This window comes from Phaenicophaeus curvirostris, chromosome 9, assembly GCF_032191515.1.
Source record: "Phaenicophaeus curvirostris isolate KB17595 chromosome 9, BPBGC_Pcur_1.0, whole genome shotgun sequence".
Lineage (NCBI taxonomy): Eukaryota > Metazoa > Chordata > Aves > Cuculiformes > Cuculidae > Phaenicophaeus > Phaenicophaeus curvirostris.
This window is the reverse complement of record NC_091400.1, coordinates 23,065,202-23,523,162: the sequence shown is the minus strand read 5'-3', so window position 1 is coordinate 23,523,162 and position 457,961 is coordinate 23,065,202. Positions and strand designations below refer to the sequence as shown.

Below are 457,961 nucleotides of genomic sequence, written 5' to 3'. Positions count from 1 at the left end.
AGGAGATCTTCATATCAGGGATGAATCTGATTTTTCTACCCTGTGATGACCTCTTTGAAACCCTCTTCGGTTGAGCCACTGAACTGCTCTTCAGGATGGAAAGCACATTGCTTATGGGTGTGCTCTCCTCCCCTGAATGTTAGGGGAGACAAATGACACGGTGCAATGGGTTTGCAGTGCAGAAAAAAAAAAAATTAAATCCCAGGGTGAGAAAGCAATCTTGAGTTCTCCTTTTAGCACATTTAGCTGCCTGGTGAGATGGAGCCCAAGACGGAGTTAGCAGATCGGTCTGCAAGATTGGTGCTGGCAAACATGGAAACATTTGCAGCCTTTGGCTCCAGCCCCAGCTCGTTCCCCACTTTTCATGAAAGCCTAATTGAGACTGCCTGGCTTTTTCCGCAGAGGTGGGAGCCAGTTTCCAGGCAAGGCATATGGGTGTATGCTGCAATTCTCTGCCTCGTAAAATTTTAGCACTCAAACCTGCCTCCCGTCTCCAGTATGATTCAGCTGGCTGGCAAGGGAGTGGCTGGCGGGTAGGGTCGATGATTGTTGCTGTTGGCAGAGAAATCAGAGGGCAGGAGTGGGGATGGAGCAGCTTTCATTTAAAGAAGTGATCCTTACAGCAATCATCTCATTTTGTATGGGACATGAAACTCTCTCAGGGTATTACACTCAAGTCCCTGCAAGACAAAAGACTCATGTGCAGCCACAGCACAGGTATGACAGGCAGCACTGTGAGGGTGAGGGTGTAGCCATTGTGGCTCTTCATCCCTTGATGACACCTGTGGCATTTCTTCTGGTGCAAACCGCGAGCAAGGCACCATCAGCCATCCCATCCCCCATCTTAGCATGTTCTGGAGACCACCTGAAGCAGCCGTGGGACTTACCTGGCACTCACATCTTCATCTGCATCCATGCAGTCTCTGGATTGCAGCAATGCTTGCAGCAGCCTCCAGCTGCCCCTGCTCCCACTGCTGTGGATTCTGAGGTGCAGATCCCAAATGAAGAGGCATGCCTGCATGCTGCTGCGCACCAGAACTCGTCCTGGCTGCTGTTCCCATGTGCAGAGCAGCAAAGAACCATGTAAAAGCACAGCTCAGCATCCAGAGCAGGACAGGGCTCCCCACACCATGACGTTTGCCCCCCCACTGATTTCCCATCGGTAGCTGAGTTAATATTAACTTGTGCCCAGCCTAGATAGGGAGCAATCAGATAGCACCCAGCTAGGAAGCTGTCTGGGCTCCCCAACATGCCGTATTCACGCTATCCCTTTCTCAGTAGGCCAGACTCTGCACCTGCCAAGCATAATGTGGAAGATGGAGCAGCCTGACCTATCATGGATGTTGGGACTTTGTATTAATCACATGGAAAAAATTATGGACAATTAAGCATATAGATGAAAGACCATGTGTTATGTGGGGCATGACCTAAAAGCACTCCCAGTGATTGATATGATGTAGTGTGAAAGCTGGATTTAACAGGTCAAGTAAATTTGGAGCAGCTAAAATAAACCCAACTCTCTTCCAAAACACGTTGTGCTTGCCACATAATATTGCTGGGCTGTGGTAGTGTGTCCCAAACACATCAGAACTGTGATACGCTTGTTCCAGGGTCACAGCGCCAGAAGGAGAGAGCAAGGATGGTTATTTTGAACAAAAGCCTGTTGGAAAGTAGATCTGAGAAAGTCACAGGCACTCCCAAATGAGCTGCCTGATAAGGCCTTGCACGTCTCCCCTGCAGCCAACCTGCCCAAATACCCAAGCCCTCGGAAGGGATCCAGGCTCACACTGAGCAATCAAACCTGAATTAATGTTCTGGGCTTTTTCTCCCCTCTATAAACATTTTCCAGCTAGTGGTAAGCTGTTTTGAAAGCCCCCAACAGCTTGGCTGGGAGCTGGAGACATTTTACAACATCTGGGAATGGTTCCTAAATCACTTCCCTGGATACACCTGTGTTGAACTCTGTCTGCAGCCAGTTGGCTGTGGAAAGCCAGCCTGCACTGCCCATGCAGAGCCAGGGCACAGAGGGCATCACCACCAGCCAGACTGGCCACTGCCCACCCCAGTGTGGTTTGTGTGGGTCTGCAGGAGTGAAATGCTCACCATTCCTCTGTGCTGACCTCACTTTGAGCCATCACCGGTAACACACAGACTGCAAAACACTTTATTGGAGTGGTACAACCACATAGGAACACAAAACAGCCCTTAACCAGACATGGGCAGATTACCCAGGCTGGGCACAAATCCTGTTGGGAACACAGAGGGTTCAAAGTGAGTTGCAAAAGGGTTTGAACTGCAGCCCTTTCCCATCACGTGGTCCTCTGTGGCCGCTCCTGCCCAGGTTGATCCTGCTCGGTCTTCCAGAGTGCTTTTGTTTTATTTTCTTAACATTTAATTGTCATATGCTTTATATTATCTATGTTTATGCTTTGTCTTAGTCATCCCAATCCTTCTGCTACATCAGATAATCAAGGGTTGTCAGCAGTAAGCCATTAGAAAGCAAAAACCAGGACTTTAAAGACAGGAAATGTTAAGGGTCGATGCTTCAAATTCGTCCTTGTATGGAGCCCTCCAACGTGTAAAAGTTTTTATCCATCTTGAACTCATCACTAGAAAAGTGTTTGTAGCTTGTATGCATGGTTCCAGTGCCATTCTTTTTAATGGTTGTATTTCAGTGTTGTTATTAATTGCTAAAGCCCTGCCTCATTTGCAGGGGCTGTGATGGAGGGTCCACATGGCAAGAAATTTCCCAAAGCGAAGAGAGGCAGTAAGGGGATGCTGCCCCAGGGATAGCTGGACAGCACAGCCCTCTTTTTTAAATTTAAGTTCATGACTTTGCAGTTAATGTTCTATATGTGAAGCACAGAGATCTGTGGAAAGCTTTGTGAAGGAAGGGCAAACTATCTGGAGTGAGCAGAAAAGCTGACCTAGAAACTTGGTGATTCCCAGCAAATCACATGTGAGCTGCGGGAAGGAGAGTGCACTGTACAACTCGCTGCCACTGCTGGCGTTTCCATTTGCCGCACTGAGCAGCAGTGTGCAAAACTCCCGGGTATCCAAACTGCTTGCTCAGAGGCAGAAGGGACAGAAAAGGCAAGGTCAACAGATGGAGAAGTTTTGAACCCCAAATTATTGTGACTGTTGCTAGAGTTCACAAATATCCTCTGAAAACATGGAAGAGAGGGTGTGAGCCTTTCAACTATGGATCCCTGGGACATCAAGCTGAAGAATCTGAACTTGGGTAAGAGGGGAAAAGAAATCAACTGTAGATAATCAAAGTTTGGGGGTCTGGGCTTTATTTTCTATACTTTTGTTTTCCCCTAGATCTATTTTCTAGATAATCTTAACCTGAAGGCTCACTGAATAACCATTTGCTTAGATTAGTGCCTGCTCGATTTTCCTGGTAGAATAGCACAGGGTAAATGCAGCCCTGCAGGCAGCCTGCATACCTGGGGGTATGGCAGTACCTGGGAATGTGCCTTGGCCATCTGCAGAAGATCAGAGCATGGTTTTTGTTAGCCCTGGACGGGTGCTTCTTGACTGACACAGGCATCCCAGCCATGAGGAGTGACAACAGTAAAACACAACAGATAAAACCCAGAGCTTGCAGGGTTGGGTTTGTCATACGTTTATTAATGATTTATGAAGCACATGTGGAGTTGACTGCAGCAGAACAACCCACTGCCCTTCTAAAGTTACACATGTATTTGAAAACGTTCCTTAAGAATAAATGAGATGGTCAAGCTTCAGTGCAGCTACAGCCTCAGCACATCAAGCCTTGGTGGCTATCAGATGTTTTCTCCAGGAAAAGGGCTAGTGCCACCCATTTTTCTGAGCTCTGTAGATCAGCCCCACGAGGGCAAGGAGATTGTGCAGGTTTCAACAATGGAGGTGTTTAAAAGGCGGGTAGATGAGGTGCTTGAGGACATGATTTAGTAGTTGACAGGTATGGTTGCAGGTGATGATCTCAAAGGTCTTTTCCAACCCTATGATTCTATGACAAAGTCAGGGTGAGCCCAGCCCGGCTGACTGCTCCTTGGGTTTGCTGTCGTGCCCCTAGGAGGAGATAGAAAGGACATGGTGCGCTGCTGAGGGCTTCCAAGAAGCTGCTTGCTGCCTCTTAGGTCAGCCCAAGCACGGGCCTAGGTGCAACTAAGCAATTGTTGCTTAGCAACAAAAGCACACCCAAAGCAATTACCACAAATCCAACACCTCCCAGACCCCAGAGCTGTGCCAGCAGCTGGTGCTGGTGGCTCCCAGTCAGCTGCCTTTCCAGCCTTGTTCCAGCTGCCAGTGCTGTGGGACACTGGGACACCCTGCACCACTGACCACAGTCTTCACTAACTGCAGCGTGCAGGATGCTGCAGCACTGACCACAAGCACTGCTCTGTGTGCATGCACTCACTGAGACCTGTTTTATTGATGTCCAGCAGGATTTTTTTATAAAATCAAACATCTGAACAACATTAGTGCTGCATGGTTATTCTCTCAAGGCTGCGGCAGTGTGTTTCTGAGCTGTTGTGTTGCCCCAGATGGCTTTAGCCAGACAGCAGTGTGTTTCTGAGCTGTTGTGTTGCCCCAGATGGCTTTAGCCAGACAGCTACACGTGGCTGTGGTGTTACTGAGTGAAATGGAAAGCCAATGCAGAGATCTCTTGGTTTTTTTTTTTGAAGCAAAACATTTGTTTAGTTTAATTTAATTTAGATGTTCAAGCTGAACCAGAGCTTTTTTAAAGACAAATCTGAGCTTTTCTAAATGAGTCAGAGCTTTTCTCTTTCAGCAAAACAAACAGGGGCTGGTGGTTGAGTACTGCAGTTACACTGCCAGCCTGATGCCAGGATAATATCTTTCATTTCAGTACAGCCGACACGACCTGAGCAGTAACACTACAGAGTGAAGTGAGACCAAGGCTGAGCGTGCTGCTTCTCCATCCTATCAGCTCTCTGCTGATCCAGTGGGAATGTCAGGGGAGATGTTTAAATTCCTTTTCGTAGAAAATTCCCACCCCCAGCAGGCCTTATGATGTAAATAAAGGACCACTGCTTTGTGGCTGACCGTCTACAGCACGGACAAAGACCAGATTGCCACCACAGTTATTTCCTCTTGTAAGTAAAAGGGGAAACTGTGGTATCTCACACACCGCTGGGCAGAAATAGCTGACAAATACCAACTGTTTCGTGGCAAAGACTGTCACTAATGGCATCTGAGATCTTTACAGAATCATAGAATGGTTTGGGTAGGAAGGGACCTTAAAGATCATCCAGTTCCAACCCCCCCTGCCATGGGCAGGGCCACCTTCCATTGGATCAGGTTGCTCAAAGCCTCATGTGAAACACATTTTTTAGTTGAAGAAATCAGGTGGTTTGTGGCCTAGATGGTGATACCAGTTTTACAGCTGCCCCCCAGCAGCTCGAGGATGAGATCAAACCACGGTCCTACTGACTGGCCAGCTACTTGTGCAACACAGACATGCACAAATTAACATCTCTGGACATCTCCGGGAGCAATGGAAACTAATAATTCTTTTGGACAGGATGGATTTCCTGCTGAATTTAATAACAACAGTTGGAGACAACCGTCTGGATACTTGCTGCTCTGAGATAACCAGCCAGTAAAATAACTGTGGTGATTTTCCTTGCAGAAAATTCATGTGACAGCCAGACATGGACTCTCTTATTTCTAGTTGTCATTATATATTTATAGAGCCCCCATCTGTAAAATGCTTAAGATGAAGGAATAAAACCCAAGACAGCCCACTATCAACAAGCTTGATTTTTACAAGGTTTTCAAAGCTACACTGAATTTCAGGGCTCTGGGTTAAAGCTTTCATAAGATCAGATTTTGGCACCCAATTCTCTTTGAATTTGAATGAAGCTGTGGATATGACTCCCTTCAGGACCCTCAAACCCCCACTTTTTGTCTGCATTGCATAATACAAATGCAGAGAGAGAGAAAGAGACCTCCAAGAGCAGACTGAGAGTAGAAAAGAGTAGAAAGAAATGATAAGGAGTGCAGGGAAGCCAAGATCCACATCAGGAAAGAGGGGTTAAAATGCAATTGGAGGCCAAAAAGAAACATTAAAGCAGCTATTCTGACAGCCCATATGCTACCAGTCATTATATGTCAGCCAGTTACTGTCATATTTAGCCTAATAACTCTTCTGGCACACCTTCAAAAGAGGCATTTCTTCTTGACTGGAAGACCCACATCAGTTGGCGGATTGGTCCAAAGCTCATCATCCTCACTGGTCAGCATGGATCCTCATTTCCTATATTAATTTGTTCACCTCAAATTCCAGGTGTTGTGTCTTTTTCTGTTTTCATATGGTAAATTAAGTACCTGGTATTTTATCCCTACATTCCACTTACATAGTATAATTAAGTCACTCTCAGCCTTTTCCTTCCCCCCATCACATCTTGTTTTTCTTTAAGTTAAAAAGTCTGGGTTTTGTAAGGGAATGTCTTCCAGTCTAAATCTTTTCTGTGGCTCTTTTCTGTGACTTGCCTGGTTTGTCAATGTCTTTTGAAACGGGTCCCTCAAGCACACAGAGAAGCCTTTGTTTGTCTCTCGTTTTCAAAGACAGCTTCCCCCTCTTTCTGCTTCCTGCCCCCAGCAATCATAGTGCCCCTTCGGCCACAGCACTAGAATGGAAGATCCTGCTGGGTTTTGTATTCACTGCAGCACTTAACTCCTTCAAACATGCAGATTTTAGGAAGCAAAACTCACTCTATCTACACATGCTGCCCCCAGTTTCCAAGAATCATAGCTTTGGCTATATGAAAAACACTCACGTAGACATGAACCACCAAGTCACCCTCATAACTGTGCCTGAGTTTCCTCGGATCATCATTACCTGTTTATCATCATTCTGTCCATAAGTTTTACCAGCAATGATTCTATATTTGCATTGATGAAACAGATTAATTGACACCTCCCACTGGGTCAATTTGCTCCAAGCCCTATCTAACCTGGCCTTGAACACTTCCAGGGGCATCCATGACTTATCTGGGCAACCTGGGCCAGTGCCTCACCACCCTCAAAGGAAAACATTTATTCTAATATTTAATCTAAATCTTCCTTCTTTCAGCTTAAAACTACCACCCCTCGTCCACCCCCTGCACTCCCTGATCAAGAGCCCCTCCCCAGCTTTCCGTTAGCCCCTTTCAGTACTGGAAGCTGCTCTAAGGTCTCCCTGAAGCCTTCTCTTCTCTAGGCTGAACAACCCCAACTCTCTCAGCCTGTCCTCATTTATCTGTTCAGAAGTCCCAGTCTTTGTAAAATGCCACTGACTACACACTCCTTCCCACATTTGGTGACTACTTCAGGACAGCTATCAGGTATCAAATTCCATTTCACCCCTCAGGTGCTTTAATTAATTTTATTGTGGATTCCAAAGCTGGTAGGTGCTACACTGACAATATGGACCAGGGAGCTCAGGGTTCAGGAGCCACACCGGGCTGCGCAGCCTGAGCTGTCACAGTTGCCACTTCCTACACGACGGTCTCACTTTCCGTCTTCTGTGCACACCAAGGCTGCCTAGATGTGACAGCAAGACCAAGCCCCAATGAGGAGGTTTCATATCTCACAGGTGCATCCAAGGCCTCTCTCATGAAACACTGCCCTTCCACTTCTCCAGTGCTGCCCGGCTAGCCTGAGCAGGTTATTACTGAAGGCATTGGTTTTTCAGGCAGGCAAATCACTCTCTAAGATTCAGCTTTGCCAAATACATGATACTTCTGCTACTAATAAGCATTTCTAATTCCTCTCACTTGTTATCTGCATGAGCAGATCAGCTACTGGGAAAAGACATCATTTTGTCCTTGGGATGCTCTTCTTAGCTCCTGCTCTTCCTGCCCCCTTCTCTGCCTAGAAAGGGGCAAGCAGCTGCCTGCAGTGACACGCTCCCTGTATCTATCCTGCTTCAACCGCAGTCTTTGTGCTTCTTTGGGATTGTGAGCTAGGAAGGCTGAGCTGTTTCTGCTGTCCTGTACCTCTTCCTGGCAGTGCTACCAGAGTCCCTGGGCAGGGATACATCAGCCTGTGTGTACCTCAGCACCCTTACAGGGCCAAGGGAGGAGGACACCTCCCTGGGACACAGCTATATTTTGGGTGGGTGTGAGGGGCAAACAAGCCCATCTAGTCCTGGAAACGCTACAAGTATGAGTTCATTAGGAGAGATTGCAGTTCCAGCCCAGCCACCCTCCTCCACCAAGACGAAGTCCAGCAGCACCATGTGCTGTAAGACAAATGAACTGGCTTCTCCGAGGAAAGCTTCTAAAAACTAATGGTGTTTGAGAGAAACCATAGCTTGAAGGAATTAAACTCAATTCCAGGCTGAGCACAATCCAAAGAGAAGATTAATTCTATTTTATGTACTAGATTTATTATTCTTTTTTTTTTTTTTTTTGTCACTGAAGCAGGCTCTAAGCTGGCTCATCATCTCTTTTGCTGGGCCCTCACCCACTAGCATCAGAAAGATTGCTTTTACAGCTTTTTTTTTTAATTTTTCTGACAAGGATTACTTCCCCCTTGAACTTTCCTGTGCTGAATTGCTGGAGCGGATTATGGAGAAGGGAAGAAAAAAAAACAGTTCTCTAGCACAGGCTGGCAGGGAACCCCAGTAACAGAGCAGCACATTTTCCTCAAAGCCAAGCACTTCTGCCAGGCCATTTAGAGACACCTTTGCCAAACTGCAAACCCTTCAGGAAACCTCTGGGTCTGCAAATGCTCTTTGGTAAGAAAAGGATCTTACTAAATGAGGTCAGGAGAACACACTGTTATTGCAAATCAAACCTTCTAGGTGTCATTTTAATCACTGCAAAACATTCCCTTTGCTTTACAAAACCCATACAGTAATTCAGGCATATCTGCTAGCGGCTACTTTTAGTTAGAGCCATTCATTCATCACCAGAGAGTCCTGCCTCTCCCCAGCGATGAAGCCAGCGGTGGCTGCAGGAAGGGTTGGCCAGCCCTTGCACACCCTGGGGCTGCGTCCCTCGTGCTTAGCACAGTGCCTTACAACAGGAGAAAAATCACAACATATAAACAGTGGGGAGATGCATTACCTCTTTTTAAACAAACTCTCTCTGCAGGAGCCGTAAATATAAAAAGCAGCTGTGGTTATGTGTTGTGCCGTAACACAGAATCATAAAACAGTTTGGGTTGGAAGGGACATTAAAGCCCATCCAGTTCCAACCCCCCTGCCATGGGCAGGGACACCTCCCACTGGATCAGGGGCTGCCAGCCCCATCCAACCCAGCCTTGAACACCTGCAGGGATGGGGCAGCCACCATGTCTCTGGGCAACCTGTGCCAGTGTCTCTCTACCCTCATCGTGAAGAATTTCTTCCTAATGTCTAACCTAAATCCAACGCAATGGTGAGGATAAGCCACAGCGGGCTAGTATGAGCGGAACTCAGGTGGGGGTAAGCACATTCCCAGGTCCTTGTGGAGGTGCCACCAAGAGTAAGACCTTGAGGACAGCAATCTGAAGGCCCAAAGCTCATCCTGACCCAGAAGCTCACAGGCATAACCCAGCACCTGCCAGCATTGCATTGTGGTGAGCAGGGAGCCCAGCGGTACAGGCTCCTGGTCTGGCTACACTGCAGCCTGGAGATATTCTAACCCCTGGCAGCTACAGCAGGAACACAGAAAACTGCTCCCCAAAATGCCAAGTCAGCAGTTTTCTTATCAGAGGAGACTGAAAAACAGGGCTCTGAAATACACTGGGAGATTTTCCCACTAAACATCAACTACTAGACCTTTACTTCTAACTTATAAAAGTCATCACATTTCAAATCTGTCCAAGAAAAAGATGGGCTGCTTTGGGGTTTTAAGCTATGAATTTCTTTACCAAGAAAACCCTGCTGTATTAAGTATGAATGCTGATTATTAAAAAGCAAAGCCAATAAAAATGATCCAGAGGGTAGCATTCCTTAATGGAGACCATAAAATACAAGGACAAGGAAAGGACGATTTGGAACACAGTGATAGGAAATTAATACCTTTTGCTGCCAGTTAGTCTTACAAACAGAACAAATCACATCAATAGTCCTAAAAAACTCAGACACTGCTTACCACACTGGGTGTTTTGCCTTTAGCACTGGTGGGCAAGGGGTTATTCCGTGAACCTAACAGCCCTGTACATCCAGGTGCAAAGATTTTTTCTGGGGGCTAGGGAATGAAGGGAGGAGCAATGAGAAGCTGTTTGCTGTGGGGCTTGGTTTTGTTTTAAACATTAGAGACCAGTTTTCAAGAGCTGCAGGGTTAGGAGGCAGCCATTCAGACATAGTCGGGTAGAGGTTTGGTCAAGCTCCATTTCCAGTTTTAATAAACCAGTGCCTATAATGAAGGACATTGGAAATGTGCAGGGCTAAGATATAATATTTTATAGTTCATCCTGCAAGGCAGAAAGTTGATATCTCGGTAATGCATATTAGAGGTTGTTGGAGAGTTTCCAAAAACAAAGGACCTAGCTTATTTGGGTTTTTTTTTTGTTTTTTATTCATTCTGCTCTATAGTCTGTGGTTTTCTTTTTCCAGATTTCCATTGCTCTGTGCCAGCTGGTACAAAATACATGTAAAATACTGTCTGTCTTCTTTCATGCTGATGGTCTGCTGGTAGACAATGAAGCCACCTCAGCACTGGGAGCCTAACACTCTGCTATAAAACTATAGAAAAAAAGCTAAGAAGTAACTGGCGACAAATCAAGTGTTTCCCCAGGAGGAAAGAGTCTTGTCCTAATAAATTACACATTGTTGGAATGGGGTAAAAATTTCACTGATTATTGAAGATCTAGAGCAGCTTGAGCATTGCACCACGTGGGCACAAATAATTTTTGCTGGTGCTTTTCCCCCTTTTGCACACTACCATTTCCCAGCATATCCCATTATGTGACTAAACAACAGGGAACAAGCTAGATACATGCAGGCTGGGGACAAGAACAACTAGGGAACCGGGTCGCTAGGTGAACAATGTCAAATATAGACAAGATCAGAACTGGTTTCTCACCCAGACTCCTATTTCTGCCAGGTTTTGAGAGGGTGAATGACGAATACAAGTTGAAGCTGTGTCTTTAGAGGTGGGAACACTGAAACAGTAAAATAGGGGGAAGTTCAGGATAACAAATGACATCAGTGGAACAGGAACAATTTGGGGTCTTGTTAAACCCAGGACCTTAGTCAGTAATGGCACGCTGGGGCAATATTATTTTAACCCTTCGACTCCCCGCTACAGAGTTCAGTCTGCTTTTGAGGGGCCCTGTTCTCAAAGAACAACAGGGAATGAACCTACATTATCATTGAAACACTGTTAGCTTCATTCCTGAGGAACTGAGGCAGCTTCTGGGCAGACAGAGCTGGCGTGGGCTGTGCTCCAAATGCCCCATAAAGGGGAAAAAAGGGAACTGGGTTCTCTGAGGCAGGATAATAATGACTGCAGCTGCAAAGTCCTACTGAAAGCAAGGCAGAGACGTTAGGTTTTAAGTTTAAGTTACTGTTAAAGGCTTCGGAGGCAACGCTGCCACACACTGTTTCTGCAGAAGCCTGTAAGCTGGATGGGACCCCCAGCCCACCTGGGAAAACCTCACCCCTGTGGCTTCATACCAGCTCCAGCCAGGCAGGAGGGATGGCAAAGCTCCCACAGAGCCCCTCACTGCAGTCGAGCGGGATTGGCTCAGGCTCAGGCTCAGGCTCAGGCAGTGTGAAGAGAGCCCTGAGCCAGCACTGCAGGAGGAATGGGGACAGGAAGCTTTGTAGCCCTGCAGCAGTTAGATGTGTGCTCTGTTCCTATCTCTTCCCCAGCTGCAGGTGCGGATACACAGATGACTTAAAATCAGAAAATCATAGAATCATTGAGGTTTGAAATGACCTCTAAAATCATCAAGTCCAGCTAACACTTCCCAGCTAACATACCACTGCTTTCATCTTTTCAGTATTGTAGCTCCTAAAATACATTGGTTTACCTCCATTTTTTTTCTGAAATACGGTATCAATTCCTCTCCTATAGCTATAAAATATTTTTTCCTTCTGTATTCTAATGTAATGCACTTGCACTGAGCTCTTTTGGTTCCAGAGTTGCTTCTGTTTCACTGACCCACCTGGTATTTTCCTGCATGTTACTGCAGGTTTGCTTCTCTTCCATCTCACACCTATATTTTGAGTTTAGAAAGCAAGGCAATAGAATCATAGAATCATAGAATAACCAGGTTGGAAGAGACCCACCGGATCATCGAGTCCAACTGTTCCTATCAAAAGAAAGTGGAAGGAAAACGTCATTCTGCCACCACAATGCAGGATGCTGCTGCTACACCTCAGGTGTGACCCTAGCAGCAAAGGACATCCCTCCCTCCACTGACAGCAGGTGGAGGTGCCCCCTGCCACCCTGCTCCTGAAACAACCTCAGCTGTGGAAGGAGATGATATAAACCTCGTTAACTGGGGCAGTAATTAAGTGGGAGTAAAAATATCAGCAGCAGCTGGGTAATGCTGCTCTGCTGCCTACAGGTGAAGGTAACCAGCCCTTAGGTCCCCACACACCCATTGCCTCCTCAATCTTTCTCAGGAATCAGATCTTAATGGCAGGGGGAAGCATTAGCTGCAAACTTCAAAAGTCACATTTTTTAGCATGGCCAAGAATCATAGAATCATTGAATTTGGAAAGGACCTCCAAGATCATCCAGTCCACCACTCAGCCCAACCCCACTGGGCCTACTAAACCATGTCCTGAAGTGCCACGGTTACACAATTTTGAACACTTCCAGGGATGGAGACTCATCACTTCCCTGTGCAGCCTCTTCCAATGCTTCAAAACTCTTTCAGTAAAGAAATTTTTCCTAATATCCTCCCCTGGTACAACTTGAGGCCAAGAAGTGGGGTTATTAAATAAGGGGCTGGCCATGGGTTTTGGCTTTGCATGCAGCAGGACCCCACAGGAAGGGCTTGTCATCCAGCCGTCAGGGTACAGTTGGGCCACCTTCTCCTGGGAATTGTGTGCTCAACCAGATGCAGTTTTACAACTCTGCTGAAGGTGATCTGGGCCAGGATGGATGCTGGAAAACTATTTCGTATTATTGTGAAGAGAAAAAAAGCATTTCCTTTCATTTTGGCATGGAGGGAACGGTGCTGAAAAGGTGGGGAACAAGATGGAATTATCTTTCCCAGTGTTCCACACCAATTTCTAGGCATTTTATAACTATCATATAATCCTCCCATTCACCCCAGCAATTGTCACCCTTACAACCAAAAGAAGAATCTAGCATTCCTTCATCATGCACTCCTGCATCTGTGTGCATGAATAATATTTTCCAAAATCCAGAGACATCAAAACACTTCTCAATGAATTATAGAATGGTTTGGCTTGGAAGGGGCCACGAAGCTCATAAAGTTCAACTCCCCTGCAGTGAGCAGGGACATCTTCCACTGGATGAGGTTGCTCAGAGCCCCATCCCACCTGACCTTGAACACCTCCAAGGACAGGGCATCTACCACCTCTCCGGGATTCATTGTCCCCAGAGTAAAAATTTCTTCCTAATATATAGTCTAAACCTCTCCTCTTTTCATTTAAAACCATTACCCTTTGTCCTATTGCTACAGGCCCTTCTAAAAATCTTTTCCCCATCCTTCTTATAAACCCCATTTAAGTACTGAATGAGTACTCAATGAGGTCTCCTCAGAGTCTTTTCCAGTGTTCTCAAAACAAATGGAAAAGAAACAAAACAAAAGCACAGGAAAAACAAATTGCTTTGCCTTGATGCAGGATGACACGGTCAGTTCCAAGGAGCAGTTCGTAACAATGGCTACCCTAGAGGTGGCCAGTCCACCAGTGACCTCCCCTTCTGCTGTCTTGTGCTTTGAGCCTTCAAGCTCTGTGCGATCTCATTCACGCTGCAGTCCAAGGAAAGCATTTAATGGAGTGGAGGGTTTTTTTTCCAGTACATTAAATATTTGCACCTCTTTTAGCGTCAGTGCTTTGGGATGTATGCTTTCAGCCAGACAGGTCATATTTCCCGGAAAGGGACAAGTGTGCAACCCAGAGGGATGTGGGAGCACTGCTTGGAGCCAGGGCAGCTGTGTCCATCTTCACCTTCCAAAGATGGGTCAGTGACAAGAGCCTGAAAGCTGCAGCGAGGCTGGTGGACTCCTGTTCTGCACAGGCAGGTTGGAGCAGCGCAGGCTGGAGGCAGATGCCCCGAGCTCCCAGGCATCCCCTCCTGGAGGCAGAGGGGCACAAACTGGTGATGGTCAGCAAACACCATACACACCTGGAGTTTGGTTTCCTAGTCAATGTCTGCCTCCACTGTTAAGTTTACTGGAAAGAAGATGGTATTAAGGCACCATTTACAATTGAGGGAAAGGTGTGCTCACTGCAGGCTGGGGAAGTTCCTTTAGACCACGGCAAAATCCAGCTGGCACTAGAGCGAGTGTACCTTATAATCATAGAATCATTGAGGTTGGAAAAGACCTCTAAGATCATCCAGTCCAACTATCAGTCTAGCATCACCATTCCTACCAAACCAAGTCCCCAAGTGCCACGTCTATGTTTTTCTAACACCTCCAGGGATGGAGACTCCACCACTTCCCTGGGCAGCCTCTGCCAGTGCTTCACCTCTCTTTCAGTAAAAAAAAATTTCCCAATATCCACTCTAAACCTCCCCTGGTGCAACTTGGGGCCACTGCCTCTTGTCCTACTTGTTACTAGGGAGAAGAGACCAGCACCCACCTTGCTGAACCTCCTGTCTTGTAGTTTTAGAGAAATGTGAGGTCTCCTCACAGCCTCCTCTTCTCCAGAATGAACAGTCCCAGCTCCCTCGGCTGCTCCTCATAATGCTGTTCCCCAAACCCTTCATGAGCCTTCTCTGAATTAGCTAAAGTCCTGTGATAATGAAGCATTGATTCCACAGACACACAAAAGCATTCTGTATGCTATATCTATAGCCTGCATTGGGGAATGTCCTGTGTCCCGGCTGTGAGCACCCTGCTGCACCTAGAGGAGTGTGGGGGACAGCCAACACCTTCAGATCCTGCACCAGGAGCTCTGCTGTGCAGGCGCAGAGCACAATCCCCCTCATAGGACACGGCCAAGCTCTGCCTGCATCCCACTGAACCCACGGTCATGGCCAAATCTTCTGGCAGCGGGCTGACTTGCAGCTTCCTTCAGTTTTCCTCTGCAGGGTGGAAGGAGTAGATATCTCAGAGGACTGAGCTGCGCAGCCTCCTCGCAGGGGCCAAGGGAGAGTTGTCTCTGCAACACTCTTGCTCCAAACTCTCTGCTGCTTGACATCGCTACCTGTGTAGAGGACAGAGAGTGATGGCAAGACCAAGGAGGGAGGCATTTGAGCCAAAAGACTATTTTTTTTCAGGCAGCTGCAGGCCAGAAGCTGCTTGACGTGGTGCTGGCACACCATGCCCTGCAAAGCCAGCCCCACTTCTCCATCCAAGGTTCTGCCACAGATCCAACAGCAATCTTAAAGCCCTCCCTCTTCAGCCACAGGTAATTAAGGCTCACATCCCCTGTTAGGGCAGCAGTATGCATTATTTCCCCACTGCGCAGGGCCAGCCTATTGTTTGCGTAAGCCAGTGAGCCAAGGGGCCAAGGGTTAGTGGGTTAACAGCTACATAACGTCATGCTGCGTGCAGGGTGGGGCACACGGGCTGTAATTCAGCATTTGGGTGTAACTGCATGCTGGCCCCAAGCTCTAACCCTCTCACCCTGCCCAGCACCTTGGCTTGACTGCGCGCTCTTCCCACAAGCTGTACAACCCCGTACTGAAAAAGAATCCCATAAAAAAAATACAAAGCTTGAAATTCCACAGTTTAAGCAAGGAAATATCCTTTTAAAAATGCAGCAAAACATTCATAGGATCCTGAAAACACAAGCAAAACCCATGATGGGCTGAGACACCAAGACTGTGCACTGGCATCCCCCAGGTTTTAATGTACAGAATCATGCAGCTTTCTCCTAGGACACTTTGCACTTTGTTTGGCCTTGGCAACCATCAAGTCAAAAGTAACACTGCTTCCAAAAGCAAAAAATATCCTAACCAAGCGCTGACTTTTGGCAGGGAAAAAAAAAACCTAAGACACTGCATCATTTGGAGCACACAGTGTTTAGTACTAATGCAAAATTTATTGCTCTGGCAAAGCTGAAACTCTAGCAGCTGCTGCCTCCTTCTTGCACTCCTCTGCATCTCTGAGGACCACCTCATGTCAGCCGTGCCAGTGGTGGGGTTAGAGCTGCAAATCCTGCGAGAGCTGTTGAAACCCAGTCCAGGGCTCCTCCTCAGGGCCAGGGTCCCCAAAGAAGCTGGCGGTGCAGCTGCATCACAAACAGATCTTTGACAGCAATTGTTATTAGAGAGACACCAGCGACACAAAAGCTTCTCTGGAGGAAACTGCAGTGAGCAGGGGATGAGGTAGAAGCGGTGGAGAGAGAGTGAGCAGGAAAACCACAAGACACTTGTGCCTGCTAAAAATGATTTCCACCTAGTAATTTTAGCAGCTGTTCTGTTCCGCTGCCTACCTTCCTGGATGAATTTTAAGTAGGAGGTGAGTGAAAATGAGAATGGTGACAGAGTTCCTCCCCCTCACTACCCCAGACATCTGTGTCTGCACATTTTTAACTTCTCCCTGACCCTATCTTAAAGACATGGTTATTTTCCCCAGTTATGTGGGTTTTGTCCTGGCTGGTAAAAAGAACCAGGAATCTACACCAAGGTTTCTCAAGGGTGGTTAAAAATAGAGACCTGACAAAAAAGGCTGGAGCCACACCAGTGCCCTCGTCCAGCCCTGTGTGCCAGCTCATGCAGCTGGATCTCCAGGTTCAGAATATGGATGCGAGAAGAAATGCAGCTTCGTAATAAATAATAAATGCCATGAAGCCATTGTTCCTTCCCTGCTGGCAATGGACAGTTTCCCATGGACCTCAGCCATACCCTGCCTCTGCATGGAGGTGGCCCTGAGGAGCAGCAGCGTGGAGCAGTTGCTATACCCATCCCCTCACCCTGCATTCACTCACAGCTGCAGCAGCCACAGTTGAAAATTAAGAGGTTTGGGGCAACCAGAGAAACCCTCTCTGAGCCCTGTGGTTAAGCAGGTGCTCTGCTGAGACACAAACATGGTGAAGCACTCACAGCAAGAGCTGCTGTTCTGTTGGAGGCACGCCGACACATACACACAACCTCTAACTTGTGTTTTAATTCTCAAAAATTATTTATAGTGAGCATAGGTTAACATTGAGAAAAATGCATGGTGCGCTATCAAACCAGATGAAGTATTGTCCCCTCAATGAGGACACAAAGGTTGAGGCAGCAGTAGTAGAGCTACCTGCTCATTTATGCTCCTCTTTTCCACATCCTTTGGGACCTGAATGTTGTGCTGAGCTCCTAAGAGGTGTGCTGCTAAGTAAGTTTTCCTCGATTCTTCCCAAACTTCATCAATCCTACTGATGACTGAATGCTAAGTTTTTGTTCACTTAACCAGCTGATAAATAAAGAGCAATTTGGAGTTAGTGGGAACCCTGATACAGTTGCAGCAAATTCAAGTCAAAAGCACCAGCAACATTTTATTCCCAAGCATGTCCCATGACTAGAACATCACCACTGTCAGAACAGGCAGCAGCTACCAACACCCTTCTGCGAGGAGCTCCCTCAAGTCCTCTTCCATTTAGGCACAGCATGTGAAGTCAAACATAGAATAACAGAACAGTTTGGGTTGGAAGGGACCTTACACCCAGTTCCACACCTCCCACTGGATCAGGCTGCTCAAAGCCTCACCCAGTCTGGCCTTGAACACCTCCATGGATGGGGCAGCCACCACTTCTCTGCATAACCTGTGCCAGTGCCTCACCACCTTCACAAGAAAACATTTATTCTAATATCTCATCTAAATCTCCCCTCTTCCAGCGTAAAACAGTTACTCCTACTCCTATCCCTACACTCTCTGATAAATAGCCCCTCCCCAGCTTTCCTTTAGTCCCTTTCAGTACTGGGAGGCTGCTCTAAGGTCTCCCCAGAGCCATCGCTTCTCCAGGCTGAACAACCCCAGCTCTCTTAGCTTGTCCTCGTATAAGAGGTTCCCCAGCTCTCAGATCATCTTCATGGCTCCAACAGCTCCAGGTCCTTCTTGTGCTGAGTACTCCAGAATTGAGGACTCAAGGTGGGGTCTCAAGAAAACAGTACAGGGACAGAATCACCTCCCTCAACCTGCTGGTAACACAAGCTGCTTCTCCTTCAGATCCCCTGTAACTACTCTACCTCCCTCTCCTGCCACAGGGAGCTCACCTGCCTCATGCAATTGCCTCCAAGTCCCTTCATCTTCTGCCATTGAAGATGGTCACTGTGAAGGTTCTCTTGTATCCCAGATCTTAAATTACACCCTTACCAGTCTCCGACACCCTGGTCCTCAAGCTCTGACTGAAGAAAAACAAACCTCTTCTTTGTAGCTGTGTGCCTCTCACAGCAGTGAATTGCCTGTTTCCCCAGGTGCAGTTTTTCTGTCCTACAGCACTCCCAAGCCTCCCTCTCCAATCTGCCAGGGCACAGTGGGTGACCTTATGCAGGAGAAGCCCCTTCTCTTGGAGGTTTTGGGGAGAAGAAAAAAAAAAAACCCAACACTGCTAATCTCCTTCTGCCTCTGTCTGGCTTCACCCAGCTGGGAAAGCAATTTTGCTCTCACAAACCAAACTGTGCACAGCCTTCTCCCACAAGGATGGAGATTAAGTATCTTGACAGGTGGAGGCAGAAAGAGGCTATGTGGGAGAGGCATTGGTGCTTCTGTGGTACAGCGGCTCTTCTCTCTCCCACTGTCTCGCAGTTCCCCCTTGACTAACGTAGGATGCAGCGTCTTGTGGCTGCAGTACCCCATGTAGCATCATCCACTGGCAGACACAGGGATCACATGGATGCAGGAGAGCATGGAAAAGGTGTTTCCAGAGCTGTACTGGAAAAATCAGAGAGCTGATAACTGGAGAAGGAACATCAAGGCTATGGAGAATCATTGCCAAGGTGCAGTTTTCAGATCAACATTGTAAGAAAATGATGTTTTCGGCAGTGAAGATTAGATCAAAATGCACCTGTGATCAGCTGGTTCATACAGTGACTTTAAACAGAGTCAATACAAAAATCCACAGTTCAAGACTTAAGTTTTCCACGTGAAAGTCAATGTCTTTTTAGCCTGGTTTGTTCTAAATCAGGTAGAAAGTATCTGTCCAACTACAACTTCTCAGCTAGCAGCAGGACATCCAGCTTGTCCTTGAAATGTCACAGAAAAGGATTTGTACTCTAAGCAATTCACTCCTTTGAGGTTCTGACTGTTGATGTATTGCTACCAGCAGAGTCAAGGCATTACAAAAGAGAACAACATTCTGTACCTCCAATGTCTTGACTTCAAAGCATTTCAATTTTATAAACAAAGAGACACAGCTTCAGTCTAGCCCCAAAGAAAGCAATTTATGTAAGCAAAAAGTCTGGGACAAATAATTAAAACATGAGACTAAACAAAAACATTTGTGAGCTTGTTGAAAGAACCTTGTAATATAAACTATTTTTTTCTGTGTATTTATTTGCACTTTACCTAAGGGTGGCCCTCTGAGGCTGTTAGTTATTATTTGTTCTGCATTTGGAAGCCTGTCAGTGGTGACCAGTGCAGAGGTCACCCTGTGAGCTATTCTCCCACCATGTCCATGCCTCACACATGCCACAACATCCTCTCTTCTAGGGTGCAATCTTTCATTCCTAACATCCAGGTAAAAACCTGCAATAGCAAAGCCACCATCCCTCAGCTCACCTCAAAACCAGAGTTCCACAGGGAATCATAGAATAGTTAGGTTTGGAGGGGATCTTAAAGCCCATTCAGTTCCAACCCCGCTGTCAGAGGGACACCTCCCACTGCATCAGGTTGCTTCAGGCACCATTGAACCTGGCCCTGAACACCTCCAGGGATGAGGCATCCATGACTTCCCTGGGCAATCTGTGCCAGTGCCTCACCACTCTCACAGTGAACAATTTCTGCCTAAATACCTCTTCTCTTCCGTGACCTGGGAGAGTTGTGTGGGATTTCTGATCAGTAGGTCTCCCCCAAACCCATTTAGGATGATGTTAACATCTTCAGTCACAGGCTGGGAAAACACAGATGACGGCAATGTGCAGGTGAGGTTAGGAAAGACATTACTTATTTGTTTGCTCATGCAGCAGGAGCTGAAGCAGCCCCTCAAGGGATCACACAGTCCATGCGTGATCATGCGTGAAGACACGCAACTGCAGCTTTGGGTACCTCGGGAGCGGTGGTGAAAAGCAGCTTGTCGCGTTTCAGCGTAGCCAAAAACAATCGACAGGACCACTTGTTACAAGTTCTGCTGTCATTCCACCTGTCCCTCACGGGAATTCAGCGGTGCCCCCGGCTCCTTTCAGGGTGATGGGGAAGGGGGGGACCCACTGATGCTGCCAGCGCTGCTGCTGCCGCCTCTGCTGCGGTGAGCGATGGGCGATCGCGTGGTGCCATCTGGTGGGAGCAGGCAGCCTGTACGAGAGCTCCTCGGGAAGGAAAAGGTCCCTCCTCAGGAGGGAGAGGCGAGAGGAGGGTATCCGCGCCCGGGATCTGTTACCGACAGCTACGGCCACCTGTAAGACGTCTGGCACAAAAATAAACCAACACCAATCCACGTTAACTTAAATTCTTAATTTAACAAATTAAGAAGAGCAATCACAATGACCTCCTAAATCTTTCCCTTTTGAGCTGACCCACAGCTGCACGCGGTGCTGCCAGTATTCAAAGCAATTCTGCAGATTTTCCAAAAGGCTGTTGAAGATCCATCATTTTTGCTTTCACGTCTTCTACCAACAAAAAAAAATGGGTTCCTTTGAGCACCAACTGCATCTTTGACATCTCTTCACCATAAACCTCCATCAATAATTGAAAAGTCTTTGTTGTGGATTTCCCCAGTTTCACAGGAACCTTGATGTTCAGTCCTGCACACCAACACTTCCCAGCTGAGGGTAAGAAAACACCTCTATTTGAACATGTGTCCATTCATACCGAGTGAAGCAATAGGGCTGAGCCTTGCCTCACTGTGACAGGTTAGAACATGCTCTATAACCACCTCTGTGTCTCTGCCCTCCCATTCCTGGTTCCCAAACTATAGGGTTAGTATCAGATTTTTTTTGTATCTAACCCCATACATTGCTTGGGTTACTATGAAAGAACTTAATCCACTGCCTGAAAGGAAGTTATGGCAAGGTGGGTGCTGGTCTCTCCTCCCAAGTGACAGGACAAGAGGAACTGGCTTCAGTTTGCACCAGGGGAGGTTTAGTTTGGATATTAGGAAAAATTCCATTACCAGGAGAGATGTGAAGCACTGGAAGAGGCTGCCCAGGGAAGGAGAGTCTCCATCCCCGGAGATATTCAAAATCATGTAGATATGGTGATTCAGGACATGGTTTAGTAGGTACAGGTGGTGTTAGGCTGATGATCTTTGAGGTCTTTTCCAACCTTTTTGATGATTCTACAATTTTATGAACTGCAACCCTGACTTTGGGTGGTGTATGAAAGTGGACTCGTTACCCGAGACTGACAGCTGTAGGACCACGGCGGGCTAGGGCCGACCATCCAGTGGGCTAATGTCCTGCAGCCCGACCTTCTAGTCAAGAACGTGAGCCTTGAGGGTGGTGAGGCTCTGGCCCAGGTTGCCCAGAGAAGCTGTGGCTACCCCATCCCTTGAGGTGTTCAAGGCCAGGATGGACGGAGCTTTGAGCAACCTGACCCAGTGGGAGGTGTCCTTGCCCATGGCAGGGGGTTTGGAACTGGATGGGCTGTGAGGTCCTTTCCAACACAAAACATTCTATGATTCAATGAAAATTTTGGCTTTTACATTTCAGAAGTTAGGGCACAAATGCGTCTGTAATTCCCACAGCCCTGTGTAATAAACCACATAGTAACACACATAATGCTATCACTTCTTTAAGGCTTAGGCACATGGTTCATAGAAAATGGACTGGTTTGGAGCGGTTTATGGCAAGGCATCTTCCATTGCGCTTTCCACTCTACAAATACCACCAATACACAGGAAGATGTTAAATGCTTAATGTCATCTCTGACCACATAGCAAGGAATGAACTTGTCCTCAGTTACTCAGCAAAAAGCTGGAAATCCCACCTTTTCAAAAAGTAATTCAGAAATTAAAACCAAAAATACAGTGAATTCAACCTTTCCTCATCCCCTTTGCAAACTGATGGAGTAAATCAGGGAAGAGAACAGTCTCAGCACCTGAACTATTATCCGTACACCAGCTATTTTAGATTCCCTAACAAGAGGCAAAGCACAGCACCATCACTCTGTCTCTTGCTAGCTGTATCTCTGAGCAGCACCACAGCATCTGAATGCTGTATCAGATCCATCACAGAGTGGACAGCACAAAACAGCCAGAGTAAACACAAAAAAACCTCACACTCCTGTTTTCAGTTAAGCATGTGAAGTCATATTTCACAAAGGAACAGGCTTTTTCTGCTGTAGAACTATATTTAATTATTTTTCATATACAAATTAAAAGAACACACACACACACAAAATTATTCCATCAAATTAAAATAAGCCAAACCAGCACAAATTAATGTAAAAAATACTACAAAGAAAGATGCAACAGCTCTAGTGAAAAGATTAAAAAGCTTCTCAATTCCATTTTCATAAAATTACACTCTGAGTGCTACTGAGTGCACACAAGAACACAGCCCTGAGTGGAAAAAACATCCAGTGCAAAATAGTTTTAAAAACACATTTATCCAAATGCAGTGGAAGTAAATTCACATTTGAGGAGAGCCATCACATTTTTTCTCTTCAGCAACAAGATTATTGCACAGAAACAGCTGAGCGCTTTTTCCCCTCATGCAGTAATACTTCACAGCTTTAGTGGTTCTAAAAAGTGATTTTGTGAAGTTCCAGCATTTGTCCCTGCTAAAGCACTGCAAACATTTATACAAACAAAATGCGTTTATCTAACCAGCTCAATTCTTTCCTTCTTGTGTATCAACCCCAAGAACGATAACCCTGCACCAATTAGGCCTTGTGATTCCACAGTGACTTCTGCCCATAATGCACAAGAAGAAAACATAATCCAAGTAGTACCCAAGGTGGGCTGACCTTGCAGGACCAATTAGACCAAAAAAGCAATGAAACCCCTTTCTCGCTCAAGCAAGCTCATTCTATTCCAATTATATTCTCAATGTGCAAAAACAGGCTATTGAGAACTCACTGTATTTCTCACAGAACCAGATCTCAGAGCAGAACAGTACTCCCAAGTTCACAGTTGCAAAAATAAGAGTCCCATCTTTTGGCTAATTTATGGTCTCATTGCCCAGGTGAAGCTCTAGTAACTTAATCTGAAGGAGTTCACCTCATCCAAAAGTCAAATTGCTCCATTGAAGCCAGTAAAACAGTGGTCTGAGACTAGAAAAAAACATTATTAAAATGGGAATAATCTTAAAAAACCCACAACTACGCATTAATCCTATTGGATATACTTAAATTGAGACATAGAAGGAAAATGTCGGACAGCCTTGTTGCAAACAGCCTTGAGACCACGGGTTAGTATAACTTTTTTCCAAAGGATGAGATGAACAACAGAATCGGTAGTTATTAGGACCAAAAGAAAGATGGCATTTCTCAATTTGCATCTAACTTTCCCACTATAGAACACTCAGTTGTCAACACTATCACCAATTCTAACACCGGAAACGTCCAAACACATCAGCATCAATGCTGCAGTCAGATAAGCTCTGGGTGACCATACTACTTCATTCAAACTGCAATGGGACTCTTCCAAAGCTGTGGGACAGCACAACTGCCAAGGTAGCTCAGTTAAAACATCCTTCAGTTATTGTTTTATGCTTTTAATCAAGATTAATCAATATACATAAAAAAATAGAACAGAGTTAAATAGAAAATACGTCTCTGTAAGTGCTATTCATTGGATCAGAAATGTTTGGGGTTTGTTATGATCCTTTTTTCACAGCATGAAGGTTGTCCTGACTGGCAGGGCAAAAGGCTAGGACAGCTGGCCACAGTCAGTAATGACAATCTTTTTGGAGGGCTTTCCACTCTTGGAACCAAAGCTCTCAATTTTTTTCACGACATCCATTCCTTCCTTTACATGCCCGAAAACAACATGTTTTCCATCTAGCCTGTAAAAAAACAAAAGTGGTTTTACTTAAAACAACATAAAGATTGAACCAAACTGACTTCATTAAAGGGATGTTAGCAGATATTCATATGACAAAGGCAACTGCTCTTCAAGTGACGTGAAGCACTTCTAGCTACGGACCTTAGAAGCATTCTGAGGGATAGTGGCCTTGTTACCCTCACAGCTCTGCCTCCCTCAAGCAGCACAAAACAATTCATTTTCCATTGCGAGTCAAGTAATTTGGAAATTAAACAAATAAAACAAAAACAAGAGAGAAAAATACCCACCAAACCAAACAAACATCGATTCACAAACAAAAAAATCCCAAAGAGAATCCAGGCATCAATTTATCAGGTTGATATGTCAGTCTAAGGACCTACCAGTCAGTTTTTGCGGTGCAGATGAAGAACTGAGATCCATTTGTATTGGGTCCTGCGTTGGCCATTGAAAGAACACCTAGAAGAGCAGCAGTGCCTTAGGTTGGTGTAACAGAGGCGCAATTTTACCCTGCATGTTTAGACTAAAGACAGAAGGTATGATGGTCTCGCACTGTCTCCAAACGATTTCTAATACCAACTTCTTATTTTTGACTACTGTCGTCAGCCCAGCCTCCCTTTTTTCCACAGCAAAAATGCTCGTAATTTGTTGCACACATCCTGATTGGGATTAACACCAGGTAACCTCTACAACAGCAGTAGCAGTTTCCTGTGATGAGGACATGACAATCCAAAAACCAGAGTATATAATTCAATCTGATGTTCTTATATATGACTTCTCCTTTACTATTTCTGGTTTTAATTTGATCTTCAAAGGATGTGCCAATGTTACCTAGTAAATATGAAACCCCAGATGGCTTTGTTTCACTTCTGCAGTAATCTAAGTAAAAATTGAAACTTACGAAATAGGGAACTAAAAGTGGTAATTTCATCTTTGCAGAGTTTGTAAGCAGAATACAACCTCCCCATACCTTATTTTGCACAGTCCCTTTCATAGTACAGGCAAGACCAGCAATGTCACCTGTTACAGGCTACACAAACAAGCACGAGCCAGGGACAATGCACTGTTAAACTTCCTTGGCATTTCTGTAACTACCAAGTGCTGCACATATCAAAAAAAATGTTTTTTATAGTACATCTTCATAAAAAATGCTTCACTATGGGTTACAGTCATGAGAAGGTATAAAGAATACTTTTATTTACCAGGTCCTTCATGCTTAAGTACAAAATTTTCGTCTGGGAATCTACTGCCATAAATGGATTTTCCACCAGTTCCATTATGATTCGTAAAATCACCACCCTGGAACAGAAAAGGATATTAACTTAGCAAGCACACAAGCATTATTTCACATCAGAAGTGATGAAAATACAGTAACTTACTCATTTAAAAGTAATCAAATGAGCACATTTTCTTCAGGTTAAGAATGGGTATGGTCGTGGGGATTTAAAACAGTGTAAGCAGATGGAGATACAGTCAAGCTAAGTAAATCTCTGCTCCAGATACTGCTGCTGTTCTCCAGCTAACATCCACAACTTCAACAACCAGCTTTCTGTGTCACCAGCCTTGCTCCCAAGAATGACGCAACAAGTGGCAGTAATTTTAAGAAACACTTAAAAGGCCTCAAACAAGATCACCCAAATTTGTTAGCACAGACAAGAGCTTCAAAATTTTTTTTCCTGTCCTTCTTTTCTTTCTCCCTATGGGTATAAACACTGGTCAGGATCTCCATTGTTACTATTTGCTGTTTCTAGGTTTTGTTGTTTCAGTGTTACCTCTGAGCGATTTTAAACTCCCCGCTGCTTGCTGGGGCAGATGTGATGGCTGCCTTAGGTCAGACATGAACCCAATCAAACAAACCCAGCCACCACGACTCGCAAAGGTGGCTACTGAACACAGCTTCCAGCACTCTGCCATCTCCTCTCCCGGAAACCACACCACCCATACTGGCCGAGAACTCATACCTAACATGTATTTCATCTGACGTTCCTGTTCTCACCTTGAGTAACCAGTTATAGGTGGTGTGACAGCTACTCCTACACATTCCCAGAAGTATGCTCTGCGCACTGCATGGAGGCATCTGAATTGCCAAATCCTAGGCATGACGACCCTCAATTAGGCTATACCAACTGCCTGAATCATACTATCACTCCATCTCAGCAAGTGGAAAGGTTTCTACTGTTTCCTCTCACTTTAAAATATTGGAAACCTATGACAGCATTCCCATTTCAGTAATAACTTCAAAGGAATTCCTAAACATCAATTCATTATCTCACCATACCAGAGAGTCAACCACCTCGTATCCTCATTCCAGGTCTATCAGTAAGGACTAAACAGGGAAGCAAGACAAACAGACTTACACAGAATTTGACAAATCAGTGGCAGAACTGAGAGGAAGGCTTCTATTTTTCTTTATATTTCTGTGTTTCTGACCTCAACAGAAATATTTATGTATTTCTGTCCTTTTATCAGTATCACAAAACCATAGTTTGCATTTCAAAGGCAAGAAAACAGGACCTTTACAGCACACTTGTCCCTCTCCTTAAAAATAGGTCAGAGTCTCTTGTTCTGACAGCTGTGCTTTTTGCTTAAAAAACAAAGTAAGGATGGGGGGGCCACCACAGCCATCAGTTAATAAACAAAGCGCTTACTATAACCTTCACATTCTACAGTGCAATGCTTTCCAAATGCAGCTCCTTTAAAGGGAAGGGAGGACCACCAGGAATCATGCAATCCAGTGCACTACAGCAGCTCAAACCCTGCTCATCTGCCAAGCACAGTAGGAGAGAAGGCTTTCAAAAACGCTTTTTCCATTTCTGTTGTTGTTGCTGCCGCTGTTTAAGAAAGAAATGCTAATGTGGAGGCACTGTAATTCAGGATTTTGAAAGATTTGTCCTTTAAATGAAAATAAAATCCATTTCAGGTGTGTCAGCCCAAAACCTGACCCCAGCCTACCCTTTTGGTTCCCTCCTCACAGGGATGCTCTGAAAAAAAGTGTTTATTTCAGAAAACACATGCTGTGTTGTGGGCAGATTATTCTATTAGGAATAAAGAATGGACATGCTGTCTTCTTAGCTCACTTAGAACACAAGGTCGATTGTCATACTCCCAAATGCTTCTGCCAAATATGTCCCACACTAAAGGACTGTTACACAAAAGCAGAAAGCCCTAAGTCAGTTTTTTTAAGACAGCCTACACATAATTTACATTGATTTGTATGAAAGACGTGCTAAGCAAGAAACCACAGCAAAAAGATCCGAAATGCAATTCATGCTGTCACTTCTTTATTATGTGGTTAGCAAAGGTTAGAGCACAGCCACTTAAAATGTTACTACTGATCTAACTGGTTCTAGAAAAACATAAATAACAAAGATAAACATAATAGTGGAAGCAAAAAAATTACCTGGCACATAAATGAAGGAATCACTCTGTGAAAAGTGGATCCTTTATACCCAAATCCCTTTTCACCCGTACAAAGAGCTCTAAAGTTTTCTGTGAAAATAAAACAAAGTATTATGTTGCCATATAGGACACACAACAATCAAAGACACATCCCAAGTTCCTAAACTTCAAAGATTTATAGTATCTTTAAGGTATTATTAATTTATTAGTTGTTTCCACCCTTTAAAACACCTGTGTTTTAATACTTGTTTAGCCTCAGAACACAGTACAAACACAATCCTTTTCCACCTCATCTCCCTTTTATTCTGCTGTCACATCTTAGCTCCAACCCCCCTACTTCCCCAAACCCACTAGGTTTGTCAAAGGTCTCATTTGCTGACTTTCATGCCTTTTTCCTCTATAGTAATTGTGAAGACGATGCCTTTCTTTTAAGGATATTCATTTACTGGGAACAGAAAGAAAAGTACAAGTGTGCTAACTAAGCAGATGAGGAAGGAAGCACGTGATAAACCACAAAAGCTTTGTAATATCAGTACTAGTGACCAGGAAAACAAAAGCCTACGTGCTCTTTGGATGCTCTAAGAGACACCATCCCTTTGGTTCACCCTTTCCCATTTGCTTTGGGGTTGGATTTTAATGCATACAAACGTGTTTTAAAACAGATTTATTCACTCCTGATAACCCAACACACAGACTGTACCGCTTAGGGGCAAAATACTAAATGAAGCTATTTGGAACAACAACAAATGACAACTCCTCACTAGCATGTTTGGATAAAGCTTTTATCATATTTCTCTATTTAACAAATGAGGATGGAAGATAGAAGTAGTTTCCAAGAGGCAAAAGAATATTCTTGTTCCTGCAAATTAGGTTCTAAACCTTAAATACTTAAGTATGAAACTCCAGAGGTGCTGCCTTACCTGCTGTCTTTGGCACCACATCAGCTTTCAGCTGTTGAAGTAAAAGAAACAGATCAGTAAGTCAGCTTTTCCATACATAGAAACACTTCTGCACAGGAGGCCAGCACAACTGAAGCCTCTTCCCAAGGTGAAGCTATCTCAAATCACAAGCCACCCAGAATACCAGGAACACTATAAGACTTTCCGAGCACTTGGCTGGTAATTAAAAATAACCCCTCAATGCAATTTCTGGCCAGTTAATAAAGGGCAACTCAAGTAGTGTCCAATAATTTCACTGATCAACACAATGATTCAGCAATAACTAAGGGAAATCTTTATGACTGACTCCTAAGGATCAAAACCCAGCTTTGATCCTTAGAGTCAATCATAATGATTTGGATGCAATTGGAGAGACAAAAGCCTCCCCAGCACAGAGTCTGCTGAAATCTGCAGAAAAGGCAAAGAGAGCAGAAACTGTACAAAAAAATCAACCCGTGATGTTACATATACATTTATTACCAGCAACAATTTCCAATTTTGATTCATAGGCATTTTTTTACTTAACTTAAAAATGTCTGTATTATAACTGCCTGGAAAAAGTGACATAGAAGGGACCACACTAGGTCAGACCAAAGTTTTATCTGGTGGCACAGCCTGACAGCAGCCAGCAGCAGACACCTATGAACAGCATGGCTGTGGCAAGAATTTAGCATCCCTTCCTTAGCATGCTCTCCTCTGATGCCTATAATTTGCAGCTGAATCTAACAACAACTTAGCGAATGATTCAATGCATTCATATAGTCTATAACACTAGAAATCGTTAAGATGGAAATGAAATATAGTAACAGTAATGCTAGTTTTTATAATACCATCCAGTTATTTACTAAATCTCATTAACTAACAAGAACTTGCAAAGCTGTACTTTTACCTATGACTTCCTCAAATGCTGCCTCCTGAAAAACAAGAGCTAGGAGTGTCCAATTAATTTATATGCTCACATTTTCAATAAGGGAAAATGAATTGGGCTCTAGCCCCAAGGGAAACCCTTTTAGAGAGAACCTTCATGAATTACATCTTAGAAACCCCCCAAAAAACTATTGATACAGACCCAACGTGGGCACTGGAGGCTGTAGGCCACACTGAATGGGGAAAGGGACAATTCTCTGCAGCCAACCTTCTACAGGGACAATTCTACACAGGGAGACCCAAGTGTTGGGTTGTTTTCTGTGCAAAGGTGTCTCGTAGAGAGTTGCCTGCGGAGACCCCACCAAATTCCCCCAGTAGGCAGCAACTTGGAAGAGCAGCATTCCCTCCCCGGTGCGTGGTTCTGGAGCACAGCTCTCATTCCTTCGCACACACACACTGTGTTTACTCAGAGACATGTGCCTGGCCCTAAGGATACACGCCGCACCACAATTAACATCTCAGCATTCATCATGCTTTTTGGAAGAGTGAAGTAATGCCCAGTTTTTCCTGCTTGGGCCTTCTCTAACCGGCTAAGATTTTCAGATAGTTAGGGGTTGTTCAGTCTAGAGAAGAGAAGGCTCCAGGAAGACCTTATAGCAGCCTTCCAGTACGAAAAGGGGCTACAGAAAAACTGGGGAAGGGCTCTTTATCAGGAAGTGCAGGGATAGGATGAGGGGGTGTGGGTTTAAACTGAAAGAGAGAATATTGAGGTGAGTAATTAGGAAATGTTTTCCTGTGAGGGTGTTGAGGCACTGGCATGGCTTGCCCAGAGAAGTGGTGGATGCCCCATCCCTGGAGGTGTTCAAGGCCAAGTTGAACAGAGCTTGGAGCAACCTGATCCAGTGGGAGGTACCCCTGCCCGTGGCAGGGAACTAGAACTGGGTGATCTTTAAGGTCCCTTCCAACCCAAACCTTTCTGTGATTCTATCATTTTTACCAACACAGTCAGTTGTTCACTGGCTATTGACCAAGCTGCCCATTCAGAGCTGCACAAACTTTTCAACACACCTTTGTGCAAGAAGCTTGAAGAGGCAGAACCTCTGACAGAAAACTGACAACTAAGAACCAAACAATAAGCACCCAGGAAAATAAGGGAAGAAGCAGGATGAAGCTGGAGGGATGGCTGAAGGCCTCAGGAGCTCCAGGAATGCACCAGCCCCTGGGCAGCCAGATGAGGGTCACAGCATCACAGAACAATTAAGGTTAGAAAGATCTTAAAGATCGAGTCCAACCTAAACCAAACACTGCCAAATGCAAACCACTAAACAACTAATAAGATGAAAGGAAATGGTCTGAAGTTGCAGCAGGGGAGGTTAAGAGTGGATATGAGAAAAAATGTCTTTACTGAAAGACTGGTGAAGCATTGGAAGAGGCTGCCCAGGGCAGTGGTGGAGTCGCCATCCCTGGTGGTGTTCAAAAAGTGTGTAGACATAGCCCTTCAGGACATGATTTAGTAGGCACGGTGGTGTTGGTCTGATGCTGGGACAGGATGATCATAGAATAGTTCGGTTGGAAAAGCCCTTCAATATCACTGAGTTTAGTGATACTTGTCCACTACTTAAACCATACCTCTGAGAACCTCATTTACCAGTCTTTTAAACCTCTCCAACGATGGGGACTCCAACACTTCTCTAGGCAGCCTCTTCCAATGCTTCACCACTCTTCCTGTGAGGAAAATTTCCCCTAATACCCAATCTAAGCCTCCGTTTTTTTTCCAACCTCAATGATCCTATGTCCCTAAGTGTCACATATAGAGGTCACTGACTCCACTGCTGAACCATGTCCCTGAGCACCACGTCCACAGGTCACTGGCAACACAGGATCCCAGAGCCTCTCTGCCAGCAGCAGCCAGGAACACGCTACAAAGATAAGTTTATCCTTGTTCAGCATTCCAGCATTCACACAGGGACTCAGAATTCCCTCTCCTGCAGAGTCACCCAGCTGCCCTTCAGCCCAGCATCCCAGAGACTCCAGCCCTGTCCCCCTGCCCCCAGCAGCAGGCACCAGTGACCTTGTCACACCACCCTCATACAAACAGCAGCTACTACTACTACAAGAGAAACATTTTGATTTAAGTTAACTTTTCATCCAAGTAAACGTATTTTTTGATCATTAAGACAGAATAGCATGTTTTTTTTCAAATAGCATGTTGTTTCCAGACACTGTTAAACTCTTCATTCTTTTGGAGATGATAATATCCATTCAGCACAGGTCATAATGAACACAAGATGTGTCTCCTATAATGACCTCTGTTTGCAGTCTTTCACTATCTCAAATACAAGGTCAGATAGAGCTGGAGCCAGCTCATAGAATCGCTAAGTTGGAAAAGACTATTTTGATCAAGTCCAAACATACCTGTCCACTACTAAACCACATCCTTATTGCCTTAACTCCAATTAGCAAGAGATTTGACTGCTGTAGAGTTCATAATAACAATAAAATTAGCCCTTTGAAAGTAACAGAACACGCATAAGATTTCTGGGAAAATTTATACTTATGCATGTAAGTGGGAAATATATTCTGTAACCAGCTCTTAGAACCATAGAATGGCTTGGGTAGGAAGGGACCTTAAAGATCATCCAGTTCCAATCGTCCTGTCATGGGCAAGGACACCTTCCACTGGATCAGGTTGCTCAAAGCCCCATTCAATATGGCCTTGAAAACCTCAAGGGATGGGGCATTCATGACTTCTCTGGGCAACTAGCGCCAGTGCCTCACCACCCTCACAGGAAAACATTTCTTCCTAAAATCTAATCTAAATCTCTTATTTCAGCTTAAAAGCATTACCTATGACTGCACATATTTCATGAATCAATCTTAAAATATTCCACACCTTACCAATGACCCATTTACCAAAAGCTGATAGACTCTGACTCTGTATTCACCCTTCTTGGGAGCTTTTCCAAGTCTAATAGTTAATGATTGATTAAAATCACTCCTTCCAACCTGGTGATTCTATTCTATGATTCCTGTTGCCCAGGTTTGAACAAAGGATACTTGCTTCTTAAAACTCCAAAACGAGTCTTAGAGAGTTTAATTGCCAGCATTTTCAGTATCAGTTTTTTGAAGATGATCATGTCTTGTGTTCAGTATGACCTGCGCCAAACACACGTCTTGTTGTGTAATCACCTCTGTTTGCGGTCTCTCCCTGCCTCAAACGCAAGGTCAGACAGAGACCCAGAGCCAGCTCTAAATCAGCAAGAGACTTCAATATTGTCAAGTTCATAATAACATTAAAATTAGTCCTTGGAAAGTAACAGAACAGGCATAAGACTTCTGCCAAAATTTATAAACGTGCACGCAAGTGGGAAATACATTCGGTCCGTAGCCCTTGTCTGGTGGGCGGAGACCGCTCCCTTGCGCTGCCCAGCTCTGACTGAAGGCCGGTTGCTTCCTAAAACTCCAGAATGACTCGCGGAGGGTTTATTTGCCGACATTTTCAGTACCAGTTACACTCCTCGTTCTTTTGGAAATGGCAAACTCTTGCGTTAAGGATGACATGTGTTTAACAGACGGGTTTTTTTTTTCTGTAACCACTTCTGCTTGCAGCCCTTCCCTGTCTCAAGCGCAAGGTCAGACACGGAGCTGCAGCCAGCTCCAAACCAGCAAGAAGTCTGACCGCTACGAACCCCACAAACACCGTTCCAATCGGTGCTCGGGAAGCCCCTGCAGGCTCACAGCGCCGCCGAGCCTTAAGCGCGCCGGGTCTCGGCTCGGTGCCCTCCCCAACCCCCCCCGGGCGGCCCCGAGTCCCCGGCGCTTTCGGTCCTACCTCCAGCACGACGCGGCCGAGGGGCAGGTTGTCGGCGCCCACCTCCAGGAACACCACGGGGTTGCTGGCGCGGCGCGCGGGGGGCAGCGCGGGGGGCAGCGCGGGGGCGGGCAGCCGGGCCCGCAGCAGGCGGCGCGCGGCCCCCAGCGCCAGCATCGCGCGGGAAAGGTCGCGGGGGGGAAAGAGGCGGGAAAACGGCGCCGCCTTTTATGGGCTGAGCCGCCCCCGCCCCGCCCCCTCCCGCCTGTCCGCCCACAGACCCGCCCCCCTCAGTCTCACGCGGGGTCAGGGGGCTCAGAGCCCCATCCCGCCTGGCCCTGAGCACCTCCAGAGAGGGGGAATCCACAGCTTCCCTGGGCAAGCTGGGCCAGGGCTTCACCGCCCTCATAGTGAAGAAATTCCTCCTTATGTCTAGTCTGAATCTGCCCGTCTCCGGTTTATACCCATTGCCCCTAGTCCTGTCAGCACAAGCCGTGGTGAACAGTCCCTCCCTAGCTTTCTCGTAGCCCCTTCAGGTACTGGAAGGTCGCTATAAGATCTCCTTAGAGCCATCTCCAGGCTGAACAAGCCCAGCTCTCTCAGCCTGTCCTCATACAAGAGGTTCTCCAGCCCTTTGATCATCCTGGTAGCCATCTTCTGGACACATTCTTACACTTCCGTATCCTTCTTATGTTAAGGATTCCAGAACTGGACACAATACTCCAGATAAGGTCTCACAAGAGAGGAAGAGGGGCAGAATCACCTCCCTCACCCTGCTGGCCACGCTGCTTTTGATGCAGCCCAGGACACATTTGGTGTTCTGGGCTGCAAGCACTCATTGCTCATGTTGAGTTTCTCATCAACCCAAGTCCTTCTCAGCAGGGCTGCTCTCAATCCCAGGGAGGTGGTTGATTCACCTTCCCTGGAGGTGTTTAAGGCACGGGTGGACGAGGTGCTAAGGGGCATGGTTTAGTGTTTGATAGGAATGGTTGGACTCGATGATCCAGTGGGTCTCTTCCAACCTGGTTATTCTACGATTCCATGATTCTATGAATCACATAGTCCCCCATCCTGTATTGAAACTGCAGATTGCCCTGGTCCAGGTGTAGGACCTTGCACAGATAAGGGAACTGTACTCTGCACCTTATTTCCCTCCTTCCTTTACCACAAACATCCTGATCCCAGGGATGCAGACACTTAAAAATTTATCGTGATAATTAATTGATACGTTTTGCTGCAGCTGGTTTGTGTGTTTAATTATCTTGTAATATATATCTGCCTTGTATCAAGAGATAATATATGAATAACCTGAAAGAATAAGCACTCTCTTAGAGTTATTGATATGCTTAATTGTCTTGTAAGACGTAGCTGCTTTAGGTCAAGAGATAACCTGCCTTAGGGATGCCAGAATTTATTGATGTGCTTAATTGACTTCTGAGATGCAGTTGTCTTGGGTCAGGAGATAACCTGAAGGAAGTCTCCAGACATGGCTGGATAACCTAAAACAATAAACATTCTTTGAGGACTTATACGGTTCTTTGTCTAAAACTAGTATATATATACCTACTGCTTTTGTGAGATGGGATGCCTATTTTAGAAGGGCATCTGACTGAGCACTGAATTGTGAAATAAAATTATTATTGTCTTTGCTTCAAAGACTTTGTCCTTTTCAACATTTTACTGGTGAATAAGTGTTTCTCACATTATAAACTTAATATAACTTATAAACTTGTAAACTTATATAGAGTAATAACTCATAAACATCCTGGCCTCTGCTCAGGGATGTAGACACTTAGTCTTAAGAAACTGATGAACTCAGTATAATGCTTTGTTTCAGGAGTTTCTTTTTGATTTATTTCAGGTAAAACACTCGAGCTTGCCCTCTTGGCTCCCCTCACCTCTCACAGCTGCCCTCGTGGCTCCCCTTGCTACCCAAGGGTACAAGGAGAATGTATTTTGCACCTCATTAACCTCATTTATTTACTACAAACATCCCGATCCCAGAGACGCAGACACCTGGTATCTTCTACAAACATTCTAATATCTACCCAGAGATGCAAGCACTTCATAACTTATAAACTTAACATAAACTTAATATAACCTTTAAACTTGTAAACTCATACAATGTAATATCTTCTATAAACATCCTGGCCTCTGCTCAGGGTTGTAGACACTTAAGTTTTAAGAAAATTATGAACTCAGTAAAATACTTTGTTTCAGGATGGGTTTTTTGATTGATTGCAGGTAACACTCTCGCAGCTCCCCTCACGGCTGCCAAGCGGGAGCCCAGCCACTCAGCGCCCACTGTTTCTCAGTGGTTCTTAGGGGCTGTTTGGGCTGTTTCATTGAGGTGTTTTGGTTTCTTTTGGACATTTCCTCACAGCCAGGGATTAACAGGGATAGGAAGTGTCTAAAATTTCATAAGCCATGTAATGCCTTTGGGCTGTTCCCGCAGGGGAGCACCTCAGCAGGAAAGGTCAGGCAGCCACCATCCCATGTGCAGGATAATTGGGTGCAGCAAAGAAATGGGAGTCATGGGCTGCGACTGCAGCATTACTCAGCAACAGCACACAGGGAATTGCATCAGTGACATGAGACAAGACAGAGAGGTGTGCCTGAGCATGCACCACCAGTGTCACCCTGGCACTGCAGCCCCTGGAGGGTCCATGACACCATGTCATGGCTGGGAAACCTGTCCAAGGGTTTGCCCATATAAGATGGAGCAGTGAAAGGGTTTATAAAGGGAAATACTGTTCATGTTTTATATGAAAATAATAACAGTTACCATTTTAGCTTTCCCATATTAGTAACTTAGATCAAAATACTTAGCTACTTGGCTGTATTAGAATGCTTTGAGTCATCTTCTTAAAGATTATCCAGTTCCAGCCCCCCTGCCATGGGCAGAGACATCTTCTGCTGGGTCAGGAATGCCCCATCCGGCCTGGCCTTGAACACCTCCAGGGATGGGGCATTCGTGACTTCTTCAGGCAACCTGTGCCACTGCCTCACCATTCTCTCGGGGAAAAAAAATCTTCCTAATATCTAATCTAAGAACGTCTAAAGGCTTTTCAAATTCTTAATGCCACAAAATGTCTCTGGTTTGCTCCTGCTCTGCAACCTCAAAGAGATCTCTCTCATCCACATACCAGCAGCCAGACTCCTTGGATAAGCTTGTGCACAATGTCTCTAAAAAAACTAGTCCTGTTGGGATATTTCACAATCTGCATACATTTAATTTCATCCAAATAATTAACTTCTATGTTCCTTGTATTATAAATTTATTCTAGTGAAGGTTAGAGTAATGCAACCACATAATGCAGTATGACAGGACAGCCCCCACGTGAAGAAGAGTAAATTGTCAATCCCACCCAAGTTCTTTGTTGTCAAGCAGCTAAAAGTGACTTCATAAAGGACATTCAGTGAATCTTCAGAAAACTGTCAATCGAGACAGTGCCCTGACCACAAAGTGCAGGGCAGAACTACAACGTACAATTACAGACAGCTGAGAAATCCTAGATCAACTCTGTTTTTCGGGCCTGCACACCAGACAGACTCATAATTCACACCCATTCAGTGGAAGGACATCAGGGATAAATGTATCAAGTTAAGAGTTTAGAGATAGCCCTTCAACAGCTGGTGGTATTGTTGCAATGACTATAGCACATACCATGCTTTATAGCTACAAGTCCAACGTGTCCCAAATCCCATCTCAAACGAATGCCTAAGGAAGAGTGAAAACAGGTGTGTTTTAGGCCAGCATGCTTTCAACCTCCTACTACTTCCACTTCCCGAATTGGATGTGATTTAGATATGTAGTAATCTTCTTATTGTTTTAATTCTGTGTACTTACTCAATCATCAGACCTCTCTTCAGTCTTAGCATCAGGAGATTCCTTGGCAATGAACTGGAAGCTGCTCTTCCACAGACCTGCTGCCTTTTGCATCAAGATTCTGTTTGCATTGAATATTGCTCCCATAAGGTTCATCACATGTACCCTATTCCTCGTCCTGTTCCTCGTAGTGGGGGAGACAATGTCTTCGCCATACTGTGCATGACTTTTGGACCTACATCTTTTCTCCTCTCAGTCATTTCTTTTCGAAACAGGAAGGTCACAGCGATTCAGTTATTATTTATAAGAAAGCTGCTCCATGTCTTCCTTATGGCCCTTTTTTGAGCTGTTTCCACTTCTACAGATTTTCTGAGATGAAATCTTTGCATAATATCCAAGATAAGGGTGAACAATGAATTTATACATATGTTGCCATGCCAATGTTTTCTATTCCATTAATAATAATCTAATAATCTAAAAGTGATTTTTTTTTTTAATAGTAGCTAAATCAGTATGCATTTTTGAGTTACCTTGTCATATCTTTTCACCTTCAAGTCAATTCTTGGGAAATGAGAACTTCACTTAATCTGATGATCAATCTGCGTATTCCCTAGTGACCATAAAACTCCTCACACTCTTTTTAGTATTGTTTTAATTGCAGTAGCCACTGAAAGCCCAAACCAAATTTAGCGCTTGGGTGTTATATTCTGTGCATAACAATAACAGCAGACAGTTCCGACCCTGAAGGATTTATTATTTAATAAACAAGATAAAAAAAAAGAAGCAAAAGAAAATACCTCCTTATTTCACCCTTAGGCAACACCGGCAGAACTCTATTTGCTAAGATTTCACAAGTGTCTTTGTTAGAGCAACCAATGCAGTTTTCCTCATTTGTAGGCCTTGGCGAGAAGCGAAACAACTCACTGTCTTTCTCAGGAGCAATTTTTTTTTATTTGGGAATATGGACTGAATTATTGTCTCTAGACCTAGGCAATAAAGCACCTGAGCCGCTCATTACGGTCTGCTCCAGCACAGAGATGTGCATTAAAACTCATGCAGACAGTAGCTATGGCAGAGAACCTGTGAGTTACAGAGGTGGCTTTCCAAGGACAGGAAAAATTCTCCAAAACTCCTGTCAAAGACCACCCTTGATCACGAGTGAATGAACCTCAGAGGTAGCTCAGCAAACCAAAAGTATTTTAGAGGAGCCTTGAACACATCTGTTTGAAGGCTTGTTCATTGTTGAAATTCTGCAGTGTCTGGATAGGAAATAAGTACATTTGGATAAAGAACGAGTGCACATGGCATCCCTGCAATGTGTAAAACAGGCAACACAATGTGGAGGCACAGACAAAAGCAAAGATAGGTGCTTCAGCAGAGACTCCAGGGAGATTGGTACTCACCCTGGAGATTTCATCATTCTCTCTCCCTTCCCCAATCTCAAAAGACAATGCAGAAGTTGCAGACATATAAAAAAGGAGGACACGTTCGATAGAAGTTTCTAAATAGATATTTTTAGGAAAACACCTATTAAAGGATCCTTCTTATGTCCTAGCAGAGAAATCCCTGCATGGGAAAAAGAACCTTAAAAGATACAATAGCAGTATTCCATATTGGTATATTGCTCACAACTTAAAAGTCTTCATAAACAAAACTATGAAGCTACTGAGTGAATATCACCACCATGTGTCAAGATGGACAGGAAATAATAGCAGCAGTGAAGTGACTTTTCTAAAGAAACAGAAGGAATAGATGCTTGAGATGTGATCTGAATTTAGGGATTTTTTTTCCAAGGGGCTTGAAACAGCGTCACCTTCCAGCAGACAGACTCTGCACTGGTACAATGGTAACAGGCACCCCTGGTTCTAACTGTCCGACTGTACACCTGCTTGTTTGTGAGGCAGGATTGTAGGTTAATTGTGTTATTCAATCTTGGGTTTCTGCTGTTGGATTGATCTTGCCAACCGTGGCAAGATCACGCTTTGCAACCTACCGACTGCAATAATGAACTACATGCAGTTCATCTTCGTCTGTGACACACTTTGATGCACCCTTCATGGGGCTGTATGCTTAGACCATGCAAATAACCCCCCAAATACAAACTGTAGCAATTAAGTGGATTTCACAGGAACATCACTTGATACTGAGATCCAGGGAATTCCCATGATATCGACTCTAACACTGATTTTAAGAACCTTTGCACATCTGGGACCTGGTTATCTCAAGGACTCTGCTAATCTGGACTGTTAGTCAAGGGAGAGGTCATACAAGGACTCAGCTTGATTTTAAGTGGGGAGAGCAGGAATTGGCAGTGGGCATTGCCAGTCTCCATCTGCAGAGCCTGGATGTGCTGCACTTCAGAACACTCGAAGTCATTTTTTCTTCAAGATTCTGGCTAAGCTAGAAGAGGAGTTGAGAGCTGGGAAGGATTTCTGTGATCTGTATCTGTGATACGCATTTATTTATGAGTGGGGACCAGAGCAGGGGAGATGGTGAAAGATCTTTCCATTATACTAAGTGATTGCAGTGTGAAATTAAATGATAGAAGAGCTCAAAGGGCACAAAGTAGCCACACAGCTACATTTACAGATAAAAAGAAAAAACACTAATAAATATTCCCCCTGATCGAGGTTTCCTCTTAGGAACTTGTAGTAATCCAGCTCACAGCATGAACCATCTCTCCAGCACACACTGTACGCAAAGGAGGAGTTTCCCCACATGGCTTCATACTAATTACCTACAAAATAGTCAGACAAGAAAAACCTCGATCCACTCATGCTCTTCACAGTTGTGATTAGCATTTTCATTTCAGGAGTTCTGAGTGACATTGCTTGCATGGAATTCATTACTCAACCTCCCTGCATAATGTATGGAAACTCACTGCTAATATGTCGGATTACACCGCCCCCTTACGCAGGGCACCACGCAGATGCCAGCAGCTGCACAGAGTATTGCCCTTACGCCACTACAGCTGATCTGTGCATATTTACACAGAGGTCACCACAACTGGCAAGGCGTGCAGGACTTTTAAAGTGTATCCTTTTAGGCTAGAAGGAAAATGAGGGGATTTGCAAAGCTTCAGAATGCCTAGGTAGGTCATTTGTCTGTGGGTGAGTGGGGAGACGTTTTGTATCTTTATGAACACATGGCAGCGTTAAGGTATGGCAAAAGTTATGGGAGCCCTTCTGTGTTCTAAATCACAGAAATATCAATTATAACAGAACTTGAAATTTATAGGGATCAGTTCAGTTCACTGGCCTGTGAAGCACCACCTCTGATCCAAGGAACCAAGTAATAAGGTAATACTATCAGGAATACTTTTAGAAGTGGTGAGTCATACTACTTCATGCTACTAAGATGAGCCTGGAGCTTGGGATGCTCTTACTGAAAATGGAATCACCCAGGAATTACTCATCAGAGGAGACTCTTAGCAGGTCCCTCCTGGGGAGTGGAAGTCAACACTGCACTGTGCCCTCTGCCATCCCCTCCCAAGTGGCTGTCACAACACTTGCTTGCATGGAAGCCTATATCTGTTCTCTCACCCCTACCAGCTCCCACTGTGCCTCCTCTTTTCTCTCACCGTGTGACTCCATCGACCAGGTCTTGTTTCTATGACATAACTGAAGTATAACTGATAAAAATAAAGCCAGAGTGTCGACACTTCCTGCAACTGCTTTCAAGAATACTAGAAAATGCAGCCAGGTGAAAGAAAGGGGAAGAGCATCACATCTGGGCTTTTTAAGACCAACAGAGTGGTAAGGCAACATTCTAGGTTGAGGTGCATTTTAGAAGTCAATTTTACTTGCAACTTAAGCGAGAAATGGTTGCAGTGTTCACAGAGGCACAGGGCTGTGTGGGACCCACAGTCCCATGCAGCATGTCATCAGCAGCACCCCACATGCTCAACTATGTGTTTTTCATTCTCCATCCCTGCTATAGTACTTGATTTTTTGATTATTTTCCCTTGGGTCTTTGATTCAATTTGGTCCCTTTTCTGATCCTCCCCCTCCTTCAATATTCAGCAGCTTTATACACAATTATTTTCCTTACATAGTCGTGTCTTCATGACCTTTCTTCTCTACCCTGTTTCTCAAAAGCTCTGCTTTAATCAGTTGCCCAGTAAAGCTTCTGTATTGTGTGTAAATCTGAACAATAACCCTTCGAGGTAACAGGTCCCCCTGTACCTCGTACACAATGAATTATCCTGTCTGCACTAAACTAATTATACCAATAATCACAGGCTTGGGACATGTTTTTCAGTTGTACAACTTCACAACAGGAGCTGAAAGCTAAAAATGGTCAGATAGCCATTTTGAACAAGAATCACCCAGAAATGAAAAGCTTCACAGACGTAACAAAACAAAAAGAATTCCTTAATTCCAGTTTCCTTAATCAACAATTCTGCTCTCACAACACATAATCTCTTTGATTCCTTTCTGGTTTGGGTTTTTTTTTTCATTTTCGCTACAGAAATGATTGCTTCCATTGGCATGGAACAGCACTGCTGCATTAGCATCAAACCTTATGACATAATTCTATGACAAAACTGCATGTGACGATCATCTGAATACACAATGTCCCACCGACTGAGCCAGTACTTTGTCAGATGCAAATTAACACTTGCCACATTTACAAATGAAGAACATCATTTTTGGATAATGAAATGTTCGGTGAAAGACTTAAAAAGCTCAGGGTAAGAGTTTCTATTAGCATTCAGAGGAGTCAGGAATCCAGGTTCCCTTGACTTCCAGTATTGTCTCAGTGCTACTCCTGCACATTTTGCCATCAGTTTGGTACTGGTGATAGGGCAGTAATGCTTCTACACACAGGGCTCATCATTCCTGATTTAGAAAGGAAAACTGCTCGCCAAATAGGATTTCTTGTGAAGCAACACATTGTACCCAGCTTTATGAACTGTGCATTTTCACCCATTACTAACTGGGACAGCTATATGGGTAAGTCCAAAATTCACTGATTACGCCTGTCTTAAAAACATACAAAATGTACATCCTGAAAAATACAGAAGCAACAAACAAGGAAAAAGATGAGCAATGATTATAAATGTGAAACATAAAAAAAGTGTGTGAAAATTTGAATCAATTTAAATATGCATTAAAACCCCAATAAGACTTCAACTCCAGCATTTCATTACATAGGTGTGGGGCATTTTATTGAAATTTTGCAGGCCAAATGAAGAAAAAAAAGAATACAACCCTAACAATAGCCTCAATATTTAAAAAAAATATTTCACTTTTTCTCACATTTGACCAGATTAATTTTATTAAAATTAACAACCCTTCACCATGTTCACAACAATCAATGTGTTGATATGTGAACAAGGCGACAAATGAAACTAAACGTTCCAGAACAGTTCAACAAAACCCCTACAACCAGCATGATGAAAGAACTATGGACAAACAGGAAAGTCCAGGGTGTAAGACTCATTTAAAAATGAAATTGGTTGAAACTCTGACCTAGAGGAAAACCAGAACTGGCAATCCCCAAACTTCTAGAATGTCTAATGAAGCAAAAAATGTATAGAGAAACCAGAGTATTTAGAAGTGGGAGATACTTGTGTTCATAGAGAAGCTAACTTCACTCTGTAGCTGGATATATCAAAAAATACAGTGAGTTTAATAACTGGAAAGACACTGAGCAAACCAAGCAGCCGTACTCAATAAACAGGGAAAAGAGCTTCATCTCATCTAGTCCATCCACTTAGAAAAAAGATGGGTTTTAGCAGAAGGCGAGACCTAAAGAGCAGAACACCAATTATTATGACTGAGGAAAGGAGTTTCTGGATATGCAGATGAACTACATAGCAAACAAACCAGTAAGGCCACCTGCACCCAGCTGTACGCCAACACCTGCAGGAGTCACGATGTCATTGCTGTCTGCTTGCTTTGTAAATAAAATTGCGTCATTGATTAGGTTCCTTGTGGACTGCTTCAACATTCCTTTGGAAAATCCTGTAGGCTGTTGGAGACGATACCTCAGCAGATTTCAGAGGTTGCTCTGATAAAGAACAGTCTTGTGTTTCTTTTAGAGGGAACAAATGGGAATAGTTCAGTGACACAATGACAGACATTGGGAGTCATACCCTACACAGAGCCTGTAGGATTTTGGTGGCACTGGAAGTGGAAAACTGTACTAAGGTAACATGGTGAAATAACTCAAAATGTAAAAAAGAAAGGTAATTGCTCCCGTTTGCAATTGAAGTTTGCAATACAGGAAGATCTGGAATTTAAGCAGCTAAGAGAGAAGTGGGTTCTGGTTAAATACGCACACGAATAAAAAACTAGGGACACAAATGTAAAAATGCATTAATTGGTTTTAAAGGGAAAAAGCAGAATAAATGAGAGCATTATACAGAGCATATGAGGTTGTACAACTGCTTTATATGCTACCTGGCTTTCTTCTTCAAAGGAAAGCAAGCAGCTCTATGCACAGGAGTCTCATCCCTGTTGTCCAAGCAGAAAACAAACAGGTGCTCCTCCCATGTTTCTCATTGTCTTCAGTCTCCTGCTCCTGTAAAAGGCACAGTGAAGTGCATGGCAACGGAATACAATGTGCACGGCCAAAACAATGTGATTCAGAGATTCAGACTGATTAGGAAGAATGGAGAAAGAAGAGTTGGGCAGTGAGAGTGTTCTGAAGTTGTTTGTCAACTGATAAGCACATGGGTAAGAAGAGAAGTCGTAGACGGATACTCACGTACGTGGCTGCACAGGAAGAGCGCATGATGCACAGGACACTGCTGGAACACGGGATGGGAGACACAGGCATCAGCTGGATACACACATCCTACCTGTCCTGGGGTCCTTGGTGGCGTCTGGGAGACGTTCTGCTTGCAGAATTGTTGTAGCCTCCTCAGTCTTCTTTGAAGCACTTAAGGACAACTTGAGGTCGTCATACTCTTCTCCATCTGTACAGTGCCACAGCGCGTTCACACAATGTCTCACTGACACTTCCAGAAAAATAGAACACCAGAAACAAAATATTCATTAATTATCGGCTGTAATAGATAAATACATTTTTTTATCTCACTACTGAGTGCACTGTAACTCAGTTTTATCATGCTCTCCTCAATGCCCATTGTAATGGGCAGTGCCAGCAAGGAAGGCAGAAGCTGAGAGTTGGAAACAAAGTGAGAAAATAAATATCTAGATTTTTTTTATATGTATCTGTTTATATATTTGTGTGTACCTCATTCAAAAACATGGACTTGTGTCTGTGTGGAGATGTGCACTAATTGCTCTCTCAATTATACACTTGTATAGATATGCATATTCTCAAACAGTGTGATCGTTCCTATGTGTTTGAATGGATAAAGAGGTGGTTTAGACTAAACACTTCTACAAATGTCATATAGAAATACAAAGATGCTCAGGAATTCTCTATTAAAAAGTTCTAGGATGTAAAGGGACAGGCATCCGTGGTGAAGCACAGGGACAGAACTCCACCAGGACAGGACCTGTGTGTGCCACGGCTGTTGCCGATTCGGCCTCATGTAGATCCCTTGTGTCACAACTCACTCTGCTCACTGTTAGAAACGTAGATAAACGAAGCAGACTTGGTGACCCAAAGGCTGCATTTTGAAACCTTCAACTTTAAAATGGGGATGCATTAAAAACATCATCTCATTTTTAGTCACCTTCCAAAGTCATCGATTTCACTTTAATGATGGGTTCCAATTGAAAACTATCAAATCCAGGAGAATTTAAAACAAAGCTAACCATCTACTGTGTTGGATGTTTAGCCCTCCACAAGGATTAGACAATAATCCTGTAGAATAACCAACCCGTGCCAACAGCAGAGCCAAACTAGCCTTTCCTGTTATCCATATGGTGCAAAGATCCCATTCCCAAGTAACTGACTTGAGTAGGCGACGCGTGGTGTCCTGCATACTGAACCAAAAGTCACTGATACCTTGCTTGGCAGGAACTTTCTTCTATATGACTCTGCGTCTTTAAGTAAATTTGCATTAATCACCTTTTATCCGGTGTTTCTCCAGGGTGGTTCACACCTTTCCCTTCCTGCTCCCTGACCAGGTACACCCTGCGCAGTTACCCTCACATTAACACAAACCAGGGAGGGCAACCAGGAAACTGGCTGTTTCAAACAGAAACTAATAATTTACAAAGTAGCTGCCAATTCACCAGACCTTAATTCTGCCAATTTATTTAGGAAAAAAAAAAAAATAACATAAGGAAATGCGAATACTTCAGTGTTACAACAGAGTATATAAATGTCTAGCAATAGTCAAAGAATTTGATTTTTAAATACAAAATAACCACATGAACACCTAATATACAGGTTTCATCTGAATACATATTTATTAGATAAATATTAGGTTGTCACATCATCTAACTACATACAGTTTTGCAAGACTAAAAATCACAATTATTTTTTCTGACCAGTTTAAAGTATGAAATGATTGCATTGTACTGTACATACAATGTACAAACAAAGACAATGGCCATTTTTGCAGGTTACCTCAGATTGTACTGTTGTTTTTCTTTTAATTCCCCCTCTGATCGCGATATCAAAAATTGTACAAAGTATGAATTTGGTTACAATTTCTTTTTTTTTTCTTTTTCTTTTTTAATCCCCGTATTTTTCTTCATTATTTCTGTAGCACCCTAAAAATACACAGGTGATAGACTAGTACACGTCAGCTAAATATTACATGTAGATAAAACAAAAACAAAGGATCAGAGTATATTACAGAAGTGAAAGTGAAACAAATGCCGAGACTCCACGAACGCTAACAAACAGGATTCATTTTCCACATAAGATGGAGCTTCAAGCTTTTTTTTTTTTTAATTATTTTCTTCCTGCGAAATAAAAACAATGCACATTCCAAGGAAAATGAATGCATTTCTGTTAACATGTCTCTATTTGTCATTTACATATGTACAGCTGTCCCTTGAGTCTCCGCTGCAGACATCAGCATTATCTGTCAGTCCTATAAGAATGTCTTGGCAGCAGAACTGTAGATCTCTGTGGGTTCTTTCCCAGATGAACTTCCATAGGGAAACAATTAAAAAGTAAACGAACAACCAAAAAAAAAAAGAATAATAAAAATACTACTGGAATTTCATATAATAATTAAACTTTAAAAGAAATGACTGTGATTACCCTATTTGCTAGGTTTTCTCCTCTAAACTTTAATACGGCAGTGAACAGATAAAAAAATAACTAAATTTTCACTTAGAAGCTTTTTCACACTGATTCCATGATACAGTACCTGATTGTAAAACTGTCTCAAATGTCCAACATTTGGGTGATGGGTAAAAATTGTTTATTTCTCTGAACGTCTGCTTAGAAACCAAACGTTTCTGTAAGCTTAAAAATGTCAACCATCCACTTTAACTCTGTTACCACACAAAGCAGATGCAAATACTGCTCCAAACATATTGCTAGTATCTGTGGGGTGGGTTTTTTTTCCCTTTATGCTTTCCAACAGGTACTTTTAAAGGATAAGTTTTAAATACTACCGGTTAGCAAAAGGTCAATCCTTAACATACCTGGTTTAAAATACTAATGTTGTGTTTAAAATTCATTTCAGGTGACCAACTCAGCTGCTCAGGAATCGACGGAGGGTGGAACATTAAATAGAATCGATTAAAAAAATCTGAGCAACCAGTTTCCCAACTAATAGTGAGAAATCTTTAATCTCAAACCTATGGCTTAAGGATCCCTTCCCCCTCCCTCCCCCCCCAAACAAATCTCCAAACTCTAAGGGCATAAAAAGTCAGTTTATCATTAGCCACCCCTGCAAATGACTTCAATACCTAAATAAACAATGCAGCAAAAATACAGGGGGAAACTACTACAGTAAAATGGCTACAAAACACATCTGTAACTGAAGAACGGCCTCTCCTGGGAGGTGTGTGATAGCAGCACCACACCACAACCATATACCATGTGTTACACCAAGGTATCTTTAATATTCTGCAGAGATCCTCTACAGGTTGTCAAGCCTACATAAGAAAAAAGACACTTCTAAGCAGAATAAAATATACTATACTGTTTCCCTCCCCACCCACCGACATCCCTAGGTGTTACTGTGCCCCAGTTTCAGCCAGAGCACCGGAACAGCGATATAAATATGGTACCTTACATGCTCGCTGCCCACCTTAGTGCATCTTTACCTGTTCAGACAGCTGGTCCGAGGGGTTCTGGGCAAACAAACATCATCTCTGCCATTACCAGGCCACGATCACCCACAGTCAATGAACGCTGGTCTGTTAGCTGGGGCTTCTTTTGCCCTAGACAATCACTTATTATGTTTCCCTGACAGAGCTGGGCCCTGACTGTCCAGGTACTGCCTGATGTATCAATTCATTCCTCACATAAATGGATATGAAATTTGGGCTAGTTTATCAAAACAAATTGGGGGGGGGAGGAAAAAAAACCCGAAGCAACTCCCTTATTTCTGTTAAAGAACCCTCAATTTTCTTTTTTTAAAAAAGGACTCATATTTTTTCTTCAGACAAGGTATTTAAAAACACCAGCAAAAGTATAACCAGATCATGAAAATGTTGAATATTATCAAAGACGATACTAAAATATTCACAAAGATATTTACAGTAGCAATTCTTAAAATAATTGATTTTGCATAATGAACAGCGCCTTTCTTAAAAAAACTCGAAACAGGAAAAATATAAGTGTGGGACCACCTCTACGTAATATGCCTGACAGATTCAATACTCCTACTGGAAAACGAAAGAACTAAACCGCCGTTTCCTTTAATATCTACAGCAAGGTGCTGCGGACTAGCATATATATATCACGACGCATGTACAGCAGTAGTGGGAAACGTTAACGAAAAGAGCAAAATGAAACAGGAACCGCAAAGAATTTACAAGTATGACTTTGGTGAGGAAAGCAAATCCAGAGTTGTTAAGCACAGAGCATGCCATTTACAGCATCGCAAACGAAACACAGAGGGCTGGGGAGCTACCTAGTCAAACTGACAGGGACAAACCAAATTCTGCCTGGCACTTCAGTTTAAAACATGTTGTGGGGAGCAAATGACGGGCGTTCGATTGGATTTGAGATGAGGAAAAGCAGCAGGGTCAAACTGGCTTTAGTAACAAAAAAGAAATGAAACCAAGAACTGTACAGTGGGCAAAAGCTGAAATGTTGCACCACGAGGGCAAAGTTGGCACACATGCACTTCTTACACGGCTACTGTACATCATTTATAAAAGAGAGAGACGAAGAGCACAGGAATGGGCACAGAAGCAATAGGAAGCTCATGCAGGAGCAGCAACCACACGAGAAGCACAGACCACAGGGGCAAGACAGTGATTGTGGCAGCAGGGTCTCGAGGGCAGGGGCAGTCACTGACAGTACTGAGTCTCCCCACACCCGGTCCTTTGGGAGAAGTAGCTCATCCCGGCAGCCAGAGTTTAAAAAGAGAAACTGAAGGAGGAGAAAAGGAAAAAGGCTGAATTATCTGTAGCAGTCTCAAAAACAGAACGCAAAGCAAAACAAAACAGAAGCTGCGAGATGTCTGTTGGATGGCAAAGCCCCTTCTCAAGCTGATTATTAAACATAATTAACGCAGATAGTGATGTTACTCTCCCTCCGTCCTGCAATAATTTCCTGGCTGCCTTCGACCCAGCTTGTCTTACTATGAATTGTGCAGTGCAGACAGTGACACACACGCACGGGCACCGAAGGCTGTAGGTAATAACAGGAACAGGTTGGTCTGCATCCCCCCTCCCTCTTCCATCCTGTACATGGCAAAAAGATCTATTACAGCCACCTCAACAGCCGGATGTTAATGCAGCCACAAACGGCACTGGATTGAAACCAAAACCACAAAACAACCCCTAAACACCACAAACATTTCTTTTGTTGTTGTTTTTCCTGGGTGTTTCCGATCTGTGTGTTTGGGAAGAGGAGCCCTCTGCTAAGAGGGGTTCAGATTCCCACGCTGGCAGAAACTCCAACGCCCCTCGCTGCCGCGTGGGGATTCTCAGGACTTTGACACTTCAGTCGCACCCACTAAACTGCCGGCTCCCTCTGCCCGGCCTGTCTGCCTCCTCTCTTTGCCACTCGACTGTAGGATTTGTGCTTTTTTTGAGCTTTGTACGTGGTTTTATGTTTTTCCTTCGTGTGTGTGGCCAGGACAATCCCTCCAATGCCAACCCATGGTCGGAGAGGGGCACAGGGGTGGTGGGGTAGAGGGAGATACAGTTTCAAAACCATGGAAGAACACGCATTGGAAGGACACTCTGAGATGGGTCAGTTACAGACAGTTCCGTTTTCTTCCCTTGCCAAATTTGGTTTTGCCAAGATACTTCACACCATGTTTATCACAGAACTCTCTCTCTGGAGGATGAACAACGAACGGGGTTCCAACAGTTGCACAACTGTCTCTGCTGCTTTGTCACATGTAGCACGGCAGACTCAGAGATTACTGCATTCATGTAGGTTTTGTCTTTTTTTCTCCCATCACTGTTGCAGTCTTTGAAGCTGACAAAAGCAGTTCCGAGAAAAAGAAAGCAGGGAGTGCACCATTGGATCAAGTTGTGAGTTTTTTTTCTTCTCTTGTGGAAAAGGAGTGTTAAGATTCCTCGCTGTGCAGCCACACACGTGTGAACAAGTGAAAGGGGTGGGGGAACACGTATGGTTTCAGTTGTTCTCAAAGAGAGACAGAAGGTCATCATTGCTATTGCTTGGCAAATCGGGAGGATCCAGGTACGAAAGTAGCTCATCTGGATTCGTGAGTTCTGGAAGCAGCTATAAAATATAAAGATAAAAGGAAAATTACAGCTAACAGAAACACAATTGCAAAAAAAGGGATTGAACACCACACATTCCTAGGAACTGGCTTTCATAGGGATATAGCCAAATAAAACAGAAGGCAGCGACACAAACCTAACGCCCTGCAATAATGCAGTATCCACCTGTATGCGAAAGTCAGTGTGACTCAGCATTCACCTGAGCATTACATTATCACCTTAATTAGGATTTCTCAACCAACCTCCCCATCACAAAGGATATTTCCCGGCTAGTGATGCTGACAAAAACTTCTCAATAAAATGCTCACTGCATATATTACTGTCATATAAAAGACTGAAGACAAACCTGAAACACGCAGTTTGAGCAATAGGTATTTGAGCTTTAAAAGCAGATCAGCAGAGACCGGTCTCAGGCAGGGCAGGGCCACAATCGCCCGACGCCTGCATCCCTGCGTAAGGAGGCAGCCCTGTCCTCTCCTCACTCCTCTGATGCTTCTGCTCACTGATGGGAGCTCTGGGACAGTGAATCACAGCAGGGAACGTGCCCTGGTTTAAAACTAGCCCAGAAAAGGAAAACCAAGAGAGGGAAAATTACAACTGAGGAGATGGATGGGGAGAAGAATGGCAAGACAGGTGGGCGAGTATTTCCCTTTCTGTGGCAGGGAGTTCAGAGTGGTTGGAAGTGCTTACTCAGCTGCAGTGTTACAGGCAGTTCCAGTCATTTTAAAGGTCAGGGGACATAACACTCCATCCCACAGGAGATGTACTAATCACAATGCTTTAAAGTATCAAAAGGAAGAGTTGAGGGGGTTTTATTTACATCTCTATTAACGCTGTGTTTCAAATAAATTAATTTTTCCACCCATCACTCAAATTCTTCTTGATCTGACTGGTAACAAGCAAATCTTAACTCCTGGGCTGTGTAGTAGGCAATGTTTTCTGTTTTATTTTGCGCCTTGCCATGTCCTAGTCAAAAGTAGAAGTGTCATGGATAAAAAATGGTGGGGAAGAGTTTGTAATAAACTCCCTTTATATTCAGTGCTGTATTAAAGCAAAGACAAAAGTACGAACTGCTTTAGCACATGTAATAGCAGGTATGAGATTCATTTTATGTTGTTCTCTGTTTTCGAACACTATAAAACTAAAAGCTTGACTGCATCACATTTAGCATGCAAATATTATATTTATATGCTTCTATTACCCCGTGCAAATGCAGCTTCATCTTCCAATGTTATATGGATGAACGTATTTTTCAATAAGCTAAACATGAAATGCAGAAAGTTTATTCCTTCCTAAGTGTTTTGAAAAATATACAATGTCAAGTTGACATAAACAGAATCTCCCAGAAGGAATGCTTTGCTTAAAATACCACCTCCTTTTATTCATGATGAAAATGCTATTGCCACAGTACTAGACTAAAGAGAGAAGGCTTTAAAATGTATTTCACCTGCCATCATAATATTTTAGGAGTACCTAATACAGAAACACAGAAGAAAAACTGCAGCCCCACCAAAATATGTAGAAAGTAAAAATGATTGAATTTGTCCTATGATTTTACAACTCAATGGTTAAAATTTAACATAATGTCTCCAGGACTCACTCTGTACACAAGGGATTTTTTTATAAGTTTTTAAAGAGATGAAAGGTTTAAACAAGATGCTCAATGTGTCTGAAGAGAAGTCTTCTAAGTTTTGATCACCCTGTGCAGCTGTGGCATTTCAGGACATGGTTTAGTAGGCATCGTGGTGTTGGGCTGATGGTTGGACCAGCTGAGCTTAGAGGTCTTTTCCAACTTCAACGATTCTACGACTCTGTGCAAGCAACCTCAGCTTGCCGTGGTCAGAGGGGCCAGGCAGCACAGCTTCCCTCCTTCCCAGCTGGCAGGAAAATCACATTCCTCGGGAAGGACTCACTGGGCACTGAGGGTGCTGTTCCAGAGCAGAGGGAAGGGACACAGGGACTGTTGGAGGCTGAGGGGCAGAAGCTGTAAGACTGTACTAGGCTCAGGGGTAGCATCCGAAGAGTTGCACCCAGTGCTCCCGAAGCAAATGCTGGAGCCGTTTAACCAGTTATTTGAGTCTTGTGCCTCTGCTGTCTGAGGTACAAAGGTAGATCACCTGTATCTATGTGAGGTACATCATTTAACCCAGAATAAACCTTAGACTGCATCACACTGAAGTCCTATAGAATCCACGGGACGGTGTCAGCAGGGAGTGGACCAAGCTGCCCACGGTGCAGCCCCCGTTTGGTTTGCTGCATGGCACTTAACTCAGCCTGGTTCCTCAACACAGCCACTGAAAGCGAGACCCATTAACATAACCTGTGTGACCACAACAGAGCTCACAGATATTTCGAAGAACTCTATTCCCCATGCTGTACAGCCCATGACTTTCATTTAGCTATGATAATTTCAGCCTCCCAGTTAAGAGTCCAGCATGTCTCCATCAGTGGTAACCATGGCACTCTGATAAATGCACAGGTTTTTCTACTTTGCTTTTCAACAAGGAGCAGGTGCCTGACCCATAACAGCTTACTTCATGTTGCTTAAATATTTGAAGACAAAAAATGACATTTGAATTTTAGTTATTACTATTGCTCATATGAGGTCCTTAGGGGTTCACACCTCGAATTGCCACATGATCAGGGATATGGTTTAGTAGTGGACAGGTATGGTTGGGCCTGATGATCTCAAAGGTCTTTTCCAACCAAATGATTCTGGAAACTATTATTCCTGAAGGATATGCACGTGACCATGTTGTGCTAAACAGCAGCAGTTTGGTTCAGAGAGAAGTTACTTCACTGAGCACCGTTCCTGCAGCTGGAGGATCCATCCCTCTCGTCCCCTTCCCCAGCCTCTGTGAGGCTGCCTGCTCGTGTCTGACAGGGGTGACGAAAATGTACAGCAATGGTCAATACAGATGTAAATCTGAGGCACAGAGGTGAACGTTTCCCTAAGAAAACCACACTAAGCAGCAGCAGACTTTGGACCACACAAAAGATACACGTACAGGAATGGACGACTTGAATGAAAACCCAATCCTACTGCTAAGGAAGTTCTGGTTTGGGAGGCAGGTGTTAACCAGAGAGACACCTCAGATAATCCACTTCTAACTCCACTGAAGGGATGGGAAGAGACAGAAGATCACTTTTGGCCTTAAAACCAGGTTAATCTTTGTTTAGTTGTGAGTTGTCTCCCATAGTGGCTCAGGAGGCAGAAGACATCCTCATTGTTTCCTTTCCTATGTGGCACACAGGGAGGAAGAACTTGTGCTGCTGAGCTTCCCACCGGAGTGGATACGGATGGGCACAGCCTGTTTCCGGCTACAGGGGCAGTGCCACTGGGTGGACCAGCACAGATCCCGCACCCACTGCCCAGGGCTCATTGTGCAGCACATTTGGCACAGGCAGAACCACGTACAGCCGCCTCCTCCCTCTTATCCAGGCTCTGCGATGGCTTCGGGGTCTAGATGAACAGATGGGAGGCCCACGTCCAGCGACGAGGGGGAAGCAGGAGATGGCTCCCAGCCTGGCGGCTGAAGAAACACCTGCCTTGGTGCTAGGAAGAGGCTATGGCTCACACAACACGTAGCTGCTCCAGCCCAGAATTCTTCTCCCAGCAAGCCAGGAGCACCCTGTCACCTCGGCTGTGGCACCAGCACCCATGTCCCAAAGCATGAAAAGATGGCATGTGCTGTGGAAGCAGCTCCCCGTCCCCGCGCCCTCCCCACCCTCCCACCGCGATGTGAAGCACACGCTATGGCAGGCAGATGATAGTATGACACAGACTTACATCCAGCGAGGGCTCCGGCATGTCGGGTGCTCCCTGTCCACCAGCCTGACCCTCTAAGGCTGAGGAGGGATTAAAGGTCAGGTCACTGTGTGGATGGTTGCTAGAAGCGGCCGGGGGTGGCTGCCGGGACTGCTGGGTAGGAGGCCCGCTGTGATGTAATGGCTGCCCTGACTGGCTGCTGGGGTGAGGGACGTGCAAACCTTGCTGCATGGAAGTATGGGACTGATCAGTGCTGCCAGGATGAGGGATCTGCGGAGGAGGAAAAAAGCAGGAAAAGAAAGTGAGGCCACAAGGTACAGTGCTCACAGTGCCTGACTCTGTAACCGCATGTTACAAAAAGAAATGACTTAAACAAATTAAAAAGACACACACAACAACAATGAAAAAACCCAAACCTCCCCAAAAAATGAAACAAAAAAGCAAAATTGAAAAAGGGAACTCCATATCCCAATGCTGGAGGAAGTGTTTCAGCTTTTTGAAAGTTATCTGCAAAGGGAAGACAAACGCATCGGGTTTGTGCTGTCAGCTTGCTTCCTTGTGATGTGAGAAACTGTGCTTTAAGATGCAAAATAACCCCAATGAGGAGGGAAGGAAGCTTATGGGTGCTGCTTGGCACTAGCAAGGCAGATGCTTTTGCCCTAAAAAATTCCATGAATGAACGGAGAATTTGCTGAATAACACACCTTATGCCAGGAAAACAATTAACCAAGAAAATGCGTGATTTCTGCTCAGCTCTCTGACTGGGGAGCATCCTAACACAGCTGCCCATTTCTGTTTCAGCTCATTACAAACCTCTTGCAAACACCAGCCCTTCCCCACTCCTCCCCTCCTTTCCTTTTCAGAATGTGAGACCCCTTTCAAGGGCTGTGGATCTTCCTTGCTGACATCCGTGGGTTCTCACGGTTGATAAAAAGACAAGCCAGCTAGGCCAGCGCACTCCCCACCCACCAGCGGAGCTGCTGTCGGTGTCCACAGACCTGCTGACTGCAAAGCAAACAATATGAGCTTAAACTAAGCTAATGACAACGCTTCTGGTTTGTATTCACGCTGTGGATAACTTCTCTAGCCAAAGCTTAGTGTTTTTTATGTTTTCCTTGGGGAATAAACTACCAAACCACATGCATCTTCCAAACTCTGTTGTGGAATCATGGGGCAAAAGTCTTCCTCACATGACGGAAAAGCAACCAAACCGCACAAGCCCAATTCATCCTTCTGCTGCAGGTCACTTTTAATGCTAGCAGATTCTTTGGGACTTGGACTTGGTGCCATGAGAAAGAAGCGTCTGAATGCTTTGGAATCGGATGCATCGTGTTCATTGGGCATATGGAGAAGCAAAAAACGTGACATTTTCTGAGGAATGCTACACATTGCCACAAAGTGGAGCTGAAGGAAAAGAATGGATACAGACAACAACAGCATGAAATTCATCCAGCCAAGCCAACAGAAACCAGCAAAATGCTATGTCAGCATCGACCCTTTCATCCCACTGTCAACTGCAAGGTTATTTTAACCTAGGTCCTCGGTTTTTGAAAGCAAAAGGGGGGTTATTACAAAATTTAATTAAAATGTTCCCATAAAATAAAAGAAACAAGCATTTAAAAAATACATTTCACCACTCTTATGAGAACCGAAACCTGAATACTGATCCATCGAGCAGCTACCCAGGTCCTTTTTAATACTTTAGTAGCATGAAGGTTGGTGGAAATGAGCAGGATTCTATCTGCAACACTGCATTTGAGCCCATCTCCCATATGAGGGTTTAAAGTAAGTGTTAAACAGTACTGACACACGCTCTTCTCTCCCCTAGGATCACAGTTTGACTACTTGAAAGGTGTTCTGCAACGTTAACGGTGTTGCCTTAGGGTTAAACTGGTACAAAACCTGCCCACAGACCACACCTCAACGTGAATGAATCTGCAGCCTAAAATCTTTGCAAAGGCCCGAGTGAAAGTAGAAGATTATCTCAATAGCACTGTTTCCTTCTTCATTCAGTGAGGACACGTGCAACAGAGGGTGTGGAAATTAAGAAACTTAATAATAACAAAAAGTTAAATGCAAGCCACTGTTACTAAAGTGGGAAAGCAGTTTCCAGAAACATAACAAAACAAAACCAGAATAATCTCTTAAATTTATCCCTTGCACAAAGAGTCATTCTGGCATGTTTATATCAATTATTATTTAAACCACCAGGCATCCACGTGTTCTCAGACAGATTTCAAAACAAATGAACAGGTTAGAAATTCTGCATTCTGTTTACATATACAACCACTTTCTATATAAATGTTTAGTTTATTTAGTTGTGTTTTAGGTATTAGGCAGTATCTTGGGTCCTGATATAACTGTCGGTCGGATAGGGAGTAACTGTTCATTGGAAGACTGAGGACCACCATTATCTTAAACAGCTGATGCAGGTCCAAAATCCATCTAACTGTGGCCACAGACTTCACCAGCCTACCTGTGAGACAATAAAACACTCAGGACTTCGACATTTCTCTACTGGCATTTAGCTAACTCATAGTAAGTTGGCCGTGGTGTAAAAACACTCAAAGCAACACACTTTGTGTACATTCAGCTTGTGCTTGCAACTCCCATCATTTCATTTTCAAACCACTAACCCACACTACGAGTGTGGGATCTAACAGAGTTGTCTTTGCTTGAATAACAAGGTAATTCCAAAGTTGTTAGGAGCACAAACTTTGGCACTCTTAAAACATTAACCATCTATAAAAGAATAGTTTATAGCAGACACAACTATATTTTCAGCTTAACAGCACAAAACACCATGACTCTTTACGAGCCCAGCAGCGACCTCTAGGAGTGCGAGATGTGTGGTTGTAGAGCAAGAGGACCTGCCAGCTGCAGAACAACATTCCTCTCATCTTGGGAGAAAGGTGACAGTGAGAAAAAGAAACAGCAGGTTACGTTGATGGTTTACAACTCTCTCCATTACTGGGGTCATAATTTTACCAACTCTTTTGCAGGGTTAGCTGGCAGAAGCACTGAAAAATGTCATCCTGCCCTGCTGCTGTTCTCAGCCACTCCTCCCACCCGTGCCTTTGTCATCGAGTGCATCCTTGCAGATGTGCAGTGAACTCAGCTGGGGAACTGACATGGATCAAAGCTAAACTTCTTTCCCCCCCTTTCTGAATTAGTTTCCAATCACATCAGCACCTGGATCTAGGTCATTTCACAGCTGCAAAAATGCTTGTGCAGGTGTGAGAGAAGGAAAGGGAAAACAGAAACAAGATTGGTGGCTTTTGACAGCAGTGCCAGCTCTACGGCTTCACTGTGTGTATGAAACCATGACGTGATACCCCCTTGCTCACACCGTTCAGTGAGCACTAAGCCAGAGCTAACTTTCAACTCACCCTTCCCTAGAACTTGTTTTCCATTTCTGAAACCCAACATGATGCCATTGTGGCAGTTGTGTTGTAGCTGTCTTGCAGTGATACAGAAGCATCTGTTCGACAGTTCTCACAACACTTCACACCAGGGAAGAGGTATTACTTTCAGCCATGGTTCAGGTCTTGATTTTATTCTTCTTGCACAGGAGTGGAACAGCAGTGTTGAGAGAAGGCAGCTCTGATGATCCAGCCCTGCTCACCCAGCCCTGCCTACACAGGGTAAACAATCTGCTCCTCCTGGAGTGACCTATGGAGTGTGTCTGGAGGGACCAGCTTTCTCTGCCTACCAGTATATAAGGGCCACCACAAAAATCTTCATCATAAGAGAGTTAGTGTGCTCAGCAGTATATAGCTCCTGTTAGAGACAGACCTTGAGCCTAAGAGGACCAACCATCTGAGCCTGACTCAGCTTGTAAACATGAAACAGTCAAAGTGAATCATAGATTAAAACAAAATACACCTTAAATGTGTCAAAAGGAAAGACAGAAAGCCAGACAAGAGCACAGGCATCATCTTAAAACCTTGCTTCAATTACGCAATGTGATTTACGGCTATTTTCATACACAGACATCTGTCCAAAGACATTCAGCTACACGATTTAGGAGTGTGTTAATGGCATACATTTCTCTAAATGCAGTAATGTTAAAGCTGCCTTTCCTGAGTGTCTGCTACAGACAAACAGCTCATTTTTGAAAAAGAAGAAAGGAAAAAGGAGAAAAAGAGAGAAAGAAGAAAGCAAGGACACTAAAACTGCTGTGTGGGAGCACTAATGTCCTCAAACATGGCCACATGACAAAGTCAGTCCAATTGCCTTGTGCTAACAGACCTGAAAACTTATCCTCATTAGAGAAATCAGCCATTAGCGTAAACTAGGTGGAATCTGCTTTAGCACCGCTCCCGGTTCCCAAACAGTACAGCTTACCTATCATGGCAGATGAGGGAGAAGTGAGGCAAAGGTTTACTTTAATCGCCAGCTATCATAAATATCACATTTGCTACAGACTGGCTCTCAGGACAAAAGATCTCCTCACATTTGCCCAAATTCCCTTTCACAGCTCTGGAACATGCACAGCCTGGAGCAGCTTTCATCTTTGCTATCATCTGTCAGCAGTCCCATGTTCAGAAAGCCACAAGCTCTTCACATTAATATTCAACTGCCTCATGTCCTACCACTGCAGCAATTACATTGGGGCAACTACTACAGCAAAGGCGGAGCAGTTAGCTGATGAAGGCAAGAGGTAGGTGTGAGGTACAGCAGGCAAAGAGTAGTTTGCTACAGACTCCAAAGCAAAGCAGCTGTAAGTGGCTCAGGTTGGTAGGGTTTCCCCTCACTATTGTATCATAGAAAGGTTTGCGTTGGAAGGGACATCAAAGCCCATCCAGTTCCAATCCCTTACTGTGGCCAGGGACATCTCCCACTGGATCAGGGTGCTCAAAGCCCCATCCAACCTGGCCCTGAACTCTTCCAGGGTGAGGGAATCCACAGCTTCCCTGGGCAAAAACGGCTAGTGCCTCACCTCCCTCATCTTCATGAGGAATTTCTTCCTGATGTCCAATCTAAATCTTCCCCCTTCCAATTTGAAGCCATTCCTCCTCATCCTATCACTACATGGCCTTGTAAAAAGTCCCTCCCCAGCTTTCCTGTAGCCCCTTCAGGTCCTGGAAGGCCACTATAAGGCCTACTCAGAGCCTTCTCTTCTCCAGGCTGAACAACCCCAACTCCCTCAGCCTGTCTTCATAGCAGAGATGCTCCAGCTCTCTGATCATCTTTACGGCCTTCTCTGGACCTGTTCCAACAGTTCCATATCCTTCTTCTGCTGGGGATTCCATAACTGGACACAGGACTCCAGGGGCGGTCTTGTGAGAGAGGAGTAGAGGGGGAGAATCATCTCCCTCACCGTGCTGGCCACGCTTCTTCTGATGCAACTCAGGATACAGTCGGCCTTCTGGGCTGCAAACACTCATTTCTGGCTCAAGTTGAGCTTCTCATCAACCAGCACCCCAAGTCCTTCTCAGCAGGGCAGCTCTCAATCACATTATCCCCCACCCTGTACTGAAACTGCAGATTGCCCCGACCCAGGTACAGGACCTTGCACTTGGCCTTGTTGAAACTCATGAGGTTCACACAGGCCCACCCCTCCAGCTTGCGCAGGTCCCTCTGGATAGGGTTGGTTCTGCTGCCGATAATTCAGACTGCTCTTTAAGCTGGCTATGTGGAATTTGCCAACATAAAATTAAGTTTACAGCATGTTTGTTCTGTCCTTTATTAGCCTGTAAAGTGGTAAAGTTGTCATGGTTTCTAGACTCTTCCTTTGCAGACAATCTTGTTACTTGGGCTCTCTCCAATCTATACTAAGAAATCTCTCTCCACTCTCTTCTTATTTCTTACCATCCTCCCTGGAAAACTCGCTGCCAGCTAGAGAAGACATGGGCTGAGTAGGCTTTTGCTGAGCATCTGCTACCACATTTCCTCATTACATTCTGAGATTGTACTTTCTAGTATTCGCTAAATACATGGCACAGATGACGTGTAAAGTTAAACATCCTTCCCATGCAGTAACAGCACACTATAAAGCCTCTGTCCTGTAACTGAAATGAACATAGAAGGATGCATAAACCACCATCCCACCCCAAGCTGAAAATATGACCTGCCGCGCCCATGAGCTCCATGCTGTTGGTAGCTTTTCTATCTCCCAGCTGCTGCATTTTCTGGACATGAAGGTCTGTGTATACAACTCGGTGCTTCTTCTGCCTGTCCACTGGAGACCTGTGGGACCTCCATTTTTTAGGCTCTCACACCGATACACTAAGACAGTGCCAGCGTCTCTCCTAGAAATCTACAGCCTTGTCCTATTCCCAACAGCTTAAAGGTGCCTTTCATGCAACTTGGCTAGAATTTCGCCCTCAAAATGCTTTGATGCAAATTTTTCCCTTGGGGACAAAGCCAGGGAAGATATTGTTCCTGCTCTGAAGTCAGTCAGTGTCTTGTTAGAACCAGCTGTCTGCTGAGGATGGATATTCCTGGACCTTCCTGGCCTAGGGAAAGAAGTCCATTTTTTGTCAGGTGTCAGAGTGAAGCACAGCGATTACACAAGCATACCAAGCCAGGTTGTCTCTTTCAGATAAACAAGCTTAAATTACACATTAAAAAGCTCATAAATACTTCTCCAAAAGGCCCGAGACTAAAAATGGCATTTTTGGCCTTTCTCAGCTTTACTTTATTTCACGAGCTTCCAAAGTGAGGAATCTACACAAAGTAAAAGCAGTTCATGACGCAGGTCCGTTAACTGGCTGAGAGCTCCTTACCCCCAACAAAGGAAAACCGATGTCGGCAGTACCGTTACTTACAGATTCCTGCATGGGGTGGCTGAGAGGTTTGTCAAGAGCTGCCATGCTGCTCGGCATGTCCGGGGGATGCGACAGCTGTGGCCCGTGCATGAAGTCGTTCATCGATGTGCCACCAGGATTCCCATGTGGGAAGTCGAAATTGCCATGGCCTTGGTAGCTGTTGCCTAAAACAGACAGATATGATATGAAAGAAACGTGTTTCCCAATGCTGATCTCTCAGATTAATCTCCTTGTAAAAGCTGTGCAGTGTGGCACCTCCCTGCACAGCACAGGGCGATTATGATGCTGAACGTGACAACATCGTGCTCCCCACTGCTGCAGTGAGCTGGAGAAACACGGAGGAGAAGATGGCACTCAGCTTTCACATACTGGCTGCTGTAATAACTCAGAATATTTGCATCTGGGAGCATCTCAGTGAAGCCAAGACTGACTGCCCCACTCCAAAATGCTACACAGGACACTCGGGCTACTCCTATCCATGCACTCACTCAATAACGGTTTGGTTTCTGATGAAGCCAATCTACAGAACTGTATCAGGAAGATGCCACAGTCCCACTTCATAGCACGGCATCTACTTCTTCAGTACAAACGGGCAGCTTTCATTCAGATAATGCAGAAGAGGCCTTCAGGTCTAACTGGAGTTTGTGATGTAGCTTTCCTTGCTCCCACAGTATCTACTAAAATCCACATGACTGTCTGGAAATACGACCACAGTTTTCTCCTCTCGGAAACACACCAATTCTTCTCATTTCCAGAGTTACAAACTGACTGCCTGTGTTTCAGCACACAGATAAGCACATTTGTGATGAAAAACTAGCAACTTTATGAAATCCAGTCAACTTCAGCCTGAAAGAGCGTTCTCCAAAACACCAAAATTCCACACTGATTCCTAATAAATGATCTGGATTTACCCCCACACATCTACCATTTAGCAACAAGGCCTGGAGTCTCCTGCTGCTCTGCAGGACAAGTACTGTATGACCATGGTCAGTAGGTTTTGATCCATTCCACCTCACCCCAGTGAGCTTCACCTGAATTTGAATGCAACCACACATCCCAGTACAGAAATTTTACTCTCCATACTCTTTTCTGTCCAGATCCCTCTGTTAACACTTTCAACTGAGATACCAGCTCGGGTGTCTCATTTACTATGAACAGCAGAACCTGAACTAAAGCCACTCATCTATTCCTTATAAACAACTGAATCGGACGATGCTGAGCTCTGAAATAATAGAGTTGGTTTAGAATTTCCACGGTGAGCCTGCAGCTCCTCAGATGAAGTGCAGCAGCTTTCAACGTTCAAGTCAAGGAGGGAGCTTGACAAACTGAAGTAGCTGCATCATTTGCTCTTCAGCACAGCTTCACAAGCAGAAGTTTAATCTCAGAGGAATAGAAGTCATTAGCCATGTAAGAGTATTTCTGAAAGAAGTCAGGGCTTTGATCTATCATGTAAATACTGCAGAGCCTTACTAATTCTCATTCTGTTAATCTGCGAGCTGGATGAGTCTCACAGAATATATCTGGTCTTGCCTTGCTTCTCAGGGAAGATTTAATAGCGGGGAGCTGGAATAAGGTCTTGTGCTACTGAGTACTAAGAACTGAGTACTTAACGTTTGCAAATTAAACACTAGTACGCTTACCATCAAACCCAAATAAACACACATAAACCACAGCAGTCATACTACTACTGCTTTGCTGTAGAATGCTGTTAATCAGAGGACATTACCTAATTCTACACACTAAGCTTTGGTGTGTGTATTGTTGGAAAATGAAGATGCCAGGCAGTATGTTCAGGGAATTACAGCCAAGTGGCGGCTTCCCCCATCTCTGGGGCAAGGGTTGTGCCCCATGCTGAGGGACAGAGCTGTACAGAGGCTGAGGACAGGCTGGTGCTCTGCACAGACGTTTGTAGGAGAGTGTGGGTTTCACCTGCTGAGGGTGAGCCAGGGCTCTGAGAAGCAACGATGACCTCTGCTACAGCATCCACAGAGGAAGGCAGGGAGATAACAGTTCAGGCAGCAATTGTTATACAAACCTGCTTTACTTAATACTGGTGCAGCCCCACCTTGAGTATTGTGTGCAGTTTTGGGTGCCGCAGTATAAAAAGGATCTAAAGCTATTGGGAGTGTCGAGAGGAGGCCACAGAGTTGGTGAAGGGTTTAGAGGGGAAGTCATATGAGGAGTGGCTGAAGTCACTTGGTCTGTTCAGCCTGGAGGAGGCTGCGGGAAGACCCCATAGCAGTTTAGTGCTTCCTCACAAGGGGAGAGGGAGAAGCAGGTGCCCATGTCTTCTCTCTTGTGACCAGTGATAGGACCCAGGTAAATGGCAGGAAAATGTGCCAGGGGAGAGTTAGGCTGGATATTAGGAAAAGGTTCTTCACGCAGAGGGTGGTGGAGCACTGGAACAGCTCCCCAGGGGAGCAGGCACAGTGCCAAGCATGACAATATTCCTGAACAATTTGGACAATATCCTCAGACACATGCTGTGAATGTTGGGGTGTCCTGTGCAGGGAAAGGAGTTGGACTCGATGACCCTTGTGGGTCCCTTCCAACTCAGCTCACTCTGTGATTCTGTAACCCTAAACGCCACTTCATGGCACTACCATGTCCGATCCTGATCGTGAGCTAGGAAGATGATGAAGGATAGATGGCTCTTCTCTCAAGCTCTGACTGCACTTTACTCCTACTAAACGAGTGAAAGATTTGTGATTCAGTGCTCTTGGCTTTCTCATAGTAATCATTCATCTGTTTGAAAACCTGAAAAGTTTTATCATCTGTCATCAGTTTTGCAGTCGCTGGAGCAAATTAGCCATATTTTGCATGCAATCTATATTTTTTCTTCCAACACTGCAAAAAGCACATATATCACCTTGTAATCAATTTGGGGATTCTGGTGGTGCGAACAGTTGGTCTTTTCCAAGAGCTGAACTGAGTCATATCATATTACTTGCAAAAGAAACAGTCTCTGGTTTCATATTTTCAGAACTGTCCCCATAATTGAGTTATTCACAATACACCAGTCAGTTGAAAACGTGTCTCCACTGCCTATATCCATATGGGTGGTGGAACTCAAAAGCCATTTTCTAATGCAAACACATTTGCAAAGCAGTTAAAAGGACAAGGAGTAATAATTTTAGGCTAAGGGAGGGTGGATTTAGACTGGATGTAAGGAAGACATTTCTTACAGTGAGGGTGGTGAAACACTGGCACAGGTTGCCCAAGAAGGTGGTGGAGGCTTCATCCCTAGAAACATTCAAGGCCAGGTTCGATGGAGCTCTGAGCAACCTTATCGAGTTAAAGATATCCCTGCTTCTGCAGGGGGGTTGGGCTGGATGACCTGCAAAGGTCCCTTCCGACCCAAACCATTCTCTGATTCTACGAAAAGCTCTCTAGAAGTCATCCACTTTCTGGGTGGCCTACCAAGTGTTACCACCTGGCACAAGTTAAACTTAGTGGCCCAAGAAGTAGGGCTAAGGGGGCAGGTTCTCTACTTCTGTAGCACTAGGAGCCTTTGCTTGAATGAGAGTGGAACAGAAGGAAAATGGACAGAAAAAATGAGTAAAGACGTATACTGTGGCAGGCCATGAATATATAAGGTAACATACAAAGTTTGTTGATACAGGGAGGGCTGCAAGGCAATAAATATGTCAACCAACAACTTCCTTACTAAGATACACTTTCCTCTAAATAGATGAATGTTAAATGAAAGACTGATGCATAACTTCAGAATTGCATTCCTATAATTCACTTTCTTTATGCACCTCTCTGAGAAGATGCATGGCTATAACTGAATCACTGACTGAATCACTGAGTTCTGGAGCAAGCACCTGGGTGCACAAACCTGTGAAACTAACCTTGGTTCCCATATTCAGTGGAGTTGTTGCCTCCTGGAGGAGGAGGTAGGGATGGGTAAGGTGATGGGCCAGGACCCAAAGCTGCAATCATCTCCATCACGTTTGGCATGATCATCTGGCTTGGACTCATAGTCTTAAACCTTTTTGAGGGAATGCCATCTGGGTCATCTTTGATGTGGATATCTGACTTTATAGGGACCGGCCTCCAACTGCAAGTTGGATCAATGGTAACTTCTTCGAACTCTGAGCTGTAAAATAGGGTGAAATTTTAACACATTATTGTTGTTGTGGTTTTTTTTTAATCAGTTCTGTCGAAGTTTGTGTAAGAATCTGCACAAATGTTCTGAAACGCTTTACGTAAGACAACCACGAGATCTTTCACTCGTCAAATGTGGCCAAAAGCAAGTTTATAAAAGGCATCTGTAAGAGCATGTTTCTGTGTGTATCCACACAGTAACATCCAAACATATTTATGTGGTCTGCCCCACGTGAACCAGAGACACTGCTTGTACATATGAGAAAGCATTTAATCCTCCATTCCCGCTCTTGCCTCTCCTTCACTGGTGAGGCTGCCATCAAGAGATAATCCAAACAAGATCCACTAAGTTGATAGAAACTGTATTACCAGCTCCACTAAGGAGCCATGAAAAAAAAAGATTCAAATTCAATCACCAAGACCTGCTTTGGCGTGACTATCTCAGTACTCAGTAACGTATCTCCTTGTTGCTTAGTCTTGGATATCGGAAATGGGGAAGTTCACTTACTTTTGAATAGCGTTCAGAATGCCCCACATGTACTGGTCAACTTCCAAGCCCTCAAGCAGAGCAGTTTTACTGGAAAGGAAAAAAACCCAATACTCAAGTTAGAATAGTGTTGCACATCTGTATGAAAGAGACGGGAGGACAGGTTAGTGATGAAACCAGCAGACTGTGATCCACCAACTTACTACCTGTACCACATAACTTAGGAATGATTTGGGGCAAACAGTTTTAGTTCTACACCGGCATTACCAGGATAACAGTATCCTACATCAAACAGGTAAGGATACATCTACTCGTGTGTGTTCATGAGCTGTTCGCATCCTTTAAATTATTTTTTTAAAATGAAATATATCGTGAATGTAAAGGCCTTTCAAACACAGCAGATCTCTCCTGTGAACATCAGCTTGTACTATTTTTTTCAAGTTGGATCTTTGCTTTTTTTGAGCTATACAGCAATATGGCTTCAAAGTAAATGTGTATTACAGCTATTTTACTTAAGGATCAGCACAGATGGGGGCAGAAGAAAACCAAAACTGAAAGGATTTAGTTACACAGGCACTTGGATCTGAATTCCAGTGCTCAGATTCAGAGGAACAGGGCAAAAATATTGGCCTGGATGTAGGAATGCATAAATTAAGAAGCAAGACATCCAATTCTTGTGATATTTTTAGCTGAACTTATAAGATAAAAAAGATTCAGGTAGTTCAGAGAAAGCACTTGCACTTTAGGATACATATCAGTCATGGAGAGTCATCGAAACAAGATAGTCTTATGCCTGGAGCATCCACAGAATCACACAGAATGGACAATCTCCACTCCTGTTTATAGTCAACAGCAGCTGGCACAGCAGGGAAAGGACTGGAGACTTGCAGACATTAAACACAAGCTGCTGCAGCTACAGCTGCTTGAGCTGAAGAGTCCTGGCTCCTCAGCTGAGGCTGGAACCAACTTGTAACCCTGGGGACTGAGCGCAGTAGGTTACAGACACTGAGCTGGCCTGCAGACATTCCACAATTCTTTCTGCCCAGTTAAATGGAAGAGTGGGCAGTCTGCAATGACTTCAAAGATATCTGTTCCATTTCTTCTACATTATTCCACCCCTCTGGGCAAAACACAAGGTTGAAAATATGACAAGGTATCCCTCTTTTCCTTTAAGCAATCACTCCAAACTTCTGCTCCTCGGAAATGTTTACTGCTTTTAAAATCAGCTGTTTTCTGGACTGGAATCCTTGCTGCTTTCTGCTTTCACTTTAATTTGCACTCGATGCTGACTCTGACCTTGGAGGATCCAACTTCATTTCCTACCTAATTACTGGGAAATGTTGCAGTCTCCAAATTTACCCCTCTCCTTGAACACTGTTGTTAACTGCAGATCTACGTGACTCAAAGCACAGTACCTGAGCCAGTTATTTAGCATCTTTACTTAATGTTCATCTGGGCGCTGAGCATTTTAGCATCTACATATTTGCAGTGCAGTAATTTGGGCATCACAACATTGAAACTATTCAAAACCAACTCTAGAACAGAATATCTGTTCTTTTGCCACTGGATGCTGTTGTATAGGAGTTGTTGTGTTGCTTATTCTTCATAATGTAAAGGAAGACAAAACAGGAATTGCGTCAAATTGTGTACAACTGCATTTCATGTAATATGGTTGCACTTACTTGCATACTGGACACCTCCAAGTTCCTCTTTCACAGTTCAGTTGCAAGTAAGATTCCAGATCAAAGCACTAGGTATCAGAAACAAACAAAGGGGGCAAAAAAAGGGGGAAATAAAAAAAGAGGAAATAAGGGAAAACACTGTATTAACTGAATCAGTTGGACAAAAGTAGAACGGATAATGAAAAAAAGCCTACCAGCTCCTAAAACTAAACCAAATAACTTACTTCCACCCTCTATATTGAACATATAATACTTAATTATTTTAATGTTAGACACAAAAAAATCCCATGTGGTTAGGCTCTCTTATACGATAACCAAGCTAAAGGTACTGTAGACACACAGCTAGGAGAATACTGCAAGAAGACCAGCATCTACTCACTTGTACGTGCTTGCAATCGTGACCCCTTGCTGGGAGCTGAATCCGCCGGAATGTGATTGGACACTTCAGAGACACTTTAATAGCAGTTTGCTCTACTCCATCTTCCCCATTTAGTGTTGCGTTGCCAGAGGAAGCCGCTACGCTGCTGAAGTTCCTCTTTACTGTTTAGGAAGAAGGCATATGTACACATGAGAAAACACAAATGTACTGTAAATTCTAACACAGAAACCTGAAAGACAAACACTTCAACTCGTAAGGGCCAATTTAATGGACTTATCCACAGAGATGTATTTTGTGTAATTTGGACATTCTCCTGAGAAGACAAACTGTCACATGTCAATCAGCTATATCCACAACCACATCAAGCACCACGCACGCACTAAAAGCAACCTTAAGTAAATAAAAAATCATCTTTCTACATGGGGTTTTTAGATAAGTCAAAAACAAATATGGGGGGAAAGCCAGAGAGGTTCTCCTGGAATGGAAAAGTCCTCATGAGGAACTAAGCTTGTCTTTGGTACTTTGTTACCCCCACCTGAATAGCCCTCAACACCTGAGGACACCAAGGATGTAATATAATTTTGATAGGAATGGTTGGACTTGATGATCCGGTGGGTCTCTTCCAACCTGGTTATTCTATGATTCTATGATTCTATGATTCTAATCTATGCACATGACGTCCCTGTCCATAGCAGGGGGGTTGGAACTGGAAGATCCTTAAGGTCTCTTCCAACCCAAACAATTCTTTGATTCTCTGATGTTCTGGAAATTCCTGACAAGTTTGAAATTTTCAATAAGCAAGTAAGTTTTATGCAGAAATAGCTTATCACAACTGAACACAGGCATTCTAGAAAGTCATTGCCCACCCAAAATGAAAACTCACTCTTAGTGATACAATGTTCTGCTGGAAGGAGGCGTTTCTTTAGTAGACCTTGAAGTACTGAGCGAACTGATGGCCGGTGTACTAACTGCAACACGAACAAGTGTGACTGAAAGGAAACACAGTTTGTTAGCAGGAGAACCAACCACACACACAGTAAATACAGTGCCGAACACAGCCGTGTTCTTCCCTCAGACACGCAGCTTCTGTAAGATGCTTAAATACGAAAGCTGGTTCTGCTCTGCTGCACACATGTGCTCCCATAGGAATATTCTGCATGCTGCGCAGTATGTTGTTCTGCGCTCTAGGAGCAGAACAGACACAAGGGCTTCAAAAAAAAGCCAAGATTTTCTGCATTTTCTCCCTCCTTAATATTCAGAACACATAGGGCTGATGTATCCATCTCTGACATCAGGGTTTATTTGGAAAGCCCTGGATTCTTTGACACGGTCTTCCCTACCTGCTTGCCCTCAGACTACACTGTAAGTTACAAAAATGATTTGTTAGCAATGTGTCTGGAACCAACTGAACCTTCTTCCCCAACACAGAGCTCATTGTGGATTCACAGGCTGCTGCCCCTGCTCTTCCCCACCAGATAAATAACACTACGTGGCAAAATATCAGTGTGAAGTAAAGCAAAACAGGTGGATGGCTCCTTGTCAAAGTGCCTCGCACTGTGACCTTGGGAGAAGTAGCAACTTGGTTTCTTGTCAGTAACAACAGAACAGTCAAAAGCTCAGATTGTACGTGTGCAAAAGTCTGCATTAAAAACACAGAACTCATCTCCAAGAGTAACTAAACCATGGGAAAAGAGAACAGGGAAAGTTGCATGGCCTATGCTGCACCATGGAATAGTAGTTTTTCATCTGAAAAGCTATCTGAAAAATCATCCCTACTGCCAGTTATTATGGTTTTGAAGTTCTCATGTCAAACTAAACACAGTTTAATACCCTAAGTAAATGAAATAAGTGCCAGACGACAGTCTGCATCACAATCATCTACATTAACACACTTCAGCTGCCTTGTTACACAGGCACACGCTAAGTAGGCAGGAGATCAAATTCCATTCCTCCTCTAGACCACAAGCCTTTTCAGAGACATTAGAAGGACACCACTACATTCTGCAATGAATCAGCGGCAAGAATGTCTGTATTAGAACTCCTGCTGTGTCAACATCATCAAACAAGCATCTTACCAGGAAAAGGCATGGCAAAACCCCAGAGCCAGGCTCCTTCAGCTAAGGCAACATTTGCAAACCGTGCTAAAGAGCAAGCTCAGCATCAGCCGCCGCTGCCGTGAGCGCAGTGTACTTACACAACAACATGCTGTGACTGTAATTTGAATCGTGTTTCTCCCTGGCTGGCAGACGTGCTTTAGGTGCAGAGGTTTATGAGATGTCTTGTTGTCACCACGCTCGATGGTAAGTGGGGTTGCATTAACGCTGACCTGGACTGAAGCCGGCCAGTTTGTGTTCATTTGTCTGTCTTCATGGTGATAGCACTTGAACTGCAATTCCAAGTCAGACCTGTACAACAACCAATAAATCTTCCTTTAACTTTGCTTTCACATTGCAGAGGGAGGTCATTTTGATGCTGGGAATGCTTTTTCTTTATCAATCAGGTTATTTGTCTAGAATTATTGCCAGTAAAGGCTCTAACGTATTTCCTTCATAAAGTGCTTAACTGAAGCAAGTCATGATGAATTAATGATGCAAGCATGCCACAAAGTTGTTGTTAATATTTTACAGTGATAAAAGACTTCCCAAGGGAACATCTCAAACCACTTCGCAAAACTAGACCACGGAATGATGCTGCAGAAGGAAAAACGTTAACCTTAAGTAGGTCCTTCCTGAGTGTTAAGAACAAGAAAATAATGAACGTGGTGGAAGGCTTCACTACTTCAGAGCACTTAAGAAAGCATTTGCATGAATTGCCAGACAAAATACAGCTAATCCTGCCTTGAAACAGGTAAATTGTAAGATAAAATGACCCTTGCATCTCACCCGCCGTGTTTCTGTGATTCCACGTTAACAAAGCTGTGGATTAAATCTGCCCAATTTAGACCTTCTTTCAGTGCATTAATTCCTCCCACCTCTCCAATAATAACTTCCACACACTATTTAGCTCCTCAAAAATTGGTTTTATAACACCTCCAAAAAAGGAAGAGGCTGAGATTAAGTTAATGACAAATGAAGTGGGTAGAGACTATGACTTCAGTTTCATACACGGATGTTAACCTTGTGTTAGGAATGCGTAATTGGAAGAAGACATTTAAAAGAACATGAAGAACTAAACCGAAATGTCAGAACTCTGCCGTTCATGACAGCAAAAGACAGCTGAATGTTTATCTTTCATGCTTCAAAATCTAAGCGCTCATTTCTTCATCTTGCCTGAAGGAAGATGATCTTTGTAAGATCTATAAGGAACAGCTCATTCAGGAGATCATCACCTTAACTACCATGTTCCTCATCCAAAAGAATGATTTCAATCCTGACCTAGCATCCTCTTTTCCATATTTAGCAAAACTGGATGAAAACATGAGGATTTTTTTTTTTAAAAAAAGGTACAGAATACAAATTAACTGACCTTTCAAAATAATCCTTCAATATTAAGCCTTTTCAAGCTGTATTTTCAATATTTTAATAACAATTTCTTGAAAGCTGTCCTTGCAAGATCCACTGGAGTCATGAGAAACCCAGAGGGAAGAAAGACTTGGTACCTCTGATATAAATCTCACCATGTCCAGTTCTGGAATCCCCAACATGAGAAGGATATGGAACTGTTGGAATGGGTCCAGAGGAGGCCACAAAGATGCTCAGAGGGCTGGAGCACCTCTGCTATGAGGACAGGCTGAGAGAGTTGGGCTTGCTCAGCCTGGAGAAGAGAAAGCTCCAGAAAGACCTTAGAGCGGCCTTGCACTACCTGAAGGAGACCTTCAAGAAATCTAGGAGGGACTTCTTACAAGGGCACGGAGTGATAGGATGAGGGGTAATGGCTTTAAATCGGAAAGAGAAGATTTACATTAGACAAAAGGAAGAAATTCTTCATGTTGAGGGTGGTGAGGCACTGGCACAGGTTGCTCAGAGAAGCCATGGATACCCACTCCCTTGAGGTGTTCAGTGCCAGGTTGGATGGGGCCTCAAGCAGCCTGGTCTGGTGGGAGGTATCTCTGCCCATGGCAGAGGTTTGGAACTGGATGGGCTTTAAGGTCTTTTCCAACACAAACCATTCTGTGATTCTATGACTCTGAGCAGGCCTGGTGAATGTCATAGAGCAGTGATGGAGCTCAGGAGACCCTTGTGTTCTTAGCACATGGTGTTTCCACTGTGGGATGCTTATTAATAACCGAGCAGTGCTAAGACTCAACCAGCTTCAAGGAGACATTTTCCCTGCCCTTAACCCTTCTCATAACCATGAAAAGTTCCCAGCGGGGAGAAAAACATTTGTGTTGCTATTCATTATGTGTGTCCATGTGAGAAGGTTTTGCCGAACATTTTAACTGGCAGGCAAATATTCAGAATTGGCTCAATTCCACCATTCTCCGTAAAACCAAAATCCATCCACACATGTGACTAATTCATTTTTCTGGAATCCATCCAGCCCTGCGTTAAATGTGAAATGACTTCATTACAGGACTATCCATTCTCTCCACTATTAACGAGCTTTTCAAAACAGCAGACCTGAGCATAGTTTACCTACGAGTCTCCATTAAAATAAGTTTAAATAAAGGCTACGTGTTTGGTGAGCTAGGGAAGAAAGAACAGATATTAAGAAACAGCCTCATGCCTCAGTGCAGCACTATAAATCTACTGAATGAGCCAGCACAATCCCCAGTAGTGATTACTTATTAATAAGAACCGGCAAATAACTGCCAAAACTCCCTCTGCTGCAAGTATTCCACGCTAATGAAATGCAAGTAAGCAATAACTGACCTCAAAGTTAGGTGTTAATTATTAGATGTGGTCTGCCTGCTGTTGCCCTCCCTTCCAGCCCCCAGGCTACTCAGGGTAGCGGGGCACCATGGCAGCAAGGATTCCTGCAACCCACATCAAGGTGCAGCTTTAGAGACAGAGTCTGTTCCCAGGGCACGGAACTGAGCGCACCTCTCTGCCCACCCCATGCCCTACACACCGCAGAAATAGAAGTCTCAAGTGGATTCCAGTGAACAGGAAGGTCCTCACACAAGAAAAAGCTGAAGCTACAAGCTCTCACTCCCATTAAGGTCAGCGGTTATGTGGTCTAGGCTCGGGCAGAAACTGAAAGTGAGGCAGGTGTAACGGAAAATGTGCTTAAGATGCTGTATTTTACCATCTCGGGTGCTACACCTGCGAAAACAACCTCCCTACGAGATCCTGAGCAACTGCGCGGCATCCAGAAGCACAGAGACAGGCTCAAACAATGGAATCAGCAGCCAAGACAAACACTGAGGGACTTTGTGAGAAAAACAAAATGAGGAGAACAATTTATTGCGTGGCATTTGAAAATATACAAATAAAAAAGGGCAAGGCTCTGACTGACACTTGATCTAAAGCCCTTCCAGGAGCATGGTGGTCCTGGAATCATTTATGCAGATCTACATTAAATGCAGGAAAATACTACCTAGGAAAAGTACTCTTCTGTACTCGCTGTACGTGAAAACCAGAACCCTTTGTATGCAGCAAGCTACACTCCAGTATTTCTGACTTGACCTTATCTCTGGAGTCATAGGAGAGGGGAAATTTAGGATTTTACTTTCTAAAGTTTGGAGCATTTAAGCAGTTGTCTTCCCAAATGACTTCACCAAGCCTCTAAATCAAGCCCTTCATTTGCACATCCCAAACCCATTCCACCCAGAGCAGAAAGGACGGAATAGTAGCAGCGATTTTTCAGACACTGCAGGCTGTGTTCTATCAGCAAGGAGATGCAACACAGATCAGGAAGCATTTCAGAACATCTCATCTCTGGAAAGTGACTGGTGAGAGGATCTGCAAATTTTAAAGGGGATTTTTCCAATCTGGGACACAACTTTTCAAGTGAAATCCATGGCAAACCTAAATGAGGTTCACCTGGGTGCAAGACTTGCAGGCAGCGAGGCTGAGCTTACCTCCACATCAGCGTCTGATGAACAGTGGGCCGTAAGTGAAAGACGTGGTTACTGACTGCGAGGTTGTGCTCCAGCCGGAAGGGCTCCAGTACGACACCATCTCTCACAGGAAACGTCAGACGCAGCTCATCGTTGTGGTTGGCTGGGATCGAAGAGGGAGAGAAAGCGTGAACTTTCCCTTTAGTATCTGCGGTGCAATAATAATGTGAATATTTATACAGGACAGTAACAAACAGCACAGTGATCTGCTACTGGGTGTAACTTAGGAGGTTCATCAACACAAAAAAGGAAATCTCAAGTAACTACTTCATCTACTATATCATCTAACCGACACAGGGCTCCAACTGACAGCAATGGCAAACCAAAGTCTTCTGCTCTCCCACGCTTAATAGTAGTTCTTGCCCAAATAATAAGCAGGCAACCTTCTTCTACTTCATTTTTCAGCTACGCTTAACTCCAGACACCAGTTGCAGAATGCTAATGCAGCAGCACTTATCTTACAGAGAACACAAAGGTTCTCCCAGCTCCCTGGTAAATGATATCTCCTATTGTTCATCAGTCACTTCAAAACCTCAAACACCCTGTGTGAGCATATAGTCAGAAAGATCTTGTTATTCCTGCCCCATTCCCAGCCAAATGTAGCTGTGACATTGAGTGGCTTTGAAAGGAACATATATCAATTTCTGGCATATGACTGAATATTCTGAAGAAGTCTGTATGGATCACAATAGAGACACTGCTATAAATATTCACATTTTACGCCGTTCTGCAGTGATGTTCAATGAATGGCTTTGCCCTTGAACAAAACAGACCACGGTGAAAGTTCACACAATAAACACGTCTACCAAACACAAAAAACGCAATAAAAATCAAGTGGTTTATCCTCAGGAAATCAAAGGAATACTTCAGGAGTAAAATCCTTACAAGTTTAGCTTGGAAGAGCTTTTCCAATATTTTCTTTTAGGAGGGGAGAGCAACCTTTCTCTTTTCTGTCCACTGGCTCTAGCAAGTCTGCACGGTACAGGCCACCCGTGACAACTCAGCAATCCAAGCCTTTCTCAGAGCAGCAATCAGGACTGATTTCCTGACTCCAAAATGTATGTGGCAGGGAACAGAGGGACAAGAGCTGACTGTGAGGGCATTCTGTTTGCTACTCACTTGGAGGCGGCGGTAAAGCATTGATATTTGGTTTAATGTCAGGTGGGAATGGTGGTTTGACATCCTGGTTAGGTGACAGGTATGGAGGAATATTGCTCCCTGGAGTCATAGGTGGCGTGGGGTTTCCTGGAACAGGTGAATGAGGGTAATTTGCCACAGGTACGGGCCTTGATGGCTAGAAAATAAATAACATCACATTGTTAATGCAAGCTGAAAAGAAGAAGAATAAGCCTTGTGAATGGTACTGCTCTCAAACACCAAAGACTACAAAGAAGGTAGGGAGGCCCGTCCATCTCCAGAAGGACAAGAAACCACAGGACATCCCATGAGGCCTTTGGTGAAGAGGCAAACTAGGAGAGCAAAGCAGGAACTGAAATGAGCAGACCACCCAGCTTAATTCAGGCAATGACCAGGTACAAGCAAGGCTGCCAAAGGCTCATCACATGCCTTTCCAAAACCAGCTGGCCACCCACTTCTGCTTTTTCCAACCCACCCCACCCAGCCCTTTGTATCTCTTTGGTTTCCTCTCAAAATGGTCCCAGTGCACAAAAGCCTACATGAAAAACAAATTCCAAAGACATTCAATGACCCAAAGTATCTCTTTTACTTCCATCTATCCTTTCTTCCACTCATATCCAAATCATCTACTCAGAATGAAAGCTCTGGGAGTCGGGGATGTCTTTCATCCCATGCACCTACAACTTCATTCTGCTCTTAGTCTGCTGCTCAATAAGACAAACTAAGAGCAAAAGGGTTGTTAAGTATAAATAGCAGGTATAGTCTACAAGAAATACCACGGGCGATGTTTCTCATAATCAGGAGGACAGTTGAAGTTAACTGAATAAACCAATAATGATGAGAAAGAAGCTGACATTAAACAAAACTGCAGTACGTGGCATCCTCTTGTAAGAGTTCGTGTACCATGAGCACATACACAAGTGTCAAGAGATGAAAACCTCTACAGACAGCCCAAGTACCAGGACTTCAAATCTGATTCTGTATCTAAATGCTGTGCTGCCAGCCTAGGATATGCTAAAGCATATGATAGCTACATTCTGAAATCTTCAGCACTTACAGTTCCAACTATCTTTGCTCTTTTCTTTAACACATCTCCACAGTCACTACAATCCAAAAGTTCAGGTCCTTTCTGCAGCAAGCTGGAATTTTTCCCCTAGCCAATATATCGTCACATCTTAACACAGTCTCTTAGAATCATGGAATGGTTTGGGTTGGAAGGATCACCCAGTTCCAATCCCCCTGCCGTGGGCACGCCACCTCCCATTGGATCAGGTTGGTCAAAGACCCATCCAGCCTGGCCTTGAACACCTCCAAGGATGGGGCACCCACGACTTCTCTGGGCAACCTGTGCCAGGGCCTACCCACCCACACAGGAAAACATTTCTTCCTAAGATCTCATCAAAATCTCCCCTCTTTCGGCTTCAAATCATTCCCCCTCATCCTATCCCTGTGTTCCCTGATAAAGAGCCTCTCCCTAGTTTCTAAATCTCCTATTTTCTAATTCTTTCCAGAATGGTTGATATTTGAATTCAAAATAAGGGGTGCATTGGAAAGACCACAGATTCCCTGTTAGAACTGTCTTGTAAACAACAAACTGAAACCCCATCTAAAATAAACACACTTAAAACGTATTTAAAAAATCTCTCACTTAAAAACTTCACAAAGATCTGTTGTTATTTTAGCTTAAGTGACTGCACTGGAATTACAGTAGTTGAGGATCTGCCTCCTCCTCCTGTTCCTCCTGGCAATGTTAAGGCAAAATCTGCCACGATGCAACAGGCATTTTGCTAGGTACTACAATGGACAGCTTGGTTGCATGTAGAACAGATGCTCTATAGTAAAGGGTTGGTTTTCCTCCTTTTTTTTCAATGGAGTTTTCTGTGTCAATCACACCAGAACAACTCTAGTTCAAGACCGATGTGCATCTTGGATTCTCTCAGTCTACATTCAACATCAGAATGTAGTCCAGAGACTTCAACAGCTCATGCTTTAGGAGCAGGTTAGGGCACAGATGGTCCTCTCCGTTTTTACACTCGGTGGAGAACCCATGTGCAAAAGGTCACTTCGAAGATCACAGAACCACAGAATTGTTACAGTTGGAAAACACCTCTAAGATCACCACCCCATCATGCCGGCTAAACTACGTCCTGAAGTGCACAAGCCTGCAAGGTTTTTTAACACCTCCAGGGATGGAGACTCCACCACTACACTGGGCAGCCTGTGCCAATGCTTCACCACTCTTTCAGTAAGAAATTTTTCCTGATATCCAATCTAAATTCTACCTGGAGCAACTTGAGGCCATTTCCTCTCATCTTATCGCTTGTTACTTGGGAGGACAGACCCTCACTGCAAACCCAGTTTGGATAATACCAAGTACTCAAGATGTACATTTAACACTGGTTTTAGGCAACAACTTAACAATTCTAATTCCTGTCCAAGACAAGCAGCACAGAGGAAAAAGGAGGAAAGTGGAGGGACAGGATAGAGAAAGTCGTGCAAACTTCAGTTCGAAGAATTCTACAGTGGGAACAGCTTTTACATTTCGGCTGATTTAGTCTAAATGTGACCACTGTAGGTCCGAAACTGGGATGTTGCAAGGTGGAATTTGTTTATTACAAGCTTCCAAAGTTGTATTCTTGCAGGGTGCCATGAATAGGTCAAAATCCTACACCTGAATGCCATTAGGCACTTCTTTTTACATGCTTTATTCAAAGCAAACCCACAATTTTCTTGTAAAAGCCTCTAGTAAGCTGCAGTAACATTCAATGTCCTTTATTAACTGCTCTGAAGTTACAGTGCGACTTGGCTGATTGACTTGATTCTGTGATACGCAAAACATTACTAAAAACTGTGCTCTTTTCTCTCTTTAATTACGTAAAAGCAGTATCAACGAAGTCATTGCTTTAAAGTCATTCATACACATTCACCAGAATGCAACAAGATCATCTAAAAACCCTTACCTTGTAATACTGCCCCATGTTGACCGTTGGAGGAGGGTACTGCCCTGTGCTTTGCTGGCTTGGCATCCTCTGTCCAGGATAGTTAGGTGACGTAAGGGGTCTTGGAGGGTTGGGAGTGGGGTACTGACCAGGCTGGTTTGGAAACTGGCTATTTGGTCCATACTGCTGGTTTCCATAATTCGGCTGTTTGGTGACAGAGGTGAAAGAAGACAAAAGCTCTGTTTGTTGCGAGTAGCTGTCTTGAATGGATTGTCAGCACACACTCAATAGTGAAATCCCAGAATTAAAATAAACAAAACCACCTTCCACGTGAATACTCCTGCAAATGGGGCCACTCATGCCTAAACCAGGACCCTGATGGCTGGAGGTGAAGTCACTCAAAAGCATGGAAGTCCCTCATATTAAACTGGGAACCACATACCCTAACACACACATACAGTCTCGCACAGTTGTCAAAGGGCACCACGTTTGAAGAAACCAGAACTACAACAAGATGCAATGTTAACAGAATCTCAAGTGCTATCAGCATCATCCCTAGGATTCCTTTTCCAGGAGAATGAAAGCACAAAAAGTAACATTAGAAAACAATAAACCTGGGAAGGGCAGAGAAGAGAAGCTGTTTTGCCCATGTCTGTCCTCTCAACATAACTGCTGTGCTGGGCATTCAGCAGTAACCTAATGGCTGAGAAGAAGTTCTTACTGGTCACGAACACCTTGCTACTGCTAGCGGTTTCTGCGCTGCAGTTCAGGAATCAAAGGTATGAAAATCGAAACTTTAAAGGTAATAAAAATGTCAATGTGAAAAATTAACTGATTAATAAGAAGCCTCCATGAACGAGGCTTGCAAAACCAACAAGCAAATAGCACGAATGGGATCTGCAGAATTCCAGACATAACACTTAGGGCGTTGTTCAGCGCTGACTTCTTGGGAACATGATCACATTCACTCACAATGAAAAACATGCTTCTGAAGCAGCAGAAAGGGATATACAGGTCTTTCTTGAAATATGAAATCTGAAGATAAAAATGATCTGAACAAAGCATATTCTGTGTTTTCTTAATTGTAGAGCAAGTGGCCGTATTTAGAGTGAAAAGCCTTTCCAGAGAAGCACCTCCCACAGAAGCACATAACTTCTTATATTTCTGATTTTTTTTTAAAAAAAAAAAAGTAGTTCCTGGATCAGGAACCTGTTCCAATAGCTCCATATCCTTCTTATGCTGGGGATACCAGAACCGGACACAGGACTCCAGGAGGGGTTTCACAAGAGCAGAGTAGATGGGGAGAATCACCTCCCTCACCCTGCTGGTCACGCTTCTTCTGATGCAGCCCAAAAATGCATTGGTACTTTTTAAAGCCCAAAAGCTCATCTGTCTGTATGTTTTGTCATCTAAATCTCTATCAAATTTTGACCCTAATTGTTTTGCCCAAGGTCAAAATACAAGTCAATGACAAAGTAATTTTGTGTACAGAGCCACTCAGATCCCATATAAGAGCCTGGGAACTTAGACAGAAATACCACACTCCAAATAAACTTATATTAGATAAACACTGACACAGAGGGATTCAAGTTTAGTGTGATTTATATTCTTCTCAGTGCCTATGAAAATCAAGCCTCAAGAAGTTTGGAAAGCAATCGGTCTTTAAAATAAATGTTATTACTATTGGTGTTTATACAACGTCTGCCCTGTATTTCTTTAGAACAATAAAACCATCCAAAGAAAGGCAGATCACATATGTTTGGGCTCAAAGGAAGTATTTTACCTTCAACATCTCTTTTAAGTTGTCACGTTAAATAAACCCACTCCTGTGAAGGAAGTCTGCTTAGGGTCTATGGAGTCACCATCTAGCCTGAGAATCTCATGGTGACGCTTTGAGAGCTCAGCTGGTTTGCAGACTTTCTCGGTTTTAATGACTGTCATCTTGAGTAACATAGCAAAGCCCAACCTGAGTACTTCAGAAGCTAAAACGGAAGAGCTGCTGCTGCTCATATTGTTACGGCAGTACTCCTACCAAGGCTGGAACAAAGATCATAGAATCGCTTGGTTGGAAAAGACCTTAGAGATCATAGAGTCCAGCTGTACCTGTCCACTACTGAACCACTGCCCTGAGCACCGTGTCTACCTGTTTTTTAAATCCCTCCAGGGATGGTGACTCAACCACCTCCCTGGGCAGCCCGTTCCAGGGCATGATAAACCTTTTGTTGAAGAATTTTTTCCTGATGTGTAATCTGAATCTCCCCTGGCACAACTTGAGACCATTTCCTCTTGCCCTATCACCTGTCACGTGGGAGAAGCGACCAGCAGCCACCTCGCTACAACACGGATGGGTCTATCTTACAGGGATGCACACCATGCATTACTCAGCACGTTGCAACTTTCAGTCAAAATGATAGTGTATGCAAAACGTAATTGCTTTGATTACCTCTCCTGGGTACGGTCTCTTTATGCCCTGTATAGGCAAAGACTGGGGGCGTGGGCCCGGATAGGCTTGCTGAGGCATCCTCTGTCCATGGGTGCTGAAGGGACTCATTCCAGGAGGCCGAGGCTGGTTCATGCCCATGGGTGGCCCACTCATGCTGGAAGGCGTCATTCCTGCTCCCATGCTTGCTGGGTTCATGTTGCCTGGCATAGAAGCAGGGCCACGAGGACCAGGCTGGTTCATAAACTGGTTGTTGTAAGCCTGAGTTGGACCCATCTGGAAAGAGGAACAAACCTTCAACGGAAGAAGAAGAAAAAAAAAAAAAAGAATAAAATGCGACATGCATTTAAAATGGGAGGAGGGAGCTGAGCATGCTTTATGGGGAGGGGAGAAAGGGAGGATTTATGTCGCATTTTCCTTCAGTGTTCTCCAACATTTGATGGGCAGTGATGTTACGTATAATAAAAATTCAATCAGAATTGTAGAAGGCACGAGAGAGCCAGACAGATCTAAATCTAAGGTGAGCAATTAAACCATTTAAATTGCCTAGTCTGTTACTGTAATATAACAGGCTGGATGTTGGGTGTGTAAATACAGCATGACACGACAATCCCTAAGACACTGTGCTTCCTTACATCACTTGGCATGTGGGCACACACACTTCAAAACTAAGAGAGGGGAAAAAAGCAAAGGAGGAAAAAACCTGAACTGATCAAACCCTTTTTTATTTTAACAAAGAAATTATTACACAAAATCATGACATGCTGGAAGCTACAGATCCCCAGAAACGCACGTCTTGCGTAGCTGTTCAACATAATTAAAAGGCAAATCTCTTTTCTACTGTTGTTGCCTTGTTTGAAGGGAAAAAAAAACCCCAAACAACCAACTGTAGTTGGCAAAACAAACAATTACCCAAGCGGCTCAAAACCTATTCCAAGATTCTGGAACATTTCACTGGGTAGTCAAATTTAGAGGCAAAGGTAGCAGTAATACATCACATCGGATGCAGCTGTGCCTTCGAGTAATCTTCAGGTTTTTTAAGGGGCCATCTCCAAATGACAAAATACAGCTAGGCAAGATTTATGGGGAAAACCACGTGAGACGGATTCATTCCTAAATACATACACACCCGTAGTTACTCAGAAACATTTATAACCATGCTCATGCACGTTAAAATGTAAGAGTAGGCACCCTAATAAACACAGGAGCGAGGAGCACAGCCCAACTCCCATAACAGTCCAGATCGGGCAGGTATGGAGACACAAGTGTTGCTCTCTTACCGGTCCATACTGGTTCATGTCCTTATTCTGCGTTTCCTGGAGTGCTGCCACAGTGGCGGTAGCTGTAGCTGTTGCAGTAGCAGCAGCAGCCGCAACTGCAGCAGCGGCAGCAGCAGCCGCTGGCTGCGTGAAATCAGCCGGTGGCCTCGTGTGGGGTGGGATCCCCATTCCAGCAGGGGTATTGGGGCCTCCAGGGTAACTAACAGGGAAGAAAAGGAACAGAAAGAGAATTAAGATGCGCCTGGTGGATTTTGTTTTGAACGTCGGTGTGATCCTCACCTGGAACTGTTCAAAACCCAGGTCTCAATGCCTAATGAAAGCCACTGGGATGGGGAATTAGGTGCATATGTGAGGTACAAGTGCTGCTCTGGTGCAGCAGTCATAAGGCTGCCACCAGGATTGCAAGGCATTACTGTCAGCTGCTCTGGGGGCAGTGAGCTGCTGTTCTGCTGCTCTCCTGCTCTGCAGCTCACTGCAAAGTTGAATTGAAATCCTGAAAGTTCATGCGCACTCCATTTCCCAGTAGCACAGGTCCAGACTGCACAGCAACATGAACAAAGAGCTTCCTCCACAGCAGCGCATTCATCTGCCTCAGTGGCGCATCATGCCATGTATTCCCAGTGTTGTAAAAGCATTCCTGCCTGGCCCTCAGCAACAAGGCCAGGAATGCCCCAGCACAACCAGATCTACTGGATCCCACATAATGTATTCTGCAATTTCTACCCGACTCTCCTGTTGATCGTAAGATATAATAAGGTAATCCATGCCTTTTCCACTCCAAGGCATCAACTATCTTCATAAATACAGGCAAGTACACTGTGCCAATTTTAGGGATGTTAATTCAAAGCTAAAGGAACTCTCTGCCTTGTTCAAGGTCAGTCAGGAGAGCAGTGGCAGAGTTGAAGGCAGAGAGAAGTTCCCTGAGTCCCAGGCTCATACTATTCACACCAGACTGACTCTGCCAACGACCTTTCCAGTAGGCTTTGCAGAAGGACCATGAATACTGGTTTCAGTTAAGTGATTATCATAGAATGGTTTGGGTTGGAAGGGGCTTTAAAGCCCACCCAGTTCCAACCTCCCTGCCATGGGCAGGGACACCTTCCACTCGATGAGGTTGCTCCAAGCCCCATCCAATCAGGCCTTCAACACCTCCAGGGATGGGGCAGCCACAACTTCCCTGGGCAACCTGTGCCAGTGCCTCACCACTCTCAAAGGAAGAGGTGGTGAGGCAAAGGCAAAACCCCTCCAGCTTACAAAGCCCAGGCACAGAAAGTCAAAATATAAGAAGCCCCAGGTTATTAGTTTTGAATTATTTCATTAACGCAGCATTTACTCCCCCAGAATAAATACACAGCTTGACCACCTGTCTGAGCAAACATCTTCACCCCCCATTCTCTTCAAGTTCCTGCTATGGAGAAAGTCTTTGGGCAGAAATGACACAGGAACCTACTTTGCTGAGTACTCAAGCTTATTCCTCCGTATGCCTGTAGAAATTATATCAATACCTTCCACATACTTGCCTTATTAAATGTTAATCATTCCTAAGCCTGTGGTCTGTTTAACAATCTCTCTTAATTAAAACTTTATTTTGGGGGTTTATTAGAGCTAATTGATTGACCTAAGCAATTTCCATTTACTGTGATGAATTTCATGGCAGTTTGGGTAGCTGATTTCCAAAGCTGTAAAAGCAGTGTACGCTTCAGTTAACCAGCGTAAAACAGATACTGAAACTTCATGTAATTAAAGTAAGCCCACAACACTTCCGCTAGGTCACTCAAACAAGCTCCATCAACTGTTTACCTCTATTTTGATGAGGGTGGTGAGGCATTGGATCAGATTGCCCAGGGAAGTTATGGATGCCCTATCCCTGGAGGTGTCCAAGGCCAGGTGGCTGGGGCCTTGAGCAGCCTGGTCTGGTGGGAAGTGTCCCTGCCCATGACAGAGAGGTTGGAACTGGATGATCTTTTAGGACTCTTCCAACTTGAACCATTCGATGATTCTACAATTTTCCACTGCACTTGAGGGAATCTTACCTGCCGCCAAAGCCGCCGCTCCCAGGGTAGTTGGGGCGTCCATACATGCCTTGCTGTATGTATGGCTGAGTGGAGCCTGCCTTGGCCGAAAACTGTTGCTGCTGTCCAGCAAACTGAGGGGAATTGATTCCAGGGTTGCTGGTAGTCATCCCAGAAGCCATGGGATTTCCTGCTGGGTTCATAGGGTTGTTAGCATTTGCCATTGGATTTCCCAGCACCTGTGAACAGAAACAGAATAAGGGGCTGCACCTTGAAATACATCAAGCAAATTAAGTTGACGTGCTGCTGCAATCCATAAATTACAACATAACCATCCTGTACTCTGAACTCTAATGAGCATACACCTTGCTGATGTCTAGGGGCACATTCCTGGTGATCTCTCCTCTGCCATTTCCAAACAAACATGTTTCTCATCTCTAATTATCCTTCACAGGAGATTTTTAACTAGATGGAACCCAAACTAACACACTAAAGAAAAAAAGTTCTGATAAAGACCACCTAAACCATGCTCTGTAAGTGACAAATTCCTTCGATTAAGAGACAGTATATGCTTTGTCTTCCTTTTGATATAGGACTTTGAAATAACCTGCCAACATTCAGTCCCACTGGCATCCTGTAAGGGGCACTCCAGATGCAAAACTGTGAAAAGATATATTTCAGTGGCTTAACCTGTACTTGAATCTAACTCTTCTCTGAAGCATCTGGTGTTTTTATTGCTTCTTAGAAGAGTCCTCTGCTCTGCTTTTAGAAGGACCTGGTTTGCTTGTTTGAAATGTGTTTTTTTACCAACTGAACCCAAATTGCTATGATTTCCACAGAGATATAAGTTCGTGGATCACCTGCATGGAAATCTCCTACCTGGGAAGAAATATAGTGGTCATGATTTTTGCAGAAAACCAAGTCATCAGCTTTGGGAATTCGTGAAAGGGAATTGGTGAGCCTGGCTCGGAGCAGGAAGACTTGTGGGAAACCCTGTCATTCATTTCAGTCTGCCCTGAACAGCTACAACACAGCTTCATGTTTCAGCATTCCCTTGCAGTAATCCTGAAGAAGCATTTTCTTCTTTTTTACCATAGCACTTTCTTTCTTTTATAGCACATTCCCTTGAAGTACTGTGAAGAGTTCCAGTAACATTACAGTGTTCTTAGGACAAAACAAATCTATCAGTGTTTTTTTCTCCATTTTCTTTTTTTTAAGCATGAAAGATTTCCACAAGAAGCTATTTTTCCATTTTGTGGCCAATGTATTTACCTATGTGTTTATTTGGGTGTTTCTCTCACAAATGGGATCCCTTTTCTTTTAAGATGTAAAAAAGAAATGAACAAAATAAATCATGTTATAGAACCTGCAACTGTTTCGTCTCTATTTTTTGAGGAAAGATTTGACCACAGCCAGTGCTTAGGTAACTGCTGTATGAATATAAATATGACTTGGCCACCCAATGAGTTCTTTTTCAAACGGCCCAATCCAAAAAAGTTTAGTTTTTAACTTTTTGACCAAAATTTAAAAAATAACAATAAAAAAATCCACAGAAAATTTTGTATGAGATCGAATGTCACTTGGTTTGAAAAAGATAGAACAGACAGGTTAGATTTATGTACTATTTGCACTCATTAAAGACAGCAATGTGTTTAGAGCATTTCACCCACGGTGTAAGAAAAGGCCAGACTGTCTGGGAGCTTGATTTGTGCCACATCCCTTGGAGAGCACACCATCACAAATAAGCAGCGCCTCCTTCATTAAAGATCCTTCTTTTTGTATAGCATAATTCAATATACACTGCAGAGAAAGGACAGGTAAAAGCAGAAGGAACCAAATGAAAATCCAGTAAGTGCAGCTCTCGCACAGAAGCCAGGAGCTCCTGGTTTTGCTCCAGTGCATATTGAAATATTTTTGCCATGCGAGGCAGTATTAACAGGAGAGGTTGAAGTGCACCTCAGCGCAGGCCAGACTCGGCACCAGGTTTCACTGAACCACACAGAGTGCAATACAACTCCAGGTCACATCAACGAGAACTCAAATTGGGTGAATCTAGCTAGAAATGCTGTTTTTAAGAGAAAAAAAACCTCAAATTCAATCTGTGATTCCCAAGAGGTTTATCCCAAGCCCATACTTTTGATGTTGGAACCGCGCAGTGCCAACCCCACGCTAAGCCCCAGCCTGACATTTGCATGCAGCTCAACGAGTCCCTGACTCAAGATCTCAGACGCCTCCTCTCTGATGCCACCAAAGAGGACATGACTGGAAAAAAAATGCAGCATGCACAACAAAGAGAACACAGACACTGGTATCGATCCCAAGACTATTTTCCAAACAGTTTTCCATTCCGCAAACATGAGTGAAAACCCGTATGGAGAGGGGAGGGAGCATAAAGATGAAGCTTACCTGGCTTTGAGAGGTGTTAGTCACACCCCATACTGTGGTGACCACGGATAAAGAGCCGGGGGGCTGGTTGGTATTTTGCTGCCAGGGAACAGAATCGTAAGGGAAAGACCCATCACTGCAAAAACAAACATTTATGAGGGTGAGATTATGGAATTTTAAACAGTGGCAAGTTGCTGGTGGGGACAAAGGGATTAACACCTGACATTAATTACCTGAACTCCACATTCCTTTTCCATTGCTAGCCTAGCACTCTGAGATGCATAAAGTTTCTTTAATAGCAATGTGACCATATCAAACCCACACAGAACTAATGAATTCCTTAACTATATCGAAGCACAGGATTTTTACTGTAAAGGTCTGTAACCAATGAAAGTAAAAATAAACTCGAGGCAGAGTTTCAAACAAGGATACTACGTGAGTTGCTCAGAAGCACTTATTTAGTGCAATCCATCTGAAGCTCTTCAACAACCAATGCCTCAGCTGCCTTGTATCAAATCAATTCGATTTTGAGACCAGGCTGCAACTCCACCGTCTGCACTGGATCCCCAAATGTCCAGAAGAGCCTTGAAAGGAACAGCAGTTCAACATCATTTTGCAAAGGAGATTGAAATTCAGATAGTGTTCTCCCACACGGTGGATAAGCTGCATGCCAAAAGCAGTATTAGCTAATCAGCATTCTAGAAAATCAACTGCAGATACACAACACATCTTTCAGATAAATATGTGGATGAGAGGACTGGGTTTTTCCATTAGCTGTGCCCACAGACACAAGCAAACATTTCTTCTCATAGGAAAGCATTGGAGGTTTTAAACTGAACACCGGGTAGGTATGCAGCCAGTGTAATTAATCAAGTATGTTAAATCCAGTGAAAGTAACTATTAATCCCATAACTGTAAAATATATCCCACTTGAAATTTGCTCGTACTCGTACTATTAACTTGTAAATTAGGTTTTTATTTGCATAGATGTACACACACGCACATGGGTTCTTTCCTCAGCTAGATATCTATACCCCATTTAATACATACACTGCTCTTTCATTGCCAAACGCCGCTGACCTGGATTTGATATCAATAACTGCATTTTTGCCTGGACTGCCAGTTATCAAAGGAACTCTAGACAGGGCTACCTTGCCTAAAGAATCTGTACAGGTTCTGTATTCAAAGCCTGCACCACGAAGCACCACACAATCAGTTCACACAAGACATGGTCAGACAACTGACCTGCTAATGTCCTAGAAAGGGCTCTGTGGCAGACAGGGAGTGGACTCTCCCATGGCCCTGGACAGCAGCTCCAGGCTTGGACCACTTCTCCTTCCTTAGGTGACGCAAGCCAAAACTAAGGATGTGTTCATTCTTAAGCTTGTTCATAAAACTTAGTGTGAATCACTGAAGAACAGAAATTGTACGCACAGAATCATAGAATGACCCGAGTTGGAACGGACCCACATGGATCATCCAGTCCAGCTCCTGCCCCTGCACAGGACACCCCATTCACACCATGTGTCTGAGAGTGTTGGTCAAATGTTTTTGGAATATTGTCAGGCTTGGCGCCCTGCCTGCTTCCCTGGGAAGCTGTCTCAGTGCTCCACCACCCTCTAAGTAAAGAACCTTTTTCTAATATCCAATCTGACCCTCCCCTGATGCGTCTTCCTGCCATTCCCTTGGGTCCTATCATGGGTCACCAGAGAGAGGAGACTACTGCCTGCTCCTCCTCCTCCCCTTGTGAGGAAGCTGCAGACCACAATGAGAAACTGCCTACACCCCAAATAGCCAATAATCTAATAACAGCAGCAGCAACTGTACAAGGTAGAATGTAACAACATTTTACAAACAACTAGGAAATCTTAAACAAATTTCATACAGCTGGGCCAGCAAAACAGCATCATATTAGAACATCACTGTGAATTCAAACTGACCTATTTGTTTCAAAATACTCCAATTTAATTCAGCAATAAAATAACAGGGGCATACAAATTAAATTAAATTAGGGAAAAGAATAATTTCCCCTAACAAATAATTAGGGAAAATTAATGGAAATAGTAATTCTCTATAAGATGCTTAACATGTAATGTTTACATTGACAGCATCCATATATAACGGTATGTGAATAAGGGCATATTTAATCAGTAAATCCTCCTAGTCCATTTTTCTTTAAAATAGTTTCTGTCAGAAAGCTGAAAATCCTGCCCCTCTCACTCAGAGGCTCAGGCAATGGCCTCGGTGACTAATATTTGCAAATGACGCAATGCAAGTCCGCTCCACCAGCACGGAGACAAACGATGACTAACCCAGAATCTGCGACTGCTGTGAAGCCTTCCTCTTTTCCCTGCTCTGAATGATGCCTCCTACTTTACTTTCTTCTCCAACTGGTTTGGATGATGTCTGCTGTGTGATTTGTTTGGATATTTACGGCACGTATGAGTGTTTGTACACTTCAATGACTACAAAGAAGCCCTCTCCATGATGTAAGCAGTTGAAGGACTCGCTGCAGCCATTCTTCTCTATTCTCTGCTGTTGCGTTGTGGACAGGTAGTAAAACCTGAGGGACAAGGTAAATAGACTTCAAGTGTATGAGTGAATGAGAAGGATAATGACAGGCAGGAATCAAACTACAGAGTCGCTGAACGTTCTTCTAATGCAAATTGGCCATATGGTTTGCACCCAGACTTCAAGCTAGCAATGCCTTAGCCTGCTGTTAAGAAGTTATAACTACTTCTTCCCTTTCTTTACCTCTAAAGCATGTTTCTCTCACCCGTTCCTCTCCTTCACAGTACACAGAAGAGATCTCATTTATTATTCAACCAGACTTCCCAATGGCAGAGTTGGAGCATTTGTTTAGCGGAAGGCTGCACAGGGTTCTCAAAGACCATACAATCACTTCACGTAGTTACAAAGATGAGTATATTGCCCAAGTTTTACTTTAGCAGTCTTCCAGTACCTGAAGAGGGTGCACAAGAAAGCTGGGAAGGGATATTTTACAAGGGCATGAAGTGACAGGACGAGGTGGAATGGCTTTAAATTGGAGAGGGGAAGATTTAGATTAGACAGTAGGAAGAAATTCTTCATGAAGAGGGTCGTGAGGCACTGGGAACAGGCTGCCCAGAGAAGTTACAGATGTCCCCTTCCTGGAGGTGTTCAAGGTCAGGCTGGATGGGCCCTTGAGCAGCCTGGTCCAGTGGGAGGTGTCCCTGCCCGTGGCAGGGGGGTTGGAACTGCACGGACCCAAACCATTCTATGATTCAATGATTTATTACAGTTAAAATGGGGGACACCTCAAGAAATTGTTTTTTGTTGGCATAGAATCACAGAATCCTTAAGGTTGTAAAAAAGCTTCTAAGATCATCAAGTCCAACTGTTGACACATACTGAAAGCCTCCAGCATAGGACCCAGCACAGCACATTAAAGCCAGAAAAAAAAAAAAAAGACCAGGCACAGATATTTTGAGAAACACTAAATGTGCACACTGATTTGCATAACTATTAAGTTATCCAGCACAGGACTGAGCATTAAATCACAGAAAACATTAGTTTCAGAAATTTTGGCAGCACTGCAATAGTGATGGATATGCCTTGTACAGCATCTACACACCCTAACATACTACTGCACTGGGCACCCCTTCAATCAAACTTCACTTTAGTTACCCAGTGAGAAATGCAGGGCATTCCCATGGTTTGCACTCCCTAGCAGAATGTTTGAGCATGACTTGTGCCATACTGGATACAATATCCACCCTTCCTCCACTGCTGAAGGCTTCCTAGGTTTCAGGCAATAGGAGATGCTCAGACACTTTCCACTCAACTAAAGGATTACTTGTTCCTCCACTCAGCTCTTTCAGCTCATTTTTCTGTCCTTAGATAACCCAAAGGAATACTCCCCACCATCAAAGGAAAATCCATGTAAGTACCCTAATGAAATGTGACCAATCCAATTCTCTTTTGCAAAAGAGTAGTGGCTTTCTGCTATTATCACACGGAGCTGTGAATTATCCCAAAATCCCTTTCTTTAAACTTGAAAATGGCAGCCAATAGAGAAAGAAGCTTCAACCTCTCCAGCCACAACGCAACACTGCCCACAACATTGTTCCTGTTGAACACTACAAGCGTAATTAAGTCTCTCACTGCACCCTGGAGGGCACTGAGTCAGTTTGGGCTCAGCTGGAGTCCACTAAAAGAGTATTGACTAAATTTATAATAGCGTTAATGAACCTATACATAGGACTGGTCAACATTAAAGACCAAACAGCAGGGGAAGCCACAGAGCAAAAAGGAAGAGATGGAGGGAGATAATTTCTCAAACTACCATATAGTGAAACTGCAACCAAAAAATAAGGAGAAATGATTTCTTAGCTGTTGGCGAACGTACTGGAACCACCTGTAATAAAACACTCACACCAGAAAGGGACACTGGTACTTAGGTCTGAACAGGTTCTCTTAATCCTAGCACTAGTAAAACAGAACCAGTAGATATCCAGTTTCTTTGGAACAGTTACAGGCTTCATGTCAGACACAGACTGTTAGTTAATCCTAACAAAAGTTGCTTAATAAAAGGTGAGCTTCATGAATTAATACTAGTGAATTACTGTAATTTAGATATGATTTGCGGAATTATTTGAAAATGCTGTATTTTAAATACATTTAAGTTGTCATTAAAGCAACAGTATGTGTATTTGATGCTCTGTTTACAGGTCCTCATTGATGGAGGAAGGAGAGATTCACATGGTTCAGTGAAGGACACATTCCTAGCGCACTGGTGCTTCACAGAGACTCACAGAATGGTTTGGGTTGGAAGGGACCTTAAAACCCATCAGGTTCCAACCCCGCTGCCATGGGCAGGGACACTTTCTGCTGGATCAGGTTGCTCAAAGCCCCATGGAGGCCACAAAGCTGCCAGACAGCAACGCAAGATGAGTGACAAGTCCCCAAGCACATGGGAGCCTGACCACAATTTCGCTTGTTGTCGGGGCAGCTGAAAAAAAAAAAAGAGTTTTGGATTTACATGTTGTGGAGGAGGGTAAAAACTGGAATTAAATCTTCCTGGTGATTTTTCACATCACTTGTTGATAAGGCCAGGTGTCTAAAACACCAGCTTTATAAGTGTCTATCTCAGTTTTAAACACCAAAAATCTACCAGCTACTGCAGAAAAGCACCAGATGTTGCCTTTCTACAAAATCTTTTCCCTCCGAGTGCTGCAATCAAGTTTGCCACAACCAGGCTCTCTGTGACTAGCTCCTGCTGCTCACCCTCAAGCCAGCTTTACAGTTTCTCAGCGGTCTGTAATGTTTTTGAGGCACAGCCATCCCACTCGAGTAGGACCTGACACACACAGAGCCCACACAGTCCTTTAAATCTACTGACTCTATCATAACTTCTTCAGCTGACACCAAGATGAGCAAGTAATTGCCAACGTAACACTGACTGTCACTCCTCTCATGACTTCTTTTGACACCCATGGACACCTGGAGTTAAGAGCATCTGACTGCAAGCAGTGAGGTGTCAGAGACCTACCCAAGCCAAATGCTCCTCTGCAAATACACATGGCCACAAATCAGAATGGTCCAAACACAGCCCAGAACCAGGGCTCCTGATCTTTTCTGACCTGCCAGCACCTCTGTGTGTGCACCTCTGCCACTGCCCATAGGTGCAGGGTGCCCGGGTGCCCAGCACCCCTGGGCTGTATTCTTGGCTGGAGCCTCTAGGTGACACTACCACAAAGTAAAACACAACACTCTCCAAACAAGGCTCCTGCCTCACCCCTCTTTTCCCCTAAAACCTCATCTGTCGTAGAAAACCAACTGAAGAAAAAATAAAGCCCTGGGTAACTGCAGCACCCGCACATGCATTTCACGCCTGTACTGTCTCACAAGTGTGGCAGCTTCAGTCAGGATTTGGTTTTACTTGGGTTTCACCAATAAACACCACTCACGTAGCTTTTAATTATTGATATGGACTCAATTAGCAATTCTTCTTGATTAGGGCACCACCATAAGCTTGTTTTAAGCATACATTGAAGAAAAAGAATGTTCAGCATGGTACATGGTGAATACTGAATTGGAGTGGCCTTTTTGGTGTGCTCCTGTTACAGAAGAGGCATAAAATTTCACCATGTCTTTATAATTTTCCTATCAGTATAAGGATGTCTAACATCTTCTTCCAAAATAAAATTGCAAAAACAGACGGAAAACTATTAGCAGTTTCCTGTGACACCAAAATGCTCCAGGAAGGACTTCAGTTAATTTGTTCCCACTTATATAAGCCAGGGACTCCCAACAATCTATTCATAAATAACAGATCAAATGGATTTTTTACTCTCTACAAGTTGCCACTGAAAATACCCTTGGCTTTTACTACTAATTTGAAAGAAACCCAAGGTAACACCTGAAAGACAAAATCTGTTTCCACTTACTGGCAATCAAAACAATTTCAGAGATTTGCTTTTTCTTTCTTTTCAAAACCCCCAGACATTTAGAAGGAAAAACTTCTCTTTTTTCATTGAGACTTCTTTTCAGGGGAACAAACCTGATGCCTCACCAGCAGAGATACATCCACCATCTGTATGTCTAATGCACTTAGCCAAAGTGTTCAATTTAAACACCTGAAATTAGTTTTTAGTTTAGTTAACAGATATTGAAATGCATTACTATAAAAAATTGTCATAAGACAAAATATAACCAAGTTATCCCTTCAGCTTTGGCACTGTGTTTTCCATAAAGTATAGGAATCACCCTACACAACCCATTCTCCATTCGCACAGAAGAGTATGGCAGAATAAGGAGCCATCGCATGGAAAGGACATGAAGACCACTTATGGTCAGCAAGGAAATAGGAAGACATCGTGTAAAGAAAACAAAGACTAACTGCCTCTTTCCATCACACACTGTTCGAAAGCAAAGTAAAAGCCGATATTGTGTACAGGTAGCAAGAAGTTTACATTACAGATGAGGAAAAAAGAGGGTGGTGTAGTAAGTTTTTATACTAATACTGGCTTTGGATGGATGGCAGTAATTCACTTTTGACTGAAGCTGCCCACGTGCTGTGTACCTTCCTCAAACACATTCCTCTACTTAGCATTATAATTTGAGGAAGTTTAAACAGTATTGGCATAAATGAAGGCTCCATCGTGTATTTCACTAAATAAATACATAAGACAGAGTCCCATCCGAATCACTGGGTGTATTTGTGCAATACAGAAGTGAAAAAAAGTCTATTTGGAAGCACTTTGCAAGACTTTACTTCCCTCTGCCTCTTAACGGCACGATTCCAGACATTCAAATCTTACAGAGAAAACACAGCTCCAAAAATTATCTCCCAACCACTTCTCAAGTCCGTGGTTTCCCTCCACTCTTTCCAACTAGATGAAGATATGTTCTAATCCTTTGGAAAGCTTCGATTTTTCCAGCTCTCCAAATGCACAGAGGATCCATATCTAGTTCTTCCCTACCAAGAAAGAATTACTCCAAGTGTTGTTTCAGTACTGGCTGTTGCCTGTGCTGGGCTGTGAGCAATGTAAACTGAAGAGGAAGAGTGAAAGCGGTGATGAATTCCATAATTCACAGGAACAAGAAGGCAGGCTGTTTCCTAGCAAAAACACAGATGCCTTCTGAACCTGTTCTAGGTGAGCAGGTGCAGGTGAAGCCGTCAAAAGGTGAAAGCAGGAGCTATATATCAGCTCAGCAGTGCGGATGGCACCTGTGACTAGTGGGTGGCTACCACCCCCTTACCACAACATGCACGTTTCCAATAACCATTCATGCAGCCGCACACATACACACGATGCAGCCGCTGGCATCCTGGAGACCGAGATGGCAAACTCCAGCCAGCGGTTCAGCAGGTGATGCAGAGTCCCTCTGGATGCTGAAAGCCCTGAACTTTCTACCTCTGACAAGGCCTGTGAGGCCTGGATGACTTATGGAGGTGGGAACGCTGCCGTCCATTTCACCTTGGGTTGCTACAGGTCAGGCTGTGACACGCTTGCTGCTGCCTCCTGACTCCAGACACGCAGCCCCAGCAGCGAGAGCCATGCCTGCAAAGTGTTCTGCAAGAGCCAGCACCTCTGAATCTGACCTCCCAAACCAGGAAAATGCATGTAATTCCATTAATTCCGAAGTTTCTGAGCTTTCAAACGCCCGCAGCACCCTGCATGCACACACAGAGTCCTGCTGCGCTATAGATTTCATATATGTCCACGCACACACGTGTGTGCGCACACGCGCAGAGACACCGGGATAACACAACTTATCGCTCTCCGTGTGGAACGAAGGATCGCAGCTATGCAGGTTAAGACAGGAAAACAGCAGTGGGAAGCTGAAAGGGTCCCTGCGGTCTGAGACGGCGGGAGCAGAGCATCCCTGCGATCCAAGGCAGCGAGCCCACGGCATCCCACCCAGCTCCATTGTCACCAGACCATGCACCGCGGCACCGCAGCCCGGACCACACGAAATCCACCTGCTATTCACATGCCACCTGTTACCTTGTCCGAACCGCTGGAACGAGGGCAGCTGCAGCTCAACCTTTATTGCGCCCCAGGGCTCAGCCCGCGCCTCGCTCCCCCCACGTGTGTCGGAACGCGACCCCGAGCCCTCGCTCCCCACCGCCGGGCGCCCCTTCTGCTCGGCTCTAGCCACACACCCCGGTTTCCATATCCGACTGCTCCTTTACAATAAAAAACACACCCACCCGGCGTTCTACCATCGCCCGTCGCCTTGGTAATCCGAGTGCCGGGGTGCTCGCTGGTTATCGGCGAACGAGCCTCGCATTGTTCGCCCCGCAGCGCCTCCGCCGCCTCAGCGGGAGAGAATGGCAGCCACCAGACTCGCCTTTTGTTCCCGGCTTCGCCGTTCGTTCACAGCGCCCGGAGGTCAGCGGCCGCCGGGGAAGGAGCGGCGGGAAGCGGGAGCGGATCCCGCCGCCGCTTCTCCCTCCAGGACGAGGGAGGGAAGGGGGGAGCGGGGGCAGCCCGGGCGCTGCGGGCACCGCGCGGGGACGCGGCCGCGGCTCCCACCGTGCCCATCGACCTGATTTACGCTCCCGACAGCAGAAAACACCCCCCCTCCCCGCTCCGCGTTCTCGGAAAGGAGAGAGGGGAGGGCGCCGGCGGCGGGGCCGGGGGTCTGGGGGGCTGCGGGGAACCGCAGCGCCGGGGCCGTCCCAGCAGAGCATCCTCCCGTGTCCTCCGTGACCGGGGAGCGAGCGGAATCCCCTCCGGGAACCCCCCCCGCGCGGTGCAGGCAAGGACAGACGATGCCCCGGCTGCCGCGCTGCTCCCCGGCCCCGGAACAGCCCTTTTCCCGGGAAGAAACCGCCGGCTCCTGCTCCCCGACACGGCCAGTATCTCATCGATGTCCCCAACCCACAGGCTGCTCACGTCTGCTGAGCGGGCTTCGCCAGCGACTCCAGCCAAAACCAGCCTGGGAATGGAGAGCAAGGATTCCTAACCCGTTTTGTTTTAGGGAAACCGTTAGAAATGCATCCTGTGATCCTACGAAATGCCTTCTGTGGTCCTATGAAATGCCCTCCATCGCTGCAAATAGTAACACCAATTTCCTTTTCTTCCCCCTTGCGATGCTAAAGAGAACTCAAATGTACGAGAATGAAGTAAAAAAAAAAAATGTCAAAATAATCTATCAGGAATTCACTCCTTTTGTAATCTGTTCACAGGGAAATCCTGTGCAGGGTCAGATTTTCATCCAAGTGAATGAATGACAGATAAAGACATCAAGAACAACATCAGGTTTCAGACAAAACACACATCTGTGTTCCTGTTGCCAAATTATCCAAAAAGACAAAAATCTTCAAAAACGACAAGGGTTTTGCCATCTTTTAAGCCATCATGTTTTTTCCCCTTCCACAGCAAATGGGCAGCATCACCAGTGCAGAACTTCCCTGCTCAGGAGCCACATCCCCTCCTGGCAGGCAGCGCTCTCAGCACGGGCACCCCCAACCCACTGCTCAGGCTGAACTCAGTGCCCGGGAGCTCCGGGATGTGGCTCCCCAAGCCCTCTGTGCACAGAAAGGCTGCTAAACAGCACATGGGGACCTGACGCTGCAGGGTTTGAGGGCACTGATTTAGTCCTGATGTTCCCCATCCAAAGCTACCCAAGCTAGTTAAAAGACTCCAGATGATTTTAATGAGTTTTGCATCAAAGAGCCAGGCAAAGTATAGCTTTCAGTGTCACTGTGCAGTTATGGTGACAGGCAAAACTGGTAAAACTGGGGGTGCTGCCACAGCTGAATGGTTTTTAACTCCGGTGCCATCAGAAATGAGTTGGATTCATCAAGAGTAAGTGACGGAGGGAACTTTCCCAATGCACTGGAGGAGGAAAATCACCTCGACTCAGTATGAATCATCTGCTCCTCACGTAAAGAGCACAGTATGATTGTGGTTACTGCTAAACAGTGAATTGGAATCGATCAGACATCCTCAGGAACTGGATGTTCCTCATGGCCTGAACGCGAGAATGATGGCTGTCTTTCCAAATGCATTAGTTACCATTTCTTAAATCCCAGCACAGAACAAAGCGTGAGGTGGTCAGATTTTGGCTCAGTCAGCAGACATACCTTAAATATTCACAGAATGGTTTAGGTTGGAACGGACCTTACAGGCCACCCAGTTCCAACCCCCTGCCACACGCAGGGACACCTTCCACTGGATCAGGTTGCTCCAAGCCCCATCCAACCTGGCCCTGAACACCTCCAGGAAGGGGGCAAGACTTCTCTGGGCAACCCGTGCCAGTGCCTCACTACTCTTATCCTGAAGAATTTCTTCCTAATGTCCAATCTTAAATCTTCCCCCTTCCCATCTAAAGCCACTCCCCCTCATCCTATTGCTCCATACGCTCATAAAAAGTCCCTCTCCAGCTTTCCTGTAGCCCCTTTCAGTACTAGAAGCTGCTCTAAGGTCTCCCCGAAGCCTTCTCTTCTCCAGGCTGAACAACCCCAACTCTCTCAGCCTGTCACCACAGCAGAGATGCTTCAGCCTGCACATCATCTTCATGGTAGTTACTAAGCCTTTGTCAGGGTTATTAAAAATACCAGCCAGCACTTCTTAATTTAAAAAAACAACCTCAAAACAAAACCCCTAAACTTTTTACGTGGTATATACTATGCTTAGTGGGAAAAGATGCAGAGCACATAGCACTCACATGTACTTATCAGAATAAAATCACAATAGTATAGGAGTTTTGCTGCTACCTATTGCCACAGCACTCACTCCGAGTTTCTGATCAATACTGAAGCCCTATTTTCACATCAGTGCAAGATGCTGCACACACAATAGAAGATGATCCTTAGCCTATACTTTTACCAAGCACGTGAAGGCTATGTGTTTGAAGAGACATTAAGCTGCTCATCATTGTTTTCATAGATCATGTCTCTCCTGTTACCACAAGAATTGACCACAGATTTTTCTCACCGAAAATGAAATGGACATTTTTTACATGAAAATATGACAGGTTTAATTATTAACAGCTAACCGTTACACACGATCAGGTTTCAACTAGAGTGCCAATCATTTGCTTTTAGCTTCCACATTCTCTCAAGGTTTCTTCCACCTCCTCCCCACAGTAAGTGTGTGTGCTAGAACTGGGATCACTGGTTTCACGTGGAGGACACGATGAGCAAACAAGCCGTGGGACAGTACTTTTGAGCGATTAGTTTTGTCTTTACAATGCTTAGAGCAATCAGAAGCCCTATTAGTAATTCTGTTCTGAACAAATCTTGAGGGCCTGTTTTTTTACTTTAAGAAACAGCACTATTGCGAAAATATTTCTGGGTTCTGAACTTTGCCGTTATTTTCTCCCAATTGATTTTACCATTTCTTGTCAGAAAGGAAAACAGAAGAAAAGCTATGGGGCCTTGAGCAGCCTGATCCAGTGGGAGGAATCCCAAGGCAGAGGGGTTGGAACTGGGTGGGCTTTAAGGTCTCTTCCAACTAAAACCACTCTGCGGTTTTGTGAAAAAGAAAGGCTGCTCTTGCCCAGTCAGGAGTAACCAGGTTGCTTTGCTGGGTGCATTCTCTTACGTTAGGATTTACCATCTGTTCAGTCTCTAATTGTATTTATTTCACAACTTCACAAACAGAAAGATTAAATGGCTTTGAAACAATCTTATCTTTTACCTAAAGAGCTTTGAATTCTTTTGCAAAGATTGTTCCTGCATGCCACAGCCACATACAGTTTGGCCAAGTGCTGGGACCTGCACTTGGGTCACAACAACCCCACGCAACACTCCTGGCTTGGGGAAGAGTGGCTGGAAAGCTGCCTGGAAGAAAATGGCCTGGGGTGCTGGTTGACAGTGGCTGAACATGAGTCAGCAGTGGTGCAGGTGGCCAAGAAGGCCAGCAGCAACCTGGCTTGGATCAACAATGCTGTGGCCAGCAAGAGCAGGGAAGGAATTGTCCACCTGTACTCGGTGCTGTTGAGGCCGCACCTCAAACCCTGTGTTCGGTTTTGAGCCCCTCACTACCAGAAGGACATTGAGGGTCTGGAGCATGTCCAGAGAATGGGAATGGAGCTGGTGAAGGGTCTGGAGACCAGTGTTATGAGCAGCAGCTGACGGAACTGGGGCTGTTCACTCTGGAGAAGAGGAGGCTGAGGGGAGACCTCAACACTCCCTACAACTACCTGAAAGGAGGTTGTAGTGAGGTGGACGTTGGGTCTCTTCTCCCAAGTAACAAGTGATAGGATGAGAAGAAACAGCCTCAAGTTGCACCAGGGAAGGTTTAGATTGGGTATTAGTGAGAATTTCTTCAATGAAGAGTGGTGAAGCATTGAACAGGCTGCCCAGGGCAGTGGTGGAGTCTCCATCCCTGGAAGAGTTCAAAAAGCATGTATCTGTGGCACTTTGAGACATAGTAGGCATGGTGGTATTGAGCTGGCAGTTGGACTGGATGAGCTTAGAGGTATTTTCCAATCTTCATGATTCTGTGATACTATGAGTAATAAAGAGATCGCTGACTTCAAACTGATGTACAAAACATGCTTAATGTGCTTTGTTTTCACAGAAGTGTGTTCATTACGCACCAGAGCTTTCGCTTAAACCATTTTTCTCATCCATACATTTTTAAAGTGACTATCACTATCCATCAAAATCACCTGTGATAACAAAACTGAAAGGCAGCAACCTTTGCAGAAACTCTGACCCTGTTTCTACTGCTATGTTATAGCCAGATCACTCCTGGTTCTTTGCAAATGGTGGAAGGGCCAGTACAGCAGAAATTCAGACACAGAATTCCTATTCTTTTCCAAGAGCTCCTACCAATGGCGAAAGTTCAGCTCTCAGTGAAGTTTAAATTGGAAGGAAAAAAAAGATAAAACAAACATTAAACCCAAGCCCTCCCGTAAAGTAAGTCTAACCAATAAAAGGTATTTATGGCACCTGTGTGAATAAAACCCAGTAACAATAACAAATAAAGCACTTATCTTAATATTGAAGTACTACTTAATTTGATCTATTGTTTAATTTCCTCAAAACCTCTGCTACTAATTAATTTATGATAAAAATAATGTTATCTTCGTATTTTCCATTAGTCTTTACTGCCCCATACTAATATTGCCACCCTTCGGTCACTCACTGCAAGACAGTTGCCAATTAACACAGAACACCACAATTTGGAGCAAGAGAGAAGACAGTGAGAACCTGACGAATGCTCATGACCACATACCAAAATGCACCTAAGACCTGTCTATTTTCAGGTGGTTTTGTTGACTAAGTAAGCTTTCCTACAAGCCATGTGAGAAATTAGAAGCCCCTTAAGGTCTGCTTGGGTCAGGCCCACCTTAAAATGAATTGCTGACAGGAGTGGTGGAAATTGTACTCATTTCAACCAGGATTCAATATGATCCACAGGTAAAGGTCCACCACTTAATGCAATGAAGAGTTAAGTAGGAACCTGATCAAAGCAAATGAAGGTGTATAATGGCAATAATTTGTACTTACACAATAGACGTTAAATTAATTTAAAAGTGGAAAATCAGCCAATTTGAGTAGTATCTGTTATTACAGACATTATGTCAGATTGGAAAACTACAACACAAATAAGCTATGTTACTCCCTACAAGCTAGAAAGCATGAATTATCACTTCCATGCAAAAGGCCAGCCCAAAGGTCGCTGGCTCTCCTTATGTTCCCCATAAATCCTTTAAGCAGGACTTAAGTTAGAAGTTATACAGGATTAAGGAAGGTGGATGGGTCTTATTCTGGTCTTTCAGTACAGGAGTGAAACTTACCCACATGAATCAGTAAAAAAGGCTAAAAATAAAATTTAAAAAAATATAATCCAATTAATCTCACATTCAGGTCTGAGCTAACCATTATTACACTGCACTTAAAAATCAGGTAAGTTCGAGGGTTTTTTTTGAGAACTCCATGCTCATGCTGTTCATTAGGCCCAGGAGTCTGCAGTCCAACCAACTGTCCTAAATGAGAAGGTAGGTATTAGGCTGAATTTTTGTTCTATATGCAACACTATCATTCTGTTAATGAACAACTAACTTTTGAAAGAAATTAGCCCAATATAGTCCCTACTCTGAAAGCATTTGTAGCATGTGGACACATCCTTGTATGGCTGATATTGACTGGACCAACAGCATCACTAACGAAACTGGTGAAGGGTCTGGAGCACAAGTGTTATGAGGAGCCGCTGAGGAAACTGGGATTGTTTACTATCCGAAGAGGAGGTTGAGGGGAGACCTCATCACTCCCTACAACTACCTGAAAGGAGGTTGTAGTGAGGTGGGTGCTGGTCTCTTCCGTTAAGTAACAAGTGACAGGATGAGAGGAAATGGCCTCAAGTTGCATCGGGGAGGTTTAGATTAGATACCAGGAAAAATTTCTTTAGTGAAAGCACTGGAACAGGCTGCCCAGGGCAGTGGTGGAGTCTCCATACCTGCAGGTGCTCAAAAAGCATGTAGATGTGGCACTTTGGGACATGGTTTTGTAGGCACGGTGCTGTTAGGCTGATGGTTGGACTTCATGATCTTAGGTTTTTTCCAATCTCAATGACTATAAAAAAGCTCTGTGTGCAGTACTCAAGACAGTCTGATGCAAAGGGAAGGGTTTTTTGGTCTAGTGATATCCAGTGGCTGACATATAGCCTGTATTCCCTCTGTTAAGCCACACAAGGTTCTTGAATATGCTCTAATTTTATAACTAATTCTTTTGCACAGCTCGAAGTAGCCGGCCACATTAATTTCTTGTAGGAAATGCAAAGCGTACGCTTTTTTCGGTTGAATTCACACAATCCCCTTGTGAATTAGACATAAGATACTGTGAACTTTAACACTAAGCTTTTGACCCAAATGTAGTCTAACGCAAATACAATTGTTGCTTCATCAGCAGTTTTATCACTGGGGTTGTACTAAATGGCTTTTCATCTTTTGTTCAATTCGAAAAAGCAGAAAACCTAATTCTACTTCCCCCACACTTCACTACTGTCTTATAGATTGAATAGAAAACATACATGAAAGTAAACAGTTCCAGTTAGGAAAAGAAGTTAGAGAGCCACAACGTGTCTCGTTCCAACGTACCTCCTGAGAGACTTTGAGCAGTCATGGCTATGGCTAAATTACAGATGAGACACCAGCCCACACTGAAGCAGTGATGCTGGCATCCTGCATCCCTCAGTGGCTGCTGCAGCTATTACAGATAAGAAGTTAGGCCACAGGAATATGTTTTGAGAAGGGCATCTCATGAGTAAACAGCAGTAATTTAGAACTGACTTCAAGTGTCTTCCTCAGTAAAGCATTTCAAGGGCAACACTCAAGAGAAACTTACAGGGACTCTTTGATACTGGGCAGCATTTTCTACTGTTAGACAGAACACTGGGTATTCCCAGAAATGCTGGTATTTTGGTTTAGCAGAAGAAAGTATTTATTTTTTGACACGTGACAGAATTCCAGTGTAAAATTGCTGTGAAAGAAGGGAGTTGTGCCTATCTTGTCTAGGATCACGGCACACAGTCCCTCTGAGACAGAACAGTGCTTTCATCCTTACTTTATAGACTCCAGGGGAAGAGAGGCTAAAAGGTCAGATGAAAATCAGGTATCTAAAACCTATAAAACTGCACCTAAGAGAATGCATACACTGCTCCACACTTTCTCTGCAGACTGGCCACTAATTTCACCTTAGCTTCTGCAAAGCTTCTCCCAGGTGTAAAATAAGTTATTTTAGAACAGAAGGTTTTCTGGAGGCTTTTTTCGAGTGTTTACAATCGATCATTTCAACTGGAAAAAGAGGCAGTCCAGGTGCTCTGAAAAGTCAGTGATACTGGATTAGTTATATTACAAAGGAAGACTTTGTTCTCAAGGGCTGTAATAAAAGGGATAGTATTTGCATGGTTTTGCCATAAATACAAGAAAAATAAAGAAAAAAAACCAAGTCAAAACCAAAAGTGGTTTCCAGGTGAGTTCACATGTGTATGCACTGGTACAAAGATGTCCCCAAGCTCCATTCTAGCACATTAGTTCAAGTTACTGACACTACCCTGGAATCTAGGTACCAGGAACCGAGCTCATCCGCACTCCTATAATCCTTTACTAACAGAAACATCCTACACTAAAAACAATTTGTATTATTTGTGATGTCCTTAGCTTGATGCTGAGGAAAAGAAAGCTGTGAAAAAAACTGCCAGAAAAACGAAGCATGCAATAAATGTTTAATCCTGTCTACACTTTTGCCCTTACTAGGCTCTGCAGACCAGAAATACAAATCCTGCTCCTCCACATAATTTGGTAATCAGAGGCTTCACATCTTCAGCTTTTTCTAGTGTCCTTTAATGCTCACATCTTCTCTAAATTAACACAAGTGCTTTGTCACCTTCACCTGGTATCAGGTGCCATAGGACATTCTCCCACCTACAGCTACGCCTGCTATACGATTGCTTTGCATACAACACATTTCCAATGACGTTAATGACGCAAAACCAGAACACCAGTAAAATGTTTTCAATCTCAAGAAAAGCCACCCATATTTCAACGGAGTAGGAAAAAACCTGGTGAGAGACATGTTGTAGAAGTTTATCACTAGGGCAAACCTTGTAGTCTGAAAGCAAGCCCGCTTGATGTGAGCACAGACTTGCGGGTGCAAGTGCCCCCTTCACTACGCACCAGGCACCAGCAAAGACAGAATCTGAGGTTATTTAGCACTTGCTGTAATTACAGATCCCCTGTAGTGCTGTTCAGTGCATGAAACAGTGGAGCTGCCTCCGTCAAGGCTAACAAGCACTTCAATTAGCAGGTCTGGCCTGCAGTACATCCATACAGACCATCGCTCCCACAGACCAGGCTGAGACTCACCTGTGTGAGAGGGTGGGTTTCATGGAGCTCATAGAGTTCATGGGGGGTTGCATGGGTAGCTTCCCTGGAGGATCGTTCTGCCGGCTTTTCTGGTGGCGAAGCAGCAAGAGCCGTCCCAGTTCCTCACACCACGAAGAAAGCAGCGCTGTGCAAACAGAACAAAAGGACAGTAAGTGTACAACCCAAGAACCAGCACAGCCAAGGGCAGATGCAAACAACTGTATCAGGAGCTATAATCCTAACAGACAAACCATAGGAGTGAAATGTTTGTCCACTAACCACCAGTCACATTATTATCCTATCAAATAAGAGTAAGCAATTGCCCTAGCCTATTGTTATATTGTTTTTACACAGGGTACAAACATTCTGCACAACCCAGAACTTGTCTGAGCTGAGTGGCACTGGGATTAAGGATGGATATGAGACACAAGGACTTGGGACAGCTGCTGTGAGTGAAAAAAAGAAGCAGAAGAATTCATTTCACACTAACAGAAATGTAAGAAAAACATACAGAAGACATCATTCACAGCAAGGAACAAGAAGATCTCTTTTTTGTTTGTGGTTATTTTTGTGCAAAAGTTTCATTGGAGAGGCATGAAGAGAAACCCATGCACAGGAATTCATTTCCAAACCTGCTATCAGCTACCAGTCTTGAAGAGATAAAACAGGAGAATATGGCTACGCTGATGTATGGACACAAAGTTAGGCACTTAAATCTGCATTTGACCCCTCACAACCCCTAGATGTGTATTTCCATTATGTGCCTAATCTTCTGGTCAATGAAGGTAATTCTGTGCTTACAGGAAAATCACGTTTATGGACTATGACGATGCAGTAATTTTCTAGAGGGACACAAAGCTTGCAGCTCTTGCAGCTCCCTCTGAAGACAGGAAAGGGGTCATTATCTCTGAAAATATGCATCCATGCTCAGAAAAGACCAGCCCCTGGTACAGAAACCATGGACTCCGCAGTAAGCAAAGCTCTGGAAAGTGAATGCAGGTGAAATCTGGTTCCTGTGAGTGCATCCAGCCACGAGACTCACTTGAGCCTCCAGCAATGCCTGACTGAGCCTCAAAGCTGCCTGTTGAATTCCAGCATCAGAAGTGACTCCGGTAAAGATTCAGAGAATCATGGAATGGTTTGGGTTGGAAGTGACATTGAAGGTCACCCAGTTCCAACTCCCTGCCATGGGCAGGGACACCTTCCACTGGACGAGGTTGCTCAAAGCCCCATCCACCCTGGCCTTGAACACCTCCAGGGAGGGGGCAGCCACAGCTTCCCTGGGCAACCTGTGCCAGGGCCTCACCAACCTCATCGTGAAGAATTTCTTCCTAAGGTCTAATTTAAATCTTTCCCCTTCCAATTTAAAGCCATTCCCTCTCATCTTACCACTACAAGCCCTTGTAAAAAGTCCCTCCCCACCAAGTCGCCAAGGCATGACACGGTGAAAAGTCTCACTGGAATGAAGTGCAGACTAATTGCATAATTCTGCTGTTGAAGAAACATTCTTGAGTGGAAGCGCTTGGGGTTTTTCCTTCTTTAAAGTATGCTTTACAAACCCCTCAGAACAAGAAAATGTTTCGTATTTCATTTTGAACTAAGTGCTTTCCTGAGGTGTTGTGAACAGAACACAAATTAGCAGATTGCACAAGCAGGGGAGAACCAGAAGCCTACTCAAACCCCAAGCAGTTTCGGGTAGGAGAGGTCTACATGTCATTTTAGGCTTGCTGGTTTAAAAGTGCAAAGTTCTCCAAAACTGAGGCTTTTATTTGCAGTTCTTATTTTTCTAATGTCTGTCTTTTCACCGAATAACATCACCTGAAGCAGCAGCAAACTGTCATTCCAGGGTACACCTCCTTCTGCTTCCAGTAGCTGCTCAGAGGTACAGTTAACACAGAACAAATTCTAAAGAGACTAACTGTAAATTTGTATTTGTAGAGGGGGGGAAAGGAACCTGCTTTGCCAAGAACACACATAAATACAATTTTTCAGGACGAGAAACAACTGGAATTTCTCAAATTCAATGGCCACAAAAGAAAAATACTTCAAGCCCATGCCATTCCTGGGAATTAAGCACACATTTGGACAAAGGAGAGGTGGTAATTTCACTGCATTTATCAAGCAGGAGGTCAAGAGTGTCGTTTAGGGAGGCATTTTAGAGGTCTGCTGTGACAAAAATGGGGACCTCTTTATGGAACTAAATATGGTCACTTGGAAACTGTCAGCCGCTGTGAAACGTTCCAGCAATGAGTGTCAGTCTAAGCTGTTCTCTATTAACCAAGGAATCTGTGAACACGCATTTGATCAAATTATACTCACCTTTTATCCCTGGTGTATCACTACTAATGTGCCAGTGACAAAGCCCCCCCGCCTTTTCCAGCCACCTGAGGACACAAATCCCTGCCTTGCAGGGTTTATTCCCATGCACTACGGCCACTTGAGTCCTGAGAAACGCGAACAAAGTGTTCTACCGAATGCTCAATGCAGCCGTCGCAGAGGAATAGTGGATGCTGAGCACTTCCCCAGCCGAGTGTAATTACCACAGTGTCAAATGGAAACCGTCCATCTTAAACGAGGCTTTGAGGGGAGGAGGGAGCTGCTCCTTCTGCACACCTACATGCACTTGGCAAATAAGATAAAAGGCAGCAACCCACTGCATCTGAGGGCACGAATCTGCAAACAAAAGCCAAAGCTGCTTGGGAAGAAAAGCAGAGTAACTCTCAGAAAAGGGATATGCCAATGAGATGGCATTCCTTTGGTGAGGTGAAGATAAGAGAACATCTGAATAAGTTACTACCACCAATATCCAATACACACACTAATAAAGGTGAATTGTAAACCGTCAGAGAACAAAGAGGTCCTCAAGTTAAGCTGGACGGTTTCATTCTACAAGTTATCTGGGGAGGACTTGTGTTTCTCAAAACGAAGAGACTGCAAGTATAAAAAGTGGCAATTTCCTCATCTCTATCACAGCACTCATTATGGAGAGGTTTAACCTCCCCTCCCCTGGGACATTTCGACTCATGTACCATGTATAATAATCACTCTCTTCCCTGCGTTGGTGTTTGTGCACAGAATGAAAACGGGGCTGTTTGTAGCTGCCGTAGGAGTTACCAGCCCCCTCTATCCTGCTTAGCAGGAGCAAGAACCCTCTCAAGGTACCTCCTCTCCTCTGCTGGAAGTACTAGGGCAGCCTCCCCTCTCCCCTGCGCTGCTCTCTGCTTGGGAAGATGAACACAGACCCCCCACGCACATCTGGTACAGCTGGCTTCTGGAGAACATCACTTCCTGGGCTATTCAAGCGAGATGAAACAATCTCAAAATGAATTTACAGATTACACCATTCATCTTTAGTGTACTTAGTTACTGCTTTTTATGCTGACAGTATTAGGCGCATCTCGACTCATTTACACTCAAAGCACGAGAAATTCAGTATCAGACTATAATGAACAGATAAAGCAGCAAGCACAAAGGACGGCTACAGATGGTGCCAACAGTCAGTCTCTCCCTCTCATCGCACAGCCAAGCAGCTGCTTTTTCTCTCCCCCCCCGCCCCTCCTCCTTGTACAACAGGAGTACAGATTTTGCAGATGGACCATCCACACTGTCTCTCGCAGCCTCTTGCTGCAGCAGTTTAATGATCAGATTTAAATCGTGTTCCTATGCTGCATTGCTACAATGCCCCTTGCATGTAATGATGAGGCTTTCCTACTTCAGCTGAAGTCAACTGTTGCAATGGGGGGAAGGAAGATTCCCTCAATGTGCCCATATGCAATCCAGGTGTAAAATACAACCTGGTTAATGCACCAAGACTGATATTTTTCAATGCCTGTTCAGTCAGCTCATGCCAAAAGATGCATAATAATGGCAACCAAATGATGTGCTGACAGTTTAAGTGTATTCACACATTTATTTGGCTTAGGGACATACTACGGGATGATTGGTGCAATATCTGACCTACTTTTCTCCATTTGCAAAACCTGTATCATTCATAATGGGATTGCATTTCACTTTAAGCACTGATGTATTTTCATAGGAATAAATCAATACTGATTTGCTAACGACAACAACCAACACAGAAATGAGCATCCTCAGCTTTCACGTTTGTGAAAAAGTGAAAACAAAAAGATGCAAAAATAAGAGCTATTTCAATTCCGTACAGCCCAAGGGGTTTCCCTAAGGAAGTGAGGGAAAAAATGAGCTTGCTACTAACCAGTCGCATTTTTGCTTCTCCTTTCCCTGAGGAAGACCAGACATTGCAAGAGTGCATCTCAGCACAGAATGTGACTGACCTCTCCTTAAAATACTTATAAATACTCCCACACACCCAGAGTTGGCCACACTTCATGTCCTTCTGGACGCCTCCAATAGCTCTAAAATCTTTCATTGAAAAAATCCTAAGACATTGCAATGTATCCACATGTGGATTCTGGGGACAAGGAGAGGGAAGAGGGTTGGAAAGCAAAAATTTATTTTCTTTTCCCTTCAGCCCGAGTCACATTTCAAGCATTTCTCTGCAACCACAGAGCTAAGCTTGCTTGAAAGAGAAAGGAAGCAATTGTTATTTAATCCCCTGCCTCTAGGAGCCAGGTCTTTAAGAACATGCCAAGTATCACAAGATCTGTGACACAATCACTGGGATGGGCCACATCCTCCAGTAGTGGTTCTACATCCCCCGGTACTTTTCCACATGCCCTGGAAATGTTCCGCATCCCCCAGTACTGTTCCACATCCCTGGGTACCAGTTTCACATCCCCTGCTACTGCTCCCTTCCTTCCAGGGCCCTTTTGTGCTGCAAACTGGCTGGGTGGTACAGAAACAAAGGCCTCAGCTGCCCATCCCGTGGCACCTTCCCATCCCTGCGAGCAGTGCGTGCCCATCGCCCGGCATCACAACCGCTTTGGGAGCACCCAGCCCTTCTGTTAGGAAAACCAAGGAGCTCAAGTCAGGGGAAGCCATGGATCACTCCCAGGCTGCCCGCATCACTTCTTATTTCTTGGTAACAAATGATTCTGGCGCTCTTGCAACAATACCATGATGGATGCTGATGACGCAGCTCCAAGCATAGTTTATAGCCATGATATCGAATATTGGAACAGCCCATTCCAAGTTCTTTTGGGCCAGGGAACAGAGAGAGGAAGGAAGACAGGCTAAGTGATCAATGCTACCCCATAGACTCACTAATCCATTTCATTAGCTGCATCCACCCCGGCGCCGAGAGCTGCAATCCTGTAAGGGCCTGATTTAACTCGGCGCGGTGCAAAGTGCCGTAGTAAGCATCTCCGAGTGAATGAGCCAGTGGGCTCCCTAGAAAGCAAAATACAGAGGAGCGCGGTGCTAATCTATTTACCGATTATGATACCCTAGTATTAGTTACAGTTTATCACCTCAGTAAATCGCCGCCTCTTGTTAGGGAACACACTTAAAGGTGCAGCAAACCATTATTTACAGGCAGACACTATATTTACAGCCACAAAGACAGGTGAGGAGGGGATAGGACAACAGCTCAGTAATTTCAATGCCTTCTGCTTCCCGGGAGACCGCTGGAGGAGCACAATAGGATTACCGCTTCCTTGCTGCAGTTGAGCTGCAGTAGATAGTTCAATCGGCAGGCTGGCAGCCTCGTATTTCTTACTCACTGCAAGGAAAATATTAGGGCAAAAGGAGGAGTTTGATTCAGGGAACTCGCTGTTCAGCACAATCTCGCTTGTTTGGTTTTGTGTCTCAGAACAAAACGCGTTTCGCTGAAAAGATATTTACAGCAGAAGAAAATACAGCGATTTTTCACAGATCGTGTCCATTAATTTAATATTGCACTTCGAAACAAATCCATGCCTTTCACATAAGGATTCCAGATAAGTGGAATACAGAGCTACCGAGGGCTTTCCTTCCTCTTCTGCATAGAATGCCATTGAAATACAGCTTATATAAATCATCCAGCGAGATAATTTGGTGGGGTGGGAAAGGAAGCAGCAAAGACAAGAGAAGGAGAGGAGTGGCAATAACTATTGTCTCTATTATTTAAGAATATTATTATTTTTACACAGGGAAATGGAGACTCCGTACTGTTTGGAAATATATATTAAAATGTTAACTACCTAACGCCTGACGTGCTGTAGTATTAGAAAGATAACTTCAACTGCATTAGAAGGATGGAATCTTTGTCCACAATTTTGGGAAGCAGTAAATTAGATGTTTTCCTTGTGTTTTAAAAGCTGCTCATGCTTTTAAAGAGCTGAGAAATGGAAAGACAGGGAGAAACCATTCCGATGATGGATTTTCCTACAGTTCCTCTCCTCATGCCCTCTGGCAGAGCCTGGCAACAGCTGAGAAACCTGTCTGACAGTCGGTCAGGGCAAGAGAGCAAGGCTACCAAGGAAACAGGATGCAACCATCCATTAGGAGGGATTCCAAGTACATGTGTTTGTCCCTCCTCTTCAGTTCTTCCAAGGCACCGCTATGTGTCCAAACGCCGTGACAGCAGAGCCCTACCCCTGTCATTACCCACGCCTCTGCTCTGGGTCTGCCTCCACGCCGACAGCACAAAAGCAGTATATACAACGCCAATCACAAAGGAGAAGCAATCATCTCAGCAGCCTGGGTGTTCCACATGGACTCACAGTGGTTCCCAGGGAGTCCAGGCCTCCCTCTCCGGCTGTTGGCAGATGTCCGCTCTGCACACAGGGTCTCACTACACAGACCCAGTGCTTGCTCCCACCTCATACTGGGAGGCTTACATCCCCAGCTGATGGATTTTCCGGAGCAGGTGAGGACTCTGCTTGCTGTTTTCCATGAGGCAAAACCAGTGATGTTGGCTGGAATGGTCCAAGTCAACACAAGGAGTTACGCTGACCAGTTTTACCTGTGGTTAGGAGTGCCAAAGCAAAACTGCTCCACTGGTAGAGCAGTGCGAAGAGCAGGTTGTATATTTGGTACCACCTCAAGTGTGCACAGCTCTAAGAAGCGCTAGTCCCGATATCCGCACAGCAAACTGTCTGGAACTTAATTCCAAGGGGTGGCTGGCTCCAACCCTGTTTTAGGAGACATGGAACGGCCCTGCTCATCACAACGGGAATGTCAACAGCTATGGTTCAACGCTGTGAAACAAGAGCGTGATGCATGTTTCCACCACTAATATCCAAGTAATGACCCTCATCACCTCCTTCATTACTATAGCGATGGCTGTGTCCCACAGAAACACCCAGCTTTGCACCTATAGGGTTTACAGTGCAGTTATGTAATACCATTAAAAAAAGAAACACCATGCAGGCTTGCAGTAAAATAGATAACACAGGGACTGCTTGATTAAACCGAAACTAATATCCAATTAATTAACAGATGTTTTATTCAATAAAACCCTTACTGCAAACCTGAATGTTCCCCAGCACATGCTTTCAGGGCTGCAGCATGAAGGTGGCACCATGAACAAGTCTCATCTTGAACACCGTTCCAGCTGGCCCTGGTCGGGCTTCAGCTCTTTGCTAGTGCCTCTCAAGACACATCCATACAGGATTCCCCAAAAGCTCTTTGCCAATTGGAATAGCACATGCTGGAGACACAGATCTGAACACTGCTATCCTTATCCCACAACTTCAGCGGAATTGGGATTCCCCGATTTCCTTCTATACTCGCCAAAACTTGGCAGAGAATCTTACCAGATTCACTACATTAACTTTGAAGTAATACATTACAAAACGTAGCAACAATGGCTCGATTTGGCAAGCACAGAACACACTGCATGGATCCAGATAAAATACGTAAGCATCTCATTGAGGCTGAGCTGTACCCACGTTGCTACAGCTGAAAACATGTCCCACGATAAAGAGAAGACAAAGGCGGTGAAAGGCCACCAGCGAGCAAATCTTGGATACAGCTTCCCAAAGCAAATGCACTCCAATAGCATTAGACTGCTTGCTTTCTTACTCATCCAATTGCTGGTTTCGCTGCTTAGATTTCAAACAACAGCGCCTTTCATAGCTGCTGTACGCTTCTATTTTGTAATGCCAGTTCTAGTCGTCAACAGATTTCACACACAATATGAGCATCTGAAAAATGGAAGTGACTCACTTTAACCCATCTTTGGCTAGATTCAAACCAGTGGCCTGGAGGCGAAAGGCTTGGGTTCACTTAATCCACCCTGAGCCCTCCAATTACTGAATAAACGACTCCTTAGCTATTGATACCACCAGCACCCAAATGGGATAGGAAAAAATCATAGAATCATAGAATGGTTTGGGTCAGAAGGGACCTTAAAGCCTGTCCAGTTCCAACCCCCTCCACAGGCAGAGACACCTCCCACTGGATCAGGTTGCTCAAAGCCCCATCCAGCCTGGCCTTGAACACCTCCAGGGATGGGGCATCCAGGACCTCTCTGGGCAACCTGGCCCAGGGCCTCATCACCCTCACAGTAAAAAATCCTCTTCCTAATATGTCATCTAGATCTTCTCTATTTCAGTGTAAAATACCACAGTCATTTTAACCATAGCTTGAACACAAGGAATCCATGTGCAATCAGTATGATGATGCAAGTATGGGAAAAGGAAAATCTAGAGGCTATCTTCAAAAAAAGGAACAGGAATAACAGTAGAACTGGAGGTTCAGTTTCCTACTAGGGAAAAACAATGCCAACTATTCCAAAGAGCCAAGAAGAAAGTAAAAAATGAGTAACAAACAGAATGGAGTTTTTCAGGAACAAATCATGCCACACTCCCATACCTTCTTTACATCAGTGGATAAAAGACCCTGAGCATAGATTTGCTGGATTTTAGTGAGGCTTCAGGGCTGCTTTACATGACATTCCTACAAACAGAATCATAGAATCATCAAGGTTGGAAAATACCTCTAAGGTCATCCAGTCCAACCATCAGCCCAACACCATCAGCCTACTAAACCATGTCCTGAAGTGCCACAACTACACATTTTTTCCAGCAACAGAGACACCACCACTTCCCTGGGCAGCCTCTTCCAATGCTTCACTACTCTTTCAGTAAATGAATTTTTTCTAATAAATGAGGGAAATAAGGCCTAGCTAAACATAAAACAAAAACCAAAATGCCTGGAAACTCTGGCTTAGCAAACTATTAAATCAATGGTCATTAACAGAAACAAAGCGCACTGGGTGGACTTCTGCAGGGGTTTATTCTGGGTCTGAAACTACTGAATGCTTCACTTATGGATATCCAGGATGCAGATGGATGACAGGCTAGAGTACGTTCTGCATTGATTTACAGATGGCAAAAGCTGGAAAGAAGCATCAGTTCACTACAGAAATTCAGTGTTAAAATCATCTTGGAAAGATGGAGAACCAGTCTGAAACTACATCCAACAGGGAGAAGTACAAAGTATGACATTGTGTGCCTTCCCAACAACAAAGCAAGAACCATCTCTGAAGGCAGCAATTCTCGGAAGTGGAGCTGAAGGCAGCAGCTGCGCAGAGGCTGAGCCGTGCCGTGCTGCTGCAGCAAACTCAAGCAGCCTCCTCAGCTGGAGAAGCGGAAGCCAAGGCTGAAAGATGTACAGTTCTGCTTTCTCTCTACCCCACCGCAAACTGCAGCCGCAGAAGGGGGAGAAAAGTCATCAGAATGGTTAGGGAGAAAACTAGAAAAGATGGCATGGAGTAGGGGTTTTGGTGGGTTTGGTTTTGTTTTTCAGAAGAGGGAAGATTGACAGCACTATTCCAATTCACTGAGTAACAAAGCATTATCCACATCCACAGTAGAAAAACCCAAATAATAATACACAAAGAGATAGAAAAGACACAGGTTGGCTATTGGGAGCATCCTAATATTCCTACGTATCCTAAGGGGTAAGCTGAAGAATCTCCATGAACAGAGATGCTGAGGAAAGGTCAGATAAACATCTGGCATTAGGGATTCTTCAGGCAAGGGGGCACAGCATAATGACTTTTTGAAATCTTTTACAATCAAACAAATCTATGATTGTGAACACAGGAATTCAATCCAACAGCCTGCACCAGAAAAATATTTCAGTTTGGCTTCTATTTATAATTATTCCAAAACCGCAAGAAATGTAACAGGCGATGCCTCACCTTGAAGCCTGTGTTCAGTTTTGAGCTCCTCACTACAAGGAGAACACTGAGGTGCTGGAGTATGTCCAGAGAAGAGCTGCCAAAGGGTCTGGAGCACAAGCCTTATGACAGGCGGCTGAGGGACCTTGGGTTGTTTAGCCTAGACAAGAGGATGCTGAGGAGAGACCTTATCACTGCTTACAACTACCTGAAAAGAGGCTGTAGTGAGGTGGGTGCTGGTCTGTTCTCCCAAGTAAGAAGTGATAGGATGAGAGATGGCCTCAAGCTGCACCAGGGCAGGTTCAGATTAGACATCAGGAAAAATTTCTTCACAAAAAGGGTTCTCAGGCACTGGAACAGCTGGCCAGGGTGGTGGTGGAGTCCCCATCCCTGGAGGGATTATAGAAGATGGGTAGATGAGGTGCTCAGGGATATGGTTTAGTAGTGGACAGGTACAGCTGGGCTTGATGACCTCAAAGGTCTTTTCCAACCAAATGAATCTGTGATCCTGTGACATATTCAACATCTCACTTAGAGAGTGGAGAGTTCCTGCAGAGTCTGTTGAAGTGGCCAGCCAGCTACATGCTTTGCTGGCTAAGTTTTAAAGATGAAAGAAACCCAGAGCAGGTGATGTGCTGAAGGTCATCCCATTTGTGACAGAATGAGTCCCAGAACTAAGAGGATCAGACACCTTCCTCTCTTTGCAAGGAAAAACCACAGCCACCACATCAAGGGGTTCCTGCTCAGTGCCCGCGGTCTCTGTGCCTGCCATGGAACTTTCTCAAACAACAACTGTAAAACATCTGGAGAGGCTTGCAAGGAGGAAAAAAAATTATAAAACCCACACAACCAAAATTTATAGCAGAAACGTGTTTCCAAAGTTAACACTGAGCAGCCACAACTTCTGAGAAGGACCAGAAGCTATTTTAGGCACTTTTGCTTCTTGGTTCTGCAGTTTCACTCTTTGCTTTAATTTTACATTACTTTATGTTTTTATGGGAAATGAATGTTTTATCAGGTGTCCTCAGAATTTTTATTTCTGTATGATTAGTGTAATACAACCTTTGCCAATTTCTCTTTAAGCATTGAAGGGAAAAACCTATTAGCTTTCAAATTTGGGGGTTGCCAGACTGTTTTTCACACTCTACAAACTTTGTACTGGTAAAGAACCAACCTGAAAGCATCCTGACCCCAACCTTGCACCTTGTTTTTCATTCTGAAAGAAAATCACAACTGTGTGTAAAATAATCATAGACTCATAGAATGGTTTGGGTTGGAAGAGACTTAACACCTATGCAGTTCCAACCACCCTGCCCTAGTCACCTTCCACCAGACCAGGCTGCTCAAGGCCCCATCCAACCTGGCCTCGAACACCTCCAGGGACGGGGCATCCAAAGCTTCCCTGGGCAACCTGTGCCAGCATTTCACCACCCTCATCGTGAAGAATTTCCTCCTAATATCTAATCTAAATCTTCCCCTCTCCAATTTAAAGCCACTCCTCCTCATCCTATCACTACATGCCCTTGTAAAAAGTCCCTCCCCAGCTTTCCTGCAACCCCTTCAGGTACTGGAAGGTTGCTATAAGGTCTCCCTGGAGCCTTCTCTTCTCCAAGCTGAACAAGCCCAACTCTCTCAGCCTGTCCTCATAGCAGAGATGCTCCAGCCCTCTTTGTGGCCTCTTTGAGCATCTTTGTGGCCTCCTCTGGACCCATTCCGACAGTTGCATATCCTTCTTATCTTGGGGATTCCAGAACTGGACATAGCACTCCAAGTGCAGTCACACCAGAGCAGAGGAGAGGGGAAGCTTAACATGAGAACAGTTGAGAACATCAGCAAAGAGAAACCTGGTGTACGGGAGTTGTTAACTTATTTATTTCTGCTCAAACAATACTGAGTAGACCAATGTGTGCATGCTGCAATTTGGAGGCAGGAATGTTTCCCATCACACCACCCAGTTAATGAGTTGGTTTCCTAACAAAGTCATTACCTCCCATTTCCCCTCTGTGTCCCACCATCCCTGTCATCTTCCTCTGACTAGCAACCTGCTCTGCTCCTCTGATACCCATCACCTTTCCTTGAGAACTGCCTAATTAATTAACATTCAATTAACAGACCAAAGTTAAATGCCAAATAATTGTTGCCAAGCTGCACTGGGAACTTAGTAACTAAATTGAGCAAGAGAGGGGCTTCTTTACTGAAAGTCCATTTCTTTGCTCTGCATCCACTGGGCTAACAGACATTCGTTACCTCAAACATGCTTTCATTAAAGAAGCAGTATTTGTGAGCCACAGACGCTCCTGTTAAAGCATTCAAGACACAACATAGAATCACAGAACATGGTTTGGGTTAGAAGGGATTGTAAAGCCTATCCAGTTCCATCCCCTGCCATGGGCAGGGATACCTCCCACTGGATCAGGGTGCTGAAAGCCGCATCCAACCTGGCCTTGAACACCCCCAGGGAGGGGGCAGCCACCACTGCTCTGGGCACCTTGTCTGCTTTATTTATTACCAATAAAGCAAAACCAGTAAATCATCTATGCTGTGTTATGATTAGGACCACAGAGAAAATTCAAGTTGGCGTAAAATAAGGAACAACTGAAAAACCATACTCTGGTTTTCAGGTTATGTTGATTGATTTCATGACACAAAGCATTCAGCAGCAATACTGTCTTGAGGTAGCTCTGTCTTCTGCTGCCTGTGCCCATGACATGCTCTGGCTCACACGCTCCTGGCTCTGCTAAAGAACCTCAGCACAGGAAGGACATGGATCAGTTGGACTGAGACCAGAGGAGGCCATGAAGATGATCATAGGGCTGGAGCATCTCCCATACAAGGACAGGCTGAGTTGGGGTTGTTCAGCCTGGAGAAGAGAAGGCTCCAGGGAAACCTTAAAGCAGCTTCTAGGACTGAGAGGGGCTACAGGAAAGCTGGGGAGGGGCTTTTGATCAGGGAGTGTGGGGATTGGATGAGGGGAAATGATTCTAAGCTGAAAAAGGGGAGATGGAGATGAGATCTTAGGAAGAAATGTTTCCCTGTGAGTTTGGTGAGGCACTGGCACAGGTTGCCCAGAGAAGTCGTGGATGCCCCCTCTCTGGAAAAGTTCAGGCCAGGTTGGATGGGGCTTTGAGCAACCTGATCCAGTGGGAGGTGTCCCTGCCCAGGGCCGGGCGGGTTGTAACTGGATGGGCTTTAAGGTCCCTTCCAATCCAAACCACATTCTATGATTCTATGATCTCTTTGTGTGACCATCCAGTGAACCAGACCAGGAATTGGATCCTACTGTTTTTTTCCTTCTCCCTCACAATATTCATCTGGTTTGGGTTTGAGCTTCTTCTGCAGTGGGATGGATTCCCTGCTACAGCTCTGAGTCTGCACCCAGCATCATATGGTCCTCTGCATACATGCCTCAGTTCAATTAGCTGAGCTACAAGCACCTAGCGGCTTTGAACACGAGGCTGTTTTATTTAAAAGCGAAAGTACAAACATCAGCTTTACACAGATTAGAAATTGCTGTTTCCTTGTCTTCAGGGGAATGTTTACAGTTTTACATAGGTAGGTTATCTATGGAATAAGGAAGAGGGGAAAAAACCACACATGACTAATTGCCTTTTACACACAGCTAAGGAAGAAGCCAGTAGAAAACACAGCCCACACTGATTTTTCGATACTTGTCTTTTCTCTGTCTGAAAACAGAATCATAGAATCATGGAATGGTTTGGATTGGAAGGGACCTTAAAGCCCATCCAGTTCCAATCCCCCTGCCATGGGCAGGGACATCTCCCACTGGATCAGGTTGCTCAAAGCCCCATCCAGCCTGACCCCAAACACTTCCAGAGACGGGTCATCCACGACCTCCCTGGGCAATCTGTGCCATTGTATCACCACCCTCATCATGAAGAATTTCCTCCTAATGTCCAATCTAAATCTTCCCCTCTCCAATTTAAAGCCACTCCTCCTCACCCTATCACTACATGCCCTTGTAAAAAGTCCCTCCCCAGCTTTCCTGCAACCCCTTCAGGTACTGGAAGGTTGCTATAAGGTCTCCCTGGGGCCTTCTCTTCTCCAAGCTGAACAAGCCCAACTCTCTCAGCCTGTCCTCATAGCAGAGATGCTCCAGCCCTCTGAGCATCTTTGTGGCCTCCTCTGGACCCACTCCAACGGTTCCACATCCTTCTCATGTTGGGGATTCCAGAACTGGACAGAGGACTCCAGGTAGGGTCTCACAAGAGCAGAGCAGAGGTAGAGAATCCCCTCCCATGCCCTGCTGGCCACACTTCTTTTGATGCAGCCCACAATATGGTTGGCTTTGTGGGCCAGGAATGCACATCACCAGCTCCTAAAAAAGAAATGGGGAAGAGGTGAAGGGTTCTTTGTGACTGCCTAATTCCATGGATACAGACAGAAGCTCCGCCTTGCTGAATTTGCCAAGAGGGCATCTGGCCCCTCTCTCTCGGCACACCAGCACTATCACTTCAGGACTGGAGTGCTGTGAGATAATGCCATCACCGCTCCTGACATCTATAAATAACAACTGCATTTGGATCCAGCTGAGTCATGTGGCAAAGCTGGCCAGCACTACCATCCATGTGTGCGAGCACACGTTCCAAAACCCAAATAATTCTAATAATCTTGCATGAAATAAGCTTTAGCTTTCCAAATTTAGCCCTGGCCTATGCTCTGTGGCTCAAGGAGGACCGCTATGTTTTTTTTCCACTCCATCCTTCCCTTGGAAGCTGCTGACTAGGACATTAATGGGGCATTGTGCAAAAGTGTCTTGTGCTGCTGCGCAGACAGACTGCTTGGGGAGGCAGACAAGAATCAATTCCTCCAGCAGCTCGGCTGATCCTCCCTCCCCTCTCATTGACATCTTCTCCCAGCCACTGAAAAGGCGAATGGGCGAGAGCGAGGCAGCCATGGGGAGGGGTGGGCGGGTGAGAATGCGAGACAGACAGCACAGCATGGATGCCACACGCTGGAACAGTTTCCCCATCTCGCGCAGAACTGCAGCATGAGTCTTCCCAGCTTCCTGTGAATATTTCAGGCGTAGAACTGGGATGGAAGAGAGAATAATACAGCCCTAATGACACATGGAAACAGTTTTTAGCGCCATTTTTTTACAGCAGAACTGTTAGAGCACTGATAAGGGATGATTTAAATATATATATATATACAAAATCTGGATGCTTAAACAATCCCATAGTGTTAGGAACAAGCACAAATAGGAAACCATTTCAGATGCATGCGGCTCCTCAGGGCGTTTTCTGGGAAAATGACTCCAACACAACCTGACGTGATCAATAGAGCCTACAAAAAATGTTGTTTATCCAAGGCTGTAATACCCACAAGACATTATCGGGGTAAGATTTTCACCTCTGGAAACTAAAACTGAAGAGAGGACATAGAGAGGAAGAGAGGAGAGAGGAGGAGGGAGGGCAGGGAGGGACCCAGAGGATTTCCCAGGACTTCAAGCCCTGTTAATTCCACAGAGCTTTTCCCGGGGACAGCGTTACTGTTTCAAAGCTGTCAGAACAGCAGCACTGAGCAAACACCCTGTGTCTAAATAGCAACCACACCTGGATACAAGGAATCAAAATGGACATTGGAACAACAAATACCCTAGTAAAACACCTAGTAAGGGGCAACACCTAGTAACGGGCTATCTGAGCTCCTGCTCCTACTGAAGTGGGTGGAAAATACCATAAACAATTTTAAGTGGCAGCAAGGCTGAATATCATATATTATGTTCAAACTCTATCCATTGGATCTTTTCTTTTGAAATACACCATTTTAAGTGTACTTTACAAAATGTAACTTCTCCTTTATACATTGAGAAGTAATTTTATGTCAGTCAAGCAGATAATTTTAGTGAATAAATTAAGAGATTAAGTGGGAAAACAGCTAGAACAGAGGGTTGAAAACAAGAGAAATGAGTGCAAAAGATATGACACTATATTACAGAAAGAGAAGGTTTCTGAAAGGTGAGAGACACATTTATTGCTTACAGATTGTGCCTGGCTACTGACTGTCTAGGGGCGACATAAACGGCCTTTCACAAGCACATGAGAACTGGCTCCTTCCATAAGGAACTTGAAAGAAATGCAATAAAAGTTCAAAACCAAGATGGCATGGGCAACAGTTTCTCAGGGAAATTAACACAGGAATGCTTTCTGGAAGGAGCTGGCTTCTTGAATGGCTTGAAAGAAAGACAGGCTTTGCAGCCAAGCATTAGGAAATCTTCTCTAAGGGGAATAGACTTAAGTAATTTTGAAAACAGAAGGGTGGAGGAAGAGACAAGAAGGATCCTCAAGAGCAACAGAAACCCAAGGAACACACAGACCTGATCTGAGGGTACTGGCTGACTGTTTAATGAGAAAGGAGAATGGGAAATTATGTGCGCTCCAAGATTTTACCCCCCACAACGCGAATCCATGTACTTTGAGATCAAGTTCCTAATAATTTTTCTTCCTGCTTAGAGCCCATATATCTATCTCCCCATGGAAGAGAGCCTCCAAAGAGACAAACTGCCCAAACATGGATGAAGTCAATGCAATACCGCATCTAATCTTGTCTACTGCAATATAAATTGGAGTCCTCAGCACAGGAATGACATGGATCTGTTAAAGTGAGTCCATAGGAGGCCACAAAGATGATCAGAGGTTTGGAGCACCACCCACATGAGGACAGGCTAAGAGAGTTGGGTTTGTTCAGCCTGAAAAAGATAAAGCTCTGGGAAGACCTTAGAGCAGTTTCAGATACTGAAAGGGGCTACAAATAAGCTGGGAAGGGGCTCTTAATCAGGAAGTGCAGGCAAAGGATGAGGGGTAATGGTTTTGAACTGAAGGAGGGGAGATTTAGATGAGATCATAGGAAGAAATGTTTTCCTGTGAGGGTGGGGTGGCACTGGAGCAAATTGCCCAGGGAAGTTGTGGCTGCTCCATCCCTGGAGGTGTTCAAGGCCAGGTTGGATGGGGCTTGGAGCAACCTGATCCAGTAGGAGGTGTCCCTGCCCACAGAACCATTCTATGATTCATTAACTCAATCTGCATTAGCAACCTGCGGCTTGGTGCTATGAAAACTAGAAATTACAGCATTTCAAAATTTCACGTCACTTCACTGATGTCAGAGAAAAAGCTGCTCACTGGAACTGCTCCTGCTCCTGTACTGCAGACACACAACACCCTTCTGCCTCTGCATTAGCACAACCCTCTTGAAAGGAACAAACTGAGTTGTTGAGCACATCAGTTTTGTTCTCTCTTGGATTTGACACTGACTGCTAGGATCAATTCAGGATACCAGCTCCATTTCCAAAGGCTGTCAAAAAGGGTAAAAAAAAAAATAAAAAAAGGCAGGCACTGCAGCTTGACTGTGCTGTTGGCCAAAAAAAAAATGGTAAAAACCTGATTTTTTTAACTTCCTACACAACATAGTTGTTCTCCTCCTGTCTTCTGAGTCATATCTGTTCATGTTACTAAGAAAGCCCAACAGAGCTTTACTAAGGAAGAACAAGATGTATCTTCAATAAGACTGTTGGCTGATTCCAGCTGCTGCAAAACCTTTACTTTCAGAAATGATAAAAGAAGTAGAACAAATATGGTGAATTTCAAGTTCCAGATACTTTAATTGCTGAACCAGGGATATTTGGTACAGAAAGGTAACAGCAGACATTGTATGTCTGTCTAGAAAGGTAACTTCTGAAGGATGGCATTGTGTTTCCTCCTACCTTGGTACAGCTCTTACAGCCATTAAGACAGAAATGATACTGAAATGTTCAGCATGACCACAAAAATTATCACAGAATCATAGAATGGTTTGGGTTGGAAGGGACCTTAAAGTTCATCCAGTTCCACCCCCCTGCCATGGTCAGGGACACCTCCCACTGGATCAGGTTGCTCAAAGACCCATCCAACCTGGCACTGAACATCTCCAGGCATGGGGCAGCCACAACTTCTCTGGGCAACATGCGCCAGTGCCTCCCCACCCTCACAGGAAAACGTTTCTTCCTATGATCTCATCTAAATTCCCTCTTTCAGCTCAAATCCATTCCCCCTCATCCTATCCCTGCACTCTCTGATCAAGAGCCCCTCCCCAGCTTTTCTTTAGCCCCTCTCAGTACTGGAAACTGCTCTTAGGTCTTCCCAGAGCCTTCTTTTCTCCAAGCTGAACAATCCCAACTCTCTCACCCTGTCCTCGTACCAGAGGTGCTCCAGCTCTCTGATCATCTTCGTGGAGATGGCTGGCTCTAACAGATCTACATTCTCCTTGTGTCGAGGACTCCAGAACTGAACGCAGGGCTCCAGATGAGGTCTCACCAGAGCAGAGTGAAAAATCCTATGTTTTAACACTAATACAATAAAGTTTCAAGGTAATTAAAAAAAAAAGGAGTAGGGCAGAATAATTCCAAATTGCAAAATGCTTCACTTTACAAGAAGCATGATTCAATTCTAAAAATATGCACAACTTAATAACTGTCTGTAGCAATTATTTTGTAGCATTATGCTAAATCAGATTTTTTTCAAATGCAGAATTGAGCACTGGTATGTGATTGCAACCACACAGTTTAGAAGATATACGTGTAAACAAAGAACTTCTTTTATCCACAAGTCACTGATAAACACTAGCTAATCCTCACCTAATCCCGTGAAGAGAACATCATCCTAGCTTCACAAAGAGGGAAGCTAAGGTAGTGAACTAATCCTTTGGGGAAAATCCTCAGGTTAGGATGCCACAGAGACTAGTTATTGTCTAAAGGTACAGTGAAATCACATGTAGCTGCTGCCAGGGTGAAGGATTCTGAAGCTGCTGACTGGTAAAATTCCTGTCCGTTCTCCTTTCTCAGAGAATTACAGAATGGTTTCAGTTGGAAAACACCTTTAAGATCATGAAGTCTAACCACGGATAGAGCCCCATTAGTCTGCCACTAGGACCATGTCCCCAAGTACAACATCTACTCATCTTCCAAAACCCTCCAGGGATGGGGTCTCAATCACTTCCCTGGGCCTCTTACAATGCTTGGCAACCCTTTCACTACAGAAGTTTTTCCTAATATCCAAACCAAATCTCCCTTGGTGTATCTTGAGGCCACTCCCCCTTGTCCTGTCACTGCCTACCAGGGAGAAGAGATCAACCCCCACCTCCCTACAACCTCCTTTTAGGTAGTTGTAGACAGTGATAAGGTCCTTCCTCAGTCTCCTTTTCTCCAGACTAAATAAGCCCAGCTCCCTCAGCCGCTCCTCATGAGGCTGGTGCTCTACACCCTTCACCAGCTTTGTTGCCTTTCTCTGGTCATCCTCCAGCATCTCAATGTCCTTTTTGTATTGAGGGGCCCAAAACTGAACACAGTATTCGAGGTGAGGCCTCACCAACGCCGAGTACAGGGCAAGGATCACTTCCCAGCTCCTGCTGGCCACACGATTCCTGATGCAGGCCAGGATACCATTGGCCTTCTTGGCCACCTCAGCACACTGCTGGCTCATGTGCTGGGTTCTCCCTGAGGGACCTTTTGGGTAACTGTTGACAAAAAGAGCAGGAAGGAGCGAATGGGTTTGGACATCAACATAGGAACAGGATTTTCACATCTGTAGAGCAGGGTCTTGAAAGAAGGGAGGAACTGCTCTGGAGGAGGATAATGCCAGTCATTAAGGACACACATTTACAGTCATCCATAGCATCCTGAAGAAGAAAGGATCAATGCATTCAACATCAGATGTGGGATTAGAGCTCAGAGGCTCTTTTCCTAGCCTGGATGCAGCCCACTAGACCATGCTAATCTGACAGGAGGAGTTCCTGTAGGCAGCTAGAAAAAACACAGATTCATGTCACGGAACATAAAATGAGGATTCTGAAACCTCTTTGCAAATTCCTGCCCAAGCAAACGTGCCACTGAATGTTAGAAAATAAATAATAACTACGTGGGAAAGGTTAAAAATCTTTTTAAGTGGACTTCCAAGCACATGCTGGGGAAGTGCTCAAGACTGGAGCCTGTCTGACACCCAGAGCAACGACTGCAGAGAATATAGCACCAGTCCAGCAGCTAAAGCCAGAACGTTTAAGAGAGAAAAGGTGGTTCAAAGCTGAAGCCTAGGATCAAGCCATCAAAGCCTGAAAGTGAAATAGTCTAGTTCACTGCAGTATTTATAAAAGGTAGTATCTCAAAGCTTTCATGGAGTGCAGTCTAAGCCCCCACTATTACAGACTGGAATAAACTAATAAAGTATGTGTAAGGAAGCCTCGTAAAGTAAAAACGTATTTCATCCTGGAAAAATCCAGGTATTAAGGATAGCAGAAGCCAACACAGGTAAGCCAACACGAACAGCTTAAAGAGATAAAAAGGATGCATTAAAAAAAGTCATAAGGGAGACTGGAGGAATGTTGCATGATCTGCAGCAAACATCTTTCTGGGCATCACTATGAAACAGTTGACAACCTCCTACCAAACAGGTTCTTGACAAAGAGGTTTCTGCAGATAGGCACTAGTTAAAAAAACAACTGGCAAAAGCTACAACTTGGACCTTTGTGGACTAAGTTGAGGGAGAAAGAGTAGACACTAAGCACAGTCACTACACTAATAAAAGACAACAGAAGAGCAATTAACAAAGACAGTTGCGACAACAAAGACAGTTGTGATCTCTTGCAACTGATGCTGCTCTGTTCCAGACATTCGACCATTGGAAGTCACAAGGTCATTAGTAAAAACCTCTTTCAGTAAAGGTGAAGAACTACAGTGAGTCAGATCAATGGTCTCTTAAGTTCAGAGACTATTTTCACCCATTGTAGGCAATGGAGAAAGTATTCCAAATGTGCTTCCTTTGGCAAATGCACCTTACAGGGGTCAGAGAAGCCCCTTCCAGTGTTTGGACAAACAGCAGCTTAGAAACTTAAGACTTAATAATAATCTTCCATAAATGGCCTCAAGTTGTGCCAGGGGAGGTTCAGATCGGATATTAGGAAAAATTCCTTCACTGAAAGAGTGGTGAAGCACTGGAAGAGGCTGCCCACAGAAGTGGTAGAGTCTCTTTCCCTGGAGGTTTTCAGAAAGTGTGTACGTGTGGTACTTAGGGACATGGTTTAGTAGGCATGGTGGTGTTGGGCTGACAGCTGGACTTGATGATCCTGGAGGTCTGTTCCAACCACAATGATTCTGTGAACCTATGTAGAACTGAAAACACAGCAATCCCAATCGTAACATACACACAGGGAAGTTCAAATTAATCCCCAATTCTAAACAAACCTTTAAAATATAGGGAGCATTGCTTTTTCAGACAGGACCACCCAGCAGTTTTTTGTTGGGCACTAGGGTTTTTGAAGTCTTTGGCAATTTGATGATACACTGAAATTCTTGTTAATTCTTTGGAAATTTGGATTTGATCAAGATAACAATTGGCTATTTAAATATCACTGCTGTAACTAGAGAGGAATGAGTAGCACAGAGATCCATTAGATAAGCATAACTGAAGTGTAAAAAAGAAGCATTAAGTGGTAGCGTGAAAGAACTAAAGTATAAATCTGCTCCACTCTTTGGAGCAGAGATCATCTCCCCAAATGTGTTTGTACAGTTCTTAGCACAATGGGCATTTAATCACTAACCAAATATTAATAACTAATAATGGCAAATACTTTAACCTCAATAAAATAGCACTTCTGGAACTGGGATTTTTTTAATGGTGGGCCGGAAGGGACCTTAAAGATCATCCAGTTCCAACCCCCTCCCATGGGCAGGGACACCACCCACTGGATCAGGTTGCTCAAAGCCCCATCCAACCTGGCCTTGAACACCTCCAAAAAGGGGGCAGCAACGACTTCCTGGGCAACCTGTGCCAGAGCCTCACCACCCTCACAGAAAAAATAATTCTTCATAATATCTCATGTAAATCTGCCCCTTTAATCTTAAAACCATTTCCCCTTCTCCTACAGAGATGCTGTTTCATGTTATTCAAATCAATTCCAACACTTCTACTGCTATCAAAACAGTTTCAGGTTTTACAGCTTGCTCGTACTAGAAAAATTAACTATGAAGAATAAAAATTCATTTATCTAAGCACTTAAGCTGGGTGTTATTACACTGCTTGCAAATTAGTATTCCATTTGGCACAGCTAAGTAACTTGCATTCAATTTGTTTGAGATCAGTTCAACAGTAACTAACACAAAATGGTCCACCAATCTCTCAGCTTCCACATTGCTTCAGGTGGTAAAGACCTTATACTTTTGATGGGAGAACATGCAAATGTCTGATCTGATGGTCCTAAGAAGTCTCTTTCAACCTTAATGATTCTGTGATTCTGTGTCCTGACATGTACCACAGAATGTGCGCTCGCAGCCCAGAAGGCCAACCGAATCCTGGGCTGCATCCAAGTAAGCGTGGTCAGCAGGGTGAGGGAGCGGATTCTTTCTCTCTACTCCTCTCTCGTGAGACCCTACCTGGAGCCCTCTGTCCAGTTCTGGAATCCCCAACATGAGAAGGATGTGGAACTGTCGGAACGGGTCCAGAAGAGGCCACAAAGATCCTCAGAGGGCTGGAGCATCTCTGCTATGAGGACAGGCTGAGAGAGTTGGGCTTGTTCATCCTGGAGGATAGAAGGCTCCAAGATCTTAGGATGGCTGGCCAGTACCTGAAGGGGTTGCAGGAAAGCTGGGGAGGGACTTTTTACAAGGCCATGTAGTGATAGGATGAGAGGGAATGGCTTTAGATTGGAAGAGGATAGATTTAGATTAGACATTAGGAGAAAATTCTTCAGGATGAGGATGCTGAGGCCCTGGCACAGGTTGCCCAGGGAAGCTGTGGATACCCTCTCCCTGGAGGTGTTTAAGGTCAGGCTAGATGGGGCCTTGAGCAGCCTGATTTTGTGGAAGGTGATCCTGCCCATGGCAGGGGAACTGGAGCTGGATGGGCTTTAAGGTCCCTCCCAACCCAGATCTGTTCTATGATTATGTATCTGAATTCCCAGATATTATGCCTGGACACTGATAATCTGACCTATTGCTGTTTTCAGTGTGATTCGCAATAGTTGCCAGAGGGGTCTGGCTTCACGGGTGCTGCCTGGTTATGCTGCCTCAGCTTTAAGTCGGGCCGGCGCCTGAACACACTGGTTAGCAGCCAAAGCTGGGAGCCATTCAAACACGGTCAGCCATGAGGAGGCCTTCTGAGATCTTCTCTTCTCAAGCCAAGGAGGTCCCCTGTGAGTACTTGCAAACCACAGTAATTCAGCTGTGCATCTGCTTAGCCAAAGCTGGGCAGATTGCTTTTTTTAACAGCAAAAAAACCCAGATGACTTTGCTACTCAAAGACCAGCACCTTGCCAAATGGGAAACCCGCTATCTAGAAGGAAAAGGTCAGTAGGATTGTTTCTCCACAAACAACGACCTAGCCTGTTCTCTGAAATATATATACACCTTCCCTGGGATCTACTCCCGTATTTCTGATTCGTACAAAGTCCTGGCAGGCGTTCTGTTGGTGGTGGCAGAGATGGTTAAGTTCTGGTTATGCCCACAAGCTACAACGCAGGGTAACATCCCGCCAACCCTCACCGACATGCAAGCTTAAAAAGGAAACCAAACCAACAATTCTCCTCCTTGCAGGTTCCTCCTGCCTCTTGTGATCACCAATCCACCAGCCTAGTTCAAAGATCTGGCTCCAGAAGGTAAAAGTAACCTATGTCAAACTGACCTTTCAAGTTAGGTCCTGAGGTCACAGAAGGCCACATACTCAAAGAAGCTGAGGGTGCTACATTAATGATATTAATTCAGGCTGAAACCACACAATCTTTTATCATTATTTACAAGGTGCAGTGAAAGGTAAAGAACACCAATCTAAAATCTGAATTTGATTCAGCTCTGGACTTCCCATGCAAGCACAGGGCAGTTCTCAGTAGGAAGATGAAAAAACTGAAGCTGAAAAAGGGGAGATTTAGATAAGATCTTAGGAAGAAATGTTTTGCTGTGAGGGTGTTTAGTCCCTGACACAGGTTGCCCAGAGAAGCAGTGACTGCCCCATTCCTGCAGGTGTTCAAGGCCAGGCTGGATGGGGCTTTGAGCAACCTGATCCAGTGGGAGGTGTCCCAGCCCCTGGCAGAGGGGGAAGAAGTGGATGATCTTTAAGGTCCCTTCCAATCCAAACAATTCTATGGTTCCATAAAGACAGAGAACAACAAATCTGCTAAAACAGAGAGGCTCGTGGCTCTAGAGGCTCAGTGGAGCCTCACTGCCCAGGAAGATGACCTGCAATACCACTACAGACAAGGCCCACTGGACGCTGGATGTTTGACTCAGGCCCTCAGATCACCTTCAGGCTATCTGTCATTATATTTTTTAAATTACAAAAAATAATTAGAATAAGCACAGAAAGCGTGCTTTGGAGAAAAGCCAGTTGTAGCAAAAGTTGCTTTGTCTGCGAGTCCAAAAATACAGCCTCATTCACTCACAAGAGAAACTATTCATGGACAGAAAGAACACTGCATAATTTGTAGGTCTTTGCAGGGTTTTCTTCACCCCCTCAAGACTCCCTTTTCCTACAAACAGCATGAGGCAGACAGAACTTTTTGCCCCCCTACCAGTCTTGAATATTTTAGGTCTTGTATGAGTGAATCGTAAAAAGCCGTGACACAAAGTTCGGTTTAACCAACTGCCAAACAGGAAAGCACTCATTACTCGTTTAAAAGCATCCTTTGTACAAATGGCTTGAGCAGAGCATAATGAATTAAAAAAACCAACCCACACAGGCAACATGACCCGAGCCCATCTATTCAACATGGTGCAAACAGCAGGCAGACACTGCTGTCTCCTTTATCTGCTTTCTTGAGCTGACCTTGTTGATCTGCGCATTCGTGAGGCAGCGCACGGTATTTATACAAACGGAGCGCGGGGCAGGCAGCTGACTTGCAGCACAACGTCAGCAAAACTCTGCCTGCAAGGCTTTTATCGCTGACATGAAATCTGAGTCTTGGGAACAAGGCATTCGAAAAGTTTGTTCAAGGAGAGGTGCACCAATTAGCATTTGTTAATATGGACAGTTACAGCTCCACACAAGAGCTCCAAGAGTTCAATTTACCATGTGCCTTACAATTACAGGGGATATAAATTAATTACACTCTGCACTGGCGACAGGGCAAGCACAGTAACAAGATGTACCATCCCCCATCACAGCGCACAGATTTACGCTGGCCATTTAATCCTACTGCCTTCTTGAACTGTGAAACATCTGAGGTGTGCCCAGTCCCAGCTTTAAGGGTTTCAGACCAGTTAACCTCGGTTTAACACCCAGAAACACACAAATGAGCATATGGCAGAGGTAAAGCAGGACAGTTCTTTGACACTATCAATGAAGATGTGCCAGAAGAGAAGCTTGTTCAGATAACTGATTTTCCCTTTTGAGGGTCCCTGGACAAAGCCCCCAGCAACAGCCTACCAGGAAACTCAGTAGTCATGGGATCTGTGGCAAAGAGCTTGGTCATCCACTTGGAGCTGCCGAGACACACAGAATCAACAGTTCTCAACATACGAGAGGGATCAAAATCAGGCAAAAAATTAAAGGTGATTACTGCATTCACCCTGCCTCTGGAAAAAAGAGTTTGAACGTAAGATGACAAAATTTGCAGATGACACATGTTGTGAGTTAGACAAAGACAAGATAGGGAAGAAGAAAAAAGTGTGTTGTCAAGGGGATGCCACACTGCATTTTGTTTTGATGAATCACAGAATCATAGAATCATGGAACGGTTTGGGTTGGAAGGGACCTTAAAGCCCACCAAATTCCAATCCCCGAGGGTCATTTACCACAGAATCAGGTTGCTCAAGGCTCCATTCAGCCTGACCTTGAACACCTCTAGGAAGGGGGTATCCACAACTTGTCTTGGCAACCTAAGCCAGTGCTTCACTGCCCTCACAGGAAAACATTTCTTCCTAACATATCATCTCAGTCTCTTTCAGCTTAAAACTGTTCCTCCTCTTCCTATCCCTGCAATCCCTGATAAAGAGCCCCTCCCCAGCTTTTCTGCAGAAAATAAGACCTTTTGCACCAGATTAAAACATAACTGGGTTCTAACCTGTAACAGGCTTTCGGGATAAGGTATGGCACAATAAAAACAGATTAAATCATCAATGTATAGTAAGAAATAGAAAGATGGGATATAAGAAGGAACTGACAATACTATTTTAATTACTGCTACTTAAGTCACTGTTCAATGGAATATCATGTACAGTCTTGGTTTCTCTGCCTTAAAAAGCCAAGCAAATAGCTAAAAGATTTGGAGATCAACAACACGGCTGAAGAAACTCAATGAGATCTGAATGAATAAACAGTAAAACACTATATTATTGATAAAAAGAGGAATGCAGAAACATCAAGCTCCATGGAAAACATAGGTCTGACAGAAAAGTTTTCAAAATTATGTTACTAGTACTCAGAAATGAACACATCTTTTCTTACTACTGCTGGTTTTCTCTTTCACACAACTCAGTCAATTTCATTGAAATCCTTTTTACAAAGTATTTATGAAGCCAAGAACAGACTGGAACTCAAAATAAAATTAAGCATTTATATGTACACATGCTCACTGACATTAGGAAAGATAAATGACATAAATGGACATTAAACATTAGCTCTTGTTCTCAGAAGTACAGCACGTTTCATACATTTGTCACATGTGACATCCAAGATCAAAGGTGGAAGAAGAAAGCAAGTCATTTTCTGAAATGTAGGATACCAACTTCAAAAAAGACCCAGCAATTATTCTTACCTGATGATTCTATTCAGCATTTACTTCCACAAGGAAAGCAACATGTATAAACTTCTTGTGTTAGTTACAAAGGCAACAGGCTGAGCTCAAAGAAATGACAAGCTGAAAAATCAGGATTAGCTAAGCAAAGGCCAGAAAAGAAAACTGAATCACGCACACCTGCTGCCTTTACAAAGTGCTGGAGCCATGCACTTCAAATCAATCTGTTCATCCTAGGCAATATGTATATTGGGACAATTATTTGTTTTCCTTTCCCCAATGTTTAGTCACCATAAAAGCCGTTTACATGAAAACAGCTTGTGCTTTACAGTACTAATGAAGGCCATAACAAATTAATAAAATGTGAAGAAGGAAACATGATGATGAGTAGAGATTATATGCCCAAAAGACAAGAAGTACATGGAGGTCTCACTGATAATACACTTAGTTCATCTTCATATTTGAGGCAGCATTTTAAATCCACTGGCACACGTTGCCCAGAGAAGTGGTGGCTGCCCCCTTCCTGGAGGTGTTCAAGGCCAGGTTGGATGGGGCTCTGAGCAAACCGATCCAGTGGGAGGTGTCCCTGCCCACGGCAGGGAGTGGAACTGGATGGGCTTTAAGGTCCCTTTCCACCCAAATCATTCTATGATTCTATGATTATAAAATGCATATCAGGAGTCATTAGCTATCATGTCAAAATTCAAACAGACATGAATTGAAGAGCAAATTTATTCAGTAGTTTCTTTTTCATTTATGGAGAATGGCAGAAACAAGTATAGGAAAATGAACTCCTTTGATAACATCTTGAGCGCGCTCATGAGAATGGCAAACCACCGCAAGGATGGGATTTTATCTGCTAGGGAGGATTCTAACTACTATTCTAGGGGCAACGATGATGACACTGCCCTTTGCATTTCACAGTGACCCTTCGGTTTCTGGGCAGAGCAGAAGCATGGACCTTTGGGCCAGGTTTTCCCACACCCTCATTTCCATATCCTTCAGCGGGCATAGGGACTTGGCTGAAGCACTTAACCACTGCAGCTCAGCAAGGAGGACATATCAAGCTGCAGAGCTTATTCCCATGCTCTACCCTGGAAAACCAAGTGGGTTATTAAAGAAAGAATCCTGTAGTAGATTTGCTCAACAGTTTTCTTGGCTCATCTGGGATTTCCCTACCTTCTCCCAGCAAACTTATACAGTATTGCTTTCAAAATTACATTCAATCAGGCCAGCAGATCTATCTTCCTGTCTTTCTAGCAACAGATGCTAAGGTGTACACTAAATTGCCTTCTGATGCCTTATGTGCAATAAGCTATTTCCTCCTAATACGTTAAGAAATGTAAATATACAAACAGCAACAACAAATCAGGTTAAAATAAGTTACAGCAAACGGAGTTTGGAACTCTGTATGTATCATAAATCCTTGAGTTATCAATGTAGGAACTGAATTCTGATAAGCAACTATAAAAAGACCTTTTTAAGGTTCCTCATTTATTGTCCTTAATATTGTCAGATTTAAAACACATGATGAGAATAGGAAACTATAGTGAACTAATCCCCATTAACACCAAGGGTTGGGGAAGAAAAGAGAAATCAAGTGCAGGCAGCAAATAATGAGAAATCCAACCATGTTTTAGTGCTGTATTGGTGGATAGAACAGTTTGTGTTGGAAGGGACCTTAAAGTCCATCCAGTTCCAACTTCCCTGCCATGGGCAGGGACACCTTCTACCAGACCAGGCAGCTGAAACCCTCATCCAACCTGGCCTTGAACACTTCCAGGGATGGGGCAGCCAAAGCTTCACTGGGCAACCTGTGCCAGTGCCTCACCACCCTTATCTTGAAGAATTTCTTTCTAATGTCTAATCTAAACCTTCCCCCTTCCAACTTAAAGACATTCCCACTAGTCTTATCACTACACGCCTTTGTAAGAAGTACCTCCCCAGCTTCCTTGTAGGCCATCTTCAGGCACTCGTCACTAGATGTGGTAAAAGCAGCAGACAAGGAATGGGAACAAGAAGTTCAGATTCATAATAGTAGACACTGATTTCAAAGACGCTCTTCTCTAAACAAAAAATAACCTTACAGGTTTCAGAATTGAGGAGAAAATAGAGATCAAAGAACTCAAGTCTGAGTGAGGACACTACACTGCCTGTACAAACAAGAACGTCTTTCCCGTTCCAATCTCCCGACACACTCCTAGTATCTCTGTGAACAAAACCTGTGCAATTCCATAATATACCAGGTAACAGCTCTTGGATTTCTTGCTAGAAAGTAGCTCTCTACACAATTACATTCCCAGCTGCTGAATCACTGTAATTTAATGCTAATTCCTTCATGTTTATATTTGATGCTTTTAATACCATTGTTTTCTAAGGCATTTCAAAAAAGCATTTACCTCAATGAGTCTGTACTGGTGAAATTAAATTAAACACAACAAAAACAGTTGCGTGAGCCTCTCTGCTGCCGAGATTGACTAGACCCTCTACCAAACTAATCTGCAACACTCTTGAAGCACATTAGTAAGTAATATACAAGCTGCTAAGCTCAAAAAGGATGGAATTACAAGCACTAATGAGTCATAAGCAGAGACATAGAAACTAAAATTATAAGTTGATTAAAGATACCCTTGCAATGACAGGGATGGTCAAAGCAACTGCACAGCACGTACTGATTCAGTTCTATCATAAACAGGTTAAGACTCCTGGTGTTAAGATTAATCACTTGAATGTAGCTCCAAATCATTCCACTGCTTACACCATTTTGCTGCTCACATCTGCCCTAGCAGTTACCTACCTGTTTGTTTAAAGGAAAAGAACATATGGCACTAGAGATACTGAGATGCAGACTAACGGGTGCAGCTGGCATGCAGGGAAGTCAGATGTGTCCATCCACCCATCTGCCTGTGCATGCCGACTGACCAATGCATCGAGCAGCCCCTTCCCCCATCAGGACAGAGATCCTGAAAACATGTGAGACAAAATTGTGATATCACATACTTCAAAGGTTTTGTTAGCTGAACTTCTCAAGAAAAGTCAAACTCTCTGGTCAATTACAAGTTTGTAAAGCAAAAAGCACATCTGAACGTCAATACTGCCATCAGACACTTGTTCTTCCCCTGACCTGTACCCTTCTATCTTCTCTAACTTAGGGAGTTCTTCCTCACCCCGACTGATGTCAGATTTTGGTTTGTGTTTTAGCATTCAGTTATCCTGCTCGTGTTCGGGTGTTATAACTGTTTATTCAGCTGTCTTTATTCTGGAATTGGAATCTCAACAGCACCTTTAGCTATGCAGTCCAAAGAGACCACACAACTCCTGTCCTGCTGACAGACCAAATCTTTCTGCAGAAACTAAAAACATTATCTTCTCAGATAGAGAGAAAGAGAGAGAGAGAGAGTCATTTCCATGAAGCCGTGTGTGGGGATCAGGACTGCTACGGTGGTAACTCACAGCAGGTCCCAGTCCTGACTGCATTTCACCTAACTTGAGCTTCTTGTAGGACTGTAGCCGTAACATTTTGCCTGAACTTACATTCTCCCACTTTTGCTGTTTCAATGAAAATAGAAATATTTAATTGTCATTAACAGAAACAAAATAATTCCATTTATGATCAAGAGCTGAATTCTATAGTTATTGAAACCAAAACAAATTACTGATTAGTTTTTATTCTAAATTGTTATTTCAAGTAACCATCATGCAGATGAAAACATGATCCATTTTCAAATCGAAAAAAACTACCTACAGCAAAATAACCACAGTAACTCACACTGGGGCTCCCTGCCTGCCAGCGCACAGTGCTCGGGAATAGGTCAGCCCTGACAAATGTCACATGCCTGAGCTCAGCACAGGCTTCCCCAGGCAGGGAACCACACTGCTCTGAACACTTGCTCCACAGGGAGAGGAATTCCAGCCCTGCCTTGGGTAGCGGGCTGGTCTATCACCGGATTATCATTTTATGGCTTGAATTCACTTAACTGGAACATCAACAACCCATTACTACTGGATTAACAAGATACTTAGAGGCGAAACATGATATTCCAGACAAGTGATTATCAAATGTTAGAAATAATTATTACACTTAAATTGCCAGAATATGGAGCAAGATTTTCCCATGTTTTCATAATTTGATCCAATTACTAGTTTATTTGTCCAAACCTAAAGGATAAGCAAAAAAATAAAAAAAGATCATTTTTCTACAGAAGCAAACCAAAATCAGGCAAAGCCAACCAGCAGCAACATTTATCTTTGAGAAGATCTTCCAAATACAGTTAAAGACCACTTGGCCGGGAAAAAATGAACCACAGCAATTTTGGTGTAAAAGGCATAACTGCATTTTAGTTCATTTACAGAAAGCTCGCAGATGTGGTTTAGATAAGAGTTGCTCAAGTTGCAAATGTGCCTTGCTCTGGCAAGTCCCAATTGCTTTCCAAAGGGAAGGCTGCTGCATGGAAGAGCAAAAAAATAACCCCAAGCAGCTTTGGGAATACATGAAAAAGAGTTTGCACTCAGAGCTAGAGCTGAATATTTTTATACTGAAATCAGGCCAAATGGCTTCTTCAGGAAATTATCAAAGGAAACATAGCTGAGGGTGCTGCAAGAGCAAAAGGGGTTCGGATGTGCTTGGGTCAGTCGTTTTGGGCAACTACAAATCCAGCAACTAGTATAAAAGATGCTGTTGTTAATAAAGTCAAGCCCACTTAAACAGAGTTCATCATTTCTGTGACAGCTTCTTGAACTCAACATGAAACTTAGTGTGGGATCAAGCCTTTCCAGAGGGAAACGCTCCAAATTACACACAGGTCTGCATCAGATTGATCGTAACAACAACACCCTAGCAGTAAAGCTTTAGTTACGCATTTCCATAATGAAAGAAGACTCTCAGGAATGACTGAACAGTGCGGTGCGGTCCAACTGCTTACCCGTCTTGAACAGCCAGCCCTTTCTTCCTCTACAGAGTTTGTCTATTAGGCAGGTTTACTGGTGTTCAAGGACAATCCATGACACAGAAAATAGATGCTATAGGGAAAAGGACTGTTGCAGAGGGTGATATTGAAGAATATCTGGAAGAGAGACTTTGGAAGCAAATCTGCCAGAACATATACCTGAACTAACCTCAACAGCTACAAATATGCTTTCACATCAACCAAATCGAGTAACTGAAGGCACAATCTGAGGTGTAATGTGCACTGAGAGTGCAACAGAACATCACCCAGAACCCAGTGGCTAGTGAAAAGGTTGGGAAGTTCACATAAGCAGTAAGAGATGAAGTTACTTCCAGGACCATGTTCCTTGCCTCTTCCACTCCTTGTGGACATTTCAGTAGATATTTTGCCAGCACAATTACCCTCAAAAAGTTTGATATATGTGCCTACTGCAAACACAGTTTGTATCAGCAAAGACAAGAGGTCTTGCTAGTTTATAGCTCACACTAATTCCTTGAGTGAAACAAGCTGCATCAGCTAAAGGCCATTTTTGTTGTAGAACTATATCTACCCCAGCACTTTTGCCTTATCCAGAGCTGTAAATAAGCACAGTCCTTAACAACATTTCCATGCTCACACAAGTTTTATGTGTTGATCTTGCTTTACCTGATCTCATCCTCACTCCACAAAACTCCCCGTTGCTGTTGCTTAATGCCTTTCTTTCAGGTTTCAGAGAAATCACTGAAACCCAGTAATAAATATTCTCCCAAAAGGTGCATGCCTTTCACATCACATAAAACTAAAGTCTAGGGGACAGCAGATAAACTGTCAGAGCTCAGATTATGAAAAGGGAAGCATGTGCAGCTCCGTGGGGAAATGGGAAGGGGTTGTAGAAGGCAGGCAGAAGTTACCCATCTGAAAGCTGATTTATGGCAGCCAAAATTTTATTTAAATTTAAAATGTCAGTAATTACATAATTCATAGAGACATAGAATGGTTCGTGTTGAAAGGGACCTTAAAGATCATCCACTTCCAACCCCCCTGCCACGGGTAGGGACACCTCCCACTGGATCAGGTTGCTTTAAGCCTCAACCAGCCTGGCCTTTGGTAACATCATCTTCCCCTTTCTTTTTCTCTTTTCCCTGCTTACTTAGAGCACTGTCAAACCAGAACACAGGTCCATTCTGTAACTTACACAGGTAGAGCTCTCTTCCAGCCTTTAAGAGAGAAATTACTATCAATGGAGGCAATCTGATTATGGATTATTTTGCCACTTGAGTCAATACTGGTATTGCGGATATTACTATTCATGCAGCATGTAACGCAATCTCCAATCTCTAGTGTAATTAGGAAGAGAAAGGGGAGTTAAGGACAGGCCAGAAATATCTTAATCATCAATGAAATCTGCAGCAGAAGCTTCTGGAGAGAGCCACTTAAAATTTTTTTATTTTTTTTTCCTCTTCCCTAGGGTCCTTGATTCATACAAAACTGATCTCAAAACAGATTAGGCAAACAATGAAAATCCAGATGGGAAAACTCAGCTGTAGACTCCAGTTTTGGACTGTGACAACTGGTAAAAAAATTAAGAAAACTTTGAAAAATTTGCCAAATACTACGAGTGAAACTGCACAGCAGCTTGAAATGGCATCAGTCAGAAGGGTGGTTCATGGTGATTCCACCAACAGAAAACCAAGAATCACAACCAACTTCCACTTCAAGGTAAAAAGTGCTATTTAAAGTGAGAATTTTGAACAATTATCAGCTATTTGACATGCTTTGTGAAGATCAACAAATATAGAGATGTTCCTGTGTAAAGATGATGAATAATAAATATTACTTTCATATTGCAGTCAGGTGTTTTGACAGTCAGGGCACTGCACAAATGCAGGCACAGAAGCAAAAAGTGAGGTAACATTGGGGGAAAGTGTCACTATGTATTAAACACAGAGTTGAAAGCAGGCAGAATTGAGCTGCTGAGGAAATACTCAAGCCACTACTAAAGATGGCACTGAAACAAGAATTGTTTAACTCACATACAGTCTTACTTTATGATCAGGCTCTGCCTCATTCAAATAAACTCCCTTATTTTCATCTTCTTTGGGTCACCTGACACCTACTGCAATTTGTATGTCCTTAAACTGCAAAGTCGTAAGCATGTTTCAAGTAAAGTACCTGTCACCCGGTATTTGGGATGACTTGGGAAAATTCCTGAGTGTTCATAGGTTGGATGAGATTTGAGCATCCCTGATCCAGTGGGAGGTGTCCCTGCCCATGGCAGTGGGGTTGGAAGCGGAAGGGCTTTAGGGTCCCTTCCAACCCAAACTATTCTACGATTCTATGATACAGTTTGGACATATGTGCTCTGCCTACAGAAGAGACACTTAAAACTGAGGAGTAAGTAGGAAGCTCAGACTAAACATTCAAGTAACAGGAATCACGACAACTGGGAATCAACACTGAGGATTATGCAACCTAAATACTGTCAGAGGTCCTATTTTCCAGGGATCTGCCTCAGCCTTTCTTGACTTGACACTAAGAACCGGATATCTGCTTGCCTGACTGCATCAACTGTTTTTTCCTTGCTGTTTAATAAACACCTATTAAAAAGTAGGGATTTGAGTTTTTTGTGATCCAGCTAAATAAACAACATTGAGTACTGAAAGATGACAATCATTGCTACCCATCTTTTCCAAGCTGTCCTCATGTCTTTGCCACGAAACCAGAAACAGCAACAGTTTAGGTACTTCCTGTGATGACAGTCGTGGAACCTTTCAAACATCCATTTCCCAGGAACCAGAGACAATCCCAGGCTGTCACTAACGGGCAGCCACTGCCTCGCAGGGATCGCCTCCTCTCCTTCCACCAAGCAATTATTTCTCATCTACACTGAACCCTTCCAAAATGATGCCACCATTTCAAAAAGAAAACTGTCAGTGACGTGCCTGTTTCTTGTATCCCAAGACAAGCACAGGAAGCAGTGTGATGTCTGGCTTCCTACCACACGCTCATCACTTCTGCATCTGCTGCCAACAGCTGAGGAGATCATCCACTAGGCTGTCATGAACTAAAAACATTACCTGTCAATAGACTCCAGCTCTTGGATCAGCAGGGACAACCCATCCCACGACACTCTCAAGGGCTGCCTGATGACCCATGTCATTCCTACATCCACATCTCTTCCTGCTTAGTGCAGCAGGGGCCCTAGGAGGTTCTTGGGATTTGTATGCCAAAGAAGAGAGAATAACTTTAGAGGAATCAGGATTTTGGGGCATTCCAGCTCAAGATTATAATGCAATTGCTCTCAAAAATGAAAGAGGAGTGACTTTTTCTGGAGGACAAGTATATGTCTATTTGTTCTCCTTGCTCAGAGGGCAACCTATTCCAGTGTCTATCCCAGTTAACGTCACCTCAGACAACTCAAACTTTCTTTTTTAATTAATTTTATTTATGGGATTAATACCTACACACAGTTCAGTAGCAGGGATCACAATTTCAGTTACCTTGCTTGATTGTGCTATGTGAGAACAATGCAGATGTAAAGAAAAATATCTCTGTAATGGAAGGTCTTTTCCTTGCCAACTGAATGGCTGTGGTGCATCTCCCTCTATCCCTTATGCATAAGGTCTCGAACAAGATGTATTTTTCCAATGGTAGCATTTTATTAGCTTTCCTCGCTTTCCTCTCTTTCCTCACCCTGCATCACCCTGACGGTGGTAAGAAACTGAGTCAGTGTGGCATGACATCAGAAGTCACAGTCCAGAATACCCTTTCAGTAAAAAAAGCCACTCTAACAGCCTGCAATAATATGAAGCAAATTGCTCAGATGGAACAGCCTCAGAGACAGAAACAGCTCTGAGGTGGGACTTGGGAAACAGGCTCAGGTGAGGTGACTTCACAAACTGCTACAGGCTGTATGTAACACAGTCATTACGCCACGTCTACTGCATGTTCCACTTTCTATAGGACTGTATAGGACATATGTAACATCTCTCAGCTCAGAAACATCACAGAACCTCTCAGTGTTGATGGCCACCAGGCACTGCATTACAATCACAGCAAGACAATCAAGGCTATACAAAACTGCTTGCAGCATTTCAACAAGTAATTGAAAACTCCCAAGCAAAAGGTGGATGCCTCATCCCTGGAGGTGTTCAAGGCCAGGCTGGATGAGCGGCCAGATCTGGTCGGAGGCGTCCCTTCCCACTGGATAGGCTTTGAGGTCCCTTCTATGATTCTATGTTAAATGATTTTGCATCTCTAGTACTCTCCTCAGCTCAGGATAAAGCAGAGAGGTGGTGAAGATGAGTAATTGTGCAGTGTTAGTCCTTCCTACGCTTGCTCTACTGAGGACGCTCATTTCCAGAGATGTTGGTTTAGTACCTCTGCAAGCTCTACAATGAGCCTGACCCCCCAGGCCAGCCTGACGTCTTCTCCTCACCCGAGTCAGCCCTCAGTGTACACTGACTAACACACAGAACAATCCTTATTCCTTTCCTTATTCCCACTGAAATATCTGCAGAGCTTCATCTACAAGTGCAAGAGAGAGGAAAGCAGCCAAAAAAAGATATCTAGGACAGAACTGAGGAAACGACTTACAAAGGCACCAAGGAAACCAATTTTTTCCCCCCAGTTTTGAAAGTATTAATAGGAAGTAAAACCAAAACAAGCAAGAAAAAAACACACTCCAACCAGGTCAAATGTGTGTTTAAGTGGTGGTAAGAAACCACTCAAAGCTCTCACAGGATTATAAGACCCTTCGACAGGTCTGATAATTTTAAATGCTTAATTCCATTACAGTTTCTGGCAGGCTGTGAGGGCACATTTTACTAACCAGAGGCCACCAGGTCATAATAGATGTTGACAGAAAACATTAAAGGTTAAGCAGATGTAAGACCATAAAACATTTCAAGCTGTACAGTGTCAACAATGTTAACTAGCAGCCACAATACTGCTTGAGAGGAGAAAAACACCAGTCAGGTCTTTACATTAACTACAGTCCCTGGGAGGCTTTGCAGAACCTGGTGGCCAGGAAGGCCAGCGCTAGGCATGCTCACCTGACATGGTAATCCTGTTTGCTGTATCAAATTTTCCATGTTACTTAAAACTCATCCGCTGCAAGGTTAAGAACACACGCATCCACAATAGATTTCATACAATGGTTTGGTTTGGTTTGGTTTGGACCTTAAAGCCCATCCAGTTCCACCCCTGCCATGGCCAGGGACACCTCCCACTGGATCAGGTTCCTCAAAGCCCCATCCAAACTGACCTGGAACACCTCCAGGGATGGGGCATCCACGACTTCTCTGGGTAACCTGTGTCAGTGCCTCATCACCCTCATGGTAACAAATCGCTCCCTAATATCTCATCTAAATCTCCCCTCTTTCAGCTTAAAACCATTCCCCCTCATCCTGTCCCTCCACTCCCTGATAAAGAGCCTCTCCTCAGCTTTCCTGTAGCCACTGTCACTACTAAAGTAATTTCACTAGTCCTCTTCAGCTGGGAGCATCAGCAGCAGGGCAACAAGGTAGGAGACATCCTGGCATGGCAGTCAGGTGACTTGCAAGCACCTCTGGATAACAGGACAGCATTCAGATTTTGAGAAGTATCACTCCTATCTTCACCATGATAAGCATCTAAGCCAACAGTTAAAACAACTAGCAAAACACAATAATTTTGGCTTAAATCACTGGCACACTTTACTCGAGAACAGCCACATAATCACTGCAGGTGGCAACGCATGCTTCAACCCTGCCCAAGAGTATTTCATAGAATCATACAGGTTGGAAAAGACCTCTAAGACCATCCAGTCCAATCGCCAGCCCAACAAATATAAAACCTAACATTTCACATTCCAAACTAGTTAACAGAGAGGACAGAATCATACAGATCATTGCCTGTGTGTGCAGAAAAGGTGTTCTGCATACTCTCTCCTATAGGACGTCATTAGGTTGTTCATAAATAGATCTTCAGGTTTTTCGTTTCTTCTTTCAAAAGATTCTGAGTGACATCCATCTGAATAATAAATGCTGACACCAAAATCAATTCAATTAAAAGCTGCTCAATAGGTAAGAGGGAGGGAGTTGACTACTGACCAAATCTGATGTACAAATGGCTTGCTCATTTGTCTGCAAGCCAAACTAAATGGAACGGGCTGGCTACAGGTGCAGGTAAATGCCTCAGAAATAGACATCGATAAATCATTTAGCTCTCTAGAACATTGCAGATTAGAGTCATTTTAAAAGGAGGACATTTTTGCCTTTGCAATATGGTTCATAAGTGCTACAAGAGAGATGTAAGTCAACACTTCAGGTGGGACTTCAAAACTTCCTTTTCCTAATCTCTTATAATCTGCTCTTAGCAGAAACTGTAAACTGTATCTTCTGTTCTTATTGCAAAATACATAATCCAAGAATATGACGTATTACATAGGAACAATCAACAAACTCTCTCAATGAGAGAATAAATCCCCCAACATTTTTTGTAGTTGGAGAGACAAAGCAGCAGCTTGCTGAACCTCAGGCAAGCCAGAAGGCTAACAACCTCGTCTCACTAAACGTACAAGTGCTATATGGGAGGGTAAAACCAGTGGGTCATAGCACATTATGTATGTTCCTTACAAGAGAAAAAAGGGTCCTCCTCATTCTCCATCTCAACTAGTTCTTCAAAAATCCAGCCACTGTCTACCTCCTCTTTCTGCTCAAACACCATCCGCTGGGCTCATTTTCTACAAAAACAATACAAGGAGCCACAAATAATAAGACAGAAGCTTAATTACATGCTCAAAAGAAGGTCACCCTCATATTAAAACCAGAAACACAAATACACAAGGACCACCTATGCTTCTATTCTTCAAAGAGCTTCAATGTACATTTGCAAGCTGTAAAGTCATGTAGCAAAAAGATTAAAATCCATGGTTTATAATGGACTAAAACCATATAAAAGCTTACATGAATGTTGCCATTTTTAACCTGATTCTAATGCAACTTTTGTCTAATGAAGCACATTTCTTCACAGCCACAAATGACTTTAGACAGTCACACTATGGACCTTCCAGGTAGATCAGCCAATTAAGGAACTACAACATTTCCACCCTAAGGAACAGTTAGAAAATATATACAGCCATTTGGAAAGCTGTTGGGGACAGGACAATTTAACAGTGCTTGTCTATGTGCAAGAAGACAACATGGTTTAGAAGTTTCTCCCAGACCAACCTCTCCATTGCTAGAAAGCAGCAGGAATGCATAGGGATGAAAAGGTACATAGGAACATGAAGGACCTGTGCTCACTTCCAAAAACATCCCATTTTATTACCCCTGGGATAGGAGGAGTTTTTGCACACTTACAAACCAGCACAACAGCCGGGCACGCTGCCCAACATACATTATAAACCTGGACAGAACGCCAGCTATGGCACTGAAGTTCGCCAAACGTATCAGAAGCCACAAAGGGGATGACACAACTCCGTGGCATGTCTGTCTGAGCACGATGGCTGGAGTCAAAACTATCGACAGCTACAAAATGAGAAGGCTGAGTGAGATCCGTAGCAGCCCCTGTTAACAGAGCCAGGGAGACCTACAAGCTGCTCAAGGCAGTCAAATAACAGTCTGTGATCAATAGAAGCAAATACCACTGGCAGATCAAGCAGGATCAAGACTACATAAGCCACTGCAATCTGTATGAATAAGTGAGTCATGACAGGCTTCTCGGAAAGCCATGGTGTTAGGGCGATGCTTGGAAAACTCAGCTTTCTTAAACAGTTGGATATTGCCCATAGGTAATGCAGTGAAAGTAAAAGTACTGTTAACACCTTTCTTTGAAATCTGGTTGGAATATAGATAAGTAAGTGGCAATAACTAAGTTGCAAAAACCCCTCACAGTATTTTTTTCCTACTACTTACTAATACAGAACTAAAGTTGTTAATAAAATGTTCTATATATATGAAACCACTAAAACAAACAACAGGTCAGTAAAGCTGGTTAGCAGAGCTAAAAGAGGCGTAAGACATTCTCATTGTGCTCTGTTACTTTCATGGGCTTGAGTAAAAAAAGATACTGAAGAATACATGAAGCAGTGATTTTTAGGAGCATCTCAGGTTGCCCTAGTTTGCTTTTGCTGAACCTCTACTCCCTTCATTCGTCACTAAGCTAGGTCAGAATGACTTTGGAAATCCAGTACAAATAGTTTTAATGATAAGGACATGAAAGAAGAACTGGTGATTTTCAAAAGCATCCTAACAAGCTTGTATTTACCAACAATTGTGGGGTTTGGTCTGCTTCCACGATTTCACCACAGACTGGAGTCCAGCCAACCTCCTGAAATTCAAGGGAAGCAAGAGGCACCGAGAAGGTACAAAGAACATCAACTACTAACATGAAAATTGTTAGAGAACTAAAAGTTGATAAACAATAAAGACAACTGAGAACAAAATCAATTATTTTTTTTTACTTGAATGGGTAAAACTGCCATAGGTTGCACTGGCTTATTGTCAACAGAATGAGCCCCAACATACTAAGACTGAGAAGTTGTGGATGGCCCATCCTTGGAAGTGTTCAAGACTAAGCTGGATGAGGCTTTGAGCAACCTGATCCAATGGAAGGTGTCTCTGCCCATGGCAGGGAGGGTGGAACTGGATAATCTTTAAGGTTCCTTCCAAACCATTCTATGATTAGTAACACACTCCAGCGAATGCAACACATTTGAGAATGATCCATGTCCAGAACCAGAGAAATGTGTAATATTTATTGCAGTTAGGCTGAGTGGCAGCCTTCCACACTGCTGAAGTCATCGCTGCCCCAGTGCCACTCATTTTACTTTATAACTATAGCTTGTCTTGATCTTAAGGAGTAATTTCTTCAGGGAACTCCTATTAAGCATGGGAAAATAACCTGCCTGTGATCTTTCTGGGCTTCTCTCATCTCCTTACTGCATCCTCAGTGACCAAGCCGACACACGTGCCAGACTGGCTGGCTGCCTTCTCATTGATGATGAACGGATACGCGCTCTTCACCATGTCTTAAAAGCTATTACTGCTTTGCTTTATTGTGCACTGCTGTACCTCTGATAATTACCCAAACATCCATTCCATCTGAAGGCTCGCTCATCCTTTTCCAGTCCGGTTTAAGAGGTTTTGTTCGATAACTTCAAACTGTTCCAATATTAAAGAAGTTGATTTTAACTACTTCTTGAACAACTGTTTTATATACCTTTAATATCCTCTTGTGAAACATTTTAGATATACCTGGTGGAATTTTTGTCCCTATGCTGCTGTTAGAAGAGTCAATAGATACTAACACAATATATTTTTTGCCAGTGTATTAAATTTTAGCTATTTTTATAAGGATCTGTTTGTTTTGGTCTCTCCAAAGAGAGGATCAGTCATTCCCCACTGCAGAGAAATGGGTGCCATGCCTAGCATTTTATCACAGAACACTCTCGTTTCTTCTGGAAAGGCACTACAAGGAAAACCACCACAGCAAACTCTAGGAAATTTAGAGGGCAGGCAGTGGGGACATTTGCTACAGCAATATTTTATAACTCCCAGAATATATCTATGCTGCATAGTACACTGTACCCTGCAAGGTACTGGAGGTGGCAACCATCCCCCCAGCCTGCACAGCTATCCACGTGGCTCAGCCAGGTTCTGATCCTCAGATTAGATCAGCCAGCTCCAGCCTGGATAGCTCGGAACCACCCTGCAGCAACAGCTGAGCAATTCTGGGAAGAAGCCACTTTTTCCTACTTCCCCCATATAACCCTTCCTTGAGCCAAAGCCTTGCTGTCCAGCTGCTTATAAGCAGTTTCCTGGTGGCCTGTTAGCAGCAGCTTCTGCTTGTTCCTCCCAAGACAAAAGAGCAGTTCTGCTTTCAAGAGGAGACCCAGAAGAAGATAGTTCCTGTGGCAGCCTCTGCTCTCAAACCAAGATGAACAAAACCAGTGAGTACCTTCAGGAAGACCTCAGAAACATCCTTAAAGCAATGTTCCACGTGGTAAGGTTTTGGGTTTGCTTTCCCCATTTAGCTCTTTTGCTGCTTAATAGAATGGTCTGTCCTTCCTTTTGTTGTCAGAAAAAAAATAAATTACAACTGTAAAATCCCACAGAGAGACAGTTTTTGGTTTCTTTTCCTCGCAGCTGATCAGGAATATCCTTTTCACTCCTATCCTGCTCATGAGAACACAGCCTGGCAGCGTTGCAGCCAGTGACAACCGAGGCCAATATGGGAGCTTCTGTGTCCTCCGCTCACCTCGTGATAGAGAAACCCATGATTCTTTTGTCTTAGTTACACATCTTGTAATCATAGAATCACAGAATGGCTTTGGGTTGGAAGGGACCTTTACAGGTCATCCAATCTAACCTCCCTGCAGGAGCAGAGACATCTGAAGTTGCTCAGAGCCCCATTCAACCTGACCTTGAATGTTTCCAGGAATTGGGTCTCCACTGACTCCCTGGGCAACCTGTGCCCATGTTTCATCACCCTCGTAAAAAAAAAAAATCTTCCTTATATCCTGTCTAAATCTTCCCTGCCTTAGTTTAAAACCATCCCCCCTTGTCCTATCCCTGCACTCCCTGATCAAGAGCCCCTCCCCAGCTTTCCTGTAGCCCTTTCAGGACTGGGAGGCTGCTGTAAGTTCTCCCCAAGCCTTCTCTTCTCTGGGCTGAACAACCCCAACGCTCTCAGCCTGTCCTTGTATGGGAGGTATCTTGAATCATCCTCCTCGCGACCCACTCTAAGAGCTCCATGTCCTTCCTATGCTGAGGGCTGGACACACTAACTGGGGGGTTGGATTCAGAGCATCTCTCAATCTCATTGTTTCACCAATCAGTTTGGCAACAGAAAGCCTGCTTTGCCAGACCATTCTCTCTAAAGTACCTGTTACACAAGAACAAATTGTTTATTAACTGAGCCCGAAGTACCAGGTATGCCTCTCTCATTGCTGATTTGCACACTGTTTTGCTCTGGAGTAAACAGACGTCCCCTCTGAGTGAGGGTTCCAGGAGCACACGCTCCTTTCGGCATAAGCAACACCAGCAAGACTGCACACCAGTAAGACTGCACATGTCCCACTGAAGTATGAACACAGCAACATTTCTGCCAGGCCCACTGAGACACTGACATGCACGGGCTTGACGTCTGCATCCACACTACTACATCAATGCAAGATTAAAGGCTTAAGTGCCAAACTTCTCCTACGCTCGGTAATTTCAGCTGTTGCTATGAACCTGTCCCTTGTGCATTCAGATGACTTCTTCACTAGTGAAATGCCATTGCCTTTCCAGACATATTCCTCCAGGGATGTTATGATAAAAGTGGGGTAGGTGGGAATCAAATTAACACTAAGCACTTTTTTTAAAATAAAACTTTTAGTCATGAATTCAAACCTGAGGCTTTGGTAGCTCTTTTCTGATGGCTTCAATTCACACTTGAAGTGTCACTGACCAAGCTCTTCTGAAACAAGTTTACAGAAACCCAAACTTCTGTTCTTGACTTCCCATGTGCTTCAACTGCCATCTTGATTTAAGTGCTGAGCGAAAAGAGGAACAAGATCCCGCTAAGCAGATCGGGGACAGCACGGAGGAAACATGCCTTCGCTTGACTGAGAGCAGCTTCTACTTTTACGCATGATTACCTGCTGACAATTACTTTCTTTACCAATGTAACTGTGATAAAGTTCTAACTTGAGGAAAAATTAAAGGAATATTTGGTAATCGTTGGCAACTTAAGCTGGATCTTAATTTTATGAACTTGCATTTCCAGGCAGCGTTTCAGCCACGCTATGTGTTTCTCTTAGGTCTAATGATCTGGTCAGCACAGCTTGATCCAGACAGGACTTCTGAAAACGAACTGCCACCACAGTAACTTTTTCTCTCAAAACACTACAGATTTGCACCACAAACATCATCTTCTGTAGTTTCATGAGCCAAGATAAATTGTTGTCATAAACAGGCATTCCAATTGGCCAGTTCAGCCCGTCAGAGAGCATTTCCCATCAAAAATTGGTACCTACTAAGGGATTTTCAGCTGGATCTTATGTGGGGTCACCTCAGCACAAGGGTAGTACTTTGTATGACTGAGGTCAATCTTTGTTTTCGCAATGACTTCAATGGACACAGGACACTGCCACTACTTTAGGCATCAATAGCACTGGTTGAGGAGCTGCTGTATGCAATGGCAAGTCTCTTCCCCCAACAAACCATGCTGTTGCTAACACTGAAACTGTGTGGACCCCTTGCATTTCCTCTTTGCTACAGTTAATATATGCCATTTTAGTCAGTTTTAAGTTATTATTTGCTTTAATCCAAGTAACTAAACCAAAAAAAATAAACCAACATCTCAAATTCCACTCTGGCATCGCTAGTTTCAAACTTTCTGAGAAGTCTGTAACATCAAATGCAAATTAAATAATATTTTTAGGTTTTACACAGGCAAAGGAATGAACAAGACATTTGTTATTACTCAACACAAAGGGCAAAAAACTTGTCAATGTGAGTACCCGAGGCTGCCATTGATATAGCTACTTCTTTGGGAGCTGCTTTGAAACCATTTGCCACAGATGCAAGTTCTGCACGGTGAGGTCTTTTAAAAGACACTAAAACTGAAATGGTGGCAGCGGTATTGTCACTGCTGTTCGCAGAGCAGCACGTTACGTTTTGACAGTGCCAGGCAGGCTAAAGTTGGAGAAAATGCCGCCGCTAATTGCTGTTGCCATTGCGTTTAATGACTGCAAATGCAATAAGCAAGATTCTTTTATAGCACTAAGCACTTCACCCCCTAAAATAAAAAATATGGTAAAGCCCAGGTAAATTAGCAAACCGTGAATTCCCTTGTCGCGGCCCCGAATCTCCCGAGAGGCAACCAGAGGGCAGGGTGGCTGCGTGCGCCCCATCCCGGCTTCCCGCTGCCATCCCCGCTGACAAGATGCAGCAGCACTGCCTTTACCCACAATGCACCCTCGAGCGGGCACACACACACACACACACACACACACACGCAGCCAGACACACACACAAACATCCCCACTCGCGTAGGTACCACCCCCCCCAACTTACCCACAAGTTCTATTCCATCCAAACCCCCCCGTCTTCCTGCGCTCCCCCTCCTCGGCGCGCCTGCCTCTCTTCTGCTGCAGAAAAAGGCCACAGATGTCTGCAAACACTTCTAGGCAGAAAGCAGCCAGTGCAGAACAAAGACAGCCGGGGTTGCCTTCATCTCAGCACAAGGCAGCCAGTAGCTATTTCCAAGCGTGTTCGCTCTCCCCCCTCTGAGGGCACCCTGCTCACTCGCTCCGCTCTCTGCCTGTCCAGCTACTGCACAACACACATCAATTATTCATCGCTTGTCTCCCGGTTTCCAGGCAAAACCAATCACAGATGGAGTCTTGCTAATGGGCTCATGCCGTACTTGCCAACAGGCTATTTGTGCTCCAGCTACAACCCTCTAGAGACAATAAAGAGAATCAGGTTAAGCTTTAAAACTTCACACGTACGCGCACGGACCCAGAACGGCATCAGACATGTCAGCATCCCTGTGACATCGCTCCAGCGCGCAGCATGGCAGAAAGCTGCTTCACAGCTTCTGGAAAGGGGCTTTAAAGGGGGGCGGGAGGGGAATCAAACGCTCAGGAAAAAAAATCGTCTCACCTCGGCTGCATGTTACTGATATTGATGGGGATTCTTTTCTGCCTCTAGTGATCCATCTCCTGCTTTCCCATCACACCTCTCCCCCCTGCTCATACTCACACACACACAGAGCCACTTTGCCAGGAGGGAGAGAGACAGAGAGAGAGAGAGAGAGAGAGGAGGGGAGGAAAAAAAACCACCCAGGCAGCTCACATTTCAAACTTGCAAGGAGGGGTGGTGCTTAAAACGCGAGGACAAAGCCTCTGCCTCTGGCACCCGGCCAGGACGCTAAAACAAATCCCTCCCGATCAATTAATTGGGACCAACACTTGTTCGGGTCCGCGAACCAAAGCATTGAGGGCAGCGGGGCCGGGAAGGCTTCGGATTTAGGAAACCTCAGGCGCTCGTTCCCCCCCCTCCCCTGTTTGCTGAATGCTGTTGACTAAATCCATCAAACCAGGCTTGCTAATTAGCGGCCAGAGCAGCGCCCGGGGCGGGCGGCCCCGCCGGCAGGAGCGGCCTCCCCTTCCTTCCTTCCGCAGCGGCCGCCGCCCGCCCCGCGCCCGCAGGGACCGGGAGGCACCGGGAGAGAGGGACCGGGAGAGGGAGGGATGGAGAGGGAGGGACCGGGATGGAGAGGGAGAGGGAGGGACCGGGAAAGGGAGGAGATCGGGAGATGGAAGGACAGGGGGAGTAAAGGGATGGAGAGGGAGGGAGGAGGGATGGAGAGGGAGGGACCGGGGGAGGCACCGTGATGGAGAGGGAGGGATGGAGAGGGAAGGGATGGAGACGGAGGGACCGGGAGAGGGACGGATGGAGAAGGAAGGGATGGAGAGGGAAGGGATGGAGACGGAGGGACAGAGGGAGGGAGGGAGGGGACCGGCAGAAGAAAGGGATGGAGAGGGAGGAACCAAAAGGGAGGGACCTAGAGGGAGGGATGGATGGAGAAGGGAGGAATGGATAGAGAAGGGAGGGATGGATAGAGAGGGACCGGGAGACAGAGGGATGGAGCAGGAGGGACCAAAAAGGGAGGGATGGAGAAGGAGGGACTGGGAGAGCGAGGGATGGAGAAGAAGGGACCGGGAGAGCGAGGGATGGAGCGGGAGGAAGCAGCGGGGCAGGAGAACCGGGGCGAGAGACGTCGAGCAGGAAAGCGGCCGTCAGGACGGGAGGTGCCGGTGGGAAGGGGGCTGGCAGGGCAGGGGGTGCCGGCTGCGGTCCCGAGGGACCCCCCTGTGGAGGGGAAACTGAGGCAGGCGGCGGAGCTGCGGCTTCCAGCCGGGCTGGCCGCACTCGGGGTGTCCAAGGGCTCATCCCTCCTCACAGCACCCCCTCCCCACGCCACGCCGAGCCCAGAACTGCCCACCGAAGAGCTTTACACAGGTTTCAAGTATCCAGCCGTGCCACAGGGCAGCCCAGCGTCAAAGGGGAAAACCCAAGCAGGGAGCTAATGTGAGAATTTTGCTCCTCCTCGGAGGGAAAACTGGCATTTTCAGTTGTGGCCAGGAGAGCCCCAGCCTTTTCCTGCCAGGCTCCTGCGGTGCAGAGCCACTTCCTTCCCGACACGACCTGCACAAAGGCACCTCCACCTCTTAAAGGCACCCCCAGCCCTTTCCTAACACCGAACGGGAACGAGAAATTGCCCAGGGATGCGGTTGAGTCCCCATCCCTGGAGAGATTTAAAAGACAGGTAGACAAGGTGCTCAGAGATGAGGTGCTCAGAGTGGACAGGTATTATTGGACTTGATATCAAAGGTCTTTTCCAACCAAACGATTCTAAAAAAAGGAGAGCAAAAAAGCCGAACACTGGCTCGCCAAGAAAATTCCTTTCAGAAATGACCTCGGCTTTCCACGCCACGCTCGCAGTCACATAACTGTGCTTCATAAACACCTCGGCAGCCAAAGCCTGCAAGATGACAGTTCCCAGCTGCAAACCACCAGATATCAAAGACAAGCTCTTCTCTGAAAAATGATGCCACAAAACAGCATTGCCAGGTTTCATGTTAGTTTGTTTCCAAGGGAATCACCTGGCTTCCACTCCTGACATCCCAGCTGAAGGTCAGCCCATCAGACAGGGCTGATCCATTCTCTCCTCAAGCAGGAGACCAAGCGGTACTGCACACTGATCCTTCCAGAACGCTTCTGCAACCTCAGCCCAGCACAAGCCTGATTGAAGGAAGAGTTCTTAACAAATATGACTGCTACAGGTGGTACAAAACACAGTGCCAGGCCATTATCCACAGTGGACAGTCTGTACAGCACAGGCAAGCCTTCTCCTTGGTTGTCAATCGAGGTGGACACACAGAGTTCCTGGAAAAAACTCATACACAAAATGCAGATTCCACAGCTGTTGATCAGATTTGAGATTCAGTCACGCAAAATAACAATAGGGAACCTCAGGTGACTGGTTTTCATGGGTTTGGGGTGGAAGGGACCTTAAAGCCCACCCAGTTCCAACCCCCTGCCACAGGCAGGGACACTTCCCACTGGATTAGGTTTCTCAACGCCCCATCCAGCCTGGCCTTGAACACCTCCAGGGTTTTGTTGCTTTTCAGAGTAGACAAATGCATTAAGGAGCTGTAATTATGCAGCAAGGCTGGGAGAACAGATAGTTGCAAACATGGGTTCTGGAGGGCTAACAAAGCACTAGAAGTACGTTGATAATCCCCCACAAGGATGGAATTCCCTGCTCATGTAACTGCACTAAGTTCAGACTTGGTGGATGCAAATGACATTTATAACGGACTGTAACTCCTAAAGTTCTAGGCACACAAAGAATGGACATTTTTTTGTGCTTGCTTCAGGTTTTAGTGCATTTACAAAATGTTCACAGCTTGTAAGCTCTCACAGTGTCAAAAAATACACAAAGCAACAATAACAAGAATGTATCAGGCAGTTGGGATGTCCCAAATACCAACACTGGCTGCTTCCTTGTACAAGCCTCAATGATATCTTATTTTCTGAGGGAAAATGAATTTACTATCGCTGCATAGAAAACTGGTATTCACCGGTATCCTGTGTTTTTCCCTCTAACAACCATCAAAAGTAAGAGGATTGCCTTTTTTCCCCTCCCTCTGCAAATAAATGCTCTTTCTAGTGTAACAGTGCCAGTTTCTCTTTTAAGCTGCCTGTCTTTTCAGCGGAAGTGGTTTAGAATAGACAAATCACTTATCTAAAAATTATGTACTTACTTCTTCGACAAATCTTCAGCAGGTTTCTAATCCCACCCTGCCACTTGAAATATCACTTTCTGTGATGACATTTGAGTCACAGTTGTCAGAAGCATCAGGCTCTGTAGCTAAATGGATTAAATCACACTTCATAGCACGCAGCATTTTGAAGGAGGAGTGGTTTATCATTTGTAGAAATTAATCATAACAGTTTTTTCTCTAGGGCAAATTCCCAATAATTTTTAAAGATTACTATGTTCAAGCCCCACTGACAGCAACGTGTCACATTACATCACAGGGAAGGTTATCTCAGGCAGTGATAACTATTAACAAGACTCACTGAAGACATCTACTACTGGGAGAAGCAGGTCCACACTGTGGAAGCACCTTTAAAATGCAGGGGTGGGAAAGCAGACTCTTTGGCTGTGCTTTGTGGGGCTGTACTGAAGCCCAGGGGATTCCACTCAGTGCTGTGCCTGGCTGCTTGCATCCCGAGTGGTCACTCTCACACAGGGCCAGTGAGACCCTCAGCCCCACAAGGGAAAGAGATCAGGGCATCAGGTCTTTGTTCAGTCCTACAGCAGGAAAAGATGAAATGCTCATTTAGCCCACCTTTAGCTGATTAAGGAGAACAGAAGGCTCTGGGGAGATTTTAAAACAGCCTTCCAGTACTGAAAAGGGCTACAGGAAAGCTGGGGAAGGGCTCTTTATCAGGGAGTGCAGTGACAGGATGAGGGGGAATGGTTTTAAGCTGAAAGAAGGGAGATTGAGATGAGATCTTAGGAAGAAACATTTTCCTATGAAGGTGGTGAGGCACTGGCACAGGTTGCCCAGGGAACTTGGGATGCCCCATCCCTGAAGGTGTTCAAGGCTAGGCTAGATAGGGCTTTGAGGAACCTGATCCAGTGGGAGGTGCGTCTGCCCATGGCAGAGAGGGTGGAACTGGATGAGCTTCAATGTCCCTTCCAGCCCAAACCATTCTATGATTTTATGAAGAGTGGAAAGATTCTGAATGTCCCATTTACCCTGAAACAGGAGACAATGTTTGTCTATTTAACATATTAATATGTTACCAAAGCCAAGCAATATTACCAATCAGAATCCTCCCAAATGTCAGTCCTATCAGTCACCACTTGGCAGAGAAACAAATCACCATCAACACGTCCATACAGTACCGCTCTTTGGTCGCCATGCCAAGATGCTTCTGTCTCAAGAGCACTTTCAAGAAGTCAGAATTCCATCCCAAAGTCACAATGGTGCCTGCATGCCCACATAATACCAATGTTTATGTTGAACAAGAAAATGATGTGGGCAATTTCTATGTTCAGGTGCCTCTGACTGCTCAGCATAAATGGCATGGTGCTTATCTTCAAGTAGGTCCAGTGGCTTTTCAATGTCATTCTTGCTTCTCTCCCTCCTTGCCCATCTTTGGTGATATTGCAAAAAATGAACCTAATACAGGGACACCTGTAATGGAGAGACACTGCCAAGAGGAAAAGAAGGAAAGGCCGCAGAGGGGGAGCAATCAAATCCTCAGCGTGGATGCTTCAGTAGCAGGTTGACTGTACAAGGCGGGACATCATCACATTCCACTAATTTCATTACAAGAGATGTGCAGAGGAAAAGAGCAGAAAAGGTGTTTAGAGAAAAAAGAACATATGACAGCAGTAAGGAAATTCTCTTCAGGTGCCTGTAATGCCAGTTATTGCCCACTGAGTCGTTCTAGACCCCTTTAGCAATGCAAATTTTCTATGGCCAAAGAATTAGAGGTTTATCTTGGGGACCAAGCTTTATTCATCAGAGTTTTGCTGCACTGCTGAACACAGCAGGGGAGCGCCTTACAACATTTGTCTAAAGCAGGTTATTTGCCCAAGAATTAGTTCCCTGGATATGTATATATTTTACTATTGATTCAAAGGATTCAAACAACTCTTTAGAAGGCTTACAATTACATAGCTGAAATACACAGAATGCATGGATCAGTGGTCTTGTGGGTTTTTCCTAATGTTTCACAGTAGGCTGAGTCGGTTTAAGCTGTTACAAATCACAGGGCTGCATCCCAGTCAGAAACCAACCATGTACTTGGGAAAGAAAACCCTTTGACTCTGCATCAAGTGTCTTTCATGCATAACCCACTTTTCCAGGATCAAACCAACTCCAGCCAGAGAGAGGTGTGAGAGGAAAAACTAGTGTACAAAGCAAAGTAAAAAAGACTAGGTGGTTTAGTCCTATCTTAAGTCAAAGATTGCTCCGTTGCAGAGATGACTATGACCGAAGGACTCACTCTTTACTTCCCTTTGTCAAGCTTTATAAAACAAAGGAAGTGGTGGTTCTGCTGCCCATGACCACTGTTTGCATGCACCCTTGGTAGCCTAATGTTTTGATGGACCCTCTGATCCAGACTACGCACCTGGAAACACTGAACGCTGGTTTGGAAACACACAACAATTGGACTAAGACACTCAAAACCTTCTGAGAAACACTTATGCCCTGTTCAGCTTTTAAAACCACAGAAACGCTCATGTTCTTGTTGACTCATTATGAAAAATTGTTCCTTCAAACCTATGCTCAGGACAGACTTGTAGGCACTGCAATGAAAAAACACCCCTGTCAATGCCATCATCTCTGGAAAAGGAAGCCTACCTCAAATCTGGCTAATAAGATGCAATGTTGCAATTTTCTAATCTTTTATTTCCTTCCTTCCTTCTTTTGATTAAATGTCTTTACCATGTGCAGGAAAACAAAAAGATCTATAAAATTACAATGAAATATGGGGCGGGGGGGGAACAGAATTACAGAGTGAAGTCACATTCGTCATGTTTGTGTCTTTGGCTCTCTTCAAAGCTATGCTTTTATAGAAAACTGAGACGCAAAAGTAACCAAACCATGCAGAAATAAAGAATGAAGTGCACTGAGGAAAAATCACCTCTGTAAGGCAGGATGACAGTCGGAAGAGAGGCTTTACAGAACTAAAAAAAGCACTGTGCAGTGACAGCATCAGCTCAGAGCTGTCTCCAACACTATTGCACCAGGAACCAAGCTACAAAGGGCCAAAAAGATGATCTAAGGGCTGGAGCACCTCCCATATGAGGACAGGCTGAGAGAGTTGGGCTTGTTTAGCCTGGGGAAGAGAAGGTTTCCTTGACCAATCTGAGCAAACCCACTTTCTTTTCAGACCATTTCCTTTCTTCTGCAGTCACTATGTATTGGACTATCAAAACAAAACAATAACGATCCCCCTGGTTCCATCTTGGCTTTGCTATTGCAGCAATCCTCAACAGCAAGTGGGAAAATGAAGGGATGCTCTTAGAGATTGATTAGTGTAGGGCGGGAAGAGGGACAGTGACTGCATTAGGTCTTTACTAAGAAGATTTTTGCCTTATTAGGCTGCTTTGCAAGCTAAACTGTACTTTGTCTCACTAAAAATAACCCGGTATGGCTTTCTGGCAGATTGATATCAAAAGTGTATGATTATTGTAGATGGATTTGTTTAAATACAAAGCTCAAAGCATGAACTGGCCTCCAAATGATGAATGTCTTTGTATTACAGCATGGAAGCTTTCCAAGACAGTGATGCATAGCTACCAATTTGTAACTTTTCTTTTAATTTGTAACTTTGGGCTTTTATCTCTTTGTTTGTTTGTGTAACCCCTCATATGTTAGATATGGCATCGTTAAACATCTGTATGCACTTCTGATGGTTCTCTAGACTCCACATTGTCTTGGAGAGAGAAACATTCAGTGTTGCTTTCATGGATTTTTTTTTAAGTCAAAAAAACACTCTGCATTTCAATTTTCTCATTTGAATGTTCTCATAGTTCACTCATAGAACAGAAAAAGGGCTCTGTCATTACCTTTCCTATGCACAGAGTGCCAATACTGTGGCTAATGAAGGACATATTTTCTCTTTACATCTTTTCTTATTCCATGCATGTCACACTCAAGATGTTTCTATCACATATTCCTTCTCACTACTGATACCATCCATATTTTAGTGGATTGCTTTTAAAAAGCAATAATAGGAGGATATAAGCAAATAGCCTAGGTTTCCTTTCCAACACATTTTTGTGTTAGGGGCAGCTCAGCAAGCTGGGGCCAACAGGAAATGTTTTGGTAGACAATCAGAGAATAGGTTGGGTTGGAAGGGACCTTACAGTCCATCCAGTTCCAACCTCTCTGCCATGGGCAGGGACACCTCCCACTGGATCAGGTTGCTCAAAACCTCACCCAACCTGGCCTTGAACTCTTCCAGGGATGAGGCAGCCACAACTTCCTTGGACAACCTGTTCCAGTGCCTCATCACCCTCATCCTGAAGCATTTCTTCCTAAAGTCTAATCTAAATCTTCCCCCTTCCAATTTAAAGCCATTACCACTCCTTCTATCAACCCAAGCCCTTGTAAAAAGCCCCCTCCAGTACTGGAAGCTGCTCTAAAGTCTCCCTGGAGTGTTCTCTTCCCCAGGCGGAACAACCCCAACTCTCTCAGCCTGTCCTCACATGAGAGGTGCTCCAGCCCTCAGATCATCTTCATGGCCTCCTCCAGACTCGCTCCAACAGCTCCAGGTCCTTCCTGTGCTGAGGACTCCAGAACTGAATGCAGGACTCCAGGTGGGGTCTCATGAGAGCAGAGCTACTGATACTCTTTTTAGCTTTCTCTCCAAACACTGCTGGTCTCATGCCTTTTCCATGCCATGTTTTGTTCTACCACGTTGACAGCAGAACAAAGCTTTAAAGTGGATATAAAGGACTTCGGGAGAGTGTGTGTGTATACTTTAATATTAGCAAGGATCTTCTTAAAACTAAAAATGTTCCAAAATCCACTAGATTACTCGAGAAAACCACTCATTTTGACATGTTGTTGCTGGGAGGGGAATAATTCTGTAACAATTAATGAGAACAAGATTAAAACCGGCAATTAACACAGGCTTCTATCTTTAGTAATTATTCATATACCTGTAGTCGTAGCTCCAGGCTGTCTGCCTGCATTGCTAGGACACAGACAGCAGCCTCTGCTAAATTGACTCCACTGGCTGTGCTGGTGCTGCAAGCGCTGTTTTCAAGGACAGATGTACAATGTTAGACGGGTAAAGAGACGAGCAAATTAAAGATGGGTGTTCTGTCAGGAAAAGGACTGAAGAACTTGTGTCAGCATTTCCCAACATTAACAGGACCTCAGATTTTTAACCCTTCACCACCTATTACTTAGATTTAAGAAGCACCTTCCTTATATGTACAGCATAATTGTGTCTTCTCAAATAATGAAAACAGAATAGCTCAGAACAAATTAGAAGGGCATGCACTGCAGATAACCATACATCTATATATAGATATAGAAGGATTCATAAAGAGCTTTTAATCCTTCTTAAACTGTGGTTCATTTTAAATCATCATAGCTTGCGAGTTAAAGAAGCTGAGAGCAGTGGAACGTGAACTTACCAAACCAAGTCATTCACAGAACCATATAACGGTCTGGGTGGAAGGGAACCTTAAAGACCATATAGATCCAACCCCCCTGCTATGGGCAGGGACACCTCCCACTGGATCAGGTTGCTCAAAGCCTCAAACAACCTGGTCTTGAACACCTCCAGGGACGGGGCATCCCAACTTCCCTGGACAACCTGGGCCAGTGCCTCACCACTCTCATCATGAAGAATTTCTTCCTCATGCCTAATCTAAATCTTCCCCCTTCCAATTCAAAGCCATTCCACCTTGTTCTATCACTACATGCCCTTGTAAAAATTCTCCTACTAAAAAGCTACACTCACATATCTGATTTTTCTTTTTAACATGATAATTCTGCATATTTCTGTTTAAAGCAGTATATATATTTCTTTAAAGGAGGCTGAAAGTCTTTTAGACCTACTCTGAGAAGTATTTTGCAGTACAGTCACAGAAGAGAGCTGTTCTGGCAGCTGCTACCAAGCACAGACACAGTCCATTCTGGCAAGAAACTATGTCTGACATTGCCTTTATTGGCTCTCCATTGAAAGAAGTGATTCTCACTAGAAGAGGGCTTCTGACATGTACCTAAAAAGACCTTATTTAATAGAGTATTCATAGCACAGACAGCCTACTTTGAGCAAATCTATACCTTGCAATGACATGAAATACAAACAGCCACAGCCCTTCCAGACTCACAAAATTGTTAGGGTTGGAAGGGACCTTTAGAGGTTATCTGGCCCCGGCCCTCCTGCAATGAGCAAGGACATTAACTTGATGAGGTTGCTCAAAGCCCCATCCAACCTGGCCTTGCATGCTTCCAGGGATCAAGCATCTACCTTGATATGTTCCCATGCAGCAAGGCTGTCCTGCACTGCCACGCTGACTTCAGACTCAAAGCCAGACAGGACCATAATCTTGCTGTTATACCAGCGACCATAACCACTCCTCCACAGCGGGCACCACACTCCTGACTCCTGGATTCATTTCTGAATCCAGAGCTAGGTTTGTTGTCTTAGTGTCACAGAATCAATCAGGTTGAAAAAAAACCTAAGATCACCTTGTCATCAGCCCAATCCCACTGTGCCTGCTAAACACTGTCCCAAAGTGCATTGTCTACATGTTTTTTTGAACACCTGCAGGGACGGAGGCTCCACCACCTCCCTGGGCAGCCTCTGCCAGTGCTTCACCACTCTTTCGGTAATGAAATGTTTCCTGATATCCACTCTTAACCTCCCCTGACGCAACTTGAGGCCATTTCCTCTCATCCTGTCGCTTGTTACTTCGGAGAAGAGACCGGCACCCACCTCACCACAACCTCCTTTCAGGAAGCTGTAGAGAGTGAGAAGACCTCCCCTCAGCCTCCTCCGGGCTAAACAAACCCAGCTCCCTCTGCACTTCTCAACACATACACAAATGTTCTTGTTTTTTCCTGTTGCAACTTAATTTATGTTACTGAATACAGTTTCCAAAATAAAGGAACAGATCAATCAGGAAAAAAAAAATCATCTCTTAAAATTTGTTTCTTAAAAAATCAAAAGTTTCTTAAAAATCAAAAGAAGAAAGAAAGCCCATACAAGTAGTTTCAATACCTCTAGGAGTGAGCACGCAATTCTCATTGGTTTATGATGAGCCGAAAAAAAGAACACTGATCAAATAAACACTTTGTTTTGTCTTAAATATCACCACTGCCACAGTGAGACATTGGCTGGGCTGAAGGAACATGGGTCCAATGTAATTAATGTTCCTATGATGAATCACTGGAGTTACACTATTGCCCAAGGACCCAAGGAGGATTAGACTATCACTGTAACAGAAATGATCAGTACTATTGACTAACTTTTCACTTTAGAAGTACGACTAAATTCTTAAGACTTCCACATTCCCTCATATAACAGCAAGACCAATTTATGGGTGTTCAGCATTACAAAAAGGCATGAATTCCTACAGAACACCACAGGAAGGCAAGTCATAACCCTACATCTACTAAAATGTGGGACATAATTTACATGATTCTTATGAAATATTTATGTTACTTTCAGACAAAGTATTGACTGAGATAGCTGATTTTGTCAAAACCAAAAATAGTCTCTAAATAATTACATTAAAGAGATGATATTTGAGTAACAATGCTCTTTGAGAACAATCACCTCGCAGGCAGAGGAGTGCAAAGATAAGAGAAAAAAGTGTGGGGAAAGAACTCTTGTGTGCTGTGGTTAACGCTGCTGAGGATGATTGTGTCAATCACTGTGATGCCAGCTAGCGAGAAAGCTCAAACATGGACTCCAAATCTGAAGGAAAATTCATACATCCTTCTAACTCTTGCCATTAACTCCTGGATCAACAAGTGGTGTCCTTGGAAGGAGCAACCAAGATGCGGAATAGCCACCATGGCCGCTGCCTTCCAGGAGGGCAAAGCTGGGAGGCAGGATCACAGGGAAGGAAAAGCTTTCAAGGCTGAGGTGTGCTCTGGGGAGGCAGCCACGCTGGGAATCCCTGAAAACTGGACCAAATGTTTCCCAGTAACCTCATACGCTTTCCATTCTGTGTGTGTAAATGAAAAACACAGAGACATAGAAAAAAAGAAGGCACTTTTGCTCAGCAACTTATGAAATAGAAGCAGTACCTAAACCCCAGTCCAGTTGGTTGTATTGAAGAAGAGAAGAGAAGAGAAGAGAAGAGAAGAGAAGAGAAGAGAAGAGAAGAGAAGAGAAGAGAAGAGAAGAGAAGAGAAGAGAAGAGAAGAGAAGAGAAGAGAAGAGAAGAGAAGAGAAGAGAAGAGAAGAGAAGAGAAGAGTTGCTATTTGACCCCTGCTTGGAAGCAATTCAACACATTAACGCAATCGATTGTGCTGGTGCATAACAGCAAACCCACTGGTCATCTGCTACCCTCACTTCAGGGGCACTGAGGGCTGTTGGCAAATGCCACAGGCAGGAGGTGAGGAGTCACCCTGCTCTGAGCGCGCAGCGCTGGGGACTGGCACAGAGCCCTCAATCCCTGTGGTGAGACTGGTTCCCTTCTGTCACCAACCGTACAGCCCTGAACCAGGTCTCAACACAACCCTTAAACAGAAATGTTTGGTTAAATCAGGTTTCTGACTGCTTTCAGACAAGAACTTGCAATTAGTCCAAAAGCTCTTGTGACTGAGTTAACACTCTTCATTTCCCCAGGAGGTTCATCCGTTTTAAGGAGATGATGTCAAATCCAGGAAGAAAACTGACAACTACTGTAAATTCTTTATCCTCTCTCTCCAAAGTGGCAGTAGCAGAAAAGCAACTGCATGATCGAGGCAGTTGGGAGACTCAAGACGGCAGCTCCTAGTACTCTGAAAGGGTTAAGTCCATTCTCACCTCTTCCTCCCCAGCCCCTGCCTTCCTTTGCCCTCCTTGCTCTCTATCTCAGTTATGAGCTCTTCAAAGACAGGACCTGCAAACTGTGCACAGTTCCTTAGCACAAGTGGCCTTGATCTCATAAGGGACCTTTGAGCGCACCAGTGAGGACCATCAACATCAAAATCAAGCCACACTGCATTAGGGCACCAGGAAAAACACACACTGGATCCTTTGAAAAGTTGTGCCCTTCCCTTTTTGGTGGCCACAGGTGAGGTTCCTTTCTCAGGACAGAGAGCACTTTGACTGCGGCCAGGGTATAACAAATATTCAGCTATCTAACGTACAGATTAAGGCAAGAACTAAGGTTTCTCATTTTAAAAGGGAGCTTTTTACATTTTAAGAAGGCTGCGAGTGATAATATGCTTTCCTTTTCAAAAGACGCTTCACTACAATCAGGGATGTGACTACAACAACTGAGTTCCAGATAACATTAGCTTGGTTGAGCAGCCTTTTGGACAGTTTGGGCTGTGATACGGCCTGCGTTATCGCGTTGCCATCAGTAGCTGCTCAGCAGTGTACACAAAATGAGTGCTCTGGTCACAGGTCAGCTCACACGCCTACACCACCAGATCTGTCATCTTGAACTCAGCCTCTCTGGAACCTATTGTGATCAAGAAGTAAAGGACCTAAGCCAGGTATTGATCGCCTGGTTCATTTACTCAGACCCAAATTGCTTTTGAACATTTGCTGATCTTTCGCTCACGCTGCAACTGTCCACAGCTCAAGGGAATTTCCTACTGCAGGATTCTGCTTGGGGAAACGTTACATTTTTTGAAAACATTTCACACTACATCTGTCATCCCATGCTTAATAAGCTCCTAATCAGTGGGCTGCATCCCTGAAACATTATCCCTTGCCTGTAATCGGGAATGTTTCTCTTTTAGCAGTGTTTCCCCCCCGCCTAAAAATCCTTAAACCCGTTACTTAGCAGGACCAATGCAGCAAAGCACATTATGCTTTTACAACCCATTTGCACTTCTGCAGGCTAAGATATAACAAAAGAAATAACACCCTATAGGACGTCATCATCTAACACCACGGTGTGTTCATAATATACACACATACATTCTCCTCATACATGTTTTAATTCTAACTTAAATTGCTGAATTTTCATCAGAAAACCTTTTTCTTTACCACTGTTTGCTTTTTATTGGCTTCCCCCCATGGAATAAACCTACCCCTACCTAACACCAATATTCAATATTTCATCTCTGTCACAAAAACACTAAACCACTTCTACCATTTTCTCCATCCTTCTCCCAGGTGCAGTACCATTATCACCATTTATTCAGTCAGTTTTCATCTTGCCTACATCTTCTCTGCTGCCATTCCAGGCACAGACCACTAGGCATTGAGTGACCATAGAACGGTTTGGGTTGGAAGGGACCTTAAAGCCCATCCAGTTCCACCCCCCTGCCATGGGCAGGGACACCTCCCACTGGATCAGGTTGCTCAAAGACCCCATCCAACCTGGCCTTGAACACCTCCAGGGATGGGGCAGCCATCACCTCCCAGGTCAGTCTGTTCCAGGGCCTCCTCACCCTCACAGGAAAATATTTCTTCCTAAGATATCATCTACATCCCCACAGGCACATTGTACCAAGTGTTAAAAAAAATTAGAGGTTTTCCATATTCCTTCCAACTAGAGTCATCAGCTCAGCTGACATTACTACTTTTGACCTAAAAAGATTCCAAGTGGGATAGCAAATAATCTTAGATAGTACAGCAAGTGACATTCCTGAATAAGAAACACCTAAAAGAGTCACACAGCAAATCAACAAGAAGCAGCTCGGTTTTAAACATGTACTTATAACTGGCACTCAGTTTTTCCCATGGTGTTCAATAAGCAGAGCAACTTCTCACCATCTGTGCATTAAAAGCCAAGGCAAGGGAAAAAGTTTTCGTTATATCTACTAACGAAAAATATTTGTGCATACATTGGCCCTTCAGACATATGTGGTCTTACACTTTGCCACTTCAGAGCAGATGTTTAATTAGGAGGAAGCGATTTTAGACATCTGTAGCCCACATCTGAGAAGCTGTATGGAGACCACACAGAGCCTTGAGGAAATTAAAAGTGTATGCAATTATGTCACTTCCTAGATTGTGCATTTAGGAGAATTAAAAAAAATAAACAAAACCAGAAGTCTCAACAGAGAACGTTCAAAATCCTTCCTCCCTCCTCATTTGCCTTCCTCTGCCTTAGAAAAGAACGGGTACTTCAGGAGATATGAAGTCCATTAACTGAGTAACCAAGGTTTGACCAGCAAGAGACACTGCACCTCCCAAAGGAAAAAACAGGGAATAAAAGCCAATTTAGTATCAAGCCTTTAAACCTTCAGGGAAACAAAGCAAAACAGAGTAAATGTTTAGAAGATGAAACCTGGCTCAGTCCTAGTGGGTCTCAGGTGTATTGCGATAACTCAGGTTTAGCAAATACACCTGCAGCATCCACAACAGCAAACACCTTCCACCAGGAAGAGCCAGGGGACCATCTCTCCGGAATCCTCCAAGCCCTTGACATACAGCAGCATTTTTGGTGGTATCTCCAGCCCTGAGCAACTGGGCTGCTGTCTTATTTCTAGTAACATAACTCTGAGGACTAGCTAAGAGAGTCGCGTTATTCAGCCAGGAGAAGAGAAGGCTCCGGGGAAACCTCAGAGCAGCCTCCCAGTACTTAAATGAAGCCTCCAGGAAAGTGGGGAAGGGCTCTTTATCAAGGAGTGAAGGGAAAGGATGACGGGGAATGGTTTCAAGATGAAAGAAGGGAGATTTAGATGAGATCTCAAGAATTCTTTCACCTTCAGGGTGGTGAGGTGCTGGCCCAGGCTGCCCAGAGAAGTCGTGGCTGCCCCATTCCTGCAGGTGTTCAAGGCCAGGTTGGATGAGGCTCTGAGCACCCTAATCCAGTGGGAGGTGTCCTCGTCCATGGCAGAGGGGTTGGAACTGAATGATCTTTAAGGTCCCTTCCAAGCCAAATCATTCTGTGATTCTATAATTGGAATTAAGTCCACAAAATGGTAATGGCTCAGCTCACTCAAGGTTTGTACAACAAAAAGAAATCACAAGGTTTCACAAAAATCACAAATGACCAATAAATATTTCTTCAAGTCCCCAAAACCAGTCTCTAAAAATATTCCTTAAGGTGAAGCCAAACTTTTTGATCTGCTATCAGAGTAGAGAATTGCTATGTAAAAACACACTGCAAGCAGCACTAGTAAACTATTGGGATAATGCTTACGTATATCAAAAATATTGGTATTACAGTTAGGAATATCCAAAGAACTTGCCAGAATTTGCAGCCTATAAAACTGCCAGAGTGGCTCTGCGGCAGAAGTGAAAGACCAGAGGCCAGAATCATGTGTTCTGCCCTCACACATTCACAGATACAGCTGATATGCTTTGGGTCCACAGTAAAAATCCTCCTTTGACCTAAACTACAGCCTATGGCTTGAAAAAGAAAAGCAGCTCAGAAGAGGAAGATGCTGTTCCACAAGATGCACTGTGGAGGATCAGATTCCATACTGTTTGCATGTGCCCTGGTCCTAAGCCTTCTATGGAAGGCACCCACACCTCTGGAGCAGCAGAGTGAGAGCACTAGATGCCAACAGCTTTAGGAGAGGGCTCTGAACCCTGAGATGGTCTGGAAACTTCTCTGTACAAATCAATGTGTACAGATTGCCTATCTTGCACATCCTGAGCAACAAAAGCACATAATGTTTCAAAAACCCTGTAGTATCTTTATTCTTCAAGAACTGGAACATGGTCTTCCCCTCCTGGGAACAAACCAAAACACAAGTAGCAAAACATCCAAGAAAAAAATGTTGTTAAAAGCTCCATGGAAAACTTCCATTTTTGTCTTGCCTGAAAATAACGCATTACCTTGATCTGCAGCACACACAGATAAGTAAAAAAAAAACAAACCCAAAACCCTAAATCCCTCCAAAACACAAAAACTCTCAACTTAAATCAATTACTTGTTATTAATGAGCAGCCAAAGGCAGAGAAACCAAGGGTGCTCTCTCATCCCCGATGCCTTATGATGGCCCACTCAAAGCTGACTCAGGAACTAATGTAGCTGTTTCAAGAAACAAAATAGCAAAAGATTCAGTCTTTGGCAGCTTTTAAACCATCTGTTCCACACTATTTTAATCACTTCTGCTCAGCGCAGAGATTATGGGTTTCAGTTCAGTTGTGGTGGAAAAACAAAGAATGCTGCGTTTCTGGAGCGCGTGGGGGGAAATCCAGAATCCTCCCAACTACCCTGAAACTGGGGTGATTGAAGAAAGCAAAAGGCTTACTGCTTGCGCGCTCAAGCGTGGTAAAAAACCCTCCCCCTCCATGAGGGATTCCTCCTGTGCCTTGAAGCAAACACAAATTGGAATGTGCCATGGTGACCTGAAAAAAGGGAGATGGGAGGAGGAGCTCCTATTAGCCACTTTATTAGGGCAAAACAATTAGTATCATTCTTTCCAACGGAAGAACCCAAAAGTTCCCATTGCTATTTGTGGTGGGAAACTGCTTGTTAACGTGGAGAACATATTTCCTCAGCTCAAAGGTTGCAGACCTGCCATGACTTTCTTGTAGTACTCAAAGAGCAGTAGGGTAGGAGCAGTAGGGGGGTTTCCAAGTGATGATCTCTCTGACACAGTGATTTCTCCTCCCTGCTCTTCATCTCCAAATGAAGAAGAAACAGTCCTCAGAGATACCAAGCAAACAGAAAAGGTTGATCCTACAGCTCATTGGAATAGATCTTCAAGTTACAGTGTCCTCCATGTGGGTAACGGGTGGGTCAACACAAGCGTTGGTGTTTACCTGACTGAGCCACATGAATGACTGCTCCCCTGCACCACTTTCATCTTCCCTAAGGAACTGTACCGCTACAGTTTCCGCTTCCCACTGCGTCTTCTTTGCACTTCTAAGGGGATCTGACACAGCTCTTTGTACCGCTCTGAGCTGAAATGGCATGCCGGCTCTTTCCCAGGGCACCAGAGGGAAAAACGTCTTCCCCAACATCAAGAGCTGCTGCAGTCTTCTTCACAACACTGAAAGACTTATCAGGACCCCAAATGATTTAGCTTGTGATCTAATCTAGGAAGGCAAACATATTTAGTGAAAGGGAATATGACCTCTACCTAACTATGTCAACTTGTCCAAGTTGAATGTCCCACTAAAAAAGAGTTTTTTCCTGCTGTAAACATTAATTCTCAGTATTCCCATGATCAGGAACTCCCATATGCTATCATTTAATATCAATATTAAAGAAGCAACTCAACTATAGGAAGGTGAGCATGGATTTAGGTAACCAGGACAGCTAGAGTCTGTTTGCATGGCCTTGGATGACTAACAAGGTTGGTTGGAAAATAAATAAAATGCATTATGAAATTTCTCATTTTCATTAGCATTTTTGAACCAGTCCAGTGTAAATTCACATTTGGTGCCTTTTGCAGTCATCAGGACTAGCAGGAAATAGAATGTTTTCATAAAAACGCTTGAATTTTGCATATAGTCAAAAATCTAAATATCATCAACAGTTCATTGATAATATAAAAGACATCCAAAGAATATAAGTAGTATGACCAAATGTCTATTTTATATGATTAAAATATTGATAATAAGCGCTATTACGCTACAACATTTGTTATGGTGTGGAATAAACCCATACATTTGTAGCTAAGAACATAGCTTAACTATGTAAATGGAGGAGATGGAGAAGATCCTCTGGTTTATATAGATTTCTGCAGCCATTTACGATTGCTGAAGGATCTCTAAGTGGATTAATCATTTCTGATCACACCACACTGACTGAGCTAAACACCTCTACAGGAAACATTTACTGTACTACAGCAAATAAAAATGTAACTAGGTACCTTCCTTCCTCTTTTTTTTTCACCTGACTGCCTCAATTTAGGTGCTGTGGCACATCCAGATACTCCAGACCTCTGAAAAACAGGACCTGAGTGAACGTCATATACCCATAGAGGGTGCCAGTCTGAACAAGAAAGGGTTTGTAGTGATCTATATTAAGGTCCAAAATGTCAGTCTATAGTGAGGCAAACATACCGCTCTGCTCTGCCCTGGAGGTAAGAGCTTTAAATGTCAAAAAGCAGTACTTTCTGGAGATACTCCACTTTAGGTCCTCTAATCAGAACACGCCTTTAGCCTTTTGAATGAGAAAGTTACTTACTGATAGCAGGAGTACTTTAAACTGCACAGATCCTGCCTGTATGTGCACTCGGGATGTTCGGTTGCCATGAGCACTAGAGACAAGGGATTTACACTGTTTATTAGAGTCCCAGCGATGCCTCACACTCTTGCTCTCTGCAACACGAGTATGAAAGACAGATCGTACCACTCATTCTTAACTGTCCCCTAACAGCAACCCAAGAAAAAGGTGATAAAAAGAAAAGAATGAAGAGTGGGAAATGGATTTGCTCCTCAAAGAACTCTCAGTAGAAAAGGACCATTTTCTCTCTTCAATTATTTGTTCTACACAATCTCAATTATTTGTATTTGGGATGCTTCCAAACAAAGATTTCAAAGAGCTCATGCAAACAAGTGATTGCCCGATGGCTCCAACAGCCACCCGCTGTCCCTGTGAAACACCAAGGGCAACTGAGAATGGAAATCCAGAGAGCTAGCTGCGAAGAAAAGAGAGACAAGTCTTTAGTGAAGCCCCAGCTGTAACTCATGACCTCTCTAGCATGCTCTGATCATAACTAAATCTGCCCACTTGGGTGATTTTAGTACAGGTTCTACTGTAATCTGTTATCTATTTAGATAACTCCTGCGTATAAACTGACTGTACCCTCACTTTGATCCTTCTGCTGTCATGAGGAGTGTTTTGGATATAGTTTGACACTTCAGTCCCATTTAGTGTGCAAGATATGGAGATATGACTGGAAAAGAAACTTGGTAAAAGAAAATCCTGATTTAAATTAATTAAATCTTCATTTTTGGGAGACACATAGGATGCAGTCAAGGAATACTCTACAAAAAAATATTCAAAATTCCACCACTTAGGCCTGAGTTTTTATCCTGGTTTGCTGTCTGATATGTTTTCCTCCAAAAAAGACAATTTATAGTACATTCACGAGAGAGCTTCTTGCACTGTGGGCTGCTTCCTTCCTCTAACTCCATGCACACAATTTCAGCAGTCACGTTGGCTGCTGTGACTCTAAAAGTGGGAGATGATACCCATCAGAGGAAAGCTGATGCTTTGTCACTGACAGTAGCCCAGTTCTCTCATTAAGAGAATGTTCTCTCATTCACTGTTAAAACAGCTGTTCCCTTTTTCCCTACCTCACCACGTGAACTACATCAAACAGAAGCTCTGCCCTGACTTACAAGCCCCCTGTTAGACCACACTGCTCTCAACTGTGAATATGGATGCCAACTGGCATGAAATAACTTACACCACACAGACAAACACTGCCTACGAGGTGACCCGTTCTCTGTCAAGGCAGCTCGCATGGGTAACAGGGCACTTTTCCAACAGCAACAGCTTTCAGTCACTCCTGGTGAAACTGATGGCAAAGTCATCATGAAAGAAGGCAGGGTTTTTTTAAACCACAAAGATGTGAATACGTAAATCACAGAATCATTAAGGTTGGAAAAGACCTCTAATGTCATCCAGTTCAACGGTCAGCCTAACCCCACCACGCCTACTAAACCATGTCCCAAAGTGCCACATCTACACACTTTTTGAACACTTCTAGGGATAGAGACTCCCACCGCTTCCCTCTGCAGCCTGTGCCAATGCTTCACCACTCTTTCAGTAAAGGAATGTTTCCTAATATCCAATCTAGACCTCCCCTGGTGCAACTTGAGGCCATTTCCTCTCATCCTATCACCTGTTAATTGGGAGAAGAGCCCTATCCCCGTCTGGCTCCAGCCTCCTTTTAGGGAGCTGCAGAGAGCGATGAGGTCTCCCCTCAGCCCCCTCCTCTCCAGACTAAACAGCCCCAGGTCCCTCATATATATGTATATATAAATGAATACCTGTAATTTTCTGGTATCTAAAGGAAGATGATTAAGCTTTAGACTCAGGCAATTACCAGGAAATAGTGATTAGCAGACAATGTACACATGAACAAAACGTTGAGTACCTTTTAAAACTCCAGCCTAGACTTATTCAGCTCTCTTTCTTACTTTCTTTTTTGAACTTATTGCTGTTGATGACTTTATTAACTCTCTTTGCAGCCCCTAAGTCCCCATGGCGTGAGTTTTACCAAGTGGAAGAAATCTGATCTTTTGCAGTGCACCTCCTTGATTAATCCCTTGCTGGTACATCAGGGCGACTTCACTGTGTTACGTAGGCTGGGAGCTCAGTTAAAGCTCCAAATCAGTCCCAGCTCATTTACAAAAGGCAGCTGAAATTCCCAATGGTTTGTTTCTGTGTACAAAGCATCATGTTGTCCTTCATATTACTAAAGGGGAAATTCTTATTAGGCTTTTAATGATTCTGGGCCAAAAAATAATGGGTTATTTATTTATGACATCATAAATTAAAATAACACATTGAATCATTAAGTTCGGAAAAGACCTTTAAGATCACCAAGTCCAACCACCAGCCCAACACACCTGGTGCCTACTAACCATGTCCTGAAGTGCCACATCTACATACTTTTTGAACACCTCCAGAGGTGGAGACTCCAACACTGCCTTGGGCAGCCTGTTCTAATGCTTCACCACTCTTTTTGGTAAAGAAAATTTTCCTAATATCCAAGCTAAACCTCCCCTGCAACTTGAGGCCATTTCCTCTCATTCTATCACTTGTTGCTTGGGAGAAGAGACCAGCACCCACTTGAAGCCAAAGGAATCAGAGCTTCTTCTGTATGACAGTCGTTTAATACTTCTGCCTACAGGCTTTCTTAATTTCTAGTTTTGTTATGAAAATGAGTTCATAATTTGGTTAGTGGAGTTTGTAACTTGGCTTTCAGAGACTGGATAAAGGGATTAATTTCACAAGAGTCACATCAGGAAAAATGAAGCTGAAGAGACTGCTGTGTTTGGGACAATCCTGCCATACTGCCTGGAGGAAAGGTGCCTTAGAAGCATGAGAGATCTGACTGCCACGTTGGAGGCGTTGTTAGCAAACACTCTAAGAAACTTCCCCATGTTCACTGTTGCGACTCCAACAACATACCAGCATGCAGACCTCAGAAGAGTTGATGGGAGAAAGGGGGAGTTTAAACTCCTTCTTTTGGACCAGCAATGCTATCCTATTATTTGTTGGCTGAAAAATACTGATTCAGCAAAGAATTTAAGCATGTGCCTAAATTTAAGCAGTTTAATTAACTTTGACGTCAGTGAGCCTACTTGTGTGCTTATAATTAGATATGTGCTTGCTGAAGCAGAGCCCATCTGAATAGAATCTCGTTGATTTTAATTTGGCCCTTTGTCTTTGTCCCTCATTTATTCTTTGCAGTGACTGAAGGATTAGTGCTAAGGTTTTTTTTCAAGAATGCACTTAAAACAACTCATCTTCACTCACAACATGCAAAAAGAGGCTAAGCAGGCCTCAAAAATCAAGCGTAGGCCTAAGTGCCTTCCTGAAAAATGACAATTTCATGAGAGAAGAACATTGAGAGAGTTATTTCACTCGTAAAGCAAATCAGGTGGTCAGTCTTTCTTTACCTAAGTCAGATTTTTTTTTAAAAGACAGAAACTCTTCTCCATTTACGTAAATAAAGAGCAAAAAGTTGTGCTCCATTTCCTATAAGTGAAAATTTCCTAGCAAGCAGCTACTTCATAGAGGATTAATTGTATACAGGAATCCTTTTTCATTGTTCTTGCAGCATGGAGAAGCCTGCAATAAATTCTTATGTATTCATTTGACTTATGGCTTTTAGGTCCCAATATCTGGGATATTTTGAAGTCAGGTAAAACCAAACACAAAATAATAAAGCATTAAATAAATTTTTAAAAGGAAATGGCATGAAGAATGCAGAGAACACAAATGCCTCTCATCCTTACAAGAGAAACAACAGCTCAAGTCCCAGCGGTCAGAAGACAGCTCTGTGCCTCCCCAGCACACACAGGAGCAAAGGGGAAAGATCAGAGCCCCAGCTCCCACCAGGCTGATCTGCTAAACACCTCCAGAGGAAAAACTGATGCCTTTTAACATGCCCATGCAATTGTACAGGCACACAGATAGCATCTGAACAAGCCTTTTAACTCAGATACTTCAGCTTATTCTTCTTTGTCTTTGCCCTTTTGAAACCTGGAATACATGACAGCCAGTATTAACTGCAGGCATGCAACAATTAAAGGAGGATTTGGAAGGATACAGCAGTGGAGGGGGAAGAGGAAAACAGAAGGAAACCAAGAAGCAAATTCACTATGGAAAATGCTCCTGAAAGAGTTACTCAGAATAAACAAGCAATCCCAAAGAATGCTTCTTCTAAAAGACTCTGTCATCTATCACAACCCTCACCTGAAAAACTCACTGCAGGGTACCCTGATCCTCCATCCAAAGATGCTGCAACGATGGGTGGGATGACTGCGCTGCATCAGGGTGCACTGCTACGGGAATGACTGTCAGGTGCCTGGGCTGTGCTGAGCAACCGGAACAGCAAAGGAGTTATGATGCAGTTTGTATTAATTGTACTGGTAAGCACACACCTGCACAATACCAACACGTCTTTGAGACACAACCACCAGAAATCCCATTAATTTTTGTGATTTTTCCAGAAACCCACTTAGAACTGTGTGCAAACAGTGAGATGGCTGGCTAGCCCTTCACATACTCAAAAATTGCAGACACATACCTGGCATTCTGCTTTCAAAAGAGCATTGGGAAAAACATTTAGAAAGGCACAGCCCCAGAATACACAGAAGAGAAAGCTGATGAGATCAAGAAATTAACTACCCACCTACAGTACTTCATGAGTGCTTTGGAGCCACAAGAACAGACTAAGAATGTACTAGTTGGATTATTAAAGCAATATGCTATTACAATTAGAATCACAGATTGGTTTGGGTTGGAAGGGACCTTAGAGATCATTCGGTTCCAATCCTCAGCCATGGGCAGGGACACCGCCGACTAGATCAGGCTGCTCAAAGGCCCATCCAACCTGGCCTTGAACTCCCGCTCCAGGGACCGGTCAGTCACGACTTCTTTGGGTAACCTGTGCCAGGGCCTCACCACCCTCACAGGAAAATATTTCTTCCTAAGATCTCCTCTAAGATTCCCTTCTTTCAGCTTTAAACCACCACCCGTTATCCTATCCCTGCATTCCCTGATAAAGAGTCCCTCCCCAGCTTTCCTGTAGGACCCCTTTCAGTACTGAAGTACTAAATCTCTCCTTTTTCATCTTAAATTCTTCTATGGCAGTTTGGTTTGTTAAGATAGGTTGACATATTGGGGTTGAAGGACAACATTTAGCTCATAATTTTAGTTGCGGAGTATTATTTGCTTATTAACATTGTGCACACCACAACGAAAACCACATTATTACCTGCAAATCCCATAAAACTTCATTACTTTGGATTTTGCATTACCATATGATTAGGTTTCCCTGGACATATACAGATTTTTCATCCTAAACCGTCTATTTTTAGCTTAAAATTCAGGCTCTCCTGCACTAACACATTTATCCAGAATTTGCCAGCTTTGCAGGCAGAGCTGGCATATGCTGTCCTTTTCCTCTGCACCCACATTGTGACCTCTCCCTTCTTTGCTCCCTGTCTTTTTGCTGCATCACTGAAATGAACAGACCTAGTTCAACTCCGCTATCTCTACTCTTCTACTGCTGTAAAAACTTAAAGAATCGACGTTGTTTAATGTGCAGGGCCGGCAATGTTCAGGCTGGGCACACTGGACCCACAATTTCTCACCAATCAGAGAATCTTAGAATGGTTTGAGTTGGAAGGGACCTTAAAGATCATACAGGTCCACTCCCTGTCATGGGCAGGGACACCTTTTACCAGACCAGGCAGCTGAAACCCTCATCCAACGTGGCCTTGAACACCTCTAGGGATGGGGCAGCCACCACTTCCCTGGGCAACCTGTGCCAGTATCCCACCACCCTATCAAGGCTTTCTCTCCAGAGAAGGGGAGACTTACAGTCCAGAAAGGGCATCACTGACGAGTTATGCTTTCATACACAGAACCTTAAAAAGTAATCCCAACATTGCCATAGAAGACAGCAATTCCTGTATGCACAAGCTTCCTCAAGCATGGTTTTATATTTTCAATCTCTCTGTGACCTTTACTGCTTTAGTGACCTGACAAGTAAAGAGTTTTGGACAGAGAGATGAAAGGCAGATAAAACCATCACCTATGCAAACAAATACAACAATAGAACAATGATCCTTTAGACTTTTTGTTCCACTTTTTTAGACTAAATGGCACATGTCGGATAAACAACTTCTTTTCATGAGGCAACATATATAATTAATATCTGACTATTCTAAGTTTCCAGTATGTTTTCAAATCACAGCCCAAATACACAGACACAGAATCGTTAAGGCTGAAAAAGACCTTTAAGAACATTAAGCCCAACCATCAACCTAGCATTGCCAACTCTACCACTAAACCATGTCGCTAAGCACCACACATACACATCTTTTAAATATCTCCAGGGATGGTGATTGAATCACCTCCCTGGGCAGCCTCTTCTAATGCTTGACAACTCTTTCAGTGAAATGTTTCCTAATATCCAACGAAAACTTTCCCTCGTGCAACTTGAGGCCATTTCCTCTCATTGTATCACTCGTTGCTTGGGAGAAGGGACCGGCACCCACCTCTCTACAACCTCCTTTCAGGAAGGTCTAGAGAGCTATGAGGTCTCCCCTCAGCCTACTCTTCTGCACACTAAACAGCCCCAGTTCCCTGAGCTCCTCCTTGTGCTCCAGACCCTATACTTATATTCCTTCCAGATCCTCAGTTTAGTTTTATTTTCCCCTCCAGAATGATTTGTACCATGCAGAGACTGTCAGCCATGCATCAGAGTTAGGTTTTTCAAGACTGTCCTCAGACTTCATCATCATCTTTCCATAGCATTTAAGACAATCTGAGTGACAAGTTGAAGGTTTGATGAAATGTGGGGCCAATATATTTCCCATCCTCCCTTGGTTTGAAAACATCGCCCTCCCCAGAGCTGGAGAAGCTGTCTCTCCTATTCTGAGTGAGAGCATGCATTTGTCACTGATGCATGAAGATCAAGAAAATAGGAGGAACACAGAACACACTTTCAGCTGCGGCAGTCTGGCAGTCTGTAGTGCTGACTGAACCAAGAGAACTGTGCCAAGTCAGACATGGTAGGCAGGATTTCCCCTCTGCTTTTCTAACATCACCTTCAATGTTTGCAGCTCCACACTTTTCAGTCAAAGACAAAAAAGAAAAACACTGAAGTGCCTCTGCATAAGAGGTTGTTCTAAAGGGATGCTGAAAACCACCCTGCTGTCCTTTATAAGGACCAAGATCTGCTTGAAGCTGAGCTCCTAGCAGGGACCCTGCAGAAAGACTGGCTGTGGAACTGACTTCTCTGCCCTGAGACACGGTTTGGGTTCTCATAACAGCAATAAATTCACTCAGTTTGAACTAAGTTTGAATTTGCTCCAACTAAAGACTTTGTCTTTACCTATTAATTTTGCCACACACTGAAAGGAGAAAAAAGAATCCCTTTTGGAAGAACATATTCTCTTCATTCCATTCTGACAGTGGCTGGACCACGATGCCAGTCTAGCCCTTCTCCAACTCACAGTGATGTTCATCCGAGGTATCAGATGCATATTCAGCTAAATTGAGTAAAATTTATATCAGAATTTAAAAACAACCTACTCTCCTGAAGACCATGCCAGATGTCATATCAGAAGAGAAGGGAGGTTTACAGAATTTTGGTTCTAACAATAATCTACCTGAAGTCTTTGCTTTTTGCTTTTGCTCTTATGTGGTCAAGTCACAGTTACTGCTAATTATTTCAAACACACACATTTGGCTGTAATACTAGAAAGCCTCTAAAGCAAAACCTACTTACTGCTTGCAATGGTATCTGGCTTTCCAGGGACCACTAGGACCACTCCCACATTCCCAGTAGGAGACAGCAGTTGTTACAAATTCCCAACAACGTACATCTCCCAATCTCACTTTAGACCAGCAGCGTGTCATTTTTCACAGTGTGAACCTAGAGGTCTCTCTGGTTCTTTGCCTTAATTGAAATTGCTTCTGTAGTAAATACACTAAATAATTTCATTTGTTTTTCCTGTGATGGAAAGGCAGCATCTTCCAGAGTGAGCAAGATTAATGTCACTCGGGTCTGACCAGGCAATCATCAGGGAGACTATCACTCAAGAAACAAACACCCTGCTTTGTACGCAGATGTTCAGTGTTGAATTTATCTCTTCAAGAACAGCCTCTGTTCAGCCTTCTATTATTGCATTGAAAGCCAAATCAGGAATATTTGCCTTTTAAAACATTTAAATGTACATTTCTTGTGAGAGCTCACTTTAGAAGATGCACGTTTTAAACCAGTCTGTGAACCTGAAACCAGGGATTGGTGTCTGTGGCTGGAGGTTGCAATCTACAGAGCCCTGAACAGGGCTTTGAGAAACGGCAACACAGGCAGGTGGGATTTAAAAACATGTAACTCGTCCTGTCCACTAAAATTAGTAACCTTAGCACAACTTAAATGCAGGTGTTTCTCAAAGAAATAAGGAACATATTGTAGGGGGTTGTACTAAATTGTTAGTCTGATCAAGAAGCTAAGTTTCTTTATGAAATGCTACTACTTGAAGTTACAGCTCATACAAAACATGAAATCCCACTGGCTCTTTGTAGCAGTGCACAGAAGTAATAAATAATCACAAAAACAAAGTTAGGTATGACAGAGATATGTACTATACAGACAGATAAAATAGTTAAAGACATTTGCTTAGGACTGCACAATGTCTAGGCACCTTGACATCAGATAATTTTTTCATTCCAGCACATTAAATAATCCTACCTGTGATCTCCAGCCTTGATAAGTGCAGCTATGGAAACATCACCTTGATCCAGTAGGAGGTGTCCTGCCCATGGCAAGTGGGTTGGAACTGGATGGGCTTTAAGGTCCCTTGCTACCCAAACCATTCTATGATTCTGTGCTCTTACACGAGCAAAAACACATTCAGCATCACAGACCTGTTTCTTGGACTTCACATCCAGGCTTTCAGAAAAGCCTGTTTTAAGTCACAGAAATAAGACTCAAAACAACGTAACTTCCTAGTTTCAGATCATCACCTTTTGGGTTTTTTATTGCTAAGCTACTAAACTCCACATCTTTTTTTTTTTAGGTGAAATCTTATTTCTTCCATTTATTCCTCAAGTCAGGTGTTATCAATACCTGCTGCAAAGCACAACTTAACATATACAGATGTGTCAGGAGTAAGGAAAGTATGGATTTATTAGCATATTAACAAAAGTTCACAATAAGACACATATCCTTGCTGTTTTAATCACACTATCAAAAAATAAAAAAGGGATTATTTACCTTGTCATCTGGAAAATCTGCAGAGGAAAGTCAATTTGATGGTTTTATTTACATGTGTTATTGGAACCAATGTAAGTTTAGACAAAAAGAATTTGTAAAATGGAAACAGAAACCTTCTCAAATATGAACATCCTAAGCTCTGCTGAACTTCTCTGAAAGATATCACACATTCTAAGGAACAATACTGCATTTGTTTTGAGACTGTATTACTTAACAGCCCTCTTCAAATCCATTTTCTGTTATTCTGTGCTCTTTCTCCTTTAATTCCCTCTCATAAAGAGGCACAAAGGCGAACACAAATTAGAACAACCTATGATGACAAATCCTTATGATTCTTTGATTATTCTTTAACTGATGTTTAAGTGAATGTATTTTATCATCTAACACTTATGTAAATACCTTGCAATCAGCACACTGTAACAGGTGTATTTGAACGTAAGCATTAAAGAAAATGAAACACTAAAACACCTATGCATTGAGGAAACCTCTTTTTAAAGATAAATACTACACATAACGTCTTGTCTGCTAGCCAGTGTGTTTCACAGAGTGTCATCTCTAGAGTATTTGGAGCAAGAACCTTTCCTAACAAGCTGATTACACGCTGCAGAGGAACCTGCAGGAATTAGGAACAGAACTTGGATTTCAACCACTACAACCTCAATTGTTTTTAGGAAGAGGACTTGCTGTCCTGGAGCTTGATGATTTGATCTGTTTGCAAAGTTCACGCCTTCAGTCATTTAGCCCTCCAGCAGTAAAAAAGCTACTGGTCCCCATGGAAGTTGTTCTGTTACTGTTCTCGCAGCTGGACTCCTCAGGAGCTTCTCTGAAAGCCTCCAAGACACACACAGGCTGATAAAAGAGCACTGGCAGGGAGGTACAATTGGATGCACCACAACTCAAAAGGGAAAACATTCAGGACTGCATGGTTTAAGCTGAGAAAAGGTAAATTGTAAAAGGCAAATGCCATTCTGAAGAGTTTGCTTCCTTCTCTCCCATGAATACATGGATATCTTCACAGCAGACGCCTTTCTTATTTTCTGTTTGGACCTACCTCATGCTCAAAGGGACAGATATACTACTCAAAACAACAACAGAATATAAAACGTCAAAATCCACACCAAGACCAAGCTCTAGTCTGTTTCTATCACCAAATTTTCAGTTGCTCTCAGCACATATGGGGTTCCTGAAACAGGAGACAGAAAACAGTGACAGAAATCAACAGAAATTTTCTCTGGAGAACGACAGTTCCAGTCCAAGTGAAAGTGTGTTGTGCACATTAGGAAAAGATACTGCCCGGGAATCACATGATGAACTAATTTGTTATACACTTCAAATTGACAGCAAAGTGAGCATCCAGGTAAGCACCAACATCTGAAAAAACCACAAGCACAGAATCAGAGAACATCAGAGCTAGCTTGTTGCTATAGTGGAGTCTCTGCAGTTTTCCTGAGTGCCACAGTAAAGGCATTAGCAAAAAAATATTCCAACCTGGCAACAGAGTCGTACTGCTACATCCCTCAAAGTCAGAGTTGGTACCATGGTAACAAGGACCTGTCAAATGTCAAACAGCAGCTCAGACAAACCACCTGATATTTTGGCTTGACACAATAAAGCAGCAGCAGCTTGGCCATGCAACCTCCTTTAGAAACAGAGGTGTTTGAGTGCACAACAGAGCAGCAAAAGCCTAAAAGGAGTAAATTCCCATTCCAGCAAAGAAACACCTATTTAGACAGGTATGTTATGAGGCCCTAAAACTCACAGTAAAGACAAAAAGGAACTGCCAATGCGAGGATAACTGAAGACTGACACAAGTATGATCATGTTTCTTCTAAGAGTAGAAGGCTGACCAATGCAGCAGCAGCAGACAGCTCAGAAGAAGGGAACGGGAACTGCTCAAACAACTGGTGTCCATTTCTCATTCTGCGGGCTCTTCAGATGCTCCATCTCGAGATGTTTGAGTGCTGACTCCTGAGAACTCTGCTGCACACCAAGCCAACCCACCAGAGGCTTAAAATAGACAATATAACTTTCTCAAGTGCAGATCTTGTAGAGTTTTGTTCTGAGTAACTTCATGAGCAAGACAGATGTGAAAAGTCCCCTGTGTCTTCCTCATCATCCCTTGTTCTGCAGTCAGTGGAAATATTGCTATCAGACTACAGACATACATGAATGCTGCCTGCCACGAAGGAACAGCACTGACTGTGCTTCCCTTTTTGGTCAAGGGAAGCTGCTTACGTCCATTAGCAGAAACTAATGAAACTAACCCCATAATCTGAGTGAGTTAAGAATGAATTACTCATTTATTTGCAGTATCCACAGAGCAAATCTTTAGGAAATAGAGCCTTAGTTGCAACAAAGGTGTACCTTGTTCCAGAATAGAATTATTTCATCTGTAGGATAACAAAGTGTAAGTATCCCAGCTGAAACCACGGCTCCACTGCACTGGATACACAGCTGCAGGGGAAGGAGTAGTTTCTGCACTGTGTAATATTGCATCTAATTAAACCAGACAAATAAGAATGAGATGGAAGGTGTACTATTATCCTTCTTGAAAGATAAAAACCCGCAAAACAGAGCACAAAGCAGCCAAGGGCACACAGTGACAGTCTGTGCTAAGGGCTCGTAAGGGAGCCTAGAGATCCCCTGAAAGGCAGACAGCCTTCTGCATCAAAAGCTGTTACAGAAGGCAACAGCTAAAAGAAAATCATGCCGTTATTGTAATGAAGAGTGTCAAGTGGACAGTTTTAGGACACCGAGTACCACTGCACCAGACAGCTGCATGGAAATGTACCAAGAATTCAGGAATACACAGATAAAAGCTTCTTAACCATCTTCCAGCTAGATCAAGAACTACATTATACAGTCAGGTTCATATTTTTATTGAGTTTTATCTTTAAAAACGTAGTTTGGTTTTTCCATTTGTCCTTCCTCTGCTCCCTCCTTCTCCGCTGTCCTTCTAACTGAAAATCTATTCCAAATCCAACGGCCCCAAGTAGTTCAGAACTTGCCCCTGATTTCAGCAATTTATTCAATTCACACATACACGTTTTTGCACCAAAACTGTCATGCACCTTCATAGCTCATAGCTTGTTTGTTAGTATTTACATACATTTCATAACTCTGCTTAGATATCATTTCATGAACAACCTAAGCCAAGCTCTTTTCTTCTGCTATCAGCACAGCATCAGCTTTCATTCTTCTCAGGCACTTAGCTAAGTACAGGTACAGTGTTTGTATTTCTTGTCCAGTCATACGAGACCATTTGACACAAGTGATTTGCTGAAAATCTTTGGTGTGAGGCACAAGACTGACAATTCACATGCTATTTCTCTCCAAATGCCGGCATCTTGATCATTCCATCCCCTCAAGCTGGAGAGATGCCATCAGCCTTGGCTGTAGTAATTTCCATTCTATACTTGTAATCCTTTTAGCCACCTCCTTTGTCTTGCACACACAATGTTAGCATTACTAGTGGAAACAGGCGAAGTGTTAATCTAGCCTTATGGTCCCCCATAATCTAGAGGTTACCCTTACTTTCTATCTTTTCCTCACTCCCATTGCAGCCTCATTTCATTTCGTCTAATTTTCATTTGATAATATGCCAAAATGCACTTTGCCCAATCTATGCTACTGCTTTGAAATATGGCAGTAGAACATGTTAGATGATACAACCTTATCAGAACATACCTTAGGTCTCAGTGTCTTGTCCTGTGATGTTTTAACACCACCGTGTGACAGTACTCTTGCTGCAAATATCTTTGTTAACCCGGGGTCCAATTTATTCGCAGATTTGGTTATCAGATCCTCTAAGAAGAGCACCATGATTTTAGAGATACATTACAATGACTAAACTAAACAAATAAAACACAATGTAAAATCCTCAAGTACCATAAAGTTCTAGTTTATGCTTCATACAAAACTATTAAGCAATAGTGCTTTTGGAAAAGAAAATTGAAAGCACACCAGGCAGAGCCTAAGGGGCTGAAAACAAAGCAATATCAAAAAGAGGTTGCTATCTCTGCTATCAAACATCTAACATTCAGCAGTCCATCCAAGCTATCACAGCATTTGTTTGCTGTAGCTTCTCAGTGATAGCTAAAGTACCTTTTCTGCACAGTTCTGCCCTCAGGCTCCTTCCTCCCTCTCCCTTTTCACAGAGATAGCAAACACTGTCCTTCTCTGACAAAGCTCTCTGTATGATCTCATCCTGTCGTCCCCTAGTCTGGCCTCAGCTTGGCCTCCTGACAGAAGCAAAAGCAGCTACAAGAGCAGTGAAGTTCCGTAGCTCGATGAAGTATTCTTTAAAAAATACTTCAGAACAGAAAATTATTCCCTCTCTCTTTTTTTATTCTTAAATAAGCCCTCGATCAGTGAACCTTGCTTTACTTGAACAGCAGACCTTACATAAAGCTACCAAATCACTTTAAATCTTCTACAGGAAGGACAAAAGCAGCAGATATCACAGTCAGAAAAGGTCCAAGCAAGCACTATTCAGAAAGAAGGTCTTGTTCAGGCTTAAGGAAGGACAACAGGAACACACAGACAGACACCCATGTGCTCCTGTACTAGAAAGTGATGGAGGTTGCTGCAGTTTGCAAGCAAATGAAAAGGCAGCCAACCTGCCATCCCCTATAGGTGTCACAATACAGAATTTGCCATGGAAGGTTTGAGAAGCAGCTGTCACTAAGATCCACACAGATTTTTAAAGGCTTTGTCATTTGTCTTCAGGATGAGAAATGCTGCACCTGACCTCTTGCTGAGGCAGCAGCGTGGACACAGCAGCCTGGGCTAAAAGAATAAAAGGTGGCACAGCTATTATTTCAGGTACAAACACCAGAAAGCAGAGACAAAAGGCACAGTCATTAAATCATTGCTACTATTTAAAAGCACACAAGACATTTTAATACTTCTTATGCCACACGGGTCTCCCCTCAAGGCATTCTCCAGAACAATTTGTATTAGCTAATTATTAACAACACTAATGGCCAAGTAAAACAAGACAGACAAAAAAGCAGGACATCAAACACTCTCGGCAACACCAAACAGTTCTGGATGGGAGATGCCCTCAAAGGAGCTGACAGCTCCCGGTCTCTTCCCCTGCCTTTCCTGCTACAGCCTGGGCCACTAGAGAAGGTCACTTTGTCCCACCTGGCTTCAGCGTCCCATCTCCCCATCCTCCACCCACGCTTCCCTGTGTCCTGATCTGTCATCTGCATTCCTATAATCACTCCTCAACCTCTCCAGCTTAGCAGGGAGCTACCTCCAAAATGGTTTATACCAACCTGGATGGAACAGAATGGCACCAATTGCATGAGCCCGGGCTGTGGGTTTCCCATAGAGCTAAGCCAGTCTGTCAGCTGACTACCCTGCCTTCTAGCCTTAGGCTCCAGCTCTCTTCCATCAGGGATAAAAGAGACCTGTGGGCACTACCACGAGACCCTTGATCTCCAGGGACCCTGCAGAGCCAGTTCAGGGAGCAGAGCCCATCAAACAATATACAAGCTGGACCAGCCAAAGCTCTCCTGCCGGTACAGGTCCCAGAGCGAGCACAGGCTGGGAATCCCAGAAAAACAGAAGCAGGTCTGGTCTGGTGGGAGATGTCCCTGCCCATGGCACGGAGGTTAGAATGGGATGATCTTTAAGGACCCTTCCGACCCAAAACATTCTATGGTTCTTTGACTACTGATGGCACTGGTCCAGCTGCCTCTGCTGAGGGACATCAGGCTGGGGTTGCCCACTCATCCCACACAGCAGGGCTGCAAAGCCGACCAGCCACCACCACCAGGCCACTCCCGGCATCCCAGCCTGCAGGGCATTGGCCAACAAGCCTTCTCCTAAGCCAAGCAGAGGTACTAAGAGTGGATGGACCTTGAAAGGACAAATATTTCACCTACTCAATGTTCACCTACTCAAATATGTTTTAATTAGAAAAGGGGTTTTTTTCCTTACATTTCAGAATGTCAGACACTAAACAACATACTAATAGACTAGAAATGTTACCAAAGCTATCCCTTCAGCAACATAAAATTCATACTTAGAGGAACAAATTCAAATGATTGTAAAGTTCTCTTAAGCCTGGAGGAAGGCAAAAACAAATGCTTATTCATTAAAAATAATGCCATTTGTTATCTACATCAGGGGCTGCTGCAGGAAAGTGACTGGAAGAAGTGTTGGAGGTGTCTTTCAATGGATGTAACAGAAAAAAGAATAAGTTACTCAAAAACATGCACGCATCCTTGAGCAACAACTTAAGCAAGTCATGAAAGGCAGCTTTCAATGCTGTGTGGTTCACAAAAAAAGCAACGAACAATCTCAACATTTGTACAAAAACTGAATGAGGGAGCAGAGCCACTGCTGATTTAGAAAGCAGAAAATGTTAATGCGCTTGGATGTGGAAATCAACCCTCTTTAAAGTCAGGATGGTCTGAAACAACCACATGACTGTAATCCCAACCTGTCAGTCTTGAAAGTTGCCCATTCCATGATGTACATATGGGAATGTGACATCCTTAGAGTAGGGACTATGTGTGACATCTCACAAAATATGTTACTGTATAGCCCAAAACAGGAGTATTTAATACAGAGAATAAGAGCACTAGAAGCACAGAACGGATGGGCACGAAGAAAGCCCAGGAATAACTGGTGAAACAACCATATACATGGTAGAACTAAAGTAGCTGTGAAACCAAATGTTTAAGATCTTTGGAGATAAATTAGTTGTATATGCAACTGGGAATTAGGAAGCATAGCAATGGACTGAGAAGGTTTTTAGAACACAGAGAGAAGAGCACATGATTCCATTACCAGCTTTCCCAGTCTTTCATCAATTAACAACTGAAAGACTGAAATCTCTACAGATTGCTAGGGGAAAGAATTGGGGAAAAATGCGCATATATTCCCCTCAAAAAATACTGGTAGAAATCAAACACTGACACTGGGCTTTCCCAGGACATGACAACTGGTCGGTGTTTTTCAAGACTATCCTCTCATCCAAGCCCTAAAGGAAAAGGACTAAAACATGAAAAGATCCAAAGACTGACCACCTCACCTTCACTAACGCACTGATAGGTACACCTCGGGAAGAATTGGCAAGAGAGGGGGTATGACTACTTTTAATAGGTGTATTTTCACAGGGAGTAAGGTTTTAATGTCTCATTGAATGCACTTATTGCTGGAAATCCACATTTGACAAGCTTTTGTTTAAAAAAAAAAATCCAGAAGAAAACATATGATAGGTAAAGTTAAAAAAGGAGATTGTGCCTGGTCAACTGAGCATTTTAGCTTCCATACAGTTTTCCCAGATGAAAATCAGACAGTTTATTCAACATTTAGTAAAATTAATGACCCCTTCCCACACAAAAGACACATCAGTAAGTGCAGTGAATATGCCTTGATGTGAAAACCACCTTAGAGCTTAGAGCAACTGGTGGAAAAGGGAGCCATGAGTAAAGAAATTTGGGGCTGAGAAAAATGGAAAAGGAATATGAAAAATGCTAGCAACTCAGTCAGTTTACAACAAGTTACTGTTTTGGAAGAAGGTAACCTTTCATGATGTTCTAAAACAGGGACTGCCTACCAGTTTAGTGCTAAGCAGAAGAGTTACCCAAGCTCAATCTGGAACGGAACAGTTATCTGCCTGTTTTCCAAGCCAGTGCACATTATGTTGACATTCATCAGCAAAGAAAAGGAGAACCACAATTAAATGCACCAGTTAAATCAAACATGTGAAAACCAGAAAGACCCTAAAGTGCCTTTTCTACTTGCACTAAACAGAAGCAATGGAAATACATCATGGTCAAATATTGCTACTTGATCAGAGATCAGATTATTGCTGTGAAACACTGAAAAAACGGTTCCTCGATACAATAACACTGCAACCAACTCTGCTTAAAATTCTAAAGCTAACAACTAGACGTACAAGAAGCCATGATACTTCTCTGCACAGACACATGGAGCCAAGGAGTAAAAGTTTGACAATAGATATATCAGGGTGTGCAGAATAAATGTGAAAGATGCAGAGGCTGACATGTGACAGAAAATCAATGGTTTACTAAGATAGAAGGGCCTGAGTGTGTTCTTTCCCACTATGAAATTACTGAACATCAGTGCTTCTGGAAGTAACACTTCATCCACAAGATCAAACAAGGCAACAAACAGCACTATTTGGGGAAAATACAAGTTTCCAAAGTCACGTATCCTCAGAACAGCATTCGTTTCAATGAAATGCTACAAGCAGCAGCACCGTTACCACCAAATGCATGTTTAGTTGTGGTTTTGAAAGAACACAAGACAATCTCGGTAGCATTTATTCAGAATATGATCATCCAAAAATCAGTAAAGCGCTTCACCTACCAGCTGATTTTGGAGTGAATTTGTCCCTGTTGGCTGCACATACTGCCAGTAGCCGGTATCCAAGATCCAAGTCAAATCCTTGCTGAGCTGCCACTCGACTGACCACCTGTAAAGAGAGAGAGAGAGGAAGCTTTGTTAGGGTCTACTTGAGCTCTTTGTTAAGTTACATTAACCTGCTTTTCAGTGCTACTCTTTGGCAACTGAATCTGCTCTAACAGCCACAGCACAAACACGGCATGAGACATTGCCCTACAGCAGATTCGAGTGCAAGCACAGCAAACTGAACCCTGGAGTCATGCAGTGATCTGGTGGTTTGACCACTCACCACAAGAAGGGGCTGGTAGTTCCATGAAAGCTGCAGAGACAAAGCTTTTCCAGAAGAAATAACGCAAAAGAAACATGTGCCAAGATTGTACAGAATACATTTTATTGTACTTGAGACTTCAGGATGGGAAGCCCCTGAAGTCTCTACCTATGTCACAAGTCATTCCTGGTGGCTCTGTTCTCAAGAGCTGCGCCCAGGTCCTCTAGGTTATAACACCCTCCTCCAAGCGCTCTCCTGTGCTGTGATCAGCGTCGCAGTTACTGCATCCCAACTATACCACACTGGGAAGCACATCGACTGCAGTTTTAGAAAAAACAGGCCTGTGTAAGAAGGATTTGCCAAACACATTAAATAGGGAAAGAAGTGTGGGGGCTGTTTTGTTTGGTTTTATTGAGTTCTCCTGGAAATGGGAACTGATCTAGAAGGAGTAGACAAATCAAAGGCTGGAGTCGACTGTTTCTCCAGGCCAGCAACTCAGCTATTAGCCAAGAATGTATCCTCATGAAAACTCACATAGTATAAACAATGTTGTGGTCATTCTGGCAGCCTATGTAGAAGTTATACACAGCAGAGCTTCTCTTTTGTCTTCTAGTGGCACAGGATGACTTCAGATGCAGAGGCATTGATAAAACAGATTATTCCTTACATTGCCATTAGTGCTTTTCATCAAAACAATTGTCAAGGAACTCCACAAGAAACAGAACATCACTTCCTTGGGTGACGTAAAAGAAAGTCCCTATCCTGAATAACTTACAATAAAAGAAAATAGCCTTTTCCCACCCTTATTTCCATCTGAACACTTCTTTCTAAATTAATGACACTGCAATTATCTGTGTCCGGCAATGGATCCCTCAAAAAGCAGCTGTATAGAACACAGTGAAGAATCAATGTATGTGATAGCTTATAAACAGTAAAGAAAGGCACTATTCAAAAAGCATGTGGACGTGGCACTTTGAGAGGTGGTTTAATAGAATGGTGGTATTGGGCTGATAGTTGGACTCAAAGATCTTAGAGGTCTTTCCCAACCTCAATGATTCTACCCTACATACTCAATACTATTACACGAACCTTATTATTCTGAACTCTTTACAATACCCACTTCTCCTAATTAACAATTAAGAAAGAATTAGCATGGATAAAGTTCCTGGGTAGATTTTGGTTGTTTCTGTTGTTCCTACTAACTCAGAAATTAGACTCACATGGATTTATCAGGTGGGAATGTCCTCTCCCTAATTATTTTTTAACCCTCCCAATCTCAGCAATGAGCAGAGAGACAGCTTCAGGGAAATGAAATGAGAATTTGGGATAATCTGTACAATAATACCCAACCCTAGCACACACCTACTGTTTTACCTCCTGCTTCCCTCCACGACTACAATTGTAATTTTAGATAGGAAAGAAAATATAATTTGGAGAAAGAATGATTTATTTTTGATAAATCAGAGAACATTTTGAACTTGGTAGATTGGCTTTTAATCCTTTACACTTAGAAGTCTGATTGTTGTTAATATCCTGACTAAGGCTCTGGGTCCAAACTTGCAAACATAAGATAAAACATACACAAGCAAAGCAAGAGCAGAACAAGGAGAGCCCTCATGTTTCATGCTAAGTTTGCGACAGAAGTGAAGACTGGTGGACAGCTCTGAGATCTGGAAGGTGCTTACACACTCAGAAACCTAACTGTTCCCCTCTCCTACTCCCAGTATTGCCACAGTTCAGCCACTGACAGGTAGATATCAGGGAAAGGAGGAGTAGGAAGCAGACAGAAAGCTCCTCTAAAAACCCTATCTTGTGAAAGGCTCCTCAGGGCAATGTCTCATCAATATGCAACATTATTTAAAATCCTTTAGGCATCATCTACTGTACCACTGCAGAGGAATGCATTTCAGCCCTACTCAGGGCTGTAAAACAAAGGAGAAAAGGGCATCCCATTTTCTGTTGTGAAACAACACACATATAAGGCTTTGACCAACATGATCCAGTGGGAGGCATCCCTGCCCATGGCTGAGGAGGTAGAACTGGATGGGCTTTAAGGTTCCTTCCAACTCAAACCATTCTAGGATTCTATGATTTATTTAGAAACTAGACATCAACAAAGATCCAACAAAATGGTTGGACTCGATGATCCAGTGGGTCCTTTCCAACCTATGATTCTATGAAAGGCGGCTATACCTGCTCATCAGTGGGTATGCGGCAACTTAAGAAACCCATTGTCTGCTTATATGCTTGGTTCATTTTAATATATGAAGCTACAAACACTGAGGCCAAGTCCCTTCTCTCAAGGGACATCTTGCTAATTACAGAAAGATTTCTGCAAGGTAACTCGGGGAATCCTAAAGCCCTGAGCCCCTGAAAGCCAATCTATGAATGCAGTGGCTTCACTGATTAGACTGCAAAGCCTAGGTCATTCTGAAACCTAACAACAGGCTTGAGGCCTGACCTGTTTCTACCTCTGATGTGACATCAGTTTCCTTTCCTTAAACTCCCTCTGCCAGAGAAAGCATCACACTGTTCCTCACCGTGGTGGAAAGCAGAGCTTTCAGATGCCAGCGTGCACAGCCCCAGCATGGCCACAGCATCATCCCACCTACAGGCGACCTTGAAGCAGGTGAAGCTCTACCTTGGCAAGCACCACAAGCAGAAGACTAGGTGTGAGAAGGTACAATCTCAGCTGGCGAGCCTAGAGAAGTCACCCAGCCAAACTATGACTTATTGTTCAAGGTTTTCCAATAAAAATGTGAGGGAAAACAAAGTGCAAATTCATTTTAGCTAAATAAAATAAAATTTTAAAAAATAGTCTCAATTTGAAAGAAAGTGCTTCCACTGACAAACTGCAAAAACCTCCTTCCTCCTGTCAGAAGAACAACAACAAAGCTCTCAGCTACTTAACAGGAAACAGACACTTGTAATAAAATTTCCATTTTGCCCAGAGTAATTTTCCACCTAAATTTTGCTTTTGCAGACTCCGCTAAACACCAAAAGAGGCTTTGTAAAACAAACTGGTCGAATTGTGCTCAATAAAGCTTCCTCTGGGCCCTTGTCCCCCAGCCCCTGCCTTCCATTCACCATTCCTCAGCAACTCCCTTGGTCAACAACTACGGGGTGGTTCAGCTTTCATTTCCAGTTTCTTCACTGGCTCATGAATTTTTGCATTAATTGCTTTTAAAGTTTTCTTTCAGTTATGACAGCTAAAGACTTGTATTACAACAAGACTTGTTGTATTTCAAGGTTAAAGTTGAACAGAACAGATCCTACATCCTCCAAAGACCCTGTTGTCTACAACCGCAGTCAGACATTGTGCACTTGGTACTTGGAAGGCTTCCTCTGGCGAACCTGTACACAAGGGACCTCCTGGCCTTCTCAATTAACACTGAAATTTCTCACAAACAGGACGAAAAATGTGTCATTGGAATATGATCCAGAAAATGCAAAGAACTAACTAGAAGGCATTTGGTAAGTTTAAGATATTCAAGTCAGCAGACCCTCCTGAAATTTACCTTAGAGACCCTTAAAGGAACCAGTCCATGCAAACTTAGCCACTGCTATCGATCGTCTTCAGGAATTCATGCAAGACAGAGACCTTGGAGGCACATCAAGTTTCTGGTTTTAAGATGGTAAAAGGTGAACCTCAGAAATTGCAGGTACCCGGACAGAAACCAAACAAATTACTAAACAAATGTCAGGTGAGTAAACCAGAACATCATCATGAATCTGTTGACAAAGTGCAATTTCCTTCTCTGATGAGTTAACAGGCCTGGTAAGTGTAAGGAATCATAGAATCACTTAGGTTGGAAAAGACCACCAAGCTCATCCAGGCCAACCATCAGCCCAACACCACCGTGCCTACTAAACCACATCCCAAAGTGCCACAGCTACACGCTTTCTGAACACCTCCAGGTATGGAGACTCCGTATCTTAACTCTACAATCACCCTGTATGACACTGCCATAACAGAGGAACACAGCCTAGATGACAGTACTATAAATTCTACTCAGATTATTAATTAACTGCCCTCTGTCAAACCACAACTTGTCCTGGATCCAGTTAATTTCTAGGTATTCAGTCATGACTTGGACACAGATACAGAGTAAATTGCAAAACTTCTAGATGATAACAGGCAGAAGAGTCTGCAAACAGTTAAGACAACTGGAGAAGAGTTTAAAATGATCTTTATAAACTGGAAAAGTGTTCCAAAACACAGGCCAAGACACACAAAATACCATAGATGGGAAAGAAAAATCAAACATCCAAACAGAAAATGAGGAACACACAGCAGGATTCATCTGTTCAGTGTACAAGTGACTACAGAAAAATACTGGGAAAATGTTCTAGGTATAAAAGATCATCAAGTACTGCAACAGGGGCCCAACTAGTCCCTGGAGTTTGGAGGGTAAGGGGAATCATAGCACAGTTTGTGTTGGAAGGGACCTTGAAGATCACCCAGTTCCACCCTCTGCCATGGGCAGGGACACCTCCCACTGGCTCAGGTTGCTCAAAGCCCCATTCAACCTGTTCTTGAACACCTCCAGGGAGGTGGCATCCATCACTTCTCTGGGCAACTTGTGCCAATGTCTCACCAACCTCACAGGAAAACATTTTTTCCTAAAATCTCATCTCAATCTCCCCTCTTTCAGCTGAAAACCATTGCCCCTCACCCTATCCCTGCACTCCCTGATCAAGAGCTCCACCCCAGCTTTCCTGTAGGCCCTTTCAGTGCGGAAGGCTGCTACATGGTCTCCCCAGAGCCTTCTCTTCAGCAGGCTGAATAACACCAACTCTCTCAGGCTGTCTTACATGGGAGGTGCTCCAGTTCTGGGATCATCTTCATGACCCTCCTCTGGACTCACTCTAACCAGGAAATATCCATACAACATCCCAGCTTAGAGAAAGAGAGCAGACACCACATTCACTTAGGTCCGTCCCAAGCTGAATCTCCACGATTTCACATACCTGCTGCTGACCAGAGCCATGCAGCTCTGTCTGAAGCCTGTCCCAGGAACTCTGCAAGTCTGAAACCTCCTCTAATTTCAGTCTCAGGTAATGGCTAAATGACCATATATATAAATACATATATATGAACATACCTATACATATTACAGCCCATGCAAGCATGCTCAGGCTTTCTTTAACTGCTAGCTCAAGCTAGGCATATCAGCAAAAACTCAGACACCACGCAGGCAGCACCATGTGTTCCACCATGTATCCATACTGCAATGTTGTAAGGATGTATCTTAGCTGACTTAAGTATTCATGCCACAAAATTCCATCGGAAAGCAGAACATTTAAAACCAAAACAGGCAGTGTTGCCAGTGATAACCATAAACATAAACTGAATAGCTCATCCTCTATCACAGCTGCGAGAGGTGCCTGACCAGCCCCCAGGTTCAACACTTGCTATTTCTCATAGCAGTTGAGACAGACCTTATAAAAGCTACCCTAATTCCTACCTATGCCTGGATCACCTAGCTTTTATTTTAACCTAGATATATCTCTAGAGGTGTTCAAGGCCAGGCTGGATGGAGCTTTGAGCAACCTGATCCAGTGGAAGATGTCCCTGCCCATGGCAGGGCTGAGGGGGAGATGGTGGAACTTGATGATCTTTAAGGTCCCTTCCAGCCCAAACCACTCTACGATTTTTTTGGTGCTGGCCACTAGTTCAAGCTGTGTCTTTAAAGGCACATATACCTTATCTGCAAACAAACATTACCATAACATTAACCACTAATAAGAAAAACTGATTACCTCAAACCTTTGAAATCTTTAATCTGAATAATATTGCACTTAAAACTTATAGAATGCATTCACTGACACAGCTCCAGATGCCTGAACTCTCAGGGTCATTCAGTGAGAGGAAATGATGAGCATGAGTTTTAGTAAGTGAAAAGCAGGGAAATTCGGCTACCAACTTCTTTTCCCTTTGCTGAATTTAACTGCAATATTTTTCCCCTCCTTTTTTTCCTCCTTTCACAAGGCTAAGGAGCTACACCCCAGCAAGCCCCACTCCCTGCCCTTCTTGTCGCCACCCCATGAAGCACTGGAACACTGCACCTCTTCACCTAACAGGCTTGTTAATCAAGAGAGCTCTGCGACTGCTTATTACAAAACTCCCTTCCCATTATGCTGCACTTTCAGTGAATCTCTTAACCAGCAGCAGTCAAGAGCACCCCCCCCTGCTGGCATCAGAATGAATTTTACCAATTCAATTTGCTGGCTGCTCAGAACTAAAAATGCCAGCTGATTGCCAGTTCAGACAGCTCTGTGTTCAGCCACTTGTGCATACTTGAAATTATCTGAATGCAGTTTGAAGACTACAGCAGAAATTTTGTAATTAGAATTCTGCAATGGAGATGGTAATTTTTTCCCCCTCGGTGACACACAAAGATCAGATAAATAGGAAGCAAATTGAGGAATTTTGCAACATGAACAGTGATCTGCCTCAAACGGGGAAAAAAAATAGAAGCGGGGGGGGGGAAGGTAGGCAGAAATATTTGTGATCTGAAGCCCTGGTCTGATGAGACTCTCACGCTCCAGTTGCAGAAGGGCTGCCTCAACAATACAGACAATCAGAGCAGGTGAATGAAGTTATGTATCATTAACTGGTTTCTTGCTTTTAATGCTTCAACACAGACATTATGTGGGCTTTGCAAATATAAGAGACTCTACAGAGCTCTTGCATTCTAACTATGGCTTTCTTAAAGTATATTTACCACCTTCTTACGTGGATAAGGGCTATATTTTCAAAATAAAATAAAGCAGTGTCCCTGCCAGCTACCACTCTCCTTGACCCTCACAGCAACAGTGGAGTAAACCATGCTGAATAAGGGTACCTCCTCCTTTACATCCTCTCCCTTTCCTCCCTACATCTCTAAACACCACAAACACAGATGAGAAGGTCACTATACTCAACCCTCTCCGTCTGAAATTTTCTCCCAGAGGGAAAGATGCAGGAGTTCTGCTTTAATTAAGCCAGCTGATTGCGGGGTCACTGCAATACTGCTGCCACCTGAGTCCCGGCAGCCTTTGAACAACAATACAGATGAAGCAGACAGCCAGCACATGAACAAAGACATTCCAAACATCAAATTCCATTTTAATTTGGACAGCAACGCACCTCCAACAAGTAGTTTAGAGCTGAAAAAACAACCTTGACTAAGAAAATTAAGTTAAAAGGGGGCTGTAGGACAACACGAGGTCACACGACAGCAGTGACACCGAGTTCTCTGGTCGTGTTATGAGGTGCTCTGCAGCAGAGCATTCTGTGCCTGCTGGCAGTACGGACAGCACAGCACGTACGCAGCCCTGGAGGACTGCGAGGCACTGCAAACACACCAGACTGTGTGCTCAACAAATGCACGGAGAGGATGACGGAAGCAGAATTTCTCCCATGTGAACTTTTTTCTCTGGAAGTATCAGATACAAAGACTAAGCACAACATTTCCAGGGCTCTAACGGGCAGCTGCATCCTGCCTTGTTTTGGGGACAGATGAGCTGAACCAAATCTGTAATTACTCACACTGAGATCCTAACCTGATTTCGGAATGTCACGTGTTGATTTTTGATTACATACTTTCCTGCATTTAACAGAATGAACCCAACCAGGCGTGAAGCTAATGTAGCAGCAGACACCTTGTGAGCATATTAGCATTAGCTTGACTTTTCTGGTTTTGAGGCATCCTGTTGTGGAAACTCAGCGTTATTCAAAGATACCATTATTCTCTTCTTATTTTTCTAAAAAAGTAAATCAATGGTATTTTTCATTACATTGGATGAACTAACAGATTTCTGTGTCATGAAACCAAAAGCTGCTCTTTTTGTTTTCCTTGAAATGACCTAAAAATTCTCAACAGTCTCAGTTCCAGGATTTTCCAGAGAAATGCAATTGAAAAGGTCTCAGTATCACAAAAAAAATAACCCATAGCAAACACTTCCATCAGTTTAACACAGGTTTCTGTTATTTCAGCAACTCTCTCAGTACAGATATCTACAAGCAGCACAAACGACGTAAATTAAATCCATAACCGTCAGATCAGTACAACCAGGACTGCTGTGTCAGCTGTTGCTTTTCTTTAAATTAAAGAGAAAGATTTGTTAAACACCAGTGAGTGTCCCACATCTGATGACGGAGGTGGATCCAACATTTAGAGACGAACTCTTGAACACTTGAGATAGTAGGGAACAAAGGCATTTTTAATGACTATTTCAGTATAGCTTTTTGTAGACAAAATGAGGTAGGAAGTTCCAGGCCAGGTCTGATGGGGTTTTGAGCACCCTGATCCAGTGGGAGGTGCCCCTGCCCATGGCAGGTGAGTAGAACTGGATGAGATTCAAGGTCCCTTTCAACCCAAACCATTCTATGATTCAGGTCCTAACCATGGTGGTCGTTTTCCTCTAGAGAAGCTCTGTTACATTCAGTGCTTCAGCCAAGAGCTGGCTCAGGTAAGCACAAGCTGCTGAATCCCCCCTACTGTCCAAACTCATTCTGGTGCTGGGTTTTTATTTCTTAGACTAAGCTTCCAGGAACAGTTACAGAGTAACTGCACACAGCTGCGCTTCTCTCACCCTTTTATTTCCTTTCCAGGCGTGTTGAAGAGCCCTGAAGAACAATGAACTCAGCACCTCGTAACACTGAAGTGCAGTAAGAGAAAAAGCAGCAACTCTATCGTCCTTTACTGAAGATGAGTCTGTAAATCTGCCCATTCTGCCCTCAGCTGTCCCCTCATTTCCATTTTTGCTGCAGCACCAAGACTAAAGACAGTCAGTGCCCTCACTGAGATCATTGACACGTCAAACCACTGGGCAAGAGCAGACCTATGAGATGAGATCAGAGTAGATTCGGGAAAAGTCAGAAGAGTGCGAGACAACCTTGTCCAACCAAAGTAGAGGTATTGTTTTTAACTGTTGTGTAGTAACCAAAGCAGTTTCCTTCAGAAGATTGTAAGTTAGAGCCATACAGAGTTCATTTTTTAGAGAATGATATCCCTAAATTTACCTCACCATAATATAATCTCATCCCCAAATGGTTTATAAACTATGAACAGGAGAATCCGAAAGTGTTTCAGCCATAATAAAGCCATAGCTCTGTCTGGTTTGTGGAAAGTGGAGGATATTTTAATCAGCTCCCTATAAAGCTATGCAATCAGTAACGTTACCTACCAAAGAACAATTTACCTGTTGCAGTTATAATAATTTATAGAATCAATTATTTAATTATAATTCGCATTTCTGGCCTACAGGCAGCTCTATTTGATCTGAAATAACTACTGTTGAAAAGTAACACCTAGCCTTCCTTGGCAAGTTAGAAGAGAGTTTATTGTCTCTATAATTTGCCTGTGTGAGTCCCATCAAAGCTGTTTAAGGAAACTTTTTGGTAGTCTGTAGTTTGCAAGGAATTAAATAGATTCAAAACTTCCCCTTCCCTTTCTTTGATTTTTTTATTTAGTTGTTGAAGTGCATTTTCTTCATGAACTTGTATTACCCTCAGTCTATTTAAAAAGAATAAAATATATTTATAGTCACACCATTACAGCTTTTCATGACTGAGGTTATATATTGAAGATAACTTTTATTTCAAATGGAATCATTGAGTATTTTATCTTTGGACTCTACTAACATTTCTAACTTTCTCTAATTTGTTTTCTGATCGGAAAAATGCTGTGCACATCCTTAGATCACTGGATATATTCTAACTTGTTGACACAGGAACCTGAGGGATGCTATACACTTGAGCACATTAAGATGGAGCCATTCTTTAACATTTGGATCTCTGGCAACCGTCTTGGTGTCTGTTTTATGTACATCAGCTACACAGTGCATGAAAATAACCTGTGCATGTCTGCACCCCCCCCGGCAAATACATGATGGTCTCTTCATTTTTAGTGTTTGATAGGAATGGTTGGACTCGATGATCCGGTGAGTCTCTTCCGACCTGGTTATTCTATGATTCTATGATTTAAAAATTTCTATCTCCTTTGTGACTATTAATTTATAGCAACTTGTTCTGTGAATTTCAGTGAAGCTTTTGAACATTCCTACTCCAGTCAGAATTTAATGCCTCTAAAGTCTTGACTCCAAATAATAATTTTGGACTGGATCCTACTGCTGGGTGCATGGAAAAAAAAAGCTTTCAAAACGAAAAAAGCTGTTGTGTATGCAATAAAACATATTTTCAATGCATTATAATGAAGTTGCTTTAGGAACTGCAGCGGTCTTAATAAGGGGTGAAATGGAAAGAAAAGCACTGAAGTCAATAAAACTGTTGGAATTAGTATGTCAGAATTAAACCAGCAGTCAATATATGTAACAAAGTAAGACGAACAGGCATGCCAGAAACCCTGCTCAGCTGGGAGTGCAGCACATTTAGAAGACAAGTAGCCCTCCAATCCCACCAAAAATGAGCAAAGGAAAATAAATGCCGAATAGTCTGTTAACTCCGTAACAACACAGCTCACTTAGCAATTTCAAACCACAAAAATAAGTGCTGGATGTGCATATAAAGTAACTGAGCCTGCGCACTTGCAAGTATCTTAAGTATAAATGGTTTTCCCTTGTATGATTTAACTTCTTGTTACAGCATTTTGCTTCCTGTTAAAGAATAGAGTCTAATCAACAGTTGTTCAAATCTGGCTTCACACACCTAAGATAAAACAACAAAAAACTCCAAAAAAAGCAGATTCTGAAAATCACAGAATCATAAAATCTCTTGGCTGGAAAAGACCTTTGAGACCACTGAGTCCAACCGTACCTGTCCCTGAGCACCTTGTCTGCCCATCATTTAAATCCCTCCAGGGATGGGGACTGAACCACCTCCTTGGGCAGCCTCTACCAATGCCTGAGAATATTTTCTGTGAAGAAATACTTCCTAATATCCAATCTAAACCTCCCCTGGCACAGCTTGAGGCCATTTCCTCTGGTCCTGTCGCTTGTTAACTGAGAGAAGAGACCAACACCCACCTCTCTACAACCCCTTTCAGGCAGTCGTAGACAGCAATAAGGTCTCCCCTCAACCTCCTTTTCTCCAGGCTAAACAACCCCAGTTCCCTCAGTCTTTCCTATAACCCTTGTTCTTCAGCTCCTTCACCAGCTTTGTTGCCCTCCTCTGGATGTGCTCCAGCACCTCAATGTCCTTGTAGTGAGGGGTCCAAAACTGAATCCAGTATTCAAAGTGCAGCCTCACCAATGCCGAGTACAGGGACACAGTCACTTCACTGGCTCTGCTGGCCACACTGCTTGCCTCTGATAGGCCAGGATGCCATTGGCCTTCTTGGCCACCAGGGCACACTGCTGGCTCATATTCAGTGGGTCATCAAGCAACACCCTCAGACCCTTCTCTGCCAGGAAGCTTTCTAGCCACTCTTCCCCAAATCTGGAGCGCTGCACGGAGTTATTGTGTCCCAAGTGCAGGACTCGGCACTTGGCCTTGCTGAACCTCATACCACTGGTCTCAGCTCATCAATCAAATCAAGTCCCCTTGGCCACAGCAGACATGGTATAAAACAGGAGGAACGGACATACCGTCAAACAACCCATCAGACTCTGCTCAAACGGTCTCTGGAAGGCTCTGGGGTCTCCACACCAGTCCAGGAGCTCTGTTGCTGCATTATGGAAGTTTGCAGGGTTCTGTAAGTGCTGGAGAGAGAAGACAAAGCAACATGGTAAATAATACACACAAAGGCTGATGTAATTTTTTTCTGCACTACATTTATGCAAAGCCTGGAAGCTAGGAAGAACAGACAATTGGAAAGGAAGACCTTAAACTGTAAAGTCAACACAGAAAATTATACTTTGTTCTTATTAATACTTATGTGGATTTTCTAATTTTCTAATACAACTCATTAGTTCAAGGCCAGCAGTAGGTGAAATACCAGAGATCCCCTGCATTCCCCCCTCCACATCACCTCTCCCGCCTGCAAACTGCAATGGATGAGTGGTTTTGGTGATCAGCTTTGGGATGATGAAAAACAGAAGATTATTTCTTGACTGAAGCATGACGGGATATTGCCAGAACTGAAAACGCTTTTGTGTGCACAGAACGCACGTAGACATTTCAGAGCAGAACCCTACGTCCCCTGAAGAAGGTGGTACAATTCTGAGAGAATAAACTGGTTTGGGTTTGACGAGGGGCATGGTTTAGTGTTTGATAGGAATGGTTGGACTCGACAATCCGGTGGGTCTCTTCCAACCTGGTTATTCTATGATTCTATGACATTTACATGGGCAATGCATTTTTTTAACTGTTATACTCCTCTCTGCCTGTATACTGAACAATGTAGTCCTGTCATTTAAAGGCATCTAGTAAACTTACCCGATATATTATTCACATCACCATCTCACTGTACTACATTGTCAAAGTATTCCAACATTTTAGCTGGAGCAGAGGGAGGGCATGGGAAAGAAGGAATTCAGTTTAAATTAATAATATTGCTACTAAATTCTTCAGTTCTAGTGATGCTAGGAAAACTCCAGAAATGAAAACTGCGTGTTTAGATATTGTTGGTATCTTTTTAAATAGTAGTTTTAGATTTCTTGGGATTGCTGAGAAAAACATGAAAATGAGATGAGCATTCTATCTGGAAGGCAGAAACCTCAAAGGCATCATCTTTAAAATATATTATTACTTTTGAATCAGTTGCATAATTTAGGAAAACATGATAGCTCATTTCTAAGCATTTGTATTAACAATAATGTTCACAACTACTTTTTTCCTCCTCATCCCCTTGTGCCCAAGAAGCCACGTGCACCATCTAAAACAAATGAAGGAGAAAAAAAAAATCACCTCCAATGCCAGGTTTTGAGAAGTTCCCAGTCTGGGAGCTTTTGGATCGTGTTACTGTAATTCTCATTCAATAAAGGCTCTTGGTCGGAGACCTTTTTTTTAACCAGAAAAGACTGACATGTGGGCAGAATGTGAAAAAGCAGATCAGCCTTGGACACTGCTGTTTTCTTCCTCTGCTCTACAGACACAGCTGATAGCTTCTGACACCATTCAAGCTGACAGCTTTACCTAGGCTGCAGTTCAGAACAAAGCTTGCCAGCTGATATCACGATGAGGACGGTGAAGCTCTGGCACAGGTTGCACAGGGAAGTTGTGGATGTCCTGTCCCTGGAGGTGTTCAAGGTCATGATGGATGGGGCTTGGAGCCCCCTGATCCAGTGGGAGGTGTCCCTGCCTGTGGCAGGGGGGTGGAACTGCATAGACTTTAAGGTCCCTTCCAATCGAAAGCATTTACATGCTTGGATTTTATGAATCCAAGTGAATAAAAGTAAGAAACCTATTGTTAAAAAAGTCCCATGAACAGAGCTAGCACTTTAGGTTATCAATCTTATAAATTAAAGGGAAAAGGATGCCTTTGTGAAGGCTTCACTTAATCCTCCTGAGAAGCGACTGCCTGGCACCAAATCTCACAGTGTACACTGTTCCTTCTGAGCGACACTTTCATCTGAGAGGGAAACAGAAGTTGGTTCAAACTCTGCTACAACAGAGCACGTAAGCACTCCTGCTATCAAACGTGATTCCCAGACGGCAAGAAAGGTGTGTATGCTGGTGAAGAAATTGCACCGTACTGAACATATAGTAGAGCAGTAGAACATGGGTCTCTGATTAGTAATAGTAATAAAACCCCAAACTCAAAAAACCCTTGCACACAAAACCAACATAAGGTAAAACGCACTGAAAGCTACACAATTCTGTACAGGGGAGCCTTTAATAATCCCTCCCTCCTTGTGAAATGAATTGAGATCTGCTGAGGAAAGTCCCTACCTAAGAGCTAGATATTATTGTCACCAACGTTACCATTTGCCAGCTACACACATGACATGTTCTGCTTAATGATTACAATGAAATTTCCCCAGTGACAAACAGACATTGTACTTCAATTGGAACAATTTTCATAGGTTCAGGCTTACAAATAAAAAGCAGAGCAGGTCCTGAGCTATATGCTTAATTTTCAGTTTAGCACCACATAAATGCCAATTCCTACTTACCATGACACTGCTGAAAAGCAAGTTATCCCTTCCCCAGAGTAAAGTTCCAACATATATTAAATTTTCCCTTCCCTGTGGAAGAAAAGGCTCTTTCTTCTTGCCTGGGTCAAAGCAGAGATGACCTCAATGACTTAATTTGTTTGTTCTGTAACTCTCTACCAGGTTATCTCACTGCATCAGGACTGAACGCTGTTACCATAAGCCACATTTTAAATACAGATGGGATGCTGAAATCTTCACTTGTTAAATGCAACTACGCAACTGAAATTAGTTTAGAAACTTGGTGGGCAAGAAAAGCAATTACATTAAACCCATTATAGGCTAAAAAGCCCCAAACAAAACTGTAACAAAAAGAATCATAGAATGGTTTGGGTTGGAAGGGACCTTAAAGCCCATCCACTTCCAACCTCCCTGCCATGGGCAGGAACACCTCCCACTGGATCAGGTTGCTCAAAACGCCATCCAACCTGGCCTTGAACACCTCCAGGGAGGAGGCAACCACAACTTCTCTGGGTAACCTTGGCCAGGGCCTCACCACCCTCATCCTGAAGAATTTCTTCCTAACGTTCAATCTAAATCTTTCCCTTCCAGTCTAAAGCCATTCCCCCACGTCCTATCATTACATGCCCTTGGAATACGCCCCTCCCCAGCTTTCCTGGAGCCCCTTCAGGTACTGGAAAGTCACTATAAGTTCTCCCTGGAGCCTCCTCTTCTCCTGGTTGAACAAGTTCAACTCTCTCAGCCTGTCCTCATAGCAAAGGTGCTGCAGCACTGGGATCATCTTCCTGTCTTCCTCTGGACCCATTCCAACAGTTTCATATCCGTCTTATGTTGGAGATTCCAGAAGCAGACACAAGACTCCAGGTGGGGCCTCACAAGAGAGGAGCAGAGGGGGAGAATCCCCTCCTGGGCCACACTGCTGGCCACACTTCTTTTGAAGCAGCCCAGAATTTGGTTGGCCTTCTGGGCTGCAATGGTACATTGCCAGCTCATGTCAAGCTTCTCATCAATCAGCAAAAAGCAAGAATATCAGTGGTTTCTTTCTCTGCAGAGTGGATTTGAATTGTTTCTGGAATGAGAGAAAAGCTGGTATTGCAGGGACACTGCTAGCAATGTCACACATGGTTCTGTCCAAAATGTATTTCTCACAGCTTTTTGACTTTCTTAATATTTTTAAACTAAGGTTTTTCTCCCAGTTTCTTTTTCAGATTACATAGGGCAAGGTTACTTCCATGGAAGACAAAGAGAAGCTCCAGCATGAATCAAAGCACGAAGGCAGGTCCAATTCCTCCCCTCAGTTATGCAAGAAGACATTCCAAATGCCTACTGTGGTTTCTTTATTTATTGACAGCTTAAACACTGCACCCAGGGCAAAAAGCCCCAATGTCATTCACATCCTCACAACAAGAAGCCTGCTTGAGAAGAATATCACATCTACTACATTCATTGAACAAGAAATTAAAGCCATTTTCTTAGCTCTCGATCCAAGAACAGAAGTACAAAACAAAGCTCATGCCAGACCCATCCATCAGCTTTGTTGTGAAGCGTTTCCCGTGCATGGCTCCATCCTCTTCAGCTGAAATTATTTGGCAGCATTTTAACAGAAGCAAGGCGCGTGCCTGAAGAGTCTGGTCTGAAACTGCGCTTCATGTAAACAAGGAAAAAAAATCACCTCACTAGGAGATGGTTTAGAAACAAGTGACAATGACCCAGAGCTGGCTATGATACACCTTGATCTATCTTTAGAGCTACTCGTGAAGGGGCGCCTAACAGCACCGTGCCCACAAGCAATGGTGTTTTCAACAACTGGAGAAGATTTGTATGAATAAGATCTGAAGCACAGACAAACAAAGTCAATGAACTGAATGAATCAGTTATTTATCAGATTGCTTTCGGTATCATCTGCTTTTGAGAAAGCTATTAGTGAAACGGGACAATTTCCATTATTTCAAAACCTATGAGAATTTTCAGTGTAATCATTTGTAATGCCAAACCCCTGACACTTTCTTAGTCTGAATGGAAAAGAAATCACAGAAATACTTGATGCATGCGAAAGTATCATTATTGTAGGGATCACCAGGTGGAGCTTTGAAGAGACAGTCTCTCTTTCTGGTCTTGGAAAGAATCTTGTGTTCTTTGTAGCACTTCAATTAACAGTCTGGTGTAGGGGGAGGGAGAAAACAGCAAAGGACTTTGCTCTCTGCTTTACAAGAGTGAATTGTACCAGCAAAGCCTCTTTCTGAGGATAGGGCTGACATTTAGGCCAGATTCCAGGGAAAAAAAAAGGAACATTCTACCTGCTGCTTGTGACCACTTTTGGTTTAATCGTTTTGTTTATGTAAAGAACAGATCATATTTGTAGATTGGAGTGGGCCACAAAGATAATCCGGGGGCTGGACCACTTCTGCTATGAGGACAGGCTGAGAGAGTTGGGGTTGTTCAACCTGGAGAAGAGAAGGCTCTGGGGACCTTATAAGCGACCTTCCAGTACTGAAAGGGGCTACAGGAAAGTTGGGCAGGGACTTTTCACAAGGGCGTTTAGTGATAGGATGAGGGGGAATGGCTTTAAATTGGAAGTGGGAAGATTTAGATTAGACATTAGGAGGAAATTCTTCATGATGACTGTGGGGAGGCACTGGCGCAGGTTGCCCAGAGAAGTCGTGGCTGTCCCATCCATGGAGGTGTTCAAGGCCAGGCTGGATGGGGATTTGAGCAACCTGATCCAGTGGGAGGTGTTCCTGCCCATGGAAGTGGGTGGGAGTGGATGGGCTTTAAGGTCCCCTCCAACCCAAACCATTCTATGACTTTGTGACACATGGGCTGAGGATACGATACACTAGGACCTAAGTTCATCAGCTTTCACGGCAACTATTTGTGTGCCGGCTCCGTGGTCTGTTGCGAACAACAATACTCACATGGAGAGTTGCACACAGCCAATATGTGGCCATTTTTGGTGCAAACAACTCTAAATACAGCCACTTCCTGAAACTATAACTCCCTTCCAGTTAAGACAGTGATCAAGTAGACTTGACGTGCAGTAAAGTTCTGCAAGGGGTCCACAATTATAAGTTTCATACTCATAGGCATTCAGGCCCCTGTGAGTGGAACAGGCACACGTAATACAGATCTTGTTTTTTAAGAGGATACTAAAGCACAGTTGAGTACTTTCAGTCTACACACCCACACCAAAGTGGGTGCAAACCACTTCCTGCAGCCAAAAATTCAATAGGATTTGAGAGACAGAAACCAATTATCCACATTGAAATACGGCAAGGGAAACAGCCGTATCTCCTCTAAATATAGAAGCTTTAAACCCAGATGTACACTCATGTCTCTTAGACTGAATAGTCTAGGAAGGAACGGAAGAATAACAGTCAAAATTAAAAGCAATTACAGAGGGTTAAAGTTATCTCGCATACACATTGAGAAATGCTAACACGACACCAATGGTATGGCAAGTGAATCATGTAAACACGGGATCCATATGTTCCACTTTGTTGCTACAGAAAATAAACGTAGATTTTCAATTTCCAAATCTCTGGTGGAGGGTTTTTTTTTCCCCTTCTCTGCAGAACACATCAGATTGAAGGCACAGAACTAATTTGCCACAACTTAACCTATTCAACGTGAGATGTCACACAAATAAGTTTTTGAGCAGCAAACTGCTTAACTACGCTAAACAAGTTATTGCATTTATTTACGTGATGTCGCACCAAATTATGAAAGCTGACTCAAGTTGTCTGTTTATTTTGCCGAGTTACGTCTGTTGCATCTCACTTCTTGATTTAATTGAGCTGCTGAAGATAATATAACTTATCACACAGACACTGTGCCATGTTGCTAGCTTCTAGGTTAATTAACAGTAGCTTACAGTCACTGCATTTCTCACATGGTTAGCCACTTGGACCCTGTCTACTGTCTAGCTTCACTAATCGACGAGTCTGGGAATTATGCATTAGTGATGGAATTCACCAGCAACATACGGAGCTTCTGACTGCAGAGAATCATAGAATGGTTTGGGTTGGATGGGACCTTAAAGCCCATCCAGTTCCAACCCCCCTGCTATGGTGGGTAGCCGTGGTAGGTAGCTTTTTCTTCACTCTGGAATTAATGCATACCTACACAGCTTGTGGGAAGGCTTGGCAAAACACCTCATACACCAGTTGGGGAAATTAAATTCTGTAGGCAGCCGTTGTGCTGCAGGACAGTGAGCTATGGCTGCTGTTCCACAAGTGCTGCGAGCTAATGCCAGCGCCAGTGGCTGCCAGCCCTGAACGGCGCCTGCCTCCCACGGCTCTGCCTTCTCCCGCCTGTTGTCCTGCGCAGCACAAGAGGCTGCATGGCTGCACTGTGAACTAGCCTCAGCCTGTATTAATAATGTCAGCTGCATTGGCTCTTCCAAACAGCATGTGGTGCAGCTCCTTGAACCTTAGCACCAGCAGGAGATAGAGCAGCAGCACGTTCCGCTCCAGCAGCTGGCCACTCTGGAGCTCATGTGGGGGGTCATGGGTTACAGCACATCACCTTTTTATGCCAATATCAGACTGAAGTTGACCTAAAAATAAGGCTAAATTTTATTGATATGCTCAGTCTCATGGCACGCCGCCCCTGAGAGGTTCCTCCTCAAACCACATACTTCCACCAGTTCCAGTGCATCAGATCATGCTTGACGTTCTGATCATAAACCTCCCAAACACCAATTCCCAGCCACTGCTCACAGCGAGATTCCCTGTGGGACCACAAAACCACTAGACCTGGTTCAGAGAAGGTGGCGCTAAGCACAAGGGCTGGGAAGGTACCAGGACTCTGCTCTCAGCAGCATCAACATCTCCCGAAGGTGGAGCTCTACCATCAGTGTAAGAGGAAGACAAAATCAAATTCACAGTACAAATACTCCTCTCACCTCACCACACTCCCCAGTTTCAAAAGAACAGTAATTGTGCTTAGTACAACCTAGAGAAATAGTTTTTGTTACTAATATTCTTAATCTCCATAAAACACAATGTATACAAAGAAAAGTTCCAAAAGGAAATAACCATTTTAAACGTTCTGATATTGTTACTTGCTTACTTGGGGGTTAATCCTCAGCCTTCAGCCAAGTAATCCCTAGTTTAGACAACAGGTTCATCTGTGAGTCCTGCAAAAGCTTGCAACGGGTCCAGACTTTCAAGTGACACAAACCCCAGTACTAAGCCCCTCTTTTCCAAACGATGAGCCAGATATCCCGCATGCCATAGATTTTGCATACAGCTTGTGACATTTGAAACGCATGTGTACAACTCAAGTCCACATGATCTGCTTGCTATTTTCAGCTGCTGGCATGCAGGTTTTTAAGCCTTCCTCCACAACAATGGAAGTGAAAATTCTTATGCTGTTGTGAAATCCAGGAATTTAAAAGCAAAATGAAACCTACAGCAGCTATAAACTTATATATAAAATAAGGAGGCCCAAAACGATTAATGCAGAAACCGTAGTTCCTTTGAAACTAAACCAATAGATACTGGTTGAGGAAGGAGCTGACCCACTTTCTTCCATGCCTACATGACTTTTCTAACTCTGGTCCATACCCACTCTAACCCTTGAAAGACAGGATTTGGCATCCAGGTGCTTTCGCAGATTCTGCCAGGCAATTCAGATGTTTTTTGTCAATCTTAACCCTCATCCAGACGTGCCTACAACCACAGGTGTAGGAGGAAATGCACTGTTGTACTGAAGGGCGGCAAAGAGGTGAGAGCAGGAAAGAAGTGGACCAGGAAAGGAAAGAGAGAATAGAAAGAAGTGAGGTGTCCTTCAACTAAAGCAACCTAGGAGCGGAATTCCTGTGCTCCTGCATGTTGGGCAAAAGGGCGTTCAGCTCCCAAATGAAAACTAATCATCTATCTAAGGAATGTAAACAGGATTCCAGCTCAGACACCCTTGACACTGCATACGTAAGGGGACACAAGGCTGGCCTCTGTACTACTCAGCACACAAGTACGTTCTCACTAGACCTGAATCTGACTGCTCACTCAGCACCATAAGCAAACAGCAGAGGACCTGATAATGAGCAAGGGTCCTTTGCTGTCATACATTAATAGAGGTTTTATTACTTTAAAACGCGAGCAAGCTCCGTGAGTGAGTGCAACCACAAGCCCCTCTCCCCATCCTACGAACACGTCTCTACTCCAGATCCCTATCCAACACAAATTTTCTCTCTCCCTGGCATGTTCTCTGCTGGCTGCAGCAGAGCTCAGGGCAGTTACAGAAACACTGGCCATCAACTGAGGATACGCTTTAAATGTAGACAATTCCATAACCTGAAATAGGTGGTTTCTCTACTTTGTTTTTCATGGTTACATGTGTTTATACAAAGGCCTTATCCACAATCAGCTGTACTCAGTATATTAAAGACTCATCTGCAATGAAGATTCAAAATAAATTGCCTTTTTCAAGAGTATAGAGGGGAGTATTGAGCTATTTTCTACCTTTTGGGAGAGTGATTTGTGTTTATCTGGATATGGTTACATAGAGTTCAATTCTCCACAGTCCCCTTCAGTATCAAAGATTGGTTTGTTTATCAAAAAATTAAAAGGCTCAAACTGTGCATTTTGTATTCAGATAATCCCCCCCTCCCAATTAAGTGTTTGTGAGATTGAGAGATCCCTAATTAATAGAATTATCACATGGCTCATTCTGTTGGAAGCTTCATAAATATTTTATTAAGCTCACATTTTGAGAAGCACTTGATACTGAAAGAGAGGTTAAGACCATGTCAGCTGTCCTTAACTTACAAAAAAACAAGATGAAAGGGAGTCATTTTGCCTCATTTGTCCACCTCAGCTTCTTTTTAAACAAAAACAGTAAACGCTGAGCAAAGATCAGCAACTCTTCATCAGATGTTCGAACTACACGAAAACACTGGGTAAGATGAGCAGGGGAGTTAACACAGGACAGGAGATCTGCTAAACATATGAGGAAGAACAAATAAAATCTATGAGCATTACTTAACTGCAAAAAGCAAGCTGTCCAGTTGTGAGCAGCAACAGAACAAAACGTGTACTAATGAAGATTTCTACAGATGCTTCTCTCCTACACTTTTAGTATAAAGTGGGCGTATAAATCAGGATGGGTTTCAGAAAAGGTGAATGCCTAGGAATTGAATGGACTTGTTCTGCTGCCTGGAGTCCTTAAGACAGGAAGGACCCGGATATGCTAGAGCAAATCCAGAAGAGGACACGAAGATGATCCAAGCGCTGAAGCACCTGTGCTATGAGAACAGGCTGAGAGAGTTCGGGGTGGAGAAGAGAAAGCTCCAGGGAGACCTTAGAGCAGTTGTGCAGTACTGAAAGGGGCTGCAGGAAAGCTGGGGAGGGGCTCTTGATCAGGGAGTGCAGGCACAGGATGAGGGAATGTTTTAAGCTGAAAGAGGGAATATTTTGATGAGATCTTAGGAAGAAATGTTTTCCTGTGAGGGTGGGGAGGCACTGGCACAGGTTGTCTGGAGAAGTAGTGGCTGCTCCCTCCCTGGAGGTGTTCAAGGCCAGGCTGGATGGGGCTCTGAGCAACTTGTCCAGCAGAAGGTGTCCCTGCTCCAACAGTTCCATATCCTTTTTATGCTGGGGATTCCAGAACTGGACACAGGACTGATTTGACACATTTGAGTAATTTACTTACTCACTGATTGTGGTTTTTATAGCACTTTTAATCAACTGACTTATTATTTATTATTTTAATTTCTTAATCTGTGCAGTCTCAAGGTGATTATTTAAAATGACCACTGCACAAACTGATGCAACCATGGAAGGTGTAAAATTCACATGACCGATTCTCATGGGCCCTACCAGCCAGCTAGACATCGCTCAGATATTTCAAAGTCAACAGGAAAAACACTTCCCATCCTTCTTTTTCATTTGCAGCACGTGCTTTGCTACCTATGTGCAACGTTAATGGTTCTTCTTGTGTGGTGCACAAAGCAGTAAGGAGTGAACACCAGCAGTGGGGAGAGTTTTCCACCTCAGTAGATGATGGTAGAAGCCTGCACAGCTGAAGGCTCCTGGTTATTAACAGTGGTACTACCTCTTCAAACGACTTTTTTAAAAATACCTTTTGCTTTTACAGTCAGGTACAATGGTCCTGAAGTGCAAACGTTATGCAAGTCCTGCCTGCTATGGATTTGCTGTTGTACTAACGCACATAACGGGTCCTGCACTTGGGGCACAACAACCCTATGCAGTGCTACAGACTAGGAGAAGTCTGGCTAGAAAGCTGCCTGGAGGAGAGGGACCTGGGGGTGTTGGTTGACAACCGACTGAACATGAGCCAGCAGTGTGCCCAGGTGGCCAAGAAGGCCAATGGCATCTTGGCTTGTATCAGAAACGGTGTGACCAGCAGGTCCAGGGAGGTTATTCTCCCTCTGTACTCGGCACTGGTGAGACCGCTCCCCGAATCCTGTGTTCAGTTCTGGGCCCCTCACCACAAGAAGGATGTTGAGGCTCTGGAGAGAGTCCAGAGAAGAGCAACAAAGCTGGTGAGGGGGCTGGAGAACAGGCCTTACGAGGAGCGGCTGAGAGAGCTGGGGTTGTTTAGCCTGGAGAAGAGGAGGCTGAGGGGAGACCTTATTGCTCTCTACAGCTACCTGAAGGGAGGTTGTGAAGAGGAGGGAGCCGGCCTCTTCTCCCAAGTGATGGGGGACAGGACAAGAGGGAATGGCCTCAAGCTCCACCAGGGGAGGTTCAGGCTCAACATAAGGAAAAAATTCTTCACTGAAAGGGTCATTAGGCAATGGAACGGTCTGCCCAGGGAGGTGGTTGACTCGCCTTCCCTGAAGGTGTTTAAGGTACGGGTGGATGAATTACTGAGTGGCATGGTTTAGAGGTTGGTGGGAATGGTTGGACTCCATGATCCGGTGGGTCTCTTCCAACCTGGTGATTCTATGATTCTATGATAATGGGAGGAACTGTAGAATCACAGAACAGTTTGAGCAACCCGAAACAACGAGAGGTGTCGCTGCCCATTGCAGGGCTTTAAGGTCCCTTCCAACTCAAACCATTCTATGATTCTAGGAGAGCAGAGCGACATCATGCGATTGACTAACTTTGCCTGGTATTTGCTCGTTTGTAAGGAAAACAAAGGGTGGTGTTTGACTGAAGCCCTATTGCTGGTCTATCATGAGGAACAGTTTAAGAAAACCAGTCGATCATCTGCTGAGATTTTCTATGCATTGGGAGCCAAGCTGTCTCTTTCAGATTCTGCTCTGTGCCTGCCTGAGCCAGCTTGGTCGCTCCATAGTGGATGGTACATCAGAGCCATCTGAGCAGTGAGTACTCAGCAGATAACCGATTACTGCAGTCTCGAAGAGGGCAGTTCTTGGGGGCAGTTGGACCTTTACTAAGCACAAAATCATTTTGTGCTTTTGTTTGTATGGACAAAGAATTAAAGAAAAAGAGACTGCACCCTGAAGACCCAGCCTCCTTCAGTGTAGCCTGAAGAGTCTCCTGTGTCACGACAAACTAATTGCGTGTGTTAAGGGAAGGCTGTTACTTTGGCTTTTTCCACTGAACATCAAAAAACCCCCAAGGCTTGATTTTAAAGAACATACACTTACAAATACTGAGGGAATCAGCTACAAAGAGACCACACAGGCTGTTCCAGCCTTCCACAGAAGTCTGGCTTTTTTAAAGCGTAAATACACAGCCACCTCTTCAGTTTGCCCTTTCATCTATCCTGAAACACACACACACACACTCTCTCTCTCTTCATTTCCTAACTAGCTGAGCATATACAAGTTTTAGGCTTGTAGCTTTAAAGCACTAAAAAAGATGAAGGCAAAACACAACCTTGATCCTCGAAAAGAAGTCAGCAAGGATATTGTGGGTGTCTCACAAGTCACAGAGCTGGGAAGGAAGAAGCCCGTCCTGACCCTGTGTTGAAACCTGATCTAGTTAAAAGAGGCACACGGATCACCATTTATAGCATTTCTCCAGGGCTGGGGTGAGGGGCGAGGAGGGTGGCAGACAGCCCTGGGTATGGCTGCAGGAGCCGAGGGCTGCCAGCAAGGCTATAAAATGTGCAGATACTGGGCACCAAGGAAGGATGGTTTTCCTCCTCCTGTTGCAGTGCACCTTCCACACCACTGGTGTGTTACCTACATGTCTCTTCTGGAGAACAGCAGTGCTGCTTGTCCGCTGGCTGAGAAGAAAGGACAAAAGACAGGAGACCAGGGAATAAAAGGCAGAGATATTTCTGTCTGACCCTGCAGATAATCCCCAAAATGGGTGAAGATGTGTTGATATGGTCATGTAAGGCACTGGTTTGCTCCTGATCCAATGTGAACATAACAGTATGCAGTCCAGTTCTCTGTGGGTGAACTGGAAATGACTCTTTGTGGTACAATGTTAATTTGCCAGCTAATGACCCATCTCAATGCACAAGGTAAATGTCTCCAAGCTGCAAATTTATGACGCTATGACAGAGAGGTGAGTCTCCTCTAAAAAACTCTACAGAGTTGGTGTTCTGCCTCTTTCTCCACTATGGCAAAGGGAACAGCACAAGATTTTGGAAATCTGAAAAAGCAGAGAGCAATCTCTATGCTAAATTCAACAACAACAACAAAGAAATCAGCCATTCTTCTCCAACAAAAATAAAAGCATTGCCACTTTCACAGAAGTTTAATATAAATTTTTGGTGTTCAGCCACTGTCTTATTTAATGAGACTTCCCTGTGAGTTGAAAACACAAGCATCCCTGTTCTCTTATTTGGGTTAGAGAACTCGGGCACCATGAATTCATAAGCCTGACCAAGTAGACCTCCTTGTCAGGCATCCTTTGCTGTCTGAGAGAACAGAGCAGCTATGTGAGCATGCACCAGCCCATCAGAAAACCCTGCACCTTCTTCCAGGCAGGATCAAACACAATGAATGCTGGGAAGTCTGACCTTCCCTCCTTTCCCTCGGCTTTCGTTGCTGAAGAATCCAGCTGCCTACATAAACCAGCAGTACATATAAATTAAGTTAGAGATTTAACTGACAAAAGTAGCCATTACATAGGCAAAAATATCTCTTTAAGGCTGGAAGAAGTATAATTTGATATTCTTTTATCTAATTAAAATAATACAAGTTCTCTATGTACAGAAACCAACAGCTCTAGAAAAAAGGAACCGAGCAGCATCCTCTGTTTGTCCTCACTTGATCTAAAGGTCTGTTCTTACAGCTGGGAGGTTAAATTGTCCTGTTAGTCACTTCATTCTTCATCCTATGGGCTAGGATGGCCAAAAAGGACACCAATTTGTGCCAGTCAAGGGCATGTTTTTTCTGAACCAGATAGCTGTTTATAAGAAACTGGGATGAAATCCCAAAATTCATGTTTCACTCAAGCCTCTAAAGGGCCATGAAATGCATTAACTTTCACCACAAAGTGATGAAAGAGAGAGAGAGTCACCACAGACAGAGGCTGGATTATGACCAGCAATTCCGCAGGGACAGATTCCTATTTCTGCCCCTTGACCTACGAACTGGCTTTGTTTGATTTATTCTGAAAGCCTCTCTCATAAAGGAAACACAGAGAGAAAAATCAGCTGGTTTAGGTTTAAACTCTGTTCTTTTTTTATATCCCCCAAAGCATCTGCATGGCCAGACTTGCAAATAAACACATATTTTCTGTAATTTGCATTACATGACATTGTAGAAAATATAAACGTCTCCTAATATCATGGTAAACATGACAAAACATAACGATGGAGATTGCTGAGACTAAGAGAATGGAAACAGATGATCACAGAATTGTAGAATATCTCAAGTTGGAAGGGACCTATAAGGATCATTGAGTCCAACTCCCTGCTCCTCACAGGAACACCTAAAACAAATCATATGACTAAGAGCATTGTCCAGATGCTTCTTGAACTCAGACAAGCTTGCTGCTGTGACCACTTCCCTGGGTAGCCTATTCCAGTGACAGACCACCCTCTCAGTGATGAACCTTTTCCTAATGTCCAGTGTGAACTTCCCCTGACACAGTTTCATTCCATTTCCTCATGTCCTATTCCTGGTCACCACAGAGAGAACATCCAGTTCCCCTCTGCTGCCCGCCTTGATGAAGTTGTAAAGACAAGAAAAGAAGTTTAAAGATACAGACCAATCCAGTACCACCCCCATGCTTATTTCTTATCACTTCTGTTGATTTAGGGTGCTCGCATCTACAACGCACAGAAATCTATGAACAGGAAAATGCTGAACTCCCTCAAGATGCAACGGGCACATGTCCCACGAACTTGATGATCTTTAAGGTCCCTTCTGACCCAAACCATTCTATGATTCTACAACGATTCTGTGAAAAGTAGGCAAGTAGGTTTTTGACTTGGTTAATACAAATATAAAACTGAAACAGTAGGACTTTCGCCTGACCCAACAGAGAAAACTGCTCAGACAACAGGAAAAAAATGGTTTGGGAAAATTATTTCACAGAATAATGTATTTCTGTTTTTCCAATACACTTCAGTAAATTTCAAACAGCTCTGAAGAGATTAACTTTGGAGTTCATCTCATGAATCCAGCTGGGATAACCTGTCTTCAAAATACCTCTGCGCTGCTTGCGTTTATGCACCTGTTTGCTGCATGTATGGGTTTAGAGAGAAAAACGCAAACAGAGACATGAGAAATCATTCTCTTCCTCATCACCTCCACACAAAGGACTGGTGCTATGAATTTTCTGTAGGGATTCTTGCGTATGGAGAAGGTGGTATGCAAGGAGAGAATACAGGCTGCCTGCAATGCCAGGCAGCACAGCTCACCAAGAAGGGGAAAAGCAGGGCAAAATGGCACCTGATCGTTCGATCCTTGCCTTTGGAGTTTCAGTTGGCTATGAAAGCATTTGTAAGCACAGTTACAGCAGGGAAATCCATAAATAAGACTTGGATCCCACTACATTATAAGGGCCCTTCATCTTCACAAACAGATGTTTCTGAGAACTTCACCTTGCAAACAGAAGTTTTTGCGTCTCCATGCACACCAATTACCCCCAGCACTAGAGGAATGCCAAGAGCCCGAGTCTCCAGGCAGTGTAGGTCTCAGGGCAGACACTGGATTATAATCAAAACCGGCCCATCAAAATGTTGGATTACTGTGCACAAGTATGACGGCCGCCTGCTGTGATGCCTTCAGGGCAGAGCTGGCAGGACCAGAACCACTCTGCTTTCAGCCGAGACAGATCTGGTGAGCCTCCAGGCTGAAGATTTCTTGTAAAGGGAACTCTTGGCTTTTGAGGTTTAAACACCAGCTCTTGCAGCAGATACAATTCTCTTCAATGACACTACAATGCCTCATTCCCACCACCCTTCTCCCCTCTAAAAGGTGAGGAAACTCATTAAGCAACAGGTAACCGTAATGCACAATGCACCCTGCCATGTAACAACGTAACTCTCATCCAGCAGCAACGCTCTCTGCCTTCATCTTACCTGTTTTATGCACTGCAGCCGGTCATTGGTCTGCTGTATGTGCCTGTCCATAGAATTCATTTTGATTGTCTCCACTTGGCTTCTACCTGAAAGCCATTAAAATCCCTCGATCTGCAAGACAAAAAAAGACAGTAAAGATCACTGAGCACGGTCCATGTACTTCTACCACCTGAAAAATCGAGCGGAGCTGCCTGCAAGAACCTCCTGAGCACACTGTGAGTAATGCCAATATCAATGACAGTCTGGCTTTTGCATGGACAAGGGCACAGGGATTCTTCCTAATCCTCCTCTAGGAGAAAATACCTTCCATAAATACTAAATTATTCCGATACAGCAGAGAATTATATAGCAAAAAATAACACAAAATGTGCGTTATGAAGACTTGGCATTTCTGTATTGAAAATAAAAGCAATGGGCATACTTTGGACTCTCCTCCAACTAGCAAATCTGTTTAATGAGCCCTTGAAATGGCCAAGGAGACAGAGTGTGACTGGGATTCACAACTAAACCAAGAATTTCAGAACATGAAACCCAGCACATATGGAAGAGACCTGATATTCAAACCAAAGGGCCAAGCAGTTCCTGTTTCTGCAAAACTTGGGCACAAACAGCTCTGCTGATCTGAAAGGTAGGAATGACCAAAATGCCACTGAACCTTGGACCAAGAGCAAGACACTAAAAGCACAAGTAGGTGTAAGTAAGCTTCCTGGTGTGATTCACATTTCACTGGGACCCTTCTATTCCCCCTCTCTGGCCTTGCCTTACAGTTTTCCTATAGTGGCAGAACAGAAGATCATAAAGAAAGAAGCCAACAACTCATCAACAGTTTCAGCCCATGATTTGTTATTACTCAATAGCTTGCACCATGACTCCTACCTATTTGTGTTTTAAGCAAAACTACACGAGACGCCAGCCCAGACTTAACAATCTGAACAGTTTTAAATGTCTTTTTCTGTAATTCCCTTCTCCAGGGCACAGAGATGTTTCAAACACACACGTACACTCTGTTGTTTCACTTTCATGGCATCTGAATGTAAACGAAACCATAGATGTTGCGCATTGTAACATGAAAACAGTCTTTTCCTACAAACTCCTGTATCTTTTTAGCGCAACAAAACAGTGGAGTCTAAGTTGTTCCCTTGTGCTCATGAAAAAGCAGTGAGCAGTGGTTCAGAAATACATACCCAAACACTGTATTTATATAAAACTTTATACTAGCACAAGCAACGACCTGGACTCGCACAGAAACCTCTCCCTCATGAGTTTCTGCACTGGTACTGAGCAGTTTGTTATTCAGAGAGATGTCCATGACAAAAATTCTTTTCCACTCCCTACACACAACTAAAAGACAGTACATTTTCCTGGTAGCTGCTTGGTCAGAGAGAAGCTGGCCACTCACCACCCCTACAACACATGACTCAACATCTTCCTGTACTTAAAGAAGGTCTACAGGAAAGTTGAGGAGCGGCTCTTTATCAGGGATGGTAGGGATAGGACAAGAGTGAATGGTTTTAAGCTGAAAGAGTAGATGAGATCTTAGAAAGAAATGTTTTCCTGTGAGGGTGGGGAGGCACTGGCACAGGTTGCCCAGAGAAGTCGTGGCTGCCCCGTCCTTGGAAGTGTTCAAGGCCAGGTTAGATGGGGCTTGGAACAACCTGATCCAGTGGGAGGTGTCCCGGCCTGTGGCAGGGGGTTTGAACGGGATGATCTTTAAGGTCCCTGCCGACCCGAACGATTCTGTGATTCTATGGTCTTGCCAGTAAACCACCTCTGCAAGTCCAACACTGACCATACTCAAGTAGAAGAGTGTTCCCCTTGGTGGGAACCCTGACTGCGCAACTGTCATGGTATGATGGACTCCAGACTACAGCATCAGCGTGCGTCCCACACACCCTGGCTGCCTGAGATTTCTGTACCTCACTGATAATGTTTCTCCATGGCTCCTGCCGGATTAGACTCAGGGAAAGAAATCTTTTCTGCTAGACAGCTAAATGAGGTCTTATAACAGCAGCTCAGGCTCTTCATCTCCACTCTAGACACAAGAGGGTTCAATAAAGCACTCCTGTCAATAAATTATAATACTTACAAAATGGAAAAGCCAGTTTCACATACAAGTATTATCGTTTGATTATGCCAGTGCCACCTTCTCAATAGCAAATGCCATCCAAAGGTCCCTTAACAAACATAAATTGATATATTTTATTAAAAGCAAGTAACAGAGTCTTATCTGCCTGCAAGACCCCCAAACAGACCTCAGGAGTCATGAAGCTTAATCTCTCAATGGACAGCAGAAGTATTTATCAAGAGATAAACTAGCCCAGACATGACACCACTTCAGCAGCGATCCATCTTACGAGCTGGGACATATCTGCATTTTAATTGAGCATCAGGACAGACTGAGAAGGGCACGCTGAAAACAAGCGCGCACACACACACACACGTAGATTTTTGTGGAAATATTTGAAGAAATCCAAACTGACACACATTTTTTTTTAAAGTAATTAAAACAATTTTGCTTAATGAGCCACTAAGCAAAATACTCTGTTTCTGGCTGACTTGGTAACACAATTTTTGTCTATTTTGGCATTACCTATTCAACCTCCTCAGTGCCTTGTAGCCACACAGAGAAACTGGGAGCTGAGTTGTGAAGAGTTTCTATCCCAAGCAACAGACACACTCTACACTGCCAGAAAACACAATTCTCGAGTCAAGTCAGATATACCAGCACTCACACTCATGGCTAGCAGCAACAGGAGCTGCCTCTGGTGTTACTGGCAATAAACTTCAGGGATGGGAAACCACAGAGAGATTTGACAGAGACAAGGACAATGACTTGCATTCGTGTACTGTCACTCATGCCAAGAAACTATCCTACACGGTGATTTATGAACTGTACATACAATATCACCCCAGTTCTCTGCCTTTCAGTTACCCATAAACAACACTGAAGGTTGCTATCAGCTACCTGAACCACAGCTTACTATTACACTTGCCCAAATTGTCATTTTTCCCACCTGGCACAGCTTCTCAGAGCCCCCTTGAGAAGCAGAGGGCAGAGCACAGAAAGGGCACTCGCAAGGCTGAGCAGGAGTCTGGCAGGGCTCTTGCATACAGGACTGGAAGCGCAGTCAGTCCCCTGTTCTACACAGACATCCCATACAATTTCTGTCATAAACTGGTCAAATTCAGTCTAAAAATAGTTCCGCTTTTAAGACCCAAGGACTCCCATTGAGAAGTACTCTTTGATTCTCACCCTTACCATAGTAACTAGAAGTATGTTTGCTTCTATCCTCATCCCCGCTTGTTCTCATGTCACTGGTGCTCTATGGCTAAAATAGCCCTTGCCCCATCCAACCTGGCCTTGAACTCCTCCAGGGATGGGGCAGCCACCACTTCTCTGGGCAGCCTGTGCCAGTGCCTCATCGCTCTCACAGAAAAACATTTCTTCCTAAGATCTCATCTCCTCTTTCAGTTTAAAACCATCCCCCCTTGTCCTGTCCTTGCACTCCCTGATGAAGAGCCCCCTCCCCAGCTTTCCTGGAGCCCCCTCACTGCATGGATGAGCATCCACCAGCCCTTCCCCACCACTAATTTGCTGCTTTCACCAGCCCAAAGTCATTTATTCTATCCTAGCCAAGAGAAGCCTCTCAGCTCACTAACAGCCCTGGGCAGGAAACAGTTGTTGCATGAACCGAACAGCCAAAATTCTACATATAAAGCCTCATCACATATACTGTCATTAACATTTTGCACTTTTAATATCCACCTCCCCCCCCCCGGCTAAATTTTACCTTTCTTTTAGATCCGTCGTATGAGTATCAAACAAAATATTTTCAGTGAGCATTACTGGCTCTAAGTAATTTCACAGAATCACACACAGAATCACCAGGTTGGAAGAGACCCACCGGATCATCGAGTCCAACCGTTCCCATCAAACACTAAACCATATCCCTCAGCACCTCATCCACCTGTGCCTTAAACACCTCCAGGGAAGGTGACTCAACCACCTCCCTGGGCAGCCTGTTCCAGTGACCAATGACCCCTTCTGTGAAGAATTTTTTCCTAACGTCTAGCCTAAACCTCCCCTGGCGGAGCTTGAGGCCATTCCCTCTTGTCCTGTCCCCTGTCACTTGGGAGAAGAGGCCAGCACCCTCCTCTTCTGTTATAAAAAACACGGAGTTATTAGCAGAACACCATTTTCACCTGGAAATTATTCTTTTCTAGGCTTCAGAATTAACAGATTAAACACGGAAAGTGAGAATTATCATATGGATCAGAAGTTTCACCAAGGCAGAATAAGCATTTTAAGACTAGATCTTTTTGCCTAGAAAAAATACCAGCAGAATTAGATTTCCAGTAACAATACTGGAACAAGGCCAGGTTGGATGGGGTCTTGAGTCGTCTAGTCCAGTGGGAGGTTTCCCTGCCCATGGCAGGTGGGTTGTAACTGGATGATCTTTAAAGTACTTTCAAACCTGAACCATTCTATGATTTTATGATATGAACTACACAGGTACCTCTGTGCTCTGGTCTGGTTCCCCATGCGCACATCCACATCCTGAAACTCAAGAAAATACCCTTTCTGTTGATCTCACACTGTTTCAGAAGTAGCAGCAAGATAACCTTACATGCAAATACTGGTGCGTAAGATACAGAAAGGCCGGCAGGGCTGAATAAGTGCAGACTTCTATTCAGTTAAGTGCAGAGTGCCTATCAGGTCCCGAGTGAAAAATGACTTTGCCAGGTCCCTCTGGTGTACCTGCATGAGAAACCCTGTCAGGATTCAAGCCCTGCAAACAGCTCAAGAGACAGCAGGGGACGTTGCTGCTGGCGATTAAGGGTACTGGCAGAGTGGGACAGAGAAGGGAATATTAGCCGGTGCTTCATAACAAATCCCCTCTGTTCGCTGCACGTGTTACCCAGAAAGGTCATACACTACTGCTTTATATGCTAACTCCATCCAAAAAGATAAACAAAAAAAGAAGTGTTCCCAGCACCTTCTGGTAATTCAGCAATAAAAAGCCTCATTCTCCTGGTGTCTTTTCTGAGGCAAAGACCCAATCTCTCCCTCTTAAACAACAAAAAAAATAAAATAAAGAAAAAATTATGTGAATTATTCTTTGCCTTCCTCCTTCCCTCCCCTCTAGCATGTGAGTTTATAGCCCAAGGCAGTAATTAAAGAGCCCTCATTTCCATATTTATGATGTCTCAAAAATGGAGAACGTGTTTTTTTTAAAGGAACAGATGTATCGACCTGTTAGACTTTTTTTTAACCCTAAACACACAGAATGTTTTTCTTTAAACGACTAGTACAATACCTGCTCCAAAACTGAAATTGTGCACTGGCTGCAAGAAAGAGACCTTCACAACCTTCTGCCACTCTCTTTGATGTTTGAATGTGCAAATTAGGAGTTTGCAATTATTATATAAAAAATTGGACTTCCAGTACTGCAAATGAGGACAGGCTGAGAGAGTTGGGGTTCTTCAGCTTGGAGAAGAGAAGGTTCCAGGGAGACCTTAGAGCAGCTTGCAGTACTGAAAGGGGCTACAGGAAAGCTGAGGAGGGTTTTTTATCAAGGAGTGCAGGCATAGGACAAGGGGGAACAGTTTTAAGATGAAAGAGAAGAGATTTAGACGGGATCTTAAGAAGTCTTTTCCTGTGAGGGTGGTGAGGCATTGGCCCAGGCTGCCTAGAGAAGGGGTCGCTGTTCCATTCCTGGAGGTGTTCAAGGCCAGGTTGGATGGGGCTTTGAGCAACCTGATCCAGTGGGAGGTGTCCCTGCCCATGGCAGGGGGGTTGGAACTGGATGGGCTTTGAGGTCCCTTCCAACCCAACCATTTTATGCTTCTATGATTTAAGAAGAGCAGGTTAATGACGCATAGTCCCTACCAGTTCCTAAAGCAGCATAAAGAGCCTCTTCAAAAAACCAATCCAAAAGCCTCAGCCCTGCGTCAGCACACAGACATAAACTGCAGCATGTTTGTAGGTAAGTGGGGTTTTGGTTCTGCTTTCAGATGCGCTTTAGAGGGGGCCAGGGCTGCCATCCGCATCCAGAGCTCTGCCACCCTGGGACTAATGAACAGCTCTGCAGGGCAGCAGAGCTGGCGCCCAGCCCACCAATATTCCAGAAGCATTTGGCCAATGTCCCCAGACACGCGGTGTGAATGCTGGGGACGTCCTGTGCGGAACAGGAGTTGGACTCGATGATCCTTGTGGATCCCTTCCAGCTCAGTGCATTCCATGACATCTTGGTGTCATCTTCAGACTAAGCGAGGGTGCATGCGATCCACTCATCCAGATCGTGGATGAAGACGAGGTGCTGAGGGGCATGGTTTAGTGTTTGATAGGAATGGTTGGACTCGATGATCCGGTGGGTCTCTTCCAACCTGGTTATTCTGTGATGATTCTGATTCTATGAGATCGGCCAACAGCTGTTCAACCACAGCAACTTGCAAACATCCCCTTCTCCTCCCAAGCACATCCTGGCTCGGGACAGGACCTGGTTAACTCTGTTTATTCCATCAGCTAAAGGGAACTGCTCCCTGCATCCCTCCTGCGCGCCGAGGGCAGCCAATCTGTGTCTAATAAATGACCCTGATCGAGCCCCGAGCCGGACAGCGGGTCCCCCGGCAGCGCCGCTCGCTCCCCGCCGCGCCGGCAGAGGGCGCCGCAGCGCCGCGCCCAGCGGAGCCGAGGCCGAGCCGAGCTCTGCCGAACCGAGCCGAACGGCGCCGAGCTCAAACGAGCGGAGCCGAGGCGACCCGAGCTCTGCCGAGCGCAGAGCGGGGCGGGTCCCCGAGGGTCGCAGTGGGGAGCGGCAGCCCCGCCGCCGCCAAATCCACCGCCCCCACCTCAGCAGCAAACAGCGGCAGTTCAGGGACAGAACGCCTCTAATCCACTGCCGTTTCCCTTGACATTAAGCACCTTACAACGCTGTTCACACAGATACAAGTTATAACGCATGGATTCTCCTTTTCAGGCCAATGCCCGTAGCAACTCCCCCACGCACCTGGCATCAGACCCCAAAAGACGTGTCCGAGGCCAGGCTGGATGGGACCTGGAAGAACCTGATCCCGTGGGAGGTGTCCCTGCCCGTGGCAGGGGGTTGGAATGGGTGACCTTCACGGTCCCTTCCAACCCAACCCATTGTACCATTCCAAATCTCTGTTTCAATGCCAGCGTGGTGCACACAGCAGAACCCACACCCCCATCCCTGGAGTCAGACCCCAAACCACACAGGCACTCACACAGGCACAGACGTACATCCTCACACCGTACAAAAAGGTCTAAGTCTGCTTTTTGCTAAGAGAATTCTCAAAGATGCCCTTAAAGATTTTAATACTTAAAGTGGGCTTGTAAGAAAGATGGGGACAGGCTTTTCAGCAGGGCCTGTAGCAACAGGACAAGGGCAAATGGTTTAAAACTAGAAGAGATGTTTAGACTAGACATTAGGAAGAAATTATTTTGTGCTGAGGGTGGTGAAACACTGGCACAGGTTGCCCAGAAAGATGGTAGATGCCTCATCCCTGGAAACATTCATGGTCAGGTTGGATGGGACTCTGAAAACCCTGATTGAGTTGAAGATGTCCCCGATAGCTGCAGGGAGGTTGGACTGGATGTCCTTCACGGTCCCTTCCAACACAAACCATTCTATGATATTTTCCTTTCAAGAATAAAACCAGAAGTTTAATATCCATCCATGACAACTATTTTATTTCCCCTGCTAGATATACTGCTTAGGGGGGTTGGAGGGGTGGAGTATAAAATGTCAGGTGAAAGGCCATTTTAATCATCAAACACTCGAGAAAGGAAGTTGTTTTAATAAAGATTTGTTTACCATAAGCTGCTAAATAGCTACTGCTGTTAGGTCTGAGCTATTAAAAAGGGCCAGATGTGAGACAAAGCAACGTTTGTTATGCTGGGGGAGGAAGAATAGATATTTGTGCTGTGCTGCTTTCCATTGTTGCTCTACAAATGTGCAGTAATCCCCAGAAGACTTTCTATCATCTTTGACTGCGAGAGGGGGGAAAGCGAGCGGTGCGCGTGTGTGTGTGTGTGTGTGTGTGTACGCTGCCAGCAGGCAAAGCTTCAGCGAGGTGGGAGCGGGTTCGTGTAATTTATTGTGGTTCGAGCTGCAAGGGCTGGCAGTTTTGTTGGGTTTAAAGAAGCCGTTTCCGCAGCCGTGTGCTTGGGAGCATTTTTATATACAGAGCCTATTATATGCAGGCACGAACAGCCAGCCGGATACACACAAAAGCAAACCCACACATGCTTTTGAAAAAAAAAAAAAAAAAAGACAGCATGACAGCTTGCATAAGCAAGCCTGCTGGACTCCTCTGGGAGGAGGAGCGGCGGTGCGCAGAAGTTGTTCAATCATGAAGCACATCTGCAGCCTGATTACAAAAGCAAAGGTGGTAGGGCGAGCTGGAAGCACACACAGGGCACTGGGATATGACCTATGCTTAAGGCATAGCCATATAAAAGCCCAAACCAAACAACAACCCACCCCCCCAGCTAAGAGTGGGATTGCAAGGATGTAAAAATACCACACCTCTAGCTAAGGAGAGCGCTCCTGCGACCCTGTGCATGTTGGTCACCGGCCAGCACTAACTGCGAAGCACATGAACTGCCTCCTGTGCTGGCAGCCCTCACCTCCAGCCTGCTGGCTGAAATGACCGGTTTCCTCAGAGCAAGAGCAGCATCTGCAGATCCTGGTTTCGGGTAATTGCCCTGCTGCATGCTTATATTACAAGGTTGGTTTCCCTGCATTCCACCCAGCTCCTGGTGTCATCAGCTCTGTCAGCTTGTTATCTTTAGGGAGAGCAAGGAGGGAAAAGGACATTGCAGTTTAAAACAGCAAGAAGTAATAACAAAATTAAAGGCAAAAGTGCGGAGAAGCGTGCTCCTGGGGAGATGGGGCTGACAGACCTGCTGTAGTGCTCTCAGAGGTTTTGCACACTCCAACATAGACAGATCTGCTAGAACAAACATTGACAGTTCCACAGCAGAATCCACTGATCCAGTGGTTTATTAAGTGTACTGTAGCTTGCAGGTAAGAAAAGCTAATCCTCAACGGGACAGCTATAAGCAAGTGAGCCATCCCTAAAAGCTTGCAGGGTTGCACTCAAATAATTTCATAACCAGTGTCCCTGATCACTCATACAACAACGCTGTAAAAACACCCCTCCCTGATAAATTGCAAATTCCTAAACAGAGGCAGAATCCAACATCTCTTTCCCACCTTTTGGGCTCAGTGAGAGGATTGGAGAGGAAATCAGGTGAGCATAAGAACTGAAAAGGATTTGCATTCTAGCATGTGATGCTCACTTATTTACTTAATGAAAGCTCATTTCTTTCAAAGGTTCTGTGGTGAGATGTAAAGTATTTGTGGAAAATGCTTTGTGTTTGCCTACCAAACACTGCGACATGCATGGAGTGTTGCTAACATCATCTGGCTTATAGGCCTTCTGAGGGCTGAGCTTACGGACCTGCTACAAAGAATGTGTAAATTTTTCCTGCTCTTGCTAGACATTTATCAGCTACTGAAGAAAGCCAGCTGGTTTTGACATATTCATCCAAGTTATTTGCTCAAAACCTAAAAGATGAGCTACAGAAGATGATCTAATACAAGCATTTTCTAAAAGTCCAGAGGAAACAATAACAACTCAATCTATCTGTGCAAAGATGCTCTCAGAAGCAGGAGAAAAGAGACAGAGAAGTAGCACTAGCGGCAAATATTTTCAACAATAACCTATCAAAAAGCAAATATGCTATTCTGTATTTGCTACGCTCCCATAACATCTCTCTCAAACCAGACAGCCTGCTATATAACAGAGGTTGTATACACCTCTTGGGACAGCACAAAGAAGCGCTCCTAGCAAGAAATATCTCAAGCCCGCTGTGAATTAGAAACGAGAAGGATTTGCATTCTGACACTGAATGTCCTCTTACTTATCTGATGAAACCAGGCATGTTTTGGAAGTTCACTGTAGCATTTGAAGGAAATTGTTTGCTGATTTCTTCTTGTGATACTGCATCACCACAACTTACATTCCTCATTTCTGGGTGGCAACAGAAAAAACATAACAATCCCCCTTCCCCAAACCATACTGCACCAAGTAAAGGAATGAGAATTGATTTGGAATTCGCTTCGGTTTTTGGTTTTTTTTTTTGCTAAGTTTAGCATTGTGAAGAAGGCATGTAGTCAAAGTAGATGGTAATTTCTCTTTATGATTTATAAACATAAGATTTATTCACCTCCTCTTTCATCCTATGATAACTAAGAAATTGCTCCCAAGACCAATTCTTTCTGGTAAGCCACCAGGGAATGCATCACTCCTTTGGAGAAAATCACTCAGGGAGAAGGAAAGAGAGGAGGAAGAAAAGCAGCATTACCTCAATCAACAAAGTCTCTAGAGAACAGAGCAACTGAATAGCTGCTTTGGGACGCAAGCACTAATAGCTTTGATATCTGCCATTATCCTAGTCTGTGCTGATGAAATTTAAGTAAAGATTTACCCAACTCCCCAGAAACAGTAGCAAGATAAATTCCAGGAGAACCAGCAAAACCTGTAAAGGCTAAATATAGCTGAAGAAATAAGGTAGAAATTAGATGGCTGTGAATTTTTATAGCCAGAGAAACAGAGTCACTGGTAGTCAGATTATGTTTTCTGCACTACTTTCAGTGGCTACCCTAATGTGGCTTCTCTTTCTCCCCTTATTTTGAATCATGACAATTTAGTGCTGGGGGTGCCACTTCTTTAAAATAATTCAAACTAAAGATACGGGACATTTACACACAACAGAACTACAGTTTTGGTGAGCTCCATGGTCTATTTTATCATCTTCATTTTAAGGCAGATGATTGGAGATCCATCTGTATTAACCCACATAAAATCCAAAATCATAGAATGGTTTGAGTTGGAAGGGACCTTAAAGATAACCTAATTCAAACCCCGCTGCCACGGGCAGGGACACCTCCCACTGGAAGAATTTGGTTTTATTGAATAAAGATATATGAATTGGTTTTACTGAATTGTCCTGCAGACAAACATGCAATATTTTAAGCCATCATCAAATCCTAAATTATAAGAAACTTTGCTGACAGTCTGAGTAAAAGGATCCAGCATTGGACAAATAAAACAAATGACTGTGGATCCTTTTTGTACAAAGCATTGTGTGACTGCTTGAAGCGTGACTACTGTTTATGTTAGTCTCAACAGTTAATATTCAAGCACCCGAAATACAACTGAAGTGACCATGACATCCATCGCCACCAAAACTTTATGAAGCCCAGAAATATTTTTGACATCTTATAGTCGACTTTGACAAGAATACAATCTAAAAACTAGTTTCAACTGCAGTACCTTCATTCCAATAAAGTCAAAGCTGCACAAATCCCTACTGTTTGACACTTTATAATGCAGTCGTTGCTTTTCCTGTTTTCCAAGTGCCCACAATTCCAGTAAGGTGGAAATTCTAGACAGCCAGATCACAAAGCACTGCAGGAGCTTTACACAGTGAAGTCTGCTACCTTCGAGAAAAAATTTAACTGGAACACCCACGGATCAGATATCTGCACCGCCCATTCTGTTTTCTTACTGTCTTATCGCTTCAGAGGAACTTTATATCTGGTCTTTGAGAATTGTCAGTGCCCCAGACCTACTTTACAGGCAGATGAAGAGAATTTCACACTTCCAATGAAGTGAGTTTCTTTTTACCAAGACTCCTAACAGAGAATTCAGTTTCCAAAGGTTTAATGAATTCCCTGGTTAAAGATCTGTCACCTGCTATGCTCACAAACCTCTTGGGATAATCAGGAACAGATTTCAGTAGCATTTCTTCCGAGACCTCAGATCTCTTAAGTGTAGCTCCACTAGGTCTCTCACCCTCAGGTGACAGCAGGGGCAAAGCTGAAATGGCATTTGGAGAATACAATGCAGATATCGAGCAGGTGGTTTAAAATCCTCTGAAGTATTTGAAAGCAGCAACTATACAAATGCTAAATTGGGCCTGAACAAAAGCTACCAATGAAAAAGACTAGCAATGAATGTGGTATCCCTGTTAAGGAGGGCACGTTTCCCATCACCACGGCTGTTGTGGGTGGAACAGGCCAAGAGCAAGCCCAACAACTTAGTGACCGCTGTTTCTCAAAATGAAGCAGACTTCCCATTTTTATTACAGACAACGTAAACAGAAATGCTATTGCTAATGAATTATTTACAGTGTGGTCCATAAATTAAGACACTTAGGACCATCTTGTGTTCTTCATTCCACTGTCATTACTATGAAGTATCTGCCCAGAAGCTTTTTCCCATAACTGCAAGGCAAATAGAGCCCTGTGAACAGAGACCTGAGCTCCTCCCCTGACTTACCATTGCCAAACACTTCACTTCTTCAGCTCCTCTGGCTTTCCAATTGCACTGAGAACTCCTCAGGGTAGATGCTATCTCCACCGAATACACATAAAGTACCTAACACAGATCACAACTCAGACTGGGGCTACCCCAGGCTAGTGCAATATAAAGAATGAAAAGGATGTAATACAACCTTTAATGTATGTACAGCTATAAGTTAAGGATAAAACATCTCATATTACCCTTCATGCAATTTCAAGACAGAATTTCGAACATTCAGCCTGACTACCAAATACAGAATTAAATGAACCTGATAAACTTAACACCATACATCCAGATGACATCTGGATAAAAGGAGTTTAAGTCCAGATGGCATTTTCTTTTCTTCTACTCATATCCTTCCTTTCTGATTTTTTGTTTAAACGGTTATTACAACACAGTGCTACAGACCTCAAAAAGCTACACACTTCTCGTCTTTGTTCCCAGAGGCATCACTACAGACTCGGGAGGTCGGCTTTATAGCCTTCACGCATTTCTGAAGCCCTGTCTGATTAGACATACTCTGGAGCGACTTTCATTCTGATCAAACATGACGAGCTGGCGACATGCATACAAAGCTGGCAGAGCAGCCGTGCAGCAAAGTCTTTGACAGGCAGGAGTAGGTGCAACATCTGATTTGAAACAATGCACGGCTCGCCCTGAAAAGCAAACCAGTAGCCCCTTTCAAAAGGTTCTGATGAACTCAAGGAGAGATATGTTGTTGTGACAGTTTCAAACCTTGAAGACAATAAAACTGCTTCTATCCAACTTCTCCTCATCCTCTGCTCTCAATTTTGTCATCCTTGAGTGGCTGTATTTTGGCACCTTCTATTCCCTGATTAGCTGGGCTTCATTAAATGAGAAATTTGGAGGGCTAGCTTTTGAAAGGCGGTTTGTTTTTCAAGAAGCCTAGCTGCCCGCTATGCCACATAACAGGATTGAAAAGGTTCCTGCCTACTGCATGGCTGATCCAAGCAGAGATGTAAAAAGGAAGGGCAGGCTGGCACAGAACAGGCTGTGCTGCAGGAGCAGCCCATTCGCTCCTGTCCCACCTGGACAAGAGAACAGATTCAGTCAGTTAGCACCAGATGTGAGAGGTTTTACTTTTTCTGATTTTGCTTCTTTGGACATAAATCAAGCCATGAAGGAGGAGTTGTGTAAACAGCAGCTCTTCCTTCCCAACTAAAACCCATCTCATCAACTCGCACTGCTTCAAATTAAGAACTTCTTTGAGCCATCCTTTCTTATCTTTTCCATATGTCAAAAATTGAACCTAGCTCCACTATCCTTTATAATACATTTAGATGCTCACCAGCCCTGGATAAGGAAACTTCTACTCTCTTACTTTTCCGTGCTATCAGGTGTTTAAGAGTCAGGCAGTCCTACTCCTTCCTCTGAAGGTGATGGTGGCATTCAAAACAGGCAGACAGTAAACTACTAAATAATGCAGAGCCTGTCCTCTCTCTCTACGCTTCTCAGCTCATGATTTCACTTTTCCAGCTGTACAAAGCATAAAAAACACCTACGTAAATGTCTTCTACCAAACAAGTCCTTAAGTCAGCTGCTGGCAAACAAGAATAATTTTAAAAGAAAAGTCTAAAAGAACAGTGTTCACCTATGTCTTCACAGGTTGACACTAATGCAGAAGATGTACAGGCAAGTGGGACAGACATAATACAAGACATGACAGAGTACAGTCTCTTCCTACTTCCATGAAACACCATAGGAGAAAGCATGACTCCTCAGTTCTTTTCAACTGCTACTTCTCTTCTTTAGAAGTATAAGATTTATTTGACAACCTCTTTTTCCTGCCAGCTCAAATACACAGTTATTACTGTAATACCAGGCATTGTCACCATCTGTAGAGCAGGACAACATCAGGGCACGAACCCTTTCTTGACTCCAGAAGGTTTGGTTCAGGAGGGAAGCTGTATGTACCAGCAAGAAGTAAGCCACATTATCCACAGACAGCATCCTAACCTGAAGGGCTGGAAACCTGCTCTGGCCTAGAATTATGCAAGCAGGTGTGGATTGGAAGCCATTTGTTTCAGCAAGCAAAGATAAAAATGGAAGTATATATAGAAAAGACCCTGCCACAAAGTTTGCAGAGTTTAAGTTAAGCAAAATCACTTCCCTTTGCTATCATTAGAACATTAGAAACATCTTTGTAAAATTTCCAGTAAAAAGATCAGTGTTTAGTAATCACCTACCCTAATCCAATGTTAAGCTCGTCAACAACAAACAAAGAAAACAAATAAATGGAAGCCCTGCATGCCAGGTCTGAAATTATCGAAATACAACGCATTAGCTTCTTATAAGATTGATTCAGCCTCTGAAAATATCCCATGATGCTAGAGATAACAGTAAGAAGTCTGTGGATCCCAGCTCCACAGACCGATGACCTACTACCACCCACGAGAGTCATAAATCCACTGAACAAGCCAACTAATTTTCAAGCTTCTTGCCTTTTTGCTTTCTATGAGAAGGGACCCAGTTTGCACATAAATTTCTTTTTAACTGCCTTCAATAGGCCTGAAAAAATTTAGGGGCATGAGTATGATGTCATATAGCAATGTGGTGATTTATTTTCACTGATGAGCAACAAAATTATAAGCTCTTCAAAACTGGTGAGTGGGACAGTATTTCACTCAAAGGCTGACTTTAGTTTAGGGAGCCAAACTGGATCTTTACTGCAGTTGTGATAGTCTGGCCTCTTCTACAGCAGAGATGCATTGCACAAGCCCAGTTGCATGTTCTCTAGGTGACTTGGCCAAGGTGACAACACAAGCAATTTTGAACCTCTGCATCACTTAAATTTGTCAGCCCTCAGCTGTCATAAGAAGAATATGTTTAAAAAACCCATAGGTTATCCTATGCTGTTTCTAGCTAATGTGAGGAATAGAGATTCTTAGAATGTCCTCAGTTGGAAGGAATCCACAAGGATCATCGAGTCCAACTCCCGTCGCTGCACAGGACAACCCCAACACTCATACTGTGCGTCTGAGGGCACTGTCCAAATGCTTCTGGAATACTGTTGGTCTTGGCGCCTTGACTGCTTCCCTGGGGAGCCTGTTCCAGTGCTCCACCACCCTCTGGGTGAAGAACCTTTTCCTAATGCCCAACCTAAACCTCCCTGGCATATCTTCTTGCCATTCCCTCGGCTCCTGTCATTGGTCACCTGAGAGAAGAGATCAGCGTCTGCTCCTCCTCCTTCCCCTGTGAGGAAGCTGCAGGCCATGATGAGGTCCCCCCTCAGTCTCCTCTTCACTAGGTTGAACAGACCAAATGACTTCAGCCGCTCCTCATGTGGCATCCCCTCTAAACCCTTCATTAACTCCTTGCCCTCCTCTGAATGCTCTCCAGTAGCTTTAGGTCCATTCTATCCTGTGGCGCCCAAAACTGCACCCAGTACTCACGTTGGGGCTGCACCAGTGCAGAGTGGAGCAGGACAATCGCCTCACTCACTACAATGATTTAAAACCAATTTAGGTATCTGTTCCCTAGGTGGACTCGAATTTATTTTCAAGTCTCTCAAATGCCACCAAGGACAAAAGGTAGTTTATTTCTGTCACGCATTCAGCCCCAGTGTATCACAGTTGCCATCTTTACTCCTCTGTTTAGAGACTTGATCAAAACTCTCAAAAGGATTGGTTTGTATTACCTGCCACTCAAGTTTCTTCAAACCTCAGTATCATAATGCAAGTGCTTTTAATGCCTCACACCTGTCCTAGAGTCAAGAATCACTAATGGACTGCACAGCAACTGCAAAGCCACTGTAAAGCTAAGGGAACAAAACCTCTGGTGGGTCTAAGAAGCAAAGTTCCCAGGAGCTTTCTGTCTGGCCTGGGAAAACTAATTCACCAGCATATTTTTGTTTTTAATAAGCTATTTTTCCTTGCAAAAAAACAACTGAGCTGCTATTTATAAGGCTTTGATTAAATTAACACTCAAACACGTAAGTACATGGTGAATGTTGGGGTTGTCCTGTGCAGGGACAGGAATTGGACTTGATGATCCTTATGGGTCCCTTCCAACTCAGGACATTTTATGATTCTATGATAAGCACACATGCACAGATTCAACAGGATGAAATGCTAGGGAAGAGTCAATTTATATATACAAAAGCATGTAAACTGTTGCAAGACTGAACAACAACAACTGTTACAAAACATGGGAGAACAGTTCACGCAAGTGAGAGTTAGCAGATTTGTTCCAGAAACAGAGATTTTATTCTGCAGTTAAATTCATCCATCACAGAGAACATACCTAGCTTTGGTCTAGGTTCTTATGAATCATCCCATGTACTAGATTATAAAGGGAAAATAAGAGGCAAAATGATATATTTTGTATCCTACTGCTATGTCCCTACCTGCAAGAAATTGCATTTTTAAGTTAGCTTAAAACATTCATTTAACAAAACGTGTTCAAGAATTGAACAAGCAATTTAACACTCAATGGAATAAAGCAGCATTTATCATAACCGATGACCCAGTGGGCTCCACGCAGGGTCAGCAAAGCATGGGCTGCCTTGTCAGTCTCTAAGAATGAAGCAGGGCTGGTACGTAGAAAGGAGCCATTCAGGCCACGCACCAGCAAGGAAAATATCAGAGTTGGAAGGTCATATAAATTGCCAGACATGAAGACAAGATCTGTCAAAAAGACAAACTACCTAACAATTTTAACATATTGGCTGGAGCTGCCCATGTCAGCATAATGTTAACATACATTATAGCCTCATTGCAAAAAAATCTGTGTAGATGGAAGAGAACTGCAGCAAAACTCCCTCCCTTATCTTCTGTTTAGACAGGAGCTCAGTCTAACAGAGGCTTAAGGAAATAATTTCTTTTTTTTTTTTTTTATTTGAACCCCAACATATCACACATACAAGTCAGAGAAAAAAATGTTAATGTGTTAAAAACGTAGCTGTCAATACTTCTACAGTTACAGGGTTTATAGGAGCGTCCTTCACAAACACCTGTATTTTTGGACAGCAGTGAATTAGCAACCTGATCCAGTGGAAGGTGCCCCTGCCCAAGGCAGAGGGGTTGGAACTGGGTGGGCTTTAGCGTCCCTTCCAACCCAAACCATCCATGATTCTATGAATTTTTTAATTATGATGGGGCTTTTAGTTTCAAATAAAAGCTTTCCTGAAGAATCACTGAAATATTTGAAATACAAAGGTGGGTATTTGCTATGCAGGAAATTAACTTGTTTATATTTTCAATAATCTGCATTTCTCCCAATTGCTGGAACTCAGTCATAATTATGGAGCTGTGATTGTTCCTCCACCAGATGTTGATGACTCCATTTTTAATGCAAAATCATCTCGTGATTTCACGTCTGTTGAGACTGCCTCTTTTGAGACCACATTATTTTTACTTGCCATTTCAAAGCTCCACTGCTTTGCAATTTATTGCTTTTGTCATCTCTACCCTGGCCTTATTTGGATCCGCATATAGCAAGAAGGCCTTTGGGAAGGCCTGGAAGGATGTGTCAAGTTAGTAGGTGGAACGCTTCCCTGGGAGAGAGTATTAAGTTAAACCTCCAGGAACACTTTCAGGGAATCCTGATATTGTTAATCCTTCAGGGCTTATGCATGAAATGTGACATTTAAGATTAGTTCAGAAGCATCTGTTCATGATGCATAGAACCGAGACTCCAATACTGTTCCACAGATCTTCTTCAGAAAAAGACACCTTCCAAAAGCATCATTTCCCTACTGAGCCACTAACACAAAAACCTGAAGACTGTACTGACCTTTATTATGACCTGTTAAGTGGCAAAGGAATCTCAAATGACAAGATTCCCTGGAAATTTCATTAGGTTTGACTCCAGTTACAGTGCATACCTCACTTCCCGTATTTTTTTTTATTCTTGGAGAATAACTCAGGACATTTATTCATAGATTCATAGAATGGGTTGGGTTGGAAGGGACCTTAAAGCCTATCCACTTCCAAACCCCCTGCCATGGGCATGGACACCTCCCACTGGATCAGCTTGCTCAAGGTCCCATCCAGTCTGGCCTTGAACACCTTCAGGGAGGGCGCATTGACAATCTTACATGTCAGTTTTCACAGTAATTACTCTGGTGAGCAGCTGACCAACAAGAAAAACAAAGTCAGCAAACAGAAAACAAAATTTTCTAGGTTTCTGATTGGTTTGGATGTTTTTTCTGTTTGTTTTTGTTTTATTTTTTTTTCCTAAACACAATACAAGCAAAAGACAATTTTGAAGGATTTATAAGGACCGTGTATATTCCCCTCTCAGCTAGTCAAGCAGGCAGTAGATAGTCACGAGTACTAAGAGATGCACATAATTATGCCTGAATGATTATTTACCCAGAATGAAGAGCAACTGCGAAGCATCTATCAGTCTTTGTTCCAGGTCAGAATTTTCAGCTAGCCATTTAAAACAAACAAAAAAAAAAGTGTAATGTGGATGAAGTAACTAACAATATACTGAGCACCATGAATACTGAATACACAAATCAAAGTGTTGCCAGAAACACACAAGCTCGGAAGTTCGAACCGTTTGTCATGTATTCCTGAACGCAAAAAATTAGTTTGGTTTGCAAAAGAGACATTAACAAAACATATGAATTCTTTTCAAAGATGCATTATATGCTTAGGATGGCCATTTCCTACTGATGGTGATATATATCCTGTTTAATTGCTTTTAAGCAGACACTAAGCAGGATATACCCAACAGTAGATCAAGCCAATGAATGAGACAATGCTGAAGTAGTGAATAGTGTGCAACAGCATCGGATACATTCACTGGGTCTAGTTCCTGTATCCCATCACCTTCCAGTGGTCAAAAAGAAGAGCGGGAACACTTAAGTTTCCCATGGCCTCTGGGGACAGAGCTCTCCAGCCTGTGTCCCTTTCTACACCTAGGCTAGCACAGTAAAGAAAAAAAGTGACCTTGAGGTCAGTCAGTACCTAAAAAAACCCTCCTGTGAATGCCACCTGGAGAAGACAGGGAACTCATTTAATCTGTTGTTATTCTATGCCAATATTCCTAACACCACATATCCTTCTCAGGGCTGTTAAAGGGGTGTGTCTTCATGCTGTATGACACTTCATGCAAACAAGTTGTGAAGATGCTTAAAATCTCTTTTCTTGAAAAAAATCCAAAACCCCTTGGCATAACCGTGTTTGGTATGACAGCAAATGGTGCTCTCCATTGATCCAGCACAGTCCAAACCAAGACGGCACAGCACACCTGCACTGGGGATTTTATTTCTCAGCATCACAGAACGGTTTGGGTTGGAAGGGACATTAAAGGCCATCCAGTTTTAACCCCCTGCCATGGGCAGGGACACCTCCCACTGGATCAGGTTGCTCAGAGCCCCATCCAACCTGGCCTTGAACACCTCCAGGGATGGGGCAGCCACAGCTTCTCTGGGTAACCTGTGCCAGGGCCTCCCACCCTCACAGCAAAACATTCCTAATATCTCATCTCAGCCTCCCCTCTTTCAGCTTAAAACTGCTTTCCCTCATCCTATCCCTGCACTCCCTGATAAAGAGCCCCTCCCCAGCTTTCCTGTAGGCCCCCTTCAAGCATCAGAATTACGTTCCTGCCATGGTCATCAGGATTTTCCATACAGGCCAATGGAAAGGAAAAGGGTGTGGGAAAGGACAGGACTCAAGCTACTGCTTTGCAAACCTGTAGCAAGATGGGCAGGGCAGTTTTAGGGAGGCCCAGCTCTGGATGCCCATGGATGAAAGCCTTGAGCATGAGCTCTGCTGATGGAAATCCCAGCAATTGTGGACAGCTGCTGTCAAAACCAGGTTGTCTGAAATAACCAAACCTATACTGCATTCTTCACAGATTCCGACAGCACAGCACACACCCTCATCTCCCTTACAAACAGCGTGGCGGAACAAAGGACAGAGTTGGTTTGGCTAACTTGGTTTCACTGACTTGATGTGAAAAAAAACAAATAACCCGACCATGGCAGAAAGCTGGAATTAAGTCAAAGTAAAAAGTAGTTGGTTTTAGGCTACCCAGCAAGACACGCGAGGAATACTAACCACCTCCTAATCGCAACCAGGCCAGCTTAAAGCTAAACAATTTCTCATTTTTAAATATGTCATCTAAGAAAACAATGAAGTTTAGGCTTTAAACTTGTTCTTTCTTCAGGGAAAAGAAACAGCAACGGTATTTAAAATTAAACAGGACATTCACAATTAATCTGCTTTTTAATTAACTTACTTTGCTGCTGTAAGTGATTCTGCATTTACTCTCATTCTTTTGAAAATTCCAAAGTGCTACTTCTGACCTGTGATTTACTGTTGCCGTACATCTTTATAAGCAGTACTTTAGTTTAAGTGGCAGTTGCATATTAATTACAAAGTTAATTATGTGCTATGTAATCATGCTGTAATTCATTAGTTTACTCCGCTGTGTGAAAGGATAATGCTAAATGGAAGACCTGATGCAGAGTATTTTAGTAATTTCCATTTTAGCATCAAATACTGAAAATATTAACCATAAAACATGGTCTGCACTTAAGGGCACCTACAAAAATGCTCATCATGATTCTACTAACGATTATGCTTAAACTTTTCCTCCTTAAGGAAAGTTGTAGCAATTTTAACAGGGTAAAATATTTTCTCTAAAACCCAGTACACAACAAACTGCTCCTCAGGCCAGGATAAAATTTCAGAAATGTTGAATGAATTCAAGCATCAAATTCGGTACTCTTTGACCAGGCTTATCCTCAAAAGACAGGTACTCTCTTCTTTCAGAAATCAGGCTTCTTTAAGGAGCTATAGCTAGGAAACATCAACACTGAGACATCCAGTAGTATAAGCCAGAGAGACAGGCTACAGGCTTTTATGATTCTTAATTACTGACAATTTGCATGAAGTACCCATACTCAGATAAGAGTTTACTCTCTGTTTCTGTCTCAAACTTGCAGGAAATGAAATTCCTGTACACACACACAGGTGTCAAAATAACTGTTACTGCAGGTCTAGGTTTACCAACAAAAGTACTGAGCCAAAATGTAAATATTTATATTTAAGATAATGATCATTGGTGAGAAATGAACTGGGCGCAATACCATAAAGCTATTTTTCTGTCCCAGCTTGAATTCCCCCTGGAACCATCCAGTTTGCTGTAATCAATAGAAATACAAAAGCTAATTTTTACAAAGATGAAAGAAGAATACATGAAGAATTTCTTTTCAGCTTTCAAGCTCCTCCTCCTCCCCTCCTCCCCTTTTAGTGCTCCAGCATTTACTGTTCTTCATCAAGAATTTCTGTTTTGCAACAACAATTCTTCACAAGCTGTAATCTTTTCCTTTTCACTGGTTATTGCTGAGATGCAAAATTAAGCTCTTCATGTGATATTAAAAGGCAACAGAGGTTGGTGTATCTCCTCCTAAAACTAACACCATAAAACCCATGATAAAGAACACTTCAAAGCACGTCATATGAAGAAGCACTCTCACTTAAAATAAAATTACAGATAGAACAATTATTATGTAACGGGTCCATGTTTTTTCAGCACATGCTTCATCTTTGTACGATGGAGCAGTTTTCACTGACAAAACCAAACGCAAGGTGACTTTATTGATAACTCTGCAAAAAATCCCGACGTATCATGAACAATTGTCAACTGTTGTGCAGTGTTTTGGCTCCACAGTCTTCATTATCAGAAAGACTGCATCAACAAAATGAATCCCTAGCTCTCCAAACAAACCCCAGTAGATTACCAAATCCACTGCTGAGTTTGCAGCACCCCCGGAATTCTGTCTCAACGTTTCCCTTTGAAGTAATTTGGGGAAAAATAAAGAATCCGTATTTTTACCGGAACATTATGAAAAACTAAAGCTTCGGTGACAAAACATCATAGGGACCTTAAAATACAAATAACATGCACACAGTGCAATTAAAGTTCCAGTGGAATAAATTATACGTTACTACTGAAAATTTAAATATAGTAAAATCACGTCCTGTTTCATGGTGCTGCCGTTTGAGTACTATATATGTAATTAAGTAAGGTTTGAGCTGATTACTTAAAACTTTTAAAACAGCAGTTACAGCAAACACACATACACCAGCACCTTTTTAAAACCCAAACCTGAAATCTATGCAAAAACCTTTATGTGCTCTGTTGCCTCAGCTAAAAATAAATAGTTCTCCTTCTTTGAGCACAGTGGTCATGGATTTTGCACTAAGAAATGTAGTTAAGAAATTAATTTCAGGCTCTACTAGAAAAAGGAAACAATAAATATTTTGTCCAATATAACAGGAAAAAGACAAATCAGTGGAAAAAGTAATTTTACTTACAAAGTTATACACAAGTACCAAAACAGCTAAGAAAAATGAAAGCATTAGCTTCCCCTTCAGAAGCAGCCACAAGACATTTAACTTTGTACGTAAGGTTAGGATTTGCTGAGCTGTGTCATTAATTTGGGTCTGTAAGCACTGGGTTACAGATCATACAGAGCTACTGTCATCTTTGGCTTCTATTTTGCAATACGTTTCTAATGCATGCAGTTAGATAGTGAATGGGATGGCATATATCCTTACATTTTGTGTTTTATAGAATTGAGAAAGGTTGTATATATTTATGCGCATATATATATGATGATAAATCCAAAATTTTAAAAATGGTGTAAAAATACACTTTAAGAGCAAGTAAAGCTTACAACAACAACAAGACAACTAATTTAATTTAATTTCAATAGAATATTAATTTTATTAATTTCAATTTCAGACGTGGTTGGCTTATCCTTTTAGGTCCTTCAGAGATTTCTGCACACAGGGGAAAAAAATTAAAAATGAAAATGAAACTCCTTGCTTGGCTGTGACTTTCCTCCTGTCTTAGCAAAAGGACCAACAACTCCTATTTCCACTTGTTCAGAAATGGCTTTGGTATGGGTTCCTATACCATAGGAACTGGTCATCTCACAGAGAGGCCTTAGCCTAAGCTTATCATAGAATCGTAGAACAGTTTGGGTTGGAAGGGACCTTAAAGATCATCCAGTTCCAACCTTTATGCTGTGGACAGGGGCACCTCCCACTAGACCAGGCGGCTCAGGTTCCATCAATAGGCAATAGAGAGCAGTACTTTCGGAGGGCGATTTGTCCCTTTCTAAAAGCTATCAATACCTGTTTCTGTCCCTTGATTACAGAGCAAGTCTTGATCATTTTTTTAAGAAACCAGAGTCTTCACTGACTTGGAGGATGATGTCAACTCTTTAAACACTGCCTCATGTTTGAAAATGAAACATTTATTTGCTTGACACTTCTGGACATTGTCTGCTAATGGTATGAAACACATCAATTTTGAGTATAATTAGAAGTATCTGAAAAAGAGAGTCCTTAATTATTACACGATCCTTGGTTTCTCACTACAAAAATATTAGAAGTGTTTCTTACATTTTATAATAAGTCATATGCAAATATGTTACTGTAGGTTCTACTTGCCCATTAATAAAATACAAGCTTAGTCCCTTCCAAAAATCACTAAATATAAATATGGTGAAGAGAACTTTCCAGAGGCCCAAGTTTTATAAGATATAGGCATTTTACGTAATATATTCAGTAATTTATATAAGCCTCATTCTCTACAGTAACATATGCAAATGTACAGACTTCTCACACACAATAAAATGGAAGAAATTTACCCATAAATTGGAGCCCTGCTCAAGAGATCTAGGAAGTTGTGTTCAACTCCGTCATTCCTGGGCAAGACACAGGCTCTTCCTATGCAATTATTTAACAGCAGTGGAATACAGATAATGCACTTTCCTGGGATGTTACGGGAATAGATACATAAAAATTATGAACTACTCAATTAGTTCAATCACACAGGTACCATAAAGGTATCCAGATGAAGTACATTGCAATTCCAGTGCTTTCCTGAAATTAAATACATCTCACTCAGCCATGCACAAAGCCAAATTACAAAAGCTCACTCAGATGAATATCCTGAAAGAAAACAAGCCTGGAGTCCAGGGTGATGTATTACCACCCTTAATTATTACAAAAAATTAAAGACTCTCAGATTACTGAGGCTTTTTGCCTTATCAGAGAGTTTATCCTAGTGCCAATTTTTAAAGAGAGCATGAAGAACGTGACACTTGGGGCAAGACCATTAGCACATTCTTTTTTGCCCTAGTATAGCCTTAATAGAGGAGAGTGCTACTGATTTACAGCTTTGAAAGTAAACAGAATTGCAAATCTCTCACACATATCTTCCTTATCACCCTTTTCAGGACATGCAGGCATGTAATGAATTCCCAGGAACAGACAGGCCACCACCCCCTCTCACCTTTGCTAACATAATGCTTGCATTTCTCATTTACTGGTGGCTGGTGAGCTGTTCTGGGGCATCTTTTCAGATGGCTCACAGCTCCCACAAAAGCAGCCTGCAACACACCAACTGCTATTTATAAAGCCATCTTCAGCTCTACACTGATTACCGACCACTGGGCCATCAAGACGATACGCTGCTTTACCTCATTATTGGTATCTGGATGAGCTGGGTTATTAAATAAAAAAAGGCTCCGTTGTTTAGCAGTTACTAGAGAGTCTGAAGGCTCAAGATTTGTTTCCAAAAAGGTCATGTGTCCACTAATGGAATCTAAACCCCGTTTTCCTTTAGCCATGATTTAAAATGAACTGCAAACCTCCATCTGCTCCCTTCAGAATTAGAAGCTCGGTCTTGTTCTTATATTAAACTCCTCATCAAAAATCATTTCTGTCCAGCAAGACTGAGTTTTGGTTACTCCTATTATTGCTCAACTGTGTGCAATAATTATGAAGGAAGGAGGAAGGCTGAGTCCTTGCTCAGTGCAAACAGAACAGTTCAGAGAGCATGCTCACCACGAAAAGACAGCAAATATTTCCTTACCACGTCTCTTACAGGCATCTAAGTCACGAATGTAGTTGGTAACTCCAGATCTCAAATTGGTTTTGAAGAAATTGAATCACACTATATCCTATCCAAATCCTCCAGCTCAGCACATCTCCATACATTTACACCTCCAGTCTCTTCAGGTTCAACTGTCTTCCTCCTCTGCATCTCCCAAGACTTTCTTGTTCACAAGACAATTTTCTTTCAAAGGTTTATTCATCTCCGTGGGCATGGTAGAGTCTCCAAAGCTGCTCGGGTAGCTTGTCCCGGCAACAGCAGAGAAAATAAAGTTGAAAGGATAATCTTTTTAATGCTAAAACCAGGAGTGCCCTCTAGTGAGATTCCACAGGGAGCCGCGTATGAACACTTGTCAGCTAGCGCCTCTCTATCTTCATAGGTGGTCTGATCTGTTTGGAGTAGAATTACTATAACGTGCTTCCCACACTGCAACATCAACTATGGGAAAGCAAGAGCAGACAGTGTGGGTTTATGCAACACTGATGGAACAGAAAACTGGCACTGGCTGGCTGGTTGGGGAAACCCCAGAACAGACGTGGTCGCTCAAAGTCCCATTGCGTACACCCTGCAGCGCTACACAAGGGCTGTTTGCTCAGCAGCAGAGAACGCCCAGGCTCAGACACAGCGTTAGTTAACAGGAGGAAGAGTTTAATAAACAGACATCAAACACAAACTCATCTAGCAATATTTGCCCTCTTATTATATGCTTTGAAAGGCTCGCCTCTAATCTTTCAACCTGCTTTACTCTGTTGTTCATATTTATAAGACTAAAACTACTAAAACTGGAAATGATACCTAAACCAACAGACCCAGACACTATATAAGCAGATAAAATGCAGTGTGCACAATCAAAAAGGCAGATGAAGAAACCCTGCGTCCTGTTCTTTTCATACTATAGAACTGCTGATGCATTAGCAACGTAAAGCAACTGGGAATCTTGTAGCGTGCCTGGTAGCAGTGCTTGCAGTGTCAGCCTCAGGGTGTTTTCTAACTTATTAGAGACCTTTTTTCTGTCAGATCATGAAGGCAGTTCTTTGTAGAGCTAAATAACTTGCATATCCATCTTTGTTAGGTCTAAAGAAAACCATATTCATACTTTAGAGGTCATGATTTAGTAGCATTTTTTTTTTGTTGTCCCCCCTCACCCCCAAGTTTTCAAGAAGTGGAAAGACAATCTTGTGGCTTTCAACAAATTATACAGAGTTTTACAAATAAAGATGAATAGGACAAAGTAAATAATGTATTAGAAGCCAGAGAATATTGAAAGTAGTGGCACAGAGCTAGATATTCGTAGTTACACGCATAGTAAATGTATACACCAACCCTGAAGAAAAATTCACGTTGTGTCGTCAGGTACAAGTCAGGGAGGGCAGAGCAAGAGAGTCACAAGGGTCACTGTTTAATAGGAAAAATGACCTCTCAGAAAAAATACTTCCTAATTATGTAAGCAAAAATGACAGTAGCAGCGCGGAGTATAAAAAAAGAGAAAAAGAGAGAAGGATTGTATTTTACAAAAGGAAAATGAAGAATAGTTCCCAGGATAGGATCTTGGAGAGTGTTTTTGTTGGCAGTTAATTTTCACTAACACAAGACACTGTAAGCAAGAGGCTGCTATCATCAAGAGCTTACAGAGTTAGCTATAACATAGAACAATAAAAGAAGGAACAGATGGAGGACAAATGTCTTCCTTTCCTTCCCATATCTGTGAAGTGTTTGACTTCACACACATCCCAGTCGACGTATCGCAACTAAAACTAAATCTGATGGCTCATATTCCTAATAGGATACAGTGGCCTTCACCTTTAGGTCGAGGGTTCAAATGCAAGCCCAATCAGCGGTGGCCAAATGTTGTCACCATCTGCCTGCTTAGTGGCCGAGATGAGAAGAGAAAGGTTGTTCAGCTCAGTCCCATTGTTAACGGGCAGGTGTCTCCAGCACAGGAACAACCATCACCAGCGTCTCTAGCTGGAAGTTGAGTCAGAGAGGTCAAAAAATGAATGGGCATAAAACATGAATTAATAGATTGAAGTGTCCCTCTAGATAAGGGTCAAGGCAGTTGTGTGCTTGCTGTCTAGATAAAGAGCATTTCAGTCTTCAGGGTTTGCAGTCACATGGCTGTCACTGGACTAAATTAATTTTTAAATGGAAACAGAATTGAATAAACCAATTTATAATTTGATTTAAATTTAGCTATTAGACTGGTTCCCATTTTCTCTAGCATCAGCTGGAGGTAAACAGAAGTGTATGCACATCTGGGACTTATACAGCTGCACTGCTCAATACCAGGAGCCTTCTGAACGCCCAGGGGTGCTCAGGTCCTCCAGATGGACAGATCACAGATGTGGCCACAGCCACACCATTCTACTTCACACAGTGCTGCTGTGCTTCATACAATGGACTTGGAAAGCTACCTAGGCTTTTAAGTGTTGAGAGTGGTGGTGACAGCACTGGGAAGGTGCATTGCTTTTCACTGATATTTTCATAAACAAGAGGAAATCCGTATTTTTTTATTATCTTGCAGGTTTTGATATCTGCAAATAAACAGTGCTAGTAGAACTGTCTTAACTAAACTCTTTATGTAGACTGACTGGTAATAAACCCTTCTTCGCTTTTACTCTTGCCTATTTTTAACTCCTTTATGTACACTTGTATTTATAACGGTACCCCAAAAAGCTAAGATTTCATAGACTTAGTCCAAAATGTCGGGTTTTTTTTCCCACTACCCATACTTATATTTTGCACATCTGCTTAAATCCACTGAAATTATCTGATAATTACCTTGTTTTGATTCTCATGGTAAGTGTTGTGCTGGCATCAACAATGAAGCCGGAAGATGTCAGATGCCCAGAGAAGATAGCTTGAAGCATCAGCTTTGAAAAATTCTAGACAGATAGTAACTTGGCTCTACTCCCTGCCAGGAGAAGTAATCTGAAGGCTGTGCAATTTAGAGCCTGTACGTGCATACGTATCTTTGGGAACACGAACATGAGTGTGAGGTCTGTCCAAGGAGGAGGAGCTTACTCAGGCTTGCCCAACAATTCTCATATTACAACTGTCATGAAGCTGTGCTTTTGGCAAATCAGATATTCCTCCTTGTCATAGTATACAAGAACAACTTTCAACACCACTTTGGGAAACACTAAAGTGCCTCTTTCACACTCAGCTCCCGGTATTTCTCACTGTTATCTTATTTGGAGCATGCTTTTAGATGCTTTCCTTAATTCGTAAGTATGAATATTATTTAATATTAATATTTAAAACAAAAAAACCCCACAAAGTAAAAATTCCTATTAATGAGTTGTTTAAAAAAAAACCCAAGCAAACCCAAACTATGAGATAAAGACATGGGAATTTGTTGTTAGTCTTTTTACAAAGTCACAACAAATTGCAGCTTATGTAATTGCCACCCAGCACTGACACACACCCAAGCAGACTCTGTGTTCTTAAGACAGAAAGAAAACAAATTCTAGTCCAACTGATTTATGTATCACACCTGAAAGCAGTAATGCAATTCCTGGAAAATAACTGTCCTTCATAGATCATACCTGTGTCTGGCAAGGCACGCGCATGCAGAAATGCATTGGGGAGTGAAGATATGAGTTGATATAATAGGTTAGAAGTAAATAAGAAAATATTTTTGACTTTTATCTCCAATTACTATCTACATTCCAAACAAGCCTGAGAAGTAGCAGAAATGGTCGTCTCCATTCTGATAGTGTCAAACAGTCTCCAGGTTTAAACCACTCATTTCAAGAAAAGGGACAACCACTCTATTCATTGTTTGTCCAGATAACCACCAAGAGGTCAACTGTGTAAAAACAGTGTAATATCATTTATGCCTAGGCTATGCCTACCGCTCAGCCACCACATAATTTTGGTTTCCCTTACTGAAAAACTTGCTTTCCATTAGGAAGGAATTCCCATCCCTTTGCCTTTCATATTCTGATACGATCCACATGTCTTGTAGCTTCCTCACAAGTTATGGTCTCCAAGTTATTCACATTCCTGACAGCTGAATGGATATGCTACGTTTCCAGCTTCATCTGCAGGCCACAATATAATCCTGCAGAAATACTTCTATTTTAGTGCCATAACTCGTTTATTCAGACTGCCTCTTTGGGAAAAGAACAATCCAGTATTTCAAGACTGTCAGACACAACCTGGTCACAAACTTCTGTGAAGCCTCCTATGCTCTATGTATAAAACACACCCTAAGGTTGTCTAATAATTGTTATATTAGGAAACAAATACACAAGTTACTGCGATAATATACAAAGAGAGCTGAAAAGTCTCCAGAGGTTGACATCTTCAGTGTCACCTCCTAGACACTAAGCAGTGAATCCATGAGCGCTGTCACCATTTAGAAAAACAACAGAGTTTGCTGACTCCCATTTCATTTGGTGATGGATCAGATGAGTACAATACACAAAGTAATCCCTGATGCCTGTGAGTCAAGAATCCTGAGATGGTTGCCTGTTTCTGGAGAAGGCTAGTTTCAAGGATCCAGATTATCCTTTCCTATTTCAAGTTCCGGGACTGGACACAGCAGCCTGTTTTGAAGAGTTTTGGTCAACTTTCTTCTATTTCAACCAAAGTAGTTTAATGATGCTTTAGTAGGGTCTCTCTTCTTCAGAAAGGGCTTCTCTCTGGATACTCCTCCCAAGTGTCCTCAGGACTGAGTGCATTGGAACGTAACATGGAAACTCCTGAACCTTAGTGAAGCAGTAAGGGAACTAAAGGAGGATGTCAGTGCAATGAGGAAATAAAAGTGGTCTTACCACCAAGTGTTGGATTGTTTTGCTTGCTGTGCCTCTTAAAACACACTCAGCATGCCTTGCTAAAATGAATCACTGGCTTCACTCTCCAGGTCAGATTCAGCAAAAGGAGAAACATCTGTTTAGATCTGCTCCAAGTTAACTATTGTTTTTACTATTCTTGCTGCTCATTACCCAAACCATTAAAACATTCTAAAATCTAGTAACTAGTTCCCTGCTAAAACACGGAAAAATGAGAGTACTCAAAAGCAGCCCATAACTATTTCATCTAGTCAAGTAATTTTCCAGTGAAGCTACTGATTTACAAGCTCTACATGCAACCAAGATCCCACATAGGAAAATGAAATCTCTCTGTAATGGCTGCTTCCGAGGTGCACATCCATCATCTTGCCCAGTTGCTCGACCTGCTCAACCTATAACGCTATTTCTTTGTACTCTGCCTTTATATTAGATGAGGCTTAAGCTCACTGAGGTACTAACACCAAAAACCACAAGTATAAAGCATGAGCTGCTGAAGACACAGGAAACATGTTCTGAGCCCTGTTAGACATTTGTACACAAAGGTGAGGAAAGCTTTGGAAAAGGCTTGCCCTAAATGGTGCTGTCCAAGCACCACTGTTGAGGAAACTTTAATGTTTCCAGCCTTCAAGCTCAGTCAGGAGCAATCATATAGTGTAAAATTCTAAAACACAGGACAGCCGTCCCTGTGCATTTCACCTGCCTTCCATGGACTAAATGCCTAACTTCTCCCAGGAAGCACAAAGGATGATGGAAGGGATAAGGATGCTGGTTCTCAGTACAGCTTTGTGACAGGAGTAACACTGTGCAAGGGATGTGGAGAAAGGCGCAAAACGAACCCCATGCTTAGGCTGGAAACATCTGAAAGTTGTAACTGTGATCCAGTTATCACAACAGATGGAACCACAGTCCTGTGTGCACCAACTTACTAACAGGTTCTAGAGTCAAGAAAGATACGTAACACTCTTGTGTTTAAAAACAGCATTTTAAGAATGATTGTTAATTCCTTGGAAGCAGGATACAAACCCTCTGTTGATCACAGTCTAAATACACATACAAATGTCTGCTTTATGTCTGTGTTTTTTGACAAATACATCAAATCAATTTGAACTTCTCAGAAATGATAGCTGGAATTACATGTCCAAACTGCCCACTGTCAGTCCCCAAAAATTCTCACGAGACATAATGCTCAGACTGCTAATCAATAACAGCGTAAAGACAAAGCAAACCCTGGTCTGTGTATGACACTGCACAGACAGCTGTGGATCACTCTCTGTGGCATTACAAAAAACAAGAGGGGATTATTCTGTTTTCACAGAATAATAGCAGTATCTCCAATAAGAAAATAAAACCCTTCCTTTGTGTGCACCTCTTGGCAAATTTCATAAACAAAAGCAGAAAGAGAGGTATTGCAGCATCATATCTTGAGAGCGATCAGAGCCACACCTGTGGAAGGCTACAGCCGACAATCCAGCAAAAGCCTCTGTTACAGAAGTGAGAAGCTTTGCTACCTGTAATATAGACAAAGCTTCGTTAATTTGTGTATTTTACTTAGAAGAAAATGAATCTAATTAACGTATCTCAGGTGGAAGCTTAAATTAGTGTGTATATATAAAGTACACAGACACATATATACACACACAAATAAAACTAACTGCAGTTTTCTGAATCTGCCCACCATCTCCCCATGCCATGACGGCATCCTCGGTGTCATTTGTCACTTCAGTTAGATGTGTTTGCCTTATGCCTTTCAGTTCCAGCAAATCCATCTTTGTTCTTGAGCTACAAAGACAGACTAAAAGATGTTTGATTCACCTCCATGCTATTATTTTCTTCATATCCCCCCCTACGTTCCCATTTAGTTGTCTTGTAAACTGAATAAGTCAATATTTAATTTCTCTTCATCCTTCTGACTAATAATTTTGTTGCCAGGATTTAAATCTTAGCTATCCTATTGATTCATCAGCAACCAGAAAATAAATTTTTATTCAAGGTGAGGTGACCTGTGTTTCATCCAAAACTATTTTCAGTACTGTTCTCCAAATATTTCCTCAGACCCAATTCATCTAAGTTCTAGGGGAAACAGCCTTCTACTTCATATTTCTCCCCATTCGGAACACAAAACACCCATTATACTAACAGCAATTCACCTTGAGAAATTCACCTTGTTACACCATTCCCATTTTTTACGAATTATTAACACAGGAATACGCCTTTGTGAGCAGCCTGAAAATACACTGAATTATCGGTGATACACATTGCCAGTGTTACATCACTGTTAAAGAGTTTCCTTGACATCCACAGCTGATCACTAATTATTATCACGCTTCCTTCACGTACACAGGCTATACAAAATATAGTGGTGAAAACAGGTGAAGTTTGACAGACTCCGTATTCAAGCCCAGCTTCCCATGGTAACAATTGTCCAATTATTAGCGAGGGTTTTGCTCTCTCTCTCTCACAAGGGCAGCTTGGCTCCAAATTTCCAGCTGGTAGAGCACAGAGTTTGTATCATCACATAGATTAACGTGCCTAAACGGCAGCAAGTTATGCACCTTATGTATTGTTACAAATTTCCCTTTCTTCAGCTCCCTAACATACAAAAATAAACACAAAGAAGAATTTCTCCAGGGCCTCCCAGAGAGGGATCCGGTGATCCAGCTGATCACTTGGGGCAGCCTCCAAGTGCTCACTTGGGTGTAAGACGACACAGCCTCCCATAAGCAATCCCATTCCTGAACCTGCTTATCCTCCTGCTGCTGCGCTGGCTGTTTGCAGCCTCTGCATGTGATGGCTATTGTCAAATCTGAGGCAGGGGCCAGGAGAGGAGCCCTTTATCGCCCCACCGCTCTCAAAAGAATCCTCATGAGCACACTGCCAACACAATAAGTGACCTGTGCATGCTCATTTTCTTGCCTCTGCCTCTTTGTGTCATTACCTGCTAGACGACGCTGAGATCAAGGTTTCTGTACTTTAGTCATAAAATTCTTATTTAAATTTTTGTGTAGGGTGAAGAAGGAAAACAGAGTTACACACTGCAGACATCACCCCCCTCCCCCAATCTCTAATTCAAGGCAAACATTTCACAGTCAGTTTCTTGGCATTTTATGTGAATGCATATTAAGCCTAACCAGATTTTACGTTGAATATGTCAACCATGTCATACATAAAGCTGCACATCACAGTCAAAATGGTGAAACAACACATCGGGGCTCCTGACTACCTTTAAGTGCCGTTGAGGAACCTGTGGAGGTTCACGACCGAAGTCATGGCATTTAGCTCTTTAATAACACCCTTGAATATGTAAGATGCTCCTCCTGCCCCCTGTGGCTTGAGCCTCCTGATCAGGGACGGGGCCACCTTGTCGGCAGGCTCGCGCCATAGCTCCCCTGCCCTGCACGGACTCTGCACATCATTACACCTGGGCTTGACGATCTCAAAGGTCTTTTCCAACTTATCGATTCTACGAACTCCCAACAAGCTACGCCAGGTTGTGGGCAAACTGTGGGTTGTCTCCTCAGCGCTCTGTACATTTTTTTACCTTCAAAATCATCTTTCACGCTGCACCGCCAGGCAGAAAAGTTTAAGATTATGATAATTTCCTGTTATTCTTCTCTGGCCATGTCTGATACTTTCTTATCTGCATTTCTTTTGCTAAAGACATTTGCTGATCTTAAACCTGGCTTGAATGAATAGCAATTGTTCCCTTCTGGTTTTGAAGGTACTTTGTTTGTCTACCCCATTCACTGGCCTGAAATCAGCAAGGCCTCAGATGGCTGTTGCTATGGCAACTCTGTTCATTCAACACTGGCATATAATGAAGACAATGTGTTTTCCATTTAGATGAGTTTTTAGAGCAAAAGAGAGAAGACTCCTGCTTAACAGTCCCTGAGAATGCCAGGGTAATATAATCAGGGTTTCTGTAGTACCAGTAAAACCACGATGTGCGACTGAAAGAGACAGAAAGAAAGTTACATTGATATTTCACGATAATTACAGTGGTGGGCAAACGAATCAACAGTGGGACTGTATTTCTTTACTCTTTAAGACCTTCTCCACCAAGAATAACTCAGAAATAAATGTTTTGTTCGTACTTTTTCCTAGAAGTGGCCATTTGGACACTACTGATGTGCTAATAAGACACCGAAGAGTTTCTCTCCCTGTTTCCCTAAGTAAAGGAGCAATTTGAAAGCACAATTAAGATGCATGGCTATGCGCTTGTTTTTAAAACAAGTTTTCATTAACATTGACACGCTGAATTACCAATGCAAAAACTTTCTCTGCCTCCTCTTGTCTGCTGGGTACTGGCCACGCAGGCTCCATCCACACAGGCGGAAAGCATCCCTCTACGGTGGCGCTGGAGATCCACGCTACTCACAGGAACAGAGTTATTAAAGAAAGGCTCCTTTGACTACAGATATGATTCACTTTTCATATCTATCCTCTGAGTTTTTCTACCCACTTCAGTGACATTAAAAATAAGTGCAACTACACATGTGTCAGGAGGGAGGAAGGAGAAAGAGGGCTCTGCTCACCGGGAAGAAGGCACATGGGGAAAGGCTGCTCTCCTCTCGCCCACTGGGGCTTGCTGTGCAATTACTGCTGTGCATCACTACCCGAGGACAATACGGAATCAAGCATTTTGAAGAGATTCTAAAAAACACAAACATTTCCAAAAAAACCATATACTAGTTTATCCCTTTGATCTGGACGTTTCCTCTCTCTCCAGCTTCTTCCTTCTCTCGTGCTCTCCCACAAGCCTTCTTCTAACTTTCTATCTGTTTGCCTTGCAGGCTTCACTCAGGAAAAGAAAACTGGGATTTTTGAGATCCTCGGCAATAACAACAACAAAGAGGAAAATGGAAACTAGGCATTATAAATTCTTCTTCTATTTACAGTGGAAATAGTGACTTGAAAAGATTTTTCTTTTCCACTGTTTGTGCAGAGCAGCGGGGAGCAAACACTTCCTGAAGGGAAAGCCAGTTTTCCAAACTCAAATGAAGTCCAGTGTTTTAAAATCCCTCAAACAGGAAACATCATGTTTGCAGCTGACGTGTCCTTTATTTGATCAGGTTATCTCCTCCTTATTTTACTGCAAGGAGGCAAGTGGATTTGGAACTGAGGTTTTTATTTTTCTTTTCTTTTCGGAATCACATCTATGTCCCTTTTTTGAAATGGCAAAGTAAAAAAGACTAGCATCACACTGCAGTAAAAGTAGAGGACCTACATTTATCTGCCATCAAAGATTTTTTTTCCATTGCTTGAGCAAAAACTTCCAAGAGTAAGGAAAAGAAAAAAATTACACGGAGGCTCTCTTCACACACGGAAGGGTTGTGGAATCAAAGCTGAGAAATCCTGGATGTTCTGATCATTTTGGGCTTTGCACAACAGCGATTTTTGAAACCATGCATATTCAAAGCAACTCACAAACCATCCCAGGATTTCAAATAGCTGTGCCATCAGCTTGCTTACATTTTCTGAAAACAAAACATCCTGCTTTCCACACAGATCTCCACAGTGAGACAGCTGATATTTCTAACCGTCTCCCAAAGGTTTACACAGGTGGAGCCATCTGATCTTTCTCTGGTGTCCAAGCGAGGTGGGCTTTGATGGGTTATAAAACTTGGTGACTAACAATATATTTTTTAACACTGTCTGAGGAGGAGGAGGATGTACATCAAGGTCTGTGTTTGTTCCTTTGCACTTCTACAGCTGAAGAAAGCAGTCATGTTTATGTCTGTCAGATCTTTTCTGGCTCTTCACTTGTGCTGACAGCCTACAGCATTGCTTCAGTTCCTACAAAGCTCAAAACCTGCAGCTGCACTGGCTGGCATGCCTTTTCTCATCCCTCCTCTCCACCCCTTATCTCCCCCCCTCGACACCCCCGTCTTTATTTCTAACTTTTTGTGTGTGTGTCTAGATCAAAAGCATATAGTCACCAAACCTGAATGGGCTCCAAGAAGAGACAAAGATTGAATTTTAAGGCACGACTACAAATATGTTCTACATGCACTTACACACGCACATGTTTCCCTCTTCTAATTTCAAACAACCAGCCTCTATTCTGAAGACTGGCTGCTACACTGAACTCGCTCATTGTCAGAACACCAAAAGAACAGCCATCATTTATGGAAGACAGACAGCAATATAAATCAAGACAAGCCTGGAGTTCTCAAATGTAGATTCACTGTCACTTCAGAACTTGAGACACAGCTCTTTGGCTCCTGCCAGTGAAGTCAAGATTCAAGGTTACGATTCCCCAAATAGAACGACTGACAAACCCATTTTGAAGTGTCAGCCCAACCAAGGGGTAGTTTTGTTTAAACCCAGGAACACAAGTTGCTTAAAAATATTATAAGAAATAACACTCGTTCTTACAGAAATCTCTGTATTCCCTACAAGTTACAAAACCACAACCAGCTTTTTAGTTTCTGGGTCCACATGAAAAACTGTACTGCAGAGTAACTCTACTGGCAAACTGAGTTATGTTGGAGCTGTTGAAAGTAAACTTCACAACAAACTATTCACTAAAGGATTAATTTGTTTTCTTTCCTCCTCTAGAAACAAAACTACTGTAGAAACAGTGGTGCGCGGGGCAGAGCTGTAAAAGAGCAAAACACAAACCCAAAGAGTAGAGCATGCAACAACAGAGGATTCAGAAGTGAAAAATTGCTGGTTTTCCCAGGTCCACAATGCCCTGGTTAATCCACACAGAGAAGAAAGCAGCAGTAAGCACTACTCCCTCAGAAACAAAGGAAATATCAACAAGATTCAGCAATGAATCTGCAGTGTACTTCAGTATCACTTGTCTGTGTTTGCACACCGCCGCCGTTTCAAGGCTCCCGGCACAGAGCAGCGCAGGAGGTGCTGCAGGGGCCTGACTGTAAATGTGAGTAATCCCACAAACATCGAGGGATTATTTTCCATGGTTCAGCCATCTCAGTCTTTGCACGCAAGGTGGGGGAGAGGATAAAGCGGCTCTGCAGCCTGTAACGCAATGTGTGCATATCCAGCCACACAGCACAGGGATGGCACCAGACTTCAGCTAGGACCATGACCCCTCACAGGATTAATTGAGGTGCAGGGAAGCCTAAATGGATTCACACATCCGTGTGTGCAGAGCACCCTTCCCTCTGGCAGCTTTGGACCCTGTGCTGAGCCAAAGTTCGCAGGTTCGGCTTCTGTGCCAGCGAAATCTCCCCATGCCACGCTGTCAGCAGGTGAGAAGGAAGAAAACAAATACCAGTAAGATCTTCTCGGCTTATTAGCTTATGCCCTGCACATGAAGGGGAATCACTGGAAGATGAAGCACAGCAGGGATGCTGCTCTTTGAGATACTTCAGATTCCTACCTCCTCTCACCCCCTCCAATTCATAAGCCTGTGCCTTCCTGAGCAGAAATGCTGCTCCTGGAAAAGGTCCAGCACAGGCGCATCCCCTGCCGCTGCGGGGAGACCTCGGTCCCAGGCCAGCAGCAGTAGATGAGACAGAAACACAGGAGCTGGATAAGCAGAAGGGCAAGTCCCTTGCAGTGGAGGCAGGACAGAGCTAAACATGGAAAGATGCAGAGCTGCTTGGAAGGCGAAGTGGTGATGCGCCCCTCAAAGATACACTGGGAATTCCTCGTGTAGGCAATATTAAAACTGAAAAATTCTCATTTATACAAACAAAAGAAAGTGATTTATCAGTTGATGTTTATTGCCCTCATTCTGTCTCTTCTCTGACACTGTGATAATGTATATCAACTTATGATCTGTCCCCAAGCAGCAGCAGTGGTTTTATATTAATCTGCACTGAAACACCACAGGTTCTTGAAAAAGAAAATATTCTAACATTTTTAAAAATTATTTTTCCTTCTATCATCCCTCCTTATCACCCATCCAGTACTTAAAGGGAAGTTGGGAAGGGGATCTTTATTAGGGAGCATAGGGATAGGATGAAGGGGAATGGTTTTAAGCTGACAGAAGAGAGATTGAGATGAGATATTGGGAAGAAATGTTTTCCTAGGAGGGTGGTGAGCCACTGGCACAGGTTGCCCAAAGAAGTCGTGGCTGCCCCATCCCTGGAGATGTTCGAGTCCAGGTTGGATGGGACTTTGAGCAACCTGATCCAGTGGGAGGTGTCCCTGCCCGTGGCAGGGGGTGGAACTGGATGGGCTTTAAGGACCATTCCAACCCAACCATTCTGTGATTCTGTGACCATCTATGCATGTATAGGAGCTAGGAAACTGCAGCCAGGTTGGAGGTGGGGCACCTCCTTGTAATAATATCATAAACAACTGAAAAAGTTGTTTCAGCACAGTTCAAACAATGAAAATAATTTATTCTTTCCATTAAAGCACTAATAAATGACAACACCAAGAGAAGCAGCAGCATACATTTGATGCCTTATATTTAGAAAATTAAAATGCTGGCCAAAAATGCCAGGGAACTTTTAAATTTAAACCAAAATAAAAAGTTTCAATTTAAGAAATTTCCATTGTCTCTGTGTAAGCTGACCATCCCCTAACTGGCTGGAGTCATCCTGCGCTGGTTTTGTTAGAATGCACTGCTGAACACAGAGCCTTGTCCTACTGAATGCCCACTCAGAAGGTGCCATAGGATCATTAAGATTTGGTAAGACTTCTCAGATCATAAAGTCCAACTGTCAGCCCAAGTCCACTGTGCCCGTGTTCAAGTAAAATTAATTAGAAGTTATTTTTTCCTCAGCATATTCACATAGATGTCATTCTCGCATCATAAATTCTTCCTTATCTCAGGAACAGTTACTGAGCAAATTGCAAGCTGAGATTTTCAACCAAATGGCAAGGAATTTCATTAAGATTACAGAGACTTATACAGAAGTTGACAGAATCTGAGTCTTCATTAGATAAAGAAGTAATTTAAAGAGTAAACACAAAGTTCTTAGTATTCTGCATTCTTGCTAGTCATAATTTGAGAGTCACCACTATGATGGGAATTTTGAGCAATGGATAACATTTCTGTAGGGAATGGGATTTTTGCAGGTAGATGTTCAGTAGCTCTATGTCACTCCTCCTGCAATACAGCTCGTGCTCCAGCTCACGAGCGCTGTCTAATGAAGATATTATAACACTAGCAAACACCATGGCTAAACTAAATCCTAATGTAAACTACTGTTAGAGGGGTATTACATTGTTTTCATTTGCTCTGCAAGTTGCAGACTTTAGGATAATAATATTGCTTGGTAATAGTGATAGCTTAATTTCATGTTGTAACACCCTAATGACTTTATTGTTTCACTCCCATTCCAATCCCAATAGCTATTACCATTTAAACACCTGTATTACCAAAGGGTTGTGCCTGAGCACCTTCTGGATAATTTATGTATGTTACAAAAGACTAATCCAAAGGAAAGCTATACATTTCTCTAACTGTAGCACCATTTATCTTTTTAACATAAGCAGAATGCATCAGAAAAGCATGTTTTGATTAAAACATCCAGCCTATAGTCATACTTCAGTTCACGTGCAGGATATATTTCCTTCAACACGATGAAAGGAGAGAGAGAGAAAAAAAAATAAATCAATTTTTGGTTTTGGAAGCATTTCTAAAAAATTTCCAGAACAGCAAGTTCTTGTTACACACAATTAAAAAATTAAAGCTTCTCAGACAGACATGTCCAAGTATTATATTTAGATCAATGGTTTACCAACATAAGAATTAACTGCTTCCTCCAGGGAAGTAAGCAACACTACAGAGATCTTAATTTCACGAGTGACTAGTAAAAGCTAAATTCTTATACACTCGGTCATTTGGACACCAAAGGAACAGTATAAACTATAATATACAACTTACCAGGTTAAGATACATCCTTATCATTATTCAATGACATTAGATGACCAGACCCGCTCAAAAAAATTCTACTCTGCTTGCCACTGATAGATGTATTGAGTTAAAATGCCTTATCTTCAACTTCTTTTTAAAAAAGAGGTTCAACAATTTCTTTTCCTTTTACATCACAGCATCATAGAATGGTTTGGGCTTGAAGGGACCTTAAAGACCATCCAGTTCCAAACCCCCTGCCATGGGCAGGGACACCGTCCACTGGATCAGGTTGCTCAAAGCCTCTTCCTTCTGCAGTGGCACTGCCCTGCCAGCTGAAGAGAACTACGTTACTTTAGTGCTTAGAGGAAAGCTGGAGAGGGGCCTTTTATCAGGGAGTGCCGGTACAGGATAAGGGGGAATGGTTTTCAGATGGAAGAGGGGTGATTTAGGTGAGATATTAGGAAGAAATTCATTACCGTGAAGGTGGTGAGGCACTGGCACACATTACTATCTTTTATCCATTTCAAAAAACTTTGGGTTACGATTTTAATGGGCATAATAAAGCTGTGGTAAGAAGGTTCCCTGTGGTGGTTACGTGTGAGAAGAAAGCCTACCTTAAATCTTCCTACCCCATTTTATACTCTTTGGTCTTGCTTCATGTTTCAAATTAATCTGTTTTTTACAGACTGTTATCCATGTATGTGAGCAACATGCAATTGCTTTAATTGTGTGTGCTACATAAAAACACTACTCAAGATTTACAAGGTATCACAAGGAAGGTCTGCACTGAGATCTAACCGGAAGAGAAAAAGTAATTTAAAGTCTTTTTTCTGATCCAAAGTATCTCAGGCAAATCTGACAAAACACTGTTCTCCCTGCTGCTTTTCTGAAAAATTATCCACATTGATATTTACCAACAAATGCACACTAAAGCACTGTGAACTTCTACAGTTGCATGGAATGCAGAGAAGCATTTTAGTTTTGGAAGCTCTCTCTGCTGAAATTTCCATTAAGGATATTTACACACCTTCTGTAAAATTTTTTTTTTCAGTTATGTAACTGAGTTGTTTTCTAGTATAAACAGAACCTTTTCTGTATCAGTTGTACTGCACCATCATGAAATGTAAAGGCCAACTCTGGTTAAGAGGTGTCTGAACTATTTCTGTGTGTCTCCAAATATTTGAATAAGCATGTAAATAAAGGCCTCAACTGCCAACATTCAAGTTCACGTTCTCTTTGGCCAATTCCAGTAGGATCCTGTAGGACTTTGCCAACCTATCTGACTAAATCTGGTTCTGAATACATCCAGCAAACCACTTCCGATTAAAAGACTATGGTCACTGTTTGTAAAGTATACATATTTACTAACATACTTCTCTACATGGATGCTTGTCTTCATTCAACCACTATGACGAGGTCAAAAAAAGTTTGTGCAATTGCCGTTTAATCTTTTTCTGGTATTTAAAGAGAACATAGCTTTAAAAGACAAAGTATATTTTGGGGTGTATCAGAAAAAGCTCATCCCAGTCAGAGCTTTGTTTCAGAAGACAGGATAGCTCACAGCATTTATTATTATTATTATCATTATCACCATCATCATCATCATCTCAAGGACTCTTGTGTTCAATACCTGCTTGTGGCACTGACTCACAACACGGCCTTAGGCAAGTGGCCTTATTTTGTGGTGTGGGTGAAATCTTTTCTATTAGAAATGTTGCAAAGAAAGTTTTGAGATCCTTGGACCAAAATCCCTTCTGAAAGCATTGAACAATGAGCTTGCAGTATCTGAACATGGAAGTGGAAAACAACTTATCCATTAGCTATGATTAAATTCTTCCTGACAGAAAAGGGAACAGATTTAGGTTTTAACAGACTATGTGCTCAAGAGTTTAAGTGTTGGTTTAAACCTCGCTCATGTGTGCTGTCTTCCAAGTAATTTCTTAGCTATTACCCAAGTATGTTGGGAAAGGATGTAAAGAGGTTAGAAAGTAGAAGAGAGAGAAAAGAAATAAAAAGCTTAAGAAATTATTTCTATGCGGTTCTCAAACCTTGACACTGATTAGTATGTCAGAATCAATAGTAATTTCTCCCATATATATTATTATTGCCATAGCATAAAGTATAGTCATTGTTTTCATAGTCCAATGCCCAGACTTACTCTCAAAACAGAAAGATGCTTACATAACCTTTTTCAGGGGAAAAAAGACTATTTCAGCCTCTTCTAATTAATAGTATTAACCAAATTATGGTGGTTCATTTGTTCTCCTACACAGAAAACAACTACCTTGTTGTTAAAAAAAATAAAGTTATATTAGCTTTTAATTTCCGTTTCAAAAGTATGTTTATGGAATATTTAGATTTGCAATAAATTTTTATAGCACACATAAAGACTAATACTTGTTTCCTCTTGTGCTCCCATTCCATTTGCTCATTCCATCCATCCACCACACCAAACTTACATTATAATTATAAATTTACATTATAGTTTAGGCGTTTGTGTAAGTTTCCATGTCTAACAAATGGAATCACTAATTCAAGGCAGAAAACCAAACACACTCACTCACTTAGAATTTCTTTGCTTATCCTAAGAAATGCATGAACTTGGTTTGGACCATGTCAGAGAACCAGGATGTGGGATGCAGTTCAAAGCATGGAGGTTGGAACTGGATGGACTTTAAGGTCCCTTCCAACCCAAACCATTCTATGATTCTGTATTTAGCGTGTCATGGAGTTAGGCACAAGCTCAGATAGAAGAACTACACTAGAGCCTCCACACACAGGAATAACTCACAACTGTATGTCCAAAGGGACAGACAGGGAAGAAGGAGGAGGGAGAAGAGAGCTTTGCTTAGGCAAAACATATGGATGTCAGCAAACAGCCTCTACACAGAACTCAAAATGTTTCTATTAAAAATAACATTTCAGTGCAGAAGAAATACACAAGTCGACTCTGGAAAACCAGTGTTGTTCTTTCTTGGCCTCAAATTCTTGTACTCCACAGCAAAACCTCTCCAGTTCACTATCCAAAGATTCCCACCAGTTGTCACTCCCAAGCCAGAAGTAACCTGCTCAACATTCAGCTTTGTCAACAACTACACAAGGAGAAAGCTGCCTTAAAAAAAAAAAAAAAAAAAAAAAAGAGGAAAAAACCCCTATCACTAATGGAGTTCACTATTGTTCTTCTGAGGTCAGTTCTCATTATTTTCCACCATGGCAACTTTAAGGATAATAGCAGATACTGAACAGTCTCCTATAAAGAAAAAACAGGATAAAGTTTAAAGGAAGGCATTGCAACGAGTGTTGCAGCTTTCCAGTTGTCTCCAAACCAACTCAAACTGCAGATATCAAAGTGCATTTGGTATTTGGTTTGCACCGTGGCCACTGAGGACAACCCAGAGCTCAGCAGGCTGCCCTGGGGCAGGATGGTCATCTCACCAACCCAAGAGGAAGCCCTTGGTCACAATAACTAAGCATGTGAAGGAAGTTTTGACACAACTATGATTCAAAACTTGCAAATGCATACAAACATCTTCATTCTGATATAAATCTAATCTCATGAGCTTAAAATGCAAGGCAAAAAACCCCTAACCCTCATTTGTAAAAACACTTGATGACAACGCACACAGTATTTTCCATTTCTCACACTGGGATAAAAAAGCAACACTGCAGCATATGCCTCCAGAGGAATAAAGTCAGACTAAAATTTTGTTGGTTTTGGTTTTTGGGTTTTTTTTTTGTCAATCACACAAACACTCTAGAGCACTTTAGCTCTCCCATGGCTTTCTTACTTCCTAGAAGGGAGAGAATAACTTCTTATGCTTCTCAAAGCAAAGCCAGTTACCCAAACTCTCACTAGCAGCTGCCCTGTGACACAGGCAATACTGAGGAAAATTATGCTCCTATTTGGACCTAGTTTGGAGGCCACCAGGCATAACAGAGCTGACAACTCAACCATGAAGTATCCCACAGACAAAAAACCTGAAGATTAGTACCTTCAATTAAATGTTTCAGTTAAACACTTTAAGTCCAGCTCAGTTTGTTACAACCTGATTCTGTGAAAATCATAGAATGGTTTGGGTTGGAAGGGACCTTAAAGCCCATCCAGTTCCAACCCCCCTGCCATAAGGCAGGGACACCTCCCACTGGATCAGGTTGCTCAAAGCCCCATCCAGACTGGCCTTGAACATCTTCAAGGACTGAGGAAGCCACAACTCCTCTTGTCAGCCTGTGCCAGGGCCTTACTACCCTCACAGTAAACAATTTCTTCCTTAGATCTCACCTCAATCTTCCCTCTTTCAGCTTGAACGCATTCCCTCTCATCCTATCTCTGCACTCCCTGATAAAAAGCCCCTCCCCAGCTTTCTTGAAGGACACCTTTAAGTACTGGAAGGCTGCTATGAGGTCTCCCTAGAGCCTTCTCTTCTCCAGGCTGAACAACTCGTAACTCTCTCAGCCACACATGGAGAGTTTTCAGCTGTGAGAAACATTTCCTGCACTGTATTATTTAATCACCATAGAGGAGCTGGTTACAGACCTGACAAAGCACTACAGTCCTTAATTCTCTTGACTCATACCTGACCTTCCAAGAGAAAAGATAAATAAAGGAATTATTCTTGCTAGCAGTTTCCATGAATTTAACAGTTTTTCACAACTTAAGGAAGAAAAACACAGTTTTGCGTAAGTGCACAACAATATGCAGCCAGGAACAGCATTCACACGTTACTGATTTCTCCTCAGACTGATTTTACCATGGAACAATGACAAAACCTAAGATCTCTTTTTGGCTTAGACTTAAATTGAGATCCGGTAGCTTGCCTAACTAAATGATAAGGTAATTTTTTGCTGTTAGATATACCATTTGTTTACCAGGAATCACAAAGGTACTAAAAAAAGCATTAAACTTAACGCTCCAAGTTTTCACTTAACCCTGGGCAGTAATTTAATTTTTCAGTGCCTGAAAGTATTTTTGCAGGATCCTAACCTTACAAAAGCTCAAATTCTTTATTAATATTGCCAGAAATGGGGCAGAGGGATCAACTTTCTCACTCCCAAAGAGGAAGAGGTAGAAATAAGTTGCAGACCTGTTAGAACAACATGATTTAAGACTCTACAACAGAACAGAGCCCCTGTTGTACCATCTGGTTAATAAGCTGACAGTTCATTTGTTAAGAACTACAGAGATCTGATGGAATTTGGGGAAGAAGCTGACAGCCCATCATATTTCTAATTCTAAGGTACATCCTGTCTTTCAGTGAAGTTTGAATAAAACAATTCCACATGCCAGGTTTGCAAGTGAGCTACACAAAAAACAAAGGGACTTCAGAGGAAATTTGTAAAGATCTAAAGGTTTGTAGAGTATCTAGAGAAATGTAGCTACAACCAGACACCAAATCAGTTGCATTTCTCCTGCTATGCTCCTCAGTGTGTTTTCGAGAGGAGGGCAAAAAGCTGGTTTCTCTGGAGAACAAGTCCTATGAGGAGTGGCTGAGGGAACTGTGATTGTTTAGTGCAGAGAAGAGGAGGCTGAGGGGAGAGACCTGATTGCACTCTACAGCTCCCTGAAAAAGAAGGCTGTAGCGAGGTGGGTGTTGGTCTCTTCTCCCAAGTAAAAAGTGATAGGATCAGAGGAAATGGCCTCAAGTTGCAACACAGAAGGTTTAGATTGGATATTAGAAAAAAAATACTTTACTGAAAGAGAGGTGAAACATTGGATCAGGCTGCCCGTGGAAGTGGTGGAGTCTCCTTCCCGGGAGGTGCTCAAAAAGTGTGTAGCAGTGGCAGTTTGGGACGTTGTTTAGTAGGCTGGTGGTGTTGGGCTGACAGTTGGACTGTATGATCGCAGAAGTCTTTTCCAACCTTAATGATTCTAAGATAGCTCTGAGTCAGGACAGCACTACTATAGGTAATTAGGTTTATTCTAAGTACTCCACAAAATAGCATCAAGACTTAAGTTAGACAGGTGTTTGTGTGCCTTTTTAAACTCTAGTCTTAACAGTGACACATGAGTAAATATTTTTATAGCTCAAAAATCTCAAACGCTTTTACCAGCTCTTTCAATTCCTGCCTTTATAGGCACTTATTTAAATGCATAAAATTAGACTGTTTTATATAAAAACAGAACATACTGATTTCTTTGATATCATAAAGATATGAGAAAATGTTTCCCTTTTCATAACTGTGGGTAATACACAAGGGACCAGAACTTGCAGACATTTTATCACTGAGCATAATACAACAGCACTTGCTAAAACTGTATTTTATTCTCAGCGTTAAAACCAGAACAAACGCTAATAGAACAAGAGGGGAGTTACCCCTGCTTTCCTTGAGCTGTAATGTTTTAAGGTTTGGTTAGTTTTCAAATGCAAGCTCCATAGATGAACAAGCTGATTTGCAAACCCATGCTACCTCTTAATGGTTTGAGCTTAAAAATAAAAAAAAAAGAAGAAATTACTGCAAAGCATAGCATAAAAGTGGGAACTTCTCTTCTGGTAAGCTATTTGTGGAACTTTTCTTAAAACTTGTTCATCAATTACAGATTTTTTTCCAAAGGAAACAAGGCTGTCAAACAGCCTTTAAAACCCAGGGAAGGAAATGTGTGGTAAGGGATGGGTTTCTCAGGAGATCGTGCTTCCCTCCCACCTGCTGGGATCTGCAAGACCCCTGCATGGAGAGCCCTGTCCTAGCAAGGCCAGGTCACATGAAGTTGATGTTTCCAGAATGGTTTAAAAAACTCCTCTGGAATCTAAACTGAGTGGCTTTAGCTCTAAACTTCTGAAGATCATAGAATGGTTTGGGTTGGAAGGAACCTTAAACATCACCCAGTTGCAATTCCCCCTGCCATGGGCAGTGACATATCCCACTGGATCAGGTTGCTCTAAACCCCATCCAGCCTGGTCTTGAACACTTCCAGGGATGGGGCAGCCATGACTTCTCTGGGCAACCTGTGCCAGGGCCTCCCCACACTCACAGGAAACCATTTCTTCTTAAGATCTAATCTAAATCTCCCTCTTTAGAGGCTCATTAGAGACACTAAATCTTCATGAAAATTCCATTCAGGCAGGTTTCTGCTTGCATGCAACTCCTTGTTGGATCAGGACCCAGGATTTATGGTTTGTACAGGCTTTCCTGACAAAATAAAGCTTGCTCAGAAAACATTGGTTCAGTATGAAATACTTTTAAATAATGCTCCTTGCCTTAGATACTGAAAGCTTCAGAGGTCCAATAATTAGCAGTGTGAACACTTGCTCAAATCAGTGACTAAGATAAGGCAGGGTCTCAGGACTACCCTACCACTGCAGCTCCTCAGACCTCAAGCAACAATGCAGGTACACTAACATTTTTGTTACAGAATAGTGCTGTAGACAAAGCTACTGGGAATTTGGAGAATGGTGGCATTCTTCTTTTAAGAGACACCAGTTTCCAAATAATTTTTTTTTCCTAACTCTGGATTTCCAGTTCATTTGAGAGGGAAACTCAGACTGCCTGAAAAATCCTATTTCTCAATTTCAAAATACATGATTATCAAGGTTCCAAACTCACCATGTGTTCCACTATAAACACAGGATGACAATATCTATGAGAAACACCAAAATATACAGAATATTTTAAGCACATTACCATCACCTTCTATGATGTTTAAGTGATAATAGGGTTAAATGTTAAAAGAAATGCTTCTTCAAAAACATGCTTCAGAATCTTATGCTTAACATGTCAGCCTTTCACATAGAAGAGTGTTGACCAGTCCTCTCAAATCTCTTCCAAAACTTCCAACTAGTATTGCAGATTTATTGGGGACAAAAATGAGGAATAGGAGAAGACAGGGTAGAAGAACCCAAAATCATTCTTCAGTTCTCAAAATGCTTTAAAATACTTTATTTTATGAATCACAGCAAGTTTTTCTTTTCAAAACCCAAAATGTGCATTTTTTTTTTTCCAGGCATCATTAATTACCTCTAGCACTGTGCAAATCTCCAAACTCTTGGAGGTTTAGGCTAGCTTCCAGAAGTTGACATACTTAACAGCATCTCTTTGATCTAGAAATCCTGGGAGAGTTTCAACTCTTCCTGGTCACAAATATTTCAAGAATAGCCTTTTCTGTGGTATTTCTCTTTCCGCTTCCAAACAAACCCAGCAGTTCAGAGGCATGTGAAAAATGCTGTAAAATGTCTCTTGTACCTTCTTCAACCACTGGATCAAAGCCGTGGATAAAGGTTTGCTTTTTGAAGCAGGATAGACAGTGGTAACCCGTGACGAGCATCATGCATGCTCTTTGTGAACATTTTCCTCCCATTACAGCACAAATGGGAGCATCTCAATCTCCTCTTCCTGGAGTCGCAACATCTTGTTGCACTTGCACTTCCCACAGCAAAGGTCAGAATCCAGCAGAGCCTCCCACTATGCTGTCTCATATACAAAGAGAGCTATCTTTTTTCCATATTTCCCTCATGGGAGTTATTGACACCAATGGCCGATTGGTACCTTTAGCCTTCTGATAACCTTGCAACAATACCACTGCCCTGCAAGCAACTTGGCTTTGCTGGTTGTTGATTTCAGCAAGAAGGAGGTTTTGCACAAGGACATATTATCTTCTCAAGACAGAAAAAGATTTATATAATGAAATTTTGATAAAAATCAGCTCTTGAGAGCAGTTACAGGATAAACTCAAAGGTCTGAAAAACTTTAAGCAGGGCAACCAGAAGATTTAATATCACGTTTGATGTAATACCTACTGGGGCCAAGTAATATCTTGCTGCATCACGACTCATTTCAGCAGATGTATGTTCCTATGCTTGGCCTCAGCTACAGACCCCTTGGATTTGAGAAATTAGGGATAACCTAAACTTTTTCTGACCTTGTAACAGACAGCAGTAATGCAAGAACTTTAAAGACAGGAAATTTCAAGAAAATTAGGTTGTTTTTAAAGAAACAGAGGGGGTTTGCTGCCAATGAGTCACCATATTTCTTTTTCTAAGCTGTCCACAATCACTTTGCGGCACACTGCAATGATTTTAGCCTTTGGTGAAATGTGTTCCCACTGAAAATCATCACTGAATCACCATCATCCTTCTGCAGTACTCTCAGGTCAAGGCTTAACATATCAGGTATCACAGACAGACCACTACTACAAAGTCCAGCACCACTGCCTCTTTGTTTCCCTTTATATGTCATGGCTGACATATCCATGACATACCCACAGCAGGTTGGTAGCTGCTTGGTGAGCAGCTCTGCCCACCCTGCTGCAGCAGAGCACGCTTCGCAGAAAGGGAACAGACAGCCAGAGGTGAAACCAGCTCAGCCGTCTCAGTTCAAGGCTTCCTCTTAAGTCACAGCCATCAGTCACGCGTGCACCACACAACCACCGTGTATCCCTTTGCTGGGGACCAGCCACATGCTAACTTTTACAAAGGTGCTTATTAAAGCCTCTGTTTGCTTTTGTCTTTTGGATCTCACAGTGCTCCCATGGCAGCATGCTTTCAAAAATCACACTTACTGCTTTTCCACAAAATCTTTGGCTTTCGGAAGAATGAGGTGGGTTGCCTGAACAGCATTTGGGGCCTTTCCGAACAGCTGACCATAGCTGAAGGTCAGTGTAATTGCAATATGACATCTCCCTACTAATACCGACAGCCCATAATGGTTTTGTTGCACAATGATAAACACAGCAAAGAATCATTAAATGGTTTGGGTTAGAAGGGACCTTAAAGATCATGCAGTTCCACTGTCCCTGCCACAGGGACACCTTCCACTGGATCAGGTTGCTCAAAGCCCCATCCAGCCTGGACTCTAACATCTCCAGGGATGGAGCATTTATGACTTCTACAGGCAACTCACACCAGTGCCTCATCACCCTCATGGGAAAACATTTGTTCCTAATAACTCACCTCAATCTCCCCTCTTTCAGCTTAAAAAAGTTTCTCCTCGTCCTCTCCTTGCACTCCGTGATCAAGAGCCCCTCTCAGTTTTCCTGGAGCCCCTTTCAGTACTGGAAGCTGCTCTAAGGTCTCCCTGAAGCCTTCTCTTCTCCAGGCTGAACAACCCCAACTCTCTCAGCTTGTCCTCATATGGGAGGTGCCCCAGCTCTCGGATCATCTTTGTGGCCTCCCTTGGACCTGCTCTAACAGTTCCATGTCGTTCCTGTGCTGAGGACATTAGACCTGCCAGTATTACAGCAACATTTTAAGCTAACAACTGACTTTTTCTTCACAAATACATGAAAAAAACACCCAACCTGTGCTTACAACCTAAGAAGCCAAGAAACAAGGGTACTGCTGTTACTGCTCATTCAGAGCATGGGCCAAAGTGACTTCTCTGAGGTCCCACAGCTAGGGAATCGGTGTTTTGCTGGTGCCTTAAGCACAAAGCCCCCATCCCCACTGCGACACCACCAGACACCTTGTGTGCTGGCTCCAGCAATACAACTGTCCGTTTCTCCTGCTGAAGAACTGCGGCACCAAGTGCTCTAAACTAGCGGTTCTGGGAAAGGGAGAAACTCCAAGTTTTTTAGTGAACCAATCAGCATCTTGCTAGCACTGCCTTCATATTCAATTCTATTTAGGAAGTAATTATCAGCAAAGACCTTAGTCAATACCCTCACTGCTACCAGCAAAGTCACACCCAAGGAACAAACTGGGGGGGGACATTAGAGGAATATTATTCAAAGCAATGTGAAAACACATGGAAATTACACTGTCTTCATGTCACGTACATTCTCTTTCTACTGTCTTAATTTACTTTTTAAAAAACAGTGCATCACATGACATCTTTTAAAAGCTCCAACAAATTAAACAGCTTGACAGAAATATTATTGGAAAGGAGACTTGGCTCTATGCAGAAGCATAGATTACATTGACATATTTATCCTTTCTGACATTATAAAACAATGAAAAAGTCATCTTTCTTATGTTATTTTGAATTAAAGTGCTATTTGCAAGATTCAATCCTAGAATTAAGTGATTATCACCTGAAACCTTATTTCTCTCCCTTTTTAAGATTTGGTAGTTAGTAGCAAAAACCTTGGAAAATATAATTCCAGTGTCTTGAATGCCATAAAAGAAAAACCAAGAAAACAACCCAAACGCAAAAACACAAAGAAAGACTGAACACCTCCTTAAACAGAAAAAAAAAAAGTAAATTTGCCTCTCCACATCTGCACATTTTCCAGAGAAAAGCTGACAGAGCTGCAATCAGAAGCAAAGGAAGTCTTCCTCCCTGTGAAAATATATATAATATATATATTATATATATATATAATATATATATATAATATATATATTATTAAACCTTGCAAAAGACAGAACTGAATTCAAATCCCAGACCAACCGCGCTGCTGATCAGACTCAGCACAGGGAAGGAGCTCAGCCTGTGGGCAGCTGTACCGACAAACCCTTGGGCCACAGCGTGTTACACAACGAGCTCTCCTTCCACGCAGACCAGCAGCTTCTCCGCACGGCAGCATCAGCAACTGGCCTGGATGCAAGTCAGTGAACTGGAAGGGAGAGTCTCCCATGTGAGGTTCCTTTCCAGTGGCAATGCAAGCATGAAGGGTATCACTTCAAACCAAGAGGTGAACTGGAACAAGAGTTTCATCACGTGGAATAAGCCAGTTCCTCCCTAAAGTGGCGTGAGCTGTGCTTGTTAGCACGTTAGTGGAGAACAGTTATCACACTGATCAGCTACTTCTGTGTGACAAGTCTTCCCCTAAGGAAGCATATATTGTGACCACAGCTTAAATATCCAATTTATACACTGATGACACAGAAAAATCTCCAGTTTCATCTAGGGGAAAATACTCCAAATAATCATATATTGTTCTTTCTATTTTAGAATACATTTCAAAACTTTTCAAAGACTATACAGGCGCTCACAACATTTATTTATCTGAATAAATAGCAAAATCCAAGTTAGGGTCTTTTTTTTCTGGCAAGAATCAGCCTAGGAAGGCATCTGGCAAGAATCAAGCTAAGAAGGCAACAGAGTGAAGGAACCTATTTGTAGCTGAGCTGGGCACCAGGGTTAAAAAGAAATCCCTATTTCCATCACAGGCTACTGTTCCAGAAGAAAAAAACCCTGCTACCCGTATTTCTATTATTTGTTTTATAATAATATCCAAGAGACTTTGCTAGATAGAAAAGCCAACTGTGACAAGCATTCTCCCAGCAGAGATTTATAATCCAATAACAGGATATGGCATAGGTGAAGAGACTTGTCCAAGGTCACACAGTAGATCCACGGCACAAATAAGGATGTCAATACTTCCTGACACACTCTCGAGTCCCTCGCCATCTAATTCACATTGCCTCCCTACACCTTTGATGACAAACAAGCAAAGTACCTATTTAGCGTGGCAGGGAAGAGAGGGGGGATGGTCCTACAGCCAACTTTGAGGCTATTTTGCTGATAAAACAGAAGGTTTCCATTTCTCCTTAAAGGGGAGACTGCATCTGCAACTATTCATTTTCTGTTACCACAAAATCAGTCCAAATTATAGTAATAAATTTAATTTTACATAACAAATTTAATTTCACAACCATATGTAAAAATCCTTTTCCCTAAACGCTGATACCTAAAACCAGCAAGATCTACACTGATCTTCCTTTTTGTGATATTTGTTGCTGCTAATTTTCAACAGACATGTCTGAAGGAGATCTAAAGCATTAAGAAACAGAAGCTTAACTGTCTTCCTTCCCTGCCTGTCTTTGTTTACCATGTAAATTGCCACCCACACACTTTCCCATATAGAGCACAGTGGGGTACTATTCACCAGCCCAGAAGCTTCAGCAACTGCAGCTCCTGGCCCCAGCAGGAATAAGGTTATGCCTGGAGCTCCCTCGAAATCACATAAATTTATCTAGGGGTAACAGGAAAAAAAGGCCTGATAAGAGTCACCGAGCTAATCAGATTTATGCTGAATGGACTTGAGGGTGGGGGAATGGAGGGAAACATGGAACGGGAAACACACGGGAAATAGATCATTTCAGGGCAAGTCATTTTAACCCCATGAATTTGTATTTTACTGGGGTTCCTTAACCAAATATATAACCTACATGGTGTAATTGTGCATCCAAAATGCATGACAGCAAGAAACCCAAAAAACCAACTCAAAGATCCAGATAGGCTTAAACTCCTCAAAGCAACAGGAATAGTTGACAAGTATTTGAGGGCTCTTGTCTTTTAGAACATTATTTGCTTCCTTTCAAAAGCCTCACCAAATGCTATGCAAGCTCACAATCCATGTAGGAAGGGCTGTCCTACCGCCGTACAGACACCCAGTGAAGACACACAGTGTTGCTGACCTTCTCAGATAAGCATTGACACTCTTATTTTCCTGCCCTCGCCACCCATCTGTGTGCCTGCAAGCGAAGGGTTTATCCTACAGGAAAGCTGCCCTGGGAGCAGCATGCTGCTCCCCGCTTCCTGCGCGAGCTGTGGGAGAGGAGGTAGGGAAACCTTCACATACCTCAGCTTTCCTTTGGTTCAAGTATTACTAGCCTCAAGAGAATAAAAACTGTAATACCCTGCTGTATGCCACAGCCTGTGGAGGGAAAACCAAAAACACACACAAGCTTTGCACAGGGAAAAACCATTTTATTCCCAGATCTCCATGCAAGGTTACTGCAGGAGAAGACAAGCACTTAAAAAAAAAAAAAACCACAAGGAAAGAGCAGAGAGAAACAGAATCAAGACATGCTAGCATCACCATCTGTGATTGATCTCCTTTTAGAGGTCCACATGGGCACACATGAAGAAGCAAAACCTCTACTTTCATCAAAAGACAAAAGAAATGCCTGCTGTACAAACACACACATGTATCACCATGCACACGGTTACTAAAGCTCTGCTTTTATGTTTACGGAGCAAGGAGAAAAATACTAAATTAAGACACACAAAAACTTAATCCAAAGTGTATGCCTAAGGATTTTCGGGTATTGCTTCTCCAGTTACCTCATTAATAACACTCGTAATTTTCAATTTCCATGACAGGGGTATCCCTTGCAGGTTTCAATTAGGAGCCTTTACTTCCTGAAAGTCTTTACTTTAATCTAATTTTTTTTCCTCCTGTGAAATGTTTTGCCATTAAGCAAAATGGAGGATTAGGAATAATCACAATTAATGGAGCAAATGTTTGTATAATGGAATCGTGCCTGTATCAGCAGGCAAAGTGGGAGATTCGGGATAGCCTTCTTCACTCTTGATTTTATACCGTGCAGCCTCAGATACAACAGGAAAACAATTTAGAGCAAAAGATTATCCTCTGGCTCCTGCTCTGGCGTTGTGTTTACTAAGGACAAACAGAAGTGATGTTATCCCAAGTGACGCGTCAGGCAAGCTTAGTACTTACATTTTGTTCTGCCTCTTGCTTTCTCCCATCCTTAAAAAGCTTTGTGGGAATATGGATTTTAAAGAGGAATGACGTACCAGGGAGTATTGTGCCTGAGGAATTAAAAAATTAAGTTTCTCATTGTCTAAATACCATATCCTTTCAGGGAGACGGCAGTGTGCTTTTCAGGTCCCTTTTCATAGAATCCTAAGTGTTGGGAAAAGATCATCCAGGCTAATCATCAGCCCAACGCAACCATGTCTACTAAACCAAGCCATGGAGGTGTTCTGAAACACCTTCTTTTAAAGCAAATTTCCTTTTATTCTTTTCTCAAAATGTTCAATTCAAATCCAAAGTGGATTTACAAATTAGGCTATGGGCTTATTGCATAGCCCAAGTTTTGTAGACTGGATACAACAGTGAAGGCCACCTTCTAACTCCCATGTCAACAGTTACATGGGAGATGATGCACAGTGAGGCTGCAGCTGCCAGAAAATTGCAGTGTATTCCCTCAAAACCGCTCTTTCAATTATTCCCAGGTTCGCTTTGCCCCCAGAGTGGTATACCCTGCGTGCAATGTCTACGCAGGAAGTTGCGGAGACTGATCAAATCCCCACAGAGGAAGCAACAAGGGAAGGTTGGTTCTCATTTAGTACTTAACGCTGTTGTTTTCATTAAGAATCAATCCTCGCAGAACAAATGGAAAGCAGCCTGTGCTGTAAGTACCAGTATCCACTAAGGGTCTCGTTTGTAGTGCTGAGATAACCATCTCTGTATGGAAGAAGCCGTGCTTGGGAGGCTGGCTGGTCGAATGGTAAAATAAAGATATTAATTTTGAAGGGAAGGAAAAGTCAGGAAAAAACTAATCCAGTAATGTTCAAAAGAATTCAGAGCTCAGAAAACACTGGCAGAAGGCCGATGCCTTTACCGCAACAGGAAGACAAATGAAAATACATATTGGAAAAGGGAGTCTGCTTTCTTTACAATTGACTGTGAGTCCTAGCGGTCTTTGTTGCTGCCTCATCAAAAGCCAGCAAGCTTCACTCTAGTTTGCTATCACTGAATTTTTAAAGCACACTCCAGCCATCTTTTTTAAGATCCAAAGCTCAAATTGTTTTCAATAAGTTAATTTCTGATACTTCAAGAGACCAGTAACATGCGATATTGAAAAGTTTGGCTAAAGCAGTATTTCCAAGAATTCTCCTGGTTTACTTGTGAACCATCTCAGTCATTTCATTTCTGTCCTTTCCCTACGAGGGGCGGCCCATAACCTACCCAAAACATGGCATTCAAACTACTCAAAGTGTATGCACTTCACTAAATTTGACTTCTCTGTCCAATTAAGTGAGACCGTTGAACACCACTTTTATATAAATATTTGAGCATACCATGTTTATTTTAAAAAAGTAACCACGAAGGATTTTAGGGCAAAACACTCCTCCTCCTTTCTCTTACTACTCAGGTACCTGAATAAAAGGTCACTATATAATTTCTTCTTACTGTATTTGCCCTGGAGCTGAAGGGCATGGTGCACACTTCAGGGCGCATTTTTCACCAGTTAACAATGCCAGCAAATACACGCATACACACGCGTGCTTTGTTTATTCTTTAAACTATTTTACACTGGTTTTGTTCAGAAATCCTGAAGACACATCTGGATTTAGCTTAGTTCTGCCAGCATGTCTCTGCAATCATAGAATGGTTTGGCTCAGAAGGGACCTTAAAGATTATCCAGTTCCAACCCCCTGCCACGACAAGGACACCTCTCACTGGATCAGGTTGCTCAAAGCCTCATCCATCCTGGTCTTGAACACTGTATTTACTGAAAGCGGAATGTTTTTGTGAGACTAGCTGCAAATTTGCACCTGAAGCTTCAGCTTGGACCCAGTGCATTCTGATCAGCAGCAAATAAGTACAACTCACACATTTACATACTCACAGGTGTTCAGCACAGAAGTTAAAATGTGGACACACTGTCAAAACCAGATCCAATTGATCCAATTTGGATTTACTCTGTAGCACGTGCTGGAGGGCAGCAGTCCGCAACCAAGAACACCACCAACATCCCTGCCGACACCACCTAGCAGGCATACCAACAGGGCAGCTGGCTTCCTTAAGCCCCTTGGTCCCAAGGAAACCAATGGAGGAAAGCAGATAACAAGCTGCCATGAGCTCTTCTACCAGAAATGAAGCCTGGATCTTACGGCCCCCATAACGACTTGGTGTTCCAAGGTTTCTGTGCCAGCCTTCATGCACTACAGTTCCCATACAACTTCCATAAGAAAGGACTTCAGAGAGAAAAACAAAGAGGGCAACAGGGTCTCTGAGGACATCAGCTGCAAAACTGACTAGTGATAAAATCAGTCTGGTTTTGGCCAACAATGTGTGCCACAACCACATGAATTATTTTTATGGATGAACAGTGTTTTATAGCCTAAGTCTTCTGAACTACCCACTGAGTCAAACTATTGAGTGCAAACACATTCTTTCACAAATTCTGGCCATGTTTGGACTGGTTCTTCTTAAATTGTCCAACAAAAAGATTAGTCATTCATAAACAGACACTAACAAGGTTACAAATCCATTTTTAATAGCAGTTTGGGGGTGGGTTACCATTTTTATGTATGATTTTCTTACCTGAGCTCTAAGACTGGACACAAAACAAGCATTACACTTGCTACTCCAGCTTCAGAGCCAGCAGAGAAAAAACAGCAACTACACCACCTATTCTCCTTCATCGTCCCTTCTCTTTCCCTCAAAAAATGCCTCAAAACCAAAAATACATTTCAACACACATTTTCAGCAGAACCTGCAGAAATCCCTCATTTGCTCACACCGTAACAAAGGAGCTCTGCTTGTCCATGTGCTTCAGAAAGCATTATGACCCTAAGCATATTTTAATACTAAAATTTAGTTGAATATTTTTGTGTAAATCAATAGCTTTTAGCTAGAGCATATTCTCAAGACTACATATACAACACAGTATTGTTAATTACTCCATTGGTGTGAAAGTCTGTCTGGGTTCTTACCTTTTATTTTTATCCACTTCCCAGTACTTTTTGTTCAAGTCTGGGGGAGCAGGGAGCATAAATTTCTATTAATCAATCAATGATGGCAGTGGTGGTGCTCTCTAGTTCTTCATTCTGACTGCAAAGCAAAATTAAAGGCTATATCTTGCAAATCTAGGCATTATAGAATGTAGCGGCAGCTGGTGGACTGCTGCTGAGACAGACCGTCTTCTCCCTTCCAGTCCCCTGTGACCACGATGGAAGAATTACAGGACAGCACTAGCAGCTGCTGCTGCTGCCCCAGAAGCTGCAGGCCAAGGTCTTGGAAAGATAACTGGGGAGGAGGGGGAAGGGAAGAAGGGGGACAAAGAAGTTGGGGAGAGGAAGGCATTGCCAAGGCTAGCTGCACAAACGCCACACTGCACCTTGCCCTCAAAAGGAACAACTGAGGTGGTTTGGGCTTCCTTCAGTAGGCATGAGGCTCTCAAACCATTGTAAGACTTTGAAATACTAACTGGTTTTGGTAAGGACTTTTAGAGATTAAACAAAAAGTGACCAAAGGCAATATTCCTTCCAGTCTGGTGTCTGCAGCAGTTTGCTCTTAGATCCTCTAAAAATAAGCACAGCATAATGAGAAATACCCTTCCGTGCAGCTTTTGAAAAGCTTTAAGACATGATGGAGCATTTTATGATAGTGCAGGCACAGCCTACAAGTCAATTCATGCCCTGTCTGCCTCCTGTAAAACAAGGATAACCAAATCCCTTCTCACATGCATGCAGTCATGAACATAAATAGTTAATGACTCCAAGACATCATGTGCAAACACTGAAGATCTCCCATTTTATTAAACAGATATTACAGTGGAACGAGTGGGAATTAGGTCAGTTTGTGAAAGAACTGCTCAGTGCAAAAATCACCTTGCTTACAGATTTGGTCACCTAGGCAGTGGTTCAGTGCAAGCGAGCAATGCTTCTTTTTTGCTGCTCGCCACACTAAATATTAAAAGCATCTCAACAAGGCTAAAAACCACAAAGACACTGACTGACCAAACAACATCTACCCACACCTCAAAACCTGAACTTCATTCTGAAGCTTCCACGTTGCCCAGCAGCCCTTCTGGGCTCAGCAGCTCCATACCCACAACTGACCTCTGGGGCTCTACTGCCCCTTAGAGTGGGACAGCAATGGGGCACCTTTCACCAGCGTTTTTTGGGAGCAAAACCAGCACCCCTTACAACAGTAACTTACAGTCTACCAGAAGAACCTACGAATGCTCAGCACAGAAAGGACATGGATCTGTTAGAGCGAGGCCATGAAGGTGATCTGAAGGCTGGAGCACCTCCCATCCAAGGACAGGCTGAGGGAGTTGCAGTTTTTCAGCCTGGAGAAGAAAAGCACTGGGGAGACATTAGAGCAGCTTCCAGTACTGAAACGGAACCTATAGGAAAGTTGGGGTCTTGATTGGAGAACGCAGGAATAGGAGAAAGGGTAAGAGTTTTCAGCTGAAAGAGGGGAGATTTATATAAGGTATTATGCAGAAAGATTTTCCTGTGAGGGTGGTGAAGCCCTGGCACAGGTTGCCCAGAGGAGTCATGGCTGCCCCATCCCTGGAGGTGTTCAACGCCAGGTTGGATGGGGCTTTGAACAACCTGATCCAGTTGGAGGTGTCCCTGCCCATGGCAGGGAGGCTGGAACTAGATGGGCTTTAAGGTCCCTTCTGACCCAAACCATCCTATGATGCTATAATTTTCAAGAGACACAATCTTTTATAAAAAAACCCTAAATGGGTCATGTGTGTCTTGCTGTTCCTTTAACCAGCAGACCCCAACACCAGATAACAGCTGATCCAGTGGATGCTGCTTCACTTCCACAGTGGTGGCAAACACTTACAGTTTAGTCACAAAACAGATTAACTGAAGAAAACATACAGCTAGTCTAAAAGAAACCCAAAACAACACTGACACTACCACAGATGTAACCTTCTATGCCGTGTACGTAAAGATTTAATAGAAAGACAAACATTCATAGTTTTGTTCCTTTGTAGGAGAATATGCTTCAGTTTAAATGTATATCTTATCTTCTAATTGCAGCACCTGTTTTCATCCATTATGTTTGGTCATTTTAAAAAAAAAATGGAAGAAAAAATATCAAATCGTCTTTGAACTCACCTCATACACATAAACCAAGAAATGCTTAAGGTCAGTAGAAAGTACTGCTGGCTGAAACAGGTTTCATCAGTTTTGTTGTGTGTCAGAATCCCTTTCAAGATAACCTCAGAACTCTGTACACAAAACCAGCACCATTATAGGCAGACACAGCCTTCAATGTTTGAATTTCACATTCATTTTGGGAAGCTAAGTCAGTGATTCCTATCTGAAGAAACAGCTTTTGATATACCATCAATTTCCTGAAGAACATTATCAGTTTATTGAGCAGGGGGGTTTAGGCTCTTGTATCTCATTCAGTAGCATTAAGCCTCACTCAATTTTTTTTGTCTGTTTGTTTTTGAAAACTATAGTTAAAACATTGAGGTGCCTGCAGAAGACATGAGCTTTCTTAAAAGCTAACTGCAGGTATCTATTGCAAAGATTACCAGGCACTCAACCTGTTACAAAGGGTTTTAAAAAATTAAACCCCTTCCTCCTTGGCACATGAGACCCCGCCTTGCTTCTAAATCCAGAGAGTATCTACTGAAAATTGCACATGCACGGTTAAGGCTAACCTCACATTTATTTTTAATGTGTATCAGAAAGGACTCTGAGTGACATTAAACACTTTTGCTGTTACAAACGCTTCACAACTTCCCACTCAATCCCTGCTCTTCAGGACACACTACCTACAAGGCTCCCTTATCTGGCAGCAAAGGTCCTGGCCTCATGATGCAATTTCCCTCTGATTTCATTCTGCGGTTATCTTTGAAATCACCACATCCAAGTTCACAAAGAACCATACCTAGCTAACACAAAAATCAATTGTTCACCTCAGTCTGGCTCTGGTGGGTGAGAATCCGCCTGTGAAAACATCGCCAGAGTTCCAAATTTCAGAACGGTTGAGGTTTGTGCCCATCGCCTCTTGTCTGGTCACTGGGCATCACTGAACAGAGCTTGGCTCTCTTCTTTGCATCCTCCATTCAGATATTTATAAACACCTATGAAAACCTCCAGAGCCTTTTCTTCTCCAGGTTGAACAGATTCTCTCAGCCTTTCCTCACAGTGAGATGCTCCAGTCCCTCAAGTATCTTTGTGGCCTTTGCTGGACTCTCTCCAGTATGTCCCCATCTCTCTTGTACTGCGTTGGACACAGCACTCCTAGTGAGGCCACAGAGAGGAAAGATCACTTCCCATGACCTGCTGACAATGTTCTGCCTCATGCAGTCCAGGACACCCTTAGCCTACTTTGCAACAAGGGCGCATTGCTGGCTCATGCTCAACTTGGTGCCCACCAGGACTCACAGATCCTTTTCTGCAAAGCTTCTTTCCACCTGGGTGGGCCACAGCATCTACTGATGACTGGGGCTGTTGCTCTCCTTGGGTCAAAGACTTCCCTTTTCCCTTTGTTGAACTTACCAGGTTCCTGCCAGGCTGTTTCTCCAGCCTGTCCAGGTCCCTCTGGATGGCAGCACCACCCTCTGAAGTTATCAGCTGCTCCTCCCCATTTTGTGCCATCTGTAAGCTTGCTGAGGGTACATTCTGCTCCCTCATCAAGTTCGCTAATGGAGATGCCAAGCAGTACTCGAGCCAGTATTGAACCCTGGGGTTCACTGCTAGCTGCTGGCCTCCAAGTAGACTCGGTGCCACTACACTAGCACTCTTCCTGGCAGGCAGAACTGAGGGAGCCAAAAATAATAGCACAGAAATCAAATTACTCTTCTACTAGGGACTCTACAGATCAGAGTTGAACAGTATAATACTGAGGCACAGCTGGAAATAGATGTTTCCTAGCTGGTCATGTTCTTTCTTTCAAAAAAGTCCTTACTAATATCTAGTCCCAAGAGCTGTCACAGGAACATTTACCTCTAGGATCTACATTTCTTACAAGTTACCCAGGCTCTTACACACCCTTTATTCTTAGGGCAAGAAAACTGGTATAGTTCATAGTAAAAAACTGCAGTAATACTGATACAGCCATATTTCCAAACCACAAGTTTTAGTTCAAACAACTTTTTCTATTAAACAACTTGGTTTTTTTCAGTTTTCTGTGCAGTTTTATTTGACATCACTTGTATCCAACGTATTAAAAACAAACCCCCTAGTTCAGTCACAACTTCAAGGTAGCACCAAAGTGATGAGGGTCAGAGCATGTGTTCAATATTCATGACAATTTACAGCTTTGTAAGTGAGGACAAGCACAGGGGTTAAATCACACAAGGTCCTTCACTGTCCTCTAAAAGCCTTAACCAGTTAGGGAACAGGACAGGTTTTTCCCATCCACAATTCAATAGGAATATTTTATAGGATGGCTTGGCTTATTGTCGCAAGACAACCAAGACATGTGGTCTCAGAAGTCCCAGCATCACACACAGAGAAAAGGAGGATTGATAGCGGCCAGTAAATAGGGTATAATGACAACCTGCACCTGGAGCAGCTTGTTGCAGGTATTGATTTCATGTGGTTCTGTATTGAAAACACAAGCAATGGCAGGCCTCTTCCTAAGCAGAAGTTCTCTCAGTGACCAGACATCCAAACATTATCTGAAGGAACTCATGTCGGTGACTGTACTACCTCCCTCTCATCCCTCCTTTTTAACCCAATGCCTATTTTTTAACTCTACCTTCTTTCAGTCTCTCCAGTAAGAATGAAACCTTTGATTCTTGTATGAGTTTGGGATGATGATGGAGAGACAGGCACTTTCCACTGTTCTCTGTGTATGAACTCTTTTTGCTCTCTTGTGTTCAAGGCCAGGTTGGATGATACTTTCAGCAACCTGATCCAGTGGTGGGTGTCCCTCCCATGGCTGGGCGTTGGAACTGGACGATCTTTAAGGTCCCTAGACCTAAACCAGCCTGTGATTCTATGATTTAACAGCTTGCTATACCTGCATGTTTCTTCCCCTCTTGGATGGGAAGAAACAATTTCACAACACAGAAGCTTAAGGAGAACTACTTCATGAAAACTGATTTAGCTGATGTTTCTCCTTTGCAGCACGTTAGCTCAGTGTAAGTGGTTTTATATGTACTAAACATAAACACAGAGGCATTTAAGGTATTCTGTCATTCACTCCACTTTTAAGGAAGGAGAAGTCTAATGTCCAAGAACAGGGGAAGTTTGGGGTGACTCTAGTGTGGCCTTACCACATGCACATCTTCATAAGACACGTGTAATCACTGACTGTACTATACTTCACGTTTCATAAACGTACACACACTGCCTGCACTTGAGCTTCACATTTCATGCAAAGGGCATTAGAGAGATGACACCTGGGCTCACACTTCTAGCCTGAAGCTTCAGGCTGGTGATGCGCTTTGTGTGTGAGTGTGCAGGCACGCATGTTGCCAAAACCAAAAATCAACTGCAAGCCTACAAAAGCTAGAAAGCAGATGTACTGCAAAATACATCATCCCCATCGGAGAACATCACATCCATAAATATTACAATTCTGGTTGATTGCATAGTACGTCCATGTTACAAGTAGTAAGTTGGTTTTGCGTGTTTTAACAGCCAAAGAAATAAATTGACCGGATACAGAAGACAAAAGCAAAACATCCCCAAAAATGCTGGATGTTGTTACAGGTACAATTCTGACCAATATCAAAACTGAACTGAACTCACTAAACTGTCCGCAGAAATCCAGCTACCTTTATGCAACAAAATGAGTAAATTTGGTCGATTCTCTGTTCCCAACATCATCAGGTTAAGAACCAGAGCAGTTTCTCGTTACTCAGAATCCATAATAAGGCAGAATTTAGACTAATCAGGACTAATATCTCCAATCCTGCACCACACTGTGGAGGAAGGAAATAAACACTGAAAATTACCTCCACGGCAGATCTTATTTCTAAAATACCTTAAATTCATCATTAACGTTCATTCCAAGCAATGAAATTTCATTCTACAAAGAACAGGAAAACGAACTTGGTATCAGTTCAACTTCAGATAAACACTGCTAATACTTAAAGCCCTCTGACAATGGCTATTAAAAGAAAAGTTCTATTTATGCCAGGACTATTATCGAGGTTCCCTACTGAGGAACATAATAATTTGCTGGATGATTAGTTTATTGTGCAATTATTCAGGGCTTATTACATAGACATCATCTCATACGATAATGTGGATTGTCCTACGATCTTAATATCTCCCTGACCAGTTCCTATTAAAAAGCTGGAGGCCCAAGTTGGTCTGACAAGTTCCTGTATGTAACGGTTCACAGAATCATAGAATCGTTAGGCTGGAAAAGACCTTTGAGATCATCAGGTCCAACCATACCTGCCCACTACTAAGCCATATCCGTAAGCACCTCATCTACTTGTCTTTTAAATCCCTCTAAGGATGGTGACTTCACCAACTCCCTGGGCAGCCTCTGCCAGTGCCCGAGAACCCTTTTGGTGAAGAAATTTTTCCTGTTGTCTAATCCAAACCTCCTCGGTGCAACTTGAAGCCATTTCCTCTCATCCTACTGTCTGTCACTTGGGAGAAGAGACCAACACCCACCTCACTACAACCTCCTTTCAGGCAGTTGTGGACAGTGATAAGGTCTGTCCTCAGCCTCCTTTTACCCAGGCTAAACATCGCCAATTCCCTCCGCCGTCTCTCATAAGGCTTGTTCTCCAGCCCTTCACCAGCTTTGTTGTCCTCCCTGGACATACTCCAGGGCCTCAATGTCTTTCTTGCAGTGACTGCATGCATCCAAAAAGTCACAACAGAATGGCCAAGGACAGTGAAGTCCATACTCCAGATGTTTACCATTAATGAGCTGGGAGGAAAACATGTGTTAGCTGTGTCCCACCAGTGACAGCTGCATGTTTATTTCAGTTGAGAAAGGCAGATGCTGAATTATCTAAACCTTAGTGCAAAACTGTGTTGCAGCCTCAGCAAATACATTGACAAGGCTGTACAAATGGCACAGTGACATTAAGTGCCAGGCTCCTGTTCTAGTGTGTACAGAGTAAATACCTGGTATACAGTATCTATTTGATAAACAACAAAGACCTCTCCATCCTGAACTCCATGGTATTGCTCACAGCTGCGCCTTGACACAACCACATGTCCCTCAGTTAGGGAAAGGAGTCCCAGAAGATTTCTAATGTTACTTTGTTTAACATTATAGCTGGAATTAAGCTCTTTCCACAAGCTCATAGCCTTACAGGTTCATACACACTTCCTCAAGAGCAAAACTATTACCTGTTTTGCCACATAAGAAGGAAATATATGATTTAAATCTGTTTTCCTCTACAAGCTTCTAGAGAGCTAGTACACATGTATATTTCTTGCGCTTACATATGTAGTCAATATTTTACATTTTCTATTTTTATTCAAACATGACAGCTCATACTAGTAATTGCTAACTGCACAGATCAGTACAGACCCACTCCAGACAGTCTTTTGTCTACAGACATTTTTCAGCAAAGCCCACTGCCTTTAACTTGAAATAACACTGAACATTGAACAGCAATGGTTGGGCAGAACTGGCTTCCTGCTGTACATTGTAAAACAAAAGCTAGTGACAAACAAAATCATTGAGATCAAGAGAGCACAGTACTCAAAATCTTAACTGAAGCTTGATCCTCTCTGAAAGCAGGCTATATAAACCCACAAAACTATGCACATCAAAGTTTAATCTTTTCTCATGTATAAAAAGTATAAGACTGAGAATACCCTATGCCTTTGCCATTCCTGATGTAACTTAAAATACAGTGTGTATCATAGAATGGTTTGATGTTAACTGTTGTTATATACCTGAATGCAATGGGAACAGAAAACATGTCATAACACATTAATCCTTCCATCTAGCTCAGCATCCTGTCTCCAAGGATGGCAGCAGGAGATTCTACATAGGCAGGGTATGTGAGTCCGGCCATTACGCATAGTTTATGGCTTTTAATTCCCAGCATCCACAGCCAAAAGCTAGTTGGAACACAGGCTCCCACTGGTGTCTCTTCATGGATCTGTTGTCCACAGCTGTGTTTAACACAAGCTCTGGCAGCAGCAGGTCTGTCAAGGAAGTCAATTCTCCCATTAGCACAGCAAACGCTTCTCTACAAATGAGTCTTACACTATACCCTAAAAAGAAGTTAAGGTTATTTTTGAAAGGAACGCCTGTAAAAACAATTTCCAGTACCCTCAGCACTCCTTTCAAACACTGGTCTTACCCTCAAGACTCTTCTAAGAATTTCCCATCGCATGGAGTGCAGCAAGTAGAACAGGGGTTACCATACAGTATGGAACTTGGCCTATGTTCTAGGTTAGAGGAAAATAAACTCTTCAAATAAGTAAACTGTTGTTGGAGTTCCCCCTCAATCGCTTTGAGCACAGAAAGGGCACAACCACGTATCCTCTCCACACAATGGCTGCTCAGCTGGTGGAGAAGTTTATCAACCCCTGACCAACGTGCATGTCACCATCGCTATTCTCACCACTGGACAAAAGATATCACTTCAGCTTCACTTGCCTTAACTGATCCTTAATGATGACCATAGAATCATAGAATGGTTTGGGTTGGAAGGGACCCTAAAGCCCATCCAGTTTGAACCCCCTGCTACAGGCAGAGACATCTCCCATTGGTTCAGGGTGTTCAAAGCCCCATCCAACCTAGCCTTGAACACTTCCAAGGAGGGGGGGAATCCATGACTTCCCTGGGCAACCTGTTCATGACGATGATAATGAAGGTGATGATGGAAATTATGATTATGATTTCATAGAATCATAGAATAACCAGGTTGGAAGAGACCCACCAGATCATCGAATCTAACCATTCCTAACATTTCCAAATGTTCACATCATCCCAAAAGCTGTAGCTAAAACTCACTGAAGGAAAGACAAGGGAAGACTCATGTGGTGAAATTTACTGCCTATCAGCCAGCTAGGCTACTTCTGTGATGATTATCTGTTTCTTGCGGAAAGAATGATCCAAAGCTACTATTTACATGCTTAAACTAACCCAGCTCAGTTTGTCTCTAATGGTGCACAGAATAATCATGTGAACTATCCAGCTAGCAGATCTGAATGGCAGTAACTTCTGCCAGAGGCAGCAATAAGCTGCTGAGAGCACATGCTTTTCACAGCCTAATATCTCTCTCTAAATTCAACCAGAGCTGTCTGAATGATGAGTACATTTGAAAAGAGGTATCAAAATCGTTATGATGGGCCACGAACATGAATTTAAAAGGAGCTTCTAAGCTGCGAAGGGGAGAGAGGTGCTCATCTCCCTTTGTACATGCAATTGCAAGCATGCCCCTGCCTCTTCAGAAGGTTAGTACTCAGGATCCGCTCTGGAAAACACTCATCTTGGGGCTCAGTATTTTCCATCATTCTGGATACCTGCTGACGTGTGCCACAAAAGCCAAATACTTGGATTTATGCTTATCTATTGGCTGCTCTGATTCACAGGGAATAAAACAAATCACAGCCCTCAGTACACTGTTGTCTTCACTGGCATCACCAGCCATTTGAGCCATCACTACCCATTACTCCCTTTTCCTTTGGTTACGCTCCCAGTGTTTATTGACTGCGCAAGCAGTACACAGGAGTTACAATGGGCTGAGACAGAGAAGGAACACTGGTGAGTTAGGTGTATTTGGGTTTCTTTTTAAACCCCTAATCTACATATTTGGAGAAGCAAAGAAACAGAGATTACACGAGTCACCTGTGACATTCTGCGAGATCATTTCAATCCCGTAAAATGCACCCTAATGACCCACACATAATACCAGAGTGCTACAGTGTCATTTAAATACTGCAGGGTTCTTCCACTGGCAGCACGGGCTACAGACTTAATATGTAATGTATGGGATTATAGTGCCACTAAAATATTACTTAGTGCTGCTGAGATTTCAAATTAATTCTGGGAGCTAAATCATTATTCAGGTCTGTCTTTGCAGGGACACATTCCTCTGGTTGTTCTAATAACAGCAGGTTTAGAACTAAGAAGTCGGTGCTGTCTCTTGGAGGCTTGTTCAAACAACGAAGTGGCTTCTAAACTGTCAAGGAAATTAATGCTGCGATGCATGGATGCTTGGGACCAAGAAAGTAATGGGCTCAAATATTAAGAGAGCTCACAGCGATGTGGCTGATGAATCATTTTATTATTTCACAATAAAAGAAGAGACTAGTCCTGATTTCTCTATATTCATACAAGTACACACTCATAAGTTCCTGTCCGCCACCACATTCCTCTGCAGACGCAAGATTTCTTAATATTTGAGGGGACAAATTCTTGCTCAAGTAAATAACAGCTGTTGGTAACTAAAGAAACCAATCTGAGGATGTGGCTTTCAATTGTTCTGTGCTCTACCTTTCCAATCCTAAGAAAACAAACATCAGCTTTTTACAGCTCTGGTTTATTCTTCCTATGTAATTCCTACTATCAGTGAGTATTTTGTACCATCAGGTAACTACAGGACTTCAACATTAAGACAGGAAGGTCCTTGATGCTGTAATATAGACAACGTACATAATAATTTGCTAACATATGAAGTAAGGGAAGACAAAACCAGAGGCTGGGCTCGTGGTAAAGGCAAATTTCTTCTCTCTGAAATTTTGCTCATTTTTCACCTTGTCTTTAGATTAGTTTCCATCTCCCGCTTTAAAATACCAGGCTGCTCACTTCTACAATGAAGCTGCATAAATCTGGGAAAAGTTCCCAAGATACATTGTAAAAATAAATAATAAAAAAAACAACACAAAACAACCACCCCCAAAACATTTTTGGTAAACGAGAAACAAGATGGGGCCAAATATAGGGGCTGAAAACAACTTGTGGTAGCAAGTCTTCATTCAGAATAATCAATCCTTCTCCTTATTAAAATTGTTCCTGACTTCCTCATTCATTAATATTGTCCTTGTTTATGCTTGCAGCCAGGCCAAAGATTTTCCCCTCCCTCCAAATATAATTTCCTGCTATTGACAGACACGTTCAAGTGCTGGATGCGTGTACATCTACATGGCACACGGCAGGCAGAGGCGAGCCTTGCTGGCCACCATCCAAGCCAGCTGTAAATGAGCCAGCTCCAAACTGGAAGCTGTGTAAGCACAATTAGCACAGCAGTAAGCCTGATCTAACACATCCTGCCAAGAGACCAAGCTTATTATCTCAAGCTCAACACAATGCTAACGATGGATATGGGGCTTTTGGTTTGGCTCCATAAAGAGTGTGGCCAGCTGAAGATGAGTAGATCGAGCTCATGTCTGCCAGTGAGATGTGGTGTAGGTACATGTTCTCCCAGGGTGAACCTATCTATTGGAGTCTCTTTCCCTAGAGGTGTTCAAAAAACATGTAGACGTGGCACTTCAGGACATGGTTTAGTAGGCACAGTGGTGTTGTGCTGACAGTTGGACTAGATGAGCTTAGAGGTCTTTTCCAAACTTAACAATTCTATGACTATTTGTTTCCCTTTAGACAAGTTCCCAAAACACTGACTGCAAACCAACAGGACCCTAAGGGTTGTGAGCTGATTGTGGGAATGAAGGTTTCCAGGTAAGAACGACAGAAGCCATATGAGGATAAAAGGCACCAGGCAGATGTTAGGCACCAGGTGGGAGATTGGCACCAGAAATACCACCAAAGGTGTGAGGAAAGCATAGGGTGAAGTACTGCAAGACTACAAACTGGTAAAGAGCACTCTACCTCTAGCTTCTCAGCTTCTATCACATTCCCCACATTCACAGAACCCTAGAATGGTTTGGGTAGAAAGGGACCTGAAAGATCACCCAGTTCCAACCCCCTGCCATGGGCAGTGGCACCTCTGACTGGATCACGGTATTCAAAGCGTCATCCAACCTGGCTTTGAACACCTCCAGGGATGGGGCAACCATGACTCCTATGAGAAACCCGTGTCAGGGCCTCATCATACTCATAAGAAAATATTTTTTCCTAATATCTTATCTAAATCTCCCTTCTCTCAGCTTAAAACTGTCGCCCCTGGTCCTTTTCATTACCACATAGCAGATGTTAAATGGCCTGTCTGTGTGGGAAGGAATCCATCCCACCAACTAATGAAGGATCCACTCAATTTGGTGGACGTTTGAACAGTCCAAAAGAGGAATGGGCTCAGAGAAGGAAATCTGCCACCAAATGGGGACCTGAGAAAACAGTGCTCCTCTAATGCCACAGTTTATATAAAAGGAACAATGATAATCTGGTGGTTGGCTGTGAAAGAAACTTATGGATTCAGAACAAAATGAAACAAAATTCAAAGGGTGGGAATGAAAATCAGTGGGTTGAAGCATGTTTTAAGAAGAGTGCCTGAAGAGACCAGGAATGTTTATGTTTTAAAGGAGAGTAATGAAATGGTCATTGCTAAACTACATTAAACAGAAACCAGCCTACAGTAGTTAGTGAGCTTCTGCCCACCCAGTAAGAGAGCACACAAGCATGAGGAAATTCCATTAAGGAAGAGCCCCATTCAAAGGCAACAAAAGGAAACACCTTCTTACTCCACGTGCAATTAATTTGTTTAGACTGTCGCTGTAGCAAACACAGCATCTTGGAAAAGTGGTGTTCATGCCTGTTTTCTTCTTCTCCTACTCTATTGGTAAAGCAATATTTTTAATTTTCAGTTGTTTCAGCTTTCTGCTGTACAGGACAGGTATAAGCAAGCAGGAGAAGGGACCCCACACAGTGCCCCACACACATTCCTCCGCATCTTCCTGTTCTACAGCCCTATTAAGGTTTATTGTCACCTGTGAGATTTTGGATTGAGTATATTGAGGGTTTCCATGATTTGTTTGCTTTCCTTTGAAAAGCTGTAGTTTGATCTGTGGTGCAGACTCCATACTCTCAGTAGTGCGCGATGAGTTTAAATACTTGGCCCTGACCAAGTTAGGGCTGTACTCCTGCCAGCATTCCAACCAGCACTCCCAGCACTCCGATAACACAGGTCTCAGTCACCCATATCTTTATGATTCCAGGCAGCACTTGAATCACTGAGATGCTTCAAAGGATTTTTTTTCCTCCCTTTCTCTGTCCTTTCATAAACTTCTAAAACCACAAACAAATCAAAGTGGATTAATCATACCAGGTTAAGAGATGGACTTAGAGACAATAGAACTGAGAGCTGAGATTACACTTGCATTGTTCTTTTGTCTTGGGAAGGAAATAAATTTCTCTTTTCCCACTTGAAGGACTGTAAAAGAAAGCTGTGCTACCAGAACCATCAAGGCCTGGCAAAATGCAAGAAAAAATAGTTGTACTTTGAATTTTCTAACTTCAGTAAGAGGGGAATTTAGTGAAATACTGGTCAGTATGAAACATATTTTATTTTCTGCAACAGTATTATTGCAGATTAACTTAAACTATTTAAAAATACATATATGATATGTAATCACCAACCAATAACAATCTCCTGTCTGAAACAAGATCTCAACTTACACACATATATCTAATGTCTAATATATACAATATGCCTATGTGTAAGCTGCACAACTCAAATTGCCATTCAGTCCCTTTCCTTGTGTTTGTTTTCAGTGAAAAGACACAAATCCTTGGCTCATAAAGCAGCTGACCTAACACACTCTAGAAGTACATATTTCTAACAGCTGGAAGAAAACAGTGAGGAGACAAACAAGATAAGGGCAAAAGGGAGGGTACAGAAGTAAAATATTTGCCACTAAGCTACAAATACTTTTGAACTGAACAAAAATAAATAGTCAGGGTATTATTTCTTTAGGAAAGAATTCTTTGCACAGACAAATGCAGCCTGTCTAAGGCTGTAAGAATCACAGAGTGGTGCACATCACAAAACTTGTGCATATCACAATTAAGTAGGTTTAGGATAGAGCAATTTCCCATGCCAGTACGTGACAAACAGGATCACAGAATCATAGAATGGTTTGGACTGGAAGGGACCCTAAAGCCCACCCAGATCCAAACCTCTGCCATGCGCACAGACACCTTCCACTGGATCAGGGGGCTCCAAGCCCCATCCAACCTGGCCTTGAACACCTCCAGGGAGAGGGCAGCCAACCACTTCTCTCAGCAACCTATGCCAGGGCTTCACCACCCACACAGGAAAACATTTCTTCCCAACAGCTCATCTAAATCTCCCCTCTTGCAACTTAAAACTGTTCCCCCTCGTCCTATCCCTGCAGTCCCTGATGAAGAGCCTTTCCCCAGCTTTCCTGTTGCCCCTTTCAGTACTGAAAGGCTGTTATAAGGTCTCCCCAGAGCCATTGCTTCTCCAAGTTGAACAAGCCCGACTCTTCCAGCATGTGCAGGTATGGGAGGTGCTCCAGCCCTTGGATCACCTCCACAGCCTCCTCTGGACTGGCTCCAACAGATCCCTGTCCTTCCTGTGCTGAGGACTCTGTAACTGAATGCAGGGCTCCAGGTGAGGTCTCAAGAGAGCAAGGATATTTGAATGCTGACCCTATTTGGTCTCCCTTCAAAGCAAAACTTACTTTTTAAAAAAATAAATAATTTAGAAAAAATAATAATTAAAAATAAGCAGAAGCCATCTGCAAAGGAAGTCCCTCAGACTAAAAGGCCAATCTAGACTTGGTGTGTATACACTGCTTTTTGTTTAGACAAAATAAAACCAGAAGCAACTGCAATGTGTCTGCAGCAGGTTCTATTTTTAACTGATACTGTCCTGCCAGTACCAATTCATCCAGATCGAGAATCCTTCATTAAAAACATAATTTATTTTGGTTGCTTTTCACTGTGTTAAAGTGACATCTTTCCCAGCAGCTGTCAAAGGCAATTAGGAACGTGAAGCCTTTGAGAACAAGTTTCAACCATGATTCCCATTGGCCTGCCTAAACAAAGTTTCCTTGGCTTGTGAAGTCTTAGATGGCATGGGGCAAAGCCAAGTGGCATGAAAAGTATTATTGAAGTATACATATTATCGTTGCAAAATTAACTGTAAAAAGACTTTGCACATGCTTATAAAGGCGCATAATCTACAAACCAGTAAGATATAATAAGGAACACGATAAAAAACTGCAACATCTCCAAAACCAGAAATCCTCATGTGCTATTTCTGCTACCTGAAGAGGTGGATTGCTGTCTCTTTTTCACCTAAAACTTAAGGTGTTACAGAATTCCACTAACGAGCACAGCACTGAAGAGAATTCAAGTAAGAATTTACCAACATCCCCTCAGTTATACTGCATGAGATTTCTGGGGTATTGCTTCAAACGTTTGTGGGTCCACTTGGGGGAAAAAAAACGCATATACAAGCAGATAACACTCAACTTAAAACACAGTTTGCCATAAATCATGGCTTACTTTTGCAGAAGATAATATAAGATAATATAACTCTTCCAAGTATTTCTAAGTTAAGATGATCATTGAAACAGTATGTTATCCACCTATACTGAATCACTGAGGTTGGAAAATACCCCTATGATCATCCTCCAACCATCAGCCCAACACCACTGTGCCTACTAAACCATCAAGCCTCTTTTCCTGCTGTGTCTTTGCCTTATTTTTTGCCACCTTAAGACCTTCCTTCCCAGCTGTTCAATATATGATTTTGACAATGTTTGTTTGCTGTGTTCACACAGGTGTGCAGGAGGACCTGAAGGAGTGGGACAATATGGAACCTGTGGCAGTCAGACATTCCACGTTTTATTGAAACAAACATATGTCTTACTTTAATAAAGTAAACAATGCTACATTTCCACACCAGGATAGTAGCATTAAATAATCAGTCACACTTAAAGATGGGCTTCAGAACGTGTGGTAGGGGAAAGGAGGAAGGAGCAAGGAAGCCCTGTCGATGTGCAGAACCCAAGCCCACACTCAAGTCTCAGTCTACCAAGGCTCCTTCCTTCCAAAGGCTGGAATTTGGGGGGGAAAAAAATCTACCATTTTATACTTTGAAGGAAAGCTCTACAATGAACTATGCTGCCTTTTTGTCATTCATAACTTGACTCAGCAACAAGCCTATCTTGATATGGTTGTAAATCTTCGACTGCTCATGCTCTAAGTGGCCTCACAGAACACACAGCCACATTGCTGGGGTGGTAAAGATGGAACAAGCAGCTTCCTACCTCTGGCCGTTTGTTACCAGCTCGCCTCACACTGCCCTCTCCTCACCCCTCTTGGTAGCATTAGGACAGCTTTAAGGCGCTGTGTGGCTAACAGAGCTGGTTAAGCTAAAAATAGCCCATTCATCCTCCCCCTCCCTCTTCATTTTTGGCAGGTTATTTTTAAAAGGGATCAGTTCTCTGCTCTTGTTCAACAGGCAGCTCAGCTTGACTGGAAGGGGATGCGAGGAGGAGGAGGAGGAGATGTATCCCTGACAGCCAAGGAGGTAAGAGAGACTGCAGGGTCGGAGGAGGAGGAACAAGAGATGCATCCTTGCCAGCCAGGGGTGTAAGAGGGCCTGCAGAGTCAGAGAAGGAGAATATGCATTCCTGCCAGCCAGGGGTGTTAAAGAGGCTGCAGGGTCTCCATCAGCCCCTCTGCCATGAAGACAGAACATACCCGTGACACTACAGACCAACAGAGAGAAACTCACAGCCCCAGCCTGCGCTGGGCTTTGCAAAATCTCCAAAGGAACACATGCTCTCCCTACAGTTAGCAAGAAGAGGTTTGCATCATCTTAACCCTCCCATCCCAGGAGCCAGAACTAATTCTGTGCTTTTCTGATTTGATGTGGGGATTCTCGGCTGCCGCAGCAGGACTTAGGAAATGGCTCTTCACCATAACCTTGTTTGAGTGCTCATCTTCTGTTTGCATTACTGGAGTTTGCAAGAAGACAGCTATCAAGTCAGATTACTGAATGCCACTCACAGTGACACATGCCAAAAGTAAACCATTAAGACCATCTAAATAGCAGAGTTAGGCTTAATATGTAGGTTGCTCGTTAAGTAAGAAAAGAATTCTAGGCAGATTTAGCGATTAAAAAGTGGCAAATATCTTTTAACTTTTTTCTTTAAGAAACAGATGAATACTTATAAAAACAGATGAATACAGATAAAAACTTCTGAATTCCTAAAAAATCCCACATCTAAAGTGTAACGAATTGAGGCTGCCAAAAAAAAAAAGAAGGAGGAGGGGAAGTGGTAGAGAATATCATAATTAAAAAATAAATCCTCCTGCCCCCCCTGTTCTTTCTGTTTTTATGAAGCCTCCGGAAATACCATGGCAAACATTCCAGCTCTACAGCAGTGAGGTCACGTGACCTGAAGGCACAGCAAGGAACTTCTGTCCCCACTTTCTTCACCAAACAGAAAAGTGATTTTTATTTTTTTAAACCAGGATCCAAGCCTAGAGTAATCTCCAAGAAATTTTCAGGAACACAGTTTTAATACAGGGTGAGTTAGGATGTAGGGTTTTTTTCCCCCCTTAAGTATTTGCTGCACTTCTATGCCTGCACACATTCTTTTTATATTCAAAGACTGAAGTCTTACACCTATATCAGGGGGTGTAAAATGCAGTATACTCTTTAAAGGACCACTAAAAACTACTTGCAATGTCGTCTCAATCTCCTATTGGTCTTACAATCAGTACTAATGTATTTCTTAATATAGCCAAGATCTTTTCCCAGTAAAAACAACGGCACAGATAAAACCTCTCCTCCTTCTGGTCTTCCCATATGATGGCAGTTACAGCTATTAACGAACGGATTTATTCACATCAGCTTTACTAAACACTACGAAAAAAGCATTCAAAAAGTGAACCTGAATAACAACCTCCCTTTTTTTACAAACAATCAAATGTAAGTACTTGGAAGTTATCATTTAAAATGTAGGAGTACGGATGAATCATAGTGTAATAGTTGAGTATCAGTTGAAATTTGTGTTCTGTATTAGAACAAAATAGAAGAAAGCATCGCCATACAAACCAGAACACAGTCCTGCAGTACAAAAGCACAGCAAACGGCAGCACACACCACTAACTCGCTCTTGCTTTAGCAGCCATGTCAGAAACGCTTCTAAGGATCAGAGGGAAAAGAGGGATGGCATTTTTGCTAGAAGCAAGTTTTACACTTTAGTCTTTCCTCTCCCCACTCTTTCAGCCTATAAATATTAGTCTTACACATTTTCCTCCCATACAGGTCTTGAAAAGGTTGAGTTTTTCAAGGCTGAGAGCAGACAGAAATGTTCATCAAGAAATGCCTCCAGGTCAACTGTCTGTAGCTCATCAAAGCACAGCACTGAACACACGGATGAGGGGGAGGAGGATTATATGAGCTTGGTAGAGCAGATTAAAAAAATAATCCATGTTCTGATGATCATTAACTTTTTCCTTTTGGAATTGGGTTCAGTTATCATCCATGCACCCTCAGTGGTGAAGGGCACCAGGGCACTGACTCCTCCCCGCCCTGATTTCAGCTGCATTCAAAACAACTACAAATACCTTGAAGCTTCTTTAATGCTATTTCCCAATTCAATGCCAGGGGGATGTGGCAAGGAGTAGAAGTGAAGATGACCCACATAACAGTGTAAGAAGGCAGCTGGTCTACAAGAAAATTAAGACATAGACCAAATTCTTCAGAAGCTCTGAACTACACTGGAAACAGGCAAAAATAAGATTACCTACTGCTTTCTAAAATACTTAAAATGCCTAAAAAGCCTCAAACCAAAGCAAAAGCAGCAACAGAATAAGTTTGCAAGGTTTATTTTTCTTAAGGGAAGGAGGCAACAGAAACTCTGGAATGCCCACTTTGGTTTTCATCCTGTACAACAGCCGGACATGAGCTACATGAGCTATCAAACACATTGAAACTACTGCTCACTTCTACTCAGAGATTTCTACTGTGTTTATTATAGATGCACATTTATTGGCAGCATGTAGAACATATTATTGCTCTGTTTTATAGCTCGAATGGCTCATGCAAAGAGTGATTTGTTTGCATTCTGTATGAGGATCAATACTGCAGCAGGGATGGCCCAAAGAATGTTTATGCTGAGGGCTTTGCTTGCAGTGTTTTGTTGTTGCAATCAATTCACCAAACAGGAGTGCTCCTTAAAGCAACAAATAAACTTTGATAGTGACCAGATCAGCCCTTAAAGCGCAAAAAACGATGAGGTGTCTGCAAAAATACTGAAGGCCCACAAGCATTTGTCCACAACCTTTCCTACCTGAATATTTCCCACCGGCCTTTCTTCCTCTCAGTAGCAGGGGACTGTTTCCTCAACGCTCTCACATAACGAGATCCATTTTCCTGCAATAAAAACACAGACACATGACGCTTCCATCCTCCCTGCATAATACATCAGCAGTTGAAGCAGCTCAGTAGGCAGACCTGAAAGGAATAAAGAGCACTGAATCGTCCCAGGACCTAGCCTGGAGGAGCAGATGTGCAGCTGGGTTCCAGCCCAGCTCTGCCACCCCTAAGCTTTTGAGATTCACTCTGGCAATTTAAGTCTTACAGGTTTTCTTGCCTGCAACAATGAGACAAGAAGATAGTAGGAACTCTTTTGAGGTTTATATAAAAATTTCCTGAGCCAAATGGTATTTTTTTTTCAGTTAAAGGTCACGCTGAAGTCTCTTTTATTCTCTTTATAAAGGGTACTTGCTGACTGTTGTGAGCTAAGTGCCATTACAAAAATAAACCAACTCCCAATCTCTGCTTAAGCAAATAGGCCAAAATACCTCAAAATCACCATACTGGCTGTAGCAAAACAAAACAAGTTGTATGCATTACTTCGACTTCTAGGAAATGCTTTTTAATTACAAAGAAAGACTGCAAAGGGAGGCAGGGGAACATTTACGGGCAGTGTGTATTCTATTTTGTTCCATGCTGTTTCAGCAGGCAGACAAGGTCCTCCTTACAGCCCTACAATCCTAAGCTCTAAAACTCGGCAGCTACTGAAGAAAGGAACACGATGACCACATTTTGCTTCTCTTTTGATAAACTTCCAAAGAACTTTTATGCAAAAGAATTTTCTATCAAATGCGAGAAAGCAAGGATTATGGAAAAAAAAGTAAGGCACACAACTTGCAACCAGACCAGCTGCAGGAGCAGACACTTCTGTACCAGCTTGTGGGATGCAGAAGTCACAGGTCACAAAAAATGCAGAAGGAAAACCTCAATTTATTATAAATAATTTGTTAGTTGCATTCAATAGTTGCTCTGTAGTTCTACTTATTCTGGTCACTGATAATTCAGCACTGATAGGCTGAGAGAGTTGGGGTTGTGCAACCTGGAGAAGAGAAGGCTCCAGGGCAGCCTTCCAGGGACTAAAGGAGGCCAGTAGCTAAGATGGGGACAGGCTTTTTAGCAAGGCCTGTTGTGACAGGACAAGGAGTAATGGTTTTAAACTAATGGAGGGGAGACTTAGACCAGATATAAAGAACACATTTTTTACAATGGTGGAGGTGAAACACCAGCACAGGTTGCCCAGAGAGGCAGTGGAGTCCCCATCCCTCAAGGTCAGGTTGGATGGCGCTCTGAGCAACCTGACTGAAGATATCCTTGCTCCCGCAGGGGATTGAACTGGATGACCTGAAAAGCTCCCTTCCAACCCAAACCATTCTATGACTCTATGATTCTAATTCATAAAGTATAGAAACAGATCTGAGAAATACAAGTTAGAAACGGTTGTCCCACCCCTGATATGTTCAGTGTCAGCAAAGGACTGTCTGCTTCAGACAGCAACTCTGCTGACTTTCCTGTCCCACAACAAAAGGCAGTGTTAGAGGAGTTACACATTGACAGGCATCCTGGGTGAATGATTTGCTTTTAGGGCCTCATTGAATTGTGAATGTTTTCCCCCAGAACATACTTATTTTCATCCAGAAGCTGTCCCCACTGCTTTTGTTCTGCTTATACAAGCCAGGAAAAACTTGTTAATTGATTCAGATTTAGGATGCGTTAACATGACTTGGTCAGCTAATGCAGACTGGGTCTTTAAAGAAGCTGGAATTAGTTATTTATCCAACTTCTAACTTCGTTCCTCCAAACATTAAACTTTTGTTCTGTCTACCTCAGGAGCACCATCCCAGGTGTGATGGGATGGGACTGTGACAAATCAGGCTGTAGCATTTACTTCACAGCTTAAACTCTATCTCTCCGGTCTCCCTGCTGGACACTTACTTCCAAACCGTGCGTTTATGCAGCTGGGTCGGGGAACTCTTTGCCTTCAAGCATGTTGTCTCGTAAACAGACGTGCCAACACAACATCTGCAGGAGTGATCAGCCTTGATGGCACAGGGTAGAAATAGAGGCTGCTGAAGCCAGATGAAACTGCACTGCTGCAGTGCATGCGGCCAGCGCATCACTCCCAACGCTTCACTCCCCTCAGTGCTTCAGCTCTGACCATCTGTAAAACTGGCACCACAATTCCTCCTCTGCTTTATAAAGCACCTCTGAAAAGGGTTATCCCATTAACATTCTAGTGAATTCACATTACAGACCACACACCCCTTCTGCAGATCAGGTCCAAGCTTATTCTAAGGGTGCTGGCATTGTCCCTGCCAGCACCTGTTCCCTGGTTTCACCATGCGGCCTTCTCAGGGGCTGTACCGTCTCACCACTGCTACTCCAGCCTGCATCCATGCTCTCACGCCAGCCCCAGCTCAGCCAGCACGCATCATGGGATTTTGCTCTGAAATGCAACCAGCTTCTAAAAATAAGATGAGCTTTCTTTTAATGCCTGAGCCGTTCTGTCATGCTGTTTCTAGAAGAACCTCAAAATGGTTTCACTGGCATGGTCAGCACCTGACAATAAGAACAGATCACAGAATCATTGTGGTTGGAAAAGACCTCCAAGATCATCAAATCCAACCATCAGTCCAACATCACCGTGCCTACTAAACCATGTCCATAAGTGTCACATCTGAACACCCCCAGGGATGCAGACTCCACCACTACCCCGAGTAGTCTGTTCCAGTAATTCACCGCTCCTTCAGTAAAGAAGTGTTTCCTATTATCCAATCCAAACCTCCCCTGGCATAACTTGAGGCCATTTCCTCTTGTCCTGCCACTTATTACTTGGGGGAAAAGACCAGAACCCACTTCACCACAACCTCCTTTCAGGTAGCTGTGGAGAGCGATGAAGTCTCCCCTCAGCCTCCTCTTCTCCAGACTAAATAATCCCAGTTCCCTCAGCCCCTCCTCTCAAGATTAGTATTCTAGACGCTTACCCAGCTTCATTGCCCTCCTCTGGACAAGTTCCAGCCCCTCAATGTCCTTCTTGTAATGAGGGGCCCAAAGCTGAGCACAGGATTCGAGGTGCAGCCTCACCAGCACTGAGTACAGGGGGATGATTCCTTCCCTGCTCCTGCTGGCCAAAGCATTGCTGATCCAATGTAAGATGCTGTTAGCCTTCTTGGCCCCCTGGACGCAATGATGGCTCGTGTTCAGCTGCTGTCTAGTGGCACTCCCAGGTCTTTTTCCATCAGGCAGCTTTCCAGTCACACTTCACCTAGCCAATGTGTAGGGAAGAGGAGACAACTGGAAATACCTTAAGCCCAGCATCAGCCACCCTTCCCAGGCATGAAACCAGGGCCTCGCTGTGGCACAACTTGATGCCACACATCCTCCAACCCTTTTCACCTTCATAATCGGTTCATGTCCTGTGATGCAGCTGTACCAGCAGACACTGGAAAACACCACATCCTTCCTACAAATACCCACCAGGGCCCATTGGGGGATGCGCGAGGCAAGGCAGGGGCGGCATGCCAGACAGGAACACTTCCCACTTCTCCAAAGCCACAAACATAGAATCATAGAATAACCAGGTTGGAAGAGACCCACCGGGTCATCGAGTCCAACCATTCCTATCAAACATGCAGCGGTTTGGGCACAAACCACTCCACATTCGAGATCTCAGGCACTGGGCATTAGATTATTTCTATAGTAATGCATGTGTTATGCATTACAAGCACACAATACACAAAACCCTTGCTCTGAGTGGATTACACTGTAAAAATCAATGCGGTGAAGGAGATGCCCAACACCAGGAGGGACAGCGGAAGAAGCTGAGATGAGGATGGACAGGCAACACAGCAGGGCTGCCAACACTGGCAATTTTATTGTGCCTCCGGCAATACAAGGAATTTTTCTGAAAGCCACCTCTCAAAAGTCTCATCATCACGTAAGAACTTCAGCTTTTGGATTTTAGTTTTACTTTTCTACATACTTTTATACTTTAATTTCACATTATGTATTGCCAATTAATGCACTTTTAATTACTGTTTCAGGAGTTGGGGTGATAAAAGGAGACTAAGCAGCTCAGCAAGCACTGAAGGAAACTTTTCCTCTCTCTTCCCAAGGCTCAGCTTCAGCCAAACACCGTTTTTCCCCTCTCCTTTGCTAGCCTAACTTTCCTTGTTTCCACCATGCCTTATTCTCAGTCCATCCTAATGCCTTTGGCGAGGCCAGAGGCAGCACAGGAGGCTGCAGGTCCCACAAACAATGGTTTATGTCTGCTCCTTCTTGCTGTCTCATTCATCCTTCCACTGTTCTTTGCTGCTTCACCTGATTTCCCCTGTCCCAGTCACAGTCCCCCAAGGATGCTCTTGCTGTGGCCTGGGGTGGCTGCAGTCCCGCTGGAACATACCTGAGGGCAGGAATGCCACCAAACCCAGCAATCTAGGCCCAATACACCAGACAGTTTCAATCTTTTTTCTTTTAACACAGTGCTCTGTTTTTTCATGGTTTTGCCAAGATGAATCAATGAAAAAGGTCAATGTACATAAAGGAAACACCCAGAGCAAACTGTGCATCACAGCAAGTCTTAAAATTAAGGCATATAAACAACACTGAAGGAGGGAACTGGAAGAAATCCAACAGGAAAGCATACAGAGTTCATCTTTAGGTCTGCTAAGGCTCAGATGTATCATTGCAATGGACTCGGGTCAAGCACAAACAACTTTCCCTGTTTTCTTATCACACCCTGGTCCCACCTGGCGGCCACCAGCTTTCAGAGGCAGGTCTATTATAACTCTTTTTGGACTACTACATATTTTCCTGGACTCCTGTGTCTCTTCTTCAGCCTTATCCTCCAAGGGAAGAAAGAGGCACTCCAGGCTACCTCACTGTTTACACCCCAGTGCTCAGCCTGTGCTAGACTTAAAGGATTTCAACCAAAACCGTTTTATGATTCTATGAATTGTAAATAAATAAAATTCTAAGTGTAAACAAGAGCAAAACCTTTAGTTTACACACACAAAACATCACTTGGCCCATAAATACCCAAACAAAAATGAATAGATGGCAAATTCAAAACACACAGAGAAATTCTTGGAAAACAAAAATACTGCAGAGACACAGTTAAGTGTGTTGCACAATCTTCTTATAGAAATACATAAGGCTGGTGCACTTTAGAGCCAAGTTCTAGCATTATTCTCCTTGAACGGCAGAGTATGTTCAAACTCAAAATTCCTCTAAAATCACAGCATGTCAGCAATCCTGACTTCTCCTTTATCGAGGGCCGTAAATGGGTCATAAATTAAGAACTCAAACTGCTCTGCTTTCTAACTAAGCTTACTGGTCAAGAAGATAGTTTTGCTACATGGGAAAACTTATAAGCTTGTACACTGTTTAAATATTGTATGCAGACCTTGTTAGCTGGCATAGCCCTCTATCAACTCAGGAGTTTTTAGAAAATCTAAAGTAACTCGGAATCAATGTTGAGTGTATGAGCACTGGATGGTGCCCTCTGCCAAAAAAAAGGGGCTAATCTGCTAGTTTCGTATGAAATGGTAGTATAAAGTGTTGCTAAAGTAAGCAATTCAAAATAGGTGGGGGTTTTGAAAGGGAAAAAAAGAGCAAGAAACGGAGGCAAAGTTCAAAGCAGGTGAGTATGCTCCTTTCCTAGGCAGAGCAAGACTAAGGAAGGAGAGTAAAGTTGGGAAGAAAAGATCGGGGGGAGGGAAGCAGAAGGAAGCTGGGGCAGACAGACTAAAGCTTCAAACCAACAACATTCAATTTTGCCTACACCTAGACATGGTCCTCAATAACCCTTATGAAAACAAGAACCAAAGAGCACACAAACACATCACACTGAAATGCAGCAGCTGTGTGGCTGTAAAATATCAGCATTGATCTGTTGGAACAGAAAGGATAGATACTTCTTCCAAGCACAAGCAGCAGAAAGCAGCCACATTGCACTGAAACACCCCATGTTCCTTGCCTGGCACTGCCAAAGGTATCCTCCTCCCTGCTCTAAAGCTCTGGCATCAGCCCCCACCTGCGTCCCTCCAGTGCTCTCTGTGCCCCACAAGGCTCCCACAAAACCTTGGCCACCAAAACTCTGATCGCTGTATCACATTGTTGCTGCAACCAGTCCACCTGGGAGATTTTTCAGTCTCACCCTGTGAGGCAGAATGCTATCAGGGTATAGCGAAATAAGAAAGAATGGCAGTGACAATTATTTTAATTTTTGCTTGGCGTTTTTCACTATTTTTCACTGGGATAAAAGTAAAGTTTTGTTTATTGAGTCACCATTTCCTCGATTAGTTTTTCCAATTTTTTTAATACAACTACAGTATACTTCTACTCAGATGTAGGAAGCCATGAAGTAGTCATTTCTGCACTTTGAGATGGAAGGGAACGTTAGGGTTGTGCCATACCTTTCTCATATACGGGACCCAACAGCAGCAGTAAGCATTATCATGATCTTGTTTACAACAACTATGAAATCCTTTGCTTCTCCCAACTGTATCACAAAAATCCCATTACTGGAAGAACAACTTCTCCAGTCCAGCTCTCATTTCCATGCTGCATGCACCTAAAGCCACCACATCAACTGTTGTCCATGCCTCTACTCTCCTGCCACAACTGTGGAAACCCTAAAGTTTCCAGGATGCCTCTCTCCTCCTAGCCCAGATTTAAGGGGCTGCACATGAGTCAGTGGGCTGGATCAGGAGGAGATCCAGCACGAGGAGGGAGGGAAGGAATGTAAGCAGAAGCAGTGAAATTAGACTTGGAGGACAGGTATCTTTGGGAAGACACATGCCGCAGCATTGCTGTGAAACAATAACCTGACGCAGTTTTGACCTGAACTGGAACAGGAAAGATTTTGGTGTCTGCTTGGTGCAAGGGAGTCAGCCAGGGGTCCTCCTCCAGCACCCACCCCAGATGGCAATAGCCAAAACCAGCTCCAGGCAGATGAAACCTAAACAATTAAAGTTCCCAGTTCGTTATCATTTCTCAAGAGACCACTGTAGTAATGACTCCCACATAGCCTGCAGCAGACAGTAGCGTACACGACTGGCAGTGCTCATAGCAGAGGGCTGAGCTGCCAACTCAGAGGCGCAGGATAACGAGCACTATTAACCTCGGCTTAAACCGAATCACTGTTCTGGAGAATGGGCATCTCTTGTAAAATACCATTATTAGGCACCATTTGCCATCTATTTCTGTAGCAACTTTTTGAGTTTGTTTTGTTCTATTTTAGAAAATTTTTCCCCTTCCCTTTCCCTTCTGTCCTATTGTACTCAGAGCCCTAAACAATAATGCACTTGAGCACAGCCGTGGAAGTGGTTTGAAGGAACAAAGGGTGCTTCTGGCATATCCAGTGCATCCGACTCTCCCTATGCACAGCTGCCTGCATGCCCTGCACAGATTTACAGAGCAAGAGAAGCTCCTGATTTCCCTCCGTTTCTCCTGTGTGTTTGGTACAAAATAAGCAACAGGCAGGAAGAATCTCCTGGAACAACCTTCCAGTACTTAAAGGGGCCTATAGCAAAGCTGGGGAGGGGCGTTTATAAGGGAGTGCAGGGATAGGAGGAGGGGATTGGTTTTAAGCTGAAAGAGGGGAGATTGAGATGAGATTTTAGGAAGAAATGTTTTCCTTTGAGGCTGGTGAGGCATTGGCACAGGTTGCCTGGAGAAGTTGTGACTGCCCCCTCCCTGGAGGTGTTCAAGGCCAGGCTGGATGGGGCTTGGAGCAACCTGATCCAATGGGAGATGGCCCTGCCTATGACAGGGGCTGCAACTGCATGGGCTTTAAGGTCCCTTCCAACCCTTCTATGATTCTATGAAAACCATCCTTGAAGCACTGCGTAAGGGTGCAGGTGAATCACAAGCAAGTTTTGCAGCTCATCTTGCTAAAGGAACAGGCAGGAGAAGGCTGACCCGAAAAGGAAGCAGTGTGCCTCAGCAAGACGAATTTAAAATAAACCTAACTCCAGGGAGGCGGTGCAGTGGAAGCAGAGCATTGCAGGCTCTGCTAAAGCAGATTATTGCCACCTCTAGCAGTTAGCACCCACCCAAGTAGCGTGCCATCAACTTAATTCTCAAATGAGACTAACAGAACAGTGAGACAGGATTAGACATGCTTGTTTTTAACCATTCATTTCTCTCTCTCGTGGAATACTATCAGCATGGCATTGGCATCAAAATTACCACCCTTCAAAACGTGCAGAGCACATTTTTAATTTTACATGTAGCTGTTATGTCATGTGGGGTTATTTATTTTTTAATTTAAAGTGGTAAAACATATTTAATCTGTTTTGAGAAAAGCACAAATTGATTTAGCGAGCAGTTCCAGGCTTTCCCTGGAGACACTCAACCACACTCCACAATCTGGATAGAAGTTGAGACTTCACAAGAGTAATTTTAATTGTAGGTCATAAGAAACATCAAGATATAAAGCACCAAGGAATACTAAAAATTAAGCCATCATCTCTGAGACTAACACATGTCTTATATCTGGCAGTACAGCATTTTTTTAAATCTTTATGGCTTTACTGCTTAAGCACAGCAGCAAAGCAAATGGCTTAGAGCTGCATGTAATACTTAGGCAATACTTTTGCTGGTGGGGGGAAAAACACCCCAAAACATACATTCAGGGGAAAATACTGGAGTGAAAAACTGAAAACACTACACTTGTGATGGTGGTGTACCTTCTCCACTTTGTTTCACTATACTAAAAAACTCTGGTTTACAAACAAAAAGTGTTGTTTCATCTTGGTCGGAAAACATCCTTCACTACTACAGTATGAAAGAAACGGGGTTGTGTAAACAGCAATACATAAAGGGGAGCACAAAAGTGAGGAAAGGTGGTTTTTAAAGAAAACTCCAAAACCAAACAAACAATCCCCCACTTTGAGAGCTTTGTGCTCAGGATTTAGAAGGGAAAACTCTTAATTTTTCCTTTTAAACAGTTTTTTTCATGTGGAAAGTAACCCCGACTTCTGTCTTGTAGCTTGAATCTGGATCCCCCATTTACTAAAACCCTTTCCTAGAACTTGGCTGAGATTCCTAAAATTTCTCTTTTTTTCCCATTTGCCTCAAATAACAACGGCAAAACAGAGCTCTGACCTTAGCAGAAGAAAGCAAACACTCCTACAGTTCAACTTCTTAAAACAGAAGAAATTCAAAGTTAGATGCATTCATTTTCAAAACCAAAGAACAACTCTTACTCAAGTATCTAAATAAAACATACGTAATCCATCCCTTCTATCACATTCTCTTATGGAAAACAAAGTTTAAAGGTCAGCAATGTGAAATCAGTCAATGTAACACATCTCCATTCCTGCCATCATCTTCCACTCCTGGGAGTGGAGATGAGAAGGTTATTTTCCCCCTTTTGCTTAAATCAGAATGGAACTCGCCTACTGGTATTTGAATAGTCTAAGTGATGTGCTGGAAATTCACATTGAGGGAAACAAATTCATGTGTGCAGAAGTTAAAAAATAAAAGGGAGTAATTTTAACATCCTATAGTGCTGCCAGTCAACTTGTTAATTAAAAATTACAAACACTAATTTAACTGGGTTTAGCCACCGTTGCTAGCAGGTGTGTCAAAATCTACGGATGAACACACATCTCTCTAAATGTGATGGTGGGCATCTCACATAGGTTCAGATCTATCCACTGCCAACTCCTTTTTCTGGATCGCCTTCCCATCAGCTCACCGAACACCCTCATCCTCACACCATCTTCTGTGAGACCAAACGCCGTGTGCGTACACGCAAACCTACATCTGCACACAGTGAAGCGTGGGGGCTATCGCCCACGCTGCTCGTGTGAACGGGGCTGTCGTGCCAGGGAAGCCAACACTGCCACCCAAGTAAGACACAGAGAAACACAGTTTTACAGATCCAAGCTTTTTATGCAAATAAATGTCATAGAAATAAAAGCATCAAAAGGGAAAACAGCAGATGCCTCAGAGGAACGGTCATATCTTGGGATTTAATAGCTAGGGGCAGATCCCCCTCCTCTCCCAATCTTCCCTGTAAATCATCTGGCTGCAGCATATGAGCTGCTACCACATGCTAGTACTCCCAGACTGGTAGCCCTTGATCCTGGTCCCCTGGAGGGCTGCAGGGCAGGATCCAGGGCCTCTCCTCATGCCAAGCCCTGCCAGGCTGCCCACACTGAAACTCGAGGTCGTCAGCAGCTTGGAGATGAAACCACGAGCAGGGAATATTACACAATTTCTGTTCTGTGTGGACATCTGAGCTGGAAAGACAGTCATTTCAAAATAAGCTGAAGTTTGCCTTGGGATCTTCTGAGTTTTACTGCAGGCTGTTCTTAAACTCCTCCACCGAGAGCATTTGTAAAACTCTGATTAATTTTCTGTGACACTGAAAGAGGAGAGGGGAGACCCTAAACAAAATCCCAGCCCTGCCTCACTGACTTCGCTCCTTACATCCGCATCAACATCCACTCGCTTCCCTCCTGTCCTCGAAAGCCCTTTCTCTCCAACATGCAAAAGCTTTTAACCCATATTACAGCTACCAGCGTTCAGCCCCGGCTCCAACCAGGCACTGCTGGGAGAAAGCCACTACTCTGGCACAGGGGAGCCCTGGAAAATCTTCCTCAGAGATGTGGCTGCTACTGACCATCACAGCTGCTGACAGAGGAGAGGCTCGTATCCATATCTGCACCTCCACTTTATGTGTGCGTGGGGTGGATCTGTGAAGGAAAGTGAATTTTCCTTAAGAAAGTGGATGGAGAGTTTCAACAATGGAGACAGAGCTGCCTTCTGGCTGCTCCTCTCCGGGGGCGGAATGGACATCTGAGGAGGGGTGAATTAGAGGGAGAACAGCTGTTTGCGCAGTGAATGAGTCACAGGACTCGGCTATTAATTCTTCCTCCCAAAAGAATATGCCCCCATGCCAGCCCACCCACCATCCCATAAAACAAACACACACACAATGGAGGTCAGGGAGGGGGAGCGCAGTAAGAAGGAAGGAAAAAAAGGAAAAAAAAATACCCAAGCATTTAATATTTACATACGAATGAAATGTTTCATTAATTACATACAGAATCAATTTGCAGCTATTTTCCTTAAATTTCTGTGTCGAGCCCACAGATTTGAAGCACTTTGAACTGTGCTGCGCCACTAATTGTGGATGAATATTTTAGATCAGCCTTGAATCACTGTACTGCGCACACCAAATGAACTAATAAGCTGCTCATGTGCGGACTACTAATGTATTTCCTTTCTTTCCTAGACAGATGGAGCACAGACTAAAAATCAGTTAAATTGGCTACTGGGAATCTTCAGAAAGGCTTAGAAAAAAATCTTTAGTTCTACTGTTTTATTAAAAATACCACTCAATAGCCTGCCTGCATTAAAAAGGAGACAAGGAGATGCAGAAAAACCCAAACAAGTTTACAAAGATACGAAGGAAGAGTTGGGCGTTTCACAATACTATAGCAGCCTCCAAAGAGCGACAACGAATTGTGCAATGTGAAACGTCATTACAGGACTATCGAAAAGACTGACATCTTTGCCTTTTATATGATATTTAACACAATACATCCATTTATATGTTCAGTTTGGGGCCCCGCACTACAAAGACAACATTGACGGGCTGGAGCGCGTCCAGAGAAGGGCAACGAAGCTGGTAAAGGGTCTAGAGAATAAGTTTTATGAGGGGCAGCTGAGGGACCTGGGATTGTTTAGCCTGGAAAAAAGGAGGCTGAGGGGAGACCTTATCACTGTCTACAGCTGCCTGAAAGGAGGCTGTAGCAAGGTGAGTGTTGTTGTTTTCTCCCAGGTGACAGGATGAGAGAAAATGGCCTCAAGTTTTTCCAGGGGAGATTTATACTGGATATCAAGAAAAATTTCTTTACAAAAAGGGTTCTCTGGCACTGGCAGAGACTGCCCAGGGAGGTGGTGGAGTCACTATCTCTGGAAGTATTTAAGAGGTAGATCATAGAATCATAGAATCACCAGGTTGGAAGAGACCCACCGGATCATCGAGTCCAACCATTCCTATCAAACACTAAACCATGCCCCTTAGCACCTCGTCCACCCTTGCCTTAAACACCTCCAGGGAAGGTGACTCAACCACCTCCCTGGGCAGCCTGTTCCAGTGCCAAATGACCCTTTCTGTGAAGAATGTTTCCCTAATGTCCAGCCTAAATCTCCCCTGGTGGAGCTTGAGGCCATTCCCTTTTGTCCTGCCCCGCCCCCCCCCCCCCCCCCCCCCCCCCCCTCACTTGGGAGAAGAGGCCAGCACCCTGGTGCTCAGGGATGTGGTTCAGTAGTGGACAGGTACAGTTGGACTTGATGATCTCAAAGGTCTTTTCCAACCAAATGATTCCATTATTTTAAATCAAATATAGTGGTATATCAGTTCAGTAATCTGACAGATGTGTTCTGGTTTAGAGAAGCATCTGTTGAGTCATCAGGACATCAGAACAGATAATTGTACTTCGGGGATGCTTTCAGAGATTAAAAGTTCCCTTATTTGAAGCAAACTGTAAGTGTCCTCATAGATTAAAACTCCTTTTTCATATACAAAATTAACATATGCACCCACACTCCAGAGAAATTAACGTATGAAATGTAAAGAATAACTTCCCTGGGGGATCATCTGTTTTCTTTCACCTCCTGTACACCCTTACCTCATACTGTGCTCAGCAATGTTGAACAGAAAACAAACAGACAACTTGAATCATGCATAATTCTGAAATATAAACTAAAATGTGGCTGAGCAAAAAATACAGAAGCTGCTGCTTTTGGTCAAGATCTTTTAAAAAACACAAAACAGCTGAAAACTGCTAGAACCTGGAGGTGATGAAGGCCAAGTTGGATGAGGCTTTAAGCATTCTGACATAGTGGAAGATGTCCTTGCCCATGGCAGGGGGTTGGAACTGAGTGATCTTTAAGATCCCTTCCAAACTAAACCGTTCTATGATTGTCTTCTGTCTCTCTTCAGCAAAATGCTTATTGTTATATTTCAGAATCTCCTATTACTGTGTATTCTAAAATAAACACTGTACAGGCTGTATCATTCACCACCACAAGAGTATGAGACAAGCCAGGGGAATCAGACTAAGCTTAACCATGGGCTGAGCAACATTAGGCCACTCCCATCTGAACTGGTACCAACTGCTTATTGTAGGCAGCCAGGGTCTGGACACAAGCAATCTCCATTTATACACCTAATTATCCAAACACTTGAATTAAAAAAATAAATCAAAATACCTTGTGGAAGACTCAGGAGTTTTCAACATGTGTAAGCAAGTTACATTTTTTTCCATGTTTCCAACCTGAATTTCCTCGCAGCCTTCTGGCCTCCAGAACAGTAGGAGGATTAAGAAAATGTACTTTTTATGAAGAAGGATCCATCATATAAACTTCGATTTAAAACAATTTAGCAGTGGAATTTGGTTTGGTTGGACCCCAGCACAACAAAATGAACCAAAAAAAAAAAAATAGAAGAAAAGAAAAGAAAAAAGAGAGAATTGACCGTCTCACAAGATGTTACTGAATCTGCCTGGTTTGTAGCTCATGAATCGCACAGTTCCCATGATTAATTCAATGAACTATTTGATTCCACTCAAGAAGCGATCATAAAGCTAAAGTGTGAGTGCATAACCAGGAGCACCATACATAGCAACGCTGCATCGGTGGGTTGCTCTCTATAAATCTTGCAGTGACGGCACACCTCCATCCAACTAGACCATTATTCTTTAGTGTGGAGGAAATGAAACTTGAAGTGGGGGCATAAAAGTTAAGACAAGTGCTGCAATTGTGACCACACTTTAAAAGGTCCCGTACTTCTGAAGTTACAGCATATTCCCTTACTGCTAAACCAAACTTGAGCCTGCTATCTTGGCTGCATTAAATTATTAGCTAATTAGCCCTGAGTAAGGACAACAATGTGTTGACGCTGGCAAGCTGTGAAAAGAACACTTCAGCAAAGAAGATCAATAGCATTTTTGTCTGGCTCACAATAAGAAAACTGCTGGCCCAGGTTATGAGTTTAAGCCATTTTTCATTTGGCAGACAAGACAGCACTGGTGACAGATCAATACAGTAACTTTATGATACGCTGCTGCTCCTGCAGATGGCAGGACCATAAACAGGCATCATTTTTAACGCCTGGAGCAATCCATTACTTTGACAGAAACCACCTGACCTTTTATAATATTTAGACATTCCTAGACAAAAAGGGAAATTAGAAAACAAAACAGAGGGGAAAATCAGGAGGATTAGCTGTCCTGTAAAACAGAAGGGAATATTAGGTGTTAGCAAGTCAATATCTAAAGTAGCAAAGCTTCTCTCCTCTTTGGGAGATGACCCTGAAGCAACAAGGCTGGCACCAGGCAACTGCTTATCCCTTCCAAGAGAAAATGTAGGGGTCAGTAGTTCTTTGATGCAATTTTCTTATCTCTAGGTTACCTGGCATATTAAAAGAGCCTATTTATTAATCTGACACAAACAAACCACTTTAATGTGTCCGCAGAACATTAGATGAGTCACTTGAACACCTGCAATTAGTAAGCAATTGAGAGAATACAGCCACAAAGAAGTGGTTATTTTCCCTATATTATAATATACCCAAAGGATCCTTTGCACCTCTGGGTTGCTGTTCTGCACCAGTACTGTGACTGCCTGGAGCATTCCAACATTTCAACAAAGGCAAAGAAAAAAACCAGGAAGGTTTCATAAATTCTAGTGCTTTTATGGTGAGACCTCGAGTTGAAAAGAACGCAAAGGACAGTGCCTTAATAAATTATTCAGGCCAGATCTTCAGCTGAGGACACAGGTGGAGCATCTGGCCCTGTATTTGCAGTCATCCTTTTACTATAAACATGAAACAACCACAGAACATGGTGAATTAATCAGACAACCAGCTTGCCTCTGCCTCCCCGTTGGAGGCTGGTTTGTGTCAATTACTGGAGAAATATCTGCTTAAGCAGGAAACTAATTTTACAAAAGCACATTGGGTTCGCAGGCTTTCATCAATACTTTTTGGTTGCTGCGAGTAACTAATTAAAGCTAATGTCAACATAAAGGATAGAAGGAGGAGGAAAATATTAACGAGTGCAATATAAAAACTGAGCTGGCTGCCTCGTCCTCATGCAGGACTGCCACACAACTGGCTTCCCGTCCTTGCCTGAAAAAATGAGTTATTAATTTGGTCACTAATTTTGCCATGCATGATGTAAGCAAACAGCACTACATTTTGCCCTTAACTAATGACAATTATGCACAGCATTAGTTTGAAATACAGCAGAATAGCACACAAACCAGAAGCCTTTTGACTGAGCTCCACTTGTGCTAAGAATAACTTGGCACACGCATACACGATGCTAAATCTGCCAATGATCTGCTTTGCTCCAGCATGACCCCCCCTGCGCCTTCTACAAGATCCTATACACATCAAGCTGTGTTTAAGCAGGAAAACTAGCTATTGGATCTATTTTTAAAGCAAATTGAATTTATTCAAGCTCAAAGGCAAAGGATGGTTTCAACCATTTCACATTTATAGTCTCACCTCTTTTCATGAAAAGCATGCGTAAGGGCTCTTTATACCCAACTGAACTTGGCCACACCAGCCAGCCACCAACCCTTGGTTTCAACCCAGCGACTCTGCCAGCCTACTGCAAAATCAGGCACAAACACAGAGAACGGCAGCTCTCTCTTTCAGGAGAGAAAATATCCTTGGAGACAACCCTCCATGATCAGGCTAAACAAGACACCAAATAAATTTATGGCTTGGGTTTTGTTATTTGCTTTTTGGTTTGTTGTGTGGGGCATAAGCAGCTCACTATATTTTTGGTTGCAAACCTTCCAAGCATTTGTAAAAACAATTGCAGCACTCAGAAATAATTACTGAGGGTTCTTTTACAGTGCCTCAATGACAACATTTCTTTTTTAAGATAACAGTGAAAGGTATCTCTGCCTACAGCAGGGGGGTTGGAACTGGGTGACCTTTAAGGTCCCTTCCAACCCAAACTATTCCATGATTCTACAATTTTACTCACACTATGATGTCTGGATCAAAGTGTGGCTCCACCCTGGCTGACTGCCACCTCCAAGAAGGAGGACGGAGGTCTGGGGCTTCTGGAGCTGGTCTACTTGGACATCAGCTAAAAGCAGCGTTGGGAGGAACACTCACATAACCTGGCATGGGACTACCTGTAAAGGGGAAGGTGAGAGCATCTGCCTAGAATAAAGGGGAATTAAAGGAGGAAGCCATGCTCCTCAGGCTATGAGAATGATTATTACTTGCTTTTTGGTGCGATGACTTTATAGGTATGTATTTTCTTCAGCACTTCAGGTACTTTTATCCTGCTCCTGCACTGAGCATACTCCAACATATCCATTTGTTGTGCTTCTTTCTTTCTATTCAATCCAAGTTTCAATACGCTATTTTTTCTCAGCAAGATCCTCACCATGGTTTTGACTTTTTCTTATTTCCTGTTACAATCTACGCTATACCTCTCATCCCAGAGCAGTCTCTGCAGATTCCATTTCTGTCCTTTTTTCTACCAAATTCTCAGGACTTTGTGTACTAAGAGAGCTTTAATGAACATTACCCCTCCTTATTGCTATCATACTACCCAAACAACTTGATCCTTGAGTGAAGATAGCACCACATGAAGAGCACTATAGACTTCAACACTGAGACCCCATTGAGAATATCCACAATTTCTTGTTGAAGAATTTGTACATCAGTGATAAATGCAGAAATACAAATGACCATGCAGCAGCAGCTTCATCACTGTTCAAGACATTAACTGAGCTGAAGGGAAAGAAAACCAAAGGCAGACTTCCACAACACCAAACTTCGTTGTCGTTATGGTTCCAGACTCCAAATTACATACAAAACCTTATTATCTATTTTCCTCCTCTAACAAAATGTTGCTTGAAAACCTATGTCTTAATACCTGCTTCATGTCATCCAGAGAAAAAAATCAGCTTTTACTCTGTATTTTCACAGAATGCTAGAATGGTTTGGGTTGGGAGGGACCTTAAAGCCCATCCAGCTCCAAGTCCCCACCATGGGCAGGGACACTTCCCACTGGATCAGGTTGCTCCAAGCCCCATCCAGCCAGGCCTTGAACACCTCCAGGGAGGGAGCATTCATGACTTCTCTGGGCAACCTGTGCCAGTGCCTCACAACCACCACCACCCCCACCCAGGAAAACATTTCTTCCTAATATCTCGTCTCAATCTCTCTTCTGTCAGCTTAAGACAACTCCACCTTCTCCTATCCCTGCACTCCCTGATAAAGAGCCCCTCCCAGTATCCAGTTTGGATATTGCATTCACAGACACCTGTTTGAACGTAGACTTTGCCACTGTAATAAAACTATAAACTATTAGTTGGATAGCACAGCATTTGTGAAAGGCACCATCCCTTCATTATGTGTCGTGCTACGATCACATTTAACTCCATGCCGGTGACCAGAAGGCAAGATCACAATGCATATAATGATAACACAAACAAGGCAACTAAAACAGTGCATTCAAATTACACATTGTTCATACTACCATCCACCAGAGCCAATCCTTTTGAGTGTAATAAAGTGAAGGTATTATAATTAGAGAGTTCATAATGCCATTTAATCAAGTGTGGAGCTGGAGCGCAGTGGGTTGTACACCAAAGACAAAACCACATGAAGTGGTACAATGCCAAGTGCATGAAAGCAAGAAAGGTCACACATATTCTTCAGGGAAAATAACAAGTTACCACAAAGCTGTGTTTGTTTTCAAGTAGTGAATCAAGAGAGTTTGCATACTAGGTAATTTTACACTGTGAAAATACATTATTTCATAAACTGCAAGTGAAATATGACCACAGAAATGTCTTTTGAGTCTTACTGACAGAGGAGCCCAGACCTGAGTTCTGTTTGAGAATTAATTCTTTATAGTTTTATTGGAAGAATTAATTATACTTCAACAATACTACAATTATTTTTCTACTACTGCTTATTATTTACAAAGCGCTTTATAATAACTAACCAGTTTCCATGACTCCTCTAGAAGTCTCCATATATTGAGGCAAGAGTATCCTGAGCTATCAGCAACAGAACAGCAAGGGCCAAGGGAAATGAGAAGTAAAACTGAGGATTTTTCTATAATGAGGCCATTTTCCAGGGGTCACTGTATCCCTGGCCTATTTAGCATGAGACTCTTCTCACAATCAATATCAATGTTACAATAGATCCTTCCCACAGCTCAAAACCACACTCGGAACTACCCTGATTCTCTCCCAGGAAACAGAAAAACGTATGCTTAAAAACAACAAAAAAGGTAGTTGGAAATCACATTTGGAAATGAGAGGGATCAGACACTTGCATGTTCCACCTGAGCCTCCTGACCAGCCTGGGAGATCTTGCACACCTCCCTGCCCAAGACTCACACCGCTGGTTGGCAAGCTTGAACACACCACACATGGAACGATCCTACAGACAACAGCTGCAGCTGCTACACATTCCCCTTCTGACACACCCAGGATGTCCAGTGTCATTCTCTACAGAAACGGAGTTAAGACTACTCCTGCCCTGAGCAGCTCCTGGTTTAACCACATCATAATGTTTTTAGGAAAACATGAAAAGTAATTTCCATTGTATCTATGGAGAAACTTGCTTGAAAAACACAGTAAGCCAGCACAACCACTGAATGTTCCCAGAAAAACGTGGGAATTGGAGGCACAAAGTATCACAGTGTAATTGTTATTTATTTCACAGATGAAGCTACAAAATCATACAAACCTTAATTTGATCTTGACTGAGGACTTCAGAGTCCAAATATGATTTTTCATTATAATACACAACCAACAAAAAATATACATAACGCATGTATCCAAGTTACCAGGTGAATGTAACTTAATGCACAAGTAAGATGAGCAAAATTAAAGCAGAAAAATGATGCAGCAGCAGAGAACTTAAAAAATTACTCTTGGGCAAATAAGTTTCTTCAGACCAAAGTGATATTTAAAGGTTTGTTATGTATATAACAGCACATTCTCAGGTGACTGCAGATCAAGGTAACTCTGAAATAAAACAGGGTCTGATTTAACACCCATTAAGGCTGCAAAAAAAGATTCCCATTGGCTTCAGACAGTGTCGAGCTGTACCCAAGTCACACGACTACACAGGTCTCCTGCGCCTTTCCGCTTCTTTGGATGACAATTACATAGCCAGTCCTTCCCAAAATAGCAAGATCCCACCTTCTGTCTGCCTGAATATTCTTAGGGACAACAGCTTGACACGCCTAATGGCTAAAAAAAGACTTTGCAAACTAGGAGTCAATTTTGCCCTGACGTGTAGAGTCCCACTCAACTTTCCCATCTCCAGAGAAGCACTAGGATCAAGAGTCGTTTACCCGATCTTATTTCCAAAGTCTTACAGACCCCTGTCTTCCCTCCTTGCCCATCACACTCAAGGCCTTTTTCACAACCACATGTCGAGAGGAAGAAAGTTGCAGACATTGCACGCTTTTACCACTAATCCCAGAACAGCTCATAAATTTAGAGACCTTGCTTTGACTTTGTTGGGTCTTTTACATATATAAAAGACTTGGGTGCTTAAGATCTGTAGGAATGAGCATCCCCAAACTGATTCTGTGACCATGGAGAGGAAATGAGGTTTGTTTTGTTTCTTCTTTTAAAGCATTCATTTATGTAAGATTTAGGGAAAAATGCCCTGATCTGCAGTCTAAAACTATTCTTTAAAGTGTGGGAGAAGCCTTAATATGCATAAGACAAATACAAATTGAAGTACACCAAAGGAATAGCAGGACAAATAGTTTAATACGCACTCAAAAGATAAACACCATAACTCACAGCTTTGAAATGGATTAAATACAATCTATTCTTTATTAAGGTGACAAACATTTATCTCCAGTAATCTCAGATATGCTATTCTTCTGTAACTCTGAGGTGTAATCCCAGGTCTGTCTGTGGGAGATGTACGCAAACGATGCTAATCCTACCATAAAACTTAAGTAACGTGAATCAAGTCAAAATGTTGCAGAACATTTTAGTCAGAAGCAGTAGCTCCCATCAAACAGGACATGGTCAAGATAAAAATCATGCTGCTCTAATATTCTTAGGGCTTTATCCTGCCAGCACTAACTGATAGCATTGCCTATGAGAGATACAGGCAGAACGGAGCAGGACAAAAGTGGATGTGCAATCCTTTATTGAAGCAGGTAATTTTAATGAACATCTCTACTGTGTTTGACTGAAACCATGCCATGATATTAAACTGTTGAGATCGCCACCCGTTTCACTCTGCTTATATACACAGAGCCGACTATGAACTTCCCACAGGACTGTTTATACCTAAGAATACTTTAGCTGTACTGATTACAGACTTCAAATGCCTTTCATGTGTCAGAAAGGCTGCAGCAACTTCACTTAGAAAACCAAGTTTTTTAAGAGATACAAACTAGCAAACTCAAAAACCAGCACCCAAATCTAAACCTGGAGCTCCTATTTCCTGTACTTCTAATGAAAATTACGTTTGCTTTGTTTTGATTGCTCTGTTAACTTTTATTTAAAATATCACCCCTTTATTTGCACTGCAGTTCCTTGTTGATGCTTCAAAGTGAAAACTAGACATAGTTATTTTGCTTGGATTCAAAATGTTTAACATGCATTTCAAATAAGTGGGTGTTACACACCTAAGCATACTGCATCACACCTCAATTGTTTTTTTTCCTCATCCTAATTTTCCCTAAGGCAAGATACTAAAATAATAACTTGATTGTTACATTTACTGACGACCCACAGAAGGTAGTAATCAAAAGGGATTAAAATGTGACATTAGTCTTATTAGATCCTAATGGAAACGCAAAGAAACCCTCTTTTTTATCACTCATTCTCATTAATTTCAGCAGTTGCTATAACTTAGAATCACAGAATGGTTTGGGTTGGAAAGGACCCTAAAGCCCATCCAGTTCCAACTCCCCTGCCATGGGCAGGGACACCTCCCATGGGATCAGGTTGCTCCAAGCCCCATTGAACCTGGCCTTGAGCACCTCCAGGGATGGGGCAGCCACAACTTCTCTGGGCAACCTGTGCCAGTGCCTCACCAACCTCACAAGAAAACATTTCTTCCCAATATTTCATCTCAATCTCCCCTCTTTCAGCTTAAAACCATTCTCCCTCGTCCTATCCCTGCACTCCCTGATCAAAAGCCCCTCCCAAGCTTTCCTATAACCCCTTTTTAGTACTGAAAGTCTGCTATAAGGTCTCCTCAGAGCCCTCTGTTCTCCAGGCTAAACAAGCCCTTCTTGTCGACACTGCACATGTATTGAGTCATTTGGCAGGACCTGAGCAGAGCAAGCAGGGAAGTGGACATCTTAAAAGGAGGCACGTCCCCTGCGCAGAAGGTGATACCAGCAAAGGCATGAAGGCTCTTATGGGAGAAGCAAGTGGCTGGAACATCAAGCCTCACACTGGTAAGGATGGTCTCCCAGAGGTGCTCACATCCACAACATCCAAGATCGCTTTGTCAAGTGAAAGAGAAGAGTACAGCTCTGGTGAGTAGCTGTCAACTGTATTTCCCTACCTGATGCCACCTTTAGAAAACAAAGGTCCTGACATGAGGAATCTGAGCAGCCCACAAACGAGCCAACTGTGCTGAAATCTGGTTTGACTGCAGAGGTCAGGACAGCTCATCAGCCAGCTGCTCTACGATGTAAGTGTAAGGAGACCCCTGCGGCTTGCTGCCCCTCCACTGTAATTGCACATCTTGTTCTTTGTAATCATGCTTACTGCTTCTACGCTGCTGTATAGACAGAACTAATCCTCACAGATCCCACTGAGAGGCAGGCAGAAAAGTATTACCATCCCCATTTTACAGATAGAGAGAAATATACATTACCTCCAGGAGTCAGTTAATGACTGGAATAACCTGATGCGCTTCCGCAGGCCTGGGAGGATTCAGCCTCTTGCACACCAGCGGCCAACTTGGCCAACAGAGGCCAAGTCATTTGTCAAAAGCCATAGGGTGTTACTGTAAGATACAGGATGAAAAGCCTTGTGGCACCAAGGCCAGCTTTGTTCTCAGGTCACTGTACAAACCACACCTTGTAAATACCTGTGGTGGGTTGGTTTGGAGGGTCTTTTTTTTGGAGTTGTGGGTAGAAACTTTTTGTTCTGTTGGATTGGTTTGTTTTCAAACTGACACGTAAGAGATTCTAATTAAAGAGGAGTCCAAGTAAAACCAGAACTTTGACAACTGTTCCCCAAGTGGAAGGAAAGAAACTCCCTACCATTTGTTTAATTTTGAAAATAATTACAATTATTTGTTTTCTGCAGCAATCATGGAAGCGGCTACCAGAAGACAGACAGTCACTTCCAAATTAAGGGCATAATATGAGAAAAACAGAGGACAGGAATGTAGAAATGATGGAACATATATACAGTGAATAACACAATGAGGAAGCAACACAATATATTTTTCTATCTTTTTTTACTAGGCTACATCTGTCATTCTCAAATAACATATTTAGATATTTAGGTGAGATTTTAGGAAGAGATGCATTGGCACAGGTTGCCCAGGGAAGCTGTGGCTGCTCTCTCCCTGGAGGTGTTCAAGGCCAGGCTGGCATGAGCTTTGAGTAACCTGATCCAGTGGGAGGTGTCCCTGCCCAAGGCAAGGGTGAGCTTTAAGGTCCCTTCCAACCCTAAACCATACTATGATTCTATGAATTTATATGGTAGGCGGGAAAATAGTTTCAATGGTAAGTTTCAAGGCCTCAAAGTTAAAATCAAGGAAACATAACGAGGTATTTCTGTGTTTAACACCACAAGTGATCAGTAACAATCAATCAACCATTCAAACTTCAAAGACAATCATGAAGTAATGTTATTTGTTCTTTAAACTCCTCCAATATTCTTAAATTACATTTTCTGTCCTTCTTATGGATTTAGCAATACTGGGAACTTTAGGAATGGAAAACAATCTTATCTTTTCCAACCTTAATGATTCAGTGATCTCCCTTCTCAGAGATGAACAAAGAGTCCAATACTTGCTCATTGCACGCATCTGTACAAAAACAATACACAGTGCTTGCTTGCTGGTTGCATAGTTTCAAAACCTCTGCTGAAGGACACCGTAAGTTTTCCTGCGAGGCACCACACTTTCATTCTTTTCTACTTGATGATGCCAGCAGGATTCATTACTGTTAACTAAGCTTGCTCAACGTATATGTCAAGAATATATGGTTTTCTTCAGCTCTGGAAGTGGATACAGGATTAAATATACCTCACATGAGTGAACTTAGGAGACTCGAAGGTGAATTATGTGACACTATATATCCTAAATCCAACATTAACATAAAAAATAACTGTTGTAGATAATCAATCCTGCTTGTTTACTAGACTATCTGGCTAACAGCCAAAGACAGCAATTTCAAGGGGTTTTATAGATTCACTCAGAAAAACAAAAATCCATTTTCTAGAAGAGGGCTCACAATTCACCAACTCCTTAAGTCAAAAGAAACACAGAGGAATTCTGCCTTTTTCCAGTCTTCTATTGCTTTACAGTCAAAACACACATCTCAGGATAAATCAGCTCATCTATTTACACTACCTTTCATGTTTCCACACGCACAATTTGCCTACCCATTTTTAGGGATTATGTAAACAGTTATTAACATCATGTGGTTTCAACTAGTAGAAGAAAATCCCAGATAAAATTGCTCAGCAAATGACCTTTATAGCTTTCCTTTAGCACGCAAAATTAAGCAAGAAAGTCTGGTACTGATCATATGTGCGTTTTAAGTAACATTATTTCAAAAGGAAGACTGACCTATGAAAATTTTCTTTTTAAAGAAATAAAGCTGAATTTGCACAAATCCCAAAGGTACTCAACAGATAAATCCAAGGACAATCTCCAAATAATCTCATATCAAAGTGCGTAAGCATAAAGTACCTCAACACATTTTTAAGGTCCCAAAAGATTACAAGCACAGCCGTCTAAACTGAGCTCTCCACTAACAACGATTCAGTACTGTGGTGATCTCTAAGCTATACTTCAGTAGGGTCATCCTTGGATTATGCAGCACGTAACAGATTTGATAAGCTTGTTGCAGATATAAGTACATGTGTACCATAGGTAATGAGAAACCTACTAAAATGAGGCAAGAAAAACAGTCAGAAAATCATAGAATGGTTCAGGTCAGAAGGGACCTTAAAGCCTACCCAGTCCCAGCCCCCCTGCCTGGGGCACAGATTCCTTCCACTGGACCAGGTTGCTCAAAGCCTCATCGAGCCTGGCCTGGAACACCTCCAGGGATGGGGCAACCACAGCTTCTCTGGGCACCCTCACAGGAAAATATTTCTTCCCAATATCTCACCTCAATTTCCCCTTTTTCAGATGAAAATGGCTCCCCCTCGTCCCGTCCCTGCACTCCCTGCTCAAGAGTCCCTCCCCAGCTTTCCTGTTGCCCCTCCAGTACTGCAAGCTGCTCTAAGGTCTCCTCTGAGCCTTCTCTTCTCCAGGCTGAACAACCCCAACTCTCTCAGCCTGTCCTCATATGAGAGGTGCTCCAGCCCTCTGAGCATCTTTGTGGCCGCCTCTGGACTCGCTGTGACACATCCATGTCCTTCCTGCGCTGATGGCTCCAGAGCTGTACACAAGACTCCAGGTGAGGTCTCACCAGACAGGAGCAGAAGAGCAGAATCCCCTCCCTTGACCTACTTGTTGCACTTCTTTTGATGCCGCCCAGGATATGGTACCTTTTTTCTCTTTTAAAACAATGAATTTTTTTAGTGAAAAAAAAATCTTATTTCTTATTGTAGGACTGTAAACCAAATTAATCAGGTAATTTTTACTCAGCAAGCTGAACTATTTTGGACCAAAATCTGAGGGTAAGGAAGGCAAAAAAAATGGTAAAAAACCCAACAAAAACCCACACAGGTAACTTGAAATGGCCAATACCATCCTCCACCCCTGGAGGTGTTCAAAAAGCATGCAGATGTGGCACTTTGTGACATGGCTTCATAGGCACAGTGGTGTTGGGCTGATGGCTGGACTCAATGATCTTAGAGGTCTTTTCCAACCTTAATGATTCAGTGATTCTATGAATATATTCCACCTGCAGGTACAGTGTAAAACCAGTGGAGGTTTTATGCTAACAGGATCTCAGCACAGCAGCAAAAGGGCCAAGCTTGCTGGATCCTATCAGGTAAGTCTAGGCTGTAAGACCAGGCACAGCAAGCCTGTGAGTCGGCACCCAGCCACTGCTAGGCAGGAGAATGGGACATACAAGCCTCCTGCCTCAGTGTCCTCCCCTGAAGCAACATTTACCCACCTCACACCAGAGCACTGAAAAGCTTAACTCATGTGTGAGAAGCGCTTTGAGAATGAAAGCACGCTTTATTTCTCTCCTTTCAGCAACGGCAGTCATCCTCGCAGGAATCCGAGTAGCCGGGAGCTCCCTATTCAGCCAGTTATAAAAGTCACGGCTCTCTTGATAGCTCTGCGTGACCCACTTCTCCACCTGGCGCCTGCTGCCCTAGTCTTTAAATGTCGAGGAGTTTATCAGTATTGTAACTAAAATATTAAGGGGGGAAGCATATTAGTGGGGACAGGAAAAGGCAAAAATTTATGACACACAAAAGGTATCGCTTGTTCAGATGAAATTTATTATAGCCCATTGGAGTTAAAATATCACATATGTGTGAGACATTAATGAAACTGTAATCCAGGCGGGAGTGGGGAGCAGAGCAGGCGAGCTGCGCGCTTGTGCAGAAGGAATTTGCTCCTCAAGCCCGGCAGGCAGAGGCGTAACCGGCTGCGCGTTTGCGTGTGTATTGGGGGCCAGCATCAGCAGTGCGAAAACAAAGATCCCTACGGCCCTGGAAATTAATGGGAGGAAGCGAGTTGTGGAAACAAACTGACAAAGGAAGACATATCAAAGGTTTCAAATCTATTCAATATTAGACATTGTGAGGGCAAGGCACAATGCATCACAGCTGATTAGCACTAAGGCTGGCTCTTACTGCCTGTGCGCACAGCAAGTAGCAAGACAGAAAACCCAATCCCTGCTGGAAGCTCCAGGGGTTTCCAAGACAAAAATGTGAAAACAACCATTTCCATAGAAAGGGCTCTCCTGCAAATTGCTTAAAGTGGGTTTAGTCCATTCCATTCTTTACACAGACCAGCTGTGAAGGTTTGCGCTCCCCTTCCTGTAACTGAGGCACAGCTACCCTGCTGCTCGGCTGCAGGTGGAAGAGGACAGCAACTGGACTCCAGTTTAGTCCCATCAAACGTGCAGCAGTACAAGCAGAGCACAAGGAATTTGGCCAGTGGCCCTTTCTGCTGAGGCTGCCAGTGACTCACTGGCCAAGACACATGTACACACACACAACCCTGCAAAAGATGCATTAAAAGTGGACTTTTTTGTCTCCTTTTCAGAGATTTCTTCCTGCACTGCACCCATCTCTGACCAGCACAGGGCTGTGCAAGGGAAGTTCGCATTTATAGCCTGCTGCTGGCATCACTGTTCTAGAAGCAAAGGCAGCAACTTCAAAAGACATCAGCCCAGCTGTAACAAGTTCTAAATTCCTCCAAAACCATCTTTCCCCTGTAGTTGACTTTGCAAATACAACACGTGCCCCACACAGCTTTGGTTCAGCTCAGCTGTGTAAAAAATACCAAATACTGAATTAAGGAATTCATGGTTCCAAACACCCGTTATCAGTTGAATACGCCATCAAGAAATATCATTACTGAATATTTATTTCTTAGATTAACTCACAGTCAAGTATTTCTGGACAGCAAAAGAGACACCTTTAGCATCAACTAACTAGGAAGCCTGAATGCTGTGTGACAACAGACACAGCAGCTGCTGTTGCGACAACCATTCAAGCACAATGCTGTAGGTAGAAGCTCGGAGACCAGCAACACCAGTTGTTTTTGTGATGACCACATCAACAACTCTCCTAGTAAGGCTTCTCCCAGAACTCACTGGTGTGCTCTATCTCATCTCACCCAAAATAATCTTCCTCTATTTCTTGTTTTTATTGAAAAAATAATTCAACCACAAAAAGTTATACGGATACTAAGAGCTGGGACATAAATAAAGCAGGACATACGGTCCCGCAGAACACAAGACAGATGGTCAGTGACGAACTTAACTCTAATTTCCTTCAATTTGAAAGAAGTAAAGGATTTTCAGAAAATCCATATGAGGAGAAGTATTAAATCAATACACCGACTAAGTTTGGTTTACGTCTTTTAAGGAGCCTCAGAATTTTTTAAAATTGTAAGCTGTTATTAACAGTGTTATTTTTTAAATAAATAAATATATGCATTATTCATCAAACAGTAAACAGGTAGCAAATTCATAAACCAAGAAATCACAGATTCGTAACTGTTGGAATAGACCTCTAAGACCATCCAGTGCAACCATCAGCCCAACATCACGGGGCCTAATAAACCATGTCCCAGAGTGTCAAGTCTTCATGCTTTTTTAACACTTCCAGGGATGGAGACCACCCTTTCAGAAAAGAAATATTTCCTAATATACAACCTAAACACATTTTCACTCTCATAAAAAATTCCTGGGGATGTATCTGTGGGTATCCAACATCAACTTCAGAAAGACTCATTTCTCCATACGTATACACATACACACGATCCCAGGTACAGATAGAGCTGAACTGCGTCTAACCCACAGGGCAGCATTAGCAACAACCAGCACAACTTAAGAATTCTTGAAATGAACATGTCATACAAATAACAGTAAACCAAAACAACATCCCACCCTGAACCATCCACCCTGAACCATCCACTGTCCTGATTTTATCTTCCTTGAAGCTCCTTAATTCAGCACAATACCATTTATAGCTGGAATTACTAAACACATCATTTCACCATGAGTTTCATTGTAAGCAAAGTTTACATCTCCTGGAATTTGGCTGCTATCTTAAACCTACTGGTTTTCAGTTTTAAGGCACTTTTTCAGGCATTTCCATTTACAGACAGTATCTAGAATACGTGCCCACTGAAGCCACAACAGCTGGGAGACACAAGATTTTCCTCTAGGCATCTTTTCTTGAAGACCTTCAAGAGCATGTCTGGCTACGTGCAAACTTCTTACACTGGTAACACTGGTGAGCAATGCTGCTTCTCAAGAGTCCAGACAAGCACTCTGGTACCATTTCCAAATGTCTACAAAGGGGGAAGGTGTCTGATTCGGGGCCAGCCATGTGCTTGGTGGCATTGCCTTGAACCCTGCAGTAAAATGAAAAGCTCACTACTGGACTTGGGATTTTTAGCATCCTTTTTAAACTCTCACTCAAACAAGGATGCGCTCCTGCATAAGCGAAGGAGCGCAGACACATCGTAAAAAGTAGATGCTATGATTTGTGCTAACGAGACAGAAATAGCAGCATGACTGAGACCCAAGAACATGCTATGACACATGCAGCTGTCTAAATAGTTCTGCTGCCGGTGTCACTGCCTGCTAATGGCATTCCCTTCTGCTTGGCCTCGGCGCTCTGCTTTACACAAGGGCTTAAAAATCCAGGCGCTTCCAGCTCCACCAAGACTGAACTGCTCACTTAAACAAATAGGAAAAATAGCCACATGAGCAGTTAAGATTTCATTCATTTTGGAAAGGATTCAAGAAAGCTTGGATCATATGGCAAAAAGCCAAGTATCTCTTACTTCTGGAGTATTAATAAAACAGTGGTAAATTTTTATTTTCTTTCCATCCTTATGAAGGTCTTTTTCAGAGGATTCTACAACAATAAAGGACCAAAGGCATTAAAAGCCCACAGAAATCAAGAAAAATGAAGGTTCACAGACTCTTACTTAAAGAAAATAACCATGCTATACATGGCTTAAAAGAAAGGTGCCATGTATTCCTAGGTTATTAGCCATTCTAGCTCAGGCAGGAAAGAAAAAAAATAAAGTCATCTTTATGCCTGCCAGCCGCACACAATGTTAAGAGCCTGAGATTTCTGCCTGGCCTGGCTGCAGGATGAGTTTATAACCATGCAAGGAGATGAGTCACTTGTGAATCGCCCCATCTATACTGCTGGCCGTGCCACGCACCTGGGCAGAAAGGCCAGGTGAGGCTGGAGAAAGGCAAGTTTGAAGGCAAAACTCAACATCTGTGCACATTAATGAGTTCAACTTAATTACCTCCCAACAGAAAGATTAAATAGGGTGCAACTGGTGATATGAAATCATCCTAATGGGTTCCACTGCTTGAATCCACCGCTCATCAAGTTGAATTGATTTTTAAACAGTGGAAATTCAAACAACTCCCATGAGAAACGAACACAATTCCCATCTCAATCTAACACTTTGTAATAGTTACATATAAAATGTAATTTTTGAGGAGGGGGAGTCAATTATTTCTTCCCCTTTCATTCCTATAGGAGACCTGGCAAATTGGTAGCACTATGAGAACACTGGAATACCAGCACTACCCAAGGATGAAAAGTGTACAAGCATACTATGGATAATATTTTGCTAATAACTCAAAAATGTTTTTTTAAAATAAAACCAGTAGTTAGGTATCTTGAGTACTTACAATAGCCTAACTGTCCTGCTATTTTAAGTTCTTTATAATCCCAACCTTCCAAAACCAAATCTGCAAGTACACAAATGTCCTGGAAGTAATTTAAGCTAGCAATTAATTTATATTTTTATAGTATACTCCCAAAGCAAATATTACAAGTTTTGCTGCTAATTTTGAGTATCCAACTGAGCTTCCTAAGTTCAGGATGTGCCATAAATCCTTTACACAGTTTCTACTTGGGCATGAACAATTTTTGAGTAAAAACACTGCTGAGTTCAAGGAAAACCTGATTTCAGCAACGAAAAGTCTCTGTATTTTAATTCAAAAACTAAACACTACTGTACAAACCCAATTCCCATCTTTTCACATGTACACAGTAAGATTTGTACAAAAAATACACAAAATATCATGCAACTTTTTTTAAGAAGGCTTTTTGCCATGACCTCTGAAAAAAGATTCAACTTTTTCCACTTCACTTCATCAGAAAAAAAAGATTTGAAAAATATATGTCTAGAGCTGAAAATATCTACCTAGAGCAGAGATGCTGCCTGACAAGTCCTATCTCACCAGTGATTAATGTGCTGACAATTTGCCAAAAAAGGGTCTGTTTGTGTGCTCCGTGGGCAAGCAAACATTTGTGAGGACAATTGGTATCTATGCAAGGCGGCCACAGGCTGAGTGGTCATCAGGTGTTAAATAGCAACTGACATTTTAAACAAAATCCAAGGGCTGTCAGCATCAAAGGTTCACTGAACTGGAGCACCGGAAAAAAAGGTGAAAGGAAAAGGCAAATGAAATAGCTGGCTGTCTTCTCAGTGGCAGTTCTGTTCAATTAATTTTATTTTTTCTAATCGATACCATAACAATAAAGCATCTCCAATATTGGTTTTGTGTAATTCTTCTTCATTAAGTCATACTTGCATGAAAGGAAATCAAACTTGCACAGCTTTAGAGTGGGGCTCTATTCCAGGTGACATCAAAGACTAAAGCAGGAGGAGAAGTGGGAGAGGAAGAAAAAAACCACCCTGCACAATGTTAAATACCTAACAGGAGATGACAAATCAAATGGGAATTACTGTGGTAAAAACATAATTAAAAACTTGATTGAAGTTAAACAGAATTTACATAACACTGCAAATTAACTTTACGCTGAAAGTATTCACTGGGAAAGCAATAAAAAGGCATTTCATTAGTAATCTATATTTAAACAATATGTACAATAGAGTTGTTCTAATGAGAAACGTAGGGGTTTTAATAACAGCAGTTTCCAATGGCTGCCAAGAGACACCGCTATCACCGAGATTTCTGCACGCAAACAAACAATCTTTGGCAACGCCATGTGTGGATTGGAGCCATGAGAACCAGCACTGGCTGGAGCTTTACAGCTCCTCATTATATATTAACTGCATGGAAAACACCAGCACACAGCCCTGGGCCACCCACTTTGTATGGTCTTCGGACCTTGCTTGAAGAAACAGCCCGATCTCAGCAGAACCAGAAGGGTTTGGGTTTTTTTTTTGTCTTGAAATTTTCTTTCTTAAAGAATGTATTACTTTTAAAGTTTTCAGGAATACACATCCATTTGTATGACATTTCATTCGCATCTCCTTAGGGACCTGGACTACTTATGACAGTGATCAAGAAGCACACTGCAATCATTAACTAAATCACAAAACATGGTATTACTGGTAAAATAGTAATGAAAACAGTAGTAAAATCACATTGAATATGAAGTACCCAAGCGTGCACCATTCATCTCCAAATGCTCACGTCAAAACACACAAATCCCAAGATGGACACTTCCTACAACACCGCGAGGGTGGGGAAGCGCTGGCACAGGTTGCCTGGAGAAGTCATGGCTGTCCCTTCCCTGGAGGTGTTCCATGCCAGGTTGGATGGGGCTTTGAGCAACCTGATCCAGTGGGAGGTGTCTCCGCCCATGGCAAGGAGACCGGAACTGGACGATGTTTAAGGTCCCTTCCAACCCAAACCATCCTATGTTTCTATTGAGAATACAAACTCAGTTTATCCCAGATTTCAGAGGGAATCCAGAAAGATTCCATTCACTTAAGGATTTCTCACTTCTTCCTTATATCAGACAAACCTGGTTTGGTCTTTTTCAAGCTACAGATTCTTTACAAATTCTGCTGAAATTTTAACAGGCTTGCAGCACCAACCCTGCTTGGTCACCATTTATAAACAATCCAGTCATCTACTCAGGTCACAACCTTAAACACAGATCATAAAATAAATGAGGTAGTTGACATCAGTATTGTTTCCATACTTCTACTGTTCAAACCAAATAACAAAGACCATCATATTAAACAATTATTCAGGTCCAGGCAGCAACTCATTGCACCTTCTGACTAGAACTGGGTGTTCCACGCTTAGGTGGCAGCTCGGTGCTATCTCAACCTTTCTCTACCGAAAACTCTTCAGAAAGTCTATCCCAGGCAACACTGACTCAAAGAAAAGCAATCAATCATGATAAAATATTAATCAAAATCTTCAAGGAAAATGAAACACAGAAGTTTCTTCTGATGGACTTTTTGACGTAACACAAGTATATTTATTCCTTTCCTGTAGGTATCAGCTGTGTGGTTTCAGTAATAAAGTGACCTGTTGCCAGCTTGTATGAAAGGACTTAGGTGAGGTGACTATAAGCAAAGTGATTTATTTCCCACAGTGCCCCAAAAGCAGCAATCAAGGGAGATGCTCTGCAGACTATCCTGGGGCCTGCTGTATAAAGAGCTCTTCTGAGACATGGGAACCAAGGATCACAGGCTTTTTGCTTGCCATGGGAATACTGCATTCACCAAGCAGTTGTCCACATACACACACACACTCTCCTTACTTTTGCGGATCTGTATTTTAGGAAACAATATTTTAATTTTTCTATAGCATTAAAAAGAAAAATTATTAAAGGATATAAGTGTCTGTGTTTTCTCATCAACTTGCATTTGTTTTGGGCTTTATGTCAGCAAGAAAGAAAACAAGCAAATGGTATTTCATCCTGTTTTGGCTGCTGAACTGCATTAAAAATATATCTACATAGAGATGAATTTCCTCATGTTTATTGAAAATTTGGTAGATAACATTTGTTGAAGACTTATAATTGTGTCAGTTTTACTTCTGTCCAAAAAATCACAAGTTTTAGAATTATTCTTTTTCTCTAAAAGCTGTAATTATTTTTTTTCCCAAGAACAACAAAAAGCAAACCAAACCAGAACATGCTGTCTTGCCTACGCACATGAATACCAATGTCATCACCACACACAGTGCTTCGTGGAGGAGGAAGGAGATGGCCAGTTTACAAAGCTTGACATGACACTTGCTAAGCAATGCTATGATGAAAGGCAACCTCAGATAAAATACAATAAAGATAAGGGAACTAGCTGGGAGAAAACACCATCACATTTATTGTGGTGGCCGCTGGCAAAAAGCACACATGCCATTAGTCCAGCAACTGTGCTAGCAACCTAAATTGTCAAGATGGATATTGCTTCTATGCTAAAGGCTGAACACAAATTAAAGACTTAAAATATTTCCTGCCAGTTGTCACCTCCAAAACATACCTTACATTATGCATGTTATACGTGCAGGTTTTCCAGAGCAGTGAACAAACTAAGGTCCCCTTCCTTCCCACCCTCCTGAAGCTTGCGCCTATTCTGCCACTGTGAACAATTGCAGAAATTCTCACTAACTAAATTCCCTTGGGAGAGAAAAGGGGCCCCAAACCTCCCAAAGTAGATAAATCATTGAAAGGTTTGGTTTGTAACAGATCTCGAAGTCTATCCCGTTCCAACCCCCTTGCTACAGGCAGGGCCGCTTCCCACTGGATCAGGTTACTCCAAGTCCCATCAACTTGTCCCTGAACACCTCCAGGGATGGGGCAGTCACCACTGCTCTGGGCAACCTGTGCCAGTGCCTCACCACCCTCACAGGAAAACACTACTTCCTAAGATCTCATCTAAATCTCCCCTCTTTCAGCTCAAAAATATTCTTCCTCATCCTGTCCCCACACTCCCTCATAAAAAGCCACTTCCCAGCTTTCCTGTAGCCCTTCCAGTACTGGGAGGATGCTCTAAGGTCTCCTCAGAGCCTTCTCTTCTCCAGGCTTAACAACCTCAACTCCCTCAGCCTGTCCTCCTATGAGAGGTGCTCCAGCCCTTGGATCATCTTTGTGGCCTCCTCTAGACTCACTCCAACAGATCCATGTCCTTCCTGTGCCGAGGATCCCAGAACTGTATGCAGGACTCCAGGTGAGGTCTCACCAGAGCAGAGTAGAGGGGGGAGAATCCCCTCCCTCGACCTGCTGGTCCAAGAGCTCCACTGTTTCTGATGCAGCCCAGGATACAACTGAGTCAGGTAAGACATGCAGCAAGCAGTATGACGAACTTCAATAGAATCCCTCTGCTGGCAGAGCACACCCTCCCGTGGGATTCACTTGTTGTGCCAAGGCCAGATTTGTCTAACTGGCAGAGCCAGGCAGAAGGAGAGACATCGTCCTCCAGCTCATCCAGGAGCAATGAGCTCAGGACAAAGGAATTGCCCTATCGTTTCCGAGAAGAGTGTCGACACACCAGAAAGCAAACTGCATTCAGTGCTTTTCCTTTTTTAACATGGTGTATTTATACTCAAGAGAATGCAGCTCACATACAGCAGTATCCGCTGAGGTCAGAAAGACTACACTTGTACCACAGAGGGCATGGAGAAGGCACGCGTTTCTAGAAGTCTCTTCTATGCTGACCTTATTCTGTATCCTGAGGACAATATGCAGTCTAAAGGGGATGCTGGATTTGGGGGCAAAAGGAGCTAACTAGAGCTTGTGGTGACAATAGAAAAAGAACATTGTCTTACAGTAAAAACTGCAGGTTCAGTCAAAGCTGCAAGTCAATTGTGCTTCACATTGTGCAAACACATAAGCAAGGAACAAACATTATTTTGAAAAGCTTGTAATTCCATTAATAAAGAAAGAGACGAGACCCATAGCACTTTTTTAAGGATACTTATAGGAATGTGAATGCACGGAATATGCCAACAGATGGGATTTGGTAAAGTTGTTCTGCGCTTTCTATTTTTCTTCGAACAACAGCTGGCAAATTTATGATACTGAGGCTATCTGAAGAAAACTATGACCTTACCTATGTTTGGAAAAGGGACATTGGAGGAAAACAGAGCCAATGATGAGTGGAAAACTGAATATTCAAATATACTCTTAGGATTACTGAATATCAGTTATGAACAGAAATAACTTGCCCAGAGAAGTTGGGGACACCCCCTCCCTGGAGGTGTTCAAGGCTACGCTGGATGACGCTTTGAGCAACCTGATCCAGTGGGAGATTATTTAGTCATGTGTTGCGTAGCCAAGAACTTTTCATAAAATGAGAAAAACTGATTTAACTCACTGGCTAGATTTTATTTAAGAACAACAGAAAGTCACCTGTCATCTTTGAAGCTGCTAGTGACTGTAAGAGAGAGATGACAGGATTTTTAGCTGAGTATACAAAGCTTTTGCTGCCTCTCTCCCCAGCCCAGCCTCAGAATCCTCTGAGGTGCCATTAAGCTCTTCATTCGCTACAAATTAGCGCTGAGACTGCACCTGTGGTCACCAAAGCACACAAGACTTCATGCATATTGTGTGGATTTATTTTAGGCAACATCTGACAAATAAAAAGTATGTTAACGACATAGCAGAAACCTCTTATAAATGCTCCCTTCCCACTTCCACCAAGCTTACTGGAGTTAACATCAACTCAGCAGTCCTCGGGAAGTGAGACTGGGTTAGTGCATGTCAGCCAATTCAAAAGGTCTTCTACACATCTAAATTTTACTTAATTTCATATCAAAGGTCATAAATAAATTCTTTGCAGTTCTGTATTTCAACAGATTAATACTTCAACATTAATTTATTTAATGCAAGGAACAGTACTACACCATTAATTACCTGCAAACAACCACCTTGCACAATTTTATCAGGGTGCACTGGAAGCCATACGGTATTTAAGCTACCATGCAAATACTTGGATAGTATTTTTTAGATAAATTTTTTTACTTGAATAGTGTTTTTTGGATAGATTTTTAGATCACGTTCTATATTTCAAAAGAAAAACCAACAGTCTCTTTCAGTACTCTAAGGCAAAATAAATGAGATCTAGTTGAAGAAGTGAATTATTTCCAGTTGTGAGAGAAGAGGAAGCGAGCACCGTAACCGAGTCTGCAAAACAGCGACACAGCCAGAGCAACGTTGCACAAGGGTAGTCTGCATAAAAGCTATGACCAAGCCAGAAAACTCCAAAGAGGCATCACTACACAGCTCTAACATCGCAACAGAGCACCATCACGATCTAGGAAGAGGGCCTTAGGTTTCAGTACGGCTGCGAAGGAAGAAGGGGCTGCTTATAGAATCACAGAGGTTGGAAAGGGCCTCAAAGATCAAGTCCAACCATCAGCCCAACACTATCATGAATACTAAACCATGTTCCGAAGTGCCACATCTATATGTTTTTTGAACCCCTCTGTGGTCCACCACTGCCCTGGGCAGCCTTTTCCAGTGCTTTACCAGTCTTTTGGCAAACAAATTTTCCGTAATAGCCAATCTAAACCTCCCCCGGTGCAACTTGAGGCCTTTGCCTCTCATCCTATCACTTGTTACTTGGGAGAAGAGACCAGCAGTCACCTTGCTACAACCTCCTTTCAGGCAGTTGCAGCGAGCCATAAGGTCACCCCTCAGCCTGCTCTTCTCCAGGCTAAACATCCCCAGTTCCCTCAGCCTCTCCTCATAACCCATGTTCTCCAGACCCTTCACCAGCTTTGTTGCCCTTCTCTGGATACACTCCAGCAACTTGACATCCTTCTTGTACTGAGGAGCCCAAAATTGGATACAGGATTCGAGGTGCGAGATGAAGCACGTTGGGTGACTACCACAGGATAGACGACAAAAGGCTAGTTTACTTTTTAAAAGTGGAAAATGGAGGAAAATCATATGTTGGTATCACTGCTCAGACTTAAAAAAGCCTGTACCATTAAAAAGGCCTAACAGAATACCTGGAGTCCCAGGGATGCAAGATTACTTTACAGCAAAAAAAGAGAAAAACCTATTGCCTCCCAATCTCAAGTGTGTGTTTGAAACTTGGACCCTCAGATATAACCAAGTTATACTCAGACCCATTTACTTCTGAGTCTGCTTGGAGATGCTCAAAAAAAGTCTGTCCCTTCCCTGTCACTGGCCCTGTCACTCAAATATCCGAGACCCCTGAAAAAGGCATCCAACATCCACAAAATCATACAACATTGATCTTAAACTTCTGTAAGTAGAAGAGAAAGTCTCCTAGCTGGTGTACAAACTGCAGTGGCATCCCACTGGCACATTGCTGCCGTATGTGCCTTGTTCTTTATGAAGCGGTCATGGCGTTGAATTTAAAAACAAACACAATACACCAAGCAACTGCTCACAAGGGATTAATTTTCATGCATGACAAGAAAAAAGAAACCCCGATTTCATCTTTCCCAGTCACACAACAATCAGATGGGAGGAAGTCTCAGTCCCTGCATGAGACACCATCTTGCTGACCTCCCCAGAGCAGCAGAGGGCACAGAAGGTGCCCATGTGCCAGGGTGAGGCAGGGTGGGCTCAGAGGGAACATTTGGAAACAGGGAGAGAAACTCGGCTTTTCTGGACTAGCTGGGTTCACCGCACCAAGTTCAGGCTCGGATGGCACAGCCACAAGTTATAAATGTCGAGGCAGACCAAGGTGAGTGAGTGGCATCCCCTCCAGGCTGCCAAATTCCAGGTAATTGGAGCCAGCAGTGCCCTCAGCTCCCTGGCGGGCGCCTGGACAGAGACACAGCAGCAGGGGAGACAGCAGGGAGGGGAGGAGTGCTGCTTCACAACAGTACAGTAAATCAGTTGCATTTTTATTTCCACTGCTGAATATTATTATGCTCTCTCCATGGCTTTTATGAATGTTTGCTTTAGACTATAATGTATTTGCCAGAAATCAATAGCCTCTTATCCGTGCAAACTAGTAGCCAATGTCACCACCTTTCCAGCTTGCAGATCAACGAGTGCTGCCTGCTGCATCCAGAACAGGAAAACTGGTTTCTTACTTGTCGCATTTCATACAAATCTTCAGCAAGGGAAGCAGAGATGAAAACACCTATTTCAAGGCAGCTGCCAACAGCTTTCAAATCAAAGCCTGCATCTTAAAATATGCTCTTCCATCGAACAAGTACAGAGGGACCGTTGCTGGCCCTTATTAAAGAAACAGCTCGTACCAGGCATATAAGCATTTTGAATTGCCTCATCAGGTTGTACTAGGGATGGTTTACACTCAAGAGAATTGGAAGGGAAAGATGCTCTTATACAATTCAAATGATATTCACAAACATTACTATTTTAGATACAAGTAAACTACAGAGGACCAATTGTGAAAGGTGATGTATGTTTACACAACAGTTTTAAATATGACAATTTTTTTTAAAGAGAGAAAAAAGACATGATATTCTACATCTCATAGCTTTCTCCACAAACTCCCTTTCTTCCTCTATCAGTACTGTGCCAAGTCATCCAAATTCCCACCTCCAGCCTTTGCTCCAAAGCTCAAACCACTTCCCCTACAAGTCCTTGTTCTGAATTCAAAAAAACCCAACAAAAACAAAAGAACTCCAGCCCACCTTATAATTGTTTCCTTCTTTGCTACAGAACCTCCAAAAGCAGGAATAACCTTTTTGAGTAACATTTGTATATTCCCTCAGCCTCCAAACTCTTTTCCATTTCACTTTGCTTAGTTTAAAAACTTTCTCTGCTGTAAAGGGGTTAACAGCAATCTCCTCACCTTCTCTAACTTCTATCCATTTATTGTTTATCCTCCTACTCTGGATCTGGCTTCCAGAGCTTCAGACTGCTCCCTGACCCTTACTGAAATAATAATTTAGTGTCCAGGTGATGCTGCCTCAGGGGCTGCCAGGAAAGGTTTAGCATGGAACGGCTCACGCATCACCCAGAATAGAGAATTCCACAGAATCTGCTGTGGAAAAAGGCAGCCCTTACTGGGAAGGTCCCTTGCTCTACAAATGCAAGTAAATCCCCTTTTCTTCCCATTGACACCATCTGTATTTTAGTGTAAGTCATTACATCAACACACACTAAAACACCCAAAACTTAAGAAGTCCGCATGTAGAGGAGTAGAAGTTTATTTGCTCTTCTCAGCACTGCACAAGCAAGCTGAGTGTGGATTTTATACACAACTTCAAGTACCGCAGCTAGTGAACTTCCATCAGAGATGAGAACATACCGGTGCCTCACTGAAGAGCCTGCCCTGAACCCCACTGGGAGGTGACCGTACCCATCATCCACAGCCACGTGCACTGCCCACGTCACATCCCCTCCCGAGAGCATTGCTGAGCTACAGCGGAAACCATCACCTCACACTCTTGCCCAGCTCTGTGGTAGGTTGGAAGTCCATCTGTTTACAGGATTGCGTTTCCCTGTGGCCCATCTCCGAGAACAAAGGGGGAATTGTAACCTTGCTACTGTGCCAGGCAAACATGGGAGAGGAAGCGCTCCTGCGAGCAGCCCCCACGCTTTCCCCCAAAGAGAGACTCTGTTGCTGTCCGGTACTCTTCTGCAAATGGGCAAGTGCCAATTTCCACTCTGTTAGGACTAGTAAATTTTATGTTTGTAATGCCCGGTTGGTGAAAAGAAAATAACAGGTTTGTTTGCAAAAAGCCCAGGGTTGATTGTGGAAAACAGTGAAGCAGGAAGCTGCTTGGAGCAGAGCTGGATCCATCAGCCCGAGCTCAGATTATAGCTCTACAAAGCCTAAAACTGCTTCTGGGGGGAGAGCCATCATTCAAACGGCAGCCTGAGATAAACCACAATCTGATGACTGTCACAGTCCCTTTGACACCACCACTTACCATCGCCTACTGTTTACAGACTAATCAGTTTAGCCTTCCCAACCGGCTGCGTAAGAGGCAGTTGCTCATCACGACTTGCATTTTCTTAAAGCCCCCCAGAGCAGACACCCAGGGCTCTGTAATTTCCTCTGCTCCTCTGGCTCAGACTGCCCAGAAAGAGGAAGAATAAACAGGCATTCATTTTCACAATCTGTGTCATGGAGAATCCTTCTTGACTAGTGAACGCTCAGGATTTTATTAGCTATTTTTAAAAGAAAAGCTTTTCATATAAACCTCCAAGTTGAAGTTACTGCAGTAATGATCCTGTTATTCTTTCTTTTTATTTTAAATTAAACAAAGTATTTTAAAAATACTTACCCTAATGAATTTTAGAAAGGTTTTCTCAGACACTGAAGTTTATATACTTACAATATACACAGTCTTCTTTTTTTTCCAACTTTCTTTTTAATAAATCAATTACATAAGTGGGCCTCTTTAATTGCTCAGAGCATCCAGCACAAAACACTGGGGCACAGCTTTAGGCATAATCGCACTACTGAATTCATCAGCTGCCTAATCATCATTCATTCCGCATCTATTTCTGCTAATTAAAAAGAGAAAAACTCCTAACAACTTTTACATAAATACTGTATTTGTTCTCAAAAGATGCAAAGTTAATTTACCAGTGATTAACCAATTATGTAATTTTATAGCTGTCATTCCACAAGGACCAGGACCCAGAGTTACCAGGCGAGGAAACGAGGAGGCTGAGCAGGATCTGTCACCCACACTCGATGACTCGGGACAGCAAGGGTGACAGCTGTGGCTCTGGGCTGCGCACACATGCTCTGCTGGCCCCACAGCTGGTGAGGGTAAAGGAAAGGTCCTCAGTGGAAAACCTCTCTCATCTTCTGTGAGCCCTTAGCCAGGCACTGAAGGACCCAGTGGGAAAGCAGAAACCTGCTGGGCACAACAAATCTGGCAGGGGCACTACACAGCGTGAGAGCTCAGGGAGGGGAGGCTGTGCAGTCCCACAGGACCCTCCACCACAAGCTGGAAATTGACTAGGCCCTTCACCTGAAGTCAACTATAATGCAGCCTCTACAGCAGCATCCCCTCTGCTTAGGGCCCTGCTAACACAAAAACCAAAGAACTGCTGTCAGCGTTTAAAGATCTGTCCTTTTCTGAAGGAAAATCTGGTCAGCCCTCAGAAACAGAGGGAAGAAACACCTCAGGTACCAGCTGATCCCTCCAGGCACACGTGCAGAGAGCAGGACCCATCCACAACCACATCCCTACCAACCACACAGTCCCCCTGGGTAAGCTGACAGCACATCAGCTGCAGCACACAAGAGCCCATGCAGAGCATCCCCCCCAGAAGCAGCTTTTCTTCTCACAACTCCATTGTATTTAACTTGAAAAAAGTAACTTTAACCTGTGCAATATTGAAAAATCTTCACCGACTTCAATGCACAGCTGTCACTAACCTCGTCCTGGTTCCACAAGTACCTGTAGCACGAGCAGCTGCTAAAGCAAGAATCAACGAAGGTGACACCACTAACATCAGTTTTGTAGGCAAGTGCTGTTTAGCTCTCCATAAATTTTCTATTAGGGCATTAATTAGAGACATTACCACTCCCAAACCCTCTGCTGCCCGCAGGTGATAGCAGGGTAGGCAAATTAGTTCCACAGGCAGGGATAAGCACTTAGGATCATTATGGCACCTTGGATTTTCATCAATATATATTTCAAAAGCAAAAGAAGAAAAAACAGCATAGTCATAGTCACTTTGAATACAGATGAGGGATCACTTTTAAATATATTGTTTTTTATCAAACTTGGTAACACCCTCAAATGAGAGAGGAGGTAGGAGAGAGAATGCATTTCAGGTATGCAGAGACATGAAGTCATCTGCTTTCTTGATAAACTGGACAGAAAGCGATAACTGAGTACTCGGTGAGGTGCAAGAGACACTCATCTCACCATCAGCCTGATTCCTGGACTAAGAACTACACTGCACACACTATCTGTTGCAGCACATAAACCAAAGTTTTAGCTGTCAATTTTTTTTAAAAATCTTTTTAATTCCCTAGTTACCCAGCTCCTTCTTTTGAGGAACTCCAGTGTGAGAATCTAGACTCAGCAGAACTGATTCAGTTTTCACATCACAGAATGGTTTGGGTCGAAAGGGACCTTACAAGTCATCCAGTTCCATCCCCCTGCCATGGTCAGTGACACCTCCCACTGGATCAGGTTGCTCAAAGCTCCATCCAGCCTGGCCTTGAACACCTCCAGGGATGGGGCTGCCACCACTTTCTGGGCAACCTGGGCCAGTGCCTCACCACCCTCAGAAGGAAAACATTTCTTCTTAATATCTCATCTCAATCCCCCTCATACTATCCCTGCACTCCCCGACAAAAAGCCCCTCCCCAGCTCTCCTGTAGCCCCTTTCAGGACTGGGAGGCTGCTCTAATGTTCCCCAGAGCCATCTCTTCTGCAGGCTGAACAATCCCAACTCTCTCAGCCTGTCGTCACATGTGTTCCAGCCCAACAAATATCCATCTTATCATGGCCACTCCTTATCACTCTTCCTACAAAGACTCTGCTGTGACACTGGCAAATTAGTTTGGACCTCTGCTTTTCTCTCCCAAAGTTCAAAACCCTTTCTCTTGCTGCCTGACTGAAAGCACTTCCCAGCCCATGAACAACACGTGCAGCCTGCTCCAGCACTCAACCAGAAGAGCACATCCTCGGATGTCGGATGCAGCACATCTGCACCACTTCTGGGGCACAGTTACCATCTACTATATTTACTGCATGATAGGGGACCAAAACATAGGTCACACAATAACCACATCAAGTTTCATGATCAGTACTGAGTCACAACATATAATACTCTATTGCTTTTTAAGGCGTTACAGCGTCTGCCCCGATTGAAATTTTCATTACGATGGGTTAAATTACTCCCTTGGAAACACAATAGAGACAAATCAAATCATTTACCTTGGTAGGCTTCTTTGTAAGTGGATAACAGAGCTGAGAGGATGATGTTATTGGAGGAGTGGGAAAACAGGTATTTAACATAAAAAGAGAATCCAACAAAGAGCTGCATGTACAGACAACACTAACTTGATGCACCAGAAAAGGTGCAACTCAGCGTAACTCTCTGAGGAGGATCTGCCTACCAGGGCATAAAGTTACATATGAGCATGAATGCATCCTTAGTGGACTAAGGAGAAAACACTGTTTACAACAGCTATTTATTGTTCCACAGTTAACACAGTTGCTAAAAACAGTTTCACCCTGATAGGGAATAAAACCCATCAACATGAATACCACCAATAAAACTGAAAAGCACAGCACTAATTCTGAATTCGATTAAAAAGCAGAATAAAGCATCATACTATTTATAAAAGCCAACTGCTTTGCCTCCACTTGATAAAGGAAGACTTCAGTAGAACTCTAAATACACAACATGAACTGAAAATAAAAAAAATTTGGCACCTACTACTTAATTAACACTGCACAGAAATTTGTTCAAAAAGTCAAAAAAAAGAAGAATTAAGTATAGGTTTTCAGTAATATTTACAGAAAAGGCAAGGCAAACACTTTAGACAATATGTATTTATAAACACAGAACATTTAGCTGATTGAGTAGCCCAACTAAGGAGAGATGATAATCTTACTATAAAACTTGAATAATAGAGAAAATCTTAGATATCTACTTCTTGAAAAAAAAACAAAACCAAAAACCTTCCTAGAGAATACAGAAACAGTCTCAGTAAGTTTATGACTGAAGGAATAATGACTACATTCTCATCAAGCGAGAGCAGATTGCTTATAGATTTCAAATCAGGTTTTCTTCACACAATTTATTTTACAAAAACTCTGTGCATCTTTGAAACTTTAATGTAGAGGCATAAAACAACAACGGGCACTTTGCTTCATAAGCTACAGCCGTGCACAGCATTTCAAAGCAGCTGCTTTATCTGATGAATGGGATATACGCCTTTGCTCAAGTGGTTACACCACCTTGAGCTGATTTGTGGGCTGCAGAGCTGTGCAGAAGTGCTGGGCTGAGGCAGGGGAAGAACAATTTGGGTACGCGGATCAATGGAACTGCGGTGTGCAGAGTTCAGTGATTTCCTTCTGAAATCTAAAGCTAAGTCAATGAACAGTCTGGATGCGGGGAACGGGAATCTGAGTCTCTAGGCTCTGCCATGCGTTAGTACAAAAATTACAGTGGGGCACCTCCCACTGGATCAGTGTGCTCAAAGCCCCATCCAACCTGGCCTTGGACACCTCCGAGGAGGGGGATGGTCTGGATAGCCTTCCCAACTTAAGGTGATAGCAAACCCTCTAGGGAAAACATCCTAATAAGGTGCCTAGAATGACAAAGGAATCTTGAAGCTGCTGGAATACAAATCCCAGTGGTAAGCTGAAGACTGTTTACAGTTGGCTTTATTGCCTTCTGGATTAGCTAAAACTTCTAAGTGGAAGCAATCTGAAAAGGTCTAAAGTAAATGTATTTTATCATCAAGTGCCAATTTGGACCCTAATTTCCAATCACCATGTCAATGACCTTAGCCAGAAAAAATTCTATTATTATCACAAATTCCTGTTTAAGTTTTTGCTGTTCCCCTTATCACAGATGTTGTAATAATGGCTACTTTTAACAAACCCATCAGTAAAAAGACAGACACTTACTGATGGTGTTAAAATTCTATTTTAGTATTATAATGTGAGATATCTGACTATACACAGAGCTGATCAGAAGTAATAATATTCATGAACATTTTATTATGATATTCCTTAACAGAAATAATTTTTATTTAATACCATTGTACAATTACAAATTGTATAATAGTATTGTTAGACATTATAATAGAGTGAACAGAACAATTTAAACTGCAAGATTTTTCGCAGTAACATTTCATGTCACAGCATATTTCTTAATATCCTCATTTTATTACAATTACACTCTTAAAACTATAGGATTCCCCAGCAGCCACGCAAAATCTGAAGACTGAAAGGAATAAAACATATAATGAATATTAAGAAAGTTTCCTTCTCTTTGCTACAAAGAAGTTAAAGTTGTACACAACTGGACTGTCGACCTCTTCTCATTTACTAAGTCATCATTTCCAACTCTCCCATCAGCCAACTGGATCTTCTTTTGGATGTTAAACTTGTTACTGAAATCACTAATGGGCTGAAGCCAGTGGCAAAATTCTGACAGCAACTTAATGGGGCCAGAAATTTGATTCTTAACATGCATAATCTCCTCTCTCAACTTTCGAAGTGGCAAAGTCATTCCCAAGTAAGAACACTTCAAACGCGGTTGGCATCCTCCAACCCCAGCAGTAACAGAGCTCGCCACACACAATCCTATATGGTGTTCAAATACCTCCCTGCCACTGAAAATCCAACAACTAATGGTTACTATGGAACTGGAAGCGTTCCTGACAAGGCAACATTGCCGAATCACATTATTGACTCCCATTTCATAATCCTTTGAAATGCGTGCCTGGATTGCAAAAGAAAGCAAGCCATCACAAATGCGTACATTCTCCTGCCTCCGAAAGCCATATCTCATTTCAAATCCTTTACATTTAATGGAAGAGAGCAATTAAAGAGATGTGGGGAATAACAAGGATTAACGTGCATACTCTTTATTTAAATGGACTGAGGCCCTGCGAGGTTTTTTTTGCAGCAATTAGTTCAGCCTGCAGAAGGCACGGACATCGACGCCGCATCTTGACATTCTCCTTGCCAAACCAGACACCTTACTCTCATCTCTTTGTTTCTCAATCGAGTTCACTTCCAAATATACCCCCTACACAGAGGGGGCACATTCATGCAGTGCTTTATCACTGGCTACCCCCATTCCTGCGGGCCGGGGAAGGGTAGCGGCCAGTCTAGGACCTGGCTGCACACAAGCACTCCCAGCGATGGGGGCTCATTCCCAAATGCAGCCTGTTAAGAGCGCAGTTTGCAGCAGATGGACATAAAAGGTCCCTGCATGGGGTTGCTTTTCAATCTGCCTGCTGGCCTCAGCAAAAAGCCGCTCAGCGCTCCTTCCAGGCTGACGACACAAAGCTGCACGAGGCAGGAATAATCCTCTCCTGCAGATCCCGCATCAGTCTTTTCTTACAGGCACCAGCTCCACGTTGCAGGAGAGCCCTGTGGCAGCTGCCAACAAGCATGCAGGGAGGTTTCCTTTACAGGGTGAGGAGGGGTTAGACAGGACCAGATGCAACTTGGCTTCTCCCTCAAACTGTGCAAGTGGGAAACAGCCCTCGGACACATTTGGACCAGGCAGTCCTGCTCATAGAGGCCTCTCCACGCCTCAGGCAGATGGCAAAACCAGTTTTCCAGCCTGCAGGTGCAGAAGCAGCAAGCCAGGACTCTCCAGACGCTCGGCAGACATCTGACATCCCTGAGTGGACTTCATGCTCTGCCTGACTGCGTGCGCAGATAACCCTGTGCGTGCCTCCCCTACGGCTCACGCTGCCATCCTCAGTGGTGTTTGGCTCAGCTGGCTGAGGATGCTGCTGCCTCCAGTTAATGCAAGCCATCAGCTGGATGTCAGTGATCACTGACCCCCGCTCTTTGGTGGGAAGACAAAATGCAAGCTCTGAGCCAGACAGGCAAAACTGGACAAATTAGCCAAGCTCCACACAGCCCCTTAAAATAACCTGCCTGCCTCTGGAAGGCATTTGGGAGCATTCAGAGGACTCCCACCACAGGCAGGTGGCAGGAAAGGAGATGTGCAGGAAGAAGAGTGCTGTGCAAAGTGAGTTTCTTGATGTTCTCATCTGTATTTCACTCTCCTGCAGTCTTCTCCTTGCGGTATGGCCAATCATGCCTCTGAAGACCATAACACACATTATGGGGAAATATGGTGAACGCATACTGTGAAGCTCCTGCTCTTAACACTGCATGCAAAATCAAGCCGTAAGAGTGAGGTTTTTTTGCAAATGAGACAATCGAATGGCTCACTGCTGCCCTAAAAGCTGGTCCCACTTCTGGCCACGCTCTCTGCTGCCAACTTTGTGTTGGCTCTGGCACTTGACAGACTAAAGAAACCTATTTACTTTAACTCAGCAAAGAACCAGCTCAGTAGGGTGGTTTTTTTGATAACTTAGTGAGCTGATTCAGCTAAATACCACCCAGTAAGAGTTAAGGGTGGGCAGCTGAGTATTTACCCAACTAAGAGTTTACTCAAGGGATGCAGTGACAACACAGGGACAGGAAGGAACTAGGATGGTTTAGCCTGGAGAAGAGGAGGCTGAGGGGAGACCTCATCCCTCTCCACACCTCCCTGAAAGGAGGCTGTAGCAAGGTGGGTGCTGGTCTCTTCTCCCGAGTAACAAGTAATCGGATGAGATAAAATGGTGTCAAGTTGCACCAGGGCAGGTTTAGATTAGATATTAGAAAAAAATTCTTTGCCGAAAGAGTGGTGAAACACTGGAATAGGCTGCCCATGGAACTGATGGGTGCCCATCATCCCTGGAGATGTTCAGAAAGTGTGTAGATGTGTAACAGGACATGGTTGTAGAGAGGTGCGTGTTGGTCTCTTCTCCCAAGTGCTAGGTGATAGGACAAGAGGGAATGGCCTTAAGCTGCGTCAGGGGAAGCTTAGACTGGACATTAGGAAAAATTCCTTCACAGAAGGGGTTCTCAAGCACTGGGAGAGGCTGCCCAGGGAGGTGGCTGAACTGGTATCGCCCTTCCTGGAGGTATTTAAAAGGTGGGTAGATGAAGTGGCTTAGGGATATGATTTAGTAGTGGACAGGTATGGTTGGAGTTGATGATCTCAAAGGTCTCTTCTAATCTAATGATTCTATGAAAACTTCACTCAAAGTGCCAAGAGACCACTGTCCCACAACATCACACTGCATAACAGTACCCTATTTTTAGTCACATAAAATGTCTGATAATAAAGTAGACAATAATTTTCCCACCATTAATATGTTTCTTTTGCTGTTATTTTAACCTCCTAACTCTGCTCCTGTAGGTCAATCCACTTGGAATGCCTAAAGCCTTTTTGTACCTGGTATTTCCCAACACACAGTTCTTAAACTCTGTCAAATTCTGCCCATTTCCTTTGCTGAAATGGCTGACATCACTCAGCTTTTACCTTCTACTCGGGGTTTTTTTATCTGTTTTTCAAACTCAAACTTTTTTTACACACCTTATAGATCACAATACAGTCTGCTTTTCTGGGAATTCAGACTGCAAAGGGCAAATGAACAGAATTCTCCTGCCAGATCCTCACATTAATTCTTAGGGGATTCTGATTACTCTGGGTACATTGAAGCTCCTACTCTCAGGAACCTCACACAGACAATGACAGCAGAAGAAAAAAAAAATCACAAAAATCAGACCAAAATTCACATTTTCTGTTAACTTCTCAATTTCCCTATGCTTTTATTTTCTTCCATTTGAAATTTATGATGTTGAACAAAATCAGTATAACCCATGTTCCATCTGGTAAGAATAGAATCCTTTACCATTTGATCTCAGTAGAATAGCAAATCTGTCAAAAGCTGAAACTTGAAATAATAAAAAGGCAGCATTCTAACAAGCAGTCCAATGATTTTTAAAGTCGTGTGGTATTCCAACAAATATTTAGTTTAGAACAACTACCAATTCCAACAGTCCACTGTTAATCATCCCATGCTTCCACGATTATAGCTTCTACTTGCAGAACATACAATATTGCATGTCTTACTGCCAGTGACAGATTGTCTGCACCTAGAGTTTCCAGTACAGGCACACCAGGCTTCAAAAATACAGTCAGGCTCAGAAAATACAGAGCATAAAAAAAACTCGGATCATATAAAGGTTTGACATACGTGGATAATCGATAGCAGACAGCAAGCAATGGCCAAAAGCAGCAGAGACTGTGCCAGAAGGCACACGGCAAGCCCCACGGCTGCTGCAGCAGCTCTCCACATCGGCTAAACAAGAATAGTAGCGTCAAGGGGAATGGCAGGCAAGGTGGGAAGTTTTCCAGAGCCAGATTTACAGTCTGGCTATTTAAATACACCTTGCATAAGAGCAGACGAAAAGGGGTCAGCGCAGGGACAATTCTCTGCCAGAATCAGAACGTAAAAATAAAGAAGACAGCTTGAACATGGAGTACGATTAACACAACCTTACAGAGAGAATGCTGGCTTTTCCAAAACTGTGTGTTTTTTGGTCTTTTCTAGAAACGTACAGATCATTTCCCCACCTCTGTCCCTGGGAAAGAGCTATAAAAATCTGCAGCAGGGGAGGGAGGGAGGGGAGAGAGAAGGCAGCCTGTGACGCACCGATGACTGTCTCCGAGTTTATAAAAGGCAGAGGCTCACCAGCCCCAGCACCCAGGTCCAGTGACACGCCCACCCTCGCTGACGGGTCACCGCCAACTCTGGCAAGGTTATTCTTTCCATCACCGCCAGTGCTGCTCTTTCTCCATCATCTCAAGAGCTCACAGGATCTCATGGGTACCACTGAAATTCCTTCTAATGATCTAAAGGCAAGGCTTAATGAAAAAGACTTAGGGAAGCCAGCAAGGAGGCTGGGAACAGCCACAGCTGCTCTCACCAGCCACAGAAGTAGCGTCTCCTGAGTCTCTCCCGGTGCTATTCATCAACTCTAGGGTTTTTTTTTTCCACAGGGCTGTGAAAAATCAATGATATTTGTGCTGCAAACTGATCATTATGACAGGGAAAGCTCTGCAATGAAATTGATTTAAGTTAAACACCACTGCTTCCACTCCCCCATAACTTTGGAGGGCAGACCCTCAAGATCTCAGCAGAAAACATACAAGGGCTAAGCCTCTTTCCTATGCTCTCTGAGTCTTTGTTATTCAAAAAAAATTGGCTTCAGACCAGTCAAAATGAAGGCAGAGCAGCAAGACAGACTGCAAAATGGTTCAGCAAGTGAGTGAAACCAGATTAATTCATTTTATAAATTACATGCAGCAGTAAAGATTAAAGATTCTGATCTGTCCCCTGTGTTTTGTCCTCATTTCACCTTCTCACAAGTGTAGCACTTGACTAGCAGTATTTCCATAAAATCTCAAACACTAAATATGGAAAGAGTCTGACATGAATATGGAAAAGAGAAAACCATAATGAGGTACAAAAAAGCTAGCTGTCATTTCAACTCACAAATATTAGTTAAGTAGCTCCTCCCAAAAGAAATCCACCCTGAAGGAAGCACCTCGGTGGATTTAGCAGATGCGCCAGACAATAGACAGCGCCAGAGCAAGAATTGAGAGCTGTTTTCTGTCCCTGATGCTTCTGTTCTCAGCATGACTTGGGACAAGTTATATCTTTTTTTAAATGCCTTTTTCTCCTTCCATCACTGCTGACTCCAACTATGAAGCTTTGGGGCACAGGCTGCCTGTTGCTTTGAATGAGCAGAGTGATTTACCATAGCAGGGGTCCACCCTCAGGTGAAGATTAAGCGTTGTTGTAATACTGCTAAGTAAGGAAGGAATGAACTACAAGGACAGCTCATCATCTGGCCGGTCATCTACAGCACTGGAGCAGACAAAGTACTTGCGTCCCAGCTCTTTGATGGAAACAACACATCAGTACCAGAACTGGGGTACCCATGGCAGGGGGTGAGGGAGTGGAATGGGTTGACCTGTAAAGGTCCTTTCCAATCCAAACCATTCTATGATTCTACAATTCTAGCTCCACGGTTTTTAGTATCTGTATTTGTAAGGGCATCGAACAGCATAGACCAACAAAGAGCTCAGATATGTTGCAGCCTTTGGAAGCAGCACAGCACACACAAGAGTGTTGCACGTGATTACCAGATACAGCAAGCATCTGGATGGCACCTACTTAGTTGACTCACTGGAACAAACAAGTGCAAGTCCAGACATACATGCAATTATGGGTACAAAAATCCTCAGAACGTCACACAAGAATCAGGCACCCGTTTTACCCTCTTCCACGAACTGTATTACTAAATCTCCCCAAATCCTAACCTGAAGCAGTAGAAACTTTATTGCATAAAATACTGCACTACAGTTAAACAATGACAGTTATTGGCTACACAATAAAAGTTAAAAAATACCACAAACAAAACCCACCCAGTTTAATTAGGTCAAACCATCCTATCATGCAAGCTCTGCCTCCATTACCATTAAGTAGGCAGATTCTGGGCATGTTTCAGGAACAAGGTGACCAAGCTTACCACAATGGTTTCCTTCGCTCCCCATCTGTTCTCCATCCTGGGTCAATTTGTAATCGTTCTTAGCAAAAGAAGCCCCAAATAAACCCAGAACAGTGGCTATTATCGTACAACGCAGATGTCTTTACTATTATTTTTTTCCTCCTATTACCACACTAGCAGAGCTCGAAGATCATGCCCACCCCTCTTCAAACACCAGGAACATATTGTGCAAATGTCATCAAGTGAAGAAGAGAGTTCATTTTCCCCAAGAGATACTTCCACAAGAGAAAATGATAGACTTCATAACAAGTTTGCAATGCAAATAAGCAAGTTAAAAGCCTTAATGGTATGACTCAACACCATTTTAAGTGGGCAAAAGTGTTCTGTTACGTCCCATTGCTAATTTCTTCTTAAACATTAATTATCCTCTAGTGAGAGGATTTCTGTATCTGCAAGCAGGTAACAGTGGCCTGGTGAAATAATCATGCTGCAGTACATTTCTTCATCAAAATAGACAAATTCCTTCATAAAGGCTGTACTCATTGGTACAAGTGCACATGTATACACGCATTCATGAATACACAAAACATCTCGTATTGCCTCTTTGGTCAAGAGATTCAGGAACAAAAGAAGTTACAGACATTTGTGTTAGCATTTAATTTCTGAGTTAAATATTGTTTCTCTCAGAATTGACTGGATTAGTGGACCCCTATGCAAGAAGATTGTTCACTTTCATGGAGAGCTTTTAAGCATACTTAAGAAAGAGAAGGTTTAAATACTGTGCTTGCAGCAGGTAAGAGTCATAGCAAGCAGCTTGGTGCCTACAGCTCAAGAACAGACTATAATGAGGAACAGAGCACAAACACAGCTGAGCCTCAAAGGAAATGGAAGGAGTTTCTCAGGGACAGATAGGACTGCACAGAGCTTTATGCAACTCAGAAAATCATGGAGCTGGATAAAATCTGCTCTTGGGTTAAGACCCAGCTGCAGAAACATAGCAGAAACAGTAACTTCCTCATAAAACTTTACTTCCATTTTCCTTATCTGTCTGCTTTACAGTTTTTCTACTTAAAAAGTTAATTATTCTACTACTTATTCAAATAAAATCTCCCTTTCAGACATTTAACAGCTTTGGGGTGCTTTTGGAGGGGTTCACTATAGGAAAAGGTCTAAGCACATCCAACTCAAATGTCTGGGTAATTCAGGGTCTTGTTAGTTCCTTACAAAAAAAAAAAAAAACCCATGGGGATCTAAGCTTGGTCCTTGAACCAAATTCCCAAATATGTAGAACTTGACTGTCTTCTGAGATGATATACTTGCCACACATATATGTAACATACAAGTCCAAAGCATTAATTCCAATGCTTGAAAACATGACCTTGGGTCTTTTTTTTCAGGAGTTAAAACAATTATCCAACTGGATTTTGCAGCACTGAGGAAACAGAAAACCATCAGCAGGATCTTTGACCAGGAGAGGGGTAGGTGGCAACCTCTGTGCGATTCCACAGTTGAAACCTACATTTGAATAAGACCAAATGCCAAAGGCTCAGGACAAAAGCATCTTGCTTGTTGTTTTATACACCATCCTTAAAACATATGGACAAAGAGTAATCTGCCCAGGTTCAGATGTCCATTGGACCCTGCCAGGGAAACGTGTTTACCCATGCTAGGAGAGCTGAAGTAGCAACCAAACGCTGGCAGAAGCCAAGCAAGCTCTCCTTCTGCAGACCTGAGGTGTACGGCTACACCACAGCAAAATGCCCGTGTTATTCCCAGGACAATACTAGTACTTCTGCACAAGGTTGTGCTATGTGAATGTACCAGAGGAGGGTAGTATTTGCTTGGGCATCTCTCTGTGGCACTCCATTGTGCAGCTTAGGAATGCCCTAAACCAGCAGATCAACTGTTTAACAATTCCACTAATCTGCATGTCAATGATTTACTCACCCCCAGAAGTGTTTTGGTCCCATGGAATCTGGCATAACTTTTTAACCTTTTTTTATCTCCAGCTACCCTCCAGTTTGGAAGAGCATACTGGGCAGGGAGTCTTCTTCATTCTCTCAACCCTAAAACTTCAGACAGAAAGTTACCTTTAATATACTGCAGGGTGGCTGGTCCTCTGGTTTAATTTCAGGATATTTGAAGACATCTTCACACTACTAACTTCTCCCAGTTGTAGGATTCTTGCCTCCTCACCCACCCCTCCACCCCTGCAATACTTGTTTGAAAGTCTGAAGTCTGTCACCTCCTACTGAAAGATAAGGAAAAAACTACAACACTTGTACTTCTGTGGAACTCCTCTTTCCTGACCATGAAAAGACACTACCACTTCTTTTTCTCCTGTTTCCTCAACTAGTTGTGCTTTTTCAAAAGCTCAGCAATCATGAAAACGATGACAATTTATAATAAAAACAAAATAAAAACTGTTTAAACTAATACACTATGCTTTTTTCTTCAAACAGGCATAAGCTAGCGACACACTGAAATCCAGCATTCCCATCACAGCAGTGACTATTCTTTCCTTTCTGCTGCTTTAGCAGCTGCAGCCCATCTATTTGTTTTATTTGGCCTTTTGAACATCTGCATAACTTGCATTCTTCAGATACTAGGTTACTTCTCTCTCTGGATGCAAGCTTGGAGAAGAGGGGAGGGGGGAACAGAGTCCTACAGTTTACCTGGCTTTGAAATCCACTATACCTGAAGTCAGACATGGGGATTAATGTGCTTTAGATATTTTGTCTCCATAGGGAAAAAGATGTGAAAAGTAAGACTTCTCACTGTTCACTTTAGGTATATATTAAAAAATCATTAGCAAGAAAAACATCCCAACAACCATGCATCCACAGCTCCAAAAGCACTCATTCAGCTAACTCCTACAGTCTAATGGAAGCTATACTCTGTGAAGAGGTAGAATAATAATTAATGGATCATTTCTGACCTACAGTCTGGTAATTACTACAACTAAGTCCCTCAGCACAGTGACAGCACAGAAAATGGGCATAAACCATGCAGGTCTGGACAGATAATGTTTAGGACTGTTGCAGACACTGTGTTAGGAGAAGAGTGGGTCAAACACCGCCACCTACAATTACTTGCTTTATTTTTTTTCCAAGCAGTAATCCATACGGGCTTCCCTGCTTGCTTAAATGGTTTGTGACAAGTAAAGGAAATGAGAGGATGAGAATTAGTGACACCGGTGGCAGAAGAAGCCAGGCAGTAAGGAGTTTCCAAGATAAAAATTTGCTACTGTTATTTGCCTTGCTGTATGAACAAATACCACAGCAAACCACACTGGCTTCTGCCTACAGTCTTTACGAACACCTACAAAAAAAGATGCTCTAACCTGAAAGTCAGTGTAATCTACCAAAAGCAACCTTAAACAGATAAACTACAGATCATATTCAGAGCCATTATAACCAAGTTGCCACTGATTCACATCAATGTATATAATTTGTCCTACAAGTCCAAATAATAGTAGTTTACCAAGCCCCTAACACAGACCAGTAAAAGAGACTAGGGAAAAAGCCTGAAGTTAGGTAGGCAGTGCCTACTATCAAGGAAAGAAGGACAGGAATCTGACAGAAAGGAAGAAACACAGCTAGATTAACAGGCGACGTTTTCAGAATCAGCCATGATTAACCAATACATCAAATTAAAACATGTTAAGAAAATTATTCCCACTAAAATGCAATTGCATTCCTTTATTCAAAAATAGGCTTTTACAATAGGCTTCAACTTCTTTCAGAGTTACACCTCCTTCCTAGTTAGTCTCAAAGATCAGATTACTAACTCTGTGGCCTTTTTACACATTGCAACACTCATTAAGAACCAATGACTCCTGACCCTGGATTAAGAAATCCAACTGAAGCAGGTTTGACCGTCAACCTGACATGAATGACAGTCAGTTGCTCCACCAAAACATTAAATGTAAATCTGAAGAAATGTCCACGTCCACAAAAATTTATATTTCTAACTACACCAGCTGAACTAATAAGAAAACCCTCTACCTACAAATCCTGCCCTGCCAATGAAACAGAAATTCATCTGCCTATTCATCTTTACACTAAGTACTAATTTTACATTCCTAAAGCAGAGAAACATCAAACCAAAATAGTTTCTTAAGGGAAGTGATTTATTTCTAATCTTTTCTAGCATTACTTTAGTGAACAACTAGAGCCCCTGAAAGAAGGCAGCAACCAGATGCAGGTATTACAATTGCTCCTGTCTCTTTTCATCTGCTAACGCTTCAAATGCCTTTAATTTCCTATAGCCTCAGGGGATTTTGAAGGCATCCGAGAGAAACTTCTAGATGCTACTGAAAATCATCAATAATTGCAAGTCATCTGGTTTCATCTGTATTTACCATTAGCATCTTCTGTCACATAGGGAGAGTGGTTGTGTGTGACATCAAGTATCTCAAAAACCATTTCACATGCCTATCTCTTCCTTCCAAGCAGCCAGTCTCCTTGCACGTAAGAGTTAGACAAAGCTGCTCCCATTTCACTAGGGAACTGGGGAAGCAGAAACTCTTACAACAATCCACAAAAGACTGACAAAAGACCAGCCTCGGGTAAATTGCTTGAAATTTCCTGTACTTATAATTAAAGCATTCTCTATCTGCGTACATGTGGCACTTGGGGACCTGGTTTTTAGAGGTAGATTTGGCAGCGCTAGGTTGACGGCTGGACTCAATCTTAAAGGTCCTTCCCAAACCAAACAATTCTATGATTTCACCTGGAAGAGGTTAACAGGGTGAGAGAAAAGAAATGCAAGAGAAAAGACCAATATTTGAGTACAGAAGCAATTGAGTTGGAATATTTAGAGAACAAACCCAATATGTGCATAATTGCTACTGCCTTCACAATGGAAATACTGGTCAAGTCCAGCTGCCCTCATCCACAAAAAAATAGCATCAGTACCACTAATGCTTTTGGACTATTTTTTAATAAGTTACACTTTCCTTTTTCTGAAGAAACAGTTTTTTAATCGATCACAACCTATTCTAGTAGCAATGTCCTGACATATGAAAGCTATCAAAGATTTGGGTTCAGTTAGCTTAATTTTCTTTGTCTTTTAGCCTGTTTTATTCCATGTAAAATACTGCCAAACTCCTTTATCCAGTCTGTCGCCACTCCATTGGGGAACGTATCTACACTTCTGGTCAGTGTAGGCATAAAGCAGTTCGATGAACACCAGAGTGCTACAGCCATTGATATTATAAATGTTGTTTTATTATCATGGCAGTAAGTCACGCTGTGAATTGCAATAAAATCTATTAACATTTTATTCAAGTTCATGGTCGTATTAGGTCAAATGCTTGTGAATAAACTCTAGAGGATGGAGGACTGTCTTTGAGGCTGTTGTTACCAATTGGTTACATTTTAATAGACTTATTATTCAGCTCAAATTGCAGTGCCCTGACTTAATTCCATCAGGGGAAAAAAATGCTTCTAAGATAAGTTTGAGAAGAACAAGAAGGTGAAGAATAAAATACGTGTCTATGTAAGTATCCCTTAAGTCACAACCACCACACTAGGTGAGGATGATGTTCTGGTATCAGTGATGCCACACTGCCTTAAGTTACTTCATCAATAACCACAGTTTGCCACATAAAATGCAGACCAGCACTACTGATACAAGCATTTGCAGTCTTCAGATATAACAACCACAAGCAGATATATTTGTTCCAGATAAAATTCTTGTAAATACTGCTATTCCTCAACAATGCGGTCTAAAGGCAGCATCTGTATTTCTTGGATACTGAACTTGAAAAGATTGTCAGCTCCTCACAGGACAATCAGTCCCCTGTTGTTCTGATCTTAATTCCAGCCAGTTTGAGGAAAGTATTCTTTAATCTAATTGTGGAATATATTTCATAATATAAATATTCCAAGCTCTGCAGCAGGATTCCATTTGTAACTCAAAGTGGTGTAAAAACAAGAGTTAATTGCCTGTACAAATATTTCAGGGTAGTGTTTACGTAATCCACAGAACATTAAGTACCAGAGTTGTGCTCTACTGATAGGTGAAAGAACAACTTTGAAAGGCAACTGCGTTGCCAATTAGCTTTCAACAAATATGTACACAAGCTGTGCTCGCAGGCTTGCGCTCTGCTTCCTCATTCTCCCCGGATCGTCTGCTTTTATAATGGTGAACTCCTTGCCACTCAAATACCCAGTAACTTCACAGTGCTGGAACAAGGGAAAGCAGCGTACTAGAGTTGTAACCCACCATTTCACAGTTGAAGATCATAATCTTTGACCAAAGCCACACTCTAGTCACCAAGATTGAACACAAACCCCTTTGCTACATCAGAGCAAGGGAGGAAGAGAATAAAAGAGATTGTAAAAACTCTGCTATCACAGCCCAAAAAGGATGACGGCTTGGCTGTATCAAACACATAGGAACACCCCACAGGTCCAAGCACCTGCATGACCATCCTCCTCAAGGAGGCTGAGCCAGGAACACGTACGCCCACATGCACGCTCTCTGCGGCAACACCATGTTTTTGCCTAACAGAGCTGTACACAAATTAAGAAACAAGTTCAAGTTCACAAAACCACATAAAGAGATTTATGTTTACAGTCTTTAGATATATCTACATGGTGCTCCACCCAGAAAAGCGACTTTTCTTTTTTTTTAAGCTCAGGAAAGCTGATTACCTGGGGCTGAGGTCTGTGCTGCTGTGCTGCTCTGCTTTTAGGTTATCATCACTCAGTGCTAGTTTTGGGTATAACCGGGCAACAATGTGCAAACCCTTTGTTTTGACATTCAGAATTTGCTTTGTTCATTACTCCTACTGGTGTTAAGACAGACTGGGTCCAAAAGCAACATTTAGAATCACAGAATCTTAAAATGCTTTGGCTTGGAAGGGACCTTAAAGATCATCCAATTCTAGCCCCCTGGCATGGGCAGGGACACCTCCCACTGGACCAGGTTGTTCAGAGCCCCATCCAGCCTGGCTCTGAACACCTCCAGGGATGGGGAAACCACGACTTCTCTGGGCAACCTGGGCCAGGGCCTCACCACCCTCACAGGAAAATATTTCTTCCTAATGTCTCACCTAAATCCTCCCTCTTTCAGCTTAAAACTGTTCCCCCTTGTCCCATCCCTGCATTCCTTGATAAAGAGCCCTTCCCCAGCTTTCCTGTAGGCCCCCTAATTTTGCAATTAGCCTACTGATAAATGTTAAAAGACAGCTTTCTGCAATGCTTCCAAGTCTCAGCCTTTTACATAAGATATCTCTACAGGCAGACACCCCTAGAAGAGTTATTGGTGCAGTCACGGAGATGGAATTTGTCTGCAGAAACAGGAGAGTTAAAACAATTCTGGAATCCTGCTTCATAAATTCCTTTAACTCAAATAATTTATGTTATATAAATTGCAATTTTGATAATAAGGCAGCTGAAAATAAGTCTAGTCTTGTAAGTTGTGTGGGTGTATGGTTATGCTTACATAAGTTTAGGTATCCACATTACTTTGGAAGCATATGTTTAAGTGCTTTCATGGATATCTACGCTCTCTGCGTACATGTTTTGTTTCAATATTTAGGAAAAATATCTCTATGCTGTATTCTGTAAAGCTTGTGAAATCTTTCTGTAAGCAGCAAACAAAGCCAGCTTTTCAGCTGGTACCTTCTTGCCATTACAGTGGCTGAAAGGAGAGAAGGAGGAGACACAGTGAGGCATGAAGGTACAGCAAAGATCTGTGTGGCCTTGCTTCTGGTGACTTAGAAAAGTAACTCCTCTTGCTTTTTCTATAAAGTGGTTCACATCTGGACTCTGTTACAACAGGAAGGACTGCTTGACAATCAGTCACAGACAGTCTAAAGATACCAAAGAATAAACAACTGTTCTTTTGATACATTGATGTGCAATGGACAGCTTAACAGATTAAAAAACTGCGGTCCTTCTGTTTGCTAACACAGGGTAAATTCCCCTGGTTTTTATCATTCATAGAACCATAGAATGGTTCGGGTTGGAAGGACCCTAAAGCCCATTTGGTTCCACTCCCCCTGCCATGGGCAGGGACACCTCCCACTGGATCACGTTGCTCCAAGCCCCATCCAGCCTGGCCCTGAACACCTGCAGGAATGGGGCAGACACTGCTTCTCTTGGCAACCTGGGCCAGGGCCTCCTCACTTTCACAGTTCTATTATAGTTATTATTATTCTTTTGGGAAAGTGCTGGTGTCAGATATTACCAAGTCAGGATGCCCATTTCCCAGAGTAGGCAGCTATCTGCCCCACATACATCTTTCTCCAAAAGGGTATTGACTTGGGGTAGAGGACATGTCACACATTTCACCCAAATGTTAAGATAAGCTGAAATTCACATTGAATTGCAGCAGTACTGAAAACCAACTGAGCCTTGCTGTATAGCTGAGAGTACATAGCCTAAGCAAACAAAGCCAAAGCTCAAGTTCAACCCTATGTAAGAAAGGGAACCTGAAGATCAGTTTCTGATGCATTTCTCCAAGATTCCGGAGGCTGTCCTATCAGTAGCGTACCCATACATGTGGTGTGTTAAAGAAAGAAAGGAAAAACACTACTAAATACTACTTGAAATACAGATCAAGTGGGATGCATCACTATAGACTCAAAATAAAGGACTGAAAATACATATTTTTCATACTTTACTGAATCAGTTATTAAAGGAGGAACATATGGGGGAAAACCATTTGCAGGAATAACGCGAACAATTTGCAGGAGTAATGCAAACTTCACAAGAAGCTCTGTTATCTTTATATAATTCTTTAAGTTTCAGGCTCTGTGTGTTCATATAAAGTTTCATGCATCATATTGCAGCATCTCTTAAGTAATCGGAATTTTTTTTTTATTATATTCAATTATTCACACAGTAAGCAAGTTGCTCTGCTTTAGCTTACATTTAAACATACATAATCACTATTGTCCATGATAGCACTTCAACACATCCCTATCCTTTCCCACACATTAGACCTTTCCAATTATATCAATTGCAGGTTTACTCCTATGTAACAACGGCACAACTTGTAAACCATTTATACAGAACCAGCCCTGCACCAAATTGTAATTCCTCCTCCTAGAAAAAGGTCTGAAAATAAACAAAAGATATAAGCTGCTGCTTTTAAAGAAAACTTACTCGTATCCTTCAGGTTGCATTTCAAATTACAAGGACCTGTTTTACTTAAGAAATGTGTGCTTTCAGACTTCTTAATTTTTAAATTTCATTTCCCTTTAGCTTTGTGTACCTGCCAGCTTTGGGATCTTTATCACTATCATAGTGGGCAAAACAAAATGTGGAAAAAGTCATACTTAATTATGTCAACATTTCCAGTTCCCTGCCATCTCATCTAATAATTTTGAGCACTGTAAATCCTCATTCACATTAAATACCTCGGGATATTGTTGGACACAGTGCTTAGATCCATCCAAATATTTTGACTTTTTAAAGAGTTTCCGAAATTCTTCTCTTGCAACTACAGCTACAAAAAAACCCCACCCAAACAAAAAAAACACCCGAACAAAAAAAACCAAACAAACAAACCAACCAAAACAACAACCAAACAAAACAACACAACACTGAAGTGAAAAAACAAGCACATAAAATAGATTTCAAAGAGGCCAAGCTGGTTACTCACTTGCAGGACTGCACCTCTATTTGGAAACCTCAGTTGGGAAAGGTCCGAGACCATACAAAATGCCAACCTCACTCATCCTTGAACATTCTCCTTTATTATTCAACACAGATTTATTATACAGAGCCCACTGCCAGAAAAGATGGGCAGGAGAACTGTGGGAAATGTAAAGGACCTCCCCAGCTTTCTACTTCAACTGTTTAACAGCAGTCTCCCAGTTCTGAAAAGGGCTACAGGAAGGCTGGGGAAGGGCTTTTTACCAGAGAGTGCAGGGATAGGATGAGGGGGAATGGTTTTAAGCTGAAAGAGGGGAGATTTGGTAAGATATTAGGTAGAAACATTTCCCTGTGACGGTGGTGAGACACTGACACGGGTTTCCCAGAGAAGTCATGGATGCCCCAGGCATGTTCAAGGCCAGGTTGCATGGGACCTTGAGCAACATGATCCAGTGGGAGGTGTCCCTGCCCATGGCAGGAGGGTGGAACTGGATGGGCTTTAAGGTTCTTTCCAACCCAAACCATTCTGTGATTCTATGAAATAACTATCCCTTGTTTTCTCAACGAAAACCAAAGTATTCAATTCCTTATGCAGAAAGGGGGGGGGAGGGTAAAATGCTTGTAAAATGCATAAATCCAACAGCAATGGGAAAATGCCAGAAAACTTGGTTGTATACTAAGAATTCTCACACAAAAGAGTCTCTCAACTCTGAATTCATATTTATGTCAAGTTTTACAAGCAACACGGTGCCCTTTCAAATCCTTGGCAGCCAGAAATGGGGCCAGCCACAGTAACCGAAGATTTTTCAAAGTATCACTGCGGCTGGAAAAGACATTTAAGATAATCAAGTCCAACCGCCAGCCCAACACCACTGTGCCTACTAAACCAATGTCATAAAGTGTCACAAAGTGCCACATCTACACACTTTTTGAACACCTCAAGAGACAGACACTACCCTTCCCTGGGCAGCCTGTGCTAACGCTTCACCACTCTTTCAGTAAAGAAATTTTTCCTAATATCCAATCTAAACCTTCCCTGGCACAACTTGAGGCCAGTTCCTCCTGTCCTATCACTTGTTACTTGGGAGAAACAACTGGTAGCTCCTTTGCTGCCCAAGAGCTCAACCAGCCCTTCGCAACCCCACACCACTCTCCCCCTACAGACCCGTAACAGATTGTTCTGGCAGCATCCCTGGAATTCTGCTGCTCCCACACTGATGACAAGGTGAATATTGTGGCACGACCTCAAAAAACAAACCACCTAAAACTACACAACGATGCGACTCATCATTTTGATAAGCAGCACCAGATCAGAAATATGCTTCAACATATCTAAGTACATTTAAGATGGCTGCTTGCAGATTAAAGTCTGACTTGCTTTGATTTGGCTTTCTGCTTCCCCATTCCACCATCACGAAAGATGGAATCACCTTGCTGTAAAAATACCAGCAGGGGGGATTTCCACCAGAATGGAGGCTGCCCAGGTACACGCTGCTCTCCCCCTGAAGCTGATGTGGATCACAGAATCATTAAGGTTGAAATAGACCTCTAAGACGACCAAGCCTAATCCTCAGCCCAACAGCACTGTGCCTACTAAACCATGTCCTGAAGTGCCACGTCTACATGCTTGGTTGGCTGGGGCTTTTTGTGGAATACCAGGCATGTTTTCTTCTAAGTCCCTACTCCTCCCCGGATCCTGCACTAGGAGGATCCAAAAAGGACTTTCCACTGCAGCTCCCCCACAACAAAGCCCTGAAATAGGTCATCAGCTCCTTCACCAGCAGCTGGTGTGCGGACTTAGGGCTGGGGCTTCAAGGCAGAGGGCTGGCTGCCAGAACTGGGCTGCCAAGAGGAACCAGAGGTGGACAGGAGTCCTCAGGGCACTGTGCTTCTCGTGGAGTGACCCTAGCAGCTTCTTCGGCAAGATACAGATAGCAGAAACCACGGGAGGGAGAGCAAATGATAAGAATGGCAACTATTGGTCACAAGGATTTAGTGTTCCTTCTAAATGCAATCAGCACGGAGCGGGAGTAGCTGATCATCATACCACCCATCCTCACTCTTCCACATTTAGTTGCATTCCTTTGCTTCTGTTTAACTCCTCCCACTTTAAACAAACAAACAAACAAAAAACCCACAGAAAGAAACCAAATATCTGCCTCTATTCGTAAATCAAAGAAGCTGCTTTGCTTGAGTTCCAGGACCTGAAGTTGCACTAAATTTGCTGAATTTTACATTCATTTCTGATGTATCACATACTAACTGCTAACACTTATATCTCAATAAGGCTGATATACAATTGTGTTAATTTTAGAACAATTTGAGCCAATTCTGAAAACAGGGCAAAACTAACTGAACTTTATCTATCACCAAACCAATACTTGAAACCAAACAACTCGTCAATATTATGGATTGATATTGACTTTTACTGTTCAGCTCAGTATTGCTCCAGCTGTATTTAATAGCTATTGCTACTATTATCTACATTTTAATTTTTCAGCATTCACATTTTTCTACTACTCTCTTCAACAGATTTTTTTTCTGGTTTTTGGCCCACTGCCCTTCCTCACAGTGCCCATAATCCGTGGAGAAGAGATTGCTGATGGCGTTATCACAGGCAAACAGAATGAAGCTAATGGTAACAGGCACTCCTTGCTAGGTAATTATTATAGGAGAAAGAATGCAAATGAGCCCTAATCTGTCTCACACAATGGCAGAGGTCTCCGATTTGCATTAAACCTTTTGCAGACTCTCCCAGATCGGGGACTCTGCAGATAACAATGCATCTGAGCAAAGGCTGCTCCTTCCACTCGCCACCGTCCACCGTTATTAAATCGTGCCCCCAGTAGGTACAGTTGTCCCTGAATGACTTTCCCCTCCCCCTTCATCACTCCAGCCCTTCCTCCTTCCCTCTTCCCTCCTTCCTCCAGCTTTGCTGGAAAAAAAAATCGCTAATTGTGCATGCCATTTGGCGTGATTCATGTTTACAATGACGAAGGAGAAAGCGCTGTTTGGTAATTATAAGAGAGAAATGGACATTAGGAAATCTCCATTCCCCTCCCAGCTATGCCATTTACTTCCCAGGGGACTGCAAGGAACTTTTCTGGCTGAATACATGGATGCACAGAAAAGTGATCGTAGAATGGTTTAGGTTGGAAGGGACCTTAAAGCCCCCTGCCATGGGCAGGGACACCTCCCACTGGATCAGGGTGCTCAAAGCCCCATCCAACACGTCCAGGGATGGGGCAGCCACAACTTCCCTGGGCAACCTGGACCAGTGCCTCACAGCCCTCTCAAGAAAACATTTCTTCCTAATATCTCATCTAAATCTCCCCTCTTTCAGCTTAAAACTGTTGTCCCTTGTCCTATCCCTGCACTTCCTGATAAAGAGCCCCTCCCCAGCTTTCCTGCAGCCCCTTTCAGTACTGGAAGCTACTCTACGGTCTCCCTGCAGCCTTCTCTTCTCCAGGCTGAACAACCCCAGCTCTCTCAACCTGGCATTCTCAGCTATGTGTACTTATAAAGCCCCCGTTCCTTTCTAGATTGGGTAAATACTCCAAGTATAGTCCTCACTAAACTACTGCCATCAAGTAACAAAAGGATTTATTTTTTTTAAACAATAGTGAGAATACCCACATTTACAAGAAAGAGCTACAGTTTTTTAATCGAACCCTAGAATGGTCTGGGTTGAAAGGTACCTTGAAGATTACCCAGTTCCAACCTCACCGCCATGGGCAGGGACATAATGCCATGTAACAAGTTAATTTTTTTAATAATCAAAGTTTTGCTCATTACCATCTCATGGAGCAGAAGGTGGGGCAGTACTGCTTCTTTATGCAATTACTGGATCGTGCTGTGTTTGTCTCTAAATCAGGAAAATAGCTTGCTGTGCTCTTGAATTGACAGCAGTGCTGAGCACAAGCACTGTATGGTACAGTCATTACACCTAAAAAATCAGTAGATAGTTTAAAAAAATGCACTTATTTTTAAATGATACTTTGGCTGTTATGATACAAACGTTCTCCAAATGGATCTTCTCCCATCTGCGTTGATATTTAAGGCTCTTGCCACTTGGAAGGACTGAAGGGGCCTAGTGTTATGAGTAAGCACTCCACATCAGGAAAGTGAAAGCTGTCTTGCACTGCTGAGTTCACATAAAACAAAGGAAAGGATTTGCATTCAGCTTGTTCATAAAGCTGCAAACATTTTCCCGTGTAACCTTTGTGTTAAGTTTCCATGGCTAGAAAGCATTTCATCCGGCACACTGCAGCAATACAATATAAGAAGGAGGTGGTTTAAAATTATCGAAGTACAACAGGTATCAGAACCCAAACTTCTTACATTTCTAAGATTCTCATGTCCAGATTTGTCACTGATATCTAGGCTGCTCCACTCTAGTGACCAGTTACTGAAAACTGCCTACTGGTGCTATTTTTATATAGGCATAAAAGCCTTCCCAATCCAGATGCAGTCACAGAGAGCCTCAGACGGGGAGCCTCGACTGCTTACCCTCACCTGAAAGTCAGAGATCACCACACTGTAGTAGACCAGCAAAAGCATTAAGGCAAGGGTGGAACAGCCCAAACAGATTTTGCTGCCACCCGAACACACAGAGCTGACGCTGCCCGGAGTGGTTACAGCTATCCCACACCTCCTCCTGCCTGCACATCTGGGTGGGTGGCCGTTCTGGAGGATGGGGAGCAGGGAACACAGATATGTTCATGGGGAACTACTGCTTACACCGTGACCCTTAGCCTGTCACCAAAGTCACCCACTTCAGGACGGCTCTGACATTAAGCATTAACCCGACTGGCTCAGCTGTGTTGCTGAGTAGCTGATCAAATATTTACAAGGTTTTTCAGAATGTGCTAGATTAACCTCATCCTTTCTGTAAAACGACAAGGTCCAAGATGCCCTACTCTCTTCTGCACACCCAGAAGTTACACTTCTGAAGTTTTAAGACTCGCGATGATGCAAAGCTGCTAGAAAGAAAAATCCAAACAAGAAAACTAAGAGGGACTCGATGCATATTGTAGACAAAATACTGACACCGTGTGCAGCACTGGCAAGTAGAGCAGCGTGCTGCATTCTGAAGGGGGACCACATATGAAATCGAACTCCTGAAGCTGGTGATTGCAACCTCACCTGAAGAGCAGCTTTCCCTTTGCCAGGCTCATCTCCAGGTCATTTTATGGTAAAGACAAAAATTGCCAGTGTGCTTTCAAGGGTCTTAACAGCTTCTCCCCTTGCCGTTCTCGCCAGCCTTTTGAGAGCTTCCCTCTACAGCAGCATTCTCCCTTGCAGGGATTCAACTTTCCAGTGAAGCATCACTTATAGCATTGAACCCGTGGAGCTGCCAGCCTCCTCTTTGTAGCAAAGGGATTTTACACTTGAATGGCAGTGGGAACCGCAATCCTTTAAGAAAAGGCTGGTGGGGGGAGGACGATATACTTGCCAGCATCCTATTCTCATCACCTCATCTACCAGCTTCTTCAATTCACAGAACTCCAGTAACCTTACCGCATGCCTTGTCTGTAAGGAGTTTGCTGTCAGGTAACTTTTATGAACAAATTGCTAGTTTGAGTTTACTTCAAAAAGCATCTTTATACATAATCATCAGTGAAGTTAATTTCAGCCTAAATGTGGACGTTTACACTTATTTAATTTAACCCAGAGTAAGTAGTTTCATCATTCCACAAAGCTTCCTTCTTCATACACATGTGTTCTTTGGGTCAATTACTTCATCTATGACTTTTTGGGTATTTCCTATTACAGTCCTGCATAGCCACGCACATGGTAGTGCACCTGATGACTTCTACAGCTTTTCAGGACAGACACTGGGGAACACTGTAATGGCACAGCTGCACTAGGGACAGAAGACCATTCGAACAAGAGTAAGCAAGTCTGCTCCAGTTCCATCACTAGTGACATGCTGCATTTGGCCCTCCACCTGAACACACACACAAGCAGCACCTCTCTGGTGCAATTCTATTCCTAAGACGCAAGTTGGTAGAGAACTACTGATGGGTTTCAGGCTACGGCAGCAGTTACCAGGCAATATCATATCATAGAATGGTTTGGGTTGGAAGGGACCTTGAAGGCCATTCAGTTCCAACCCCTCTGCCATGGGCAGGGACACCTCCCCCTGGATCAGGCTGCTCAAAGCCCCATCCAGCCTGACCTTGAACACCTCCAGAGATGGGGCAGCCACGACTTCTCTGCACAACTGTGCCAGTGCCTCACCACCCTCACAGGAAAACATTCCTTTTGTTTTTCAAGAGCATCACTCTTGTAAATCCACACCGGGTTCTTGTTTGCTTACTTGCTGTGTATGCGTAAGGCCTGCTATCTCTGAAGAAAAATGATAGCATACAGCAGTTGGCATAGAGAAAGGTCTGCGAGGAACATTTTCTCTTCTGCTTTTAAAATGGTTCAGTCTCCTGCATTCTGATTCATCCACAAGCTGGAGCACGGAAGAGAGCATGGCCTGCAGAGTGCAGCACAGAAAAGCCCACAGCACAGTCCAAAGCTGATGGCAAACCACCGTCCCCATGAAAGCCACATGTGCCAGACACCAAATATTTTACATTTTGCTTACTGCTAATAAAGCTGCTTCACTTCATTAAAAGCAGCTTATCATTTTATCTACTCACTCTGATTAATTAACCTCTGGTTTAAATGAATGAGCACTTGATTTGAGGATTATATTAATGTGATACCAGTGAACCACCACTTGCATACTTCCATTCTTTTCCTTTTATCCTACATTCTCCCTATACCAACAGTGTCTTATTATGCCATTTGGACTGACATCCCCAGTACTCTCCAAGCTTACTACAAACGCTTTTATAGAGAGAGGTGAGGAAGGAAAGGTCCCACAGTCCCAAACTCATTCAAGACTCAAATTTCCCTGCTGGAATATACAGATGGATATAATCTACTGCTCACTGTAATTATGATCACAAGCTTGGAAAGAAACAGCATGGAAAGGAGAAAGAGCCAGGGAAATACAGAGTTGCTGGGAACGGGAAAAACAACAGCACCCTTAATACATACAACTCATTTGTCTTTCCAGAACAAAATCATTTTAATTATGAAGCACAAACAGCAGCCAGTTCTATCAGAAACCTGACTTTCTTAGAGAGCAAAGAACTTTCTCCCAAGCCAAGTACCATGTGCTGTATATGAATAAAGACAGCTTCTGCTACAGTATATGCCTACAGATTTCACAGTTGCATATTACCGCCAAATTCTCAATTCCTAGCAGCAAAAAACTTATGTTACCATTCTTTAGCCAAGCATCTGAAGACTGAAATACATCATAGCTGCTCATTTTGCTGGCAAACAGTGTTCTTCATACACTCAATTTTTTGTCTCTATTCAACTGATTTTATGAATGTCAGAAATACCCAAAGGGGTTTGGAAAGTAGGAAAAAAACCCACCACACCCAAGTTGCACCCACCTTCCCTTTTCTTCTTTCATCTTCCTTGTCGAGTTAAGCATTCATTCTTTTGCAACAACACTCACAGAGAGGGCAGGTTGGATGGGGCCTTGAGCAGCCTGATTCAGTGGGAACTGTCCCTGCTCATGGCAGGGAGGTGGGGGCAAGATGATCTTTAAGGTCCCTTCCAACCTAAACCATTCCATGATTCATTCTATGCTTCTATGACAGAAAGACCATTAGGCTTAAAATTGTAACAAATCCATAGTTCAGGGATGGACCTGGGGAGAAGTTAAGGGGAAGTCAAAATAGAAGTTCCTGGGCCACCCTAGCATTTAGCTCTAAATCTCTGTTTCATCAAGGAAAACTATAGGTAGAATATTACCAAAGCAACAGGAAGCTTTGTATTTGTGTTAAAAGCAGTTTAAGAGAAGAGGGTGTCTAGCTTATGAGCCACTGAGTGTAAACACCAGACTGAAATTGATGATCCAGCCAGACAAGGCTGCATGTGGGCAGGCACCAAAGGAAGATCTGGTTTACATCACACAGCAGGGCAGTAAGTGACCATGAGTCACTGATGTGCTTCATCGGGCTTCTAAAGGCCATCAGCACTGGACAAAAATGTTTCCAACCATATGTTACAAAGCACTTCCCAGTACAAATTTTCCCAGCCAGTTCAAATCTACACAGAATGTTCTAGGCAAAATTTCTTTACAACACAAAGCTTCCTGCAGGATCAAATATGTTCTGTTCTGACAAGATGTTAGCACAGCTCTCTGCTACAACACTTGGGCTAATTGAACAGGAGCCTTCCCATGGGGTAAGCCCAAAAGGGATGAAGCAGGATGAGCGATCCTGGCACCACCACCTGAGCTCTAAGTAGCACCCAGTCCTCCCAGCGCCCCAGGCAGGACCACATTTTCTAGATCTTAACCACACGTATACCAGACACAGTAAAAAAACAGACAAATAAACGTAGGAAACAAGGGTTTGAAACAACAATTCATTTTGGTTCAGACTTTAAAAAACTTGTGTCAGAGAAAAAAAAGTCTGGTTTGTGTTTTGTTATTTTTTTGAACGGGCAAATAATTGAAATACATGAGGATTTCACACACATCTTTGCAAAGCTGAAGGATGGAGCAGTAGGCATCCAGATGGGTTGTTCTCTAGCAGAAGAGAACAGTCATCACTTGTAAGGAAATCAGGCAACAAACCAGCTCTTTTTCTATCGCTAACTTCAACAACATTCAAATCCCATTTGTGCCTTCCAGCTTTCGTTGAGGAACTAACAGGTAATATAAGCAAAACACCAAAATCTGCCACCTACACTAATACCTACGCGTTATGCTCTGCTCCTCTCAGTCACTAATTATGGATTAGCACCACAGGCTCTTTCCAAGAACTCCTTCCTGCAGACTGTCGATGTTCACCCCCACCACTCTGCAACAACCACTGCAAGTCATTCAAGCCAGAGCTCTCCTCCTAGCAGCCCTGCAAAGCCCCAGAGAACCACCTCAATGTTTGGGGCAATTACTTACACACCAGGGGTGATGGCAGGTCTCCAGAAGCATCTTGTCAACCCCTGGGAGTGAATGCAAAGAGGAGTTGAGCAATGACTGTCGGAGCGGGTCCAGAGGAGGCTACAAGGATGATCAGAGGGCTAGAGCACCTTCCATACAAGGACAGGCTGAGAGAGTTGGGGTTGTTCAGCCTAGAGAAGAGAAGGCTCTGAAGAGACCGTATAGCGACCTTCTAGTACCTGAAAGGGGCTACAACAAAGCTGGGGAGGGACTTTCCATAAAGGCATACAGGGATAGGAGTAGGGGCAATGGCTGTAAATTGGAGAGGGTCAGATTTAGACTAGACATAAGAAGGAATTTCTTCACAATGATGGTGAAGCATGGGCACAGGTTGCCCAGGGAAGCTGTGGATGCCCCCTCCCTGGAGATGTTCAAGGCCAGGTTGGACGGGGCCGCCTATCACAGTGGTGTTGGAATTAGATGATCTTTAAGGTCCTTTCCAACTCAAACCATTCTATGATTCTATGACCCAACTACAGCTCATGGGGGTGGTGGAGCAGGAAAGGAGAGGAAGCCCCAGCACAAGGGAACATGCCACTAAGTGTAGGACTTACTTATGAATAAGTAGATTCAGTTTTACATACATTGAATCACAGAATGGTTTGGGTTGGAAGGGACCTTTAGAGGTCATCCAGTCCAATCCTCCTGCAGGAAGAGGTACATCTTCAACCCAATCAGGTTGCTCAGAGCCCCATCCAACCCGACCTTGAATGTTTCCAGGGATTATGCCTCCACTACCTCACATGGGCAACCAGTGCCAGTGTTTCACCATCCTCACAGTGAAAAAATTCTTCCTTATAATCAGAAGTAGGTCTCTACACCTCAAATATGATGACTGTGAGGAGTACCAAGAACTCCGTGGCATTAAGGAGGACTGGGGCAGGCAGACCATAATTGCTGAGCTGGAGGGAAGCCAAACAACCCAGAACTCCCTCTGCTAACACTAAAGCACTGAAGGGTTTTAACCAGTGACAACAAATGGTCATTGCCATAGCTACCAAAGTGGGGAAGACAATACCTTCACGCCCTCCATACCCACACAGATGCCCAGAGGCAACCCCTTGCAATCTTTTCACCACCTCTCCTCCCCTAGCCCCACTCACTTGAGAAATCTGCCCTCAGAGAAGGGCTGACCCCCAAAACTGAAAGGATAAGAAAATTCAAAGTGAAGGCTCTCAATACCATTTTAACTTAGGTGCTTGTGCCAAGACATGCAGGATTTTTACTCTGCTTCTTAATGTTTCCTAAACTTTGTGTATGAAAAAGTCATTTAAGAATAAGTTACTTTCAACTCTGAACTCCCTACTTTCTGCACGTTTAAAACCAAAGAAGTTTAAAACTATATTTCTGGAGATATAAAATCAAGCATTCCGCTTTCTGATGGTTTTTTTCCCCCTTACACTAAACAATGAACAGATTCTAAACATACAAACGACCTGGAAAATGGGACTGTTGGGATGGAAATTGTTTTTCTTTGCCAATAAAATTTTTGAGATGGAAATATTCTCCATATCAGACTAAAAAATTAAAACCCAGGACCTTCGTGAAACAAAAACCAGAAAGATATCAAAACCAGCATTAAAAAAAAAAGAGAGAGAGAGAGCACAGGCTCAATGCTAACATCAAGTTAATTAAGTACTTGAAGGCCTTAAGCAGTGAAGACCTGATTCAAACCGGGAGATGGTTCAGGCTTTGCAAACTGAGGACGCTGGAAGAACCTGTCATCCTCTTTTAAGGTGCAATATAGCTCTGACAGACACTTCATTTTACTGAATGCAGTCTCTGAAGGGAAAATCCTAATCCTGAACTTATCTCAAAGGATTTGGCGGGGGCGGGGAGACGACCAAGACTTGAAACAAACACCTTGTTGAAACGTTCTACAAAGGCTTGAGAGCTATGAACTTGATTTATACATGAAAAAAGAAATTCCCCACTGACAAGTAAGTTCTTACAGGCATGCTGCTTTACATACACAGTGTCACCCCCTGAAATCCTAGCCAGCAGGAGTGTCACCTTCCCCTTGGAGATTGGTCAGGTTCATACAAATGCGGGAGAGAAACGGGGAAATAAAGAGGAAAATAAAAGTTAAATCAAAAATCAGTGCAAAAATCACCATTCCAGATACACCAATAAGCAACACAACGTCTGAAACAGCCTGAACAAAGGCAAGGTTGCATTTTTAATGAGCAAAAATAATGGAAAATTATCTTTGCCCAAGTTTAGTTGGAGGAAATGGGGGAGGAAAGCATAGCATTAAAGGCAGGAAACAAACCACAGCAAACTGTGGGCCACTGGCCAGCTTGATCTTTTGTTTCTTCGTCCCTGCCCTGCCTCTTCCCTCCTTTCTATCCCCCTCCAACATCTCCAGTCTGGGAAGGGGGATATGCTTCCCCATCCTCCACCTTTCCTGAATCTGCTCTACTGCAACACACTGGCAAGGATTTCCTTTTGCTTCAGGTCCTCAAATTCTACTGTTGCATCCAGGCTCTCCTCACAGAGCTCTTCACCATGAGAAACAGAGTCTGCAGGACTGCATTGAACAATACAGTCTCAGCTGCTTCACCATCACACATTTGCAGCCAGTGAAAGCGTGTTTTACAAAGGTACCATAAAAGAGTTTAGCAACATAAATTCCTTGGGTGCACAAGTGGCTGCAGCAGCTGGAAAGTCACCCTGTCCAACATGGGGACAGTTTCCCTGTCCTCACGAGGATGGAAAGGAGGGCACAGAGACAATGTGTTTGTGCTGGAGCCCTTCCCAAACCACGACTTTGGAAGGGCGATCCGTCTGACACAGGAAGCACGTGCAGCAGAAGGAGAAAGGGAGCAACAGGTAGGGAACCCTGTCCACATTTCCAGTGCCTTGTGAGAGGGACAAACAGGTGTGTCCAGTCAGAGAGAAATGCAGGGGGCTGCACACAGCCTCTCAGCTGACCCTGTGAACTGAGCAGAGGCACTTGTCTCCAGTGCACATCACTGCACGAGACGCGTGCTAGGAGGGGAACAACTGATGCCCACAATCTTGCGAAACAGCTTGGAGAGCTCGTGCTTCCCTCAGCCCCCAACTCAAAGAATTACGGCAGACAGAAACTGCGTAAAAACTTGCTGGAGCTACAAATCTTAATAGCAGCTTTCCTCCACACCTGCAGCTCAGCCAAGCCTCCCACATTTCAGTGTGCCCCAAAATTCTGTGTTTCAAAGGAATCTGTCAGAGCTTTCACTTGTCTGGGAGAAAACGGGTTCTGAGGCCACAAGGCAGCTTCTGTGGGCTCCTCCTCTCAGCATTCCTCCGTCAGTGGCGGAGGCAATGCTTGCCTGCAACAGCACAGGCAGCTGCACTATTTAGTCTGGCACTGGGGAGAAAAGCTATCATCCGTTTTTAAGTTCGATTCAGGAAACCAGCTGGGGACCAGCGATTGCTATTTTTGAAGTGCAAGAAGAGGAGTGTAACCAGCCTTGCCATAGTAACAAAGATTAGCGGCCTGGAGTCTGACACTCCTCCTGCATTAAAAGGTAGGAGACAAAGCAACAGACAGGTAATTACACAGAGGGAGCCCTGGGGAAATCACAAACTCCTTGAGAACCCTTTAGCTGGTCTGTATGTTTCTCCTTGTCTCTGCTTCAGCTGAAGGTCTCCATGAAACATCTGCCCATCAGGTCATTAGTTTTATTGCAGAAGGTAGCCAGGCGGCTGGTGGTAGCCATACGATAAAGACTTTGCTTGCCTTTGCATCGTCAAGAATGAAATGGAGAATGGGAGAGAACATCCCAAGGCACATTACCCGTCTGCAGCTTATCCTCGATAAGTTAGTGTACTTAGGCTGAGGGGTCTGACAAATCAATGCTGACAAACCTCACCGGGGCAATTTGAGACATTACTGCATTGTGCTGCCTTCCCAAACCCTTCAAAAAGGTTAGCACCACAGAGCAAATCTGGCAGAAGAAATTAAATCGCTCATTGGCCTCCTCAGTTCAGAGCCCAGCAAGTTCGTATAAATCCCTTTCGGAGAGCTGGTTTAAGTTAAGACATCAACCGTGAACGTGAATGGCTGAGGTCTAGACAGAAGATATTGCCTCCAATACAAGGAGTATTAATGTCTATCACAAAGATGGAATGGGAAACGACATCTCAAAGCACTGCACCCAATTCCTAAGCAAATACAAATATATACATTGAGTTCTGACACTAAAATATATGTGCAATTTGTCTAGCAACTGACTTGAGTCTACCCATGCAGCTCAGGATGCTCTATGAATCACAGCGCTCTTTTTGTACTTTATATATCCTGACACATAAACGGAATGTCTTCAAGTGCATAGCGGGGCACGGGTTACATGTGGATCTCATCAGATAACTACAAAACTACAAAATTTAATTGCTTAGAAGTATTAAAAAAAAAAAGATGCACTGCATTTGAACTCTCACCCACCACATTTTGCACTTGTGCCCAAAACTAAAAGAAGTCTGGAGAGGTGAAGAATCACCATCTGTTTCCAGCTCTTCATAAAACACACCATTCAGAATTACAGCCAGGGTTCCAGCTTGATCCTGCCCTATCAACCTGTACAACCGTGAAGGATCCCAGAGAAGATAATCAGGCTTAAAAAATCCAAAACAAATAAACAACCAAAAATCTATATTTATCTGCTTAGATGTATGTGTATGGTAATTATAAGAGGAGCACTTTGAGACACAATTCTTCAACTTGGCTTCTCCAGACATCACTCACTGTCTCTTCCTCTAAGCTGATATTCACGGATTTAATCAGTCTGCAATACAAGTCACAATTTTTTTTTCCTCTGCAAGCATTTAAAATGTACCACTTTTTCTAGTGTTTCCCAAGGGACTGTATCCTGCACACAGAAGTAGAACAAGAAGCCCACGATGCTTCTGTTTGCATCACCCTGTTAGAAGGGCAATCCACATAAACCAGAAGACTTGTCTCAACTCTATGTAGACAAGCTTCTCCTAACATCACCCTCCTTTCCAGAAGGAGTTGAGCAGGCAAGACACCTCAAAAAGCAGATAACAATTACCACTTACCTTTCTGAAGAGGCCGCCGCCAATTAGCACATTCCTGGAGCTTCTAATTCAGGCAAGAAGAAAGGAGGAGGGAGAGAGGAAGAAAAAAGGCAGGGAGCTGGTTCCTTCTTCGGCTAAACGATACCTCCTAAGGAGTGGGGGGAAAAAAAGAAAAAAATAAACAAAAAAATATTAGCTCTCATGTTTGTTGAAAAGGCTACAGATTACAATAACTCAGAAGAGGAACTGTGCCTCTCCTTCACCAGTTCCAAAACACCAGCTTGAGCTGTGCTGTATTCTCTCCTTTTGTCATCACCTTATCAAAATATGTAATATGAAGGTCAAGGCACCTATCACTAAGGGAAACAAAGACTGATTCATGTCACAATGGGATTCAAGTCCCACACTAGAATGGAATATGGTCTCATTCAAGGATATTCTCAAGCACTCAATTCTGTAGGTAAATCTGCTTCAGCCAAGCTCACGCCCACTTCTGTAAAAATTTAAATGATCCACATTTACTATCAAAATAGTTGGCAAAAGGCAAATTCCAACATGCACACTGAACATACAGGTATATACTGACATTCAAGTGCTTATTGTACTCTTCCTTCCCTGCAAGGATCATGCCTAGAATTATGAGGTAAACGGAAGTTATTGTAACTTATATTTCCTTTTAAGACAAATACTCTTTTCTTAAAACAACCTATTTTCTTAAGACAACCTCTTCCAGCTATATCAAATCTTTCAGTAACAATAAGAGAAAAAATATTAAGCAACAGACTGAGGAGAAAGGGAACCAAAAGGCTTTTTTGTGCCTAGAGATACCATTCAGAAATCCAGCTTCATTCCCACCAAACCATAATCCCTCACCTCAAACCATATCTCTCTCTGCCCTGTTCCTACCATGAATTTAAAGAGACTTACAGGCACTCGGATCTAATGGGCCCCTCCCTACCTCCAGTACCTGCCTCTGATGAAAGGCAGGAAAATCAAGTGGAAAATTACTTTAAAGGGTGCATGCAAGACATTAACATGTTTGAGGAAATGGCAATCAAGGTTTTCCATGGGGAGCAAGCAAAGGGAAACACATCCAGTCTGTTCTCCATCATATTTTGTTGGCTTATATTCATACAGAAAACTCTACTGTTCTCTGTCACATGGAAAATCTGAATGTAAATTCTCAAAATGAGGAAACAAGTCTATGCTACCTCACCTTTCCACACATACCTCTGGCACCCCTCAAAAACACAATTATCCTGTCTGCTAACAGCGCGCAACTGGTGTCCTGCAAGACATTTCATACAAGAGGTTCCAACAGATAGGAAACAACAGAGAAGGCAGCACTCCCATTAAGGCATCTCCCTTAAAGCTGACCACATCTGTCCAATTCTAAATGGCCACGGCTCCTGCATTTCTCTAGGGGACAAAAGCTCTCCTCTTCTCTCCTCCTGTCAGGAAGACTTAAAGCTGCAAGAATAATTCCGTCCAGATTCCCCTCTAGATAGACAGTGACTTAAAGAATTCATGAAGTAACTATGGCAGTGTAAATAAACAATGAAAAACTATAAAGCACACAGAAGACAACACACAGAAAATGCGCACTAAGGAGGAAAAGAATGAGATCAGTGATTCAAAACCTCTTCTGCCTTGTTACATGCACCCTAGCCATAATCTGACAATGCGAGAGGATGGATCAACAGAGAAGCGTACCTGGTCAAAAACCTGCCTCCCCAACCCGTTCCCTAAAGGCAAACATTTCACACTGTTCCATTCCACTTCCTCTGTGTGTTACACCCCTCAGTCGCATTTCTGCCTTCTGCCATATTTCAGCTCTCTCATACCAATTGATGCAAAGCAACTGAAGCCAACACCTGGAGTACTCAAATCGTTATGCTTTTTAATGCGAGGGAAATGGTGCCACAGTGGGGACAGAGAAGCAATGACCCTCAGTGAATTGCTCCTGACACATGTACATCCCCAGGCTACGTGCTAATCAATATGCACCCAGCAGCTCCACACAGACCAGTCTGCAAAATACAAGAAAAGAAACAATGTGTTCCCCTTTCAACCACTCACTAGTTTTGTATCCCTAAATCAAATGCATCACTTGCTTTTCTTTTTCATTATTAAATCAAAAGGATGCTTTAGACAGTGTTTTTCTCCGTACTATGAGAAATCCCACCCATATATCAGGTAAAGTTTGCTAAGCATTGATGTACCAGTTACATTTTAAGTGCTTAAAAATATTTACACTTTCGTCCTCTTACTGGTAGGAGAAATAATTCAAAGCAGAGGTACCAGATTTGGACAAATCATATATTTGAACAAAATCAAGAGGTGTCAAAAAGAAGGCTAACTGCAGAAAATGGAAGTTTATTAATGACATTCTCAGGGAGACAGAAATCCGCCCCAGGTACCACTTAGGGATGTAGCTTTGACTCAAGATTACTTGCCCCAGAGAAAGTGAGATCACTCTGTTCTCAAATCTCAGGCATGAAAAATAATAAAATGAAGTGAAATAATGCATTACCCAGAAGTCAAATTCTAAGTGGAGAAACCAAGCAAAATGGCTTACGATACCAAAAGACTTGACTAAATTTCTGGCAGGGCCAGAGATAATTTGTATAAGAAAGATGTCAAAATGTTTTGGGTGTACAGACACAAACAGAAAACTGGGAAACACTGTATCAAAACCCAACAAATCGTTGACATCAACATTAGATAAATGAGGAGGCATATGTTAAGACAAACACCCTCAGATGGTGTGTGAGTCAACTCCTGCAGTGGGTTTAGCCAAGTTGCTTTCCTATATTGAGCTTAATAAAAATAATCTTCAATTCCACCCACTAGAGCTAGATCTTCATTACATCTCACGCTGATTCTGGGAAGTGCCTGAGTTGACCTGGACCAGAGATTCTGAAGCACAGTCTTGACTAAAAACTGATCCCTCTTTCTGGAGGATCAGCCCCAGATTCATTCCTCCAGCTGCACAATGAAAATACAGTATTTTTTTCCAAGTGGGACCCAAATCTAACCCACTTCCCACAATCCAACGCAAAGATTCTGCATAGCATTTGACAGGATCTAGACTGTAATTTAATTCATCCAAAGACTTAAGTTTAGAAAATGGAAAATTTAGGGAAAGTTACTCCCTTCACTTCCAGTCTGCACTGCACCACTGGCAAAGAGCTTGCTCGCTTCATCCTGCCTGACCCCCATCAGGAGCACCGGCAGCTCTTTGGGGAACTGCTCTGTTAAAGGGAGTCTCCATTATACACAAGCAACCTGTAATGTTTTCTAGTTCCAGGTTTATTACTTCCATTACAAGAAGAAGTAGAGAAAGGAATTACATCTGAGTGCTGCTGTATGGAAAAAACCCTCCCCAAACCCTGTTCACACAAGGCAAAGCAGGATTTAAGGGGGAAGTGCACATCAACATCACTTCACATGACTTGCAGGGGACAAAAAGTGTTCTCAAAGTTCTTCAGTCTCCATTTAACAAACAGCTACTTTTGTTCAGGTGAATTACAGCACTCATAAAAATAGGTCAAGTTTATATAGTAAAAAAAAAATTACTTGGGGGGTGGTGTCTGTTTATTTTTCTAACTCTCCGTCTAGGAGACATAATAAAACAACTACTCCATGAATATCTATTGAAGGAAGAAGTAATCTCAATTTCTCATTGTATATAAGACAAACAGGCAAGTTAAGAAAAGATTATAAATACACCCATCATGACGAAACAGAAAAAGAGACCTTTTCCAGATACATTCTTGTAAAAACTTGTAGTTAAAAAGTTTTAGAACAGCATCATAAGTCTCTCTTGTGGACCTTACTAAAATATGTTAGTCTGGAGTCTCTCTGCCACTAACAGTAGCAACACCTCCCAGGTATTTTAGGGGCTCTCCCTGAAGACTCAGTGCAGTGGTTTAAACCCGATGTTTTGATGCCAGGAACCTCACCTCCCCCTATAGTTGGTTCCTGCTTCAACCTACTTTCTAACATCTACAATCTGGACACAGTCAGTATGAAATCGAACTTGCATATAACACAACACTCACCTACAACAACATAAAAAGAATAAGCTGGAAATGTGCAAATACTCATTTAGTTTAGTATGAATTGAACGGATATCCCTAATAGCCATGCTTATGTGTGTGTGTGCGCAAGGGTATATGTGCCTGCATACACAGATAAGGTTCAGCTTGGCCCCCACAAACACCTGTACTGGAGGTATTTGTGAATCATGAAATCATTAGATTCAAAAAGACCTTGGAGATCATCGACTTGCACTGTAAAACAAATGTTTCTTCTTTGAAGAAACAAGCTCCTTCAAAGAGAAATACTCTTTCCCCAGAACTGTATCTGCACAGACAGGAAGCTCTTCTACAAAGAGACAAGAAAGTTATCAAAATATCTGAATATAACACACTGCACTTTTCTTACATGAAATACAGTTCCTAAAAAAAAAAAAAAAGGCATGATTTTTAATAATTTGAGCCACCTTTATTTGAATGCCAAACATATTCTATTTCATAGAATCATAGAATGGTTTGGGTTGAAAGGGACCCTAAAGCCCATCCAGTTCCATCCCCCTGTCACGGGCAGGGACACCTCTGACTGGACGAGGTTGCTCCAAGCCCCATCCAACCTGGCCTTGAACACCTGCAGGTACAGGGCATCCATGACTTCTCTGGGCAGCACATTCCAGTGCCTTACCACCCTCATAATAAAACACTTCTTCCTACTGTCCTGGAGAGCATTATCCTCCTGGGGCTCCTTGCTGATGTGGCAACACAGGCTTCGGTGTGCCACATGCTACTGTGACTACAGACACCATCTCACCCAGCTTGGCCACCACTTTCGGCAGGGCAAGAGAAAGCACCTGGGCTCCACGCAACAGCCTGAAAGATACAGGAGGCGGGGAGGAGGGCATGCAGAAACATTTGTTTCACAAGATCCACTTCCATCTTACAAGCCTGATTTTACATTTTTCAGTCCTATTCTTAATTAAGAAGAGGATATACTTCATGTCAGAAATCTATATTTTTTGAAGCTTGAATCATTTAGCCTATTAAACCCAAGCCTGTAATATGGGTGATATCCTTAAAAACATACAGTAAATGCATTAAATTATTGATAGTCATTAAACAGGAAAAAAAAACTTAAACAGCTCTCAGCTTTTATCAATCATTAATGCAGTTTCCACTTGCGCATCTCACTGGGTTGCTATCACATAGCACAGAGCAAAGAGTACAAATCCTGAAGGCATGAATTCATTTTCTCTTGACGCAGAGTAGAAATATTCTTGGCAGCAGGAGAGAGGCTAAAACATGAAGCAGGATGGTTGAAAGGAGGCTTCTGTCTTTTGCAGTAAACATGCAGCAATAGGAGGGAGAGGCAATTTTAGCAACCAAGGCCCATCTACTTCCCCTCATCGCCTGTAAGGGCCAGTAACAACGTCGTCCATCATCTCCAACACCCAGCAGCCTAAAGCAGTTATGGTCACCCTGACAGCATTTACAAATTTGACCTTTATTTGAAATATATGTTAATTCAATGGCATATGAGGAAGAGGGAGGAGTATTGAGGTCAATAGTAAAGCATCCAGCAACTTCAGCGACATGAAGGCTTCACCCCAAGCTGCTTGCGAACCAGTGAAACAGATAATGTGCTGAAAAACCCAACTGTCACCCAACTGACAGCCTCGGCTCAGAAGAAATACAGGAACTGAGAGAGTCTCTTGAATCTACTGTGAACCTTTACTGGGGTGAGTTATGACTAGACTTAATGTTTTTATCAGTTCCGAATGGCCCTTGTCAATATGGGGAATCTGGAGACAGATGCCAACTGGTGGCACCTTGCCTGGCTGGGACATGCCAGCTACCAGTGAAGGGAAGTAAAATCACATTTTTCACCCATTTTATGCACAAACTGAAGACTCATCTTACAAAGCTGCTCTCTCAGCTTCCATCCCCTGCAATTTTATTGAAACTCACTGGTTTAAAATGTGGCAAAGAGGGAACACAACCTTCAATGGCAAGCCACGTATGGCTGCAGCATGCAAGGACCTAGCTGACCTACCACTAAAGCAGCTACAGCAAGTGAGCCATAGCCATACAAACACCAACATGAAACACTCAGAAACACCACCTCTGGCTAGATACTCAGCCAGGGAAGCCTTAGCCCTGCAGCAACCCTGCTACTGGAACTCAGATTAATCTGTTTTAAACTACCTTGTGTCTGTTCAAGTATAACATAGTAGCAGCTCTGGAGCATGGTGCAGACACATCCAAAGCTAAACACAATGCCGAGAACTGCTGGAGAGACACGTGCCTGCACCCAGAGCCCACTCAGAAAGTACTAGTAGGAAAAATTCCTCAAAGTGTTCCACTCCTCGTGATGGCGTAAATTCCTTCAAAGAACATTTCTGTTCATGCAGAAAAAAACTGAATGTTAAAGACTCAGAGCAAAGTACAGAAAGAATCTTTGTCTGCTCCCCTAAGTCCTATGAAGGTTTGTTGCTTTTTTTGTTTGATATTTTTTTTCCTGAAAATGGTTCAAGAATGCACTCAGCTGAGCAACTAGATAAGGCTAAATGTTGATACCAATGTAGCCAGGAAAAGCTGCTGTCACTGGAAAACATTTTCTGGCCTGATTGTTAACAGACAATTACGTTCTAAAATACAAAGATACTTACTTCCAGTCATCATTAGCGTAAGTCTACCTAACATCAAAAAAAAAAAAGGAAGGTAATACAGTATTTAAAGTAATAATACAAAAGCTATTACATGACTGAATTGATTTCATAATATATCAACAAGCTAAGTAATTCACAATCTATTTCAGTATAATTTTAAGCCTAATCTATATACAGTACTGTAAGAACAACAGCCCACGTTATTAATGTAACACAATCACTAACAGCTTCCGCACTGATGAAGGAACCAGCATTAGCCCCAGAGAAAACATGCTTGCCTGTCCTTCAGGCCATTAGCAGGTACCACTGCCTTAACTGTGAAGAGGTCAATGGAAGTCAGGTCACTGACATGAGCTGCTTGGACCAGCTCCATGCTTGCCTGCAAGAATCTGCTGCAGCAGATGAACAAACCACAGGTCGAGCAGCCCAAGACACCAGCACTGACAATCCCTTCCCCATTGCCATCAGCCTCGGAAGTGAGACAAGGAAAAGGGGTTGCGATACATGTATGGAAAGTCCATGGAGTTCCAACTCTGGCTTTAAGCACCTCCCAGCAGAACGTGTTGGAAATTATTGGGTTAATGTTCTTTTTGTCTCAAAGTATTGACTACTTGTAACACATCCTTCTTGCCAAACCTTTTGTTTTTTAAAGTACTTAATCTGGTTGTTGTTGGGTATTTTTAGACCACTCAAATTCCCATCTCTTTCCAACCTCCCACTAAGAACACACATTCCAAGAAGTTACAACTGCTATTAAATTTTGCCTCACCTGCGAAGCACATAAGTTTTCCAATACATTATGTGGGATTTTAATTCTGACACCCCAATCTGGATCTAAAAGATGTGATAGAAGCATAAAAACATTTCCCTTTGTAATAAAAACAAGCCTTGAATGAGAAGATATAAGCAAAGGCTGCAGAACAAACTCTCTCAGATCCCCCAATGTAAGTCTCATGACAACTGCAACTAAGTCTAATGGAAAGCAACTCTGAACTGACAGTTAAAGCCTTTCAAATCTTCATCAGTGTTTGTAAGGGATATGTTACCAGAGAAGAGAGATGCATCTTCTAGAATAGTACTGCATGTTTAACACCAAAGACCCTCACTTGAGACTGTGCTATTTGACTTCTCTTCATAGCAGAGAGAGGATCTTTCCATGTTGGATGTTTGGGTCACACACAGCAGTATCTGAGCATAGATTCCACTCACTCCCCTTTGTTTTTTGCAACCGATTCCATGATAGAAGTCACTTAAAATAACAAAGCCAAGCAAGTGTCAAACCACCACTAATATGAGTGTTAAAACAGGTTTCCATTTCATAAATCATTTTGGTGATCTAGTTTCGCACCACCCCAGGGAAGGTTACAGGCATAACAGAGAAGACTCATTATCAATATGCAGAGATCATTTGGCAACAACATTGCTACTAGTAAAGACTTGTGCAGTGGCACCATGATCCCAATGCATTGCATACCCAGTGCAGAAGAGCTGTTTAAACCAAATGGATTAGCTTTAGGTTTGCAACATCAGTGAAGAACAAGTGGTTCTGCTTCAGGAGCTCAGTTACCCACTTCCCCCTGAAACAGCTCACGTTGGGTATAGAAGAAAGGAAAGCATTAGCTGTGGGTACTAACTTGCTTCTTTTGCTAGGAAAGTGATTTCAGTTGTTTTCAGAAGATTCACTAACAATCCCAATGGTCTAGCAAGTTCAGAGACTTCACAAATAGAAGAAAGTTCTCTCTTAGCTGAAACTTGTTCATAGACTAGAATCATAGAATTGCTAAGGTTGGAAAATACATCTAGGATCATCAAGTCCAACCATCAACGTGACACCACCGTGTCTGCTAAACCTTGTCCTGAAACATGAAATCTACATGTTTTATGAACATCTCCAGGGCTGGAGACTCCATCACTGCCCCGGGTAGCCTGATACAGTACTTCACCAATTTAAGTAAATTTTCCTAATATCCATCATAAACCTCCTCTGGTGCAACTTGAAGCCATTGCCTCCCATCCTATCACTTGTTACTTGGGAGAAGTAACATGCACCATGTCCAAAGACAGTGCTAGGAACATCATTATTTACAACACACACATTCTCAAGCACTTATTATCTTAATGTTTCATATTATTTTGCAATAATAACCCACATTTTAACTACTTCTGATATTTTTTTTCACATCTTCAAGGAATTCTAATGTACTGTTCCCCAGTTCCAATGTTTCTTTCCTTTGTGATAGATGCCTGCTATCAGTGTTCAGTGGCTGAGACTCAGTCTTCCAGAGAAGGAAGAAAAATCAGTGAACCTGGGTGTGCATATACATTTGGCTATATTTCCCACCTCTAGCACGTTTGCTTGTCCCAAAGTTCAGATGGTCACAAATGACTCTTAATCAATACTTTTCCTCTGGAAATCCATCTAAGACCTAATTTCTCACTACAAGAAATTCAGTCTCAGGAATTTAATCAGAAACCAAAGCAGAGAGCAAATTGTCTCCAAAGGACCCTTTACAAGGATTGCCTCCTAAATAAAACTCTATTGATGACAATTCTGCTATTCCTAACACAAAGCATAGCAGCACTAGGTAGATGCCTGATACAATAAGATGCATTCATGACATACTCCTCCTCCTCCAAGTTCAGAGGCTTTTCCACAGCTCCTGTTTCCCACGTGAATTATGTCTTCCTCTACTGAATGAATTTTAAATACTTTAGAACAGACTAGGAATAAAGTTGAGTGAATATTTAATTCCCAGTTATCTGAAGTTATCAACTGAAACAAATATTTTCTCAATATTTGCAGCTACAGCTAATGTGAAATGCAAAAGGAAGATTCCAATAAGAAAACTTCAGCTGACTTTTTTTTCTATGAATAATAACTAAAAAATGCAGAGAGAGGCAATTCAGAATCAAGGACAGAAGCAGGTAAGCAGCAGAGCTGTCAGCCCCCAAAGTGTGTAACAGGTACCGACTGTCTGTCAGCCAGAGGCTCTAAATTTGCAAGCAGCACCACAGCAGGAATCGTTTGACTTCCCTGGGCTTCGTACAAGACAATTAGCAGAAACAAGGCTTACGTGGCTGATCCTGCATCTCCCGTTTGGTTCATCCTTACTTTCACACGTCAGTAGTAATGTCTTACAAATATCAGTTGAAGTTTGTACTCACAGTATTTCAATTAACACAGACCAGAACAAGTGCTGTGCTCTGAAACTCGCATATAAAATTCCTGGCTGTTTTCTGGTGTATCCTCTGCCCCCTCCCTGTATCCCAACATAACTGTCACACACCCTATACTACTGCAAAAGGTCTGGAGCAGGTGGGGTAGGAACAGGCAATGGTTTTGCCATCAACATCTCAGAGACCAGTTTAGAATACAAAATTTAGAAGATGCATTAGGTACAGGTACTCCATTTAGGATGTGTGTCAAGAGCTGAATCAGTGTTTTTCAGGTAGAACAAGAGACTTTTTAGGTAGAAAGATGTGGGAAAATTTCACAGTGCAACTCAGAAGGCCAAATCTCATGGTGTCTGAATCGTTTAGACACATCAGAAAGCTACTCCTGGCCTTTCATTGTTATTCTATTAGATGTAACTACAAACTATTATCAGAAAATTTATGCACAAAAATCCCTTGTCAATAGTACTTTAAGAAGAAGAAAAAAGGTGCAATTTTTACCAGTGTGACTGTGAGAGAACTTCCCATCATGCTGTGGCACCTATGCAAAGCTGCTCAGCAGCATGTTCCAGGACAATGGATTTGCAAAGCAAGAACTAAGGGGATTATTTGATTCAGCATCTACTCAAGTGGCCAATTCCTTCAGCAATCAATACTAATCAACAAGCTAAAGCCTTGTAAGAAAAAGCAGATACCGTTTGAATCCTTCCTGCTGCAGCAAGCCAGGCTCTGAGCCCTTGGTCCAAAACAGACACGGCAGATAGTCCAATTTTGGGAAAGCAGTTTTACCTAGGATCTAAAACACACCCTGCAGTTCTCACCAAATGCCAAACCACAAAGCTCACCTTTTCAATGAAATTCTGAGAAGAAAAAAAACCCAAAAAACACAAACATACACACAAACAACTTGGGTCTAATATCTATTTGCTAATATCTTCGTGCTTCAGCTGTGCAGGAAAGACCTTAACACGAGCACGGGACAGGGATTAACATACAAACAATGCACTTTAGAGCAAAACACAGGCCATCACAGAATCATGGAACAGTTGGGATTGGAAGGGACCTCCAAGCCCATCCGTTTCCAACGCCCCTCATGGGCAAGAGCACCTCCCACCGGATCAGGGTGCTCAAAGCCCCATACAACCTGGCCTCACACACACACACAACCTTTGCATTAGTAATATCAGGAATCTTACTTTTTCCTATTATTCTTATCTTTCAGGGTGAATGCAGGGATTCTCAAGAGACATGAATGATGTTGCCCTGACAGTATATGTGAGGAAAGCAGAGTGTGAAAACTGCATCAAGAACTTAGGAAAATGAACATGTCTGGGTTCCTTAGGAAAAAAAAAAAACCAAAAAAAAACAAAATACAAAACCATACAAACCAAAATAACCTCACACAAAAATGAATTTAGGTTAGGTTTATAAATGCCCCTCTCCCTCAGTCAAAGCCCACGTCTCGCACACTTTTATTTCCTTTGGCATCATATTAAAACAGAAACCTTCAGACAGTCAAGCAAACCAGAGGGTCTTTGGCGTTCGTTAAGACCCCACATTTGAGTTCTCTCCTGTGGGACAGCAAGTCCTCTCTCCTGTGTCTTTAACAAGCAGAAAGAATACAAATCTGTTTTCCCCACCATTACACGGTCACTCCAAATCCTGTTGCAATCACTAAGTAATTCTTGGCACAGCTGTATGAGAGTGACCAAACCCACATTCAAAGAGAATGAATTGGCAGACAAGCCGTGTTGACTAGGTAGAGGGGAGAGCTAGGAACATAGTGTTTCCAGGAGTGCCACACACTCCAGTGACAGAGTAGAAACAGGACAATGCAATGATCTGGTAGAACAGAAAGGCCTGTCTGTGTTTATTGGGGACAGCTCGTTTGGATAACAGGAAACATACAGCTCCAGGCTGTATGAATAGCCAGATTCAGAAGGAAGAGCACTAGGGTTTGGGATTCCTAGGAAAAAATAGCTGAAGGAAAATGTGTAAGTGTGGACTGTACTGCAGCAAGAAGTCTGGCACCAAGGAGCGGTTGGGGAAATCTGAGAGAAAATATCAGCTTTGACAGAAATTCACCTTCAGGCCCATACAAAACCAGGATTTTGCATTTTAAATAAAGCTTAAGAGCAATTCAGATAGATACTTAAGATACTGTGAAAAGATATATGACTAGACATTAAATTTTCTGTGCTGAGACACTGCTAATCTGCTAGCACACCCAATGCTCAGCTCTGCACCCTACTCTTCATGCGCCAAAACATACAGAAATCATTCCCAACAGACAGGTCATTCCTTCCACAGCCCTTTTAAGTTCACAGACAAGTGAAAATAGTAAGTGCATATAAAATTTTTAGACCTATCCATATTTTTTAAATTTTCATATATGGCCATACTTAGTACCTATTTACATGCGCTTTCCATATGCGTTCATGTTTGTTTATGTGGTATAAAAGCTCAACATTTTCAAACCGACCAAGTTACAGTTTTTGCACCAGGCAATGGTGATTAAAACCTGAATATTTCATAGTGGTGAATCACACTGCCAAGTCTCTAGGGATCACAGCAATTTGAATTGGCATAAACGAATGTTTCCCAATCTTCTGCTCCTTCTGTAACGAGTTATGTTCCAGCTCTGCCAATCATTTCTCAGAAGGCAAACCCACTCTCCAGCTTCTCGGCTATATTCATTGCTCATGAGTGCTGAGAAGGCTGCGCTGGCTTCCACATGTGCAAATGCTGCTGTCTCACAATAGCAACCCATCTGCACTTCGGACCTTTCGCCAAAGCCACCCATGCACTTCAGTGCTTTCCTGACCCAGGTCTGCATGGAGCCAAGGGAGGGAGAAGCAGTGATTCACAGAGCCCGTTCTGCTCTCAGCTTTTACCTTCCCAAATCACCAAATAAAATAATTTCTAGCTCAGTAACAATGGGAAAAGAAAGTAAACAGTTTCCATCCCTGCGCCCACATTTAAACCAGCTGCCTGCTAGACCCAGCCTGTGAGGCTTTTCACGCCAGCAACTCTGCCGAGCAAGTCTCTGGAAGCCTTCTGATCTCAAACGTTAACACATTCCCCCACTCATACAAGTTTAACCTCAAGAGAAGAGAGGAAACAAGCTGCTACACACAGATTAGAGCTGATGAGCAGTAGGTAATGACTGCAGCTCTGTCAAATCATGGTTACAACCACCTTTTCTCCCTCCTCCTCCCTATTTTTAAAGGCTCACATAGGTTCACACACAAGTTTCTTCTTGAGCTTACTGTGCAAATACCTGAACTTCAACCAAAACCCTGCCAAAATAGCACTTGTAGAGACTTGCCAGAATGGCACAACAACCTTCTGGCAAACGTCGGCATAGTTTTGCTTGGAGGGTTCAAACAAGTACACTTGCAGATAACTAAAAGGAATAGGAAGTTAAACTGTGGACTACTAAAAGCAATTTTCTCTCCCAAAAATTGACATGACGTTGCCAGCCTGCTGTACTGTGATGCACCCGTTCTACAGTTAATGAAGACATTAAAAATGTTTCTCCATGAGCTAACAGAGCCAAGACAAATTTTGCTGATACCTAGGCTTTGGCTTTTCCCCTCACTTCCCCCTCAAATTCCCACAGGTCCTCAGCCTCCAGCTCCAGCAGAACATTTCTACTCCTACCTTAAGTGACCTTAGTTAGGAAAGTATTAAAACTGCTGACAAGACATGGTACTTCTGGCTGGCATCCTCGCTCCTATTACCACCAGCAGCTTTACAATAACCACTGTTACAGTGTTGTGTTTCAGCTTTATATTGGGCTACTTCTTAAGGATCTCTAGCACAAAATCCAAGGTTCAAAGACTCTCGGCCAAAGATCCCAAACACTGATGAAAAGCACAGAAGGGTATTGATTTAATATGATATAACAGGTGCCATCTCATTATGAATACCATGCCTGCCCATGTCAGAGAGACTGGAATTGGATGAACTTTACTGTCCCTTCCAATCCAAACCTTTCTACCATTCCATGATTCTGAGTGCATCCACATCCCAGTCTGCTGGCTCCATCAATTGCAATTAAAAAAGTCTTTTCATTCATTTTAACATCACCAATGTCACAGCCTGTAAAATCACTGTATTTAGAAGTTATCAGCAATTTCAGTTTTGTCCACGTACACAGGAATAAGGGGAAATTGCAGTGGAAATTACTAAAGGTAATAACCTAGTCATAGAAAGTCAATAAAGTTTTTCCTTCATGTCAGCTCCCAGCACCCCAAATGCTAATGGCTGTCCATTAATCCATCAGCCGAAAGTCTCAAACTCCCTCTACTCCTTGCAACTCTAGCTGTACAAATAGAAGTAGTGTTGGCAGTTCTCTGAAGCATCCAGTCTTCTCAAAGTGTTTTCAAGCCCCTAGAAGCAGTAGCTTTTCTTCCTTAAGCCCTTTTTCTTACTAACATTATGTTAAAATCAGGTATGGGATGGTCTATTTCCTTCATCAAATTTTCAGAAGTTACAACTGGATCAACACCCTGGAAGAAAGCCCAAAAAGCTTCGATAAATTAAAACCACAAAGAACTTGCATCCAACAGAGCTCTCTTGTCCATTTCCTAACAGCTTATATCCATCCAACAAATTACAACCAATTAAGTCTTTTGCAAGTGAAGTTTTTGTTTACAGCATTGCTGAAGAAATTAAAAAAAAAAGAGCTAAGAGGCGTTACTCCAAATGTATTAAAATAATTAGTCCATCCACAAACACCACTGGAAATTGCCTTGGGTTCTCCAAAGTACTCTAGTTTTGTTTCTGTATGTAATTATAGCAATCAAGAGTTCCTAACCAGGTTCCGCAAACATGAGGTTGGTTAAAAAAAGAGAGGATCTTAAGTATTCTTTCTTACAAACCCTAGGTCCTTCTTTTCCATTTCACACCCAAAATGCAATAGTCCGTTTTGTACTTGTACTTTTTTAATTACATTAAAAAGCTAAACAGTAGGTCAGCTGTTTATTCTGGTCTGTTTCTGACCTAAAAGCCTCACAGACGTCAAAGAAAAACCAAGCTCACAAGTCTATCGACATCCTACTACACGAATGCTAAAACCAAAGCACAGTTCCTACGTGGAAGCTGAAATTCACAGCCACCAATCTAGAAAGGTAAGCAAAGTAACTCTCGCTCATCAGCCAGAAGGTAACTGGACCAGCAACTCTAAAAACCTGATTTCAGAATATATAGTAATGAAAACGTGAGCCTAATAAGTACTTGGAACCTTTACCGTACTTTCCAAATTCTAGTATCTCCTCACCATTAATCTGGAGCATTTTGTTCTCAAATGAAGAAGACCATGTTCCTGAGAAAAGCTTTAATAAAAATGCAGTTTAACACCTGATGATGTAAACAAGCTTTATTTTCCTTGCAAGGAAATAGTGTTGACACTGTTGAATACAGAGGCACTTAAAATTTACACATCTGATGACAAGCAAAATCCCTGCTGTACTGGAGTCAATCACATCTTTGGCACTGACTTCACTGCAACCCAGATTGTAAGTGCTGGCTGCATCTGATCAATAATTTTAAAAGCCTCTATGTTTTCCTTCTTATATCGTTCTTTTAAAGCCTAAGTAGGTTGCCCTGACCTTCATGGCTTTAAGAGAAAACACAAACTGTTGATTTTAACACAGTGAAAATATTGGTTAAATGGCCAAATTGGAATACTTTTTGAACAGCCTCTACATTATTACATGCAAATTACCACTGACAGGAGCAGGTCACATCCTAATATTATAAAGGCCCTAATTCAAAATATTCCACAACCTATCAAGCCACTGCATCTTACCTGACGAGATTTCAATTGAAAGAGGCACAGGAAAGCAGCAGAGATCCAATCATCATGACTTGCAACAGCCACTCCAGAAATCGGCAGCAGAACCAAGCACACACCTTCCTGTCCTGCCTCCCTTCATAACACACTCAGCTGTACAATGTGCATAGAATAATACATATTAATGACTCCGGCAGAATCCAGTGCTACAATTTATACTCACCCAGACAGAACAGGATCTCTTGGATGTAAAAACTGCATTTTGACGCACGTAGCCTATGACCTGGGTAACCTCCGCTGCTTTTCAGATTTTCCTGAAAGCAGGTTTTTGGATAACTGCAACTGAATCAGGGCTGAAAACAGAAGCAGCACATCTTGCAGAAGCAAGAAGGGTGCTCTGGGGTAAAACTCCTTTTCTGTTACCTGTGTTTCCTGCACTAGACATTAGTCCCTAATGTGCATCCAAGAAAGCACTGCAATATATTAAAAAATATACTCTTCAAAAGACTTTTCAAGCCCTTCCATAAACTTCTACAGATGTTACATTAGAGCCCTTAGGCACCAGTAAACAGGCTGCGCATCCCAGAGAAAAGCTAGTTTATTTAAACAGGAATACCTATCATTTCAGATTATTTCAGATTACTCTGGATGAAGAATCCAGAAAAGTGCTCTGCCACAATCGTATTCCCTGAAATTAAGGGACAGCTGAAGAATCAAGTACTTGCCGAAATACTTCAGTGGGTGGAACTGCTAAAACAAACCAAACCCTCACAGTGTCAATCCTTTTCACTACAAGTAGCATTTGTAAGTAGACCAACAGACTCCAATTCTTGGCTTCCTGACTGATAGCTTTTGCAGTATGTTTCTCTCCTAAAAAATTATCTCTGAAAGTTAAAACAAGCTTGACAATAATAGCCAGACGGCATTTATCTGCACAACAAACTCAGTTACAAACCACCAATATTTATTACATATAAATCTCAAGCCCTCTTGCAAGTTATAAGAAGTTATATAAATTAATCTTCCTCTAACTTCAACATCATTAAAACAGCATCCACCAAGTACCCCTCGTCACAGTCAGCAGCTGTTTGCTCTTAGCTTTCTGCACTGTAATCTTACATTTAGCTAAGCTAACAAATTACTATTCCAGCTTCCTTTTTCTTGTCACACTTAAATGCCAAGGCACCGATCAGAGAAAAAAAATAAGCATTTACAGTTTAAAAGGCACTGGAAGCTTAAAAAAAAAAACAAACCCCAAAAAACCAAACTTGGAAAAGGCTTTCATTTGCAATTTAAACCTTTGGGTCTTCCGAAGAATACGCTAAACAAACATTTGAGCAAAACTATAGCAAGAAGTACCTCTAGAAAGAAAGAAAGAACAGATTTTTATAGTGCTCTTTAAAACTTCAATACTGAACTATATAGCAATCTGATATTTTCACCAGTACTTAAGCCACTACATGAAGAACGTAGAGCTGCAGACCAAATTCCCCGGCTTGTCTTAAGCCCAAAATAAGACAGCATGACTACTTAGAGATTTCTGCTCTGTCCCTAAAACTCTTATGCCAAATGTATTCCTACTAAGAGGTAGAGGGGCTGCAATAAAAGCAAGCCAGCAGAACACCTGAGGGATTGCAGTGTTTAACTCAGCAGCTGATGGTATTTAAACATATGGTCAATGTAAGCACTTTCCTGAATAAGGACAAAATTAACATGTGCTTGACTAAACTTGAGCTCAGACTGACTTAAAATTTGACTCAAAAGTAGCTGAATTAATAGTCACACAAAGCAGACTTGAATTCACTCAATCTCTTTTCACATACTTCATTTTTAGAGTATGAAAAGGCTCTGTCCTGTCTTTTCGAAGGTGACCACCATCACTCATTGACTGCAACTACTAATTTTATGAGAAAATGTTTTTGAAGAGTAGCACATACACCCCAAACAATCGGTTATTGAAGATTTATTTCCAAGCAAACAACTCAAAGGCAACAACACCCACTTCATTCTTCCCACCCAATACAAAAGCTACAATCTATGAGACATTTCTTCCAGAGGAAATAAATCCAATCAACCAACCAAATATCAAAGGGATATTTATATATATGCAAAGGGATCTGAACAGGCTGGACTGCTGGGCAGAGTCCAATGGCATGAGGTTTAACAAGGCCAAGTGCCGGGTCCTGCACTTGGGGCACAACAACCCTGTGCAGTGCTACAGACTGGGAGAAGTCTGTCTAGAAAGCTGCCTGGAGGAGAGGGACCTGGGGGTGTTGGTTGGCAGCGACTGAATATGAGCCAGCAGTGTGCCCAGGTGGCCAAGAAGGCCAATGGCATCTTGGCTTGTATCAGAAACGGCGTGACCAGCAGGTCCAGGGAGGTTATCCTCCCTCTGTACTCGACACTGGTGAGACCGCTCCTCGAATCCTGTGTTCAGTTCTGGGCCCCTCACCACAAGAAGGATGTTGAGGCTCTGGAGTGAGTCCAGAGAAGAGCAACAAAGCTGGTGAAAGGGCTGGAGAACAGGTCTTATGAGGAGCGGCTGAGAGAGCTGGGGTTGTTTAGCCTGGAGAAGAGGAGGCTGAGGGGAGACCTCATTGCTCTCTACAACTACCTGAAAGGAGGTTGTGGAGAGGAGGGTGCTGGCCTCTTCTTCCAAGTGACAGGGGACAGGACAAGAGGGAATGGCCTCAAGCTCCACCAGGGGAGGTTTAGGCTGGACATTAGGAAAAAATTCTTCACAGAAAGGGTCATTGGGCACTGGAACAGGCTGCCCAGGGAGGTGGTTGAGTCACCTTCCCTGGAGGTGTTTAAGGCACGGGTGGACGAGGTGCTAAGGGGCATGGTTTAGCGTTTGATAGGAATGGTTGGACTCGATGATACGGTGGGTCTCTTCCAACCTGGTTATTCTATGATTCTATGATTCTAAATTATTCTAAGCAGTTTTAAGAGAAGTGAGGGAAGCTTTACTGGTTTACTTCTTTAATAAGGTTTGCTGTGATATTAAACTCTAAACTTTTGCCGAATATATCTTGTGATGCCTGTAAGTGAAACACCCTTGATGCACTCCTTAAAGACCTCTGGAAATACAGCATAGACACAGAGGTGTAAAGTGTTCTTTTAAAAATATAGCATATGTAAGCACACAGTGTCTGGAGGGCAATGCCATCCTTGTGCAGTGCCAGTAAGCTCCGTCAAACAGTTTAGATACCTAGGTTGTCCTTATCAAGAAGGATCATTAAGCAGTGTTTCTCATTCCTGGAACACCCACAGAAAACTAAAGCCAAGTTCCAAGAACAATGACTAAATGACGTTTTCCACAAGAGAACACAGACCAAGGCAACTTCATCTTATTCCAGCCATTCTCCTTGAAGAATTTGGAAGTTTTAAACACTCTTTCTCTCTGCTTGTTACTACATTGTCTTTCCATCTCAAAGAGATAGGAAAATCGGTTGTTAATTCAAGGCTAATTCAATCTCTAATTAGTTTGGAATCTTAATGGCCCTGATCCTATGTGTTAAAACTAATTTTTATCGTGTCTGATACTTCACGGATGCGTCATGTTCTTGCTAATCTGGATCCACACTTTTGGCAAAATTTTATTATGAGCAGAGTTGTATGAAGGCAAGAAATTTCAACTATCAGATCATCTTGTGACAACGCACCAGAAAGCAAACAGATGGAAATAAAGCAGCTGAGTTTATTCAAGGAATGGAAGCCTCCTTCCTGAAAGAGAATTCAGAAGGATAACCTTCAGTCCTTTCAGAATTCTGTATACAGGTTGGCTTTTAACCTTAGAAAAGGAGAGAAATGCATACAAATGCAAAAAAAGCTTCTCTTCGATGCGGCACTTGAGAATTACACCAAGTAAAACAGAACAGAGATCCTCTTTGCTATTATGCCTAGTTTCTAATTGATTGCAGTTCACACAGTAGTGCAGGTAGATTAAAAGAGCATGAAATAAATGTTCTCTTGGGAGAAGTTTGGTTTTCTTGAGATGATGGGTCTATTCGTTGAGGTAGTCTCACTGGTAGAGAATGCACTCAATGAGATGCAAAGTTTTGTATTTGCATTATTTACTCTCATCTGTCATCAGCATCTACATGAAAAGCAGCTTCAAGTTTACTCTAGTCTGAGCAATCTGACTTGGATATGCTTCAGGATGTAAGGATGTTCTCAACTGATTGGTATTAACTCAGCATCAGACCACTACACCTCTAAAGAAAAATTCCTTTCCAAGATGTGATTGGTAGAAGACAGCTGAACAGCCACATGTTCTCCAGTCCCATCACAAAACTACCACAAGGCTTGGCACCATGTGCAGTATTTCCAGGAAGGAAGCCAGATGTATATAGATATGGATAGAAGTAACTAGATAAAGGAGCACAGGCCAAGGCAGTACAGATACATGCTCTGCATCACTCATTAGACCTGCCTCAAAGGAATGATGTCCACGCCATCCTTCCTATCATGCACTGAGAAACTGAAACCTGGATACTCCAGACTTCACCTGGAGTACTGTGTTCTGTTCTGGAGTCCTCAGCACAGGAAGGACATGGATCTGGTAGAGTGAGTCCAGAGGAGGCCACGAAGATGATCCGGGGGCTGGAGCACCTCTCGCACAAGGACAGGCTGAGAGAGTTGAAGTTATTCAGCCTCGAGAAGAGAAGGCTCTGGGGAGACCTTAGAGCAACCCTCCAGTTCTTAAAGAGAGCCTGCAGGAAAGCTGAAGAGGGGCTCTTGATCAGGGAGTGCAGCGATAGGATGAGGGGGAATAGGTTTTAGCTGAAAGAGGGGAGATGGAGATGAGATCTTAGGAAGAAATTTCTTTTTCTCGTGAGGGTGACAAGTTGCCCAGAGAACTCATGGCTGCCCCATCCCTGGAGATGTTCAAGGCCAGGTTGGATGGGGCTTTGAGCACCCTGATCCAGTGGGAGGTGTCCTTGCCCATGGCGAGGTTGGGGGGTGTGTGTGTGTGTGTGTGTGTGTAAATGGATGGGCTTTAAGGTCCCTGCCAACCTGAATCATTCTATTATTCTATGACACAATCATTATAAATCAGGGTTGAAACTTGGGCTCCTGTTTGCTGCTCTGCCCTGGCACGCCTTGAATCCCATGAAAACATTCACTTTGTGTATTGTAGAGGCCAGAGATTTGCATGACAAGTTTTGCTGCCAATTATCATGCTATGCTGATTCACAACTTCATACGGTCTGGATCTACAACTCTCTAACAGGGTGCATCCCATAACTTACTGCATATCTCCTCACCACATCATTTTAAAAGTGTAGTCCAACCGACTTCTACAAAAGGAAAGCAAGAGAACGAGCATATTTATTCAGCCTAAGATTAATTAGCTATTAGAAACTGGACTCCATGCCTTCTTTCATGTACACTCAACCAACTGCATGGTTTTATAAGGTGCCAGAGGAATGTATTTCCTGTTATTTGAAACACACCACTTCTAGAGCACATGAACGAGTTTGTGTCAAGTTTCCACAATAAACTAAGAAGGCTGTCAAGTTTGATGGCATATTAGTTTGTCACTTGTAACAGGCAAAGCTGTGTGAGCAGATTAGACAATGCAACATAATTTAATAATTTTATCATCTATTCTACTTGACATTACCAGCTATTCCTCATGATTTCATCTGCCTGTGAGACTACATGCCAGATGCAGAGCCCTTTTACTAAAATGAACATTATCTACCCAAACAAACACCATTGTTTAACTCATAAAAGGCAAGCTTGGCTTTCAGCATGCAAAAACAGCCCTCCAACTTTAATTCCTGTGAACTCACACGTACAAGTTCAGAGAAGCTCTTCTAAAGGGCTAATGTAGAATGAAGTCTATTTAGGCAATTGCACTCACATTAATATATATATTTTTAACATATCCTTATAGACATTTAATCAAATCAACAGAAGCAAAGCCCTAAATGCCAACCCTTTGCAGGTTATGAAGTGTAGAGAGAAATTGAAAGGGTAGGAAAAGAGAAAACTATTTTAAATCATACCTTACCAAAAAAGCCTCTAACAGAGTCATTTTAAGAAAGTAAAATACATAGATGGTATCAGAAGTACCATATATATGTGTGTGTAAACACACACCCCTCCATACATACGTCCAACAACCCTGAATTAGGGAAACACAGTTATCAATCAGTTGAACAATGGGAGGCACCCACTTTTAAACCAGCAATGGTGTCTAAAAACAAATAGCATATCAGTCACATGCATTGTATTTGGCCTTGCACTGCAGTTTTCTTTCTGAACAGCTTCCAGTTCTAAGGCCCCAAGGAAACTGGGAGCAGATGACACAAGAAGATAGGTTTAGGACCAGAGGAGGAGTTAAAGACACAACTGAGTAAACTAGTTACAAACAGAATTAAAATCTTCCCAGGAAATACTGTTTCCAGCATCCTTTACACTGTGTATTGCTCATTTCAAACGGCAGAAGGGATAAAAATCAACATGTTTTGCTCTGCTTCTTGCACTCTTGGCCTATAATTTGGGAAACAAACAGCTTCAGTCATCAAAAATTGCTTCTTTCATGAAACAGCTGGAGGGGGGGAAAAAAAAATCATGTTGGAGATACTGGGAGGGGGGTGCGCACTTTTTTTTCATCCATGGATCATAATCCTTATTTTATGCTGCTGTGGGATGCTCGGCACCCATACGTACTGCAAATTCCTGGGACAAATAAATCACAAGATCATTTGAGGTATGCAACCCACGGCTTACAGATGTAGCAACTCCTGTCAGCGCTCAGAACTGAATCCTCCATTTGCACTGCTGAAAACTGCCAGCATGCCTGAACAGTCTTAAGTACCCACAACCTACAGGAACACCACTAAGCTACACTGGGCACCAGTAAGCACCTTACCTCACCTCCCCTGTAGGTGTTCAGAACTAAAAACTGGTTTTGTACAGATGCAAGCAATCCCAAGGGGGCAAAATGGGCCAAAGACTTTTGCTCAGTTGACTAGAGCTCAAAGAATCATCACAGCTAAAATGGCTGTAAATCCATGGATGTGGATAAGGCATTACCCAGCTCCAAACTACCAAAAAAGAGCTGAGTTATGCTGAAAAAAACTCCTCTTTTCAGTCTGATACCTGTCCACAGAGAATCAGGCTATCAATTTTTTAAAGGGCATTTCTTTTAACTAAACCCCTGTAATATATTTTATGCAGGATTACATTACTAATAATTTCCAGGGGATCTGGGGCACAAGAAGTACCAGTTACGTCCTCCCTGAAAGAATGTGTAGAGGTAGCATAAGGATGAAATCATTATGCTTTAGAGGTTTAAGTATAAAGCATCTGCCTGCTCGCTTTTTTCATTTCAAAAAGCCAAACAAGAAAAACCTTTTCCTCAAAGTTTGACAGGATGAGAAATAAATAACAACCCTGTGCAAGGGGGCATGGCCTCCCCTGCAACAGCACGGCTCAAAGTGCACACACTTGTCCTACAAGGACAAGTTACAACCAGGAAACTATTTAAGCCAGCTTTGGCCCAGAGCCACACAATTCTATTGCTAACATGATGCAAAGTCACCAACTTATCCTTAAAGTGAGGCAAGAGCTTGCTGTGTTTTACTGGAGACCACATTTTAAGAGTGTCCAGAGAGAAAAAACTCACACCCCAACTTAGTGAACATGTAAATCAGTGTAGCCCACAATGAACGCCTAAGTTCCTCACAACACAAAGTAGATGGTGTTCAAATTCAAGCGTCCTTATCAGTATTTACTCTTAGCAAACTAGTTTGTTTATTTTTCCTTTACGTTGCAAATATTTGTGCCACTTTCCAGCTGTTTATATAATTCTGACCCAAATCAACATTGACAGGGATTTGCTACATAATCATCTGATTTTTTTCAAGTAACTGCTTTAGGTCTAGGAAGTCTTTCAAATGGGTTCTTCTAAAGCTATGGAGAAATCCTGATTTACTATGCTGTTTAAAACACAAACATGAAGAAACAGAGTTAGGAGGACTGGAAAAGCCACTCTACAGGTTATCCTGATTCCTACCAGTACAGGTTGTTAATTGGGATACTAAACAATGATCTAGCTGTTGTATTCATGCAAGTTCTTTGCTGACTACTTCTGCTTCTGCTTGCAGTTTCCATCGGGAGTATTACCATGGTTAATAAATCTCTAACTGTATAACAGCCAATTGCTACATTACAGTTCTAATGCGACGGCACCACACACAGAACAAAGTATTTAAAAGTGAAGTTGGCTTGTCTTTTAACCTCTATCTCTATTACTGAACATCAAAAACGTGCAGTTATCATTTCAGCCACCACCAGAATCTGCAAGGAAGACCACATATGTAGTGAGCGTAAGAGAGAGAAGTGACAGAAATTGATAAAAACTTCATCACATGGCTGACACCCCATATATCAAAGCCCTAAATCTCATTCTCTGCTTGCCTCCAATTTCCATCAAAGCCTGCCAGCTGCACATTTATTGAGAAGTTTGTGATCTGACAGCCACTGTATTACCAACATTAATGATGCATCAGTCTCTAGAATTACTGGGGAAACAGTCCAATTGATTTTATTATTATACAGAGTTCCTCACATTTCATTTCAGGCAGCTTCCTACCACAAATTTTAGCAATAACTAAAACCACTACACAGCTGATGCACAAAACACTAGGGCAAAATATGGTTACTACAGCTTCATGCTACTCTGCCTTCCCTCCAGGAGAGCTCCAAATCACTCCGACACCACTGTGTAACCCATGAGTTATTGGGCCATAACTAAAAGGACTTGCAGTGCACCACTAATACTTGCTAATTTGGCCAAGAAAGCTACAGACAGACACGTGATATCTTCAGCTCCCCCAAAAAGGAGTTTTCCTGAAGCATTATAAAACCCTGCTATTGACACTAGATAAAAATCACCCAGGGGGCAGGGGACGGGGGAGAAGGTAACTTAGAAATATGCTGCTGTATAGATTCCAATTGTTTCAACAGGTACAATAAAGAAAGAGTACACAGCTTCTCTGCAGGAAATAACCCACTCTAGACTGTATTTTCCAACACAGAAGGCTTTCTTCACTTAAAAACAAACAACTATCACAGCTACTAAAACATGCAATAAGGCAATACAATAGACCAAGCTTATAGTGGCTTATTTTTTTTAAAAAATCATAATCAACTGTTTTAAATATATACATAAGTTGAAAATTCCAATCAGTATCAGTTGGGAAAGGATCTCCATGAAATACCCAGCATCTATTCCCAGAAGTCCACAAAGCCAGTATGCCTTTTTTTCCTTTCAGCAAATCTGGCAATGACGCCTCACACAGAACTATCCCTATAACTTTTTAGGTTTGAAACAGAACAAATAAATGCTTTCATAGTTCCAAGAAGGCTCTGTTTTAAGGCTTCATACCCTCCCCCCCGTCAAAAAAAAAAAGCAAGAGAAACACAATTTCCCTTCTCTGATCTCTTAACTTCAACTTTTCCAAGGTCATAAACAAAATATTATCAAGCACACGTATTCACAGTGGTTTATTTGCTTATTTTGATAGATAAAGTCTGCAACACAGTGACATGAGGAATACATCAGATGGAACAAACGAACTGCTGCAGCAGTAGAATGAGATTCCTTCGCATTTACCTTATTTCTTTTTTCACTTGACAACAATTTACTGATTCTGAGTTTTGTAAGAAATGAATTTGAGTTATTAGGAGTAGATAGATCTTCAAACCTATCAACAGGAATGCTTTAAAAAAAAATTAGTACAGGAGAAAACACTGTATATGCTTCTGAAGAAACTCCTCCCTAACTCCATGGCAAGACCTTGAATTACAAGCACTATAGAAAAAAGGGTAATCAATAGTGAATGCACCCAGAGTAGCAAAGCTGCTTCCAGACGTGTAACGCAGTGTACACAAATAAGTGCCAAGAAACACCACTCTGTTTTCTTTCTCATATTCACCTTTGAGGATCATACGTGAAGTTGGCTTAGCCTGCATCCAGCTCCCAGGCTCCGCTCCCCAAGCAAAGTCAGAATATACTGGACAGAAAAATTACCTGCACTAGTTACCATCTAAAATGGATCCCAGTTTTAACTGAGCTCCAACTCAGAAGTTTAGAGCTCTGCTCCAGACTGCTCACCCGATGCATGCTGGAGAATCCCTTTGGCCACTATTAATCCCTTACAGATCACAGCTTGCAAACACCAAGGGCAAACAAACCGGGTCCTGGTTCACTTCAGTAGAGCAAAGCATTCAGCAGCTCCCAGAGAGAAGCAGCAATGTCAGAGGAAGGGGCAGAGCAGTCCAGCCCTTCAGAGCAGGAAATCAAACAGACAAGCCCAAAGCACAACGTTATGTGTGGATTGGGGTTTTCTGTTATGATGGGGGTTTTTTTTGTTTCTTAAACACTATAAAACTTTCTCCAATTCTTACATCTGGCATCAAACAGTACTGGTACTTACTTAGCATTTCCTTTTGGGGTATCGTAAAGAACAAGCAAAGCAGGCAGGAAAGCACAATTGGTCTGAGGAAGCAGAACTTTCCAAGTCTCTTCCTGACGGCAACGAGCATAGATTTAAATACCCACATACAATTCAGAAGACAGTCACAGCCAAATCTGTTTTACTTTACTGACACAGCTTACATTTACAACACACGTTTAAAAAAAACAAACCAAAAGATCATAATCATAATTTTGTAACACATATAACAGAGTGAATGCAGGCAACTCTAATAGGGAATTCATTAACTTGGGAACAAACAGCTCCTACAATTAGTTACCAGAAAATACTCAACATGCATTTACAGGTTTATTCTTGAATTGCTAAGTACAACTCTAGGCACTAAGGCTGGATATCTTGGAGGGGGAGGGAACAAAACCCCCGAGTATTTTAACTACCATTACTTACTCCATTATTCCCTGGAACAAGAACCAAGTGATAGATCATTTAGTTCTGCACACAGACAATCCTGTTGGCTAGAAAGCTGTTTTCCCACATGCAAATTGACTTTTGTGGGTCAAACACTAGCATGAGCAAGCTGATAAAAATCATGTTAAATCGGGGCTTTTATCTCTCTTATACAGCTGGTGTAGATGCAGGCAGTCATACCGCTATTAATGTTTCAGGTCATTAAAAAGACTGCTTCAGTGCTAAGTACTTAATATTCATAAAGTCTCTTTAGCATCTGAAGAGGTTCTTCCCCTTCCTCTGCCTAGTGCTTCATTTATTACATTTTAACCTGGGCCAAAAATGCAACTATGAAACTTTCTATTTTGCATTTAGCAGGCACTAAATATTGTTAAATAGAAAGGGATCTCAGTCCTTTTGGAAGGAACATTTATTCAGCAGAGCTACATCCCCAGCCCTCAACTTAAACCAACAAATGCTTTTAATGTACAATGACTTATGGTAAAAGCAAGTTGCATGAATGTAATCTGGTCCGATAAGCCATTATTACATATTATTATATTAATAATTAGGCTCCTGGGAACAGGCAGGAAGTACATACTAATGGAAGATGGGCCCTGGGAGACCACACTGACCAACGGCAGCCCTAGACCCTCAAAGCAAGAGTTCATGACTACCGCACGCAGATTACGCGATGTCAAATAAATCACACCTTATGCCAAACAAACTGCCGTGGGGGAACGATGACAGGAAAAAAAACATGCCTAACAACGAAGGCCATGATGCGACCAGTGCATAGCAGCATGGTGAATTTTATTATCACAGTTCATGCAGCTTTCTGAGAGTTTAGTAAGTGCATAAACACCCTTAAAGTATTAACTATTTCCTAAAAACACTTGTTCCATCAAAACTGCTCCTTACGCTGTGCCTCCAGGACACCCCTGCGCAAAGATGGACTCATTTGTGAGAACCTCGCACCTACCCAAGAGGAACAGCTCCCACTGTTTCACTTCATCATGTGAACACAAGGTGATTTGCACTCCTGGCTGAGGCATCCTGAGCCTCCAAGATCCCCCAGCCATCCTCTGCCCAGTTCAGCACAGCCTGCCATGCAGAAGATCAAGGTCTCTGCCAGAAGACTGCAAAACACTGCTGCTGCTGGAAGGGCAAGGGCAACCCGGCAGCCACAGCCTCAGGAAAATATAGTGGCTCTCCTCAGTTTGGATGTTCCTGGGGCAAATTTTGACCACCACATATCGCATCTGATACTTCCATGCGACTTTTTGATTACCTCCATTGCTTGGTGCACATGGGGAGGTTTAGATTGGATAGCAGGAAATATTACTTCACAGAAAAAGTGGCAAAACATTGGAGCAGGCTGTCCAGGGAAACTGCAGAGCCTCCTTCCCTGTAGGTGCCCAAAAGGCATGTAGACATAGCACTTCAGGACACAGTTTTTTAGACATGCTGGTGTTGGGCTCATGGTTGGACTTGATGATCTTTTCAAACCTCAATGATTGCAAGGAGCCTCACATCCTCGCCACACATTTTGGAAGGGTGCAGAGCCCCCTGTGGTACCAGCAGCCACGTCCCAGCCGCAAGGACCCCCAAGACATGGCTCATCTTCATCATCCCTCAGTTAAAAAAAATAAGCAAACTTTAAAGCTCCTCCAAAAAAAAAAAAAATAGAGAGGTATGTCAATTTTAAGGGAAAGAAAGAAAGAAAGAAAGAAAGAAAGAAAGAAAGAAAGAAAGAAAGAAAGAAAGAAAGAAAGAAAGAAAGAAAGAAAGAAAGAAAGAAAGAAAGAAAGAAAGAAAGAAAGAAAGAAAGAAAGAAAGAAAGAAAGAAAGAAAGAAAGAAAGAAAGAAAGAAAGAAAGAAAGAAAGAAAGAAAGAAAGAAAGAAAGAAAGAAAGAAAGAAAGAAAGAAAGAAAGAAAGAAAGAAAGAAAGAAAGAAAGAAAGAAAGAAAGAAAGAAAGAAAAGAAAGAAAAGAAAGAAAGAAAACAAACCAGAAAGAGTTGAAGTAGCTTTAAGTTCATCTCAGTGGTAATAAATAAGGCCTGAGCGTGGAGGCAAAGTTAACCACAATCCTGGGACTCGATCCAAGTCTCCCATGACAATAGGAAAACATTAGAACTATAACATTCAAAATATTATTTAACTTTTAAAGTCTTAGCACAGTTCAAAGTCTCCTTTGTGGAATGGTGCTTTTGAAAATGTCGGTTGCCTTCCAGAGACCATTTCCTCCTAATCAGGCCTGGCGTTGTTTAAATAGCGAGGAATACCAGCAAGAATAGGAACCGCTTGGCTGAGCCAGGGAGGGGAAAGTCCTTAAAATGACTGCAGAATTCTTAAATGCTGGTAAAAGGCCTAATCCTATATAATGATTTACAGAGTGACAAGGAAAATAGATTTACTGTGACAGCTGGAAAGGAGACCAGCGTAAATAAAATTACTGCTCACGCGGTTGTAGCCTCAGTAGCCGGCAGCACCAACAACAACACCCACCTAGCCGGGTGCCCCTCACAGCCAACACTGAGGGAAAAACAACGAAGCAACCTAAAAAGCAAATTACTTGCCCCAAAAATCAGAAATTCTTTCCAAGGCACCAGCTTATTGATCACCAGCACAGCAATCCACACAACACCTCTTTGTATGGTAATTAAAAAAGAAAAAAAAATAGAGGATAACTCATTGTGCCTTTCGCCTCCCACAAAAAAACCAACAACAGACTTAAACCCAAGAGTTTCGAGCTTTGGTTTTATTCATTAAGCTCCTGACTGCAGCACCACAGCTGCAGTGTGCTGAAAGCAGAGCAGGGTGCCAAGTATTTGCAGACCAAGCACGTTAAACATTTCTCCAGCCATTAAGCGCGACGTGGGTTAGGAAGGCTTAGTACTACTTATTTATGACTTTTCTGATATATAGAAGATGCATAGCCATGTTTAACTGTTTCTTTGCTGAAGAGGCGGCAGGGCTACCAGCCTGCACCTCCATCGCACACCCGGCTCTCCTTTGCTGTGTGATGCTCTGCACAGCATGGTTACACAGGTGCCAAGGGGCGACCTTTCCTCTGCTGAAGTGAAGCCATTCAGCTTCCAGCTGCACAGTAAAATGCACCCGAGCGTGCTGGCGAGGGACCAGCTGCTCTTCCCTGCCTCCACGGCACCAGGCAGCTGCGTTGTTGCTGCTGCCACGACCCTGCGCATGGACCTAACTAAAATCAGCCCACACCATGCCCTCCAGCCTCATACTCCCTAGTTCTGTGCGGTGCAAACTGAGGGGAGAACAACCCTGACAAAGAAGCACCCTCTCCCTTCACCTCTTGGATGCAGGGTCCCTTTGTACGGTTTTGCTCGCTGCCTCCTCAGAGCCAGTGTTGAGCATCTCCTTCTGTAACATGAAACTACTGAATAAATATGACGAATGCCCCACTGCCCACCAGAGCCAAGACTAAGCAGGTCATTAACGGCCAAGGTCATCTTGTTTGTGAAAAAGAAAAGGAAAACATTAACATTAAGATTCTAATAGGGCAAAACAGCACTGACAGCAACAAGGAAACATAAGCTTAATGTTTCCTTTAACCCTCAGTTAACATTTGAAGTCATCTGATTCAACCATATGACTTTGCAAATTATCATTCATTGAGGTGGCGTTGGGTAGATTCAGCCCAATTTCACACTTGCACCACACACAGTACCCCAAGATTTTGTGCAGAATCTGTTGCTAAATCTCATCTCTAAGCAGAAAGCAACGGATCAATCTGGCATTTCAAAACTCGACATCAGAAGAGCCACCCACTGCTGCCTGCCCATCAGCTTTCATGTCATAAGACTGGGTCTTTGAATGGGACCCTCCTGCGTGCAGCATCTTAACACCCCTGCCTATCTCCAGCAGACTTCTCAGCAACCCCCTCCTGCCAGGAGCATGTAACTTTTTTTTCCCCTCCGAGTCTTAACTACTGTTTGTTCACAGACTTGCAAAATACATACTAAGAAATGCCTAATGAGACACTGATCTGGCATCCAAATGTTCTCCCTTATCCATTTCCCCAGTGCATGTTGAGGCTGTAATGTGTTTGCCAGCTCTCCAAGGAAGGAAGGAAGAGAAGTGGGTAGGTGGGCGAGAAGTGGAGTCAGCGCAGCATCAGCACATGGCTGGCTTGCATGTTTTCAGACTTTCACTACTAAGAAAACACATACGTGTATACTCGCAAGATACATTAAAAGCCCAAATGAAGAGAGCAGGTGGCTAGGATAATGTTGCTTCTTTCACAACAGGAGCTAATGAAATAAGGAAAACCCACATCTCTCCAGACAAAGATTGGTACCTGCTGAGCTTTTTCGGACCCTACAGAAACGCAATCTTTCTGAATTCCAGGTAGTCCAACACCTCTACTTCCAGGGACATCACAGAGATGTGGCAGCGACACAGCTTTAGAACATGGTTTAGTTGGCACGGTGGTGTTAGGCTGATGGCTGAACTGGATGATCTCAAGAGATCTTTTCCAACCTTAATGATTCTGTGATAGCACTGTAAAACTACCTTCTGCACAAAAAAACCCAGGAAAGTTGAGGCAAGAGAGGGAAAAATCACATAATTAACCCCATTTTACTAGTGGGACACGCAGGCACTCAAGAGTTGAAGCAATCTGTTCAAAGTTACTTGAGAAGTCTTGGGGGAAAGAATTAGCTGAATCAGACAACCACAGCCCCGAGTTCAGTGACCCAAAGCCAAGCCTCCTGCCCTCTAACTAAACGCTTAACTCTTGCAGGAGAGAGCCCAGAAGGGCAGACAAAAGCCTCCTGTGGGTCGGTAAACCAGCTGGTACCTTGCTGCCTGCTGCCAGCAGAAGTTACCCAGGCAGCGGGTTTTGCATTCTCTGAACACAGTATTAAAAAAATTATTTTTGAAAGCACTTTAAAAATCTTTTAGAAACCTGAAATAGGTTCCAGGCTGCAAATATTTACACACATCCTTAACTTTATGTGCAAGGAGTTCAACTAAGTTTAAAAAACCATTTTTATGTCTGACCTTAACTATGTACATAAATATTTACAGGGCTGACTTTGATTTTCCTCCCTTGTGCTCAGCACATCACCTGGTTCTGAAGTGGCTGGGGTCAACAATGCAAGTTGCTTTCTCAGTTTCATGTATTATCCCTATCCTGCATTGCCTAGCATGCAAACAGAGAAGGACCAACATCGAAATCCAAACCCTAAGACCCCAAGGTGCTTTTAAGTGGTTAGCGTTCTGCAAAAACATTGACAGAGACTGAAACTTGAATAACTGAACAGATGAATTTAAGCAGGCTGCTAACTGGATGCTGTAAACCCATTTTACTCTTCTCCTACGAAGATTTACATAGAATTTAATTCCATAGGAGTTAGAGATGAGGCAGCTCATGTGCCTCAGTGGTGACTTCTCTGGTGCACATATGGATAAATCCTTGACCTCTACAGGCAGGGGGCTTATATGAGTTACAGAATTAAAAAAAAATTAATAATTGAAAACTTTTTAATATTCCAATTTAAGTTTTATCACAATCATTAAAACCTGGAAAGACACAAGAGAATTTTTGGGAGCATGAGCAGCAGCATTCCCTTCCTGGAACCCCCGAGTAGGGAAGCACAGCACTTTGCTCCCAGGAAGCAGGGCTGAGCCTGCTCTTTGCGTTCCCCAAGGATGTGGGGAACATAAAAAGGCAGAAAAGAAAAAAAAAAAATCAGCTCTATACAGCTCAACTTTTCAGTGTTGAAACAAGGTTCAGTTAGCTCAAACATACTTTGTAGCCTCTTAGTTCTTCAGCATCAGTCTAAGAAACATTTTAAAAGAGTAGGTTAATGATGTTAATATGAATGTTACTTTTCAAGGTTTGCTTGCTTGATAGTGCCTGTGCTTAGCTACTTTAACTATTTCCTCCCGCAGCGCAGCTCATCTGCTGGTTTCCTCTGTTTGTGTAGAGCCTTTGATAGCAAAATAGGACAGAAAAAAACTGAAATGCTTTAAAATGTATGCATTCTGGTTTTAAAACCACAAAGACTGGCAGAGTGATTCACCAACAGTCAAAATCCCCCAAGCAATTTTCTCCTTAAAAAAAAATTCAATATTTATTTTGTGCTTTAACAAAAATAATGCTTTTTATAACTTTTTATTAATTTGTAATACACTAAATTCTCACCATCAGTTTCTGAAATCTGTACATCTTCATGTCAATTTCTAGCCCAAATTTCCCTAATATTAAATTAATGGATATAAATAACCTCTTGCCTTAGATAAGGCTAGAGAAGGAAAAGCAAATGTTCACATAACAACTCATTTCAATAACATGTTATGGGTTTAATATACTAATAAACAGGAAGGCAGGACAGAATATCTGCATACAAAGTTATTGGATGTATTCCGATTGAATGGCATGGTTTAGTGTTTGATAGGAATGGTTGGACTCGATGATCCGGTGGGTCTCTTCCAACCTGGTCATTCTATGATTCTATGAATATGATTATCAAAATCTTTACACTGTGCTGTACACCAAACAGCAGTCTACTTAAAACCTGTTCAGAGCAAAGGGACAAAGTCTAGGTCACCTGGATGTGTACGTAATTGTTTACTTCTTTACCAGGGAGTGCAGTGATAGGATGAGGGGGAATGGTTTTAAGCTGAAAGAGGGAGATGGAGATAATGGGAGTGGTAAGGCACTGGAACAGGTTGCCCAAAGAAGTGGCGGCTGCCCCATCCCTGGACGTGTTCAAGGCCAGATTGGATGAGGCTTTGAGCAACCTGATCCAGTGGGAGGTGCCCCTGCTCTTGGTAGGTAGGTTGGAACTGGATGGACTTTGAGGCCCCTTTCCAACCCAAACCATTCTATGACTCTGTAATTATGGAAGTTTCAGAAGAGTACTTCACTGATATTGCTTGAAGTGTCCACAGTTAAATGCACACAAATGAGCCAGTTCAAGGTTCTCCTTGCCTTTATTACAGGAAATTGTCTCCAAAAGCTAAAGATGACACTATTATACATTTCTGTTCAACAGTATGTGGCACCTCGCTTGCGTAAGGCATGAAGAGAGAGAACATCCTTTAATAACTAACATGTGCCAAATAATCAGGGAGGACATTTAATTCCCTACGACCGTAAGGCACCCCACAGATGGAACTCATCTACACCCACAAGCCAGCCAGAGCGACTTAGTCTACAATCCCCAGTGCGATACGGCCACTTGCGAACTGATCTGTTAGCTCAAGCCCACGCACTGAGAGCAACAGAGCAACACTAAAAACAGAGAGCAAACAAACACCACACACCACGGTCCTTAGGAACCCGAGGGAAAATGCTTTAAAATCACCGCTGGCATTTAGACAACACACTTGGTTTAATCACAAGGGCTGTTTGTATTATGGAGCCCAGGAGCCCGAGCCACCAACTGGGGCTCCCATTGCAATGCGTTAAAACACACCATTTCAGCACGGCTTCTTCTGCAGCACTTGGGCCCCCAAACACAGCTCTAAAGCTGCAAAAATTGAGCAGGGAGTGGGAGAGGCATGGAGCCAGGGGCTGCTGCCAGCTGGCCTCGGTGACAGAGGCCACGGCTCCCGGAAAGGAGCCGCCTGCGCTGGACTGCCTGCCTCACATGGGCACGAAGAGGAGGTTGTCCACCAGCTGCTGGCTTCCCACAGGAAGGGTGGGAAGAGCAGATGCTAGCAGGAATACTTCAGCACTGCAAATGGGAGACTGGCTCCCCCTTCCAGCTTTTACCCTTCAATCTTCCTATGCATTTTGTGACAATATATTGCGGCATTTTCTGCTGTGGAAGGGTGTGCTAGAGGTATCCTTTAGCCACACCAACTATAAGGGAGGATGGGCTTCAAGCCTACCGCTACCTCCTGCCACATTGTGCAATGTGAAGTTCCCATGACCCAGGCTGACAGAAAAGGAAATAATCCATTTCAGTTGAAACACACTGTCAAAGAAAAAAAAAAAAAGGGAAAAACCCAAAGTATCCTTTAAGATCCACATCAGGGTTTCCACTTTGTGAAAACCAGAGCCACCCTCTGCAAACATTCCTAAGAGTTCAGGGGCACTTACTCAGCCTGAACTGGAGAAACTAACCAGCAGGATGTTCCACAGCTCGTTTCAGCACCAGCTCGCACACTACCTCCTACCTTGCAGGAATTTTAAAAGGTTCAGGTTCTCCAGCAACCCCAAGCTACCCATCACAACCCCAGGAGAGCACAGGGCAGCACCAAAATAGGGATGCTCCCACACTACCTAGCTCAGCATGGGGAGGCACAAAGCTGCTGCAGGACTCCTCTCCGCCATGGGTAGCCCTGGCCTTGCCAAGCTACCCCAGTCCCCTCAACTGCAGACCCATAATACAGCTGGAGACTGATGGTTTCTAGCATCGCTTCACTTCTCCAGGTCACGTCACTGGAGATGCAAGAGGCCTCCAGCCTCCCAGGCACACACACATGATGAAGGGCTTCAGGCAGGAACCATTTGGAGCCAGGTACAGGCACAGTCCTGCAAAGTTCTTGTTTTCAGGACTCCTGACTAGTTCCAGGGGCTGTACTAATAAGTGGTGCCTGATGTAGGGAAGGTTACCTGCAATTTGTGTTTTGATTCAGTGAGAATCTGCCTGTCCCCAGCAGACGCTCTGGTGCTAATAAGAAAATAAGTTTACGCAAATCAAAATATTGTGGTTTTAATTGATCCAACCTATTTATGAGCTAGGTTTATTATTTTCTGCTAATTATGAGGCTGTGGATCCATCTGACTTTCCTAGGTGGGAGTGCCAGTTAAAGCACTCTTTCCCACCTCCACGCAGCTCAGCTTCCTAGCCTTCGGGCTGATGCCCACGTGCCACTTGCATGGCAACTTGTGCAGCCACACGGGGAAGCAGACGGGGGAACTGATCCAAGGGGCTGGGGCTGAGAAGGAAAAACCTATACAGAAGTACAAAAGGGTTTTTTGTTTTCATCATCATCAGTTCAGCAGTCTGATTCATTGTGCACCTGCGCAAACATTGACACTAACACAGCATAAGGGTGGGAATAACATGCAAGCGGGAACTGAAAGGCTTAAGTCATTCTGACAGGGCAAAACCACAGCGTAAGGATGCAAACAGGGATTGTCCATCTTTCTCACAGACTGGCATGTTTATGCTGGGCATCACAGTACAGGTCCCACAGTATTAATACTACAGTTTATTCCAGGCCAGGAGAAGCAAACAGGAAAACGATGAGAGATGCTACCCCATACTCAAGCCACAAACCCTGGTGTAGCGATGGCCCCTTGCTACCCTGTCACCACCTTTCCTGATGCCCATCAACCCTGCGCGGGTGGCATGGCCAGCACCATTAACAAAACACAGAACTTCACTATCTTCCAACGAGACAAGCAGCACAGATGGGACCTGGTGCAACCACACATCTTCCCTCTGCTGCTCCTGGCAGTAGAGGGGATAGAGAAAAGGGCCATGCCAGGGACACCATGAAGCCCTGCACGATCTGTATGATTTAAATAAACAGTTTAAAGTACCAGAGGAAGACAACAGCAGTCTAACCATAAGGACAGTATAGCAAAATATAAAGCATCACCTCAACTCCTTGTAGATACTCCAGCACAGTTTTCATGCTGAGGACAAGACACCACTGCCAGGGACACTTCACCACCGTCACATCTACAGTAGCAGAAGCAGTAGCAGTGACGTTAGGGGCCCTGGTGTATTCCAGACTACTGTATTAGGAACCTGTGTGCACCCCAAGGCGGAGAACCACATGGAGCCTCACACCTCTGCCAGCCACCAGCTTCCTGCAGCTGGAGCTACCCACACTGCCATTATCACCAGCTCACCTCCCTTAGCAACTTTTCTCCCATCAGGAACAAACTAAGAGCACGTGAATCCAAACAGGTATCCTTCCAAGCTCACCTATTAAAGCTATGAATGCCTGCCAACAGCAGTTCCTTTCTGGAAGGTGGCATCAGTCACGCACTCGCTAGCCCAGGGAAAGTGGCAGTAACTTCTCGTTGCCAAAACTTCTAAACCATTAATTTATCAAGATTAAATTAAATTAACCAAAACCCAAGAGATTAATGTTGAATTATATATAAAAAGACTTCAATATTTTAAAGCACATTCTCTCTTTTTATGCTTTTAGCTATAATTACAATATGGGACATGTGTTTGACACTTATTTTTTAGTGTTCAAGAAATATTTCAGTTGCTAGCTCTTTGCCATCTGTTTCCCATCATTATTTCATTAAAATAGTTTTCATTTCTCTCACAGTAGAAGAGTAAGTTTGTTTTCTGGGTGACTAGACTGTTATCTCCTTTATTTAACCAGCATCATTCCAGCATTTTTTTTTTGAACTTAGAGAAGCATATGTACCTCCTCCCAGCTCCCACCAGCAAGGGACGACAGAGCAAGCTGGTTTAAAACCAGTCAAATACATCCCCTTCTCTCCACCTACTAAGACCACTTCTCCAAAGTCTCTAGGAAATTAAATAACCTGTCAGCCACAAGAAACATGGGGATTTTCCTCCCAGAAAGATTCATACTTGAATACACCTAGGATGAAAACCAAGGTCCAGCATATGATATGTAGCTTACATCATGCAAAACACTACCATTCTCAGTCAAAACAACAGAATCCTAGAATGGTTTGGGTTGAAAGGGACCTTAAAGCCCATCCTCTTCCAATCCCACTGCCATGGGCAGGGACACCTCCAGGGATGGGGAAGCCACCACTTCCCTGGGCAACCTGTGCCAGTGCCTCACCACGCTCATCCTGAAGAATTTCTTCCTAACATTTAATCTCAATCTTCCCCCTTCCAATTTAAAGCCATTACCCTTTGTCCTATTACTACAGGCCCTTGTAAAAAGCCCCTACCTAGCTCTCCTCCAGCCCCTTTCAGTACTGGAGGCTGCTCTAAGGTCTCCACAAAGCCTTCTCTTCTCCAGGCTGCACAACCCCAGTTCTTGCAGCCTGTCCTCACAGCAGTGGTGCTCCAGCCTTCTGAGCATCTGAAAATACTAGAGCTCAACAGCTCACGCCACCGTGACTGCCCGTGCAGGGGTGAAGTCACCCACATACAAGGAAGATGTGGTTTCTGAGCAGTTATCAGGAGAGAGCGCAATAATTCTTACCTGGAAAATGCTGTTTGCAGCTGCTTACCGATTTGTCAGCACACACACTGCTCTCACCTCATGATTTATGATGCTCTCCCCAGCACTGAGACTTCTATTACGGTCCTCATTTATTGCCTGCAGCTGTCATTCTCACCAACCATCCTACACTTGTTTGTAGGTAAAGTATCAAAGGTATTTAGTGTGCACCTAGAGATGTAATTTTAATCAAACCTACTTGCAGGCAGTATTTAAATGTTAGAACAACTGCATAGAGAGCAGCAATTAACGGGTACCTGACCAACTGACATTACGATAGCCAGAAACATTTACTCAGAAATGCCTCAAAAGGACGGATGTCCGACAGTCCAGTGAACACCTGCTGATTTCTAAATGAAGATTAAAAATAGTACTCAGTAATCACAAAGCATTTGGACAGGTATCTGAATAAAGAATAAATATATAGCCATAAATTCAGGAATTCCACTTCCTACAGCCAAAATGTCAACAAGGTGGTAAATCCAGCTACACCTTTCTCAACATGTATTTTCCCAGCCAGCTATTTTCCCCTTAGACTAGCCAGGTTTTCCAGCATCTCCTAAAAATCCGCTGAATCTGCCCATTTTATAAACAATAGCAGTGGAATGGGAAAGGGATTTTACATTCAACAACTCCACTTAAAAGACAGTTTCTAAACATCAAGAATTAGCAAATCAAAAAGTTCTGACTCACTGTAGTCCTTTACCTAACCTCTGGGGGAGCCACAAGATGCTGTATGATTTGAAACACAGGCAGTGTTACCAAGTGTGATGACCAACTACACTACCCTGCTTCAAAAGAGGGTCCACAGCCTCCAAGTGCAAATCGGATGCACCAGCATGGGACACGGCATGAAAGTGCAACAGAAAGTGAAAAGAGTCCTGGAGCAAAGCCTAATACTACTTTCATGTGTATGCTAAATCTCCAACTCCTTAAGTCAACTATTATAAAAGCATCTCTGTTTATTCAGTGAGTTTCTAGTACTCATGATTCAGGATGAAACTTGAAAATATGAACCCTAAACACACCCCAAAAGGCAGATTTTACAGAAAAATGAAGTTTATTATTATTTTATATTATTCTATAGTACTGGCTTCTGGTGCCCAAATATTGTAATGAAGGCAACCTTAAAACAATCTAATCAGTACTTTAAGGACCAAAACCCACTGTACCCATTGTAAGTTCTTTTCATCAACACCATCCACACTGCACAGCTTGAAAATGGCACTCAAGGCAAAACTAACAATTACTCACAAGGTAGCCTGAAGGCCATCACTGTCACAATCAAGCTTTATTTATAGCTGAACAGATAGTGTCAAAATATAAACTGCAAATTAAACACACGACTAAAAGGAAAAAGCAGTGACACATTTTACTCTGCCATGATAAAGTACTGAAGAACCTCTGGTGTCTGGAAGTTTATACTTGCAATGTATAAAGATATTGATTAATCCTATTGCCTCTCCACCTTCCAGTCACTCCAACTAAGATGATGGGGTCATGCTGAGAGAACCACAGAGAAGTGAGCAGTCACTAGTTGTGAGCCCACGTTAAGCAATTAGTTGGTGTGCAACAGACTGCTTTCAGGCTAAGGAAAAAAATCCTGCTTTTAAATAGAACACTAATTGGAGCACATTTGAGAGACCAAGAACATATGACCTTCAAACTATGCTGAGGATACATTTCACTCATTTAAATACATAAATCGTATATTTATCTTCCCATAACATTTATTAGGATAATAGGTCTGAACTGGTCATATGCATTTCATTAGGAAAAAAGAAATCCACTATGCAAAAGCTGAACTCCCATATGCTTTTACTTTTTTTAAACTACTTTTTATCTCCGCTTTTACTCTGCCCCCAGCCTCCCTTCATACATGTGACCACAGAACGTGCATGTTTGGGTGGAAGTATGTCCATAGCGAGTACATGTAATACATGGTTTAGCTTTGATCATAGAGGAAACATTTTCAGTTTAATTAAGCCAATCCACTTCACTGTTCTGAAAGGTCATCCAAATGAAAAAGCCGGATCCAACAACCTGGCACTCACCTGGTGTGACTGCAATGCACAGATGCCTCAAAGTCAGAGGATCCATTCCTGTTGAAAGCATCCCTGAGATTCCTCACTCCAGCCCCTCAGGAACTGGACAATTGAAAAACAAACAAAACACAAACAAAACCCATCTCCTCAACAACCACAACACACAAAAAGTCCATACAACGAAAAACAGGAAGGTCATAGAACCGTTTGGTTTGGAAGGGACCTTAAAGCCCATCCACTTCCAAACCACCTGACGTGGACAGGGACACCTTCCACTGGATGAAGCCGCTTAAAGTCCCATCCAACCTGGACTTCAACAACTTCTCTAGGGATGCAGCAGCCATGACTTCTCTGGGTAGCCTGGGCCAGTGCCTCACCATCCTCACAGGAAAACATTTCTCCCTAATGTCTCACCTCAATCTCCCATCTTCCAGCTGAAAGCCCTCCTCCCTCATCCTGTCCCTGCACTCCCTGATCAAGAGCCCCTCCCCAGCTTTTCTGTAACCCCTTTCAGTACTGGAAGCTGCGCTAAGGTCTCCCTGAAGCCTTTTCTTCTCTAGGCTGAACAACCCCAACTCTCTCAGCTTGTCCTGATGTGGGATGTGCTCCAGCCCTTGGATCATGTCCATGGCCTCCTCTGGACTCACTGTAACAGATCCATTTCATCATCATACCATTTTTCTTAAAACTGGACAAGAGAACACTGGTAACAAGGGGGTCAAGTACCCCGCCCCAAACCTAAGACAGCTGAGAGAACATTTAAACTATAATTGCTCTTTGATTCAAACACATTCACATCCTCTCCTTGGCTGATGTCTTTAGGATGTGATCACTCACCGTGGATGTATGGTTCTTCCCTCACAAACAACCTGACTCCTCTCCTTGTGCAACTTGCATTACTCATTGGAAAGCCTTGGCAAAGGCAGGCCAACGTATGTTAATTACTGGGTTGCATTATAATAGGTCTAACGTCTTGTTTCCCATCCAGGGTTTTTAAATAAATAGAAACAACAGTCTCTTTGGGTACAAAAGTATGTATTTTTGTATCTCAGTCTAAAAATATTCTACATTAAAAACACAAATAGATCAACTGCCAGAGGATTCCTACGTCTTTAGTGCTTCTTTTGGGTAGTTTATCCTTATTAAACAAAGCAGCCAGGCTAGTGTACGTGAGTTCTTCTTTCACTTCCTACGAGTTATCCTGAAGTCAAGTGTAACAGTGAAAAGGGGAGCTCGACTCCCCAGGCTTCTGTTTCTTCTATAACTAGTTTATCAAGTAAAGTCAGCTACCAGTTTCTACAATGAAATGAAGCAAATTCATGAACAATGAGGAGCACGAACAGAGTAAAGATATACTTAAAAGTATATTTTTCATATGACAGCAGAGATGTATTATGCTTCTTCATTTTATGATTTAATACATTGGGATGTTGCTAGGACAAGATGCTGGCAACATTTCAAGTTTTTTGATTTACATTTTTCTGTTGAGAACCAGGCATTGAGCTGCAATGTCTGACAAAGGACTAAGACTCTACACTGACACACTGGTTTTTTAGGTGACCAAATCTAAAGGTATAAATCTGAACCTCCAATCACGTGACACCATAAAACTGCCAGAAGCAGAATTTTTGTGGAAATTTTCAAAACACTACGATTCTAAAAACAGGCACTGGTTCAAGACACTCTTTCCCAAAAGGTTTTGCTATAAGTTCACCACCAAATAAATAATTTATGCATGCATTTAGGACACACAACCTTTCAAGGTACAGTGAAAATGCTGTCTCAGAATTTTTAATTTTTACATTTTAAAGTGATTAAACAAACCTAATGACACCACTATCAGGCAACTGTGACCAAAAACCTACTAAGCATCATCCTCTCCTCTATCCCTACTCAAGACTCCCTGCACTGTGTGCTGGGCAGGGACCACACTGGTCCCTGCTCGCAAAGGCTGAGTGCCAGCTAAGAGCCGACAGATGGTGGCCAATAAGGAAACCATCATGCTGTCTTAGTCACTATGGCAGAGCCAGGCACTGCACAATAGCAGCCTGACTATCAACTACTTCACTCCTTATTTCAGCTCATCAATGTTTACCTGCAAATGTCCAGTGCTCCCAGCTACAGGGCAAATAGACACAAGAGCTGCATTAGGTGTACCAGCCCAGTGTCACACTGGGCCTGGGAGGACCCATCACAGCCAAGCGTAGCACTGGAGATGGATATCCAAAGGTTATAAAGCAGCACACTAAACCCAGGATACCAGCCACCGCTCTGTGGGAGTGGTTATGCTGTGTTAGCCAAGAGGAAACATGCTAAACTCTTCAAAATGGATGTTCAATGTATTAATTAGTTAACAAAAGAAATTTCAACAGAGCAATCCTAAATTTCACATATTTTTTCTATTTAGACACAAAACAACCTTGATATTCTGTGAAAGTGCCCAGCTGCTTCCCTCCAGCCAATTCCTCAAACCCAAGCTCTGAACCTTCCAGACTTCTCCTCCACGCCCCTGCAGACCCCACACCACCTAGGCACTGATTACAAGTATAATAAAAATGACTGCAAATATTTTCAGAACCCACGTTCATCAAAAAGGGTCTGAACTGCTAACTGTCCGCAGCACTGTCCTTTGCAAAGCCTCTGTGGAAAGACTCACTGCTTCACCCAAGCCTGTGCAGAGCAGAGCACCACCTCGTCAACATACCTTGGGGAGACCTTTCTGTTCTTCTCAATTTGTACTGCTCCTGGTAGTGCACTCCCCGCTGCAGAGGCCTCAGGACACGGCAATTTCATGTTATTGTTGTAAAACATTTATCTTGTGTCCTGTTGCAAATTCATTCTGAAGCATAAAAAACGTCTGCATGGTCTTCCCTTTATTTGTAATTCATACCCAAGGATCACTTGGTGTGCAAGGTTTGGTCTCAAAAGGAAGCATTTGGCTCATACTTGGCTCAGACAAGTCCAAGTATGGCATCTTCCATGTGCAAGTTAGATCTTTGCTAAACACCAGGATTATTGAGAGCATTCGCTATTTAACAAACGTCTCAAAGGTTCTTCAGGTTCGTTCTGCACTATGCCAACTTGCTGGTCACCAACAGCTGCTGTCACAGTTTTACTTGTCCTTTGGTAAAGAGTAACAAGGCCAACTGACTCCTGAGTTACACATAAACAAGCAGGTGCATGCTGAAAAGCTCGGACTTGGTTTATCTGGGTTTTGAAGCCCTTCTGGGTATCCACCTTCCCACACAACCCCTGTCCTGCCACAGGTGCCGTCACGGAGCCTGGAGCAGCTGGGTCACAGAGATCCCAGCTTCTCAATCCAATCCCACCCCAAAGCAGCAAGGAGGGGAAAGCCAGTGCCAAGCAAGGCTGAGCCTTCCCCCCAAGGGGATGAACTACTGTGGCAGAGGCAGATTCAAAGCCTGCATTGCAGCCTGAGCAAAGGCAAGAGCAGGTGACTGGGGAAGGACACACCACCCATACGCTTACACCACCAAAAAGCTGTGTGAAGAGGACACAAGCCCAAACTTTTTAACTCATAAGGATGCTTTAACCAAGTTTTAGAAGGCTCATGACCCAAAATAACTTCTCCTTACATAACACTGTTATGATTTTAACACGCGAGATGTCAAGAGTTCTACAGTGCCAAAACTCAAAGCTACGCATTCAGCTGGAAAGCCAATAGGCTCCCACATGTCATGATATCAAACTCCAGCTGGACTGCAACCCAGTATTTCTTAAAACAGTGACAGAAATCTGGGAAGAACTCTCATACTTAAGAAGGACAGGAAAAGATGGAAGTATAGCTCCCAAACCAAACTTCTTGAAGAAAGTCAGATAGCTGTTTTAAGTCTCAACAGGCGAGACCTATCAGAGTAGATCTCTTAGCAGTCAGAAAGGTCTGCAAACGGTATGAAGTACACTACTAGTTAATAAACAGCCTTATGAATTCACCGCACGTTGAGTCTGCCTTCTATTGCTACCTGCATTTTCACATAAGTACTCAACTGCAACTCAGTGTCTTGATATTCTGTGAAACAGGGAGAGAACCTGCATCTCCGTGGCAAGGTGGGACTTCATGGTTTTGTAAAGCACCAAGGAATAGCAAACCAAACATGCAGGTAGTTGGGATCCCAAGAGCATCTGCAGGACAACAGCTCACTGGCAGGAGTCTTTTTTGAACGAGCATTCCAGTATTTTAAAAAGAAATTGTTTAATCCAATGTAAAGTGCATCAACCTGTGCTAAGCGGAGGAAAGAAAAGGTTTCTTTGAAATGGCTTGGGGAAAACACGGGGTTGCTGTGAGGGAGGCCAACATAAGCTGTATGCCAGCTGTAAACAAGTTAACTTCTGTGATCCCGCTGCTGGGAAAGGGTTATAAGCATTAAACAAACACAGAATTTACAAGAAGGACACCAAGAGATTGGGTGGACTGCCTGACAACCACATCATTCTTCTTTCCCCCTGCAAACCTGAGGGATAATAAACCCTTCGCTCTTTCATATATAGACAGACATATAAACAAACTGCTCTTCCGAGAATTCAATGTCAACAGAGTCCCTGAAACCACTTTTTAAACCTTTTCTCTTGCCTTTCTTTTTTTGGCAGGGGAGGAAATGGGGGAGTAGTGAGATGACTAAATGGGTCTTCCCTTGACCTATGAGTATCTTACTTTTTTAAAATGAAAAAGTGACAGTGCTTGTTTTCTAACTGCAGCAACTGTATTTCTGCAATATATTTTAAGTACAACTATTTTCTAAGAAAATTTTCTGATTAATAAGGATTTTTTTTTTGTAATGTACAACAGCCAAAATCTCAGAGATACATGGAATGCTAAGGAATACTAAGGTTTATGTTAAAGCAATGATATGTAAGGTATTTCTTCTTTTCAAACCATCTACGGGGCTTCTGGCTGCATGAACAGACATACCGCTCAAAAGAGCCACTGGGGAAGCAGGAGGGCACCTGCAAGAGCTTCTCTTGCTTCCTTGAGAAAGAGGCTGTAGTTGGAAGGGTGGCAGTCCTGCAACTGCAGGCATAAGCCTTTCCTCACTGTCATTCAACTCTTCTGCGGTGGGTTACCCCCACCCCGTCACACTCTCGTACCTCTAAAATACCGAAAGGCACACGGTAGCCTTTGAGTTGAAGGATGAATAAATATCTGCCAGCTGGGTGTTGGACAGAGGATACCGTAAGGAATGGGGTTGAGCTTCAATGACACGGCGAAGCAAAGTTTTATGAAGCCTTCCAAGCTTAAGATGATTTCTGCGTTTGGCGAGTTCAAAATCATGACCAGATTAGGGAACACCTTCTCCCTCCAAGTATCAGCATGAGACCAGGTGATCTCCAGGTAAGTCCAATTCCAAATTCTCACATGCCAAGTGCCCAGCAGTAAGTCAGACTCAGCATTGCCCTGCACTGATGCTCCCATCCCACACTGAGCCCATACTCAATAAATTCATCTGGTTTTGAAACAGATTTTCAAAAACAAGAGAGGAAAGGAATCCTGCACTTCAGAATTTACTGATGGAGATGCAGGAGGTGTGTATTTCAGGGTAGCCTAAAAGGCTTTGCTGTTCTCAGATGGAATCAGGAATACAGCCAAGAAGCAGGCAGATATTCATCAAGGGAACTTTTTTTGCTACTAAATGGCCAATTGAAGGCCCTACTATTCTGTCATATATCTTATGTCACTGCAGGCCCAATAAATAAACTCTTCTGATTAGTTATGAGACTATCTAGAAATCTCCAAGTGACCGATACCATTCACTTTGCCAGCTGGTCAGTCACTGCAGCTCTGCAGTCTCAAAGGAATAATACATTAAAAGAAATCTAAAGACAACACAAACTTGTCAACGTATTTCTTTTCCTCCCACTTCTCAAGCATGTATGTTTGAGCCTAATCAGCAAAGACCACAAATAATCTTTTATAGGTACAAAGAGCTACAAGATGAGCAGGGCAGAGTTTATCCGCATTTGTACATTAGATAGACCAGTAGTAATCTCCAGTTTATGCTGCCCTCAACAGACTGACTTCTAAAATAAGTCACCAGAAGAGCCTACCAGCTACTGGACACAGAGTTTAGAACATTAGAACAAGAAAGATTTGAAGACTACCAAATGAAGATGACAGACAACTCCCATGCTTGTTTTGCATGATGCTATCAGATGCACAAAGTCTGTGGCTTCCATTCTCACGCTATCTTTGACAACACATACACATGAGATTAAAGTTTTTCCCTATTTCTGAAGTCAGTATTGCTTTTCTCTGACAATAAAAATACACACAGCAACCAAAGTCTCTTGGCACTTGCAGCCAACATTGACTACCGAGAAACTGAATATGGCTCTACAGGGAGAGGATAATCACACTACCTAAGGATCAGGCAGCCAGAGGATCACTTAGGGATGTTTCGTAGGGCTGGAGAAGGATGCCTCAGCACAAAGACATTAGTTTTATACATCTGCTCTCCACCACCCTCTGACATTAATTCAGGGAACAACAAAAAAAACCCCAAACTATTAAATATCAAACAATGAGCAGCAGGCACAATCCAAATCCACAGTGCTATGACATTTTCCACAGGTCTGTAGCAGCATGCATATTAATGGGTTTTGAGCAATCTCTTTTCCTCCGTCTCCCTCCACGTTGAGCCAACAGCCTTCCCCACCTCACTTTGGGAATCAATTCAGAGCTGCTCTGTAGAGTCAAAACAAATGCTGGATTACCAACCAAGGGATACGCTTCCCACATTTATCTTAATGGAATGTTAACATGATAGCTTGGACGTGACTACCTCAATAATACACTACACAAATACAAAACAGCCCAATTTATTGGATTATCTATGAAAAGGACAGAAATCTCTTTTTTGAGCTTGGATATTTCATTAGATCCTAAACTTTATTTTTAAAAAAGCATCCAACATCACCCCTTCCCTGTTAGGAGGGACTGTGTTTGCCTGTTCCAGGACTCAACACAAAGGTACAAATTACTACTTCTATCCCCTCCTACAGGTCTAAAAACTACAAGCAACAGAAGGAACCTATAGGTGGCCTAGATCAAATATCACCAATGTGGGCCTTCAGAAGGGCAGGTTCTTTTAAAAACGAGTCATGCCCTGTGGAGTTAGTTAATTTCTGTTGACGCTTACAAGAGATATTAGATGGAAAGTGATTTTGTCTGCCTAAGAGCAACTTTACTTTTTCTGCTAGATACATAATACACATACAAATTCGCCCTGCTCCATAAAGCAAAGGGTAAAGGTGCTATACTGAAGCCACTAAACCTCACCTTTAGTTACAACGTGAACTTCAAAGTATCTTTAACTACTGGAACCAAAAATAACACTTAACAAGCGTAAGACCATCTCCTACTCTCATAATACACTACTGCCTCCAACAGTCGAGCTGTGGACATCCATTACAACCCATCGCCTGGACATTTCTCTTGCAGCCTATACCACCTTTCAACTATTCTAACGTTAACTAAGTGGAATGCTAATGATCATGTGAAAGCCAATGGAAATAAGGATATTTGAGGGCAGCTACATAAGAAGTTTTTGCTTTCAGAAAAAGAAGTGGAGAAAAAAAATATGACAATGCAACACTTCAGTTTACAAACCTTTGCGGTTTAAGATACAATTTTAAAGCAGAAAATGTTTCTAGTGCCACTAACAGCCTCAACTTATCATCAGTAGGAAAACTTACATGGACCTAAATTCAGGAAAAGGAGAACATAACTACCTGAGTAGGAGGTAGATCAGTACCCATCCATGGTGGTCTGTACTGATGCACTGTTCCCTGTGCTTTCCCATAAAACACATCTAAGCAGATAAAGAGGATTTGTGTTCTTCAGCCCCCAAAATTCAGTTGACAAGAACAAGCACAAATCAATTCTCAACTCTTCAGCAATATTCTCACCACTTTGCTGTAATACAGGATAGGATTTCACAAAAATTGGCCTAACTAGGAGTGAACAAATCAGCCAATTGCACAGTGGTCAAATTTGTTACCGCAGGCATTAACTGCAGCCCTACTTATTTATGAGAAACAGGCTTCCCAGGTAAAGCCATAACAATCCCAGTTCCCTCCCTTCGCAGCATTTGATCACCCACGTTGTTACAGCAGCACGGGAGGCACCATCAGCTCCTGGCCAGCCACCGCATCCATCTCTCATAGTCACATTATCTTCCCTGCAACTGGAAAAAGGCTGGATCCCCATTATCCTGAAGCTTATCAACAACACTGCAGAAGGCAAAAGGAATTCCAACTTTGTTTCCTTTCTGGGATCTATTTTTCTTCCTTTTCAGGAGAGAAACCAGGCTTTCCAGGCTGCTAGTACAAACATCAAACTGCTAAAAACCAGCCAACTTTGTCTCTAACTATAGTATCAGTGATGCAACTGCCATCCATGAGGGTTTGTTGGTGCAGGGGGTGGGCTGGGTTTTTTTTGGGGGTGGGGGGCTGGGTGTTAGTCAACACAAAACCTTTGGAGTCTATAAAAGTGGAAGAGATTTGGGGTAAAGGGCAAGTAACTGCCAAGAAAAGTTATGAATGGAAACGCACTACAAAGTCTCCTCTCCCTTCCACCCCTCATAACCACTGTTGATGAGGACAAATCTTTCAGATGATGCAGAAACTGATGTATTCTCTGCTGTGGGTTTCTTAAAATACACTAAAAATAGAATTGTACACTGCATTAAGCTCACAGTTCTATTTCATCTCAGACAGCACAAAACGCTCTCTGTATGTATACACACAGCAACTGACTTCTTTCTTGAAACAAAGTTTCCATTGATCCTTTGCCACAGACTCAATTATTGTTTCTAATCATGATCAACGTTTATTTAAGGTATTGTGGACCATAAACAATACAAACAATAAAAGCATCTGTCCACTTTGACGTGAATATCACTGGCAGGTTAGATACCTATATCGACTGGTCCCAAGGGTGTTCTTTTTAAATTCTGAGAGCCCAAAGCAAATTTTAATTACAATTTACAGAATAATCTTTCAATCAGCCACCTTCTAAGGTACAGTTATCTAGACCAGATAAAAATCAATCTATCAATTAAATCCCAGGAAGTTTTTCATTGTTTTAAAATGTAATCCTATAGGCACTTTTTTCTTTTTTTGAAAGCTTTTTTTTTTTAAATGTGGGAGATTCTGCAAAATGTTTGGTCGCACTCATAGAGAAAAATATTCTTGTAATTTTGCAATTATAGATACACAAGTTATAAGGTAAGAATCAAGACATTTTAAGAAGACATTTGAAAAATAGAGATAATAAGAAGAAAGGTCCCCAACTGTAGGATATTTAGAGGATTTCAAGTCATGTTTTCCATAGGCTCACTTTGAAGATAAACGGCCTTTTCTTTCTCCTCCCCCCAACCTCAAACTCTGAGGAAAACAGTCCCCAAATGCGCTCAACTAGCCTCAAAGTCACACGTGTTCCATTGCAGATCTGGCTTTCAATGTCTCTTTTGTCTGGTGACTGGTGTTTCAACATCCTCAACTTGAGCAGAAAAAGGTCAGAGCAAGTCTTCTGGCATTCAGAGACCTGCACCAGGCCCCGCCAAGAGAAGATTGATGCCACAGTGCGTTTCCCCAAGCCGAGAGGAGGAAGTGGAGGTTTCGACACCAACTGTGGTTGTTGGAGGGATCCTTCTCCCAAAGACCATCAGCACTATTTAGTTTTGTTATTTTCCTCCGTGAAACTTTCCTGCTGCTGCTAGCACTACTGAGTTACGAGTTGTGCCACCATACCATGTAAGCGCCCCAGCATCACGACTGGTTCCCACCAGTAAGAGGTTACAGCCGTACATCCCAGCGCGGGCTTTGCTCTTTTGCATCCCCTCTCCCTCCTAGTTTTGCTTCACCTCCTGCTTATCCCCGGTGCCCTGATGCCTTTGCTCCCTGAAGTCCTTCGCTCCCCGGTGCCCTCACGCCTTGGCTCCCCGGCCAGGAAGGAGAGGCTGCACCATTAACCTCCCGGCGCACAAGGCCAAGGTCCATCTTGCAGCAGGAGAGAAGCTGCTGCTCAAGATTCCTTAAAAGCTCTGGCACTTCAAGGCAGTTGGAACTACTCAACCAGAGCTGGGAGCCAAAGCTTCGCCACAGCATTAATGGGCTTTTGCCCTTTTAAATTTCATAAGCCTACTGCTTTTCTGATGCTCAGGGTTTTATTCAGAGCCCTAAATGGCCATTTCATATTTAAAAGAACACTTGCATAGGTAGCACCCCAAAACTATCCCAGATCATTCATCTCCCCCGCTCTCCTCCTGTCTCTTAGGAAACCTTTGATAGAGCATTTGTTCAGGCTGCCAAGTTAAATCCTCTTCTCCCATGTCAATGCACTGAAAGAAGCAGCCGGAACAGTAGCTCCTGCTCAGGCCTGCTGAAGTAAATGCAGAAAAACCAATTCCTCTGGCACTCCAGAGCCATTAAGCCGTTTGCAGGTTATTAACCGAAGCACAAAAATACACGCAACCGGAGCTCGCTCCCCCTCCACAAACCCGCCGCAATCGGTCCCCACTCGCGCAGCCCCGGGGCAGGACCCCGGCTGGACTGGATGTTCTCGGAGGTCTTTTCCAACATAAACGCTCCCATGAGAAGCGGGGGGTCCCTGTCTGCCCCTCTCCCCCTCCCAAAAACACGGGATGGAGGGGGCAGCACACCCCATCGCTCTGCCCCCCGAGCCGGCACCGAAATTAAACTTCACACGTGCAAAACAAAGTTTTACACCCCCCCCCCCCCCAAAAAAAAAGAGCCCGATTACTGCAACAACTCCGTCCCCCCTTGCTTTTAGGCTGCTTTACTCCTTCCCGCTAGGAGCCATCCCGGGCGGCACGGGGGGGAGGGGGGGGCGGTAAAAGCGTGGCTGGATGGCTCCTATTTTTATGTTTACATTCCTGAAGTGTCTTTTAACTGACTGCCATTCCCCCCTCTCCCCTGGAAGAGCTTCCCCCTCGCACAAAGGGCCCCCTCCCCTCCGGCTTCCTGGACAGATGCACCGGGGGGGGGAGGAGGAGGGGATAGAGAGAGAAGGGAAAGGCGGGGGGGGAGCCTTCCTCCTGCCTGGCCGGAGAGGCCCCGGTCCCAACTGCCTCTCGAAACCCAGACACGAGGAATTTACACCCAGGCAAAGCTTCCTGGAGCCTGGAAAAGGGGAAAAAAAAAAAACCAAAACACAAACCAAAAAAAAACAAACCAAGCGCAAGGTCCCCCGAATCCCGAGGAGGCGCCGCTCGCCCCGAGCGCCTTCACCCCGGCCCCTGCCGCCCCTCTTTGTGCTTTCGCAGCCGCTCCGGGTCCCGGGTCTCCCCCGCGAAGGGCATTTCGCGGCTAGAGCCGCCTCCCCGCCGCCCTCCCCCTTTAAGAGGTCTCCGTACGTTTTTCTCCCCTCGCAGAATAAATATGCCTTCTTGGTTTTTTATTTTTTCCCCGCACACCTCTCCCCCCGGCGTGGCCGCTCCATTGTTTCTGCTCCGCCGAGGCGCAGCCCCTGCCCTGCGAGCGCAAATAGACGCGAAAACTTACCTAGGGATCGCAACGCAGCCTCGCAGCAGCCAAATAACAAGGAAGAAAGCAGGCAAAATCCTCTCTCCCCGACTGGCTTGCAGCTGTAGTCGCTTATTTTTTAAATACATAAATTGTTTTCTTCTCCCCCCTTCTCTTCCTTCTCCCCCACCCTCGCTTTTCTTTTTTTTTCTTTCTTTCTCTCTCTCTCTCTCTCTCTTCCCCCCCTCCTTTTTTTTCCCCTTGCCCACAGACAGTGAAAAGGAGCTCAATGTTAGTGGGTGAGTAAGTGAATCAACTAGCAGAGAGCACAGCAAGTTGAAGTGTCAAATTACATTGGCTATTCTATTACCAAAGGGCCATGCTTGTGGCTGCTGGCAAAATCTGTCCCAGATTCCTATCTGAAAGGGAGCTGCCTCCTACAGGGATGTGCTTCTCCTTCGCCCTCTCTTTTCCCCTCTCCCCCCCGCACCCAGCCCCCGAAATCACACAAAGTTAAAACCCCTCAGATGCGACTTAAAACGCAAATATTGTCTTACAGTGTATTTTTAAGGCGGGGATTCGCGTTTTGAGTCTTCCTGAATGCCAGGCGCTCGGAAAACCTTCCACTCTGGAAACCGAAAGCAGGACGAGAGTTCTCTATCCTCCCTTCGGTATTTTTGTGTTATTAAAGAGGGGAAAACCACCCAGGACCCGCCAGACTCTGAACCATGCGGTGCTTCCGTCTGTGTCGTCTGCACGGGGGAATTTTGTTTTTGTTTTTTAACGTTTGTTTGGATTTTTTGGTGTGTGTTTTTCTTTTTTTTTTTTTAACAGGGAATGAGAGGAACTACGGGGGAATCGCACGGGAACAGAGAATGCTTTGGCTTCGAAGGAACCTTGAAGATCATCCAGCTGCCGCTGCTCCCTGTATTTCACTTCAAACACCCCCATTATCGCCACCCTGGGGGCTGCCACCACCCGGGGAGAAGCGAGGTCCTCCCGGGGGTCCCTTCCCATAGCTCCCACCACCCAAGGAGAAGCAGGGTCCTCCTGGGATGGCCCCACCCGCAGCTCTCACCACCGAAGGAGGAGCGGGATCCTCCCGGGGGTCCCCACTCGTACCTCCCCCATCACCCAAGGAGGAGCAGGGTCCTCCCGAGGGTCTCCCACCCGCACCTCCCATCACCCGAGAAGTAGGGTCCTCCTGGGATGTCCCCACCTGCAGCTCTCACCACCCAAGGAGGAGCGGGGTCCTCCTGGGGGTCCCCCACTCGTAGCTCTCACCACCCAAGGAGGAGCGAGGTCCTCCCGGGGGTCCCCACCTGCAGTTCCCACCTCCCAGAGAGGAGCGAGGTCCTCCCGGGGGTCCCCACCTGCAGTTCCCACCCCCCAGAGAGGAGCGAGGTCCTCCCGGGGGTCCCCCACCCGCACCTCCTACCACCCAAAGAGGAGGGGGGTGTCCTCCCGGGGATCCCTACTCGCCAGCCGGGATAGAGAGGCGGCCCCGCCTGCTGGAGGGAACAGAGGGGACACGCAGACACCCCTCCCCACCTCTAACAATAGGGCGTGGGGTTTTGCTTTTTTTTTTTTTTCTCCTGCAGGAAATCCAGCCCGATTTCCAGGGGAGAAAATAACAAGAAACCATCCTTGTCTGACGAGCACCAATCTGCTAAAAAACAACTCCCTCGACTTCTCTTCCCCTTGATAAAACACTTCCAGGACAATCAATATTTTATGATGAGTTGTTAATAAGCCTAATATATTCATCCCCGCTCCAACGGGGCTTGTTAGATTATGCAATTAAGATAAGCAATTTAAACAGCACTGCGCTGCTCCTCGCCGCTCGCATTGGCTTCTTGGAGGAGGAGGAGAAAGAGCTGGACTTTAAAGGGATGCGGGATTGCTTGGGAAGTGTGGGGAGGGTTTTCTTTTTTTTTTTTCTTTTCCCCTTCCCGTTTTTTTTTTTTTTTTTTAAACGCTCGTAGTTACGATCGGTAACCCCGAGCGCTCCCCCCATCGCAGATTTACGGCCCGATTCGCACGGGGCGGCTCACGCCCCCGCCCCCGGCTCCCGGGGCAGCGTCCCCCGCCCCCCGAACTGACGCCTTCGTGGCTTCCCCAGCGCCTCCGCTCTGCTCCAGCCGCAGCCCCTCCTCACCTCGGGGTGGGGGGCGGGAGGGGACCCTGGGGCAGCACCGCCCCGAGCGAGGAGGCGGAGCGGCAGCGAAGCCCACCCCAGGACCGCCGGGGGTGGGGGGGGGTAGCTCGGGAGATGGAGGGGGGCGGCTCGGGGGATTGGGGGGCAGTCCCGGGACCGCCCGAGGGGGCAGCTCGAGGGATTGGGGGGCAGTCCCGGGACCGGCTGGGGGGGGAGGGGCAGCTCGAGGGATGGGGGGGAGCCCCGGGGACGGCAGGGGGGTGGAGCCCCGGTAGCGCTGCGGCTGCTGGGGGTGGGGGGTGGTCAGTGGCAGCAGCCCTAGGGGCGGGGAGGGGAGAGGCAAGGGGCAGCGTTCCCGGAGGCGAGGTGGGGGAAAGAAGGGGGTAGGAGTCCTGGGGGCGACCTTGGGGAAGGGGGGCGGGAAAGGCAGGGGCTGCAGCCCGGGGGAACCGGGAAAAGAGAGGGGCAGCCCCTAGCCCTCGCAGCAGCACGCTCCCGGCTCCCCCCAAGCCAACGAGGGCGCCGAAGCGGCCCCGTCCCCTCCCGCCCCCGCCACCCACGCCCAGAGCCCTTGGGGGCGGCCGGGCCGGCGCATCCCCTCGGCCCGCTCCGGCTCCGCGTTTTGCGGGCGGCCGGCGGTGCCAGCCGGGAAGCGCCGAGTAACAAAGAGGAGCCCGAGCGCGGCGGCTCCGCGCGGCCGCCGTGACGTCAGGGAGCGAGGCGCTGCCAAACCCCCTTAAAGGCGCGCGGCCGCCCCCCCCACCCCGCCCCGTACCTAGAGCCGCTCCGGCCCCCGCGGCGCGAGAGGCTCCGCGAGAGCAGCCGCGAGCCCTCACAGCCCAGAAACCGCACCGGGGCCTCGGGGCCAGCGCGGCGAGGGAGGGCGTTCTCCCCCTCCTCTTCTTGAGAGACCCCACCTGAACGCTGTCCGAGGCTGGAATCCTCCACATAAGGAGGATATAGAGCTGTTGGAACAGGTCCAGAGGAGGAAACGGAGAGGCTGAGAGGGCTGGAGCACCTCTGCTGTGAGGACAGGCTGAGAGAACTGAGCTTGTTCAGCCTGGAGAAGAGGAGGGTCCTGGGAGACCTTAGAGCAGCTTCCAGGACTGAAAGGGGCTCCAGGAACGCTGGGTAGGGACTTTTTACAAGGGCATGGAGCAACAGAGTAAGGGGCAATGATGCTAAACTGGAAGGGGGAAGGTTTAGATTAGACATTAGGAAGAAACTCTTCACAATGAAGGTGGTGAAAGCCAATTGTATCTTGAGCTGCATCCAAAGCAGTAGGACCAGCAGAGCGAGGGAGGGGATGATGCTCCTCTGCTCTGCTGAGACCTCACCTCAAGTCCTGCATCCAGTTATGGAGCCCTCAACACAGGGAAGACATAGGTCTGTTAGAGCGAGTCCAGAGGAGGCCGTTAAAATAGTTAAATACCTGGAAAGCCTCCCATATTAAGAGGGGCTGAGAAAGTTGGGGTTGTTCAGCTTGGAGAAGACTCCTAAAAGGCCTTATTGTGACTCTTCAATACATAAAGGGGGCAGGGAAAACTTTTTAGCAGGGCCTGTGGCAATAGGACAATGGATAATGGTTTTAAACTGAAAGAGAAGTTTAGGTGGAATATTAGAAAGATTATTTTTTTTTTTCCTCCAAGGATGGTGAAGCACTGGCTCAGGTTGCCCAGAGAGGTGGCAGGTGCCCCATCACTGGAAACAGCATAAGGTTGGATGAGGCTCTGAGGAGCCTGATAGAGTTCAAGATGTCCCTACTCACTGCAAGGGTGTTTGACTAGATGACCTTTGTGGTCCCTTCCAATACAAGCCATTCTATGATTGTACAGTTCCAAGGTCAGGACCCTGAGGGCCATGTAATTACAAAGCAGCACAGCCCCAGGGGTGAGAGCCTCCTCACTGAGCCCTTCTGGGGTTGTTGGCCAAGATGCCACTCCTAGGAACTTGAAGTGACCCCTTCCTCTCCTTTTTGCACTGCTCTTCCCCAAGAGCCACACCAGCCCCTAATGATTTTAGCCCACAGATGAAAACTGTGGATACTGCTAAGTCAATGCATCCCATAAGCAGTTTCACTCTAGTGTGGCATTTGATGTCCATTACTAGAACAGGCACTGAATAAACCAGATTCTGGAGTAACCAACAGTGGCACTGTAGCAACGGTCACTTCCTGATAGTCACACAAATTTCATTGTATCATACCCTTATAGTAAATTAATCTGCAATTAATATCTTCTTCTTAAAACATCAGCTAGGTAAGGTGTCAAAACTTCTGTCTTGAACACAGGGAAGGTCAAGCAGCAGGTTTGATGTTTCATTGCTTCAAACCAGCTTTCAGAAATAGAATATTGGAAAATTAAACATATCTCTGTGCAGAAAAGCAATTAGAAGGGCACAGCCTGTCCACTGTATTTAAGCATAATTTCCACTGATGTTACCCAGGCATAAACCAGATCGGTAATAACACATTTTCAAGTATTTTGTAGTTTTTGCTGTAGACTACTTTCCATATCAGCACATCATGGGGATTTACCAGCTACATCCCCCTGCAATCTTTCAGAAACCAAGTGGCTTTATCCATACACAGTTGGGGAAATAGAAGTCTTGCAGAAAATAAGTTTGATGACTTAGCAGGTGCCGTTGTGCCCTCTGAGCCTCTCTCTACTAAAGCTGGGCAGCAAGCACACTCTTCAGGGGCACCAAAGGGGCTGGAGGTAAAAACCTGTCCAGAGGGGATATGCAATTGCAACAGCCTTGGCTGCCTGCAGTCATTAGAGATTAGACAGCACATGCAGTGACAGCAGGTGCTCACTGGTGTGGCAACCAGATCCCAAATGCTATGTCTGCTCAGATAGAGCCCTTCAGTCTCAGCCAGAGGAAACTTTCCTTATTTCCTCCATAGGCTGCATTAGTCACTTACTGGGTTTTTGGCCCAAAACCAGTTGTAGCAGTCAGTTTATCTAAGTATTTTCACCAGTTGGTTTCTGAGGTAAATTTAACTCCTTAAAGATTAGAAGGCCTTAATTTTCTGACTTGTGCCGATGATTCATGACATCAGAAAGATGCCTCTAACCCATGCTGACATTCATTCTTTCAGCCAAGGACTGAGCTAATCCACGACAAAGAATAAAACACTACCGTAGCTACTCCAGTTCACTGGCAGTTGTTTGCTGGACCATAAAGGGTGGACTGGCCACTTGGACCAAAACAAGGTGTTAGGAGTTTTGATGTATGGCAGGACTGGCTTAGGTTACTCAGCGTTGTCCCAAGAACACCCCTGCAAAGAAAGCAATAAACCTCATTTTCCAACTCCTTTGCAACGCCAAAGCAAAGCAAAAGCAGTATTTGTAGCGCAATCAAGGATTAGGCCTGTTTGGGTTGTTTCAGGAGATCAGGCTGCTTTTTGTTGATGAGCACTTCGGACAATTTTGAGATTGAGAGTTGCAGCTTAGAATAGAAGCTGTGCAAGCTTCACTGCATGATCTTGGATCCTGGCTTAACAGGGTTCTGCTGCTGCAGGGGTGAAGCTGTCAGCAAACGAGCAGGCAGACAGTTATCCATGTTATTCCACGCTCTGTGGTGGGCCTGTCCACAAGGGATTAGACCAAATCTGCTAACCTCATTTCTGTTATATAACCTAAGACAGAGCTGAACTCTTTTCTTCAGAGGATTGTACATTAAACCAGAATATCACCTCCCCCTAACCCTCTTCAGCTGTAGTTCAAATTAGGTTTTGCTGCTATCATAATTCATACTGCAGCATAATAAAAGTGGAATTAGTTGAGATGGCATGTAGACATTGTGTCTAGACATACCCAGGTTACTTTAATACAAGTTTTATCAGGTAACTGCTGTCAGTGCAGCTTTTTGCAGTGTATGCTTTAGTGGAGACCAAAGGGAGTAAGCGCCTATACTGAAGTCCACACCAAGCTATTGGGTGCTACAGCCATTAGTGATTACACTGCCTAATTTAAGGGCTAACATAGGTAAGCTGAGCATTGACTGCAGGTTTACGGTATGCACAAAAGACTGCCTGTGATCAGTGCCAACTTCATAATAGGGTCTGACATCAGCATCGCTTTTCTGGTGGCTGTTTGCAGTAGTCATATCACAGTCACATGCACTGCTGCACCTGGTGCTCCCCACAGGCAGATGTTTTGATGCCTTCTGAGCCCTCATGAAACTGTTCATCCACCAGCACAGATCTCTGACCTAATCTTCTGTCAGAACTCACGGGCTCATCTCCTGTAAATGCTTGTTCAGATCAATAGTTATGCTTAAGTTTAGCTAATACTGCCTCAAAATTAGGGAGAGCCAGTCTTTCTGACTTAGAAGTGACATAGGATGCCAGGAGTGATACTACTGGTTGCAGTTAAATTACATCAGTGTGAATGTGAGTTTAAGTGAGGTTGCAGTTAGACTGTACACATTGCACTATGCACAGTGGGAAACTGGTACAGTTTATCAAGGACTATGTCCATTTTTATCTTTTCCTTAAGAGTATGGGAAAGAAAACAGTTTATTTGGATTCTTAAATTAGAGATGAAATTGCTATGCAAAGACATGAAGGAAATTTGCAGTTATGCAACTGGAGTCCTAGAGGAAAAAGTAAACAATTTTACTGAGAAAAACAAATTGAAAACAATTATGAGACATTAAGAGGGAAGTGGCTGGATGCTTGGGCATTTTTCTTCCCCTTCCCTTTTCCTTTTGAGGCCTGAAAAGGTTTGCATATTGTCTTAAATTTGATCCGTCTTTGATGCTCCTCAACATATACTGCCCAAGTCATATCATAATTTATGACTAAAATGAGGTAGTGGATTCCTCCCAAGGAGCTTCAGAGCAACAGGGAAGGAAGGAAGCATGAAGTCATTTTTTAGTAAAGAAACACATCTTGTCTTTTATGGGACTTCACACTTGCACCTCCTTTCACAGTCATTCTTTCTGAACCAAGCCACTGCTTAGGCTAGTCTTCTGCAAATTGTTCCATGTATTTAGAAATCTAGAACTCTTCCAGGGGCTCCTTGGGATGCCACAGTAAGACAACACGTACACTCAACAGGTCTCTAGTCTTTGCAAACACTAGAGATAAGTGACTATCACACTTGGGTGACCACAGAGCAACTTAGTGCCCATGGCTCAGTTAAAGAATGGAGCATACTCCAAGGAGGGTCAGAACTGTATTTTTTAGCATTGTATTCAGCCTTCATGTATGCACCATGCTGGACTGAGCAAGGCTATTTGATTAGTTTGGCAAAGAGAGTAAAGCCTTTAAAAACATGATGTAGGAAGACAGCACTCAAGTCCGGGATGTGTACCTGCAAGAGTCAAGGATATAGCTTAAAAACAGAGCTGAGAGGGTAGGAAGAGAAAGCGTGCCATGTGCTCATACCATACCAAAAAGGAACTTAACATATGTGAGCCGAGGAAACACAGCATTGTAAACATGCTATTTATATAGTGCCTAAAGTATACTTTTATGGAGGCATAAAGATTAGTCACCCCAGCGCATACCGCCTTTCCGTCTAAAGAAGATAAAGACACTGCCCAGTCAAAGCCAAATCAAAGTCCAAATTCAAGAAGTGAGCACATTTCCACTTTGAGAAATCTCAAATCAAAATTTGGTCTGGGGTCAAGTCGCTTGACTCGTGCGAACCTTGCCCATAAAGCAAATAAATTCCAAACATTGCAACTGAGATTGGTAAACAGGAACTTTAGTCACTTCAGTTGTTGTTAAGCTCTCTGCTACCTACACCACACAGTTTCAGGAGGAAAAAGTGAAAAAGAAAATAAACCCTTATCCAAGTTTGAACTTGGGGGAATGTATTCAGGTAGAATATAATTAGCAAAGCTGGACGATGGCCAAAGTGCTGTGTGCAGCATAATGCTCTTACAAAAAAAAAAAAAAAGTAGTCAAGGATTTCAAATGACCGCAAACGTCAGGACCTTATTTTTAACCTGCTCCAAATAATGCCATTGGGTAACCTTGCATAAAACCAGGCATGCACATAACTACCTTGAGAACATATCACTTGGTGTGTAAGCAGAGATGTCCATGGCGTGGATTTCTGTCATTTCATGGACGGTAGAGGAAATACTGCTCTCGCTTTCTATCATTTGATTACCTAATGCCAAATTTTGACAGTAGGAAGGTTCTTTTTAACCTCGCTCAGTTGTAGTGGAGAAAGGTAATGAGATTTAAAGAACAAATGCAGCCATGTGTAGAGCATGAATGTTGAAGTCAGACACCTAGTTCTGTTTCTTCCCTTGTCTTCTGCCTCTTATCTGACCCAGTCAAGAGGCAGAGAGGACAAATAACACCAGCACTGAGTGAAGAACTCTCAGCTTGAACTCCAGTCTGAGTTTCTGTGAGAGATTTTAGGCCAAACTAGCCAGCCTGACAACATGAAAGGAGAGCAAACAACAGTAAAATAAAGATGAGTGTGAGGAGTGCTTTGTATCAGAGCTTGCCAGAACATCATAATGCTTTGTAACACAGCTAATCATGCTAAATAAAATGTAGCCTTAAACACACTTAGGACTAGATTCTCAATGGGTCTTCCCATTTAGCATACAGCGTAATTTATTTCTTTTCCTAACCAACTACATTTTGTACCACAAGGGATGGTTAATACAATTTTGGAAAAAGGAAAAATAAATTCATAAAATATGAATAAATAACCATAAGTTGTTTACACAAACAAACATTCTGGGGCATGGGATTTTAGTCAGTAATTGCCATATTGGTCATAAAACATGCCCGAGAGCCCAAACTATTATTTTATTGCATTTAGCAGCAACAATTAGCCTCAATTTTTCACTGCTTTAACAAACAGCATGGTTTTCTACTCTCTAAGAAGAGGTGAAAAGCCCAAACAAAAACAAGGCTCTTCCATGCAGCTGTATGTGCAGTGGCACAAAAGGCTATCAGGGCTTGACCTGGGATCTGTGAAGCGTAGGAAACAAACCCAACAGAAAAAAGCAGCAGGCGATTTTCCTTCCTTTTCTGAGGGACTACATAGGGCACAGGGAGCAGTGGAGAATTGCATAATAAGGCCCTCTTGCAAAAGTACCACCAGCAACAAATTCCTTAGAGTTGAATAGGAGAATAAGTGCAAAACTGAAGACAACAGGAAGAGGTGTGGTCCCTAATGCATCATTTGCTGTATTTTGTTTGCAAGCGAGGAGAAGTAGAAGGCCACTGATATTCCTTAAGAACAGAAGAGCCTGGAGAACTGAATTAGCAGGCATACGAGTTTTACATTAAATACTTTCTATAATAAAATAAGCATATGTTTTACAAGAGAAAGCATATCAAGGCCAGATTGGATGGTGCCTTGAGCAGCCTGATCTGGTGTGAGGCAGGAGGGTGGAAGTGGACGGATTTTAAAGTCTACTGTCATCTGAAACTGCCCTCCCCAAAGTCTTAATTCAAAGTTTAAGATGAATAATACAATTAATTTGGAAACACTTGTATTTCCCCAGTAGCAGATATTCAGCGAAATGCAACAGCCAAGGGGGGGGCATCACAAAGACTCCAGTTGCACAGGCACTTTTAACTGGAGAAAGAGTGCAGATGTAATACAAATATGGGGATCTATTCAGGTGAACTATGGATGCGATAGAAGACTTTGATACCAAAGCAGCACAGTTACCTCCCAATTTGGATAATTAACCCATGGGTAATCAAGAGAATGATGGTATTGCTCTGACTGCAGAAGCCTCTGCATCCTGGAAACATTGTTGGGAATAGATATCTTGTATTTTCACATCACTACAACTCTAATTTGGGCAGCTTATTGACCTACTTTCAGTATGTCACTGCTTTCAGCATGTTAGCTGCCCCATCCCCAAACACTCCTGGCTGCTTCAAATAAGCTCAAGAACAAAGCTGAAACTACAGATGCTGCTTGTGCACACAATCAATGCCTCGCTCCCCCACTAAAGTTTAATAAGGATTGTTAGTACATCATTGTAGCTGGTAATTGTGTAGGTACACATGGTAATTGCATGTATTTGCACTAATTATGTAAATGCACAATAATTAAAGCTCCAGGGTTTTCATGGTAAATTTTTAAGACACTCATGGATTTGCCATGGCAAAAGTGTCAGTCATGTAACCTAGTGGGAAAGGGGAGGAGGGGGAAGCTCAGGAGAATGTGCTGCTTAAGTAAAAAACAAGAATTTTTACAGAAATGAGTGAAGAAAGGACACTATTTCAAACAGCTGTCGTGCCTGGGCAGTTTCTTTCAGAGCCTCTTATCAGGCAAGAAAAAAAAACAAACCCAAAACCAGCACCACCACTCCACAGAAAACTTTCAAAACACATTGAGCTTTTCCTGTTAGGTTAACACTAAAGAACCAGTATTCCCCCCCTGCCCCCACCTTTCTTCACTGCATGTCCCAGCTTTTCCCATTTAGCCAGTGAAAGGCAGGAGGAGAAAGGAACGTGCACTCTCTTTTTGCTATTGCGGTGATCACTTGCTAACATTACCAGTTTGCTGCCTCTCCCAGAGGCCTTGTCACACTCCACTGAATATGTCAGTGGAAATATCCTGGCACTGCTTAGATTTGGATCGATCTAGCAGCACAGTGTGCTGCCAGAGTGCAGTAGTCATACACTAGAGGCTCAAGTTGCTTTTGTCTCAGGGTTCTTCCCCTTTTTCTACTCTTCCCTAAGACTCCAGCAATTTCCCTCACCCTTAAATGTTCCGAAGTGAATTTGCAGGTTTTCTCTGGGGAGCACCTAGACCTTCCTGCAAGCACTTCCCCAGGGCACCAGGCAGGAGCTGCCCGTTCCTCCTTGCCAGCCCACACAGCAGCCCAAGGCTAAGCCTGCCACAGCACAGCTGCTCTCCAGAGCTTTTGCTGCTCTGCTCCACGGACCTCAGGAAATTAACTACTTCTTAATGACTTCAGACATACGAAGAAAATGCAGCTTTTGAAACACACAGTGTATGCCTCCTTGTACCAAGACAGCAAATAGGGACATGCATTGTCCAGCTGTTTTTAACCACTTCCAACAGCAAACCTGAGCAGGTCTCTTGAACAATCACATTACCCTTATTCCAGGAGCACCAGAGTCTGTTCAAAGAGTACAGCAACACAACATCGAATCATAGAAGTTGGAAAAGACCTCCAAGATCATCTAGTCCAACTGTGCCTACTAACCCATATCCTAAAGTGGCACATCTACATGCCTTTTGAACACCTCTAGGGATGGAGACTGAGCACCTGTGCCACTGCTTCACCACTTCCATTGAAGATATTTTTCCCAATATCCAATCTAAACCTCCCCTCACACATCTTGAGACAATTTCCTCTCATCCTACAACTTGTTACTTGGGAGAAGGGACCAGCACCCACCTTGCTTCAACCCCCTTTCAGACACTTGTAGAGAACAGAGTTCTCCCCTTGGGGGATACCATTAATTCAGAGCACTACTAAGCATTTCACACTGAAAAGTTTTCCATTTCAAAATGCATTACTTGAGAACTTAATCACTTAAGTCAAGTGCTGGTTTTTTTAGTCACCCAAATGCCTACGTGGGCCAAAAAGCCTCACATTCATATCACCTACCTTTTCTGCATCCTAGCACAACACCAGCCATGCTTCTTAGCTGTAGGACTGAAGATAGGCTACTTTGGGATAGGAGAAGATACAAAAATCACAGCCTGCAACCTTCAGACACTCAGCTGCGCTACAAGCCTATAAGCCCCTTCCTAAGGCTCTGTGCTGTATACCCAGGTGCTAATTTCAAGTGGGTTTTAGTAGAGAGGTTTCAAGTTGGCTACTCAGTCACATCTGGGGCAATAATTAGTGGTCTCTTTAACACTTGCAAGGCTGAAGGAATTGTCACTAACTCACTTTTTTTTTGGTTTTTTGTTTGGTTTTTTTAATCTTATTTTTGCAATCTGCAATTGTTTTCTGTCATCAAAAGAAACAGAAAAAAACAAAACCAAAAAAACAACCTAAACCAAACAACCCTTTCTCCCCCAAATGTCCAAACCCCTCCTTCTGGAAACTAATAAATGTTTTGGCCCTTACCTAAAACTTAAGGGAAAGAAATTGCTACAGTTGAATTGAAATAGCATATTTTTCCTCATACTCCAAACAAGTTTCATATGATTCAGATACTTTTTTTTTTAAGAAAAATGTGATTTTCAAAGTTTTTTTTCAATTTTAAAGCTCAAATCAAAGGAAAAATGTAGCTATGTGATGAAAAATCAATCAAATAGAATACAAAATTATTTAAAAAGCAGCATTTAATTTGTGGGGTTCAATCAAGCCAGAGAAGTTGTCTGGGACAGAAATTATTTTCTACTTTGTTTCTAACACTAGATGTATTTTCAAGTTTTTTATGTCCTTTATTAATAACAATGCTTATACTCATACTTGATTGGCATGAAAGATAGAGAGGTGTCATTTTAAAATTTTCCATTTGTAGTAACATGTTTTTTAATTGAGAATCTTGTAGAAATACAGAGGATTTCACACAAATGCAGTCGTTCTGTGAAGAGAGAATTATTGCTAAATCAGCGATCTGTTGTATTAATTTCCTTTATTTTTTCAGTAAGTTCGTCTGTTCTTCAAATAACGGATGGTGGATGTCTAAAACCATAGGATGTGGGGTTTGCAGGCATGAATGGAAAGCAGGCGAGTTGGGTTACAGCTGGAGCCCATTTTCTGCGCATCTGTAGGGAATTTATTTCAGCTTGTCTTTGTTGTACAGCAGCATTGTGAGGCTAAGTTAGAGCTTTAACTTGTGGTAATGCAGGACCAAAGGTCTCTCGGATGTTTATGTCTAGCGGCAACTTGTATGATAAACACTTGCTTCCAGCATCAGGACTACCCAAGCTGAGTAAGCCTGCGGTCCGGTAAGGTCTCTGAGACCTGATATTCCTCCATCATGCTATGCAAATACATTCACACAGGCAGGAAAAACCTAATACCTCCACTAGGGGAAGATTTACAGGTCAGAAGGAGAGAAAGAAATTTATCTGGGCCCTAGGGATTTTTTTAAGGGACTGGTGATTTGAAGGCATCTGTAGTATCTACTAATATTATTCACATGTGTCCTTTTGGTATCTTATACTCCAGCTGTGAGCTGCAGTGCTAGTGACGGCAGGTCTGCTACAAACACAGAGCTGCTCTCTTCATTTTGCCTGAATGTCAGTGTGACTTTTCTAGTACATTTTAAAGGTCTTTTTACCACCAAGGTCAACAACAAGTGACAGGTTGAGAGGAAATGGACTCAAATTGCACCAGGGGAGGTTTAGGTTGCATATTAGAAAAACAATTCTTTACCAGAAGAGTGGCAAAGCATTGAAGCAGGCTGCCCAGGGAAATGGTGGAGTCTCCTTCCCTGGAGGTGTTCAAAAAACTTGTAGACATGGCACTTTGGGACACGGAGTATTAGGCATGGTGGTGTTGGGCTGACAGTTGGACTTGATGAGCTTTGAGGTCTTTTCCAACCTCACTGATTCAATGATTCTGTAAAGGTCAGTACCAGCATCTCCATTTCACAGGTGGGAAAACAGTATCATGAAAAGGTGTAATGACTGCAGTCATCTAGAAAGACCAATCAAAGGTGGCAATGCTGATATTTTAGTGTTAGTCCTGCTCTGTTTTTACTGTTCCAGTTCAGGCACCTTCTTCTATGAACCGTCTCTCTGGTCAGTGCCTAATTTATGGAAACAGTTTCATTAATCAGATTAGCAAAAGCAGTTTGCTGGTACAGCTGATGGTCACATTCATTAGCAAGAAGAGTTGCAACATTAAGTTTTCCAAAAAATCATGTCCATGGTGTCTCAAATTGGTAGGAAAATATGTGCAGTTAGTGAACAGTTTATTTAGAAATTAAGCATCCATGCAATTCTTTTGGCCTGCATTAAAAATACGAATAATTGTTAAATATAGGTAAATCCAAGGAAATACGAATATATGCATATCATTGTACACCACAGGTGGTGGTTGTGAAATGAACTGGTTGCTCTGAGATCCTTACAGAAGGAATGCTGACACAGCAGATTATTCCGTAGGGACTGTTGGAATATATGACCCATGGCTGTTTCAAGCCTGTTTGTAGCGAAGGTGTCCTTTACTGGACGTTTGCAACCCAAACACCCAGCAACAGAAGACATTCTTGCAAATCTAGATATCACAATTTACTGAAACAACAGTGGTAGATGCACAACGAGAACCTGTATCCGAACCTGTTCCTAACAGGGAAACTGCATTGTCAAGTGCCTTGTTTCAACAAGTCGGCAACAGTGTCTGCATATTTTAAATCCCTGCGTTGAGTCATCATCATTTAAATGGAACTTAAACCACCCGAGCGTGTCATCCTTCCTAACCTGCTACAAACTGCCTATGGGTTTTCCCTTTGAGGAGCAGGCGCAGCCCTCTAAATTCATCGCTGGCGTGACCCCATGCCGGGCAGGTGTTTCCTAGTTGCTGTGTACAATATATGGACATGAAGGGAAAAGTATCAGTAGCTGTTTGTTTCCTGTGCTTGTTCTTTGAAGAAAAAGAATAATGCTATTGTTCCAAGCAGAATTACAGTTGTTCCACTTTCCTTTTCCCTTTAAAATGCAAAAGCAGTAATGTTTTAAGCCATTTCTTTAGCTGTAGAGTTGTATTTTATTCCATCTCTATACATACACATCTTTCCAGTTTACACACTGAAACAGCAGCCATTTGATTTCCTGTTATTGTTAATGATATTACATTTTCTGTGATTGTTTGAGTTTAAACAGAGGCTCATGCAGCAAGTTTGACTTAACGGCTTCCTGAGTTCTGATGAAATTCTTTTTGCAAATGCTACTTTTCTGTATTTCCTTTCTGAAATTTTTTCTTTTGTCAACAGTCGGACCATATTTCATGAGCAGGGGTCAAAATAGTCCCAATATGTACAAGCAGCCTTAAGACCACTTATTACTACATAGATTTGAACTTGAAAAACCTAGAAGATCCCCAGACCCACCTGGAAGCACATACAGCAGATGTTGCATGGCTGCCATTATTGGGTTCTGTTTAAATACTGAATTACACTTGTAGATGGAATCTAGGAACAAAAAATATTTGTGTTCAGACTTCTTAATATCATGCGATGGGGAGTGCAGTGGTTACCAGTGACACCTACAACGTTATGTCCTATGTCCTATCCTAGCTTGGTAGGACTTGAAGATTAGATCCATGGAGTATAAGGTACTCTCGTCAAAGTCCTGAAATTGCAAGGCGTCTTTGCTAAATGAAATCCTAGTGAGGGGAAGGTGTGAATTCTCACGCTGCCTGCACTGCTCTTATTTTCACAGGTGAGAGAAATCCCAGTTGTGGGCAATCTGTGCTAATGCAGCCCATCCTTTCCTCAGCACTGCCTCCTCCTGTGGTATTTCAGAATCAGTCCTGAGGGACTGAAGGGAGACTTTGTCTGGCCTTAAGGAGGGGAGAAGAGACAAGCTGAACAACCAGCCTCTCAAATGATGGAGATGGAAAAAAGCAAAAGAATGATAAGAAAAATTCCCTTAGCCTGATGTGAAACATCCCTCCTATCTTGTTTTAAATTGATCTGGAGGGAAGGTTAAAGAGAAGTGAATCTGATCTTTCCAAATGTATGAACAATCTCTTTGCTATTTTGTAGGTATATGGAAGACACATCTTGCCAGAGCTGAATTCATGTAATATTTAGACACCTGTACTGAGATTATGTTTCCTGTTTTAATTTGAAGAGCCTGCATTTCTCAGTCTTTTTGCTGTTGAGACTGCTGAAGAATGTAGCTGTTTCTCTGGGGAAAATGTATGCCAAAAAACCTGGCAGGCTGGCCCAACAGTACTTATATTCCTAGTATTATAAAGCATATGTAACAAGAAGGCTGGTGCTTTTTTTTTTTTTTTTCAGAGAAGCTGAACAATGAATCCCACAGGGCATCAGTGGGAGCAGAGTCAAACCTCCCTCCATTGCAGTGTTTTTTCTCTGCTTTTGTGACATGAAGTTAAGCTCCAAATTCTACAAAATGCTCAACAGGGAAACTTATACAGCCAGTGGCTTCCCTGAGGGACCATTTACATACAATTTGTTGTAAGATTAGGATCAGAGGCTGTTTTCTCCCTGTCTGTCCATGTCCTAGGGTCTTATTTTTCCATTGTTATGTTTTTCTTTTTAAATTGTTTTGACTGAAGATGAGTAAAAATTGTTGGTTTGTTTTAAATCAGTGTCTGCTCTGCTAATTGTTGGGCTGCCGAAGATCAGCCATGGAGAATTTGGCTTCAGAGCAAGATTCAGGCTCATAGAAAAAGTGACTATTATATGAGATACATAAGGACCCAGTTCTGCAAGACTGAATCAAGCCCTCAATGATTTGATGAAGAGTACAGCAAAGCTGTGAGACAATCACAGGGAAAATGAGGCATTCAACTTCAGCTGTCTCCTCCTTCCACAGAGGTCATAGCATGTATGAGTATCAGTCAAGCGGAGTAAGGTCTGTTCTTTATAAATCATGGAGTCATAAAGGTTGGAAAAGAGCTCTAAGATGATCAAGTCTAACCATCAGCCCAACACCACTGTGCCTACTAAACCACGTCCCAAGGTGCCACATCTACGCGTTTTTTTAACACCTCCAGGAATGGAGACTCCACCACTTCCCTGGGCAGCCTGTTCCAGTGCTTGACCAAAAAGGTCTATCACCATCCACAAGTGCTTGATAACACAGAGGAGATACTTCTGCTCTCCCTGAAAAATGCTGCAGGCTAGAGGTACTCCTGTGAAGTCAGTGGAGTAGCTCTGAGACTGACTGCCAAGCAGCATACATCTAATCTAGCTGTACATTTTAGTTTGACGGTAGGATTTCTACTTCCAAATTAGTTTTCATTTAGAATCTGAAGAAAAAAAAGCTGGCATGTTGAATATTTCCTGTGGAAATTTGAGAAACCATGCTTGTCATCAAAATATTAAACAGTAATATCAATATTGCAATACTTGGTATACTGTAACATTGGAAACAAAAGCAATTGAAAGGAGTCAGCGTGAAATGTTTTCCTCTTATCAAAATAAACAAGAGTGTTGAAATAAAGTGTTTCTGCTCTTTGCCTTTGAAAATGTCATTGAAATCAACACATTCTCACAAAAGAGTTGGATTTCGCTCAAAGTGCATTTTCCAGCTGAAAAGTGTGTGCTCTCCATCAACCTAAACAGCTGCAGGAGGCAGAGGGAAATGATAAATTGGGCCCTCTGGATTTAGACAGAAGTAAAGGAGAGCAGAAAGTGCTATAAGGTATGTATTAGTGGGTGTTAATTCACATGTGCCTGGGATCTCTGCTTATGGAGATCTGCAGGCAGCTCTGAATATTGCGATACATCCAGTTCCTTTCTGTATGAGTAAAGACGACTGTGAATACTTGAAAAGCCGAAGCCTGCACCAAAGCAGAAAAGCCAGCCCTACTACAAAGAAATTCTTGTGCCTCTTTAATTACCACTTTTCACCTATAGGTGGAATTTCCATTCCAACAGCTTTAGCAAGGAGCCTGTTAGCCTGGGAGATTTCTGTTTGTCTTTGTACAGCAAACACTGGCTCTGTTGTGCAGCGCCAGTTTCTGATTCTAATGGTTTCCTGAATTCATTCTCTTCCGTTCCTTGGGGAAGGAAGAGGTGATCCTCTTGAAAATTCAGATAATTGCTTTTATTTGATTTTTAATATGATGGCTTTTTTTTATGACATTGTTCATCACCGTGGCATTTTTAAATTTGCTTTGCTAAAAGAAACAGTTTACTAAACCAAAGATTTCATTCCAGGATTTTTGCAGTGAGAAAACCGGGAGCTTTTTTGAGGTTGTTTTGATTTCTAAGACTTTCATAGTATCGATATCTATCCGTTATTATCTCCACTTGATTTCTTCAACAGCCCAGGCTCCTTCCCCAGCCCCAGCAACCAGAGCGTGCTGCGGTTTACTGCATATGCGGCTGGAGCTGGCAGGGCTGGCTTCATCCTGCTGTGCCTGACTGCCTCTGAGGCCAGGCAGTACAAGGGATGCTCTTTCTCCCCTGCTCTGGCTATCGCATTGCCTGAGTGAAGCTGATACCCGCTGTCATGCACAGGCAGCCGTGGGGAAACAGCAGGCTCCTGCAGGAGATAAGCACAGGGTCAGGCACAGAGCTGCTGCTGGGGTTATCCCACTGTGCAGCCAGGGCAAAGCCATCCCCTGGTTTTGGCTGAGTCACAGGCTCTGGGGTTGCCTCTCAGTCTCTCACTGGGGAGCAGGAATGTGTGGCAAAGCCCTCATCCATCCATCCATCCATCCATCCATCCATCCATCCATCCATCCATCCATCCATCCATCCCTCCCTCCCTCCCTCCCTCCCTCCCTCCCTCCCGTGACTGATGGCTTAGGTCTTATTCCCATTTTACACACAGGGTGACTGCTACAGAGAAGCAGGATGCATAACTTCCACTTAGCAGAAATAAAAGTAGCCAAGCAATTAAAATTCAGGACTGACAACTTCACGCCGCTAACACTAAAGAATATGGGCTGGGGAAATTTAATCTATTTATCTCTTTGCTGCCAGTGTGACATCATCTACTGTCTGTTAATAAGTCACACAAAGACTTACTTGATGTGTGGTTTTATGAGAGCAATTATTCTAAGAGTCAGTCATTTAATGATAAGTGTTTAGGAACATGAGATTTTCATATGCTTTTAGTTTTCGCTGTTTTCCATTTTATCACAGGAAATAACTTCTCAAAACACTGTGAAGACTTTGTAAAAGGCTCCTTTTTATCTCAAAAAGTTTTTAACAAGAATCCAGTCATCTCAGTTAATCCCTTTAAACCATATCAATATTTGCTTTTAAGTGGAGTTTCAAATACTCGATCATCTGCACTCACAGTTTAATCGGGACAATTCCCATTGACTGGGAATTACAGCTGAATGCTGCAGGGGCTTACCTTGAGTCCTCCTAGTTACAACTTGTGATGGCAGTAAGGATGATGGGATGTCTGTTGTTAGCTTATGCATCTGTCCATGAATAAATAGGTCCCCCAGGACTCTTTTTAGTCAGCTGCTGGGCTCCTGCCACATCTGTGACGTTCTGTACCCCCCACAAGCTCACCAGAAGGGCCCACAGTCATTAAAGAATCAGTGTGGGTTTTATAAAACAGCACGTTCATCCTTGCCTGTTCATCTGTATCTTTTGGAGGAAATGTGGCAGTTTGGCAACATCTTGACCCCTGTTCAGAAGGGTGACGGAGAATGTCGGTTGCAAACCCTACCAACCCACAGAGGGTTATGTGCCGTGAATGAGCAGCTCCAGCACACAGCTGATCCCCAGCCACAGGGCACAGTTCTGTGACTAAGAACCTGGAGATATGAAGTTCAGCAGTTCTTACAGGATAATGGGCAGCTACAGTTGGTTGAGCATAGGAGTCACGGACAGAGCTACAGACCCTTAATAAGCATTGTGGCCTCTTCTCATGGTTATCTGCAACCTATAACTCATGAAAGAAGCATATTTTTAATGCTACTGGCATCTAGACTTTTGTTTTCTGGTTTTGGCGGAGTGATAGCAACAGAACTTGCACTGCAAGACAGGCAGATGGAGCCCCATTTCATTATATAGTTACCCTATTTCACCCTCCCTTTCTTGAGGCAAGGGACAGGTTATTTCATACCACATGGGATAGCTGCCCTCCTCTCACAGCAGATGTGTTTGGAGCAGAGAATGTTTGGGTACCTAACATTCGTCTTAAGATGTGGCTGGCATTACATTCTTTAGGGGGTCCACTTAATGTGTCTTGCTCACATTCTCCAAATTAAACTGATCACCAGTTTTCTGGGCAATAAGATTTTTTCCCTCTATTTAGAACTGTCTTTTCCTTTGATTTTTTTGTTTTGTTCTTTTTTTTTTTCCCTATAACATGGGACAGAGTGCTGGCTTGGGAAGTTTTATTGACTAAGTCCTCTGCTACTGCAATGACGCAGGGTATGATGAGTACACCTTTGATACTCTTGTTGTCTGTCTGCGACACATCATAAATAGGCTTTTTCTTTTTTTTTAAACTAGACGTATTGTTTTTTCCTGGGAACATTTTTCATTTCCTTGGCTGAGGATGTGGTATCATCATTCTGAGGAACCTCCTGTTGTTGGATATCTCTTGCACCATTGCAGAAGTCACTCAAACACCTCCCTGGACAGCCTGTTCCAATGCTTGACAACCCTTTCAGTAAAAAAAATTCCTCCTAATATTCAACCTAAATTTCCGCTAGGGTAATGTAACTCCCCTCCCCCGGGTCCTCCTGGCCTTGGACACCATGTTCCTTGTCATTTTCCTGACCACATATTATTTGATCGCACGCTGTTTGCACTTAGTGAAGCAAACTGAAAATCATAAAGCTATGGCCAAGATCAGAAGGCAGAAAAAGGTGAGTAAATATTAATAGTGAAGTGAAAGAATGTGGCTGGAGAGCAGCGAGTGCTAAATGGTGTATTTCACAAGAACATGAGCATGCACTTCCCTAGGAACCACATATGTCTCTAACACAGCTCTCAAGTCTCTAGCTAGTTACTTTTTCCTTCCATATTAATGCTCATTTTAGGACACCTCAGCTTTGGCTGCTGCTGGCTCTAAGCTATTTATTTTCTGAGAGACCGACTTTAATATAATGTAATAAATCGTTGGATATATGATCCATGGAGAGAATTCCTGGGTATATTTCAACTAAAAAACAGATTGGATCTATCTCTTTGCATAGATATATTTATTTTTTTCCAGGAAAAAAAGCTGTAGATGATTTTATTGGAGTTTTTTTTCCCCCCACAACGACAACATCACAGGGAGAAAAACCAAAGGGGTAACATCCTTTCTTAGCTCTACTTTTCCTTTCAGGCAGTAGTTTGCTAAAATGAAACATTTTCAGAATTATTCTAAGCTTAAATAACTTGGAAGTGGATCTGATCTGGAATTCAACAAAATCAGAAGTGAAAGGAGCCTTTTCTCATTGCTTCTTCCTGATGCTAAAGGTTTTTCTTATTACTGCAATGAGATATTTTGGGGTTGTGAGGTACCTGTGGGGTGACTCCGGAGCTCCGCATCTGCTGTCTCAACTAGGGCAGTTCCTGCCACACTCAGAACTCCTCCACGTTCTAACTACTTGCCAGTGTAGGCAGGCAACAACACTGTTTCTTTGCTTGGTCTCTGTGGAATAACTCAAAAATAAACCAGCACGTCTCAAATAAATCCTACATGTTTTGTCTGCCACAGGTTCTTTGCCACTGGAGCAGTTTCCTTAGGGCTCAAGAATCTTTATCCTGAAGACCGCACCCCGCCAGGCTACTGAAGCATGCATGTCTCTTCCTCTCTCCTCCCCAAAAACTTCCTTTTGAACACTATGAGTCAGTTATATGTTTCCTTATTATTGTCTGGTCTTATTGTTAGTCAGAAAACAGTCCCTTGTTAAGGGGACTTGTTGTCCCTTAACAGGCCTTGAATAGATGACAATCCATTTCAATGTACAGTGGGTCCCTAACAATGTTCATATTCAGAACAACAAAGCAGCTTAGCAGCAGATCTCTCCGTCCTCTCCCTTTGTCCTGTGCTGGTTCGATTTGCTGATTTGGTGCTTATGAATTGTATTCCTTTTGGAGGAACCTAAACAAGTTCTACTTCAGGCTGAGTTACTTAATGCCTTCTTTGCCTCAGTCTTTAATTGTAAAGAAAGTCGTTCTGTCTGTGTACGAACCCAGGAGCTAGAGGAGCAAAATGAGGCTCCCATGATCCAAGAGGAGGTGGTCAGAGCCTTGCTAGCCCGAGTAGACACCCATGAGTCTATAGGGCTGGATGGGATTCACCCAAGGGTATTGAAGGAGCTGGCGGATGTGCTGGCCAAACCCCTTTCCATCATCTTCCAACAGTCCTGGAAGACTGGGGAAGTCCCACTGGACTGGAGGCTGGCTGATGTTGTGCCCATCTACAAAAAGGGTCGCAGGGAGGACCCAGGGAACTACAGGCCTGTCAGTCTGACCTCAGTGCCAGGGAAAGTCATGGAGCAGGTGATCTTGAGTGCTATCATGAAGCACATGCAAGAGAACCGGGTGATCAGGCCCAGTCAACATGGGTTCACAAAAGGCAGGTCTTGCCAGACTAACCTGATGGCCTTCTGTGACAAAGTGACTCGGCTGCTGGATGAGGGAAAGGCTGTGGATGTGTCTTCCTGGACTTCAGTAAAGCCTTTGACACAGTTTCTCACAGCATTCTGCTTGGGAAACTGTCAGCCTCTGGCCTGGACAGGCGCACACTCTCCTGGGTGGAAAACTGGTTGGATGGCCGGGCCCAGAGAGTGGTGGGAAATGGTGTGAAATCCAGCTGGAGGCCAGTGACAAGTGGGGTTCCCCAGGGCTCAGTGCTGGGTCCAGCCCTGTTCAATGTCTTTATCAACGACCTGGATGAAGGCATCGAGTGCACCCTTAGCAAGTTTGCGGACGACACTAAGCTGGGTGGAAGTGTCGATCTGCTGGAGGGTCGGGAGGCTCTACAAAGGGATCTGAACAGGCTGGACCGCTGGGCAGAGTCCAATGGCATGAGGTTTAACAAGGCCAAATGCCGGGTCCTGCACTTGGGGCACAACAACCCTGTGCAGTGCTACAGACTAGGGGAAGTCTGTCTAGAAAGCTGCCTGGAGGAGAGGGACCTGGGTGTGTTAGTTGACAGCCGACTGAACATGAGCCATTAGTGGCCCAGGTGGCCAAGAAGGCCAATGGCATCTTGGCTTGTATCAGAAATGGTGTGACCAGCAGGTCCAGGGAGGTTATTCTCCCTCTGTACTCGGCACTGGTGAGACCGCTCCTCAAATACTGTGTTCATTTCTGGGCCCCTCACCACAAGAAGGATGTTGAGGCTCTGGAGCGAGTCCAGAGAAGAGCAATAAAGCTGGTGAAGGGGCTGGAGAACAAGTCTTATGAGGAGCAGCTGAGAGAGCTGGGGTTGTTTAGCTTGGAGAAGAGGAGGCTGAGGGGAGACCTCATTGCTCTCTATAACTACCTGAAAGGAGGTTGTAGAGAGGAGGGTGCTGGCCTCTTCTCCCAAGTGACAGGGGACAGGACAAGAGGGAATGGTCTCAAGCTCCGCCAGGGGAGGTTTAGGCTGGACATTAGGAAAAAATTCTTCACAGAAAGGGTGATTGGGCACTGGAATAGGCTGCCCAGGGAGGTGGTTGATTCACCTTCCCTGGAGGTGTTTAGGGCACGGGTGGACGAGGTGCTAAGGGGCATGGTTTAGTGTTTGATAGGAATGGTTGGACTTGATGATCCGGTGGGTCTCTTCCAACCTGGTTATTCTATGATTTTATGATTCTAGGTGCATGCCAGTGGTGCTGCAACCCCTAGCAGGGACAAGAGAGATTCGTAGGATACGCTTAAATCACATGGATTTGGGAAGTCCTGTCCAGTAAATCAAACTAAATATAATCTGAAGGAAAATGCCAAATCCCATGCACTGTAGATGTAAAGCTCTCACAGCCAGTTGCACTGTCCTGATGTGCTCTTTCTGTGCCTAATGGCTTGCTAATGTAGACAAAGTCAGAGTGCATAAAAGGTACAGCAGTTTCATATCATCAGCTTCCTAAAATCAATGAGTTCATAAGTTTCTGAGATTATTTAAGCTCCTGACTTATGTCTCTAGGCAGATGGTATAGTCTACAGCACCTACAGAGCTGAATTTGGTAGATGTCTTAATTTTGTGGCACAATAATTAATGGATTTGTAGGTGATAAAAAGATGGGGTAAGCAGAGAGATTGTCTATCAATATTTCACCTATTGGGAGTTGTGATTAAGTCCTCGAAGCTTTGAGATGTGGTCAGGCTGCAGAGCAGCTTAGGATAACAAGTGAAGACTGTTATCAGGTCCAATTACCCTCAAAAGGAAATTAAGAGAGGCAGAATATAATTACTTGAACTGGAATGTAGCCAGAGTGTTGGGGTGATCATTTGCTATATGATCATTAATGACTGTGGTAGAAAACTGGGGATTTAATGCCACAAGGTAAATATTCGCTCTCACCATGGAGTGAGCTCGTTAAGAATAATATGGATGCAGTCATAAAAGAATGTTAATTGAATCCTGTGTATGGGTGAGCATTCATCTTCTGAAACCAAGTATCAGCACTAACATCACTCAGAATGCACAGAAATACTGCTTAACATCTAATGGGGCCAGGGAAGCAAAAGGGCTCACTATCATCCTCCTTTTTCTTTTTTGTTCTGATGATAAGGCATAAGATGAAATTTCCATCATTAGCACAAACTGGCCCCTTTTGGCTACTATAGAAGCAAACGTATAGGGATACAAGCTAAACTGCTAACAGTATGGATTTAAGGAATGGCTTACCAGAAATATTAGATATGAGAAGAAGCTTTTGAAGTTTGATGGAAGCCAGCATATTTGACAAGCGATGCACTATCTTGTCTTCTGTCCTTCTTCTGTCCTGAAAGTAATAGCAAGATTTTGTATGTCATTAGTGTCTTTTATGCATTTAGATTACCCTTGAATTGAGCTTCATAGCCCTCCAAAACAAAAGGATAAACAATATATGATAATTGCTTTACCTTTTACTGCAGTGCAGCAGACACATAACCACATTATCAACAGAGATGTGAGAAAAAATCAGTGCTTGACAATGCCTAAGGAATTTGAGAAGGTAGGAACTCAGTTTATACTTTAACATTTGAGAATAAACGCTTTAGTCTTATGACTATTTCTTCAGTCATCAGCTAACACATCTTTTATGTACAACCTACCAGTTCATACTCAATTCCTGTTAGGATGCTGGGCATTACAGCAGCTGCCAAACTTTGAGAACTTCTAAAACGCTTTACTAGTGAGAGATAGTTTGCTTAATTAGTGCCCACAGCGGCCAGTGGCTCTGCTTCACAGCTCACTTGAAGAAGAGCTGTGCTGGCTCTTCCATCTCATAATCATAGAACGATTTGGGTCGGAAGGGACCTTAAAGCCCATCAAGTTCCAACCCGCCTGCCATAGGCAGGGGGATCAGGTTGCTTAAAGCTGCATCTGACCTGGCCTTGAACACCTCCAGGGATGGGGCATCCACAACTTCTCTGGGCAACCTGTGCCAGGGCCTCCCCACCCTCATAGGAAAGAATTTCAGAAAGATGCCCCTGCTGGAACCTGAAAGCTGCATCCACAGGTGCTCCTAGAATAAATAAATTAGAAGGGGCTTCTCTTAGTCTTTACCAGCTAGAGGAGCACTTTTACATGATATAGCTACTGAGTAAGATCCTTAAATTATGTCATTCAGGTCAAAACTCAAACCTAGCATCCACTAATGTAGTTTATCACAATTCTCTTTCCTTTAGTAGAACTGAAGCTCCTCAAGAGGCTCCTGTGCTTGCAAGGAAGTCTTGGTAGACTGGGAAAAACTTTAAATACAGTTAGTGAAGCTTGTTGGTAAAGAACTGGCCACTTGAACTGCATGAGGCAAGATCTAGAACTTGCTCAAATCTGTAGGATGGTCCCTTTTACATATGAAGACAGGTAAGGCTTTCATTCAAACTGCTGAGCTTGCAGGGAGGTTCCTCCACACTCAGAGAATATGGTAAAGACATTTGTGAATGAGATCAAGGGAGAGAGAGAAATAGCAGTCTCTCCTCTTACTGCGTCCCTAGAAGTCCTGCAAGCCTTTTTGTGCTTCTGGAAGAGTGAGAGGCAAGAGACCTACTTGATTTGAATCAAAAGAACCTTGTTAAAATTATTCGAGCCTCTGAGAGAGCTGCTTACATTAGCATGATTATTTGGTCTGGAAAAAAAGGACTTCATTGCCGTCATCTTTGGGAGGCCCAGAGTGCCAGCTGCAACTCCTGAAAAAGGAAATTCCAGCCAGCATAGAGCGCTCTCCTGTTCCCATCATCAAGAAGTTGCCTGTGCTTGGCTAAGGCTTCTGGAGCCTTTGATACCCTCTTATTTTTTTCTTTATACAGAGTAAGAAGGCAGTGGTGATAAACAAGTGTCCTTTCTGAAAGAAAGAACCAGACCTACCTTCTGAGACACCGTTGACAAGTTTAATAACCAATCTGGCAGAGAGCAACCAGAAGAAAACCGATCTGGAACTGGCAAAGAGACCTTAAAGTCAGCCCTATTTCAACACATCACATTCAATAAGGGAACGGGAACAATAAATCCCATCTTGTCTTAAATAGTTCAATAGCTGCATGCTGGGAGAGGAGAAAGTCTGTGGTGTAGTGCAACATCTTCCCTTACTTCTGAGCCTGTAAAGGCAGCACTTAATCTAACACTGCTGCTATTGATAAACAGGAAAACATTTGTTAGAGAGCATAACTCTAAGGAGAAAACTCTTAATTCATCAAACCAAGTTCATCAAATGGGGATCCTTTGTAGTATCATTATATAAAGGGTATGTTTTTCTTCCTTTTTAACTAAAACTGTGACAAGTCAGTCCCTTAGGCACCTTATAATGGTGGTGGCTATTCTGCAGGTTGTGAAGGATTTTATTGATCACTAGGCATTTCAAACTGCTGCCTGAAATGAAGAGGAACTTTATTCTAGGAGAAATATACAGGACATAGTGAACAAACACAGGAGCTGGAACATGCTGCCTTGTGCAGCATCCACTGCAGTAAGCTACCTGTGAGCTGATAGAAGTGTGCTTCTTCCACATCCTTCTCTGAGCTTCCAAAGGGGCTCTGTTTCACTTCTACTCTATTGCAGCTGAGTAAAGAGCAAAGCCACTATCTAGCCTTCATTTCTAGCCTCATAATGTAGATCCATAAATAAAGTAAACCCCCTTATGGCACAACAATCTTCAAGAATGCCTCAGCTGGAATAAACTTTTATAGCAAAACTATAACCCTTTCCTTACAAGTCAAACATTCATCTGATTTATATCTTTTGTTATTATCATTATGGACCACACTGAGAGTGAGCAGGTTTCTCTGTTTCCTGGCTGATAAAACACCCCATGTGCAAGAGGCAGTGAAAGGTAATTCAGTGGCAGTGCACTGGGCAAAGCCCTTCTGGCATGGGCAAACCCTTTGACTGTCTGGTCAAGGCATGGTCAGAGACACTTGGGGTTTCTCTGCTGCCTGCCAAAGTCCATGGCAAACCAAAGGGAAAATCAAATAGGAGATAACATTTAAGTTAGGTTTTAAAATTAAGATGCAAATCTGCTACACAAATACCCTACAGTAGGCAAGTCCTAAGGGAGCATGTTTCATTTCAGATCAGCTTAAATTTCTTAAACTAACTTCACTGATATTTGTCTTGTGCGGTTCATGTACTTATGTCTGCTTTACCACAATCGCACTAAGCATAGATAAAGTTCTCCACATGAAGGTTTACCCTAGCATGACAAAGCTTATGCTGCAACACTAATGTTTTTGTCTGAAACTTGCCCTGCACATCATAGAATTACCAGGTTGGAAAAGACCTCTTGGATCATTGAGTCCAACCACTCCTGTCTGCCACTAAACCATGTCCCTGAGCACCTCGTGTACCTGTCTTTTAAACACCTCCCTGGGCAGCCTGTGCCAGTGCCCAATCACCCTTTCTGTGAAAGGTGTTTTCCTGATGTCCAGCCTAAATCTCCCCTGGCGGAGCTTGAGGCCATTCCCCCTTGTCTTGTCCCCCATCACTTGGGAGAAGAGGCCAGCTTCACCCTGCTCACCACAACCTCCTTTCAGGTAGTTGTAGAGAGCAATGACGTCTCCCCTCAGCCTCCTCTTCTCCAGGCTAAACAACCCCAGCTCTCTCAGCCGTTCCTCATAAGGCCTGTTCTCCAGCCCCTTCACCAGCTTTGTTGCTCTTCTCTGGACTCGCTTCAGAGCCTCAACATCCTTCTTGTGGTGAGGGGCCCAGAACTGAATACAGCATTTCAGGTGCGGTCTCACCAGTGCCGAGTACAGAGGGAGAATAACCTCCCTGGACCTGGTGACCCATTTCTGATATGAGATACCTTTCCTATCCCACCTGAAGAATTTATACCCCACCATAGCAGCACTCCAGTTATACAAGTTGTCTCACCACATTTCCATGATGGCAACTACGTCACAGTCTCCTTGCCCTACAATAGCTTCCAATTCCTCCTATTTATTGCATACATTGGTGTAGATAAACTTCAGTTGGGCTGTTAATCCCACAGCTCTCATAAAGGGAATAGTCTTCATTCCCAAATGACTGGTCCTTAGATTATCTAACCCATCAATGCCATTTACATCTTTTCAGTCACAATATGTACTCGCCTCCACTTGATCCGAGGTGACATATTGGAGGTCCTCGCCAGTACAACATCTCATTATTACCTTCTTGGGTAATAATCTGTAGGCCACAGCCACCTCTGCACACGGTTATTTGTTCTTGGTGGAACATTTGCTGTGTCACCAGCAGGCTGTGAGGAAAATGAGAATAACCCTTTGGCTGAGGAAGCTGCGGACTCGAACAGATGAAGGGAAGAATGCATGCAGTAACCACCTTGAATGTAATTTGTAGCTGACCCTGGCTCTGGTTTTTACCATAAAATATAAGTTTATGATACTTTCATGAATATGGGTATTATTCTCACCTGGAGTACTCAGCACAGGAACAATATAGATCTGTTGGAGCGATTTCAGAGGAAGCCACAAAGATGATCTGAGGCCTGGATCCCATACAAGGACAGGCTGAGAGAGTTGGGGTGGTTCAGCCTGGAGAAGAGAAGGCTCTGGTGAAGACCTAAGAGCAACCTTCCAGTGCCTGAAGGGGGCACACAGGAGAGATGAGGAGGGGCTGTATCAGGGAATGCAGGGATAGGATGAGGGTTAATGGTTTTTAGCTGAAAGAGGGGATATTGAGATGAGATATTAGGAAGAAATGTTTTCCTGTGAGGGTGGTGAGGTACTGGCAAAGGAAACTGTGGCTGCCCCATCCCTGGAGCTGTTCAAGGCCAGGTTGGATGGGGCTTGGAGCAACCTCATCCAGTGGGAGGTGTTCCCACTAAATAAAATTAAAGAATAAAATTACTGTAGAAAAGGCATCTAGAAAGTTGGGGTTTTTGAAAAGTATCCTTTTCAAATCAGTTCTAATCCTCTCTTTCTCTATGAAGCTGGAGGAAAAAATGAGTTCTGTGGAGTGCTTTGAGGAAGGTATCACTTCTCAGTCTTTGTTTACCGATCTTCCCATACCCCAAACAATGCCTTTACTTGGAGAGTTATATAGCTCACTTGTTAAAAAAGAAGTTTTAGCATCTCCATTTATAATACACTCTTTCATCTGTAGTACACAGTTCCTATCACTTCTTATGACTGTCTTTCACAACAGATATAGAGACAAAAATCAGTGTGTTCTGGTTTCACTTTCTAAGCCATTAAAAATACACAGAACAATGATATCAAATAGCTCAGCGATTTTTTCCCTTCCACTGTAAGAATCAAGAACCTGTTGGGAAGCAGCAACCACTAGCTTCCCATGTCAGTGACAGCGGAATCTCTAGGGAAGAACAAGGGTCTGTCTCCCACCTTTGGGGCTGTAGGAGTTGAGATACAGAGATGAGCTCCTGCTTGTTTATGGGTAGGACGGATGGTGGTGAGGCATTGGCCCAGGTTGCCCAGAGAAGCTGTAGCAGCCTACTTTAAAATAGCTAATCAAATCACTGGGACTTAGACACCAAACCCCTGTGTTTCTTTAAATGCTGCCAGGCATCCAGGTTCATCTCCAGCTGTCTTTGTAATTTTGGCCTAACTCTGCAATCATTATTCAGAATATCTACAGTTGTGGAAACCATTGGCATTACTGCACTGTAAAATCCAACCAGGCTCTGTGTGGTGGTGTCCGATAAGGTATGAAAAGTTATTTTGAGATTTCAAGATAGTTTCTCTCCTCTGACAGCTTTCATGTCAGTGTTGAGGACTGCTGGCACAGCATCTGTCTGCATTTTGAGGCAGAAATATCATTTGGGAAACAGCTTGCTTGATTTTTTTTTTTTTCATCTAATAAAACTAGTGATACTGATTTTTTTAGTGAAATTAGCATGCTCAAACAAATCCCACCTACTTTCCAAATACATCCATCAGGAAAACTTTCTTCACAGAAAGGGTTATTTTGTACTGGAACAGCTGCCCAAGGAGGTGGTGGAGTCACCATCCCTGGAGGGGTTTAAAAGATGGGTAGATGAGGTGCTCAGGGTTATAGTGGACAGGTACAGTTGGACTCGATGGTCTCAAAGAACTTTTCCAACCAAACAATTCTATGATCACCCTGTGGGGCACCACCTGCCTGGTGTTAACGCTGGCCCTGTTGCAGCAGCATGCACTGGACCACACTGCCTGCAGGACCTGCAACATGGGCTTTCCTTACAGCTAAAGCAGTCAGGCAGGGATGGAGTTGTGCTAAAACCTTAAAGTACTCTTAAAAACTAAAGAAACTACGGTTAACAAAATTAAGACATTTTCTGTTAGTCTAGCCATGCCCCTTTCCAAGTTTTCTCTGTTAAAGAGAAGACATTGTGTGTTTTTGCTGAGCAGGACACAGCGTTCTCTGTTTGGTGGTGTACGCTGGAAACCAGGTTTACAAACTCTTGCTGGCAGCTTAGAAAAATATAACAGCATGTTTACATTTCCTCAGTACAGGTCCTAACTTGGCGTTAGGGCAGGTGAGTTTTGGACAAACGTGCTGAGGGCCACTGGAATCTGTTTTAACAGCCAGTATGTTGAGCTTCTAAGTAAGTGAGATGGTGTCAGTAAATCTTTTTAAAAGATTGAGCTATTTTTCCATTGCATTGAAGATTTTCTCTTTATCAGAATGAAGAACTGAAGAGGTTTAATAAATGCTTTTCTCCCCAGAGTCCTTTTGCTTTGAAAGTTTTACCTGTCCTGACATCTGAGGGTCCAAATCGCAACCCATGGACTTGGTGAAAATGTTCTTGTTGAATACAAGGAGAGGTCTGACCCAGGCCCAGGGGAGAGGGCTCAAAGCTATCATTACATGCAATGCTCATCAGCCTTTGGTACCATGGAGCAGTACATTTTAACAGGCTTGTGGGGGGAGGGCGTTTGTCTTCTGTCTTTCTGTGGTGTGCAACTGAATTGAAATTTATAAATATCAAGTAGACCTGTGGTCAGACTGCTGTGGCTGCAGGAAAAAGAGAAAGAGGCAGTTTGAAACTCGAAATTTGCCTCACTTTGTCTTCTGTGTATTAGACTTTTAACATTTTAATGTCTGTGTCTATCTTTAGAGGCAGCTGCTGTCTCTTTGGCTCCAGCACTTCACAGAGCACAGCCATACCATGTCAGCTCTGATGCATCGGTTTTGTCCTCTGCTTATTTTTCCTCAAGTAACTTTTGCATGTAAATATATTTTGCTCCCTGGGCTGGAAAAACGAAGAACCACATCCTAGTCCAAATAGGGGAAACAGTTTGCCAATAAGAAGTGGATTTTTCAGAACCATGATTTAAGAAGTCTTGACAGGAAATCAATTAAAGTCCATCATGGAGTGTTTGAACTTAAAAGATATTTTTGTATGAGGCTGAGGCAGGAGAAAACACCATCAAGGTCCTTTACAACAGAAAGATCCAGTGTTATAACAAAGAGATAAAAGCTGATTTTCCAAGGACAGAACAGCACTCCCTCAGACTTCTGCACAGGGTTCAGACTAAACAACCTGAAGTTAATTGAGATTCTTCTTTCTCTTTTCATTCTCCTTCTCACTAAAACCAGCAGTCATGCCATACAAGCTCTCTGTGGTTTGTGTAAACAGCAAAATGAAGGTGTTTTCTTACATTTTTAATAGTCGTTTTAATCTCTGTTCTGCATATGCCCTGAGACTGGGGACATCAGTAGTGCTGTAATTTGTTAGTCCCATGTCTATGTTATCTTTCCATAGGCAACCGTGCTTCTGATATTTCATAAAAAAATCATAGAATCATAAAGGTTGGACAAAACCTCTAAGATCATCCAGTCCCACTGTCAGCCCAACACCACTGTGCCTACCACTGTGTTTCACCACTCTTTCAGTAAAGAATTTTTCCCTAATATCCAACCTAAACCTCCTCTGGTGCAACTTGAGGCCATTTCCTCTTGTCCTATGTCCTGTTACTTGAGAGAAGAGACCAGCACGCACCTCACTACAACCTTCTTTCAGGTTGTTGCAGACAGTGATAAGGTCTCCCCTCAACCTTGTCTTCTCCAGACTAAACAACCCCAGTTCCCTCAGCCGCTCCTCATAGGACTTGAGCTCCAGACCCTTCAGATCATTGATAAATATATTAAACAATGCTGGTTCCAGTCTGTAATTACCTAAAAAGGCTTATACCAAAGAACTAGTCACATCTTTGGCCTCCTGGCTCATCCTTGTCCCACCACGCACAGCGTAAGGCTGTTCTGGCAGCATGGCCTGCTCTACATTTTCATACAGTCACGAAGTACAGTACATGATCATAATTAAGAGACAAAGAAACAGGAGTTGTAATGCAAGTCACCACATGACTGTTCAATGGTTATTTGAAGTCATTTGTTGTGTAATTGCTTGAAACTGTCTTGGAGATTTTTGAAGCATTTCAGAGGTGTTTTAAGGAGATTGCTTTGAAAGATTAGTGGTTAGAAATTAATAAATGCAATGATTTAAGGGCCCTTTCCCCATTTTATTAGCAAAAACTTGGAGCAATTATTTTTAACATCTAATCACTGCTACTCTTTTTCATTTCTTTAAAAGAAGGGCCATAATATATTTAATGTGAGTGCTGAAACACAGCGCTTGTGTCACACTCTCCTGTTACTCGCTCATGAACAGATAGAGTGAAAAATAGCTCTTCCATTTGAGGCCTCTCTCGTCTATGCTTTCGGTCAAATCTCTCTTCCCTGTGGCTTAATATCCTAATTCACTTTACGTGGACTCATTCTCAAGGCCCAAATCTTTCATGTGGTTAGTAGGATATTATTTAGTGATGAATATAGGTGACAGAAGATCACAGGCACTGACAAAGACTACAAAACCTATATAGGGATAATAAGATTTGCAAGAGAGTGACACCAGGCTGCAACACAAAGCAAGAAGCAACACACAGCACACTTTTACAGTGAAACTTGAAATGATCCATGTTTATAGTAAAGATTTAAAAAAAAAAACCAGATAAAAGGAATAAGGCCAGTTGGACAAAAAAAAAAGTCTGGTGCTGTAAAAGCAGACGAATGGCAAAGGCAGTTCTATAGGAGGTATCAGGTTGCACCTGGAGAACACAGAAGCTAAATTTAACCAGCAAGAAGTTTGCAGCAATACAGCATAACAAAGTGGTTAAGCAACATAAAAACGCTGAAATCAGCCAGAGATTCAGATATTTAATGCCTCATGTCTCAGGAGCTGACTCAACAATAGCACAGTATTATTTCAACACACATTTTACAACATATTTCCCTTGCCACTGTGCTTAGGACAATCTATAATTAGATATAATAATTAGTAGCATGGTAATATACTATTTCAGTTGAGCGAGTGTCTCGCAGTGAAGAGGTGCGCTACTTGCTTGTTGAATTTTCCTTAAGAAAACTGGATCTTTCTTAGGGATTGCCAGATCACCTACTTTGATTACTGCCTTTTCAGTTTTCTTGAATCGGAATGATTACTGTTTGTCTGGACTGTTCCTCACTGAATCCAAATCTCAGTTGCCTGCATTTCTGTGGAGGTGTAGATAAACTAGACATACTGTTGGAGTCAGGAGTTTGAAATTTCATTTTGTACAGTCCCATTAAGTTATGGTTATCACATGTTTGTTTTTTATGAGGTTACAACTTTAAGAAAGTGAGTTCAGAACTTTGTGCCACGGCTACCGTGTAGGAGTTAGCTAAAATTGTTCTCTTGACATGTTTAGTAAATACCACATCCCCTCAAAGTTTGTTATCTTCTGCTGGGCGCTCCACGGTCACTAACAGAGAAACTGCATCTGGGTACAAACAGCCCTGCTCCACAGTTCGCGTCCTGCTGCCTCCTTTCCCAGATGCAAGTGTGAGGCCCTATGGAGGGATGATGGCAAGGGATCTGCCTGTGTTTATCCAAAGGTGGCCAGTATGATTAGCCATTTTAATCAAGAGTTCTAGTTACTGTGGTTAGGACTTCTGGGTTTTCCAAGCTGCCATGGAAACACATATGAAGATTTACCAGGGAAAAAAGGGAAAGAAATCTTGCAAAGGCAATAGTGTTCAGGGGACAAAGTTTAATCCTCATTAGGACATGTAATATTGAACATGATGTGCTGTACTGCAGCTTTGTTACTCGGCTAACAGCTTGATTTTACAATTGTGCTCACATACAGTTCACATTCTTATTTAAGAAATCCCGATAAAGGTAACATGCCTTGGCTTAAGAAAGCTCTGGCTTGAAAAATAACTGAGTTGGAGCTCAGTTTCTTTGTATGGCACTTAAACTTTAGTAGTGTTTTTCTCTTATATTGATCATTTGAACACTTCATTTTATATCAAAAACTGGAAGCAAGTTGAGTTGCCCATTCCAAATCCTTAAGGCAAAGCTGGACAGTTTGAAGTCTAAAAAGAAATCTGAATATCTGATGACCCTTCATCTTTCAACCTTTCAAGACCAGGTTAGATAAGGCTTTGAGCAACCTGATCCAGTGGGAGGTGTGCCTGCCCGTGGGGGGTGGAACTGGATGGGCTTTAAGGTCTCTTTCCAACCCAAACCATTCTGTGATTCTGTGATCTACAACGGGCTAAACCAAAACCTCCATTTCCTGCCCATTTTCCTGAGCTTTGGAGCAGTCTGATCCTGTCAGCCTGTGCAGAGGTTGCGAAACAGAACATCTGAACTGTGATGCCAAACCTTGGCTACGAATTACCGCCTCCTCTAGACAAGAGCATTCTCTTCTATATATCGCAGGCCCTCTGCTTTTACTGCAAAATAACAAAAATGATGAGGCACAATTCAGATAGCACAAATACTCTGTGTTACTTTACCACCTGTGCCAAGCATGGCACTGGTGATGATGGCACTGTCCTGTCAGGGGACAAAATCAGCTCTGCTGTAAGTACAGCCATTCAGCCAAGACAGGCTCCTGCTTTCTCACCCTGGCTCAGCTACACAATGTGGTTAAATTAGATCTCTTACATTGTTCACTGACTTCTGGTAAATTATACCTTTGATTTCTGGTCCAATGAAAAGGTGCTAATTACCTTTTTAAGTGCTCATTTAATGTTCTGCAGTGACATAAAGCATGAGTGCAGCCGCCTGCATGCTCGAACCTTCCAGAGGTTTCTCCCTGGCTGCTTGCTCTCATCAGCCTTTTTCATTTTTTCCTCTGCTCCTTCCCTCTGTCCCTCTAAGGCACCCGCTGTGTGCCAGTTCTTCTGCAGTGGAATAAATCTACAGCGTTGTTTGCTGCAACTGGCTCCATTTTAACCCATTAAGGAAAAAAAAATCAGCATCCTGCATCCTGCCTGAGTCTTATAGCCCAACTCACACTGTGATTTTTCTCTTGGATGGAGCTTAGCAGATCTCAGTTGGCAGACAGACTCCCCTGCTCTTCCCTCAAGGAAGAGGTTTACCTGGGGAAATATTTTATCTGGCCTTATGCAGCCTGCACCTCTCAGTTTTATAAATGCTTTATAGATACTCACTGTTGTGTTTACGTAGCTAGTGGCACTCAGGTGTTAGGTTGTCTGATCCCACCCACGAGGGCTCACGCACACACACGCCAGCAGGAAGCAGCTGGAGCCAGAGTCTGTTCTCCCCTTGCAAGCAGCACACAGCCTGGGCTCCACATCTCCAAAGCGATGGGAGACCACAGCTGTCAGTAGGTCTGAGGTGGCTAGGATACAGCCCTGCCCTCAGACTTCCTCCTCCTTCTAGGGTCCAGGCACCCTAGACCTCAGCATCGCAACTGAGTCATGTCCCCACCTCAGATGGGGACACCAGAGTGGTCCTTGCTGCTCTGCAGCAGCCCCCATCTCCACACCCCCTGGAGCAGCTCCTACTGCAACAAAAGCAGAGGCTTAAAATGCAGTTGTAACTTAAGTGCATGCAACTACATTGTGTAAAAGCCCTGTCAGATTCTAACAGCCTGTATTTAAGTAGTCAAAAAACCCCAAAGCACTGCTTTTTCTTTCACTAACCACCAGCCCTGCTGACTCTCTCCGGGGGCTTCCCTGTGTTCGGGGGCAGCAGTAAGCACCCGCAGCACTGCACCTCGCAAGGCAGGTGCCACCAGACCATCGCTCCCTCTGAACTCGGAGCTGTGAGCTGGGCAGGGTCTGCTGGAGGCTCAGGGTAGCCCTGTCTGTGGCAGGTCCCAGGGCCCTGCAAAGCCAATAGCCAGAAACATTTCCACTTTCTAGAGACATGAAAATCTCTATAGATGTTTTAGATGATGATTTTTTTTCCATAAATTTTCTATAGATGTGAAAAATCCAGCATGGAATGGTGGTGGCTCCATTGCCCAGCCTCTGTGGGACAGACCTGCTGATGAACTCAGACTCGCATTAGAGATGGACCAGGATGAGTTTATTTTACAAGAGATTTTTCTGTTTCCAGGTTAAGCATTGTTTAGCCTTTTTCATGTTAGCTTTGTTTGCTGCAACCTGTTGGTTATGGCTCGGCAGGGGCTCTGCTCACAAGTAACATGCACGGTCATGCTCCCAGCAGCTCTGCCAGGACAAACCATGTTCATGGGGCACAGCCATGGCTGGGGTTCAGCAGGGCTGGACAGCATGTACTCATCTACTTCTATTAGATTTATCTTTAAAAGCACACCAGCTTGTTTTTCTGTTGTTACTTCCAAAGAAGATTAAATATGCCCTAATTTGAACCTGAAGAATTATTTTGCTTTCATTCAAGCATCCAGCTAGGCTATACGAAACCCAGGCTTGTGAGGCCACTGGATTGCCCCCACCTCCCTCCTGCAGAATCCAACTGCCAGAGGTTTTATTCCCTAATCATTACCAGAGCAAATTCCCCTGGGTGCTATGGAGAAGCTCAGTTATTAAACAAAGAAAGAAAGAACAAAACAAGAACCCACAAAGCAGAGATTTCAAACAGCACTTAACTTGCTTAACCATCACCTGCTCTGCTAAGTGCCAGGATCCTGTAGATATTTATGGGAGGCAACCCATCATGGTTAAGTTGCTCTGTCTGAATGAGTGTGTGCCTATGACATGCACTTGCTTAGCTTTTTTTTTGTTCCTAGATCCTGTTTGTCCCATTGCCTACACACATGCAGGCTGCTGCTGTGCTTCTTTGTGGAGATGAAACCGATACAGAGTGGACAGCATGCTTCGCTCCCAGGAGCCACACCAGGGACAAAAGAACTGGGGTTATATCAAAGTGTGTTCCCTAACCTGGGGCCAGGCAAGCAATGCCTCAGTGGGGTCGTGCCCTCAATAACACTGCCACGAAGCACACTGTGTTTGTACCATGCTGGAGGTCATCAGTGCAGCTTCTCATCATTGTGGGCACTTTGAACCAAAAAGTCCCTTTTACGAACACATGCTAAAGTCACTGATGGTTTCATGGAATCATACAATCATCAAGGTTGGAAAAGACCTCTAAGGTCATCAAGGGATCGACAGCCTAGCAAGGCAAACAACTACATATTTTGACATGGCCAGTCTACTACAAAGGACTGAAGCTCAAAGCATTGAGGATGTGATTCAGCACAATCCAGTTGACCTTTGGTCCTGGCTTCCCTCTTTTGTGTGGTCATTGTGGGGGTGGGGAGGGAAAAGCCAAAGCATTTTCCTGCTTCTTGCGATAGATTCTTCCAACCTCAGCCTCCATAAGCCCTTTCTTGCACTCAGCTGCTGCACACTAAAATAGTGTTTCCAGAGATGTTCTGGGGTCAGAAGGCTGTAAGGACATCCACAGACAGAAGTAAAAAGATTTATTCTGGAGCAGCACTTCTCCTTTCCAGCCTCTTTTGACATGTTTGCTTTGAACAGTAAAACAATGTTGAGATAATCATGGTAGTCTTCAGAATTTAGTCTTTACTAAAACTTCAGAGTCTTTTATAACTTGTCTGTCTCTTCACAGCTCTGAAATATACTGACAAAGACTAATAAGACTATGTCAAGAGTGGAGAGATCTACCCAGGTATTAAGAAAGATTATTCTCTATATATAGGTTTATGGAAAATGATTCAGAGTGATTTTTTTGATTTAGGTGTAAATGGGGGTGAGTTGGCAGGTAGACGTGATGTCTATAAGCTTTTTATGGCCAACTTGTGAGGTGCTTTGGTTTGGTTTCTTTTTAGAAAAGAAGGAAAACCACAAACATTTACATATGGAGGTGTAGCTGAAATTGTCTTAGGCATAATCCTTCTCAATAAAAAAGTATTCTTATGTTTCAATTGACGTAATATGGCTTAAAGGAATACTGAGGAGTTATTGTTTTAGAACAGCAATTATTTTCAACCTGAGATGCTGTCAGGGTTAAATTGTTAACTTGTAAGTTTGTTGTTTTTTTTTTAAATATGAACATGATATATTAATGACCCAATCTATTACGCCAAGGAGCCATTCGGTTTTTAGCTTTTTAACTATTTTTTTTGCATTTATATTGAGGAAACAATCAAACTCTCATCTGGGACTTCTTTTTGACATCAGTATGATTGCTTTGGGTTTTTATAAAGGAGAATTACTTAAGGGTGCTGATTCTATGATTGAATTGGCTCCACCTTTGGTGACTAAAGAAGTTACTGCCGAGGTGATAACCTCAGCTCTTCTGAACCAGACCGGAGGTGTGAACCAGAGACCCCTCCTGCTGCTGCTCACAGCCCAGCGTGTTAACATAAATAGAAATCAATGTCTGTTGGAGTTCATACACCATGCTGTGAACTGTGATGGTCCAAGATGAGAGAAACTGTCTCTTCTCCCAACCTTGCTCCAGCAACTGCTGCCAGAGGGGTAGGATGGCAATCAGGGAACAAAAGCTTTTTCTGTAGTCCAAAGCCTGCAAATCCCAACCCCCCCCGCCCCCAACTAGCTCCAGTGAGAAAAGCTGGATATTGAATATCAGACTAAGATGGATTTTTGTTAGCTTTCGATACCCTCTAGGCTTGGCTAGTGCAGATATTCTGGTTGACTCCAGGATGAGTTTTGTGGAGGTTTATGGTTCCACAAAACAATAAGGTAAATTCTGTATAATTTTACTTTGAAATAAGCCAGGCAAAAGATACTCTTCCCAGCTCTCATCACCGTTCCCTGCACAGTAAGTATTTTATGCATGATTTTAACTCAGAGGTGGGAAAAGAGCCAAGAATGAGTTCCCAAGGTATTTAAAACCTTACTAAACTAGAGTGTAATACTAGGAAAAAAGTGCACATTCAGATGTGAATTCAACAGATCTTCAAGACAACATTTGCTTTTGCAATCCTATTCTCATTTCTACAGCTGCTCATGATTAAAGCCTAGACCATTGTAGCTGCTGCCAGTAAAAGAAAAGCCTAAACCAAGCAGTGTCTCCAAGAGAGGCAAAATTGAGAACAAGGTGCTAGTGTCTGACTGTTAACATGTTAGACAAAGACCAGAAATACAGCTGGAGAATTTTTTCAAGTGAAGAAGAGACTTTAGTCACAGAAGAACATGAAAATGTGCAGTTCAATGTCAGCCAGAGTAAATCGTGAATTTGTGCAAAGTTTGATGAAGTAGGTCCTGCAGATTTGCTTGGAAGAAAACCACCTTTGATTACATTCTTTAAGTTTCTATTTTTGTTTAAAATGCAAGTCAAATATCTTAATTGTGAAGCAGGGAAAAGATATCCAAAATAAACTAGATGATTTAGGCACTTTTGAAGGAGAACAGAGATAGGAACCTTTTTTTGACTGCTTTTGTTTTTGGAACCCAACTTGTACACGTATAAAGTACCAAAATACTGCAAGTTGCACCCTTTTTCCATTTGCTTCAATTTCTTACAGTTTTATGTGATACACACAGAGCTATTTATTCTCTTACTTGAATTTGACCCAGAAACTCCTATGGGACATTTTACCTGTTATGTGCAGGCTTCAGTTGATCTCATACCTGCCATTTACTCATTTCAGTAAGAATATGTGATGGAAATAATGTACCAAGTTCTTATAATTAGACATTATAAAATATTCGTAACTGTTATCAAGTTGTAACTTAGGAACTGCATCCCAAAGAAACAAAAGACTCACCCAGGAGAGTGTCCTCTATCAGTTCTTCTTAGCTCAAGCCAATTTCTGTCAGGGATTCAGATCAGGTGTGGGACTGACTTATTGGTATTTTCTTACTAAGTGCAGCCCTCCTCTGCTCGCTTTTACTGAAAACAGTGAAGTAGATGAGACACAATCTAATTCTAACTCATGAATGACCCAAATCCACCCCATACCTGCTTGTTTTTTGACAGTCTTCTCAAGACCACCGTTAAGGACCATTCCCTGGGTAGTTTAGCATGACTCACCAAACTTAGTACCACCTAGGCCATGGAATTAATTTTAATTCAAGAAACCTGTAAGGTTTTACTGATTACAGATGACTGCACCCATAGCAATCATGTTTATATTTGCAAGGAGCTATGATGCAATTGATATTGCCTTCCTAGCAAAAGACATAAAGGAGTGGCACTTCATTTATTATGAATCATCAGCTCTTACCTTAGATACTAAAGTGAGGTCTCCCCAGCTGAAGAAAAAATTGCTTTAATTGGGAAAGAGAAGCTTGGAGAGATGGGTTAAATGGATAGTTATGAGGGGTTTAAGTAATCTGCATGTTAATGAAGCCAAAACCCCTAGACCCAGTGATATTTTCCTTCTGTACAGCAAGTGTAAAGTTTGTTGAAAAAAGCAGGAACTCTACTGGCTTAGAAAGGCCACTAGGACATCCTTCCCCCCACCATGACTCTGTAGCATCTGATGGCTTCAGAAGAGGTCTGGTTTTAAGCTGTATTCTTTCTGAAAAAATTAAGGCTTCTGTTTCTCTCCCCATCACCTAAATTGCAAACAGTTATAGCAGTTACTTCTAGAGCTGCTCTGAAGCACTTCACTGTTCTGAAGCAGAGAATCTACTTTGGCTTGCTAGGCAAACACCCTGTAGGCTCTGGTGCTTGTGCAGAGCTGAAGATTAGAGCCCCTGAACCTACTCCTCCACAGTGCAAACCTACCCAAAGAGCCAAGAAGGAACACTGATTTATACCATCTGAAGAGCTGACCCAGGAGCTGGAGTAAATGGTCTTGATCTAGCAATTCCCAACATCCTCACACTCCAGCAGTATTAACGATCAATTAGGAGGCACTTTGCTTCCATACCACAGCAGCAATAGCTTTAGCCCTCCCTTGAAAGGGCACAAAAGGGCAGAGGGCAATAGCAGAGCAGAGAGATGACAAAATAAAGTGGGGAGAAACCAGGGACTTTAAGTAACCTAACTGCAAATCTTGTAACAAAATGCAATTGGACAGAAGGGACTTGGTTTCGGATGTAAAGTAAGCTAAATAGGTGAAAGAGTTCTCTTTAAACTGTCATCATTAATTTAAGCCAAACTTAATTAAAAAAATAAACTGAAACAGCTGGGTGTAGGAAGTGGCTGGCTGACCTCAGCACTGGGGCTGTTTCCCTTTTCTCTTTTCAAACCATTGTTCATCAGCTTCCACTTAAAGCAAAACAGAACCCTCAGACTAACCACAATCAAAACCATAGGGCTTGCTTGCATCTAATATTTCTTGCTGTGTCATGACATCCATTAAAAGAAAGGAAGGAATATCACTGGAAGACCCGTCTTGCACATTCGCGTGGTGACACACTGTGTTACCTGAATGAGAGGGCCGGTGAAATATTTAAAGCCTCTAAAGCGTCTTCTGTTCCAAAGACTCCTTGACTGTGTTTATGTGTTTATGACATTTGGAAAACTCACTTTCTACTTCTCATTCTATATGAACTTCTGAATAAAAGCAAAAATATTCCTTCACCCCTGCCTTTTACTTTAGCAGCTCTTTGTCAGGTTAAGATAAATAGTAGCTCATATGTCCTCAAGTTGCACCAGGGGATGTTTAGATTGGATATTAGGGAAAATTTATTTACCAAAAGAGTGTTCAAGCACTGGACAGGCTGCCCAGGGCAGTGGTGGAGTCTCCATCCTTGGAGGTGTTAAAAAAAATCTGTAGACATGTTACTCTGGGCCATGGTTTAGTGGGCGCAGTGGTGTTGGGCTGATGATTTTAGAGGTCTTTGATGATCTTAGAGGTCTTTTCTAACTTCAATGATTCTATAGTTCTGTGATTCTCTTTGGGCCATGTACCACCTTATGTGCATTTTTGGAGCCTCTCCCCCTACCTTTCTACTTGAAATATCCATCAAAAATGCAGTACAAACGCGTGCTAACAACTGAAAGGCAGCTTACTTAAGCTCCACATGAAAAACAGTACGCAGTTCCCCTGGAGGGTAATTAAAGATCATCATACAAAGCACCTAATTTACCTGAGCTAAGCCAAATAATAATGGGAATTTGTCATGAAAATTTGCTGGCCTTCATGTCACTTCACTCTCCAATGGTGAGTTCACCCTGCACAGCTCTCACAGTGGAGCCCTCCTGAAGGGAAGGGCTACTCCTGGCTCACCTATTATTGATTTTCTGTTGTAGGATGTCCAACAGAACATCTGTTTCTATTTGAAAATACTATGATGTTATTGAAACTCGTCAATTCTGCAGTAGGAGGAGATTACTAACATAAAGCTCACTCCTGTACACTTCAAATACAGATCAAGTAATAGTTTCTGAGAGAAGTTATTCCACAAGTAATCAATTACCCTTGGAAGGAAACAAGTTTCTCATTTCTTTCTTAGCCGATAGTCATCTGTGCCCTAAAGCACATCCTTTTTGCCTCAGTGGGACTTACTAATATGCCTGAAGTTAATAATATGCTTAAGCCCTATATTTCAAGAGTCTGAAAAGCTTATATAATGTAAATAACCATCCTACCTTCGCAGGGCTTGCCTTAGCTTAGCTGGCTCAGGCGTCAGAAAGTCAGTCAGGAGCAGCTATGTTTTACCACAGAGAAGAGAACTGAATAAAAAATATAGCACTCTATACAAAAAGCAGGATGGACTAATGTAAATTTTTGTGGCAGAGAGAAGCCCTGGACATCGTGACAACAAAATAGTGGTTACATCACAGCTCCTGTTGCTGAGGGGAACACACAGCATATACAACATAAACATACAACTTTTTGTGGTATCTTAGTGACATATTGCCACATTTTGGGATTCCTAAATATGAATCAAATCAAATATACTAATTTGAAATTTTTTTATTTGATTTCAAAGTGGTTTTTTTTGTTGCTATTCACTTGTCATGTCTGGATTCCCAGTACTACTGTAGCAATACAGGAGGAGCTGCTGGTGCTTTTGTATGAGTTCTTCATCCCTTTCAAATTAGTGCAGTTAATGCATTTTTATCTTAGTGACACTCACCCTCCTAGCCCTCTGCCATGAGCTACCAGACTTATCTAATGGCTTTGAAAAACCTACTGTCATACCTGCATCAATTCACACATTTTAAAGTACCATCTATCACTTCACCATTAAAAATCACATCAAACTCAAACCCATGATAGTTCTGCCTGTAGAAAGGAAATGGTGGTCTGCCGTTTGTGACGGAAACAGGAGCTGGTGCTGTAAAGAACAAGACGTATCACAGTGGGCTGAGGGAGCACTTCTGTGGTGGAGCTGCTAGGCTGGATCTCTGCTGGACAAGTCACAGAGCTTCTGTACCCTCGATGGAGGGAGGCAGGAACTAGGATTTAAACCAGTCACCCAACAACCTCGGTCTTGCCTGGCCCTTTGCTGCGGGGGAGCCTAGGAATCACGAGATGAGTGATATGATATGACATGACCTGCCCTCCCAGGCTCTACGACACCCAGCCTGATTGAAGAAGTGGCAGAAAACACAAACCACGGGATAGTTCTCTAATAGTTTGAAATCCACGTTCCAGTAGATCATCACATTCTGGGGAGTAAACAGTTTGTCTCTGGAAGAAGCAATTAATTTATTTTCCTCTTTGACCTGTCAAAATGCAAAAATTGCTGTGGAATTTCCTCTGTGCTGACACATTCTAGCAATGGAGCAGGCTCCATTAGTGCTAGTGTTTTTCTAATTACAGCTATAAATAAAAGCTAACCTCCATGCTGATTCAAAACGGATTCCATGGCTGCCAGGTGCATAGGTGATGCAATGCAGAGAGATGAATGCAGCAGCATTCGCATCATCGTATTGACTTACAGCTTGGGGGTTAATTATTGCAATTTTTTGCCATGTATCGGGGCAGCCATTTTTAGTCATTTCCGAAAAAGCTAAAAAAGAAACTTGACATATTCTCATTAGACTAGAACAGACAAGCATCTTGAATCAACACTGATGTTTTATTAGGGAAGCTCAAGTATATATATATAAAAAGAGCTTTTCATTTTGTTATTGTGTACTTTACACCGTATTGATTTGCTTTGATTGATTTTTAATAAAAAAGTGTAGGTGTTTTTGCAACTGGTGTAAATTAATTGTTATTGCTCTACAGAAAACAGAAGAC

General features: G+C 43.3%; 2 protein-coding genes across 9 annotated transcripts; both read right to left on the bottom strand.

Moving 5' to 3' along the window:
- Window positions 1–22,442: 22,442 nt before the first annotated feature.
- Window positions 22,443–33,208, bottom strand: PPIF (peptidylprolyl isomerase F). The gene is made up of 6 exons (XM_069863895.1): window positions 33,197–33,208; window positions 28,480–28,510; window positions 27,561–27,649; window positions 25,363–25,459; window positions 24,544–24,619; window positions 22,443–24,164 (listed from the first exon to the last, which is right to left on the bottom strand). Exons 3-6 carry the CDS (start codon window positions 27,567–27,569, stop codon window positions 24,029–24,031), a joined length of 318 nt encoding a protein of 105 aa, XP_069719996.1. The 5' UTR covers window positions 27,570–27,649; window positions 28,480–28,510; window positions 33,197–33,208; the 3' UTR covers window positions 22,443–24,028.
- A 14,854-nt stretch (window positions 33,209–48,062) lies between these two features.
- Window positions 48,063–413,878, bottom strand: ZMIZ1 (zinc finger MIZ-type containing 1). Of its 8 annotated transcripts, none has more exons than XM_069863880.1 (23): window positions 413,838–413,878; window positions 362,007–362,133; window positions 287,684–287,766; window positions 211,307–211,417; window positions 195,413–195,526; window positions 183,577–183,682; window positions 102,473–102,617; window positions 85,181–85,295; window positions 82,796–83,013; window positions 80,763–80,961; window positions 79,486–79,776; window positions 77,064–77,246; window positions 74,086–74,260; window positions 72,928–73,114; window positions 69,160–69,370; window positions 67,849–67,954; window positions 66,966–67,126; window positions 66,587–66,654; window positions 64,926–64,994; window positions 64,162–64,409; window positions 60,308–60,471; window positions 53,556–53,804; window positions 48,063–49,763 (listed from the first exon to the last, which is right to left on the bottom strand). In XM_069863880.1, the coding sequence occupies exons 4-23, from the start codon at window positions 211,364–211,366 to the stop codon at window positions 49,656–49,658; spliced, it is 3,177 nt and encodes a 1,058-aa protein (XP_069719981.1). In that variant the 5' UTR covers window positions 211,367–211,417; window positions 287,684–287,766; window positions 362,007–362,133; window positions 413,838–413,878; the 3' UTR covers window positions 48,063–49,655. The 8 variants fall into 8 exon arrangements, with proteins under 8 accessions (XP_069719981.1, XP_069719980.1, XP_069719983.1 ...); XM_069863879.1 differs by lacking the exon at window positions 413,838–413,878 and adding an exon at window positions 413,320–413,503; XM_069863882.1 differs by lacking the exon at window positions 413,838–413,878 and adding an exon at window positions 413,320–413,503 and having other exon boundaries at window positions 72,928–73,069.
- Between the last annotated feature and the right edge of the window lie 44,083 nt (window positions 413,879–457,961).

Bases quoted from the DNA above. Each gene is read 5' to 3' on its own strand.
- PPIF (XM_069863895.1), bottom strand. The intron at 24,620-25,362 runs GTAAATAAAAGT...CTGCTCTTCTAG, and splicing joins ACTTAAGCATGAAGGACCTG to GTGTTCTTTCAATGGCCAAC. The intron at 24,165-24,543 runs GTAGGTCCTTAG...GTTTTTTTACAG, and splicing joins TGCACCGCAAAAACTGACTG to GCTAGATGGAAAACATGTTG.
- ZMIZ1 (XM_069863880.1), bottom strand. From the start codon at position 211,366: ATGAATTCTATGGACAGGCACATACAGCAGACCAATGACCGGCTGCAG. The intron at 66,655-66,965 runs GTGAGTAGATGC...TCTGATACCTAG, and splicing joins ACGATTGCAAGCACGTACAA to TGCTTTGATCTGGAATCTTA. The intron at 60,472-64,161 runs GTTAGTTTCACA...TGTCTGTTTTAG, and splicing joins CACTGAATATGGGAACCAAG to GCAACAGCTACCAAGGCCAT.